At 46.2% G+C, this 576,716-nt stretch overlaps 1 protein-coding gene across 1 annotated transcript; it reads right to left on the reverse strand.

Moving 5' to 3' along the window:
- Positions 1–177,773: 177,773 nt before the first annotated feature.
- DNAJB12 (DnaJ heat shock protein family (Hsp40) member B12) lies at positions 177,774–444,575 on the reverse strand. The gene is made up of 9 exons (XM_086922276.1): positions 444,339–444,575; positions 345,779–345,953; positions 310,108–310,253; positions 290,377–290,562; positions 280,224–280,303; positions 279,144–279,253; positions 227,915–228,087; positions 189,264–189,417; positions 177,774–178,401 (listed from the first exon to the last, which is right to left on the reverse strand). The coding sequence occupies exons 1-8, from the start codon at positions 444,484–444,486 to the stop codon at positions 189,296–189,298; spliced, it is 1,140 nt and encodes a 379-aa protein (XP_086778402.1). The 5' UTR covers positions 444,487–444,575; the 3' UTR covers positions 177,774–178,401; positions 189,264–189,295.
- Between the last annotated feature and the right edge of the window lie 132,141 nt (positions 444,576–576,716).

Consider the following 576,716-nt stretch of genomic DNA (forward strand, 5'->3'; position numbering starts at 1 on the left):
TGTCGCCTGTTTAATTTATCCCGGAATGCTGCAGAGCCAGAATGAAAAGTCCCCTTTCAACGACGGATTGGGAACCAACCACCTGACACATTTGAACTTGTTTTTTTGTTATTTTGCTGCTGTGCTATTCGTATTTCCTTCACCTGCTCCTTACCTTGTGACTGCGGACACTTTTTGACTGTTTAAGTGCATTTTAATGTACGAATAAACGCTTAAATAAATGAGCCAATTCATATTTTTTCTCTGTATGCATTTGTTTATAAGGGCAAAATAGTTATCACTAGAATTAGACGATCTGATATGTTTACATACCTCTATTCTTGGTGTAATCTAGACATAAATTCTCTTAAATATCTTTTGAAATTACAGAGGACGCAATCAAGCTGTAGTCTACATGCTTCTAAACAGTGGACATATGCATGATCTTCAAGTTGAATTCCCCCTCTCTTTCAGCAATGCAGCAGCTACCTTCGCTTTCATCATGGTCGTTGTTTTATGACGATGATTTTAGTTTGATTTTTTGCTGTTTTATATAGCGCAACTCGACCCGAAGGTATCGGAGCGCTTTACTTGAGCACTAGTTATGTTACACAAAGACGCATTTATTCGTTTTTGGTAGGCACGAGGAGATTAAGTGATTTGCCCAGAATCACAGCATGTGGAGCCGACGCCGAGGCTCGAACCTGGGGGCATATTATCAAGGACGGGTGTTAAAATTATCGCCGTTTTATCGACAGGAAACTGCCGATAAAACGGTGATAATGGGCTTGATAATACCCCTTTGTTAATTCCCATAGAAGCCCATGTTCTGATGTTAACATGGGCTTCTATGGGAATTAACAAGGGCGTATTATCAAGCCCATTATCGCCGTTTTATTAGCAGTTTCCTGCCGATAAAATGGCGATAATTTTAACATCGGTCCTTGATAATATGCTCCTATGTTCTGATGTTAACATGGGTTTCCATGGGAATTAACAAGGGCGTATTATCAAGCCCATCCCGCCGATAAAACGGCGATCATTTTAACACCGGTCCTTGATAATATACCCCCTGATTGCCCAGAAATAAATACATTCTTAGTCCCTCGTATTTTCCAAACAATTCTTCACTAGGATGTTTGTATTTTTTTCAGGATAGCATCCCAATGAAAGACATCTCAAAAACAACATACTAGAGAAGGTTAGGCTTAATTCATATGGAAAGAAAAGAACTTTAAAATAAAACGTGTTAAAATGTGTTTGTTATGTACGTGGTTTCTCTACGGTGTACACCTACAGCTGCTCAACCAGGGCCTCTCTCCCAGCCACAGCACCCTTGGATTCAGACATGTGTATCTGGGATGGTGACCTGCTCATAGCGTCATTTGCAGGAGTGTCTGAAGAGACCCAACCTATGTATGTCATTGAAGTCACCAGGAAAGTTTGACATTCGCTTGTAAGACCGAATAGAGTTGTGGCGTATTGACACTGTTCAGAGTGGGGTGCGTTGAGATTAAGAAAGGTTTTTGGGGATGTTGCTGTCATTGTGGAATGAAACTAAGTAGGCGTTGCGTCAAGTGTCAAGTGTGGTGTGCTGGGTTGGCGTGGTTTCATCAGCAGCAAGGTGATGGGTGTGGGCGTGGGCGGGCTGGGCAGGGGGTGAAGGCTAGAACAGGAGGTAGAAGCACCTTCGATGGCTACAGTGATGGTTACAAGCTGTGCCAACCATTGCATTCTACTGTTGTGTAGTGAAAATATAGCGGGATGTGGGCGTGGTTTGTTGGGTACTGGATGTAAGAGGTGGTGAGTACTGGGGAGAGGAAGAATAGTTCGCAAAGGAGCCTAGGATTGGGAATAAAATTAACTGATGTGGGAGAAGAAGTGGGGACTGAGAGGGGTGGCACTGGTAGCAAGATACTGAGGGCAAGAACTGGGGTGTCTGGTTAGTGGTTGGAAACAGGACTCAGAATGAAGAAGTTGGGAGGGGACTGAGGTTGCAGATAGAAAGAAGATCAGAGGTGGAGAAGAGTCCAAGGGAGATCGAGTTTGGGGGAAGGATGGGGAGGTCGGAGAGAGGTGTGATGGGCAGGGCGCGGGAACAGCAGGTGGGAAGCGAGAAGAGGGAGTGAGTGGGAAAGAGTCAGCAAGGTTCAGGGTAGGGTATATGAGGTAGATAGGGTGATGCGAGGGCTTGGCAGAGTTTTCACGAGGAAGGGAATCTGGAGACAGGGCGAAGATAGTGATGTGGTATGGAGAGAGGAGGAGTGGACACTGAGAGAGCCAAAAAGTAGCAAGGCACTATGGATGGATGGAGCTTACCAGAGTTGTGAGAGGGTGGGGTATTGATGGGGGCAGGATTGAGGGAAAGGTTGAGGGAAAATGCGGGGTAATCTTTGGATCAATAGAAAAGGCTTGGAGGTGAAGATATGACGTGGATAGTGGGGTTTTGGAGTTGTCCAAAGGGCTCATTTGGCAAAGCTTCAAGTGAATAAAGAGAGGGAGGGGTTGGTGAGTGAGCGGATGGGGGTAACAGCGAGGCGAAAGAGTGAGCATTGTGAAGTGTAGAAGAGAGGGAGTTGGCATAATGGGGCTGATCAACGTAAAGCAAAGGGGTAGGAGCGTGAGACCTAGCTGAATGGGTGGGGTGTATACTGTAGGGAGAGATGTATAAAAGAGGGTGAATGCGACTGAGCGAAAACTTGAAGCCAATAGAGTAGGTAGACTTTAAGAGTGAAAGTGGGTGAGAGCTGGAGGGCAGAGTTGGAGAGGGTTGCTGCATTTTGTGCCATTTGTAATAATCTTGTGAGACATGCTTGGATGTCAAGGAACAGGACATTTGCTTAATCAAAGCATGAAAGGATTAAAGCAATTACGGCCTGTAATTTTGGGGATACACAAAATAATGCAAAATGCGCCATTTTGCTTGGAGGTGAAAGAAGCATATTTTAACTACTTTGTTGATGCTTGGTTCCAAAACTGCCCGACTCTATAGTAACCCTAGGTTTTTAACTAGTTTTGAGGTTTGAGGGTAAAGGCCAATGCTTTTTCACCAGGGTAGGGGTGCAGTTAAAAAAATGAAAATCTAGGTTTTAATTGAAAAGTGAATCTCTTGTTGTTATTACTACAAACACATCCTGTCCTTTTTCTCTGTATTAGGAGTGACTCCTTTGATTTTTTGGTAATTTTAAGAACAGCTTGTTAGCTGGAGAACTTCTTTTGGAAAGAGTTACCCTTTCCTTCGCAAGTGTCCACTTACTTATTTATCTTAAAAGATGGATACATTAAAAGCTTTTGGTATTTCAGAGGACCAATTAAATAAAATCATCAATGGTACCTCGAAAATTATAAACACTACTACTATGACTAATTGCGATGAAGAGAAATGGAAAAATCTGTGGAACCTTAAGAAAAAGGTCATTTGCACAGAACTTCACGAATATGTTTTAATTGAATATGGTAAAACGGGTATCTTCCCCAAGGACTTCAGGTGAAAAATGAGCTCGGTCTTTTTTATAAAAATTGAGAAATTCATAGAAAACTGGACATTGCTAATAGGTGCAGCCGAGATTGGATGTTACTTATCATAGAAGCATCCCAAAAGGTTTTAGTTGTAGAAAAACGGGAAAAAGATGAGATGGAAATATAATTGAAAAAGAATACTTCTTTAGAAGAGGCCAAACAAAAACTAGAGGAGATACAGGATGCCCTTAAAGGTTATAAGGGATACCTTCTCAATAAGTAATCCCACAAGTTTAGAAAAGATGTAAATAATTATAAGGTGGATTTGATGTATCCATACTTACAAAAAGATTACTATGAAAAACCCATTGTGGAACAAGGTACTAGAAATAATTGACAGCAAAAACAGAGATTTTTGCCCAAAAAACGAGTTACATTCTAGGATACTTCATGTACAAGTTCTGATTTGGAAATGGATGTAGGGCAAGATTCACAAGTAGAAAGGGAGAGAGAGCTTAATGCAGGACCGACTGGAGATACATTTTCCTTTTTTAGAACAATGCCAAACAAAATGTCCCCAAAATAACAGAGGCAGGATGAGGGGCAATCTACATTATCAGAATCAAGGTCAGAGAAAACCGTACATGAGAACAAGGAGTCAGAAAAATTGGGATTAAACAGTGAGAAGGCCCCCATAATAAATTTATCATGTAGAATCTTAACAGAATATGAAAAACTTGTTGTAGGCAAAGGTTTAGGTTTTGTGATCATATCCCCCATTGATAAGTTCAACATAGAGAGGGATATCAGGGATCTCTTTAGGAAAATAAGATTGAATTTTTTTTTCCCCAAGGGCTTGAAACCCAAATCTATACGGACTCCGCCAAACATGTGGTGGGTAAAGAGATTGAAGTTTTTGAAAAAGTAACTGAAAAATGAATAAAGGATCTCCTTAAAAAGAATATTTGGACAGCAAAGAATCTGTCACATGACCAACGCAAAGAACTGTACAATCTTGAATACTGCATCAAGATCACAATAAAATCAGGAGACAAAAGCAGGAGCATTGTAACTTTAGATACAGAGGACTACAATAGACAAATGTATTTACTTTTAAATAATGTTCCCACTATAAAAATTCGGGTAGGGGAGAGTGGACAGATCTTGCCACGAAATAGGTTAGCAAAAGAAGATAGTTTAATCTGTCAGGAAGAATTCGGATACCATTTGAATGAAGACCCCATTATACCAGCAATTTATGGTTTGCCTAAAGTTCACAAAAACATTGCATATCCCCTGATCTTCCCCATACTCACTAGTATAAACCCATTGACTGAACCATTAAGTAAATACATTGACCACTTTTTACAACCATTGGTGATAAAACAAAAATCATACATAAAGGATACAACTGACATGATTCGAAAGATAGAAAATATCCCCTTTAGTTTGACTACCCAATGGCTTGTAACAATATATATATAGAGGCCCTTTATACATACATCCCTCAGGATGACCCAATTCAAAAGATTGAGGGTCTTTTATAAGATAATAATGATGATTTATCAACTCACTCAATATTCCTGGTAGAGTGTGTGGAGATTATCCTTAAGAATAGTATCTTCTTATTTAATGATCATTTTTATTGTCAGGCTAAAGGGACTAGCATGGCGGCCACATGTGCCCCCAGTCTAGCGTGTCTTTAATTAGCAGCATTTGAGGACAAACATTAGTAACTGGTCAAGGCACATTGACGATATATTGTTTGTCTGGAATGGAACAGAATAGTACCATGACCAGTTTCTCGAATGGTTAAATCTTGGTGAAGTTAATTTAAAATTTACGTCTACAGTGAGTAACCAGACAATTTTCTAGACATTAAAATAAAAATAGATCAAGGGTGTCTTGCAGTTGATATATACACCAAACCAACTGATCGTAACACCACACATTATGAAAGCAATCACTCGCAAACTCAACGTAAAAATATACCATTTGGTCAGTTTCTCAGGGTGAGGCAGGATTGTATAAACCTGCAATACTTTGAAACACATGCTAAAAATATGACCAATACATTCTTAAACAGAGGCTATCAAAAAAGACTAGTAAAGAGAGTGTACAAACGAGCAAAATAATATAATAGAGATAGTCTTTTTGAAACAAAAAACAATAACTAAGCATCAAATCGTTTGTAACTAACTACACTGGTCTTAGAAACAAAATTAAACATTTGATACATAGAAACTGGCACTTACTTAATGAAGATACCAATACTAGACTTGATAAGCCTATATTTGCATTCAGAAGAAATAGGACGATTAGAATTTGCTTAGTGCATACATATAGAGAGGGTCAAGGGATGAGACAATTGAGCATAAGAGCGAATTTGTATTTCAAAGATAATTATCCGTGTGGATTTGCAATAATTGCCCCAATCTGATAATAGGGGACACTGTTACATGTGGCGGAATGACACACCACTTAAATAGAATGAGCAATTGCCGCACGAAGAACATGATTTACCTTATCATTTGTCCCTGCGCTAAGGACTATGTGGGGAAACTTTTAGGGAGATACGTATCAGGGTGAATGAGCATAAGTCAGCAATTCGGAATAAACGCAAAAATGCTCCCCTGGTGGAACACTGGTTAATTATGAATCATACGGTGGAAGAACTAACATGGGTGATTTTAGAACAAATACAGATAAGTGCTAGAGGTGGTGATGCAGAAACAAAAGGAAAAAAGAGAGTAGTACTACATGACTACATTTGATACCCATAAAAGAGGTTTAAATAACCGTGATGAATGGGAAAGAATTATATAGAGAGAAAGGAGCCCCTGTTAAGATCGTACAACTTGTGGCACCTAGCATTCTTGCCCCGATGGTGAATGTGACTTACTCCTCTCTATCGGAGGGAACGGTTCCCCCTAGTTGGAAGAAGGCTGTGGTCAAGGCCCTACAAAAAAACCAAAATCTCAACCCCATAAAGTTGACCAACTTTAGGCCGATTTCTCTTCTATGGGGTTTTCAAGGGCACCATCTTTGCCAATACCTTTATGGCGAAATTTGAAAACAACTTTATTCTGACAGAGAACATCTGGAAAACACATACCGTTTTTTACAAACAGTTTATTGATGACATATTTTTAGCTATGGAAGGGTCCCCATTCCTTGCTGATTGACAAAATACAAGAACTCAATACAAGAAATCCGCGAATCCAATTCACTTTCACCATCAACAGTCAAGAGGTACCGTACTTGGATGTATTAGTACAACTGCAAAACAACAAGATAGAAACCACAGTTTACCACAAACCTACAGACAGGTATAATATTCTAGCATACGACAGTTTTCATCCAAGGAATCTATTGCGAAACTTACCTTACTCTCAACTAGTACGTATTAAACGTATCTTATCAAATGAACAATTTCTCAATACAGAAATTACACGACAAAGACAAAGATTTGAAGTCCGAGGATATACAAGAGAGGTCATACAAACAGCAGAAAACAAAATTTCAACAGTTACAAGAGAAGAACTGATTCAACCGAAAGTGAAGCCCAGAAAAGAGCGGCAAGTGTTTGTAAGCAAGTTCTCTACACAAGCCAATGCAATCAAAAACATTATCAATGCACAACAGGAATTATTGCAAAAAGAGGAAGATTTCAATGGTATTTTTGAGAACAAACCACTGTCTGCACATACCAGAAACTCTAACCTTCATGAGCTGGTCACTCGTACCAAAAAGGAATTAGGATCAACTAAACTTCATCAAGGCATGAGAAAATGTTATAATTGCACTCATTGCAACAACGTGATGGAAGGACCTTATTTATTACATCCTCAGAATGGCAAAAAATTCGACTTAGACAGCAAACTAATTGCAACTCATCCTATGTTATTTACAGCATCAAATGCCCATACAGCAAACTATACGTAGGAAAAACTGAGCGCAAAGTAAAAGTAAGGATTACGGAACACAAAAGTAGAATACGGAACAAAACTTTAACATCAAGTTTAGTTTCACATTGGACAGAAATGAAACACACCATCCCACAACTCAGATTTCAGGTTTTGGAACAGATTCAAATCTTGCCAGATCGAAGCAATGAAAAGTGTCTATCTCATAGAGAAATATGGTGGATAGATTTTTTGCAAACCCAAGTACCAAAATGTTTAAATGACAAAATAGATATGTCATGTTTTCTCTAAACTAATAAACCGGCCAATAATTATTCTAGAATTATAGCATCATTGGCTGATGTTTAATGACTGTTTTCTTAGGGCAAAGAATTTCCCCTCTTTCAGATTACCTTATACACATGAGGTTCCATTTTCTACCCTCAGACATCACAAGCTTATTCATCCAAAGATTGGAAATGATAGCATACAACTACAGTTTTAGATTGACTCCTTTAAGTGAAAGGAAATCTTTCTAACTTAGAATATATGCAGGTCTAATGATGAAAGTGATTTTTCTATTTCACATGTTGTCTCGCACTGTTTACAGTATATGAATCAATGTTAAAGATGCATTCCTGTTTTTGTTGTCATTATTTTAGGCTTATATGTCAGTTTTCTGCATTTTTATTGTTGACATGCTCAGTTTCCGGTTAAATTCTGGAGAAGGCCGCCTCAATTAGGTACGCTTTAGACGCATTAGACGTTTCGGTATTCACTTCATTCTAAGCCAACATGGCGAGCTAGTACATCTAGTGAGGACTGCGTCCGTTTTCTATGTTGTCCAGCATTTTTACAATTTTTCCAGTTTTCTCTTTATTTTATTTTCATATAGTTAAGCAACTACAATTATTGCTGCACAAATTTGTAAACATTTCAACTAAGGACAGAGAAACCTAAACATTTTTTTTCTCGCACTTTTAGTCTCTCACATCATTCACAGTCTGTATTCTATATCTATTTTCTCAGCCGGGTTCGGCTACATATAAATCACTTCCGCAGTCCGTCGTTTATCATCGGTCCGCGCCTCTACGCGGATATCCGCATCCTGAATGAGAGAACCAGACGTTAGTCATCACCCCCGAGTTTTGGTTCAAAGGTATGCTTTATGTTTCAGCAGAGTATCGTAGGGATTCTTAGTAATACTGTTCCAAAAATATTTATTTATTTTTCATCCATTTTACTCTTTAGGCTACGGTTTTGTTAATCAAGCTACACGCCATCTCGGAATTACCTCTCAACCCATCCTTCGGTTGTACTGCACATGCTCATACACAAGGTACTTAGTGCATTGTACTTCAAACAATAAGTCGTTACCCTGTTTCGAGTTATTAGTAGTCTGAATTAAATACTTATCACTTGTTGACTTTTCAGCTACCTGGCTTAGTAAGCAGCCTACACATTACGAGTTTCTCACGACACAGACTGTCGACTTTAACTCTGCCTCGCAATCTAAGGTATGATCCATCATTCATTTCTCAGTAAGTTTGCGTTCAACAGCCTTCCGTTATGCTAGACAAAATGTTTTTTTTTTTAATTTAGACTTCGTTTTTTTAAACTTAGACTTCGTTTACTTTTGTGCTCCCATGTAGTGGATCAAAAGACCACTCACAGAGGACCTTTCTGGCATAATTCCTCGGTTAATCCCACGATTTAGAAGGTGCACACTTCAGAACATAAGGTACTACCTTCAGAATTGTCAGTCTACCGCTCTAATAATCACCACCACGGGGCTACATACTTAGATTAAGTTCTAGTTTAATCCTGCAGATCTCGCCGAAAGTTCTTTCTATGTTCCAGAGTGCAGGCATCATTACCGGTTCTCTCCAGTTTCTCTGTTGGTAAGTGTTTACCCACCCTATTTAATCTCTTATTCCTATTTTGATCGTTCACAATTCTTTATTCAGCAATAGGCCCGGTTTCTCGGTCTGAGTCATCTTTCAAAGTCAGATTATTTCAATGATTCTCCTAGTTTTATGCTTGCTAAATGTGTTTTACATACATGTTGTTTTAGTAACGGTCATGTACTTGTCTATCCATTGTTATATTTACTGCATCTTTTCTGCATTTGTTTTGTTGGTTCATTTTATAGCTCCACCATTACTCATGAGACAGAGTGTATAATTTAACGTGAATTTACTGTAACAGTGTTTTATGTGCTGAAAGTCTGTTTAAAAAAAAAAAAGTTTACATATGCTTCCCATATTATGTTTTTCAGTGCCCCTGATGAAGAGAAATATTCCCAAAAATGCATTGGGACTGGATTATCCTTTTATTTACATTTGAACTGTTTATTTGTTCTGCTTAGATAGCTAATTTATGTCTAGAGTAAGACACACAAGAATTTACTGTTCATGCCAAATGTATATACAGTATGTTTAAAAAATTGAATCTTTGAATAGATTTATTTCAATTAAATTTCTAAAATATCACATAAGTATTTGTAATTTGAAGATTACACATGCAGATGGATTTCTGCCAAAAGTAGAGCGGGATGGGTCTAATGACGTCTGTCACTAGTTAAAAGTAAAGTGTGCCATACTGCGATTGCTACAATAGTTAATTGTGGCTGCGTTAACAATTGATGTGTGCACTGATGGCTGGTGGTGTGTGTGCCTGGAGAAATTGTGCAGTGATGGCTGGTGGTGTGTGTGCCTGGTGGAAGTGTGCACTGCTGGCGGGTGGTGTGTGTGCCTAGTGGAAGCGTGCACTGATGGCTGGTGGTGTATGTGCCTGGTGAAAGTGTGCACTGATGTCTGGTGGTGTGTGTGTGCCTGGTGAAGAACCGCAATAACCCACTTATTGGGTCTCGGCGGTGGGGGAACAGTCCAAGTCTTCCATACCCTTCATACTAGTAAAAGGAGACACAGGAGGCTTCGTCTGCAGGAGGAACCCAGATTTATTCAAATAGCCCGGGCTATGGAACAGAGTCCCAAGCTTGTTAGAAACAAGACAGAGGAGGCTGCTGCTTTACTTCAAAGCTTACAAGCTTTTTATGCTTTTCCATTCTAGTCTTTTGGCTGTTAGTTCATTGTTCAATCAGGGCAGTGTTTGCAGTTGATAACCAGATCCAGACGATGTTTAGAGATGGTGACCTGATCAAAGGCTTGGCACACAAATCATTGTTCACTCGGCTTGATCAAGGCTCAGTCATTCAGGTCATTGTTTACTCAGCTTGATCAAAGCCCGGTCTTTCAGGACATTGTTTAATCACCCTGATCAAGGCCCAGCAGTCAGACCATTGTCCAGATAACCTGATCACGGTGTCAAAGATGTTTACCAGGCTGGGAGCAGGAGATGGAAAACAAATCATTTACACAGGGTGTGAGTGTCTCATGGCTTTCTTTTGAACTACAAAGAACAGGGGGGGTTGGGTGTGCGACAATTCCTGGGCAGGCTGCAAGATGGCTATTGTTGTGTTAGTTAGATTTTCCTCAGGCATCAGCAGAAACGACCAGATGGGTCGTGTGGAAGTGTTTGACATGAGATGGCAATGAAAAAACAATGGAGTCCCGGTACAAATGATGCCGATCAGAAGAACACTTTTCCTCAGACCCTCCTTTTGCCATTGAGTGGCAAATACTTTAAGAAATGTCAATGTTCATAAGGCCATCGGTTTCTAGTTGGAGCATCATCATCATATTGGTGTTGTGAATGTTCGAGGGTGGAGGCCTGATGGTCTGGACACACATTGTACAGAGCACTGGCAGGCACTGAAAGCACAAACAGCAGGAGACCAGGACAGTTACTCCCAAGGCAAGGAAGATGAGGACCCTCCACCCCCACTGGGAAAGGAGGCCCCAGATCCAGCCTGTGAGGGACCAGTTGCCTTCATCCAGTTGAATTTCGGAAGAAAGGCGATGCAGACCTTGGATGGCATTGTACACTGTAGCTGCATTGTCTGGGATGTACACGCAGCAGCTGGAACCGAACAATTTACACACACCACCACGATCAGCAAGGATGACATTTAGGACCATTTGGTTTTGAAGCGTTATGAGGCGGTTGTAGCTCTGCAGTGATATTGGAGAGGGCACCAGCTGTTACTGTGATGGTGGCTTCAAGGACCCTGGTCAGTCCTCGTACAGCCCGACTGTTGGCCATGGGGCCCCAGAAAGAAAGGAAACCTTTAAAGAAGTCCCCGGTTTCCTGGCCTGCTGTATCCTCGGCTGATATGACGCACCTACGTGAGCGGAGCAGAGCGCCCTTCATTGACAAGTGGTAACCTCCATGGGTAGAATACGTTGGTGGAAGGAGGTAGGCCAGATAGCAGGTACCAGGCCAGTTACTGGGGAGCCAAGTGTAGGCGGCAGTGCCACAGATGAAATAGGTGTTGGGGGATGCCACCAGCTTCGGAGGAGATGTAGAGTTTAAAGCTTTTGTGATATCATATGTACTGGTACCAACTTTCTTAGTCCCTAGGCCATGGATGCAGACACGGCCTTGCACATTTATGACATTCACAGTGTCTCGTTCATCAGGCCGTATCCTTCTTGTGCAGAATCTAGAAAATGTTCATCGAGTGGTTGAGTTAAATACTACCATCTCACCGAGTCATCTGGTGATAGTACCGATGTGGATGAGCTGGTCGGGCAAAAAGGAGCATTGGCATGGCCAGATCTGTTCCGCCAGAAGTCATGCCGAAATGTTCCAAGGGCAGAATTGGCAGTACCATTGACAGTGTAGGCCTCCTGCATCAACATCCACCATGCAAGACAAGACCCAGAGATGGAAAAGGGGTAGGGAAAGAATTGGACAGGGTGTATCATGGAATGCGGCATCAGTCCACAAACCCAGCAGTTGGAAGTGTTCTTGATCAGCTGGTGATGATGCAACATTTGGATGAAGGTGTTATTGAAGACTTCTGCACGGTGGGGCAATTCATGGACTGGTAACGTTTAATACTGGTGCTCTGCAGGAGTCGGGTAGGAGTTAGTATGGTAACAGGATGGTAGATTAGTAACAGCCAACCAAGCATAGACAGGATGAGGGACACAAACAGCGTCACCACGGTGGCCATGAAGCATTTACTATGTCGGAGACTGACATATTGTTTCTGGATTCGGCTGTTTTGGTTGGCAGCCATTGTGCTAAGCCAGGGACCTCTAGTGGCTGTCTGTGATTGGTGGTTGCTTCACTGGGCACATGTGCCAAGGGCCCTATGGCGTACCTTAGTCTGACACACCAGCACTACTCTCAGCCGGGGAAGATCACAGCCCTACAGCCTATAGGCACTTGGCGAAGTCAAGGGCAAGCCTTCCCTTGGGGGCACAAGTTATATGTGTCGGAAGTAGGGACAGTATGGTCGGGAAACAATTGTTCTTGGTGTTGAGCAGACTTAAGGGAGGGTTCCACCCTTCCTTTCAGTATGCTGTCACTCTCTGCTTCCGTAGATGTAGTATGCAGTCTGGCATCGCTGAATGGGACAAACGTTGGGACTGTTTCTGTTTCTGAGTCTCCTTGTCCTTCCCTCACCCACTGATCATAGGGGAGGGGCAGAGGCACACACCGACAGTGAGACGAATGCACCCAATTTTCTGACCTTCTACTTTCACGGCGGTGCAGGTGGCCAGCAACACCTGACGGGGCTGTGTCCAGCGGGGCTCGAGGCTTTTAGTCCGTTAAATTTTTTTCACTAAGACCCAATCACCAGGTTGGATGACGTGTCCTGGGCCCTCCCTTTTGTCAGGTATGGCCTCATGCACCTGGTGATAAAGAGTATGAAAGGTATTAATTAGACTGTACAGATTATCAGTTAATACAGGGTATTCAACATCAGACAGTTTCTTAGGCTGTGGGACACCCCATACATTGGCAGGCTTCCCGAACACAATCTCATGGGGGGATAGCCCTATTCTGGTGTGGGCCGTTGTTCTTGTGGACAGTATGGCCAAGGGCAGAGCATCAACCCATGTGACACCTGTCTCGGCTACCATTTTGGCCATTTTAGTTTTTAGGATGCCATTGTACACCTCCACTAGACCGGCTGACTTGGGGTGGTTAGCTGCATGAAAATTTTGTTTTATACCCAATGCTGTGCAGACATATTCCATCATTTGAGCTGTAAAGTGTGTCCCGTTGTCACTCCAGACCAAGCAGGGCAAACTGAATCATGAAAGGTACTCCTTTATTAGCACTTTGGCGGTGGTGATAGCGGTGCAGTCTTTGACGGGTAGGCCTCCACTCATTGGCTGAAGGTACAGACCACTACCAGGACATATTTCAAATTGTTACATCTGTCCATCTGGATGTAATCCATTTGGAGGGCTTCAAAAGGGAAGGTAGGAGGAGAGAATCCTCACCTTAGGAGTAACTGTGCCTTTTCCTGGGTTATACATTAGGCAAATCATGCATGTTTTGACCAGCTTGTCAGCATATGCTGGTATCTTAGAGTTGTACCATGTAGGTTCCCATAGTTTACATATCCCTTTTGCACTGTTGTGAGCAGGACCATGGGCCATCGTAACTACTGGTAGCAGGTGACTGTCAGGTAACATCCATTGTCTTTCCATAGTCGTACGGACCCAACAACCATCAATTCCCTCCTTTGCTAATTGCTCCTTCCATACCCTTTGTTCCTCAGGAGTAGTATGGGACTGAATATCAATCACACTCTGTACTGTGTTTTCAACCATTCCCTCGTCTGCCACCCACCTAGCGGGACCTCCTAGATACATTCCTTCCCTTTTCCTAAGAGCTGTTTGTCTGGCAATCTGGTCAGCCAGGGCATTACCTTTCCCAACATCATCTGTCACTTTCTTAAGGGCTTTAAATTTTATAATGGCCACCTTTCTGGGGAGTGTCAGGAAGTCTAACAATCAGTGAATTATGGGGCCATGTTGAAAATTGGTCCCATGGGAAGTAAGGAAATTCCTTTCTTTCCATAACCTCCCGAAGTTGTGGGCCACCCCGAAGGAATATTGGCTGTCAGTATCAATATTTACCGTCATCCCTCTGCTTAACTCACAGGCTCTAGTAAGGGCCACTAATTCTGCTGCTTGAGCAGAGCACTGCAGAGTCTGAGCTGTTTCTACTACTCGCCCTAATGGTGTGAGGGCATATGCGGCTGAGGTTTATCCATCTGACCCTCTGAGACATGATCCGTCCCCATACAGTGTACCTTCTGTTTCTGCTATCTGGTGTCCTGTAAGTCAACCCGTCCCTTCATCTCCTCCTCTGTCCTTAATATGCAGTCTTGTGGGTCTAATCGGGCATCCTGAGTATCCAGTGGGAGTAATGTGGCGGGGTTTAGTACCTTGCATCTTTTGATGTTAATGTGGCTGCCAAAGAGTGTCAGTTCATACCCTGTGAGTCGTGCGCTAGTGAGGTACTCTGTTTTGGTGATCTTAAGGAGGGGATCTACAGAATGGGGGACCATCAGCGTCAGGGGGGAGTTCATGATGATCCCCGCACTCTGAAGGACCATGAGGACAGCCGCAGCGGTCGCCCGTAGGCCTCCTGGGAGAGCCCTTGCAACAGGATCTGAGGTGGCTGAAAAATAGGCACATGGCCGATGGTGACCTCTGAACATCTGGGTCAAGACAGCGCATGCACAGCCGTCTGTCTCATGTACAAAAATATTATTTTTTTGTTATAATCAGGAGTACAGAGGACTGGAGCAGTACACAGAGCCCTCTTTAAATCTTGGAAGGCCTGTGCATGCTCTCTAGTTTAAGGAAAGGAAGTGTCTGATATGTCTTTAGTGGTGAGGGCAAGAAGAGGTTTGACCATGGCCAAAAAATTGGAAATCCACTCTCTACAGCATGAGGTTAGGCCAATGAAGGCTCACACCTGCTTTTGTGTTTGTGGGGCCGTCATAGCATTGATAATGGCTACACGATCAGCGGTGAGCTGCCTTCCCTCCTTCGAGAGGAGATGACCTAAATAGGTCACCTTCTCTTGACAAAACTGAAGCTTTTTCAAAGAAATTTTGTGATTATGGAGGGCAAGGTGGCGTAACAAACAGAGAGTAGCTTTTGTACATGCCGGGGTAGAATTTGAAGCAATGATGAGGTCATATACATATTGTAATAGTGTGGAATTATCAGGGAGTTCCAAGGAATCTAGTTGACTTTTTAGGGCTTGACTATAGATACTGGGGCTCTCGCTGAAACCTTGAGAAGCGCAGCAGAATCTAAAGCTCAGCCCACCAAGGGAGAAACCCCAAAAAAATTCTGCTTTCAGGATGTATAGGAATGCGGAAAAAAGCATTCTTCAGGTCTATGACAGAAAAGTGTGTGACGTCAGAAGGGACCATCGTTAAGAGGGCTATAATGTCGGGGACAACAGGATATTGGGATATTGTTATTTTGTTAAGGGCTCTCAGGTCAATCACGGATCTGTATATTTTAGGGGAGAGAGCATCTCCATTGGTCTTTTAAGACTGGGAATAATGGGACTGTTACAGATATTGCCACATGTTTCCTCCACTATGCCTTTGTCCATTAATTCAGATATTATTGTTAAAAGGGCCCTTTCTCCTTCCGCGGGCAGTCGATACTGCCGGAGGCGGGGGAGAAGTGCACCTGGCTGGATGCATACCACATGAGGGGATATGTTGAGACAATAATATCAACAAGAGAGATAGGGCGCAAATAAACACTCCTGTACCCCAACAAGTATATCATAAACAACTAAGGAGTGACTCCTTAGTTGTTTAAGATATGTTGAGACACCCTACATCAGTGTCTGATGATGCCAAGAGGAAGGAAGGTAAAGACTGCAACTCTGGTGGGAGGGGACCTGATAGATACATATAGGAAGCTGCGGTGGGGGAAATTGTTAGGGATACACCTTGGGGACTACATGATATGGTCGCATACAGAGCTTTCAGTAAATCCATGCCTAACAGGTTTTCACTGCAACCTGTAGTAAGGACCAAGGGAGCATCAACATGTGCAAGGCCAATATCGAGAGGGAGGGGTTCCGAGACAGGGCTGGTCACAGGTGTTCCTGCAAAACCCACAAAGACATTCATATTGCCAGAAAGGGGTACTTCCGGGACTGACAGACGTGTAATAGAAAACCTGGTGGCCCCAGTATCCAAAAGAAAATTCTGATCGTTCCCCACAACTGACATTTGAACATACGGGCCCCTTTGATCCACTGGAATTTGCACTCTGGTAATAACCCTTTCCTGGCTGTCCTATGCTTGCTAGGACCCATCTCATCAACTTCTTCATAATCATCATTGTAATAAGTGCGTGTTGCTTCGTACTCATCAAACCTATTGGCCGCGCGCTGCCGGACGGGAGCGTCATCCCTGGGCCTACGTTCTTTATCCTGTGGATGGGGCGGGCCTTTGTCCCTAGTCGTCCTCCCCTCCCTGGGAGCGCGAGGCTGAGTCTTCCCTGTTCGGATGTTTTCAGCTAACACAGCACACTCATCTATCCAATGGCCGTACCCCTTACAATAAGCACACTGATCTGTTTGGAGGGCTCCAGTACGTTGAGGGCTGGAGGGGGTAGACTGGCGAGCCCTCGGAGGGGGTTGGGGTTGAGGTCTGAAATTCCCGCGGGCATCGGGACCTCAGGGAGGTTAAGCCAGCTGCAGAAGTGCCTTAGTCTTAAGATCCGTAACCTTTTTGCATTCCTTGTCTCTATCTTCATTCTGTCCAATTAATTGGAGTCTCAGGGGGAAAGATACACGGGTACAGGCCGCCCTCCACTCAAATCGTACTACACAAACACAGGCCTGTCTCCCAAGAAACTCTTACTTTAGTTTGAATGTAACACGGGTAATGTGATACAAATTTCTAATTACCACTCGCCAAGTATCCTTTGGCTTTTCACATCCATCCAAGTGTCGAAGATTAATACGGTACTCACACAGTGAACAACCAATCTATCGCTATACCATCACCCACCAAACAATATTTGTGGGGAAAAAGTGTGGAGAAGAAAGTGAGCCCCTCACGGAAGAACCACCAATCGGGTTTATCTGACTAGTAACTGTCAGTAATCCCAATTATCATCATCGGTGACTCACTCTCATAACAGTGGGAAATGAAAAAAACACCAGAAAAAGACCGAAAACATATAACAGTGCTTCTTCTCAACATCAGCCCCACAATCTGCTGACTGTTCTTATCATAGCAAGTTAACGTTTTACCCTTGCTATGCTTATGTGTACATCTAACACAAAGAAAACACACAATATCCCCCAGTGAGAAGAAAACGTGAATCTCACACAGTTAAAATGGAAAAGTTCACTGGCCACTCTGGATTTATTCTGGGCTGTGAGCCCTCCCAAGTCAAAAATGACTCACACCATACGCAGTCTCAGGTGGGTCATGGGTGCCAACATGTTTCGTTGCTCTTATTTTCCGCAACTTCTTCAGGGCAAATGGGGGTTACCCACTGCAATTACCACTTTCTTATAACACACACCTATGATGGTAAAAACGACAGAATTGTGAAATAAAATGAGCCAAGGGTCAAGAACCCTTAAATGTCTAAAAATAAGATTCCGAACTGTGATACATGGTTGTGATATTCAAAACAAAGCACATAATCACCTGGGGTTAGCGACTTTCACGCATACCTGCTACCCCTTTATTTGCCAGTGGGCTCGTGTCCTAGAGGATCACGTGTTGATTCTGGGAACCCCGCTATCGTCGAGTGTTCTGCACATAGAAACAAGGACAAAAGCACAGACCGAATTCAGTTGGTGTAGCGCTATGCTAGTGCCCGTCCCAAGCTGGAGCCCCTCCCAGGAACCTAAGAACTGTGATTAGATACAGGACGCCTAGTTCTCAAGGTACACCCTATCGAGCTGAACCCTCAATAGCCACTCGGTTCCAACCATCTACCTCCCCCATTCACCATTGGTGCACCAACTAAGCCGATCAAATGGGAGAGCTTACCCCCGCTCGGTCACCGGCACTGCTTATCCTCAACCGTGTCCCATACCGGCTTGGAAAGCCGAATATCAGAGGGCGCATCTCGTGACCAAGGGGCATCCCGCGCGGCGGCCATCTTACAGTGTGTTTCATCCCCAAACAATGGGTAATGTTGCCTCATCAACAACTATTTCATTTCGCTAACGGCAGGGAAAATTACAGAATTAAATTTTTTTTTAAAGAAATGTTTCAATAAGGAAATAGAATGTTTGGATTGAAAAATTGGTACAGTGTAATACCAAACTTGCTTGTCATCGCCAGAGGCTCTAGATCGAGGGGGCATCGGGGATATTCTAGGCTAGGGGTCTACACTCTGTAGGTAAGCAAATATATTAGGGTAGTAGTGAGGATTGCATGTAGGAAATCTACATTCTACTTCATGTATTGATGGGGGTACACAAGTATATTAGTATATTAGGGTGGTGGTGAGAATTGCATGTAGGGGGTCTACACTATACTCCAAGTGTTACTGAGAGATGCATGGGGGAACAGCTACTTCATTCTCCCTATTCTTGTGATATTGTGCCATAGCCAAGATACCAGTCATAGTTTGGGCAGACCAAGTACTTTCAACTTTCTTAAGCCTGGCGGAGATCTCAGGAAGCAAGTTGCTGACAAACGTATCGATAAATACCGGGCCAGAACCTGGGGTCTGGGGATCCAAACAACTATGTCCCTTGTATTCTGTCTCGAAACGGGTAAAGAAGTCAACCACATTCTCATCTTTTCGCTGCCTACAGGCGTTTATTTTATCCTAGTTAAGGACAGTTTCCGGCAAAAGTGTTTTCATAAACGTCATTATTTTACCGGACAAAGTCAGGATGGCAACTTCTGGTTTAGTCTCTCCTACCCTTGCTTCTTCAACAGCCTCTAGGTCAGCCCATTTACCTCCCAACGCTACTTCATGGTCTTGTCCCAAATTTCAGTGGGAACAACCGTACCAAAAAGTACCAAAAAGTAAATCTATATTCTCAAGAACGAGAGTACCTGCAGATATAATCTGACCTTATTCTCTGTAAAAGGCAGCCGAATTCTTCCGGGGATCTGGTAATAGTCCTTTTAACTGCATTACTTCTGACCTTTTCCAAGGAACATGAACCCAAAGTCTGAGCCAGTGTGCCTCAACAGCCCCTCAGTCACTATTTTGGGCATCAGTAAGTGCGTTAACAAAGACAGGAGGCGGCTCTCTCATTGGCATAGCTGTTTCTAGAGGGGTGTTGGGAAAAGCGGACATATCACGGTAAGCCATTAAAGCAGACATAGCGCCAAACATCCCCTCTCCCTGAACATTGCCTCTTTTTTTTTGCGACCTAAGGTCCATTAATCCGGTGGGTATCTGCATAAGCGCATTCTCAAATCTTTGCATGATCAGGGTACACATGCATTCAGCCCAATCGTCCACTGGGAAAAGGTGGACAATATTTCTTTAAAGGCATAAATATTCCTGTTATTTATCCAACATTCACACTGTTGCCTCTGTAGGTCATTTTCTTGAAAGGACAAAAAGCTGACTACAGAGTGCAAGGAGGCCAGTCGGGGGAAATTCAACAATTTATTTAAATCCTGCTTAACTGTAGACCACGGGGAAGTAGAAAAAGGGTGTGTAGGGGTAAAGCCACAGGGGTTGAGTGGATGGAGACTTGTTGTCATTCCCGCAGCGAGGACAGGGTTAGCGAGTGTGGTCGGTGTCATAGGAAAAATCTGGAGGGATGGTGTGACAGGGAGAACAGTAAGAGGGGCAGTGGGGGCAGGAGTGGGCAGTGGTGGGGGGACATGCCGGGTGTGAGGCGTCAGGGCAGGGTACATTAGGGCATATGCAGGAGGGCTTTTTAGCATGATATCCTCTTTCTAAATGTTTGTTTTTGGTAATCAAGCAAGGAATCACCTTCTTCTCCCCCCTTCCATATGGCGCTTTCCTTTCTCCTCACGAGCTGGATAACATTTTTGTACCCAGGCCCCATGCTCCCTATCACCTATTTCTACTGATTTTGTGATGTGATTTAGTACATTTTCTCTGGCGTGGTCGTCCATTGACATATGTTCCTGTTTTCTTTCTTGAGCCTTCTGCTTTCTAGCTCTCTGCTCTACCTCTTTCCTCCAAAATCGGACAGATTCAAACATAGACAGGCGCCTTTTTCTTTTCCTTAATTGTTCCTCTCAGTTGGCGAGAACTTGGGAATTAAAGGAGCCATAAAGTGGCCACTGTAATTCCGCGTTATTTTGTTTCGTATATTTTACCCAGCATGAGGAAAACATTATGACAGAAGGGCCCTGTTTAGCATACATTGTATGGCCAGGGGTCCCTTCTGGAGGAAGCGGACAAGCCGCCTCCAGCTGGGAGTCCTGCGTACAAATACAACAACATAATTTCTTGAACTTACTACTGACTGGCATGCTTGAAAACAGCTAACAGACAACAGCAGGTTTTTAAAACTCACCTCGCTTGCTTGGCTTTTTCAAAAGTCAATAACACCAGAATCATACAGAAACAGATAACAGACACCAGCGGGTTTTAAAAAACTTACCTCGCTTGCTTGGCTTTTGCAAAAGTCAATACCAGCTTGCAGCTTGGCTTTTGCAAAAGTCAATAACAGAATCATACTGACTTGATAAGTGATCAGTCCACCCTTACCTTACAGAGGTAGTTTTCTTCTGCAGATGTAGGGCTGTGTCCTGCTCCAGAAATTATTTGCTAGGGGACTCTAGCGAGAACATGGTCTTGTGGCCCAGACCGGGTAGGGAGGAACAGCGGGCGAGTCGTTTGGCTTACCGGATTACAAGAATCCCTCGGGTAGGGCACCTCCGTCGGAGTCTCTCCATGCTCCTGCTCACATCCACCGGGCCTGACCTTCGTGCTCGTGGAGTTCTTGTTCAGGCACCATTTGTAGAACAGCAAAAACCCACTTATTGGGTCTCGGCAGTGGGGGAACAGCCCAAGTCTTCCATACCCTTCATACGTAGTAAAATGAGACACTGGAGCCTTCATCTGCAGGACGAACCCAGATTTATTCAAATCGCCCGGGCTATGGAACAGAGTCCCAAGCTTGTTAGAAACAAGACAGAGGAGGCTGCTGCTTTACTCTGCAGCTGACACGCCTTTTATACTTTTCCTTTCTAGTCTTTTGGCTGTTAGTTCATTGTTCAATCAGGGCAGTGTTTGCAGTTCATAACCAGATCCAGACGATGTTTAGAGATGGTGACCTGGTCACGTTATCAAGGATGTTTACAAGGCTGGGAGCAGGAGATGGAAAACAAATCATTTACACAGGGTGTGAGTATCCCATGGCTTTCTGTTGAACTGCAAAGAACAGGGGGGGTTGGGTGTGCGACAGTTCCTGGGCAGAAATGCAGGCTGCAAGATGGCTGTTGTCATGTTAGTTAGATTTTCCTCAGGCATCAGCAGAAACGACCAGGTGGATAGTGTGGAAGTGTTTGAAATGAGATGGCAATGAAAAAATAATGGAGTCCCGGTAAAAATGATGCAGATCAGAAGAACACTTTTCCTTACTGGTGAAAGCATGCACTGATGTCTGGTGGTGTGTGGGTGCCTGGTAAAAGCGTGCACTGATGGCTGGTGGTGTGTGTGTGTGCCTGGTGAAAGCGTGCACTGGCGTCTGAAGGTGTGTGCCTGGTGGAAGCGTGCACTGACGGCTGGTGGTGTTTGTGGCCCAGTGAAAGCGTGCACTGATGGGTGGTGGTGTCTGTGCATGGTGAAAGTGTGCACTGATGGTGTGGTTGTGTGTGTGCGGTTGTGTGTGTGGTTTTATGTGTGGTTGTGTGTGTGGTTGTGTGTGTGGTTGTGGTTGTGTGTGTGGTTGTGTGTGTGGTTGTTTGTGTGTGTGGTTGTGTTTGTGTGTGGTTATGTGTGTATGGTTGTGTGTGTGTGGTTGTGTGTGTGGTTGTGTGTGTGGTTGTGTATGTGGTTGTGTGTGTAGTTGTGTGTGTGGTTGTATGTGTGGTTGTATGTGTGGTTGTGTGTGTGGTTGTGTGTGTGGTTGTGGCTGTGAGTGTGTGGTTGTGTGTGTGTGTGGTTGTGTGTGGGTGGTTGTGTGTGTGTGTGTGTGTGGCTATATGTGTGGTTTTGTGTGGTTGTGTGTCTGGTTGTGTAGTTGTGGTTGTGTGTGGTTGTGAGTGTGGTTGTGTGTGTGGTTGTTTGTGTGTGTGGTTGTGTGTGGTTGTGTGTGTGGTTGTGGTTGTGTGTGCGGTTGTGTGTAGTTGTGTGTGTGTGGTTGTGTGCATGTGTGTGTGTGTGTGTGTGGTTGTGGTTTTGTGTGTTGTGTTTGTGGTTGTGTGGTTGTGGTTGCATGTGTGGTTGTGTGTGGGGTTGTGTGTGGTTGTGTGTGGTTTTGTGTGTGGTTGTGTGTGTGGTTGTCTGTGGTTGTGGGTGTTTATGTGTGTGTGGCACTGGTGAAAGCGTGCACTGATGTCTGGTGGTGTGTGTGTGCCTGGTAAAAGTGTGCACTGATGGCTGGTGGTGTTTGTGTGCCTGGTGAAAGCGTGCACTGACGTCTGGTGGTGTGTGCCTGGTGGAAGCGTGCACTGACGGCTGGTGGTGTTTGTGCCCGGTGAAAGCATGCACTGACAGGTAGTGGTGTTTTTGCCTGGTGAAAGCGAGCACTGATGGTGTGGTTGTGTGTGTGTGGTTGTGTGAGTGGTTGTATGTGTGGTTGTATGTGTGGTTGTGTGTGTGGTTGTGTGTGTGGTTGTGGTTGTGTGTGTGGTTGTGGGTGTGTGCGTGTTTTGTTGTGTGTGTGGTTGTGTGTGGTTGTGTGTGTGGTTTTGTATGGTTGTGTGTGTTTTTGTGTGTGTGGTTGTATGTGTGGTTGTGTGTGTGGGTGTGGTTGTGGGTGTGTGTGGTTGAGTTTATAGTTGCATGTGTGTGTGGTTGTATGTGTGTGTGGTTGTGTATGGTTGTGTGTGTGGTTGTGTGTGTGTGTGGTGTGTGTAAGTGTGGCAATATGTGTGGTTGTGTAGTTGTGGTTGTGTGTGTGGTTGTGTGTGTGTGTGTGTGTGGTTGTGTATGGTTGTGTGTGTGTGCTTGTGTGTGTGGTTGTATATATAGTTGTGTGTGTGGTTGTGTGTGGTTGTATGTGTGGTTGTATGTGTGGTTGTGTGTGTGGGTGTGTGTGGTTGTGTTTATGGTTGTGTGTGTGGTTGTGTGTGTGTGGTTGTGTATGGTTGTGTGTGTGTGGTTGTGTGTGTGTGTGGTGTGTGTAAGTGGGGCAATATGTGTGGTTGTGTGTGTGGTTGTGTAGTTGTGGTTGTGTGTGTGGTTGTGAGTGTGGTTGTGTGTGTGATTGTTTGTGTGTGTGGTTGTGTGTGTGGTTGTGGTTGTGTATGTGGTTGTGTGTGATTGTGTGCGGTTGTGTGTGTGGTTCTGCTTGTGTGTGTGGTTGTGTGTAGTTGTGTGTGTGGTTGTGTGCGTCTAATATTAATTAAAATATATGATCATACACATCGAAGAACAAATTCAGCAATTCAGTGGTTGTGTGTGTGGTTGTGTGAGTGGTTGTATGTGTGGTTGTATGTGTGGTTGTGTGTGTGGTTGTGGTTGTGTGTGTGGTTGTGGGTGTGTGCATGTTTTGTTGTGTGCGTGGTTGTGTGTGTGGTTGTGTGTGTGTGGTTTTGTATGGTTGTGTGTGTGAGGTTGTGTGTGTTTTTGTGTGTGTGGTTGTATGTGTGGTTTTGTGTGTGGTTGTGTGTGTGGGTGTGGTTGTGGGTGTGTGTGGTTGAGTTTATAGTTGTGTGTGTGTGTGGTTGTATGTGTGTGTGGTTGTGAATGGTTGTGTGTGTGTGTGTGGTGTGTGTAAGTGTGGCAATATGTGTGGTTGTGTGTGTGGTTGTGTAGTTGTGGTTGTGTGTGTGGTTGTGTGTGTGTGTGGTTGTGTATGGTTGTGTGTGTGTGGTTGTGTGTGTGTGGTTGTGTGTGTGGTTGTATGTGTGGTTGTATGTGTGGTTGTGTGTGTGGGTGTGGTTGTGGGTGTGTGTGGTTGTGTGCGTGTGGTTGTGTATGGTTGTGTGTATGTGGTTGTGTGTGTGTGGTATGTGTAAGTGTGGCAATATGTGTGGTTGTGTATGTGGTTGTGTAGTTGTGGTTGTGTGTGTGGCTGTGAGTGTGGTTGTGTGTGTGAATGTTTGTGTGTGTGGTTGTGTGTGTGGTTGTGGTTGTGTGTGTGGTTGTTATTGTGGTTTTGTGTGTAGTGTTTGTGGTTGTGTGTGTGGTTGTGTGGTTGTGTGTGGTTGCGTGTGTGGTTGTGTGTGTGGTTGTATGTGTGGTTGTGTATGGTTTTGTGTGTGTGTGTGTGTGGCTGTGTGTGTGTGGTTGTCTGTGGTTGTGTGTGTTTATGTGTGTGTGGTTGTGTGTGTTGTTGTGTGTGTTTTTGTCTCTGTTGTTGTGTGTGTGGTTGTGTATGTGGTTGTGTGGTTGTGTGTGTGGTTATATGTGTGGTTGTGTGCGTGGTTGTGGTTGTGTTTGTGGTTGTGTGTGTGGTTGTGTGTGTGTTTGTGTGTTAGGTTGGTTGTGGTTGTATGTGTGGCTGTCGTTGTGTGAGTGATTGTGTGTGTGGTTGTGTGGTTGTGTGGTTGTGTGTGTGTGTGTGGTTGTGTGGTTGTGTATGTGGTTGTGGTTGTGTGTGTGGTTGTGTGTGTGGTTGTGAGTGTGGTTGTGTGTGTAGATGTGTGTTGTTGTATGTGTGGTTGTGGTTGTGTGTGTGGTGTGAATGTGTAGTTGTATGTGTGGTTGTCTGTGTGGTTGTGTGTGTGTGGTTGTGTATGTGTGTGTGGTTGTGTGTGTGTGTGTGGTTGTATGTGTGGTTATGTGTGTGATTGTGTGTAGTTGTGTAGTTATGGTTGTGTGTCTGGTTGTGAGTGCCGTTGTGTGTGTGATAGTGTGTGGTTGTGTGGTGTGTGTGTGTGGTTTTGTGTGTGGTTGTGTGTGTTTGTGTGTGTGGTTGGTTGTGGTTGTGTGTGGTTGTGTGTGGTTGTATTGTTGTGTGGTTGTGTGTGTGTGGTTTTGTGTGTGTGTGGCTGTGGTTGTGTGTGTGGTTGTATGTGTGTGGTTGTGTGTGTGGTTGTGGTTGTGTGTGTGTGGTTGTGTGTGTGTGTGTGGTTGCGTGGGTGGTTGGGTGTGTGTAGTTGTGTGTGTGGTTGTGTGTGTTGGTTGTATGTGTGGTTGTGGGAATGGTTGTGTGTGTGTGGTTGTGGTTGTGTGTGTATGTGGTTGTGTGTATGTGGTTGTGTGTGTGTGGTTGTGTGTGTGGTTGTGTGGGTGTGTGTGGTTGTGTGTGGTGTGTGTGTGGTTGTATGTGTGGTTGTGTGTGTGGTTGTGTGTGGTTGTGTGTGTGGTTGTGTGTGTTTTTGTGTGTGTGGTTGTGTGTGTGTGGCTATACGTATGGCTGTGTGTGGTGGTGTGTGTGGTTGCGTAGTTATGGTTGCGTGTGTGGTTGTGTGTGTGTGGATGTGTGTGGTTGTGTGTGTGGTTGTGTGTGTGTGCGGTTGTGTGTGTGGTGTGTGTGTTCGGTTTGTGGTTTTGTGGTTCTGTGTGTGGTTGTGTGTGCTTGTGTGTGTGTGCTTGTGTGTGGTTGTGTGTGTGTGGTTGTGTGTGTGATTGTGTGTGCGGTTGTGTATGTGGTAGTGTATGGTTGTGTGTCTGTGTGGTTGTGTGTGTGGTTGTGGTTGTGTGTGTAGTTGTAGAAACACAAATTCGAAGAGTTTTCAAGATTAGGTCTGATTTTCTTGTTAATAAGTAAATCTGAAACAGGATTTTTATATCAGATTATAATTTCTCTACATGATTACAAATGTACAAGGCTGTTCATGTCTAAAGAAAAAAGGGTATGTACGGCTGGCTTAGTTGTCATTTACATACTGCATTGTCAAAAAACACCAATTTATTTTCTTATATTAGTCTTTAAATTGAAAGTGAATGTCTTCCCAAGATGGTGTATTCACCCCAGGTCTGTGATAAAACAAGACATAACCGCATGTTTAGCTTCATGCATCCCGCATATATTTAAAACAATAGAAGTTGTACATAAGATAACTTCAACATATTAGAACATTGAAAATGAGCAACAACAGGCATTTAACAGTTCCAATGTCATCTTCAATGTCTTAAATCGATTGGAATTAGGATAATATTAATTAAAATATCTGATCATACACATCGAAGAACAAATTCAGCAATTCAGTGGTTGTGTGTGTGGTTGTGTGTGTTTGTGGTTGTGTGTGGTGTGTGTGTGCGGTTATATGTGTGTTACATCATATGTGCACAGTTACAGTGGAAAATCATTGGTTCACCAGATAGTGCCCATCAAAAAGGGTAAAACACAGAACAGTATAAATATAACCTTGTGACCTTACTTATTCAAAATATAAACAGTACTACAATGTTAATATCTTAATTCTATTCAAATTGTTAAGGAACAAAAAGGGTAAAGAGTTTCCTTAAACCAATATAATATGCAATAATATCAGAAAGGCAATGCATACCTTTTTATGTTTTTATTTTGTTCCCTAATCGAATCCAAATTCAAAGAGTTCTCAAGATTAGGTCTGATTTTCTTGTTAATAAGTATATCTGAAACAGGATTTGTATATCATATTATAATTTCTCTCCATGATTACAAATGTACAAGGCTATTCATATCTACAGAAAAAAGTGTATATACGGCTGGCTTAGTTGTAATTTACACACTGTATTGACAAAAAACATCACTTTATTTTCTTATGTTAGTCTTTAAATTGAAAGTGAATGTCCTCCCAAGATGGTGTATTCACCCCAGGTCTGTGATAAAACAAGACATAACTGCATGTTTAGCTTCATGCATCCCGCATATATTTAAAACAATAGAAGTTGTACATGAGATAACTTCAACATATAAGAACATTGAAAATGAGCTACAACGGGCATTTAACAGTTCCAATGTCATCTTTCAATGTCTTAAATCGATTGGAATTAGTATAATATTAATTAAAATATCTGATCATACACATCAAAGAACGAATTCAGCAATAATGGTCTGAAATCCGTATATTAAACACACGCAACATGATGCGCATGTAAAAACAATTTTCACGTCCAGTACATGTGCGATAGTAAATTTGAACATGTGCTTGTGTGTGGTTGTGTGTGGATGTGTGGATGGTTGTGGTTGTGTGTGTGGTATTGTGTGTGGTTGAGTGGTTTTGTGTGGTTGTGTGTGTGTGGTTGTGTGTGTGTGTGGTTCTCTGTATGGTTGTGTATTGTGTGGTTGTGCGTGTGGTTGTGGTTGTGTGTGTGTGTGGTTGTGTGTGTGGTTGTGTATGTGGTTGTGGTTGCGTGTGTGTGTGGTTGTGTGTGTGTGGTTGTGTGTGGTTGTATGTGTGTGTGGGGTTGTATATGTAGTATGTGTGGTTGTATGTGTGGTTGTGTGTGTCTGGTTGCGTGTGGTTGTGTGTGTGTGGTTGTGTGTGTGGTTGTGTGTGGTTGTGTGTGTGGTTGTGGTTGTGTGTGTGGTTATGTGGCGTGTTTTTGGTTATGTGTGTGGTTGTATGTGTGTGGTTGTGTGTGTGGTTGTGTGTGTGGTTGTGTGTGTGTGATTGTGTGTGTGTTTGGGTTGTGTGTGTGGTTGGGTGTGCTTATGTGTGTGTGGTTGTATGTGTGTGTGTGGTTGTGTGTGTGGTAGTGGTTGTGAGTGTGGTAGTGGTTGTGTGTGTGGGTGTGTGGTTGCGTGTGTGGTTATAGGTGTGGTTGTGTGTGTGTGGTTGTGTATGTGTGTGGTTGTGTGTTGTTGTGTGTGGTTGTGTGTGTGGTTGTGGTTGTGTGTGTGGTCGTGTGTGTGGTTGTGGTTGTGTGTGTGGTTGGGTGGTTGTGTGTGGTTGTGTGTGGTTGTGGGTGTGTGTGTGTGTGTGGTTGGGTGGTTGTGCATGTGGTTGTGGTTGTGTGTGTGGTTGTGTGTGGTTGTGGTTGTGTGTGGTTGTGGTGTGTGTGTGGTTGTGCGTGGGTTTGTGTGTATGGTTGTATGTGGTTGTGTGTATGTGCTTGTGTGTGTGGTTTTGTGGTTGTTGTGTGTGTGTGGCTGTGGTTGTGTGTGTGTGGTTGCGAATATGTGTGTGGTTGTGTGTGTGGTGTGTGTGACAGTAATACTAAAAGCATCTCAAAATGAAGGAACACAAGTATCGAGTTTGTGGAAAGAGAAATCACGTTGTAAGTCAAATGGGCAGCAGCAAAGCATTAACACAACATGTTCTTTGATGTTTGATCTTTTTTGAATGAGAACATCAAAGGGGCGCCGCAAAAGTGATTGTGGGCGAAAGTGAAAGTGATCGCGGGCGCTTAATGAGCATGACGAGGTTTGCCATATGGTGCCTCTGCTCCTAAGAGCGCCCCCGCCCGCATGCACTATAGCTCTAGGCTGGCCATGGTAGCCTTTTTGAGCCCTTACTAAAAGTCTTGCCAGAACAGTGCATGCGCTGGGTCATGCGAGACCTAAAGAAACCTACTATGCAAGGAAGCACTCAGGGAAAAAGGGAAGTGGATACAATAATAAACACTGCTGTCAAGATGGGATCTTCTTGGACCTACGTCTGTTCTAGAGCTCGGCACAGCAGCAGAACACACCCCTCATGTGAACACTGTATGTAGAAGAACAATAAGAAACTATGTGTTAGGCAGAGGAATTAAGGAGAATCATTCATACCCAGCGTACTTGAGTGCACAAGAGGTAACCATTCACGCAACAACACAGCAGTGACACCTGGTATTGGACCTGGAACCTTGATCCTTGTAAACAAGTACACACTCTTCTCTGTGCATGGAAGGAGACCACCATTCATGCAGACTCTGCAATGGGAAACACAGTAAGGCCATATGCAAACGCACAGCATCTTGCTCAGGAGGGGTTCCGAGTAAATGTCAATGGAGACCTCCGCTTACCATGTAGTGAGCCCTACCACTGTTGTCTTCACAGCGTTTCCCCGATAATGTGCAGTGACCCAGTAGCTCTTTTGGGAGACGCTGCGCAAATCATTAGGAAGCATTTAACACTTGGACGCTGTTGCCATCACAGCACGAGTGCTTTCCACATAGCGATAGTTGATATGACAGAAAAAACGTAAGCAAAATAAAGTCGCAGGTGCGGGAGGAGCTCTCCGGCGCTTCTCTCACTGTCAGCACACCTAATCTCATAACGCTAAGGCCCTTTTAGCTTCCTTCCTCTCCAACCGATCTCAATCAGTCACACTTGGTAATTTTAACTCCCCCTCGTTTGCTCTTGCTTGTGGTGTGCCTCAGGGATCCTCGGTAAATCCAACCTTATTTAATATCTATGTGTCTGACCTGGCGAGGGTCATCAAATCCCACAACCTGGGCCTACATCATAATGAGACGACACACAACTGGTTCTAGCGGTCCACAATGATGGTGCTAAAATTGCACACAACTTCCAACAGGGAATGCTTGCAATCTGCACCTGGATGGCAGATAATTGCCTTAAATTAAATGCTGACAAGACAGAGGTAATGATCTTTGACTATCTCCTCCCTGCCTGGTCGGCCTACCTGGTGGCCAGCAGAGTTGGGATTACCGCCGTCACCTGTCTCAAAGGTAAGAAACCTGGGGTTCTTCTTTGACAATGAGCTGTCATTTATGTACCAAGCAAATGCAGTTGTCTCCGCTTCCTTTTCCATCATTAAAAAGATTTAAAAAACTCCTACTCTACCTCCCTACCACTGCTGCTAAGACCCTCATCAGTACACTAGTCATGACGAGGATCGACTACTGCAACAGCCTTTTTATCAATGCCCAGGAAAGAGTTTCAAACAAACTACAACTGGTGCAGAACGCAGTAGCCAGACTGCTCACAGGCACCCCCAAATTCAAACCGATCTCCAACATAGTTCGACAGTTTCACTGGTTGCCCGTCAGAAACAGAGCCAAGTTTAAGGCCCTCTGCATCGCCTTTAAAGCAGTCCATATCACCGGACCTGAGTTTCTGAAAACATCACTATGCCCCTACACTCCCTCAAGATGCTTACGCTCCTCCACAGTAAACCTCCTGAATGTAACTCGGACAAAAAAAGCATCCTGGGGTGACAGATCCATCATATTCACCACCACTAAACTTTGGAACAGTCTCCCGCCCCACATCAAGACAAGTCCTTCCTTACTCACATTCAGGAAGCGAATACAAAACCTGGCTCTTTAACCAATAGTCACCTGTTTTGCCTCCCGGCTCAGTCCATAGCGGAGAGACACCTAAGGGTTTTTGCGTGCTCGATAAATTGCATAAATAAATAAATAAATGTTGTCTTCATAACTCATTAATAGCCTTCTTAGAATCTCCTTAGGATGGCCTTGCCTTCATTTGTAACTTCCCATGGCTACTGGCCCCTTTACTTTGGTTGTTACAGGGGACCTGTTATAGTCTGTAATCACTATTTACTCCATTGAGTTTCTCTCACTGCAGGCTAGACATGAGCTGCTTCAGCTGAAACCGCTTGTGTTTTTTTAAGCAGCATGGGCACCCCCGTAACACCGGGCCTGCTTTCAATCACTTTAACCCGGCATTATCTCATGTCTGTTTCAAAACCCCTCCCCCCCAAGTATAATGGGTTTAGAAATGATTAGCAAAGTAAGTCATGTGAATTCCAGATAGCACATAACCGTGTGCTAATGGGCCGAAGCTGCCAACAGTCCATATGTGTTACATGTCATCTGCACTAAGTCACCTGATGGGTTGTTTTCAATAGCCTGTTTTATTAACACCACCAACACCAATACAAACACCACCACAATTAATACAACCACCTCCACCACCATCAATACCACCAATACCACCACCACCACCACCACCAAAACCATCACCACCAATACCACCACCACCAATACCACCACTACCAATGCCACCACTACCACCAATACCATACCAATACCACCACACCAATGCCACCAATACTAATACCACTGCCACCAATACCACCACCAATACCAATGCCACCAGCACCAATACCACCACCAATAACACCACCACCAATATCACCACCACCTCCAATACCACCACCACCACCACCAATACTACCACAACCAATACCACCACCAATATCACCACCACCAATACCACCACAAATACAACCACCACCATTACCCCCACCAATACCATCACCACCATCACCACCAATACCACCACTAATACCACCAATACCACCACCACCATTACCAATATCATCACCACCAATACCACCAATACCACCACCGATAACACCAACACCAATACCATCACCAATACTATCACCAATTCCACCACCAATACCACCAGCACCAATACCACCAATACCACCACCAGTATCACCACCACCACAAATACAACCAACACCAATACCACCAACACCATCACCACCGATACCTCCACCACCAAAACCACCACCACCAATACCATCACCATCAATACCACCACCATCAAGTCCTCCACCATTAATACCACCATCACCAATAGCACCACCACCACCACCAATACCACCGCCAATATCAATACCAAACCACCAATACCACCACTAATACCAATACCACCAATACTACCATCACCAATACCAATACCACCACCACCAATATCACCACTACCACCAATACCATCACTACCACCAATACCACCAACACCACCACCCCCACCAATACCACTAATACCATAACCACCACCACCAATACCACTACCACCACCAATACCACCAATACCACCACCACCAACAAAACCACCAATACCACCACCACCAATAGCGATACCACCGCCACCAATACCACCACCTATACCACCCACTACTATCACCACCACCAACACCGCCACCACAAATACCACCACCACCAACACCACCACAACCACCACCAATACCACCACCACCTATAACACCAATATGACCACCACCAATACCAATAATACTACCACCAATACCACCAACACCAACAATACCACCACCACCAACAATACCACCAATACCACCACCACCAATAGCGATACCACCACCACCAATAGCAATACCACCACCACCAATACCACCACCAATACCACCACCAATACCACCCCACCAATATCACCACCATCAACACCGCCGCCACAAATACCACCACCACCAATACCACCACCACCAACACCACCACAACAACCACAAATACCACCACCACCTATACCACCAATACCACCACCACCAATACCACCACCAATACTACTACCACCAATACCACCACCACCAACAATACCACCACCACCACCACAAATGCCACTACCACCAATACCACCACCAATAGCAACACCACCACCAATACCACCATCAATACCGCCGCCACCATCAATACCAGCACCGATACCACCAATACTACCACCTACAATACCACCATCACCAATACCACCACTACCACCACCAATGCCACCACCACCAAAACCACCAGCACCACCAATACCACCACCACCAATATTACCACCACCAATACCACCACCAATACCACCACCACCAATACCACCGATATCACCAATACCACCCCAATACAACCAATGCCATTGCCACCACCACCAATACCAATACCTTCACCAATATCAATACCACCACCACCAATACCAGCACCACCAATACCACCACCGCCAATGCCAGTCCCACCACTAATACCAGTACGTGTTTCATCTGATACCAGACTTTTTCAACAGTTTACTTGTTTCTTTCTTTATATTGGAAGGATTGGGACTTCAGTATTGGGCCATATCGGGGCGCAGTAAAGCTGTGCATTTGTGGGATTTTACTAAGTGGCGGAAGGTCGGTGCGGGCAGTGGTACCTATACCTTTGTTTCTGATAACGTAGATCACGGTCTCCTCATTTGAATCCTGGTTCCACTCCCGTCGGACCCGCTGATAGAGACGGATTGTTTATACATTACAGTTTACCAATATTCCCAATTTTTGCCTTGAAAAAGTATGTGTATCAGACGAAACACGTGTCGGCTAATCCTGTGCTGGGAATTGTAATTTTTGGACTTCAATAAAGTGTATAAGAAAATTTCTTTTAGATGATTGGATTATTTTGACCGGATTGGTGTTTCCTCATCGTCCTCGTTTTGCAAGAGATACAAAACGATATTATGGGATTACTTTGACCCATGACCAACACTGTTTTTGGTTAATTAAACAAGTTAGGGGGAATGGTTGGCTGCAATAGCTTTGTTTTCTTGTGTGTTGTTATATGCATGTTATAGTTTTAATGTGCAGGCAACACCTCTAGGTAGTAGGTGTTTGAAGCTGATAAAGCACCCGTTTGCCAATATAGCAACATTCACATTTGGTACGCATAGTACTGATACTTTCAAGACAGTTATAATTCTGGATGTGCGGTTATTTCCCTTTTAGGGAACACCACTCACCACTACCTGTTCTGTTTTTTAAACTAATACCTGCACCACCACAAATACCACCACAATCACCACCAATACCACCACCAAAACCAATACCACTACCACCATTACCACCACCAGCAATGCCAAAACTAATACCACCACCACCAATAGCACTACCACCCCCAATACCACAGCCAATACCAATGCCACCACCACCACCACCAATACCACCACCACCAATACCATCACCACCAACACCGCCACCACTAATACCAATACCATCACCATCACCACCACCAAAACCAATACCACCACCAATACCAACACCAACAACAATACCACCACAAACAACAATACCACCAATACCACCAATGCCACCACCACCAATGCTACCATCAATATCACCACCACTGTTAGACCCGGCCTTGTGGCGTGGTCCTCCCTGACCCGTAGCGACACAATCCTGACCCGTGCACCACACCAGGCCCCTGATTATCATGGCCTACCCGGCCCACTCCCTCCATGACCTCACAGACAACACTGGACTTCCCCGTCCTCACCCCCATCTTCCCGGTACCGGACGCCCCACAAACCCTATCGGCCCCAAAGGGCTCCGGTGACCATTCCCCTGCACCTAAGATGGCTGCCCCCGGCCCCGGCGTGACCTCGGCCCTAGACGCGTCATGCCCAGCTGAGGGTAGAGATATCCCCATGAGCAAGAGAGGGAGGAGCAGTTTCTATCACACTTCCAGCCTCCCCTTGAGAGATGGGTTTCGATCGCCCCTCTTGCCTCCCTGAGGGCTGGCTCCATGCCTGCTGTGTGTCTGGGATCCCTCCAGACCCAACTTGAAAGGATCAAAGGGCCGCGTGGCAGGAAACCCCGACAAGCGACCCCCGGGTGCTAGGACCCCTACCGGCGAGGACTGCGGACATCAAAGAGAAGCAGACCTATAACAAGGGGCGCTCTGGGACTATCAACAGTTGAATCCTGGAACTACGAGAGCCCTGCTGACATCGTCATGACTCCTACCCGGCAGAGAAGGACTTCTGCCCGAAACCATCTGAGCCCTGCTGACATCGTCGCGGCTCCTACCCGGCAGAGAAGGACTTCTGCCCGAAACCATCTGAGCCCTGCTGACATCGTCGCGGCTCCTACCCGGCAGAGAAGGACTTCTGCCTGGAACCATCTGAGCCCTGCAGACATGGTCACGGCTCCCTCGCAACCTTGAGAACACCTGAGCCTGCTGTTTCGATCGCGGCTCCCCTAAGACCGTAGGAACTGTCATATCCTTGCTCGAGCCCTGCGACGTGGTCGCGGCTCCGAGACTATCCTGGTCCGGCTGGACCAAAGATCTACTCGTATCCCCCAGCTCGAGGATTGAGAGCTGTGTGCCGGATACGCAATTGCATCTATCTTGAACATTAAGACTTTTCCGCTACCCAAATCCCTACCGAGGCTCTTTGAGCCCTTGCTCTACTTGTATATAAGAATCCTGCGGATCATAAAGATCCATTTACTTGAGATAAAAAAGAATACATTCTCCTGAAAATCTACAGTGTGGTGTCCCTTTGTCGAGTGGTGCTAGCTCAGCGTGCGCGATCCTAGATTCGAGACTCTCCCCCTGAAGGGTCTCCCGCCAGTGCTCGGCAGTGTTCCTAGGTGAGGTGGGTCACAGGGTGGTCAGGTACATACTCTGGCCTCCCCTGGGATCGCCCCTTCTAACAACCACCAACACAACCACCATAAATACCACTGCCAATACCACCACCACCAATACTACCAAAACCACTACCAATACCACCACCACCACCAATACTAATGCCACCACCAATACCAAAACCACCACCACCAACACCACCACCAACAATACCACCACCACCAATACCACCATCAATACCAACACCACCAATACAACCACCAATACCAACACCAACACCAATACCACTACAAATACAACCACCACCAATACCAACACCAATACCACCACCACCAATACCACCAATATCACCAATACCATCACCACCATACCACCAGCACCACCACCAATACCAATACTAATACCACCATCACCAATACCAATACCACCACCAATATCAATAGCACCACCACCACCACCACCAATACCACCACTGCCAATACCACCACCTCCAATGCCAGTACCACCACCAATACCAGTACCACCACCAAAACAAGTAACATCAACAATACCACCACCAATACCACCACAATCACGACCAATACCACCACCAATATCACCACCAAAACCAATACCACCACCACCAATGTCAATACCAATACCCCCACCACCACCACCAATACCACCAATACAACCATCACCAATACCACCTCCACCAATACCACTAATACCAATTCCACCACCACCACCACCAATACCACTGATACCACCACCAATACCAATACCACCCCCACCAACACCAATACCATCACCTCAGTGCCTCTGGCTCACTAGTAATAGGAGGGGCACTGTAAGAGGTCGGAGCTTCAGCCACGACCATCCCTCTCTCCCTCCATGCCTGCCATAAAGCACATCCGCCCTGCACCAGGAGGTAAAGCCAGGGCCCTAATACAACTGGAGTGTTTTTTTATTAGAGCAAAGATAGCAATGGAATTACGCAATGCCACACTCGACACTCAAATCATGGATAGGGAAGGAAATAGCCCCTTCCTGCTCTTCCTCCTGAGCCACAACAGTGTAATCACAGAGTGAAAGGTGTTGGCGAGCTTTGTTCGGGTTTATAGCTCTGATCAAATGTAACTCTCACTTCAACCTTTGTGTCTGTGTAATTTACAACACTTACAGATCTTCTTCACAGCACTATTTATCACTACTTTGAAGATGTCGCAGCCGGTCTCTTACTCTGATATTTACAATCTAACAAGCAGTCGAAAAGGCCCTTTATTGCAATGAAATACGTCTTCCATTTGCAAGAGTTTAAGCTATTTGCACTGTAAATGACAATGCCTATTATTTATGTTTTAAAACCCAAAACATAAATAAAAGGCATTGTCATTTACAATGTGAATAGCTCAAACTCGCGTAAATGCGAGACCAACTGCATTGCAAATGCTTGTTTTCTTTGTCATGGTTTTTGCAAATGGTTATTGCTAAGGAAGTTGCTAGGGCTCATCAATGTAGAAAAAAAAAGGGTGAAAGCAAAAATATTTTTGGGGTCTCAAAAGCACATTTCCAAAATAGTCCCTAGAACTTAAGGGAACTACTTTGTGCTCCTTATGAAAGGGCAGAATGCAGTCACTCACAGTGAAGTTAGCCAATGGCTGAAATAGGCTAAACCATTGCCTCATTCCTCATGATATAGTGGGCAGAAGAATAACAAGCATTGGCATAGCCAATAGGTCTCGCCTTTGGAACCTTATAAGTGTTTAGCCATGCAACGGTTGATGTTGTTGCACCAAGGATATTGTGCAGCATAACTAAATACTTATAAGGTCCCAAAAGCGAGACCTATTGGCTATGCCAATGCTTGTTTCATTTGTAATTGTACTAGACTAAACAGGCAATATGTTAATTCTGATTGTTAATGCTTAATATAGAACTTAGCTTATACCTTTGTATACACGTAAATTCCTTATTTATATCAGAATCAATTTTATGAGTAAATCAAATTTCTGAAACTGACTAAACTGAATAATATTTTAATGTTCTACATCATATAGAGGAAAATGTCCAAGGCACATGTCACTGTAGTCCCTTTTTGGTTAAGCTGTGCAAAGTGTAGCCAAACACACATCTAACTGGGATGCGTGATTCAAGGAATGCCTTTTCAATGAATGCTGGGTACGTACACATATTTAAATGAAACACCCTGGTAGTGAGGAATAGCAGGATAACCCTAAGTTGATCATCACAAATGAGACCCCAGAGACTTCTGGAAAATGCTGTCTTTTCTCCTAAATCCATTTACAGTCAACCTATACAGTTCTGGGATACAAAGGAATGACAATTTCAATTGAAGTTCCGCAACATGTTTAAAATGTGAAAAATGAGATTGCTTGACTCCAGTAAAAGATTGGCTTTGAATCAAGAATAATATCAAAGATAATAAGATTATGGACTAAAAGCACCAGAATGCACCAGGTACAAGCACCTGATTAAAAGCAATACAGTTCGAAACCGAAGAGGATCTGAACTTGGAAAACTGAGCTTTGTGCCCCCACCTGTTTTTATATATTACCTCATGGCAGTTGCTCTGTGTGGTCGGATGGCTTTATCTTTGTTGGTTTGTGAGCATGGATGCCTGTCTACGTGTTGGACTCTATGGAAATGAGTTCCTGTAGGTGTATTGCTCTTTCTGTTTGCGAGCATGCTCTTTGTGTCAAACCTAATGCCTTTATTAATGTCTGCATGTGTTAGTTCACCAGTTTATGCACAATTTCTGAAACGATTGCGGGGTATAATGCAGTAAATTGTGGCTTGATGGCCAATAGCATCCATTCATATATTTTTTTAAATTTATTTCTGGTTCTTTAAACATTACAGAGGCGTTCAAAAAGCAGCTGGACATCGGTAATTATAATGTCCAGCGAAATTACACAACTGCAATCGTTGGCAGAAAACGTGAAATTGTGAAGCCGTAAACGTGGCAGACCGAAATCGATGCTCTGTGCGACAGTTCACTGGAACTGGGGACAACAGCTGTGTGTATCATGATTAATGCATGGCATTTGGCCGTGTCAAGACATATTTCATGTATAAGATTTCAGTAGCATGCACGCCCCTGTTTAAACTGTCCTTTGACTTTGAGGTATGTCACAAAGTAACCTTGCAGGTGAAGAGGTTGAGATGATGAAAGACAGTGGGCCATTGGCAGGTATTTAATGGTGTGCCAAAGGAAACAAGGGCGCGCCTCGCGCTGAAATATAAAAAAAAGGCGTGCAGGCCGCAGCGGGAGAGAGAGGCGGCCTGGGTGCACCATCGAGTTGTGCGCGAGCGCTGGGGAGAACAGTCTGCTCTTTTTCAAAGCACATACACGTGTCTGTGGTGTGCCGCTGGGCACTCCCGCAAGGCGTATGCGCCACAAGCACAAGTATGTGCTTTGTAAAAGAGCTGCACGACGGCTAAAGGTCTCCTAATCAGCGCCTGTGCACTGCGTAGGCGAGACCTAAAGAAGGATAACACAACAACGGGACCATGCATGAAAAGGGCTGTCTGAAAGCCTCTGTAAGTATAGTATTTTATACATATCACTTTAGTTACCTCAAATTTTGGCTAATGTCAAGTCCAAAAAATACCCAGTGTTGTTAGGAAGCCCCAGCTTCAGCAGTTTAAGGGGACATACCTTCTACACCTCGTGGCGTGATAATCTTTGTCCTACCAAAAGATGATTTGTTTTATGTTGGCCTCTTTACTCTGCAGGGCTACAGACATAAAGTTAATAAAAACACTTTAGGGACGCGGTTCTTACCCTGTGTTCTGGGCACCCCTTGGGGTTTGTGAAGCCTACTCCGGGGGTCTGCGACTACTTACAAAATAAAATAATATTAACATATTATTAAAGTGTATAGGTGAACAGCCTTTACAACAAAACTTTTACAGCGCACTACCATTACGACGCAACCATTACAACGCAAACCATTACAACGCATTGCGCTGGGGGGCGCTCTAGGATAGGGAATAGATTTAATTTACTATCCAACACCTTCCCTACTATCCACGGGAATTGGAGTTGGAATAGTACATTAAACTATTCACTATCCAGCACCCCAAAGCGCTATGCGTTGTAATGGTATGCGTTGTAAAAACTGCGTTGTAACGGCATGCGTGGTAAAAGCATGCGTTGTAACGTCATACATCCAAGTGTATATCAATAGAGAAGCAAAATGTGAAACTGAACATTTTAAAAAGTTTGGTAAATGTGTTAGGAATTTGAAATTGAAGACTAAAAATCGAGTTGGTATCCTCAGATTGATTTGTGGGAGCAGTGCAAGTACATCAAACAGGATATGTTATGGACAATGGGTGTACTCAATTGAATTTAGAAAAAAGCCAACCTTACCATTAAATTAAAATGTTGATATTTTTTATGTGTTTGTGAATTAAATAGAATATTTCTTCTTTTGTTTTTTTGTTTGATGAATGCTTGTTTCAGTTACTTTGTGTATTGTTTTTTGCATCTAAGGCTGGGGTCCCTGGACTCCAGTAATGACTCAGTGGGGTCTCCGGATTCCAATAATGATTCAGTTGGAGTCCATAGATTTAGTTGAAGATTAAGTGGGGATCCACAGAAATCATAAGGTTAAGAACAACTGCTCTAAGAGAATAGCAGGGCAGGGCTGAGAGGCAGGGGTCATGGGCTGCCAAGTTCAATGAAGGAGACAGAAAACGAAATGATGCAAACACTGAAGAACAGACAGCAACAAGTAGTGGGAGTGGGAGACAGAAAGCTAAGAAGGAAAAATGTGAGAAAAGCAAGAATTGTGGTAGTTAGAAAAAGGAAAGAAGGATGGTGAGAAGGAAGAGAGAGTGAAATATATGTAGGTGCTAGGAATGGAGGAAATATGAAAAAAAAGAAAGGTGAAAGACAAAGTGGAAGGAAAGGAGAGTGAAACGAAACAAAGAAGTGTAGGTGCAAGGACGAATGGAGGGATGAAAGGAGCAGTTGGTGAAAGGAAGGAAGGAAAGTGGGAAGGATTGACCAGGGATGGATGAGTGAATGTGAAGATGGACAAAAGTGTGAAAGCATGATTGTATGGAAGACTGAAAGGGTGGATGGACCCAAGTATGAAGGGAATGGACATTGGATGAGTGGATTGATAAATGGATAGATGGAAAGATGGATGGATGGATGGATGGAAGGTGCAGCGGAGGCTGGATGGACGAATGAATGAACAGATGTATCAAAGGAATTTCAGTGGATATTCGGAATAATCAAAGGATGGATGAAAGGATGGAAAGGTGAAATGTTAATGGACAGGTAGGTGGGAGGATGACTAGATCACTGAGTGGATGTAATGGCGAAGGAAACTCTTCATGGAAGGGTCGGGTGTACTTGGTTTACTCACGCAGTGTAATTCGAGGTTTGGTTCAAAGTGTGTGTGTGGGGGGGGGGGGGGGGGAGGGGTGTTTTCGTTTCGAGTGCTTCCCTGAAATGACCTCAAAAAAACTTCAAAGCCCATTTATAAATGCATCCGATGGTGAGTAACAAAAGGTGCGATGCTTTTATTTTTCCGAAAAATAAAACACTCCATCAACTAAAATCGCATTTGGAAATAAATGTATGGACTTGCACTTCCTTCTGGCCTCAAATCTATCATAGGAAAATCAAAAAAATATATAAAATAAAGAACACAGAGCTAACAGTTGTGTTGTGCTCACCGTGTTTGACATTGAATATATAATTGGCACAGAAAATAACAATTACCACTGTGTGGTAAATATTCACGGACAAAGGCGTGAACCTATGATGACCCCTTGGTGAACCTCATTTAGGTTCTGAAGTGGAGCAGAGACCCTGAGACCCTGTCTTTAAAACATTCTTCACGGCTGCCACAGCACTGCTGGTTAATGAAACACCAAACCCAATTGCCGCCATTAAAGTAGACAATAATGCATTGTTTCCCTGCACGTAGACCTACTAAATCGTGTCACTTCTATCCCAGTTGCTTAAACACAGGCAAGGGAGCTGTAATTAGGTTACGTTTCTTCTTTCTTAGGGGCGCTAGCCGATCTAAAACTCTTCCCCCGCGCAATAAATAACAGCCCAGTGTCCCGATGCACATACAAGATTAGAAGCAACCGTCATGGGAAGTGGAAGAGAGCGCACATTTAAGAAACGAATTCACTCACGGAACCACAGTCAGCAAACTCCAGAAAACGCATTTCACGGTGTGAGAATAAGGTACAAGACCCTTCTCTTAATTCGGTGTTAAAAACCAACAGTGTGTTTCAAGATGATTATTTGACTTGGAAGTCACCCAGTCCTTTCTATTTACCAGTCATATATTAATGTCGTTGGCTACGATATGGCGCTCACCTCGTACCAAGTCCCTGGCACCGTCACACCGCTTTCCACAGACGCAAAACTACACAATATAAAAAAAACAACACTTTAAAGTACTGGATAAGGTTTGGCTGAGAGACTTCTGTTTATTAAACTTCGGATTTCTAGAAGGATCTTTACTGTTTTCTCCTAGAGCGCTTATTTCTGCGTGGAGAGTTATCGAGTAGTAGTGCATTGTAAGAAATGCTTCCAAGCTAAAATGCGTCCTTTGTCAACTGGGAGCCAGTTGAGTGATTTTAGAACTGCATGACGGAATGTCGTTTTCGTATTAGAGATCAGTCTCGCTGTTCAGTCAGGCCCGGCTCCAGGAATTTTTGTTTGGGTGGGCCAAGGGCGCATTTGGGTGGGCCACTGCGGGCTCAATGTGTCGCTTCTGGAGGTAGCCTACAATTAGAAAAAACTGTACTCCTGCGTGTGATAGAAGGGGATAACAGGAGATCCAGGGCCCTCCATTATTTTCCAAATCTCTTTCTAATCGTTAACACTCTCAAAAAGTGTTTTGATCCCCATGTAAGGTCCTTTTGATGGGCAGAGGAGGTTTCTGAGGTGGGAGTATCAGGCAAGTAACACTACTCAGCCTGCCTCGTTGCCAGCCTTCAGAGAGAATCTCTCTTCATTATTACCTCCATCTGACCCCAGACTCTGCAGTACACTCCCTTCCAGGCCTGATCATCAATTTTCTACAATCTCTCTACTGTGCACCTTAACAGACAGCTAACCTTGGTCCCCAGACCCATATCAGGCACCACCTGGTTTCATTCTCCATAATCCCACTAAAAAGATGTGTAAAATCACCTTCAAACTGAAAACCCTGAATATAAGAGTAAATATAATTAGCACACACTTTAAAATATGTTACACAGTGGACCTAATGACCCAACCAACTGCTAATTAAATAAGCAAAAACATTACAGGGTCTATTATAGCGCCGTTGCAAAAGTATTTATTGGTGTCCCACCACTGACCTCTTACTCGATAGACACCTTTATTACCACCCTCCAACAGTGCACTTCATCTCTCCTTAGCCCATTTCAGTCATGACCTCCTCATCAGACTCCCTCCCTACCTGCCCCCCACCAGTGTCCCTCATCACTCCAAAGCCCCTCCCCATGACCACCTCCTCAGACTCCCACACAAATACCCTCCACCAGTGCCCCTCAGCGCTCCATAGCCCCTCCCCATTACCTCCTCCTCAGACTCCCTCCCTACCACCCTCCACCAGTGCCCATCCCTCAAAAGCAACCCCCCTCATGACCACCTCCTCAGAGTCCCTCTCTATCACCATCCACCAGTGCCCATCATCACTCTAAGCAACACCCCCTCATGATCTCCTCCTCAGACTCCCTTCCTACCCCTCCACCAGTGCCCCTCATCACTCCAAAGCAACTCCCCCTTATGACCTCCTCCTCAGAATCCCTTCCTACCACCCTCCACCAGTGCCTCTCATCACTCCGAAGCCCCTCCCCCATGACCTCCTCTTCAGACTCCCTCACAAACAACCTCCACCAGGGCCTTCCATCTCTCCGCATCTCCACCCCTCATGATGCCCCCTCGGATTCCCTCATTGCCACCCTCCAACAGAGCCCATTATCACTCCATAGCCCCTCTCTCATATGCATTTTATTTCTTGTATAGCGCTACTCGTAGTGTAGGGTATCACAGTACTGTACATCACACACACATTATGCAGACACAATGATTCATAAAAGTATCCAAATCAGCCTATAGGGAATGTCACATAAGCTAATGAAGATTACCAGGTGTAGGAATCACATCTCATCCATGCTGCTGGGCAATATGTATTAAGAGGGTTGGGTCTAGAGAACCACAAACACAGGATTTAAAGCATACCCCAGTGGTTGGCTGTACTGATTAGAAATTATATCTGCCCAAACTCTGTATTGCAACATTAGAATAATGAAATACTGGGAAAATTCGAACTAACTAGCAATACAAAAAAAAAATCTAATTATACCATTCTGGTTTGTATACACGTCTTTGATCACACTGTCCTATGTATCAAAGGATCTCTGTGACAAAGGCAGTAACCCACTGAGCTATCCACGTTAACTACAGTTCTATTGCATTTAAATACTACAAACCAAAAAAAAGAACGCTCTCCAGCAAGATCAACAATCCCCAAGGTTATTTGGACATTTAGTTGTCATGCATCCTTGCAGAACCACTCATGAATGATACCAACGATTTAAACACACGATGTAAATGAAAATGAAATAAACACGGCGTTCTAAGTATGTCTTTCTCACAGATTTAAAAAAAAAATAGCCACCCATTCTCTTACCTGCTCCTTATGAACTCTGTCACAGCCGGATCGGGTAAACAAACAGCTCAAGGGGTCAGGAAGGTCAGGAAAACGAAAGGGCAAAACAAACTCCTCTTTACCAGCAGAAAAGAATTAATTATCCACAAATCCAGTTCCAACGAAAGGCTTTGTCCCCTTCGCAGTGCCCCTAATGTACCTGCACGAGTCGGCGGGGACACAGCCCACCTGCCTAATAGGAGATGCGTGATTGGGGGTGCGAGCCCAGGCCCAATCACGCAACTCCTAAAGAAAGATAACGTTCGAAGAACGTTTTAACTTGCAGTGGCCATATTCTGCTGGCCTTGCTGACGTCATTGCCAGGGCCAAGGGTTATGTTTGGGTGGGCCAGGCCAAAGTTTGGGTGGGCCCGGCCCACCCGGCCCACCCGGCCCACCCGCTAGAACCGGGCCTGTGTTCAGTGTGGGACTTTTTGGAGAGGCGAACGGCTACAGCTGGTGAAGCCTCTAGTCTAAGAAGTCCAGTATAGATCGAACTAGAGACTAGGCCAGGGCCCGAAGGGCTTACAGTTAAAGCAAATACTGCAGAGACGTTTTAAGGCATGGGCAGAGCGTGGAACTGCCCTGGGCCACCCCCTGCCATGGGGCCCCCTGGTGAAGTCAACTTCTCTTTATCGAGCTCACCTGTCAACAGGGCCGACTTTAGCGCTGGTGGCGCCCATTGCGGTAATCTTTTTGTGCCCACCCCCCACCACAACCAGCCATCATGACTAACTCCTCGGATTCTTCCCTCGCTACCACCAGGAAAAAGTGTCCCTGATCTCTCCCTAGCCCTTTTCTCACGTCCATTTCTTTTGTTTTAAATCACTTGTAAAGGATCGCTTTACTAATCCTCTCAGCTAGCCACATAAAATACAGATCTGTTCTTTGCAGCTGGCATATTAACCCTCTGAGCTACTTTATGGCGAGTTAAAACTGCCACTAGACAAAAAGCTGAATTATCTCTCTAGCAGGAACATTAATCACAAGAGCTATCTTGACATTTTTATTGCTGCCTGAAATCTAGACCACAAGGAACTCTGCAGCAAGTGCTTTTAAATCGTAAGTTATTGCTAAACACAGTGCCCCCCACCCCTAGGTTAGTGCCCTTCCCTCCAGGTCAGCACCAGTGCAGCCACACTGGTGGCTCTGCCATAAAGATGGCCCTGTCTCTCGGTTTCTATATTTCAACCTTCACTTCTCTACCTACCTCTCCCAAAATCCTTAAAATGCCACTGGGAAAAGCAAGAGATTAAAGTCTCTCTTGCTTTTCCCAGTGGCATTTTAAGGATTTTTTTCTGTCTGGATTTCAAACATAGGGAGAAATGCTTCAAAAGTGAGAGTCAGAATTTAAGAGTGGCTAGTACAGAACTAAAGTTCTGTCTTACAGTATCCGTGCTCCATGCACACCACCGCGCTCACAGCTTCTCTGTGAGTAGACTTCGATCTGTTCTGTAAGGCTCTACTATGGCAGCAGTGAGACCCATGCATGGTATGTATGGATCTGCTAGTGTTCATTTATCCTGAAATGCAGATTATCTGCTTCTCCTTTGAGGACTAACTACAACTCTGCTAGTTTATCTCATTACCCCATACTAATTAAGTATTTAGATGGAGATTTACAAAATATTCACGCAGCACAGCCCCCGCGAGGCAGTGCTTTGTTGCGTGACTGGGAGGGAGCAGGAGAGCGCCATATCTTCAAAGATATGGTGCTCTCCTCCACTTTCCATTGCGCCGGTGCTGATTTCAGTGACTGTGCACCATGCACACACCTTAGCGCCATAGCGCTAGGGTGTGTGCATGAGTCTAGCATAGGTTTTTTACAGGAAAGGTACCCTTCCTGTACAAAATACGATGCAGGCGTGCTGCACAGTGCAACACGCATGCAAAGTCGGAAAAGGAAGGAGAAATGAAAGCATTACTCATTCCATGCGCCTACTTGAAAAAGGTGCAGTTTTTTCACACTAAACCCAATCTACTTTATTTAGTAAATTGGGTTCATTGTGAGAAACCTTGGGTGGTTGCATGGGAACGCCCATGCTCCACCCTTGGAACGCACCCGTGGCGCAAAGTAAAACAAAGCAGTGCTAGGTGCTAATTCGTATTACTTTTTTGTTATTTCTAGTTCTAAACAAGTTTAGTGCTGGAAAGTAAATGGGTAAAAAAAGATTTTGCGCCGATTTGCATCACTTTTATGACGCAAACACGGGGCAAAATCTTTGTAAATCTTCCCCCTAGTCTCACATTTGCCATTGCTTGCTCACCATCTTTGACCTGCTGCACACACTTTTCCATTAGCAAAACATTCACAGCTTTATCAATGCACCTCAATGCAAATTTGCAGCACCCCTGCTTTTCCTCATTTGCCTCTCATTGTCTTCTCTCGCCAAAACTTTGCTCTTACAAGTGACACTCTGTTCTGGAACAGAGTAATTTAGGCTCCACCCTCATACATCACGAAATTCATATTTATATATTCAGATTTGACATTATATTCACAGTGGACCTTAACTTTATTAACGTGTACATTTAAATGCATTAATAAGATGTAATCATTGTAGGGATTAGAGATTTATGTACAAGTGCACTAATGTACAGTTAAAGCTTTACGTGCACAAGCATATTCATCTGTTCGAAGTTCATATTAACTGCTGTGTCAACTTAGACTGACTACAGATGCATTTTGCTTTTGCATTTTGCTTAGCCAGTGCATCATTTCTTTCTTTTGCAGGTGCATAGCCATGCTTTTGTTAGCTAGAGAAAGGTTATTATTGCTGAAAGGGAGGCCTGAAGAGAAGAACTTGGCAGCAAATGTGGAGAATTAATGGTCAGAGAAGGCGTTCTGCTCATTATGTACCAGGATAGCGAGGTGTTCAAGATTGTGGCATACAGTCCAAGTTTAGACTCTTTGGGAAACTTAAGGGACATTGCAAATGCTCCTCTCAAGTAACTATTTGGTTGGTTCTGGGTGTTGTGAAAGGAGATAAGGATGTTACCGAATCTCCTGTCTTTTTTATTGGTGTTCCAACAGTTAGCAGATTCAGATTCCCTTTAGACTTGGAGAGGTTCTGCTTGCCTTGTTCTTACAAGTGTGAAGTCTTAGGCTAAACACTTATCTCTTTTTCTCAGGACTTCCTCGGAAGTCTATATCATGCTGACACCTACTATGCTGCCTAAATAGATTTATTGAGTAGATAACCATGTAGTGGATTTATGTTCAGAAGAGAGAATGGAAGTTTCTTAATGGAACACCTCTTTACTTTAATTTGTTTCTTTATTGTTGTGGCTGTTACTATTCTTTATCACATCTTATTATGTCTCAAACTACTGAGATATTTCAGCTCACCAGCTGTATTGTTGTATCTTTCAAATTTATTCTTGGCATGCTTAACCCATTTATCCATCTTTGGTTATTCCTGGTACATATTGGCTTCATAAGCTTGAATTGTATTGTTGATGTCTTCTCCCATACCTCGCTTCAGGGTCAACCAACAAAGGTGAATACGACCAATGTGGAAAAATCTTTAACAACTTTACCGCGCTGTCAGTTTCTTCAGGTCCCACCAGACTCCTGTCATGTAGTTCCTAGGAATCCTCAGGACCTGTGCGTTTTGGATGACCTAAACTGAGGGCTTGGTGTCCCAACTGCTTCCGGACGACCCACAAGATATGTCAGCCCTTAGACCAGCTAGCTCTACAGTGCCACTACCACCCCTGTATCTTACAGTGGTGCAGGTAGTCTCCGCCAACCACTGAACATGACAACCCTGATTCCTCAGGGATAGCAGAAAACAGTACAAGACTTTTCCGCGCAGTCACTCGTGCTTGCTAATTCTCAAAAAATACACAGGATGGCGATTAGGACATTTTAATTAGTATTTATTGGTCCAGCGACAGTCTTGTGTAAAACATATGTGCTGGAACAATCAGGAAACAGAAGCATACTAAAGAGGTTGCAAGTACCAATATAGTAAAAAGTAGATACATTTCTACTATAGTGCTAATAAGATGAACAGAAATAGTTCAGATAAAAACAGTAGCACTTGCATATTCCTAAAATGTGCTCCCTAAGTATTTTTCCTAAATGTACCTAGCCTAGATATGTATGTGTAGCATGTATATGCGCATATGTAGACAGGAATACCCTAGGGAAGAACCAGCCCCCTTGTGGTATCGGGTTCCCAAGGCCTACATGCTCCGTAGATAACCCACTTACACTGAAAGAACTGTTGGCACGGAAACTGAAAAGTACAAAGAACAAGTTTATTAAGACCCCATGGGGTGGTGGTACATTCCTACAGCACCCTTCGGCAATGCAAGAAGTATCACACCGAACAGTGGTGTGATTCGATCTTTTATACAGTTTACAGGTAATTAAAAGATAGGCGGTATGTGGTTACAGAGCTTTATGTACATATATGGTCATTTTTGGAACACAGCCAACTCATGGGAGGGGTTACAACCCCACTGGTCAGTTTGGCGGCACATTCCTGAGGGGTGACTGGTCAGTTGGAACTGCGCATGTGTGGGCTTGACCGTAGCTAAAAATAGCCTGTTGCTGGGCAAAGTCGAGTGGTCAGTGGTACGGACAACGGACTAAAGGGCATGCTGACCACGAGGCCGCTCATTACCTAAAATGGCCGCCGCAATACACAAAATGGCGTTAATCAAGTATAGTCAAGTTAAGGGGAAAAACGTGTAGCACAGCTAAGCGCTAACTTGGCCATTGTCAAATTACGACAGACGACCCTTTTAGCGTTTAGCTGAAGCTACCTCATAGTGGACGTAATCAGGATGTTCATATTCAATATCAATTAGCATTATTTGAGCTACTTCTTTATGAAGCATCATTTTGTTTTGAGCGAGAGCTCGCCTTGATGGTATGCAAGCCGATAAACACATGGAACATAAGGCTGGGCCACATTGTATACATAAACATACAGAGAACAGTATCCCAACAGTGATACATAAAATCGTCAGCAGTTTCCAACCCCAGGTGGTAAGCATAGACCAGAACCACCCTGAAAGAGTCCAAGTTCCATTGTCCGGGTGTATTTCAGCTGCTATTTTGTGTAATTTCGAAATGGCATCATAAACAGAGGGCGAATTATCTGGTACGTACACACAGCAGCTACTTCCGATGATTCTACATGCCCCCCCACGATCAGCTAGAACCACATCTAGAACCATACGGTTCTGGAGCGTAACAATCCTAGAAATTTGGAGTTCTTCTGTTATGTTCCCCAATGCAATAGCAGTATCATTGGCTACAGCCTCAACAACACGGGTCAACCGTCGAATTTTCCGGCTATTCAATGCAGCCCCCACAAAGGAAAACAGTCCCAAATTAAAGTCCACATATTGCTGCAAGGCAGTATCAGTCTGATCGATGTCATCTAAGATCACGGCACGCTTAACACGATTTAGTACAAAATCATGGTAAAGGATGTAGTCATTATGGTACATTGGTGGGGCGATGAATACAGGGGGCAACACAAACGATACATAACATGTGCCTAACCATCCTAAAGGGAGCTGATGGTAACCCTTATTGCCACAAATAAAGTATGTATTTCGGGATACCACAAATGATATACCGTTTGGACTGTCAAATGTAAGTGTAGGGTTACATTCACTTTTCCCCACCGGGATCGTGCCTTTATTACGAATGCAAAGGTCTGCCTTAGTTGTAATAACATTAATAACATGTGTACTGGACATATTAATGTTCCTTTGATTACTGTAAACACGAGGTGCAGACACATTGTCGGGGCGGTACTCTTCCCATTCAAATCGAGTACCCTCAGCTCGTGGATACCCATCTCGATCATGGTAACAGACTTTGTTCAAACGGAAGAGCACCCCCCCCCTTCGTTGGCCATCGCAAGGTGAAAAGAAGAGTGTACCAGGCGTTACAGGAACCATTATGCGAAAATGGGAGTGGAATGAGCGGAGTGCCCCCTTTCTTCTGATGCCCAGGCAACATCCCACACACCCAACAGTTTGAAGTGTTCGTCATATTGTGAGTATGATGCAAAATCTGAATGAAACTATTGTTCAATTAAGTCTGTTGGTGCCGTTCTTCATGGTAAGGCAGAGTGAAGTGAAAATGTTCAGAGGGAGCCGGGGTAGTCGGCAACAAATGTTCACGTACAGGCACCACAAGTTCCACTACCCAGGCTATTACCGCTATCACCACAATTGTCAAGACAAACAGGATGGCACCAAGTATTCTTTTGTCTCGTGATGCAGAAAACGCCATAGTTCAAAAAAAAGTTCACAATGTCTCAAATGTATACCTAAAAAAGAAAAATACGGTGCTGAGCTCCGAGGTAGCCGTTGTTTTCTTCTCCGGGGTCAAGACGGGTGTCGCTACTCTTGGCAGAACTGATCCCCCCCCCTTAAGATTCCCGGCTTCCGTTTCACAAACCCCAGAGCGGTAACCAACCAGTCTCGAAAACCAAAAAAAAATCTTCTCCTTATCGTGGCCTCAGATCGTACCGCTGTCGTCCAGAAACAGTGTGGTCCGGGAAGGCTCCCTCGACTTCGGCCTACGTCACAGCTGGGCTCTTTTCTTTATCCAGAATCTCCTTGTAGTCAGTCAGCACGGCAGGATTCACCAGGTCCGGAGAGACACGCCGGCAGTGAGTTGAGTGTACCCACCGCTTTCTGTTGGTCACTCGTACAGCTGTTCGAGTAGCCAGGAGGACCTGCTCGGGGCCACGCCACCTCGGTTCCAAGCTGTTTGCCCTCTCAAACGATCTGACCATCACAAAATCCCCAGGACGGAGATTATGAGCCTCTCCAGTAGAATTGTCAGGGAGCGCTTCTCGAATCTGTTGATGAATAGAAAGTAAATCATTTGTTAATCATGCCAAATAGTCATTCATCATTATACACGGCACATCATGTATCAATCGCGGCTTAGGCACTCCCCATATATTCATAGGCCTTCCAAACACCACTTCATACGGTGTGAGGCCTGTTCGAGAGTGGGGCACTGATCTAAGAGAGAGCAATGCTAGCAGCAAGGCATCCGGCCACTTCAATGACGTGGACGCCACAATCTTAGCCAGTTTCAGCTTCAACGTAGCATTGTACCGCTCAACAAGACCTGCAGACTGAGGGTGGAACACAGCATGGAACTTCTGCTGGATCCCTAACCCCTTCAGCACATACTCCACAATTTTCCCAACAAAATGAGGCCCATTATCGCTCCACAAAAATTTGCAAACTCCAAAGCGAGGAAAATACTCCTTGAGCAACACCTTAGCTGTTGTTAAAGCTGTATTGTCTTTCGTGGGGAAGGCCTCAACCCATTTGCTAAAAGCACATACCACCACTAGAATATACTTAAGGTTATTGCAGCGCTCAAGCTGGATGTAATCCATTTGGAGTACCTCAAATGGTGCAGAAGGTGGAACGAACCCTCCTTTCGGAGTATGGGTCCCTTTCGCAGGATTGTGTTGTAAACATATCAGACAGGTCTGCACTACTCTCTTAGCTGTATTGGCAATCTCGGGATGCTCCCAAACTCGTGATAACAATCGAGTGATCGCAAGAGCTCCCACATGTGCTAATCCGTGAGTCATCTGAACCATCGCTTGCAAGTAAGCTGCAGGCAATTTCCATTTCTCCATGTCTTTGCTTCTCCAACAACCCTCATCATCTAGCACCCCATCTGCTGCCCATGCCGCAAGTTCTGCTTCAGTCGCTGACTTTTGGATATCTAGTATCTCCGCTCTAGCATCGTACCATCGCTCAGCTTGTGATTTTGTTACGTACATGGGGGAGTCAGTTCGGGACATAGCTGTTTGTCTCGCTATACTGTCTGCAAAAGCATTTCCTTGACCCACTTTATCAGTGATCTTTTTATGGGCACTGCATTTAATGATCGCTACTTTCTTTGGACAAAGCAACGCGTTTAGGAGATCACGCACCAGTTCTCCGTGCATAATGTGTACTCCATGAGAAGTCAAAAACCCACGTTCTCTCCAGAGTAGCCCGAAGTCATGTGCTACTCCGAAGGCGTACCGGCTGTCTGTGTATATGTTCACACATAGGCCAGCACTCAATTCGCAGGCTCTCGTCAAAGCTATCAGCTCTGCTGCCTGAGCTGATTTTTGTGGTATTCGTGCTGTTTCTACCACTGTCTTAAGTGTCGTGATCGCATATGCTGCGGAAGTCGTGCCATCTGGCAGCCTCAAACACGATCCATCAACCCACAGCTCCCCATCCACATCTGGAAGTGGCATATCCTGCAAGTCAACACGACCCTTTGTCTGTTCCTCGGTCAGAAAAACACAATCATGATGTTTTTCTTCCTGACCCTCCTCAACCGGATAGGGCAATAAAGTGGCAGGGTTCAGGGTAGCACATCTTTTCAGTGTGATGTGTGGCGCCAAAAGTGTAAGCTCATATCCTGTTAAACGTGCACTGGTAAGATATTGAGTCTTTGTTTGATTTAACAGGGCATCTACTGCGTGGGGAACTAGCACCAACAGTTTGTGCGATAATACTATCCCCTCACTCTGCCGTATAGCTACTGCTGTTGCTGCAACTGCTCGAAAACACCCAGGTAATCCTCGTGCTACAGGGTCAAGAATGGCTGAAAAATATGCGCATGGCCTCTGCTTATCCCCATGTGCTTGCACTAACACCGATAACGCGCACCCATCTTTCTCGTGTACGTACAATGTAAAAATCTTTGAATAGTCTGGTGTACCTAACACGGGTGCAGAGCAAAGGGCCTGTCTCAATTGTTCAAAAGCATTTTGACATTCATCTGTCCATTCAAGGGGCATTGGTGTAGTTTTGGACAGCAACGCTAACAAAGGTTTAATAATATGCGAAAACCCCATGATCCACTGTCTACAGAAGGACGTTAAACCTATAAAAGCACGTACATCTCTCTGTGTACGGGGGACTGGTGTATCTAAAATCGCCTGAATTCGATCTGATGTTAACGCACGCCCCTCCTTAGACAAAAGATGACCGAGGTAGGTCACCTTGGGTCTACAGTATTGGAGCTTTTTCTTCGAGACTTTGTGATTGTGCTGAGCCAGAAAGGAAAGTAAAGCAAGCGTACTCTCCTCACATTGAGCATAAGTGTCAGCAGCTAACAAAAGGTCGTCGACATACTGGATAAGGGCAACTCCAGATTGCAATTGAAAGGAATCAAGCTGTCTCTTTAAAGCCTGGCTGTAGATACTCGGACTCTCAGTGTAACCTTGAGGAACACGACAAAATCTATACGATTTATTATTTAACGTAAAACCAAATAAGTATCTGCTATCGGGATGGATGGGAATGGAAAAGAACGCATTTTTCAGGTCGATGACACTAAAGGTCGTCGCCGTTGGGGGGACCAATGTAAGCAATGTCGTAATATCAGACACCACCGGGTATTGGGGAATGACAATTTTATTAATTTCTCTCAAATCAATAATAAAGCGATAGACCTTGTCGTCAGTATCTTTCTTAAGGATTGGAAGAATAGGGCTATTGCAAACATTATAGGGGACTTCCTCCACTACCCCTGCAATGATCAGATCTTGGACAATGTGTGTCAAAGCAATTTCACCTTCCCTGGAGATCTTATACTGCGGTACACGTGGCAAAAGCACTCCCTCCTTTACAGTAATGTGAATAGGTGGAATGAGCATCTGTCCCACATCCGTATCTGAGGACGCCCACAACGTATGAGGGAGAGAGGCTAATGCTTCACATTCTTGTATAGTAAAAAATCTGTCTGAATCTGGATAGTTATAATTCAAAATAACTCGCACTCCCTCCGGAGCGCAACGTATCGTCGCGCAAAAATATTTGAGCAGAGGAGGAGCCAAGATGGCGGCGGAGACGGACGTGTAATCGCCCGGCTCCCCGAGCCTGTCCTGTAACTATCCCATCCTGAAATCTATCCTGCTGCAGAGTTGCCGAGAAAGGACGAGTGAAGCGCGCTGTTGCCGGCGGCGTCTCTCCGGTGTCCCTACCTGCCCGATTGCCGGTTGTGACGGCGTGTTCCCCCGACGACCGCTGTTGAGCCCCGGACCAGTGCCCTGGATCGACGTGCATGGCCGGAGACGACCGGAGCGCCTTGGATTCTACTGAAGGGTGGCGTGCCGGCTGTTCCCCGTCGCGATTGCCTGCCTGTCAAGGTGCCTACATTGCTTCCCTCTGCGGTAACACCACTCGACTGGCTGTGGATTTCCATTGTTTCCCCCCCTCCGAACGGCGTTGAGGTGAGCTGCGCTGCTTTGTTCTTTGTTAGGGCGAAAATGGCCGCTGCAGCTCGCCCTTGCTTCGCGCCGTGATGGGTCTCCTTGATTAGACTTGTGTGCTCGGTTACACGCGAGGGAAGGGAACACTGGACTTTGGCGAGATCACACCCCCGCTATTGTCGTAGAATCCACCCAAAAGAACAGAGACCCCCTTGTGTGGGCGCAACATGGCGGTCGTCTCCACTACATTACGGATGGGCTCCATCTCGACCTTTGAAGGGACTGCCATTCATGACCTCGAGGGGCGACCGGAACACCCCGTTGCCCTCTGCAATGCCGACTCCCTGGCTCACCCGCCTGATGTCACCCCTGGCTCCATTCTCGCAGCGTTAGCTGATTTCCGAGCAGACCTGCATGATTGCTTTTGTGCACTCAGCGCGAAGCTAGACGCTGCCGTTCTCGGATCGGAGAGTGCCTCGCCAGCTGACCCCTCTTGTGATATTGACCAAGACTCTCCTGATATTGAATTGGGTACAATGCTGCTGCGTGACTGTCAGCTGGAGCAACATTCTGAAACTGTATCTCCTGAAGTACTGCCTCCAGCCCCTGTCGTTGATGCTACAATGTTTCTTATCCTTCATCAGCTTTCACTGTCAGAGGATGCATCATTGCTCTCGTTCACGGCGCAGTGGGCGATGCAACAATGTTTCTATACTGCTCAGGCCAGAGATTTTGTGGTTTTCAGCTGCTGTATGCTATCTTGGCAGAACTTGGGTGCAGTACCCTTCTGTGTCGATGCCATTGTTTGTGACTGGAGGTGTCCATTTTGTGCAGAGGGACCTTCTTCTCGTCGAGAGCGGCCATTTTATCCCTTTGTTTCATTTGGGGCGGTGCCTTTCTCGAAGCCATGTCTGAGGGGACGCTTGAAATCCGGCCAGGGTTAGGACTGACCATCTTCGTGTGAACTGTGCTTGAGGGACGGGTGGGGGACCGAGTTGGGACGCTTCTTCGACGCGTGCTACAGTGATAACTGATGTCTCTCCCTCCTTACTTATGAGTGGACGCTCTGATTATAATGTTGCAGCTAGAGTGGGGAGTATTTTGGTCGGGGAGTTCGGGTGATTTAGAAGTTTGGCCCTCCTCCAGTTTTAGGGAAATCTTTTTCTATTCCTCCTTTTCTTTTTCTATATTTCGGGTTCTTTAGTGGGCGACAGACACTTGCCGGGGGGGGTAGGCCGTAGCCTCCGCATTGATGTAGGGTGGGGGGATGTTTTGATTTTATATAGTTTATTTCTAAGGGCCTTATTTTTTTCTATTCTCTGCGCTTTCTCTTCCTATTTCTGTCCTGGGTCCAAGGCAAGGGTTGGTGGGAGTGGGTGGGGCTGTACATGGCGTGTGCTTGCCAGTTTACGTTCTTATTGATTCGCCATGTTGATAGAGATGCTAGCCTACACGATTGGTATCATACTATGCTGTTGCCTGCTCCTGATGTGAAGTGACGATGCGGACTCAGTACTCCTTGAATTCTATTCTTCACTGTTTATATTTTACACGTTTAAAAAACTTTTAAAATTAACCTTCACTGCTCCTGATCTCCTGGTGGCACGTAAACGTTTACGGAGTTATTACTTGATTGCTGCTATCTATCCTGGTGCCACTGGAGGTCAGTATTGCTTGCTTCTGTGCTCATAAGTATCGCGGCCGACCTGATGGTTGTGGGCCCGTATTTGTCTACTTTTTATGCACAATAAAGGTTTACAAAAATTAAAAAAAAAAAAAAAAAATATTTGAGCAAATCAATACCCAGAATATTATCTGGGGTATAAGGTGACAACAAAAATTGGCCAAAACTGAAAAATTTATCAAGACAAAGTGCAAGAGGCTTCGATAATGGGCTGGGAGTGGGTGTGCCGTCAAACCCAATACATGTAATCATATCGCCAGACAGGGGAGCCCTCGGAACCAAGTTTTTAGACAAAGCGCTACGAGTAGCTCCTGTGTCGACTAGAAACTGATCAGTAGAACCCAGGATGCCCGCTGATACATATGGACCACTCTGATCTACTGGCACTTCAACTGATTCCGTACCCCATCCTACGCAATCCTATGCATGTACATAATCCTGATGCTCCACATTCTCGCCCTCCGATATCTGGTACTGGTTCCGTCTATCAAAGGTATTACGCTCATCCTGGCCAAGGCACCTCTCCTCAAACCTGCTACGATCACCTCCGCTACCTCTCGCCCGGGAATAACTTCCCCTCGACCGTCCACCTCCACGACCACGCTGACTACGCTGCTCACGAAGTACCGGGCAATCATCAGCCCAATGCCCAAACTCCTTACAATAGGCACATTGATCCTCCGCTATATCCGTACGCCCGTACGACGCATTACCCCCTCCTCGTCTGCCTCTATCATTCCCTCTAGATTGCGTTCCCCGAACCTGTGCCAACATCACCTTCGTTTTCAATTCCTTCGCTTTCTTATCAATACTTTCCTTAGCCTCCAATTCCTGCCGCTCATGATACTGATATTTACAACAAGGGGTGGTGAGGGACAGAGTCTCTGAATTAAGCAGAAAGCTCTCACCCAGTCAAGAGATCAGGGCTAGATCCAACACCGTTTTTTAGCTCACTGCACCATCCCAGTTTCAGAACCTGGCTGTATGCAAATTAATCTGTTCCTGTCCCAGTGCATGATGGGAACAGGGCAAACCAAACTACAAAAGCCAATTCTTACACTGGGAAGGAAACAAGCTTCCGGGGACCGGTTTCTGGCATTACAGCCGTCTTCGGCCCGGTTTGCTTGAATCCTGATGGTGCAATGAGCAAGGGTCTCACATCTGAGAATACCCTTCCACGCTTAGGGTGGACAAAAATATTTACAACAAGGGGTGGTGAGGGACAGAGTCTCTGAATTAAGCAGAAAGCTCTCACCCAGTCAAGAGATCAGGGCTAGATCCAACACCGTTTTTTAGCTCACTGCACCATCCCAGTTTCAGAACCTGGCTGTATGCAAATTAGTCTGTTCCTGTCCCAGTGCATGATGGGAACAGGGCAAACCAAACTACAAAAGCCAATTCTTACACTGGGAAGGAAACAAACTTCCGGGGACCGGTTTCTGGCATTACAGCCGTCTTCGGCCCGGTTTGCTTGAATCCTGATGGTGCAATGAGCAAGGGTCTCACATCTGAGAATACCCTTCCACGCTTAGGGTGGACAAAAATATTTACAACAAGGGGTGGTGAGGGACAGAGTCTCTGAATTAAGCAGAAAGCTCTCACCCAGTCAAGAGATCAGGGCTAGATCCAACACCGTTTTTTAGCTCACTGCACCATCCCAGTTTCAGAACCTGGCTGTATGCAAATTAGTCTGTTCCTGTCCCAGTGCATGATGGGAACAGGGCAAACCAAACTACAAAAGCCAATTCTTACACTGGGAAGGAAACAAGCTTCCGGGGACCGGTTTCTGGCATTACAGCCGTCTTCGGCCCGGTTTGCTTGAATCCTGATGGTGCAATGAGCAAGGGTCTCACATCTGAGAATACCCTTCCACGCTTAGGGTGGACAAAAATATTTACAACAAGGGGTGGTGAGGGACAGAGTCTCTGAATTAAGCAGAAAGCTCTCACCCAGTCAAGAGATCAGGGCTAGATCCAACACCGTTTTTTAGCTCACTGCACCATCCCAGTTTCAGAACCTGGCTGTATGCAAATTAGTCTGTTCCTGTCCCAGTGCATGATGGGAACAGGGCAAACCAAACTACAAAAGCCAATTCTTACACTGGGAAGGAAACAAGCTTCCGGGGAATCGTTTTTGGCCACTATAGGTGTGGCAGGGTATACTCAGACATGAGTCCCTTTCTCACTGCTCCATCAGGATTCAAGCAAGCCGGGCCGAAGACGGCTGAAATGCCAGAAACCGGTCCCCGGTAGCTTGTCTCCTTTCTGGTGAAGAATTGGCTTGGTAGTTTAGTCTGCCCTGTTCCCATGATGCACTGGGCCAGGGACAGACTGATTTGCATATAGCCAGGTTCTGAGCTGGGATGGGGCAGTGAGATAAATAATGGTGATGGGTCAAGCCCTGATCTTTGGACTGGGTAAGAGTGGTCTGTTTAATTCAGACACTCTGTTCATCACCACCCCCTTTTCTGAATCGTTTTTGGCCACTATAGGTGTGGCAGGGTATACTCAGACATGAGTCCCTTTCTCACTGCTCCATCAGGATTCAAGCAAGCCGGGCCGAAGACGGCTGAAATGCCAGAAACCGGTCCCCGGTAGCTTGTCTCCTTTCTGGTGAAGAATTGGCTTGGTAGTTTAGTCTGCCCTGTTCCCATGATGCACTGGGCCAGGGACAGACTGATTTGCATATAGTCAGGTTCTGAGCTGGGATGGGGCAGTGAGATAAATAATGGTGATGGGTCAATCCCTGATCTTTGGACTGGGTAAGATTGGTCTGTTTAATTCAGACACTCTGTTCATCACCACCCCCTTTTCTGAATCGCTCATAATACTGAGCCATAGTTAACAAAGATGCAGGGGTCGCCGTGGCCCAGGAACTTTCACTCGATTTTAATCTTTTGGCAATCTCCGGTAGGAGATTAGCCACGTACTTATCTACAAACAAATGTCTACCCGTATCGTCTGTTAACGATTGACCACTGTAATCATGAAATGCCTCTTCAAAGCGTGTAAAGAAATCTGACACCGTTTCATCTGACTTTTGTTTGCACGAAGCTAACATGGTCCAATCAATCTTTTTAGAAGGAACAAGCGTTTTCAGTTTAGTCAAGATAGCCGCTGGGAGGTCTAAGATCAAATCGCACGGCTTACATGCAGGTTCCCTGTTTAAATCAGCCTCGTTTATTTCTTTCCACGTTCCCCCGAGCAGTGTTTCATCATTATTTTTACGAATCAATCTTCACATATCAGGCGGAAGAATTAACCCAAAAAATAGATCTATATCAACAAGAGTCATGATACAGGACGAAATAGCCCCTTCCACCCCTTCATAAAATGCTGCTGGATTTTTCCGAAGATCAGGCAAAGAATTTTTAAGCGCCATAACATCTGCTCTATTCCAAGGCGTATACACCCAATTATATATAAAATACCCCTTCGCATCCTTCGACATTTTATCCTCATCTGTACCCTCCCCCTTAGGGGGAACATACAGAGGTGCGGCTTCACGCATAGGCATAACATGCACGTTAGAATTCTTATCTGAACCCCGGAGAGAACACTCCTTAGACTGCTCAGTGGACTCCGGCCCGGGCTCCTTATTCTTTTTCCGCTCGTCCCGCAATCTGGACGTCTCATCCCGCAGCTGGATCAGTTGCTTGTAAAAGGCATCGACATCTGCAAGATCAAATAAACCTTTATCCAAATTCTCACGATGAACTGACACAGCCTTAGGTTCTAACATGTCCGAAAATTTACGAAATGTAGTAACAACTTCATCAGCCAAAGTTGCCAAAAAATACAGCAATTCTCGCTCTGTCCATTTACCCCTTTCGGCAACAACCTCAGTCAGAGTAACAAAATTTGTATTCACTTTACGGGCCCAACTCCGCAAGTTCGCGGATTTCTCCGCAGAGAACCTGACACTGGACTTATCCCCTTTTCCTGGCTTATCCTGTCCTTCGTCGTCAGATTCTGCAGTCGGAGCCGTAGGCGAAACGTACGGAGGCGGTGATCGATCTAGTAATGAAAAATCATCAATTTCATTAGTAAGGACAGGATAAAGTGGTCGCCGAATAGGAAATTGACCGGTCGTTTGCAAATTTCGTTCCCGTTCCTCCCTTTCTTTATTTTCCTGCGCCTCCTTTTCCTCAAGCTGTAAAGCCTTATCTCGAGCAGCCTTGCGCTGCTCCTTATCCGCCAAGGCAACTTCACGCTTCATACGTTCACACACCGCTTTCTCCCACATTCGTACACAATCAAACATATTCTGTCTAGACCTACGTTGAAACAAACATTGCTCCACAAACTGAACCTTTCGCAAATCAAACGACCCATGTAGTGGCCATTGCAATTCAGGATCTGTTTTGGTGTATTTATGCCATAATTTGCTGTACATTATAGGGGGAAGGCCAAATTTTATGTACATCTCACGATTTGGAGTTCCTTCTGGGGGAGCCGGCTGTGATTCCGCTAACCTAATTGAGGTACCATTTCCAAGACAGCACATCCCTCGGAGTGTGCTTAAAACAGGCATGTTCGAAAAATATCACGAAAGCGTGATACCGTAGAAACTGGCACTTACAGTACTTCACACAAATGTGCCGCTCATAGGAAAAAAAACAAAATTAGAGAAACATCTCTACATGCCTGCCTATGTGAAGTGCACTACACATATGATTCAAAGGTCACAAAGTCACAAATGTTAGCTAACTCAAATCATAGACACAAATCATAGAACTTCGGCAAGCGTCCGAAGACTACCTCACCGATCGCAAATCATAGAACTTCAGTAAGCGTCCGTGGACTACCTTACCGATCACAAATATTACCCAATTTCAAATATCCAGATTCCAACTGCCAAGGTCTTTAATCGAATCAGCCAAACAGGCACTGCACAGCAACGCAGACGACCAGATCTCAGTCGGGGACCGGCGCCACCTGGAAGGTCAGATCAGAAGGAAAGGAAAAAACACTGTGGGTGCCAAGACTCGGGTCACTCGGTGGCAGCGTACGCGTCCATGGCGAGTTTCCAAACCTTCGTCACGACCTCTCCTTCGGGCATCCGAGTCGCCGATGAGTCCCTTCGTGGTCGCCAATTTGTGGTATCGGGTTCCCAAGGCCTACATGCTCCGTAGATAACCCACTTACACTGAAAGAACTGTTGGCACGGAAACTGAAAAGTACAAAGAACAAGTTTATTAAGACCCCATGGGGTGGTGGTACATTCCTACAGCACCCTTCGGCAATGCAAGAAGTATCACACGAACAGTGGTGTGATTCGATCTTTTATACAGTTTACAGGTAATTAAAAGATAGGCGGTACGTGGTTACAGAGCTTTATGTACATATATGGTCATTTTTGGAACACAGCCAACTCATGGGAGGGGTTACAACCCCACTGGTCAGTTTGGCTGCACATTCCTGAGGGGTGACTGGTCAGTTGGAACTGCGCATGTGTGGGCTTGACCGTAGCTAAAAATAGCCTGTTGCTGGGCAAAGTCGAGTGGTCAGTGGTACGGACAACGGACTAAAGGGCATGCTGACCACGAGGCCGCTCATTACCTAAAATGGCCGCCGCAATACACAAAATGGCGTTAATCAAGTATAGTCAAGTTAAGGGGAAAAGCGTGTAGCACAGCTAAGCGCTAACTTGGCCCTTGTCAAATTACGACACCCTCACCTAATGGTTGAGAATGAAGGACCCTGTCTCTGCTTTGAGGATGACAACCCGCAAGGGATGTCAAAAAGCTGTGTGTTGAAGATTCAGCTTGCAGGACCCTGTGTCAGCTTGGAAGGAATTTGGCTCTAATTTGCAGGGGGGAATAAGGGTCTTATATCCTAGAGTAGTCATTCTAGGGTTTCTTCTACAATCAAAATGTTTTAAAAACAGTCACAACTGCTTTGAAAACAATCATAAATATTTTTCCAAACAAATGCGATCATGCACAGCTGGCTGTTGGCCAAGGATGAAAAAAGTGGTGACTCATATACAGAATAATTACGCTTTGCCTGAGGGCATGTTTATGCACGTCATGTACAGGGATTATGATAGAATACTAAGAGCCTGGTGTTGAAGAGACAGGGGCAAGCTACTAGGTAAAAGGTCACCGGTTTCAGAACTGTTATAGTCGTGTGGATGGGGCAATGTATGTTAAAAGTAGTATACATGAAGCAGGAGCCTTACACCGTGTAAGGTCTGACCTTGTGCACTCCAAAAGCGCGTGAGCGCGTAATGTGTTTATGCAAGAACTGGTAGACTCCAAATGTGTAGTTAGTAATCTTCTATTTTTAATTTCAAAAGGTTCCTTATGGCATCATATTTCCTCATATGGTTTGAAATCCATATTTCCAATAGTATATATGCAACAGTTTTTTCAAAATCCAAACATTTGAAGATTTTCAACAGTAAGCATTATCCCCTATGCATTTCGTGCATAGCACTTCATCAGGGGAAATCTGTAAACAAAAGTAGATATCGCAATCGGTCGCTGATCTGTTGAGGCCAGAATGTATCCCGTAGAATGTATTTATTTGGCTCCCGATGTACTCAAGCCAAATAAATATGGCGACGATAGAAGGCAAGCCACAAATGTAGCTGAATGTGAAAAGCTGGTAAATAATACGATTTAACAATAAGCAGAGCCTAAATGGATCGCAACTAAGTAAATTCCCTCCTAGCTCAATAGCTAGGTTATGGTGGCAACATAAATACATAAAGTTCAACAAACAGACAATAGTCTAGAAAATGACTAATACAATACATAAATGTAAATAGTGAACTTAACGTGACCCTGATGAGTTAAGAGTGTGAAAAAATGACAGTAAGTCAAGGGATGTGTGAGTCAGATAGGGGATGTAAATCAGAGGTGAAAATAAAGTTATATAGAGAAAAAAACAACACAAAGACAGGAAAATGGAAGGAGAGAATTAAATAAGCAAAATGTGAACGGTGTCAAGGGTGTCAACAGAATTCAGACAGGAAAACGAAAGTAACAAGGAATGGAATAACGAAGAATTTATAGAATGTTCTTAAGAGAGAAATAAAGTCAGAGGGTACAATCAGTGGAAGGTGGAATTATAGAAAACAACTGTATTTTCATTGAGTCCTTTAGGCTGTAGGGCTTTCAATTTGTGTATCCAGTGCAATTCACGTTGTAGTAGATACTTGTTATTGTCCCGATTAGTTGTTTTTTCGATCACTTCCAAGATTAAGAAACAAATTTGGCTGACATTGTGTGAGTTGTTAATGTAGTGTGCAGATACACAAGATTTCGGGTTTCCAGTACAAATGTTGCTGCGGTGTTCAGTCAGTCTGGTTTTAATTTTGCATTTAGTTTTCCCCACGTATGGGAGGCCACAAGGGTACTTGAGTAAGTAGATAACATTAGTTGAATCACATGTAGCATTCACCTTGAGTTTTATGGGAGTACCTTGAGTGGGGAGTGGTATGTTGTTGCCTTTGATGATACTATAACAATGACTACAGTTATGGCATGGCAATGTTCCCTTATAAATGGCGGTGGTTGTACTTCTTGGTGCTTTGAGTAGTTGTTGAATGTTTTTAGAGCGATTTTACACGAATATTGGGAACATCTCAAAGATGTTATTGAAGTCTCTTTCTACTTGTAGGAGCGCCCAATGTTTGCAGATTGATTCTTTTATTTTCAAACTTTGCACCGAATACTTAGAGACGAATACCACATGGGTGTCTGTGGTGGGAAGTAATGGTTTAGATTTCAATAGTTCAGCTCTCTCTTTGTTTTTTACTCTGTTTTCTGCTGTTTCTGTGATGTGTTTAGGGTAGCCTCTTTTATGAAATGTATCTATGATTTTGGCACTGTTTGCAATGAATAGATCTTCTGTAGTGGCTATTCTTCTTGCTCTGAGTAATCGTGAATATGGGAGTTGTTTTTTCAGACTCATTTGGTGGAAACTATTGAAATGAAGGGAATTGTTGCAGTCTGTAGCTTTGGTGTAGATGGACGTGATTAGCTGGTTATCCACTATCTTTATTTGAACATCCCAAAAAGATATTTCTGATTTACTTAGGGTATGGGTGAATTGGATTCTTTCGTTGATTTTATTGAGATCATCCATAGCTTTAAAAAATTGGTCTTCACTTCCTTTCCACATCAGAAAAATGTCATTGATGTAGCGATAACATGTACAAATATGTTGTTGCCAGTTGGGGTTGGAAAGAATATGTTCCTTTTCATATTGGTACATAAAAAGGTTGGCGTAAGCCGGAGCAGCACAATTGCCCATGGCTACTCCCGATAGTTGGGTGTAGTAGTTTTTTCCTGTTGTTTTGAAATAACTGTGATGCAGTGTGAACTGCATGAGTTCCATGAGAAAGATTTGCAGATCATGAGGCTTGTGGGTGTGTGTGAGGGCGGATTCCATTGTTTCAAGTCCCAGACTGTGGGGAATGGAGGTGTATAGTGAATTGAAGTCAATTGTACAGAGAAGGATGGTATGGTTGGTTGGTATCGCTATGTAATTGATCTTTGTTAGGAAATCTGTGGTATCTTGTATGAAGGTGGACATATTTTTTACACTTGACTGTAAATGTCTGTCAATATATAATCCAGTAGGCTCGTGGATCAAATTTCGAGTGCTTACTATTGGGCGAAAAGGTGGTCTGGTGGCATGTTTATGCGTTTTAGGAACCAGATATAGATATGGCACTTGAGGGTGGTTTTTCAGCAAACATTTTTATCTTGTTCTGAGATGGTTTTGTGGTTGAAGGCTTTGTCAATTATGGTTTGTAGAACATTTTTAAATGCTTCAGTGGGATCTGAATTGATCAACATGTATATGTCAGGATTGCTGAGGTGTGTCGTCAAATTGTTAGAATAGTACAAAGCATCTAAGATGACCAAGGCTCCTCCCTTGTCAGCTTTACAAATTTTAACGTTATCATTTCTGGCTAATTGGGTGAGAGCTTCACATTCATTGATCGAGAGGTTAGACTTGTGTGATCTATTAGCTTGAAACATTTTTTGAAGGTCTTTTTGAACCGACGTTTCAAAAGTGTCTATAATTTTGTGGCTGGTAGGAGGGACAAAAGTACTTTTAGGGTGTAAATCCATAAGGGTGCTGTAGTCTTCTCTAGTAGATGGTTCACAAACGTTTGTGAAAAAGTGTTTTAATCTCAAAGTTCTCATAAATTTGTAAAATCAATCTGAAGTGTCTAATTCGTTGGGTGGGTGGGTACAAAGTTAATCCATTTTTGCAGAACTTTGATTTGTGTGGTAGACAACGTAGTTTGTGAAATGTTGATCACTAGACTCTGTGACTTCTGGTTGATTTCGTCGATGGTAGTTGAGATGTTTCTGTACTGGGTCCTCCTGGATCTTCAATGGGGTCGTGACTTGGCCCTGAAAAAGGCTGTGGAGCAGTTGAGGAATTTGTGGATGTGCTTGGTTTAGAGGATGTTTGGGTAGGTTGTTGGTGATCTGTACTCATTGTAGTAGTTTGTGTAGAGGGTTGGCGAGGTCTGCCTCTCTGAGAATCTTTTCGTGTGGAATCGTCTGAGGATGAAGTGTCACCCTCCGTTGATTTGTTAGTGAAATATCTTTGTTGCCTTCTTGCTGCATAGATTTCAGTCCAATTTTATACTTCTCCTAATTTGTAGTCAACTGTATCCTTTTAAAATTTTCGTAGTTTCCTTTTGTTGATCTCCATACGTATCTATCCAATTGGTTATTGATGTTCTCCAGTGCTGTGTTTAGTTCTTCAGTTGTTAATTTGCTGCTCAGTTCTTGTTTCAATTCTTTAACCTCACCTTCAAGTTCTTCCAACAGTTTTGATAATTCTTCTACGATTAGAAGGATGAGGTCTAAGAAACACTTATTTAGTATTCATTACCACTTTTCAGTAAAGCGTAGATTATTTTTACATAGGTTGGATTTAAGGGGAATCCGTAACCCTCTTGGGATTCTTTGTACACGATGGTATCTAATAAGAGTACTGGCGTGTAGCCTTTGGTTTATTTCTCTCTTCGGGGCGAATAGTAGTTGACGAATGTTAGATTGTATTGAGCCTGTGTGAGGTGCCGGGTTTTTAGGAACCCGGAGGTGCCAGGGGATAACACCCGAAGACCTCTGAGTTCTCCCTGTTCCGGACAACAGAAACAAAGAGTCTTCTAGGTGAAGTCAGAGATCGAGTTTTATTGGCTGCAACCAAGTAACAAGTGTCCTAGAAGTACAACAGCACGGGATGTAAGTTCTCAGGAGACTGTTCGTTTTTACAGAACCAGCCTTCTCCTTATATACAGAAATAACAGCTGCAGGCAAGAATTCTTGAGTTTACAATACGGTCATATACATATTTCCACAATAAAGCAAAAAGCAAAGTCATGACGGCCAACCCATATCTTAGATGTCCAGTTTGTGATGGATTACCCAGCCAGGCCCAGAACTCCCATCAGATATCGATGAAACCCCAATAAAATCGGGCACCTCCTCATCGTAAAACCAACAAATAAACAAGAAACATGGACAGGTGTATGTGTGTGGATAACATGGTTTGTATGTAGTGAATGGTTTATGGCATGTTGTGCCTTGATGCTATCTTACTCGGCCACTGGGCGAGGGACTGCCTGAACAGGTTCAGCTGGAGGCAGTGGAGTCAGCTCGGCCAGGTCATGGGGAAGTCAGCTAAGATGGACGTGTCCTTTCAGATCAAACTCGGCCTTAATCAATTGACTATATGAGGGCAATCCACAAGATGGATGCCGTTCACAAAATGGAGTCTGAGAGTTCGGGACGGAAACCATGATTTAAAGGTGATAGCATCATTCAATCACGACGCAAATGCATAGGGATAATGTTCTAATCATTACCGGTCTGTAGACACCAAATTCGTCATGGTACGATGATATTTTGTGACACGAGTGTCGGGCCTCGGTACCATGTTACAGCAGGGTCCAGAATTTCAGAACCAGAGACCCTCCTTTTGCCCTTATATAGGCAATAACTAATGCTAATCTGAGTCTAAATCTGTATTCATGAAGTCATGGAGATGCTGCTGTAGCATCATCCTGTTACTCAATTCGTCCCTTGACACAGGCTTCCCAACACATGATGTAGCACAGAGGCCACATATTGCAGGAGCGCACTGCATAAACAGGCAGAACAGGAACAGAATGGCTAAGATCATCCCAACGAATATCAGTGTTTTCCATCCCCAGGCAGATATCAGTTCCCAGAACCATCCTAGCAATGACCAATCCCCTTTATCCACATGAATGGAATCAGAGATTTTGTGCAGTTTGGAGATGGCCTGGTACACTGTTGGAGCATTATCAGGGATGCAGCAGACCTCGCCAACCCTCAACACAAACTACTACAACGAGTACAGATCACCAACAACCTACCCAAACATCCTCTAAACCAAGCACATCCACAAATTCCTCAACTGCTCCACAGCCTTTTTTAGGGACAGGTCACAACCCCAACGAAGATCCAAGACGACCCAGTACAGAAACATCTCAACTACCACTGGCCAAATCAACCAGAAGTCACAGATTCTAGTGATCAACATTTCACAAACTACTCTGTCTACCACACAAATCAAAGTTCTGCAAAAAGGGATTAACTTTGTACCCACACAGCAATGTAATGAATTAGACACTTCAGTTTGTTTTTACAAATTCATGAGAACTTTGACATTAAAACACGCCTTCACAAACGTTTGTGAACCATCTACTAGAGAAGACCACAGCACCCTTATGGATTTACGCCCTAAAAGTACTTTCGTCCCTCCTACCAGCCACAAAATTTTGCACACTTTTGAAACGTTGGTTCAAAAAGACCTTAACATTTTTTTCAAGCTAATAGATCTCACAAGTCTAACCTCTCGATCAATGAACGTGAAGCTCTCAACCAATTAGCCAGAAATTATAAAGTTAAGATTTGTAAAGCTGACAAGGGAGGAGCCTTGGTCATCTTAGATGCTTCGTACTATTCTAACAATTGGACGACACACCTCAGCAATCCTGACCTATTCATGTTGATCAATTCAGATCCCACAGAAGCATTTAAAAATGTTCTACAAACATTAATTGACAAAGCCTTCAACCACAATACCATCTCAGAGCGAGACAAAAATGTTTTGCTGAAAAACCACCCTCAAGTGCCATATCTATATCTGGTTCCTAAAATATATAAACATGCACCAGACCACCTTTTCGCCCAATAGTAAGCACTCGAAATGCAATCCACGAGCCTACTGGATTATATATTGACAGACATTTACAGTCAAGTGTAAAAAATATGTCCATCTTCATACAAGATACCACAGATTTCCTTACAAAGATCATTAACATTGCGATACCAAACAACCATACCATCCTTCTCTGTACAATTGACATCAATTCACTATACACCTCCATTCCCCACAGTCTGGGACTTGAAGCAATGGAATCCGCCCTCATACACACCGACAAGCCTCATGATCTACAAATCTTTCTCATGGAACTCATGCAGTTCACACTGCATCACAGTTATTTCGAAACAACGGAAAACATCTACTACACCCAACTTTCAGGAGTAGCCATGGGCAAGTGTGCTGCTCCGGCATACGCCAGGCCTTTTATGTACCAATATGAAAAGGAACATATTCTTTCCAACCCCAACTGGCAACAACATATTTGTGCATATTATCGCTACATCGATTACATTTTTCTGATATGGAAAGGAAGTGAAGACCAATTTTTTAAAGCTATGGATGATCTCAATAAAATCGACAAAAGAATCCAATTCACCCATACCCTAAGCAAATCAGAAATAGCTTTTTGGGATGTTCAAATAAAGATAGTGGATAACCAGTTAATCACGTCCATCTACACCAAAGCTACAGACCGCAACAATTACCTTCATTTCAATAGTTTCCACCAAATGAGTCTGAAAAAACATCTACCATATTCACAATTACCCAGAGCAAGAAGAATTGCCTCTACAGAAGATCTATTCATTGCAAACAGTGCCAAAATCATAGATACATTTCATCAAAGAGGCTACCCTAAACACATCACAGAAACAGCAGAAAACAGAGTAAAAAACAAAGAGAGAGCTGAACTATTGAAACCTAAACCATTACTTCCCACCAGACACCCGTGTGGTATTCGTCTCTAAGTATTCGGTGCAAAGTTTGGAAATAAAAGAATCAATCCGCAAACATTGGGCACTCCTAAAAGTAGAAAGAGACTTCAATAACATCTTTGAGAGGTTCCCAATATTCGCGTACCAACGCTCTAAAAACATTCAACAACTTCTCAAAGCACCAAGAAGTACAACCACCGCCATTTATAAGGGAACATTGCCATGCCATAACTGTGGTCATTGTCATAGTATCTTCAAAGGCAACAACATACCACACCCCACTCAAGGTACTCCCATAAAACTCAAGGTGACTGCTACATGTGATTCAACTAATGTTATCTACTTACTTAAGTGCCCCTGTGCCCTCCCATACGTGGGGAAAACTGAAAGCAAACTTAAAACCAGACTGACTGAACACCGCATCAACATTCGTACCAGAAACCTGAAATCTTGTGTATCTGCACACTACTTTAACAACTCACACAATGTCAGCCAAATTTGTTTCTTAATCTTGGAAGTGATAGGAAAAACAACAAATCGGGATAATAACAAGTATCTACTACAACGTGAATTGTACTGGATACCCAAATTGAAAGCCCTACAGCCGAAAGGACTCAATGAAATATTAGAATGTAGTTGTTTTCTATAATTCCAGCTTCCACTGATTGTACCCTCTGACTTTATTTCTCTCGTAAGAACATTCTTCATTATTCCATTCCTTGTTACTTTTGTTTTCCTGTCTGAATTCTGTTGACACCCTTGACACCGTTCACATTTTGCTTACTAAATTCTCTCCTTACATTTTCCTGTCTTTGTGTTGTTTTTTCTCTATATAACTTTATTTTCACCTCTGATTTACATCCCCTATCTGACTCACACATCCCTTGACTTTCTTTCGTTTTTTCACACTCTTTACTCATCAGGGTCACGTTAAGTTCACTATTTACATTTATGTATTGTATTAGTCATTTTCTAGACTATTGTCTGTTTGTTGAAATTTATGTATTTGTGTTGCCACCATAACCTAGCTATTGAGCTAGGAGCGATTTTACTTAGTTGCGATCCATTTAGGCTTTGCTTAGTTGTTACATCGTATTATTTACCAGCTTTTCACATTCAGCTACATTTGTGGCTTGCCTTCTAGTGTCGCCATATTTATTTGGCTTGAGTACATCGGGAGCCCTGAGACACCGGTCCCATTTCTATCTCTACAGCTTAAGCACCACACCGTGCATTATATTTCACTTGCGCCCTCCGGGGTCACTTTATGGCTACATCGCGGGAAGCTGTTGCACAGTCCCGAACATTTGTTGGAGCTGGTAAGCCATGCTACGACCGTCACCTACACTTTTTTGTGCTTATTTGATAGAGATTTCACCGTTTCCCGCTACGCCTTCACTCGACATTTTTTTCGTTTCACTTCACTGTTTTAGATTGAACACGCATAATTCTCTGAGTTGCTAAACTATGTTCTTATTTCACCAGCATTTCTAACGTCACTATTCGTGTTCACATCGGGGGCACGTATTTTTCATTTTTTTATCTTTCATTTCTCATGGACACTATGCCTGATATTCTGCTTTACTTTTGATTTGACATGACTTGGAATTCACTACGCCAGATAGAGCACTGTTTTATCTCACCCTTTACCTTCACTACACACCTTGCAGTCCAGTTTTGTTTCATGGAAAAAAAGGCTTTTGTTCTACACTTGCATGTTTTGCACATCCAGTTTTGTTCTTCTTTAGACACACATTTCACCACTGATTTACACTATTACTAGTTGTTTAAATACATTATGTGCTTAACAGATCAGAGACCGATTGCGATATCTAATTTTGTTTACAGATTTCCCCTGATGAAGTGCTATACACGAAATGCATAGGGGATAATGCTTACTGTTGAAAATCTTCAAATGTTTGGATTTTGGATAACTGTTGTATATATACTATTGGAAATATGGATTTCAAATCATATGAGGAAATATGATGATGACATAAGGAACCTTTTGAAATTAAAAACAGAAGATTACTAACTACACATTTGGAGTCTAGCAGTTCTTGCATACACACATTATGTGCTCACACGCTTTTGGAGTGCACAAGGTCAGACCTTACACGGTATAAGGCTCCTGCTTCACGTTTCGTTTTTGCACCTCATGGACTAGGAGGTGAGCGCCTTGAGCACCCAAAGTATTGACAATTCGTCTATTATTTGAATAACCTATAATACCAGAGAGTGCAGCGGTATCAACCATTTAACTAAAGTAGTATACATGACATTACTAGCCTAAAGGACATGACACTCCTTTGGTGTGAGTCCTCATATACTACTTAATCTGGATGTTGGGCTATGGATTGGCACTCTGCTAAAGTGCAGCACGCCTCAAGTCGTAATCTAGCCATGTCCCCTCACCACACTCTCATTGGTCTTATCAAGGAGGGGCTGTGGCTGCTGCCACCATGTGCCCCGATCATGGCCAGGCACAAGCACTATGTTTCAGCAGCGAGGGAGTGTCCAGAGGCATGGTACTTGGTATCCACAGGTGACCCTGCAATGTAGGAGTATGGTTGAGGTCAGTGGATCTGGTTAGGAGAGGATCCTGGTAGGCTAGGAGGCCGAGGACCACATTGCACTGGCCATGAGGGAGCTTAAGAGGCCTGGTAAGGAGTGTCTGGGGTGTGAGTGCAGGGTGCACGGGAGACCAAGCCTCTTTCACCCATTGGAAATGCACACAGCACTGTCAAAGTAACTCATAATGCTGCTGAAGGCCTGGGATGGTGAGGGGTGTAATGCCTATCTGTCTATGAGTTAGGGGTGTTCGTATAAATATTTACATTCACAAAGTACCTCTTTGATATCTAAATACTATGTTCCTGAGGTTGTTTTTGGGGGTGTCTCTAGGCACCCGTTCTTCGATGTGCCCTCTTTTCTATCTTAACCCTTTTTAGGATGCTCCCAGGCACAATGATGCCAGTGAAGAAAATAAGTTTAATAAAGGTGGTTCTCTCTGCTGACAAAGGTTCCCGGGTCCACTTTATTATATAAGGAGGGTAAGAGTAGACTTGAGTGATTCCCGCACTGCCAAGCCCCCACTCCTCCTTGAGGTGGTCTTTTCTTGGTTCTACAAATGGTGCCTGTACAGGGACATTACGGAGACGTAGGTCTGGCCCGGTGGTTGTGAGGGGGCCCGTGGTGGAAGTCCGATGGAGGTACCCTACCCGAGGGACCATTTTGAGACCGGTAGACCAGAAGTCTTGCACAGGGTCTTCCCCATCCGGTCTGGGCCAACTGACTCCGTCCCGCAGGTGCCCACTTTAGTGCGGTCTCTGTCTGGATCTGGACTCGTGCCTACGTCTGCAGACGAGAACACATTTTCGGGTAAGGGTGGACTGATCATCCACCACTTGTGCTCTGTTTTCTGTCTGTATTGACTTTTGCAAAAGCCAAGCCAGTGAGGTAAGTGCTTTTCTCCGACTGTTGTCTGCCTGAAGTAAAAATATGCCAGTCAGTAGTAAGTTTTGAAAGTTATGTTGGTGCGTATCTACAGAGGACTCCCTTCTTGAGGCAGCCTGCCTGCTTCCTCCAGAATGGAACTCCAAGCTATGAGATGTATGTTAAATATGGGCCCTCTGCTATCATGTTTTCTTCCTTATGGGTAAAATATACGAAACAAAGCAATGTTGAATTACAGTGGCCACAGTTTGGCTCCTTTTATCTCCAGGCCCTCTCGAGCCTGGAGGAGCAGCTGCTCCGCAAACGGTTTCGTCAAGCCAAGTTTGACGCCGCTGTGTTGTGGAGGAGAGAAGTAGATCAAAAAATGAGAAAAAAGCTAGCGTTGAATAAAAAGAAAGAGAGGATGTCTATGGCTGATCATGCGAAAGCGCATTTAGAAAATAAGGTTCAGGAAGTGGTTGAAATGGCAGATAGGCATCATTGGGCTAAGGCGACAAAATGTTACCCCGCTCATTCTCCCAGGGACCTTGAGGGTGAAGGAGAAGAGGGGGACTCATTGTTGAATGCTATTCTTGAAGGTCCACCTCCTGCCTATGCTCCGGCTCCTCTATATCCCGCTCTTCCTCAAAATGTTCCTAACTCTCCACCCTCACCAGTGGTGGTTGAGGCTGCCCCACCCATTGTACCACTGCCTGATCCTTTGACTCCCGTCATCCTGCCAGCACCCCTCCCTCCGACAGTTCATACCGCCCCACCTATTGGCCCAACCCCGACGATACATTCCAGTCTGCTTGATAATAAGTCTATTGGTACCCGTGTTGGTGACTCTTATGCCACTCCGGACCAAACAAGATGGTCCTCCCTTATGCCCAATACCCTGTTTGGATTCTTCGGTACCCCTAGAAAGGAGTCTTTGAGGTCTGCTGGACTCGCTGGGTGTAGTGAAAGGGACGCTATGCGAAAACAATGTGCAATTTGGGTAAATAATGGTAATATTTATGGCCTTAAGATATCTGGTCGACGTTTAGACAATGGACGGCCATACAACAAACAGACATGGCCGAGTACATGTGCACACTTATAATGAAAAGATACGAAGCATTGTTCATAGACACTCCTAGGGAATTGTTTGATTTAAAACTAACTATTGCCAAGGGTAATGTTCAGGGAGATGATATGCATGAAGCCCTTGTTACCATGCTTGCGTTCAGAGACACAACGGTTTTTCCTCCATCTCCGAATGACAAAGCTATGCCTATGAGAGAAACAGCTCCTGTCTTTATCCCTGCACTTCTCGCCAATAACCAGGGTGTTGGAGCAGCCCCAGCCCACTGGTGTAGGATGTGGGTGCATGTCCCAGGGAAAAGAGCAGATGTTCTCCAATTGAAATCCCAATTACCAGACCCCCCATAAGAATCCGGCTCTTTACTATCAGGAATTAGGTCAGATTGTTTCCTCTGGTGTCCTTACCTTAGAGGATATTGACTTATTATTGGGGTCAGTAGTACCACCCGACATATGGGACAAAATACGCCATGCCAACCATAATGCCGCTTTGCATGGTGTCTGGACCGACTTTGAGAGGATGGAGAATGACAGAGAGGGGGGACTAAGCCTGATCCGGCTATTCTGGCTCTCCCAGGCATCTATTGCAACTCATGAAGACCCTTTTGCCCGAAATAGCTGTTAATTGGGATAAGATAAATGCATGTAAACAACTTAAGGATGAGTCTGTTGCTGATTTTTTTACCCGCTTCTAAACTGAGTACAAAAGTCACAGTGGATTGGACGCTAGAGCCCCTGGCTCGGGCTCAGTGTTTATTGATAATTTTGAATCTTATTTATTAACTGGTCTCTCGGCCAGCCTTAAGAAGGTTGAGAGTACGTGGTCAGCTCAGACCATGGCAGGCATCCTTGCCATGGCCCAATATCTTGGGAATATAGAGAGTATGAAGGTAAAGACAAAGAGGTTAGGAAGAACAAGGACCTTAAAACAAAAGTTTTGTTACAACAAGCTTATCCACCCAGGGGACAAAATTCTAGAGGCCAAGGTCCGCCTTCGGACCAGTTCCAGAGGCTGCCCCAGCGCCCCCTTCAGTCTCCTTTACAGAAGTCCATCAGTTCGGTAGGTCCAGTTGATAAAGACCAGTGTGCCTACTGTAAGGCTTATGGCCACTGGGTTAGTGAATGCCCGGTATTGGCCCAGAATATTCAGTCAGGAAAAACTAGGCCCCAAACTCAAAGTGAAGGAAATATGGGACCTCCTAGGCAGAGGCATGCACCAGATCCTAATGTTCGAACCCGTATGGGTCTGCCCCTGAGTACTAGGGTACTGTTAACAGATTTGACAACGGGTATGAGGTCACTAGGACATACTTTAACCGCATCGCTGCGGCGGCTTTTCCCGCTGTGTGCGGCAATTTGCGAAAAGCCGCGTTAGATGACGAGCTCAGCTCGTCATCCGCACATGACTACCGTGGCAGCGAAGCGGTTAACGATGATTATGATGAAACCGATGAGACAGGTTTCTACCAGCCATAGGAAAGCCAGGAAAGGGGTGATGTAAGAGTGCCGATTCCTGTGGATAAGCGAGATCCTTATGTCCGGATATCTGTAGCAGGGGATAAAAAGAAGTTTCTTTTAGACACCGGGGCTACTATATCCTCTGTTGCACACACCTTGATACCGGAGGCACCCCTTTCTGTCTCTCTCAATGTCTTCATGGGGTTTTCTGGGGTCCCTGTCACCAACCCCGTCTCTAAGACTCTCCCGCTGGATATCGGCCCAGCTCATATGGATGCTCCTTTGATTCTCACGACTGGATGTAGTGAAAATTTGCTGGGTATGGATTTGTTAAAGGCTTTACATGCTACCATTTCTTGTAGTCCTGATGGCGTGTCCCTTAACATATCACCAGATTCCTCCACCACTATGATGTAGGACTTCTCAACATTGCTCTGCATACTGTCCGTATCCAGCAAGGTGCCCAACTGCCCGGCTTCACCAGTATCGCCTTCCCCAGGAAGGTGAGGCTGCCCTATTATCTATAATATCAGATCTCATGAACACGGGAGCAGTTGAGGAAACATGTGGTAATGAGTGTAACAGCCCAAATATTCCAGTTCTTAAAAAATTTATTTATCCCTCTTCAGCGGCCCCCAAAATGTATCGGTTTGTCATCGATCTGCGGGCTCTCAACAAAATTACGGTCTCACAGTATCCCGTTGTCCCTGATATCACAGCCCTCTTGACCAAGGTCCCAGCGACCGTCACTAATTTTTCTGTTATTGACCTAAAGAATGCATTTATCAGCATTCCCATACATCCGGACAGTAGATATCTCTTTGGTTTCTCCCTTGCAGGGCGGAGTTTCCGGTTCTGCTGTGCCCCCCAAGGTTTTACTGAAAGCCCCATCATCTATAGTCAGGCTCTCAAGAATCAGTTGGACTCCCTGACGCTCCCAACAGGAGCCACTCTGTGCAATATGTAGATGACCTCTTAATTGCAGCCACGTCTGCTCCACTTTGTGAACAAGCAACAGTATGTCTATGTCACCACCTTGCCTCCCACAATCATAAGGTTTCCTTGAACAAATTGCAATTTTGTCGAGAGAAAGTGACCTACCTCGGCCACCTCCTCTCGAAGGAGGGAAGACAACTTACCACTGACCGAGTGTCCCTTATTACCTCCATGCCTCCCCCTTTGACACAGAAACAAGTACGTGCCTTTATAGGCCTCACTCCCTATTGCAGACAATGGATCCCTAACTTCTCGGCCATTGTCAAACCTCTTTTAGCTCTCACTACTAAAGATATGCCAGAAAGAGGTTTTCCATGGACAAATGAGCATGTGGCTGCCTTTTCAGACACTCAAAGATGCCTTATGTACAGCTCCAGTGTTAGGCACCCCAGACTATGGCAAACAATTTTTCCTTTTTGTCCATGAGACACATGGCTGCGCTTGCGTGGTCTTAAATCAGATTTTTGGAGACAAACATCGCCCTTGTGCTTAGTTCTTGGCTGCACTTGACCCAGTAGCCCGAGCCCTACCTAGATGTTTACACGCAACTGCTGCTGCTGCACTTATGGTCCGCCACAGCGCAGGTATTGTTATGTCTTCATCCTTGACCTTAATGGTCCCACATGCAGTAGATACCTTGCTGAACAACACCAAGACACAACATCTTACCAGTGCACGACTTACAGGTTATGAGCTCACTCTTTTTTCCAGTCACATTGACATTAGGAGATGTAATATTCTAAACCCAGCTACACTACTCCCTACTGAGATACAAGGGAAAAAGTCTGACCCCTCATGACTGCATATTACGGACTGAAGAAGAGACAATGGGTCGTGTGGACATACAAGACACCCCCCTAACAGACTCTGAGGGAACACTATACATAGATGGTTCATGTCTTAAAGGATCGGATGGAACTACATCTGCTGCATATGCCCTCTTGTTACAGTAGTTGAGACAGCACAAATTCCACAGGCATCGGCCCAAGCGGCTGAATTAATGGCCTTGACACGAGCTTGTGAAATCAGGAAAAAGCATGACTGTTAATATCTATACGGACGGTCAGTACGCCTTTGGGGTGGCTCACAATTTTGGTAGACTCTGGAAAGAAAGAAATGTTCTCATCTCACATGGGACCAGACTACAGCATGGGCCCCTGATACACAGACTTCTAGACACCTTGACATTACCTAGAAAAGTTGCAGTGATTAAATGTAAAGCCCATCAGAAAGTGACTGATGATGTAGGGGAAGGCAATGCCCTTGCAGACCAAATAGCAAGACAGACTGCTCTGAGTAAATCAGATGGAATGTTTGTGACAGGACCAGCCAGATGAGTGGTGGAAGGAGGGATGTTGGAAAATACTAGTAAGAGTTTGTCGAGATTCAATCTCATGCCACTGCAAAAGAACTGCACACGTGGGAGGAACATCTGGCAGAGAAAGAGATAGAGGGATGTTGGGTGCGTATATCCGAAGGGAGGCAATGGATGTTGCCAGACAGTCATGTCCCTCCAGTTGTCACTATGGCCCATGGCCCTGCCCATATCAGTGCAAAGGAAACATGCAAGTTACTAGAGCCAACATGGTATAATGAAAAAATACCCCTATATGCTGACTGAATGGTTAAGTCATATATGATCTGAATTATGTACATCACGAAAAAGGTACAGTTACCCCCATTGGTGGCTTCTCCGCACCTACGTTTCCTTTTGAGGCCATCCAGATGGATTATATCCACATGGACAGGTGTGCGTATTTGAATATGTCATTGTTGTGGTCTGTGCCTTCAGCAGATGGGTGGAGGCCTACCCCACCAAGGATTGCACAGCTATTACAACGGTCAAAGTTTTGTTGAAAGAATACTTTCCCCGATTTGGGTTGCCCCATTTGATTTGGAGTGACAATGGCCAACATTTTACAGCCAATGTGGTCCAGTTTGTGTGTTCCGGGCTTGGTGTCAGACAAAAGTTTCATGCTACTAATCACCCCCAGTCAGCCCGATTGGTTGAGAAATATAATGGGGTACTTACATTAAAATTGGTCAAAATAGTGGCGGAAAAAGGCGTTACCTGGGTAGATGCTCTACCCCTTGCTCTCTTGTCAGTAAGTACGACTGCCCACTCAAGGATAGGATTATCTCCCTACGAATTGGTATTCGGTAGATTAGCTAATGTTTGGCGCGTACCAAGACTAAATACATTGTCTGATGTTGAGTTCCCAGTATTGACTGACTACCTGTACCAGTTAACTGATTCTTTTCATATTCTTTATCATCAGGTACATGCTGCTATCCCCGACAAGAGCGAAGGCTCAGGTCACACCATTCAACCAGATGACTGGGTGGTGATCCAAAAGTTTCAGCGTACCAAGTGTCTTAAGCCCTGCTGTAAAAGTCGAAGGGAGAAAGAACTGGATACATGCTACCCGTTGTAAAAGGGTGCCTCTCTCCCTCCCGTACGACCAATGGGTGAAAGAAGGACTGCAGGATTGTGACACAGAAGTAGTACTAACCTTTGTCCCTTTCAGTGATGCTCAGCTTCATTACACTACTACGGAAGCCGAAACTGATCGAATCTTAGGTGGTCCAGTCATCCCTCCTCTGCAGGACCAGAGGAAGGAACAAGAAGCTTTCTTTCCAGACCACTCCATACCTTCTTCCACTCGCTACAACTTGAGACCAAGAAAAGGGGCTGGCCCTTGACTCTGACTGGTGTCTAATAGGCTGTAGGGATTGATGTCTCCAGCTGAGACCGGTGCTGGTATGCTGGACCAATGGGAAGTCCATAGGACTCTTGGTATCCACATCCAGTGAAGCAACCACCAATCACAGACAGCTGCTAGTGACAACATTCTGAGCACAATGGCAGCGGTCCGAGGGTCTGAAGATCACAAGAAATATGTCAAACTTCTGAACAATAAATGCTTCCTTTCCACAATAGTTATATTTTTTGCTCTCCTCATTCAGCTGGTTGTGGGATGGTTTCTGTTACTGACCTCTCCCCCAGCTCCTCTGGCTACAACACTGACACCTGCAGAACTTCCCCACGCCACCTTGTCACCCCATGAACTACCACGACGCCTGGAAATCATGAATAATACTTTTGTTCAATTATTGCACAGTATCAGCTTGTGAATAATACCTCGAACTGTTGGGTATGTGGGGTCATGCCACACTCTATGAAACACACTGTCCCCTATTTCGTCTATCCATTTTCTGTTTTTGGGTCTTGTCTGGCTTGGAGGAGGCTCATCACTGATGCATATACGACCAAGAGAACAACGAGCTCCATCATTTGGCGATTTTTATCACACTTTCACCCGAAACAGAACAGGCAATGTCAGTAATCCTTTCTGTCCTACTACGACATCTGACATCTTGAACATCTCTCGTGCTGAACGCAATGAGATGGTTGTGTTCAACACCTCAAGTAGAATAATCTTCTCCCACTTTTGGTCCAGACGCAAAGTTCCCACCAAATTGCAGGCTTTCAATGTGATCAACACGCATGGCCAAGTGTGCATAAAAGGACTGGGGACCCTGGAGGTAGGAGTCAGTGACTGCGCAATAGTCAGTACACTGAGTATTACCTCACCACCACTCCTAATCGCTTCTCCAAATACCTATTTTGTTTGTGGACAGTCTGCTTATACCTGCCTTCCAGGAAATTGGTCACGTGTGTGCTATTTGGCCTTTCTTCTTCCCCCTACATTATCTGCTGTTGGGACACATCACTTGACCAATCCCCACCTTCACCATCGTATGCCTAGGGGAGTAATAGAGGCCAATGACACTGCAGGACAGGATGCGGGGGACTTCTTCAAAGGTTTCCTGACAATCTTGGGTCCTATGGTCAACAGACGCAACATATGATACCTTACCCGAGTGGTGGAGGCAACCATTAATGAAACAGCAGGGGCATTGGGCAACATCACCGCAGAGCTTCAGGCGGACTACCTGATAACACTACAACATCGAATGGTACTTGACATCATCCTTGCTGACCGTGGTGGTGTTTGTAAACTAATCGGATCCAGCTGTTGCATTTACATACCTGATAACGCTCCATAAGTCTATCAAGCTATCCAACGTCTGCATAAACTTTCCTCTGAGATGCATCAACAACAAGATGACTGGTCCCTCATGGGCTGGATTTGGGGCCTCCTTTGCATATGGGGATGGGGGATCCTCATTTTGTTTGCCTTAGGAACAGCAGTCATCATCTCATGCTGCCTGTGTATCCAGTTCTTGGCTATGCTTTGTGCTATGTGTACACAGGCCCTTAAAAGTTCCCCAGTCAGTACACATGACACCAACGTAAGGATAATGCTTCAACAAGAGATTGGCGACCTAATGCAGATAGACATTTCCTAAGAACATGTTTTGCCACTCAATGGCAAAAGGAGGGTCTGAAGAAAATAAGTTTTTACTAGGTCCTATACATTTCCTTACATTCTTCCATTTATTGCCATCTTGTGACAAAATACTGCCTACAGTCTCCATTTCTGCTGACGCAAAAAAACTATCAAATACCCAAGCCCCCTGTTCTTTGCAGTTAACCAATTCATCAAAGAGAGCCATGAGACACCTACGCCCTATGTAAACAAGCTTGTTTTTCATCTTCTGCTCCCTGCTTGGTAAACATCCTTGACGCCGTGATTAGGTCATCTGGACAATGGTCTGACTGACCAAGCCTTGATCAAGCTGATTGAACAATGGTCTGACTGACCGAGCCTTGATCAAGCTGAATGAACAATGGTCTGAAAGCCGAGTTTTTATCAAGCTGATTGAACAATGGTCTGAATGCCGAGCCTTAATCAGGTCATCAACTACAAACACTGCCTGGATCAGATCATAAACTACAAACACCACCCTGATTGAACAAGGGACTGAATTCCAAATTAGTGGAATAAAAATGTTTATAAGGCTTGTTCGCTGTGGAGTAAAGCAGCCGTCTCCTGGGTTTTGTCTCTTACTAGCTTGGGACTCTGTTCCATAGCCCGGGCTATTGTAATAAAGGTGGTTCTCTCTGCAGACAAAGGTTTCCTGGTCCACTTTATTATATAAGGAGGGTAAGAGTAGACTCAGGGTATTCCCGCACTGCCAAGCCCCCACTCCTTCTTGTGATGGGCTTTTCTTGGTTCTACACCAGGGTACCCTTTGAGCGGATTTATGTAGAGTGCAATTGGTGTGGATGCCTGGCTTGTGGTTTGAAGTTCCTGAGGAAGGACGGGACCCCTACCCAGCATGTGAAGCTGTCAGTACTTCGGCCTTCTTGAGGGCAGGCTTGTGTAATGTAACCATGGCTCCTGGTCTCTAGGTGGGCTAGTTACGAGTCAGTGGCATAAATTGGCCAACAGTGGCTGGGCAGGGGTGAGGGTTAAAGGGGTGTAAAAAAAGAAAAAGACACCTACCAATTTGCCGCTCTCTCTCACGTCGTCTCTCCTCCGCATCTACCAAACAGAAAGCAGCCAGGTTCCCCTGAGTTAATTACAATGCTGCAATGCAGCATTGTGAAAGGCTCCCCTAAGCCAATCACAACGCTTCAATGCAGTGTTGTGATTGGTCTGAGCGCCATAGTTCAGCGTTCAGGTGGGGACTGGGGCCCTGGGAATGTTCCCCACCCAGGCTTTAATGCAGCCTGGGTGGAGAACATGCTAAGTGCGCATGACTGTTTGGCCAGCCTGAGACAGCCGGCCAAAGCATCATGCGCACTTCAGTGTGCCCACTATTCCTCCCCTGCATTGCAAGCAGAGTAGTCCCACTCCACCCCACCCCCTTACCTCCACAGCAGGAACAAATAAAAATGAAAATAACTTCAAGTTATTATCATTTTATTTTTCCGTTCTTTCACTGCTGCAAAAGAGTACCACTGTTGGCCAGACGTGCTGAGACTGGTTATTTGAGCACATTTCAGTGGGGTCATAGCCACGGGGACCCAGTAGGGCCTTGCACCCCCATCTTGATGCTTGGCCCCCCAAATGTTCTTGGCAGTGGGCAGATGACAATGCAATTTTTAAAGAAATGCTCAGTACCATCCAGGCATTTTTAATTTCGGCTCCGGAGAAACACAGAATGTAAACTAAAGTGTATTCCAGTTAAGAATAAATATTTCTTAAGAAAAACTCTTAGCATTCTTTTATTACAATTTATTTATTTATACGTTTTTATACAGCGCAAACTTTACCTGAAGGTGTCAGTGCAATAGAACCAATTACATTACATAAGGACTTCAGAGTACATAAATGACATAAAAGATATGAACAGATAAACTCTAAATTTGCATAAGAATGATAGTAAGTACATAAGTCTACTACAGATACTAGCTGTTAGAGTTACAATTATACAAGTTGCAAATTGACTCAAGATTATGTTATAAGGAAAGTTAAAGGGATTAGGGTTGTACAAATATATATATATATATTACCTACTGGCGTTCGCTAGTAGGTAGTTATAGTTAGGACCTAGTTACCATAGGAAAATCTCAACATTTTATTCCCAATAACTTTGGCGCTTATTGACGAATTGACGAAATTTTCAAACCAAATTCTTTGTTAATATCAGCTCCTATGTTGAAAGTTTGGGGGTGATTTGTCAAGGGGGGTCCCAAAACGGGTTTTCTCCATGTTAATTTCCATAGGAAACTTTACACAAGGCTACAGGTCGAACGGGTGAACGGAATTACCCCAAATTTGGCAGGGAGAAGGGTCTTAATCTAGAAAGCATGCTTTTGTTTATTTGGTGTAAATCCATTCAGTAGTTTTTGAGAAATAGCTAAATTTACAGATATTGATATTTGGGAATTCTGCCATCTGATTGGCTGAGGCGTTACGAGCACAAGCTTGCTGCTTATTGGCTGCGAGCGGTGCAAGCGCTCGCAACTAGGAAGTGTTGGCTGCTGTTTTGTGATTCAGTTGAAGCGAGTGAGGGGAAAAAGGGCAAAAAAGTGGGAAATAGGTGGATAAGAGCAATGTAACCTCTCTGGGGTATTTACGGTGTGCTATAGAGGGGGGTTTGAAGCAAAGTTTTCACCCCTACCGGTGTGAAAATGGTGGGTTACGGAAATTAAGTGAGGTATTGCCTAGAGTCTGTTGCTGCTAAGGTGAGCTGGTGCGGGACTCGGGGATTAAAGCTCGAGCTCAAATTGTGTGTCTTATCCTGTGAAGTTATGTGTCGTGGCCGGCGAATTACACCTGTGGAAGTAGTGTCAGCATGTGTTTTTACCTACTAGGACAAACTACTGACCCGTTCTGGTCTGAAAGTCCTGGGGTATGGAACATTTTTGAGGTATTGTCTAGAGTCTCATGGTGCTAAGCTGAGCTGCTGCCGCACTCAGGGATGAATGCGTGAGCCTAAACTGTGTGTGCTATGCTGTGAAGGCATGTGCCCTAGGCGCTGTGCCATACCTGTCCAAGTAGTGTGAGCATGTAGTTATAGCTACTTGGATGAACTTTTGTTTCAAACATTGTAGCTTGTGTATGGTGCTTAGGGGTTGTTAAAGAGGGAGTGCAAAGGTAAATTTGCGTGTTTCAAATCAATTCGGTATTCGTGAAGTGCTAACTACTCACTCCTACGGGTCTGATGGCGCTGGGGACATAAGCTGAGCTGCTGATGGACTCGGGGTAAAGCCGTTGAAATACTGACCCCCACAGGTCTGAAAGTGCAGGGTACGGAAATTAAGTGAGGTATTGCGTAGAGTGTCATGCTGTTAAATTGAGCTGCTCTGGACTCGGGGATGAAACCGTGAGCCTAAACTGTGTGTGCTATGCAGTGAAGTAATGTGCTCTGGGTGCTGTGCCACACATGTTCAACTTGTATATGGTGCTTAGGTGGGGTTGTATAGGGAGTGTGAAGGTAAATTAATATGGTATTTGTAAAGTGCAAACTACTCACCCTTATGGGTGAGTAGAGCCGGGGTCAAAGCGAGAAGTCTGTGAAACAAAGTGAGATGGTCTGGCCGCTGCGCCACAGTTGTGTGGAGAATACATTTTGGCTAGGGTCCGGGAGTTGCCATTATCTGGCCCTAAAACAGCCGGCCTAAGTTGTAAGATATAGGGTGTTCATTAGGTCGAGCTACATATAAGTGCACATGCTCAGCTTTAAGTTATTCAGGAAAACTCGGTTTCCATGATCTGTGAAGTGTATGCCATCACTTCTGTATATATCCGCCATATGAAAACGTATGTTGTTGTAGATGGAGCCCACTTTGTGGTCTCTAAGGTATGCAGACACAGCTTTGTGAACTTTCTTCCTAGATTTTTCAATCTGAGGACAACATTGTTTGGACCATTTACACTTCTGTCTTTGGCATATATTGGAATATACAAAGACAGTTTGAAGCAAAAGTAACATCAATTGTCCAAAGGTGTCCTTCATAAGCATTTCCAAATCTACCCCAGTCAATGTGCCTAGGTCGTTTCCACCACAGTGCACAATCATGAAGTCAGGGTGTTGGAGATGCAAACAGGTTTTAACCAAAGGCAACAATTGATGCCACTTCAAACCTTTCTGTCCAAATCATTTAATGTCCACATTTTGTAAACCTAAGTCAATACGTCTCTGTTCTGCATACCTCTTGCAGCAGAAAACATAGCAATGTCCTACGATCCACACTAGCATTTGAAAGGTATGGCTGGAAGTTATGGAAAGATGTCTGTAGCCCATGCAGTTCTTCGTAGAATAAGAGATATGTTTAAAGATGGGGAAATAGTTTCTTTTCACATACAAAATGGCACCTGATTGGGAGATGAAAAGCATTGTTTTTTAAAAGTAGGGTGCACATTCGTTTTGTGGAAAAGCATCTTTGTGATTGGTTAAGAAAAAGCATTTTGAAAGTGGAGTACATATTACAGGATAACATTTTATCAATTCAACCACACCAGCTACTTGCATTTGGAATGCAGTGTTCGAACTTAAAACAATAATGAACTTTTTACCTGCACATGCCGTTAAATGTTCGAGAAAATGTTGGCAAAAAATATCGTTAGGTTTAAAAAAATTGATGAACTTTTAACCTCCAAGTGTTGTAGAATGTTCTAAAAAGTGTGTTGATAGAGACCGTTATATTTCTGACTTGTATGTGTATTAAAATTGTTTATATGAAAAATTAGAAAGACAGTAATAGAGAGAAGTTTTGAAAGCTAAAAGAATAAAGTAACTATTCTAATTTGTTCTTTATTACCTACTGGCGGTTGCTAGTAGGTAGTTATAGAGTTAGGACCGAGTTTCCTTAGGAAGAACATTTTTGTTTTGCTTATAACTTTGGCGTCCTTTGATGAATCTTCATGAAATTTTGAAAACTAATTTTTTCTTCATATCAGCTCTTATGTTGACATTTTGGGGGTGATTCGTCAGGAATACACGCCGGTATGGCTGACACTAGAGAGGGACATATTAGACGGACTAGACCCCATAGCCTTGCTCACAGCCAACAAACACACAGAGGCCAGCAACGTGGTCCTCAGAAACACAAAGGCCGCCCTCCTTAGAGTCGACAAAAAGAGGGACCAAAGCATCAGAAATACGAGATGGGAATCCATCTGGTTTAACTCTAAGGTACAATACAAGGGGAGGACTTTAGACAACACCACCTGGTATGGGAAGGGGATCCCTACCCCCAAACAACTAGAAAAGAACGACACACCACTAACGTTCGAGGCCATAAAACAAGTCCACAGCTTACCAACCGTGGAGTTCTATGGGTTCCTCAAAATCAAGGCAGCCATCACGAGAGGAAACCTCGGAAAGGGGGTCCCCTCCATCATACAATACATGCGCAACCTGAATAAGATCGGCCACCAGACTGCCCACATATACAAACTTCTAAGCCCGGTAACAACGAATCTCAACACCAAGACACTTGCGTTCTGGGAGACACTACTCAACAGGCAAATGAGCGAGAGAGAAAAACACCGCCTATGGATCTCGGCCTCAAAAAACAAAGTCTCCCCCCAAGTGGTACAAACAAAGTACTGGCTGCTGCACAAGGCGTTCTGGACGCCTGCCCGCCTAGCTGAGGTTGGAGTCAGAGAGAATGACATATGCTGGAATTGCCACAAAGAAAGAGGTGACCTTGCTCACCTACTCTTTAACTGTACCAAGGTGAAGACATTTTGGAACAAGGTGAGGGATCTCATCAATAAGATAGTGGGGCGCAACATACAGCCAGGCTTTGTGGGCTTAAACACAGCATTCATGGCCCCGGATCTAGAATCCAAGGGGGACAGTGACCTGATTGACCTTCTTCTCACAGCAGCAGTCAAAACAATACTAGCGAACTGGAAGAATACAGGGAAGGCGACCTTCAAAAGCTGGGTCAACTGCGTCACCTTCCTTAGGGGGGCAGACAACATCACAGCATTGAACTCAACCAACCATACAGCAAGAGGCGAGATGTGGGCCTCCCTGGATGAACACCTGGGTCCATACAAACCCCCATAGATAGCCCACCAAACCATATCGTAGGCACTGAGGCTGGCCCTAGAATCGACCAACACACCGCTCTGTCTCCCCCCACCCACCGACTCTTACCCCCTTCATTCCAGTGGTAACCGAAATAAGGTACGCTAACCGGTCAATCGCAACTAGAATACTGACCTCCAGCCATGCTCGCCGTCATGCCTTATGTAACCACAAGGCGTTTGTAACTCACCTGTATCGCCCTCATGCATCACTACTGTACTGTATATATAAAAATAACCTTTTTAATAAAAACTCTTTGAAATTAAAAAAAAAAGAAAGCACGCTTTTGTTTATTTGGTGTAAATCCGTTCAGTAGTTTTTGAGAAATATCGAAATGTACAGATATCGATATTTGGGAATTCTGCCCTCTGATTGGCTGAGGCGTTACGAGCTGGAGCTTGCTGCTTATTGGCTGTGATGGTGTTGCAACTGGGAAGTGTTGGCCGCCATTTTGTGATTCTGTTGAAGTGAGTAAAGGGAAAAAAGGGTGAAAAAAGTAGGAAAGGAGGGTTGGAGCACTGTAAGCTTTGTAGGGGAGTGCGAAGCGAAGTAGTCACTGTTACCGGTCTGAAAGTGCTGTGTTGCTCAGAGTGACATGGTGCTGATATGATATAGTGCTACACTCGGGTATGAAACCGACAGCTTAAACCGTGAGGTCATTGCTGTTAAGTGATGTGGTCTGGTGTTTGTAGCATATGTGTGCAAGTAGTGTTAGTAGGCATTTATGCCATACAGGGAGTAGGAAGCGAACTACTGACCGCTACTGTGTGTTGATAGTATACCAGAAGGGGGAAGCGAAGTAGTTACGCCTACCGGTGTGAAGACTTGGGGATGAAACCGAGGTGATTGCTGTAAAAGGATGGGCTATGGGCACTGTAGTATACATGTGCAAGTAGTGTTAGTAGGCGCTTATACCATACAGGGAGTGGGAAGCGAACTACTGACCCCTACCATGCGTTTATACTATTCGGGACGTGGGACATGAAGTACTCACACCTACTGGTGTGAAGACTCGGGGATGAAACCAAGCTGATTGCTGTAAAGTGATGGGTTCTGGGTGCTGTAGGATACTAGCCGCTGTAGTTTAAGTGTATAAGTAGTGTTAGTATGCATTTATTGTATATAGGAGTGGGAAGCAAACTACTCACCCCTACTGGTTTGAAGACTCAGGGATTAAACCGTGAACCTAAATTGTGAGCTCATTTCTGTAAAGTGATGTGCTCTGGGTGCTGTAGCATACCTGTGGAAGTAGTGTTAGTTTGCGATTATACAATATAGGGAGTGGGAAGTGAAATACTTACCCCTACCGTCTCAAGACTCGTGTATGAAACCAGGAGCTCATTGCATTAAAGTCATGTGCTCTGTGATGTATTCCAATGTAAGTTATAGTAAAATGTTAGTATATAATTCTACTAGAATCTAAGTATGTAATGTTAGAATGTAGGGCTGTCATGAGGGGAACCTTGCAGAGTCTGTACACGGTGCTGGAGAAGACGGTTCCCTTGCTGTCTGCTCATGTTGGTTTTTTTTCAGGTGTCTTGTTTTTCTGTAATAAATCTACTTATTGGATCCACTGCTGTCTGTCTCTTCACTACATAAATTTGGCGACGAGCGGGAGAAGGTAAAAAGAAAGCACGACTCACCAATATTTCAAAATTGCTTGCGTAGTGCTGAAGACCCGTTTACTTTGTGTAGCTGTTTCTACTTATGCCAGGGTCGTCGGCTCATTGAACTATGTCATCCAAATTCTGGTAGAATTTATATTTTTAGATTTTGTGCTTCTTCTGCTTCTTCACTACATTCTGGTTGCTGTACTACACGTGTGTAAGTAGTGTTAGTATGCGTTTATACTAACAAATGCATCATGGTCCTAGGGAGGGGGACCTGTCAGGCACAGCTCATACAATGTCCCGGGATGTGCATTTGCAGGACATTTGTGTTTGCTATTAGAGAGCTGGTGCATGGCTTCTACCCTGTGATAGCAAATTATTGTTTGACTACATGAATCGAGAGGAGGAAAACCTCATATCACTTTAATAGAGGGGATGCGGATGGTAAAAATGGAGAGAAAAAAAGAAACAAACAAAAAAACCCAGGGTCCCACCCCTTCTTTATAATGAGGCCCCTGGTGGGTAATGTTCCATGGCCAATCCAATTATTATATTGCGGGGTCTCTGTAGAACTGGGGATCTTAATGTCACGTGTAAATTAGGCGCGGAACGGCATAGAGATGTTTTACAGCCTAGGGAACCGCCACCTTCCCGGGTATTGTTTACTAATTGTTCGGGGGGGTTCGAGGCCAACTGAAGTTCGGGAATCGCCACACTCTGGTGCTTTATTTAAATATGCAGGGTGGGCCTCGGCAGTCTCTGAAGCCTTGGTGGTCCTAGGCAGTGACTTAATTGTTCTGTAATCACACGGGCAGTACTTATGGTGTTATAAAGTGATACACTCATAGAACTATTGCAGTTGTAGAATTACCCAGGCTTCATTTGTCTAATAGTTAGTTAGATTATGTTTGGTAGGTGCACTGTAATATTAGAAAAGTTTGCCATTAAAATCTCCTATAAACAGATGATTTTCACAATAAATAATAGACAAGTGTTGTCAGAAAAAGAAGATCTATACACTCAGTTATTTGTTTGAAAAAAGTAACCTTTATTAGAACACAAATAAATAGAAACATAAGTTTAATAGAACAAACAGTATAATATAAAAAACGTGGGTTGGACTCCAAAGCAGCATAGGAAACCTGAATGACAAAAATGAAACATAAGTATGTGTGCTATGTGGAAGAGGTAAAGAAAGGTAATCCGAATGAAAGGATAATAGTGATAATGGGAGGGAGGGGGAGTGGGTGGAAGAGAGAAGGGGAGGGAGAGTCAAAAGAAGAGAGGGAGGAGGAGACAGAGCGTCGGCCTACTGCACCCAGCCCATAGTGTTTACCTTCCTGGCACCCGTTTGTCTAGGACGCTGGGGTCCGCGAGAAAGAGTGTGGTTCAGCAAGTCCTTAAAATGAAACATATGAGGCCAGAGATTAGGGGTCATATTATCAAGGAACGGCGATAACATTATCACCACTTTAGCGGCAGGAAACTGCCGCTAAAGCGGCGCTAAGGGGTTGATAATATGCCCTTGTGAATTCCCATAGAAGCCCAGGTTCTGGTGTAAACCTGGGCTTCTATGGGAATTCCCAAGGGCCTATTATCAAGCCCCTTATCACAAATTTAGCGGCAGTTTCCTGCAGGTAAAGCGGAGATAATGTTATCGACGTTCTTTTATAATATAGTCCTACATTATTAGCTACGGGAAAATCGCTTGCATGCATCTGTGCACCAAGGGTGCAGCACCCCAAACCCTTTCCCCGCACTGTGCTCAATTGTACGTCTTGCACACCGAGGCTTAACTGCTCACCTGCCACCACCGGTGTGTCCCATGACCTGTTGGTGCAAGCTTCAAGTCCGGGGTACGTTTGTACAGTAGGAGACCAGGTCTCTGGTCGGGGACAGTGTCTTGATACCACGATGGAAGGTGTCAGAATGCCAAGGGCTTCATTGCGGGGTCAGCTCCCACTCTGGCCTTCTTAAATCAATCAATTGAATGTCTGAAAAATGGAGAAATAATTTAATGGTGGAAACGTCTGGAGGTAAATGAAGGTTTATTTCAAGCTTGATAGAAAACAAGAGTTGAGTCCATCCTTTGTTTTTAAAGTGCTATCTACCAACTGTTACTGGTAATCGTGGTTCAAAGAGGAGTTGGAGTGCTTGAGAATTCACAAGGTTAAATAATAATACGTTATACGAAGGTTCATATAGAAAGGAACACAGTGCATGCTAGAAGTATAATGTGCGCGTGTAATGCAGTGGCGGAAGGCTCTGTGCATGTACACTTAGTAACAAACTCACTACAGGGCCCTAAAAGCCAACGCCACGTGTCTGTAGGGCAGCGCTGCCCGCTGGCTCAGGCCTACAGTATGGTACAGCAGGTCCTAAAAATGAGACAGAGATGTGACTGAATGAGGTCAGAGATCACATCATTACATATGGCAACATCGCTTATTCGCACGTGCGCACCTACCCCTCCCGCAGCACCGCGCTCAACAGGCGTCTGTAGGGCTACATTGCCCGCTGGCTCAGGCCTACAGTATGGTCCAGCAGGCCTTTAAAATCAGACAGAGATGAGACTAAATCAGGTCAGAGATCACATCATCACGCACGGCCAGTGCTTTAAATGGGCCGGTACTCACCGGTACTGAGTACCGGCACTTCTTTTTTTCCCCCTCAAGAGTACCGGCACTTCTACGTTACTAAAATAGAGTACCGGTACTCACTTTCAGACAGTCATGTGAGCATGCCTCGCATTTGTACACTGCGGCGCATGCTCACATATTGGTGATTTAACAAGGATGGCAGTGACGCCATGTCGCCAAAGCAGAGCAACGTGTGGCCCAGGCGTGCAACGCCCATTGTGATCAAAGGGCTTCAGCCTCCCCCCCGTCGTGTGTGTCAGCCCGGCCGAGACAGTTCCCGGGCACACACACCACACCCGAGTACTTCACCACACATCTTTGTAAGACCTTTAGCCTGTTAATGAGGTGTTGAAGTGTTTCACCCCTTCATAGAGCGCCTGCTGCTCCACTCTGCCGTTTGCCTGAAAAATCAGCCCCTTCCCCCCGGGCAGGACGGCAGCAGGCTACAGCGGCGAGACAAGAGTGCAGAACACGCAGCAATAAAGGCCCAGCACCCCTCCAAGGCGTGATAACAAAAGCGGGCAGCATATCTGTAGCCTCTCTGGTCTACAAGGCAGGGAGTCATAAAAGACGGAAAGGATAGCACAGCAGCTGGCGGGTAAGAAAGGGGACAACTGAGGAGAGCTTGTATAAAAGCACAGTCAGCTAAAGATAACGAGGGTTTATCTGAAGAAGAAGAAAGGGGCAAACAAACAATATTAGAGAATAGACTGCGGGCGCGGGGCAGTGGGTTTAAAACAAAACAGCTGATGGATGAGATGAGGATCATCTGATGAGAGTCGGGTTGGCAGATTGGTATTTTAAGTGGGGGAGGGGTATCCTAGAAAAAGCAAGAAAAGGAATTTGATGAGATGAACGAGGGGGCATTTAAGATGAAATGTGCTGTGACCACCTGAAAAAAGAGAAAATGAAAAGAGACACATGGGACATCGGAGAGGACATGGGGCTAATTAGCAAGGGCTAGGGACATCAGAGGGTAGAGGTATCCTGGCATCCAAAAAAGTGTTATCTAAAGCGTGGACAGCAGCTGAATAGAAAAATATTTCGAGGGGAGGGTGGTAGTGCGTTTGACAAAAAGGGAAACCTGATAGTTACTTTTCAACAGTCTGTCAACTGGTACAACTTAATACACGCAAGGACATCAACAATAAATTGCGGAGGGAAGCAATTTGTCATCATTCGCAACCGAAAAAAATTCTTCCGCCATTCAAATGTTTTTCATTAGACCCACCCTTAGTCCCGCCTCTAGCCCCGCCTCCTTGCCACGCCCCCAGCTCGATCTGATGAGTACCTGCACTTTTTTTTCCCCATTTAAAGCACTGCGCACGGCAACATCGTTTGTTCACACCTGCACAGCCAGGGTGATGCACCCCACCCGTCCCGCCGCACCGCTCTCAATTCAAAGCACTGTGCACCCAGGCCACTCTGCTTACCTGCTGTCATTGTTGTGTGAGCAAACACTACGGGCAGCAGTGCTCACAATTCAGGTGGAGTGATGATTGCAGGATGATGTACACCTCATGGATCCCTTTCGTAGACGATGGGCAGTAGGGCTCACAATTTAGAGCCCATGTTGATTGTCAGGATGGTGTACACCTCATGGATCCCTTTTTTTTATTGCGCATTGTAATATGTGAGGTGGATGCAGCCATATCACCTGAGACAGAGTGGAAGAAGAGGGACATGTGGCGCTGTGGTTGTCCTATTTATACGAAGGCAAAATGGGCTGGGCTTGCGTCAGCCAGGCCAGCGTAGGGGTGTGAATAATTATTCTGGGGACCTGGGCGTTGTTCAGTTCCTGTCTGGCCAGGAAGTGTACCTATGTGTTAAAATCCATACACCAACTGAATCACCCACTCAGACATCTATGCACAGACTCATACAACCCCCACACACCCACCCACGCAGACACTCAGGGAACCATAGAGATCCTCAGACTACAAATCAATAACCTAGATAGACACTCATGCAGCTATTCAGCAATCCATGCAGTTGCTTACACACCAACGGAGAGGCTAATACAGACTTTTACACAGTTTAGTCACTAACCCATGCATTCAGTAAGACACGGTCAATCACTCACTTAAACAGTCAGTCACGCACATACGAAATAATTCCTTAAGGCACCTGTAAATGCATTCATTCTTCAATACACCTTGGCATATATATAAAAACATATTTAACCTTTACTGAAACACACATTCACTGGATGATGTCATGGGTGATGTCTTCAGTGATGTCATTTGAGATGTCATCAGTGATGTCACTAATCATGTCATGAGTGATGTAATATGTCACATCATCACCAGTGCATTGCGGGCGCGTAAGTTATAGTTAGCTCAACTAACTATAACAGGCAAATTTCTCTGGTTTTATATGAGTCAAATGTTCAAATAACTATAACGTCCTTGAGACCTATGGCTTTTTTAGTGAATTTCTAAGGTTTTTTAAATGCTAATTCCTAACTATAACGTGCCAAAAACCTATGGTTTTTCAGTGAATAATATATATATATATATGGGGATGTTCTGATACTTACTCAACTTCAGCGGTTGATGTTTTACATGCAACACCAGTCGTTTTGGGCCGCCGGTTTGACCGCAAATGGAAATGGAGGTAGCATGGGAGTGTTATACTGGTGATCCCCAGATCACACATCGGGAAGAGGAATTAGAGAAGTGGGCAGTAGAGGAGTTGTTCACTCGATGCTAGGAGATCTGGCGACTTTCAGTGGGGAGATGGCATTTTTCCTTCCCGTCCTGCATTCTCACTTAGAATGCCGATGGACAACCGGTGACTGGGCACCGTGAAAGCCGACGCTTAACGGTGAGGACTGTGAAGCTTTAATAACTTTTATCTCGAGGCCTCCCCTGACCCGGGAATTGTGTTGCATAGGTGCCGGTTTAGGAACTGCTGGTTACTTTAAATCCGACGTGAGGATGTGCTTTTCACCATTTGGGAACGACTTTTGACAATTACCCACATCCAACCAACATTTGAAAGTTAACAATTATAGTAGTGCAAAACAGGAGACAATACCAATTGAGTCTTCTTTATTATTTAAATGTGTGGTAAATCTACTGCTGTGCTGTGCCCAAATGTCATCAGCTCTGGCTTCAGAATGTATTTACGCACGACAAATGGATCGGAACTATGTTGTTGGAGGGGACACTTCCAGCTGTAAAATTGAAGTGCATCTCAAATGTCCAGCCGTTAACGCATGTATTTAATGCAGTTCTCCATAACGCTACAATTTACTTGGCACCTTTAAGTCGCTGGCACTATAAGAGGGCTTACGCTGTTTATAAAAACTCAGCTATATACGAGCAATAACAACACATTTTGGGCTAACCTGATATCATTAAGTTGATTATTCAGTGCATCATGCATGCTATCACAAGTTATGTGGAAATTGTAGGTAGTCCATTATTATTATTAATATTGCTGTGATTCGCAATTTCTAAACTGTAATTGTATTTAATTTGCATATTTTTTGTGTTAAGTAACACATACAGGGGCATATCATCAAGAGGCCGCTATATAATTATCGCGGCTTTAGCGTCTATTTCGGGCGAAAAGCAGCGATAATTATATTGCATCATCAGCAAGGTCACGCTATCGCGTGAATCCTTGCCTTAGTGCCCTTTTCCACAGCGCCCAGCTTTGCATCTCTTATGAGATGCAAAGTGGGCGTACCTTGCCAAACTTACAAGGAGAATGTCCCTAAACGACATTTCTCCAATTAACAAGGAAATCGCTGATGTCACTGACCATGTCATGAATGATGTAATATGTGATGTCATCAGCAGTGCATTGCGGGGGCGCGAGTTATAGTAAGCTCAACTAACTATAACGGTGGAATTTCTATTGTTTTGTATGAGTGAAATGTTCAACTAACTATACTGTCCCTGAAACCTACGTTTTTTACTGTGAATTTCTAAGGTTTTTTATATGCTAATTTCTAACTATAACGTGCCTGAAACCTATGGTTTTTTCAGTGAATTTCAATGGTTTTTTAAATGCTAATTTTTAAATATAATGTTCATTAAACCTATTTTTTTTCTGTGTTTTTAAATTATCATCCCATTATCAACCTGGTCAAAACTGCAAATCTCACCACTTTTCCATTGATACCTTCTGCCAAAAAATGCCACAAACGATAGCCACAACTAACGCTAATGATATGCAAAGTAGGCGTTCCTGTGGAAAAAATTAATAAAACACCACTTTCCCATATTTTCAACAACCAGACAAATCTGCAATGCGATCCAAAAAGCAGGCGATAAGCTGAGTTAGCAGTAAGAAATTAACATCAACCTCTAACTGGTGTAAGGAGGTCGACTATCTACAGCGTGAATTGGACCCAACTCACAGCCACATCTAAAGAGCAACACATGATAGAGCTACTGATCATACAGCTCCGACACCCAACAAGGCCACAACACCCAGCGCCACTGCCACCAGAACCTCCCCCCGACCAACCCCCTACTACCTCCGAGGCAGCGCAAAACAGGACAACGGACCTTCCCAAACTGCCATGGCCCCTCAGCCGCACAATAGCTGAATGTTGGAAGATGTGGCAACCAAGTATGTGTGAAGGAGGCAAGTCACCCATCAATGATATGCCCACAATACTTAGTGTAGAGGTGATGTGCTGTACAGACCTCACTATGCAAAGCACAAAACTCCCCATGTGGACATATACTATTGATGCTTGTAGTGTTGTGTACAGTGGACGCAACCATGTTACCTTAGGCAGTGGGGAAGATCTCGGTCATGTAGCTGTGTTGTCCCCCCCTGGAAGCGGAAGCAGAGTGGGCTGGTCCATTGGATGCCACTCCAGCGTAGGAGTATGAATAAATAAGCTGAGTCTCTGGGTGTGGTTCACTTGTGGGAAGGCCAACGAGTCTGCTAGAGTGGCAGCCCTCACCCTGGCACGTGGCCGCCGCCATGACCCCGTGCCTCCTCGACCCAGTCCCCATGCGAACCCAGCGGCACAGCACCGCAGACTTATGTCTGTACCGAAAACTGGCTTCGATCTACACTGCATACAGCAAGGCTCACAATTCAGATGCAGTGGCGATTGCAGATGACGCAGTCTAGTACGCAAGACACGTTGCTCCCAGTGCAGCCCGCACGGACCATGCATGATTGCAGGCTGCGCACATGCTGTGTGCTTCAGGTGCCACTAACTCACTGCACCATAAGTCATCTCCACGTGGCCTTACCAAGGCAACATTCATTAGACAAAAGCCATTGCTCCAAGTGCCACCCTAGGATCTATGGCTGTCAGGGGCCTACCACCATGTGGCTCAAACTTGAGTTGCACAGGGTTAGTGCCACCCGAAGCTGATGTGCCTGTCAGGGACCTACCACCATGTGGCGCAGACTTGAGTTGCACAGGGTTAGCCGCACCAAAAGCTGATTTAGCCTCCGCCATTGATGGCTCAGGACTCAGCGACATGTGTGTGATCTGCAGAGCCGCGGAGAAGCCGATGTGGTCTCCGCCATTGATGACTTAGCGACATGCATGAGATTGACCGGGCAGCAGAGAAGCTGATGTGGTCTCCGCCATTCATTACTCAGGACTCAGCAACATCTGTGAAATCTGCTGAGCTTTGATTGTCAGGTTGACTCCACGGGATCCAGTCGCTGCAACAATGGTTCCACCTCCAAATGTCACCAACACCCTGAATGTATATACACAGGGTGTTCGAGTCATTAGGCGAGGGAGAAAAATAACAAACTAAAATAAAAAACGAGGGAAAGGGAAAAGGCTAGGGTCAGCAGGGAAGGGATGCCTGTAACAAAAAACAAGACATGTATTAAATAAGTGCTCAATGCCACACAGTTCTACTCTCATAAAGTCTCGCTATGTATACTTAAGGATATATACCTGATGATTAGAAAAACCGAGCCTTTGATAATAAACCAACACAGCCCTTCAGTCACAGCCTGTAAGAATATCCTAGAAACATAGAAACAAAGGGTGAATGAAGGTAGTGTGGCTCACTGGTTAGAGGCAGCAGACCCGAGAGCAGAGGACGGCCCGGGACCAGGGTTCGATTCCCGGCGCGGCAGGTTTCTGGACCAGGGTCGGCGGACTCGATAATTCTCTCGCCTCGGTGCCCACTCTGATCAGCGTTCACACTCGGCAACTCTGGGCATTAGCTTGCCTCATCTTCACTAACGGCCCCACCAGACCGCCGGGGATGCCTGGTCTCACCCTGGAGATACCCATTAAGGGACCATCTCTCAGGGAAGCCAGGAAGGGTTTCGCAGCGGTCAAAGCGCCTTGGGACCCTCCGGGTAAGTAGTGCGCTATATAAATGCCTATACATACATATACATTTACATACATACATACCACAGACTGTTCGGAGGACTCAATGTATTAATGGGGGTCCAAGAATTCCGGAAATAATGTATATTTGATCCAGACAAAGTATGAGAGATACGGCAGTGTGTAGGAAGCAAGAACTACAACACTCCGCTCCCTTCTCTTCAGAGAATACTCAATAATGACCCAAAAGAGAATCAGGCTTTCAACAGAAAAACGTAGTTGCGACCACCACTGAATTCTGTTAAGGTTCATCAAACGGATAACAAGAACATAAGTCCCAGGAACGTGTAGTTAACATCACTACTACGCCCCGCTCTGTAATACTTCCCCTCAAATGCCAGGAGAGTAATGGTGACACGTAGTTAACCTTACTACAGCGCCCCGCTACCTATACAATCAGGAATATACAAGGGTGTACGGTAACACGTGGTTTCGACCGCCACCGTGTTCCGCAACACCCAAAACCAAGAAGCCTTATGAAAGCAAGCCGCTCGCTTATTGTTTACGTAGGATCACAGGTTAAGCGTAGGCATACTGCTGGCCGCTAGTGGCGGCGGAAGATTCGGTACAACAATACCTGCGGCACTGCCCAGTCTTAGTGATTGGCCATGAAGGATGAGTTCGCACGGAGGGCGGTCCACACAGCGGATCTCAGGAGGTCCCGCTCCGTTGCCAATCCGTCAGGCGGTTCAGGAACAAAGTACTGGCGTGCAGAGCATCCGCTCTCACGCCAAAGACGAACATGAAACTGAATAACGCGCAACCGGAAGCGCATCTTTCCCCCAGATGTACTTCCTGAGTGGAGCCTCAAGGCTCATGGGAAATGTAGTTTCTAGCGTGGCAGGCGCGATAGTCTGTGGAGTCTGACAGTGATGGGGACGTGGAGTACCCACTGGTAGACACTCCGGTGACAGCAGGTAATTATTTGGTCATGGATGCGCAGGGGCGGCAATGTCTCTCTCTCTCTCTCTCTCTATCTCTCTCTCTCTCTCTCTCTCTCACTTCCCTCTCCTCACTTTCTCTCTCTCTCTCTCTCTCTCTCACTCTCTTCCTTCCTTTCCTTCTATCTATCTCTTCCTTCTCCCTTTCTTTCTTACCCTCTCTTTTTCTCTGACTTTTTTTTCCTTCTCTGTTTCTCTTTGTCTCACTCCTTTAATATGCGCATTACACACGTCCTTATTTTGTGCTTTATTTTCCAGGCTCTGTTGTCAATATCCATGGTCCCCATAGGAGAGTCCCACCTTGTTGTTTTGTATTCTTTTTGTTAAATTTAGTTTATTAGTTTATCGTTTATAAAAAAAGAAAGTTTGAAAAAAAAATTCAATAAAGTTTTTGGTTGTTATGTGACTCTTTCACGTTCTTATTACTGTTATTTGGTGGTGTCCACCAAGGTGTTAAATTTTGGGGCAGTTATCTCGGGAATACTGGTGATGTCTGCAGTTTGCACCAACTTCTGAATAGTGTGTTATATTTATCTCAACTTTAGTTGCATTAAAGTGCTAATAATGAAATGCAGAGTAGCCGTTCCCGTCGAAAAAGACACGAGGTGCACCTTTGCGATTTATTCTAAATTCCAAAATGCTGTATTGAATTACACTGTGGCAGTGGGTGCACTTACAGTATACACACAAAATCAATGAAGAAATCTCATTGTATTTATATTGATTGGGAATAGTCGGTCAGGTGCTGGATCTTGACAGGATACACTGCCCAGTTTGTTTATTGTTCTGTACACAAACAAAATTACATCACAACTTTTACAACAACTGTGATGTGAAACAAATTCCTGCAATAAGCTGCTTTAGCACCAGGGATTTTACACCTGCTTTCTGCTAGTGTTCAGCAGGACGACTACCTCCAGCATGAAAGGGAACACAACCAAGAGCCACACCGGAACACCCACAGGTGCCATAGAGTCAATGAGTATGATACAGGGATACCCATGAGGGCCACAACACTCATCGCAACAACCCAAGGACCACCAACTTCTCCTGAACCCGCATCTGAGCAAGTGTGTCCATATGGTCATTGTCTTAGCATGATAGGAATGGGCCCTGCAACATCACAGTGTGCCGTGTTCAGCAGACATTACCATGTCACCTCAGCATTGGCAGTGACCCTGGCTATGTAGCTACGCATGCATCCTCCTGCATGCACAAACGGCGTGTGCTGGTCCGGCGTACAAAGTTCAATGCACGGGTGTGCCTATCCGGCAAGGGGAACGGGGTGTCTCGGACATGTCCATGTGCAGGAAGTGCGGTGAGTGTGTCTGGTGTGGCCTGCCACAAGGGCCACAGAATTCGATGTTGTACAGTGGCATGCACCACCTCCAAAGGGCAGTGGCACAGTGTTGCTCATCTGCTGCATGTCCTGGGTGCACTTCCTTTGGCGGTGCTGCAGGTCACTTACCGGCTGAGCTTCCGCATTGCAGACGTCACCTGCGTTCAACCTGTATTCCAAGGTCCCAGGTGCCTATCAAAGTGGTGCATGGACGTGGCCTCTCCGAGTGGGTAGCTGACATGGATTACGACGGGTGTGTGCACCCCCTGTTGGCCCTTGACCAGGAGTGTCCTGGTGATGCCGGTTTATGTCATGCATGGATGCTTGGTATGCATGTTGGGAACTGGGCCTGGGAGATTGCACTTGTCGTAGTATGCAGTGGGCAAATTGACCCACTTCCCAATTCTGCTTTGGTGAACATTGGGTACAGTGGTTGGAGTCAGGACATCTGTCCCAGTCACCTGATGGATTACGTCGATGACATGTCAAATATTGTGGCCAACTATCACTCATTAGAGCTTACGCAGCTGCACTCTCATTCACGGACGAGTGTCAAGGTACCTGCAACCACGACTCGATGTGCCACATTGCAAGTGTCCCAGCACATTGTACATCTGGTCACATGTCCCAAAACAACAGTGAACATGGCTACATTGGCTTTGAATTATAGCCGAGGCACAGACAACCACAGCTGCTTGACACTGACGTGTATTGGTGATGGACTACCCCGAAGTGAACATGAACGTTTTCCTACGTTCTTTATTCAGGCATGCTGCTGCATTTGTCTGCATATCGTGGCTCTACTCTTGGCCGTACTGACACACACTTATTTTATAAATTTTCCACATTTTTACTTGTCTCCAAATGTATTGTGTGTTGATTTGTATGCCAATGTGCGTGTCACGCACTCTCTGGATGCCTGCCATACGTGAATTGCTACCCCATCCGGACTGTGGGTTTGTACCTATGCGTTCTCATGTGCCTCTTTCGTACTGACGCTTTTGGACGCTTATCCGCCACAGGTGAGTGCATTTCTGTCCTGAGTTCGTTTGTGCAAATGTTTGTGTTTGGACAACATTGAGTTGGATGTTGGTGTACTCTGCTTCCTATGTGTGTGCTGCATTGTGTGTGAGATGTCCCTTCATGTGAGCTTTTCTTCACCCTTCTCCCTTTCAGACAGTGTGGTTTTCTGTTCTATGCTCATTCAGTGGTGTGATGTTGGCAGGTTGTGTGACTTGTGCTCCTTGTTGGTGTGTTTCATTTTGACCATCGTTTGTCTATAGTTGTGCTGTACTTAATTGTGCATGTGTGCCATTGTGCCCATCTACCCCCATCCCCCACTCCCTGCCTCTTCCTCTTCCTGTTGCTGTTGTGTCTGTAATTTTGTTGCTCCACACATAAATACCTTTAATGACAAATTAGAATAGTTCCTTGATTCTTTTAGGTTTCAAAACCTCTCTCTATTGGTTTTTTGAATTTTCCATATAAAGTTTTTTTAATATTCAAGGACACTTAGAAGTCAGAAGTGCAACTTATTCTATCAACACACTTTCTAGAACATTTTACAACACGTGCAGGTTAAAAGTTCATCATTTTTTTAAACTTAACGACCAATCACAAAGATGCTTTTCCACAAAATGAATGTACGCCCTACTTTTAAAAAACAATGCTTTTCATGTCCCAATCAGGTATCGTTTTGTATGGCAAAAAAAGTTATTCCCCATCTTTAAACATATCTCTTATTCTACGAACAGACTGCATGACCTACAGACATCTATCCATTCCTCCCAGCCATACCTTCAAAATGCAAGTGTGGATCGTAGGACATAGCTATGTTTTCTGGTGCAAGAGTTATGCAGAACAGGGACGCAGTGACTTAGACCTAGGTTTACAAAATGTGGACATTAAAAAATAACAACATACCAAAATACCTACGCCTACCCCAGTGTACCTGACCTAAGCCTAATACTTGGGAGGGAGTAAGTAAGTAGCAGTTTAAGTTAAGTTGGTTTGCCAAGGGTTTGCTTCAAGAATCCTCTCTAAGGGTTTAGTCAACACCGTACATCTGGAATAAAATGTTGGAGGTCTTGAATCTCCTCTCAGGACTCGATATCCCAGTTACCCACAAGGGTAGGCTGGAAACGCCGGAGCTGGATTTTCTCAGCAGGAGAAAAGACAGCGTCTTTCTCAGCGCGTCAAGGAGGAGGAGGGGCAGCGTCCGTGGGCTTCTTGCATCTGCTGGGCTCTGCAAGGGACAGCTGTTCTGCTCCTGTATTCACAACCACCACTGCTGTGTTTGCTTAAGGCAAGGTATAAAACCTGGAAGGTGCCTTGTTTGACGTACGTTTTTGGACATAAGACGTCAATAAGGATGTCACTAAGAACTGGTCGTTCTTACAGTGCTCATTAGAGTTCTATTACTAATCAAAACATAGCAAGCGGGGCTTTCCCAGGTTGCTGGGAGTTTTATCTGTTGAAAGAACTCGGTGTGTAATCTAGGAATCTAAGATAGTGGCTTCTGCATTGTCATCTACTGTAATGAGCTGCAGAGACGAGTTTCTGAAATATGGCTTTGATCGTTTATGCCATTATAGGGGTATGGATTGATTATAGCCGTATAGGGGCATAAGATCACAATATTGATCGGGGTCCTAGATAGAACACGACACCCACTCCACGAATTTATGTCCATCAAATTACTAAAAACTAAAGCAATAAGATGCGCGTGTAATACTTCCCACCCCAAAATACATATTACATTTGAAATGGCGTATTTGAAATACATGAAAATATAGGTACTGTACGTCTTTAAGCATACAAATCATTAAAAAATTATAGCATATGTAATCAGTTGAACGATTATGTGAAAAAATTACACATGAAATGTCTCTTAATACAGAAAGGAAGGGCGAGACTATTTCATCACATATAAATGCATTTGCTGTAAAATGTGCTAGAGGCTGAGGTAAAGTTATTTTGACTCTAGATTTACTAAAAATAGAAGTTCTGTTCTTTATGAATAGTTCTACTTTAAGCAAAGGTATTCGTGCCAGAAAAAAAAGGTAAATATTTTGAAAAAGTGTTCAATTAAAAAAAAAATGTTCATGGTGAACGGGGGAATAGAGTTCCAAACGCTTTTCAGTAGTTTTTGTTGATCAAAACTGAAGGCCAAAGTCAGAGTTCATGGGAACGCTGTGCGCTGGAATGCTTTTCCAAAAAATCATTGTTGTTGTTCAGGGGAGAACATCATATCAGACAGGCTCTTAAAGAATAGGTCTACATATTCAGGTGACAGTTCGACCAAGTTTGATAATGCTGTACCTGGGTGATGTTGCTTTCATGTATCGCTTCACTGCCGCCACCTAGTCGTAGCACAGGAGTCTCAACGAATGCCGTCATCAGGATTGGTAGCCGCTGGGGACAACACAATGCATGAGCCGTTACAGGACTTAGCAAAGTATCGATATCCATTGGTACTGCTGATGGTAGTGCAAGACAGGTGTCTAGCACGCATTCTTCTCCGCATAGCATACATCGAAGCACAGGTAAGATGCAGGTCTGCCATATAGGTCTGAATGAAGGAAACCAGGTCATGTTCAGATCTCTCAGCCTGGCCAATCCAAGGACTCTAGTTATGCGGTCCCGGTAGCGTACTGCTAGGATCGTTTCTTCCATCCTTGCCGGAGTCATGTCTGTGTTTTGGCTTGCCATACCGGAGCAGGAGGGTCAAAAATAAAATGCCTGCTACAAGTCCCAAAGTCAGGGGTATGCCGCCAAAGACTGAATGGACAAAATTGGGAATAATTCCCAGAATTGCTTTGAATGGTGTTAACAGTCCCGAAAAAATCGTCTTAAATACGTTTGAGATACCTACGGCATCCAACATATTTAGAATTTGGCTAAGCATTTCTGTGAAATGCACGGGGCAATTTGTTGATAAAAGGTCATGTATCTCCGATGTTGTCCTTGCAACTTGGAGATCATACGTCTCTTTTGATGACGTTATGGGCACTGTTGTCTGTAAAAGCACAGACTTCATTCTGCTTAAAGTATCAATTCGTATGGAAGAGACATTCAAAGGAGGCCAAATCAGCGTCTCGGAATCTTCAGGGCCGTTTGGAAACAATGCTTGTATACAGCAAGTGACCATTGAAGTTATGCTTACGAGATATGCTTTCCCTGGCATCAAGCCACAACAGCTGTGATCCGTTATTAGAATGTAACTCCCGTTAGAAAGCTGCCTAAAGAAGGGCTCTATCTGCGTTGCAGGTGTGACATGTTGGTGGCATGAAAGGTTGTTTGAAGTTCCTTCACAGGCCCCGTGAAAATTAATACCCTGGCACAAAAGTATACCGCTTAGTGAATGTTTGCAATTTTCACCACTAAGAAATACATTTTTGTTGCTGTCACTATAGCATGTATGTGTATATGGTAATTTCCATGCTGACTTAATGTACCCTTTACCCAATCGTTCATACTGGCCAGTCGGTATATACTCAAGGCAATTTTTAAATTGGAAAGTTGTTATCGGAATTGTGATAATCCTGTGTATTATCCATTCAATGATAGGTCTTTCTGACATTGTCAATGGTAATCTCTCAAGTTTTTCGATGCTCAGGATTGTATAGTCTGCTCCTTTCTGTGCCAAGCTGATTTGTTTATCAGTAAGGTTAAAGATGGAAAACAATGACGTTGTGTTGATTAAACGCCATGGCACATAGCCTGAACGAAGATTTTGCAGCGTCCAGCCTAACTGTACAATAGAACGCAATTGCGACTGGCCATGCGAATCTATACGTCCATAAGTTTGAACAAACTACGGTATTACACCCTAACAATCCCTTCTTTCCATCAATAATTTGGTGGAAAAGGTACATAGATGACATCCTCCTAGTGTGGAGAGGGACCAAGGAATCAGTCCTACAATTCCATCAATGGCTCAATAACCAGAACAACTACCTCCGCTTTACCATCGAACTAAGCAAAGATAGGGTGCCCTTTTTAGACCTTTTGATCTATAGTACTGGAACGGGCTTACAGAGTGAACTCTACCGCAAGCCCATGGCAAGAAATTCTCTTCTATTATATGAAAGCCAGCACCCCAAGTCCCTGAGGGATAATTTGCCCTTTGGGCAGTTTCTTCGAGTTCGTCGAAACTGCTCCACTCCAGAAACCTTTGAACGCCACGCTGGCGACCTGTCTAAACAGCTGATCTCCAGACATTACCCCAGAAAACTATTTCAGCGTTCATGTAAACGAGCAGCGAACAACCATCGTGCTGCATTACTTGAACCCAAACCTGAGAAACCACCTTCGAATCGACTGACACTAGTGAGTACTTATAATACCAAGTCCAACAGTGTTCAAAAAATCATTAAAAAACACTGGCGTATTCTTAACAGTGATTTAGAAAATGTTGTAAATATGTATTCTTAACAGTGGCAAAGACAAAATTGAGTTCCCACTCTTTTCCTTTAAACGGTCCAGAAATCTTAGGGACCGCCTAATACACACTCGTCCCAAAGTTACACCCAGGAGAGAGGTAGGCACTCTTTGGGACCTACCCCCTGTGCAGGGTCACCATCCGTGTGGAGGCTGTTCTGTTTGCCCACTGACATCAAAAATCACTAGCGTGGACATCGGCACCGATCAACCCTGGGAATTGCGACAGTTTTCAAACTGTAATAGCACCAACCTGATCTACCTCCTCACCTGCACATGTAATGAACGCTACGTGGGAATGACCACGAGAAAGGTACGCGTGAGGATGCAAGAGCACAAAAGTACGTTTCGGTGCAAGAAGGACATTTCTAAACTCACCAAACACTTCATAACACACAACCATGGAGAAACAGATTTCAAATGGCATGTCCTGGAAAAGCCGTTCATCCCGCCACACGTAAGCGATGTGTCCAACTTTCTGTTCCGTAAAGAACAAAAGTGGGTATTCAAATTGGGCACAGATAGACAAGGACTGAATGATGACATACCTTGGTTCAGTCTATCTTGAACATATGAGAAGGGTGTCCTTTAATGTAAGTAAAGCTCTTACGGGGTGCCTGCACTCTACATGAACTACCGAGGTAATTACCATCACGTCATTCGGTAGTCCTCCTCATTTTCCCGCGAAAACGCCCCATAGAGGTTTGGCGTCATCTGAATTACAACCATTGAGCGGGGTTTGTCATTAGGCATCTCCTAACATTTGAGCGAATAGCATCGTAACTCCGAGCTGAGGTCGATCCAATGAACTACATAAGCTCCATGCACCGCATCACTTTGTAGTTCTCGGCACATGTGAGCAAATAACATCGTCACTTCTAGAAGAGGTCGACCCAATAAACTACTCATACCCCATGCACGGCATCACTTTGTAGTTCCCTACATGATAGTCCCGTGAGACTACGAGCTGGAGCAAGGCCCGCGCTAACATTAAGTGCACACGGAGACACAACTTGACTTCCTTAGCCATGAATATAATCCCTGACATCAACGTTTAAAGGAGTGACAATGCAAATGATAACGTCATTCATCCTAGCCTTTCGGCACAACTCCTCCCCTGGAGGTCCTGATTGGCTGTGAGTTTTCATACCAAACCATTGAAGTATGAGTGACGATGGCAGCCCGTTGCCTCCCCCTGACTCAGTCACAGTTCGAGACAACGACGAACAGGTAGGATGGTAGCTCCTAAGTCTATCCATAATGTTTAGAGCGAGGCTGTTCTCCAGCTTGCTCCTTGTCATCCTACTCTAGACTAGTCGAAATATACTTGTCTACATTTTGTAACATATAGCTAACGATATAACGGAGAGTAATTTAGAAGTAGGAACTAATTGGTATATGTCAGTTAACTCTATGTTCAGAATACCTTATGACCTCGTTGATGATGTAGTGTCAGAGAAGATCAACACTTGATCCCTCTGTTCATCGTAATCACAAAGTCGGTTTGTGTCCTTGTAGAGCGGGGTCTCACATATCCTGAGCCAGGTCCTGGAAGAGGTGAGGTCCACTCCCCGGACACACTGGGTGAGTAATGAATGTTGTAAATATTCTTGAAATGGTGTATTTCTCTGTACAGACCAGGGTAGCTGGATGTGATTCACTTGTACGTTTGTCCCCCACATACAGTAACAAGACACCAGGTGCCGAAGAGGAGTTCGTACAGACGAAGGAACATCATATCCTTTACTGTTATACTTCACTTGTGTGTTTTTTCGTATAGTTTTTCACACTTTATTCATCACTCATAAGCAGTAGCATTACCTAATAACAGAGACCCTGACGAAAGCCTGAGGAATCTCCCTCTGAGGCTGAAACATGTTGGTCTCTCCGCAGCTATTTGTGTGTACTGCGACGATTTTGCTAAACTGTTCTTGTTTTTAAACAGGAAGGGGCCAACGTTCATTAAAATAGATTTTTGTTAGTTCCCTATCCCTTTTTAATCACCACATATATCATTTTTGCACTGCACATTCCCATCATGTCAACATCATGTGGTATATCTGAGTGATTGTGGGTCGCTACCCCGAACCGTCTATCAGGGTATGCAAGTGGTCTCAATGATCAAGAGACACAATACCCGATAAGGATTACCAGATGAGAATATTGATCCATACAAGACTTTGATGGGAATCCTCAATCAGGGGTGACTCACGGTTACGGTGTCTCACATTTTGGCGATTTGGTTTGTTATCCCCACCTATAACTTCTGGTTCCTACGCACACGAGCTGGCATAGGTACAACATTAGTGAATCACTATTGGATTCTGATTTAGACCCCTAAGTTTATGGTTTACATGCTGTAACATTAGCAAGTCTTTATCTATTATATCGATGGCAGATGATACAATACTGTCCAGTGAATATAGTCTGGAGGACATAGTCACTAACCCATTGTCCACAACAGAAAGTGATTTTTCCAAATTAATACGATCAATTTCTCGTATTTTTTCAGCTGTTTCAATTTGTGTTACTTTCCAAGCCTCGTTGTATGCCGCATATATGCTGGCCGCTATGAAGCGTTTTTGACACTGTTTGCGTGGTCTCATAATGAAATCACACAAGTCAGCACCATCTTTAAGTAAAGTTAAGTGTTGCTTAATTTCTGCCAGTGTGGATGATTCTAGCCATTCAAGGCACAGTTTCCCTACACTGTATATTGTTACTATCCCTGGATGTTGTCTCTGGGAGTATCTAGGGTCTGGTCTGGTCATTTTTAACCCCTGTGTTTTGTTCAGGAATCTATCTTGACAGTTATTCGTGTCAGTAGGCCAGATGAACCACTTTTTCCAATCAGGATGTGTTCTGTTTAGATGTAAAATTTTTGATACGTCTATTTCAACTTCTGTTGTTGCATTATCAGGAATTGGCTTTGGAATAGACGGTTTGTTAAGGTCTTTTATCTTAGCTAGGCCAAGACAGGTTGTTTGGTGAATTGTGTCATTTAAGAACATTATTTGTTCTGGGATCATGCAGGCTCGAAATAATGCTTCTAGGCCTTGTACCTGCCATTCTTTTGTACCCCAGATGGTTTTTGTTTCAATGTTGTTTTTCCAGAAATCAAAACCAAAGGTCATCATTTTTTCATAAAATGCTTCTGAATATATCAATTTAGTATTTGTCAGCATTGTTTTCAACCCTGTTTTATCCAATAGTTTATAATAAAACATTTCTGCATCACTTGTGTTAAACCCTGAGAAGTACTGGAATTTCTCATAGAATGTTTTCGAACTACTTTTAGGTGGAGTAGCACAATGTTCCCATTGGTTATATTTAAAAACATTTCTAGGTTGTGCAGATTTATGTAAGTAGTGGTCTGCGTAATGTGAAAAGCAGTACATCTGTTCATAATTAGATGAACCTTGTAAATAATCATGTTCTGTAAATCTTGCTGACAACACTAAATCCGACATCAAATTATTTATACTTTCAAAATCCCAATCATCAGAGAATGTACTTGGATTTACAAAGTCACTTAATGAAACCTTGAACTGGTGAGGATATTTCAAGATCTCGACCGGGCCATATACTTCATAGTCAGTCTTGTCCCACACTACCCCGCCGGGTATTGGAATGGCTGTGACATTTACTGATGATAGTCCTCTTTTCTTGACGTGAGATGATTTGTGAGGTTTTAGAACTAAGTTGATGTTCTGACTTGCTGTGTCCATTGAACTGTATTTTCCCTCAATGAATTTTCCCAAACAAAGTACCATGATGAGCCAAAGCAGGAGGAAAAATACACCTAGCCCAAACCAAAACTCTAACCATGGAGAAATAAGGTAAGTTTCCTTGAGTTGATGAAAGAGTTCTGTTGCTCTTTCTTTAAAAGTCTTTCTTTCTGGCGTCACTTCAGGGTCGTTTTGATCTTCAGAAAAGGTATCGAAGTTGATGAAGTAGCCAGAGGCAGTTCTGTCAATTGGTGGAATTGTTTTCTCAATTTGTCTTTCAGTAGCACATTCTGATGCCACATCATTGTAGACTGGTGTTTCATGATGAACTGTTTCAATCTGTGTTTCAAGAGGCACGAGTTCCATGGCATTATTGCGTAGTACCTCTCTGTGCACTGTAGGTTTATCAAATGTGATTAGTCTTTCAGTTTGAACCTCTTGGATTGTTGCAAATTTGGGTATTCTGTTGTTTCTTGGGAGTCCACTTGGCCTCCTGTTGATTATAGGCCACATGATTGTGGTTTTGCCAGGTCGATTGATACAACTCTGTTCTCCTTTTTACCAGCAAGAGGCGGTAGTACTACTGATCTTGTTCCGTTGATTGCCAAGACAGGTACTGCTTTTCTGTAAGAAGGCCCAAATTCCTTTTTCACTGCTATTTTCTCTCTGACTAGATCCCAATCTTTGGAATCCAGACAGGTCTTGCTGGGACAGGTGGTGTGTCTCCAGTGGTAGTTGGCTGTTGCTTTAACTTTATGTTGCTTAAGGATTTTCTTGTTTCATTCAAGTCCTGTAAAACAGCCAAACGATCTTTGATTTCAAAGTCTTTATTCTTATCTTTTACCACTGAAGCCTATCAAGGTCCTGAACATGCATTCTAGTCCCGAACAATAGTTCATACGGGCTGAAACCTTTTAGAGAATTTCTTGGCAAATTATTTAGACTAAGTTGGACACTTATTAAATGTTTGACCCACCCATCACCCGTACCTAATACCTTTGCTGTTATAGATTGCTTTATGTCTCGGTTTTTTCTTTCCACTACACTGTTCCCCTCAGGATGGAATGGACAAGAGAATCGCAACCCAACGCCCAAACTGGCCATGGCCTCCTTATAAGCTCGAGAGCTGAAAGCAGGACCCTGGTCAGAATGGAACATGGCAATTGCGTATGTGCCGATAAAGACTCGCAGATCTTTTATAACAGTTTTGGCGTCAGCTGAGCGCTGGGGCCACATTTTCTAAGTGAATGTAGTCTTAAATAATTAATAGGACGCTGGTTTGCAGATAGACAGCATCACCCTGTCTATAAACGGTAACTGGGCAACAGACTGGACCGGTTCATTACTGCGATCTCTGTCACAGTCGGGACAGTTCTTTACATATTTATAGTGGTGCAGGCTCATCTCCGGCCACCAGTACTCTGATTGTAATTCAGTCAGAGATTCCTTCATCTGTTTGTGCCTTGGACCTTCACCCATGTGTGCGTCTGCTATTAATAACTTTCTCCGGTTCGTGTTTGGAATTACCCTATCCCCCACTCCAGGGATTCGAGCAAAAGGAACGGAGTTTGCATCAATTACGTATGCATAATTGAGTGGATAGTTCACGGGTAGTGCTGCACAGTCGCTTTTTAAGGACGTTTTTACTGCCAGCATGCTTTCCCCGTCTATGTATTTTTCTGAACGCTATTTTGTGGCTACGGAAGCCGGATTACCCTTTTTCTGCTGTGGCTGTAATAGCCAATGAATTCCCTGCAACGTGAACGCCATCAGGTTGATGACTCAAAGTGTATATCACGTGAGTCTTTTGTAGTTCTTTCTGTAAAAGAACTGTTTCCAAAGCATTTTATGCTTGATTGTGGCACCTGTGTCATCTTTGTAATCATTTTTAATCCAGCTCTGCAAATCATTATTGTAGGAGTTGACGCAAAAATGCGAATCGCACACGATTAGTGTCGGGAATTCACGTTCTGCATTTTCAAGCGCCATCTTTAAAGATCTGATTTCAGCTCGCTGAGCCGAACATTTTCTCAGTGATTCAGTTTTTGTTATTTTCGGTCTGAATTTACCGCACAGCCAGCGACCTTTAACAATCGCGCAGGCTGCATCGTAGGATTTATTTTCTACATTGTAATGCTGTACAAATCTGTCTGTGTAGATTATACAGGAGTACTGTTCAAGGGGCAGAATTTCGATTGGCAGAGGATATTCTTTTTCATAAGTTAAATCATTCAGTTTTTTCATGTGCGGGGCGAAATAGTATTTCACGTCTTCCGCGCCAAGAGAATTTACCCACTGTATCCATTTCGGATCCAGTGTCACTGTAGACAGGTTTACTGGGCTGAATAGCGCCTCGAAGGCGGATTCCGCTGTGAGGACATTGATCCTTTTGCCATGTGCTAGTTCTCGTTCTTTTGCAATAGCAGTTTGCACTGCTTTCGCAGTATTTTCTGTGAGACTGAATGTTTTTTCTGCTTGTGTGTACAAGTGAGATTTGTAAGCTATTGGTACCGTTTCTCCCTCATTAGAGGTCAGGTACGTGAATCCGCATCTTCCTGGGATGACTCGGATTACAAGGATTCGTGTATTGTCACGTGTGTCTAATTTTGTTTTTGCTAACATGTCTGTTTGCAATGATCTCAAAATTTCTGTGTGTTTTTGAGTCCAGTTGATTTGTTTAAAATCAGGCTTAATTAGTTCGTAGAGAGGTTTAACCCTCTCCGCATAATTAAGAATGTAAGTTCTTCCGAAAATCAGGAAGCCTAGAATCGATTGTAAGTTCTTCAGCGTTTTCGGTGCTTGGAGTACAGCGCACTTCTCTAAGAAGTTGTCCGCCAGGCTTTTTCCTTCACTTGATAATTCGTGTCCTAAAAATAAGACTGTCAGATGGGCAATTCGAGACTTTTTAAAGTTGAATTTGTAACCCTCTGCAGCGAACCCAAGTATTATGGTGTTCACTCTTTTCAAGTGAGTCTCCAAGTCGTCGTCTGTGAGATAGATGTCGTCGACGTAAGATACTGCCTCATCATCATATATTTGTAGTAACTCTGTTACTCTGGCTGAGAATAGTCCTGGGCTGTTCTTGAATCCCTGTGGGAGCCTACAGAAATTTTTCTGTGACCCCATTACTGAGAAAGCGGTCAAGTATCTGCTTTAAACCATTAGATATGTCTAATGTCGTTTTATATTTTTTGCGAACTATGTTATTCATTAGTGCAGCACTATGCGAAATTTGTACTGCAAATGTTTTGCAACATGAGTTAAGGTGTCTGTAGTCCAAAACTAGACGATATGAATCGTCCGGTTTGGAGACAGGAAACAAAGGATTGTTCATTTGAGAGGTGCATGTTTCAATCACCCCCTGGTATTCAAGTTGATCTAAAATCTCCCTGACCTGTTTTTAAGCTTCTTGCTTAATTGGATACTGCCTTTGTGCAGTCGATTGACTTTTTAACTGGATTTTGTGAGGAGGAGAGTCCTCATCCCATCCTACATGATTTTTATATAATGCTGGTGCCTGGGCTACTGCCCATTTCCTCGCATATATATATTTAGTATGAATCGGAATGTGATTCGAGAAGGCAGGCATAATCATTTCTTCGCCACGAGGGCACTCCCTGACAAACTCCGGGGGGCAATCTTTTTCAGCTAACAGGATGTCATGGCCTTTTGAGAGTTTATCCCAGAATAGACCCCTTATTTTCCTAGTCTTATCTCCCTGTATACGCAGAGTAATTTCATATATCTTATGAGGTTCGCTAACTCTGGTGTCTGCAGTTTCTACTTGAATGTATTCATTCGTGTCCACTGTCTCCAGATGACTCATCAGGATCTTGCGAGCTATGGTGAATTCTGCTGCACTGTCTAGCATTGTCTGTGCCCACTCCCCGTTTTTCAGCTGTGTCCTCAGTATTCTTGGCATGTTCAATTACTCTAATACTGGCTACCTTCTTCCTTGGAAATTGTGATTTTTTGCTTTGAGCAGATTCCTTGTCTTTGGACTTGGTGTGCTCTCCTGGGTCTGACCGTCCTCTTCTTTCCGATTTCTGCGAAAAAGATCGAGAGGGACGTGTATCAATACTTTGATATCTATCAGGTTTCTTCAAGTTATCCCTATTTCTAGGGTTATATCTTTTCTCAGAGGGCTCCCTCTGGGGAGACTGGTGTTCTCGAGTCGAAGTTCTTTCCCTCCGTCGAGGAGACCTTCCTCTGGACTGAAAAACTTTTTCCCTGGGAGTGGATTGTTTATTTCCATCCCAGTTCTTTTTAGGAGTTTTTGAATTATTTTTAATAAATAATTTTCAGGATTTTTGAGTAGTTGGGGTTTTATTGGTTTCCCACCCAAACTATCTCTACCTAATTCTTCATAACATTTTTCTATAATTCTGGCAAGCTCAATTGGTTGATCTGTTATATCTGTTTCCTTCAATTTCTGGCGGATCGCCACAGATGCTGCTTCTCCTTTTATATTGGCTAGTAATATAGCCGAGACCTGCTTGAAGTCTTTCAGTAATTTCATACCAAGAGTTAAAGCAGGTTCTGGACCGTATTCATTCTGAATCTGTTTTAGCACATCTGGTATTACCGCCATTGACGGAACACCATGTGTTTTTGTGTAAATGGAAGCAAAGACTGTACCCCAAGCGTCACAGTCCTCCACGTGTGGTGCGACCCCCATTGGAAGGCAGATGGTCAGAATTCTGTGTTTCTCAATAGGGGTAGTATTTGGAAATACTGCCTCTATTTGAGTAATTTTCTGCGCTAACCAGAAAGGAATTTGTTCCAATTTTATGGGTGTTTTACCAAGACATGATTGTATGTTCTGTGGTGTAATTTTATTTGTGTTCCCCTGATGAGGGGTCAGCTGTGGGACATTAAGAGCTGTTTGGACTGTTGCAGTCCGCATTACATATTGGACTAATTGTCTATGTATTTTAATTAATGTTTTTAGCTGTCCTAACAGCTCTTCTTTTGACATTTTTTCAATGTCTGGATGTGGTGTGTAGCTGGCTAGAACCGGCCACGTTGCTCCTGGTCTACCTAGTGGACCGAGCCTGGTAATATGATCATTGTGTTTTAAGGCACCTTTAAACCAGAGCAGATGCTCTTGGTATTTTAATGGGATTTCAATCTCCTCGAAAGGATCGTACTCTTCCGGTGGATCCTCTATTTTGTAATAGTGGAACTCGTGTGTTGCAGCGTTTGCCGCTGGAAATTTTATCCAAGAATAGAATACCTCTGTCTGCCGATATTCGTGTGCCTCTATCACGAAGACGACTGTGCCACCTTGTGTGGTCAGTCCATTTTCTATAAGTTTTAACGTTATAGTTTTTCTTATGTTGACCGGGATGATTATTGCACCCGGTCCATTAACACCGGCGTCCCGTTGATTCACATCTACTGCGGCTTCAGCGGTCCCATTGTCTAGTACTGACATTGTATAAATGAAAGTTTTTCAGAGCAGGTCTCCAAGGAGACAAAGATTAGGTGCACAATATTTTGGAACACTGTATCCTTCAACGTTGAATAAACCAGAGCTTTACATAGGAATCTCTTCCTACTACGTTTGTGCGGATTTTAACCTTTCACCCACTCCAGACGTCTATTGGAGTATTTACGGTAGAAAGGGTCTGTGTGAAAAAGCACGACTGAGTTACTCTAACGTCTTGCGTTAGTTTTATCGCCTTACCAAACGTTGGGCGCCATGTAGTGTAGTTCCTATTTTCCCTACGCATTGGAATAACATAAACAGCAGAGTAGACGTAGAAGTGCTGTCTTCCAGGTCTCTACTGACTATGTTAGACTTAATTGGGTTTGTACCAACTAGCTCAGAGGTCACTGGAAACTTTCTTGACTGAAATAGGAAGTGATCAGCTTCCCTGGCTCAGACAAGAAGGGATTCAGTTTTCCAACAACCGCATAAACATGACAACTTTGCTCCTTAGAATAAGAGTAAATCTCTAGAGTCGTGTGAAACAATAGACAGCTATTTCACTCAGTCAGTTGTGCAAGAATTACTTTCACCAGGATGCAGAGAATAGAGAGATAGGCGTTTTCAATAAAAGGTATTATTTATTGAACAGTCTTTCTTCTCATGCAAGAGAAATGAATTGCCACAATTGCAAGACTTGTTATTATAGTGCGTACAGTAAAAGGAGGATTGCAAAATAATACTGTAAAAGCATTGGTATGGTTTCTTAGCCATACGATAGTTAAAATGAGTAAAATATATACATTCATATATACATTTAGCTAACGTCCTCAACTGGTGCTTCTAATTACGCCTACCCCAGTGTACCTGACCTAAGCCTAATACTTGGGAGGGAGTAAGTAGCAGTTTAAGTTAAGTTGGTTTGCCAAGGGTTTGCTTCAAGAGTTCTCTCTAAGGGTTTAGTCAACACCGTACCTCTGGAATAGAATGTTGGAGGTCTTGTATCTCCTCTCAGGACTCGATATCCCAGTTACCCGCAAGGGTAGGCTGGAAACGCCGGAGCTGGATTTTTTCGGCTGGAGAAAAGACATTGTCTTTCTCAGCGCGTCAAGGAGGAGGAGGGGCAGCGTCAGTGGGCTTCTCGCATCTGCTGGGCTCTGCAAGGCAGCTGTTCTGCTCCTGTATTCACAACCACCACCGCTGTGTTTGCTTAAGGCAACGTTGGTATTATTTATACCTGGAAGGTGCCTTGTTTGACGTAAGTTTTTGGACATAAGACGTCAATAAGGATGTCACTAAGAACTGGACGTTCTTACAGTGCTCATTAGAGTTCTATTACTAATCAAAACATAGCAAGCGGGGCTTTCCCAGGTTGCTGGGGGTTTTATCTGTTGAAAGAACTCGGTGTGTAATCTAGGAATCTAAGATAGTGGCTTCTGCTGTGTCATCTACTGTAATGAGCTGCAGAGACGAGTTTCTGAAATATGGCTCTGATCGTTTATGCCATTATAGGGGTATGGATTGATTATAGCCGTATAGGGGCATAAGATCACAATATTGATCGGGGTGCTAGATAGAACACGACAAAATGATTCATGATAATTATGTTAATTGTATTAATTTATCATACGGAGCGGGTTGTGGGTGTATAGGGTGGGAAGTAATTTAATTGTAATTAAGTAATTATTGAAATTATTTTTGGGTATTGATAATTAATTTACTGTTAATTAATAATTAATTGGATTTGTTATTACGTATTACATTTTTGGTATTGAAAATAATTGGTCATTAATTCATTATTATTAGGTAATTAATGTTTAATAAATAATAATTATTGGTATTTATAATTAATTAATTATTAAATATTTTATAATTGGTAATTCATTTTAATATATTTTTTACTGGTATTGATAATTAATTTATTTTTATTTAAATATTAAATCATTACTTTCCCTAATGTTTCACTTTCTGGAGTGGGAATAGTAATTTGTACCCCTACGCTATCCAACGCTTTCCCTACTGTTGCACTTTCTGGAGTGGGAATAGTAATTTCTACCCCTACGGTATCCAACGCTTTCTTTATTGTTACACTCTCTGGAGTGGGGAATAGTAATTTTTACCCCTATGCTATCCAACGCTTTCCCTAATGTTGCACTCACTGGAGTGGGAATAGTAATTTTTACCCTCCCGCTATCCAACGCTTTCCCTACTGTTGCACTCACTGGAATGGGAATAGTAATTTTTACCCTTCCGATATCCAACGCTTTCCCTACTGTTGCACTCTCTGGAGTGGGAATAGTAATTTTTACCCCTACGCTATCGAACGCTTTCCCTACTGTTGCACTCATTGGAGTGGGAATAGTAAATTTTACCCCTACTCTATCCAACGCTTTCCCTACTGTTGCACTTTCTGGAGTGGGAATAGTAATTTGTACCCTCCCGCTATCCAACGCATTCCCTACTGTTGCACTCTCTGGAGTGGGAATAGTAATTTTTACCCCTATGCTATCCAACGCTTTCCCTACTGTTGCACTTACTGGAGTGGGAATAGTCATTTTTACCCTCCCGCTATTCAAAGCTTTCCCTACTGTTGCACTCACTGGAGTGGGAATAGTAAATTTGACCCTCCCGCTATCCTACGCAAAAAAAATTTAATATTTTTTTTATTAATATTAAGTTAATATTCTTGTTTTTACCCTTCGCTTTTTTAGTATTGAAAGCTTTATTTTTATCTTTGATTGATCTTACAGGCGTATTACCCCCTTGTTCATTAAGGTCCATGTATTCTTCATCTGTCTCAATGACATCCGTATTGTCCCCAACCTCACCTTCTTCCACGCCCTCAGCATACCCCTGGTCTGGGGGCATACTATTCATCTCAGTCTGAGGGGCATTTATAGTAGAGTCAGTATTAATCACATTGTCCAGCAAGTGAGGCTCTAAGGGCTCTGAGGGTTCAATAGTCCCTTTAATCATAATAGTAGAAGCATCAGTTAAATCTGTAACCCCTTTATCTACAATAGCCAGCTCCGTAGTGTCTGATATTAATGAGACAATTGAATTATTTAAAGTAGCATCACTCGCTATTGCAGTACCAATTTGACACACTGTCTCAGGCGCGTTAATAGCAGATAAAGACTTTTTACCTGCAGTTATTTCCTTTGCAGCCGGCACTAGCAAAGATACCGGTACATTCGTTGAAGTCATTGTTCTCCCGTTAGCTGTTGTTGTCATCCGGGTAGAGCGCGTCAGAGGTTTCGGCGCCATCCTGCAAGAACTCTCCTTCTCTGTAAGCGTAGCAGCCGATGCCGTGGGAAAGCGCTGAAGCAGTCATAGACCCAACAAATAGACTGCCGTTAAGCTCGCCCGGCTCGTCCAGCCCTTCGTGGACTCTAGAGCAGAACGCGGGATTTTCGAAAACCTCTGAACGCTGACAGAGCACAGCAGGCTCCGGATACGGCTCTCGATCAGCCGTAGCTGCCGCATTCAATATACAGATCTTGCAGTGTAATGTAAGTTTTCAGAACACTCCGTTTTCCGTAAAGCAAAGGTTCCTTAATTAAACCGTTTCAGCAAGTGTAGCGCTTGTGTAGCGCTGTGTAGCAGTAGTTGTAATATCGTTAATCCATTAAGCTCAGCCCGGACCCAGCTAGCGTTCTCCACTCCGGCGGTGTCAATCCGCCATCTTAGTTGTAGTGAATAAGAATAAGACCACAAAAACTACAAGCAAATCTAAGACTAGTGTTCTGAAAGCAATTGCCGAAAACAGTCCAATTAGACAATGGGTGCAGGCTAAGGGTGGTGTAAAATCAATGGCGTTGAGACTAACTGGAAATAGCCCTAACGATCAAAATATTATTACCAAAGATGCAAACGGAGTTATTACCATGGTATATACGACGAGTAGAGCTGGATCAACGGACACAAATCAAATCGCTAATGTACCACTCAATGCACCACTTAGTCCCATTCAATCTACTATCTCTATTACTACGAAGGGAATGGTCACAGCAAATGGACTAGATCTACCTGTTTTGATTAAGGAGTCTACAAAACCTTCTGAGGAAACTGGATTCTGCTCCTTTGCTAATTAATTGTAGCAATAACAGTGATAACAGCAATTGCAGTATAACCCAAGATATGCCCAATACTCCTACGATGTCTGTTTGCGATACAGCTCCAGCTCTGCTAAATGAGACAATGCAAGAAAATCATCCGGAAAATACAGCTCTCTCTTCATCCAGTGTACCAACAGAATGGATTCCTCAGGGGGAGGTTTCTGCTTCTTTTCAGACAATACTACATCTTTTAAATGAACAGAAACAAGAAGCCAAAATTCATTACCAGCAAATGAGGGAAGATAATAATAGAACTCAAACCACATTACAAGAGATGGCATGTAAATTGGGGGCTGTGACTCAGGATATAGAAGAATTGCAACAAAGAGTGGTGATTACAGAGGAGAAATCACAGCGCTCCGAAATAGTAGTGAATAAACATGCCTCTCAAATTCTTCAGATGCAAGCTAAGCTGGAAGACTTAGAAAATAGACAAAGGAGACAGAATCTCAGAATTTTTGGTATTTCTGAAGGAGCAGAGGGGGCAGATCCGAGAGCATATATCACTCAACTATTTCAAAAGGCCTTCCCTGACCTCTCAGATTGGGACTGGGACTCTCAGATTCAACGGGCCCATCGGTTACCCTTAGTTCAAAAAGATAAGAGTAGTAAATTTCCACGACCAATTTTGATTTACATAGGCAACTACTTGCTCCGACAAGCTATTTCTTTAAAAGCACGGCCAAATACTCCAGTCACCATTGATTCTACTATATTTTTTGTGAGATCAGATCTAAGCAAGCTCTCGTTAGAGAGACGATGGAAACTGAAACAATTCATCGATCCGATTAAAGAACTTGGTTGTCAAGTTTATTTACAGGAACCTGCTAAACTAAAAGTGATTAAAAACGGCCGATCTATTTCTTTTTGGAAGTAAATGAAGTTGAAAAGGCTATTGCCTCTTGGTGTTTGGGGAAATGATTAAGTTAATGACTATGCTTAGCGTATATGGCTTTTTAGATTTCTTGATATAATACAATCAGCTCTAATTTTTGTGTGGGCATTTAGGTGATGGCTCTCTGGCTAGACTATATTTGAGATAAAGGGCACTGTGTAGCATGGCTTCTCTGCTTTTTTTTTTCTTTGTTGTTCGTTTCTTTTCTTTTTTTGTTTAATATTGAATTCCTGGACCCTATTAGCGCTCTAACCACTCACTGACTGCCAAGGGAACGGCAGTCATTCGAAAGGGGGGGCTAGCAGGTAACTATCGGGTGGGGGGAGGTCGTTATGAAGTGTGGGGAGGGGAAGAGGGAGAGCTTTTTGGGGGAAGGAAAAAATGCATCAAAAGGCACAAAATAAACAAAAATAATATGATCTATAAAAAGGATTTGTTTAGTTATGACGGTCATATAGATAAGGATTTTTATCATTTACAATGCATTGTATAAAATGGCTAGTTTGGAATGTTTCAGGATTAAATAATAGAACAAAGAGAAGCCTTGTGTATGAAGAGTTGAAAATGTACAGTCCTCAAATAGTGGTTATAACTGAAACACATATACCTTATAAAGATAAGCATCTGCTGAAGCAATTAGGATATGACATAATAGTTTGTACTAGATTTAATGCTTCTACTCGTGGAGTTGCGATCTTAAAGCAAAAAGGGCTGAAATGCGAAATACTTAAGACACTAACTGACAAAGCTGGTAGATGGGCTATTGCTCAGATAAAATTGGAAGGTCGGAAATACACAATATATGGAATTTATGCATCAAACCAAGACGAACCACAAATTTTTGATCGCATTAACATAGAATTGCTCGGATGGGAGGGGGAATTTATTGTTATGGGCGACTTCAATTGTATTATGAATTATGCTTTGGACACAACTAGGAAAAATTCCTTTCAAAGGATGCGGAAAACTAGAGCAGCAATCTTGGACTTAGCATCTAATCATTTTTTAAAAGACTCATGGAGATGCTTAAATCATACACTTGCAGGGTATTCTTACTATTCGGCCCCCCATAAACTATGCTCACGCATAGACATGATTTGGGTCTCAGATTCCATCCTTAATTGTAATAAATGTTCAATGGCAATCCATCCAAGGGTAACTTCAGATCATAATCCAATTTCGATCATTTTTGAGATCACACCCGAAGATTCTTCTCCACGACTTTTTTCATTTCCTAGATATTTATTTTTTGACAATGGATTTGTGAGTCAACTTAAAGAACACCTGAAACAATTCATTGATATAAATATCCAATCTAGTAAACCCTTAATAGTATGGGATGCTTGTAAAGCTAGCATACGTGGTTTTACACAGCAATATATCTGGCTTCAAAATAAAGAACACCGAATGTTGAATGAGAAAAGGCTTGCTGAAATTCATGATATTGAACTTCAGTTATCAACAGCTTTATCTGATGAGGCACTGAATCCAGATATACTTAATCTTAATCTCAAATTAATTGAACTTAAAGTTGCACTCAAAGATCTTCTTAGAACTAAAAGCATTAACAAATTAAAAAAATATCATCTTGATCAGTATGAAAATGCAGACAAAATTGGTAAACTTTTAGCTTACAGAGTCGCTGAAGATCGGGCGCAAAATATAGTTAAAGAAATCAAAGGAGACAATGATCAACTGGTTAGCGATTCTAAATCTATATTGTTGCAATTTGCTTCTTACTATCAAACTTTATATACTCCAGAATATGCAACATCGGAAGATTGTGTTAAAAAGTATATAGAACTGAATACAGTAAATGTCTTAAAACCACAACAAACAAAACAATTAGAGGAAGACATTACAGTAAAAGAAATTAGAGAGGCTATTAACTCCTTAGCAACAGGGAAAGCAGTAGGGGAGGATTTTATTCCTCTGGAACTATATAAATGCTGTGCTGAGGAATTAATACCTTTATTTTTGGAAGTGATCCGGGCAATTGGTAATGGACAACAAGCACCTAAATCTTGGAATCTAACTCAAATCATCTTTTTTTTAAAAAAGGGTAAAGTACCACATGAGAGGGGATCATATCGACCAATTTCACTTATTAATAGCGATGCCAAAATCTTTGCTAAGATATTGGCCATCAGGCTTGCACCAGTTATGTCTCAATTAGTATCTCCCCAACAACATGGATTCATACCAAAACGTGATACAACAGCGCACATTAATATGGCCATCTCTGCTTTTGATGCAGCACGGATACAGTCCGCCCCACTCGGTATGATTCTACTAGATGCAGAAAAAGCATTTGACCGAGTGGGGTGGGGCTTTTTATGGCCAGCTTTACAAGCATTTGGCATTAAAGGCCAATTGCTGAGGTGGATACAATCACTCTATGACAATCCAATGGGTAAAATATCTTATATGGGAAAATACTCACCTATGTTTCCAATTAAGAGGGGGACAAGACAGGGATGTCCTTTATCACCCCTGCTCTTCGCTCTAGGTATGGAACCTTTCTTAATTGCTCTCCAACGTCAGACTTTAATTAATCCTTTTTTTAACGGATTAAATAAATTGGACATCACGGTATACGCAGATGATGTAGCAGTGTTTTCCTCAGATGTAATTCAAGCTCTGAAAGGTATTTCTATCGAAGCAAATAAATACGGATCAGTCTCTGGTTACAAACTTAACACTATTAAAACTCAAATTGTTGCAAATCATCATCTTCCTACCTCTATTTCAGGTATTTGTAAGGTCGCAACATATCTTGGTGTTAAAGTTTCTTCAGATATTGATTCCGTTGTGGCTTTAAATTACGAAGAATTACTAAAAGAGACTGTAACGCAATTTAAGAAATGGCACAAACTCCCTCTTAATATAATTGGACGTATACATTTAATTAAAATGAAGATTCTGCCTAAATATCTATATTTATTTTGGGCAATTCCTTTACGTGTTAATAACTCTTATTTTGTCAGATTAGAAGGGATTATCAGTAGTTTCATATGGGGATATAAAAAGGTCCGACGGGCAATTTCTTTACTCAAGTTTCCTTTCAGTCAAGGAGGTTTGGCTCTTCCAGATTTCAAACTCTATTATTGGTCGGCTTTTCTAACTCGTTTTCGTAGTTTAACAATTCTGGATAAATGTTTATATTTTCATAAATTTTTGTTAGGACAAGATGCCACTATGTTTATTTACAGATTAAATGACCCTAATTATTTCAAAAGGGTTAGGTTTAAGACTATACGAGATACTGTTAATATCTACCGCTCCATCATGATGAAATGTAATGCCTCTTATTTCCATTATAAAACACCTCTTTGGGGTAATCCAGGACTTCCTTCAATTTTTAATGAATCAACATGTAAATTATATTCAGAATCTGGTATTAGATCATTGGGAGACCTGTATGATCATCAAGGGTTTATGACATTTGAAAAATTGAGGCAATGTTATCACTTATCTGAACTGGCTAGGTTTAAATATTTTCAAATTAAGGATTACTTAGTGAAAAAATTGGAACTTAATAGGATAATAGACTCAGACTTCTGGGACTGTATTTATAGAGAATCAGACCAAGCTCTGATTAGTATAGGATACAAATTATTTGCGGTCTTTTATACTAACGATTTAATAAAATTAACTACAAAATGGAATACAAAGCTAGCCGCAAATATACCTCCTGATCTAATTACCCTATCTCTTAAGAGTTTAGATATGTCAGTTCATTCTTCGAGCCTTAAGTTGCAAATGTTTAAAACTATATGTCAACTGTATCATACCCCAGAGAGAATTCTTAAATGGACAAAGAATAATAATTTTAGTGAACGAACTAAATGCCCTAAATGCGATTTAAGTGGGGCTGATATTACTCACATGTTTCTACTTTGTCCTATGCTTGAAGATTACTGGAGTGGTATAGTGAAGGTGGTTTCTGACAGACTTATTCAACCAATTTCTTTTTCTTCAACTGATGTACTGATTGGTACACTCGTGGATCAAAATGAATTTAATGATTTGCTGATTATTTTAATTTCATGTGCAAGACTTATTATTGCCAGAGGTTGGATACAGAAAAACTCACCTACTGTTATGGAATGGTGGAGCTTTGTTAAAGAAATCTATGCTATGGAGACCACTCTTGCTAACTCAAAGGGCCTTCGGGCCAAACAAAAAATGGACAAAATCTGGGGAACATTTATGTTGTAAATTAATGGTATCTATTCCTTCCATTTCTTCTCTTTTTCCTGTTTTCTTTTCTTTTTTCTCTTACATGACCGTATTTTTGTTTGTGATTAGTGTTATTGCTAAATGTGACTTTTTTGATATTTTTGATCTGCTTGTTTATGATATTTTTGATCTGCTTGTTTTGGATCTTGTGTACTTTTGATGCATATAAAAAATATTTAAAATAAAAAAAAATATTAAGTTAATATATAAATGCATGTTTATTTTTTTTTAACTTACATTAACTATTTACTAATTTTAAGGTTATTTAAGTATTGTTAAGTATGTTTTAGTTAATTATATTTATTATTTCATTAATTTTACATTACTTTTGAGAGATTTAAAAAATTCGACATATTAACAAACTATATTCTTTACAACGATATTTTGGATTCGATATTTTTGTACTTACCTGTTTGTACATAGGAATTTGATATTCTGGCAGTCTATATTTTCTCCACGATATTTTGGCAGGTCGATATTTTGCTCCTCGATATTCTGTCAGTGATGCGGTTTTGACATTGTGGACAACACTATTCCACTTATTGAACGGTGTTGTTGGCACTGTCTCTGAATTATTCTCATTCTAGTTCTCTATTCTCTGTTTGATGTTGCCCAGCCTAATTCTCAATCACTCCTCGCCAATGGCGGTCCCCAAGGCCGAGTCCTCAACACTGTATTTTCATTATATTCTTCTGTGAGTGATATCACCTAAAAAAGACATGCATGACTTTTGTGTGACACCTAAATCTTGTTGTTCTATTATTCTTTGCAGTTTCATATAGCAAAACCTGGCCAAGTGGCATCAGGGTGATTTACCCGAGAAGAAGAAAACTGATAACAATTATCATATAAATAACAGATGAGCAACAAAGAACACACACAGATCCGGCCTTTGATGTCAGGGCAGAAATGTCAAGTAGATCACCTCTGGATAGATTGGATAAGACCGAAAAAGAACTGTGGAGAAGTGAACATCACAACCAAGCTGTCTGTTAAATAAGAGGATTTTGAGTTCCCTTTTTAATGTGGCAAGGCTCAAGGGAGTGCAAAGAGCAGGTTGGAAGGAGTTCCAGATCCTTGTTGCACAGTTTCGTAAAGCGTTTTTTGCTGAATGATGGAATTTCCAACAGGAGGTCTTCAGCATTTCTTAATACCCATTGAACACCAGAGATTTACAGTGTTCCAACCAATTGGGTGTGGTGTTATGGAGAGCTTTGTGAGTGATGCATGCAGTCTTAAAATTGACCCTTGCTTCAGTGGGAACCCATTATATGATGTGAAGAATAGGAGTAATTTCGTTGTTTTTTTGTGACCTAAGAGAAAGCGCGCAGCTACGTGAAACAGTTTTCAGATCGTGCTCTGAACGGAACAGCCTGATGTTCCAGAGAAGTCTAGGTTGGTGGTGGGTGCATTTGGGCATTGACAAGAATTGCTTCTGAAGGTTAAGGTGACTGTTAAGATGTTTAAGAATAAACCTCAACAATTTAGCTTTCTCATCGCTGGCAGTTAACAGTTTGCGAGTGAAATGGATTTAAACCAATCGGGCAGGAAAGTTGGATTTCTGTTTGGTGAGATTAGAAGAAATTCATTTTTTGTAAAGTTTGGTTTTAGGTGGTGGTTTGCCATCCACTTTTGAATCCTGTAGGAGGATGTCACTCGGGCAAGAAGTCTTCTGGTAGATCTGGGTTTCATCAGCATATTGATGATACAGAATTTCAGAATTACTCAGAATACCTCAATATGGTTTGAGTCGAGATATAGATTTAATAGAGTCGGGGATAAGATCAAGCTCTGAGGAATATCTTGTTTTAGGCCAGTCTTGCTAGAGAACTCCTTATTTTAACTAGGTCTGTTAGACAAATATGAATTCAGATTCTTATTTCTAACAACATTTCTGTGAATGTTAAGAAGATTTCATCAGTGGGTCCTCATTCTCAATTATTGGGGCTGAATAAAAAGGGAGGGAGAGATTTGATAATTGTTGATTTTTATAATAATGTAATGCGTAGTAGTGTGGCTATGGCTCTTGACCATGACCTTGCAGTCTTCTTCGGTACTATTCACATAGATTTTGTATTAGTATGGGCAGGTGATTTTAATATTCAGACTTGTGCACTATCTGTTACCCAGGCATGCAGTCTCATTTATCAGGATGGGGTGGGAAAAGATCACTTTTGCCATAATGAGTATGGTGAAGCATTGAACTCAATTATATCTAAATATGACCTACAGTTACTTAGGTGTGCCTGTATATAAATGGGGAGCTAGCCCCACCATTTACTGGGACAAACTTGTTTTCATTATAGACCATGTATTGATGTCTGTCTCAGCTAATGCTATGTGTGGTATCCCTAATATTGTACCCTTAGGGGCCGATTAGGATTGCGGTAATTCCGCATCCTCCGGGCCGGCAGAAGCCACCACCGGCCTGGAGGATGCGGAATCACCGCAGTAGTGCCTCCAAAGACCCCCGCCAGATTAGGATGGCTGGGGGGTCATCGGCGGATGGGAAAACCGTCCGCCGTGGTCGCCTTCCGACACCGCCAGCCATATTAGGATGGGGCAGGAAACATGCTTTTCCACTGCAACTTTTCTGCCGTGGAAAAGCATGTGGTCTTTTCAGTTTTGGGGCCTGTTGCGGGCCCCCAGGGTGTCAGGGGGTGCACATGGGGGGTCCCTGCATTTACATGAACAAAGTGGCAGGCACCGCGCGGTGCCTGCCGCTTTGTGCATGTAAATGCAATACATGCATTTTTAACCTTGGGGCGGGTGCTGCTTCAAGCAGCACCCGTCGCAAGGTTAAAGATACAGGATGTGACTGCCAGGGTGGTGGTCACATCCTAATTTGCATGGAGGGACCGCCGCTGCCCATGCGGACGGTCCCTCTACCTCGGGGGTGGCGGACGGACGCAGGTCCGTCCGCCATCCTAATGACCCCCCTAGTTTTTAGTGACCATAATCAACTTACATTACCATTCTTTTATGGGGTCAGAGGCATGCTTCATTTTGTACAGCAAATAGTAATAACCTAACTAGGGCCAATGGTGTAAGAATCAAGTGGACGGGTATAGATACTATTAGGATTCAACGGAAAAAAGTAGTGAATAATTTTAAGGAAATAACTTATTGTTTCCAGGAAGTATTCATACCAAATATATTTGTTGAAAATTGTAACCATATTATTAGTTCTATAAAATCACTCTTTACCCAACCACATCATGGAATAAGAGAAGGGGGTGGTTTGATAGTGCCTGCACTAAAGCTTTCCAGTCACCTAAATATTCTCTGTGTAACTCCCCACGGGATACACTGGCCATTAAGTCCCTGGAAATCAATATAAATCAGTTTTCACTACTAGGAAAAAAAACACTCCAGGTTGAAGCATGGGAAAATTTGACGAATGCCTGAGAAAAATAGGGACACCAATCGGTTTAGGGATACAATGAATGGACCCTTTTTAAAAACAAGCATTGGAAATGCAATAGGTCTCGCATTAGAAAAGTTGGAGTTATTGGTCTTGTAAATGACATATTTTATTTATTTGTTGGTTTTTAAAATTGCTAAATTGATGGTTTTGTCATTTACAATGCCAATAGTTATAACTTTCGCGAATGTGACACCTATAGCATTTGGAATGCAACATGTTTTGTATTTACATGACTTAGATGGCAGCTCTGGTCGTTAGGCCACATCTCTAGAGAGCAGGAGAGTGCAGCAGAGGAGAGAAGCACAGCAATGCAATAGGTCTCGCATTAGGAAAGTTTGAGCTATTGGTATTGTAAAGGACACATTTTTTATTTATGTGCTTGTTTTGAAAATAGCGAATTAATAGCTTTGTTATTTACAATGCCAATAGTTTTATCTTTCACAAATGTGACACCTATTGTAACACAATATGTGTTGTGAGGGTGAGTGAGGGTGAGGGTGAGGGGTTGAGGGTGAGGGGTTGAGGGTGAGTGAGGGTGAGGGGTTGAGGGTGAGTGAGGGTGAGGGTGAGTGAGGGTGAGTGAGGGTGAGTGAGGGTGAGGGGTTGAGGGGGAGGGGTTGAGGGTGAGGGGTCGAGGGTGAGTGAGGGTGAGGGGTTGAGGGTGAGTGAGGGTGAGGGGTTGAGGGTGAGTGAGGGGTTGAGGGTGAGTGAGGGTGAGTGAGGGGTTGAGGGTGAGTGAGGGTGAGGCTGAGGGGTTGAGGGTGAGTGAGGGTGAGTGAGAGTGAGGGTGAGTGAGGGGTTGAGGGTGAGGGGTTGAGGGTGAGTGAGGGTGAGGGGAGGGTGAGTGAGGGTGAGGGTGAGGGTGAGGGTGAGTGAGGGTGAGGGTGAGTGAGGGTGAGGGTGAGTGAGGGTGAGGGTGAGTGAGGGTGAGGGGTTGAGGGTGAGTGAGGGTGAGGGTGAGTGAGGGTGAGTGAGGGTGAGTGAGGGTGAGTGAGGGTGAGGGTGAGTGAGGGTGAGTGAGGGTGAGTGAGGGTGAGTGAGGGTGAGGGTGAGTGAGGGTGAGTGAGGGTGAGGGTGGGTGAGGGTGAGGGTGAGTGAGGGTGAGGGGTTGAGGGTGAGTCAGGGTGAGGGGGTGAGGGATTGAGGGTGAGGGGTTGAGGGTGAGTGAGGGTGAGGGTGAGTGAGGGTGAGGGTGAGGGGTTGAGGGTGAGTGAGGGTGAGGGGTTGAGGGTGAGTGAGGGTGAGGGGTTGAGGGTGAGTGAGGGCGAGGGTGAGTGAGGGTGAGTGAGGGTGAGGGTGAGTGAGGGTGAGTGAGGGTGAGTGTGAGTGAGGGTGAGTGAGGGTGAGGGTGAGGGGTTGAGGGTGAGTGAGGGTGAGGGGTTGAGGGTGAGTGAGGGTGAGGGTGAGTGAGGGTGAGGGGTTGAGGGTGAGTGAGGGTGAGGGTGAGTTAGGGTGAGGGGTGGAGGGTGGGTTGAGGGTGAGTGAGGATGAGTGAGAGTGAGGGTGAGTGAGGGGTTGAGGGTGAGGGGTTGAGGGTGAGTGAGGGTGAGGTTGAGGGGTTGAGGGTGAGTGAGGGTGAGTGAGGGTGAGGGTGAGTGAGGGTGAGTGAGGGTGAGTGAGGGTGAGGGTGAGGGTGAGTGAGGGTGAGGGGTTGAGGGTGAGTGAGGGTGAGGGTGAGTGAGGGTGAGTGAGGGTGAGGGGTTGAGGGTGAGTGAGGGTGAGGGGTTGAGGGTGAGTGAGGGTGAGGGTGAGGGGTTGAGGGTGAGTGAGGGTGAGTGAGGGTGAGGGGTTGAGGGTGAGTGAGGGTGAGGGGTTGAGGGTGAGTGAGGGTGAGGGGTTGAGGGTGAGTGAGGGTGAGGGGTTGAGGGTGAGTGAGGATGAGTGAGAGTGAGGGTGAGTGAGGGGTTGAGGGTGAGTGAGGGTGAGTGAGGGTGAGGGGTTGAGGGTGAGTGAGGGTGAGGGGTTGAGGGTGAGTGAGGGTGAGTGAGGGGTTGAGGGTGAGTGAGGGTGAGTGAGGGTGAGGGTGAGTGAGGGTGAGGGTGAGGGTGAGTGAGGGTGAGGGTGAGGGGTTGAGGGTGAGTGAGGGTGAGTGAGGGTGAGGGTGAGGGGTTGAGGGTGAGGGTGAGGGTGAGGGGTTGAGGGTGAGTGAGGGTGAGTGAGGGTGAGGGTGAGTGAGGGTGAGTGAGGGTGAGGGGTTGAGGGTGAGTGAGGGTGAGGGTGAGTGAGGGTGAGGGGTTGAGGGTGAGGGGTTGAGGGTGAGTGAGGGTGGGTGAGGGGTTGAGGGTGAGTGAGGGTGAGGGGTTGAGGGTGAGTGAGGGTGAGGGGTTGAGGGTGAGTGAGGATGAGTGAGAGTGAGGGTGAGTGAGGGGTTGAGGGTGAGGGGTTGAGGGTGAGTGAGGGTGAGGGGTTGAGGGTGAGTGAGGGTGAGGGTGAGTGAGGGTGAGTGAGGGTGAGTGAGGGTGAGGGTGAGTGAGGGTGAGGATGAGGGTGAGTGAGGGTGAGGGGTTGAGGGTGAGTGAGGGTGAGTGAGGGTGAGGGGTTGAGGGTGAGTGAGGGTGAGGGGTTGAGGGTGAGTGAGGGTGAGGGGTTGAGGGTGAGGGTGAGTGAGGGTGAGTGAGGGTGAGGGGTTGAGGATGAGTGAGGGTTCAGGGTGAGTGAGGGTGAGGGGTTGAGGGTGAGTGAGAGTGAGGGTGAGTGAGGGGTTTAGGGTGAGGGGTTGAGGGTGAGTGAGGGTGAGGGGTTGAGGGTGAGTGAGGGTGGGTGAGGGTGAGTGAGGGTGAGGGGTTGAGGGTGAGTGAGGGTGAGTGAGGGTGAGGGGTTGAGGGTGAGTGAGGGTGAGGGTGAGTGAGGGTGAGGGTGAGTGAGGGTGAGGGGTTGAGGTTGAGGGTGAGGGGTTGAGGGTGAGTGAGGGGTTGAGGTTGAGGGTGAGGGGTTGAGGGTGAGTGAGGGTGAGGGTGAGGGGTTGAGGGTGAGTGAGGGTGAGGGGTTGAGGGTGAGTGAGGGTGAGGGTGAGGGTACATGCTTTTCACTTTCTTCAAAGGTTGTCCGTGCATCAAGGGTAGTTGACTGAACTTTAAGTATAATAATTGTACGTACTCTTCGGTGGCATTGAGCTCACACCCTCGAATGGTCTTCGGTAGTATTGTTTCCTGTAGAATTCTATTTCCTGCTTATAAAGCGCATGTCTCCGTCAGTATCAGCAAAGTGGTATGTGCATGTGAAAGTCGGAGAGTTGGAGGCGGTTAAGGAAATGCAGAACATTCTGCAAAAGTAATGGGAAACCATTTTTATCTTGAAACTGTTTTTAACCAACAGTCTTTTATTCCTAATCATAGATGAGTGGGAGTCATACAGGGACTGGAGCAGCAGCGCCTCAGTTTGGATTGGTGTGGCAGGCCGGAGAAAGTCAGGAGAGGGAGGAGAGGGAGGAGGGGGAACTGCTTGCGAAATGAAATTAAAAGCGGCCGGGCGGGAAATGCTCTCGGTAGCATTCGTTTGAAGTGTGAAGCAGGGGGCGGGAGCAGCCTTTGATGTGCGGATAATTAGGGGAGGAGCAGCCAGGAGATCCAAGCTGGGGAACAGATGGCTGGCGATTTGGTGCTGTGCACGCGCATTTTAGGTCAATGAGCTTGCGCATTGACCTAAAAGCCACGGGCACAGCACCAAATCGCACTTTTAGTTTAACTCTGGTTAAAGCCCTATATCCTCGCAAGCTCGATGCGCATGCGCATCGAATAGCGAGACCTAATGATGATACTCCCGAATTTTGCTCCCTTGTCCCCTGTGACAAATGGGTGATACACTTCGCTGATATCTTTAGACAAAGTATTAGGGATGTCACAGGGCAAGATTGGGAGTTGCAGTGTGGAGGGGGGCGGGCGTCTTCCGCTGAATATCACTAATGAAGAAGTTTATCTGGCTTTACAGACCAGTGACGGGTGCTGCGCTCCTGGAGCTGATGGGGTGCCAGTAGATGTTTTTAAATCTGCCTCTGAATTGTGGGGGCCTATCCTAACTAGGGTGTTCAACACAGCTGCTATAGATACAATCCCATCCTCTTGGGGCGTATCTACTATTGTACCCACATATAAATAGGGGGAGAAAGCAGACCTGAAAACCTATTGCCCTATTTATCTCCTGGACTCCTCTGTGAAAGTAATGAGTAGAGTCCTGTTAATAAGATTGGAGGAATGGGCACAAGAGCAATCTATTTTATCCCTGGTACAGTTTGGCTTCAGGAAACAGTTGGGGAACACCGAACAATGTGTCAATCTGGAGCTACTAATCAGTAAATATACTAGGGCTAAGGCAGGTACACTGTATTTATGTTTTGCCGATTTAAGTAGCGCCTTTGATTTGGTCGACCATAATTTACTGTGGTCAACTTTGACTTCCCTTTGTGAACCCGGGCCAATTACTGAGTTTCTTTTCCGTCTTAATGAGAATCTAACTAGCCAAGTACGCTTTTGCCCCCCAGGGGAATGTTCAACCAAATTTAAAAGTGGGGCGAGGAATTCGACAAGGGTGTGTGTTAGCCCCATTACTATTTTCTCTTTTTATCAATGGGGTAGATAAATACCTGCAGTCTATGCAGGTTGACCCTCCTCGGATGGCTGGCCGCCTGATACCAGTATTGTAATACACTGGCAATGCTGTATTATTATCACAAACCCTGGTTGGCCTCCAGAGGCACTGAAGTGCCTTTGCAGACTTTTTGCCTCCAAGAAAATGGTGGACCTTCAAATGGCAGCATTTGTCTGGCAAAAGAAGCATTCTTGTATATTCTTTTCAGCAACACAGCCGTTTTGAAGGCTCCTACTTCACACACAGTATTTCTTTTGTGGCCCAGTGGTTCAAAATGTTATTTTTTTCTGAAATTAAACAAACCCCGCAAGAAAAACTTCTGATGCATACAGCGATACAAAGATTGGAGATACAAAGTGGTAATGTATTCTGGGCATTATTATAAATTGATGCCGCTATCAGAGTAGATTTCTTTTCAGTTGTGTAAGGCTTATGAAGGCACTGGTGACAGGACAGATAGTAAAGACTGAGAACTTAACACATCCACAAACAGAATGTTATATGTCCGGTTTTTTTTTCAAACCCCCTGTGGCAATAGCAGGTGACACTTGCCATTCGAATTTGCCAAAGGTTCTTTGTTACAAACATGGAGAAATGGAAGAATTTGAGACAGGAAGGAGAACATTAGAAAATGACTGCTTTGTCAGTCCCTGAGCTCCTAAGCCTCTCCTCTGAGGCACAATCAATTTTCTAAATGTGCCAGACTGGTGACACACTGGCACCAAGAGAAGCAAAACCCACCAATGAGAATCAGACTGAGACGATCCAATGAGAAGACAACCACTGACTTATTCCACACTTTTACATCGATGCTTCGCCAGTGGAATCTGGAATGGACCTTTCATTTTTCGATCTATGACTCTTAGTACAGCGCCCATTCATGATGATACCAGAGATCTTTAGGTTTGCCGTTAATGCAGATCTTTATTGCTAGTTGGGAGCGTCATTAAGTCTCCCTTCCTCACTTCGATTTTTACCCATATTGTCGTTATGGCTGCTTTTATCTTTTGAACAGCCGTGAGTCAATCTCTAAGGTCTGAGTGCTGATTAGGTGAGTCATAGATGCTGTTTTTTGTCTGCTGCTGCCAGTATTCCTGGCTGATTTTGACCTACAATGAAACAAAAATGTTTTCCCAGTCTCACCTTTCAACGAGGTTTCTGAAAGGTAGACTGGAGTCCATTTCCAGAGGCAAGAAAACCTAGCTACAGCTGACTGCTGTCCCTAGCTCTAATTCCATTGCTAACCAAAGCGAACACCTACAACCAAAGACAAAATGGAGGCTCTTTTCAGCTACTGGTTGCCTCAGTCTCGTGAACCAGAGTATCATCTGGAGGCGACCTGGTAGACTCCATTGAAATGTAGAGGTGCCTCTGGCAGAAACCTCATTTGTTCTGTGGTGCCTGCATGGAGAAGACCTGCAGGATTCATGAAGGACTCTTTTGACTAAAGATCTTCTCGAGGCTGAGGCACTCACACAGGGCAAGTCCCCAGAGTGTTTTGCTGACACACCAGTGTCTCAGCAGAGACACAGAAAACAAAGACTTACAAAGTTTGGATACTGGGAAACGCTGAAAAAGTAAGCAGGAAATAAAATAAGTCCACAAGTCTGCTAGAAAATAGGCCTAGAGGGAGATAGGTAATTAGAAAAGTTTACAATTAGACAAAACTATCATTACTCACAGTCATTGTAAATCAAATGGACATTCATTTGCCAACACATTTATGCCCGGGATGGCCCAGCACACACCTAAAGGTCAAAATATAATAATAGGAAATACAATACAATATCCTGATTAGCAATTGACAAACAAGCGGGAATCTCCCAAAACAATAGAGTGAGTTCTTCAGATTATTAAAAAAAATATCCTTCTTTTATTCTTTAGTATGGTATTTCTTCATCAGACTTTGTTCATTTTAAAAACACAATACAAAATTTATAGCCGACGCGGCGCGTTTCTTCCGAACGGGACTTCTTCAACGCTGTTTGTGTTTTTTGCTTTTTCATTCACAACAGTAGTGCACAACATCAATTCATGGCATGTCAGGTTGCATTGCAACACATAAAATTCTTATTCTAATTTAGTAGTGCATCACTGTTATTAAATCTGAGTGTTCATGTATTGTCAGGTATTGGTCACTCAACGTTCTTTGAATAAAAAGCACCACTCTCGTGAATTGTGTGTGTTGTTACTTTTAAGGGGTATAGTCGCCCCAGATTTGTACAGATGTGGATAAACGTGTGAACCGAAGTCCGGGTCTGAGAAAAGGCGTCATCTCGTGTTTTATCAAACACATTTATGGTGGCGTGCTCACTTGCAGACACAAAGTGCAGTACATATGAAACATACAAGGCTAAAGCCTTGAATGCCATTAACTTAGTTCACACTTGTAATGTTACATACGCCCATCACTGAGCAAATGGCATAGGCTTAAGCAGGCTGCACCAATGCAACTCCAGTTACAGGCATTGCAGTTTCTGGTGCTTGGGTGAACATGAGCAGCTCTCCAGTACCAAGCATTACAAAAATAATAATTATTTCTGTGATAGTGCAAGGAGCAGATGTCACAAACCAATAAATTATTTGAGCCTGAAACCATGCACTACCTTTAGAAACAATCCCGTTTGTGGTGTCGACACACTGTTCGACAACAGTGGCTTCAGAAATCATAGCCATTGTGAGTACAGGGTTTCACCTGGGCTGTGCATCGATGGCTTGAACATTGCTGCTGTCAGCCACCTAATTAAGAAACAGCTTTGATTGTGCCCGTCACACCTGGAAGAAGTGGCATCAAAGCAATCACCTCAGAAATTCACCTGATCCAATATTGGATTGAACATAGCTAGAGAATGGTGACAGCTTTGCTCATGGTGGGTGGCAACTTCTTAGCTTTAGGTAAGAAGAATTGACGTTTACAATTCTGCTTGCTTTCGCTTCTGCTTCAGACACAGGTGATCACTTGAATTTTCCAGGAACTTGCTTGAAGGAGCCTGTTATGGTGGAGTTGTCTAGGAGAATTATTTGTTTCAATTTGATGAGAACGATGTGAAGCAAGAAAAATGTCAGCAACCTTCCCTAGGAAAGGTAATCCAGGATAGGGTAGGAGTTGTTGAGGTTATCATCAGTTTTTGTGTCTTCAATAGGGGTGAGATTGATCCCATCTTCCGACAGTCAAGGAACACACCTTGATCAGGTGAGAAATAAAACGGAGCTATCCTGTAGGGTAGCAGATTTGTGGCCAGATGCTGATATATTTTAGTAGGCAGGCACTGTGTTGGTAAAGTGGGTGGACGGTTTTACTCTTGTGCAAGTTGCGAGTAATACGTACCCTGAGCATTCTGTAAAAGGAGACCAGATTGTGTGAGCTGTAAGGAATATGTTGCAAATGGTCAGAATCTCATATGTTGAGGGAAATGAAAGTTAAACAGACTTTCTCAGTGAAAAGATTTACTAAGACTTCATAAGACTCAGGGATGTTGACTGGATCAGCAGAAAGTGGGCTGTTGGACTTCCTTCAAACAGACATCTTGGTGGTCTGTGGAGTTGTCAAGTAGTATTTTGAAGCAAAAGATCATTTCCATGTAAATGTGACTTTTGTACCTTCACCTGGTGGCCATAAGTTAAGACAACGTACATGGGGAAGATATCTGTTTCCATGTATTTGTCTGTCCTCTTATATAGTTCTTTCGAGAACCAGGGAGCAGAGGGATCTTTTTTACTTCCTCAGAAGGGCACAGTCTAAAACCAGGCTTTTAAAAAATATTGGGAATTTATTGCAGTGGCATTCCATTAAAAAAATTAGGATTTTTAAAGCTTGGCAAATCACACGTGAGGGTCTCAAGGTACTGGAGTTGCTAGCTGCTTCATGGTGATCTGTTCATTCGAACAGCCAGGTCTTGAGTCATTTCCTTAGATCCTGGAGGAATGAGGTTGCCCTGAGGGGAAGGGAAGGTTGTTCCAAGCTTTGGTCGCCAGGTGTGAGAAGGACCGTCCTCCGTTGCTGACTCAGCGGATCTGGGGGGTGTCTGCGAGGACAAGTGAGGCGGATCGTTGGTGTGTGGTCGGTTGGTGCAAGGCCATGCATTTGTTCATGTATTCTGGTCCTTCGATGTGCAGCGCTTTGAATGAGTGGGTGAATCTTGAACAGGCATCTTTTCTGGATCAGAAGCCAGTGTAGCTTCTTGAGGTGCGGTATGATGGGAGTCCGTCTGGGGAGGTCGAAGATGAGTCTTGCCACTGAGGTTTGTATTGTCTGTAGTCTCTTCAGGAGACATGCAGTGATCCCGATGTAGAGTGTGTTACCGTAGTCCAGCCTGCTAGTGACAAGGGCCTGCATGACAGTCCTTTTGGTGTTGACTGCTATCCAGCTGAAAATCTTGCAGAGCATGAGAAGGGTGCGGAAGCAGGCAGAGGAGACAGCATTTACCGGTTTCTTCATAGACAACTTGCCGTCCAATATGATCCCGAGGTTGCAAGTGTGGTTTGCTGAGGAGGGGGATGTGCCAAGCTCAGTAGGTCACCATGCGCTGTTCCATGGTGAGGTATTCTTTACAAAGATGATGACTTTTGCCTTCTCCGAGTAGAGCTTGAGACAATTGCCCTTCATCATGTCAGCAACATTCATTAAACATTTATGCTTTTCTGCATTTCATCAAAGGGACGGTGCACTTGAGTCTTATTTGCAAGTGTTTTAAGGCCCAAGTTGTTGGGCTCAATAAACAGAACTACTTTTTTGTATCAACTTAAGTTTTTATAATGGGCAAATGCTAATGCAAAAGGAACCTGAGGAGGATTGGACCAGTCAATCAGGATAGCATAATCATTAGTCAGCTGTAGAACTTTCACTGTGTCCAAGTCAAGTTTGGAGCCTTTAGAATATGTAGGTTTTTGGCAGTGTTGAAGATCATTGTCAAGGAGGAAAGCAAAGAGCAAGCTTGCAGTTGTCTCTTCCACATTGCTCCACTGCAGGTTGAAATCTCACAAGAAGATCTTGGTTCATAATGTACTTGATGTATTCCTCAATTAATGTATTATTTCTACTAGGAGGGTGATAGATGGTATTTAATCTGAATGGGGCAACATTAAGGACGAACTCTTCCAGAGATATGCATTGGTAGGTGTGGTAATGATCAATAGAATGTTTTTTTAGGCAAAACTGTCTTCTTATAAATAGGTGCAACTCCACAGTCATTTCTCTATTATGGTTGCAACGGAGAATGATGTAATTTCGAAGAAATAGGAGATCCTAAGCATAGTTTGTGGGGTCTTTGAGCTGGGTTACTATAAGAACCAGGGTTTCCAAGTCAAGGTTAACAATACTTCCAGAAATCTCCAAACATTGCACAACTGCTGAACAGCAGGTATGCAGCTTATAATGAGAATGTGGTGTTCGAAAAGGGCGTGACTACTGGTGTAACGGATATGTACCTAAGGTTATTAAACTCAAACTTTTTTAGAAAAGAGAGAACTAGGAAGTCAGTGGTCAGTGACAGTTGGAATGGAAATGCTGAAAGAGCTTGGACTCCAAGTGGTTAAGAATAAAGTTGGAGTGTTCATAACTTGCATTGAGTTCCTGAAGTTCATCAAAGACAAGAGAGGATCTTACTCTATTGAGTGAGGATCGCTATTGTTTCTGGGCAATCAGCCCAACCATAATTGTACTTTAAACGGGCAGCTGATGTGCGAGGGAAGCATTTGTGTCTGTCAATAATACATGATTTTGGATTAACTCTCTGGAGTTAGAAATTAAAATCTTTAGACAGGATGGGCCAAATAGAATGTGCTTGCGGATTCAAAAGTTTTTGTCTAGTAGCTATCACTCAATTGGCCTATTAGACTTGTAGGTGAAGCCTAGACCTGCTGAGCTAGTTAGGATACGAGTTGTGGCTTTTTTGGTGGGACGGGAGTGTGAAAGACCAGTCTTAGTGAACTCATGTTAGATGTTGCCTGTAGCGGCTGTTAATCTTATTTTCTACTCTAGAAAAACAGCACTATGATGTGCAGCCATATCAAACCTACTTAGCTTACATGAATCGAGGAACATTCCGTATGGCGCCAGACTCACGATCATGCCTTCCCACAATCTTAAAGTTGACCTTACAATTACCTTATAGAAAAACAGCATTGGTATGATCCAAGCGCCAGACAAAGATCTCAATAAATTTGCTGACTTCTTCGCCACCTTCAAAAAGCAAGTACATAACTCCTATCCCTCTACATACCCCCAGTGACCACTGTCGCCATCTGACTCATGTCTTAGCTCTGGTAAATACAGCTCAAAGACCAATTGTCTTCCCAACGTGTTCCCCACTCAAAACGAATCTCTGGGCTGCATCTCCACTAGATCTGTTAGAGATCTTCCCTCCACTCCCTCCAACCTCCAGCATCTTACAATAAGGCAATGCCACCCACCCTTTTCCAATCCTCGCTCCTCTCCTACACTCCTAGTGGCTAACACACATGTCTCTCACAGCTCACTGAACACCCGCCTCAAAAGCCCAGTGACCACCCTACTGAGCACGCCTAGGACTCCTCACCCCTCACCTCCTAGAAACCTAGCCTTAGGCTCGAACTCCCCTACCAGGCTTCCCGTTCATGCCAGAAAAACTTGATCTGACCCACAGGTCCCCTTTCCGCAAGTACAACCTTTACCTATGAACCTTGAAACTTTGAACATCAGCTCATCCAACGCAGCTCCGAGCGTCCATAAATCCATTCTCGATTTGAAGAGCATCCTTCACCTCACTAAATACTCTATCGCAAATATCAAGCTCTCTTAAATCAGTTCTTCCCCAATCATCAGGCCCTTCCTCCAACGCATGCCGCTTGCCAATAGACACCTTTGCCCTCGTAAGCATCCCAACTACCTCTCAGAGGACGAAACTCAAGCCCTCCTCTCATCCTATTAGACCCTCCCAGATGCCCTCAGTCTTCCAGTCAAGAAAGATGAATACTTCATTCATACGGCCTCAATCAACACTGATAAATCATCAACTCTCCATAACAGAGGAGTAAATAGCAACAACTTAGCACAAGTACCCCTATCCTCCCCTACTTACAACACACGCCATGACGCTCCACTCTCTGGCCTCCTACTTAACTGCCGATCAGCAACGAAGCATACCTCCGACATCCCCGCAATCACCCTGAGCCGAAAAAACGGCAGAGCTATCCTAACCGAATCATGGCTTAACGAATCACCGTCACCTTACCTAGATTTATTGGTCCTGCCAAATTATAACATCGTAAGGCTCGACAGCAAATAAAAAAAAGGGGGAGGCACACCTTCTTGTTACAGAACTTCACGACAACCCCATTGCTTCCTGCGAATATCTCTCACTCACCATATGTAACAACGCTACCCAGTTGTGCAAACTGCACATCTTCTACCACTCCCCTAGGCAAGAACGACATTCATAGACCACCTCATGAAAATTATTACTGCCAAGGTTTCCCCCCCAACTCCAATGGCATTTTCCTTGGTGACTTTAATCTGCACTGGAATGACCTCAATAACCCCAAGGTCAACACCGTCAAAGTCTTCCTTGCTGACCCATCACTTACTCAAGCCTGCACATTACAAACACACACGAAAGGCTCCATGCTGGATTGGATCATTGCTAAGACAACGACGGTCAGGCTAAACTGAATAGATCCATGCGACTGGTCAGACCACCAAGTCATTACCTTCCTAATGCCTGGCATCCACAAGAAAAGGCTAGCGCAACCTGTGAAACCGAAACTCTGGCTCAGAGACACTAAGAGCCTTGACTTCGAGAAGCTGGCTGCTCGTTGTGAGAATGACCTCCCCCACACCCAAATCTATGTAAGGTCAACGACCTTACAGAGCACTACAACTTGACCATGTCTGCCATAATTGATGATCTTGTCCCAATCTCTGGCTAACAGAAAGAAACTGGAGACAGCATCCCTCAGCCTCCCAACTAAAACTTCTCTGACAGACCAAAAATGCATACAATAGGAACATCCTTAAATCCAAAACAGAGTACTTCAGATCGGAACTGGAAAACGCTAAGAACAGACCTAGTAAGCTCTTTGAAATGGTCAAAACCAATCAAACAAACTGGCTAAAACCTCTAAAGAAACTACAAAATCCCTAATAACCTGTGAGGAGTTCTCCTCCTTCTTTACAACCAAAATTGATTCCATAGGAATCAAACTTAATTCCACTACAAACATCCCTTCTCCTCCTGGCGGGACCCATCTCTCTTCTCATACCCCCCCCCCCCCCCCCCCCCAAAACCAAGCACACCGGTCTGACTTCAAGTTATATGACAACCATTCCATCTTGAAATTTCTATCCTCCTTAAAACTGAGCAACCACTTTAGTGACCCTCTCCCCTTCAACTGCTTGCCAGCGACCTCCCCATTTATCATTCCCATTTGGATTACAATAATCAACGCTTTCCTACTACAAGGGTCCATTCCTGACTCTCTAAAAACCGGTCAAGCCTTCAGCTTCTTTAAAACCCCCACTTTGAATGCTATTTCGTACGGTTTCAGGCCAATATCCAATATTCCAATTCTTGCAAAAAATGCTGGAGAAATGTGTGCAACTTCAACTGAGCCAACACATTACTAATTTCAAACTGTTAGGCAAATTCCAATCCGGTTTCAGGCCTGGGCACAGCACGGAAACCACCATTCTCCATATTGTACACACTCTACAAGATCTTGGCCAAGGCAAAAATATGCCTCTAAATCCTTCTGGATTTATCCTCGGCATTCGACACAACCATGAGAAACTTCTCGAACCCTTCAAACACAGGATGGGAATAGGAGGGACTGTCATCAAATGGTTTGGTTCCTTCCTCTGGAACCGCTCCCAAAGATTCTTAGTCAACAGTAATCTATCTGCTCCTTCCTCGATAACAATCTGTGCCCCACAAAAGGCTCAACTGTGTCCCCAACCCTCTTCAATCTCTACCTCAAACCGTTAGCTGAAATACTTCATACTGCCAACATCTCCTTCAACATGTATGCCGAAAATACTCGGTTCTACATCAAAATCTCGTCACTAGAGGAGATCATCTGTTTGAATGAGGCTCTGAAGTTGACTGTTAAATGGCTTGTCAGCAACAAGCTCAAACTAAATGCACAAAAAACTGAGTTCCCTCTCATCTACCACCCCCCTTAAAAGTACGACTGACGTTCTGGAATGGACTAATTCGATCAGAGCACTTAACTGCACACCGACCATAGTGCAATCTGCCAAATCTCTTGGTATAACCCTGGACAACAACCTAAATATGCGAGACCACATCAACTCGATGGCTAAAACTGTCGGGCTTCACTTGAGCTAAGTGAGGAAACTAAAACCTTTCCTTGATGCTTTGGACCTCAAAACCGCAGTTCAGGTGTTAGTTATTTCCAAAATTGAATACAGTTGCTCAACCCTGTCGGCCTACCCAAGATCTCCATGGCCCCCCTAAAAGCTTGCCTCAACTCCACAGCAAGACTCTTAACAGGCTCAAACAAATTCAACCACATCTCACCGCATCTGAAGGCACTGAACTGGCTTCTTTTTGAAGCCAGAATCCAACTCAAACATACCTGTATCACGCACAAAGCGCTACACTCAAATTCCCCTGCATATCTCGCCCAGAAAATCTTGGTATCTGGTGATGTCAGAAACTCCCCGTCCGCCAGACACCTTGTGCTCCAGCCACCACGCTTCTGTAAGGAAAAAACGTATAACCGTCCCTTCTTTGGGGCCACACCAAGAATCTGGATCTTGCTGCCGTCCTCCATCAGAAGAATACCTTCTCTGTCAATCTTCAAAAAGGAAGCTAAAACGTTCCTAATGAGCAAGTTCCTGTCATAAATCTAATTCATTGCGCACACTGCTCTGCAGCATTGCTTTTTGCTTTCTGCAAAACTCAAGTCTGATTGGTTGCTCTTGTCTTTGTACTGACGTTTTACTCCCTCTAAATGTAATAGCTGGTTATCTCTGCATATTGCTCAAATGTCGCTGCTCTGAATATTGTATATACCCTGTTATGCCCGAATGTAGTCACTTACTTTTATCCCTATCCGTGTTTATTGCCTATGTCAAATATATACAGTGTTACCCCTGTAAAGCGCTCTGATACCCTAACGGGTGACGTTCGCGCTCTATAAAACCCTAAACAAATAAATAAATCATGTGAGACCAGCAGGAAAACTGGTTTGGTAGGGGAGGAGGTTTAGGGGAAAGAACCGGGAAGGATTGGTAAAAAAAGGTGGGAAAAATAATTTTAGGATGCAGACACAGATGGAGGGTTGGGGAAGCAAGTAATGGAGATCAGCTGAGGGGTTGAGCTGAGACAGTTTGGTAAAAAGCAGGTTCACGCAATGCACTTTTAGTTACAGCAAATCCAGGGGACAATATATGTCAAACTGACACAGCTTATAATGCTAATGCGGGAAGCACTCAAGCAACCCGAACAATTGTCCATAAATATCCAACCGAAAACAATGCTGAGGTAACTTTGACCACTTCTCTGAGAACAACAGTGCCATCACTGCCCGATAATGTCTCGGGAAGGGCAGTACACCCAGCATCGCACCAGGCTTTCTCTCCAAATTCCATCAAACTAGACTTCATCCCCCACTATGTATCAAGGGGAAATCATGACATTCTAAATAGAAGCATTTTACTTAAACTCTTTAAAGCACTGCCCTCCCTGAGCCACATAAATACCAGCAACATTGTTAGTATAGCATTCAAAGAGAATACGTCCTCCAAGGGACAGGAAATCACCACAGCCTCGTTCTCAGCCACCTCCTTTAGTGAACAAATTTGGCAGCAGAGGGAACAATTTGCAACATGGGGTATTGAGTTAAAAAAAGATCGATCCCCCCTGCTACCCCAACCTTCTTCTACCGGTCCCCCCATCAGTGGGTCTGCTAAAGGGGGCAAAAGGCTCGGATCATCAAACTTTTCAAAAAAGAAACGAGTGCATGTCCAAAAACATTACCATCACTTTTGCTAACCCAGAACTCATTAAGCCCTTGGACCGAACCACAGCCGGACCATCTCAAGATATGGCATGAACCAACACTCATGCAGCTTCTAATCGTCTCCAAGGCTGCAACATCTGCTCCTGGAATGTGTTCGGGCTTAACACAAAACTTGAAGATCCAGGCTTCATGGAATTTATTTTAAAGTATAAAATTCTTCTCTTCCAGGAAACTTGGATGATTAATCCTACTGCCATAACAGGATATAAGGAATTTCATTGCCCCGCCGAAAAGGCAGGAAATCAAGGGAGAGCCAAAGGAGGGCTCTCAACGTTTGTCTCAACCGATATCACATGGCAAGTATCAACAATAGAACTCGAGTTTTCTTGGCTGCAATGTGTCAAACTTGAAGCCCCGTCTCTAACCTGTTTGCTGATACTCAACATCTATATTCACCCATCGTTCAGTCGGAAAAAGATATGAGTAGACCATCTATTAGCAACAATGACAACCTTAAAACTTGCCTATCGGGAAGCAAATATTATCCTGTCTGGGGACTTTAATATGAACTTACTTAAAGCCATTGACGAGCGCTCACACGCACCGAAACTACGAGAGTCGCACGGGAAGAGATGTGGGGCCAGCCTGTTCGACCTTTCAATGCGAATGCTAAATGGGAGTAGCCGGACAGACTATCCAGCCGCACACACAAGGATTACCCACAAATCTGCCCCAACAATAGACTACACTTTCACGGATCAAGAGCTTTCCCCCTTCATCACAAATTTCCAAATATTCGATAGGACTGAAAGCGACCACCAACCGCAAACATTCACGTTACTAATTAATATAGACCACGCAGAGCCATCTAAAGTGCTATCACACGAAATGCAATGCTTTAACCTAAAACGTCTGGTCTGGAAACCAGATTCGATAAATGATATCATGGGGACATGTACCCACCTCTTAGAAAGACTTCAAATTGAACCCATAAACACTCCGGCATGGGAATGCTTTATCCTAGAACTAAATCAAAAATTCTGTAAGCAGGCCATAGGGAAAAAAGCCAAAAGTCATCAAGGGGCTGAATGGTTCACAAAATTCCTCAGGAAGCAAAAACAACAATTGAACAAATACCTCAGGAGATTACGCACTCAGTGCCCTGCCCCCTCCCAGGACCTCCTGCAACTCATCTCCAAAGCCAGAAAAGACCTAAACAAAAGATATCAAGGCAGCCAAAAAAGCATCCCAAGAACAACTATGGGCCAAACTCCACCATTCTACTAAACAAAGGGACTCAAGGCAGTTCTGGTCAATAATTAACCAGTTAGAAAACGGCAGGAACCGGCACCACAATTCTGACATCACGGAGGACTCCTGGAGGGCCCACATTGATCATCTATACAACGATACGTCAATGGTTTGTCCCGCAACTCACGGCCTGGAATTAGGGGAGAAGCCAACTGTTGTAGATCATACCAGAACCACCCCCAAATCCGAAGCATTTGAATACTCTCTGCAAATCCGGAAGGAGCAAGTATTAACAATCATTAAAAAACTAAGACCTGAGGGAGCCCCAGGACCCAACGGGTTGCCAAACGCCTTGTTTCGGCACACCCTCTACTCTGGTCTGATGTCCTCACGCCACTTTTTTCTTCAATCATAGCTTCTTCCACCATCCCAGACTCTTGGAGGGGCAGCATTTTAAATCCAATATACAAGTCGGGTCCCCGCTCCGACCCCTCCAACTACTGTTTGATAGCCCTAATTGATGTGGAGGCCAAAATGTATGCATCAAACTTGCTGGCTGACCTGGAGGATTGGGTCGGAAGCAGTCACCTCATTCCCCATACCCAAACAGGATTCAGGGCAGGGATGGGTACACTCACAAACATCTCCGCGGTTACCCTGCTAGCCAACCAAGCTCTTGCAAAGTCCAGGCCTTTGTACGCTTGCTTCATAGACCTGAAAGCAGATTTCGACAAAGTCCCAAGAGCCAAGCTATGGGTAAAAATGCGCAACTGGGATGTCCCAACCAAACTCCTGGATGCCATAATCAACTTGTATTCCCAGACGAGGGTTCAGGTCATGAAAGGAGACGGGCACAGCATCACCAAAAAGATCCAAACCCTTAACGGGCTAAAACAAGGGTGTGTGCTGGCACCCTGCCTGTTCAACATCTACATCGCCAATCTAGATAACCAACTACGGTCAATCCCTTCAGACCCCCCAAAACTGGGTAACGTCCCTATACCCAGTCTTCAATACGCGGACGACATTGTGCTCCTCACTCTAACACCAGTAGGCCTGCAGCGACTCATCACCAAATTAGGAGCTTATACCACCAATGCCCAATTAACCATCAACCATCAAAAAACAAAAGTGATGTGTTTCGCCAAAAGTGTTAATTCTAAGGCTCACCGCAAATTTACCTGGCACCTGGACCGGCAACCCCTGTCCCCAGTAGACTCCTACAAATATCTAGGTTTCACTATTGACCGTAACCTCAACTTCAATTTACAACTGGGGCAAGGCCGTATCAGAGCGAAACAACTGGAGTTCGCCTTCAGTGTCCTAAAGAAAAAACTTACGGGGTGCTCTACAGGCCATTTGCTCAAAGCCATTTCAGCAAAATTTTTACCCTCAATTTCATACGGCTCGGAAATTCTAAACACGAAAGACGTCATCTCCTTAAACTCAGCACAATCAACTCTCTTCAAGGCCCTGTTCTTAATTCCCCGACACATTTCACCATCCCAAATTCGTCTTGAGTACGGCCTGAGAAACCAGATCCCCGACAGACAAGGGGCATTAGCAAAATACTACTGGAGAATGAGGGACGCAGACGATAACACCTTAGCACACTACTGCTGAAAGGAAATTGAAACCCAATCCAGGCTAAGTAATTCAACGTTCAGCGTTCTGAAAGACTCTCTCGCGGCACTGCAAGTCGAGGAGGCCTGGCTTACCCTCCCTACTTACTCCAGTTTCAAAATCGTAGTGAACAACGCAATTAAAAGGACCTCCCTATTAATGGACAAAACAACTGTTTTAAAAAAAAACATGCCTGGACCGTGATTCAAGGCTATCAGCGGCTGAAACCTCAATCTTATTTACTTGATCATTTCTCCCAGGAGAGAAAACAGTACTTAACGTTACTGCGGCTGGGGTCATTTCCATCAAAAGATCTGACACCAAAATGGAAACACCTCTGGCAATCCAAGGAATGTCGCTTATGCGGAGGCCCGGAAGAGTCCCTTCTACACCTGCTATGCATATGCCCCTCCCTGGCAGCTACCCGAAGAACGGTCCTTCGGGAAGCCTTAAGGAAGGAAGAAATACGGACATGTAGAGCAGCTGTCATCCAATGCCTTGGAGGGTCATCAATCCAACTGTCCTGTAGGGCAATAACATTTCTCAAAATGGCAGCAAGAGAGCTGAATAAAAAGGAAACCATTCACTAATTTAATTAGTTCTAGCATACCCGTCAATGGCACAGTCTTAATGTTTTAAATTCCACTGTTTTATAATTTAAAATGTATTTTCTTATTTAAGGTGGTTCCCCACCCTTTTATGATTTTTTAATTGAAATCAAATAAAAGTATTTCTGACTGACTGGTAAAAAGCAGGAAGGGAGTGGGGGGTCAGATCAGTTACAAGAAGTGAGGATGGTAGACAGCTAAAGAAGCCAGTGGCAGGGTATTCTATGGAACATTCTAAGTGCTAAAGATAACATAAGGGAGGTAGCGAAGAGAACAGAAAATGGCAGGATGGAAGGGAAGAAAAGTTAGAGGGAGACAACTGGAGGGAAGAAAATATAAATGTGTCAATTACTTAAGGGTATTAGCACAAGGCAACTGGGTATCAGAAGGACTCCGAGAATGAAAGACAATCAAAACCAGATTCTCACCCCTAAAAGGCACCAAGTAATAGATAAGGCATTCAGGCCTTATGAAAAGTTTGCAGCTGAAGGGCAGTGTTGGCTTATAAAGCAGAAGGTTTATTTTGAGGTTACCTTTTAAAACAGTGATGTTAGTCAGGAATCAATATTTTAGGGAATTCTAGAAAAAATCTCATGTTTGAAATTCTTAATTGCATATTTAGACCGATTACGGGGGTCAATGATTTTGAAGGAGAAAGGACCGGATTTAATCAAGTGCTTTGAGAATGAGAGAAGATCACACTGGAGCATCTTTTGCTAAAAAAAAACAAGGGATGTCAATAATAAGAGAGCTAGAATGAGTGGAATGTGGCATTGAAGAGTACTAACAAACCAGGTATCAGACCAATACTAGAGTGCCAAGGAGGGTCAAAATAACATGCGATAAACCACAGGGCTACCACAGGAAAGGTTAAAAAAAGCAGTGTGAAGACTAGAGGTCTGCTGTGGAATGCCGCATTGTAAACAGCTCATTAATATCCACCACAATGTCAAAAAAACAGTGTAAATGTCTTCCAGCCAGCTGCTCATTAGGTTTATATCTGTTGCGTCCTCCTGCTAACGTTACCCAAATGAGATCTAAGCCTTTACCCAAATCCAGTTTTATGCCAGGCTTTCCCTGACTCACCAAAAAGGCCTATTTATTAACTTCATAAAATTCCACCCCACCCCTCATCGGAGATTCCACAGAAAAGAAGAGGCTTCTTTGAGCTTTCACCAGGTATCATGGTTGGGTGGGACATCTTGGTATCCATACCATGAGAGTACGCTTGTTACAATACTCCTCTCAAATGGCACACAAGCGCTCCCAGACATGAAACCGGGCTCTTCTTACTTTGTACCACTCTTGCTCATTTGATTAAAGGGTTCTGCAAGTCATGTGACCACAGCAAAGCTTCTGCTAAAGTTCTGGAGGGAAAGTGCCACCCTCATGCTCATCGCCCAACATCTGACAAAGTATTTAAACATGTGTCTCCTGCATTGTGGCAAAACAAACCATGGCAGTTCACCTTAAGGACATTTTAGTTGTTTCATGCGGAAGCCATTTTAAAGAAGGCTGCACCAAGTGGAATCACAGTAAAATCATTACCAATCTAATCCTAATGTGTGATATGCTCACTCACTTGCCTCAATAATTAAATTTCGCCGTTTGCCAGTAAGACTGACTATCTGTGTGACATTTTGCCAGGAAACTCTCCGCCTATATATTAGGAAATCCACCAAAGCCACCTCTAATTTAGAAGACTTCTAAATGCGATTCTGATCTGATAATTTACCTTTCCAGCCTTTTCACCCCGCTCCGTCCACCAACATTTCTGGGAGACATGTGCCAAGTGGAGATCTGATACATGCTACACACCTCTACAATTTGTAAACCATTCTTGACGGCTTGGCTTGTGAAGGTCACAGATAAGCTACAAAACCAAGATTTCCTTGTTAAGAAACATGTCTGTCTCAGAAGTGGCGGCTTCAGATACTCAGAAAGGAGTCAGTGGTATATCTGAGTGAAAGGAGGGGCTGGTATACTCAGCTTGCCTCGATCTGAAGAGATTCAGAACTGGCAGTATAAAATGAACACTGCAGGAGTACATCACTTATCCACATTTAAAAGAATTTGAATCAAGATTGGTTTGCTTTGGGGCGTACAGCAAGAAGGCTGCCTTCTGAAGGGGCTCTGCCGGCCGGGCACATTATCCTGCACCATCCTGTGCAAAGAGGAGGATCAGCGTCTCCTGCTCCACTGGGCTTGAATCGGCAAACTGCCCATACCTCTATCGAAGTGTAAGGATGGCACCAAGTAACAGAGCACCCTCGAGGCCAGGACACCCTTCCCTGCGCTGCAGCATTCCTGTAGGGGCGGCATTAGGCATGTGCAAGCTGTGCACCTGCACAGGGCCACCAAACCCCAGGGGCCACCACGCCAATATATATCCTTAATGTAATAATCCTCTGAGGATGGATCCATATTTGCGTGGCGGCCCCTGGCAGGGATTTGGTGGCCTCCGGCTATGTTCCACTTCCAAACACCCTGACACCCCCTCTTCACTGGCCTCCGCGCTCCGCCCCGCCCGGACCCCTCTTCCGGGGCCCCCAACCTACGCTCCCTGCCCAGGGCCACCATGAGCCTAGAGCCGTCCCTGATTCCTGCACTAGGCTGTTCCATCGAGCCACTGCGGAGGTCGCCGCGGCTACCCCGGAGCGGTAATCTCCATAGATCACCTGAGGATGCGGGCTGTGTGCACTAAGCGGATCGGCTTGACTGCGTAGTCTGAGGGATGCACCGCCGATCCGTGCTGGGGCCCGGAAGAGATCGTGGCCTTGCACAGGGCTGATGAGGTCCCTGCCAGCTACCTACATTGGCGATGCCGGCAGCGCACCAGACCGGAAGCTGCTTACTGGGGAGGCCCTATTGGCTCTCGGGAGCTGCAGTAACGCACGAGACCCAGGCAGCCATGAGCTGCGAAGGGAACTGAGGAGGAGTCAGTAATTGCTGCTTCTGTTCCTCATGGACCCAAGGCCGTCTCCAGTGTGTGAGCTGATCCTGCGGAACCCAGAAGCCTACCCTGGGGTCATGTGATTAGGCCGGTAGGCCCCGATTCCAATCTCCAGGTGCTGGATAACAGGGGCTCTGAGGCCTGAGGCGGTCGCCGCAGGGTGATCATGATCACAAGGTGCTACGAGCTGCGCGATTCCCCAGGGCCAGGTGGGGGTTGATAGGGCCTTGAGACACAGTGCTGCGGGGTTCTAAGCGCATGCGGTGGAAGTGCTGGTTTGGGGCAGTGTGCGGCGCCCTAGGTGGTGTTGTCTTCCCGTCACCTCTGGGGTTGCTGCGCACTCTTCTTCCCCTCACTGGCATTCCTTTTAAAGGCCCATCTTGGCACCTTGAGTGCTGTTGACCAGGCAATAGGCCCAGTGCTCGACAGACACAGCGTGTGCTTGGCTGCCTGTACCATTTCAACAGGCCAAACTTTTGCATACTCTTTTCGTCATGGGGAGAAGGGACCCCAAACAGTCCAAATTGCCTTTCGAGAGTAAGCGTTGAACCCGCGCTGGGGAGGCAGGCTCTGAACCTGAGGGTGAACCTTCTCAAGAAGGCGACAAACAGGATGAAGACCTGCACGCCATTATGCTGGAGGACCGCTCAAATCTCAGGTCTATGGACATCAAACTCTACACTGACAGCAGGGCTCGACACGGTAACGCGCCAAGTGAAAACTCAAGAATCCCGATTAGACGCCCAGGAGAACTGTGTGAAAGAAGCCCATGAGTTTCAAGTCGAATCTAAGGAGCACCTCCTAAATATGGAACGAGTTCTTACACTAATTAAGGCAAAAAAAAGACTTGGAAGTGCACTCTCGGCAAAGTAACCTGCGCATAGCGAGAATTCTCGAAACCACAGCTATACCTAAAATGGAGCCCTCTGTTGAGACTGTTTCGTGATCTCGTCCCAACAGTTCTTTCTGTAGTTTTCGTGGTTGAAAGCGCGCTTCGCTCACTGGGCCCAAAACCACCCGTAGGCGGTACACCTAGGTCCATCATAGCTCAATTACCTTGACAGAGATTCAATCCTGAAAGCAGCCAGAGAACATGGTCCTATCACTCACCAAGACAACAACATATCCATCTTTCCGGACTTTACTCCCACGGTTCAGGCCACATGTAAAGAATTCTTACCCGCAAAACACCTTCTTCAACTCGCTGAAATCCCCTACGCAATTCTCTATCCGGCGAAGCTGAAGATATCCCACGACAGCCAAGCACACTTCTTTACTGATGCTAAATCAGCTCTTAAATTCGCTAAACATATTTGTCTAGGATGTTCATCCACCAGAACGCCTCTGAATGCAGAGTCAAGGGGTAGGCTCATTGACAACGATTGAACGTCCGATTATGCTTGTGGAACACATTCTGCTATGCTTTAGTTCAATTCCATCGGTATAGTACTTTTTATTCTTTCAGTAATCTACGCCCCATCATTAGTACAATCATTGTTCTTGGTCTGCGCTCTAAGATTGTCCTTCCGTGCTGATTTGTACTCACGGCCACCCTGACTCCAGTGCAGGGCAGTTTGCCGGCAACCCATGCCTCCACAGGGAGATCTCCCAAGGCTTACTTTGTTGTTTCTAGATTTGGGATTGTTCGGGGAGGGGGGGGGGTGGTAGCGGACTCTCAACCTGGTTGGGGGGTTGGAGTGGGAGGTGTTTGGTTTTAAGCACGTACGTATAGTTGGATGTTTGCAGGCACTACTAGGTCACTTACTCTATGCTCCTACGAGCATTACGAGACACAGCTCCTATTACTCTCAGCAGCAAATAGGTTCAAAGGCAGTGCCATACTTTTTTGTATTAGCGGACCGCTCATCATACATGAGTTGTCATCTTGCTGTGCTACATCTTGCTGCGCTACACATCACACTTAATGGCTGAAGTATCGTTCCTAACTTGGAACAGAACGTGACCTGAACAACCATAGAAAGACGCGACTCATGCATGCATACTTGATCAGGCACAAAATAGATAGGTTTCCTTCAAGAAACACATCTCATGCACGCCAGGGACTTTAAGTTCACAATAGGTATTAGGGGGAGGACACATTCCGCTACGTACTCCAACTACACCCGTAGCACTACTATACCAACATGAACGCCCCCACCTTTCAGGCAGCCCTCAAAGCTGTCGCCGGCTGGATGGCGAACAATCGCTTACAACTCAATGCCACCAAGACGGAGGTCATTCTTTTCGGTAGAGACAGTGAGCTCTGGGGAGACCAATGGTGGCCTTCTGAATTGGGCCCTGTTCCTACTCCTGTAACCGAAGTCAGAAATCTGGGCGTATGGCTTGACGATCAATTGTCTTTTATTCCCCACATCAAACGTGTTGCGGGAACCTGTTTCGGCGCTCTACAAAGCCTACGGCCTATTTTTAAATTTTTTGACGCGGACACCAGGCAGATCATAGTCCAAGCTCTGGTGCTGACCAGATTGGACTACGCCAGTTCCCTGTTTCTGGGTGTTAATCAAGCTGAGCTTGCCCGTCTTCAGCGGGTACAAAATTCGGCGGCTAGGATGCTGGTCGGCCTCCCCAAATTTGTTTCAGCTCGTAGCACTATCCGTGACCTTCACTGGCTCCCAGTAGGCCAAAGAATTAAGTTCAAGGCTTTGTGCCTTACTTTTAAAATTCTCAATTTGGCCTCCCCTCCCATTCTCACCCAGACCATCCTCCACTATGTCCCCGCAAGAGCTCTTCGGTCTGCAGGGTCTAATCTGGCCATTGTTCCTCGTTTTAAAAAATCCAGAATGGGTGGACGCTCTTTCTCGGTGATGGCGGCTACACTATGGAACTCTTTGCCTGCTTCACTTCGTTCCATCCACGATTTGTTTCAGTTCAGGAAACAATTAAAAACCCATTTATTCTCTGCTGTATAGCTCTGTGTTTTGGTCATCATTGTTGTGTTGTGTCTTCTATCTCCAAAGCGCCGGGACGCCTCTTGGCTGCGGCATCTGCGCGCTATACAAAATATAATAACATAACATAACATAACATAGCATACTGATCCGACAAAATGTGGGCTGGAATACTATTGAATCATGTGTGGACCCGAGGGTCATTATGTACTGTTGAAAGTACACGCAACACCGCTGACCCTAATATTGATGACCCTGCCCTCTTTGAAACCATCTGGTCCAAGAAACCCTCTTTGAAGACGACACAATTATTTGGGGGCGAGATTTTATTGCAGTCATGCAAGACTCAATAGATCGTGTGTGCACCTCTAGGCAGTTACACCCCAAAACTACCGAAGTACTCAACTCCAAGGCACTGGACTATAGCCTCAAAGACATTTGGCGCTTATGGCACCCAAATATCCGCGAGGGTACATGTATCTCTTCCTGCCACAATGCTTGGTCTTGGCTGGATTTCTGGCTGGCCACCCAGGATGTAGCTTCCTGGACCACTAGCATCAAACACACACCACGCACATTATCCGATCACTCCCCGATCCAGCTAACCTGGACCATACCATTAACCAAGCCGCAAGCTTTCAGCTGGCGTCTGCCACCACATGCACTACGCGATACCGTCTTCTGTGAAGAGGTCGATGAGGAACTCCAACAATATTTCGCTACAAACGTCTAATCTGTAGATTCCCCTCCATACTTTGGGAAACATTCAAAACTGTTATACGGGGGGGGTCTGCATTTCTAAACAATCTGGGGTGTTAAAATCTATCCTCTCCATCCTGGAACTAATAGAAAAAGAGATAAAACGGGCTGAGACGCTATACTTCAAAATGGGCCTAAAATCGCACCTTGCCACCATTCGTTGTAAAATCTCAGAGTATGACAAAAAAGCTATCTGTGAGACAAATTTCCTTGGCAGAAATGCCAAAGCCCACAGGTTCAGGGAGGGGGAATCGCCCCGGGAAAGCCCTAGCCTACTCACTTAAATGACACAGTATTTCAGCTTACATTAATGAGCTCTTGAAGGACGACTCCAGCGATGCACAAGGACAGTCTGCCACCCTAGACAGAATGAAGAGATTCTCTGAATCCCACTACACAGCGACCCAGACTCGCCCTCACCCGGAGTTGCAGACCTACCTAGATTCCATTGAGTTGGTATGCTTAAGCAACGCCCACGTGAATATTTAGATGTGTTATTTACCAAAGAGGATATTGTCCAGGTCATTAACAGCCTACCGGGAGACAAAGCGCCTGGACGGCTTATCGGCTTCTTTCTATAAAACCTATGCTGCTGCACTGGCCCCTTATTTATTAGACATATATCACGAATCCCTAAAAATAGGCCACCTCCCCCCGACAATGCGCGAAGCTGTGATCGTGACAATCCTGAAGCCAGATAAACCGGCAAATAAGTGTGACTCTTATCGGCCCCTTTCCCTTATTAACATTTATGCAAAAATACTGGCCAAACTGATTGCCAACAGATTGCAGCCGCTTCTGCCCATTATCGCTAGTCCGAAACCAATCCAGCTTTATCCCGGGAGTTCCACCTCCCACAACCTACGTACCTTCTTCTCTATACTTCGTCAGTTAGACCCTAACCTACCTGCGCTCTCTACATTCTTAGACGCTACGAAGGCATTCGATTCCCTCAAGTGGCTGTTCCTTTTTACCATACTCTCCAGGATTGGCATGAGTCCCAATTTCTTGAAACTCATTCACTTACTTTAGACCAACCAGATTGCCAGGCTCCAGGTCAACGACTTATGATCGGAAGCTTTTCCCGTAGCCCGAAACACTAGACAGGGGTGCCCTTGGTCCCCGTTGCTATTTGCGATAGCTATGGAACCTATCGCGGCCAAGATGCATCAAGACCACACAGCCAGGGGACTTGGTCTCACTGACAGCGGCTTGATCATATCCAAATATGCAGATGACATCACACTATACGTTAGTGAGCTAGAAACGCACCTCAACGCCGTGATTCGTGAGATCTTACTCTTCGGAGGCATGTCTGGTATACAGGTTAACTGGTCCAAGTTGACCCTTCTTGCCTTAACACCGGCTCCAATTGTATTGGACCTTGACTTCCCGCTCATTTGGGCAGATTCCGCACTCAAATATCTTGGAATATGGTTTCCTAGAGAGATACAAGAAATCTGGCGCCTAAATTACAGTCAACTTATTACCTGGCTAGAGAGCAAGATTTCCCAGTTGGATTAAACTGCCACTATCACAAAAATTATCATATTGCCCAAGTCCTGTACCTCTTCGCCAACATTCCCATCCCCCTCACGCAGGGGTTCTTCAAACGGCTACGCCCCCTTTTAATCTCTCTGGTCTGGGCGGGTAAACAAACCCTCACCTCCTGGGAGGTTCTGACACTGCCATTGACACAGGGGGGTCTCAGGGCACCAGAATTTGAACTTTATGCTCTGAGCACCCAGTCTCAATATCTTCAATACTGGGTTCATCCTGTCCCATTCCAACCCTACGTGGCGGTGGAAAGGGATGTTGTGTTCCCAGACCATTTACTAGCTGCCATCTATTACATCTACAAAAGACCTAATGCTGAAAGCAACACAGTGGAAAATCTCCGCTGTGCCTGGGAGGGACTTCGACGTCGGGCGAACCTGCCAATATTATACACCCCATCTATGTCCCTTGCCCACCGCCCAAGCTTTTCCCCAAGGCAGGACATTGGTTCTATACAAAGAGCCCGACGGATGGCTCTATCCACTTTTGCAGACTTGTACCTGGCTAACGAGTTCTTCCTTCAACCGCAAAACCTGGACGACGTGATACAAATAATTGGTGTCACCGAAACGTGCATAGGCCAGTCGTCACACATCTGGGAATCCTCTTCAAGAATTAAATCAAGAGAAGAATCAATCATAAAGAAATGTGATAGATTTGCAAAATTCTACACTATGACTTTGAAAATTGTGATGAACGTGTACTAGAGAGCAAGATTCCCATTCAGATGTGTTTTTATTGCTAATTCTTTTGTGTGGTATGATTGATGGTATGTGTGAGAAGAATGGAAGGTGCGAATGGAAGGATGATGGTGTAAAAATCTTGTTCTTTTTTGGGGGGTCATTACAAATTGTTTTGAAACTGATAGATTCCAATCTAGATTTCTTCTAATTGAAATGTGATATAATTGTTTCTTATTTGTATTTGTTTTTAGGTTTCGCCTGGGGCACGGAGCTCCTAGCTCCGCCCCCAGGAGAAATCTTTAGTTTTGCAGTATGAGGGACTTGAATCCGCCCTCTGTTCCATTGGCTAACTCCATAAATGGAGGCTAGCCATTGGAACAGAGATCTGTCCGTCATGGCCAGACCAGATTCGTGGGCGTTCCTGCATTTTTTTCCCCTCTCCACCCTTTTTGCATCGTCATTGGGCGGTGGGCGGAGTTTCGTTTTTTTTTTTGGTGTTTGTTTTCCTCATTTCATGCCGACCACGGCCGCCGGAAGAAGTCCAGGTGAATGCGTTCCTTCCCCCCCCTCCCGCTGTCCGTGTCTTTCCCGCCCCCCGCTCATTTCTTCACCTGCTCTAGATGCCGCCTTTGTTTTGTGCTCGTAGTCCTAAAATAATGAAATATTTAACAAATGAATCAGCGAAAACGTAGGACTTTGTCTCTCATACTGCATACAGCTCGGAGTAAATAAAGGTTTTCCCACTTTTTCTGACCGCATGAACCATAGTTGAATGGGCACTGACTCCGGAGACTGAAATCCCTCACCAGCAGAGTTGACAGCTACAAGGAGAGGGGCATCATATGGAGATAATAAAACTCCCCTCAGGCCTCATTAAAGTACGCAACCTCTGCGGATCTGGGAACTAGAGGAGGCAGGGTTGCCTTGGAGCAATTGCGAAACCACCAAGATTTGGCAATCAGTAGGATCTCGTGCCTATAATGTTTTTACCAAGCTCTAAAACGCTAAAGACGTTGCATGTTGTGGATAAGGAGTTGTTTCCAATGCTCCCTGGCACGGTGCCCGCTTTTCACATTCTTGAGATGCCTGTAGCACCGTAGCACCACTGGATGTTGGCTCCGGTCACGAGGGCTCTGCCACCCCTCACGCGCCAGCATTGCTCAAACACACGCTGCTGCCGCACTCTCTATTGGGCTGAGTCATGGCGGCCTGCGGGCTGTTCTTGGAACACATTCAGTGCTCGATGGAAGAGAATCAACGGGTGGGAGCAGAGCAGACCACAGGAGGATGACGCCTCAGTCCAGTGCCAAGCCGCACGTTGACAATCTGGACCGAAGAAGAACTGCTTCCACAGGGAGGCACAGGCTGGGGCTCTGGGGAGATGTCCTCCCAGTTTGGAATGTTCTTGAAACAGGACTTCCTGTTTAGCGCATTCACCTCCCGCGATCGCCACGTGCATAACGAAGGCTGTCATTTTATACCTATCTAGAAAGAAGGGAGTGAAGTGAAGGTGCCCTAAAGTTATGCTCACCCCCTTGCTCACATACAAACATTATGCTTTTACCTACTTTTCCCGCCCCCCTCCCGCTTCCGTGTCTTTCCCGCCCCCCCTCCCGCGTCTTTCCCGCCCCCCTCCCGCTGTCCGTTCCTTTCCTGCCCCCCTCCTGCTGTCCGTTCCTTTCCCGCCCCCCTCCCGCTGTCCGTGTGCCTGCCCGCCACGTTTCTGCTGCTTGTTTTTCCTTCTAGTATGCCGATTGATGTGTATGTTTTTCCTGTGGAGGAGTGTGCATTTTATCCGTGGACGAGGCGTGTATTTTGTAGAGTCTAAGAAAATAGTTTATTTTCCTACTAGTGGTGTAAGAGCTGTTTATTTTGTGTCTGCGAGGGGTGGGGTAAATGCCTTTTTATGGGCACAATATATTGTCTGATATGAGAGTTGTATTTTTTCTATGTTGTGGGCAGATGTGTACACTTGGCCTCCGTGCATGGTGTAAAGTGTATTTCCTCTGCATGGAGTGGGATATGTGTATTTCGTGTGGGTTGGGGGTTGTTTCAAACCCGTGGTGGTGTTCTTTGCAAAGAAAGTGCGTCGGGGGCGTAATTGTCCATACGCTCTTTACTATGCATGGACCGTCTCGCAGCTTGTGACCTTTGGCATCTGGCAGTAACCTTTGACCCTGTACTTTGGAGCAGGGATTAATGTATTCTTAGGCCGTAACTCCCAAGGCTCCGACCTGTTTCAAATAGTTAGTTAGGGCGGGTTTCAGTCATTGTTCCCCAGTAAGCTGAGATCTGGGAGAGGTGAGAGAGGTAACATCAGGGCAGACGTCACCAGCGTTCTCAGTACGTGTACGTCTGGCAGACTGCACCGGCCCCTTTTACCCCATGACATCTGTCATTTATCTAGGTTTCTTGTGGAACAGCGCCTCTGAGCATTATTAGAGAAATTTGTTCCATAATTTCTGCTCCAGATCTTTGGGCATCACAGTTCTCAGTTCAAAAACCTTGTGACTCCAATCTGTTTCTCTTTGCCCCATGTTCTACCGCCTGCCCATGTGGCTGTGAGCAGAGACAGGAATTTGTAATCTATATTAAGGGCCAAAGCTGGGGCAGAGGTGTGCTGTAAAAGATGCATCTCGAATACTCAAAACAGCGACTGTTTGACCAGCGACCCTGAGAAAGGATCGGGAGAATGTGAGGCGGTATTAGGTGCCCTTGAGATGGGTACACGTCATTCTACGTACTGAGGGCAGAGCCAGATGAGTCAAGTAGTCGGATATCGGAGAGCATCCCTTTTAAATTCAAAACATGTATGGCGAGTGTCGACGTGTATGCTTCCTGGAGTGGGGGATTCCTCGTAGCTCCTTGTTTCACTTGCCTGCTGGACATAAAAGCCCAGCCCAGTCTTGTCTGTGAAAATTCAATACTATACCTTTCCATCAAGCAGTATGAAAGGTGCAGTTGCACTGGAAGAGATTTGGTTAAAATAATAACTTTTTGTTCAGACATATTTTTGTCAATCGCTGTAAGCCTTGGCAACGTGTTTTCAAAGAGTTAGGAGTCGGGCAAGGTCATTGCCAAAGAGGGGGAAGTCCTCTTCGAATTGTCCCTGGTGAGGGGAGACCAGAGAGTAGCTAGCATTCAAACAGCAGTAACTGAATTAGAGTAGCCCTCGAGTCTTTACACGTTTTTTGATGTGGGTAAGGTAGGGATTGATTGGTGAAGAAGGATGAGTATTCCAGTCTTCTGCCCACCAAGTTCCCAGTTATTTTCCAGGCACATGCTTGTTGAGAATTAAAAAAAAACTTGTGGCGCTTCAGTTTCTTTCATGCGACTTTTAATCAGTCTAGTTTTATACCGGAGATAAAAATGTGGTCTCTTCATTAAAAGTTGCTTTATTGACAGCTGTTTAACATCTGTGTCAATGCATTAATTTCCAGTCCCCTTTTGTAGCATATGAACTTGACCTTTTTCAAATATATTGGTATGTGCTGCAAGTTACTGCTAAACAGATTTTTAGCAGACAAAGCTTATCTATTCAATCACTCAATGAGATGTTTGTTGTTCAGTTGTAGGACAAACAGCTCAATTTGACAAAAGAAAAGCCTGTTTACTGTGTCCGTTCCGCCCCCCTCCCCGTGTGTCCGTTCCGCCCCCCCTCCCCGTTTGCCCGTTCCCGCCCCCCCTCCCCTTTCACTCTGCGTTGCTTGTTTGATCTGGCTTCACGTTTCGGCCTCAGAGGAAAGATGTCAGGGTCAAGCTTGGACATTGGCCTCCTGTGGTGGGATTGTGTGAGGGCAGTGTGCACGACACCTCAGCACCTCGCCCCTGGCTCCAGTTTTATTAGTTCGTGCAAATATCTGCCCACCATGTTGTCCTGCAGCCGCGTGCTGCATTTTGGCTGCCTGGCGTTTCTGCACTTGGATTCGTAATTTGTGGCAGCGAGGCTCACAATTGCGTCCTAAGCTCAGGAGTGAAATCTGAAGCAACAGGGGGAATTAATTTGTTCTTTGTTGGCAAATGACCGGACGCCCTTGTTCCGTTTCCTGTGCATCCTGCCGCCTACTTTACCTGTCGGGTCCCTTTTTAACACGACTCTGCCCTAGTCACGAAGAAGGCATGACAGAAAAGGACTTGTTGTTGTTGCAAGTGGGCCGCCTCGGCCTGGTAAACGCATGTTCCGGTGTTTGATGCATTTTTAAAAGCACATTGAACGTGTTTTAACGTAGGCAAGCCCGCTTGGTTTCTTTTCTTTTCGCAAACAGTATTTTTGTTTTAAACTATGTGCAGACATGCCAACATTTTAGGGCAGGGAAGTGGGATATTTAAAAATAGTAATCGGGTGAATGTAACTTCCCCATTGATTTCTACTGCAGAAAATGCAATTTCAGGCGGGAGACAGCTAAACGAAAGCCATTGTTTTTTTTACTTGAAAAATCAGGATTCTCCCGCCGGAATCGGGTCTATATGCATGTATGACTATATGCATGGTCTCTTAACCCCTCTGGTTGAAGTTCTGCGGCTTTAATGCCTGAAAGAGAGCTTTAAGATGTGTCAGAAGCGCTTGTTTATTTGCATGCAGTGGTTTACAACATCAAGTACGTTGCATATATAAGGTGACCGGATTTTGAAAACAACTGGAATATTTCACAAACTTATGAGTTTACTGAAATCTGCCAGGACAGATGATAAAAAAAGGGCTTGCCATCAGTAAATCCGGGTTGCTTGGTCACACTGTTTAATTTGTTAACTGTTTTAATAATTTTAAGTCATAACAGATCACATTTTTCTGTGTTTTCAGTTTTGCTCCCCTTCCCGCAATCTGATGTTTAGCTTGCCCCATCCCTCCTGCATTGTGTTGCTTGCCCTGCTAGTGTTGGCCACTGCATTGAGTTTTCTCCCCTAACTTTCAGTCATGCTGCTAATCAGCATGGCTAAAAGACATTGACAAAGCCAATTGCTGTTGCATAGGCGAGACCTATATTTAGTGATTTGTTAAGTAGCTTGCGCAAATTGCTGAATTTTCTAACTCCATTTAGTTGCCATTGGTCAGGGAGTGCTAGAGAGTGCAGAGTGACTAGGGAGTGCTAGGGAGTGCTAGAGAGTGCAGAGTCACTAGAGAGTGCTAGAGTGCAGAGTGACTAGTGAGTGCCTAGGGAGTGCTAGAGAGTGCAGAGTGACTAGGGAGTGCTAGGGAGTGCTAGAGAGTGCAGAGTGACTAGTGAGTGCTAGGGAGTGCAGAGTGACTAGGGAGTGCTAGGGAGTGCTAGAGAGTGCAGAATGACTAGGGAGTGCTACAGAGTGCTAGAGAGTGCCCAGGGAGTGCTATGGAGTGCAGAGTGACTAGGGAGTGCTAGGGAGTGCAGAGTGACTGCAGAATGCTAGGGAGTGCAGAGTGACTGCCGAGATTAAGCTAATGGCAATGTAAATGACAATGCCATGTATTTATCTGTTTTCAAAACCAACACATAAATACAAATTTTGTCATTTACAATGCCAATAGCTCTAACTTTTCCAAAGGCGAAACCATTGCATTGTAAATGCTTGTTATTAACATAAGTGTTAAACATAAGTTCCCCAAAAAACATGAAAATGTAGAAAAATAAAAAATATATTTTTTGATAAATAAACAAAACTGGAAAGAATATACTTTCTAGGTTGATAAATTGTCTCTTTTTGGGGAAATGTCTTCTTTGAGTAATACCGTTTCATAAACTAGATAGGCCAGATAAGAGGTTGTCTGTATAGCATTTATTTTTTCCCTCTCCTCTTAGGCCTCAAATTAACTGGGTGATACCTTACTGTACACAAACTACAGAAAATGTGCCAGCGACTAGACGCCACATGCTAGCGCTGGTCGGACACACAAGCAACTTCCTACACCTGGCATGCCACTGTGGCCCCATCTCATTGTTTTGGGTCAGGGTGTTCGACATTATTCATGAAATACAGGTTTCCAACATACGCGTTCCCCCCTCACTGCAATCCAATATAGCGACTACTCTGCCTTTATGTGCCCTATCTCATATTTTCTTTGTTTGGAAATGCCCTGAGCAGGGGCGTAACAAACGCCCCCGCAGTGCGGGTGGGCCTCACTCCCTTCATTAAATAAAGGGGGCCCGGCCCCCCTCAGCACTCTTCTGAGGGCTGTGAGAGAGGCTTGCGCTGAAGCAAGCCTCTCTCCGTCTCGTCTCGTCTGAAGCAGGTGCAGCCTGCACGGATCCCCTCGCCCCCTCCATCTGACCGAAGAGAAACAAAGTATCAACATACATTGTTTCTCTTCAGTCAGAGCGAGAGGCCCGGAAAGAGGAAGGGGTGGGGCCCCCAGAGAGCAGGAGGCAGCACCGAGCACTGCTCAGGGCCGTGACAAGGGTGGGAGTGGGGGCCCAGAGAGAGCATTCCCCACAGATAAAGATTTCAGGGACACTGAGCGACTGTGGGGCAAGGCATAGCCAGCGATTGTGGATAAAAGCCATTTCCAAGAATTTGGGGTGAATACTCCCAGGATGTCTGTGGGTTTTAAGCCCCAACAATTGTACATTTCTGCAGGTATTTTACAAAAACTCTTCCAGCCAATTCGGACAAGCAGGCAAAAAAAAACCTGGGATTTCTTATTCTTCCAGTTTGAGGGGACATGGCCGGGCAGAATGGATTGAAATGCCCTGTTCAGGCAGGTCCAAGGCTGATTTCTGTACGACTAATCCTCGTGTGTTATGGCACAGATGGAGCTAAAAATGACGGAATAGAATTCAACGTGAGTTATTACCAGTGTTTTTAGTGAGTCAGAAGACCACACATTAACTACATCTCTCATCAGCCAAACATATGCTACTCAAATACAAATACTTTTATATAAAAAGATATATATTCAACATAAGTGGAATGTACAGAATGTGCCAAAATTGAAACCCTTCTGCACAGATAGAATGAATGAAAGGCTTAAAGTGTCATCCCTTCACTAAACAGGATACACATTAAACAAATCTCACACATCGCCTGCTATAAGTTAATGTACTCATGTTAAATATAAACTATTTTCCACTTTATACTTTGTCACACAGTGCCTTAAATGAAGTCTCTTGTGTTCAGGCTTGGTCATAGCTTACTATTTCTCCATTAATGTTTTAAAAAAAAAACAACTCTGAAAATGTTTATAGCCACAACCTTTCTAATGATAAAACAATTCCTCCATAATTACAAAAAATCTGAACTTCTCTACCCTTCCAAACGGTAAGAGCTTTCCAACTCTTCCTTCTTGAAAATTAAGTCTGGTCATTAACGAGCCACAGACAGGGGCGTAACAAACGCCCCCACGGTGGTGGTGGTGGGGGGGGAGCACTCTCTTTGGTAAATGAAGGGTGCCAGGCGGAGGGGAGAAGGGTGCAAGGCAGAGGGGAGAAGGGTGCAAGGCAGAGGTGGAGTAGGGTGGAAGGCAGAGGGGAGAAGGGTGCAAGGCGGAGGGGGAGAAGGGTGCAAGGCGGAGGGGGAGAGGGGTTCAAGGCAAAGGGGAGAAGGGGGCAAGGCAGGGGGGAGAGGGAGAAGGGGGCAAGGCAGAGGGGAGAATGGTGCAAGGTAAAGAAGGGTGCAAGGCGGAGGAGGAGAAGGGTGCAAGGCGGAGGGGGAGAAGGGTGCAAGGCGGAGGGGGAGAAGGGTGCAAAGCGGAGGGGGAGAAGGGTTCAAGGCAGAGGGGAGAAGGGGGCAAGGCAGAGGGGAGAGGGGAGAAGGGGGCAAGGCAGAGGGGAGAATGGTGCAAGGTAGAAAAGGGTGCAAGGCGGAGGGGGAGAAGTGTGCAAGGGGGAGGGGGAGAAGGGTGCAAGGGGGAGTGGGAGAAGGGTGCAAGGGGGAGGGGGAGAAGGGTGCAAGGGGGAGTGAGAGAAGGGTGCAAGGGGGAGTGAGAGAAGGGTGCAAGGCAGAGGGGAGAAGAGTGCAAGGGGGATGGTGATGAAGTTAAGAATGTGCCCCCCCCCCCAAAAAAAACATTTCTGCGGATGCCCATGGCAACGCACACTACTTTGTGAGAGATAGTGGATTGAGAGTGGAGAGAGAGTGGAGAGAGAGAAAGAGAGAGTAGAGATAGAGAGATTAGAGAGAGTGGAGAGAGAGACAGTGGAGAGAGAGTGGAGAGAGTGGAGAGAGAGAGTGGAGAGAGAGAGAGATTGGAGAGAGTGGAGAGAGAGAGAGAGAGTAGAGAGAGAGTGAGAGACAGAGGAGAGACAGTGGAGAGAGAGAGACAGGGGAGAGCGAGACAGTGGAGTGAGAGAGAGAGATTGGAGAGAGGGCGTGGAGAGAGGGAGAGTGGAGAGAGTAGAGAGAGGGAGAGACGGGAGAGAGAGACATTGGAGAGAGAGACAGTGGAGAGAGAGTGGAGAGAGAGCGTGCAGAGAGTGAGAGCGGAGAGAGAGTGGAGAGAGAGAGAGTAGAGATAGAGTGTGGTATTGGGTTCTCCAGGCCTACATACTCCGCAGAATACCCTCTACACCATAAGAACTGTTGGCACGGAAACTAGAAAATGTAAAAGACAAGTTTATTAAGACCCCATGGGGTGGTGGTACATTCCTACAGCACCCTTCGGTAATGCAAGAAGTATCACACCGAACATCGGTGCGAGTCCTTCTTTTATACAGTTTACAAACATAAAAAAGGTAGGCGGTACATGGTTACAGAGTTTTAAGTACATATATGGTCATTTTTGGAACACAGCCAACTCATGGGAGGGGTTACAACACCACTGGTCAGTTTGGCAGAACATTCCTAAGGGGTGACTGGTCAATCGGAACTGCGCATGTGCGGGCTTGACCGTTACTAAAAATAGCCTGTTGCTGGGCAAATTCAGGTGGTCAGTGGCACGGACAAAGGACTAAAGGGCACGCTGACCACGAGGCGGCTCGTTCTCAAAAATGGCCGCCGTAACATACAAAATGGCGTTTTCAAGTCAGGCCAAGATAAGGGAAATAACGTGTAGCAAAGCTTAACGCTAAACCAGTCATTGTCAAATTACGACAGACGACCCTTTTAGCGTTCAGCTGAAGCTACCTCATAATGGACATAATCAGGATACTCATCTTCTATATCGATGGACATGATCTGGGTCACTTCTTTATGAAGCATTAATTCATTTTGGGCAAGAGCTCGCCTAGATGGAATACAAGCTGATAAACACATAGAATATAATGCAGGGCCACATTGTATACATAAGCATAGAAAAAACAATATCCCAATTATGATACATAAGATTGTCAGTAACTTCCAGCCCCATGCACTAAGCATTGACCAGAACCACCCCGAAAAGGTCCATGTACCATTGTCCGGATGTATTTCAGCAGCAATTTTGTGTAATTTGGATATAGCATTGTATACAGATGGTGAATTATCTGGCACGTAAACGCAGCAACTACTTCCGATAATGGGGCATGCCCCCCCCCCGATCGGCTAGTACAACATCTAAAACCATCCGATTCTGAAGCGTTACAATCCTAGATATTTGAAGCTCTTCAGTTATATTCCCCAATGCAAAAGCAGTATCATTAGCAACAGCTTCAACAACACGAGTTAGTCGTTGTATTTTCCGACTGTTCAGAGCAGCTCCCACAAAGGAAAACAAACCCAAATTAAAATCTACATATTGTTGCAGTGCGGTGTCGGTTTGATCAATATCTTCGAGGACTACTGCTCTTTTGACTCTGTTTAGTACAAAGTCATGATACAAAACATAATCATTATGATACATTGGTGGGGCAATGAATACAGGGGGCAATACAAAAGAGATATAGCATGTTCCTAACCATCCTAACGGGAGACGATGATAACCTTTATTGCCGCATATGAAGTATGTATTTCGGGAGGCTACAAATGAAATGCCATTCGGGCTATCAAAGGTAAGTGTGGTGTTACATTCACTTCTGCCAACTGGGATTGTACCTTTATTACGTATACAGAGGTCAGCCTTTGTATCAATGACATTAATAACATGAGAATTGGACATGTTAATATTTCGTTGGTTACTGTAAATTCGTGGTGCAGATACATTGTTGGGGCGGTACTCCTCCCATTTGAACCGAGTACCCTCAGCTTGTGGATAGCCGTCCCGATCATGATAGCATATCTTATTTAAACGGAAAAGCAACCCCCCTTTTGTTGGCCAGCGCAAAGTAAACAGGAGAGTGTACCAGGCATTGCAAGACCCATTGTGGGAAAACGGGAGTGGGATAAGCGGTGTGCCTCCTTTTTTCTGATGTCCAGGCAACATCCCACATACCCAACAGTTAGAAGTGTTCGTCATATTATGAGTATGATGCAAGATTTGAATGAAGCTATTGTTCAAGTAGGTCTGTCGGTGCCGTTCTTCATGTTACGGTAAGGTGAAATGAAAATGTTCAGATGGAGCCGGGGTAGTCGGCAGCAAATGTTCTCGTACAGGTACCACAAGTTCTACTACCCAGGCTATCACAGCTATCACCACAATTGTCAACACAAACAATACAGCGCCAAGGATTCTTTTGTCTCGTGCTGCAGAAGACGCCATAGTTCAAAAAGTTCACAATGTCTCAAAATATACAACTAAAAAAAAAAAAAAATATATGAGTGCTGAGCTCCGAGGTAGCCGTTGTTTTCTTCTCCGGGGTCAAGACGGGTGTCGCTACTCTTGGCAGAACTGATCCCCCCCCCCCTTGAGATTCCCGGCTTCCGTTTCACAAACCCCAGAGCGGTAACTCAACCAGTCTCGCACCAAAAAAAGAAAATCTCCCTCTTATCGTGGTCGCAGATTGTATCTTTGTTGTCCAGAAACCGTGTGGTCCGGGAAGGCTCCCTCCAATTCGGCCGACGTCACAGCTGGGCTCTTTTCCTCATCCAAAATATCTCTGTAGTCAGATAGCACAGTAGGATTCACTAGGTCCGGAGAGACACGGCGGCAGTGAGTAGAATGCACCCACCGCCGTTCGAGTTGCAAGCAGTACCTGCTCTGGGCCACGCCACCTCGGCTCCAAGCTGTTTGCTCTCTCGAAGGATTTAACCATCACGTAATCCCCAGGACGAAGATTGTGAGCCTCTCCAATAGAGTTGTCAGGGAGCGCTTCTCGAACCTGTTGGTGAATAGAGAGTAAATCATTTGTTAATCGTGCCAAATAATCGTTCATCATTATACAGGGCACATCATGTAACAATCGAGGCTTAGGAACTTCCCATATATTCATCGGCCTTCCAAACACCACTTCATAAGGTGTGAGGCCAGTTCGAGAGTGGGGTACCGATCTGATAGAGAGTAATGCTAACGGCAAGGCATCCGGCCACTTCAAAGACGTAGATGCCACAATCTTAGCCAACTTTAGTTTGAAAGTAGCATTGTACCGTTCAACAAGACCTGCTGACTGAGGATGGAACACAGCATGGAACTTTTGCTGAATCCCCAATCCCTTCAACACATATTCCACAATTTTCCCAACAAAATGGGGACCATTATCGCTCCACAAAAATTTGCAAACGCCATATCGAGGGAAGTACTCTTTGAGCAAAACCTTAGCTGTTGTCAAAGCTGTATTATCCTTCGTGGGGAAGGCCTCAACCCATTTACTAAAGGCACACACCACCACTAGGACATACTTAAGGTTATTACAACGCTCAAGGTGGATGTAATCCATTTGTAGTACCTCGAATGGTGCAGAAGGTGGAACAAACCCTCCTTTCGGAGTATGCGTCCCTTTTGCAGGATTGTGCTGTAAACATATCAGACAGGTCTGCACTACTCTCTTGGCCGTGTTAGCAATCTCAGGATGCTCCCAAACTTGTGTTAGCAATCGAGTAATTGCGAGAGCTCCAACATGTGCCAACCCATGTGCCATCTGGACCATCGCTAGCAAGTAAGCTGCAGGCAATTTCCATCGTTCCATATCTTTACTCCTCCAACAACCCTCATCACCAGCACCCCCTCTGCTGCCCATGTTGCAAGTTCTGCTTCAGTCGCTGATTTCTGGATGTCTAATATCTCTGCTCTAGCATCATGCCATCGCTCGGCCTGCGATTTCACTACATACATGGGGGAGTCATTTCGTGACATAGCCGTTTGTCGTGCTATACTGTCTGCAAAAGCATTACAGTGTCCCACTTTGTCAGTGACCTTTTTATGTGCACTGCATTTGATTATCGCCACTTTCTTTGGACAAAGTAACGCAGTTAGGAGATCACGCACTAGCTCTCCGTGCATAATGTGAACTCCATGCGAAGTCAAAAACCCACGTTCTCTCCAGAGTAGACCAAAGTCATGCGCTACTCCGAAGGCGTACCGGCTGTCTGTGTAGATGTTCACACATAAGCCAGCACTCAATTCGCAGGCTCTTGTCAAAGCTATCAGTTCTGCTGCTTGGGCCGATTTCTGTGGTATTCGTGCTGTTTCTACCACTGTCTTAAGTGTCGTGATCGCATATGCTGCAGACGTTGTGCCATCTGGAAGCCTCAAGCACGATCCATCAACCCACAGTTCCCCATCCACATCTGGAAGTGGCGTATCCTGCAAGTCGACACGACCCTTTGTTTGTTCTTCGGTCAGGAAAACACAATCATGGTGTTCTTCCTCTTGGCCCTCAGCAACCAGATATGGCAATAAAGTGGCAGGGTTCAGGGTAGCGCATCTTTTCAGTGTGATATGTGGCGCCAGAAGTGTGAGCTCATATCCTGTTAAACGTGCGCTCGTAAGATACTGTGTTTTCGTTTGATTTAACAGAGCGTCCACTGCATGGGGAACTAACACCAACAGTTTGTGTGACAAAACTATTCCCTCACTCTGCCGTATAGCTACTGCTGTTGCTGCAACTGCTCGGAAACACCCAGGTAACCCTCGTGCTACAGGATCAAGAATGGCTGAGAAGTACGCGCATGGCCTCTGTTTATCCCCGTGTGTCTGCACTAACACTGATAACGCGCACCCATCTTTCTCGTGCACGTACAACGTAAAAATCTTTGTGTGATCTGGTGTACCTAACACAGGTGCAGAGCAAAGGGCCTGTCTCAATTGTTCAAAAGCATTCTGACATTCATCTGTCCATTCAAGGGGCATTGGTGTAGTTTTAGACAGTAACGCTAGCAAAGGTTTTATGATGTGCGAAAACCCCATTATCCACTGTCTACAAAAAGACGTTAAACCTATAAAGGCACGTACATCTCTCTGAGTGCGGGGGACTGGTGTATCTAAAATTGCTTGAATTCGATCAGATGTTAATGCACGCCCCTCCTTAGACAAAAGATGACCGAGGTAGGTCACCTTTGGTCTACAATATTGCAATTTCTTCCTAGAAACCTTGTGGTTGTTCTGAGCAAGAAAAGAGAGCAAAGTAAGAGTACTCTCCTCACATTGTGCATAGGTGTCCGCCGCCAATAAGAGATCATCAACGTATTGGATAAGAGCTACTCCAGATTGTAATTCAAATGAATCGAGCTGTCTTTTTAGAGCCTGGCTATAAATGCTAGGGCTCTCTGTGTAACCTTGAGGAACACGACAAAATCTATACGATTTATTATTTAACGTGAAGCCAAATAGGTATCTGCTGTCAGGATGGATGGGAATGGAAAAGAACGCATTTTTAAGGTCAATAATAGAAAAAGTCGTTGCAGTGGGGGGACCAGAGTAAGTAATGTTGTGATGTCAGACACCACCGGGTACTGAGGAATGACAATTTTGTTAATTTCTCTCAAATCAATAATAAATCGATAGACTTTGTCGTCAGTGTCTTTCTTAAGGATCGGAAGAATAGGGCTGTTACAGACATTGTAAGGAACTTCCTCCACTACTCCTGCAATAATCAAATCCTGAACGATGTGCGTCAGGGCAATTTCACCTTCCTGGATATCTTGTACTGCGATACACGTGGCAAAGATACTCCCTCCTTAACAGTAATTCGAATAGGCGGGATGAGCATCTGTCCCACATCCGTATCTGATGTCGCCCATAACGTAAGCGGGAGAGAGGCTAATGCTTCAATTTCCAGCATGGTACAAAGTCTGCCTGAATCTGGGTAATTGTCATTCAAAATAACCCGCACTCCTTCTGGAGCGCAGCGTATCGTTGCTCGAAAATATTTGAGCAAATCAATGCCCATAATGTTGTCTGGAGTATGGGGTGACAACAAAAATGGACAAAAACCAAAAAATTTGTCAATACAAAATGCAAGAGGTTGTGATAATGGGCTTGGAGAGGGTGTGCCATCGAACCCTATACATGTTATCGTTTCGCCAGACAGGGGAGCCCTTGGAACCAAGTTTTTAGACAAAGCACTACGAGTAGCTCCTGTGTCAACTAAAAACTGATCAGTAGAACCCAAAATGCCCGCTGATACATATGGACCTCTTTGATCTACTGGCACTTCAACCGATTCCACACCCCATCCTACGCAATCCTATGCATGCACATAATCCAGACTCTCCACGTTCTCACCCTCCGATATCTGATACTGATTTCGCCGATCAAAAGTGTTTCGTTCGTCCTGACCGCGACCCCTCGCTTCAAACCTACCACGATCACCTCCGCCACCCCTCACTCCCGAATAACTATTCCGTGACCTTCCACCTCCTCTACCACGCTGACTACGTTGCTCACGAAGCACCGGACAATCTTCAGCCCAATGCCCAAACTCTTTACAATATGCGCATTGGTCCTCAGCAATATCAGTACGACCATACGACGCATTACCCCCTCCTCGCCTGCCTCTATCATTCCCTCTAGATTGCGCACCACGAACCTGTGCCAACATCACCTTCGTTTTCAATTCCTTCGCTTTCTTATCAACACTTTCTTTAGCCTCTATTTCCTGCCGCTCGTAATACTGAGCCATAGTTAACAAAGACGCAGGGGTCGCTGTGGTCCAGGAACTTTCACTTGTTTTCAACCGTTTTGCAATCTCTGGTAGGAGATTAGCCACATACTTATCGACAAACAAATGCCTACCCGTATCATCTGTTAACGATTGCCCACTGTAATCATGAAACGCTTCTTCAAAACGTGTGAAAAAGTCGGAAACCGAATCATCTTGCTTCTGTTTGCACAATGCTAACATAGTCCAATCAATCTTTTTAGGGGGAACAAGCGTCTTTAATTTATTCAAAATAGCTGTTGGAAGATCTAAAATCAGCTGACATGGTTTGCATGCAGGTTCCCTGTCTAAATCAGCCTGACTGATATCTTTCCAAGTCGCCCCAAACATTGCTTGATCATCGAACTTACAATTCGCTCTCCACATATCAGGGGGGAGAATTAATCCAAAGAAAAGATCTATATCAACGAGCGTCATAACACAAGAAGAAATAGCCCCCTCTACTCCTTCATAGAAAGCTGCCGGATTTTTACGGGGATCAGGTAAAGCATTTTTCAACGCCATAACATCCGCTCTATTCCAAGGCGTATACACCCAATTATATATAAAATACCATTTTGCATCCACTGACGTTTTATCATCATCTGTACCTTGCCCTTTAGGGGGAACATACAAAGGTGCAGCTTCACGCATAGGCATAACATGCACTTTAGAACTCTTATCTGCTCCAAAGATCGAACACTCTTTGGATTGCTCCGTCGACCCTGGCAAGGACTTCTCCGCGGCTTTGTGTGCTTCCCGCAATCTGGACGCCTCATCCCGTAGCTGGACCAATCGTAAGAAAAAGGTATCCGCATCTGAAATAGCAAATAAACCTTTACGCTTTTGCTCATGATGGACTGATACATCCTTAGGTTCTAAGTCCTCTGAATTCTTACGAAATCGCTCAATAACTTCATCCGCAAAAGTATTTAAAAAACACATCTGTTCTCGTTCCGACCACTTATTCCTTTCAGCATTAAGTTCTGACATAGTAATTCTATTCAAATTCAATTTTCTAGCAAAACCTCGTAATTCCGAAGCTCTCTCAGCGGTTAACCTCGTACTCGTCTTATCCTGACCTTCATCACCGGAATCCTCGGTCGGGGCCGTAGGCTGAACATACGGAGGCGGAGACCGATCTAATAATGAAAAATCATCAATTTCATTAGTAAGGACAGGATAAAGCGGACGTCGAATAGGAAATTGACCGGTCGTTTGCAAATTACGTTCCCGTGCCTCCCTCTCTTTCTTCTCCAGTAACTCCTTTTCCTCCAGCTGTAAAGCCTTATCTCGAGCAGCCTTGCGCTGCTCTTTTTCCGCCAAGGCAATCTAACGCTTCATTCGTTCACGCACTGCTTTCTCCCACATTCGCACACAATCAAACATGTCCTGTCTAGACCTGCGCTGAAACAAACATTGCTCCACAAACTGAACCTTTCGTAAATCAAACGACCCATGTAGTGGCCATTGCAACTCGGGATCAGACTTGGTATATTTATTCCATAATTTACTATACAGTATAGGGGGAAGGCCAAATTTCACATACATTTCGCCGTTAGGGGTCCCCTCTGGGGGAGCCGGCTGAGATTCATTTAATCTATATGAGGTACCATTTCCAAGACAGCACATCCCTCGGAGTGTGCTTAAAACAGGCATGTTCAAAAGTACCACGAAAACGTGATACTGTAAAAATGGCACTTACTATACTTCACACAAATGTGCTGTTCAAAGTACAAACGAAGTTAGAGAAACATCTCTACATGCCTGCCTATGTGAAGTGCACTACACATATGTGTTCAAATTCACAACCTCAAATGTTAGCTAACTCAAATCATAGTCACAGTCATAGAACTTCAGTAAGCGTCCGCAGACTACCTTACCAATCACAATTCTTACCCAAATCTCAAATGTCCAGGTTCCAACTGCCAAGGTCTTTGATCAAATCAGCCAAACAGGCACCATACAGCAACGCAGACGAACAGGATCTCAGTCGGGGACCGGCGCCACCTGGAAGGTGAGATCAGAAGGAAAGGAAGAAAACACCGTGGGTGCCAAGACTCGGGTCACTCAGTGGCAGCGTACACGTCCATGGCGAGTTTCCAATCCTTCGTCACGACCTCTCCTTCGGGCATCCGAGTCGCCGATGAGTCCCTTCGTGGTCGCCAATTTGTGGTATTGGGTTCTCCAGGCCTACATACTCCGCAGAATACCCTCTACACCATAAGAACTGTTGGCACGGAAACTAGAAAATGTAAAAGACAAGTTTATTAAGACCCCATGGGGTGGTGGTACATTCCTACAGCACCCTTCGGTAATGCAAGAAGTATCACACCGAACATCGGTGCGAGTCCTTCTTTTATACAGTTTACAAACATAAAAAAGGTAGGCGGTACATGGTTACAGAGTTTTAAGTACATATATGGTCATTTTTGGAACACAGCCAACTCATGGGAGGGGTTACAACACCACTGGTCAGTTTGGCAGAACATTCCTAAGGGGTGACTGGTCAATCGGAACTGCGCATGTGCGGGCTTGACCGTTACTAAAAATAGCCTGTTGCTGGGCAAATTCAGGTGGTCAGTGGCACAGACAAAGGACTAAAGGGCACGCTGACCACGAGGCGGCTCGTTCTCAAAAATGGCCGCCGTAACATACAAAATGGCGTTTTCAAGTCAGGCCAAGATAAGGGAAATAACGTGTAGCAAAGCTTAACGCTAACCCAGTCATTGTCAAATTACGACAAGAGAGATTAGAGAGCGTGGAGAGAGAGTGGAGAGAGAGAGTGGAGAGAGAGAGTCGAGAGAGAGAGTGGAGAGCGAGAGAGATTGGAGAGAGTGGAGAGCGAGAGAGATTGGAGAGAGTGGAGAGAGAGAGTAGAGAGAGAGTGTGTATAGAGAGTGAGAGACAGAGGAGAGACAGTGGAGAGAGAGAGACAGGGGAGAGCGAGACAGTGGAGAGCGAGAGAGTGGAGAGAGAGAGAGTGGAGAGAGAGAGAGTGGAGAGAGAGAGTGGAGAAAGAGAGTGGAGAAAGAGAGTGGAGAAAGAGAGAGTGGAGAGAGAGAGTGGAGAGAGAGAGCGTGGAGAGAGTGAGAGTGGAGAGAGAGAGAGAGTGGAGAGAGAGAGAGTGGAGAGAGAGAGAGAGAGAGAGAGAGAGAGGAGAGAGAGAGAGAGAGTGAGAGAGAGAGAGTGGAGAGAGCGGAGAGTGGAGGGAGAGAGGAGAGAGAGAGTGAAGAGCGAGTGGAGAGAGAGGGATGTGGAGAAAGAGAGTAGAGAGAGAGAGAGTAAAGAGAGAGAGTAGAGAGAGTGGAGAGAGTAGAGAGAGGGAGAGACAGTGGAGAGAGAGACAGTGGAGAGAGAGTGGAGAGAGAGAGTGGAGAGAGTGAGAGAGTGGAGAGACAGTGGAGGGAGAGACAGTGGAGGGAGAGGCAGTGGAGATAGAGTGGACAGAGTTGAGAGAGAGCGATAGAGTGGGGAGAGAGTAGAGACTGATTGACTCAGAGACTGAATACTGACTGACGGAGAGACTGACTGGCTGAGAAACTGACAGAGAGAGACTGACTGACTGAGAGACTGACAGAGAGAGACTGACAGACTGACTGAGAGAGACTGAATGACAGAGAGAGACTGACTGACAGAGAGAGGGAGACTGTGATGGAATTGGGGTCACAGTGTGTATGAAGCTATGCAATGCCTCTTAAGATTGCTATTGTCTACTAATAAAAATGTATTATCAAAATGTGCTCTTTGTAGTTACATCTGCTTTTGAAATACTGCATTGTCGCATTGTCTAATGTTTTAACCCCTTCGCTGCGGCGGCTATTCCGCTGCAGCGCTAAGGGGGTGGAGCGGCCGCGCGGCGGCTCCATACTAGTGATGGAACCGCTCCGTCACGGCTCGCGAATGAGCTGTGCTTGTGACGGTACGGTTCCGTCACGAACCCGCCCGCCTATTAAAGCGTCAGCGCAGGCGCGAAATCAGCGCCGCACAGGCGTGGCGAGCGGGCAGTGACGGAACCGTTCCTTCACAAGCACAGCTCACCCGTGGCTTGTGACGGAGCGATTCCGTCACAAGCATGGGAGGGGTTAAAACGGAAAGGAGAAGGAGCAGTGGATGCACTTTTGTCAAAACTGAACAATGAGTGGGCCCGATGTTGCATATCATGACAGGAGTCTGCATCAGGAAACCCACCTAAAATTGGGCAAACTTTCCCGGCGTACTGATGGCAGGGACCCTGTAATGAATGGACCACCATCTATGATAGCCTGCTGGCAGACTACGCCCAACCTTTAACTCCACCATCCAGTGTTACTTATAACGGTTGTATAGGTGACAGTGGCGTAACAATAGCCAGCATCCCCTGCAGTATGGCGGGTCGCTGGCCTGAGTGCTCTAGACTGGCATGGAGGATGGGAGGGGGGGCCCCTCCATGTAGTTTTCAGGGGGGCCCCCTCAACTTTCATTACGCCACTGCATTGTCTAATGTTTTAAAACAGAAAGGAGAAGGAGCAGTGGATGCGCTTTTGTCAAAACTGAACGATGAGTGGGCCCGATGTTGTATATCATGACAGGAGTCTGCATCAGGAAACCCACCTAAAATTGGGAAAACTTCCCCGGCGTTCTGATGGCAGGGACCCTGTAATGAATGGACCACCACCTATGATAACCTGCTGGCAGACTACGCCCAACCTTTAACTCCACCATCCAGTGTTACTTATAACGGCAGTATAGGTGACAGTGGCGTAACAATAGCCCGCATCCCCTGCAGTATGGCGGGTCGCTGGCCTGAGTGCTCTAGACTGGCACGGGGGATGGGAGGGGGCCCCCTCCATGTAGTTTGCAGGGGGCCCCACCCAAGTTTCGTTACGCCACTAGCCCTGAGGCTGTAGTGTAACAAATAGCCTGACACACCTTGTTTGCTCAGATTTGCCGCTGTCATCTAGACTCTTTGGAAAAATGTACCTTGTTTCTTTATCTGTATAAGACATGACCATAATGTGACCTGTATGTAACTTTTTTTTGTTTTTTCGTTTGAAAATGATAAAGTAAAAAAAAAAAAAAAAAAAAGATTGCTTTGCTTTGACCATTCTTTGCTGCTGGTGTGTCCTGGTACAAGCTCATGCCTCGAGTCTGCTTTGTTCAGAAGAATGAGATGGGCAACCATCCTCACAAACCACTTCACTGTCCCTCTGACAAGGCAAATAGGTAAAAAGGTGGCAATTATTAGCGCACCTAAAGAATACACAGGGAGAAATAGGAGGAAAATGCGTAAAGAGGGAAAATGTCAGAAAAAACCTCAAGAACAATGCAAAAAATATTAAACTCCCAAAAAGTAGAACAATGCAAGTAAGGAAGTGAACAACACAAAAATTCAGAAACCATAGGGAAACAAAGTGGGTTTAGCACAGAAGGGCGAACAGCAAGACAGATGGAACGCCTGAAGCACTGAGATGCAATGCATTTCAAGAAAGATTTCCTTATATATACGAACCACGATGTCACCTCCAATCATGACCTGGAAGTGCAAGTGATCGAAACTGCTGGTAGTTGGGGACCAGATGTAATGTGTACCTCCTCCTACAAGAAGACGCTGTTCTTAAGCTATAACATATTTCCAAAGTACAGTTAATGGCCTTGCCATAACAGAATTCCTGACGCCAGCCCACCCCACCGCTGCCACCCCTTGAAAACTGTAGTCATTAACCTTCTAGGTGCCCACAAATGGTGCAAAATAAATTAGCTACTTGCCTGTAACTTCACGTCTCTAGGGTATGTATCTTTCATATTCACATATTCTGGATGTCCAGCCTGACGACAGGGAATAATTAAAGCATGTGAATTAATGAAAGATCAAATCCTGGAGAAATGAAGGATTTTCAAATGTAGGTGTTTTTGCTCTCTCTTTGCCCATGGCTGGGGAGAGTGGGGATGACGATGCGGCTGTCTACATGCTCCCTGTGGCTTCCTCTGTTTTGCTGTAAAAATAGCTTTTTCTACCTACGCTAATCTCCCCTCTTCTTCCTGTGTCCACAGCCAACACTGCCTGCATCTGCACCCATCATCTGCTTGTGCCTCCGGCAGCTCTATCGTATGCAACTGCGCCCCCTTGCCTGCCTACACCTGCCACCTCTCTCCTGCCTGCACCTGCTGCCCAGAGGCGGAACCTCTCTGGCAACTTTGCACAAAAAGATCAAATCCAGTCTAGTTATCGCCCATGTTAACTTCATCTTTGTCTTACAAACAATACTTTAAAGCTTTTGCCTGAACCTCTCTGGCAACTTTGCACAAAAAGATCAAATCCAGTCTAGTTATCGCCCATGTTAACTTCATCTTTGTCTTACAAACAATACTTTAAAGCTTTTGCCTGACTTTTACGGCAGGAAGGTGTATTCCAAAATCATACCCCAATTCACTTTTAAAAATAGTTTTAACTCCTAATTTGCTATTTGGTAATTCATGTTGCCTGGATCCCATGTGTCTCACATCAGAAGTTTATTGTAGCCATACGTTCCCTAAAACGAGGTCATTAACTCTGGGGCATCCTGCGGCCTGACTTTGCATGGGAAATTCAATCAATCCATTGGTTGTACATGCAAATCTTAAGGATCATGTAGCGGAAATGAACATGAAGCTTGTGTCACATCATAACTATGTCCAAAGAAGGATCAGTGTTAACCTCAGGACACCGCATGCTCAACACTGAAGACTGCCATCACGGCATCCACTCTAATGTTCCATTAGTTACAGAATCTCACTGTGCACATGTTCATTTCTTGATGAAGCTATTTCTGGACATTGAATCTTTCTAAATGTGTGCGCATTAATAATGCAGTGTTTCACTTTTGTGTTTGTTGATTGTATAAACCTGCCCAAGGATGGTTGGCTTATAACAGTCTCTCGATACAGATGAGCACCATTTGCAGGACCACGAACAGGCAGAGAACACGGACATCACGTGCACATTTAGAGCAATAGGTAGGAGGCATTTGGGGTGTCTCTAGTGCTCATTTTATGAAGTGGGTACCAGTGTAGTTTAAGCTTAAATATGATGGTGAAACAACTAGCGCTTCCTGGATTCTTTCATTCCTGTGGCAGTTTATACCAAGCATAGGTGAAAGGCAGAACTTCACTCCTATGGGTAGCACATTATTTTAGGATCTATTTATATTCAAACACACTAGTCTTTCAAGCCAATGAACCGGAAGCTTGTTTCCGGTCCAGGTAGGAACTGCCTGGCTTGGCAGTTCGGTCTGGACTGTTCCCATGAGACACAGGGTCAAGACTGATTTGCATATGGCTGGGTCTAAACTAGGGTGGCATGGTGAGCAAAAGAACGATTTGACCCAGATCGCTTGACTGGGGGTGAATGTATGATTTATTCAGCATTCCGTCCATCATTTGTTTGCGTAGCAATGAACCAAATAACAGCGCAAATGTAAGAGAACATATAATTGCAAATGCATAATTTTTACTGTTGCTAATCACGGAGCACAGTGTCCAAAAATTGTTCTACCAGCACCACAGCACACATGCCTGACACAACTACCATAGAGGCAGCAGGATGTGAAACCATCAAGGAGAAGATGCCTTCAACAGCAGTGGAGGAGATGAGCCGCAGAAGTTTCTGGCAGTAGACAAACTGGCACACAGCCACTGTGAAAAGATCAGAACTAGACAGTGAGAATGCACACCAAGACCAGCGGGTGACTAGGAGGCATAAGAATGAGGGAAGCCCGCATGGAGGGTCGCTACGTTTGGGGGAGAGAATGAGACCCAGGGAGGGAGAGCAGCAGAGGAGGAAGAGTGAAGACATAGCAGGACCAAGAAGAAGACTTGGATAGCGAAGAAGCACAAAGGGAGAGTTGGTCCCACTGCAGAGCCAGAGAAGAGAGCCGGCACTCTGCGTGGGGCCATGAACACACACTTGCATGGTCTTTGCTGGCTCAGTGCTCATTTCACTATTAATTACATACATAGTTCATACAGTGTTGTCTCCTTCGCTCACATTTCACACCAGTGCGCATGTTAACAAAGAGTCAGAAAAAAAAAAGGTTGGAGAACACAATGCTTCTAAAATTAACACAGCAAATAATAAAATGGAAGATGCTGCCATGGCTTTCTACCACAACTATCATCCGACATGAAGAAAAGGAGATCCTAGCACTTTAGACAAACATGGTGCTGGATCTGAGAGGTATTTAAGGACATGATACACGCTAACTCTTTGAATCTAATGTTAAAAAACAAGTATCTGAACACAGTTGTGCATTTCTACAATTTTCCTGGCATGCAGGAACTATTCAGTGCAAGTTAAAATGTGACACAATCAGATACAAACTCTTCTCTCATAGGCTGATATATTTTATGAGGCACCAACAACTTGAGGCACCAGCAACTTGCAGCGCAACAATTTTCCGTCTGAAAAAAATGTATTCAAAGTGATTCTAGCTTTATTAAATATGATCAATCATTTGCAGTCATTTAAATAGGAAAGATTCACAGAGGTGGGGGAGGGCGGGAACTGGCAGCATCAGCACAGTCTGGTTCACATATTACAATTCATTCGGGCAGGCACTGGTTAAATTTTAACAAGCCCCTGCCTAGCTTTTCTTCCTTTTTTTTTTAAAGTACAACATATATACAGCTATAAATTAATTCTAAATAGATTTGTTTCTGCTTCGCTTATTTATTTCTTTACATTTCAGTTTTCTTCTAAAAAACACTTCTGATTTCCATTCCGCTCGAAGTGACCAGTGCAGTCGCAGGAAAGCTTTCATTGTCCAGTTCTCTATAATCTCGGTTTGTTGTCAAGAGATCTGGTGTCCTAAGCGAGTGAAGCGACTGCAGAAGTCTAGAAATGGAGACACGAAGACTGGTAAGACGCACGGCAGCTTTTACATTCTGTCCTATCTGCTCTCTAAAGCAACTAACGTTGAAAGAGGGCAGCTGCGCGCTGCTAATGTTCCAGATCCATGAAGGTTACTTTTTATGCTTTTTACATAAAGTCTGTTAACTTGGCTCAGAGGACTTCACCAAAAGTCTCCAGGTATTCCAGAAAGTCTGTGGGGGAAAAACAAAAAAGAAGTTAAAATGTTGGAAGCTGATTGTAGACTAAGACGATACAGTATATGTTCGATAAGATCACCAGTGTGGGTGTTTTGAAGATTTTTTTTTAACATTGACCAATCAGAGGTACATCAGCATATATTAATCAAAGCTGTTGATTTAAGATCTAAAGGAGGGGTGTTCAACGTCGGTGCTCAAGGACTGGAAAACGGTTAGATATTCGGGATTTCCACATCGCATAAATGTGCAAGCTATGACTTTACGTGGAAATCATTACCGCAGACCTTGGCTATCCAGAAAATCTGGCACTGATCTAGCTCTCAGGGAAAGAACAGTAGCCCTGATATTAATGCTTTGTAAGTAGTCAGCTTGAAATACAGCACGTTCCAAGGAATCTGACAACTCGAAACAAAGTCAAAAACGTGTTAATTGAAAAATATGTTTCTTCAATTTACTTTTATTAGCCATGCCTTCCTAGGAACATGGTCTTGGATGCTGAGGATATTAAAAATGTTGCAGGATCCAATCCTTCATCAATCCACAATCTTGCTTCATCCCTTTTTACTATGGTTTATGCCAGTTGTATAAATCTATGACATATTTCGTTTTTTCATCCCAATTAGCTCATTTGACTTAATAAGAGTTAATTTTTACCATAACCAACTACACCATTGTGCTTTTATACAGCCTTTGACAGTAGTCTACAGTAACAGTAAGTACAGCTTTATTCGATTTTTTCAAGTAGAATCATAAAAGCACAACAAATACGTCAATTGAAAATTCATATACATGGTTGTTACAAATAGGTGCTTACTTAGACAATTAAAAAACATTTGTTTAGGAAACGGAATAAAACACCAGTTATTATAAATTTAAGATCCAATATCATCAAACAACGATAGGCATCAAGGTATCGGGGAGGGAAATGTTTTACCACATAGATTTACGGTACCTTATAACCGATTTTAAAAAACATGAAACGGCGAAAATAACATGGTCATCTTCTAGCTGTATAAGAACAACAGGAGAAGACCCATAAACCTCGTTTGGATGGGTGTGTCGTGTAAGAAAAAACAATTCCCAACAGGTATCATGCAAAGACAGTTTCAATAATGTATGCAATATGCATTACACAAAGGAAGAAACCAAGGAGTCGTTTGAATTTTTTGAAAAAAAGGCAGTATTATTCACCAAGAGGCAGAAGGGAATGGTCTTTCACATGACAATTCAGTTAAAACAGCACTGTACAGAGCAGATCATGTGACAACCCAGTGGCACTTGGTGCAAGGTGCTATATACAATTGGTGATAGTGAAGGTGCAAGTGCTAAAGTGAACAGCGTGATTGACGCATGAACATCAAATAATAGCTACACAAAAACAAGTTGTAATCACTTAGAATAAGATTTGTCAAAAATTGAACAGGAGCACAAAACGTGATATGCGTCATATGATTCAAGCTGTGAAGTCGACGGCGTTTCGACCCCCTTTAGTCGGGATCGTCATCAGGACAGGGTTGTCGATGGAACCAGTGCTGTGGGCGAGAGAAGCAAACAAAATAAGTGATGGACCGAATGTGGATCAATGTCACACATTCAACCCAGTCCAAAGATCTGGGCCAAAATCCATCGTTTTTTTGCACTCCACACCACCCTGGGTTAGACAATGGCGATATGCAATTCAGCTCTGACCCTGTGCCCCATGGGAACAGTCCAGTCCGAACTACAAAAGCCATGTCCTTCCCAGAACGGAATCAAGCATCCGAGGACCGGACCGGTTTCGAGGTAACACCTCTCATCAGCCCGGCTAGCTTGACTCCAGTGGTGTGGAGTGCCTGGGACCCACGTCTGAGCATCCCCAGCGCACCTATGGCGGCAATTGCAAACAAAATAAGTGATGGACCGAATGTGGATCAATGTCACACATTCAACCCAGTCCAAAGATCTGGGCCAAAATCCATAGTTTTTTTGCACTCCACACCACCCTGGGTTAGACAATGGCGATATGCAAATCAGCTCTGACCCTGTGCCCCATGGGAACAGTCCAGTCCGAACTACAAAAGCCATGTCCTTCCCAGAACGGAATCAAGCATCCGAGGACCAGACCGGTTTCGAGGTAACACCTCTCATCAGCCCGGCTAGCTTGACTCCAGTGGTGTGGAGTGCCTGGGACCCACGTCTGAGCATCCCCAGCGCACCTATGGCGGCAATTGCAAACAAAATAAGTGATGGACCGAATGTGGATCAATGTCACACATTCAACCCAGTCCAAAGATCTGGGCCAAAATCCATCGTTTTTTTGCACTCCACACCACCCTGGGTTAGACAATGGCGATATGCAAATCAGCTCTGACCCTGTGCCCCATGGGAACAGTCCAGTCCGAACTACAAAAGCCATGTCCTTCCCAGAACGGAATCAAGCATCCGAGGACCGGACCGGTTTCGAGGTAACACCTCTCATCAGCCCGGCTAGCTTGACTCCAGTGGTGTGGAGTGCCTGGGACCCACGTCTGAGCATCCCCAGCGCACCTATGGCGGCAATTGCAAACAAAATAAGTGATGGACCGAATGTGGATCAATGTCACACATTCAACCCAGTCCAAAGATCTGGGCCAAAATCCATCGTTTTTTTGCACTCCACACCACCCTGGGTTAGACAATGGCGATATGCAAATCAGCTCTGACCCTGTGCCCCATGGGAACAGTCCAGTCCGAACTACAAAAGCCATGTCCTTCCCAGAACGGAATCAAGCATCCGAGGACCGGACCGGTTTCGAGGTAACACCTCTCATCAGCCCGGCTAGCTTGACTCCAGTGGTGTGGAGTGCCTGGGACCCACGTCTGAGCATCCCCAGCGCACCTATGGCGGCAATTGCAAACAAAATAAGTGATGGACCGAATGTGGATCAATGTCACACATTCAACCCAGTCCAAAGATCTGGGCCAAAATCCATCGTTTTTTTGCACTCCACACCACCCTGGGTTAGACAATGGCGATATTCAAATCAGCTCTGACCCTGTGCCCCATGGGAACAGTCCAGTCCGAACTACAAAAGCCATGTCCTTCCCAGAACGGAATCAAGCATCCGAGGACCGGACCGGTTTCGAGGTAACACCTCTCATCAGCCCGGCTAGCTTGACTCCAGTGGTGTGGAGTGCCTGGGACCCACGTCTGAGCATCCCCAGCGCACCTATGGCGGCAATTGCAAACAAAATAAGTGATGGACCGAATGTGGATCAATGTCACACATGTCAAGAGTTGGACAATTGGATATAATTCATTCCAATTGTCCAACTCTTGACATTTACACTTACTGTAGTCACCCCCAACCAACACTCCAACTACTCCCTGCTCCGGCCCCCACCCCCACCACGCCACATCCACATCTAGACTTTCACTGCTCTGATACTCATACCTGACCACTCACCCACCAACCTACCCACCCCACTCCATGCCCCAGTCCTCGGTCTCCCGCTCAAATTGCCCTTCTCTCGCCCACAGCACTGGTTCCATCGACAACCCTGTCCTGATGACGATCCCGACTAAAGGGGATCGAAACGCTGTCGACTTCACAGCTTGAATCATATGACGCATATCACGTTTTGTGCTCCTGTTCAATTTTTGACAAATCTTATTCTAAGTGATTACAACTTGTTTTTGTGGAGCTATTATTTGATGTAAATACTTTAGTTCATGCGTCAATCACGCTGTTCACTTTAGCACTTGCACCTTCACTATCACCAATTGTATATAGCACCTTCCACCAAGTGCCACTGGGTTGTCACATGATCTGCTCTGTACAGTGCTGTTTTAACTGTATTGTCATGTGAAAGACCATTCCCTTCTGCCTCTTGGTGAATAATACTGCCTTTTTTTCAAAAAATTCAAATGACTCCTTGGTTTCTTCCTTTGTGTAATGCATATTGCATACATTATTGAAACTGTCTTTGCATGATACCTGTTGGGAATTGTTTTTTCTTACACATCTTCTAGCTGTAGCAGTTTTTGAAAGGCTGGTCTGCAGTTTCTTAAGCCCCATCGGATTAATAAAGGTTTCAAAAATTGTTGTCTAGGGTTGGTATATAGTTTGCAAAAAAACATTATGTGTATGTTAGATTGCACTGCGATGTTATCGCATGAACAGACCAACTTACTGGATGACCAGTAGTTCATGTCAGGTAAGGTGACCATGCGATAAAAAGTCCCCAAACGCAGACGAGACAGAAGCATTCGGTGATATGGGCTGGGGACAACAGTCAGGTAGGTTTGCAAGCCTTCGTTGGGGGTAATTTCCTGGAAACTTAAGACTGTGTGTTTTAGTTTTTCAAGGTTCCATCTCGCAGTTTCTAGGTGGATGGTTATCATTTTTTTAAGAACTGATCTTGGGATACCCTCCATGGTTCTTGGGTTTTCAAAGTACTCTGGGTGTCCCAGCTCGGTAAATGTTGATCTTACATATGTTAACCATCTAAAGTTAGCAACCCCATCTAAGGCCACACAGTCTTCTATGAGGTCCCTGTTGAAACTAGCTTTGTGTGTTACCCACACCTTATGCCACAGCAGGATTGGGGACATCTTAATAGTGTCACTAAGGTATTTAACTCCTGCCTCAATATGCGCCATGAATGTAGAGGTACTTTTCGGCACTCCCAATAGGTAGCAGATAAATTGATTTTCGCAACCCTGCAGGGAGTGATCCTTCTCAATGCCCCATAAGCCCGCACCATAGGTGGCTGTTGAAGCACATTTAGCCCGATAGATCTGGATCAGCTCCTTAATCGGCTTACCACCAAGTCTGTCAGAAAAAGCTTGCAAGGCGCCTATGGTGTGGATGAACGCCAGCTTTCTGGCTGCAATCGCAGGCTTCCAGCGGCAACGTCTGTCAAACAGAACTCCTAGATAGCAAAACTTATCAGTGGGAGCTATTTTTTGTTTATCCAGGAATATATTACAAGGGGCTCTATTATGCTTCCTGGTGCATGGCATGGTAAATGTATGACAGTAGTCTATATTTAGCAGATCTTTAGAATTTCCACTCTATAACAATTTCAGTGATTAGACATCTGCCTCTGAATGGACTGGTATAGTACATGGTAAGGACAAGAGCAACTTGCCGCCATCATGGGAGTGGAGATGTGGTGTTGGCTGGGGCCCCCACCACCGCCCAAGCATGCTAAGAGAACAGGTGCAGACGCTATCCACGGCCATAAACATGTGGGTGGGGAGGTGTTGCCTATCAATGCACAACCTTGAAGAGACACCATCTGAGACAGGGTTGAGTGAATCAGAGAAAAGTGTTGCCTCAGTTAACCTCACGACTGTCACGTCACAGACTATGGATGACATTGCCTGACCCCAACTGTAGACAGACTTCCAGGGGCCACAAGAGGTGGTTTCCAAGACCTGATGTGCATGTGAGCCTCCCCGAAGCAAAACAAAATGCGTCAAGATGTCCGTTTTCTTTCTACCCTCCCCAGGGGTTTCATTGAGCCTAAACCACCGCACTGGGGTTCTCTGAGCGTAACAGGCTCGATGAGGGTGGCCCGGGTGGCATACTACACCTAAGCAGAGATTGATTCCAGAAGGGTCATACACTTCCCCCCTTTTTGCTTGATGCACACGGTCTACAAGAGAGCTGATCGTCGAAGGTTGGCTTCCACCCTCATTCTCCAGGAGAACGGATGTATGTGGCGGCATTCAGACTACAGGTCCAAGCGAGCGGGAGTGAATGTTGTTTGTTTGGGTAGGTAGATGTTGCTTTGCCATCTTGGGATTGGGAATTCTGTTCTTAATTTTTTATAAGCCATGCAGCATGATTGGGGCCTGCCCAGAGTGCAGACTATCCCTTGCACTAGTGCACCTAGCAGATATGCCTCTTACTCCCATGCCTGCCATTCCTCCATCGGACTATGGCTAATGTATGTCTAGATTAGTTTCTCACATGGAATGTCGAAGGGACGTGGGACAGCGCCTAGGAGATATGCAGTGAAAACAATACATTAAGAGACAGGACACCCAGATAGTATTCCTCCAAGAAACGCACATACCCAAGGGAGAGGACATACATTTACAAAAACGATGGTGGGGCCAATGTTACAGCACCACACACTCAGTTTATGCTAGAGGGGCCCTTATATGGATTAGGCCCTCAGTGCCTTTTAGGACTATGACTGTCCATGTATAGGGACAACTAGTTGACAGACATATACATCTAGGGAGTATTTATGCTCTGAATGTGGCGTAACAGCCATTTGTGGCATGTCTCTCCACCATATTGACCAGATAGGCACACTTACCCTAAGTTATAGGATGGGATTTTAATTGTGTACTGAACCCACAGCTGGACTGTTCGTACCCTACTTTGCTGACCTCCCCTATGGTAGATGCTGCGACTTACCTATTTCAGTGGCTTGCGCAATGGTCCCTAGTGGATAGGTGGCACGTACTACACTCAAGATACCAGGGAATATTCATATAATTCGTCGCCACATGAGCTTTGACTGCATTCTCTGGCACTATGCCACACAGCAGAATGCTACGGAATAGAGTATTTTGGGAAAACCCTGTCAGACTGCAATGCACTACAGCTCCAATTAACGTGAGGAACACCACTCCCTCCAGTACTAACTTGGTGATTGTAACCTGCTGCGTTAGAGGATTTGGTATTCTGGGGCTTTACTAACACCACCCAATCAAATTACCTAGTAGACAACTGGGGCACTGCTACAGTAAGGCTGACTGAGTGGGAAGCACCGACGGAGGTGATATGGGGTCACTGCATGCATACTATGGTGGGCGAATGAGCTACCCTTGACCGAAAACTGGCACTGACAGAAACCTTGCTATGTGCCCTTGGCAATTGTGCGAGATGACCCCACTGAGAGGCCTGCTTTGTCCGAAGTGAGAGAGCGGAATGTCCACCACATTGAATCACTGCAGTGTGTAGACTTTAGGGCATGCCAGGCGAAAAGACACGCTGAGGGCTATAAACCAGGCCGACTCCTGGCATGGTTACTTAAGAGCGGCTCAGCAACCCCATCAGCAAGCGTGATGTGGGTAGCTGCGACACAGCTCGCCATTAGTCAAACTGGTATACAGGCAGCGCTCACTGCCTATTATCTTTTAATATATGATCCCCTGCAGAGGACTGAAAGGTCCAAATCTGAGACTTCCTCACCAAAATTATAAAGCCTGTCATTGCGCTGATAGGGAGAGCAGATCTTCACCCCCCCCCCCATTATAGAACAGGAAATCCAAGGAGCAATCTGACAAGTTGCTGTAAGTAAGAAACAATGACTGGATGGGCTACCTATTGAATATTACAAATCATATGAAGCACTAGTGATCTCAAAGATGTTAAACTATGCCTCGCCCTCACTACGGGGCGATTGTTAGTCTTGCTTCCTAAGCCATGGCGAGTCCCTTTGGAACTGATATCATACAAGCCCCTACTGATGATAGGTATGGACTATAAAAAACAGAGAAAAATCTTAGCAGTGAGGCTACTTGAACACCTAACACACCTGGTCATCTGGATCAAAAAGAATTCCCACCAGGTTAGTCCACAACACTCAATGTCCGCAGACTCTATAAAGTACTGGAAAGTGTGTCCAGCCAGTGGCCCTACGTGGCGTGTGTAGTACTGGAGCAGCAAAAAGTGTTTGAAACAGTGGACTAGGAGTACATGTTTGCAACATAGAGCGCAATGGGCACGGACGGTAGATTACAGCGGTTCATAAGGCCCCTATATTTGGAGCCCACAGCACCAGTGAAAATAGGGCAATGTGTCTCACCCCCTTTCACAAGAGTAAAGGCACAAGTCAGGGCTGCCCCTCTCCCAACTGCTGTTTGCCCTGCAATTGAGCCATTAGAGCAGAGACTCAGACAGCTGGGTCAGAACTGGGGCACACCACAGGCGGGGGACGAAGCATGTGGTCTTGCCATATGCAGACGATGATTTGATTTATCTGAGAGAATAGCGAGTATTGTAGCATAATTTGAAGCCGCTTCGTGCCTTGGTGTTAAATGGTCGAAACCTTGTTTGTTTAGGATGCGGATCGTACCTACCTTTATAGTATGGCGAGCGGCGGGCTGGGCCTTTATAAACGTAGAAACGCTAGGGAAGTCACAATCCGCTTTATTGATTTGGCGTTGTTGATGGTCTGCAGAATGGTTACCATGCATTGGAAGGCCAGTGGGTTGCCTGGGATGGGACACTGGCAAGCCGCATTGCTTAAGTGGGGTAGGGCCGAAGCAGAGGCGCTGAGACGGGATGAGGCACATGGACTGCAAAAGAGGCCCACCGCAGCAAACTGAAAAGGTTTACTAGACACCCTACAGGTGCTTCAGGCTGTGGTAGGCGGTACAGGATAAAAAGTTAATATTACACATGCATAACATACAAGAGGTTCCTCCTCAGAATTACAAATCATGATCTCCCATTTCAGCAAAATTTGATTCTTAGGAAACAATTTCTCAACCAAAGGTCCCAAACTATGGAATGTACTACAAAAACATAATTCATCTCCCGACAAATACTTCTGTTTTGGAAACCTGCTCAAAACCTGTCTCTTTCAAAAGAGCAACATTGCAAAAAAAATAGTCCATAACCTACGAAACCTACTCGTCCATTAAGTGGCTCCTAACAATTACAACTCACTCCCTGATTTCAACTAAGCGCAAATTGGAGGAAACAATTCCTCAACAAAGATACCCAAGTAGGGAATGCAAGGCCAAGATACATTCAGTCCATCCACAACCAATCCTCTTGAGAGAATCAGCTCACAACTTGGCTGTTGCCCAAAGGGACAACACTAAGGACAACCAGGTTGCCAAGAACTTACAAAAGGGGATGATAACCGACCTCTTGAAATTCAACCCATTAAAAACGGAGTTCCTGCTAATCTCACAAAACAGTGCAATCCTGGATTACCTCCTGTAGCTTCCTTTACTGTAAACTATCTATCATTATTGGTGCTATACTGCTGGGTTTCATTCTTGGTAAGAGACTACTAGGCAGACGTACTTATTTTTCATACAGCACAGCAACCACATTTGCTGTGCTACACTGTGCATGGGAGAAAACACAGTGCAGAGCCCTATCAACTAATATTGGCCTGCTGCTGATGTCAACACCAGAACTGGTGCACTGGTTAGGCTGCTTTACCTAGACAACTCAGAAGGATCACACACACTGGATGTGTGCTGTGCACTTCAGCACACGTGCAATACTTGGGTTTATTGAGAAAAGTCTGCTCCGTCTATCTTAGTAGATCCTACTTTGCTTCAAAAGATATGAGCATTTGCACTAATCCCCCACAAGTAACACCCCCTTTATTCAAAGTGACGAAAACTACTTTTGGCAGGGAAGAGTGCACTATTCTCATGCAAATTAACTTTTGTGCTGCAAAGTAAAAACCTATGTGTTGCGCTGTGTTACTTTGCATTGGTGCAAAGCCTTAGAACATCTGGACGAAAAACGCCAGGAGTGGTGAGGTTCGGGTGGTGGGGGGGTGGGTGGGGTAGGGGGATTGTGAAGCTGACAGACGACGAGGTAAAATAAAATATTTAAAAAAAACATTGTGCTTTAACGCGAAAGGCAAGTGGTTTCCTTTTTCAAAAATGTTATTATTTTACATCATCAGTTGACTTGTCCCCATACCAGCTCCCTCGCCCCACCGTTCTTACCTGCATGGGCCGCTCCTGATTAAACCATTGGAATGTTGAGCGCTCCGTGGAAGACAATGGAGTGCTTCGGGCTTTTTACAAATTAGAACATTCTGCCCTTTAGGGGCGGAATGTTCTAATAGCCTTAGAGCCGTCCGTGGTGGTCTCTACCGGTATTAAAGGCCCACTCTCTTTTTAAAGGCCCTTGCCTTGGAACTTTAAGGGTGGAGCGGGTCTTTAATGGCCGGTAGAGCCCGCTACGTTAATGTCTGCTGACACAAATGTGTACCATGCAGATCACAGAACTGTATTTTATGTGAATAGATCAGTTATGTCGCCTCCCAAGCCCCCCACCCCCAGTCTTTCATTATCCAAATTTGCTAAAAAGGGTTTGGTAACAATACATTCCTATTAGTAAAGCAAACCCTAACCATTGTAGTAAATTTTATATCCTGAGTTTGTACTTCTCCAGACCAAACACTCATAAAATATACTGCTTTCCAGTAAGGCGGACGTGATTCCTACACCTTGTAATTCTCATTGTCTTCTGTCTTCTGTAACATTTGCTATAGACTGATTTACACACGTTTCACTCGTCTGAGTAGAATGTGTGATGTAAAGTTTTGACAACCTACACTGGTATGAGAGGCGCTATAAAACAAATGAAATGCATGTGAAAGAGGGTCTATGGAGAGATGAGGGGCACTACTTGAGGGAGGTAGTGAGGGAATCCGTGGAGAAGTGGGGCATGGGGGCCTGAGGGGAGGGTGAAAAGATTGTTTGTTGCACCGGGTGACACCAATGCTAAAGCCGGCCCTGATTGTAGGATGTTGTATAAGAATAAGCATGGCTTCCAAAGCATGCTCACCATTATGAAGAATAACAGGATGACAGCCTTTTGAAAAGTTTGCGCAGTTTTCATGAAGGGATGTGCACACTGTGCATTTAACAAGCTAAAAAAAAATTAAGGCCATATACAAATCAATTGCACACAAGTGGATTTACTGCTCAATCATTCACGCACCAGCAATTTATACAGAGTTTCAATAAGAGATGTTCCCCAAAAGAAGCTAACAATATTTGAGAACTACACTCCAGAGGTTGTCTCTGTTAAGCCCAGAAAAACGTTTTAAAAACCAAATGCTCATACGTTTCCACTTAATATAGCTCTAAAAAAAGATAAAGCGCTTACACTTAAAACTACGAGGAGATGTCTGACTGGATCTAGCCGTGCATGGAGGCCTGAACTTCAGATAGTCTGCTACAGCTGGGGGTGCCCATTCTTTGTGCTCTTTGATAGAGATCTGAATCTCCAAAATAACGCGCCCTGTACAGCAAGCCTTCCTCTGCAATAAAAAAGAAAAGAGAACATTGTGAAACACAACCTTATATCAACAACATGCCACCATAGAAACTCTTGAAAATCCTATACACACACATATACATATATATATATATATATATATATATATATATATCTATATATATACACACATATATAGTTTCTCAAAAATTTAAGGCCTCAGTGGAAGTACAGTGCTAAGCCTGTTTCCGTTTGATTCCACACTGGCTGCGAATTGCACCCACTATGGAAGTTTTGCAAGCAAAATAGTCTAAATTTCCAGTTTGCGCATGTGTAAACGTATATCCCCATTCCAACATTATAAACTTGGATTTATGCGTAAAAAGAAAACGCCGAATACCATACCCGCAATACCAGTATTTAGCAGTTGTTCTGGTTTTATTAAAGGCACGGAGTACAGTATTGTACGTCTTCATTGGTTGCTTAATATATAGCAACCAGGCTTTAAAAAGACATATACAAGTTTCAATACCTAAAACACCAGGGAAAAGACCCCCCAAACAGTGATGTGTGAACAAATAATATTAAGGGGTAATGAATTCCAGTCCTCACTATATCATGTTGTGAAAGTCCTTCAGATGTGTTGAACCAAGTAACCCTTACTGGGTCGTTGTAGACTTCTGTGATGAAGACGATGAGGATGCAGTCTGAGAAAGCCTGTTGACATTCAGGGCAGACCACGAAATGAATTAGTTGCTGATGAAAGATTTCCAAATTGTAGAAGCTTGCGTGCTGTGTATATGCTACAATTCCTATGTGGCCGTAACATGTAGGCATCACTATTAATCCTTTCGCTGCGGCGGCTATTCCGCCGCAGCGCTAACAGGGCGGGGCGGTCGCATGCTGGTGACAGAACCGCTCCGTCACCAGCCGCGGTTGAGCTGTGCTCGTGACGGAGCGGTTCCGTCATGGCCCGCCCCGCTCAATAGAACGCGCCGCGCAGGCGCGAAATCAGCGCGGAGCGGCGGCCGGGCCATGACGGAACCGCTCCGTCATCAGCCCAGCCCAACCGCAGCTGATGACGGAGTGGTTCCGTCATCAGCATGGAACGAGTTAAACTAGCTTTGCCTATTCTTTGCTGAACACATTTGACCCATCAAGATAAAGACGAAAAATATCCAGCTGCTTTAAAGAGACACCGCCCGGATTTTTCGGCTTTGAGTGCCATATTTGGCAGCCAGGGAGTGCACTGGAGTGAGGTGGGGGGTCATAAGAGTCTGGGGAGGGTGGTGAGAGGGCCAGATCAGTCATGAGTGGAGGGTGGCAAGTGAGGAGTCGTGGGGGAGGTGGTGGAGGTGGTGAGGGGGATGGCGGGGGATGATGGCAGGGTAAAAATCAACCACGGCAGGGTAAAATCAACACATTGATGGATGTTCTGTTTGGCAAGACTGTAAGTGTAAACAATTCCCAACAGGTATCAATAGGAAGACAGTTCAAAGGATGTATGCAATATGCATTACAATTGAAAAGAAAAGGAGTCACTGTAAATTTGAGGACAAACGGGTATTATTCACCATTTAGAAAGCTAGGCAGGTCTTTTTGCAACATCATACAGTTAAAGCAGCACTGTATACAATAAATGGGGTGACAACCCGGTGGCACTTGGTGCAAGTGGTATATACATGAATATGTACAGTGAGTAGTGACGGTAGTGCAAGTGCAGGGGTGAAAACAGCGTGGTCGGCGCAAAGTGACAGTGAAAAATACACAGAGTAATGGCTCCAGGGATTTAGGTAGTAATCACTTAAAACAAGATTCAATTCCAGGAGTACAAAACAGGTAAAGCGCCATAAAATTAGGCTGTATTGTCGACGGCGTTTCGATCCTCTTCACTCGGGATCATCATCAGGACGGGGTTGTCGGGGGAAGACAGTGAAATCCGCTGCTGTCAAAAGTCGTGCAGTCGGAAGGGCTGGAAATTAAGGTCCGGAGCTGAAAGCAGGGGTGTCTTGAGTAGACGGTGAATATCTGCGTCTGAATCAATCAGAGGTATGCCGGGTGGGTGATTCCAGGGTGTAGCTTCAGGCAATGAATGCTCCGGACCTTAATTTCCAGCCCTTCCGACTGCACGACTTTTGACAGCAGCGGATTTCACTGTCTTCCCCCGACAACCCCGTCCTGATGATGATCCCGAGTGAAGAGGATCGAAACGCCGTCGACAATACAGCCTAATTTTATGGCGCTTTACCTGTTTTGTACTCCTGGAATTGAATCTTGTTTTAAGTGATTACTACCTAAATCCCTGGAGCCATTACTCTGTGTATTTTTCACTGTCACTTTGCGCCGACCACGCTGTTTTCACCCCTGCACTTGCACTACCGTCACTACTCACTGTACATATTCATGTATATACCACTTGCACCAAGTGCCACCGGGTTGTCACCCCATTTATTGTATACAGTGCTGCTTTAACTGTATGATGTTGCAAAAAGACCTGCCTAGCTTTCTAAATGGTGAATAATACCCGTTTGTCCTCAAATTTACAGTGACTCCTTTTCTTTTCAATTGTAATGCATATTGCATACATCCTTTGAACTGTCTTCCTATTGATACCTGTTGGGAATTGTTTACACTTACAGTCTACACCCATCCCAACTTGGTTTATGGGTTCCCTCCTGTTTATCCTATAACTGTTTGGCAAGAGGCAGAGAACTGCTGCTTTAGAAATTACACCATATCAACTAGATAACGTTTTCTTAGCCTGTGCATCTCAGTTTTATGTTGCTCACACATATAAAATAACACACATCTTTCAACAAGCATTTGCAATGCAAATGGTCTCGCATTTGTTAAAGTTAGAGCTGATGGTGTTAAAAAAACCAATGTTTTTTCTTTTGGTTTTTTATTTGCAGTGGAGTTATTATATTTGCATAGCACTATTGACAATGGTATAACAAAGCAAAGTTTAATTTTTTTTTTAATTTTCAACGCCAACAGCTCTAATTTTAACAAATGCAAGACCTATTGCATTTCCTGCCACTGCATTCATTGCTGAACAGCCACGCCAGATGAGCTCTTGCCTTCTGCGCCCCTCATTTCTTCAGACGCTGCCCAACTACGTGAGCAGTCCCAGGACAAGTCGCTACCAGCAACCAGCGCACAGTTCCCCCGAATGCCGTAAGCCACGCATCCCTGCTTGGCTTCCTCACTGTACTTATCGACAACCCCGTCCTGATGACGATCCCGACGAAAGGGGATCGAAACGCCGTCGACCACAAAGCCTGAATTAAATGACGCATATGACACTTTAAGCTCTTACAAGAAAATAACTTTTTTCCAAGTGATTGTAACTTGTATTGTAATTGAAGCTGTAATTGATGTATATACTATATTCTATGCGCCACCAATGCTGTTTTTAAAAAGCACTTGCACTTTCACTTCACTTTGACTGTATATAGCACCTTGCACCAAGTGCCACTGGGTTGTCACAAGATCTAATCTTTACAGTGCTGTCTCAAACTGTAAATGTACATTGAATACCCCTTGTCCTTGGTGAATAATACCACCTCTCTTCAAAATTTAATTGACTCCTTGTTTCTGTTCTTAGTAATGTCTAAAGGCATGCACAATTGAAACTGTCTCTCAATAATACCTGTTGGGAATTGTTTTATGCTTACATATCCTGAATACAGCACGTCTCTAAGAGACAGCGAAAGCACTGCCTAGGCGAGACCTAAAAAGCAACGAGGACTACGGTTGTTTATGGAATTGTCTACTCTACTCGAGTTTTGAAGGCACTTTTGTAAAAAACAGGGGATTTTTACAAAAGTGCAGATTTTGCGATTTGTTTTGCACATTGCTAAAACACAATATACTGGGGGTCTGTTTACAGACAATCATAATTCTGATTAGGGACTGATCAGTTTTGCAGGCATCTACACTTGGGTCTCATTTTTCAGTAGGAAATAGAAAATTAAAACTAAGACAAACTGAGCCTTCTATTGTGATTATATTATGAACTATGAAACTCACTGGTTTGAACTCTGACAAAGGATTATCCTATTTCTTGAGATCATAGTATTATTTTCATGAGGTAACCTGACGAATCATTAGATATTATCCAGCATGATCTTCTTTTAATTTATTTTAATGTAGCCATATGGTATCTGTCAGAAATAGGGTATTAATTTGGGGACGGAGGGACCCCTACGAGCCCAATAAACCTTGTCTGGTTATGCCAAAACAGAGTTCTGTGAAAATCTCTGTTCAGCATCTGGTACCTATGGCACAAGCAGCAGGTAATCCCCAGAGAAGTATCTGCAAATTCAACTAGCTACAATTTTAAAATAAAGAAAACAATATAACTAAAATTCTCAAACCACTTAAAAGCATAGATAAAGATTCAATCAGAAAAAAGACACCGAGATCACCAAGAAAGGTTCAGGGGAACAATAAATATGGATTTGTAAAGATTTAAGGCAAATGGGGCTAGGAAAAAATCAAGCAATATGAAAAAACAGCAGGTAGTGGTTGACTGGGACCTAGGTACAATTTCAGGCCGACAGCAATTAAGTGGAGATTGGATACACCAAACAGGTTGCCACAGTCAAAGGGTTTAACATTTACTTAGACTCCAATGGCTGGTAAAGCATCTTCTGGCACTCCCGCAGACCTCTGACTTCTAAGGATAGGCATCTGGGCACCTGGTTCCTCACCAGCCATGTCTACGCAGGGCCTAGTCCTTTGTAGTAGGGGGGCCGTCTTTGAGTTAGGAGTCCTGCTGCTTTTTGTATCACTCGCCCAGGTATACATGGATTCAACTACTTGAACAGTGGAAAGCAATTCCAGTCCCTGGGTACCAGTAGGACACTGTGGTCCTTGAGTACTTTTGTGTGTCCTCCTTCAAGCAGGAGCCATAAATCAGAATTCTTCCAGAAAGGCATTCTTCAGATGGAGTCTTTCCAGGTCAATTAATATTCTGCAGAGATGGCGGTGGAGATGCCGGATATATATATGATGCACTAGTCAGTGCTTGGAGGAATTCTACTCAATCATAACAATTTATTCTCACTCCTCTCACATGCTTTTGCAGCACTGCCTCTTTGCCTTACTGCAAAATTACCCATGTGCCCCTGTTTCAAAATAGCAGAACTTCGCTGCCACCAAGCAGATCTGTCCTCATCTTCATGTCCGCACCTCTACCCGACAGGGCCAAAACAGGTTTTCCCTCATACTGTGACTGGAGCCTAAAGCCAAAAGAGGTAGTGCTAACGCTACCATTTAATGTGACAAACTGTTACTGTCCACTCCCAGATAGCTAATCCCTGCTAAGTGTTCAGCAGTTAACACCCAGGGGCCTTTCCTATTTCCAGAGGCAGGACACTTGGATAGGATCATTAAGTCTCCCTGCAAAGATGTTTACTCCAATTCTGAAGATGTGGTAATTGGTTGGACTGGGTTTAAGCCATTTCTGGCCCTGGCAGCCTAAAGTACATTTTTACAAAGTTCCTTTTCTACTTAAGTTATCGAAAATCTGATTTCATCATGAAGTCAGATTTTAAAAAAAAACAAAAAAAACGAAGGGCAGTTTTGCTGCAGTACAATCTTTACTACCTTGAGGGAGTTACTTAAATGAACCGACCATGGTTACCTGGGCCAACATCGAATCCGCACAGTTAGTCCATGCTGTAAAAGGGACATTTAAAAATAATTGGGGAATAAAAATGACTAACTACTATGACCATGAATATCCATTTGTGCTAGAAAATGTCAACACAAAATTACCTTATTTCATTCAACCATCTTAACCAATTAGAGAACCAATAAGTCAATATTGCATAAAAACATTCCTTGACAGTTGCAAAAAGAGTGTCTGACCTCACATCGGTAAACACAATAGAGACCGAAAAGCACTCAATCCCAAATTCAAATTGGAGCTAGTTTTAAGGAGTTTAACCTATCCGGCTAAGAGACTGCATGATAGTTGACCGATCCAAAACTAATGTGACTACTCTTTGCACATTAAAACTGTTCTTGGAACATGAGTGTTATGACGCATAAGATTCAAAATCAGGATTTAATGTAATTACTAGAAAGAGTTCTACATTTCAATTTACATGATACATGGCTCAATCATCGATCACTTTGATTGAGTTTACTCAGTTTAACAATTCAGTCGAAAATAAAGGTCGCCCAATGGGAGGTCATGCTACATATATAAGTACTAATATCACCATGAAATATACTTAACCCCAATACAATAAGACCTCAATACTATCAGTTAAAATAGATCGATGGTCACTAGAGGATCAATTCTCACTGACATTTCTTAATATCTACATTCGTCCATCAAAAAATGAGAAGAGGGAAAATAGAAGTAAGTTATTATCATTATTTTGGAGCTAATCTTAACGCACAAAGAATCATATATATTGTTAACTGGAAATTTTTATATAAATGAATTTCAGAGCTCCTGTGTTGATGATCAACTTCCTGCGCAAGATCTCATCTGGAATATACCCACCCAGGTTTTTCCATCCAGTAAGTGAAGTAATAAAACAGGCGAAAGAACCACTAGCCTGGACTCACATTTCCTCTAAATCAAATTAACTTGTTAATCATTAACTAGACAACTACAAGTGTGTCATTCTGGAGGCAAGCATGTCATTTTGGAGACATATTAGGAGTTTTAAAATAGACCATCAACCTGAAAGTGACCACTTTCCACAGACCACTGAAATAAATACTAGGCTTCTTCCGCTACCAAAAGCGAATTGCTTAGCATACTAAGTCTTTACTGAAAATCATAAGAAACCGAAGTGGGATGATTAAAATATACAGAAAACAGAAGTACAAAATGTGTAGATCTTTTCGAAAGACTGGCAAAATCAGGATAATTAACTCTCTATAGTATAGGTAGAATTTATGAAGAAACTGATAACAAAACATCCTAATGTCAAAAGAAATACAGACCACAGATTTTGCCCAGAGTAATTTTAGGCAACTGATATTAAAGATCATCAAACAGAGTTAAAGGAAGGTGAATCAAGAATTCCGAAAACCTAAGAAGAAAGACAGACGAGGATCAAATAAAGAAATCTAAGAATGGAATAACAACAAGTAAAAAAAGCTCTCTTGAGAGAAAAGAAATAATATGACAATCAATTCTGGTAAGCAAAAGAAACTGACAAGCTGGGGCTCTAGTCACTATAATGTAGTCGTTCCTCGAATACCAATCTGCAACTTTGTTTTGGCGGATTCCCAGAACGAATTTGGCTCTGATGTATGGTGCGAAAGACACAATTACCAGTGGTGCATGGAGCTTTGATTCTGCACTCCCTTAATGGTGTAAATAAGAGATGCACATGTTTGTATTCATCTGTGACCATAAACAACCTGTTGAATACTGGCCACGGTGAGCGCCCCATTCTAACAAATTTGTATACGTCTCGAACAGTAGATCTAGGTAAGATTTGATGACTCCTTTGCTTTTACAGCTCTCTTTGTCATGTAACCTCAGCATATTTCTTCTCTTGCTTTGTGATCTAAAGGAATGCTCAGCTCGTCATGAGGCACAGCGGAGCTGCCCTCGTGACGAGCTGTGATTGTCACACCACACCCATTTTTAGAACGTTCAGCACAGCGGGGAAATTATCCTCGAGTGCGAACGTTCCAACAGCTGTGACGAGCTCAGCTCGTCATGAGGGCAGCTCAACCGTCCCTCATGACAAGCTGAGATCGTCAAAAGCAGACAAGGGGCTAATGGAAAAGATTAAGGAGTCCCATTACTCTGGAACATATTTAAAGGAGGTGCATGATTTAAGTGGGAGGGACACAAGTTGTTGTTTCATTGGAGTTACTTTTGATTGAGGAAAATGCAGACTTTTGAGTCTCCCTAGAAATTCCATGTGGGTGGAAGCTCCAAGTAGGTAAAAGCATGGATAAAGGTCAGATTAACACACAAGATATTTGTTAGGTGGAATGAAGAGATTTTTGACTGACTTCGCCAAATGGATTGCAGACATTTGTTTTGTTCAGTGAAGACTCGAGTAGAAAGATATTAATCTTTTAAATATAATTTTATCAATCAAACTTTGTGTTACATGATTAATCTTCAGAGGTTTATGACCTGAAGCAATGTATTTTTTTTACTTCTCATGAAGCAAAATGTTGCTTAAATCTATTTTGCTCAGGTATGTGGGAGTATGATTTCCCTATTTTTGTTACAGTTTTGTACGGAGCACCAAAACTGATGGGACTCCTCTTTGCACATTAAAACTATTCTTGGAACATGTGTGTTATGATGCTAAAGATTCAAAATCAGGATTTAATTTCATTACTAGAAAGAGTTCTACATTTCAATTTACATGAAGCATGGTTCAATCATCAATCGCTTTGATTGAGTTTACTGCGTTTAACAATTCAGCTGGCTTTGTTCTTCTTGCTGCATATGTGTTAATTTAAAAATCAATAACATTGATTATCAAAAATAAAAAAATCTATTTTGCTGCAAAGTGGATTGTTCTGTAGTCTCTTTTTGTTGGAGATATAGAAACTCCAATTCACTGTTTAGTTTCCCAGAATATATTTGAACAGCATGCAAAGACTGATAAAGGGTTTAGAAGAACTCCATATGTAAAACTTTAACTGTCTGTAGTATGTAAGGATTGTTGAAATATATTTCCAGTTTACCATAAATAATACAATGTTGCCCCCTATTTGGTACTGGGATTGGATGGAAAGACAATGTTTTGGAGGTCCTTGGGGTTACCTTGTGCAATATTGATAGACTGTCCAAGGTATATTTGCTGGTAGGGTGAACACTGCTTCGACCAGCATTCACACAAACTATTATACCAAAGACTCTGCGCAATGAAGATAAAGGTAGATACATATTTTGAGATTTCTTTAACAAATTGGCCACAAAAATAAAGTCCATAGGTGTTGGACTTCCTCCAAAAGAAGCCAGTTTTCTCAAGGTTATGCCTGTTTTGATTGAGAGATCATTTCAGCGCTCTTGAGATATAACTGCACTGCCATTTCCCAGACAAAATGCTGCTCTCTGAACCCAGCTGGATAATTCAATGAGTCTTATTTGAGAGCTGCATTGGTTTGCTTACTATACCAACTTCAAATTCTTTGTCATGAGTTTCATGTGATTAGGAAGCTTACCATATCATAATGCCCAAGCTTGAGCTACAACATATTTTAGGTCTGCCATTCATAAAATATTATTAGTTTAGGATTAGTGGCTGGAGTACACAGGACATGGTTGTGTATCAAGGCGTTCAGGTCTGATCCTGCCCAATTTATCAAGTGGAGAGTTTAAACTTGGTCTACTATATTCAATTATCCGCTTTGCTGCGGTCGGAATTCCCCCGCTGTGTTGGAAAATTCCATGCGTGCGCTGTTCGGACGGCAACCAGCCGTCCTCTGCAATCGCCCACTGTGTTGTCAGACGGCCGGGGGCTGTCCGACGCACGAAAGCAGTTATATGATCCATTGGTGCCCACTCAGATCTTAAATGGTGTTGAGTTGAAGCTGGATCTGATAGAGGCTCTCCTGGTCCATCCAAAATATCATATTCATATTTGGAAATACACCGTCCACTTAATTTTGGTCCAAATCAATGCACTTAGTCATCTTCATCAGAATCTGAATGGCTCTCTGTATTGTATATTTGATCATCATAGTTAGTATCAGTACCTACATTCACAGTTGCAATAAAGCAGTGTGGGAGACCACTTGGCACTGCAAGCAGGGGTGCTGGTGCAGCACCCACTAAATAACAATCCTGGAGTTCAGAAGGTGTATGAGCAATAAAGATGCCTTTAAACTGTACTTTTATCTTGTCACATCTGCTTTGCCTTCGAACACAGAGGCCAAATGCCAGACTATGCCTTCTGACAAATAGCTACTAATTCTTTTTACATTGTCACTGAGGTTCACTTTTCTTTCTCTGATCGCTATGGTAGAGGAATTTTGTAAACCGAGCTATCTGACAATCTTGCTGGGGTACTGGGAGTGTTAAGGTAAGGCTGTATTTTTTCTAACACAACAGCATTTAAATACCTGTAAATTAACTGCAAAAATATTTCAAAATGTATCAGCAGTTAGGAAAGCACAAGTGAAGCACATTTTTTGTAACTCCGCGATGCAATGCAATGCAAACAAAGATTTTCATAGGATCAAAACAAATGAAACTACTACTTGATGAAACCGGAGTTCCACACATTATAGTTTATGTGCTACATAGTTTTATCAGTAAAACTGCAAGTTAGTGCAAATATTGTGGCCATTTTATTGAAACATATGCTGTCTGTAAATGACAGTGTGCTACCACTACATCATTTAGTGATAGATTTGTGACTGTGTGTTCCAATATGAACCAATGGCTACCTACTACTCTATTGCGACTCTCCTGCCAAATAGGCATGACTCATTTGCTATACCTGTTCTTTGGGCGACTATTGGATTTTTCGCCATTTCAAAGTCTTCAATGATGTAGCACAGATGACAACACTCACACCCTGAAAATTGTTCCAGAATCACTGCCTCCTGAAGTTGTTTAGGGGGCAACATTTAGCTATGGCATGCTGAAGGCTTAGCATCAAAACAGAATTACTCATCTTGTCCAACACTTTAGCTGAAGGTATGTGATTCCTCGACTGAGCATAAAGAGCCTTTGATTTAGCCGCTGCTTTATCAGGGAAGGAAAATGCTACTTACCCAGTATGCATCTGTTCTTGGAATGTAGAGCTGTTGATTCACATGCTTTGATTAGCCTGCCATCTAGTTTTGGATAAGGTTGTTTGCACTTTGTTTTTGTACGAAGAAGTCATTTACACCACGAGGTCGGTGACTCCTCCTTTTGGTGATAGTGCGCATGGGCATTGGCTCCGTTGTTAGCTTGTTTGCCGCAGAGGTTGATAATGGAGTAGTAAGAGATGTCCATGTATATATGTATCTAAGTAAGATATTTCTGCAACAGGTATAGGTACCCGGGGAGGCGGGTGGGCGCTCGTGAAGCATTGGAAATCACATGAGAGTCTAAGGGCAGCTGACCCTTGATGTAGGTAGGGTCAGCAGGGGCACGTTTATATTTTTTCTCAACTCTAGGCGTGATGATTCTTGCCCTTATAGCATCTTTATAAACCTCATCTGCATTTTGAAGCATCCCCTTAAGCATTCCGTCCATCATTAGTTTGCATAGCACTTTTCACACTATGTGGGATGGGTATGCCCAGATGTGGGCTCCTTGCTCACTGTGCCACTGGATTCAAGCTAGCCTGGCTGATGAAGGGTGGCATACCCTGAAACCGGTCCCAGGATGCTTGTTTATGGTCCAGGGAGGACCTGGCTTGGCAGTTCGGTCTGGAATGTTCCCATGAGGCACAGTATCAAGACTCATTTGCATATGGCTGGGTCCAAACTGGGATGGCATGGTGGGCAAAAGAACAATGGATTTAACCCAGATCTCTTGACTGGGTTTGAATGTATGATTCATTCTGTCCATCATTTGTTTGCATAGCACTTTTTGCCCTATGTGGGATGGGTATGCCCAGACTTGGGTCCCTTGCACACTGTGCCACTGGATTCAAGTTAGACTGGCTGATGAAGGGTGACATACCCTGAAATCGGTCCCAGGGTGCTCGTTTCCAGTCCAGGGATGACCTGGCTTGGCAGTTAGTCTGGACTGTTCCCATGAGGCACAGGGTCAAGACTGATTTAAAAATGCCAGCATTTGTAAAGCGCACAGCTGCCTCCAACGGAGGTGTCTCGGCGCTGAGGGACATCGGGGAGATTTAGCAAGCGATTGCCCAGAGTCACATGGTGCTGGGCTAACCTGCTGCCGGAGCCAGGGATCGAACCGTGAACCCTGTGCTCTGGAGTCAGGCTCCCTGGCCGCTGCGCCACACCTCTTCCATATGCATATGGCTGGGTCTAAACTGGGGTGGCATGGTGAGCAAAAGAACAATGGATTTAACCCAGATCTCTTGACTGGGGGTGAATGTATGATTCATTCAGCATTCCATCCATCATTTGTTTGCATAGCACTTTAAGCATTGGCAGTATATGGGTAGTTCTTGGAGAGGAACTTAGGGTCTCGAATAAGAAATCCTCCTCTAAAGCCTCCTGTGCAGTTCCACCCATGATAATGAGCAGCCCTGTTAAGTAGCTCAATATATCCTATATTGTCGCTGGGTGGCGAGGGTCTGGATGGATACAAGTCAGGGTCATTATCTGCGTTTGGGACAATGTCATAGTCCTCCCATGGGTCAGTATCCGGTGGCCTATCCTCATCCCCATCACCTTCAACCTGTGGGTCAGGTGATAGACGTGGTGGTAAAATTGTGGGTGTGATGAGTAAGTTGGGATAAGTGGGCGAAGGAGGTGGAATAGAAGGTGGTGAAGGGTTAGAAACCACATTTTCTCTCTTCAAAGGAATGTGGTTCTCCTCCTGTTGGCCCATCTTCCTTTTTTCAGGCAATTTGGAATGGATATGTCCAGTGTCTGGGTTTATAACCAGCTCTTTCTGTTTCAGATCTGAAGGTAGAACGTCTTACTGAGGCTCCTTTGGTGGAGACTTTTTGTCTTTGCTCGCCGTTTTCGGCATCAAACGTTTCGGTTCCAAACCCTTTGGCTCCTAAGATTTAGTCTTCGATAAAGGTGGGATGTGGACCACAACATGCTTTGATTTCGACGCTGAGCATTACAGTTCAGTGCTGGCATGGTGCAGACTCGAGCCAGAGCTGGAAGGTTTCTCTTTGTGTCTCAGTGCTGGGCCCGGGGGCGAGCACTCAAAACTTTTTCTCAGTGCCGACCTTGGCCCACAGGCAGAGGAAGACCGGAGCCTTTTTGGTCTTGTGTTGTTGCGCCAAGGGGGCTTCTGTACTCACGGTACGCTGACCCAGTGTAACTTGCTCCTCTTCTTCCATGTCAGTGTCTGCCTCGGACATGGAGACGTGTTCTGCTTCCTCGGCTCCTTGAGCTTGTAGTTCTTCCTGATTGAAATCTTCGCCGAAGATGTCCTGAATGGAGCCGCCTTGATGTTGCCATCTCGTGATGTCGAGTCTGACGGTCACAAAGCGTCTTCTTCGATCGAAAAGATCGGCATGTGTCGCACTCTTTCTCGTCGTGTTCCGGGGATAGACATAGGTTGCAAACTTCGTGCAGGACGGTGCGCAGAAACTTGGCGTGACACCTGGGACAGAGTTTGAATAAAGTCCGTTTCATCGACTGCTAGCAAGCCCGGCATGGGTAGGCCCAACGGACCTCCACAAGTTTTTTGATCGTAGGTCTTTGAGTCGAAACAATACGCAGAGAATTGGAAACTCAATTGATAACAATACCGTCGAGGGTAGTGGATTGTGTGTGGAAGGGAACCCGCAGAAAGGGTGCTGAACTGGATTGCAGCAATTCACATCAGAACCCCATGGCGGAAAAAAAAGTATCTAACATTGTAGCCGATGCCCATGCGCACTATCACTGAAAGGAGGAGTCACCTACCCCGTGACTGGAAAAGACTTCTTCGAACAAAAACAAAGTGCAAATATCCCGACCCAACACTAAATGGTAGGCTATGCACAGCATGTGATCTACAGCTCACATGTCTCAAACAATTACTTTCTGCAGCACTGTACTGCAACTACCAGCAGAGTGTCTTGGAAAATGGCATAGCATCAGCACAGGATTTTTTAATGCCTTTGACTGAGGATTGCAATGAGGAAGGAACTGCTTTTGAGAAGAAGTTGCTTCTTTAATACTTCTCTCAAATGTACTGTTAAACTTGGAAAAGTATTTGATACATTAGATAATGGCCTGTCACTGTTTTCTTCTAACACTTTGCGGACTGTCTGTTTAAGTATCAAAGTGTTTAATATTTTCAATGGTATTTCCACCTTCCTGAAGTCTGTTACATTGCAATGTACATTTTGCCACCGACAATGCACAGGGGAAATAAACAATGCAGTAGTTGCGGGTGGTAAGGCAACAGGGGCTGGAGCACAGGAACAGGGATACAAGAGGACAATCTTTGATAAAAAAAGTGAAGGCATCGAAGGTAAAAAATAAAATAAGAAAAAGGCTAAGATTGCACAACATAAGGTAGGCTGCAAAAGCTGGAATCGCATCTGGGTTGCGATCTACTAAAATGAGAGAGAAGAATGATGCTCTTCCAACAACCATTGGCAAAGCCAATAGATCTGGTATTGGCTGCCAGCCCTTTTGGTTTTGTCAACGCTTTGTTCCGTAATGGTTTTTGTAAAGCTCTATTGTTGGGGAGGAGCTGCTGGTTCCTCACTAATACAGAAAGACTTTAGGCTAAGAGCAAAAATATTTTTGGTGTCAAAAAGCACGTTGCCATATTGCGAGAAGCCTTTTGCATTACATGGAGTACTCTCCGTCTGTGAACAGATACACTCTACAACGTACCCGTTTTTGGAACAATAGTGGATATAGGTTACAATTATACATTATTGGGAAAACTATTTTCTGAAGAATTACCGATATCGTAAATATTTTGCCCTGAGGAAGTCGGTGGGTGTTGACCCTATGACAAAACACGTGCCGGCTATGTCTATTGATTAGGTTGCGACTGTAACAACCCACAGTACTAACAACTGTAAATCACCTGTTATATTGGATTTGATGACTACTCAAAAATAAAGAAGAATTGGACTATTATAACCTTCAAACTCTTGAACATTATTTGCTCAGGATTAGGACAGAGAGAGAGAAACTTGTTTATTTAGACCATAGTCTTTTAAACAATACAAACAAAATGCAAACAGAATCGGACAAAGTACGAGCAGACAAAATATTCCTACATCATAAATAGTTAAAATTCATATTTGTTAAAAAGAAGAAAGAGAAGGTTAAAAGAGGGTAACACCTCCTGATACACAATTCATTAAACCCAAATTTTACCAAAGTTTTCACATATCTGGAAGAATAAAAAGACAGATTTAAACTTTATAAAAAGGCTTAAAAGAACTTAAAATCAGTGCCCATCCTTCGATATATCCCTTCCAAAATCTTTTACGGCCTTCAGGAATTTGCCCAATGCAATTGCAATTTCTAGCGAATGCATATCTGTTAGTAAGCATATCGCATGGGCACGTGTAAATGTCTTATGTGATAGGAATATAGGATGTAAAAACAATTTCCTTAAATCCTGTACAAATATGCAATCAAGCAATATGTGCAACATATCGTTTCTTATACCACGCCCACAATTACAATAACCTTCTGGGCCAATCAATACAGATTTTAATTTCCCGTCTACCTTCCAGGGGTTGATCCCAACCCGGGTCCTTAATATTTCACGTCGTAACCCTTGGTTAGGCAATATTTCCAGATAAGGGAACCAGCCTTCATTTACCCATGAGATCTTTAACCACTGGACCAACTTTTTCTCCTGCATGTAATCCAGGTCCTGTGCCCTTGAGAACGACTGGCCTTGTTCCCTAAGTGCTTTCTTTGTAAAGTCGCCTATCAGGGCGTTATGGGTAGATCTCAATTTAAGACGCCCTGATACTTTCTGGAGAGTCTTTGTCACCTCCTTTGCCCAGGCAAGATTACTTGTCTGGATTTCCTCTCCACACCATTGTGAGACCTTAGGTGTCACTCCTGGGTCTTGGCGCTTCCAGAATCTTGCTAGGGACATTTGGGATTGTACACTCCAAGTAATCAGCCCTAGTTCCATTCTAATTGCTTGAACCATTGTACAATTAGGTAAAGACAATAACATTTTAAAAAATGTTCCCTCTTCCTGATCCCACGTATGTTTACCGCTCAAGTATAACACTTCTGCCCCATACAAAACTTGGGGGGGGGGGGGGGGGGGGGGGGGGGCGGGGGATCATTGCTTCAAATGCCTTTGTCATTGGTTTATGTGTCATATCTCCATATTCTTTGTTAAACTTTTTTAGCCCACAAGTAGATGAGAATGATTTTGCCTTTTGAGCCTCCAAATGGGTGCGCCATTTTAGTGCACTATCAAACCAGAGGCCTAAATATCTATATTCCTTAACTGCCTCTAGTTTGTCATCACCCAAAAACCAATTGAAATTCTTCTTACTCTTCCCAAAACATAAAACCTTAGTTTTTTCCCTATTTACAGTCAGTATTTTCCTATCACAATAGTGTTTAAAAGCAGTTCATTTCCTTTGAAGTCCTATTTCAGTTTGATCCATGATCACTAAGTCATCAGCATAAAGAAGGCAAGGAACTTTATGGCCATTCATTTATGGACTTGCACTTCTTTCTACTTCAAGTGCCGCGGGGAGATCTGCCAAAAAGATTGAAAATAACAGGGGTGCCAAGACGCACCCCTGTCTAAGTCCGTTCCCTACTAGTATCTTGTGAGTTAGTGCCCCCTGCGTATCTCTAATTACCTGGGCCCAGTTTCCACTGTGAAGTTCTTTTAGGATCATCAACAAGCCAACCGGTAATCCATACTTTAACCTCATAGATGCTAGTAAACATCCCTCCCCAGTGCTGCGCTGTCCATTGGAACCAGTGCTGAATGGACGTCCAATGGTCGTGCGCAGCACTGGGGAGGTAGTGCTGCCGTCGGCCAACGCACCGACGCAGCACTTAAGGGGTTAACATATCTTTCCAAAGTTTATTTCGATCCACAGAGTCGAACGCTGCCCTAAAATCGACAAAACAACAATGTAGCTTCCCATTTTGTTCTATCGATTTCTGGGACAGGGCCCATAAGGCGAAGCAGTGATCTATTGTAGAGTGGCCTTCTTTAAAACCACCTTGTTCCACTGGGATAATTGCTCTCTCTTCTGCATAAATCTTTATCCTACCCAATATTATCTTAGCAAAAATTTTCTCTCCAATATTGAGTAGATTAATTAATCTATAGTTCTTTGGTGCATTAACGTCCCCTTTTTTATGGATCAGCCTAATTATCGCACCCTTCCAATTACTAGGTATTATTCCTGATTTTAGAACTACTGAAAACATGTTAGAGAAAAATTCCGCCCACCATGGTGTACGTGACTTAATTATCAGTGCTGGCAGGTTATCTGGACCAGCGGCTCTTGTTAAGTTAAGGGTCTTTATCGTATTCAGTACATTTTCTACTGAGAAGTCAGGTTTTAGATCGTCTACTAGACCTCTCCAGTTCCCCTGCACTTCCTCTTCAATTTCTCTCCCCGCTGGGTATAGTTCTTTCAGGTAAACCTCCCAAGCACCCTCTTCTACCACACAGATCATTGGAGCGGCTGAGGCCTCTGATACTGAACGGACTAGTTTCCAGAACTGCTGTATGTTCTTAGATTCTATTGCCTCCAGCAGTTTCCCCCAACAGGTATCCTTATTGGCTCTTCTTGTACTATTAAGAAGCATTATATAATCTTTCTTTTATTTGGCGAGGCTTTCTGCTCTAGCCTTATCATATTTTTTTACGCAGACTGCGTTGTTCCCTCCTTATTTCTCTTTTCTTATTTAGACAGTCCGTATTAAACCAATTGCCTTTCTTAACCTGTGTGATTTGACTGCTCTTGCTGGCCTTTACGTCTGTTCTAAGTTTAACCTTAATGCTTTGTACCACTTGATTTATCTTATCAACATACCAGGCCAAGTCTAGACCAGCTGCACATCCTAGGGGTATCTTTTGTTGGAGCCTGGTTAACTTTTCTATATATTCTTCAGTTAGCCGTGTTGAGATTCGCCTAGGATAATCCATCTGTTGTATAATTACCTTCTCGGTGACAGTTTCGTTAGAATGGTCCAGCACCAATTCTAAAGTGTTGTGGTCACTATCTTCTGTATGGTTGAACCTGAACCCCTTTATTAAATCGAAATTCCATGCTGGCATGAACACATAATCTATGGGGCAATATTGTGACCCTTGTTTAAAAGTTTTCTTAGCCGGGCGGTCTTGTGGGAACCTACCATTCAAACAGAAAAGGCTCTTGGTCGCTAGATAGTTACCCAAGTTTACATCATTCAGAGAGCATGAACTTTCGGGGAACTTTGCTTCCATTATATCGTTTGATTCTAAAATTTCCAGATACATGAGATCAAGCCGCTTAGGTTTAAGTTTATGATTAAAATCTCCTACCAACAAAATCAAACCTGAATCCTACTTTTCATACAATAGATCCAAGTCATTTTTACATTTTCCCATTTCAACTCCATATTCACCCTGGGCACCCCATTGCATGTACACATTGAAAAGCAACACATTTTCATACTTGTTACTAGCAGCGAATAGGGTTATTCTACAGCAGAGTAGCCATTTACATGTTACAGTGAGCTTGGACACCTTTTTCACCAGTTTTGTAGATAGTAGCGTCAATAGACCCCCCGCCGGGCGTCCTGAACTAGATTTTACAGCCGGTCGGTAAGCTTGACGGAACCCTTCCACTATGGGGGGCTCACCACATAGCCAGGTCTCCTGGCTACAAAGGATCATATTATTTTTTGCAAGTTCTTTTAACCGTTCAAGTTTTATTTGATTTCCTAACCCATTTATATTCCAGGAGACTACCTTTAGGCCACATGGCTGCCCAGTTACCTATTCCACATCGCTAAGGGGCCTGTACCTATTTGAGTCCTCTAAGTACTGCTTGGAAGATCCTGGGGGGCTAGTGTTAAGGCTCCAATTCTCCAAGAGTCCTCAGGAGCAGAGTTATTTATTATAATATTAAGGTTTCCCTACACCTCTTTCTAACAATCTTACTTGCCATTTACCTAGCCCAGCATAGTCCTTTAAAAAAGCTTTGCCTTGCGGTAACCTTTCTTCTGCCCCTATTTCTTAAATTGGTACTAACCGAATCCCTGCTTTTAGTATCATACTTTCTGCTCTCTCAATAGCGTTTTTTACCAAGTCAGAGTAAACTTGAACCTTGGTAAACTCTTTTCCATCGGGCGTTGCTTGGAAGCCCACCTGCCGAAGATCTTTTGTGCCGATCCCTTTCAAGTTAAGTGAGCGAATGAATTAAGAAGAAGTGATCTATTTAAATACGAGCTTGTCTTCATTTTTTTCCCACCCCTTCCCATTTTTACTTGCTCAAAATACAGCCATTGGTTTCCTCTTAGCTCCATACCTTTTGATTTTGGCCCCCTATGAAGTTGTTGTATGTTAGTTTTAACTTCAAAAGCATTCTCGTTGTTTTGCTTCCCCTTATTATTTTGTTCTCTCTTACCCATGCCTTTTGTTACTTGCTTCCTTGCCAAGTTCTCTATACTTCCTTTTCTTACTCTACTCGCTTTCTCGCTCATATTTTTTGGGGGCTTTGATTTTAACACATGTTCCGTTAGGGTTATTGATTCCTCCAACTCTCTCACTTTTCCCAATACTTTGCTTTTACCCTTTCTCTGCCCTCTTTTTCTAATGGGTCTCCCCTGTCTTGATAGAGTATGACTCTTATACTCGCCCCTTCTTTTTACAAGCATAGGCCATTTTGAGCTGTAAACTTCATGGTTTACGACTGGGGGTTCTATATTCCCAACGGGAACTGATCTTATCATTGAAGGCATTTGTCTCCTAATTCCTTGTAATTCGCCGTGAATTTTTGAAAGGTGCAAGTTCTGAGTTTTTAAGATGTCATGATTTAACATTGTCACTTCCAAAATTCCCTGGAGTGTTTTTTGCAACATTAGAATCAGATCCAGCATTGAGGAGGCCGCGTTTGTTGAAGTTTCTGAGTTAAGCTGTAGCGATTGGTTACAGTCTTTAGTTCCCCTGGACCCTGTTGTGTGCTCCTCATACACCTCAAGACCCTTTGAGTTTCCATTCTGGACCGAGCTGTCATCCTCCTTATGTTCTTGATTTTCTCTATTTGATCCCTTTGAGTCAAGTAGCAAGGACAGTTTTGGTGACTAGGATAGTCGGGGTATCATTATGGAACCATTATGAACACCTAGGGACTGTAGAGATTGGTTGATTAAGTTTTCCGGGTCCCCCAAATGTTCCTCAAATATGACAGAGGTGCCTTCCTTCCAGGATTCCTCTCCGGTTGTTTCCACGTCCATCGCAAGGGGCTTAGCTGGTGAGAAGACCTTTTTAAAGTGTTTTCCCACAAAGTCTTTCAGGGAATTTGATGCTATGCCCCCCTTACTTCCTACTTGCGATGACTCCTTCAGGTTTTTCTCCTTTTTCTTTAGAGTGCGTTTGGCCCTTGGTTTTGGTCCCTGATCACCGGGGCTTCCCTCAAAAGTGTTTTCATCCATTGGGGGGGCTTTAGAAGTCTTAGCCTGTCCCAACGCCCTTTTATTCTTCTTTGGTGCCATCGAGGGGATTAGGGATTAAGTCTGCCCTTAATTCTCTGCTGACTCTGCCCCTTAGTCCTTAATACTGTCCTCAGGACCAGGGAGGTCGGTTTTTAGGGAAAGTAAAGAAGATAGAGAAAGGGGGAGGGGATACAAAACACCCTTCACCCCACTTACCTATGTTGTGCCATTTGTAGGTACGCCTGCACCGTGCCCGTGCCCTTTGCAGATTACAGTCGGGACCCCCTGCCTCTCCTTACTTCTTCTGGGGCCAGGGGCCCCTGGCGCCTTATTGCTGCGCCTTACACTGTAGTTATGGGCTTATGAAGATGCCGGGCGACTCTCACCGATATCCAGCTACCCCTTCCCTCACTGGGGCTTCCACAGATCGAGGGGGCCGAGGACCGGATGACGACAATGCCCTTCAATTAGACCGAGCCCCGAGCCTGACTTCTCTCGCTCGGGGCTTCACCTTGCAGCTCCTCTCGCTCGCGGCTTCCTCTTGCTTCGCATCGCGGCTTCCTCAACCGCCACGTGATAGGGGTCACGGATCGTGGGCGTACGCGAAGCACAACGACTCGGCACAACAGAGACTGGTTATCACGCTGCCACAGTAGTCTAAGGCATGGAAGGGAACTACTGTATATTTGGAGTGCTCTTTATGAAAGCGCAGAATGCTGTCACTCACAATGAAGAAGACTAGCGACTGAAGCCAGCCAAACAAAAACATGAATGACAAAACCGACCAATGTCAGAAGAGGGACAGTTGAATGTTTGTATAGGCAAGGATATTATAAATGTCATCTTAGTAAAAATCAAATGTCTTGGCTAACAGAGGACCTAAAACAGAGAAATTGCATAAAATAGAAAAAAGGTATGCATGGCTTCAGGGTAAGGGAAAAAAGACAGCCGCACACATCGGGATTATCACCACAGGACAAATACTCATCTACAGAGTGCATTCATATGTATCCTGAGGGGAATTGTCAGCAAATCGTTTAAACTGAAAAAAAAAATGAAAGGAAATAATTGTGTCTATGATGGCAACAGATATGGGCAAGCCAACAAGTCAACACTGATAACCAAGCCAAGGGTTGGGTCTGGCTCTTAGAGACTGTGCACATCCAATGAAGGTTCTGCTTGTTAGGGACTCGATGGTCAAAAAAGACCAAGAGCGGAGCCAAAGGTAGGCGTCTAGTTCTAGGTGTCAGTGGCTCGCCCACCCCTAGAAGACCACTGCCTTCCTATTCTGTATACAGCATGCGCAGCAGTAATGGAAAAGCAGAAAAGAGTGATTAGAGGTAAGGAAACCTTTGCGGGTCACTTTTATGTTAATATGTGTTGTAGTAAATTTAGAGCATATGAATGTTTGGCTTGGGAAACACATGAGTTTGGGTGCCATGCAGCAACAGAAAGATAAGCCCCATGCACGACACTCATAAAGAAATGCCTCAGGAGATTTTTGTCACTAGGAGTGAGCAAAGCCATTGCCGCATTTATAAAATGAGGCGCAGCGCGTCTGAGAAAGAAACTATGAATGCTGATTCACAAACTGCACTATGTGGTACATTAGCCACTTATCTGGCTAAGAAACAGAAGAGGTAAACCAGAGCTAATTAGAACTTGAATACACAGTGCCCTATGTGACTAGTTGTTCATTTACCACTGTTGGTAGTTCTAATTCCATGTTTTCGTGGGTGGTGTTATTTTCAAAACTCAATACTGTTTATTCAAAAGGAAGTTAAGATGCATAACGGGAGCTTCAGGTCTGCCATAACATTAGTTTCACGACGAGTTGTAATGTACCACCAAATACTGATGTGCATGTTGTAAGGAACATGACTGTTACTATAATCATTTGGGACTACATTAATGCTGTTTGCAGCAATTTTTCAGCGCATCAACGTGCTATAATTCAGGTAATCTATCATATGCAGGCACAGCTTGAAATTTCTAGAGTTTTGATATTTGTACTCATCATAATTCGATATTTATTGCAGATATTTTTTTTTTACTGCTCCTTTGTATCAGAAAAAATGTGGCTACAGGAGAAACCACATATCATAGCTGAAAACTGAAGAGATTATTCCAAGATCTAAAGAACTGGCATTATACCAAAAATGGAAACCAGACAGCACACCAGGGCTTGGATCCAAATATCATACTCAAAAATTGCCCTGAGTGAAAATAGCAAGACATATTTTGCTGCCCCCACACAAAGAAGAAAGGTAAGAAGAGTCAAATAAATAAGGGAGCATAGCTGCACATCGCATGCAAGAATCTGTTCATATTGGGTACCATGCATCTTCTCTGTTGAGAACCATCAATACCCAGGATCGGTGCTTTATGAAGGGCCTTTATCCTGGAAGTCAATTACTCTTGGCTTTCTAAATGTGTCTGGGATAGTGTTATTTGAAACCTAACTGCTGCATGGCCAACTGATTACTCAGTCTCAGAACAGTTGGGTTACTCTAACAAACTACAGAATCTCTCTAAGATTTTTATTTTTAATAGCGTTGGTGCCGATGGAATAAAGCCTGACTGTATTATGGAATATTTTTAATTGGAAACATCTAGGAGTAAGTGTCATTACTCCTTCTGATATGTAAACCTAGTCAAGGGAGAAAATTAAAAGTTGAGTTTGAAATACCTGTTTTTAGTTTGACTGTGGCTTAAGTCCCTGGTCTTCGATCACAACAGATATATATATATATATATATATATATATATATATTCACTGAAAAAACCATAGGTTATAGACCATATATAGTTAGGAATTTGCATTTAAAAAACCTTATTTTACTCACACAAAACCATTGAAATTCCATATATAGTTAGTTGCACTAACTATATATCGCGCACCCGCAATCCACTGCTGATGATGTCACATATTACATCATTCATGACATGGTCAGTGACATCACTGATGACATCACTGATGACATCTCAAATGACATCACTGATGACATCTCAAATGACATCACTGATGACATCACTGATGATATCATTCATGTGACAATACAATGCATCTCCTCACACTTTAATATAACCTCTGTTACATCCAGTGTAAAATACAGAATATAATTTTTTAAACCATTGACACACCAATACTAGTTACTACATACGCACTCACTGATTCCTAAGTCTACACACAGATTCACTCATTCATACAATCATTCATACATACAATCACTCATCTTTACAACACTATCATATGAACTCATACACCAATATAGACACTCACACTCTGCCACTCATCCATGGAATTACTCACACGCCTAGTCAGTCCTGTAAAGAATCAATCACACTTCCATTTTCTAATCAATACAGTTAAACATAGAGTACCTTACATTTTCAAACATATACTAACACATACTTAATCTCTTATACAATCATTGATACAAGAACACATTGATCTGCACAGTCACACATCTCCCAGCCAGCCACACACACACTCAGTCTCCCATACAAATACTTCGTCAATCAATCAATAACCCATATAGTTACTCATATAGCTACTGATCAACACATGCAGCAGTTTACAGAACAACAGACATAATGATGCACAAATTCAGACAGTTTAGTCACTAACCCATGCACTCAGTGAGACACATTTAATCACTCACTCATACAGTCAGTCATGCACCTACTAAATCCTTCATCCAGACACTTATACATCCACTCATTCTTCAATATGTAAGACATATTTTAACTTTACAGAAACATACAGTCACTGGATGTTGTCATCAGTGATGTCACTGACCATGTCATGAATGATGTAATATGTGACATCATCAGCAGTGGATTGCGGGTGCGCGATATATAGTTAGTGCAACTAACTATATATGGAATTTCAATGGTTTTGTGTGAGTAAAATAAGGTTTTTTAAATGCAAATTCCTAACTATATATGGTCTATAACCTATGGTTTTTCAGTGAATTTCATTGGTTTTTTAATAGCAAATATCAAAAGCTGTCAAATGTCAAGTACGTAGTAGGTAAAAACATTTTCGTATTTATGCACGCTGATGTGCTTTTAACGCTGCCCCCCCCCTCCTCTTTTCTTTTAGGAGTATTCTCTCTTTGCAAATAGTGAAGAGTAGGTAACACAGGCCTTTGCCCCCGTTGTAATCCGTCGTGCCTGCTTCCCTCTACATTTGATTGATTGTTATCCAAGCATTTATTGTTTTGGAATTGGTTCTCTTTGGTTCATTCTCTATTTACAAACAAGCACAGAGTCGCAATACTCTGTTTAGTTTTTGCAGATAGTAAAAAATTGTTTAAAAAAACAAAAGGAATCAAGCAAAATCAGTAGGCCACTAATTGGATCTCTTTTTGACCTTGCTAAAATAGAAACATTAGGAACAACCCTTCATGAGAAATACGAAAATAGTGAGATGAACTGAGCTCGACACCATGATGGCTGCAAGACAGCTCGGCTCCGCCACCCACCCCGCCCAAAATAACGATAAACTCTATGCAAATATTATAAATATATACAACACACCAGCAAAGTAACAGGGTAAAACATTTTATTATATAACTATTTACATAACTATTTTATACTTTTTGTTGCCCGATCCGGCTAGCTCAATCGATCGAGCATGAAACTCATGCACTCTGATAGCAAGCGTTGCTACTGATGCTATGCAGACCAAAACTGGTTTTCAGTTTGTACATTCTTCTAGATTTTTCCATCCAAGGTTGGTTGAGTTTGTAGAACGATGGCTTCAGATTTTAAACATACGGTGAGTTGGCGCGGACTGGGAGGGGGCGCTTGGCTCCTGCCCCCTCCCCAAGTAAGATTTTCATACGTGAAAGTACGTTAATGGTTTTGGTCCCTGAGTTGCTTCGATGTCACTGCCATTCTCAAATGGCATAAGTTCTGGATGTTGGGTGTCATAGTTCAGAGTTCTGAGCAGCGCTTGTAACACTGTCTGAAGCTTATTTGCACCTACTGCAGCTTCACTATTCTCAAAGTAAGTGAGGGTCGTTTGTGGACCTGACTGCATTTGAAAACAATGTGATATGGTACATCCCTAAACCGCTTGACGGAGGCCCCCGAGGGGCGGTGTGATGGCACGGACTCGGAGAAGACGCTTGGCTCCGACCCCCTCCCCAAGTCTTATAGCACTGGTGTAGCCTGAGATCGCCCCGACATAGGCGGCCGGCTCCCGGGGTCCGGCGGAACTTTTTGCCTTTTGATGACTCTTCTATTCTGGACCTCGTCCCACAATCCGTTTGACCTGAAGACACGCTGTAGTGGGGCGCCCCTTTACCGTTTTAGTTGTGATTCCGCCCGCTTTTGCTACACTGTGCCTCTTCCGCCACTCAGCTGTTTACCGCCCGCTCTTGCGACTACAGCGTCTCGCTCACCATGTAGTTGAGTTGCTCCCGCTCTTGCGATGCAACGATAGGTGACTGCCACAGGACTCTCAAAATGGCGGCCGGCTCTTCAGATTTGGGCGTGGTCCACTAAAATGGCCCTGGGACACCTTGGAACTCGGACGCTTCCCTGATAGGGCTTGAGTCCCATTCTCGAAAGCGTCCCCTCAGCCGTGAAGATTCTACAAAAGTCTTGGGGGCCCCCGACTCCCGCAGGCTTCTGGTGGGGAGCGGCTGCCATGATTGCTCGTGGAATGGCCACGACGGAGCTACGAGATGGTGGTGCTCTCATGCTGACGCCAGCTTCAGTCTGAAACATCCAGAAACACTGTAGACTACCAATTCGATCAGTTCCGGTAGCGCCCCAACATGACCCGGTAGAGAAGAACTTGCCCTCCCCTCTTTGACTGATGGTTCTTGTTGCCTGTCCCCTCTATTGTCATTTAACAGAACTTTTTGGACTGCTGAAAGGGGTTGTGTTCCGAACGCTGGTTGGTGGAGACATTTTGACTATATTCTTGACCTACGTTGTCGCGTAATGCGTTATATGACACGCCGCGTTAGCGCACCCGGAAGTGATCCGGGGCGCGGCGCGCAGCGCGTAACGTAAGCATAACAGGTCATGTGACTTGTTAATAAAACTTTTCATTGGTTCATTTCACTTTTGTTATTTTAATGATGAAAAGCTTGGTCATATGACCTAAAAATTACGCTTTTTATTGGTTTCGAACATTATTTTTTTTAAACATATATGTTATAATGTTCCAGGCTAATGTACTTTCCCGGAAAATTTACAACTGTCCTGCAAGTAAAATATATTCCTTTTTCGAGAAAAAGGGCGTTTCTTCGTCCCATGACGGAGCCGTTGAGTAAAAGAGGCTCGGCCTGCTGTCTTAGTCGCCGATACGCCTGATTATCAGATTCTTATCGATCACTTTATGTTGCAGGAGTGGAAAACACAACTGCCCTTGACCATTTATCTTTACTGCGTTCCTACGTATTATACCTTTTATCCGTCATGTAATTGGACTGCTTTATTTCACTTGCCTTTTACTGATTCGAAAACAGTGACTAAAAGTAAAAACTTTACCAATGTAAATACTACTACCATGTTTTGTTTTAAAAACCTTTATTGTCAAAATGTCAGTATACAAATACGGGCCTATAACCACGTGGGCCGGCCACGGAGCAAACTGAAATCGTATATGATGAGGAGACATTTACACTGTAGAGGAACGTAACGAGCGGGCCATTAGGTTGCAAGAACTAAGGTGTCTAACAGTTGCGGAATCGGTGGACGTACATTTTGTAATTAAAATACGACAGGGCCACTTACAAAAAAATTATCTAGATATACATTTGCGGGCAAGTACCATGGGTGACGTTAATTCGAACTTTCAATAGTACAGTAATCAATAACACATCAGAACTTAATATCAATAGGGATGTCGAAATATTCAATCAATTCTCGTCCCCACCCGCCATGAGTATCAAAACTGCATTCATATCTCGTGATATCAAGGTTGTTCAACCAGTACACAACAAGGAGCTACGAGTCCCATTTATACCGGCGCCATTTTGGGCGAGGCCGGGCAGGTGCAAGATATAGTCAAAATGTCTCCACCAACCATCGGCCAGACCAGAACCCCTTTCGGCCCTTTATGCTACAAGATGGTGTCTTCCATTCAGAAAATATTGTTGGCAGCATTTTGAAAGGAAAGATAAACAGCCGTTCTCCTAGTGAGTCTCACATTGTTACATTAAGGAAGAATGTTGAAGAGTAGTATGTTGAAAATCTGAAGCCATTGTTCTACAAACTCTCAATCAGCCTTGGATGGAAAAAAAAATCCTGAAGAATGTACAAACTGAAAACCAATTTTTGTCTGTATAGCATCAACAGCAACGCTTGAGTCAGCTTTGTGTGAAGCCGCCATTTTGATTCAATCAATAACGTCCCCCTGCACACATTCAGGGACCTGGTCGTGTCTTCAGGTCAAACGGATTATGGGACAAGATGCAGAAAAGAAAAGGAAAAAAGTTCCGCCGGACCTCAGGAGCCGGCCGCCTATGTCATGGGCGATCTTTGGCCACACCAGGGCAATAATGAAGCTGCAGCAGGTGTAAATAAGCTTCAGACAGTGTTACAAACACTGCTCAGAACTCTCAACTATGGCACTCAACATCCAGGACTTGCCATCCGGATCTTGGCGCCTTGTGCTGGTTCCGACCTATTCACACATCGGTCCACTACTGACATCACCTCATAAGCCAACGGGGCACCCCACGCCGACTTTCGGCGCAGCATTGTAGGATGGCCACACCAGTGCGGCAACTTGCTGGACACCACCTCGGTGCCATCCGGATCTCGGCGCGTTCGAGTCACTGTACCGCAAGAGTGACCGGAACTCAGCTGGACACGCCGTCTTTCGGCGCAGCATTGTAGGATGGCCACACCAGTGCGGCAATTTGCTGGACACAACCTCGGTGCCATCCGGATCTCGGCGCGTTCGAGTCACTGTACCGCAAGAGTGACCGCAACTCAGCTGGACACGCCGTCTTTCGGTGCAGCATTGTAGGATGGCCACACCAGTGCGGCAACTTGCTGGACACCACCTCGTGCCATCCGGATCTCGGCGCGTTGTGCTGCCTTCGGCCTACTGTAGCCGCAAGTGCGGACGCAACTCAGTTGGACGGCGAGTGAAACGCTAAGGGGCGCCCCACTGCAGCCGAGGAGCCTCCATCTTGGGGGAGACGCACAGCCCCCACTGACTGACGCGACCTTACAGGCCAACGGGGCGCCCCACGCCGACTTTCAGCGCAGCATTGTAGGATAGCCACACCAGTGCAGCAACTTGCTGGACACCAACTCGGTGCCATCCGGATCTCGGCGCGTTGTGCTGCCTTCGGCCTATTCGCACATCGGTCCGCTACTGACGCCGCCTCACGTGCCAACGGATTTTCTACGCTTTTTGTAGCCCTATGCCGCATAACAGGTCATGTGACTTGTTTATAAAACTTTTCATTGGTTCATTTTACTTTTGGTTTCCTAATGATGGAAGCTTGGTCAAATGACCTAAAAATAACACTTTTCATTGGTTTAGAAATTTTTTTTTCCCAAACGATGAAAGCCCCACCTTGTTTCTGGATGATTCAGACTGAAGCTGGCGTCAGCATGAGAGCACCACCATCTCGTGGCTCCGTCGTGGTCATTCCGCGAGCAATCATGGCAGCCGCTCCCCACCGGAAGCCTGCAGGAGTCGAGGGCCCCCAAGACTTTTGTAGAATCTTCACGGCTGAGGGGACGCTTTCGAGAATGGAGCCCAAGCCCTAGCAGGCAAGCGTCCGAGTTCCAAGGTGTCCCAGCGCCATTTTAGTGGACCAGGCCCAAATCCGAAGAGCCGTCCGCCATTTTAAGAGTCCTGTGGCAGCCGCCTATCGCTGCACTGCAAGAGTGGGCGCAACTCAACTACATGGTGAGCGAGACGCTGTAGCCGCAAGAGCGGGCGCAACTCAGCTGGATGTGCGCCACCTGGGGAGGCCCGTTCACGCCGCCTCCCCCACGCCCCCCCCGGGGCGCCCCACGCCGTTTTTCGGAGCAGCATTGTAGGATACCAAAACCAGTGCGGCAGTTTACTGGACATCACCTGGGTGCCATCCACATCTCAGCGCGTTCTGCTGCCTTGGGACTATTCGCACAACAGACCGCTACTGACGAGGCCTCCCCCCGCACCACCCGGGACGCCCCACGCTGTTTTTCTGAGCTGCATTGTAGGAAACCAAAAACCAGTGCGGCACCCAGGTGACATCACCTGGGTGCCGTCCAGAACTCAGCACGTTGTGCTGCCTTGGGACTATTCGCACAAAAGACAGCTACTGACCATTGTTGCTTCTTTTTGCCAAAAAATGTTTAAATGTATTTACAGTTTTTGTTGCGTTCGATATATTTATAAGTTAATAAAGTTTTATAATCCTACTTTGTTGGAGTGCTATATATTTTTAAAAAATCGGGTGAATGGGGCCTTGAATCGGGTTATTGTCATGTGTGGGCTTTGCAAGTGTACTGCTACAGGATCGGACATTTCAAACTCAAATGCACGTTCTTTTTCTTACCTTTCCGAAGCATGGAGCGCAATAGCAGGCAGGAAAAGGGTGATGCAAGTGTTGAACACTGCCTGGCCTGGCAAGTTGCTGGCAGTGCCCCCCCCCCCGCCCGCTCCTGAAAGAGGGCACACACACACCGCCGCCCCGAGTACTTCACAGATCTTTAAAAGACCATGCGCTTGTTAATGAGGCTTAAATGGTTTATCACCCCTTCTAGAGCCCCTGCATCGGCCCTCTGATGTTTCCTGGAAGAATTAGCACGTAACACAATACCAAGCCCTGTCAGCTGAAACCCCCGAGGAATCGGGTTTTTGCTTGCAGGAATCGGGAGGCGGGAGACTAGCACTGAAATCGGTAGTCTCACGCCTGAATCGGGAGGGTTGGCATGTCTGGATTCTCTACAGCTGGGGCCATAAACTACATCCGCAGGGCTAGGTGATAGCCTGGGACCGGCCTGGACAATCAGACACAGAGGAAGAGGAGTGTCAGAGGGTGCGGTAGTGAATAGGGTGAAAGGGAGGTGTCGGGCGGGCACAGGGTGTGATTCTCAGGGAAGAGCAGCGCAGATGGGGGGAAGTTTATGGCCCATGCATGAGAGAGAGAGCGGGGGTGACCAGTGCGTGGGGGAGATGCTTGCGAGGGTGGGGAGCCGTGCTGAGAATCGACGGCGTGCAGAGAGTGGGTCTGGTCAAGGCATCTAAAATGGCTGCCGTGCACGACAAAATTGTGGCATTGGAAAAAAGGCAAGATGGCGCAGACAATGTTTATCAATAAGGATTCATTTATAACAAAATATTTTAGCGCACTGACAAATTGGCGGTCAACACTTCCTGATTTCCATCGAATCGAACGTTAACAGACGTCACGCAGCAAAAAAAAAAAAAAAGCTCACGCACAGCTGCTAGAAGACATGCATCAACATATATGAGCCTCCTCAGCCACCCTCAGAAAACATAAGGGATCAGGATACGTCTCCGCACCCCCTTATACCTAGTAATTTAATTAAAACGAAACACAAAATGGCGAATTCCCGTTTCGCTACCAGTTTGCGGCCCAGTTCGCGGCCCGGGAAGCGCTTCTACCGTGAAAAATCAATTTTTTTTTTTCCCCCACGGGACCCTTTAATAACCCCAACATCATTCCTAGGGGGTCAAGAGGGGTCTACCTTGCCCCCTTTCATTAAATTCCCCCTTCCTTTTTCACCTCTTCTTCTCTCTCGATCCTACCGAGAGATAAGATGGCGCACGCACAGCCGCTGGAAGACATATATCAACATATATGAGCCTCCTCAGCCACCCTCAGAAAACATAAGGGATTAGGATACGTCTCCCGCACCCCCTTATACCTAGTAATTTAATTAAAACGAAACACAAAATGGCGAATTCCCGTTTCGCTACCAGTTTGCGGCCCAATTCGCGGCCCGGGAAGCGCTTCTACCGTGAAAAATCAATTTTTTTTTATTTTCCCCACGGGACCCTTTAATAACCCCAACATCATTCCTAGGGGGTCAAGAGGGGTATACCTTGCCCCCTTTCATTAAATTCCCCCTTCGTTTTTCACCTCTTCTTCTCTCTCGATCCTACCGAGAGATAAGATGGCGGCCGCTCCGGACCGTTTAGAATGTTGACAGACACCGGAAAGCCAATCAGCTTCGCATCGCAAAGTTCCGTTTCGCGAAAAGTAAGCGGACCGGAGCGCAGCCCGGAGCGCTGTTACAGATATATATCTTGTTTTGAACGTTAATTTCTCAAAATCCACTGGAGCACATATATTGAGACCTAGCAAAGGCACATCGGGCTAACAGTCCCTACAATTTTGCCAAGTTTCGTGCAAATCCTTTCAGCCGTTCGAGCTAAAAGTGAGGCCAACCGCCCTATGGAAAAATGAATGGGAAAAACGCGTTTTGGGAACCCCCTTTTTTCTCGGCCCCCGCTTGACGACCCCCCCCCCAGATTTTCAGGGGCTGCTCAGAAACAAAATGTGCCATTTTCCTGAAAATATCAGCCAATTCCGTCCACAAACGCCAAAGTTATTAGACATAGAATTTTCAAAAGTTCCATAGAGAAATAATCCTAACTATATATACCTACTGGCGACAGCCAGTAGGTAATATATATATATATATATATATATATATATATATATATATTTCAGCATAACAAAAAACGTGCCCACAACAAACTCGGGGTATTAATCAAATGTATTAAACATTATTAATGAGGTGTTGTTTTACCTTCAGAATATGCATGTATTTTTTAAGGGCATGCAATAAGACTACATGAATTGAGATATTGTTCAATTTTTTTTAATATTATTAACGTTGTAGCGCTCAAGTTATAATGTATTAATAGGCAGGGCTAGTGCAAGCTATATGGTTTGTAGCCACTAAAAGATGGGAGGTGCTAGACATCACTTGTTGCACTTGAAGCTCTTGTCCGCTTTCGATTACTATGCTACTGTGTTTGGCGCCACTGGGTGTTTTAAATTGCACTGTTCAGCCTCACCGTTTGTCAAGTGAGCAAGGACACAGCCTCGTGTCCGAAACGCGTCTTGAGGCATGCACCGTTCCACTTATTTGAAGCAATGAAAAAATAAAATCTGATTTTGGCTTATTACAGAGTCCGTGTTCCTGTTTAAGTGCGCTAAGGCACTGGGAAGCTGTGGAGTTGAAACCGGTTTGTTCCTGAACTACGCGGACCCCTTCCACAAGTTGGCTGGCCACATTTCAAACCGATTGGAGTGTTTGTTCAGTGGCGAGCAAGAGGTGACCGGCCCCTGCGGATTTCTTCAAGCACGTTGCAGAACCACACAGCGGATTTATCTGGTTGCAGTCGGAGGATTAAGACCAGTGACATCTACATGCAGTGAGCAATTACTACGATATCCGAGCAGGTTGGGAGGTGCCGATATAATCAGTACGGGACAATAGAGTGAGTGAACAATAGTCCCCTTTTTCTTCATATGTTTATTGCAATTCCATATACGGTGGCATGTCTGACGAACGGGAAAGAGAGAAAGCAGCAGAACAGCTTTTTTTAAACTTGCCGAAAGTGGTGCAGGCAGGAGGCGCCAAGAAGACAGTGGAAATTGGCAGTAATTCAGATGCTAAAAATCTAATGAAGGCCTTGGAAAAAAACAGCAGCAGTGAATTGACTAAGTGGTGGGAAATTCGTTCCCTAGAAAAATACCATGAAGTAGGAAGAGTCCCGCGAGGACTCTGGATTATGCTGGCTCCAAGCTTCGAAAATCCAAACCCACTGCTTCTTAAAGAGTGGGCACAAAACAACTTAGATGCATCAATGAGATTAGTTTGCCTATTGGTTAAATATGCCAGAATAGATCGGGAAAAGAACTTGGAAGAAATTGTGCGCTTGAATCATTTATTGAGCAAGATTGAAGACACCAATGAAAAAGCTTATATTGACAAAAGTACGAGGGAAATGAAAGAACGCTTATGTAAACAAGCGGAAACAATAAAAAACAGGAAAGCGTTTAAATTTGCTCTGGACCAACATGATTATGAGTCTGGGCAAATATTTACATTTGCTCGTAAATTCGATCATCTTCGAAAGAAACAAGGCAGTGAAGCTATGAAGCAGGCACCTATTGTGAGACCAATGGAACCTGCAACTAGTGATTCAAATCTATCGGCCTCTGACGCAAGTTTAGCCCCGAGCGAAACTGAATCTGAAGACAGCATCCCAGGTGCAAAACAAGGGGATCTGGGGCAATTAACACTGGCGAAGAAATGGAATATATCAGACTACAAAGGAAATCAACATTACGCCCGAGGAATCAAGGCACCGCAATAAACAAAGGAGGAACGCAAGGAGACGACAGAGGCACAAATGTACAAGCAGGATATGGAAGAATGCAGAAAAAACGCTTTTGGAAAAAGAAAAACTAAGGCATGATAACACCATAGTCAACCTAACGGACACAGTTTTAGATGAAGCAGAAAAACAACTATTGTCCCATGGGCTATCCTTTTGCCCTGACAGTAATTTCAACTACTGTAATACCCGCATAGACGTGTTTAAGTTCATTAGAAAAATCAAACTACGCAAATATTATGCAATTAAGAATCAGCTGTCCAATAGAAAAGAAAACACGAGCAAGAGCCATACAGATCATATCGGATTACAGGCTAGTGAAGTGGGACTTATGCGAACGCTACATGATTTAAAATATGACAATCCAGGCACAAGTAGCACCCAGGAAATGGCTGAGAGTGAGGAAAGAACGATCACTCACACTCCAAAAAGCCCTTTCAAACCTGTGTCCACTTTTATTCCCAGTATGCCACGCGATGCTATAGACATCCACCAAGGAATCATTCAAACGACCAAGTAAACATATGAAACAATACTCCGGCCTTATGAAACGATTAAAAGACAATAATTCCATCATTATAAATCAATCTGATAAAGGCGGAAATATTGTATTGTGGGATAGGAAGGCATATATATCCGAAGCTCTCCGGCACCTGGGGGACAAAGAATGTTACATGAAAATAGACATGAAAGCGGTGACCATTATACAGAAACATTACAAGGATGATCTCAATGAATGGCGAGGTGAAGGACTCATCTCCAAGGATGAACATAAGTTTCTTTTTAATGAACATCCCATTCTTCCTAACATCTGCTTCATTCCGAAAGTGCACAAGAGTGAAACCCCTGTACCAGGAAGGCCAATTGTTTTGTCTATTGGTAGCACCTTTGAGAATACCTCTAAATACATAGACTTTTTCCTTCAAGAATTGGTGACTGCATTACCAGCGTACATAAAAGATACCACTGAGTTTTTATACTTGTTGAATAATTGTGAATGGTCTGATAATCTGTTGTTCTTAACTATGGACATATCTAGCCTTGACACAAGTATTGCCCATAATGATGGTATGCGAGCTGTCAATTTTTATTTAAACAAAAGACCGATTGAAATGCATCGCCGCAACCAGATGCTTATAAAAATGATAGACAGGTGTTTACATAATAATATAGTTTTGTTTCACAACTCTGTCTTTAAACAACTTAGAGGGGTGTCAATGGGGGCATGTTTTTCCCCCAGCTAAGCGGGGCTCCACGTCGGCTGGTGGGAGGAACATGTCCTCAAAGCACAACATGTGACAGCTTGGAACAACCATATTGTGAAATACTGGAGGTATATTGATGATGTGTTTATCATCTGGCGGGGGGATGTACAACAAGCCAAAGATTTTGTAAACAACATCAATGTGAATGAATTAAATCTTAATTTCACTGCTAGCATTGACGCTAAAACAACGAACTTCCTTGATGTCCAAGTTCAAATTCGGGAAGGTAAAATTGAAACTAGCCTCCATAGGAAGAGCACCTCAGGGAACACTATACTTCATTCCGGCAGTTTTCATTCCCAGCACACAATAGCCAGCATCCCCTATGGGGAATTTTTAAGGATACATAGGGCGTGCAGCACTGTTGAGGCAAGACAGCATCACCAACAGGAGGCCAAAAATAGGCGGATGGCAAGAGGTTATGCTTCTGACCGCCTGGACTCTGCAATGGCTAAAGCTAATGCTTTAGGTCGCCCATCCCTGTTGGACCCCCATAGGAACTCCATCACCGCCATGGAGAGACAAAACAGTACAGATTAAATCAGACTGATTACTGGCTACAGCAGACAGGCCAAAGTAATAACCAAAATAGCAAAAAAAGAATGGCCTATTATCCTAACAGACCAAGTTCTTGAAGTAGTGATACCTAAGACCCCGACAATTACATTCAGAAGAGCATATTCCATGCGGAACGAACTGGTGACTAGCAGTCCAGAAACTAAACAAACATGTAGTTGACTGACCCCGCGCAAGGGTTTTTTTAAATGCAGCTCTTGCAGGGCATGTAAATTCGGTGTGAACACTACATCGTATTTGACTCCCTTCTCCACTACCCAGATACCTCTCAGAGCCCATTACACCTGCCGCACAGGAGTTTGCTGTGTATGTACTAAGGTGTAGCTGCGATTTATATTATGTAGGCAGCACCAAACTGCAAGTACATATGAGAATATTGCAACACTTAAGAGCTATAGTGAACTCGGACCCGGCATATCCGGTAGCTCAGCACATTAAGATCGCCCATAATAACGATTTGAGTCATCTGCAATATTTCGTTATCTATGCAGTAGCCCTTAACAGAAAGGGCGGAAATAGGGAGAAATGTCTTAGACAACTGGAGTCAAGATACATAGTGAATTTAAATAGCAAGGTACCGACAGGTCTTAACAACGGGGAAGATTTATATAATTTTCTATGAATGCTAATAATGTCACACCTAGTCTCTGAAATTTAAGTGGATAGCATCAGCTCTTTATCAGTCATCCGCATGTTTTAGAGTCTCATTTCTAAACAAACTAGTCTCAGGCACACACAATAGTCTTCAGTTTTCTACTTTCTATTTCTGCCAATCCAATGGTGGCCCTTTTCCCCTGCCCCACTAGAGGTATAATGATACAATAGTAAAACGGCTGATTGCTGTTTTATGTATAAATTTAGGCTTTATGAGCACAGATAAATGATTTTGGTTTATGCACAGCACTTTATATCACTATAGGGTGATCCATAGGGTAACGCCAAAGGAATAGCATAGCAGCGAGCTACATGACCTGGTATTGTAAGGTTGTGTCATATGGGGAAGGCAAATAGTTCAACAAATGCTGCATAGCAAGGAGTTCTGACTTTACAATTTGAGTATTTGCACAGATACATTTTTTTCGTATGGTACTTTTTATACATGTCGGACATATATATTGAAAGACATTCAAGCCAACCCCTCAGGTCACTAATGGTATGTATTTGCACCTCCTATTTTGCACCATTTTAAAGGTCTGTCATAGCACAGCAATGACATTTCTGGCACTGCCTTAACAAAACGAGGGGTTAATACCGTTAAACCATCATTATCACAGTAGTGCCCACTTTTGTATATAGTATATATATTTGTATATAGAAATATGTAAATATATGAATTTCTGTCTATTTGTATTTCAACATAACAAAAAACGTGCCCACAACAAACTCGGGGTATTAATCAAATGTATTAAACATTATTAATGAGGTGTTGTTTTACCGTCAGAATACGCATGTATTTTTTAAGGGCATGCCATAAGACTACATGAATTGAGATATTATTCAACTTTTTTAATATTTTTAATATTATTAACGTTGTAGCTCTCATGTTATAATGTATTAATAGGCAGTGCTAGTGCAAGCTATATGGTTTGTAGCCACTAAAAGATGGAGGTGCTAGACATCACTTGTTGCACTTGAAGCTCTTGTCCGCTTTCAATTACTATGGTACTGTGTTTGGCGCCACTGGGTGTTTTAAATTGCACAGTTCAGCCTCACCTTTTGTCAACGGAGCAAGGACACAGCCTCGTGTCCGAAACGTGTCTTGAGGCATGCACCGTTCCATTTATTTGAAGCAATGAAAAAATTAAATCTGATTTTGGCTTATTACCGAGTCCGTGTTCCTGTTTAAGTGCGCTAAGGCACTGGGAAGCTGTGGAGTTGATATATATATATCCTGTGGCTCGCCATTTCTTTGATCACCATTTTCAAAATGAGAACCTTCTGAGGATGGTGGTCATTGACAAGGTGAATCTGGGAATTCGAGGAGAAAATAGGAAACTTGCCTTACGACAAATGGAGTCAAGATATATTATTGACTTTGAATGTATGACCCCAAATGGACTGAACATAAACGAAGAACTAGCTGTACATCTTGCATAACGATGAAATTGACATATGATGCAATTGTAAATATTATCCGTAGTTGGATCTTTATAGGTCTTTCTTTTAAATGTTTCTATGTATTTTATCTTTCATAGGTACTTTGATGAATTGGTGTGACTAGGAATATGGAGTCAATTATAATTGAATATTGAAGATCAAGTGGCTGCCCGTATCATACAGACAATTTATGTTTATAAACTGTTTGGCTTGAGAGCTGTTTGTGTCATTGATCATGCTTGGCATAGATGATTTTGCCCACTGGGGCTTGGACTCTTTCAACAAATCCGTTTACCACTTCATATGGACTATTATGGCACATGTTGTAACAACAGCCCACTTGGGCTGAGCTTATCCGAACTGTCGTGGCAGACTGGGGTAGAACTATCAAATTGATGGGTAGTTGATATGATTTGTCAAAACACTGAAAACCTTATTGTGTTCATAAGTAACAGACTAATATCACAATAGCTCTCATATCCCGCCTCAAAGTATAGCACAGGCTTACTAAGACCGAAATATGCAAGCTGGGATTATTTTCAATTATGTAGTAAATATCTCTACATTCTGTTACATTATAACTGACTTTATACATAATAGCAGTTTAAGATTTTGGGGCACAGAATTACAATGTCAAAATGAATTTGAATGCATTTTTTCGAACTGTTTATATTATACGTTGACTCTTCCAAGATGTCCGCCATACTCCGTACCTATTTTTACACATATGGGTGATAGTCCGTTCTCTATGTTATTTGAAAGAGTAAAAGGACAATTGTTTTGACTCAACTTGTAAACGTGATCAAACGTGTTGTTTTCCTGCTGATTAAAATTGCGTGCACAGCAACTTCTGAGTGTCGGAGACGTCTATTCGAATGAATGAAGTACTTTGGTGGATATATATATATATATATATATATATATATATATATATATATATATATATTTTCCACTCAGAATCCTCTAGCTTGGTTGAGTGCAGGACGAAGATTCAGTAGGTTAAGAGACCATTGAGGAAACACAAAAGGAATACATTTCATCCAACTTACTCTGTTGTTTTTCTTTCCAACAGTTATTCCTGAGGTTAGCTATGTAATCGTCTTCAACGCTCCGCTCAACATTCTTTAAGTTTGTCCCTGTGTATTCATCCTCAAAGTTATCTGTTACGTAGTAGACGACTTTCAAGTTTTCTGTTGTTCTTCTGTGCACATGTCCAACAGACCTGGTCAGAAAAAAAGATAAGGTATCAAGGACTGCAGGTTTTTTTTATTTTGCCAACAATTCCTGCCTGTAACTTTGGTTCACCACCCCACAGGCCAATGTTATCTTTTGAATTGACATTTATTTTTCATAAAATTCATGTTCCAGATATTCCAAGAGATCGGAAACCTTTATTTAACAAACTATGTCTACCAATGTTAACTTTGACTCCCTTCTTTAAGAACCTAGTAATTATTAGGGGCCTTTTCAGAAGTGATTCAGAAGCCAGAAAGTTAAGCTGAAGGCAGATATGATGCTTAGCCAAAGCACAAAATCAGCTGACCTGGATACAAGTATACTAGTAAGAATTGCAAAATCTGCCAATGCTCTTCAAACATGCAACAGCACACACTTTCATTAGCATTGTTAACCTTATTCACTAGAAGGAAATACTGGGTAGTTTGTATTGTCACCCCATAACACATTCAGTAAAACCTACCATACGCAATCACTGGTGCCTAGAAACACAACTGCCAACTCAGCTCTATTCTAATCAGCAACTCAATTGCACCAAAAAACCTGAATCCATAGAGCTTGGTTCACCAATATAGGTCAGTATTTTCCAATTACTGACTTCACTTTTTAAAAACATGAATAATATTTCTAATAAACTCTAATGACCTACTTTAGAACAAAATTATTTGGGGGGATTCTTCCCCAATTACAAAAGATGCGTTCACGTCACTGTACCCCTGAAAAATCTAGTTGATACAGCTTGTTTACAAATAACGGATTTAAAACACTTGGGGTATATCATGAAATATAGCAGGCCCATAGAACAATCTATCACATCCCTAGCTTTAATCAACACACTTCCATTTGCTATAATTCTAAGATGCTGCTGCTCGTACATGAGAGCTACCTTCAATGTTGGCAAGAACTGGATTTAGATAGGAGCGGATTATACTTTCTAAGGAGGACCTACAAAAAGAATAGCCAAAGAAGCACAATGGAACCCCTGAAAGCACAAGGGATGTGAGATACAAATATATAGTCAAACTGGGGTTGTTGGTTCAAAATCATGAGGAGACATATTAGTATAATAAAGTTTAAACAACAAACATTAGTTCAAAAAATTAATTAGACGAAAATATTTAAGAGTGTCTGTGATGAAATGTGCTTGGTGCTCAAAAAACGAGGCCCACAAATATAAGTGTGAAACACACAAGTACATTGATTACCCTGAATAATATGGGAACCTTTTTTCCCTTTTATTCTTGTGTTAGTATCCTCCATCATACATCTTACTTTGTGGCCCTTCTTATTGTTTTAGTCCGGATGATGGTCTCGCAATTCATTGGGATTGAAAAGCCATCGACTTTGTAATTTACCTATCCTTACTGTCATTACATATTGCACAGGGTTATAATTAATGTACTTATGAGTGTCACACTTTTATAAATATATGTGTGTTACTTTTGTTTTAGCACCAAGCTTTTTTTCCTCACTATTATTATTTATTTTTAATTACTTTTTTGAACTCATGTTTCTTTCTTTCTATTAAGTTAATAAAACGTTATAATATTAATATTTCTTCATAGGATTCGGAATCAGGGACCACAGTTGTTTTGCCACCAAAAAATAATGTGCAATTCCTAGGAACAGGTTATTTGCAGCTGATCGACGTTTTACAATTTCTCACAACTAAGGAGATACATTTCGCACATAATTAGTTACTCAAACGTTTTATCAAGATACCTAGATGGGGTCGATTCGTACTTTTGATTGATTCTTAAGTAATAGCACAGAGCACAACTTCATTCACCTGGATGTTAAGAGGCCAAGGAATATTGACATTGTAACTCAGTGAATGGCATTAGAATCACTGTTGTACAATCGGGTCAATGTCGCTAGCCTGAAAGTCCACCATTTTAAAATACTTAATGATTTATACAGTACACTATATTCCTTACATAGCCTAAATGGAGGCTTAGAGATACCTCTATGTCCTTTTGCTGAAATTCCACTGAAGCAAACACTACTCACATTTCTGCTTCTTGCTCTAGAAACATACCATATTGGACTTGGGTATTCCAACTTTATGGATTATTCAAAACTGATATTCACTGAGGTGGCAAAATAATACTATTTGCCCAATCTGCTAAATTCCCTTCCTCTAAGTATGATGTTGACATCAGTATTTCCATTGCACGACTCGGATTTGCCTGTGCCGAGCTTCAAAGGGATGCGCTATATAATAAACCAGGGTGGCGTGAATTTGTATTTCCTTGTGGTTTGGAAATCATTCAAATAGTTCATGACAGTATAAGTTTAAAAGAATCTGGGATTCTATCATATATTGGATTCTCAATTACTCCTGGACAGTGGCGGCTGCCACTGAATAGAACTGGTGAGGTTGTTTGGGGGTTGTAAAATATATTGAATTGTGACATCTTGCTGCCGGTCCGCTGCCTTGCCCTCTAAAGCAGGCAGCACCCGGGCACACAAGCTCCCCAGAGCCAATCACAACGCTGCAATGCAGCATTGTGGTTGGTCTGAGAACCATGGATCGGCGCTCAGACAGGGACAGGGAGCCTGTGGATGTTCCTCACCAGGATGGGTAATGCAGCTTGGTGGGGAACATGCAAAGTGTGCAGGACTGTTTGGACGGCCCAAAAGGGCCAGCCAAATTGTAATGCTCACTTTCTTTCCTTACTGGCTGTGACGACAGCCAAGCCCCACCCGCAAAGCTGTATGACAAAGGGAAAATAAAATGATAACGTTGTGTTATTAACATTTTATTTTTCCTTTTTCCACTGCAAAAAATAAGAGGGGCAACGCTCCTACGCCTTAGTGGGGAGCCAGCATTGCTCCTGGATATATAGTCCTTGAATAACGTTAAAACAATTTCCCTAATGAATTCTTGAATACATTTAATTTAGTGACTCTATTGTTGAATGTATGACACATCATTTTCTTATTTGGACTCATGATTAATTGTTGCAATGAAATGTGCATATCTGTGTTTGTTACTATCTATTTTTTAAACTATCCTAAAAAAATACATAAAATAAGAACACATTCATACAACTATATACTCATGGAGGAAATCAGTATTCTATAGAGTGAAGAGTAGTGTACACCCTAATACAGATGGTGAACATAAGGATTTTGTTGCTCCCTAAAACAACTAAAATCTTCGCGCCCTCAGAGGCAGGGATTATTAAGCATACTGGTGGAATCCAAGTGAGGTTGTCAGAATACTCTAAACAATTATAAGCCAGAACCAACACAGTACGTTAGCGGAGTCACAAATGTCTTGAAGTTTGTTAACAAATTGAACTTGAGTTCACATAAAAGAAAAGCTTTGAAAACAACAGAGGTGTTTACTGATACACATCTATAATTGTCAAATAACAGCAGCTGTCCATAATAATGCATTTGACCTGTGCTGAATGCAGTAAGGAAAATTATATTTGACTCTGGAACTTTTAATCCTGCTTCAGTTATCAATTATTTGGGAAATCGTCTGCTTTATATTGCCAAAGGTGCAAACTGTACCGGAGATATTGTATTGTACATTGGCCTCCCAGATTACACTCTCAAAAAGCTGCAGCTGGTCCAGAATGCGGCAGCTAGGCCTGTGTTTAACATTCCTATCAGAAACCGTGTCAAGCTACATCTGCGACTGCTGCACTCGCTGCCCTTCATTAAACGAGTAAAGTTCAAGGTTCTGGTTACCGCGCACCGCGCTCTTCATGCGGGGGGGCCTGAATACCTTAGGAAGCGCTTGGCATTTTACACGCCTACCAGACAACTGAGGTCGGCATCCCAGCCTCTTGCACAGATAACCCGCGCGCGCCTACAAAGAATGGGGGCGCAGGACTATTGCCGTTAGGGCAGCCACAGCTTGGAATTCTCTGCCCTATTTTTGCGCAGCATTCAGGATCTGGGGAAGTTTAAGAAACAACTTAAAACCTTTCTGTTTTAATTAGCTTCTATTTTTTCAGCACCTCTAAGGCTTGCGCCGGGACACTCCTTGGAGTATCTGTGCGCGGACAAACTTTGATAACATAACAAAACTGTCAGGTCAGTTGAAGCCCTTCTCCACTCGACTAAGACAGACTCTTGCAACTGCGATCTCCCATTCTTTGGACCTTACTCCTGACAAATATACATGTCTTCTTTCCAGCATTAGAAAGTTATTTTGTTAGACTTTGATATCTATTGACCCGAGACAACAAAAAAACAAAAAACATACCCTTGAAGGATACATCATTAAATTTCCACTTAATCCTATATCTGAACAAGATGAATTGCATTTAAATGCTCCGGCAGCCCGGAGTACCGCCCTGAATCCTCCTGAGACTGGGGGTGGCCGGCATGGTGTGCCAGGCACGGGGCGTGATTAGAGAGGCCTGCGGACCCATCCTGACTCTGGGGTGTGGCTGCTGGCCCCTTGCTCTTGCCTAAGGGGGTTGGCAGGTGTTATTTGCCGCAGCCCCTACCAGTGAAGTTGCGATAGCCAATCTGTGCACTGGGTCGTTGATAGCGAGGAGCTGGATGGCAGGAGCCTGAAGATCATGCTAGAGATGGCGACGGTGAGCGCCTCGGGAGTCATCGTCCGTCCCCCTTCCTCACCCTGCATCTGGGCACCTGTTGGACTTGCCCCACCTGTGGGACTAACTTTGTTTTGAACTTGCTGAGAGGCCTATGGGCCCCGAAGTGAAGCGGATTGGCTGAGGGGGGCCGCCGTGACCATACTCTGAGGGGCCCCCTAAACATCACCTGGCTTTACAGTGATGGGCCTGCTGGAGATTTTCCCTGTAGGGAGGTGGCAGCGAAGTAGAGCAGCTACGGGCTGTGCTGATGACGTAGCTGGCCCCTGGGGACAATGCAGCTTGACCCTGGGTTGCGGCCACTGGCCTCTTGCCTGCAGAGGTTGTCGGGTCTTAGTTGCTGCTGCCTGGGACACCGCGATAGCCAGTCCGTGCATTGGGTCGGTGCCTGCGAAGACTGGCTGACAGGAGCCTGGAGATTGCACTTGGTCTCTGAGCTGGTCTGAAAGTCCCTGACCCGGACGGCGATGGTGAGTGCACATAAGGGAGTGCTGGGGGCACTGGGCATCGCTGCAGAAGACCGAATCTACCCCCTTCCTCACTCTGATGCCAGGTAACTGTTGGACCTTCCCCACTTTTGGGACAGACTCTGATTAGAGCAAGTGCTGACCTGCTTGCTCGCTGTTGTGTGGTACAAATGAAGGACTCTCGTTTGTTTAGGATCCTGGGTTAATGAGCATCAAAGATGATTTTTGGGGTGCCTTTTAAAATATCTTTCCCTTTTCATTGTTTAATTCACATTGTGAGGCCACATAGAGCTCCTCATGCATACAGCCTGGCACCTTTTTGCAGGAACAGAACAGCTACTGATATTTAATTGCACCAATGCTCCAGAAGAATGCTTCTTCAATAATGATGCAAGTGGATGAGACAGGCGAGCCACTTGGTCTGATGTAAACGTTGTTTTCTACCTTCAACAGCACACCATCTAGAATTGAAGTATGGTTGCTTCCTGACATCCTTGCTGGATAATCTTTACACTGCTTGGAATAAGATCTCCAAGTGCTTCTCTTTGACAGTAAGCTCCTGGAGCTTAAAACCCAGATAGCATGTAGCAATCATTACTACCCAATCACTTCAATTTGGTCAGACATGTGACTGTACCCAGGCGATCATCATCCACACAAATCTTTATCTCTGACTTTCAATGTCCCTAAAAAAGGTTTTTTTAATGTACTGAAGTGCCATCTGTGAGGGTTAAACAGTCCCTTATGAATGAGTTTCCATAACCCCATCTAAAGGGATGAAGAGTAGATTTACCAGTTTAAGCACTGTAAGATACTTTTTTCTGTAGTTTGCCCAACATATGTATTTGTCTTCATTGTTTGATGATCTAAGTAACACAGTACTGTAGTACAATATATAAATACAATGAAATGTGCAGTTCACATGCCTTCAAATTGTGCAAACAGTTTACATAACACTGATTCTCTTCCAATGTTTTTTTTCTTTTTGTTTGATTCTGCATGCATATTGAATGAGGTTTGAATCCAATTGTTTATTTACTGACTCTATACTACTGAATAACTATTGCTAAAAGAAGTGTTTAACACTCTACAGGGGGCAATACATTTATGTTCAAATCATTTGGAAAGGCTATACCAGAGCATTAGAACTTTCGTAAAATATGATGTGGTAATACAGTTTTTTGTTAAGAACCTGAAGTTGAAAATTAATCTAAAATAAAGTTGGCAGGTAGCATATATGGTGTGCATTCCTTCAAATTATTGGTCTGACAATTGGGCATGCAACGGTGGTGATACAGATCTTCTAGAGCAGGGGTCTCCAAACCAGTCCTGGAGGGCCGGATCCATGCCAGATTTTTTGGATATCCCCCATTGAGATACATGTAGTTATTTTACAAATCTGGCATGGATCCGGCCCTCCAGGACAGGTTTGGAGACCCCTGTTCTAGAGTATCAGAACGTTACAAGTACAATATTGCAGCTATTAAGCTTGAAAAAGGCAGTTGTGTCTACTGTGTAAATGGAAATATTTAGTCCAGGAGCTAAAGTGACAGAGAACGAAGATCTGTGTTCTACAAACAGAGGTTGCAAAAAGGCAAGAGTGAAGCGGATTTACAATCTCTTTGGCATATGGAAAGGACAGTCAGCGATCACAGAAACTTTCAAAGGACCACTAATGCTCAAACCAAAGAGGATCACCTGTGTTTTTAGATACAAGAGGCTTCAGAAAACTGATGCCTCCGCAAAGCCAGAATCAAAAATGTACCGGACAATGTTGGTGCAAATGAGGATGCCCTGTTTGGCACTGGATGTAATGTGCTAAGCTGGATCTGGTAGAGGATCAATTGATGGTGAGATGTTAAATATAAAACGGGAGCCCTCTTGGGCATTGTGGAGGACAAGTGAGGTGCCAATTGCTAATAAAAATTAACAGCCCGGTTTGGGTATCTACAATCTATAACGGACAAAAAGAACATTTCAAACCTTGTCATACATCGGAAAAGTCATCCATCAATGCTCAGGGTTCAAGAAAAATCCAAAAGGGAGGGATTCCGGCACACAATATTGGCTCTAGGTAACCACTGGAGTGACTGCTGAACAAAGATCAATAGGTTGCAATTCTGCACATCAGCTTCCTGGTAAGGTGCAAACCACATCGAAGTGCAATGAGAACCAGGCCCGGTTGTTAGTCCAGGACTGAAGGCTATTATAGGCAGAGGACCATCAACAATGAGACAGACCACAAACTTCAGTTGAATTGCCCGATGACCGTGGCTGGGTCAGACCAGGCTCTGCATAGGAATGACTTTGGTGAGGCCTGAACCCAGAAAACTTGCCCTATGGGCTAGAGAAAGAAGGTAGACATACAGGGAAACAGTGTGGAGAGAGATCCTGCACAGCACGCTGATCCGGCTCTCCAACCCGCTGGGTGCTCAGGCAGGTCATTACTGTCTGTCCCTGGGTCGCAACAGTGACATGCAAGCTGCAAGGTTGTCGTAGCTCAGTACAGCTGGGTTGACCAAAAATGGCAGAAAGAGATCCTGAGACCTGTAAGTGTTTGGCACAAACTATGAGGTACAGAGATGGCATTTGTAGAGGGAGCGGAACAAAGCAATGTAGTTGCTACGTAGGCAGCAGTGGCAATCAGGGCTCGTGAAGAGACCCTCAGCTCCCTGTGCACTGCTGTTGCACTGCCTTTTTCATAGAGAACAAGGCTTTGATACATGTTTCCTGGGGAAAGAATGAGTGTGGAACTCAGCCCAGAATACTGCCACTTGGGCTGTGGGAGGAGCTTGAACACAAGTAAACCACAATGAAATGAACACTTACGGCCACAACCTGCATATCATCCTTGCAGTGACATGGTGTGCATCTATGCACTAGGAAGCTGAACACGGCGATTGCAGTCGTATGAGTGCTGGTGTGGCTGAAATTGTTGGTAAGTCAGTGATGGTGGCACGCTGGATCTTTATGAAGTGTAAAAGGCATTAACAGCCAATGACTTCCCAGCTTCTGAAGCAGGAGAGACCGATGTAAGCTAGTACTGCAACATGAAATGTCCCTCACGCAACCAGGCGAGAGCCGAAACAGCTCTAGTTGTTGATGCAGTAGGCACAATCCAGAACAGAGGGTCATCGAACAGTGCAAGAGGTATGACACAGGATGGTACCAGTTCCAGCTCTGAAACAAAGTTGTCCTTGTATAAAGACTCTGGGTTCCTCATGGTTTACAAGAATAGCTGATGACCTGTGACTGTGTGACATACAAGTGGCAAGCAGCTCCCCTCAGTAGGATCGTTTATAGAACCTGCTCCTTTGGTGGGAGTTGGGTGCAGTCGGCAGTGGCATGAATTAGTATGATTAGAATTAAAGAGGCAGTGTTCGGTGAGCACAGAAAAGGGTTTTGAAAGTGGTTGGAAACCCACTCGACTCCGCACCCTAGGTCGATCACTAAGCAATTTAAGATACTTTCTATTCTCTCAGGCACAGGGGAGCTCAAGGAGTGTTCCTACAGGAGACACACCCCATCAAGGCAGAGGCTAAGACAGAGGCACAAAATACCCAAAGCATGCGCCTTTGGTTCTGGGTGCAACATAGAGTCTCAATTTGCAGCAAAGTATGTGATTATGATAAGGAAGTCAAATTTACTTTAGTGAAGGGCTGACTGGAAGGAGCAGATATTCTGCAAGGTCTCTGGGGAACGCTCGAATGACAAAGCATGCGCCTTTGGTTCTGGGTGACTAGGACTGTTTATTATATTTAGATCCTTTCTGCCACAATGGTGGAAAAGACAGATCATGGGTTTGCCACCTGTATGGAGAATTGTAGGCTTTTAGGCTCCTGGGGAAAACTACTCGCAGGGCCCAGAGAACACACTTTCAGATCAACTACATGTCACATTGAACTGCTTAACATGCACAAGCTCACTCCATCAGTCTCATACTGTGAATATCTTGGTAGAACACTAACAGACTGCAACCCTATATTGTATGGCATTGGGAGAGAAGAAAACATGTTACTTACCTGTAACTTTGGTTCCCCAGTATTGGTAACTTTCATAGATCCCCATGCTTTGTATCATTCCCTGTCGTCAGCCTGGGTGGCAGTGTAAATAGAAAAATACCATAGCAGTATGTACAAAAGAGAAAGTAAGGCCTAGGCCTCATCTCCTTTTGTAGCCTATCTCCCTCTTTTTGTAAAAGAGACCAAAACTTTACAACAACCAATCAGATTAGCAACACCCCATAGAACCCTCAGGAGAGAGCCTCAGAGCCTCAGATTTTCGCAGCCGTTGTGTAACAGTAACCACTTTTGCTGAAGGCTGAGCTTTCCCCGGGGAGGAGGGTGGGCACATGGAAATTTATTAAAGTTACCAATACTGGGGAACCAAAGTTACAGGTAAATAACTTGTTTTCTTGCCCCAGTATTGGAACTTTCATAGATTCCCATGCTTTGTATCAGAGTAGCCAGCAGTAAATCACCAATGCACATTTTGTTACAATCGTATCCCAACATTTCAACATAGACCTTCTCCTACAAGCATATATACTTTGTAACAATACATGCAGAAAACATATGCGATACAAAATGTGCAATCATAGGAAGGAGGGATAGAAGGAAAAGCTCACCTTTCATTGGAAAAGATTCCTCAGTACTGCTTGTCCTACTGCTGTTTCATTCCTCATGAAAGAGTCCAGGCAGTAATGTTTTGTGAAGGTATGGGCACTGCTCCATGTGGCAGCCCTACAAATGTCTTTTATAGGGACTCCAGCGAAGAGAGCTGCTGAAGATGAAACTGATCTTGTGGAGTGAGCTCGTACCTGTCTCTCCAGTGTTTTTCCTGCCGTCTTGTGGCAGTAATTAATCGCGCTTGTAATCCAGCGTGAAATCCCTTGCTTTGAGTGAGTAAGTCCTTTCCGAGGTGCACTAAAAGCCACAAAAAGTTGAGAAGATTTTATAAAATCCTTCGTCCTTTCAAGATAAAATTTGAGACATCTCTGGACATCCAAGGAATGAAGAGATCATTCTGCAGGCGTCGTAGGACGAGGAAAAAATGATTTTAGAACCACTGGTTCGTTCAAATGGAAATCCGAAGGGACCTTTGGGATAAATTTCGGATTGGTCCTTATAAACATAGAATCCTTCTTGAACTGTAGCAAAGGTTCCAGAATGGAGAGAGCTTGCAATTCTCCCACTCTCCTAGCTGAGGTAAGAGCCAGAAGGAGAGCTAATTTTCAAGACAAGAATTTCAAATCCGCTCTGTGAATTGGCTCGAACGGATGTCTCATCAGATGAACCAGAACTAGATTAAGATTCCAGGTCTGAGGTGGCGGCCGTACTGGTGGAAAAACCCTGAAAAGACATTTCAGAAATTGCTTGATAACTTTAGCTGACCAAAGAGATGGACCCGAAGTTGACCTTCTGTACCTTGAAATAGCCGCCAGATGAACTTTGATGGAAGAATGAGAAAGGCCCAATTTAGCCAGTGATAAAATGTAAGGGTGTATCTGATGAGGAGCTGAAGAGAATGGATGGATGTGCTCCCGATGACACCACAGGCAGAAACGTTTCCATTTGGCAAGGTAAGTCTTAATCGTACTTGGTGCGCAAGCTTGAGATAAATCTCTCTACATTCCTGAGGAATATCTAGAGAGTGGAATTCTCTGTGTTCAGGAGTCAGGCTTTCAAATGGAGAGAGCTCGGATCTGGATGAACCACCTGTCCCCTGGGACATTGTCAAAAGAGATGGGATGGGACAAGGTGATATGGATGATCCTGGGAAAGTAGGAGGAGTTCCGTGAATCAGAATTGGCGAGGCCAAGCTGGTGCTATTAAGATCAACCAGCAAGGTTCCATCTTTATTTTCCTGAGAAGCCTTGGAATTAGGGGAATTGGCGGAAAGGGGTAAACAAATGCGCCTAACCAGGACATCGAAAAAGCATTCCCCAGCGACCCTCGATGGCGATCCCTGCTTGCATAGAGTTGGCATTTCCTGTTTTCTGGAGTCGCAAACAGGTCTATTGTTGAAGTTCCCAAACTCCGAAACACTTCCTCCTGAGTGTCTTGATCTAATTCCCACACGTGAGAGGAAGATTTTAGACAACTCAGGGTGTCTGCTGTTGTGTTGAGAGTGCCTGTTAGGTGCTCTGCTGAAAGCACTACATTGTGGAGAATCGCCCATTCCCATAACATCTGGGCCTCTTTTGAGAGCAGAAGGGATCTTGTACCACCCTGCTTGTTTATGTAATGCATGGCCGTTGTGTTGTCCGTCCTGACCAGCACAGTTCTATTTTGAACCCTCGGTTTGAAAGCCTGCAAGGCTAGGCGAATCGCTCTGAGTTCCAAGAGATTGATATGAAGATAACGCTCTTCTGCCTTTCAGTGATTGCTTACTTGGAGATCTTGTAAGACTGTGCCCCAGCCTTCCATTGATGCATCTGTGGTTAGAACCAGAGGGGATGGAATCATTCTGAAAGAGAGACCTTTCGAGATATTCTTCTTGACAGCCCACCAACCTGCTGCTTTCTGAATGAGAGGAGTGACCTTTATCTTGTCCTCGAAAGAGCCTTCCACCTGGCGCCATTGCATGTCTAGTTGTTCTTGCAAGGGGCGCATTCGTAGTCCGCAATGCGGAACTAATGGTATGCAAGATTAAATCAATCCTAGAAAAGACTTGTCAAGACAAACTGACAGGGATCTTCTTCCTTGTAACCGGATTGCTGAGGAGATTAGCTTTTTCTGCCTCTCTTCCGAAGGAAAAGCTTTGCAATTCTTTGTATCCAGAATGGAGCCCAGGAACTTGGCCCTCCTGGATGGAACAACGACAGACTTGTCCTTGTTGAGACGCAGACCCAGGCAACTGAAAAGTTGGATGCAATTCTCGACTGCCTTTGACGCTGTTTGAGAAGACGGTGCCTTTATCAACCAATCGTCTAGGTAAGGGAAAACTTCTAGCGATTGTTTCCTTAAGAATGCCGCTACCGGGGCCAATACCTTTGTGAAAATCCGCGAAGTGGACCTGAGCCCGTAGGGCAGGACCTTGAATTGAAAGTGGCTCTTGGCTACTGTGAAGCCTAAGAATTTCCTGTGAGCTGGGTGGATCGGAATGTGGAAATATGCGTCCTGGAGATCCAGAGTCTCCATGTAATCCCCTGGGTTTAGAAGATGTAAGACGTCTTGAAGAGAGATCATTCGAAAGGAGAGTTTTATGAGATAGCTGTTTAGCTCCCTCAGATCTAAGATTGGGTACCATTTTCTTCTGTCTTCTGAATGAGAAAAAATCTGGAATAGAATCCTTTTTCTCTTTGCGAGAGTGGCACTGGTTTTATCGCTCTCTTGGTGAGTAAATGAGAGACTTCGAGACCGAGAAGGTGCAGATGTTTAATTCTGTGGCGCGAAGGGCTCTTGGAGGTGGTAGGTTTTGGAATTCTAATGTATGGCCAAATTGAACAATCTGTAGGACCCACTGATCTGTTGTTACGATCTTCCAGCAATCGAGCAAATGTGTAATCCTTCCCCCTATCTTTGGAACAAGAGGTGAAGGACCAGTAGGCAGAGCCGGGAAGCCGCTATTGGCGTTTAGAGGTATCTCTACCCTGATGTCCCTGTCTTCCTCTGGAAGATTGGAGAGAGAAAGACACTGATTGATTTTGCCGCTGAGAGTACTGAGGCTTGGATGATTGAGAGGATTGCGAATAGGAGGAGTATCGTTGCTGGTAGCCTCTCCTATAAGTAGAGAATCCTTTACCTCTTGCACCCCGGAAAGGCACCTTTTGGTATTGAAGCGTGCTCAAGGATTTTGCTGTTTCAATGTCCTTTTTAATGTCCTGCAAAGCGCCATCTACATGCTTGCCAAACAGCATGTCTCCATCAAAAGGCAGATCCAGGATTTTATTCTGTACCTCTGGGCGAAACCAGGTACATCTCAGCCAACCTTGACGCCTCAGGACCGCTGATCCCGCTAAGGCACGAAAAGCCGTTGTAGCAATGTCCATTGCACAATCTATAATTTCCGATGAAGATCTTTCCCCTTCTTCTAGAATCTTTCTCACTTCCGTCTTGGCACTCTCCGGAAGCTGTTCAATGAAAGGAAAGAGATCACACCACATTTGGCGATCATATCGTCCCAAAATTGCGAGTGCGTTCGAGGCCCTAACCAGGAGGCTATACATAGAAGAGAACCTTTTACTTACATTATTCAAGCGCCTGCCTTCTCTATCTGGCGGTGCCGTCAGGGGTGCCGTCGGGTTCCTTGATTTTCTTTGGGCCGCCTGGGAAATAACAGCGTCCGGTTTAGGCTGGCCAATAAGACCTGCAGGACTGTCATCTGGGGCCTTATATTTCTTCTTCAGCCACTGTAGAACCTGAGTTACGGTAGCTGGAGACTGCATCACTTTCTTTCCCTCATTCCAAACATGTTCTACTATTGGTATGGAACAGATCGATTTCTTGTAGGGCTCTTTGAAATCATAGAGGAAACAGTCTGACTGTAAGACAGGAACAGAAAGGCCAAATCGTTTAGAAGCCCTTTCCATAAGGTTATGGAAGCCCCCTATGTCCACTGGAGGCACATCCACAGGGTTCTCTATCTTGGTCCTCATCTGAAGAGTCATCATCGACATCAGACACTGTAATCACATCATGTCCTTCTGTCACAGGCTGTTCACTTTGCCTCTGAGATGTTGATGCTACAGGAGTAGATGAAGCTTGCGGAGGCGGAGGAGGCTGAATGGCTTCAGAGGTCTGAGATTGGAATCTCTTCTTATAATCTAATAACATCAACTGCAGGTCGTTTATTAATGAAGACGGCATGGCCCCTATACCTTGGCCAGATGTTTGCTGAAGTGAGACCTTAGGAGAGAGTGGAGATTCTGGATGATGTTGATCCAGGAAATAATCATCTGAATCAAAGTTCTGATATTTCACTTGACGTTGTGAAGGACTATATGCATCCCCATCTGGATTTTCCTCATCATCAGAATATTCCTCCTCCAGCAGAAGAGGTGGAGGCAATGGTGTTTCCCTACGGAGTGATGTCATTTCCGGTGTTATTAGTCTTTTCCTGATGGAAATTTTTACTTTTTGGATCGTCGACGGTGTCGTCGACGAGGGAATCGTCATCGCTGGAAGCATAGTCGACGGCGGAGTAATCGTCGACGGAGGGCTGATCGTCGACGGTACCGCCAACGAGGTCGAAGTCAGGATCATTGTCGCCGTAGCCATCGACGTCGTTCTCGTCACCACTATCGTCGGCGACATCACCGTCGAGGTTGTCAGTCTCGTCGACATAGGATGTAACGTCGACGCAGTCATCATCGAAGCTCTCGATGACGGGCCCGACGACGGAGCAGAAATCGAAACCACTTGAGCCTTTGACGTCGTCGTCGACGTACCTGAGGAGTTTGTCATCGACGGACGAATTTTCTTTTCTCCTTTCGCTTCCTGAGGCGTACTCGAAGGTTTCTTAAAGAGCTTTTCCTTTTCTGATGGCGAAGAGGCAATAGAAAGGCCTTGCCTTGCCTTTTTTCCATTTGATAACTCAGGAAGATGTCCCTCTTTCTCCTTCGAGTGGTGAGGAGATCTTTTGGGACTAAGCCTTTTAGACCTTTCAGAGGTCTTTTGAGAGGCTTTAGCAGGATGTTCGGCTGAAGTAGAAGGGGAAGACCTACCCCTTTTTGTAGACCTCCTCGAATATGTTGCTGAGGAGGAATCGTCACCATCACCTGACAGAACCTCTTTCAGAGACTTCATTTTCTGTAGCCAAGTCAGAAGTCTTCCTTCCCGGTCTCTCAGAGTCTTAGTTGAGAAGGTCCTGCAGATCTTGCACTCAGTGGCTTTTTGGTCTGGGTACAAGCAATAAATACAATCTTTATGCTTATCCTCCACATAAAGCCTTTTATTTGAGCAAGTAGCACAGACTTTGAAAAAAGCTTTCTTTTCAGACATCTTGAAGAGAACAAGCATTTACAATGCAATGGTTTCGCCTTTGGAAAGGTTAGAGCTATTGGCATTGCTCATGACATTTCTTTTTTTTTTTTACTGATAAATAAATGGCATTGTTATTTACATTGCCAACCTCAATGAAGGTCGAAGTCTCACAATGCCTGTCTCACAAGGCACACAGATACACAGCAGTCACCCACTTCACGAGGCATAACATACACTCAACTTCCGGCATAACAAGATACAAAATGCACTGCAGTACCTTATGCAAAATGCACAAAGTGGGAGGGGGGGGCAGGAAAGGCACGGACAGCAGGAGGTGGGTGCGGGAAAAGCACGGACAGCGGGAGGGGGTGCATGAACGAACGGGCACACGGAAAGCACTCACCTGGAACTTGACTTCCTCCGGCGATCCAACTTTTTTTGATTAGGGGGCGCAGCACCCAAAACACCCCCTGAAGCTCCGCCCCCTTTAACCCGCACCCCGATCTGAGTGCCCAGCTGGTCCCTGTGTAATTAATAAATTGGATTTCAGGAGGACCCATACTTCTTTACTTAGAAGTAGAATAATTATAACAGCGGAAGCTGCAAATCGGGGAGGGGTGCACATAGGAAAGGTGTCAGATAGGGTTGATGCTGCGCGGAAGACGAGTGAAAACAAAGCATGGCCATTTCAAGGCAATTCCGGAACGGACCCCACCCAAAGTTCCTCTTCGGTGGGTGTCATACGGTTACCGACTGTTCCACCCCACACTTTCCTGGTCTCCGCTTTTGTAATTGGTGCCTGGTGTGCTAGATTAAAACAAACCAATACTAAAGCTCCCAGAACCTGTCATGTCCCGGAGCAAGGGTGGTTGGCGGCACTGAAACACCTGCTAATGGACAACTGCGGAACTGGGTGGCGGAGGGGGTGGTTAGGAACACGTTTTATTGGCTCGCGAAGAAAAATTACAAAATTTCTCGTCCCACGTCCTCAATTTGGAATTGGGACCTTCCGTGCTTCTCGCACACACGAGCACCTCATCACACAAAGGAACGTGTTACACGTGGGTGACAATCACGCCCAAGATCAAAAAATTGTACTGTCATTGTATTATAGAGCTTTCGTTAAGCACAACTCGGTTTGAATCAGCCCGTTCCCGCCCGTCGTTTTCCCAGGTTTTGAATTTTATTTTTGGTGGGTGGTTTAGGGATGTACATCATGCTGCTGTAGCCTCTGTACTGGAATGCTAGCCATGACCCGGGATTTCAGCTTCCTTTCTTCTATAATGTTCACCAAACATTGCATTCTCCACTGTGGAGCGCCATTTATCCCCGCAGCCGGCACTGCTACTAGCGCCGCACCCGGCTTCTGTGCCAGATGCCTCCCCATTTTCACGCAGAAGGGCCACAAACGCCTGCTACATCACTGGACACAATGTCTGAACACAGATGGGGAGAGACCGCACCCGGAGAGTTCACCCAACAGCTGCGCACAGCAGGTGGCCGCCACAAAGGGCCACACTCATCACGGACATGAACTTCTCAGCTCTGTTAGTTATTAATACAGCATTTAAAATTCGGACCATCTAAATGCCCCGTTCCTAGCTTGCACTTTTGTGAACCTTTCGGATCTGGTGGGTCGGCGAGGGGCGGGCGCTCTTTCCTTAGACGAGAATAACCCCACAGACACTAAGCGATTCATAGAAAAGTTTAACAAAAAATAAAACAAGCACCTACGGGCACACGGACAGCGGGGGGGCGGGAACGGACAGCGGGAGGGGGGGCGGGAAAGGCACGGACAGCGGGAGGGGGGGCCGGAACGGCACACGGTCAGCGGGAACGGGCACTCACCTGGACTTCTTCCGGCGGCGGTCGGCCTGGAATGAAGAAAACAAACCAAAAACAAAAAAAAAACAACCCGCCCACCGCCGAGATGACGCGCACAGAGGGGCGGAGAGGGAAGAAATCGCAGGAACGCCCACGAATCTGGTCCGCCCATGACGGACAGATCTCTGTTTCAATGGCTAGCCTCCCTTTATGGAGCTAGCCAATGGAACAGAGAGGCGGTGACCAAGCCACATACTGTTCTCATTAGGTTTTCACCTTCGTGAAAAGCTGCGTGCGCAGCATTCACTTAGGCGAAACCTAAAAAAGGGTGAAGAAATCCAATTGAAGAGAAAACTGAGCAAAGCTCAGTGAAGACTCCCTTTGCACAAAGTGCGGTAGAAAATCTGAGTCTCTGAGGCTCTCTCCTGAGGGTTCTATGGGGTGAGGCTAATCTGATTGGTTGTTGCAACGTTTTGGTCTCGTTTACAAAAAGAGGGAGATAGGCCACAAAAGGAGATGAGGCATAGGCCTTACTTTCTCTTTTGTACATACTGCTATGGCATTTTTCTATTTACCGAGGCTCCCAGGCTGACGACGGGGAATGATACAAAGCATGGGAATCTATGAAAGTTTCAATACTGGGGCAAGTTACTTACCTTCAGTAACACCTTATCTGTTAGAGACATGATCTTGCCACAGATTCCTTACTCTTGAATTTCCCAGGCATCAGACTGGATCCAGAAGATTTTTGTTGAGCAATACCCATGCACCAGGAGGTGGCATTGGTTGGCTCCGCGTGATGTCATTGGCATTGTTTGCGCCATTGTGACGTCTGCGTCACCTATATAGGCACCACCTTGGCGCACTGACATCAGTTACTTTTCACACCTTTCCATGCCAGAAGCATAGAGCCATGAAGTGTACTGACACTGGTGTGTTTCTGAACAACTAGGGCTGTGAAAGGGATCAGCCCTGACCCTAGAAACCTGTCCGCAGTGCAGGGAGTATGGGTAGGTCTTTAAGGAATCTGCGGCTAGATAATGCCTCTACCAGATAAGGCGTACTTCGGGAGGAAGGTCGAAAGCTATCAATTGCGCCGCTCAATCTCCACACAAGAAGGCGTAGAGTTGATAGGTTTGGGTGATGGATCCTCTCCTGCGGCTGCGACAGAAGATCCTCCCGAAGAGGGCAGCCTGATCGGAGGATAGATATTCAATTGAAGAAGCTCAGGATACAAAACTTTGTGCCCAGTCCGGAGCCACAAGAATGACTTGGGTCAGTTGCTCCTGATCTTCTTGAGCACTCCGGACAGGAGTGGTATGGGTAGAAAGGCGTATAGGAGGCCTGAGTTCCACTCCGAGCGAGAGCCGCCTTAGAAAATCCAGTGCGCAAAACTGCTGACCGCGCATTACTGGAGGAGGCGAACAGATCTAACCAAAGCTCTCCCCATTTTTGAAAGAGACCTTGGAGATGCCATTCCGCTAGGTATCGACGGCTGAGTTAATCTGCCCTGGCGTTCAGAGAACCTGCCAGGTGTTGAACCACCAGGGACATGCCCTGTTGTTCAAGCCATGTTCAGAGCTGCAGGGCCTCTTGACAAAGGGTCCACAACTCCATTGTGCACTGTTTGTTTCAGTACCACATGGCAGTGGTGCTGTCCGTGATCACTTGAGCCCACTTTCCCTTGACTGAAAGAAGAAAGGCTTACAATGCCAAACAAATCGCTTGGAGCTCCAGCAAGCTGATGTGGAGTCCGGATTCAGCCGGAGGCCAGAGTCCTCTCCCAAATGGTTGTCCCATCCCAGGAGTGATGGATCAGTCACTTCTGTGTGGTCTTGTTGGGGAAGGGAGAAGGGTCTGCCTCTAACCCAATCGTGGTTGGTCAGCCACCATTGCCAGCCTTGTGAAGTTCTCTCCGACATGATCCAGATCTCGGAGGGATTCCCCTAATGTTGCGCCCACTGTAACTTCAAGTCCCACTGCAGAGCCCGCATATGCCATCTGGCATGTGTCACTAGCAGGATGCAGGAGGCCATGAGGCCCAACAGCCTCAGAGTCATCCTCACCAAAATCCAGAATAGAGGCTGAAATATCGTTTTCATATCCTGAATATCCTAGACTGGCCGTTCAGGAGGATATGCCCAAAACTGCAGTGGCCAGAACAACTCAGATGAATGGGAGCGTCTGAGAGGGAGTCAGGTGTGACTTCGGCATGTTGATAGTGAACCCCAGTGAATGCAGGAGGTTCACTGTAGTCTGGAGGTACGAGACGACAGCCTCGGACGAGCCCGCCTTCACCAGTCAGTCGTTGAGATAGGAAAAGACTGGCACCCCCTGATCTACGCAGATGAGCTGCGACCACCGCTATCACCTTGGTGGACACCCGAGGGGTGCTGGTAAGGCCAAAGAGAAGCACTTTAAACTGAAAGTGCTTGTGGCCTACCATAAACCGCAGGTAGCGCAGATGAGCAGGCAGGACAGCATTGTGAAACTAGGCATCCTGCAAGTCCAACGCTACTTTTCAGTCTCCTGGGTTCAGGGCAGTCACGACCTGAGCCTCTTGAACTTTTCCTTTTAGAGGAAGTATTTGAGGGCTTGCAGAGCTAGGACAGGGAGTAGACCCTTTATCTTTTTCGGGACCAGAAAGTAGCAGGAATAACGAGAGCCTACTTCTGGCGCCGGAACGTGCTCTATGGCTTCCTTGGCCAAGAGAGACATGACTTCCTCCGGAAGCAAAGTCAGGTGATCCTCCATCAGTCGGTCGTTAGTTGAAGGCATGGAGGAAGGTTAGTCTCGAAGGGGAGGGAGTAGCACCTTCGGACTATTGGAAAACCCACCTGTTCGAAGTGCTGTTCTGCCAGTGGTGGTGGTGATGGCTGATCCTGCCAGGCCGCAAAACTTTCGGAGCCATGACCTGGCAGTCTGAGCATGACTGAGTTGTGGTTGCGCTCCAGGCACCAGAGACAAACCAGGTGTGGGTGCGTCACAGATATGGCGCTGTACGGTTTGAACCCAGAAGTCTTCTTGGACATGAGGAAAAACCTACTCACCAAAGAAAGGATAAAAGAAATGTTGGAAAAAACCTGTCAAAAATTGACAGAGGGAAGTTTCCTCATGGAGCTCCGCTGGCTGGCTCAGAAAGAAAAGAACTAATGTCAGCACACCGAGGTGGTTGTCTACATAGGAGACGCGGCCATCACAAAGGCGCAGATGATGCCAACATCATGCGGAGATGACCAACCCCACCAACCAGCGCACATGGGTATTGCTCGAAGAAAAATCTTCCAGGTCAAGTCGGACGTCTGAGAAATTCAAAGGCAAGGAATCTGGGACTAGATGTCTCTATTATTTTGTGGTATTATAATAATAGGAGGAGAAAGGAACATCCTGGGGCCTGAACTGACCACTTAAGGCAAAAATTACAAGATCTAAAAGGTTAGTAGTTCACAAGGCCTCCAACTGACTGACACTTCTAGCCGAAAAAGTAAAATACCACAAGCTAAATGAGAAACTGTGGCACCCCATTTACAGAGGGGGATTAGGCTGGGTGATTGCTTGCATGGTTGGCTACACCCGTGCAGGACAGGTGCCAATCACACAGTTAAGGAATGGACTATGTGCTCGAATAGGAATTCAGAATGACTTCAATGAAGCATCCAAGACTACTCTGTGAAACTATACCACGTCTTAAAAAGGGATTCACACAAAATAGAATACTATTTAGAGAAGGTGGGCCTAATGCAAATACCCCAGGAATGCTAGGAAACATTGAAGGGCCAGGTGACAGAGCATGTGGTGAAAGGGTCTTAAAGAGACAAAGCTCACTGAAAAAACATGGGACCAGTTGACTTGGCTGAAGAATTTTATATAACATTTTCAGGAGAAATGGTCCCGGCACTGGAGGAAATGTACTTGGCTGCCCTGGATTTAGGGCCCTTTCTGGAATCAACTAGAGATTATCTAATAGTCCCCTTGACTAAGTCTCGACATGACCCCCTGAAAAGGCCACATATAGGGCATTGTGCCTGTTCAACTCAGACTACAAAATCACTAGTAAAATCCTGGCAAAGAGATGCTTTACTGCACCCCCAACACCGGTACACATAGAGCACAGTGGATTTATCACCTGGTGTTGGACATCCTGGAACACCAGACGTTTCTTTAGAATGCTTGAGGAAGCCTCACAAAACCTTTGCACAGCAACTATCATGTTGGTAGATCTAGAGAAGGAATTTGATTAGCTTATTGGAGATACCTATAGGCGGTGCTCTGATGGCTCAGTCTGGATGATGCTGTACTTTAGGTGGGTCTACCTACAAGTCGACACTTACAGTTAGAACAGAGGATACAAATCTTTCCTCATTAATGGTCTATCGGGGCACATGATGGGTCCACAATGTTTTGACTTCTGGTGATGGAACTCTGGCCAGTGTATGAGGGATCCAAGGCAGGAACAGGGCCATTCCACTGTTAGACGGTATGCACACCATCTCCTTGTACGCAGATCACCTATTAATGCAATTGAGGGATAACAGCACAAAATTGGGACTCTCAGTAGAAAAGCTCAAAGAATTTGGAAGAACATTTGGGCTCATGTTAAACTGGGGGAAAACCTGCGTCTTTTCAGTTAGACTGACAACAGATGGAGGTACCCAATGGCATCTCCATCCAGGTATTTCCTGTAAGCCACATACTTTCAGATTCCTGGGTGATTGTTTATCACTTCGAGACCCAATGGATAGGAATGTAGGAGCAGCGATGCAGTCCCTGAGAGGATGCACCAACATCTAGAAATCAATACCTTTGGCTGTTATAAGCACGACAGCGCTGGCAAAAATGGTAGTGCTCCCAATCCTACTGTATTATTTTATTAATGTACCAATATAGAGTCCTAAGTCCTTCTTTATATTTTTGTACACAAACTTCATGGTTTTAGGGAACCTGAATATTCATGTGGATCAGGCATCCGACCTGCACGGTCGCCCATTATCGGAAAATATGGCTTCATGGAACACGCAACAATTCGTTGACCACCCATGTGGCGTGTAACATTCTGGATCCCATTTTCACTAACGACCAGGTTGCGGTTTTAGTTATTATGAAGAATGAATGGTCAGAGCATGCTTTCATACATTTTGAATGAAGGGTGGAACTTGGTACACTTGGACGTAGCACTTATTCCCCTCCGTCACGCAGAAAATGGGCCACAGTCTCCACCGCAAAGTTTATTCTCTCTTTGAATGAGAATGCACAACCCATGGGCAGAGACACTGACTCGGATGCCCTGACGGTTAATGTCTGGCTTTTATAGACACCTTTGCCCCAGTTAAGGCGAGATATGCTCCCTCCAAGGGCAAACTTTATTCGGCACCCTGGTTCAATAATGAGCCCAAAGAGCTAAGTAAGCAATGTAAAACAGAGGCTAGAGAAAGTTTTATCTTTCTCAAGACAAAATACTATATAAAAGTGCTCTACACAATTATCCCCAGGCAATCAAGAGAGCTCAAGCAAAGTTCTTTACAGTCCAAATTGCAGACACCCATAATTAACCAGGCGAGGTATTTAAAAATTGTTGAGAAATGTACCCAACCTGACGCTTTGAGTTAGCCACTAGTAGCTTCCCCTATGTCATGTACATAACTATCAGACTTATTTGACGCAAAAATCAAAGGCATTATGGACTCACTACGCTCTGGCAATTAGGGCCCTCCAGCTGGTCGTGGGTTAACTGTCCTGCAGGAGACTCCTTTAACAAATCTTGTCTTACTGCCTACAGAAGTTTGCACCCATCTCATTGAAGGAGTCTGCACAAGCTCTTGGAGCCTGTAAGTCAGATTCCCCTGAGGATCCGTGTCTGCCCAATATGGAAAATGCTACTTACCAGTATGTATCTTTTCTTGGCATGTAGAGCTGCAGAGTCGTACACTATGCATTAGATCGCCACCTGGTGTTGGGCTCGGATGATTGCATGTTGTTGTCTTTTTGGAGAAGTCTTTGTAGTCACGATATAGGTGACTCCTCCCTTGGACAATACTGCATCGGCTCCATCCTTAGATTGTTTTTTGCCATGATGGGAAATGATGGAGTTAGTAGAGCTACAGTAAGAAAAAAAGGATATCCATGCGTATGCATCTAAGTAAGATGAGAACTGGAATGGATACAAGTCCTGGGAGGCGGGAGGGCGTGTACGACACTGCAGCTCTACATGCCAAGAACAGATGCATACTGGTAAGTAGCATTTTCCGTTCGAGGCATATGAGCTGCAGATCGTACACTATGCATCGTGCAGCAGTGTCTCCCCTAGCGGTGGTTGCTTGTATCCATTGCAGTAGTCAGAAACAGTGTTCTAAGGACAGCCTGGCCTACTGCAGCTTGCTGCTTGGCTTGCACGTCAACATAATAGTGTTTAGTGAAGGTGTGTGGTGTAGACCATGTTGCTGCCTTACATATGTCCTCCAGTGGTATATTTCCTAAGAAAGCCAAAGAGGCTCATAGTTTGCGAGTGGAGTGTGCTCTAGGAGGAACTGTTAGTGTGCGTTTAGCTTTTTGATAGCATATTTGTATACACCTTACAATCCACCTGGGAATCCCACCTTTGGAGATAGGGTTGCCTTTGTGTGGAGGAGAGAAAGATACAAACAATTGTTTTTTCTTTCTAAAGGATTTTCCCCCAGATTCATCAAACCCGAATTCTGAGATTTCTAAATTGCGAGAAATACCGAATCGCAATTTAGAAATCGCTGAATGGGAAGCATGAAAATTTGCGATGAAAAAAAGAGAATCGCAATCGGCCGCAATTGCCAATTGCGATTTTTCCAATATCGGATAAAAATCGCAGAATCTGCAGATTTCACTGTTGAAATTGCGATCTCGCAATTACCGAAATCGACTCTTCAGTCAGCGTTTACCTGCCAACACACTGCCCGAGGCGGCGGAACTGACCTCTGTCATCGTCTCATCGTGCCAGAGACTCGATCCTGCACCTAGCGGTACCCGCTGCGCGGGTCCCGCGTCGCCGGCTGGGAAATCTCCCTCAACGTGGACTGGCAACTTTGGCTTGACAACCTGCAGGGCTGCGAGCAGGCGGAGGCGCAGGACTACCAGTCCCAGGAGCGCCTGTCCGCCCGCCCACACTCAAGCCACCTGGGCAGCTCTCCCTGCAGGCTCCTCCCTCATTGGACCGTTTTTAAGGCTACAGCACTGGGCTACCAGCGGGACTCTTCAGTCAGCGTTTACCTGCCAACACACTGCCCGAGGCGGCGGAACTGACCTCTGTCACCGTCTCATCGTGCCAGAGACTCGATCCTGCACCTAGCGGTACCCGCTGCGCGGGTCCCGCGTCGCCGGCTGGGAAATCTCCCTCAACGTGGACTGGCAACTTTGGCTTGACAACCTGCAGGGCTGCGAGCAGGCGGAGGCGCAGGACTACCAGTCCCAGGAGCGCCTGTCCGCCCGCCCACACTCAAGCCACCTGGGCAGCTCTCCCTGCAGGCTCCTCCCTCATTGGACCGTTTTTAAGGCTACAGCACTGGGCTACCAGCGGGACTCTTCAGTCAGCGTTTACCTGCCAACACACTGCCCGAGGCGGCGGAACTGACCTCTGTCACCGTCTCATCGTGCCAGAGACTCGATCCTGCACCTAGCGGTACCCGCTGCAACTCTGATGACATCCTGGTGGTCTCATTAACATGGCCAAACAAAGCAAACCTCTTGCTGGTTAACATCTATTCCAGGCCGATGGGAAAGGCAAAAGAATCACCGACTTTTAATGAACTCTCGAACTTTTTATCTGAACTGTCGACTGATTCATACTATGTGGTGGGTGGGGACTTTAATTCTCACTTTGAGCCACTCCCCGGCCTCCAGGAAGGGTTCTTATCTGATGAAGAAGCTAGGTGGGCAGTACCAGGGGTTGATGTCCCATCTCCGAAAGCTTGGACCCCATTAGCGTTGCAAATCACTGCCCTTACCCTAAGGTATGGACTTAGAGCGTGTAATGGGAGAGTTAACTCGGACACACACGGTAAAAATACCTACAACCGCCGGGGAAGAGAGTCACACTTGGACTATGTTCTGGTCCAACTAGCGAGGTGGTCAACTATACAGGATTTTAGGGTAATAGACAGGCTGGATAGTGACCACAATGCCCTTGAGTTAGACCTTGTTCACCCAGCACCTCAGGGCTTAGTGACCCAGGAAGAAGGGAACCACCCCATGCTCCTCATAGATAACAGTAGGAGAAGAATTAGGTGGGAGCATCTGGTCACAAAAAAGGACAAACTCCCACTGCTCTATGCAGAGATTACCCCCATCCTGGAAATTGTTGGGGACCTTGATAGTGTGGCAAGTAACATAGATATAAGGAGCAAATTGTCTGATGCCCACAAGGAACTTATAAAAGTTGCGGCACCCCACTTCACATGTAAGGTACAAAAGCCAAGAGGGAGGTGCCAAGGCAAAACTCAATGGTACAATGTGGCCTGTAGACGGGCCAAAACAGAGCTCCTTGGAGTAATAAAGGAGGGCAAAGGAGGGGAACGCCTTAAGCAATGTAGGCACGCCTACAAGAAACTTCTCGCCCAGGCTAAAATAGAATGGGAGGAAAACCAGTGGGAAGAACTCACTAAGGCCCTAGCAGTGCAAGATCAACGCCTGTTCTGGAGAACGGTGAACGGGGGAGCAGGGAGTTTACATTCGGCAGTGGAGCCTAACATAGCTCCTGGAGTGTGGCAGGCCCACTTCCAGTCCTTATACAGCGCTGAGTCCGGAGAACTTCCTGTGTCAATTGAACCAGAGAGGCAGGGCTCTCAGGTGGATCAAATAACACTGAGCGAGGTCACTGCTGCCATTTCAGGCCTGGCTTCGGGGAAGGCCCCCGGGCTGGATGGGCTACCGGGAGACCTGTACAAGCAGGAGCCCACGGTCTGGGTGCCCTACCTCGCTGCTCTTTTTAATGGTATCCTCGGTGGGATGGAAATCCCTAGTACTTGGCTGGGGGCTGAGGTGGTCCCGATTTACAAAAAGGGATCCCCCCTCCTCCCAGCCAACTACAGACCGATTAGCCTAATAGATGTAGCTCAGAAGTTGTTCGGCAGGGTTCTCCTCAATAGGCTTCAGGAATGGATTGAGGAGGCAGGCGCCCTCAGTCCATACCAGGCAGGCTTTAGGAAAGGGGTATCGACCGTGGACCAGGTCTTTAGATTGAATCTAGTCTACTGGAAGACAGTGAGGTTCGAGGGTGGCAGTTTGTACACGATTTTCGTGGACCTACGAGCCGCCTTCGACCTCGTGCCCAGGGGAAAACTCTGGGTCATTCTGGCAGGGATGGGCGTACCTCCTGACATCTTATTGACCTTGCAGAGGCTGCACCATAACAATTATGCCCAGGTGAGGTGTGGGAGGTCGGGGGAACTGACTGATAGATTCCCCGTGGGCAGAGGGGTAAGACAGGGCTGTGTGCTGGCGCCGACCCTGTTTTGCCTCTTTGTCAACGGGGTAATCGCTCATCTGAACGCCACCGACTACACAGATGCCCCCAAACTAAATGGCAACAGTGTGCCCGCAATAATGTTTGCGGACGACACACTGTTGGAATCCAAAACTCCCATGGGCATCCAAAGGATACTTGACGCCTTTGTGGCCTTCTGTCAGGACAGAGGACTGGAAATCAATGCCACAAAAACCAAATATATGGTATTGAATCCAAGCCCCAAACAGCGCCCGAACCCCTTGCTGGGAGCAGCACGGCTGGAAAGAGTAGCCACGTTTGAATATCTCGGCGTGACACTCAACGAAAATATGACCTGGGGGACCCATCAAATCAGGGCTAACCTTAAACTAGTACAAATTACCGGGGGCATCTCCCGGATGATGACCGGTTCGACCTATCGCCCATTGGGGGCCCTAATTCAGATATATAAGGCACAGGCCAGGGGGGCGATACTGTATGGGGCTGAACTGTGGGGCCATACTCCATGTCGGAATCTGTCATCCACGGAAAACAGATTCATAAGACAAATTACCGCACTTCCTCCCAGCACCCCACTTCTCCCTTTGAGGCTTGATCTAGGGCTACGGCCTCTCGCCGACGAGATAAGTCTAAGACCCATTGCCTTCTGGCGCAGGCTTTGGAGCAGCGACGATCTCGCCGACTATAGGGCGGAACTGGTCGAACTATTAAAACACCCCAAGGCGCTCAGTATTCCCTGGGTCCAAAATATCCAGTCAACTTGCACAGATCTGGGGCTCCCCGAACTGTGGACTAAACCAGCAGATACAGCACCTGGAATCTCTAAGAGATCCCTGGCGAATCTGTATCATGAACACAAAAGGGTAAGGGCTTTAGCTACCCAGACAGAGGGGTCCCTTTCTTCCAAATTCCTGCAAAATAAGGATCTTTACGCACTTGAAAAGGCTTTTGATCCCATATATCCCGTACTCACTAGAAAGTTATTTCTTCAGTGGAGATACGGTACATTGCCTTTGCGCTCCTTTTCCAGCTCCTGGTCGCAAGTCCCTTCCACCAAGTACTGCCCCCTTTGCGTTGACAAAGAGGAAAATGACTTGCATGTCATCTTTTTCTGCCCAGCATATAAGGCAGCCAGAAAGTACTGGCTGCTGCCTTTGATTAAGAACTTGGGTGGCAGGGAATATATACCTATGTACAGGATTTTAAAATGCGATGTTTCCGGCCCAATTGTTTTTGCGCTTGCCAAATTTTTTACAAATGTGTGGTACACGCGTAATCGTCTTTTAAAAAATGCTGGGTAGTCTGTAGAATTGCTTTATTTTTAACATCGTTAATAATGTTTGATGAGGATCTGAAATTCATGCACTGATGTTTTACCAAATGTGATAGAATTTATGTGATTTTAATGTATGTGCATCTTTTATGACCAAATGGTCGAAATAAAGATTGAAAATGAAATGAAATGAAATCGAAAATTGCGACCTCGCTAATTGCGAGATCGCAAAAACGGGAAGTCTCATTTCGAGCACAGTGATGACATCACAACCAGGAAGCAGGCAGTTCCCACCCTCATTCTGCATACTGAGCCTTAAGTGGAAGCCGCACTGTCCAGAGCTCCACTCCAGACCACCTCCAGCTCAAAATCAGGAGACACCCCAGTGCAGAAAATGTCCCAGGAAGCAGCAGGGGGCAGTACCTCAGAAAGGAAAAGGAAAATAAAGTTTTCCGAACAAGAACTGGAATACCTCATAGAAGGAGTGAGCAAAGACCACGACCGTCTCTTTGGGAAGGATTCAAGGAGGGTGCCTGAGGCGGACAAAAGAAGGATATGGATGCGCATCCGCGCCAAAGTAAATTCCGTGGGAGTGATCCAGCGCTCCATAGAAGATTTAAAGAAGAGGTGGTACGACCTCAGAGGGCGTGCCAAGGAGAGGATCGAAGAGAGGGTAGGGGAGCGTGTCCCACCCAACACCCCACTTGAGGATCTCATGGAAGACATCCTGAACCCCCAGGCATGCATGGGGGTAACCCAGCTGGACTCCTCCCAACCCACCCAAGATTCACAAGGTAAGTGCCATGCGACTGCGACCCAGTCCCCTGACAATGGCCATGACCCTGGAGCAACCCATCAGCAACCCCAGTCATGCAGACCATGCACACCAGAAAAGCCCTATTGCATTGTGGGACATGTAGTCTGACCACATTTTCCTTCTAGCCCCATACAGCCAGTCCTGTCCAGTGAGAGTCAATCCTACAGCCAGTCAGGGAATGTTAGCCTGCATGCATGTAGCAACCTTCTATGTGCAAGATACATGTTATTAATTACCGTCCACTTTACATCACACGTAGCGCTGCAGAACCCAGCACTGACAGTGAGGCATTGCAAATTGCTGAAGATCCTAAGGACACCGAGGGAGACGTCCATCCATCCCCTCAACCAGGACCATCAGGCCAAGCTGCAGCACCAGCAGTCGTACCACCACCTGCCCCTGTGGACAGTGCCAGCTCAGCGCCAACAGGCACGCCACAACCGCAGCGTGTGACACACATGCCAGTGGGACTGACAACAGCTGCAGCACGTAAACAAACCCGGCGCACTGCTGCTGTGAGAATCCAGCCCAGCGGACTGGTGAGGGAGGTGCGCACCACGACAGCACGCGCTGCCAGGGGGGTGAATGTGCGGGCACCTGGGCTCTCCATTGAGCGCCGTATGCTCTGCATACATCAGAAACAAGCCCGTCATCTCGCAGCAATTCACCTACAGCTGCACAAGACCGCTAGCAATGTGGGACAGCTGTCAGACAGGATGGAGAGGATAACCGCTGCAGTGGAGGCCAACACCCAGGCCATGTTGACCCAGCGGGACGTCAACCGGTGCCCCCACCGCCAGCTGCTGACCCGCCAGTCTGCGTACACGAGGTCACACTACTTAATAGGGAATGCCACCTCCCAACTCTCATGACGCTCGTTGGCCATGCAAGTGCAAATGGTCCAGTGCTGCCAGGATGTCGCAAGGGCACTGGAGCAAGTTACCACTGCAGTGCAGGGTCTGCAGGCAACTGGCCATGGCCAGGCGGGTGGGGGGATGACACTAGTGAGGCAAACTCAAGTCACAGCAGCCAATCTGTGCCACTGGTGATAGTACCCCGCCGCAGCACCAGGCCCACTGCTGCCTCACGGGCAAATCCTGAGGAAGAGCTGGAAAGACGACTGGGAGCGTCCGCCCGGAGGCGCCATTGACCATTTCTTAAGTACCATGAAGGGCCATGCTGCTGAGACAAGCATGTCCTCCTACAATACATGGGAACATATGACTCAATATAGCTCTCATGTTACAGTGCGAGAAATTCAAAATTTATTGTGAACAAAGCAATAACAAATATGCTGTACCAGTTAATCCCGCTCATGTCATTATTTGAATTGTCATGCATGAATGAAGTGTTGGGTGAGGGGAGTGGGTGCACTAGAAACAGTTAATAGTGATTTGGTTGCGGCGCCTGTGTCCTTCTGCAGGATTCTCCCCACGTGCATGCCGCACATGTGCTGGTGGGCGGTTGTCCCCTTCGGACTCACTGCCAGAGATCTCTACAGGTATCCTGCGCTTGGTAGCAATGTTGTGGAGTATTGCACACACGGCCACGATGTGGCAACAGACCTCAGGCTCGTATTTGAGGGTCCCACCAGTCATGTGAAGTATGCTGAATTGGCTCTTCAAAAGGCCAAATGTCCTCTCAATGCAATTTCTTGTGCGTATGTGTGCAGCATTGTAACGCCGTTGCTGTGGTGTTGCAGGGTTGAGGAATGGGGTGAGGAGGTACTCACGGAGACGGTAGGCGCTGTCACCTGAATGTAAGGAGCAGAGGGTGAGTGCCTGTTATGCGCAGCTACATGGTCACAGTGTAGATTTTGGTGGCAGGTGTCCTTACCAAGTAGGTGTCCTTCGCCAAAGTATCCCCTGGCCAGTCGTGTGTGCATGCCGCTGTGCCGGAATATGAAGGAGTCATGTGTGCTCCCCGGGTATTGTGCCACTATGTCCGTGATGATTGTCTTAGCGTTGCACACCATCTGGTTATTCAGGGAGTGGTAGGACTTGTGGTTCCGGTACATGTATTCGGTTTGTACAGGTGGGCAGATGTGGATGTGGGTACAGTCAATGCATCCTATTACATGTGGGAATTGCGCAATGTTGTAGAACTGAAGCTTGGTTTGATTCAAGTCCTGTTGGGTGGTCAAGAATGTGATGTAATGGTGTAACCGGGCCAGCATAGCCTCCAGGAAACTCCTTAGGCAGCGGGACATGGTGCTCTGGGAGATCCCGCTGCAACAGCGACTATCCCCTGGAAGCTTCCGGAAGCCAGGAGGTGCAGGCTGCACAAGACCTGGACATGTGTGGGCACGGCATTGGTCGTCCTTGTTGGGTGCTGCAGCAGGGGGTCTAGGTCCCGGATCAGCTTAGTGATCATTGCCCCATTCAGGCGGTACTTGGAGTAGATTTGCTCCGCAGTTTGGCCCAGAAGGGTGATCCGCTGGTGGAATATTCGCTCCTGGATCCTGCGTCTGTTCCTTGCTGCAGCCTTCGCCGTCTGACCACCATGTATAGTCCAGGCATTATGAGAGTCCTCATGCTCCTACTGTGTCTCCTTAAGTTTGTTTGAAGAGGCCTGCACCTGTGGCTCGTTGTTTTTTTTTATTTTATTTTTTTCTTCATGGTTACCACCTGGTTTCGGTTCTCCTTAAATTGCGCTTCGCAAAATGCGATTTTCAGAATTTTCGCAATTTGCGAGTTTTCATGAATTGCGTTTGCGATTATTTTGCGAGTTCGCAAAATATTTTGCAGAATCCACGGATTCTCGCGAATTAGTTTGCGAATTAGCAATTATTTTTTAGCTTTTTTCTTTCATGAATTGCTTTTCATTATATTGCGATTGCAATAGCTAATTCGCAGCTATTGCGATCGCAATTTTGCTTCATGAATCTGGCTGTTAGTTCTATCTATGTAGTATAGTAGAGCTCTTTTAACATTTAACGTGTGTAAGGCCCTTTCTGCTACAGAGTCTGGGTTTTGGAAAAACACAGGTAACTCAACAGATTGGTTTAGGTGAAAAGGTGAGATAACCTTTGGTAGAAATTTGGATTAGATCTGAGAACCACTTATTGGGATGTATTTGAAAAAATGGTTCTTGTATATTTCACTTACTCTTCTGAGAAAGGTGATGGCAACAAGGAAAGCAGTTTTCCATGTGAGAAATTGCAGTTCACATTTACACAGAGGCTCAAAAGGGGGTCCCATGAGACTCGTAAGGACAAGATTTAGGTTCCATACTGGAGAAGGTGGCAGTCTGGGAGGGATTATTCTCTTTAATCTTTCCATGAATGCTTTGATTGCAGGTACCCTAAAAAGCGACAGATGTTGCCTGTTTTGTAAATAGGCTGCAAGATGTAGGCGTATGGAAGAGTATGCCAAATTAGACCGTTGTAGATGTAAAAGGTGACAAATGATATTCTGGATGGAGGCATCCAGTGGATCAATGTGATTATGTTTGCAATAAATTGCAAATCTTTTCCATTTAGCGGCATAACACGCTCTGATAGTAGGTCTTATGGCCTCTTTAATGATATTCATGCAGTCTGGTGGTAGGTTGAGATAACCAAACTCTAAGACTTCAGGAGCCAGATCGCCAAATTCAGTTGGTTTGGGTCTGGGTGTCTGATTTCTCCACGGTTCTGTGTTAACAGCGAGGGTGTGAGCTGTAACTTCTGATGTGGAACCAGGGAGAGGTCTAGTAGTGTGGTGAACCACGGCTGGCATGCCCACGTGGGAGCTACTAGTATGAGCTTGAGAGACTGTTGTTTGAGCTTACGCACCACTAGTGGAGGGGGGAGAGGCAGAAAAGCGTACGCAAATCTGCCTGAGCAGTTCATCCATATTGCATTGCCCTTGGACCGTGGGAGTGGGAACCTGGCGGCGAAGGTTGGGCATTTTGCATTTTCGTGGGTGGCAAACAGGTCTACATGTGGGTGCCCCCACTGTTGGAAGAATGGCTGAAGAACTTGTGGATGTAGCTCCCATTGATTAATCTGTTGTGACTGCCGACTTACCGCTATCTGATTGTGAACCCCTGGAAGGTGTTCAGCTAACAGATGTATGTTTTGAGGAATGGCCCATCTCCAAATGTTCTGTGCGAGCTGGGACAGTTGCAGAGAGTGTGTCCCCCCCCTGTTTTAGTATATAGTACATCGCTGTCATATTGTCCGTCCAGATTAAGACAGCTTTGTTCTGTACTTGAAGTTGAAAAGTTTTCAGTGCTAAGAATATCGCTAGCAGCTCTAGATGGTTGATATGGAACAGCTTTTGTTGGTTGTTCCATCGACCTTGAGTAGTATGGTGTAAGAGATGGACTCCCACTCCTGTGAGGGATGCGTCTGCTGTAAGCACTATCTGTGGAACAGGCTCGAGGAACGGCCGTCCTTTTGTCAAGTTTTTGGTGTTCCACCATTGCAGAGAGCGATGCGTACGGCTGTCTACCAACACCAGGTCTGTGAGCTGACCTTGAGCCTGATTCCACTGTTGTGCCAGACATTCCTGTAATGGACGCATTTGCATTCTTGCCTGTGGTACTATGAAGATGCAGGATGCCATCATGCCTATTAACCTCATGAACACTCTTGCCTGGAGAGACTGCTGGTTTTGGAAAGTGGAGACTAAGGCTTGAATGCTTTGTATCCTGGCTGGACTGGGATACACTAGAGCTGTAGACATGTTTATGGTAGCCCCTAGATACTGATGCATGTGCGAAGGCTCTAGGTGCAACTTTGTGTAATTGATCGTAAACCCTAAGTTGTGCAACAGTTGAATTGTCTGCTGAGTGTGTTGTACACATTGGTGGAATGACTTGGCTTTTATGAGCCAATCGTCCAGATAAGGGAAGACGTGTATCTGTTGACTTCTGAGATGTGCTGCTACTACTTCTAAACACTTTGTGAACACCCTTGGTGCTGTTGTGACACCAAACGGAAGGAATTTGCACTGATAGTGTTGTCCTTGTATTACAAACCGTAGGTACTTCCTGTGAACAGGATGTATTGGGATGTGAAAATAGGCGTCCTTCAGGTCTAGTGTTGAAAGGAAATCGCCTTGTTGCAGTAGTGGGAGCACTTGTTGCAGAGTGATCATATGAAAATGATCTTATTTTATTTAAAGAGTCTTAGATAGCGCTGGCTAGACCCGAAGGTATCAGAGCGCTTTACATGAGAATCAACAATGTAACAGAAAAAGTTAAACAATTACGCAATACATAAAAAAATAGGCAATACAATTAGGAGAGGAGAGAAAGGAGATAGAAAAGTAGTGGGGGGGCATGGGAGATGAGAAAGGGAGGATAAGGGGAGAGACGAAAAATATGTCTGCTTAAAGACCGACTGGGTAGGTGACGACCAAGGAGGGAATCCACGGCCCATCTCCCCTATAGCCAAACCAGGTAGCTCCATCGGGCATCAGACAAAATAGTTCAGTCTCAATACATTGAGTAAAGAGAGGAGAGACATAGATAGAGGAAGGATGCAGGAGGAGACGACAGGAGAGGCGAAAGGAAGTGCAACAATGTGGTTCAACAATATAACAGAAAAAGAACAAGAGTTACACATTACATCAAACAATCAGCAATACACATTAGGAGAGGGAAAGGAGAGAGAAAAGTAGTGGGGGGTAGGGGAGGTGAGAAAGTGAGGATAAGGAAAGAGACAACCGTAGAGACAAAAGGAAGTCTGTCTAAAGACCAACTGGGTAGGTGACGACCAAGGAGGGGATCCACGGCCCATCTCCCCTATAGCTAAACCAGGTAGCTCCATCGGGCATCAGACAAAATAGTTCGGTCTCAAGTGTCGAGGGAAGAGGTTCACAGAAAAACAGGGTGGGGACAAAGGGCAGGGGCAGGTGAGGGCAGAGGACAGAAGCTGGAAAGAGTACGAGCGGAGAGGGGAGAGGACAATACCTCTTACAAAATCCAGAATCATAATGTATGCTAGAACAATACAGTTGACAAGAGCTGCAGTGTCTGCTAGTTGCCATAATAATAATAACAACAATAAACCAAATCCCACACTGCTTCCTCTTTATACAAGCTCGCGGTTTCAGCTTGGTTCCGCCCCTGTCCAGTATTTTGTTCTGGAATATATTTTAATTATATCTTTTCACCATGCGTAAAAAAAGTAAATAAAGAGAAGTTGTCCTTGTAGATGGAATGTGAAGCTGCACTGCAAATATCCATTCTGTCCCCCGACATTAATTTATGAGCATCATTTGCGTACGATCATCAGCCCAAAACCTAATGGATTTCCCATTAGGTAAAACACAAAGCTTTTGGACTGAGATCTTTCATTCTAAGTGCGTGTTCCTACAGAACTCTCTCCTGTGCCATCTTCTACTGGAACCAGAATGACAGAAGTTTGGAAGGGGGACAGAAGCGTGTCTACGGACTTGCTTAGTAAGTAGTCTTCATCTCCCTTTTTCTGCCGCCACTAACCGTGGTGCTGTGAAGCACTTGGAAGATGGTGAGCACTCCATTAACAAACATACATAGACATGTCACAGACACCTGTAAAAATCTTAGGAAATCAAAGTACACAATGAAAGAAAACAAGTTACTTACCTGAATTGGTCTCAGTATCTTGTCCTTTTTGGGAATTAGAAAATACAGCAAGTAAACCCCTGTTCCTTGTTCCTCTAATGGGACTAGTTGAAAAGCATCTTTTTGTAGAAGTGCTAGAACTTCTTGTTGAAGCAGAGTAAGGTGATCTGTAGACATAGGACGCTGCCTGGGTGGTATATTTGGGGGGGTTGCTGTAAGTTCTAGGCAGTAGCCAAGTTCGATAATATGTCTCACCCACCTGTCCGTTGTGATGGAGTTCCAGACAGGCAGGAACTGTGTTAATCTGCCCCCCACAGGAGTGGAATGCTGTTGGGGGAGCAGGGGGAAGTCACTGTTTAGTTGTGGAGGAGGAGTGATTGCTGTTGTTACCGCGTCCTCTTCCCTTGTTATTATTGCCCCCTGTATCCTCCTCTAAAATACCCTTTGTTAGAGGATGTTTGAGTTTGCGTCTTGAAAGATCTTGTTGCATCTTCTCCAGTTTGTTTGGAGCCTCCTCTATAAAAGGAGCGACGAAAAGAACCTCTAGTCTGTGTGGACTGTAGAGCTCCCATTGACTTTGCAGTGTCCGTGTCTTTCTTCATTTTTTCCAGTGTAGTGTCTACTTCTGGGCCACATAATTGGTTTTGGTTGAAAGGCTGGTTCAAGATTGTGGTTTGCACCTCTTGTTTGAACCCTGAAATGCGCAACATTGGAAGGAAGTGGGGCATTGGCATATGCTCTTATGCTGATGATACACAGCTGATGGTGACAATGGATGAAGGGCCTGAAACAACAAAAGTTGGTAAACTCACAATTTGCGCCTGCAAATGTTGCTCCTGTACAGGGAAATAAAGGGGGGAATAGCAAGGATGTCTCAGATTTAATGTCCATCAAAATCGTTAGCAATAGTGGGAAAACTAAGCCCAACAACAATGCCAACAAGGGTAGTAAGGTTAGTGTGAAAAACCTGCCCACCACTATTAGTAACAATGCCACACCTCTCCCGACCGGACCGGGGAAAATTGCGGCCAAAGGGCCAGGAAAGGGTAAAACCCCTTGTAGCAATGGCAACGGGAATAAGGGAGGGCCTACCTCCCAGTTAGTAATGGGTGGTGGTCCCACAAGGGATGCCCCTAGTACCGGGAACGGGACTAATTCTATTGTGGCAGTGGAAAACATCCTTATACAGTGCCGTGCTCCTCCTGAGCAAGCTCAAAGAGAACCCCATATAACGAAACCACTGACTAGGATCCCCCCAGTTCAGCTCACCCCGGATTCCCACCCATATGTGGCCATACTTATGAATGTCCCACCACTAACGGAGGACCAAAGAGAAACCTATGACATGCTGAAAAACAAGGCCATGCATTGGCTTAGTGTCAATAGACCCCTGCCAGGGGGAGTGGATGGCTTGATAATTGGGGCAAGAAGGGTTAACTGGATAGGGAACACTTTAAAAAAGGAGGGGGGTGAGTGCATTATAATTACATCTGGATGGGGAAAAAGCTGGGTGGAGTAACCCTGTTGAAACAATGACACACATCGGAGTCAAAACAAGCCCATCATCTGAAGTGGTGAAGGTGAATGATGGGAGCCCCATTGTAAGCCCTGTAGGTTGTGCTAGGGAACTAGGCATTTCAACCACTATTTGTATGAAGGAGGGAATAGATGTAAATTGTGTAAATATTGTTTTAGGAGAGGATTGTGATGGTGGGAAGCTGGATGATTTCTCGCCCATGGCATTTAACGATAAGGGCACTTGCATAGAAAACACTCTGGGGAGACTTTTTTCATGGAACATAGCGGGGTTGGGGGCTAGACTTTTGTTACAGGATTGGATTGATTTTGTAAATGGATTCGAAATGTGTCTTTTTCAAGAGACGTGGGCTTCTGACCCAATTTATCTCCAAGGATATTTAAATTTTTGTATACCAGCTACGAGAGGCCCCAGGGGTAGACCTATGGGTGGCCTTGCAATTTGGATCAAACAAAACTCTAATGTCAAAGCAAAAATTATTGATCTAGGTTGCAAGGACATACAACTATTGAGATTAACCGTAGGAAAGGGTGGTATGATAGACATTTACAATATATATGCTAGGGGCAGGAGCCTTGGGAATTCTCCCACCGTAGAGGTCCTATCCGCCTCCCTCGAATCCCGGTCATTGGGAAACAAAGTAATCTTGGCTGGTGATTTGAATAGGACTTTTGAGCCTTTAGAAAACAATGCATACCCAATAGGAATGGAGGAAGATGCCCTTTGGGGCATCCCAAATCTAAACCTCACACCCGTGAAGCGCTGGACAAAAGACATTTTGTTGTTGAACGCGTTATGTTTGGAGTATGGGTTGAGGGCCCTCAATGGTAGAACAAAAAGTGACCAAGGTGGCAATTGCACATTCGACAATGGGCACAATAAAAGTAGGATTGACTATGTCATCTGTAGCCTGGAGTTGTGGTGTGGAGTGGGCGACATGGAAATTGTGGGGAGAGTAGAAAGCGACCATAACCCCCTCTGTGTATCCCACTCATGGTGGAAGGCTGTACGAACTAACCTAGTCACAGGTTGTGGGAGTGTACCTGTTATGGCTAATGATTTAAGGCGGGTGAGATGGCCATTCGTTCTGGCCAATTCGTCCACTATGGAGTCCATCAATATGGAGACAGCCAATGCTATTGATGCCATGGCAAAAGTAGACAAGGTAACACCAGACTCTGCCCAAATAGCTGACATACACGACACATTCTTCTCCTTGATAAAACCGCACTTTACCAAGCCTCCAAAGACTATCAGGAAAGCACCAATTACAATGGCGACCTGGTTCAACAAACAGTGCAGGGTAGCCAGACTGGAGTTGGGCAGAGCTCTCAAAAGCAGGGACAAGGCCTCGATTGGCGCCACCAGGAAACTCTATAAGGATAGTATCCACAAGGCTAAGAAGCGGTGGGATGAGGAGTACTGGGAGGAGTTACTCGAGGCTTCAGGACAAAAGGATTCCAGACTTTTCTGGAAAACTGTGAAATGGGGAAGAGGGGGCGCCCCTAATAAACCCGACAACAATGTCGATGAGGCGTTGTGGGTCGAATACTTTAAACCCCAGTATGCCGAGAGTAGGGATACAATGGCCATTGAACCAATCCCTTTGGTATTCTGTAAGGGGGATTTATTCTCAACTAAGGATGCGGAACTCGTAATTGCAAGTTTGCAGGGGGGTAAAGCCCCTGGGCTTGACGGAATCCCCTCAGATATTTTTAAACATGATAAGGTCCAGTGGGCAAAATACGCGACCTTGCTGGGAAACGGCCTAGCGAAAGGGGCAAAAATCCCAAGTATATGGAAAGGGGCAATAATAATACCGATCTTCAAGAAAGGGGATCGGTCACTCCCGGCAAATTATAGACCAATTAGTTTGCTGGCCACCATGCAAAAAGTAGTGGGGAAGATGCTGGTCGACAAACTTATGGCCTGGGTAGATGATAACAATGCTTTATCCCCATTCCAGGCAGGATTCAGACGTGCAACCAGTACGGTCGACCAAATCTTTCGTTTCACCATGCTGCGGTGGGGGACTGTACTCCTGGGCAAAGGCAGCCTTTATGTAGCATTTGTTGATCTAAGGGCTGCCTTTGATCTGGTGCCCAGGTGCACGTTGTGGGAGGTTCTGTCCAAAATAGGGGTCCCACCTGATTTGCTTACGCTGATAATGCGTTTGCATGAAAGTAATTATGCAAAGGTTCAGTGGGGGAGGAATGGGGAAACCACTTCCAACTTTCCAGTCGAGCGGGGGGTCCGGCAGGGATGTGCAATGGCACCCCTGCTGTTCTCCCTGTTCATCAATGGCATTGTAGACAGGATGACGGGTGCAATGGTTGACGCACCTTCGCTAGCGGGCATCAGAGTTCCAATTCTGATGTTCGCTGACGATACTTTGATCGTGTCCAAAACCCCGTCGGGTCTCCAGCGAGCTTTGACCATCTTTGACTCATTCTGCAAAGAACGGGGTCTTGAGGTTAATGTAAATAAAACAAAGTTGATGGCCTTTGGGCAAAAGCGTCAATCTCGACCCAATGTATCTTTGAACAACGCTAAATTAGAGTTGGTAAATGTTTTTACATACCTTGGGGTTGAGATTTCCAGCAAACTTGGTTGGTCACGTCACATAGAGAAGGCGGTGTTGAAACATCAACAGATCTCGGGAGCCCTTAGGGTTGAACAAGTAAAATCCAAAACCAGGCCGGTAAAACCTGTTCTGATGGTCTACGACGCCAAAGCCTTGGGCGCAACCCTTTACGGGGCTGAAGTCTGGGGCTTTGAGAGTCTTACTACCCTCCAAAGATCAGAGAACAGGTTTATGAGAGGGATCACCAGCCTACCCCAAAGTACACCATTGATTCCGCTTGGTTTGGATTTAGGTAGAAGATCGCTTAGTGACCGTGCCCGTCTGAGGCCAATCCTTTATTGGAGACGCCTATGGACCACAATGGAAATTAGACACTACACTGAGGGGTTCTTAGCACTAGCCAAATTAGATGTTTTCCATAAAATTGCTTGGTTAAAAATGCTAAGGGACACCCTTGCTGAGCTTGGGCTCTCCAAACTATGGGAAAACCCCCTTGGGGAAGTATTCCCAAGTAAATCCACCATTAAAGAACTATATTGGAATTATGTCGACCAGAAACTTTGGAGGAGTGTATCCTCGGAATCCATGGGGGGCAAATTTTTGGAAATTAAACAAAGCCCTTCCTTAGAAAAATATTGGGACAGTATAACTGTCCCATTAGACAGGAAATTATTCTTCCAATTAAGGGCAGGTTCTCTCCCCCTGAGGTGCATGACGTCGAGATGGAGAACTAACAGCGACTCATGTTGTCCGTCATGCGGGGCCCCTAAGGAAAGCATCGCACACTTTCTTTTTTTATGCGATGCTTATGTAAATCCAAGAAACTCTTGGCTGGCACCAGTTTGTAGGAACCTCGGTGTCCAAAGTGGTGTTGAGGGGCTGAGAATTATTTGTTCCTCCACTGAAATACCAATTGTAGTTGGAACTGCTAAATATCTGGGGTGGGCTTGGTCTATAAGGAGGAGGGCTCTATCCTCTAATGTGTTATGATTTTTACACTTTCCTATGTACGACTTATCCCTGCAGACAACAATTGGGAGATATATATGAATTTTAAATATGTTAAAAATGTGGCTAATATGTATGGTATCAGTTCCTATTGTATAAACTTAGGAATGGTCCGCAAATTGTAGGTTGCTATATTGTAACATGCATTTAGTTTCCGCATATCATGAAAAAGCTATTTTTAACTCTAAACCGATAATAATTTTTATCTTATATATCATGCATTTTTAATTATAAAATTACTGTCATACGATGTTGAAGCTTTTAGAAATGTATGCATTTTTATGTGTGTGCTTTTATGAGTGTATAACTCGAATAAAGCTTTTTCTATCTAACAACAAAAATTGTCTCTCTGAGATGGCCCAATGGATGCACAACCACTGCTTAAAACTAAATGCCGGCAAAATCGGAGATTCTCCTGTTCGGGGGAGCAAAACTTATATGGAATGCCACATGGTGGCCACCCTCATTGGGACTAGCCCCCACTCCAAAACAACATGCCAGAAATCTAGGCATCATTATGGACGACGCCCTGTCCATGAAGGACCAAATACGATCACTCTGGGGTAAGGGCTTTGCAATACTCAAACTTCTTGCAAAAATTTTCCCTTGGATACCCCTGGACTGCCGTCGCTCAGTCACTCAAGCCCTACTGGTTAGCCGCCTAGATTACGGCAACGCATTATTTGAAGGGATGAACGAACAACTCTTCTCCCGCCTACAGGTCTTGCAAAATCAGGCAGCCAAACTGGTCTGCAACAAAGGCAAACGAGACTCAGCATCAGAATGCCTCAAAAAACTTCATTGGCTACCGATGCGCCAAAGGGCTACCTTCAAACTGCTCTGCCATGCGCACAGAGCTCTTCATAAAACTGGCCCCACAATTCTCCAAGGGAGGATTGACTTCTATGTTCCCAATAGGAACCTAAGATCGAGCCAATCAGCTCTGGCCAAACCCAAGCGCATCCACAAAGTAAGAACAGGCGGACGCGCCTTCTCACACCTGGCAGCCAAAAGGTGGAATGATCTACCTGTTGACCTAAGACACACCACAAACTATCTTCAGTTTCGCCAAAAACTAAAAACTCACCTCTTCACTAAAACATAACCCCCCGCAATGCCCTCAGTAGTCTCTCTCGACTTTCAGCGCCGTGATATCCCATGGGATGAGTGTTGCGCTTTACAAATATCGGAAATAAATAAAATAAATAAATAAACCAAGCATGTCTTCTGAGCGTGACACTAGTATTTACGGCTCTAGCAGCTGTGTCTGCGACATCTAGGGCACATTTTATTGAGGCATTCGAGATTAATTTGCCTTCTTGTATGAGCTCTGTTGCCTGATCTCTATATTGATCTGGAAGGTGTTGTAGTAGTGTCTCCAATTGGTCGTAATGAGCCCTGTCATAACGTGATAGAAGGGCTTGCGTGTTGGCAATGCGCCATATATTTGTAGCTTGTGTCGCTATTCTTTTACCCGACACATCAATAACTTTGGATTCCTTGTCAGGTGGGGGCGTCTCACCAGAAGACTGTGAATTCGTTCGTTTTCTTGCATTGGACACTACTAAAGAGTCTAACGGAGGGGGTCCCTTAATATAGGTTGGATCAGCTGGTGCAGGCCCATTCTTGGATTTAGTACCCTAGGGCGTACAGGATCTTTGAATATTTCTGGAGCATGCTTAATGACTCCCTTGATCATAGGAAGAATTTGAGTAGATCTATGTGATGGCTCAAATGTGTCTAACAGAAAATCTTCTTCAATGTCATCAGAGTGCATTGTGACATTGTGGTAAAGAGCAGCTCTGTGTAATAGGTGGTTAAAACCAATAGTGTCTTCTGGTGGAGAAGGTTTTAACGGGTATACCTGTGGATCGGGATATCAGAGACATTATGTGGTGGAAAAGTGGAGACATCCTCATCTAAAGGATATGTATTTGGGTCTACAATTGGATCCTCCCCACCACCTAAGTCATACTCCTCATCAGTCTGTGGTGAATGTGAGGATGCAGGAGAGGGGACAGGAGAGATTTGAGGTGATATGTAAGGAGGTACAGGAGAGGGAGGGTGCATAGGAGAAGTTGCATAGTCCTTCTTGGCAGGAACCACATATGGAGGTGGTGTTTCTGCTGGTCTCTTTTTATGAGGTATAGCACCTACATGTCCAGTCTTTGGGGTTATGTAGATCTTCTTTTGTTTAGGATCTGGTCTAAACAATTCCTCTTCCTCTACAACCTTCTTCGGCATCGACTTTTTCGGTTCCGACAGAGGTTGTTTTTGGCATTTTGCCTTGGGAGGTGTTACAGCGTCCTGTGGCAAAGTTTTCGGTGCCGAAGGTGTTGTTTTTGGCTTAGTAGGCGTGTCCGAGGACTTGGGAACCTCGGAATCAGGCTTTGCGGGTGTTGGCACCGGAGCGGGAGTCTTGGGAGTGGAAGCTGGCCTCGTTGGCTTTGTGGCGTCGGGCACTGGCTTTCCCTCCTTAGGTTTGGAAACGGGCAGCTTCGGAGCTGGAGCTTCTTTCGGTGCCTGTACCTCTTTAGGCTTCGGCGTCGAAGAATCTTTTACTTTCGGTGCCGAAAGGGTCTTTCGCTTTCGGTGCCGAAGGGTCTTTTGGCCTCGGTGTCGAAGGGTCTTTGTGTTTTCGGTGCCGATGGAGGTGGTGGAATCTGCACGTGAGGCTTGCTCGGTGCCGAAGCACCTGAAGGCGTAGTTGTTTTCCTCAGAGCCGAGCTCGCAGGCTGGGCTTCAGGAAGAAGTACTTGGTCTCGACTGGGCCCCTTGGGCGGAGTGCTGACCTTCGCCTTTGGCTTGGGCAGTGCATGTGGTGCAGGGGCAGAAGTACTCATGGGTTGACGTGATGGAATCGAGTCGTCCGAGTCCTCTGCCGCTGATATGATCTGGAGATCAGGCGAATCCTCTTCCGGAACGAGCGAAACCTAGTCGTCGAAGATATCCTCCGGTGCTGGGGCTGATCTCCTCATTTCGTGTCGACAGCCCCTCCGATCCCTGATGGTCTTTTTCGATCGGAAGGATGCACAAGCTGTGCAGGTCGACTCGTCGTGATCCGGCGATAGACAGAGGTTGCAAACCTCGTGGTGATCGCTATGTGGAAATTGTGCTCGGCATACCGGGCATTTCTTGAACGGAGTTCTTTCCATGTGGTGTAGGCCGTATGGCGTCGATAGGCCCAGCGGCCCGCGTCGATGAACCGGAATCAAGTCAATGGCGTCGAAAGTTGTATTCAATGTCGATATTAGTTATAGGAAGTTTTTGCGCTTCGAAGTTGCAGAAAAAGTTTTTCTAGCTGGAGCGGATAAACTTTCATCCAAACCCAGTGGCGGAAATAAACAATCTAAGGATGGAGCCGCTGGCCATGTCCAGTATTGTCCAAGGGAGGAGTCACCTATATTGTGACTACCAAGAAGACAACAAACTGCAATCATCCGAGCCCAACACCAGGTGGCGATCTAATGCATAGTGTACGATCTGCAGCTCATATGCCTCGAACATTTGTCTCTAATTGAGCAGCTATTAATCCCATTATAAATCAGACACTAAACAGCTCCACCCAGATGGCGATGGTACCAAGCTGTTGGAAACAGGCTTAACCTGTTGTGTGCTTCTGTCGGCCAACGGCCATTGCGCGCACCACCTCCGTAGTGCTGCGCACGTCCTTTGGCCGACACGTTTCCGCCCACTTGATTAAACCGCCGCACCGCAGCGGATTTGCCGCTGCGGCTATGCGGTTATGTGATTCCTTTGCTAAAAAAAGCAATTGACTGATAAATCAAATTTTGCAAATTTTAGGACGGTCTCTTTGTTACCGAGCTGATTAATGACTAACTTTCCTGCTATTTAGAACAAAACCAGCTTCTACAGCCATCTCAATTTGGCTTTGCCCTGGTTTTAGCATAGAAACTACCCTGTAGAAGGTTGTGAACACCATTAAGCTGCTGGTAGATCAGGGGAAGCAGGTAGCTCTACTTCTCGATCGATCTACAGCTTTTGACACTGTATGGCATCCCATTCTTCTGCAGCTTCTAGGAGGCATTGGTGTATGTGGTCCTCTATTAGCCTGTTCTGATCTTTTCTGTCTGGAAGAAGCCAAGCAGCATGGATGGCTCCATATGCTTCGGAGCCCAAACCCATAGGTTTTTATAGTCATTCAGGGTTCGGCACTAACCCTAACACTGTTTAATGTTTATATGACACCATTGGCTGTACTTGTTGAAACTTAAGGCCTACAAATAGTGTCCTATAAACAGTGTCTTACACTGATGAAAGTCAGATTCTCCTTACCCTAGACAGAAACGTACTCAACACTTTTAGTAAATTTAAGGTTTGCCTTATGGCAGTATTTCAGTGGATGTGCTCTAGTAACTTACAATGTAACACTAGTAAAACAGACATGCTGCTTTCAGTCTAGCCCATCCTGTTGGCCTAGCGGTGTGCTGCCACCACCGGCATCTGCTACAGCACGATCTCATTTGGTACTCAGGTAGCTGGTGTTGTAGGGCCCGGCTTTGGACTTTTGAAAGTTCTCAAGAAATGTCTCAATCTGCTTTCACAGCTGCAAGCAGAAAACTGTGATACAGGCCCTTATCACATCATGGCTGGCCTACACCAACTCTTTATTTAGGGGCCTTCCTGCTTATCTACTTAAGAGACTCCAGCTGGTTCAGAAGGCCGCCCTGATCGGAAAGAGATGCGTTGGTTACTTATCAAGGAACGAGTAAGGTTTAAAGGACTGTGCTGATGCACAGAGCTGTCTATCACTCTGGTCCTCAGAGCCTGGTTGACAGAATAATCCCTCTTCAGCCATCAAGAACGCTCCGTTCTTCGAGCACCTTGTAGATGGTGATTACGCAACTCAAAAGAAAGAGGTGGAGCAATAGCCCCTGCTCCTTTATGGCTGCTAGGGACTGGAATGCTCTTCCTCAGCATCTCAGCGCCATAAAGAATGTAGGGCATTCAAGTAAATTCTCAAGACTTGGCTTTTTGGGGTAGCTAATAAATACCAGTTAACAGGTTGGTCAGCTTTTCTACCCAGAACTGGGGCACTCATTGAGTAGCTGTTGTTAAGTGTCAAAAGAAAACGCACCAGCCCAGACAAATGCCCTGGCCTTGCTGTTAGTTGGCCTGCCGAGAGCAATGGCACACATTGGGGTCAGACAACTGGCAGCTTGGAGAGGGGTGGGCTTCCCATCTTTTGGAAATGTACTCCTCAGGAGAACTGAAAACCATGGCTGACATGATTGAAAATGCTGGACCCCTGGGCTGGACCAATTTCTGCACTATGGTGCAATTCTGAGCTCTTACGGAAACAATGGAATTCTAAGGATGGAGAACTTATAGAGAAAAGAGGTGTTACAATTGTTGTTTACTATAGGCAAGGGATAGAGATAGTGATTTATTCCTACAGAGTTCTCCATGCAATGAATGTGACCAATATGATGGGCATAAAGCTGAAATGGGAGCCAGGCTCAGGGAAGGCCCATAAGGTCTTTAGAAATTCTCACTTTAACTACAAAAAATTATTTTATAAACCTACCTGACACATCAGATGATCAACAAGATGTACAATGAAAGTACAACGGTAGGTCCTAGATGCACATAAGTCAACAGGGGTCCTTTCATTACTACGGTGTAGGAATGTACCATTATAATTCCATTCTGGGAAGAGATTACTGATCACTTTTCAGAAACACTGGAAAGGTTGCACCTTTGCCATCAGGAATTCTGTCTGCTGGGCATCTTCCTACCATTAATTTGATGATTTTGGTGTGATTTGTTGAAATGTACTTAATGGTATGGAAGACAATTTTTGGATTGAGGTCGCTACTAAAACTATGAAATGTAAACAGAAAGATAATTTGAGGTATGGAAAATTTAATCTGAGATATGGCTTCATTTTTATACTTCAAACACCGAATTAAAAGGTTTTTTTTCTTTTCTTTTAAAGGTACTTGATCTGTTCCTGGACCTAACCAGACGGTTGGAAATCGGTAAGTAGTTTCTGAGGAAGAATGAACAGATCCAATAGTGTTGAAAGTCTGAGCAGGTGCCTACATCCAGAGGTGAGATTCTTGGTATTTCAATAACATTTTAGGCACTGCCCTGCCTCTGCATGGACTGCACGTCTGCAGGGCACTCCAATCACCATCCCGAAGAGGAAATAGAGGGCCTACACCAGTTTGAAGACATTAAAGCAAGAGGTGAATAATGAACTGAACAGAATTTGGAAGCAAAACATTTGCTTCACCTGTCACTTTGCAGTGGTCAAGTAAGAAATCATTGTAAACACAAAATCCGCAGTAATAACCAAAATGACAGCTATGGTCTCATTGAGATCAACGTGTCTGGACCAACAGCAAGTGTTTTTATGCTATGTAAAAGAGTGATTATTTTGCAGAGCTCGCTGTCATAGTGGCGGTGATTCAGAGTTAAAAGCCTTAACGCACTCGTTCAGTCAGCACAGCTATCAGAACTAGCGAGGTTGGCATAGCAGCGGTGAGTGGGCAGGAAAGGAGGCACCTGGAGTAATAATCACGAAGGCTTAGAAACATGGCACAACCATCTGCACAAAGCAAACACTTCTTAAGTGAAAGTTCAAGCATACAAGGGCCTCTATAGAATCTAATGCTTATCAGCAAGAATATTCGACAGTACTGCTCCCTACATTCATAGGATTGACTAGCTCTAAAGTCCACGAGGATGCTACAAGTCAGGGACAAAACTGGTTATCAAATCTGAGGAAGCAGCTCCCTCTGCTGGCACCCGTACATAACAATTTCCATCACCAGGCCAAGACTGGAACCAAAACCAAGCACACATATTAATAATAAACAAGCGAGCTTGATCGCGACCAGGATTTCGAGCTAGAGGAAGGCAGTTTATACGAGAAAGTTAAAAAACAGTACCAAAAGAAGATTTAAACCAATTTTATGAATATATTTTGCCTTTGATTACAGAGCTTAATAAAATTCCAACAGAATTCCATAATCCAGAAGGCCAAAACACAGACACACTGCTATTACAATACTTCTGTAACAAAAAATGTAATGCACCGTTTTCAAAAATTAAAAAGATTAAAAATTAATTATGTGTAAAACACCACAACAATACATGACTTAACCACCAAAGAAAAAAATAACAATAATCATCCACCAATGCATACTTTTTATACTCTGTCACAAAAAGAATTCCTCAATATTATCATTGCAGCCAGAACATCAGGATCACTTTCAGACCTAGCACCAACCAAATCTTTAAAGATATCCTTCTTTCAGTTGGTGCAGGGGAGGTAGCCCGATGCGTCTGAGCAAGTTGCTGGAATGAGGTTTATTCCCACCCCAGCTGGAAACCTTCTTCTTTAGACCTCTCCTCAAAAGAAAAACCTTGACGCAGCAAATTACAGGCCCACAGCCACTGGATCATTTTAGGAATCATTTTGGAGAAAGCAGTGTTTACTCAACACTCTTTAACTTTACAGAAAATTATGGGTTATAGTCAGACCAGCGGTACAGCTTCAGACCTGGCAGAGTGTTAGCCATCACATTGATTTGGGATGATCTAAAACTCACAGTGGACAAGAATTGAGTAAGCCACCTTGCTGCTTGCGGATTTATCAGCTACATTTGGCACTGTCCGGCCCACCACACACGACTACAAAGACTCCACATTCTATGAATCTGGGAAAATGCCCATAAATGTTCTTATCCCACAGACTGACAAAAGAGTAGTCTACATATTACCTTTCACATCACCTACTCTGTGGTGTTGATCAGGGGTCCTCTATTATTCAACATCTACCTAATTCCCGTCGCAAATCTGATTAAATCACACAACATCCACAGTTACAACTATGCAGATGTCACCTAAATAATTTTTTAATGGATATCCCAAAAGACCTCTACAAGTCACAACTTGATGGCTGCCTCTGTGCCATGAACACATGAATGATGAATAACCATTGAATGCTTAATACTACAAAGTCAGAGATTACCTGCAGGCAATGGAAAAAGTACCAGCCTACCACCATATGGCCTAAGGAACTTGAAGCCCCTTTAACATCAAGAGAAGTTGGAAACTAAGGAGTAACAACCATAAACTCAGGCGTAGCCTTGATACCACATGTTAACAATGTTACAAAGTTTGATTTCTACTTAATGAAAACACTAATGTCACATCTTACGATACCTTTCATATCAATAAAAATGCAAGCCATCCTCACACTTCTAGTCTGCAAGCTTGACCATGCCGACAGCCTATACCCTGGAGCACCCACATTCATCATATGTAAAATACAACTCATCCAAAATGCAACTGCAAGGCTTCTTCGCCTTCACCCAAGAGAATGCACTACTCCAGTCCTGAAATTGCTCAACTGGATATGTATAGCTCGAAGGGCAATGTTCAAAACCCTCTGTATTGTCCAAAGAGCTTCCCAAGGAAAAAGACAGCCATACCTACAAGTTAAATTCAAGCAATACAAACAGAACACTACACTCCAGCCTTGCACCACTTATCATACCACTTTACTATAAGAAGTCCGTAGGAGGCCCTGCATTCTCAGTACTAGACGCCAAGCTTTGGAACTCACTACCAGCCAATATTACAAACATCCAAGAGCAAATACAGTTGAAAACATGGCTATTTCTTAGATAACAGCACCACCAACAAACCGGGCAACAAAGCACAGAAAACAGCGCAATCCTCAGCGTACAACCTACGAATTGGATAAACAACTCAACCAGCAAACTGCTTCCAATATGCAGGTAAGCTAAGAAGGGCTGACCTATGGTTTACCGTGGCTTTATATAGTTATGTACTGCACATATTACAGTTATTTGCCCGCAATAATACTAAGACCGTAATACACAGCAGTCAGTAGCAGATTGTAACATATAGAACTTACACAACTGCTGATCCCAAATATCTATAACAGGGGTCTCCACCTACTCCAATCTCCCAAAAAGCACCATCAGTTGTAATTCAGAGATCTGCTTTAAATATGTTTTGAATTTCCAATCACTTTGTTTTCAAACATCACCATATCACTTTGCCAAATACACATTTTTCTTTCAAGTATGCCCTTTTCACTTTGAGTAGCAACACTCCAAGAACATCTTGTCTTTATCACACACATTGTATAGCTGTTAAAAGTGGGTCTTGAAAATGACAAACCTACATGTGACTTTGCTAAACTGAGAGCGGAGGCAATCTCTCAGAGATCATAGCTTGAACATCCTGGACGCTCTTTGCCAGGGGAAAAGCACGAAACAGAACGGTGTCCAGAAGGGGCCAGATGAATGAATTGGAACGTCTGCAAAGGAGTCAAGTGTGGCACCAGCCCATTGATAGTGAACCTTAAAGATGCCAGGAGGTTCGCCGTAGTCTGGAGGTGGTTGACAACTGTCTGGAGAGTGCCCACCTTTAACAGCCAGTCGTTGAGGTAGGGGAAGACAGGCACCCATGAAATCCAAAGGTGTGCTGCCACCACAGCCATCACTTCCATAATACCCGAGGGGCACTGGTTAGATCAAAGGTGAGCACAGTAAACTGAAAATGCTCTTCTCCCACAACGAACCGCAGGAAGTGCTGATGGGCCCAAAGGATGAAAATGTGGAAACAGGCATCCTGCAGATCCAACACCACAATCTAGTCTCCAGGGTCGAGAGCAGACAAGATTTGGGTCAGGGTGAGCATTTAAAACTTCTGCTTCTGGAGGAAAGCATCCTGTCTGACTTCAGGGGCCATGCAGTCAACTTGAATTGGCTGTTGTCAGGTTTTGTCGCTGAAGTCTGGTCAGCAAAACGGGCTTACATATAAGCCTCCAGTGTGGTTCCACGGACATTTGTAGGAGGTCCAGACACTACAACTGCCTATGCCAATCTGGAATTATTAATATCATTTTTTGTTGGATATCTCAGTAGTTGCAGAATTACTGAGCAAAGGCGAATACAATGCATTATCAGTAGGGGAAGCTCCTGGAATTTTAAAGAGACAGGATGCCTTTTTCACAACTTTCTGTGTAGGCCTATTAGACTGCATTTTTTTTTTGCTTCGGGTATTGACTTTCAAAACCATTTGCAGCAATGATGCTGCAATGTAGACGCGAAATTGTTATTTCTCAATTATTAAAGCTACATTTAGGAAAACATTCCACCTGATAGTACTGCTGTTCATCCTATGGATACTGGAACCCTATATTCATACATGAACAATATATATGTATGTAAAGAAAAGTCGGAGTCCACGCACAAGCTAGAATTAGTAAAGCATTTATGACTGTAGGATCTTCATTAATACAGGTATCATATTGTAAAAAACATGGTAAAAGTAAACCTTAACCTCGTATTGGTGCAATGTTTGATTATTTCTCTGCAAGACACGCACATGTAAGAAGTTAATAAAGTGCAATGTTTCATGATAATTTAACCTTCATTTTCTGAATAACCCTATTTTGAGACATCCATCACAGAACATGGAAAAGACGAGCTCACTTCTCATATAGTTCTCAGACTGATATCTTGCCTGTTCAGTTAGATATGTGTTCAGGTAAAGTATTGAAAAGATAATTTTTGGTTTAAGGTAAGACACTGAAGGTCTACAGCACCATTAGTGAGCATTGCCTTCTGACCTAATGTATGGTAAGTATCAGGTAAGCCAACCCTGTAAATTATTTCACAGGACAGGCCCTCCAACAAGGAACAGTGACAGTCACAGAACCTAAAAGGCATGGCGGTACAACCTGAACGAATATGCAGTACCTGGTTTTGCTAGATTAGGTTTCTGTAAACAAAACATGGGGTGGCACAGATCAGAGAAACAAGGAAAGTAATACCTTGATCTAGCTCTTAAATGAGAAGCCTTTGTGCTCGAAATCATTTTATAAGTCAAAGATTTTGGGACAAGAAAGAAAAACTTTTACGATCCAGGGAGAAAGTAAACAACAAAAGCAAGTAAATAGCTACCGGACATTATATTTGCACTGAAAATAAATGGTATGTATACTAACGGTCTGTGGCTAAGGCTGTACGGGGGGCTGGAGACCATCATCTGGCTCAAGGCAGACACAATGATCAGGATCAAGATCGGCATCAGCTGTACAAACAATCCAAGGCCACCCTGGAGGAATGGTTCGAAGAAGAAGAAAATAAATATTACACTGAAAGTCAACAAATATTATTTTTTTGCACAATGACACATCTCAAAACATGCACAGGTAACCCGTCCCATTGCTGAAACTAGCCTGTTAAGAACCAACACCATCTTTTGTCAGACAGTTTAAGGAGACTGTCTCGCCCACAAGGAACCATCTTTTACCTATTAGTTCTATTATGTGCATAGGCCCAGGAAGTATTGCTGAAGAGGATACTGTAGGCAGTTTCCTTCACAAGTCTGTGCGGTCTAGGGGGCTATAATAATATGCAAAGAAATCCACTATGAAAATACATGAGGGCAAACACCAGCAAGGGATGGGAAATTGCTGGCTGGCACAAGATATAATCATTCAATGGCCAGCAATATAAGTGGAGAAAAAAACGGTTGCATCTAGTTTAGAATAACAATAATTGGAAAGTAAAGTTCCAAATAAAAAAGAAGTTTTTCCAACCCCTGGAGCTTTTAACTTCTATTATGCTTTTAGATACTGAGGACAACAGAAACGCTGAGCTTTAAGTTTGCCATCTTGTTTCCCATATCTCTGCTCCTGGTGGCAGAAAACATCAGGTGTGCTGCTTCCTCCTTGCATACTATGTAAAGCAAAGGAGGGGTTGGGGAGCGGAGAACAGGAATAACGCCTAAAAAGGATAGACTCCGAGTTTGTGGGGGAGATTCATTTGGCTCCTGGTTCTGGTTTTTAAGTCTTGAAAGCTGCAACTTGCCGGGGAATTCGGGGGAGGGGGGCATGGGAGATGGGGGCAGGAAGGTGGGGAGATGAAATTAGAAATGTGCGTGAGTAAAACCATCATAGCCTAAATTATATAAAGTATACCTAGAAAATACTTGTGATGTTTAGCAAATACCTTCGATGTTAATATGCTTTTGAATGACTAAATAAGATAACTTCAGAAGTTTGATCATGAAGGCTACTCACATCACCCTGCTGTTCCCTCCGGTCTTGACGCTGCTGGTAGGTGTACCGCATCCGACCATTGCTGTACACATGGACGTTACCTGGTGGGAAAATATGAGGTTCTAAGACTTTTTTGCTGCATACACATCCACAAAAAGCATTGTTTCTTAATCTAAAATATTGTTCCACTAAGTACGTTTCTATACCTAGTGCTAAAAATGGGAAACTAATAATAATTTTCATGTCAGTGAAAAATACAGGTGTTAATATCACAAGTCACTGACGCTTTGCACATTTTCAACATGTAATGTGAAGTTTGCACACAGCTCTTTGAAGCTCATGAACTGACTGACCAAATCATCGGGAGGAGTATAGAGGCGCACAACTAAGTGACACTTCCAGGGAGAGACCTTTGATCAATGTGTATCTACAAGGATCCCTCACCTCACTTCTGCATGAGGTGTGATTTTCCCGAAGTATGGGATCCCAACACTGACAAAGTGCAAAATCAATTTTTGCCATAACCAGCCACGAGGAACTAGTATAGTAGGTATGTGAGTGCAGTGAGTGGGTGTGTATATGTGTAGACAGGAATTCAGATAGGGGCAAGCAGGATTTGAGGGCTCAAACATGTTGACCCATAAGGACATGAGCTGTGAAATTAAGCCTCAAGTGTTTGAGTGTTTGTTTTAATCATCCCCACACCACCCCCTAATAAAGGCACAGTTCTGTTACGGGTAGGAGTAAAGGTTTTTAGCTACCTGGATCCCCATTCCCCGGATCATCCCTGAATAGTTCCTCAACTCAGAATGAGGGCCGCCCGCCACTAGAAGATTCTCTGGCGAGCAAGGGATGGCCAATGATGAAGTAGGACACCCATAGGGTGTGTGAGGCCATCCCATCCCATTCTTTTAAAAAAAAATACCTTTCAGTCCTATCTGCAGGTACTGACAAGCAAATCATACTGAATTGGATAAATTACTCACTAATTAGAGCCACATACGGGGTTAGGTTTGTTAGTGTGCGCGATTTTGAAAGGGAGAGTACAAACGCTTACAACTATAAACAATCTCTCTCATCTCCCAGCGCTTTATATGTGAAGGGCATTGTGCATGACGATAAGAGCCATTTATTCACACAGTGCTGAGGATACAATGTCTCATTTCCATGGACTGTTCCTTTCCTGTTTCTTATGGATTGAGAACATTGGCTAGTCTCACCAAGTCCAATGTTAAAAAGGTGTGAATTTGTTCCGGTTCGATTTCACCAACGTATAAAAAAAAATTGCGACTTTTCTGGAATTTAAACAGGGGGCACTCCAAAAAATCCATGACTAGTGTACATTTTCCTGCATACTCCAATGTATAATGTTTACACAAAGATTTTCCACAAGGGAGAAAATGCTTTAGTGGTTAAGTATGAGGTTAATGTGTTTTGCAGATGTAACCTCTTTACCATGGTGAAAATTGTTATTATTACTAAGAAAGCCATTCCCCTTTGCCAACGATATATAGTTACTTCTTTCCCATACATCTGCAGAAAAAAACGCAGGCCAATCCAGTACGCTGCTAAGGTTTTTCAGGAAAAACCACCAGAAGCAAATGCTATTTTTGATGTTTTTTTTTTTTAAATATATTTTTATTGCAGGAATTAGCCAAAGTTACATGTCAGATCAACCACATATCTACAGGGGAAATAAGATAGGAACATCCGATCCCCCGTGAGAAAACATCTTGAGTACACAGCCATTCAGCCCACAACCCGAGGGTCGGGCGGCGTCTTCTTACACAAAAAAACACAGGTGGGGATCCGATATAAAGTCGAAGCTGATCTGGAGAATCCAACGGCCTTCATCTGCTTTTCTAGATCAACCTAACAGAAAAAACAACCCCCCCCCTCCCCAGCAGTCTCTTGGTTCCGCTCCCTCCCCCCACCCAACCCCGCCATCAGTGTGTAGTGGTACGTGTAGAAAGAGCTTGTGGGAAGAAACCCTGGGTGACTGGATAGAGATCAGTGTCGTGGACGACTAACGGGACTCAAGGTGTGTTGCATCATCATCCTCGGAATCGCTGGAAGCGCAGTAATCTCTAAGGGCCTGCACTATTGTCTCCCATTCCAATGCTGTTTCTAGCGCCTTCTCGTACTGCTGCCGCCTCGCCAGTTGGTATCGCAGAGTGCTCTCCCCTGTGGCCCACTTCAGAAGTTCGTTGTGCCATTTAGCTCCCGTTGGACCAACCCGTGCCTTCCAATTCCTGGTTATCTCTCGTTTAGCGAGAACGAGCCCTAAATCGATAAATTTGCTCGAAATTTTATTTTTAGGGGTATGCGGGAACCAATGAAGGAGCCCCACCGCCGCGTCGACCGTCAAGGTTCTCCCAGTGACCCTAGTAAGAGTGTCCTCGATCAAAAGCCAGTATGTGGACAGCGCCGGGCAGGACCACAGCATGTGAATAAGGTCTGCCTCAGACCCTCGGCATCTGGGGCAATCCGCTGTGTCCGTGGCGAAGTATTGCTGAATTTTCGCCGGGGTCAAATAGGCCCTGTGGAGTACATCAAAATGGACCAGTTGAAACCGGGCATGGCGCGCTCCCTTCCAGGCTCGGCGCAAAAGTTGTGACCACGTCGTCTCTGGTATCTCTTTCCCTATGTCAGCCTCCCAGCGGTTCCGTAGTGTGGTGAGCGGGGGCAAACCCTCGTTAATCAATCTATTATATAAGCACGTGACTGCCTTAACAGTCCCCGCGGACATCATAACGTATTGGCACACCGGAGACGTAGGCGGTTCCTCCAGACCACTTTCCAGTGCGTCTGAATCGCTCTAACCAAAGCCGTGTGCAGGAGGAAGTCGCCTCGGGGAACGTCGAAACGGTCCAAGATCTCCTGGAAGGGCAGCAACACCCCATCCTCATAAAGGTCCCCTACTAATTGCAATCCTGCATCTTCCCACTGTCCTAGGCGCGACCAGTCTCCCCCGTGCGGTAAGGCCGTTAACATCCCCAGCGGCATTTCCGGTGCATATGGGAGTCGCAGCTCCCCCCGGGCGTGGGCGCGATTCCAGCATAACCTGATAGTCCTTTCTTCGAGCGTCAGGTCTTGCAGGGCCAGACGCTGGCGTAGTGCGATGAAGGAAATAACATGCTTGGGCAATCCCCTGCCCCTCCCCTCCTCCGGGCCTCGGAACTCTCTCGCTATCTCCTGGGTGAAGGTCTGCAATTGAGCTGCCAGATAATATTTCTCAAAGTCTGGCACCGCAAGGCCTCCTTCCGACTTTGGTCTCATCAGGGTCTTGAGAGCCACTCTCCGGCGGCCCTGTCCCCAGAGGAACCCCACCACCATGGATCTCAAAAGCCGAAAGGTGGCCGGCGGGATCCAAATCGGAAGCGCTCTAAAATAGTATAGCAACCGGGGAAGTGCCACCATTTTCAACAGTGCAATGCGCCCCGCCACCGAAAGCGGCAGGGTAGCCCAAAAATCCATGTTACCTCGCAACGCGCGAGTACAACGGGCTATATTTCCGTCTAGGAGGTCGGCGGGGTCATGGTTTATGTATACCCCCAGGTACTTGAGGCAGCTGGGTTCCCACCTAATCTCTCTGCTGGTGTCGGGTCTGGGTTCTCCCCTACGAACCGGAAACAGACAGGTCTTGGCCCAATTCACCCTAAGGCCCGAGACCTCCCCGAAGGATGTCAGAGCCTCAGCAGCCCCATCCAAAGCAGTGTCCGAATTCTAAAGGAAGAGCAGCAGGTCATCAGCATACAGTGAGATATAGTGCTGACCAGATAAGGTCCGCAATCCGCCGAAAGCAACTCCGGATCGGACTGACAGCGCCAGTGGCTCCACCGCTAACGCGAAGAGCAATGGGGATAACGAGCATCCCTGTCTCGTGCCTCGTTCTACTGGGTATTGTTGGGAGATCAGCGGGCCTGCCCTCACCCTGGCCGACGCCGAGGCATAAAGCACCGTGGTCCACCTGATAAAGCCCTCCCCTAGACCAAAGCTCAGCAGCACTCTGCGCAAATAAGCCCATTCTAGGCTATCAAAGGCCTTTTCCAGATCGACCGAAAGGACCAACGGGCACAGGGCCTCCGTATGCGATTCCCCTAGCAAGCGAAACAACCTGCAAATATTCATGGTCGTGTTACGTTTTGGGATGAATCCTGCCTGGTCCTCGTGCACCAAGGAGCGCATGTGCCCTAGCAGCCTCAATGCCAGTATGCTGCTTAGGATCTTATAATCGACCGTTAACATTGATAACGGTCGGTAAGACGCCGGGTCAGCTGACTCCCTACCAGGTTTGAGGAGGGGAACTACTAAGGCCTCACACATCGAGCTGGGGAGTCGTCCCAAGTGCTTCGCCTCTTTGTAGACTATCAGCAGTCGGGGCGCCAGTAGGTCTACGTAGGTGGAGTAGAACTCGACCGGGAGCCCGTCAAGGCCCGGGGTCTTATTTCTCGCCATCCCCTTTATGGCGCTACGGATTTCCCCCAGTTCAATATCGGTGCCTAGGGCCTTCGCCACTTCTGTCTCCAGCGCGGGAATCTCTAAGGGTTGCAGATAATCATCAATCAGGGTGGGGTCTCGGGCCGGGTTACTGCGGTACAACCGTTCGTAGTAGCGTTGGTAGCAACCTAATATCTCCGGTTGTGTGTACACCTCAAGACCCTCCGCGGTGCGCATGGACGTCGTCAGGGAGGTCCGGCACGTGGGGTTGGCCAACCAAGCCAAAAGCGCGCCCGACTTATCCCCCTCCGCGAGCGACCTGGTGGTGTAGGCCTTATAATCAAAACAGCGCAGTCTTTCGATCTCCGCTGCCACCGCCTCCCTCGCCGCGGCAGTACGCTCCTGAAGTTCCGGATGGCCGGGCGGCGAAGTTCCATCTCGCGGAGCTTCCGGTCAGCTGTGGCCAAGTCATCAAGGATGACACGTCGCATTCCCACTTTCTTAGAGATACAATAGCCCCTGACCACTACCTTAAACGCATCCCACTCTGACGCTCTCGATCCAGCAGTGCCCCCATTGGTCGCAAAATAATCAGAAGTTTTGTCTTCCAGGTCCGCTCTGAAGACTATATCCTCTAGTATCTCTGGGCGCAGTTTCCAAGTAGGTACACTAGGGGTCCCGGGGAACCAACGGAAGTCCGCTAGGAGGGGGTTGTGATCAGAGATGGTCCTAGCCAAATATTCAGAGCGCACCGCCGCAGCCACCAACTCCGCTGACCCTAGAAATCCGTCTAGCCGCACATGTAATTCGTGCAGGCCAGAAAAAAATGAGTAGTCTCTAGTGTTGGGGTGCTGTGCTCGCCAGATATCCGTCAGCCCCCAGTGTGTCTGCCATTCCTTCCTACCTTTAGCCACCCGCCGGACCGGGGAGTCCAGGAGTGGGGGGGTGTGAGCGGTCGGCGTCCACATCCACCACCGAGTTAAAATCACCACCTAGCAGGAGGGTTCCCGAGAGGAAATGGGCCAAGGAGTCCGACAACCCGGAGAGGAAGGCGAGCTGGTCCACATTAGGTGCATAAACACAACAAATATTCAGGTCCCCACCCCCCAATGTACCAGAGATAGCTACTTAGCGACCCTCCGGATCTACCACCGATCTTGAAACCTGCAGGGGAACCCCAGCTCTTATCCATATTAGCGCCCCCCTCGCGTAAGCTGAGTATGAAGTGCAGTAGACCTGCCCTCGCCACCTACGTTGCAGCGCCGCCCCTTCCGCCTTGGTGAGATGTGTCTCCTGCAGCAGCGCTATTTGCACCCCTCTAGGCACTAGATAAGCGTGAACCTTGTGACATCTGGACATAGTGTGGAGCCCCGCACATTCCAAGTGATGCATTTTACATTTGCGATCTCAGCCATTGTTCCACATCGTCATTCCCGGGCCCTCCCAACAACGCCCAAACAAAAAACAAGCAACAGTCAAGTCAACACTAATGGCGGCCATTCCCCCCAACAACAACTCAACCTCGTCTGAAACAAACCCCTCCCCACCCACCCCAGAACAGGACCCAAATAGCACCATCTAGTTCCCATCCAAACCGTGTCCCCGGAAAACCCCCGTTCCCCGACTAATCCTGCGGTCGCCACCGCAGGGAAGCCTTAAGGGCTAGGTGCGGGCCGGGCGCCAGTAATGGGCCATCGAGTCTCGGTCTACCGAGACTAAGTCGAGCCCCAAGTCAAGAGTGTCAACCAGATCAGGGCCCCCCAACCCCACCAACGAGTCATGGCATTAACCGCATCCTCCACATTCCCCCCGGTCAACCCTCGCCCAAATGGAATCAGCTCACCCGAGTTCATCCCTGCCCATCCAGCATGCCCTCAGCCGAGTCCGGAGTAACCACTGGCAAGTGAACACTATCAGTCTCTGATTCCTCTGTGTCCGAATGAGCCCCCTCGCTGCCTGGTTCCGATTCTTCAACAATGGGGCCGCCTTGTGAACCAGACAGGTTAGAAACCATCTCCAGCACTCCTCGCCGCTCCGCCATAGTCTACTGTCGAAGGCTTGCCCGGTTTGCCGCGGCGGCTCCAAAGTCTCTTGTAACGTCGTTGCTGACCGGGTTCCGTAGTAGACTGGGTGGAAGAGCCGAAACCATCCTTGCCAGCCCTATATAGTTCAAGCCAAGTGCAGACGTCCTCTGGGGTATCAAAGAACTGGGTCTTATCGTCAAGGATAATGCGGAGCCACGCAGGAAAGAGGAGCGAGTATTGAATACCCTCGCTCCGGAGTTCACGCTTGACCGCTAGAAAAGAGGTCCGCTTTCGTTGGGTCTCATAAGTATAGTCTGGAAAAATGTTCACCTGACTATTCTCCACCTGATAAGGGCCATGGTGCCTGGCAGCGTTGAGGAGCAGGTCCCTGTCCCGAAAATGCAATAAGCGCGCCACCACCGGCCGTGGGGAGCGACCTTGTTGCGGTGGCCTCGCCGGCACTCTGTGTGCACGTTCCAGGGTATAGAAGGAGGACAGACCTTCCGGGGCCACCACAGTCCGGAGCCAAGCTTCTAGATAGGCCACCATGTCGCCATCTTCGATCTTTTCCGGTAGGCCCACCACACGAATATTGTTCCGTCTGTTACGCCCTTCAGCGTCCTCTGCCCGTCTCTCCAAGGCATCGATCCGGGACAGGGCATCCCTCACCGTTGCAGCCAGAGTCTTCTGTGCCGGCTCCAGGACCTTCACCGAGCTCTCCACCTCTTTGACTCTGTCCGAGAGCTTACCGTGGTCTGCCCTAAGGAGGCCCAAACTCGTCACAACCTGGGCAATGTCTTGCTGTAGGGCAGTTTGCGTATTTGCGATCGCCTCCAGGATCCGGTCGAATTGCTGTTGTAGGTGGGGACCACCAGAGCACTCCGGGTCAACTCGATCGTCCTTGTCCGGTGCCTCCGTGTCCGAGGCGGCCGGGGTGGTTCCTTTGGGTCCCCTTGGTTTTCCCATGGTGGACGTGCTTCGCGGGAGAGAGCTCGGTAGGTTCTCCACCAAGTGTGGGCGTCGGCTGTAGGTCCCTTGGTGTGTGGTCGTATTGAAGAGGGCCTTCGATCGTCCTCGCCAAGTCCTGCCATTTCTCCGATCTTTCGGGATGTACCACCGCTGAGACCCCGGAGGCCGCCAAGGGGGAGGCGGGGGCGATCGGCGCCGACTAGAGTAGGCCCGTCGGGTCGAGGGAGACCTCGAATTATAACCACCAGTGCAGCCAGAATCCCTATGACGCCAAGTCGCCGTGCCGCCCATAAAATTCCCAGGGATCCGGCGAAGTCAGGTTCGCGGCGGGAGGTAGCCGATCGTTTTGAGTGGCATTGTCGTTCCGCTCAGGGCCTCTGGCCGGCCGCGACCAGTCTGCACCGGGAAAAGCGACTAACAATCAGTTCAGGGATGACCACGGCGTCCAGACCCTCCCAAACCACCAGCCGGACGGTCGCCTCTCGGGAAGATGAGACGTGGAGAAGATTCACGCAGATCTGGCAGACTTCTCCGGGCCAGGGGTCTCGGCAAGGCTATCGAGAGGGTCCGGGCGCCATCTTGGGCTCTGCTCCATTTCCTCCGCAACTTCGCTTTTTTGACAGAACAGCCAGTCTTCAGGCGTCCCCGGGTGCCTCACCAGGTCGGCCTCAACCCGATCTTCGATTTGTGGGGGTCGGGGTGCCCCAAAATCCTCGATCTGCAGGATAAAAGCAGGCTCAGTCCCGGAGCCGAGCTCTCAGGCGACCATCGCCATCGGCGTCCAAGCCACGCCCATGCTATTTTTGATGTTGATAGCACTTGCCACTGGTATACAGGATTTATATTTATCCACTTGGACAACTAATTACTAAAACTTGCACCAACAAGGCAACTGCTTCGTATTATATTTTAACCCTACATGTGTGTATTTAAACCTAATTCTTCTACAATAATACATTTATTTTCTCCCCCAATATCTAGGGAACCTTTTATGGAGCCTAGGGAGATGAATCCCAATACATATGCTATGTTAACGTATGCCCCAGGTCTTGACATATATTAATATAGACAATGCGTCTCGGTATATTCAGTTAGCATAAATGTGCATTAGGCCTAAGAATAAGACCTAAAAGGGAGTGTGCTAGTTCCAGTTTTGCTCGTGTTTGTACAAAATAATAATTATTTATTTTGTGTTGTGAGGTGGTCATATGGAGTCATTCTTCATTTCTGCACTGCTTAACATTGACTAGCAGTAAGGAGGTAGAAACTTTCTTTAAAAAAAATTACCTTCCTAAAACTATGGTTTCCCCACGAGCAGGGTTTAGAAAGTAACTTGCACTTATGCTTCACAATGGTTCAAATGAAAGAATTGTTTTCAGCTAAATGTTGCCACTCTCTCATCATCGGTGTTTCAACGGATAGGTGCCCCACCAGCTCCATAGAGATGCTATGGAGAAAAAGGTATATTAGCTCTTCCCAATCAGGGTGGGGTAGAGACCAAAGCCAGATGCTGGTGGACATGCTGTCTGTATGGATAACATATTGAAGACCATGAGCTCTGCAGCTCCTATGTGGGGTATGTTACATGGCTCTGCAGCAAGACAGCATAACAATGTAGCAAGACAAAGCAAATAGGGAGCTTCTTAAACTAACTGGTTAGGAATACATGATGAACAATGTTCGCGATTTATATTTTATTAATTCTAGCAACATTCATTATCATCGAGTTATTATGGTTAATTAGATTTGCATGTATACAACACTAATTATGAAAGGCAACACAGTGTGTGTAAACTAATTCGGAATTTCTGGAGGGCAAGTCTTCTTATCTATTCTATACCCTTCAAGAACTTCTTTTACAAGTCTGCCTGATACCTAACTTCACAATATTTCTACGAGTTCAGTCCAAAGGAGGATGTGGAAAATACCTGTCTGTTTTCTTTGTCCCTCGCAGTGGCTAAGGCTATGGCCCAGCCTCTGGGGACCAAGGAAATGTTCTGGGTCTGACCCATTAAAAGTGGGGGTTCTCTGCACTGCGATGTGAACCACTTTATACCATTTTAGCACTAAATGAGCTTCAAACCTCTACCCAAGGACAACACTGGAGCATATAAATATATTGAAAGCTACAGTCTGCCACGTTACTTGTAAAAGAAGTTTTTCATGTGTTCTTGGTACCAGACACATAATCTACATGGCGAGCTCTGTGGAAACCATAGCTTCCAGGTAACTACGGGGAAACTGAAACCATCAAGTCAATAACATTAGTCATGATCAGAGCTCCTCCAACAGATGATAAATGCCTCTGCCTGTGCACCCCCATCTTCGCTTCAGCACACATATGGACTACTACTGGGCACCGTAACATATCTGAAGCTGCACAGTGAGGGACTTAAATTATATTACACATTTAGCCAAAGCAAGTGGCTCTGAGAAGCCTCAGGGTGGCAGTCAGAGTCTCTGAGGAGGCCCTTTGGGAGCTAAAGTCTGTTTAATGACTCTGTACAAAGACTATGGGTGGGGCTTTTGATTCCTGCACTGAGACCGGTAACTTCTCTTCCAATTTTATTAGGAAGACAGGAAAGTCAGATTTCCGCCAACTAAGGTGGCTTAGCTGTTGTCTGAAACCTCAGCATCCCCAGAAAGAGCTCCATGATAGCTACAATGTGAAATCAGTACGCCATGATGCACCCAAAAGTTTGTTTCATCAACAGATACAAGCAAACATGGTAACATCTTACTAGAAGGAAAGCCACCACCAAAGAACATATTGAAGAGGTCCTCTGGAGATATGTCTGCTTCAAATCCTCGATGGAAGTCTGCGTGACTGTGCCCATGCCGACTGCCATGCTGTTTCTCATCTCCAAACTGGTCATATTGCTTCTTTTTCTCTGGGTTGCTCAGGACCGCATAGGCATTGCCAATTGCTAAAAGATAGAGTGAGAAGCCAGTTATGGCTATTTTAGCACAGACATATGTCAAATGAAACATTATGCAATATTTACAAGGACATCTTTAAGATACAAATAGTCCCCAGTAACGGTGACAATGGAACAATATACACGTCACCTCTCATTATCTATAATAACATACACCCCTCATTACAAGTGGTTCAGTAAATAGTAGCCGCTTAACAAACACTTGTTCGTGCAGGGTTCACAATTATATATTTAACATACTCTGTTACATCTGGTTATTAATGGTTGCTCTAAAAACGGACCACAGTTTAAAATCCACAGTTCAAACCTTCCTAAATTTAACAAATAAATAAAAGCCTCTAAACCCCAGGATATGCAGATGTTGGAGCAGAGAGGTGAAACATTTGAATTTGGTTGGGGGAAACTCATAGTAGGAGTTATTTATCGGCCATGATCATCACTGATCCTGGGGAATTGGTATATAAGGCGCTAGCTGTGATGCAACTTTACATCTGTTAGACCATATCCCTCATGCACACTCTGTTCAACGCAAATCATCTGGAGAACACAAAGTATAATGAGTCATTTTTGGTACAAACCAAGCAGACCAGAGGAAACGTTTATGGGTTGATATTAGAAAGCACATCCCATATCACCCACTCCCATTTAAATGAGCCACATTTATATTTGCATAATTCCATCATAGCCTTCTACACCATTGGCAGAACAGTTATAAAGTTAAGATTGAGGTATATAGTTGGAGTTTACCGGTATATGACGGAGTGCAAATGAGGGCAGTGGCGGTGAATTAGGTATCACTTTTTTACTAAATGTTTAATCTTTCAGAACCTTCCAGGAGAGAATTTTCCTCCCAACACACTTGGAACACAGAAGGCTTCACAAAAATACTAATATTTGTTATGCTAGTTGAATTCTCATAAGCATAGTCCTCGATGAGATAAACTCCGGGTATAGAGGAAAGAAGGATTACCAGGTTGATTAACTAACTGGGTCCAGAAGAAGGCAACTGTATAGTTTGGTTAATGTGAAACCTGGATGTAACCCTGGGAATTCATTTAGGATCAGTTCTCATCATGACCCCAATTTTATGCACTTGAAAGTATAGTTTCTGTATAGTAACCGCTTGCAGCTCACCTTTTAGTGATGTTATGTTATTGCTATCAAAAGACTGTTTTCAATGTCATTTTTAAAAATATTTTGTTAGAACCATGTTAGAGTTCCACATTGCTGGCAGAAATGTTATCGGGGGCAGACTTTCTTAACTCCTTCCAGACACCATTTAATGGTTGGTATTTTAAAAAGGTGTTCGCTATCCTGGTCTCTTCTTTAACGATACAGATGCAGTTTACAATCTCACAGGTACATTAAGTAAGGTATAGTGTTGGTAACACTTGTCATAAAGTCTCTGTATCTCTGCTATTGATTCCAATTCATGAATCCTAATCATTTAGCGGCACAGTATTTGTATGTGGCAAGTATTTTGCCTCCATAATGACTGCTAAGCACCACTTAGGAAGATTAAGGCTGAACAGGGAAAGATTCCGCCTTCCATAACTAAGAGGTTTATGAGCTCTGGCAACCTCTTCTTGTGTCCCTTGAACGTTGTCATCAGGAGTAAGAGCCACGACTGCCTGCCCACGATGAGCTTATTAGAATCACTTTAACCCAGATATCCTGCATCTGCAGTTCACTTTGAACTACAACACCATTGGGAGAGGAAAGTGTAGGCAAGTATCCTTAACCAATTCAGAGGCAGTGCATTTCTGAGAGAAAGTTGGTAATGAAACATGGATGCGAGGGTTTGGCTTTTTGCATTTCCTGCAGTTGCACAGATCTATTGTGAGGGTTCTGCACCGCAAAAATGCTGTCTACAATTTTTTAAGGGAGTTCCCTTTCGGGAGATATGCTTACTTCTCTGCTTATCCTGTCTGCTGCCATGTTTGGCTGTCCGTTTGGCTGTCCTGAGAGATGGATTGCAGTAACGGTGATATTGTTCTCTGCTGCCCATTTCAATGTTTCCTGCCTAAGTTTTGACCAGGTAGCTGATTTTAGTCCCAAGTTTGTTCAAGTAAAACATCACTGTTGCATGGTCTGGTTGTAACAACTTGCCCCTTTCTTTTATTTATATTCGGTGCTAGAAAAATTGTCTTTAGTTTCTTGTATGTTTACTGTTGTACAGGTGCCTCAATGTTTATCTGGAGATCTCCTGATACGCTCGCCCCTAGCCTCTGTGTGACGCATCCATGGTACTTCTAGTCATAGCGGGAAGTGCTGTCCTAATGACCACGAGATTGTCCTACTTTTCCTTCTTCTGTGACCACTGTCTCATCATCCACTGCTGTTGTGGACTCGTGTATAGCATGGCATGTGGTCTTATTGGAATACTTGAAGCCACCATGACCTTTAATCTCATAGGTGTTCTTACTGTCAGACATTGTGATGTCTAGTAAAGACAAATTTGTTTCTGCAATCCCAACATAGTCCTTTCTGTGTGGACTGCTAGTGCAGCCCTTTTAATTTAGTTGGGCTCCCCAATACACTATCTCCAGTTCGGGTATAGTGGATCATTTCTTGATGTTTACTGAAAATACAGTCAGTGCAACAACTGAATCACCATACTGGTGATCTTCTGGCATTGTAGGAAAGAATTTCCCCTCACTAGACAGTCGTCTAGGTATAAATGTACATATAATGATTACAGCCCCCCAGAGCTAAACCACCACTATTCCAAAGACATTTTGTGAACTTTCTTGGGGCAGACTTTATCACAATGGGTAGAACTTTCAACTGGTAATTAGTTTCCTCCATTATGAATCTCAGGTACTTGTCATGATATTGACATGTCATCATGTGAAAGTAGCAATCTTTTAAGCCTATTGTTACCAGGTAGTCCTTGTGGCAGCCATACTATTTGTAGGGCATTCTTTTCTAGACGTTCTAGTACTTGCTTTGTTAGAATGGACTTTTTTTGGATCTTGTGGGCCCGTCTCTTAAGCATACATGGTGTTGGTTTGCCTTCTATTTCTATGAAGTATCCAGGTTTGATATAATTTAGCAGGCCAAGAAAAATCTAGTCACACTCGATACGGCGAGTCAAATATTTTTAGGACCTACTGTTCCATTCTGGAGAGAGAAAGAGACCTTGAATTGGCAAAGAACAGGTGTCCTGTTCATTCAGAAAGTGAATGAGCAATTAAGATGCCTTCAAATCTTGTTTTTATCTTATTTCATCTGCTGTGCATTCAAAGACAAAGGTCGAATGTCAGCTTATGTCTTGCAAATTGCTGGTTAGTGTATGTTGAAGATTTGTGTTCCTCTGACAGCGAAGTTAAAGGATTTTGTAAAGTGATCTGTCTGATAATCGTGCTAGGAAAGGAAAGGCTGTTACTTTTTTTTCTGCCATACAACATATAAATAGCTTGTAAATGAACAGTACAAATATTTCAAAATATATCAGCAATTAGGAAAGCATCGTTTTTGAAATTCAGAAGTATGATGGGAAAGATTGTAAGAGGATCAAAACAAATCAGAGCACTTGCTGATGTGCAAATGCTAAATATTTCAGAAACCTGATTCCAAACATTATCGTTAGTACAGTATATAGTTTTATAGTAAAACTGCACATCTTTGGAAAGTCTGTGGCCATATCACAGGAAAATGTGCTGACTGTAAATCATAGTGCACTACCACATCATGCTTTAGTGAGAATATTTGAAAAGTGGAAAGTTTTTAAACATGAACTGAAAAACATTCCTGTCTCCACCCTGATGACAATGCGGTTAGTGAGCTAAAAGACAAGTCAAGGGTCATGCGTACCCTATAGGTGGGTCAGATTCGAAAAAATACATGGAGAAAAAGTTTGGTCTATGAATCAAACAAACCAGCATTTTGAACAGCACACATGCTGAACACACATATTTGAAGATGCTCTATGTGCTAATGAAGAAAAGGCAGCTTGGTGAAATAAAATATCTTCCCAGGGTCACACAATTTGAGAGCAGTTTATGGGTCAAAGTAGATTGTGTAAGTCACTAGACCTACAGGTCCAGTTACATTTTAATGATTTTTCGAGGCCTGTTAAACACCCACTTCTCTTTCATTAGGACATGATTCAGTCACTTTCATTATGCGCTTTCTCTCATAGCATGAGCTCCTTCTCTAAAAATATGTGATGTGCAGGTGAGCTTTGCTGCCACTGTGATGTTACCCGAGATATGCAATGCCCTGAGATTATTGTGATTGGGTCTGTGTGAAGAAGGTTCCATTAATGCCATTTCCACCTCTGAGCGCAGGTGATCCCCTGAAAACACTTCCTCGTGTTTGTAAGGCTCTCATGCATTGAGCTGTAGCGATTGTCTTATTAAACTTTTCAAAGGTTCACTGGCACTGCTATCAAACAAATCATGCCTGTTAAAGAAGGTTGTTAATCACAGAGGTTTGTAACGCCAGAAATTCGTAGATGTGCATGTGTATGAAGTACCATGCCCATACACAATTGTCAATTCGATGTATCTGCTGAGTAGAGAGAGGGCTTTAGGTAGGTAGTGAGTATGGCCTTACCCTCTGGAAGTGCGCTCTTTGCTCTCCTTCGAAGGACGGTAGATGTTGCATGAGCACTTCTATTTTTCCCATTGTTGGTGGTCATATGTTGAAAGGAGAGCACCTGTGTGTGCAGTCCTCCATTGGGTTGCTGCAGCTTGTCCACCTTTCTGCTAGCTGGTTCCCTTGTGGTGATCTTTATTGTAAGCTCCCTTTATGGCTATAGTAACAATGAGCGAGCTGAGCACTGCGTGGGCTTTAATAATGTCAGTGGGTCTTGTGGAGAGAGTCTATTTCTTCTGCACACTAAATGCAACAGTCTTCTTCAAATACTTCATTCCCTGTTGTAAAAGACTAGGTAGTGCAGGGAGGTAGTGTTTTTTCTTTGTAAAGGGTGTGAGGTCTCTAGGAGGATGCAATATCCTTCCTCTTCCTTCACTCATATGTACCTGCAGGCCTTCTCATCAGCACATGATAGATTAATAAATCATCTGGTGGAGATCATCTAGTTGGGTATGTCTCTGCTTGCTCTTGTGGTAACTCTGAACATAGACGTCGCTGCCTGATTACAGCGCCCTGTTTGAAAAGGACTATCCTGCCCTGGATTCTATAGTTCTGGTGTAAAAGACGGGTTCAACATACTCTACTTCTGCTTCTCTTGGCCATTTTCTTTTTACACATTTTACTTGGTATTTTGTAGGAGGCCATTAACTCGCTCAATTCCTTATTCCTCTGAAAAACATACCCCATTACGGCTTGAAGTCTACAAGTTTGTCTTCCAACGTCATTCATTTTATGAGCTTTATTGGTCTGCTGTTTCTTATGGTAGCTGTGGCTGCTCTGTACATTTATTAGCTTCCAAATCAACCGGTAGATAATAAAAATATGAAAATGGAGGTGGAGCCCAGAAATACTCTGAGCTTACACTCAACATCCATCTATTGTGGAAGCACAAAAAGAAAAAAAACTTAACAACCTCAGCATCTACCGACCCAAACACTAGATGGCGAAATAATGCAAAGCATGTGAATCTAGGAGAGGTTCAGGCTGCACAAGTTTGACTTTTGTCCTTTATGTAAGAATCATATAATTATCGGCTTCTGTCAGAAACTTGTGATTAAACAAAACTTACCTTGGAAGTTTTTAGTCATCATTCCTGAGCTGCATAAAAGCCCTTTTAATTATAGTCTCTCTCTTGAGATTGACTACCAAAGAGACCGTGCCATGAAACGCCTGTGTCATATCGTTACGCCTGACTACTGTCTAGGGACAGGTCAGGCAAGGAGGAAGGGGCGGAAGCGGAACAGGGGAAAGTACGAGAGTTCAGTACGAAGATGGTTGTGATACAATAAAGACGTACCTACCATACATTCCTGGCTCCTGTGGTTATTTAGGGGCAAGCGACACTGGCGATGAGGGTGGGATCCCTGACACCCACTGCAAACAGAAACAGTCCCAGCCGTCCGTGCACGGCCCTCAGCACAGAGAGTCTGCAGCCTGCTACCCGACGACGTGAAAAGGGCGCGAAAACAGAAACGCTCCACACGTCGTGTCGGGTACTGCCAAGTGCGCGAAAGCTCAAACATAACAAATTCTGCAGCGACGGCAACGGCAAAGACAGCCAAAGACCCCTCATACCAACTAACTGGGATTTCGGCAAACCTGGGCCACAGAAATAGCGCGAAAACGGCTGACAGCGCCGGTGATGACTCCAGCCCGGCCGAGTGAACACAAAAGCATCGGGGTGAGTCCTGAGCGCTAAAGCACCCAGCAGATGTATGTAGCCTGTGGATGGAGGGGCATTAAAGCATAAAGAAAAGAAAAACGAAATTCAAAGGCAGTGCAGTGTGTCCCGAGAGGCGGACATTTTGAGGTCAGGCACTGGCCATAGATGCCCTGTGACTTTTGAGGGTCGGCCATTTTGAGGTCAGGCACAACCAAAGTTTATACACTTAAGTCACCAAGAAGACACTGAAAAAACCCAAATCACTTCAAATCAAGTAGCAGCAGCCAACTGAGTGACATCACTGAACCAAAATGTCCGTCACCAGCTTGACAGGCACCTCAGGAGGAGGAGCGGTGGCTCTAGGCAACCCACCAGGCCCAGCAGCCCCAGGCAACCTAGCGCCGGTCCCCCAGACACACATGGGAGTACCCTACCTTTGGCCACCAGAACCTCTAGAACTGACGTCCGGCAACAGCATGGGACACAAATGGAAGAGCTGGACCGAGGATTTTGAAGACTACATGACCAGGTCTCAAGTACAAGACCCCAAGCAAGAAGTTAATAGCCCTACGAAACCTGGTGGGGAAAGACATTGCGCAGATCATCAAAGAGCTGCCAAACGCAGCCACTGCCCCTTATGACGACGTGAAGGGAGCCCTTGATAGAAGATTCCTGCATAAACGTAACCTGGATTACGAACGCTATATGTTCAATCTAGCCACCCAAGAGAAAGAAGAGCGCATGTGTGATTTTATTGTGCGCATCAGAAGACTAGCGCACCACTGTGAATTCGACAACTTCAACACTGAAGACGCGCTGCGGCTCCGCATAATTGAAGGCTGCCAATCTGAATCCTTACGCCGGCGGCTACTGAAAAAACATTATACTCTTGAAGAAATTGAAGAATTGACACGAATCCATGACCAAGCAGAAGATCACGCAAAGAAGATGGAGACCCATAAGACCGAGAGGAAGGAACAAGCATTCAGGATGCAAGCACACAAAGAAATGAGACACAGGACAGACCATCACAGGTCAAGTAAACCAACTCACTTCACGACTTCCAGGAGAACATCATCGCAACATGAGTCACGACACACCAAACCCAGCAAAACCACACCAGCGTGCTACAGATGTGGTCAGGATTACCCTCATTCAGGACAATGCCCAGCTATCGGTCAGCGAAGCCATCGCTGTGGAAGGGAGAATCACTTCGAGACGGTCTGTCAGACTCAACGCTCAGGGCGAAGGCCCTCCAAACCCCAATCTCCCACACGGCACCATGCTCGTATCAATCACAAAGATCGACCTCCACCGAGTCATTGTCACACACACCTGTGTCACAAGACAGTGACGAATACATCTGCATGGTGTCAGACCCGGATCGATTGAAGAAGTACCCAAAGCTAGACATCTGGATAGGAGACCACCCTGCCAAGTTTGCCCTAGACTCAGGAGCGTCTCTAAACTACATCTGCGCACTTGAGTATCAGAGCATGAAACCACGACCCAAATTAGAACCAGCAGCCGTCCGCATATTCACGTGGATGTCCAGAAAGCCGCTGCCATGCCTAGGCCGCTTAAGCACAACTCTATCGTACAAAGACCGGCGAATCCCAGCTTATGTTCATGTCGTCGAAGGCCCAGACCTAGCTGACTGTCTGCTCAGTTTGCCAACGGCTGAAAGACTGAAGCTTGTGGAAATTCTCTACATGACTGAAGATGCCCCCGACATTGTTGCAAAATTTCCGAACCTTTTCAAAGAACTAGGGAAACTCAACCAATTCAAAGTAAAACTGCATATCGACGAACGTGTGACTCCAGTGGCTCAGCACCACAGGAAGGTACCTTTTTACTTACAACAAGCTGTAGACGATGAACTTCAAGACCTCCTAAAGACGGACATCATCGAGCGCATGTCGGGACCGACCCCATGGGTATTGCCGGTAGTGGTAGTGCCCAAGAAAGGAAAAGGCAATAAAGTGCGTTTATGCGTGGACATGCGTGCGCCCAACACAGCCATCGAGCGAGAACGCCACCCAGGGCCCACACATAAGCGATATGATCGCTTGCCTTAATGGAACTACAGTATTCTCAAAAATTGATCTTAACAAAGGTTACCACCAGCTGGAGTTACATGACAAGTCACGGTATATCACGACCTTTACAACACACCAAGGCCTTTTTCGCTATAAGCGATTGAACTTTGGCATCTCTTCGGCCGCTGAGATCTTCCAAGAGGCCATTCGGCGAGTCATCCAAGGGATTCCCAACGCTTTTAACTATAGCGACGACCTACTCGTATTTGGAAAGGATCAGACTGAGCATGATACTGCTCTGGACAGAGTATGCCATGCGTTGCTGAACGCCACCCTAACCCTGAATGCAGACAAATGCGAGTTTCATAGGACAACCTTAAAATTCTACGGTCACATCTTTTCCAGAGACGGCATGAAACCGGACCCGGAGAAGGTGTCTGCCTTGGCTGACACCCCAACGCCACGAGACGTCAGTGACCTCCGCTCATTTCTCGGAATGGCAAGTTACTGCGCACGCTACATCCGGGACTATGCTACCATCAGCCATCCCCTCAGAGAGCTCACCCGACAAGGTCAGCCATTCACATGGACAGCAGCGTGTGAACATGCATTCACCAAAATCAAACATGCCGTCAGTTCAGCCATCCACCTTGCCTACTTTGACACCAGGAAGAGAACGGAAATTACTGTCGACGCCAGCCCCGTGGGCCTAGGTGCTATTCTGGCGCAATATCAGGAGGACTCAGACCAACGCCACATCATTGCCCACGCCAGCCACAGTCTCACTGACACCGAGAAAGCGTACTCCCAACCAGAGAAAGAGAGCCTGGCGGTGGTGTGGGCATGTGAACATTTCCATCTCTTCGTGTACGGGAAACACTTCACCATTATCACAGACCACCAAGCCCTTGTCACCATCTTCGGCAACCCCAAAGCTAAGATGCCTCCGCGCATTGAACGATGGGGACTGCGTTTCCAGGACTACATTTACACTATCGTCCACAAACCGGGGAAAGCAGAAAATCCGGCTGACTATATGTCCCGGCACCCTCAATTACTCACGGGTGTGGAACACTCCTTGGCAGAAGAATACATTCACTTTGTCATCGACACCGCCTGCCCACCTACAGTCCCACTAGAAGCCAACCGGGAAGCATCCGCCCAAGACTCAGTCCTGCAGGATGTCCTGGATCGCATACGCAGCAACTCCTGGCGCCATGTGAGAGACACCCCCCAGAACTCTAGTCAGAATGACCGTGACCTGGTAGCATTCAAACACGTCCAGGAAGAGCTGTCCATCAGTGAAGACGGTCTACTCTTGAGAGGGGGGAGGATTGTGATCCCACAAGGATTACGACAAGGAGTGATCAACCTCGCTCATGAAGGCCACAGAGGCATAAGTGCCACGAAGAAGGCGTTACGGGAATAGGTCTGATTCCCGACACTTGATCAAATGGTGGAGACCACCCTCAAAGACTGTGTCCAGTGTCAACTAGTGAGTCGTGAAGAACCAGCCGCTCCACTCCAAATGTCAGAACTGCCAGAAGGGGTATGGCAGCAGGTCGCCATTGACTTCTTTGGTCCTCTAAAATCAGGCACTTAGTGTCGTCTACCAGAGCGACCACAGTGATCCCAGTTCTCAACGAGATCTTTGCAGCATGGGGCATCCCGTTGCGAGTTAAATCCGACAACGGGCCACCGTTCAACGGCCATGAATTTGCAGAGTTTGCAAACCACCTCAATTTCAAACACCAGAAGATCACCCCATTATGGCCTCAAGCCAATGGCATGGTGGAGCGCTTTATGGGAACTCTGAAAAAGGCAGTCCAGAAAGCGGAACTAGCTCATCGAGACATCCAGCAAGCCCTGAACGAAGTACTGCAGGCTTATCGCACCACGCCGCACAACACCACAAATCAATGTCCTGCCACCTTGATGCTAGGAAGAATTCCCTGCACTCAACTGCCCACACTGGACAGTACGCTCCAACCACAAACTGTAAATATCGATCATGACACACTAGTCAAGATAGACTATGAAAAAAACTTACAAATGAAGACTTATGCCGACTGGCGCAGACGGGCCAAACACACCGACATCCAAGAAGGAGACTGGGTGATGGTCCGGCGTGACCGAAGAACAAAAGCAGACAGTCGCTACCTCGCACATCCCCTCAAAGTCAGCAGCCGGAAAGGAACTATGATCACAGCCGAAGCTGACCACAAACGGATTACTAGAAACATCTCACTCTTCAAAAAATGCAATTCCAACAGCCACTATGAAGCCTAGCCACGTGAAGCCTCCACTGACTCAATGAGCCAAAGTGAAAACAGCGACCGAGATCACTGTAGCCCAGTGAGACCTGACGACATCATGGACCTCCGCACCAGGACGCTGGAGCAACTTGGTCGCCCCAGAAGGCAGGTCAGACGACCAACGCGCCTCATTGAAGAGATCTGAGAGACAGTAAGACTTTGTACAAAAGGGGGAGGTGTCATATCGTTACACCTGACCTCTGTCTAGGGACAGGGCAGGCAAGGAGAAAGGGGCGGGGGCGGAAGCGGAACAGGGGAAAGTACGAGAGTTCAGTACGGAGAACGGAAGTGATACAATAAAGACGCACCTACCATACATTCCTGGCTCCTGTGGTTATTTAGGGGCAAGCGACAGCCTGGTGTAAGTGCGCTCTACACATATTTTATAACATAACACCGAGCCGCAACGTATATCATGAGATCAGCAAGCCGTGGGATAGAGACACCACCTCAACGACTACAGCACCATCTCATACCCCAGCTATTACAGACCTGAATAGATTTAAAAAATACATAAAACTCGCACTGATTCAGATTGACTGTCTGGGGGAAACATTCAGCATTGTCACCCATGAACAAGAGCACATGCACCCTCGGGTCATCACTCTGATGATGGGGACGGGCAGGACCGATAAGCTTCGATCTGCGCATAACTGCCGGAGCCAAACGGCCCTAAAGGTTGACTACACAAATACAGTTGCTCACTTTATCTGCTGTGTAGGAAACTATGATTGTGTTGAAGAACTTCACTGGACTGTCTATAGCTCAGCCTTCCCGTGCAATGATACTTTGCTACTGAAATCAGCCCTGTATACAAATCAGGTGCCGGCCAGCTTATTGGGGAATTAGATCTGAGAGGATAAAGTTAAATACAAAGAGAGCATGACAGACACTGAGGGAAAGAAAAGTAGCAAAGAGAATGAAAAGAGAATGTAAACTTAGGGAAAGGAATGGCTGCGAATGAGAGTGGTAAAGAAAAGAGCTGGCAAGAGATGGAAAGGAGGTGAGGCAAGATAGAACTTTTGAGGTTCAAGCTGCTCACCATTGCAACTAATATGCCCTAGTCAACATCGAATAGAGAAGCGGAAGCCAGAAACAACATGGCATAGAATCAGATGTTTATGTTTTCAAGAAATACTTTATTCGGTTCAATTTCCAAAACCACAAAAGTACAAAAGCACACAAAATGGTCCACAAGACACCATGCAGCATAATGACATAACAATACAATATAGGGAGTACACAATTTTAAAAATGCTAACACCTGATGTAAAGATTTAAGAACAGCAATATGTACATCATTATATAGTTAAAAAATAAACATAAGAAAATTTGATTTAAAATTTGATTCAAGTTGCAGGAATTAATATTTACGATAATTGATCTAGGACCAGTTCATCTTTTTACTGAGTCTCACCGCTATGCTTAAAAATCTGGCTACATTGTAAATTTCCCATACATTTGATAGTAATTGTAGATATAATAAAGCTGGCTTGACTTGCCTAAACCCTTTCCCCTTCAACAGGGTTATGATGAACTTTTTCCTAATGTCTCTAAAATGATCACAGAAAAACAGGAAGTGTGCAGTATCCATGATTGAACAGCTATCACATTTACACAGCTCTAGATCTCGTGGCTTGGTCCAACCAGGACGGCCATAAATTAGCAGGTGAATTTTGTCTAATCAGAACTTGGTTAAAAGGAATCTATGATTTGAATTATTCACAACCTTTAGGTAAAGTTCCAGATCATGTCCAGAGGATGCAATCAGTTGATGAGTCCTGACAGATGGCTTTAACAGCTCCACACCTTCTCTGTCCATCCCTCGGTTCAACAAAAAAAGTGTTTTAAACCCACTTCAAGTCACCTTTCACTAAGTTAGATGGTTCATTAAACAATTCAGGCCGACCTAACTTTACACATAGTTGTGGTACGTATTTCAACCAAGGGATCTTGTCCCAATGATCTAGCGTTAGAGAGTCCTTAAAAATGTCATGGTTCACTTCCAGTTCCAAGTTAAGCCAGACTGAGATCCATTTTAGTAAGGGGGCCATAGCGATTCGATCTTCCAGATAATCCACGCCACATTCCTGATGTACTATGAAGCCGGCCGTGGATCGTGGCAGGGAGAGAATCGTTTTAAGGAAGTTATCTTCCGTTACCTGAAGCATTTTAACTGGCCTAAAACCCCATAGGTCTGCGCCATACATGGCGATGGCGATACACTTTGCAGCATATACCTTTAAAACTGCCTCCAGAGGTTTCACCCCTAATTTACGTGAAAAGCCCAGCACTGCAGAAATAGAACGTGCCAGGGCATTTCTTTTCTCCAGCAATTGGGGGTGCCACGTCGAACAATCATCAAATACAACCCCCAAATAGGGAAATCTGGAGACTCTTGTCAATTTATGCCCATTGCATTGCAGTGTCATTACATTTTTCCTGGCCTTCCCTTTCTGGGCCACCACCATGACATGGGATTTTCCATAGTTAACACTTAAATCAAGATTTATCATAAAATCATAAAATGAATTCAACAGGCATTGAAGACCCACTGCAGTTCTGGCTAGGAGAGCAGCGTCGTCCGCATATAATAATGCGGGCAATAGGTACTTGCCTGCCCTCGGGATGTCCTTGTTCGCTGCTCCCAAAACACCACCCAGATCATTTATGTATAGTGTAAAAAGCAGGGGAGCTAAAATGCATCCCTGCCTTACACCATTGGTGATTCTGATTTTACCCGTGCAGTTACCGTTTCTATCATATCGTACCGTGGCTGTTAGATCCCTATGGAGGTCCGCTAGGAAATGCACAATATTAGGATCTATTCCAATTTTGAGAAGCTGGCCCCATAACTTGGATCTGTTTACTCGATCGAATGCCGAGGACAGATCCATGAAGGCAATATACAGGGATCCTGGCTTCGCTATTGTGTATTTGCCTATAAGCAATTGCAGATTCAAGCTTTGGTCTATGGAACTACGCCCCTTTCTAAAACCATACTGTAAGGTATTGGTGTCCTCTAACCAGTCAGTAAGTTTACATAGAACCACTCTCCCTAGGACTTTTACCGCGGAATCAATGAGAGATATGGGGCGGTAATTGCCAGGGTCACCCCTATCCCCTTTTTTATAGATAGGGACAATCACCGATTGGGACCATGTCTCTGGAATGCCGGTTTTTGAAATTCTATTAAAAACATTTGCTAACATTTTGGACCAAAATGAGATATTGACTTTAAAAAGGTCGGAGGGAACACCATCCGGCCCTGGAGCCTTGTTACTAGTCATTTTACCAATAGCTACGGCCACCTCACCCTCATCTACAGTTAGAATGTAAGGCAGTTTGTTAAAGGTGGTCGAAGCCTCTGCCCCCAAAGTCTCCTGTTCATAAACTGACTTAAAGGGCAAGTGCCATTTATCTTCTTGTATTCCACAATCCATTTCGTTGTTACTAGAGTTAGAAAAGTAGGGTTGGTTGACCACAGCCCAGAACTTAGCGCTGCTTTTCAGCACATCAATTGATGTCAACTCAGCCCAAGCGTCCTCTCTAATCTCGCGCCGCCTTCCTTCAAAAACTGTCTTATATTCTTTCCTAAGGGTAGCCACAAGCAATCTATCCACTGGTTTGGATTTAAGGGCCACTTTTAGTTTATGGTTGGCCGCAGAGCAGTTCTTATCAAACCAGCCTTCCTTCCCTTGCGCTTTGAATTTACCCTGACGTGTCAGGTTGGAGACTATGCCGAGGCAAACCTTTTGGTACGCCTCCACCACTTCATTGTCCCCCGCCTGGTCATCCATACAAAGCTTTAGTTCCTCCCGGCTACTAATACAAAGATTACAGAAAAACTCCTCTGGAACTATCTTGCACCACTTAATTCTACGGGCTTGGTCAGTCAACCGCATGTCGGGTTTGTCCACCAAGTTCGACCTACTTTCCATAATTACAATTACATTTTTAACCCTTAATACAACTGGGTTGTGGATGCTAAAATGAGACTGCACAACTGAATAACTAGTAATATGGCTTCCACAACTGCGGCTTAAAAAAATATAATCAATTACAGACCCGCTACCATGTCCTGTAAATGTAGGAATATCCTCATCGCACCCATAAGGTAGCATTAGCCCATTTTCGGCCAGCAGAGTTTCCAAAAATATGCCCTGGTCTGAATGCTCAAAGTGAATATTCTCCTCATTCGGAGGGCCAAATAAGACATTAGAGGGACATTTGTCCTGACAACTATGGACATTAAAATCTCCCATTAACATAATAGTACATTCAGGCTCTGATGACTCTTTAAATTTAAGAAGAAAAGAGTTTAACATCATCAGATTACTAATCGGATGAGCCCTATCAAAAGAATTATAAAAATTCACTACCAGGACATTATGAGAACCCTTACGGGTAATTTGAACTGCGAGACAGTATGGACATCCAGTGACTATTTCCTTGTAGGTACCCGAGATTTTAGCAGATACCAGAGTAACCAAGCCCCCTCGTGCACGCCCCCGAGTAGAGGTGACAGCTGGGGGAAAAAAAGTAGTAAAGCCATCAACTGTGAGTATATTTTGTGTGTCCCAGGTTTCCTGTATGGCTATTATATCCATAGTGCCTATAAAGTCCCTCCATATGGGATCATCAACTTTACTCCTGAGACCAGCGATGTTCCATGTTGCCACAATCATCTCTCCCTTCCCCAGTGCTTTATCCTTTTTTCCGGGCAGTGAGTCCCCTCCTTCAACACCCCGATTGATAATAGGAATTAAATCAATGTTTGACTCCTGCACAACCTGGATACTATTTTCATTTTGTAGTGGGGTTGGGGGGATATTTTGCAACAAGCTAAACGATGAACCCTGTTTTTGTCAATCGACCCAATCCAAATTTGACAAAAACTCATAGCGATTGGCCATTGGGATGTTAAAATGGTTTTCATACCCATTCACATTCTGGGGATAATTGTAAAGGTGGCCATTCTGTAACCCTGCACCAAACCCACCTTGAATAGGTCTACCTCTTCTTCTCTTAACCAGGTTCCAGCTGTCATCTCCACCCTCATCCCAACCATAGGATTGCACCTCCCATGGGGAATTGAACCTCCGCCTACTTTTTTGGTCATTTGGACCCCTTAGCCAACTCCATCTTGTATCCACTTGGTTCTCAGGCAAGTAGAAATAAGAGAGTGGCCTAGCAGTGACAGTACTGGCTTGGTAGCGAGAGGTTCCTCTGCAGATATGTTCTACCACCTGTGGATTCTCAAAGGTTACCACAATGCAGTCCCCTTGTAAGTTTTTTCTGTTCCCACCCACCCATGGGGGTTCTCTCCACCATTAGGATGTTACTGGGGATATTCGGTGGTAGGGGGTGATTATTTGATAACCAGTGGCAAACTTTATTTTTCAATGTCTGGAAGGATTCCACATAAGATGGTGATATTTCTGTTACCCCAGTTAAAATCACTACATAAGGGCAGGCATCTGGGGGGAGGTGGATATTTCTTCGAGCCTCCACCTTATCTCTTGGGGCCGAGTCTAGATTTGGGGTCAAGGGTATAGGATCTTTAAATTTAACTTGAGGAGTTGTCTTGGGTTTAGCTGGATTGGGTATTAGTTTAGGGTCGGGGTCTTAGCTTTTGCACCTCCTGAGTTTGGGGTATTGGTCGGGTTCTTTGGCACGATGTTTTTACCCAGGGTGACATTTTTATCAGCCAAGGGTTGCTTATTTACTCTAGTCACCACATGGGAAGCCATGTTATTTAGACTGAAACTAGGGGCACTTATATCCTTGTGGATGTTTTTCAACACCGTTTCTAAACAGCGTAGCCTTGCCTCTATAGGTTCAGGAAGGGTCTTTAACATTTCGAAAATATTGTTATTCGTCATATTTATCCCACTTCCATCTAGCCGAATTTCAGCCAAGTTGTTCTCTTCACCACTTACTTCCATAATTTTCTCCAAGCTACTGTCTACAATCGTATCATCTGGAAGGCTTAATGATAAGGTATCCAGGAGTCACAACCCTGTTATCATGCTTTAGACTAACCACTATATGACTAACAATTTAAATTGTGAGTTAAATACAATTAATGTGTAAACACCGTCTAGACACTCACACATATGACATACAACCAAGGCAGGAAATTTTTCCCATCAGTTGTTGTTCTGTGCCAGCACTATTACATCATTTGGGTTCTCCTTACCCAGGAGTTAGTATGAAGTCCGTCACCCTAGTTGAAAGGTGAGGACTGTATGAGTTAGGAGACTGATGTTGGTTTTAGTGTTGTTGCTGGGTGGTGTCAGTATGGTGTTGGTATTTACAACTGAAAAAAAGCAGTGCAAGTGAAAATGAGTGTAGTGAGTAAAATTAGGTGGAACTTAGTAGAATGAATATTTTAATGTTTTCTCTCAGACCCCTAAATTTAAAAACAGGTGAATAGTGAAAAAAAAGTAGATTTAACATAATATCTACTCAGCAAGTGGTCAACATGTTTCTGCATATAGGTGGAAGTAATCCTATGCTTTCATCAGGACCAAGATGTTGCTACTGCTGTATATTATTAAGTGAAAAAGAATAAAAGGAAGAAATATCACCTGTTTGTCAGGTGTTGATTCTCCACCACAATCCAATTTCTGTGGGAATGGCGCCTCACCTCACCTGGCTGCAGCTCAGGTAAATAAGGAGCACCGCTCTCTCCGTCGGTGTCTCCCAGCGTCCCTCTGGGCTGTTCTGGAGAATCAACACCTGACAAACAGGTGATATTTCTTCCTTTTATTCTTTTTCACTTAATAATATACAGCAGTAGCAACATCTTGGTCCTGATGAAAGCATAGGATTACTTCCACCTATATGCAGAAACATGTTGACCACTTGCTGAGTAGATATTATGTTAAATCTACTTTTTTTTTCACTATTCACCTGTTTTTAAATTTAGGGGTCTGAGAGAAAACATTAAAATATTCATTCTACTCAGTTCCACCTAATTTTACTCACTTCACTCATTTTCACTTGCACTGCTTTTTTTCAGTTGTAAATACCAACACCATACTGACACCACCCAGCAACAACACTAAAACCAACATCAGTCTCCTAACTCATACAGTCCTCACCTTTCAACTAGGGTGACGGACTTCATACTAACTCCTGGGTAAGGAGAACCCAAATGATGTAATAGTGGTGGCACAGAACGACAACTGATGGGAAAAATTTCCTGCCTTGGTTGTATGTCATATGTATGAGTGTCTAGACGGTGTTTACACATTAATTGTATTTAACTCACAATTTAAATTGTTAGTCATATAGTGGTTAGTCTAAAGCATGATAACAGGGTTGTGACTCCTGGATACCTTTTGTTGAAAGTAGTTCTATTGGGGGCATGTGTCCAGTTTGGAGTCATTAAAGTAGCCTTAGACCCTCATTTAGATAGTATGTGTTTTTGATTAGGCTTAATGATAAGCCAGCAATTGCCGGGTGTGCCCCCTCTTTGTCTTCGACACCTACCGCCAGGTCCCTACTCACAGCCACGGGATCTAAGGTGGATGCATGCTGATTGTGGGTGTTTTTAACTTTCCTGGCTTTGTGAGTAGTTGATTTATTAACCTTATTTTTGAGAATTGCCCCCTCTTTCAACCCTCTTTGATTTATATCAGTGGCCGTCGGTCGATTATTCGCTCTCGCTGTGACCAAATCAATATCCGGACCGCCCTCTGGTAACAAGATGGGATTAGGATGGGCCTCAAGGCCCTGTTGGGAACTTGGTAAATGCTGGTCCCCGTCATTGTCTAACCTCGCCAGGGTGTTTGGACAAGTCATGGTGTTGGGCGTACGTGCCTGAGCAATGAGGCCTAAGGAAGATCTTTTAGCCATGGCCAAATCTTGGGACACCGTTCTGTCCATTAAGACAATCCCATCATCAATTAAGGCATTAGTACGAACAATAAAATCATCAAGGGTGCCAGTTAACCTTTTTGCTCCCCCTGCAGCCATACTTCTAGTCTCAATTACTAGTACGGCAGTTGATTATGACAACACAGAGTTAGCAATCCCTGGGCATTAATGAATAAACAACAACAACAGGAACAATCAATATATAGATATAGACACCCCTGTTAATATAACAAGATTATAGGTTTACTGCTATATACTGCACCTATGCTTAGTGGTCAGGTGTCCGATAGTCAGTAAGTTGGGATGGATCGTACAGGGGGTGTGGCCCAGTCCAGGCTCCTCAGGCCACAGAGGGCCCGCCCTTTGCCCGGGCTTAGCCCCACGCTTGGTCCCGCTTCGCGGAGGGGGTGTTGGTATTTTATGCGTCTCCGGGCGCCTGCTTTCGCGTCACTGTGCGCGCCCCCGCAAAGGCTCCTGGGGGTTGAAGTCCCCCCGCTCTGCGGCCGCGGCGATGGTGGAAAGCGGCGGCGGGGGGGGACTCGGCTCCTGCTCCTGCTGCCTAGACGGGATCGCTGCCAGGCTCGGTTTCTCCTCTCTCCAGGTAGCGTTTCCTTTAGCTTCAATTTCAGCGTTCGTTTGGGCAGATGTTTATGTATTAGGGTCAAAAATAATCTAACAAATGTGATGAAGGATAACATTTTATGTCAAGTTAGTAAACTAAACTATAAATGACCACGTTGAACAAGAAACGCCTTCTGTACGTAGTAGTAGCCCCACAATTAAATTGTGTATCTGGTAAAAGAATTTATAACGCATTCAACTAGCTACATGGGAAGCAAAGTCCAGTCCACTTATAATAATAGGGAGGACCTTAAATTATTAAATTATTATTACATGCATTCAAAACATCTGGTAAAAAAAGCTTTTAGAAATCAAACACATTATGTTTAAGAGAACAGCTGAAATACCCTGTGGCTCCGACACCGAACAGCTCATGAGAGACCACATGTTGAAAACCAAGCCTCACCTTTAAATGCCTCTGTAGCACCCGGCGCGTGGTTCTTGTCTGGATGAAACTTTAGTGCTAGTTTACGGTAAGCTTTTTTCAAGTCCTCGTCTGTGGCATCTCTGTTCACACCAAGGATTTCATAGTAATCTTTACACTGTTTCACTCTGCAAGTTGGAGGGGAGGAAGTAGAAATAAAAACAGATGTTGCAACCCCAAGATCTAAATATAACATGGTTTAAGTATTACCAGCTCAGTGAAAGTCAAGAGGCATGGATTATCCATTCTCAATTCACTTCTCTGTTTTAAACTCTGTAGTTGACAGGAATTATGGCTTGATCAGAAAGCTACTACCATTACTATAAATTTGGACATGTATTTTTTTGTTAAACATTTCGAGTTTTTGTTAAAGCACAAACTTGTGAGAATGGCTCCCAAAACTCTGATAAGCAATTTTCATATCAAAACAGGCAAATAAATAATACAATAACAATACAATATAGAACAATGAAAACAACATCACATAATCATAACAACGATCTGCAACATGGTTCTGCGCCCCTCAACAACCCAGTGGATTCAACCATTGTAAGAACAGCAAGAAGGCAGCTAATTTAAGTTCGGGCACACAGTCTAACATTTTCGCTTATTTCCCGAAAGTTAATTCAAATAAATGTTATTTCGCCCCTTCCGGAATCATTACAAGGAACAGGTTCAAAAGAAAAAGAGAGAGTGAATTCCAATTATATTGGGCTGCTGAGAAAAGCTTGACAAAGTTTGTTTTTTCAGACACTGAAATGAAGTGAGAAGAATGTGATCAGTCATAAAAACACGCTGGAACTATGGTGTTGAAAAGTGGCTATGTTTTGTTATGTTATGTTATTGAATTGTGTAACCAACACAGCTACTCCTGGGAGTGTCCTGGCGCGAGCCTTAGAGGTGCTGACAAAGGAAGCGATTAAACGGAAACGTTTTAAGCGGTTTCTTAACCCCTTCTGTGCTGCGCGGATTTTCCCCCGGTGCTGAACGTTCCATTGGGCCAATGGAATCATGACGGAACGGTTCCGTCATAAGCACAGGCCACCTTATGCTCATGACGGAACCGTTCCGTCATGAGCATGGAAGGGGTTAAACTGCCCCAGATCCTAGAAGCTACGTAGAGAGAAGGAGAATTCCAAGCCGTAGCAGCCCTAAAGGCCCCCATTCTTTGTAAACGCACACGAGGTATCTGTGCCAAAAGCGGAGATGCCGACCTAAATTGTCTGGCCGGAGTGTAAAAAGCAAAACTCTTCCTAAGATATTCAGGCCCTCCAGCATGTAGGGCACGGTGCGCAATGACCAGAGCCTTGAATTGTACACATTTCATGACAGGTAGCCAGTGCAACATTCGCAGATGTTGCTTAACGCTCTTTCTAATAGGAATGTTAAACACAAGCCTAGCTGCCGCCTTCTGGACCACCTGCAATGTACTCGTCAAAGACTGTCAGAGCACAGAGGAGGGTGTAAAAAAACCTCGAATTTTACAGAATGGCACACATGTTTAGGAGCTGGAACACATCAGGGTGGCAATACTACATAAAGATCACTGTAGGATCTCAGAAAAGAGTATGACATCAGGATAATCACATGACAGCATCTTGAACAAGATCTTATACTTCATTTGGTGTTCACTTCCATTTCTTATCCTGCGCTCTATCACTCATATATTATATCCTCGTCTCTACCTACAAAGAATAAACACAGACGTCAGCTTAGGCCAAAATATGGATCAGAGAAAATGTGCTTGTGAGAAGACAAAATAAGGGGTTAAAACAAGGAAATAAGGAGACATTTCTGATTCCAACTACTCTATGTAGGAATATGCACAGTACATGAATTTAGAAGTTGTGAGGCTTTTTTTTTCTTCTTTTTTCAACAACCATGGGTGGTAAAAACAAGATGATGTTGCTAAGACCGAGTGCTGCAGTCACGGCTAAGACAGGAACCAAGGGAGGAAGGCAACTACATGATTAAGGATTATCCTACAACCAGGACCATAGTCTTTTCTAAACTGAGTTTGGAAAATAATTCTCCTCATTTAAGGTTCAAGAGCAGTCAAGCAAGAGGGAATATACTTGAAGAAGAAGTATAAAGAATGTGTTTGGAATTATTTGGTTATGAAATCTCGTACCTTTTGTGTCAAATCTTGTTGGCATGCCTAAGTGCTGGGAGGGCTCTCCTTCCAGTGCTGTTCGAAGTCCAAGCTCCAGGTGAGAAGCAAAATATGGTACTTTGGTCAAGAGGATCCTGTGAATAATGTTTATTGACACTGTGTTACCTAAGAAAGTCATAGTGACTCTTTTACTGGTTGCCCCAAACCACCTCATTAGCAAGAAGTGAACACACAACGCAAGTATATCCTCCTTTTGTTTACTGGTGTTTCATGTGCAAAGTCAAGATAAGGTCTAATGTGGTAAGGGTCATAGGATCATTAAATCCTCACAACCCTGTTACCTTTCTTTCATTTAATATCCCCTGAAACTCCGCGAATAAAGGGAGACCTGGAGTTTTCTGACGATTTTTAATCTTTAGAACCCTCTGGCCTATTCTCCCAACTGCTCCTTGAAATACGGTCACGCCCACCCTGACCTTCAGGAGTCCGGGTGAACCCGATGATGAAGCATGACACTACTAAAGTGTGTGAGGATTATGTAACAAAATGGAATGGTTTTCTTTCCCACCTATGAGCGGATGGTATATCACTAAAAGAGAATATTGCCCAACATATTAAATACCAAGGTGGGATTTTTTTTGGGTACCAGTATTAGATTGGGAAGACGTATCCCTTGGGTATTTCTTCCAGTACAGTGGCAGAACATCTCCACCCTTCTGGCTCGGATTAGGGGCTCTCCCCTCGTCCATTGGCCAAGATTTCATAGTAGTAGTGCAGCGCACAGCTGGAGGGTATACATAGGAAAATCCACTCTTTTTTCTGTGAATCATGGGTCTTTGCTACATGCACCACTTTTAATCAAATACACCCATTCATCACCAAAGATGACGAAAAGTTTCGGAATTGGGTACTCTGACGAAATGGCATCTGCAATTTTGGCAGCTCCGTCCCTACTACCACACACAAACATTACCCAGTGCCTTAATCGGTCACAGAATTGGGATGAACTGAAAGAACTGAAGAGAAACCAGATGAAGATCCTTCTTCACCGAGCCATAATGACTGAATATCTACGTGGCAAAGCAGCCCCAACAGGTCTGCTAGTGAATAATGAGCCACAGATCTTCTTGGAAGATCCTATTTTAAAAAACAGAATGATCATTGATTGCGTGGAGATGCATGCGAGACTGGTTAATTGTAATCATTAACACATCCAAACAACTATCTGAAGCCCTGCTCATTAAGATCAAGATGAGTAAGGATATGTTGAATGCTCAAATCAAAATAACAGTGTTTGAGAAGAAACTAGACAAAGTAAATAAAGTGATTAATGAGCATCAAGATTATATGATGCAGAGTAAAATCAATCAATTACAAAAAGAGCTCAAGAAGTTCTCACATGAGAAAGTATACCCATACATTAGAGATGATTATAAGAAGCAACAAGACTGAGACACTGTACCGTCATACAAGAGTGACTCAGGTTTGTCCCATTCAGACCAGGATGGTTGGGCGACTGACAGCTCATCTAGAAGCTGGAGAAGGAGACCAAGACGTCCGAGAGGGACGGGTTACAACCACACATGAAATGAAATTAAATGAAAATGTGATTTGTAGAGCGCTGCAGCTGCCCTGAGGCGTCCAGGCGCTGAAACAGAGAAAGCCCTCATGAGGTTACTTTATTAGGCATTAAACAGTAGGGTTTTTAGCTGTTTGCGAAAGCTAGTCAGGTTGGGGTTGTTTCTCAGCTGCAGAGGTAGGGTGTTCCAGAGTTTGGAGACATTATACGAAAAGGAGCGTCCTCCTGCTCTGGCTCTGCGGATTCTGGGAATCTTGGCCAGGAATGCTGTTGAAAAGCGGAGGGATTTATTGGGCCTGTAGGGAGAAATCAGGGAGCGGTTGATGTCTGGGCCCGTTTCCCAGAATGTCTGGTGGGCAATGCAGAGCGATTTGAATTTTACTCTTGTCCCTGACAGGTAACCAATGTAGGGTCTTTAGGCCGGTTTTTATTGAAGTCCTCCGAGGGATTCCCAGCAGCGCTCTGGCAGCACAGTTCTGGGTGCGTTGGAGCTTCTGTAGGGTGTAGTCTGGTGCTCCCAAGTAGAGGGCGTTGTTAAAATACAGACGAGATTGGATGAGGCCCTGTATGATTATCTGTTTGGCCTCGAAGCGGAGGAGGGGAAGGACTTTTTTGATCACCCTGAGGAGGCCAAAACAGGTGGCTGAAATCTTGGTGGCCTGTGTGTTAAGGCTCAGAGACTTATCGAGCCAGACGCCTAAGCTTTTGATGTTGTCTCTGGGGGGTGGGGCCACTCCCATGCTTGATGGCCAGATCAGCTCTATGGAGGCAGGGGAGACTGGGCCCAGGAGCATTAGCTCAGTTTTATCGTCGTTTAGCTTTAGGCATGAGCTCATCATCCACCTCTTTACGTCCTCCAGGCAGGCCGCTAGGTCTGGTGGCGACTGGAGGCCGCTCTTCTGTGCAAGGGAGACCACCAGCTGGGTGTCGTCCGCATAGGAGATGATCTTGACACCATGCGGACGAACAACCTCAGCCAGTGGCCTCATGTATGCGTTGAAGAGCGTAGGGCTTAAAGAGGAGCCCTGGGGGACTCCGCATCCCAGAGGACGAGTGGATGAGCGGGATGTGCCGTCGGAGACCTGAAAGGTTCTGTCAGATAAAAAAATAATCGAACCATGTCAGGGCATCTCCAGACACTCCTAAGTCGGCAAGGCGGGTTAACAAGATTTTGTGGTGTACCGTATCAAATGCGGCACTTAGATCGAGGAGGATCACTGCCACTGATCCTCCTCGATCCAGAAGCCGTCTTGCCTCCTCAGTTACAGCCAGTAAAGCGGTCTCTGTCCCACATTTGGTACGAAAACCTGTTTGGGAAGAGTCGAGGAGGTGGTTTTCCTCGAAAAACGTTGTCAGAATGGTATTGACGTGTTTCTCCAAAATTTTCGACGCCCAAGGGAGTAACGAAATCGGGCGATAATTACTGGGGTTGGCCGGGTCAAGGGAAGGTTTTTTCAGTAGAGCCCGTACCATAGCATGCTTCCATGTTGTTGGAACTGTCCTGCTTACTATAGAGGAGTTCATAAGATCCTGGAGCGTGGGAAAAATAGCAGTGCTGGCAAGGTTCAATGAGCCTGGGGGAGCAGGGTCGCAAGGGGAGCCGGATTTTATTTGTTGTGCCAATTTCTCTACGGTTTCCAGTGTTATCAGGGGAAAAGACTCCAACCGCTTGGTCGGGTTTGAGGTCGAGTGCGGGTTTTGGACAGGGGAGTCGATGGACAGATTGGAGAAGAAAAGATAAATTTTATTAATTTTTTGAAAGAAGAATTCCACCAGATCATTGCACTTGGCTGGTGAGTTGTTGTTATCTGTGACTGGTGGCGGAGGTTTGATCAGGGAGTTAACTATACGGTAGATTTCTTTGGGTTTGGATTTCGCCGTGGTTATTTTAAGGTTGTAGTAGGCAGCTTGCGAAGATTTTATGGCCAGCTTATAGTTCCTGATCATTTCCCTATAGGTGGCTTTTTCTTCGGGATTATATGAAGTGCGCCACTTTATCTCCTGTCTTTTACAGAGACGTTACCCCCTCCCCAGATGTTTACTTCACCTGGACCATTTGGACCACAACAGTTCCAAGGACACCCCCAGTTCCAGAAAATGCCATGTTTCCAACCAAACCAGAATCACCAGTATTTTATAGGACGCGCGGAAGACGAGGAAGACAGGGCAGACGGAACAACAGAAGAGTGCAATGAGACAACACCATGAGAGAAGGGATAAACATGAAAAGCCAGACAAAGGATCAACAAGCAGGTACGAGTTCCCTGTAGATCTGATTGCTAATCTCACAAATTAGATCCTCACTTTAGACAAATTATCAGTCCTAAATAAAGGAGTCTGTTTTGTTGCCACAACCTAGATTGAGAAATTTCAAACACGGTGTGAAATGGGTGAATTCTTCAGGAAAATCTGGGTAAAAACATACTTTGAGAGGAAGCCTCAACTTAAAGCAGACTATGGATATACTATTTTGCGAAAAAAATCCTCCTTCAATCCCCCATGATCTATGATGCCCCCAGAGGTAATCACATTTGAGGAAGCGGTGATTAACAAGGTAGAACAACTACAACCTAGAAGTGACACCTTCAATAACCTCAGTAGAAGAGACCGAGGGGCATTAAGATCATTGAGCAAAAAGCCTAACCTTGTGATCAAACCAGTGGATAAAGGCAGATCAACTGTTATTCAAGATCTAGATGGCTACAGGGAGGCGTTCCTTATTCTACTCTAAGATGAAAGACACTGACTATACAAAACTTCAAAGGGCTCCAACCTCACATCAAATTGTGGAGATCACAGGAAGAGCGCTGGAAAGGAATTGAATGAAGAAAAATTAAAGGGATTTCCTTAATTCGACAGACCGCAGAACTTCACTGTTCTATACTATCCCGAAAATCCATAAAGGCAAGATCCCTCCCCCAGGAAGACCTATGGGATAGGCTCAGTCCTAGAACCTCTCTCCTAGTATACCGACTGGTTCTTGCGACTGCTGGTCACACACATCAGGTCATATGTAAAGGACAAAAAACATCTGCTCAATCTCCTATCTGATTTAGAAAATGATCGCACACAAGAAATGATGATGTGTTTGGATGTGGAAGCGTTATAAACCAGCATTCTGCAGGAGTAGAGCCTATGGGTCATTGAGAACATATTACGCACACAAGAGTGGCCTTGGCAAGCACCTAAAGTAGTGTGGCTCACCGGTTAGAGGCGGCAGACCCGAGAGCAGAGGACGGCCCGGGACCAGGGTTCGATTCCCGGCGCGGCAGGTTTCTAGACCAGGGTCAGCGGACTCGATAATTCTCTCGCCTCGGTGCCCACTCTGATCAGCAATCACACTCGGCAACTCTGGGCATTAGCTTGCCTCATCTTCACTAACGGCCCCACCAGACCTCCGGGGATGCCTGGTCTCACCCTGAAGATACCCATTAAGGGACCATCTCTCAGGGAAGCCAGGAAGGGTTTCGCAGCGGTCGAAGCGCCTTGGGACCCTACGGGTAAGTAGTGCGCTATATAAATGCCTATACATTTACATTTACACCTATCAAATGGATTATGACCCTAATGCATATGGCTCTGACTGAGAACTTCTTCAGATTCAAAGACCAGCTCTATTTACAGAAGCACAGAACTTCCATGGGCAGCACATTTGCCCCCAGCATTGCATGCCTTTATATGAGCCATCTGGAAGAAGAGCATATCTGGACTAATAAACCATATTCCAACAGAATCCGGAGTTGGTTGAGATATACCGACGACATTCTGATTATATGGCATGGAGATCGAGAAAGCACATAAGCCTTTGAAACATGGATGAACCAACTGATTCAGTTTCTTCGCTTCACCATGTCTACCCACAACATAACAATATAATTCCTGGATGTTAATATCATAGCCAGAGATGGTAAACTGGAAAGCACCCGCTATACAAAACCAACAGACATAAATAGCCTGCAACACTTCAATAGCGCTCATCCTCACGCTTTGAGATAAAATCTCCCAGGGGGACAGTTTTTAATAATTCACAGAAACTGTTCAGACTTGGATAGCAACAAAGAAGAAGCAGCTAAGCTTACCAGAAAACTGCAGGATAAAGCATATCCAAAGAAGAAAATAGAACAAGCCCGAAAGAGATCGCCTAACACTCCCCGCTTTGCTTTAATGGAGACAACCACAAAAAATTAAATGAACTCTCTGATATGCGTCACAACTTTTAAATAATCATCACATGCAATCAAGGAGATCATAAATACCAAGTGGAACATACTGACTTCCAACCAACTTAGGTTTGAGAAACCAATGTTTTCTTTTAAACACAACAAGAGTCTGAGAAACACCTTGGTCCACACTGATGATAGGAAACCCCAACAGAACACCCAGTTAACCCTGTGGAACCAACCTCAGGTGAGGGGACACTACCCGTGCAGCTCATGTGTTGTGTGCCACTTTATAGTCCACACCGCCGAAATAGACCTCGGACTACAACAGATCTGGGAACAACGATGCCACACGAACTGTAATTCTGAGAACGTCATTTATATGATCACGTGCCTTTGAAAAAGTCAGTACATCTGAATGACTACCAGGAAATTTAAAGTACGTATCAGTGAGTAAAGAAGCACTATATGTAGAGGTGTAACAGCTACCAGACTTACATCTCATTACCTGGAAATGCAACATTCAGGCAAAACACCTCCAATGGATGGTAAATGAAAAAATCAGAGGAGGTTTAGGGTTGTCCAAAAGGTTATTGGAGAAAGAACAAAGATCGGTGTACTGCCTCAGGACTCATAAACAAGGACTCAATGACTCCATCCGATGGGGCCAACTGGCATATAAATGAGTCACACCCGGTAACCCTAGACACTATCAAGGCATTATTTACAGGCTTTTTAGGTCGAAGGCCTAAAAGGCTGCGCTTGCGCAGTCTTAGGCATGAGATTTAATGATTCGTAGTAGCGCAGAAGGTTCCGCCTCCCTGCCCTATCTCTCCTTCATAGGCTGGCTTCCTAAACGGAGGCCAGCCATTGGAGGAGAGAACGGTCACTTCAAACAAGCCCCGTCTTTTTCGGATTTGGGGGCGTGATTTTTTGCGTTCTTTAGACAGTGACGTTGCCTGTAACTCAGAACCACAAAACCACGCCCCCAAATACAAAAAATACAGAAGCTGGCGGGCGCCATTTTTTCTCGTCGCCCTGCGCTCTCCCTCCTCCCGTTCCGAGCTCCAGGCGTCGGAGACACAAACTCTGGCTTCCCGTTCTTGCCTTCTGCCCCAGGTAAGGTTCCTAACTGTTGTCTGTTTAGCCATATCTCCGCCAACTCGGAACCCTCCCTCTCGTGTTGTATGTCCGTGTTTTTTATTTCAAGGTGCGGGTAGAATCAACAGCTGTGGGTTGTGTGACTTGCTCGGGCTGCTGCCGGGGCGGTAGTTGCTCTCCGGAGGCCGGCTCGGGCTGTTGCCACACCGCAAACCTTGCTCCTTCACCAGCCGAACAGCCAGTGTCAGCTATCAGAAGAGACTCCACCGACTGAGGTACAGCGGCCATGACCTCCGCGCACCCGTCCCTTACTCCCCGCAGAGCGCTGTAAAGCCGTTTTGGTGTAGGCGCTACACAAAAAGTAAATCGTATTGTTATGCATATTTGCACAAATGGTAAACGCATTTGGGCTCCGTCCCTTACTCCCCGCAGAGCGCTGTAAAGCCGTTTTGGTGTAGGCGCTACACAAAAAGTAAATCGTATTGTTATGCATATATGCACAAATGGTAAACGCATTTGGGCTCCATTCTGTTTTGCTCAAAAATGTGACAGGGATTATCCAGGACGGCGTAGCTGATTCTTTCTCGAGGCGCACACCAGACTCCCGTGGACAGGTGTTCCTTGTCGTTAAGAACATTCCTCACGACAGGAGCTCTCTCTGGCCAGAACAGATTAATCCACACTCAGCCTGCTCTGGTAGAAGCCAGGTATGCGCTTCCAAGTGTCCCCTGCTCCTCTTGGCACGGGGCCCTTGTACCACACACCAGTGGAAGCAGTGTCGACATGGCAACGCCGATTTCCCGCCATGATACCCGGCTGTCGCTTTAGGGGTGGATGACGGGCAGTTGTAGGGGACCTAAGACCCGGGGAGTTCACAGCCCCCCTCTCTTCGGTTAATTGCATTCGGCTCAAGGTCAGCAAACACCAGCTCAGCGGCCGAAGCCCGGCTCCAGGCGCTACCCAGCAGTCTGCTCAGAGGTCGGCATGGCCATTTGCGTCGCCAGTCAGTGACATGTATCGTGTAATTAGGGCACACTCTGCAATCTTGTAATGAAAGGCTAATAAACAGGCTTGCGCAGAGCGACTTCATTAGTCGGGGAAAGCAACGCGATATGGCGGGGTGATGGCCTGGAAGTGACAACTGTGTCTGCACACAGGAGAGCATGGCTGGAGGGAGAGGTGGGCGAGGCAACAAGTAACATGGAGAGTCGAGCCAGACTCGAGCTAAGAGTCCGGCTGGACTCTGAGCGCGATTCGAGTCAGGATCACACAGTTTGGTCATACGTGGAGCCAGGATTTTTAGTTTCTCATTATGCAATTCACCTATTAGGTGGCTACCTCCGTCTCTCGTTTTTAACATCAACTGTTTATGCTTTGTTTTTAATTCTATGTGCGTGACCCTCACAGCCTCTGTCCCTGCAGCACATCTCGCCTCAGCCTACCCTGGGCCTCGCAGTGTGGGCTCCCCCTCTCTCACCTCACCCGCACAGTCCCTCCCCTCTGTCCTCTTGCACCCCCATCCCTCCACCACTTCCACCCGACTGTCTCTGCGCACCCTCATAGTCCCCCCCCCCCGTCGCCGCCCACCCTCACAGTCCTACTCCTGTCACCTCGCACCCTCACTGTCCCACCCCTCGCAACCTCACTGTCTCACCCCTCGCACCCTCACTGTCCCACCCCTCTGTCAGCTCTAACAGTCCCACCCCTCTCACCCTCAGTCCCACCCCTCTGTCACCTCTCACCCTCACAGTCCCTCCCCTGTCATCTTGCACCCTCACCCCTCTCTCACCTCTCACCCTCACAGTCCCACCCCTCTCTCACCTCTCACCCTCACAACCCCACCCCCTGCATTAAAATACTGCTTTCACTCTCTGCGGTGTCTCTTCCCATCCTCCTCACGCCCTCTTCCTCTCAGCCCCCATCCCCCCACAGTGTTCACCCTGCATCACCACGAACAGTCTGCCCACCGACACCCCTTCCCTGCATTTCTCCACCCTTACATCCTCACCGTGTGCAGCCCCCCACCTCACATCTCCCACTCCTCCGTCACCCATCCTGTCACACCTCCCAGCCTCGCGTCGCCCTCTCCCTCGCTTCCCCCTCACAGTGGTATCCCTCACCTGTCACGCGCCTGCACGCTCTCACCATCCACCCGCTTCCTTCCCATCGTACCTCTCACTGCCTGCATCACCTTGCCCATACCTCCTCCCCCCCGCAGACTCCCAGCGCCTGACCCTATACATGCTGGCAGGGTTTGCTGCATCTCGTGATTAACCCCTACGTGTCCTCGCCCTGCCTGTCGGTGCTGCTGGGAGCTATGCCTGCCCTCCTCCGGAGCAGACTCCGCACTCTGCCTTAAACATCTGCCCTTTGGGACTGCCCTTGAACTCGGCACCACTGCCCTGCCCCTACCTACGCTGGGCAGGAGCCCCCAATGCCAGAGGAGCCCGCTGGGGTGCACTGAGCAGAGAGGAACTTTTCATTTGTGGAGTAAGGGGAGTTTCAAGGGCTGAGGATGACGTCACACGGGAAGCTGCGGAAGGAGCGAGGGTTGCTGGCGGAGTACGAGAGCCAAGTCAAAGGTAAGTGCCCCAAGCCGCCGCCCCCCCCCCCCCCCTCGTAGGTGTGTGTCTGGGGCCTGCTGGAAGGGTGGGAGCTTTGGTGTCCGTGAGCGGGAAGTGGTATAAACATCATCATTCTGTGGGGTCTACACTCCTCTCAGTGCATCTCATCTCCCCCCATAGAGCATTGATGTCTATACCACTCTCAGTGCATCTCATCTCCCCCCGCTACAGCACTGAGGCCTTATCATCTGTCAGTGTATCTCAAGCATCCGACTGTCAGAAACTGAGGCTAACAGACCTCTCTCAGTGCATCTCACCCTCTGCTGCCAGAGACTGCGGCCTTATCATGTCGGTGTATCTCACCCCCTGCTGCCACAAAACTAAGACTGAGGCCTGCACACCCCTCAGTGCATGTCAACTTTCCTTCTGCCCGAGAAATGACACATACATAGCTCTATCAGTGCATCTCACCCCCCCCCCCTGCTGCCAGAGAACTGAGGCCTGCACAGCTATTGCCATTGTAAATGACAATACCATTTATTTATATTTAAAAAAAAAATGTCATAGGCAATGCCAATAGCTCTACTTTTAATAATGCCGAGACCATTGCATTGTAAATGCTTGTTCCACTTCCAAACATGTATGCTAGACCCATGTCATGTCAAATTCAGTAGTATCTCTAGGAGTTCTCTCCGAGTTAAACTGGGTATAAAAATGTGCACGATATTTATATCTCTGCATACTAAGTATTGTAAGGTCAGGTTTCCCTTAGCTGGTACACAATCCAATAAAGGTTTTGCTGTCTCACATTGAGCCTACAAGTACTAAATGCCTCATATAGCTGTTCATGTTCACACACAAATGAAAAAAAAGCTACTGAACTGCAATTCCCAGGATTCTTTGGAGTTCTGTAGGTCGCCGCTACATACGTTAAAGTGATGTCACACGCAGCACCAGGGCATGGCCTCATCAATGGTTCTCTTGCACATATACACACGTGTCGCTCTCTCTAAGGGTTGTCTGAGAGCCGGGATGCGCGGACCCTGATAGGTGATTGAGCAGGACAGGATCTTTGATGACGTGAGTAGAATGAAAGTTTGTGTGTGTGTGCCAGACAGGGTTGTGTGGTTCTTTGATGGTCTCTCGAATAGGAAAGATAAAAACATGTTTTTTCTTCTCACTATTTTCACGTGGTCACACGCGATAGTGTTTGACTACAGGACTACCCCCTACTCCGTGTTCCTATGAGATACGACTAGTAAACCACAGCAGGGCAAGGACGCATGATACTTAACTACTAGAGTTTGGCAAAAGATGTTGCTACATTTGGGTGTTTTTTTACTTAGTTTTAGAGTGCTTGCTTTTAACGGTGCATGGTAGCACGGCAACGAGGTAGAAATAATTTGAATAACCTAAGATTAACGTTTTGTGTGGTAATTGTCTCTTTCATCTAATACATGGAAGGTGACAGCTTGGAACCGAAAATACATTGATATGACCCTTCTGTCACAACCCACTGATTTAAACCTCCTCTCAGGAATTAATTGGTGCCACTGGGCACCACTGGCATTTACTTCACAGAGCAAGGACTCTTTCATAGTTCCCTAGCAGTCCTTTCCCAGTCAGCAGGTGCCTAAATTTACAGCGTGGCGGGAGTATGATTAATCAGTAATTCTTTCATTTTCCCAAAGGCCTATAACAGGAGAGTCAATGCAATAATCCTCTCCTTCAATGTGTTGGCAGTCCATTTTCTATTTCCACAAACTACAATTAAAATAAAATAAATAAAGACCACGGATAATCCCTAACCCCGGACAGTGTAATGTTGCTTTCTGGCCAGGCTGACTTTAGAGCTGATCGCGAGGTAGCTCTCAGGGGAGATCAGAGCTTCTGGCCAGTAGTGGCAATGCAGATCCTTTTGAGACAGGACATGTGCAAAAAGTGAAGATGGTAAGGCTTGCATCCATGTCTACCACCCCCTACTTGCAAAGTAGCGGGTTGCCCAGGCTGCGCTTCCTAAAGAACAAGTTACTTACCTTCGGTAACGATATATCTGTAAGAAACATTAGTTAGTGTTAGATTCCTTACCTTAGAATATCCCCAGGCGTCAGTCTGGATCCGGAAACTTTTGCGTAGCAGTACCCCTGCGCGTCGGTAGGCGTCGTCTGCAGGCGTCCCCTGCGGCTCCGCGTCCGTCGTCGGCGTCGTGCGCCGTGATGACGTCGCTGGAGTATATAGACGCCGCCTCCGCGCGCTGACGTCAGTTCTTTGCACACAGCATTTCCGCGCCAGGAGACGCAGAGCCATGAGAGAACCAACACTGGTGCCATGTAAAAACTAGGGCCCTGAAAGGGATGACCTTAACCCTAGGTATCAGTTCGCAGAACGGGGAGGATGGGTGGGTTCGGTAAGGAATCTAACACTAACTAATGTTTCTTACAGATATATCGTTACCGAAGGTAAGTAACTTGTTCATCTGAAAGAAACACGTTAGTGTTAGATTCCTTACCTTAGAATACATACCCCAGCAATACCAACCCCGGTGGTGGGTCTGCGAACCAATACAAACTACACCAGAAAGTCCTGGAGGACAGAACGGCCAAAGAAGCCATCCCTCCGGACTTGGCTGTCCAGGCAGTAGTGCCTCGCAAAGGTGTGCAGCGAGGCCCACGTAGCCGCTTGGCAAATGTCCTGCAAGGGGACTCCCCGGCCCAGGGCAGTGGTAGCCGCCGTGGCCCGAGTGGAATGGGCCCTCAGCCCAACAGGAGGCTCCTTCCGAGCCAAAGAGTAGCACGCTTTGATGCAGAGGACGACCCATCGAGAGATGGTTCGTTTACAGACCGCCCGTCCCTTCTTCGCACCCACGTAGCCAACAAACAGTTGGTCATCCACCCGGAACTGGCGTGTGCGATCCATGTAAAATGAAAGTGCACGTTTTGGGTCCAGACGATGGAGCCGCTCTTCATCCTTTGAAGGATGCGGAGGCGGGAAGAAGGAAGGGAGGGTGATGGACTGCCCGATGTGAAAGGCCGAAACAACCTTGGGCAGGAAAGAAGGTCTAGTCCTCAGAACCACCTTATCAGGATGAATGGACAGGAAAGGAGGTTGGACAGAAAGAGCCTGGAGCTCACTCACTCTCCTGGCAGAGGTGATGGCAACCAGGAAAGCCGTCTTTAAAGTCAGGAGACGGAGAGGACAAGAATGAAGGGGCTCAAAGGGAGCACACATTAGAAAGGTTAGAACCAGGTTCAAATCCCACTGAGGCATCACAAACGGAACAGGTGGAAACATGTGAGTGATGCCTTTCAAGAATCGAGTTACAATCGGGGATTTGAACAAAGAAGGCTGATCAGGAAGCCTCAAAAAGGCTGAAAGGGCAGAAAGGTAGCCCTTGATAGTGCCCAGAGCAGAGCCCTGCTGGGCAAGAGAAAGAAGAAACAGAAGAATCTCCGAAAGAGGGGCAGAAAGAGGATCCACAGCCTTTGCTGTGCACCATGCCACAAATCTGTTCCACCGACAGGCGTATACCGACTTAGTGGAGGGACGCCTGGCTGCCAGAATAACATCACAGACTTCAGGAGGCAAGTCAAATGGCCTCAACTGCCGCCGCTCAATCTCCAAGCATGGAGGTGGAGACTGGACAGGTTCGGGTGGAGGACCGTCCCCTGCTGCTGCGACAGAAGGTCCTCCTGAAGGGGCAAGCGGATCGGGGGACCGACTGACATGCTGAGTAGCTCGGGATACCAGTATCTTCGAGCCCAGTCCGGAGCCACAAGGATAACTTGGGCCCGGTCGCGCCTGATCTTCTTCAGCACTCTGGGCAGAAGTGGTATAGGCGGAAAGGCGTATAACAGACCGCAACTCCACTCGTGCCGAAAGGCGTCGCCGTGCGAGTGCCGTCTTGGAAACTCCAACGCGCAGAACTGATGACATTGCGCGTTCTCTTCGGTGGCGAATAGATCTAACCAAGGCTCTCCCCATTGCAGAAAGATGCCTTGCGCCACGTCCGAGTTCAGACGCCATTCGTGATCCATCAAGCACCGACGGCTGAGTTCGTCCGCCCTGGCGTTCAGAGAACCTGCCAGGTGTTGAACCGTCAGAGTCACGCCCTGACGTTCCAGCCATTGCCAGAGGCGCAGAGCCTCCTGGCAAAGGGTCCACGACCCCACACCGCCCTGTTTGTTGCAGTACCACATGGCGGTGGTGTTGTCGGTGAACACCTGCACCACACTCCCGTTGACAAAGGGGAGGAATGCCTTCAGTGCCAAACGAATCGCCCGCAGCTCCAATAGGTTGATATGGAGCCGGGACTCCGCCGGAGACCAGATGCCTCTGATCTCTGCCTCTCCCAAGTGGCCACCCCAGCCCTGGAGGGACGCGTCCGTCATGACAACGTGCTCCGGTTGGGGAAGGGAGAGGGACTTGCCCCTGACCCAATCGCTGTCCGTAAGCCACCACTGCAGTTGTCTCGCAGTGCCCTCCGAGATCAAGACGTGGTCGGACAAGTTGCCCTGATGCTGGGCCCACTGAAACTTCAGGTCCCACTGCAGAGCCCGCATCCGCCACCGAGCGTGATGCACCAGAAGGATGCAGGAAGCCATCAGTCCCAGCAGCCGCAGCGTCAACCTGACCGAAACCCGGGATAGCGGCTGAAAGATGGGAATCAAAGCCTGAATATCCCGAACCCGCCGTTCCGGAGGATAAACCCGAAACTGCGCCGAGTCCAGAACCGCTCCGATGAAAAGGAGCTTTTGAGAGGGACACAGGTGTGATTTCGGCACATTGATGGAGAACCCCAGGTCGTGCAAGAGGTCTGCCGTCATCTGAAGGTGGTGGGCGACTGTCTGGGGCGAGCCCGCCTTCAACAACCAGTCGTCTAGGTAGGGGAAGACTGAAACCCCCAACCTGCGCAGATGGGCTGCGACCACCGCCATCACCTTTGTGAACACCCGTGGGGCGCTGGTAAGGCCGAAGGGGAGCACGATAAACTGAAAATGCTCCTGGCCTACCGTGAACCGCAGGTAACGCCGGTGGGCCGGCAGGACGGGGATGTGAAAATAGGCGTCCTGCAAGTCCAACGCTACCATCCAGTCTTGTGGGTCTAGAGCAGCCAAGACCTGAGCTAACGTCAACATCTTGAACTTCTCCTTCCGGAGGAAGCCGTTGACGTTCCTTAGATCCAAGATAGGACGTAGGCCCCCCTTGTCCTTCTTGGGCACCAGAAAGTAGTGGGAATAACAACCACGCCCTACTTCTGGCCCAGGAACGCGCTCGATGGCCCCCTTGGCCAAGAGGGCCGTAACTTCCTCCTGCAGAAGTGTCAAGTGGTCCCCCGACACACGGTGGTTCTGCGGTGGCATGGCTGGAGGAGAGGTCTCGAAGGGGAGGGAGTAGCCCCTTCGGACGATTTGCAGCACCCACCTGTCCGAAGTGATCGTGCGCCAGTGAGCGTGGTGATGGCGAACCCTGCCACCCACTGGCGTCACATGGGGCCGAAAGCACGGACTAGGAGGATTTTGGGGTAGATGCTGCGGGGGAAGGTGTGGTCTGACCCCGCCGTTGTCCCCGACCGCCGCCACGGCGGTTTCCACGGCCGCCACCGCGTTGAAAGGATTGTTGCGGCGCGTGGCTGGCAGCACGTGTGGGGGCGCCCCTTCCTTGGCCACGAAAGGGACGAAACAAACCCGTCTGCTGACGCTGGGTCGAGAGACCCAAGGACTTGGCCGTGACCCTGGAGTCCTTGAAGCGTTCCAGCGCGTGGTCCGCTTTGTCACCGAACAGGTGACAGCCATCAAACGGCATGTCCATCAGGGTATTCTGGACATCAGCCGAAAAATTGGCGGATCTCAGCCAGGCGTGGCGACGAATCGCCACCGTCGTAGACATAGCTCTGCCCAGCGAGTCGGTCGTATCAAGACCACACCGAATTGAATATTTCGCTGCATCTCGGCCCTCAGCCACAGCCTGACCGAGCTTTGCCCGCACCTCCATGGGGCATTCTGGCAGCAGCTCCGCGACCGTATCCCACACAGAGTGGGTGTAGCGGCCCAAGAGGCAGGCAGTGTTGCAAGACCGCAGGCCCAAACTAATGGACGAGAAGACCTTTTTGCCAAACTGGTCATACCTCTTGGATTCCCGGTCGGGCGGGGCCGACGGGAATGCGGACTGGGAGGTCGAGGCCTGGATCACCAGACTCTCAGGAGTGGGGTGGGTAGACAGGTACTTGGGGTCGTCCGGACAAGGACGGTGGCGCCTGGCCACGTTCCGATCAACAGGCGCACCTGAAGCGGGCCTGGACCACGTGCCCAACAGAACGTCAGACAAGGCTTCGTTAAACGGCAGCAGTGGCTCCAATGGGCATGACTGCGGTTTGAAGACCTCGGTGAGGATGTTAGGCCTTACGGCCGCGACGGGGAGCTCAAGGTGTAAGGCCTTGGCAGCCCTCATCAGCACCACAGAATAGGCAGCTCCCTCCACCGATGCCACGGTTGGAGGAGAGATCAAACCAGGGTTAGGAGAGTCGTCCAAACCACTGGCATCCCCCAAGTCACCCGTCCAGTCCGGGTCATACTGGCACTCGCGAGCCAGAGGGTCCTCGGACCCCTCCCAACCTTCACCGTACTCCTCATCCTCTCCGTATTCGGAGTCAATGATGAAGACCGGCTCCTCGGGGTTCATGGGCCCCATCGGCGCCGGGACCGGCGTCGTGCGACGCCCGTCCGGCGCCGTGTCCGGCGTCGGAGAAGGTAAGGGGACGGCGCCGCCCGGAGCCGGCGTCGGAACCCCACCGCCGGCCGGAACCGGCAGCGGAGAACCGGCGCCGCGCGGGGGCGGCGTCAGGGGCAACCCCGATGGCAACGGCGCCGGGGAGGCCGGAAGACCAGCCGGCGACGATCCCGAAGGCCCCTGCGGCGCCGGGGTCGGAGCCGTCGGCGGCGCCGGGGCCGGAGCACCCGACGGCGCCGAGGCAGGGACACCCGAACCGCCAGGGCCCCCAGACGGTAGCACTGGGCCCGAAGGCGCCGTAGGCCCCGTCGGAGAAGCGAGCGCCCTCATGGCCATGAGGAACGCCTCGATCTCCTCAGGCGTCGCGCCATGCCCAGGGACCGGAGGGTATGAGGCAGGCCGCGCCGGCGACTCTCGCAGAGCCGCGGGGTTGGGGTCACCCGAGCCCCCGGCCGCATCGCGCGAGCGTCGGGGGGAGTCGGGGGTACGATGACGACGCCCCGACTTCTTGTGCTTCTTACCTGACGAGTGGTGTCGACTTCCGGAGCGCCCGGCGCGGCTCCGCGACCGCTCCCTCGAACGCTCTCTCGACCTCCGGCCGGACCGGGACCGCTCCCGGTCCCGACGTGGGGCCGACACCCGGAGCTCCAGTAGCTTGCGGGACCGCTCCCGCCTAGCCTTGTTGGTAAGGGCCCGGCAGTCGACGCAGGAGTCCACGTCGTGGTCAGGGCCCAGACACCGGAGGCAGAGGCGGTGATGGTCTGTGACCGACATCGTGCGCTCACAGTCATCGCAATTCTTAAACCCAGGCATCCTATCAGGCACAGTAGAGGAAAAAACAATCGAAAAACTTGATCAAAGACCGGAGTACTGCTCTTCAGATCTGCGTCCGCTGGCGCGGAAAAAAGAAGACCTGACATCAGCGCGCGGAGGCGGCGTCTATGTACTCCAGCGACGTCATCACGGCGCACGACGCCGACGACGGACGCGGAGCCGCAGGGGACGCCTGCAGACGACGCCTACCGACGCGCAGGGGTACTGCTACGCAAAAGTTTCCGGATCCAGACTGACGCCTGGGGATATTCTAAGGTAAGGAATCTAACACTAACGTGTTTCTTTCAGATACCACTCTCACTTCACACACAAGTTCAGCAGAGCTATTGGAGAACTGGTGGAGTCCCATGCTTGGTTTATGGAAGCCACATCATTTTGGCAATCTACAACTATATATATATGTTTTTAATAAACTAAGCACTTCCTCCATGGCACACTGCCTTGTACCCTGGACATGCCTCGCCAAAACTAGTGAGTTTGGCATCTATGCGATTATCATTGTTCCAGTGTCGAACTCCACTATCCCACCAGTCAATCGTGACATTACTGTTTAAAGAATTTAGCTCATCCATGTTTCTACTGCAGCAACTGCTGTTCTGTCTCACATTGTCCTAACAGCATTGCCTACTGAATGGACCTAACACCTGAGACAATGCTTTACCTCCTGCTTGGAAGCTGCAGGGCCTTATAGAATGATTTCTTATAGCTATAATGAAGGTGACACATGCTGTGTTGGCTGTTTACCTGAGCTTAGCATAGCTTAATACACCAAAGGACCCCCAGATTTGGAGGTTGCTTTTTAGGGCTCGCCTGCTGATGCGCTTCTGCGCATCGCAGGCGAAGCTCTATTACGGCTTATCCAGTGTTGATCCACCACTGGCGATTCCACTGGCGATTTCTTCAAGTGCATGTGCTTTTTAGGTCATTGCGCAAGCGCAAGCCCTAAAAAGCGCGTGCACAATGCCACCAGCCCCCTGCCTGCCTGCCTCGCATTACCAGATCAAAGGCAACCCAGCCCCCCTCCCACAAGCTTCTCAGCGTGTGCTCTGCCTCAGGCCTGCATTTCTCCTCCCCTCGGGCAAACAGATAGCCGCAATAACACCCTCCCTGCTCAGCTTTTTTTTCTCAATTTCTCCCCGTCTACACTTCCCATTAGGAGCCCTTCCTCCCCCCAGATAATCTATCTCCATAAGAGATAAGCAGCTCTTCCACCATCTCAAACCCGTATTAGTGCTCCTCACTATGCATGTTTTTACTTAGAAAATCAGCACAATGCAGCAGTGTGACATCAAGCCAGGTTCATCGACATCACTGCAAAAGTAAAGTTTTTATTCCCCATTTCCTCTTCAAGAAAGTGACTGCGCATCAGCCTCTACGGATCAGAAAGCGGAGCCCCTCCACTGACCGGGCTGCGAGTCAAATGGCCATGTTTCACAAATTATGGTTTTCGTGGTCTTATTCTGGAGTAGCCCTGTTGGCAAGAGAGGAAAGAGCAAGGCTCTGACAGTCAGTCCTCCTCTGCTTCATAGTATGCCGCGCCACTATAGTAAGTTGAACAAGGGATATTATTTGACAGAAAGAGGCAACCTGCATCTATTCACGGAAATACATTGAGCAGTCTACATTTTTATTTTTTAAAGCTACATACAATGCACCATAACTATTCTAGGTCTACAAATGGAAATACATAACAAGCAATATTTTTATTTATTTTTTAAGAGGTGCATACTTAAAAAAATGATTACAAAAATTAAACAACTAGTAATTAAAAAACCTAGCAATTAAGATATGCCACGTCAAATAATAAATTTTGTCGCCAATTAATTATCAGTGTCTGGAATGGATATGGTCACACCCTCACTCACCCTCAACCCCTCACCCTCCACACCTCACCCTCAACCCCTCTCTCACGCTCACCCACCCTCACCCACCCTCAACACCTCACCCTCACTCACCCTCAACCCCTCACCCTCACTCACCCTCAACCCCTCACCCTCACCCTCACTCACCCTCAACCCCTCACCCTCACTCACCCTCAACTCCTCACCCTCAACACCTCACTCACCCCCACGCTCACCCTCACGCTCACCCACCCTCACCCTCAATACCTCACCCTCACTCACCCTCAACCCCTCACCCTCACTCACCCTCACTCACCCTCACTCATCCTCTATCACCTTCAACCCCTCACCCTCAACCTCTCACCCTCACTCACCCTCAACCCCTCACCCTCACTCACCCTCAACCCCTCACCCTCACTCACCCTCAACCCCTCACCCTCACTCACCCTCAGCCCCTCACCCTCAACCCCTCACCCTCACTCACCCTCACCCTCACTCACCCACCCTCACTCACCCTCAACACCTCACCCTCACCCTCACTCACCCTCACTCACCCTCAACACCTCACCCTCACTCACCCTCAACCCCTCACCCTCAACCCCTCACCCTCAACCCCTCACCCACACCCTCACTCACCCTCAACACCTCACCCTCAACCCCTCCCTCACGCTCACCCACCCTCACCCTCACTCACCCTCAACACCTCACCCTCACTCACCCTCAACCCCTCACCCTCACTCACCCTCAACCCCTCACCCTCACTCACCCTCAACTCCTCACCCTCAACACCTCACTCACCCTCACGCTCACCCTCACGCTCACCCACCCTCACCCTCAACACCTCACCCTCACTCACCCTCAACCCCTCACCCTCAACCCCTCACTCACCCTCACTCTCACTCATCCTCTATCACCCTCAACCCCTCACCCTCACTCACCCTCAACCTCTCACCCTCACTCACCCTCAACCCCTCACCCTCACTCACCCTCAACCCCTCACCCTCACTCACCCTCAACCCCTCACCCTCACTCACCCTCACCCTCACCCTCACCCTCACTCACCCTCAACCCCTCACCCTCACTCACCCTCACCCACCCTCAACACCTCACCCTCACTCACCCTCAACCCCTCACCCTCGCTCACCCTCAACACCTCACCCTCAACACCTCACTCACCCCCACGCTCACCCTCACGCTCACCCTCACTCACCCTCAACCCCTCACCCTCACTCACCCTCAACCCCTCACCCTCAACCTCTCACTCACTCTCACTCATCCTCTATCACCCTCAACCCCTCACCCTCAACCTCTCACCCTCACTCACCCTCAACCCCTCACCCTCAACCCCTCACACTCAACCCCTCACCCTCAGCCCCTCACCCTCAACCCCTCACCCTCACTCACCCTCAACCCCTCACCCTCACTCACCCACCCACCCTCACTCACCCTCAACACCTCACCCTCACCCTCACTCACCCTCACTCACCCTCACTCACCCTCACTCACCCTCAACACCTCACCCTCACTCACCCTCAACCCCTCACCCACCCTCACTCACCCTCACTCACCCTCAACCCCTCACCCTCAACCCCTCACCCACACTCACCCTCAACACCTCACCCTCAACCCCTCCCTCACGCTCACCCACCCTCACCCTCACTCACCCTCAACACCTCACCCTCACTCACCCTCAACCCCTCACCCTCACTCACCCTCAACCCCTCACCCTCACCCTCACTCACCCTCAACCCCTCACCCTCACTCACCCTCAACTCCTCACCCTCAACACCTCACTCACCCTCACGCTCACCCTCACGCTCACCCACCCTCACCCTCAACACCTCACCCTCACTCACCCTCAACCCCTCACCCTCACTCACCCTCAACCCCTCACCCTCAACCCCTCACTCACCCTCACTCTCACTCATCCTCTATCACCCTCAACCCCTCACCCTCACTCACCCTCAACCTCTCACCCTCACTCACCCTCAACCCCTCACCCTCACTCACCCTCAACCCCTCACCCTCACTCACCCTCAGCCCCTCACCCTCAACCCCTCACCCTCACTCACCCTCACCCTCACTCACCCTCAACCCCTCACCCTCACTCACCCTCACTCACCCTCACCCACCCTCACTCACCCTCTCACCCTCACCCTCACTCACCCTCACTCACCCTCAACACCTCACCCTCACTCACCCTCAACCCCTCACCCTCACCCACCCTCACTCACCCTCACTCACCCTCAACCCCTCACCCCCTCACCCTCACTCACCCTCACCCTCACTCACCCTCAACCCCTCACCCTCACTCACCCTCACTCATCCACCCTCAACACCTCACCCTCACCCTCACTCACCCTCACTCACCCTCAACACCTCACCCTCACTCACCCTCAAACTCAACATACATACATACATACCCTCACTCACCCTCACTCACCCTCAACCACTCACCCTCACTCACCCTCAACCCCTCACCCTCACTCACCCTCACTCACCCTCAACACCTCACCCTCACCCTCACTCACCCTCACCCTCACTCACCCGCACTCACCCTCACTCACCCTCACCCTCACTCACCCTCACCCTCACTCACCCTCAACCCCTCACCCTCACTCACCCTCACCCTCACTCACCCTCACTCACCCTCAACCCCTCACCCTCACTCACCCTCACCCTCACTCACCCTCACCCTCACTCACCCTCAACCCCTCACTCACCCTCACTCTCACTCACCCTCAACCCCTCACCCTCACTCACCCTCACCCACCCTCAACCCCTCACCCTAACTCACCCTCACTCACCCTCAACCCCTCACCCTCACTCACCCTCACTCACCCTCAACCCCTCACCCTCACTCACCCTCAACCCCTCACCCTCACTCACCCTCACTCACACTCACCCTCACTCACCCTCACTCACCCTCACCCTCACTCACCCTCACTCACCCTCAACCTCACTCACCCTCACCCACCCTCAACCCCTCATCCTCACTCACCCTCAACCACTCACCCTCACTCACCCTCAACCCCTCACCCTCACCCTCACTCAACCTCAACCCCTCACCCTCAATACCTCACCCTCACTCACCCTCACCCTCACCCAACCTCAACCCCTCACCCTCAATACCTCACCCTCACTCACCCTCACCCTCACTCACCCTCAACCCCTCACCCTCACTCACCCTCAACCCCTCACCCACACCCTCACTCACCCTCACTCACCCTCACTCACCCTCACTCGCCCTCACACGCCCTCACTCACCCTCACCCTCACTCACCCTCACCCTCACTCACCCTCAACCTCACTCACCCTCACCCACCCTCAACCCCTCATCCTCACTCACCCTCACCCTCACTCACCCTCACCCTCACTCACCCTCAACCCCTCACCCTCACTCACCCTCAACCCCTCACCCTCACTCACCCTCAACCCCTCACCCTCACTCACCCTCACCCTCACTCACCCTCACCCTCAATCTCTCACCCTCAACCCCTCACCCTCAATCTCTCACCCTCAATCCCTCACCCTCAGTCACCCTCACCCTCACCCTCACTCACCCTCAACCCCTCACCCTCACTCACCCTCAACCCCTCACCCTCACTCACCCTCAACCCCCTCACCCTCACTCACCCTCAACCCCTCACCCACACCATCACTCACCCTCACTCACCCTCACTCGCCCTCACTCGCCCTCACTCGCCCTCACTCGCCCTCACTCGCCCTCACTCACCCTCACCCACCCTCAACACCTCACCCTCACTCACCCTCAATGCCTCACCCTCACTCACCCTCAACACCTCACCCTCAACCCCTCACTCACCCTCACCCACCCTCAACCCCTCACCCTAACTCACCCTCACTCACCCTCAACCCCTCACCCTCAACCCCTCACCCTCACTCACCCTCAACCCCTCATCCTCACCCTCACTCACCCTCACTCACACTCACCCTCACTCACCCTCACTCACCCTCACCCTCACTCACCCTCAACCTCACTCACCCTCAACCTCACTCACCCTCACCCACCCTCAACTCCTCATCCTCACTCACCCTCACTCACCCTCACTCACCCTCAACCCCTCACCCTCACTCACCCTCAACCCCTCACCCTCACTCACCCTCAACCCCTCATCCTCACCCTCACTCACCCTCACTCACATTCACCCTCACCCTCACTCACATTCACCCTCACCCTCACCCACCCTCACCCTCACTCACCCTCACCCTCACCCTCACTCACCCTCACTCACATTCACCCTCACCCTCACTCACCCTCACTCACTCACCCTCACTCACCCTCACCCTCACTCACCCTCACCCTCACCCTCACTCACCCTCACCCTCACTCACCCTCAACCCCTCATCCTCACTCACCCTCATCCTCACTCACCCTCAACCCCTCACCCTCACTCACCCTCAACACCTCACCCTCACTCACCCTCACCCTCACTCACCCTCAACCCCTCACCCTCAACCCCTCACCCTCAATCCCTCACCCTCACTCACCCTCACTCACCCTCAACCCCTCACCCTCACTCACCCTCAACCCCTCACCCTCACCCTCACTCACCATCACTCACCCTCACTCACCCTCACTCACCCTCACTCACCCTCACTCACCCTCACTCACTCACCCTCACTCACTCACCCTCACTCACCCTCACTCACTCAACCTCACTCACTCACCCTCACTCACCCTCACTCACCCTCACCCTCACCCTCAACCCCTCACCCTCACTCACCCTCAACACCTCACCCTCACTCACCCTCACCCTCACTCTCAACCCCTCACCCTCACTCACCCTCACCCTCTCTCACCCTCAACACCTCACCCTCACTCACCCTCACCCTCTCTCACCCTCAACACCTCACCCTCACTCACCCTCAACCCCTCACCCTCACTCTCACTCACTCAACCTCAACCCCTCAGCCTCACCCTCACCCACCCTCAACACCTCACCTCACCCTCACTCACCCTCAACCCCTCACCCTCCCTCACCCTCAACCCCTCACCCTCCCTCACCCTCAACCCCTCACCCTCGACCCCTCCCCCTTAACCCCTCACCCTCACTCAGCCTCACTCACCCTCAACACCTCACCCTCACTCACCCTCAACACCTCACCCTCACTCACCCTCAACACCTCACCCTCAACCCCTCACCCTCACTCACCCTCACAACACATATTGTGTTACAATAGGTGTCACATTTGCAAAAGATAAAACTATTGGCATTGTAAATAACAAAGCTATTAATTCGCTATTTTCAAAACAAGCACATAAATAAAAAATGTGTCCTTTACAATACCAATAGCTCAAACTTTCCTAATGCAAGACCTATTGCATTGCTGTGCTTCTCTCCCCTGCTGCACTCTCCTGCTCTCTAGAGATGTGGCCTAACGACAAGAGCTGCCATCTAAGTCACGTAAATACAAAATATGTTGCATTCCAAATGCTATAGGTGTCACATTCGCAAAAGTTATAACTATTGGCATTGTAAATGACAAAGCCATCAATTTAGCAATTTTAAAAACCAACAAATAAATAACATATGTCATTTACAATACCAATAACTCCAACTTTTCTAATGCGAGACCTATTGCATTTCCAATGCTTGTTTTCTTCATGGGGTAAAATAGGCCACACAGAGTTGGTTGGTAGTTCGGAATTGTTTTGTGAGATTGATCAACGGAGTAAATAATGGCCCCACTTACAATAACACGAAATGGGAAAAACCTCCAGGGGAACTCTGGGGTGCCTGACTAGCACAATACAATAATTGTGCATTTGCGAGTAAGTTTGTATATGGAGAGTCCCGGTTATTCACTGAGTTTCGCAATGAAGTGATGACCACTGTCTTTCATGAAAGCACCTTAAAGTCATACGTTTGGATGGGTCTGAACTGTGATTTCATAAGCCTTGTTAGTACATTACTAAAGTAAGAGTGCGTGAAATTAAAACGCTCTTAAGTTTTCCATAAATGCATAGGTTATGGGGATCCTAAACTTGATTAGCCTTCCCTGTCTTGCGAATAAATCATGCAGCCTGATGAATTAACACTAATATGTAGGTCATCTAAGATCCCTTCATTGTATCTAAATACTGTTGCATGCTTGAACTTTGAATAGCAAAGAAGCCCTGTTCTTTGCAAGGCTGCGTCATGCAATCATGTTATACTCGCCATGTAACAGCCATGAGTGGCAAGACATGTTTTCTTTTAGAATATGTATTCAGTCACATGACTAATTTGGGTAGTTCCATTCTATGACTCTTGTGCCAAGAGCTATCTCATTTGAATGACTAGGGATCTGGAGGTAGTAAATCTCCTCCCTTTTGAAACTGCACATTCAGCGGAAGAGGTTTCTTTAAGTGCGTGTCTACTGAGCTCTTCTTAGCAGTGGGTACCTGAAACAGTAGTTTCCCAGTGTTGCACTTTCCCTTGTGGCAAAGGTATGTTTCCCGGTTGTGCTTCACTCTTGGAAATATGTTTGAAAGAGCTATGTTCTCACTTCACACTCCAGCACCTGAGCATTATTCCTGCTTAACTGGTCAACTGGGTGTTTCTATGTTCCCGGCACTTGTTCTGGTAATAGGTTTATGTTATGTGCATTTGACAATGAGTTGGAAAACACTGGAAACCTGCTCATGGCCATGCAAAAGCCTGAGGCTGGATGGCGGGTGTAAAGCAGTGGCCAATCATTCGAAAGTATATAACCCTTTATTTTTTGTTAAGAGTTGAAACTGACCTACAAAAGACACCCTCTTGCCAAACGCCTCAGTCAATTTCAGCTGCCACTGAGCTATAGAATATAGTAGGAAAATTAGTAATCTGCTTATAAATTTTCAACTGAGTTGGAAACGCGCTTAGGGAATTTAAGAGGGATCTCAGATAAAGGCAATGTTGCATTCTTGAGAGCTACATAAGCAAGACAAAAGTATGTTCACAGATTTTCTGCAGATTAAAGAGAGTTTGAGTGTTGCACAGTAACTATGTCTTCAGTCTATATCTTTGTAATGAGACCGGAACTGGTATAATTCCGATTGGGTCCACTTTATGTTCAGGATAAACAGTGGTGCTTGCCTGAAAATAATGCTGATCCCGCTTTATTCTTCCTAATGTTACCTAGTTGCCAATTTATGAAACAGAGATATTTGCATTTCCATTAAAAAATGTGTGTTGGGAGCACAACAGAGGTGATGGTTAAGCTAATTAGAATTTCGACTTAGTAGTGTGTAAGGCATTATGCTTTCCAAGAGGTAAGCATGAATGGATATGCATTTTAAATGAAAAATATGTAATTAACTGAATTAAGGATATGTAAATGCGGTATAGTGTTACTTTAAGTTTTTTAAGGCAGGAGACCTTGTACATTTAAAATTAAATTTTTTGTTCATGTTTGAAGATTTTGTTACAGTGTGCTATCTGAAGCTATCTCAGAAAAATGTTACATGGTCACAAGTCTAACTCTGGCTAATGCCCAAATACAAGCTTTAAACAAAAGCATAGGAAACCGTAAACCCACCCACTTATTTGACTCTCTATATCCAAACCAACACTTTGTTTTCAATATTTCTATTTCTTGGTCCCTGGCACCTGTTCACTCCTGGTTTTACAGTGCCCTAGTAAGGTTGATGTGCTATACAAGGAACCTGGAATCAAAATAAAATGGAAGGACTGGCTCTTTTAACAAACCAGAATCAACAGCATTCACCTGACTAAGGTCTATTCATTACGATTCAATCTTGCCCGTAATTAAAGTTCTTCGTGCTCAGCCTCAACAAGGCACAATACCACTAGTTAGTAACCAAGAAACTTGTCACATTTGACCCCATCCTGGCTGTAAGTGCCGAGACTTGATGCCTTCAAGTAATTGTAACTTCTGTAGAAGTCCATAACTTGTCCTAGACTCCCGTCTCAAAATGTCACCGTATCAAGCAGCTCATACATTAGACCAACTTCAACTGATAAATAAAATAAATTCTCTTCTCGTCACAAATGACTTCTGTACAGCCTCCAATCTCCAGTCATTTACTGCTTGATTCTGGTAATACCGGCCTGACAGTTTGATCTAGATCTACCCTGGTCTGTCTAAGTCAGGGGTACTCATAGTACTCATAGTTCCCTGGCGGCCCGCAGACCTTGCAAAAATGTACCCATGTTTAAATAAATAAATAAATAAATAAAGTGTCCTGCGCGCTGCGACTCTGAGACTCTGCTGCTCTGTGGGGGCCCAGGCATTCCAGTGATAGTCAGAGTGCAGCTGCAGGGGCGCTAAGAGGTGAACAAAGCCTCATTAACATACAAATGGTCTTTTAAAGACCTGTGAAGTGTTTGGTGTGGAAGCTGTCTTAGGGCACACACAGGCAGGGTGAGATAAAAGGGTGACAGAGAGTGAGTGAGGGAGGGAAAGGGAGGCAGACAGAGGGAGAGCGAGGGAGGGAAAGGGAGGCAGACAGAGGGAGAGTGAGGGAAGGAAAGCAAGGCAGACAGAGGGAGAGCGAGGGAAGAAGGGAGGGAGGCAGACAGAGGGAGAGCGAGGGAGGGAAAGGGAGGCAGACAGAGGGAGAACGAGGGGGGAAGGGAGGGAGAGGAAGGGAGAGCGAGGGAGGGAGGGAAAGGGAGGCAGACAGAGGGAGAGCGAGGGAGGGAGGGAAAGGGAGGCAGACAGAGGGAGAGCGAGGGAGGGAGGAAAGGGAGGGAGAGTGAGAGGGAGGGAGGGAGGGAAAAGGAGGCAGACAGAGGGAGAGCGAGGTAGGGAGAGAGAGGGAGGGAGGGAGGGAGGGAAAGGGAGGCACACAGAGGGAGAGTGAGGGAGGGAAAGGGAGGCAGACAGAGGGAGAGGGAGGGAGAACGAGGGAGGGAAAGGGAGGCAGACAGAGGGAGAGCGAGGGGGATGGCGAGGGAGGGAGGGAAAGGGAGGGAGAGCGAGGGAGGGAAAGGGAGGCAGACAGAGGGAGAGGGAGGGAGGGAGAACGAGGGAGGGAAAGGGAGGTAGACAGAGGGAGAGCGAGCGGGATGGCGAGGGAGGGAAAGGGAGGGACAGCGAGGGAGGGAAAGGGAGGGGGTAGGGAGAGCGAGGGAGAGAGGGAAAGGGAAAGGGAGGCAGACAGAGGGAGAGCGAGGGAGGGAAAGAAAGGAGGGAGGGAAAGGGAGGCAGACAGAGGGAGAGCGAGGGAGTGAAAGCGAGACAGAGAGGGAGACAAAGAGAGGGAGAGGGGGAGGGAGTGAAACAGAGGGAGACAGACGGAGGGAGACAAAGAGAGGGAGAGGGAGAGGGAGTGAAACAGAGGGAGACAGACAGAGGGAGACAAGGAGAGGGAGAGGGAGGGAGACAGAGAAAGGGCGAGGGAGACAGACAGAGGGAGACAAAGAGAGGGAGAGGGAGGGAGACAGAGGGTGACAGACAGAGGGAGGAGGGTGACAGACAGAAGGAGGAGGGAGGGAGGAGGGTGACAGACAGAGGGAGGGAGGAGGGAGGGAGGAGGGTGACAGACAGAGGGAGGGAGGAGGGTGACAGACAGAGGGAGGAGGGTGACAGACAGAGGGAGGGGGAGGGCGACAGAGTGAGGAGGGCGACAGAGTGAGGAGGGCGACAGAGTGAGGAGGGTGGCAGAGTGAGGAGGGAAGGAGAGAGAGGGAGATAGAGAGGGATAGGGAAGGAGAGAGAGGGAGAGAGAGACAGTGGGAGACGGAGAGAGAGGGAGAGAGAGACAGTGGGAGACGGAGAGAGAGGGAGAGACAGAGAGAGAGAGGGAGTGAGACAGTCAGGGAGTGAGACAGAGGGAGTCAGGGAGGGAGAGAGAGAGAATGAGAGGGAGTGAGACAGAGGGAGAGAGGGAGGGAGAGAGAGAGGGAGAGAGAGGGAGAGAGAGGGAGAGAAAGGGAGAGAGAGGGAGATGTGTGTATGCCGGGTCTGGTGGCTCAGTGGACGAAGGCGTCCGCTGCAGGGACCCGTGTTCAACCTCACAGTTTTTTTGTTTCTCTGGCCCCGCCCCCTCCCCCACTTACCCCGCCCCCACCGGTGCGGTCTCAGACACATACCACACTGTAAATTTGGTCCAGCGAGTAAGTTTGTGAGTACCCATGGTCTAAGTAGATATATATTCATGGAGATATCAAAGTAACCAATATACTCACTACTACTCCCTCCAGAAACTTGGTTGAGTTTCCTTGAGGTCAGAATCAATTTCACTGCTTACAAGGTACACATACTCACATATCAATTTGGCCAGTATATGCTCCATCAGTAGGGGTTTGAAAAAAAATCAGAAAACAGGGATAGCTAAGCTTGAAAATTTCCAAGTATCACACAAAGAAGCTTTCAACCTGTCACTTCCAGGAGCAAAAGCAGAAAAGAATAAAACATATCTTCCCTTTATTCACGCATTTTCTTGAATCCCAGAAAATCTGAAAACATTTCTCTCATGCAAATTCTTCCGTAACGGATCTGTATAATCCACCGAATATTTTGATGTACCCTTCTCCACTTTCCCTTCGCCAGTCTCAATTCTGGTTTCCCTCGCCAGTCTCAATTCTGGTTTCCTGTTTTTATTAGTAAGAGTTGGACTTGGAATGTTTTCTATTTGTGAAGCACTCTGTAGCGCTAAGAAAAAAATTGATGAAAAATCCAAATAAGAAGCTTATCAGCAGCCAAATGAAAAATCAACATGAAGAGCCAAAGTTCTAGAATTGAGATGGGAAGCATGCTTCAAATAACTATCATGGCATCTACACCAAGGATGGAGGAAGTACCTAACTTAGTGGATCATGATGTTGGCGAAGATGAGTGCAGGATGACCGTTCCCAGAATGTCAAAAAAGCTTACATAGCTGGGCCTCAATTAGAGAATTCGGAGGAGCTGAAACAAAATGCAGTACATCTAAATCGAGGGTTGTCTTGTGCAGAACCAGAACTTCTCATACTTCGTCAAATCCAAAGACCGAAGGAGCAGCACTTAATAAGTGTGGCAGAAGTGAGATTACGCTAAAAGTGGACTCATGCAGGACTTGGTACTGATGATGGCAGGAGAGAACAGCAGAGTTCTTAGACTTTCTTCATCCTTCCTTTCTTCCTCACACTCTTTTTGTGTTTGTGCATGATGCAATGCATGGACAAAGTATTTAGGATGAAGGAGAATTTTTACTGACATGCTGTATCTGATAAAGTAGTAGATTGCGACAAATTACTCCCCTTATTTCAGCGCTTCTCACATTTGTTCTCAGTGGAAGATGAAATAGCTCTTTTGAGGTATTTGCCTGGATTTTGATTAACCATTCAACAATTGAAACCAAAGATACTGGTAGTGTCGGAACTATGCACTCATAAATACTGGCACCGTGCTGGTGATACCCTGAAGGTACTATGCAGTTATGAGTAAATCCCCATTTGATGGGTAGCAATTCAAGTTTACCAGGTGGAATTCCATGTGATTAGTTCCTAGTGATTAAAACCTGCAACTCCATAGTTGGTGGATGTTCTTGATTCTAATAAATGGTTGAAAAAAAGGATGTATCACCATTATTATGGACCTGTATAATGGGGTCTGATCATCATTAATGTACAAGGTAGCTTTTGTATAAGCTATCTGTATAGTACATTTTAAAAAAGAAATTTATCGGGATTTTAACTCATAAAATATGCAATTAAAACCAATGAATCAATGTTAATAATTCAATAAGATCATAAAGAGATAAGGACTGTACTCAGTTCGGTAACAGTGTGAGCAATCATCATGCTCCAAAATTTGGACTGATATTAGCGGACCGAAAAACCAGTCTCAGTTTTTCGATACATACATTTTTTTTCAACCATTTATTAGAATCAAGAACATCCACCAACTATGGAGTTGCAGGTTTTAATCACTAGGAACTAATCACATATAAACAGGATCTGTGAGTGATTGGCTACTTATTTTCTATCTAATTGTTTGACTATATAATGTTACAGGCCTTCACTATCTAATAGGCCTCTTTCATTAAGGTTCATTTTGAGCACTCAGATATAGCACCGTAGATATATATAAAATTGTAATGTGTGATACATAAGAAGACAGCCAGATTATGTACAAAGATTGTTGCTACTGATACACATTGTGTTTTTTTGAATATATGTAAAAAAAGGTACACATTGTTTAAATAGATGTTTTCCCTGAGAAAACATGTCAAGATATGGATAACAATTAGTGAAATCTGAGTATGTTCTCTTTTTTCTTCTTTATTTTTAGATAATTGTGCGGCTTTCCTGAAGGTGCTGTATACGCCGAAACGCGCGTCGAGTTATTAAGATATTGCCACTTTTTAACCCTTTATTTTATACATATTGATTAAATGTGATGTGTTACATATTGTGTTTCATTTTTTTAAATGTTTTGTATAAATATCATTTGTTTAGATAATATAAGAAGAAATTATTAAAACAGTAACAACTCTATTAAAAATATATAAATATAAATCTATTTTTTCCGTCTTCCTTGGTCTTCTTAATGTCATAGATACTGTGAATATTGTTTGCTTTATTGAAATTGGCTAGGAGTTTTTGTCACTAGCATTCGCTGTATAATACAGACATTTACATGAGTGTGCATACTAATTCTTTCCTTATAGTAATACCAAATTACAGTTTTCATATATATCTGCATGTATGTAGTTTGAGTAATTTTGTTAACTTTATATATACTTGTGTATTTATTTGTATGGCATCATGCATTTATTTTATAACTGTATATGAATCCATAACCATGCATTTAAAACGTGTATTGAAATGTTCTGCTACGTTAGCTTGATTAAAGGCATTTGGACTCTAACATATAACCTTCAATGTGATAGTTTGCTCTGGTTGCAATGTTTCCTTCTTTGCAAGTGCATTCATATGATCTCATAGTTAGTGAAAGGTACATTGTGTATGAAAGATAGTCAGGCTCGGGAGGAGAAGTTTTGGCATGGACGAGAGGCGATAACGAACAAAGGTAAGACCCCGATTCTATTGAATATCTGTAGATGGGAGGAATCCAAGGACTCCCTGATATTCAGACCAAGAGATGGGAGTATCAAATGAGGCAGCCAAGTTCTACTGTGAGAAGGTGGAAAAGTACTGAAACATGTAATGTGGGATTCTCGAATGTTCTGTGATGTTTTAATTACTTGTCACACTTTAGCTTTAGGCAGATTCCCTGGAGACGCAGAGGGGTGCCTCTTTGCTATATTTCTGATGCATGACTTTATTCTATAAAATACTCCAGATTTTGGAGAACCTCAACAGAAGCCTCTGCAAAGCCGACATCTTCCTGCTTTACAGGATTTAATTAGGGTTATCCCAACTAACGCTACCTAGATTAGGCTTGGTTAGGTAATTTAGATTTACTCATGTATAGGCAAGAGTACTGTAAATTATATACTGATCACCAGATTTTTGTTCCTTGTTTTCTGCAATGCCATTACAGAATTATGTGTGCTTCGTGTTATGAAGACTAAAATGTATCAGATGATTTGGACTGCCAGTAGTGATTCTGTATTTTTACAATAGATTCTTAAGACTTGATTACATCGGTTTGGCTTTGAAATTGTAATAATCCTGCATTTAATCCCATTTACCGACTTTTGGGTCCTCACTGTCGTCCAAACGGGCTACACTGTAAATTGAACTTTTGAATAATGCCAACTCCTTTTTATTTCCCACACATCTACAAAGTTCTATCGCAGATATTCAGCTCAGTACTGTGCCACAGGTCATAAGTTACTAAAAATACAGTGACACGAGTCGCTGCGCAGTGGAAGGTCCTTTACAAATGTTGACTGGCTACCTTTCTGTTGTTTACTGCTAAATATAAGTGTTAAAATTATACCAGTGCGGAGCACCCTAGCCCCATGCAATGTTAACAAGTATAAAAAAGACAAAATAAAGAATAGTAGCTCAAAATTGCCGCATAACGCTTCATGATTTGTCTTTCTTGCTCCATAATTTCGTCAACCCTGCCACATAATTTCACCCTCTCCTGCTGCATAGTTCCAGTGGCCCTGGGTAAGGATATGAAAGAGGGTCTGGTGGAGGCTGAGAAACGGGGCTCATTATCATGGCAATTTTAGAGGACAGATTTTCTAACAGGTCAAATCAGCTCCGTTTTTCTCACAGCCTGTAAATCCAAGTCGTCCCATCATTGGCCGAAAGAAGCACATTTGGCACTATGCCCATAATGAGAAATATAGAATTTGCTTAGCACAGTGTGCCACTCCGACTTGTATTTTGCTGTTTCTGTCATTGCATCCAGATATATGATATAACAAGTAACATAATACCTACAACAAATCAGGACTATTGGCTTTCTCAATGGTTGTTAGTTGCATAAAATAAATAAGCAGCAACTATGCTTGTATATAATATTGAAAAGGCTTCGACTTAAAGCCCTGGTGACACCACGACAATGTTGCTGCTCCTGAGTTTCAAAAAGAGAAGGGAAATCCAGAGAGGAAATGACTCTCTTTAAAGGTTTTCCCTTCCCCTACAACGCTCACCTTACATGACATTAAGCCGTCAGTTCTCCACTAGTGAGAAGTGAGCAGTGTGAGCATACGCACATTGATGTGCCTGCTGTCACAGCAGTCCGGAAAAAAACTGACCGTCTATGCCAAGGCACAAAACAGAACTCGATAGGGTCCCGTTTCAAGGCCCCCTTTAAAAACCTGCCGGTGCTCAGACCTGATGAGACCCTGCCCACTTAAAGCCCTGGTTTTGTACCTTTTTACTGCTTCCACCTGGTCAGGCGTGTAGGCTTTGCTTCCTTCCCCGACTGCCTCTCCGTTGGCCGAAGGAGTTTCGCTTCCAGGGTTTCTATGCCGAGTATGTGTTGAGTCTCTGTTGTGTGACTGTTTATCCGAAGATTGACCACTTTGTGTGAGGGATTCAATTAGTGCTGGAAAAAGGTAAAAAAAATAATCATAAGCAAATGCTGATTAAATATGCAAAGTGTACAGATGCTAAGGCAATTATTTTTGATGCATTCATTATGTGCAGGTTAAATAAATAAATTACCATTGTTCGACAAGCATTAAGAAAATCTTTTAAAATAGGTTAGAAATCACTGTATTTACATTTTAGCTCACAACAGAGGAACCATTAGCATTTTATTTCTACTTAACCTGCCAATGAATCACACAACGAGCTGCGCAGCTCCTCTCAGAGCTGCAAAACTGACATAATCACACATCGAAGCCTCGTGTGTATTTCGAGTCAGCGCTCTGGTGTAGCAGTGGACCTTACCGACAGCACATCAGGGGCGGCTCTAGGTTCATGATGGCCCTGGGCAGGGAGCGTAGGTAGGGGGCCCCGGAAGAGGGGGTCCGGTCGGAGCGGATCGCGGAGGCCAGTGAAGAGGGAGGGGGTCAGGGTGTTTGGAAGTGGAACAGAGCTGGAGGCCGCCAAATCCCTGCCAGGGGCCACCACGCAAATATGTATCCATCCTCAGAGGATTGTTATATTAAGGATATATATTGGTTTGGTGGCCCTGTGCAGGTGCGCAGCTTGCACATGCCTAAGGCCGCCCCTGAGCAAATGCAAATCATTTTCAGGTGGACTAAGTTCCCATGCCGTGATCATTGCGCAAACTCCCCTCGAACTCCAATACGCCTTTAATAGATATTACAGTTTTATGGCTAACTTAGATCTAAGGGTCAATATCAAAAAAACTTTTGGCATGACCTCTGGGTCAAGAAAGAAGAAAACCCGGAGCACTTACATAGAGCAAACTTAGGGGCCGATTTGGATTGCGGTGAATCCGCATCCTCCGGGCCGGCGGAAGCCACCGCCGGCCCGGAGGATGCGGATTCACCGCTGCGGTGATTCTAAAGACGCCCCGCCAGAATAGGATGACTGGGGGGTCATCGGCGGACGGGAAGACCGTCAGCCGCTTTTCCGCCGCAGTCGCCTTCCGACCGTGGCGGAAAAGCTCTAATATGGTGGCGGTGCCTATCAGTATCCATCCTCAGAGGATTGTTATATTAAGGATATATATTAGCGTGGTGGCCCCTGGGGTTTGGTGGCCCTGTGCAGGTGCGCAGCTTGCACATGCCTAAGGCCGCCCCTGAGCAAATGCAAATCATTTTCAGGTGGACTAAGTTCCCATGCCGTGATCATTGCGCGAACTCCCCTCGAACTCCAATACGCCTTTAATAGATATTACAGTTTTATGGCTAACTTAGATCTAAGGGTCAATATCAAAAAAACTTTTGGCATCACCTCTGGGTCAGGAAAGAAGAAAACCCGGAGCACTTACATAGAGCAAACTTAGGGGCCGATTTGGATTGCGGTGAATCCGCATCCTCCGGGCCGGCGGAAGCCACCGCCGGCCCGGAGGATGCGGATTCACCGCTGCGGTGATTCTAAAGACCCCCCGCCAGATTAGGATGACTGGGGGGTCATCGGCGGACAGGAAGACCGTCAGCCGCTTTTCCGCCGCAGTCGCCTTCCGACCGTGGCGGAAAAGCTCTAATATGGTGGCGGTGTCTATCAGACACCGCCAGCCATATTAGTATTTGCATTGGGACATGCCTTTCTGTGGCGGCAATGCCGCCACAAAAAAGAATACGGTCTTTTCTTTGGGGGCCCGTTGCGGGCCCCAAGGGTGAAGGGGGGTGGGTGGTGCACATGGGGGGTACCTATGGTACCCCCCTGCATTTACATGCACAAAGCGGCAGGCACTGTGCGGCGCGTGCCGCTTTGTGCATGTAAATGTAAAACATGCTTTTTTAACTTTGCGGGGGGTGCTGCTTCAAGCAGCACCCGCCGCAAGGTTAAAGATCCAGGATGTTACCGCCAAGGTGGCGGTCACATCCTAATTGCACCGGAGGGACCGCCGCTGCCCCTGCGGACGGTCCCTCCACCTCAGGAGTGGCGGACGGACGCAGGTCAGTCCGCCATCCTAATGAGGCCCTAAGTTGGAATCCACCACCGCATATCCCTATCTTGGAATTTTAATTGACGATAAGTGCTCCTGGAGACAGCCAATAGAGGCCAGGAAACTCTTGTTTATTAGGGCCACTATGGCTTTGGTTAATTTTGCACACAGGCTCGGTAAAAGATCACCGGCAGAAATGATACAAATTAACCAAGCCAAATGTGTTAGTGTGGTGATATATGGAGCAGGGGTGTGGGGTTATGCTGAAGTGGATGCTCTCCAGAAGGCAGAGAACACCTTTTTGAGGTTCCTCTTAGCGGTTCCGCGTGGAGCCTCTACTTTTAGGTGCCACACGGAACTGGGTTTGCCATACATTACAGACCTGGTGAAACTCCAACCTATCCTTTTATGGTATCGTATTTGGTCATTTTCGAAATTAGTTTTTAATAGGGAACTTTTGAGCGATTGTCTGTCCCTTGAAAACTCAGATAAAATAGCTTGGCTCCTGTATGTTAAAAACTTCTTGTCCGACCTAGGTCTGATAAGATATTACTATAACTCTCCATCGATAATTGAGATTCCCAGGAAAAAATTTAAGAAGTTATGTTTGCTACATATGGAGGAACTGCGACTGGCCATGGAGTCATCAAAAAGTTCAGTACAGCATATCCTATCAGTACAAAGCACCCTGACCATACAACCGTACCTGACTTAAAAACTGAAAGGTTATGATAGGTTTGTGCTTATTCGATTTAGAATGAACACATTCCATCGTCTGATCACATTCCCCAAAATCAATGATTGGTCACACTTGTTATCAGTTTGTCCCTGTGACGAAGTCTCTAGACAGTCTACACTCCATGTGGTCATGTTTTGTAGAAAGCAGTGGGTAACACCAATATTAAAGATCCTGGGTTTGAGACAATGTCACCCAGCTTTCCTGGCACTCCAATATCTGGAAACAGAGTGTTTCGCAATTAACATGGCCAGATTTTTGAAATTGTGTCTGAAACAAAGACCAAACCTAGAACAGGAGCACTGATCTACTTACGATGTAACATATTTTAAAATATTTCTTTGTATTTTTATGTAATTTTATGCATTACCCATTCTGAGCTTGCACCAATGTATCTATGGACTGGTATGCTTAGCAACCTGTAAATATCAATCATGTTTTTTCTTTTTCTTTTATTTTTATTGGGTTGTGCACAGACTGTATACTTTAAAAATGAACTTTTATGTTTTTTCTTACTATTAAAAACCGAATAAAGAAAATTTGATTTGATTGATTTGATTTCCCAAGCTTTCTAACAAAACCAAATTGGCAAACCGGTCTCAGCAGCCCAAAGGATTCGGGCTGCTGAGACCGGGCTGCCCATTTGAGGCGCGTGCTTAGGCGCTGAAGCCAAGAGAACACTAGTCGAGTAATGCGTATGGAGGTGCAGGGAAGACAGACTCACATATTCCCCTCAGGAGAGTGGAAGATATTATCTTGGTTATGATGGGAGGAACATAAGCTTTCAGGAGTGAGACACCTTTAATGGCGCACATCTTACAAGTGCCGCAGACAATAAGGGAGAATAGATGGATGAGGAGCAGGAAGGAGGGAGGGAGAGGGAGTGATTGAGGAATAACGTTGGAGAAGGCGAGGTTGCAACAAAGGAGGGTGAGTCAGAAGGGAGGGAGTATCAGTGAGAAGGGATGAAATGGAGTGAATGAGCACTGAGGAGTGTGAGGAGGGGTTTGGATGGCGAAGAGAAGAGCGGAAGGGCGGGAATTAGTTGGGTCATGCTAAGTGAAGCTGTATGGGGCTTTCTCACCATTTGTATGGCTCAAAAGCGCTTTCAGAAACCACAGCAACCTTTTCGGGTTTTGGCTGACAGAAGTAAGAATGGTTGGCTGAAACTGAATTTGGTTGTGTTTCGTACTGTTTTACGGCGAGTCATTTTTGTTACTATCCATCATGGTCGGACCACGCCAAGCTTGATCATGGTATGCATCTGTCTGCAACGTTATGTTCATGAAGACTTGTGCCGAGGGACACTGCTCTTTGATTGGTTCTGCTCAATTTTAAAGTTGTCAGTTGCTCAGCTTCAGGTGGATCCTAAAATTCAAGATATATTTGGCCATTATGTGACACTGGTGCCATTTCACACATATGTGAACGTGGTAGGTTTAAGTTAATCTCTTCAGAATAGTTGATATGTGTACTGCAGCAGTAGCAAACATTCGGAGAACAAGATAGGTAGGAGCCATGTTGGGCACTTGAGAGTGTCATGGATTGTATCTAATCTTGCAAAGCCCTGAGGTATGTATAAAGCTAGCTTGATCCAGATGTTCAGATGAACCTAAGCCATAGAAATGGCTTGCAACCATAAGCTTTGTGCATGTTTTGGTGTTATAATTACTGTATGCAATTCATAATGCTTTCTCTGAGAATGCCACTCAAATGGCATATGTTTATCCAAATGTATAGATTTGAGATATACGGTCTGCTTGATGGTGTCAGGAGCTATATCTAATGTGTGCCGCAATTATAGGTGAAGTGCCAGTATTGCTTTATCCAGTTGTACCACTGGTAGCAAACGCTTTGCCAAAGAGAAGGCTCAAAATAGTTTTTCATGCCTGATGGTGATAGAAGGTCGGTCTAAGGAATACTGCTGGCATGTCTTAGACGTTGTGCTCTCTATGACCTTACTGGGAGGAGGAATGTCTTGGGGGACAGAAGTACAAAGGGAAGGAAGTACAAGTTTTGCCAACACAATTTCCCATTAGCCAATGGGCGTGAAGATCATATTCCTTACCTTCAACATCCAAACAACTAAACTACACGAGCACATCTGCAGAAGCCGCTGATGAGTTGGTGGATGTAGGAATTGGTTTTGGGATTCGGCTGTTAGCCTAGATTTAAAATTGACAGGGCTTAAATTGCATTTTTCATTGAGGATAAACTTTCCTTCACATATCTTGTGTGGAACTAGACTGTGTTAGATTCCTGGAGCAAACTTGCTAGAAATAACAGATAAAATTCCTTCCACAGAGTTGGCCAAATAGTTACAGTGCAAGAGCAACATAAATAAACTTGGCTCTATATTGTGCTGCATTCCCAATTTCATGAACAGTTTGCTCTAGAACTGATAGACTTGACACCTGGAGGCAATTTATGAGAAAGATGGAAGTTTCTGCAGGGTTTGATGGGATTTAGCCAGGATTTATGACTTTGACAACATTCACAAAACCTCAAGTGCACCTGAGCTGAGGCAAAACCAAATACGGTATGCAGAGACTTCGTTGCAGAAAATATGAATAACTACTTACTGTGAAACTAAAAGAAAATAATAATGGACACTAACAAACTTTTCTAGGTGAAAATTTCCTTTCACCTAATGTTCACACAAAAATACATTAGTGTGTTGCATGCACTTGTGACATTCTTCAAGCACTACATATGCCTGCTAAATTCTGGTGTCAGTATAGTGGAGATAAGTGAAGGAAAGGCAATGAAAATGTTGATGAATACCTACAAAATTACGAGTTAGTCGGTGAAAGAAGGAGTGGCAGAAGATGAAATCAGGATTCAAGCATAAAACACCTGACAAACAGGCAATCGGGAATTGTGCCCACATTAGGACATGTGCACTTTACAAAAAGCGTGCCCTCATTGCACATAAATGTTTTGAGCATTTCTTGTGTTAATTCAATTATTACACAGGGGCATAGACATTCCTGCCTAGTAAGCGCCAAATAGCTGACTACTGTGATCAGTTAGTTTGGTGTGGGAGAAAACAGAGAATATATATCTTGCTTCACTTCCTCATACATTGATAGCTATCAACAGTCAAACATTATTGACTTAGCCAGGAATACCTCAACATTACACAGGACACTAAATTATTATTAGCAGAACCATTCCATCGGCATCAACAAAGTAAAAACATCAATATACATAATGCAGTCTAACTCAAAATAGAAGACGCCACAAAAATAAAATACAAAAACACAAGAAATGAACACCTTACAAGTTTAAAGAAAGTCAATACAGGAAGGCCCTATTAGATTGTGGTCCCATTAATGAAAAGTAATGCTTTTTCTGTCAAAGAGAGTCCAAATCACAGAGACTCACCTCACCACCAAGTGCATCTCGACATCGGGAACACATGGTTGTCTAAAGGAGCCATTAGGCAAGGTACAAAAACACTGCATGTCAAAGTGCAGAAGCACAGAGATCTCAAAACCTCCTCTTTCAAGAAGGTCTAGTAGTGGGGGTACATTTCAGATTTGAGTCCACCTTTATCACCTTGGTTCCTTTAGATGGGAAGAATGTTCCGCTCCAGGTTTTTTAGACGTTTTGACCTATCAGCCAGTAATGTTTTGACCGATCAGTAATGCTAATACGTTATGATTCTGTAACACTGGCTCTCTTTTACTAAATAAAAACTTACTAAATGCACCTCCCCCTCCTCAAATGCTGCAGTATTAATCTCATGCCTTATTTACCAGTCCAAGTACAAGAAATTTGGTGGAACAGCCTTCTAAGTGCAGAATTGTGAAATCAGCACCCATTCTCCTTAAGTGCTGGGTCAACTTAAAACAGATTCAGAAAAAAGTAAAAACCTAGCTGTTTGTATTCTAATGGCCAATGCTGGACCACTTGGGTCGCCTTCCCATCACTATTCAAGGGATAGCTTTGATGGGCACTTAATGTTGCTCTTCCTCCTGCATAATTCATTGTACTACAGCGGCAAGAGACTCCTACAGAGTATATGGTGCACTTAACAAATGTCCATATATAAATAAAGGATCCACAATAAAAAAATTATTGAAAAGTGTGGTTCATCTGCTGGGGGGTGGGGGCAGAGAAAATAGGCAGAATTTCTTTTGGAATGGCAATAACTGATACAATACCAGAGAAGTATTCTATTTAATAGTGATATACGGTTGCTTCATTTATTTGTGAAACTGGGCAAACCAAACAGCATGGATCTTTAAAATATGACCTATGATGGATGTGGGCTTATTGGCCAGCAAGTTCTTATTTGAATGGTCACTTGTGTAAGTTCACTATAGTGACTGTTCATACACTAGAAGCTGAGGTATATGGTTTCCATAAAAACCCATCGGCATTCAACCTTAAAAAAAATAAAAAGGATCTTTAGATTTTATATAGCTGAGAAAAGCGATACAGAGTTCTCTAATATGGCATCAAACAGGCATGGTACTTCTACACCATATTTGTATATTACTACATTATTTATAACGGTATAACCATGTATCACATTATGGTTTTCTAGAATGTTCATGCTGGACTCAAATAGTATGCGACTTTATATTTTGTAAGCTCTATCAGAAAGAAGACAAAGCCCTCCAACCCGCATCCCATCAACTTAGGAATGCACTGTGACAAATCATTCCTTTATGTGCCACTGAAGTGAGATGTGTCTGTGTCAGGAGGTGCCAAGCAAAGTCCTCACTCCCTAATCTTCTGCCCCTCCTGCAGGAATGTTACTGCTTGCAATGTTGCTTGGACGGCCCTTTCCTCCCCAGGCCTTCTGGGTTCTCTACCTTGCAGATGCTCCAGAAAAGGGACTTTCTTCTTACTTCAAAATAAGTTACCATTATGGAAATGTACTGTGTGTAGATGCACTGTATGTTTCACTTTGTTTAAACTGATGTGTAAACATTACACCTTACAATGCATAAAGCAAAGCCAGCCAAATGTGCTTGTGTGTGTTATATGCGGATTGATATTAAACAGCCTATCTCTCTTTTGGTGTGAGACTCTAGTGTGTGAAGCACTGATAACCTTAGCTCCTGGCCATTAACGAGCGATTCATTCAGAAAGGGCAGTTCATAGTATGGTCTCAGGAATTTGAGATTCTTTTTTAAGTTTTGAAAAATTGGAATTTGAGATTCTTGATCTTACCTTTTCTGTCAATATCCTTTCTCTTAGGAGAATAAAGGATCCCTATTTTCTTTGAGAACAGTTTGGTACATCTATCTTCTATGAGGAGGTAGAGGCGTTACTGGTGACCTCATGGGCGAGGGGAGGATGTAAAGAGAGAAAGCACCAGTCCATATCAGAGTAGAGATTGCTGGGTCTGAGGTGAAGGCTCTCGGTGCCTGGCCTCACAGAGAAAAGCAGGCTACAGTACATTCCTATAAATACTGTACAGAAACTCCCAGTGTACAAAAAACACGATGCTACTGGACTCGAGACACAAGTACAGTATTGGTACAGCTACAAAAAACATCAGACGAGAATTGCAGCTGGTGACAGAAAGAATCACATGATACACAAACAACATATAAGACGCAAGAATTTAAGTACAACAAATAATGCTTCAGAATTGTATTGGATTAATCAACTACTCTCTCTCTTCCTCCAGATAGGAGAGACACAAGAAAAGCGTTAGTACAAAAAGCATGTTACAAGGAGCAAAGGGCAATGTTTCTATAATGCAGTTCAATCGTCCTCTTTGTGGCTCAAATGAGGCTAAGATAAAACAGGAAGGTAACCCAGGAATACACAACTAAGGATTGAAGCAGTTCTTAAACTCTGAAAGTGAAACGTGTGAGGGACTCATATCAGCACTGGCATAATTAGATGGGGGTAAGAAACTGAAGTGATGAAAAGCAAGGAGGACTTGAAGTCATTGGCACTTCATAGGGAATGTTGTAGAGGGGCACTGGCAATTTGGCAACTGGGTGATCTCAAGCGGGTCCTACAGTAAAAAATCATAAAAGATGCCAGCGGCTAAACGGTAAATGGTTCTGCAAAATTGAGCTGAATTCTATGGTTATTGGCAACTCTCAAGATTGAACTTTGGTAAGGGCAAGCGAAGTACGCATCCTTTAGAAATCTGTAAACTGAGTGCCATTTCACTGGGCAATAGCAACATCTGTTACAGCACTCCGCAGCAGCAGAATGAAGCACTAAATGAACAGTTTAGTGTTGGTGTGTTTTATCTGCTGTTTTAGATATATATTTGCTCTAAATGGTGTTGTATTTTATATTATAAAGTCTATTTACGATAAGCATGATTCATAAAACTGGTCAGGTGTTGGGTGACCATCAAAAAAGAACTTGTCATAAAGTCACACAAAAAATTCAGGATAGTAGAATGGAACAAGGAGAGTAAAAAGTGCTACAGGAGGGCGCTTGTGCTTAAACTGATGGACATCTGCACGGCTGCGGTCTACGTGCAAGATTTTCTTTTCTTCAAGCGTGTGGCTTTCAAAGATGGGCACTAACTCTACAAAAGGAAGCTAGCTCACTGCGAGGACATTGATATGGCTTATAGCAAATGCAATATTAATATAATGTTCAGACTATTGAGCTAATGTGTGGCACACTGAAAAAAACGAATGTCCAGACTCTTGCAGGAAAGCACCAGTTCTGCTATTAAGGTACAGCTCGCACAAGCATGAAGGATGCATAGTATCGAAGAAAGCTAGACTAACAGGCATTTGCAATGCAATAGGTCTCGCATTAGTAAAGTTTGAGCTATTGGTATTGTAAATGACACATTTTTTATATATGTGTTGTTTTTGAAAATAGCGAAATTAATAGCTTTGTCATTTACAATGCCAATAGTTTTAACTTTTGCAAATGTGACACCTATAGCATTTGTACTGCAATATGTGTTGTATGTACGTGACTTAGATGTATTGATATTACAAATAACAATGGCTTTTATTTTTATTAAATAATTAATACATTAAAGCTATTGCAATTTAAAATGACAATAGCTTAAACTTTTGTAAATAACTTTTCTGAAGTTTATGTTCAGTGTATTTTATTGTGACTAAAGTAAAAGAACAGAAGTGAAATATTAACATCTTTTTGTGACATTTGTAATAAAGCTTGAAACATTGAGAGAACATATTTGAACCAGTTGTTGTTGAATGGTTGCACAGATTGATGCTGAGTGATGTTGTGATGGCGAAGAGTGATGCTGTGGCGATCAGTGATGCTGTGGTAGCGTATAGTGATGTTGTGGTGCCCCTGAGTGATGCTGTGGTGGTTCTGAGTGATGCTGTGGTGATGCGATAGACAGGTAGAATGAGTGTGATAGATAGATAGCGTGAGGGCGATAGATAGATAGAGGGAGGGCGATAGATAGAGGGAGGGCGATAGATAGAGGGAGGGCGATAGATAGATAGAGTGAGGGCGATAGATAGAGTGAGGGCGATAGACAGATAGAGTGAGGGTGATAGATAGGCAGATAGATAGAGTGAGGGTGATAGATAGAGTGAGGGCGATAGATAGAGTGAGGGTGATAGATAGAGTGAGGGCGATAGATAGACAGAGTGAGGGCGATAGACAGAGTGAGGGCGATAGATAGACCGAGTGAGGGCAATAGATAGACAGAGTGAGGGCGATAGATAGACAGAGTGAGGGCGATAGATAGACAGAGTGAGGGCGATAGATATAGTGAGGGCGATAGATAGAGTGAGGGCGATAGATAGACAGAGTGGGGGCGATAGATAGACAGAGTGAGGGCGATAGATAGACAGAGTGAGGGCGATAGATAGACAGAGTGAGGGCGATAGACAGAGTGAGGGCGATAGATAGAGGGAGGGCGATAGATAGAGGGAGGGCGAGCGATAGATAGAGGGAGGGCGATAGATAGAGGGAGGGCGATAGATAGAGGGAGGGCGATAGATAGAGTGAGGGCGATAGACAGAGTGAGGGCGATAGATAGACAGAGTGAGGGCGATAGATATAGTGAGGGCGATAGATAGAGTGAGGGCGATAGATAGACAGAGTGGGGGCGATAGATAGACAGAGTGAGGGCGATAGATAGACAGAGTGAGGGCGATAGATAGACAGAGTGAGGGCGATAGATAGAGGGAGGGCGATAGATAGAGGGAGGGCGATAGATAGAGGGAGGGCGAGCGATAGATAGAGGGAGGGCGATAGATAGAGGGAGGGCGATAGATAGAGGGAGGGCGATAGATAGAGGGAGGGCGATAGATAGAGGGAGGGCGATAGATAGAGGGAGGGAGGGCGATAGAGGGAGGGCGATAGAGGGAGGGAGGGCGATAGAGGGAGGGAGGGCGATAGAGGGAGGGAGGGCGATAGAGGGAGGGCGATAGATAGAGGGAGGGCGATCGATAGAGTGAGGGCAATCGATAGATAGAGTGAGGGCGACAGATAGATGGAGTGAGGGTGACAGATAGATAGAGTGAGTGCAACAGATAGAGTGAGTGCAATAGATAGAGTGAGTGCAACAGATAGAGTGAGGGCAATAGATAGATAGAGTGAGTTGGCCTCGTGGTGGGCATGGTGGTGGTCATCTTGGTGGTGGATGTGGTAGTGTTGGACGTGGTGGTGGTGGAGGTGGACGTGGTGGTGGACATGGTGGTGGTGGACGTAGAGGGGGTGGACGTAGTGGTGGTGGACGTAGTGGTGGTGGACGTAGTGGAGGTGGACGTAGTGGAGGTGGACGTAGTGGAGGTGGACGTAGAGGTGGTGGATGTGGTGGTGGTGGACGTAGCGGTGGTGGATGTGGTGGTGGTGGGCATGGTGGTGGAGGTGGTGGTGTTGGACATGGTGGTGGTGGACGCGGTGGTGGTGGACACGGTAGTAGTGGACACAGTGGTGGTGGACGTGGTGGTGGTGGACGTGGTGGTGGTGGACGTGGTGGTGGTAGACGTGGTGGACCTAATGAATGTTGTGGTGGTGGTGGTGGATGTAGTAGTGGATGTGGTGGTGGACGTGGTGGTGGTGGAGGTAGACGTGGTGGTGGTGGTGGTGGTGGACGTGGTAGTGGCCTCGTGGTGGCTGTTGTGGTGGAGATAGTGGTGGTGGACATGGTGGTGGTGGATGTGGTAGTGGCTGACGTGGTGGATGTGGTGGTGGACGTGGTGGTGGTGGTGGAGGACGTGGTGGTGGGGGTGTTGGTGGATGTGGTAGTGGACATGGTGGTGGTGGATGTGGTGGTGGTGAATGCAGTGGTGGTGGACATGGTGGTGGACGTAGTGGTGGTGGACATAGTGGTGGTGGACGTAGTGGTGGTGGACGTGGTGGTGGTGGACGTGGTGGTGGTGGACGTGGTGGTGGTGGACGTGGTGGTGGTGTTGGTGGTGGTGGACGTGGTGGTGGACGTGGTGGTGGTGGTGGACGCGGTGGTGGTGGGCGCGGTGGTGGTGGACGCGGTGGTGGTGGATGTGGTGGTGGTGGACATGGTGTGGTGGTCACGATGGTGGTGATGGTGGATGTGGTGGTGGTGGACGTGGTGGTGGTGGACATGGTGATGGACGTGGTGGACGTGGATATGGTGGTGGTGGAGGTAGACGTGGTAGTGGATGTGGTGGTGGACGTGGTGGTGGCCATGATGGTGGTGGTAGACATGGCCATGATGGTGGTGGTGGACATGGTGGGGGTGGTGGTGGACATGGTGGTGGTGGACGTGGTGGTGGATGTGGTAGCCATGGTGGTGGTGGACGTGGTGGTGGACGTAGTGGTGGTGGAAGTGGGTGTGGTGGTGGACATGGGAGTGGTGGTCATGGTGGTGGTGGACATGGTGGTGGTGGGCGTGGTGGTGGACGTGGTGGTGGGGGGTGGGGTGGGGTGGTGGATGTGGCGGTGGTGGACTTGGTGGACGTGGTGGTTGTGGACATGGTGGTGATGGATGTGGATGTGGTGGTGGATGTTGTGGTGGTGGTTTTGGGTGTGGTGGTATGGAGGGCTGAATACGAGAGGCAGTGAGAGAAAAAAAAGGAAAGAGACAAGGGAGAGAGACGCAAAGCGGGAAGTAGAGAGGGAGAGCGCGGCGGATAGGGAAGTTGTGGAAAGCAGGGGGGGGCCTAGAGGGTAGGTGGAGAAGACAAGATGAAGAAGGGGTGGATACAGTAAATGCGAGAGTGTCAAGATGAGAGGAAAGTGTACTGGCGGGCGGGCCCCGGGATGCCTTCCCCCTCTCAGCATGGTCAGACCTCATGGAAGTCAGCCATATCAAACTCTGAGAAAAATGCCCATCGGCAAGGGGCCAAGAGGCAGAAGCGTCCCCGGGCCCCTGGGGGCCCCTGGCGGGCGGGCCCAGGGACACCTTCCCCCTCTCAGCATGGCCAGTCCTCACGGAGGTATGCCTGATCAAACTCGGAGAAAAAACGACCATCGGCAAAGGGCTGAGAGGCAGGAGCGTCCCTGCGGGCGGGCCCCGGGACGCCTTCCCCCTCTCAGCATGGCCAGACCTCACGGAGGTATGCCTGATCAAACTTGGAGAAAAAAACGACCATCGACAAGGGGCTGAGAGGCAGGAGCGTCCCCGGGACCCTGGGGGCCCCTGGCGGGCGGGCCCCGGGACGCCTTCCCCCTCTCAGCATGGCCAGACCTCACGGAGGTATGCCTGATCAAACTCGGAGAAGAACGACCATCGGCAAGGGGCTGAGAGGCAAGAGCGTCCCCGGGCCCATGAGGGCCCCTGGCGGGTGGGCCCCGGGATGCCTTCCCCCTCTCAGCATGGCCAGACCTCACGGAGGTATGCCTGATCAAACTCGGAGAAAAACGGCCATCGGCAAGGGGCCGAGAGGCAGAAGCGTCCCCGGACCCCTGGGGGGCGGGCCCCGGGACGCCTTCCCCTCTCTCAGCATGGCCAGACCTCACGGAGGTCTGCCTGATCAAACTCGGAGAAAAAGGACCATCGGCAAGGGGCTGAGAGGCAGAAGCGTCCCGGGCCCCTGGGGGCCCCTGGCGGTCAGGCCCCGGGATGCCTTCCCCCTCTCAGCATGGCCAGACCTCATGGAAGTCTGCCTGATCAAACTCGAAGAAAAACGCCCATCGAACTCTGAGAAAAACGGCCATCGGCAAGGGGCCGAGAGGCAGAAGCGTCCCTGGGCCCCTGGGGGCCCCTGGGGGCCCCTGGCGGGCAGGCCCCGGGACGCCTTCCCCCTCTCAGCATGGCAAGACCTCACGGAGGTCTGCCTGATCAAACTCGGAGAAAAAGGACCATCTGCAAGGGGCTGAGAGGCAGGAGCATCCCCGGGCCCCTGGGGGACCCTGGCGGTCGGGCCCCGGGATGCCTTCCCCCTCTCAGCATGGCCAGACCTCATGGAAGTCTGCCTGATCAAACTCGGAGAAAAAGGACCATCGGCAAGGGGCTGAGAGGCAGAAGCGTCCCCTGGCGGGCGGGCCCCGGGACGCCTTCCCCCTCTCAGCATGGCCAGACCTCACGGAGGTATGCCTGATCAAACTTGGAGAAAAAAACGACCATCGACAAGGGGCTGAGAGGCAGGAGCGTCCCCGGGACCCTGGGGGGCCCTGGCGGGCAGGCCCCAGGACGCCTTCCCCCTCTCAGCATGGCCAGACCTCACGGAGGTATGCCTGATCAAACTCGGAGAAGAACGACCATCGGCAAGGGGCTGAGAGGCAGGAGCGTCCCCGGGCCCATGAGGGCCCCTGGCGGGCGGGCCCCGGGACGCCTTCCCCCTGTCAGCATGGCCGGACCTCACGGAGGTCTGTGCCTGATCAAACTCTGAGAAAAAGGACCATCGGCAAGGGGCTGAGAGGCAGGAGCGTCCCGGGCCCCTGGGGGTCCCTGGCAGGCGGGCCCCGGGACACCATCCCCCTCAAACTCGGAGAAAAAGGACCATCGGCAAGGGGCTGAGAGGCAGGAGTGTCCGCGGGCGGGCAGGCCCCAGGGCTGCCTTCCCCCGATTCAGAATCTCTGGAGGTCTGACTGATCCTCTCCCTAGTAATCCGGAGGAACATTACCCACCTTTCTTGAAAATCCGTGCACCCGAGGGGACAAAGGGGACCCAAGGCACGAAAGAGCCCGACCTCCTGGAGCCCTGGCTGGGATCCGGGAGGCGAATGGCACCTCTTCGGGACTTCCAGGGAAGTTCGGTCATCTGGTCGCCCCATAGGAAAGCATTGCGGTCGACCAGATGGCCGAGGGGATCCGGCGACCAGATGGCCGGGCACGAAAGAGGAGCCGTCTGGACACCCTGTGCCCCAACGAAGGAGTCCGCGGGCTCCGCGGCATGGCCGACCGGAGGCCCAGAGCCCCAGCTAGGCCCCAGCCATGGAGGCTCCCCGAGGGCCCCGACAGGCCACCCGACCCGGGGCCCCCCGGGCACATTGACAAGCAGGGGAGGCCTGCCCGGGCACAACGGAACCACGACCCGGCTCTTGGCAGTGCAGCACGCCGGGGGACAGGGCCCAGGGCCCGAGCACCCGACTAGGCGCCCGCCGTGGCCCCTGGACCCAGCCGGGGCTCCCTGGCCTGGAGGCGCAGGGGAAGCCTTCCCCGGGCCTGCCGGAAACCGTCCCGGGCACCCTGCCACGCGGCAGGACCCAGGACAGAGCCCCGGGTGGGGAGGCCGCCCTCCCCGGGGCCCTCAGGGGCCCCGGACGGAGCTCCTGAACCCGGTCAAGCACGGGGAGGCTCCCAGGGCACCACGGAACCCCGTCCCGGGCTTTTGGCAGTGCGGCAGGTCGGGGGACAGGGCCAAGGGCCCTAGCACCCGACCCGGGGCCCGGCAGCGCCACTGGACCCAGCCGTGGCTCCCAGTGCCCGGAGGCGCAGGGGAAGCCTTCCCCGGGCCCTCTGCACCCCGTCCCAGGCACCCTGCCACGCGGCAGTCCCAGGGACGGACCCAGGTCTGGGGCGGCATCCTGGCCCGCCTAGCTGCCGGCTGATGACCACTAGGCCGACAAGGGTCCCAGAGGACCTTGTCCCTAGTAATCCAGAGGAAGGCTACCCCTCTTTCTGGGAACAAGTGCGCACCGCAAGGCTCGGGGGACCCTAGGCGCGAACGTGACCGACCTCCTGGAGTTCGGGCTGGGATCTAGGAGGCGAATGGCACCTCATCGGGACTTCCAGGGAAACCCGTCCATCTTGTCGCCCCTAGGAAAGCATTGGGCACGACCAGATGGCCGAGGCGAGAGGGGCGACCAGATGGCCGGGACCGAAATGACACCAGTCTGCCTTCCCCAAGCCTCCGCGGGAGGGTTCCCGTCTGCCCTTCCAGGGCTCTGGGGCTGCAGGGCTGTGGGGCTGCAGGGCTGTAGGGCTGCAGGGCAGCAGGGCTCCAGGGCTCCAGGGCTCGGGGCTGCAGGGCTCGGGGCTGCAGGGCTCGGGGCTGCGGGGCTCCGGGGTTGCAGGGCCCAGGACCCATGGAGCCCTTCCCTGGTACTTTCCCACGCCGCGGGCCGGAGGAGGGAGCCCCGGTCGCCTGGGAGGTGTTGCCCCGGAACACCGCCCATCTGGTCCCCCGCAGGGAACCGCCAGCCCTGGAGGGGTCACAGAGTACCTTGTTCCTAGTAATCCGGAGGAAGGCTACCCCTCTTTCTGGGAACAAGTGCGCACCGCATGGCTCAGGGGATCCTAGGCGCAAACGTGCCGACCTCCTGGAGGCGTGGCTGGGATCCGGGAGGTGAATGGCACCTCATCGGGACTTCCAGGGAAGCCCGGCCATCTGGTCGCCCCATAGGAAAGCATGGCTGGCGACCAGATGGCCGGGAACTAAATGATGCCAATCTGCCTGCCCGAGCCTTCGCGGGAGGGCTCCGGGGCTCCAGGGCTCCGGGGCTCGGGGGCTGCAGGACTCCAGGGCTTGGGGGCTCCAGGGCTTGGGGGCTCCAGGGCTCCAGGGCTCGGGGACTCCAGGGCTCGGGGACTCCAGGGCTCGGGGACTCCAGGGCTCGGGGACTCCAGGGCTCGGGGGCTGCAGGGCTCCAGGACTCCAGGGCTGCAGGGCTCCAGGACTCCAGGGCTCGGGGGCTGCGGGGTTGCAGGGCCCAGGACCCATGGAGCCCTTCCTGTGTACTTTCCCACGCCGCGGGCCGGAGGAGGGAGCCCCGGACGCCTGGGAGGTGTTGCCACGGAACACAGCCCATCTGGTCCCCGGCAGGGAACCGCCAGCCCGGGAGGGGTCACAGAGTACCTTGTCCCTAGTAATCCGGAGGAAGGCTACCCCTCTTTCTGGGAACAAGTGCGCACCGCACGGCTCAGGGGACCCTAGGCGCGAACGTGGGATCCGGGAGGTGAATGGCACCTCATCGGGACTTCCAGGGAAGCCCGGCCATCAGGTCGCCCCATAGGAAAGCATGGCGGGCGACCAGATGGCCGGGACCGAAATGATGCCAATCTGCCTGTCCCGAGCCTCAGCGGGAGGGCTCCAGGGCTCGGGGGCTGCAGGACTCCAGGGCTCCAGGAAACCAGGGCTCCAGGACTCCAGGGCTCCAGGACTCCAGGGCTCCAGGGCTTCAGGAAACCAGGGCTCCAGGACTCCAGGGCTCCATGGCTCGGGGGCTGCAGGGCTTAAGGACTCCAGGACTCCAGGGCTCGGGGGCTGCAGGGATGCGGGGCTCCGGGGTTGCAGGGCCCAGGACCCATGGAGCCCTTCCCGTGTACTTTCCCACGCCGCGGGCCGGAGGAGGGAGACCCGGACGCCTGGGAGGTGTTGCCCGGGAACACAGCCCATCTGGTCCCCGGCAGGGAACCGCCCTCCTGGGAGGGTGTCCGGGAATACCCTTGCCCCTAGTAATCCAGAGGAAAATTACCCCCCTTTCTTGTAATCCGTGCACTCAAGGTGACAGCGGGGACCCAGGGTGCAAACGTGCCCTACCTCCTGGAGCCCTGCCTGGGATCCGGGAGGCGAATGGCACCTAATCGGGACTTCCAGGGAAGCCCAGCCATCTGGTCGCCCTATAGGAAAGCTTTGGTCGCGACCAGATGGCCGAGGCGAGAGGGGCGACCAGATGGCCAGGACCGAAATGACGCCAATCTGCCGGCCCCGAGCCTCTGCGGGAGGGCTACAGCCTGCCCTTGCAGGGCTCCGGGCATGCAGGGCTCAGGGGCCCTGGGGCTCCAGGGCTGCAGGGCTCCGGGGCTCGGGGGCTACAGGGCTCGGGGACTGCAGGGCTCGGGCTGCAGGGCTCTGGGGCTCCAACCAGGCCGGGGAGATCAGGGAATCTGCCCAGGCACGAGGGACCCCTGTCCAGGGTACATGGACCCCCAGGACGCGCCCCCGTTTTCCACTATTTTTTTTTTCAAAATTTTGCGTAGTGTGCGTAGTGGCACTACGCCCAGCCCTACAATGTACATTAACACTGTGTGAGGAATGCACCTTTGTGCACGATTTTGCATCTTCCTCTGCGCCTCCATCCCCCCTATTCTGCTTTGAACTTGCTGTATGCTGGAGAGGCAGGCTAGATAGAGGACTGGAGGCAGTCAGCCAAAGGCGGATTCCAGTGTTTAGTATGTGACAGGCTCTTAGCAGCGCAGGAGCAGCAGGAGGGTGAAACAAAGACTGAACAACAATAAAGGCTCTTATTCGGGCTCACGGTCGAATTAGCTTGTAGTGGGCTGTGAGCCCTTTGCAACACGTGCCTAAAAATCTGCCGTCATATGGCCTGTTATTTATTGCCGAAATATACGAGCATTGCGTAAAAATTCAAGTTACTCACAGTCATATTTTAAGGTACAAGTACGATAACCTAGTGTGTTGCTAGTGAGTGACGTCCAATATGACATCCGGTCAAAATCATTCAATTTATAACCCGAACCCCCACACAGAACCTGCCAGGGCAATGGACCCAAAGTTAGCGCGGGGTGGGGGGTAGTTCACACATTTGGACCGCGTGTGCTGGTGTGTACAATCATTTACCATATCTATGATCTTTAGTGGACCCTGTCTGTAAACGCTCAAAGGGCACGGTTTATATGCAGCTAGGTGTTAGTACATAGTCCAAAATCTCTCTGAAGAAGCCTCATTAGCACATCTCGCTCCACTTGAGCAGTAACTAACATAACCTTGCGCAAACATCAAACTGCTCTATGAGCCAGAGTTAAATACGAACAAAAAATAATTTAATCAAATGTGTATTTTCAGAATTTTTGAAGACATCTATAAAATCATTAATTAATTGCTACAAAGTAGCATATAAAATTGCCTTCCCCTTTCAGCAAAACTCAAGAGGCCTTCGTCATCATGGTTTAGACCCACCTTACACTAGATATACCTTGTTTTTTGTTTTTTTACGAATCTAGTACACTGAAGCTTTGCACTCTAGTAATAAAATGTAAAAAAGGCCTTCAGAACGATGGAGGAAATGTGAAGTAAATGGCTCTCCCCAAGTGGTACCCGACCTGAGGAAGAGGCACAAACAGGAGTGAAAAAGACTCTTACACCCAAACTGTGGGGATCTGGCATCATCTCTAGAAGTAGGGTTCATTGACATAAGTGCAAGAATTAGGTTAGAACTGAGATCTAAAGAAATATGTAATGCTGAATCTTTAAACAGCCGAGGTAGAATGCAGCTTAAGACTTCGTGGCTAAGTTCACCTCCCAAATCATAACACAAAACAACCCAATCTGCCAGATCCAAAGTGTATTAATTATCATTCTAGAAATCACATCCACTTCATATCCTGTAGCTTCTTTGTGGAGGTCCTCTCACAGCCTACACAACTTAAATCAAAGTAGTCAAAAGATTCATACGCCAATCAACATCATTATTATTTCTGCTTCAAAATTGTGTATGCCTTTCAAATGCACAAAAGTAAAATGGTCCTTCCGGAGTTCTCAATATAAATTAGCACAATACTTGAGGCACTGCAACCCTTAACCAATTAGAAACCATTTTAGCAGTTGATCTCAAGAGTAGCTCATTTCAAGCCTCTGTACTACAATAAAATTACAGTTGCAAATACATGAAGTATGTACAATAGCATGGGGATAAAATGTCAAATAAAAAGGTAAGTCCAACTAGAAATCTGGCTTTATGCATTAACAACCTCCCCTCAGCATGACTGTTTAGGCACCTTAGAGGGAAATGTACATAAACCTCAGGTGGTACTTAATAAAAATGCCCATAGCGTGGTTTCATGCATTATATACCACAGAAATACACTTCTAAGATATAACATCAGAATTGAAACCCTGACCCTGCCTAAGCCCCCCCCCCCCCACACTTAACCAAGTGAACATCATTTGTAGAACCTGTATTATCCAGTGCATTTCATGGATGTTTATGTAACACGGTGAGGTTGGCATTGTCTGTGCAGTATAACAAGCCCTGGCAAAGCCAATAGGTCTTCCATTGGAACCTATTGGGTTTGTAAACATTCTTTAGCCATGCTACATAGCAGTACCGATGAAGTGTAGCATGGCTAAATTATAATAACAAAAAGCCTTTAAATTAGCTGCATGTCCGTGACTACAAAATGCATGGGTGCTTTTTTATTGGTTTAGTTACCAATCTAAGCTAGGTCAGTAACTTTAAAAAAAAGTGCAAAAGCATTTTTTTTTTAATAGGCCGGCGGAAGCAATGGGGGAGCAGAAGCAACACAGGGGGTAGGTGGTAAAAGCAATGTGAAACGAGCGGGGGAAGCACATAAGTGAACAGGCAACATGGGAATGCAGAGTGGGGAGAAGAAGCAATGGGTGAGAGATGGGTACAGGTGGGAAAGGCAAAATGGAGTGCCAAGTGTGGGGGAGGAGCAACAGGTGAGAGAAGAGGAACTTGGCACAGGCAGAAGAGAAGAATATGGGTGACGGGGTCGACAGAGATAACATTGGAGACCAGGAGATCTCTGGAAAACAAGCACTCTGGTGAAGTGCTTAACCAAAAAGAAAACACATTGTGTTTGACAAGCAAGCATATAAGCTAGCAAATCAAAAGTGATGGTAAAGAGACAGTGCTCCTTAAAGGGACAAACACAAGATTGACAAGGTGAGACACAAATAAGAAGTAGGATTATGAGGGAGAGGAGAGTCAACCAATGGTAATCAACAGGCAAGCTCAAAGCCCTGTATGTACTTGGTAACCCCAGAGTAAACCTCGCAAGAGACCGTTCATGCCCTTTGTAGTTGGTGAGACCTAAAAACATTTGTTTAAAAACTTTATCTTCATTCACCAAACATACTTTTTTAAAGTTTGGGTAGGTAGGGTTAGTTTGCCCTTTTCGAGATGTTATGTTACCAATACACACAAAAGGGCTTTGGGATAGCTCCCTTCAGCTATTGGTCACTGTGGGACAGTCCCTTTCAATAACTGTATCACGGAAGTGCATTTACCATTTAGATACGCCCAAAGAAGTATTGCAGAGGTATTCACATTTGCATTCCTGAGCAGTGTTAAAAATGGTCTGTCTACAGGATACACTTACAGCACTACCAATTACTCACCAATCTTCTCACAAGCGATGAATGTGTGCATGCTTTTTTTGTAAACGGGGTTACTTTTAATGCAGTTTATTATGTTTAAAAGTACATTTAGGAGAAACAATCTCTTTAGAATTTTGTACACATATAATTCAGCTTTTGTTTTCATACATAAACAGGAGGTATTTTGTATTTTCGTCAAAATGCAATCAATTATTCATGAAAAAGATTTAATTAAAAATAAAAAGAAATAAACAGGAAGGTTTTAAAACATTCAACTAGTTCCTGCAGATTCGAAAACAAAAGCGATTTTCTTCTTCAAAATAGCCACTAGTACCATGGGTGGTTCCCAAGGTTTTTGAGATCAAAAGAGAGAGCAAGGGATATTTTCACTAAGAAGTGAAAAAGAGATAACTCCTATTCCCCTGAAAGGAATATTCATGAAAACAATGGGAGGAGTATCCCCTACGTAGAGTTTTGAAAAAACTTTCGGAGGGTGAACTTCTTGGCAAAAAGGAAAAATTCAACCTTTTGTTTTAAAACCCCTCACTCACCAACCTAGTGGTGACTTGCTTCATCATCGGGGTCCACCCTGGTGACCTAGCGTCACCAGGATGTGCTTCGACACCTGTGTTACAGTGGAGCGGGTTGTGACTGTAAGTGCAAAAAAGTGTGTTAAAAATTGTCCTGGTTTAACGTAAAACATAATTTTATTTTAAAGTAACAGAACAATGTTAAAAATATCGGTGGCGAGATACTGGTAGGTGAGTTATGACCAGTGTATCTCTATATGTGTCTGTGTAGCTTGGTCAACATGTTTCTACCAAATGGGCAACTGCCCGGTATTCTTCAGGACCAAAAAACAGGTGGACGGGAGGTGTGGGCCCCCTAAAAGGCGCACCCTACCCTGATCCCCTGCGCACCTACTGGAAGAATAGCCAGTGGTTGATGTGCTCAATCAAGATAATGAGAGCCGCCAAAAAAGGTTAAAAGAAAAAGAGACCTGTGGAGGAAGTAAAGTAAACATTTTTCAGTTATGTTCTATGTTAATCTCCTGTTACGTCGTGAAGTGTCTCTGTGCTGTGACTTTTCATGCCAAAGGGAAATACCCTCCGAGTGATAAAGTATTGTGTTGAATACGTGTAGCTGGAAAGGAGGTATTATCGGGACACACACACTTATCAATAGGTGCGTGTATTATTACATGCAATATTATTTATCGCCTTCATATCTGCTTGCAAGCATGCATTTCTTTTCGAATACATGCATCCGTGTTTCATCATTCATGTCATCCATCTAGTATCCATATTTGTGCGCAGTGAATATCATTGTGCACCTCAGGTATTTGTGGATGATACCTGAGGTGCACGATATTCACTGCGCACAAATATGGATACTAGATGGATGACATGAATGATGAAACACGGATGCATGTATTCGAAAAGAAATGCATGCTTGCAAGCAGATATGAAGGCGATAAATAATATTGCATGTAATAATACACGCACCTATTGATAAGTGTGTGTGTCCCGATAATACCTCCTTTCCAGCTACACGTATTCAACACAATACTTTATCACTCGGAGGGTATTTCCCTTTGGCATGAAAAGTCACAGCACAGAGACACTTCACGACGTAACAGGAGAGTAACATAGAACATAACTGAAAAATGTTTACTTTACTTCCTCCACAGGTCTCTTTTTCTTTTAACCTTTTTTGGCGGCTCTCATTATCTTGATTGAGCACATCAACCACTGGCTATTCTTCCAGTAGGTGCGCAGGGGATCAGGGTAGGGTGCGCCTTTTAGGGGGCCCACACCTCCCGTCCACCTGTTTTTTGGTCCTGAAGAATACCGGGCAGTTGCCCATTTGGTAGAAACATGTTGACCAAGCTACACAGACACATATAGAGATACACTGGTTGTAACTCACCTACCAGTATCTCGCCACCGATATTTTTAACATTGTTCTGTTACTTTAAAATAAAATTATGTTTTAAGTTAAACCAGGACAATTTTTAACACACTTTTTTGCACTTACAGTCACAACCCGCTCCACTGTAACACAGGTGTCGAAGCACATCCTGGTGACGCTAGGTCACCAGGGTGGACCCCGATGATGAAGCAAGTCACCACTAGGTTGGTGAGTGAGGGGTTTTAAAACAAAAGGTTGAATTTTTCCTTTTTGCCAAGAAGTTCACCCTCCGAAAGTTTTTTCAAAACTCTACGTAGGGGATACTCCTCCCATTGGTTCCCAAGGTTGCCAGTTTCTCGAGTTTAGTGGTGCTTTACATGGACTACTTCATGGAAACTATGGGGGTACAGTGAGTACACTGGTGTGCCAATGTGAGCAAAAGGAAAATCTATAATCTACTCTGTGGCAAATCAATGCTAAGGGTGAGTGCGTGATTTGGACCTAAGGGAACAGTGAGCTGCTTTATCCACCTAACTCCCAACACAATGGATTCCTATGTACTTGCTCCCTCTGCTCACCACTAGTTCCAGTAACCACTGCATACACATTATACTCTCCAATAACCTGGTAGCCAAATACTCTGGTCTACAACCCCTCTTCACTCCAAACAAACCTCTTTCTCCCCTGACCCATGTCTACATCTAAGAAGGCACCAAACGCCATTAACTTGTTCAGGCAAGCTCATTGAACTGTAGCTTAATTCAGCGACAAGCTATAGGATAGGAACATGGGACTCTAACCCAGGACTTGAGCCTCTCATGGACAATGCTTAGGGTAACCTACGCAATGACAGCTGTTTTGTGTGAAGGAAGCTTGCACAGCTGCATTATATAAACTGCATGTAGTGAATAGTGTAAAGACGCGTTTGTTTTAAAATGTATTTTTCCTTGGTGTCTCTTCTTTTTAAAAACGCAATGTGTAGCTCTCCTCCAATGTTCTCATGCCAGCAGGATGTAAACAGTGTAACAAGCATTGGAGAACTGAGAATGGCTCACGTTCATGTGTCAATGCAAGAAAACACAGGTATGAATAAATATTTGTAAGCAATACTACATTAACGCAGACCTGTTCCTTTATTAATATTATTATTATTATTATGTTTCTTAAATAGCGCCTGAATCGACCCCCGAAGGGGTATCTCCGCGCTTGCCTTGGGAACCCGTCCTGGCTTTTCCCTGTGAGAGCCCTTGCCTGTTAAGTTTGTACGCGTAGAAAAAGAGTGACAGACGCAGGTTCGACATGAAAAATAATAGATTTGTCTTTTTACTGTTTCCAAAAGGTTCTCCATAGCATTAACTAATATAGACTCCATTACAATTCCTGGCTATTACCCTTATTGTGAAACCACATGGAGTTGGAAAATAGGCAACTAATCCAGAATTAATGCTCAAAATTGTTATTTTCGGTACAAAAGGGGGCGGTGATGGACGGAGCATCTGAATCAATCAAACACTCACACCCAGTCAAAAGATCTGGGTTTAATCCATCACCGTTCTTTAGCCCACTCTGCCACCCCAGTTCAGACATGGCTATATGCAAATCAGTCTGACCCTGTGCCTCATGGGAACAGTCCAGCCCGAACTGCCAAGCCATGTCTTCCCTGGACCGGAAACAAGCTTCCGAGGACCGGTTTCTGGCATTCCAGCAGTCTTCAGCCCGGCTTGCTTGAATCCAGTGGCAAAGTGATCAAGGGACTCACGTCTGAGCATACCCTGCCACACTTATGGCGGCCAAAAGCGGTACAAAAGGGGGTGGTGATGGACGGAGCATCTGAATCAATCAAACATGCACACCCAGTCAAAAGATCTGGGTTTAATCCATCACCGTTCTTTAGCCCACTCTGCCACCCCAGTTCAGACATGGCTATATGCAAATCAGTCTGACCCTGTGCCTCATGGGAACAGTCCAGCTCGAACTGCCAAGCCTGGTCTACCCTGGACCAGAAACAAGCTTCTGAGGACCGGTTTCTGGCATTCCAGCAGTCTTCAGCCCGGCTTGCTTGAATCCAGTGGCAAAGTGATCAAGGGACTCACGTCTGAGCATACCCTGCCACACTTATGGCGGCCAAAAGCAGTACAAAAGGGGGTGGTGATGGACAGAGCATCTGAATCAATCAAACACTCACATCCAGTCAAAAGATCTGGGTTTAATCCATCACCGTTCTTTAGCCCACTCTGCCACCCCAGTTCGGGCTGGACTGTTCCCATGAGGCACAGGGTCAGAGCTGATTTGCATATAGCCAGTGTCTAACCCAGGGTGGTGTGGAGTGCAAAAAAACGATGGATTTAGGCCCATATCCTTGTACTGGGGTGAATGTATGACATTGTTCTACATTCTGTCCATCAACTGTGTTTTTTGCAATTTTCACCCCCGGGTGGGCTGGGTATGCTCAGACGTGAGTCCCAGGCTCTCCACATCACTGGAGTCAAGCTTTCCAGGCTGAAGAAGGCTGATAGCCAGAAACCGGTCCTTGGATGCTCGATTCCGGTCTAGGAAAGACATGGCTTGGTAGTTCGGGCTGGACTGTTCCCTTGAGGCACAGGGTCAAGGCTGATTTGCATATAGCTCTTGTCTGACCTAGGGTGGTGTGGAGGGCAAAAAAACGATGGATTTAGGCCCAGATCTTTATACTGGGGTGAATGTAAGACATTGTTCTGCATTCTGTTAATCAACTGTGTTTTTTTTAAATTGTTATTTTAGCAAAACCTATTAAATTCTCAAGCTGTTTTGGTCAAAGATTTTTAAGATGGAGGCAAATCTAATAAGTAAGTCATAACCATGTTCAACCAGGAAAGCATACAAACGGTGTAAAGTGACTAACAAATAAGATTTTCAACTACAAAAAAGCGTCAGGTCAGGTTTAGTAAAATTTCTAAACCAAAAACACTGCCCATTCAGTTTGCAGGTCCTCATAGGATGACATCTTTTCAATCAAAGATGTCGGATATCTGAAGTGAATCACCCCCAAAAATACTTCCTTGCGAGTTGCTTTGGACACAGGCCTTTACATTCCGCAGTCTCCTCGGATAAGCCTACCATGAATAGAAGTAGGAAATGACAGCCACTGAAAGTCTAGTGATGACAACTTTACTCCATACATAGTTTTAATTCATGTATTTATTGTAATTTTAACTTGATCAATCGTTCTGATGCTTCACGTACAAAGGTTGTATGTTCCACCCTTTTATGATTTTAAAGAAATTAAATAAAAGTATTATAAAAAAAAAATAGTGATAACATGGAAATAGCACTGTGGACAGAGGAATGGCCATTGGTGAAAGGGTGCAAGATTGAAACCTTTGTTAGGAAGCAATGAGGCTCATTCCGATTATGGCTAATCTAGTCTGTTATATCTTTCCCGCCATAGAGCACCAGTCACTAACCAAAGATGCAGAACCTGAACCAGCCCTTCAAAGGTTTCCGAAGGTCACCTCTATACTTAGGGCTCATCCAGTTTACTATTTCTGTGTGAGATGTACACTGAAATTACCTGAGCCACTAATTAAATTTATAGCAATAGAAAGCAGACCACTTCCCTTAACCAATAAATTATACATGAAACTAAATTAATAATTCCTCTCATGTGCTATATCCTCTGTAAGGAACCAAGGGTTTCGGCTTCAATCATCCAGTAAATGATGACATCTGCAGAAAGGAAATTTAAATGCAAAATGGGAAGAGATGCACGCTGCCGTTGAGCCATAACGAAATGTGTTCACATCTAGGATAACAAGCATTTGCAATGCAACTGGTCTCGCCTTTGGGACCTTACAAGTATTATCCATGCAGCCATAGACTTTTCTTGCTGCATAATTTAGTCAACCCTGCCACATAATGTGGTCTTCCCCTACCACATCATTCCAGTGACACTGACTATAACCCAATATAACAGAAGGGCACAGCATGAGAAACAAAGAGAAAGGCGCATTGTTAAAAGGAGCAACGATGGGTGTTTAAAAGAGAAATAACATGAAGGGGAAAAGGCTGAGAGATATGGAGGAGAGAAAGAAATATGTAGTTTTCGAAAATCAGCTTGGACACAACAAGAGGGAAGAGAGAGAGAAAGCAGTAGAGAAAGGATACAACATGAAACTAAGGAAATCGGTATATAAATGGAAAGAGTTGGACAGAACTAAGAAAGTAGGGGTGAAGAAATGAAGGTCCCCCAACCCCAGTGTACTGTGTGACTTCAGGCCTTAACTGGAGGATGTGATGGGAGACCGAAATGAGTGGGCTCTACAAACTGCGCTGTTCACAGTTTTTGATCCAGACCCAGCAGCATGATGGCTGAGTTTCATTGTCGGGTCGGGATCACATGCACACAACCAAAAGGAGTGGCCCACATAGATTAGGAGCGGCAGGGTGGGGGGCATGGGACGGGGTAAGGGGGTGTAAAAGAAAAAAAAAAAAAAAGGAAAAGTACACCCTCACCGCGCCTCTCCTCCGTTGTTCCGCCATCGTCTCTCCAGGCCAGTGTTCCAGGAACAGGAAGCACCCAGGCTAAGCCTCCCCTGAGCCAATCACAATGCTGCAATGCAGTGTTGTGATTTGTCTGAGAGCTGTGGTTCAGTGCTCAGCCAGGGAATGGAAGCTTGCTGTAATGCAGCCTGGGTGAAGAACATGCATTGTTCACATAACTGTTTGGCCAGGTCGAGACGGCTGACCAAACATTCATGCACACTTAGGGAGTGCAAACCACTCTTCCCCTTCTCTGTCAGCATATCATTTTTTTCTCTCTATTTCACTGCTGCAAAGCAGCGAGGTGACGCTCCTGCACCTTAGCGGAGGAGCCGCCACTGCCAAAAGGGGCTGGGATAGCCTGGGACGCTGCAGAGGGTTAAGAGGAAGTAGTGATGTGGCCTTGGACAGGCCCTTACAGGGACCTGTGGTCTTTTGGGGAGCTACAGCAATGAGTGATTCAAGTCCAGCCGCGGCCCCCCAGTGGTAGTGGTAGAGCGGGCCACAGGAGAAGGAGCAATTGCAGTTTGTAAGTTGCTGGTCAGTGCCGAGACACCCTGGATAAAGCAATGAGTGGGGCTAGACTGAAGCACTGTGAATCAGTGAGGGTTGTTCTACTGGATGATAAGCATTGATAGATAAAAACCTGTGCTGTCTCAAGCCGCCCTTCCCTCTATGGTGATCGGGATGAGACACTGCTGCACACTTGAGTACAGCAGGGGCTGCACTGCATATCTACAGTCCAGGAATTTTAGCGACAGAGCCAGCCACTTCATTGTTATCCTGGTAGCCCAGAAGTTGACAGGCACGTCTGAATGGGACCTGAACTCAACATATCACACTGAGATAATAGGGCAGGGGCGACACGGCTGGGGAGATTCTTGTAAGCCTTGGATTTAGTTGACCTCGGGTAGACACAAGAGCTTTGTGATAGGCAGTATTCTTTTTAATCACCTCAGTTTCACACATATAGAACACTGTATTACCGATGGACACAGCATTCATCATTTTTGAAACGTAAAGTTAGCGAGAGAGATTATTCAATCATTCTACCCTTAGGGACCCTTGCGACCTGCTGGAATGAGAGCCACTGCCTTACTGCACCTGGAGACTAGACCCTTGGAACTGAAAGACAGCAGGGTGGTGACAAAACTTCAAAAAGAGACTGCCAACTTTTTTTTTGTTGAAAACACAATTCTATCTTCTCCCACATAACTCTATGGGAAGCCTACAAGGTTATTAGTAGGAGTTTGGTGATTTCTTTAAATACCACCAAAGAACAGGATCGCAGAGCAGAGGCTGAGCGGGTGGAGGAAGATATCATTAGACTAAAGGGGACATGTATTGTTAATAGGAATGAGCAGACTGAACACGCACTATGACTTAAGCAAAAAGAATTCCAGGACTTAATGAACAACAAGGCTAGGAATGGTTTCCTGGTGACTTAAAGAAACCTATATGATGTTGACAATAAAGCAGGCAAGTTTTTGGCTTGGCTAGGGAAACGAGACACAGGCATCAACAGGACAACGTCACTTGGGAGGGCAGATGAGAGAGACTGTGTTGGGCAATGGTGAGGTGGCCGCGATATTTACGGAATTCTATGAGACCCCTCTATCAGTCGAAAACACACAGAGGATTGGAAGATTCATGTGTTTTTCTGAAAGATATCACAATGCCACAACTCTCTCCTGAGAATAAGCAAATGCTGGAGGAGAATATTACTACAATTAAAATCGATAGAAGAGGAAATAAAAGCAGCAATATCCCATTTGAGAACTGCTAAATCTCCAGGTATGGACGGTCTGGTAGCTGAATTTTATAAAGAATATGCCGGGCTAGTGATACCCAGATTGTTAGAGGTAATTGAGGAAGCAGAGGAGATGGGTGTACTGCCAGATTCAATGCGGGAAGCATTACTAGTGATGATTCCCAAACCAGGGAAACATCTGTTGAATCCAAACTCATATAGACCCATCTCTATGTTAGACATAAACTTCAAAATTATCAGCCAGTTGCTGGCGAGTAGGCTGCTCCCTTAGCTGGTACACGTGGACCAGTCCGGTTTATCCCTGGTAGGAATAAGTTGAGGAATATCTGCAGTCTCACACATATAATGCAGACACTTGGGGAGAATGCAGCAGGTTTCGTACATATGGTATGGCACTGCCAAAAAATACAAATATACTGGGCTGATGATCTGGAGCAATTGAATAGAGTAATGGGATGGAAGATAGCCTCGGAGATAAGAACCTGCCTCCTTGGCTTGATCCCTAAGAATCCCAAACGTAAAACTAGCAGACGATTCTTGATATTGGGACTTATGATAGCCAAGAGGAGAATAGCAATCCACTGGCTGACTCTGCAGGGCCCACAGTTGGATAAATGGAGGAAAGATTTATAAGAATCGGCAATGGCTGAGGAGGACCATATGAGGAAAACTAGGAAAGATGATAAGCTCCCAGAAGAACTGATAGCATGGGGTTAAAGGTACAGGAGACAGAAGAGACGGCCCGCAGACTTAACCTGAATCACTGGATGGGGAATACCACAATATGACTGCTACTCATAGTCAAGAAGCAAGGGTAATAGACACCTAAAGACTAAATTAGATATAGAATTGGGGTATTAAGCGGACCGGAACGGTAGGGAGGAGGAGAGGAGTTTTGGGGGTTGACAAGATCATGGGTCAATATAAGTTTTGCTCATGGATTGAAACCCCAAAGAGAGTACCTGTAACAATATTTTTCCTTGTAAAAATGAAATTATCTACTGAGGTAATGGAACTATAATGATGCGTATTAAAATAATACTGTAATATGACTATGTTCTCTTTGAAATTAAGAAATGTATACAATTAAAATCGATGAAGAAATTAAAGCACTACAATGGGGTAAGACTGCCAACCCCAACGGGATACCTTACGAGTTCAATAAGGGCATGGCCAGTAAGTTAACCCCTCACCTTCTCGCTATGTTTAAGGAAGCCCAAAAGAAGGGAAAGCCGATCTCCACATGACCACAATTGTATGAATACCTAAAAGAGGACTAAATATGGACGAGTGTGGCTTGTCTAGGTCAATCTCATTGCGTAATGTTGAGACAAACACTTTGGCAAACATACTGGCCCCATGCCTCAGAGAGATCATTTCAAAATAACACACCCTGACCGTTGTGACTTTATCTCAGACCGGAGTACCTATCTCAACCTAAGACAGCTTTTTGGTTGAATGGAACATATTAAATATACCTAGTCTCCAACAGCATTTCCCTCTAAGTATGTTGCAAAGGAATCTGATACGCTGGAATGGATATATATGTTTGAATTGCTGAAATGCATGGACTTCAGCCCTAACTACAGGGCCTAGATGTGATTGCTTTGTAAAAAAACGCTAACGAGAGTTAAAGTGAATAGAACATGATCAACACTCTCCCACCTGTAAAGGGGGACTAAACAGGGGTGTCTACTGTCTCTAATGATATTCACCTTGGTGGTTGAGCCCATTGCCTTCTGGTTATGAGGTCAGTAGGAATGACATATGGGAAGAACATATTTCTCTATATGACGATGACATCCTATTTTATAAAGCAGACCCGGACCAGACCATGACCATTTGTTGCAGGTGCTAGATATATTTGGAGATTATTCTGGTTTTCACATTAATTGGGGTAAATCTGGGTTGCATTCTATATCAGGACGGCTATCGTTAAGAGCCCTATGGCACCCCATTCCCATAGAAACAAAACCATTTAAATATTTAGGTATGTGTGCTACTAGGGACTGGGAAGATCCTTTGTAGAAACCTGTAAACAGTTCTTGGCAAATTTTGCAATGATGTCTCAAACTGGCGGAGTCTGACGCTGCCTCTTTTGGAAAGGACAAACCATACTTAAGATTATTGTCTTGCCTAAATGTATCACTTATCTATGCCCTTCAGAACACTCCCTACTGGATACTGGCAGTTCTTCAGATGGTTGGAGGCTGAGTAGAGTATTGGAAACTGTCCAGAACCGCCCTTGGGAAATTGGTTAGTGGAGTCTCAAAGCAAGGTGGGGAGGGGGCTGGGGGTGTGTACAATTCGCTCTTCCGGACATTAAGGGACAGATGGTCTCAATGAATGAATGGGCCTTTGCTTCAGTGTACAAGCCCTCATTAAGGGTAGACAGATATGCAATTGGTCCTAGGGGATACCTGGCCAAACCATGAATGCGTGAGAGTCAGCATTCACTACCACAACACACCCTGTTAGTTTCTCAGGTCTGGGATCAGGCAATGAGATCTTTAAAGGGGATTGTAAGCTAACAAGGGAGACTCTGCTGTGAGACAATGACATGTTAAGGGAAGTGGAAGCCCTTTAGGGAATTGGAAAATGAGAATTATTTAAAATCAGCAGACAGGGGTATGTGTAGGAAGAGTAGGAACCTAACCCACTAGATGAACTAAAAATGTGATTCTGAGACATTCAAGTACATACAGTTACGCCATGGCCAGGCGACTCATGTCCCGAGGAAAGCAAACATCGAAGAAAGGTAACTACTGGAAGACAGGCTTTGTCAGAGGCGATCCAACAGAAATCTATATTTCTTGTAGATTGAAAAATTATAAATAACACCCTGATCTTTAAGTGGATATAATGGCAAAATAAGAGGAAGGCTTGTGCACCGTCAGAAATAGAGAAATGGATCCCTGCACCTAGTGAGGTAGCCACACGATAAAGCTTCTGTTTGGTAGAACTAAAGATTCTACACAGGGTATATCTCACTAGGTCACTACTGGTCAGGTTGTGCTCGGAACAACAGCTGCCTATGTAGATGTGGGCAAAAGGGAACTTTTCTGCATATAGTGTGACGTTTGTTGGAAAGGAGAAAAAGACTGAGGATGCAGAGGGATTTTCGAAGAGGAGCAATGTGCTGCCTATGGTAATGCCTGACATGGAGAAGGATGTAGTATAGAAGGCTTTATTCTGGGCTACACTGTAAATACCTTGGAACTGAAAGGGATCTATAGATCTGTTTTGTTGGAAATGGAGCACAGTGGGACAATCTAGCTACCAGTTGGACCATAATTGTGAAGCTACTAAGCTTCTGCGACCGGGGTACCTTTAGACAAGCCTTAAAATGCAAAAGTCCCGTCCTTAGTAAAATCTCCAAAATCTTCCTTTAGCTCATCTAAACCGCATTCAAACGCTTTCTCACTTTTGGGCAGACTAAACAAAGAAGAAATTGCACAATGTGACTGAAAATATTTGTTACTATTTCCTAAGCGCTTTTAAAGTGGTGTTAGAAGATAGGACGCTTATTTCACTCAACCTAAGATAGGTTTGAGACTGGCTGAAGCAACGGGCAACGGACACCCTAGGACAATGCTGATGAAAAATACAATCGAAACAAGCAATTGCAATGCAATAGTTCTCGCATTAATTACGTTTGAGCTATTGGCATTGCTAAATATTGCAACACCAATTGCAACAAAAGTCTATAATTGTATGCCAAAAAAATGTGTTTTTATTTTTTTTAGTAATGGTGGCGTGCTGCGCTTTAGAGAATATGTTTAAAAGTAAAGTGCGCCATACTGTGATTGCTACAATAGTTAATTGTGAATGCGTTAACAATAGATGTGTGCACTGATGGCTGGTGGTGTGTGTGCCCATAGAAATTGTGCACTGATGGCTGGTGGTGTGTGTGCCTGGTGGAAGTGTGCACTGCCAGATGGTGGTGTGTGTGCCTGGTGGAAGCGTGCACTGACGGCTGGTGGTGTATGTGCCTGGTGAAAGCATGCACTGACGGCTGGTGGGGTTTGTGCCCGTTGAAAGCGTGCACTGATGGCTGGTGGTGTTTGTGCCCGTTGAAAGCGTGCACTGACGACTGATGGTGTCTGTGCCTGGTGAAAGTGTGCACTGACGGTGTGGGTGTGTGTGTGTGGTTGTGTGTGTGTGTGGTTGTGTGTGTGTGTGCATGGTTGTGTGTGTGGTTGTCATGGTTGTGTGTGTGGTTGTGTGTATGTGGTTGTGTGTGTGTGGTTGTGTGTGTGGTTGTGTGCGTTTGTGTGTTTGTGGTTGTGTGTGTGGTTGTGATTGTGGTCGCGTGTGTGTGGTTGTGTGTGGTTGCGTGTGTGTGGTTGTGGTTGTGTGTGTGGTTGTGTGTGTGTGTGGTTGTGTGTGTGTGTGGTTGTGTGTGTTGTGTGTTGTGTTTGTGTGTGTGGTTGTGTGGTTGTGTGTGTGTGGTTGTGCGTGTGTGGTTGTGCGTGTGTGGTTGTGTGTGTGCATGGTTGTGTGTGCATGGTTGTGTGTGCGTGGTTGTGTGTGTGTGGTTGTGTGTGTGTGGTTGTGTGTGCATGGTTGTGTGTGTGTGGGGGTGTGTGTGGTTGTGTGTGGTTGTGTGTATGTGGTTGTGTGTGGTTGTGTGTATGTGGTTGTGTGTGTGGTTGTGTGTGTGTGGTTGTGTGTGTGGTTGTGTGTGTGGTTGTGTGTGTGGTTGTGTGTGTGTGGTTGTGTGTGCGTGGTTGGGTGTGTGTGCGTGGTTGTGATTGTGGTCGTGTGTGTGTGTGGTTGTGTGTGGTTGCGTGTGTGTGGTTGTGTGTGTGGTTGTGGTTGTGTGTGTGATTGTGGTTGTGATTGTGGTTGTGTGTGTGTGGTTGTGTGTGGTTGCGTGTGTGTGGTTGTGTGTGTGGTTGTGTGTGTGATTGTGGTTGTGTGTGTGTGGTTGTGTGTGGTTGTAGTTGTGTGTGTGGTTGTGTGTGTGGTTGTGTGTGTTGTGTTTGTGTGTGTGGTTGTGGTTGTGTGTGTGTAATTGTGCGTGTGTGGTTGTGCGTGTGTGGTTGTGTGTGTGCTTGTGGTGTTGTGTGTGTGTTTGGTTGTGTGGTTGTAGTTGTGTGTGTGTGTGTTTGGTTGTGTGTGTGTGAGGCAGCCAGCCACCCTGCACCAGCTGCTGAAGGCAGCTAGTCACTCTGCTCCCCTGCACTGGCACGATTAGATGCCATTTGCTGAAGGCAACCAGTCGCACTGGCACAATGAGATGCCAGCTGGTGAAGGCGGCCAGTCACCTTGCTTCTCTGAACTGGAATGATGTAAGTTCACAAATGTTATCACTTTATTCCTCCCTGGTGTCCCTTCGAGTCTTTCTTCCATCCCCATCCTTACCATGAGAGACTGAAAGACTGAGATGAAATGAGTGACTGGTTGAGAAAAGGACAGCCTCTGCTAAAAGGAGGGACAGAATGACGAGGGGAGAGATAGCCCGAGTAGTACAGGATGGCAGAACCACTAGAAGACAGTGGCAGGAAGAGTCCACTAAGAAGTCGAGAGCTTCTGGTGAAAGGAGGAACAGAGTGACTCGGAGAGGGGGAGACAGCGCATGGGGAGGGCAATTTGGAGAGGGTGAAGTGAATGGAGGAGACCGGTAAGAAGTAGAAACTCTAGTGAAGGAAGGGACAGGGTGACTAAGAGAGCGCAGAGACAGTCTAGAGTGGTTGTGGGGAGTGCCACAAGGATAGACTTAAAGGCTGAAATGAAATAAGTGACCGGGTTAGAAACAGAGAGCCTCTGGTGAAAGGAGGGGCAGGGTTACAAAGAGACGGGAGAGACAGCTGCGAATAACCGGTGAGCAGCATCCCCAAATGCGAAGCCCCAGCTTCCGAGCCACAGATCATAGATCTATTGCATTGACATTGTGAACCCCCCACTTTAGCAGCTAGAGCGGGGTGGGGCTCTATATGTACCTCTTCTGTCTGGAACTTGGCCGATAAACGGACAACTTTAACACAATAAGGAAGAAAAAAGATGGGCTAGTAGTAGAAAGGGGGGAAAAGGGTGGATGGATGAGCTGGTGAAAGAATGGGTTGATAAAAGGATTTATGGATGAGTGGGTGCATAAAATCATGGATACATTTGTGAGAGGATGGGTGTATGAGTGGGTGAAAAGATGGATGGATGGATGAATGGGTGAAAGGATGAACACTGAGTGGGTGAAATATGAATGGGTGGCTAGAAGGATGCATGTGTGGGTGGGTGAAAGATAGATGGTTGGGTGGATAGAATAATGAATGAGTGAGAGAATGGTTGAATAAGTGGGTGAAAGGATGGATAGATGGATGAGAGGATGGTGATAGGAGTGGGTAAGATGGTGGTTAGATGAGTGGGGTAAGAGGATGGATAGATGTGTGGGTGAGAGATGCTTTGCCCTGGATGGCCTGAGCACGCTATTCGCTCGTCGCAGGAAAGTGGTATTCTGTAATCAGACCTTCCAGCGATAAGGAAGCCCGACTCTCCTATGACAACTCGCCGAGAGATGGGTTTCACACATTTCCTTTAAAAACAGTAAAAACGCAGAGGAACAGAAATGGTGACAGGAATAATTTGCTTTCAGTTTGACTGCGACTTGGTATGAAGGCAGGAGGCAATGAATGCTCGGTTTCCGCATCAGTGCTAAAACTCTGGCCTGGCTTATGGTGGGGAAGGCAGGAAAGTGGCACGCGCTGCGTGGGCACTGCTTGGGGTAGCGGTGCAGATCAGAAAATCCTATTTGAAAGCCGCTGCTCCAGATAGTAAAGCACAGCACAGGGTTGTCAGCTGTAAGTAAAACTAGACACATATGTGGATTGGGCGAGCTACTCCAACTTGCCGAGGGAGACTGAGTAGCTACTTACAACTGATACGAAAGAGCTTGACATTTTTTAGTTAGGTGAGCTACTCACACCGGACATTGAACACTTTAGAATCTCAACATTGAGGCCCCCATTTCGTGTGGCCCGGAATAATCCTCTTGTTTCCAAGACTTCGTAATTGCTGTTACTAAGCCCACCTAAATGAACCTGCCTGAGTGTGCTACTCAAAGCGTTGAAAGGACATAACTAGGTATATGGCCTAGGAGAGCTACTTACAACTCAGACGGGTCAACCTGAGATCACTCGACTGGGAGACCCGCTCACACAAGAGGTGCCATTTTGAAATCTGTGCACTGAGAAAGATGCAGCTGGCCTCGTCGCCAACAGAGGGACATATAAGGAACAGCATCCTGGCATTGCTCCCTAGAATTGCAGTTTTGTTCCTAAAGGGCCACCATGGTTGGTGGGCGGGCTCATGCTCCCCTAGTTAATTCCATCAGGATGTCAGGAGGGGAATACTGAGAAAAAAGGGGGTCTTATTATGGGTCAGCATAGTGGACGGGCCTTTTCGTGGTTCGGCAGTCGGCGTACTGTTGGCACGGGACTGTGAGATTTCCGGTAGGGGTGCAATACTGCTGGTATGTCTCATGTTGAGATCTCATGACTGGTTGCGCTACTCACACCGAAGGTGGGGCGCCCCGGAGATACTCACAACTCACAAGGGACAGTCTGTATTTCAATTCTTATTGCATTTTTAACAATAATAAGCAAACTATGATCGATAATCAATTATCTGCACAAAAATATAAAATACCAAGGATACAATATGAAATATAAGCAGGAATAACAAAAAAAAAAGAGAGAAAACAGCATTAGGGAAAACATTACAAAGATGATAAGTTTTGCTAGATCAAATTTGGAAACCCTGGATCTCTCTGCCAGTTTGAACAATCCGTCAACGACCCCCACCACTTTGTCACGAGGAGGTGGGAATAACCCGTAGAACAGGAGAAAGGTCACAAGGGCAGTGAACTGGCCTAACTCCGGTCAAACCAGTCTAGTGAGAGAGAAAGAGGGTGATGACGCACGAAGATAACCAGAAACTGGTGTAGGCGGGAGGGATAATAGCGAGACGGGGAGGAGGGGTGAGAGTGACGAGAAAAACTGAAAAGACGAGACAGGGAGACAGAAACGATCAGAACGAGAGGAGACAAAAGTAAAGGAGGGAGTAAAGGGTGTGCACGCGAATGGAGTGGGTGGGGAATCGGAGGAGGGTAAAAGGGAAGAATAATATGAAGGGAGTAGATATTAAAGATAAACACGGAGAGGGTATATGAAGGACACAGATCGGTCAAAGGTGGCTGGTGAAGAAGAGTGTCCAAGAAAGGCTGGAGGGGAACCCAAGCGTGAATGGAGTGGGGGAAAAAGAAATTGAGTGGAAAAGGACAGGCTGTCTCAATTAGCTTTTTTTCGGGAGCGGGCGGAAGCCAATTGAGACAGCCTGCTCTGTTTACGCCCTACCTGCAGCCTTCAGCGAGCAAAGCCAGAAACGGCAGGGGGCGGGGAAGCGGATTCCTTTGAAGGCTCACAGGCTGCCAAATGGTGTGCGATGTGCACGCGCCCGCACACAAGCACTATAGGCAATCGCCTGGAAAAAGCCTTTGGGAGCATTTTCTAAAGCCCCTACTTAATATCTCGCCAAGCATTGCTAACGCAATGGCTTAGAAGAGACCTAAAAAGTAGGATGGTGAGGTAGACTCAGCACATTAAACATTAGGATGAGCCTCAGGACGAAGCGCAGAGACTATGATGGTCTATGTAGGCTCTTACAGAGCAACCTCCCCTGAAAGACACGGTTTGGGGTGGAGGGTGTCCCACCTGTATCCAAGGAGACAGACTAGAACACTGTATTCAGACAGTGAGGAAACAGTGTATATTATTGACTTACACAGGACTATACAGCCAAATATGTGATGAAATTTACAGCTATGTAGAATACCAGATGGTGATTGTACTGAGCATTGTGCCACAAATAGGGCTCAGGATTTTCTTTGGATTACTCGTTTACATGTACGGTGATGTTAGAAATACAGCAAGATAATTTTTCATCGGCCCTCAAACAAATTGATTGTTGTTCCTTACTCTCTAAATCTAGCTGGTGTTCATCTATAAAAGAAAGTACTGGGTGATGCTCTGTCTACACTATGTTAACTGGTTTATTGATGCTAAATATTGACAGCCTAATGTTCAAGCAGTTTCTCAGTGAGTGACAAACGCTTCTTCCATTTGGAGGGGTGGAAATTACAAAACTATTATTGATGCATTAGGGGTTGTTAATAGGTTGTGTTTTTGTGTTGCATTGATGCTGTGTCGAGCGGTCATGGAGGGTGAAATAATGGTGGTTGGACCAACTAAATTCAAACTTACTAGAGGTTTTCAACCCTCGAGCAGAGTTACTAATTAGCATTGGGGACAAACCTGAGAATACCATGCGGATAACTAAGTGATAGGTGGCAAAGCTTAGCATGCCTTATGATTACTATGAGATGGGTGGGTGACATATCTAAGCAGTCTCTTCGGCCACATTGAACCCCTGGCACACATCACCTCGGGGATGATCGAGTGGGTGAAGTTCAAGAGCCTGGACACAGATACTCACGGTGATTCCACCATAGTCGGTCACGACTCTTCGGCCACATTGAACCCCTGGCACACATCACCTCGGGGATGATCGAGTGGGTGAAGTTCAAGAGCCTGGACACAGATACTCACGGTGATTCCACCATAGTCGGACTAGCAAACCAGCAAGCCCAAAAAGCTGTCCTCCAAGAATCATCCCAACTGGCAGAATGGGGTATAGAAGTCACCGCCCCCAGGGTTCCAAAATACCCGCACGTCCTCAGACCACACTATGGTCTACAACATGCCATCTCTGTTCTCAAAGGCACAAATTCCACGTGTTCTGACGGGGGACCGAAAGCCGGGAGGCCAAGATCCCCGTTAAAAATAAAACTCTTGCTAAAAGAAAAACAGCGTATCGTGCAACGACCTCAGCAAGGACCAGCCCTTTCGGAGGACACATGGAGACGGGGCTCCTAACCCCCCCCACACATACGTAAACATCAGTCGCGTACGCCCACCAAGAGGCCAGGATCGCAACCTTAGCATCATCTCATGGAACATTGCAGGGTTAAATAACATCCGCAGGGTCACAGCCACCCATGACTATCTCGCACTGGGGGACATACTATGTATCCAGGAGACCTGGGCAAGGACCACTTCACCAATCGCTGGCTACCACGAATATTTCAAACCAGCAACCAAAAGGACTATCTTTGGTCGCCCGTCAGGGGGCCTCTCAATCTTTGTAAGCCACGCCTGCAAATTAAAAATAAAAGAACTATCTCTGGAGCCACCGGACCTACAAGCTATCTCAATAGAAGGACTGAGAGCGGACCAAACAACCCGACCGCTTGTATTAATCAACTGTTATCTCAACCCTGCAAAACTTCACTCTCCACACGGCTTGGAATCATTCACCACCGCCCTGGAAGATCTACTAATAAGCCGCTTGCACTATGATGTAATCATAGTCGGTGACTTTAACCTGAGAGGCCTGGATCTGCTACCCATGAAACCACCCAGCAGGAAGTTAGCCCAACTGATTGAACTTTTAGCAAATTACAACTTGCAATCCACCCACGGGATACAAAAAATGCGCTACCCCGCATGGTCTGCCTATCCGACCTTCAGAAATGTCTCCACTATAGATTATATCTTCATCAATGCAGGACTGGCTAACAAACTTTGCAACTTCACTGTGGACGACCGAGACGAAAGCGACCATAGACCCCTTCGTGTCACATTCAACCTGACACGAGAACAGGCGGACTCCTACGCCGTAATTGGTACGACAACAGGCGAAGAACACCATTTAGTCCTTAAAAGAATAAAATGGTCGACCAATCTTAGCCACAGTCTTAATGCATTCATAGCTAACAGGGCGACAGTACCATGGCCACATGAAAGTGAATGTATATTACACCAATGGGAAACATTGACCAATGACTTACTGATGTGCCTGGGCAATACCCACCAATCAAGAAACGGACAAAAAAATCTCATCCCAGGTCACCAAAAAACCCACAGTCTTAAGCTTGCCAAGCATGCACTCAACAAGGCAGTGAGAGCAAAAAAGAAAGGTATCCACCTGCCAGGGGGGCTCCCCATTGCCGTTCTGCGAGCCAAGTACAAAAAGAACATCTGGGATCTGAAAAGAAAACGGATCGAACAGAATTGGCTGACAGTGTTCTCCATAATTAAAGGCAAAGATAACAGCAAGCTCTGGCGCTACATCAACAGCCTGTCATCAGGTGGTGTACATAAGGTTAACAGTGTTGGAGGAAAAGTATGGGAACAATATGCAAAGGGGCTGTATACCAGTGAGTCAAATCGAACGTCTCACGGTACAACCGGGTGGCCCAAGGCGGCAGCAGCTACCATCAGCCCTGAAAGTGCCTTGAACGATGTCTCATGTCCGCCCGTACCTGGAAAATTCTCGGAGGCGAAGATAGCAAAATACATCAAAGCCATCAGACCCGACGGTGCCCCAGGCCCTAACGGAATCCCCGCACAGGTTTTTAAGAAAGATCCTGCATTCTTCGCTTCCAAACTTACTCCTCTATTTAACCATGCATTCGCAACTGCAACCCTGCCATTCTCCTGGAAAGGCTCAATTCTCTTTCCTATCCACAAAAAAGGTGACCACTCGAATCCGGCTAATTACAGACTGATAGCCCTTCTTGACATTGAAGCCAAGATCTATGCCCGCCTGCTACTTAAGGACCTGGAATCTTGGGTGGATAAGAACGGCATACTCCCGCCCTCACAGACCGGCTTCAGGGCTAACTGTTCCACGCTGGACAACATCATAGCGCTCTCGTACCTCGCTCAGAAGGCCAACATGCGGAATAAGCTGCCCCTGTTCTGTTGCTTTATAGACTACTCAACGGCCTTCAACCGTGTGAACAGACGCCGGCTCTGGGCAAAACTAGAGTCTTGGGGGATCCCTAGAGATCTTCTAAAGGCCATAAAAGCACTTTACGAGGGGACCTGGGTTCAGGTGAAACTAAGCGCCACATCTGTAACCACAAGAATTTCCACTGACTCTGGATTAAAGCAGGGGTGCGTTCTGGCCCCCCTGCTTTTCAACCTGTACACTGCAGACATGGGGCACGCCCTGAAAGATGCCAACCTAGCACCGCCCAGACTGGGGAAGCTGGTTCTGGGCACGCTCCAGTACGCAGATGACACAGTAATTATGGACCACACCAGGGTAGGCCTCCAAAGAGCCTTAAACAGTCTTGCGACGTACAACAAGGAGAACGAGTTACATATTAATGTGAGCAAGACCAAGATAATAATCTTTGGTAAATATCCACACAAAACTAAATTTTCATGGTCTCTGGGGGAACACCGAATCACCACGGCCCCATCCTACAACTATCTGGGCACATGGGTATCAGAGAGGGCCACCGCAGTCAAACATCTGAAGGCGCTTAAACCAAAAATCGACAAAATAATTACATCTCTAAGACGTCTAAGCCACAGCCTGGACAGTCCCTCTGCATATCCGATGCTGACAGTACTCAGGGCCAAATTGATCCCCGCTATCACGTACGGCCATATAGCCTACCCAGGGGCTTTTGGGAAAGTGGTCCAAGCAGCACAGGTGAAAGCATACAAGATGGTGCTACGGGCCCCCAAACGGGCCAGGAACAACAGGGTGAGACTGGAAATAGGCCTGAAACGTCCTGAACTGATACTATTGGGGGAATTGCTAAAATACTACATCAGAGTTCTGAAGTCGCCCGAAAACACCTTAAAGCACGCGCTAAAAACCATCTTTGGTGAAGCAGGCTCGCCATGGAAAGCCCAGGTGGAACTAGCCATTGAACTTCTGAAGATCGAGAGGCGGAGTCTGCACCTACACGAAATTCCATATTCCGCCTGGGCAAAAGCCGTCAAGCGCCAAGTCCAGTCCATTTCCTTTGAGCTAGACCTTTCCTCGCTCCGGCCCAACCCACTAACGTTGGCCCTGGACAAGTCCTACACTCCCGGTAAACCTCAACCATACTTGCAAGACTCACTAACAACCGAAGCAAGACAGAAAATTCTGTTTATGCGCCTCTTGGCCCTCAGGATAACGGACTTCAATCCACGCTGGGCACGCCCGGACGGAGCCACTGCCTGCCGACTTTGCAATTATCGCAGAGAATCCTGGCTACACTTGCTATGCTGCTGTACCAAGCTGGCCAGCGACCGACAGCGTCTGCTACGTCCGGCACTACGCATCTTGGGCCACAGAACTTGCAAAGAGGCCTCGGATTGGTGTTTCTCTGAAACCACAACATGTTTACTAGCTAGGATAGGCAAGTTCATCCATCAAATTAAAATGGCACTCGAAGACCAATTAAAGGATACCATCCCAAAGAGCCCTGTGACCCGTCGTCCCAAAGTTGGCAATCCATAGATAATACAGGGAGCTGCCAAAAAGAAAAGGGTTCCATCGGTCAGAGGTATCCAACCGGTGCCGACCCTGGGCCCAATGTAGTCCACAGTGCAACTGAGGATCTCAAACTTATATACGCCCTCCAGACTCTAGTAAGCGAGGTCTCACGTTGACTATAAATTTTTAATTCCTTTAATAATGTATAGCACCAGTGAACATAGTCCGCACCGAGAACAATTATCGGTACTAATGGGCCAGACCAGTGTATACCGAGCGGGGGGGGGGCTTTTTACTGCATTTTACTGTATTTTATTGAACCAAACTGTATTTTTCTATACTGTAATGATTTTAAGTAATCGCACAGTTCATAAATAAAAAAATATATATCTAAGCAGTCAATTGGCAATGCTAAGTTGTGGGGTAAAGATTGGAAAGTGATGAGGACTTAGACTGATTCTACAAAAACCTACAGAACATGGGCATGTATTTTGAGCCACAACCCATTAAAACAGATCATCATTTCATATTTATTCGATTATTAATAAATAATCATAAAAGAACAATCATCATATAAAACACACAATAAAAAAAATCAGAATATACAAAATACACATGATAATATAAAAAAAAAATCACAGAATAATGCCAATAAAGTGGATTTTTTTTAAAGTCTCCCACAGAAAAACACCCAAGAGGATCAGGTAACAGAGATAATCTGCTGGCCTACATTGTCAAAAGCCCTACACCCTTAAAATCGGTAATACAAATCTACGAATAAAAGGCTCAAAGTACTTACAAAAAAGGGTAATGTGAATTACTGTCTGAAGGGAGGTACCATCACAAAGGCATACAAGGATACATTTTGGATCAAACTGATCCAGAGGGAAAAAGATATTGCATCTGGTAGAGCCTAGCCAGAACCTGTACAAACGAGATCTTTCCCAGACATTACAGACCCGCTGGAGATAGGATTCAATGCCCTGACATGTCTTAAACCTATATAAGCTCTCATTTATGGTTACTGAAGCTCCCTTGCCTCTCTAGCCGCAGTTGTAAATCTCAAATAGTCCTACTTAATTTGGCCAGCCTCTCTTTCATTCAGGGAATGAAGAGATAAAAACAGCCCGACCTTCCCAGTTTTTCATCAATGCTCCTAATATACTTAACCATGGGATTTTATTCCCCAAATTACTTGCCAAGCAATAAGAGACAACCCCCTGTTAAATTCCCCGTGTGTATTCCCCCACACTGCAATCCAGAGAAGAAGTGATTCAAGCCTAATGCGATATTCCGCAAAGCCCAGGTCCAATTCCTAATGCAAAAAGAAATGGGGGCTACCAAGACCAACCCCATGCCCCTGCCTACAAAAGCGATTCTCTTCCTGCTGTAACCTAGGCTTTCCCGATACCCCCATATCGAAGCCCCAAAGGTTATAATCAGTAAATATTTAAGTTTATATGCCTCCAATAAGGGCAGGATTGGTTTATAACCAACTCTAGATGCAGCTCAAATACAGCCCTCACAGAGGTATTAAAGCTTGAGGAACGTTTAGCTAAGTAAGATAGCCAGTTTCCCATAGAATCAAATAGGAGCACTCATTCACTTGCCTAACAGTTTTCCCTTTAATCATCATAGACTCGGTTTTGTGCTGAGGCTACCACACACCATATAGTTAGTTTGGGGTATATTAACTTGTAGATTCAGATCATCCATGTATTTCACAAAAGCATCATTGGATGTTCATGAGAGCAGGACCACGTCATTTGCAAAAGCAGAGCTGGCACATACTTAGCTTTCACTTTCAGGAGATCCTTTCCTTGCGAGACCAAGAAAGGGTATAGCCCATTAATATAAAGGAGAAATAAAATATGACCTAAAACACATCCCTGTCAGACACCCTTAGAAAGGTTACAAAATTCAGTCTACTCCCACCTCAAAACCATATCCGACAGATGAACTGACCACCCTAATGCAATGCCCGTAAAAATTATATTATTGGGTGGGGGAGACCTAGTTTATGTGAGGTACCCCATAGCTTGGAGTGATTTACCCAGTCAAAGGTGCTGCTGAGGTCCATAAATGCAAGATATAATGAGCCCTTTTTAGCAATCGTGTTTTCCTATTAAAAGATGACAATTTAAACACTGCTGTCGTGTTCCCAGCCCTGCCTGGAACCCATAATGCATAAAGTTTAGGATACTTTTGTTCTTGGGCCGACTCTCGATTCTATGTAAGATGAAGCGCACCACAATCTTGCAGGAGCGGTCGCTAGGGAAATGTAGTGGTGAGGCGGGGGGAATCACAAAAAAAAAGCTAACTTAACTGCTGATCACCACCTTTCCTCCATCCTCTTCTGTAGTCTCCAGGAAGCACACAGTCTCCCAGACACCCCTAGCCAATCACAACACTGCTGTCACCAGCATGACAGCAGTGTTGTGATTGGTCTGAGCACTCTGGTTCAGCACTGAGACAGGTGGAGTGGGACCCTATGCATGTTCGCCACCAGGTCTTAAAACACAGCCGAGTCGAGAACACATGCTAAGTGCGCATGGCAGTTTGGCCGGCCCAAGACGATCAGCCAAACTGTCATGAATACTTATGATAGGTGCAGCAACAACTCCTCCTCCCTGTGAGGACAGCCAAGTCCCATCCCGCCCTACCTTGGCTCGGGCTCCATAGAAAAAAAATGATAATAACGTAATGTTATTAACTTTGCGTTACTATAATTTTATTTTTCATTTGAACTCAGTGGGGCAACGCTCCTCCGCCTAAGCACAGGAGTCGCAGTTGCAGAGAGCACAACAATGAGATTGGTCTATAGCATTGGAGATCCTTCCTGTTACCTTTCTTAAAAACAGGTACTATACATGCTGTTTGCCATCAGGCAGGTATTCTTTGGGAGGCCGTCACATTGAGAACATTAGTAATAATGGGGACTTTAAGGGAATATTCTCTTCATAAAGGTTCATAAAGGGCCACCAGTACCCAGTCAGGACCAGGAGACTTATTAGATGGACTGTCCTTGATGTCCATGACCACTTCTTCAAGTTAAAATCTAATCCACAGGGGAAAGTGGGGAGCATTGGCCGACTCATCCTTACCCATGTTATCCCAATAAGAATAAATCCCCCTGAAGTGTTATAGCCAGCAATCGGGGGTAATATTGGATCATAACCCATGCGTAGTTACATTGCTAAGGTTCCTTCTATTTACAATATCTCAAAAGTTCTTAATATCCTTCTTTTTGTATACCCACACTAGATTCTCCTACATTTCCATCGTGACCCCCGAGTTCCTGTTTCTAATTGGGATTTGCCTCTTTTTGCATTCTCCCTCTCTCTGGGTCTCGACACAGATGTTGATTAGCCAACGGGAAACATAATGCAAGAGTGCAGGGCAAACACACTATAGTTCTAATTCATCACTATTTAATCCACCTCAGTCATGTCCACACGTTCTTCCCATCTGCTATGTAAACCTCTTAGTTCCCTTTCCCTATGCTTACCATTATTTATTCCCCTCCGTTCTACGTCCCCAGCAAAAAAAAATATTTTCTAGCTGCATAAGAACACTTCACGTAAATGATGCACCAAAGAAACTCAAAAGAGTGAAGTTGTCAGCCGTTATAGAATGTGACACACAATGAAGCTGAAGATGCACATAATATTTCGGATAGAGATCAAACAACATCAAAAGAATCAGCTGCACCGTTTGTCATCATATAAATCTCATACACATACGTATGTTGTAAAGAACTGGTCAAAACACATCTGGGGACAGTTGTGCTATCAAGACAGACCTAAAGGAAAATATCACTGGCTACATTAAAGCAAATGGGGCATACTTTAGATATCAGCTGCAGCTTGCTGGCATCTAAGCACAATAATTATGCTTAATGCCTGAGTAATGTCGACACACGCCTACGGTCTCTAAGCAGTGGTCTTTTTCTGACTACTTCAGTCCAGCAATGAGCAGGAACATGTGACAATCGGCTTACAGGGTGTGCTTTGTAAGCAAGTGTTGTATCTTCAGAGAACCAGTTCATTTCACCTTTATTTTGGTCATAATGTATTTAGACGCAGTTTCCTAGGCAGCAACTCATCTGTTGGGTCCAGAAGTCTTCATTGCACATCGACTAAATTCTATGTCAGGACCGGCGGCAAGAATTATGCTTTATTTTTATTTCGCTTTAATCAAACTTCACATACAGCAGCCATTAATATAAAACTACATTTCCCATGAAACCAGGGCAAAATCAATACAAAAATCTCATTAGTCCTTTCACAGTGTCCACTTTCCAGGCTGTATAACCCTCCATGTTACTTCCTATTAGCCTTCTTTCTTCGCTGCTCGGCCTTTCTTCTCTTGTCTAACATATGCGATTGTGCTAGTTTTTCATTGCAGATTCCTTGATTTGTCGTGTGATCGCTCTGCGCTCCTTACACAACCTTTACCCCAATCCAGAGTTCACGGTGCGGTCCTCTGCCCGTTAAAGGGCGTTGGGGGAGGAGGTGTCCTCGACTTGCTGGCTGTGGAGCGCGCTTCCCATGAGGGAATTTCCAAACGCGCTCAGTTCAACCTGTTACTGCTCGCGTCCCCGGCTGCCTGCTGACGCCCAGAGTGTCTACGTCTGAATTCTCACCCCCATTTTTCAATTAAAACGACTGTCTGGGCGAGTAGTGGTGCGGTGCACCGGAGCTCTGGCTCACTAACACCCTGAGGTAGAATTAATCAGGGTCAGTGAAGTGCTGGGCCTAGTGGCTTGTGCAGGGACACCTCACTTCAGGCAGTAATACCCTTTGGACCTTGAGGGTGCAAGGTGTCCTGAGGCACGCGCCTCGCCAAAATTGTGCGCCACTGGCAACCAGTAATTATCTAGGGGTGCCCCTCAGCCCAAATTTTCACGCACTGCGTGAGCTTGCTCCTCTAAGGACACCTCATCCCCTGTGGACCTAGTGAATACCCCTAGCAACCTAAGAATGGAGCATGTTTATTATGAGGAGTAAGACTCCTTAGCCTATCTGCAGTGGGACGGCAACTTCTATGAGGCCATTGATATCTCCATATACAGGGTAGTCAATGAGCTGATGATGCCCATGGAACAGAGGTTGGCCGATAGGATAGCGCAGGAGTGCGCCAAGATGGCACGGTCGGGCGCAGGTGCTTCACCAGCCCACCCCCAGGATAAGACTAGGGATAGCCCCACCCCCAGAGGAAGTATGAGCACAGGGTTAATAAGGACACCTTTGTGTGCCTTAAGAAAGTCTTCCTGGCAATAACCTAGCAGGTAAAGTCCCCACAGGGGCTCTCCACCCCTGTGTCAGTCCCCCCACAGCCATATTCACCCAGCCCCAGGAGGAAGACTCCCTGAGGATTCGTCTGAGGCGGCGGGTTTCTCTAGATCTGTGGTACTCATAGTACATCCCGGCATGCCTTCCTTGGTGGCCAGAGGACCTTGCAGGTAATGTACTCATGCCCCCCCCACCCAGCTTTTGTTTAGAGAGAGAGGGAAAGTGGAGAGAGAGAGGGAGAGAGAGTGGGGAGAGAGAGAGAGGACGGAGAGGGAGAGAGAGAGAGTGGAGGGAGAGAGAGAGAGTGAGAGTGGAGAGAGAGACTGACTCACAGAGAGAGACTGACTGACTGACAGCGAGAGACTGACTGAACGAGAGACTGACTGACAGAGAGAGAGAGCGACTGACTAACAGAGTCTGACTGCCTGACTGAGAGAGACTGACTGACAGACAGAGAGAGAGAGAGAGAGAGAGAGAGAGAGAGATTGACTGAGCGAGACACTGACTGACAGAGAGAGACTGACTGACAGAGAGAGGCTGAGAGAGAGAGAGACACCAATACTGTGAAGTCAGTACTTTGTGCCAGAGGGAGGAAACAACAAAAGATTACTGTAGGGGAGAAGCGAGGGAAAGATCATGAGCTAGAACAGGGCAAAGCTAAATTAAGAGAAAATATAGGGGAAATAGCAGGCCATGCACTTCAATGGAGTGGTAAACACAAATGGTGAAGAATTAAAAGAAAATGTGTTTGCTTATATCAGCATTTCAAGGAAACAACTCATTCAATGCAGGTTACGCCAAATTCCTATAGGAGTGGGACCAGCACAAGAATAGAGAGAAAAGACAAATTCAGGATCTGCCAATGGAATGGACGAAAAGCCTTGCAATCATGAGTAGGGGGCTGAACCAAAGCCAATTCTATGAATAGCTATGAAAGACTTCTGAAGCTGATCAGAACAGACACTGATAGTGCATATGGGTAGTAGACCCAGGGTGTGTGATGGCAGTGTGGTAGCATGGGTATGAAGGTGTCTGCCTTGTAGGAGAAAGGATGAAGATGAAAGAAGGGATGGTCTTCATCACCATGGCAGTTTGTCGTATTTGTATTGCTTTAGCATGGCTGGATCGCCTTCCCCCATCTTTCCAGCATTGGCAAGGGTGTTTCTTAGAGTCTGCACTATAAGAGTGTAAAGTGAGGAAGGTCAGGCGGACAGGGAAGAAAATCTGGGGGGCCTTCTCAGACTGGCCTCAGCGGTCATGGAGTTTGCTCCAGGAATAAAAAGTAAACTCTTTGAGTCCTCTTGACTTTACTCAGTTTTTAAACCTTGCCTTCCCGCCATTCCGTTCGCAAGACATTGCAGGCTACTGCGGTGTTAAGAGTGGGCCAAAAATAACCCTGTGATGGAATTGGGGTCAAAGTGTGCATGAAACTATGCAATGCCTCTTAAGACTGATATTGTCTGTTAATAAAAATGTATTATCAAAATGTGCTCTTTGTAGTTACATCTGATTTTGAAATACAACATTGTCGCACTGTCTAATGTTTTGAAACGGGAGAATTTTTTTTATTTTACTCAAGCCCTGCCCCCCACTGGCCCCACCCCCATTGACCCCACCCCTACCGGTGCGGCCCTCAGCCAAAAACCACACTGGAATTTGGCCCAACAAAGTTTGTGAGTACCCATGCTCTAGATCGTGGCGGCCGTCAGGTCCTCAAGAACCTCGCAAGGACGGAATGTCAGACATGCTTGACCCGAACGACATTGCCCAATCGAGGTCAGCGGAATGTACTCCCACAAATAAAGTAGCCAAGTATGTGGCAGCGTGGGTTAGGAAACCTTTGGAGAATGAAGCCCACAGCAGACTTAGGGCGGAGTGCCCTTGCCCCACGCTGGAGGGGAAAGTGGCGCTTACGCCAGATATCGATGCCAAGATGGCTACGTTCTTGGCTAAATTTGTTAAAGATCACACCAAGAGAATAGATTGGTCCTGGTGGGCTTGCCAGAACAAGTTCCAGGACGCCATTGGTCCCATGACCAAGATTCTGGACATGGCCGAGGTAGTCCGGCTGTCCGATTCTTTAATTGCCCTGGACATCCTCTCTACTTGGGTGCAGCAAGCCATTTATTCTATGAGAAACGCCTACTGCACCTTGTCAACAGAACGCCAGCGGTCCCTGTTGATTAAGGTAGACCCGAAACAGGGTGACCTGGCCTCTTCAGAGGTGGGGGCAGTAGCACAGGGGGGTTTGTTTGGCGAGACTTTCATCAAAGAGTTGGGCAAGTTTGTCACAATGTTTACGTCCCTGGACAAGGCCCAGACGAATATTAAAAGTCTTCCACCCTCTGGTTTTCCAAGGAGCCGGTTGTGGCAGGATTCACATCCCAAAATCCCCAGCCCCGGGGGCAAGGCTCCGGGCGCAGGCAGTACCAGGCAAACCCGAGCTTTAACAACTTTTACCCAACAAGGGGACAGCGTTTCAAGTGCTGCGGAGGATACAAGGGTGGCAACAGCGGAGGTTCCAACTGTGAGTGTTTTGCACTCAGCGCAGCTGCGCATGGGTTCTCCCCGCTTGGGAGGCGATTACAGAGTATGCTTGGGTTCTCCAGACGGTACAGGGGTTCCAAATAGAGTTCTACGGCTCCCCCAGCCAATCTCTTTTTCCACCTCCGATGCGGCAATGATAGACAAAGAGGTTTCTGCTCTCCTACGGAAGGGACCAATCTGCCGCACAGAGGTTCATCCGGGGGCTTTCCTCAGCAATCTCTTCTTGGTCGACAAGGCCAATAGGGGTCAGAGGCCAGTTATCATCCTCAAGGATTTAAACAAGTGGCTCATGTACCGCCACTTCAAGATGGAAGGTATCCATCTCCTCAGGGATGTGCTGCTTCCATCCGATTGGACCTGAAGGATGAGTACCTGGCGGTTAAAATATTCCCTCCCCACAACCGTTTCCTCCAACTTCTGTGGCGCAATCAGGCCTACGAGTTCCTAACTCTGCCCTTCGGCCTCTCGTCCATCCCGTGGTGTTTTACCAAAATCCTCAAACCGGTGGTGGAGTATTTGTGCGTGCAAGGAGTCCGGCTAATTATTTACCTGGACGACATGCTTATTCTAGCGCAATGCCCCTCGAGACTGGGGGTTTACCTTCAGATGGCCGTGAAGCTTCTACAGAGCTTGGGCTTTGTGATCAACTAGCAAAAGTCTCTCCTGGTCACAGAATCCACCTCCTCCTCTCCAAGTCTTACCTCGCAGAAGGTAGCGAAGATCCGGCACGAAACTCGACAGACCCTGGCCAGACAGAGGACCTGTCTGAGGCCGATCGCATGCCTGGAGGGTCTACTCTCAGCCTCGGTTTAGGCGCTCTTCCCCGACCCGTTACACTACCAGGCCCTGCAGCGTCTGAAGGCGCATCACCTAAGGAAGGGTCTTACGTACTCACAGGTGTTACCTCTGATGGATGAGGTGAGGGAGGAGTTGGAGTGGTGGCTAGCACATATGGAGGCATGGAACGGAAGGGCTATCTACGGGTCTATTCCTGACTTGGTGATAGAGTCAGACGCCAGACGGTTGGGCTGGGGCAATCGGTGTGGGGATCTCTCCACCGGCGAAAATTGGTCTCCTCAAGAACAACAACTGCATATAAACTGCCTGGTCGTTCGCAGTCTGCTGCTGGACCAAGGATCGGGTTGAGTCCTCTGTAGTCCTAAAGATGGGCAATGTCTCAGTAGTGAGGTATATCAATCATCTGGGAGGCACCAGGTCTCGGGCCTTGGCGAACATGGCCAAGGAGTTCTGGAATTTCTGCCTGGACAACCAAGTGTCGGTGACAGCGGAGTAGCTGCCTGGCCGGGAGAACCAAGTAGCAGTGTCTGGATGCTGGATCTGCAGATTTTTCGCCTGCTGGCTGATCGATGGGGCCCTTTCTCCCTCAACCTGTTTGTGTGCTGTCTCGACCACCAGCTCCCACAGTTCTTCAGTTGGAGACTGGACCCACTGCCGAAAGCGACTGAAGCATTTGTCGAGGATTGGAGTCAGTAGAACTTGTATGTTTCCCCCATTCTCAATGATTACGCAGACGGCAGCCCTGGTCCGCAGGCAAACGGCAACAGTGGTACTAATAACACCATTTTGGAGGTTGCAAGTCTGGTGTCCGGTTCTTCTGGAACTTTCTTGGGCTTCTCCAACCAGACTCCCCAACTTTCCTCACATTCTGACAAATCCGGGCGGCGAGTCCCACCGCCTGGTGGAAGAGGGCTTGTTACACTTCATGGCCTGGCACATTACAGGCAAATATGGAGACTCCCAGGCCTTTCGCAACAAGCTTTTACTTTCCAGAGCCTAGGCCGACAGCACAACCAAGCATTATTGGGCCGCATGGACGCGATGGGTATGCTGGTGTCTGAGAAGAGAAGTGGATCCTGTGGGTTCAGATTTGACTCAAGTGCTCAACTATTTGGCGAGTTCAGCAGAAAAGGGTTTGGCCTATAGGTCAATAAATGCCATCACGTCCGCCATTTCAGCGGGGCACGCTCCGATGGAAGGGGCACCGCTGGGTGAGCACCCTTTTGGCTGCAGGTTACTAAGAGGGATCCGTTTGTGTCTTCCCCCGGAACCTTGGTACTCGGTCTTGTGGGACGTCAATCTGGTGTTGAACCTTTTCTTATCCTGGCAACCCAATAGGTTCTTATCTAGGAAAGAAATTTCAGCAAAGCTGGCGATGTTGTGTTATGTTATGTTATGTTATGTTAAATGATTTCTAAGAGCACAGCTGCCCCAGCAAAGAGGCGTCCCGGCGCTACTAGATCTAAAGGATACAGATTCAATTAAGAGCCAGCCCACTTGGTGCGTCATTTCTTGCAGGAGAGTTTCTGACGTGCGAGCCTTAGATATTACGGCTAGAGTTTTTTTCCTCTTTCGACGGGGCGTAACGTTCACAGTGAGTAGACGCACCAAGTCGAACACCCGAACGATTTCTTACCCAGCTTTCGCTGACTCCCCGAAACTCTGTGTGGTAAAATGCCTTAAGGCTTATGAGGAGGCTACAGAGGAAGTCAGTCCACCGGGCGAACGACAACTCCTGATAGCGCTCAGAAAACTGTTCAAGGTGGTCTCTTCACCCACAATAGTCCGCTGGGTCAGGTGGGTAATGCAGGAGGCGGGCATCAATACAAAGGCAGTCGGGCCCATTCAGCACAAGGAACAATTGCCTCTAAGGCTTTCAGTCTAGGTGCTGGTTTGGAAGCTCTTATGAGAGCGGCAGACTAGTCCTCAGATTCCACGTTTAAGAGGTTTTATTTTGAACCAGTGCTGAATGTGGTCCAGGTGGTGGTGAGTAAGCTTTGAAGGAGCATAATCCTTGCCTCCGATCCGGACATAGAATGAAAATGTGCCTAGCCTTGGAGAAGGTAAGTTTCAATTCTATTAAGGACAAAGAGGCGAGGATTATACTGCCCAGCAACCAGAATGGATGCAGACCCACCCGTAAGGGAGTAAGTAATCTATTTTCGTTGTTGCGTGTTCTATGATACAGTCTTACGGTGTTGCATTGTTTATCTGATGCTGTGCAGGTATTTTTTCTCCGATATGTGACAACTGGATTTGCAATGCTGATGCTGACGCATACTGTCTTTCCAGGTAACGATGGGTCGAAGCAGGACACACGAAAAGAAAGAAATGGCTTGACTCACACGAAGAGGGCTAACAGGAAGTGATATGGAGGCTTATAGAGCCTGTAATGTGGACACTGTGAAATGTCTGATGAGATTTGTTGTTATTTATTTTTACCCGGTTTCATGGGAAATGTAGTTTTATATTAATGGCTGCTGTTTGTGAATTTTGATAACAAAGCGAAGAAAGGATAAAGCATAATCCTCGCCTACGTGTCCTTAATATAATTGAAACTTACCTTCTCCAAGGCTAGGCAAATTTTCATTCATCACTACATGGTCTACCCCACTTGGTCTACTTGAGGGTTCTTTTTTCACATCGACATCCATTCGGGTGGCGGTTAGCCCCCTGGCATTTAAACAACCATAAATATAGGGATTATATAAATGTGTCAATCACAGAGTATTTTATCATTAATAAGCATATCGTCTCTTCATCAGAGATATTGTGGAAAGCCATGAAGCCTACCATACATGGAAATGAGCTACACCGCAGTGGAGCGTAAGGTGCAGGAGCTTTTGCAACTGGAAGCACAAATCTAGACACTAGAAAGTCATTGGCGTGAACAGGAATCTCCTAAAGCGTGTAGAAATCTACGATTGGCCGAGCAACAATAGCAAAGCACACTCACGGAAGAAGCCAAGCAAACTTGGCTGGCATTCCAAAGCCGAATATATCAGTGGGGAGACAAGTACAGCAAATTACTTTATAGATTATGTAAACAGGCTGTGACATCGGCTCCCCTTCCGACTATCCAGGATGTACAAGGAATGACCAACACGGACCCAGTGGAGATTGCCAGTAGTTTTGCATAATTCTACAGTGATCTATATCGACCAAGAGAGGTGATACAGGTATCGCTAATCGAAAGTTTCCTGGATGATACTTCACCACGTACTGTCTCGGGAGACGAACAAGACTCCCTGGACACGCTGATTACATTAGAGGAGGTCACAGCAGCTGCGTCTGAGCTGCGGACAGGTAAAGCCCCTGGCCCTAATGGATTTCATAGCGAATTTTATAAAGCATTTATACTCCAAAAAGGTCCCCACCTTCTTAACACCATCCAGGAATCGGTAGAGAAGATGCGTCTCCCATCCGACTGGCGGCATACTGAGATTGGGATTTTCCACAAACCATGTCGACCACCCGAACAACATATTATCCAATATCTCTCCTAAACATTGAGGCCAAAATCTTAGCTAAAATTCTCGCAAATAGATTGATGCCATATATGTCGGATGTTGTCCACCTTGATCAAGCTGGATTTATGCCGCATCACTCAACTCGTCATAACATTCGGCGAGCACATAATGCAATCGCAGGTGTAGATCGATTAAATAAACCAGCAGCATTATTATTAGCTGATATTCTAATAACTGGACATATCTATTTACACTCTTGCCACAGTACAATTTTGGTCCACTCTTTCTTAAATACATCAAACTCCTATATACTGATTTGACCGCCACAATACAAGTTGCCAACTGCACCTCACCCCCTTTCCGCACTGGCTATTAAGCCACTTGCCATATGGGTTAGGAAGGGTGCATTAGTCCGGGGATTGGAATGGACATTAGACATATCTGATTGCATAGCACTATATGCAGATGATGTGCTCTTCTTCCTCACAGACCCATATAAAACCGGGCCCAGAATATTACAGATTATGCAGATCTTCGGCGTAACATCAGGCTTGTATATGAATCCCCAAAAGTCCACAATATGGCAACTGAAAAGGCACTGTGGGGCAAGACAAGTGGGCAGAGAGCTTACAACTAGCTAAGGATGGACTGCTATATCGGGGCATGTTCCTATCTGTGTCCCCCCAGCTCTCATGGGATAGAAACCTTGGCATTGTTGAGGAAAAGTGCTTTCCTGCATCAACCTTTGGGCGGGGCGACCCCTATCTTTGTATGGAAGATCCGCAATTTTTAAAATGGTCTCCCTGCCACAACTGCTCTAACACCTACAGAACTACCCATTTCCGATTCAGCCTTCTTGGTTTAGGCGTATTAATGCCTTACTGGGACAATTCCTAAGGGGGGCGTCGCGTGAAATGAAATGAAATTAAATGAAAACGGGATTTCTAAAGCGCATGGCTGCCCGGGGGCGTCCCAGCGCTGGGATTGAACTAGCAACTGAGGGGGGGAGAGGAAAGAGGGAAGGGTGTGCGCAGATTATTGTGGGAAAAGGTGAGTCTTGAGTAACTTGCGAAATTTGTTGTGATTCGGTTCAGCGCGTAGATGGGTTGGTAAGGCGTTCCATGATATTGCGGCTGCAACTGAGAAACGGCGACCTCCAGTTCGAGCTTTCTTAATTCTGTGTACCGTGGCCAGGTTGCCATGGGAGGAACGCAGAGACCTGTTGGGTTTGTATGGGAAGAGCATGATTTTGTGCACCGGGGGACCCTGGCCTTGTAGAGCTTTATGTGTTATGCATAAGGCCTTAAATTTGACCCTTTCACGGATTGGCAGCCAGTGAAGTGCCCTCAATGCAGGTTTGGCTGATGTTCTACGGGGGGTGCCTGTCAGGAGCCTAGCGGCGGCATTCTGGGTTCTCTGCAGAATGTTCATGGTTGTTTCAGGGGCTGACAGAAAGAGGGCATTGCCATAATCTAGCCTAGATGATATCAGACCTTGTATGAGGAGTTTTTGAGAAGGTGCTGGGAGCATAGGGAGGATTTTCCTGGCCGAGCGGAGTAGGCCTACGCAGGAACCCGCTGTTTTTTTGGCCTGGGTTTTAAGTGAAAGGTCCCGTTCCAGCCAGAAACCCAGACTTTTGAGCTCCATCTTGGGTTGAGGAAGGGTACCTAGGCAGGATGGCCACATTGCGCTGGGGAGGGGTGATGATTGGGGTCCTAGTAGCATAAGCTCGGTTTTGGAGCCATTCAGTTTCAGCCTTGAGTCACACATCCACTGATAGATCCCTTCGAGACAGTCATGAAGGTTTTTGATTTGGGCACTTTCTAGCGAGAATGAGACCACCATTTGGGTATCATCAGCGTATGTGATGGTTTTTATCCCAAAGGGGGTAACCACTTCCTCCAGGGGGGCCATGTAAGTATTAAATAGTGTAGGGCTCAATGAAGAGCCCTGAGGGACCCCACACTGGAGGGGGAAGAAGTCAGATCGCTCATTGCCTTCACAGACCTGAAAGGTTCTGTCTCTAAGGAAGGATGCGAGCCAGCAAAGTGCCGTGTTTCTTACTCCTAAGTTGGACAGTCGCTGGATCAGGATATCGTGGTCAACCGTGCCGAGTAGTGCTCCATACATGCTTCCAATCCATGTACTGCGGGGGTATTGCGGCCACAGATATACAAGCCTATTATACCGCGTCACATCTACAGGTGATTAAAGACTGGCACTATGGTCCTAGCGATGACCCAGCGTATGCAATAGAACGCTGGATTTTAAATGACCCGACTCTTACATCCCATTTATATAGTAGTTCAAACCATCATATATATGCTGCTACCCACCACCAAGGTAGTTATTCTCTCTTGGCGACAATCAAATCGACGAATGGGGTGGTGGCGCCGTATTACTTGTGAAACACCTCTTTGGCAAAACCATCTCCTGTCCCACCTGCTGGGGCTTCAGGGGTTTCGCGAATGTGACTATATTGGTATATTGACTACTGGTGACTTCTTCCATGGTACGGTCCTCAAATCGTTTCAGACCCTAAGGACAAATTTTCCCTTCATAACTTCCAGTTCTACAAATATTTGCAGTTTCGACATGCTATCACCAAACACACACACAAAATCATATCAATCCCAGAACTTAACCCAGTAGAGGCCAAACTTATTTTCCAGTCACAGCTGACAACGACTTTTGCAGCAGGATAGAAGACTCATTGAACCTTGTCCTCCATAGACCTTAATGAAGAATAAGAATAGTCCACACAAATCCCCCTGGTATTCCCCGGAATTACGCACCTTAAAACATTGCTGCAAAGTACAAGAGAGAGCCTGGAGGAAAGACTTCTACCTCAACAAAAAGCTTGAACACAGGAAAGCCATTGGGAAGTAAAGAACCAAAATTAAAAAGGCGCAGGCTTCTTTCTATGAAAAAATAATCCTGCAAGCCGCTAACTGCCCCAGAGAGACGTTCCGTATTAATCAATAATATCCTAAAAAAACCCTGTATCCCAAATTGTCCCAAATCCCTCAGGCCAATGCTGCGATAAACAGGCAGAGTTCTTCACCACAAAAATCCAAAATATCGTTAAACACCTGCCCCCTATTGTTGTGTGTCAATTTAGATACCGTATATAGATTTCTCGATTCATGCCCTTATATAGGTACATTTCACAGTGCCCTTATTTAGGCATAGAAATCCAGCCCTTATTTAGGCATTGCTCATGCTAACTGTTGTATATTCTTACTTGATTCAATATGGCTACTTGGTGTCTGTAGTCCTTTCTTAGTGTTTCTATCTTCTAACCTAGTAGTGTTCTATTTGGTGTGTGTGATTCCAGCCTCGGCAGGTGGTCTGGTCAGGTGTGAGGTTTTACTGCTTTGCTGTAACTTAATAAATATATCTTAATTACCTGAAGACGTGTCCTACTGCCTAAGTAATTTATTTACAACATTTTGGCGACATCTGAAGCAAGCTGACCAGACCAGAGGAGCAGAACACCATCAAGAAAAACTACGCAGCATGAGCAAGACCTCACAAATAAGAACCCGCTACTGGTAAGTTGTGATCCCTTTCACATAAATACCACAAAAAAATCTTGTCTGCCTAATATTTTCAGGTTCATGGACATGTCATGACGTAAGTTCTATACCTCAGTGGCACAACAAGGTTGCGACGAGGGCTAGAATGACAGATACTCATTCAAAAGTTACTCAAACTGCATCTGTCCAAAACACAGCGGTAGTGCATTTCAATAATTCAACATGCAATTCTCTTATCTTGAAATTCCTACAATATGATATTTGGAGCACAGATTGCCATGCATAACACCGGAGTAATAGGAGATAAACTCAGTGTTCAAATCGGCAGATTTGCAGCGTTGCGATGTTCGTGTAACTATGGAAACTAATCGTCAATGTGGGAATGACACCGCAAAACGGCTGACTACCGTTGCAACGTCACACGTACTTCTTTAATCATGACGTTTCACGTTGCTCTCCACTACGTCTAGAGAGTGATGAAAGAAATGCTGGAACAAAGAAGACGCAGCCTTTCCACTAGAACCCACGAAGGTTCTAATGCGTCATCAAAGCACCGAAGGCCTCCTAGTAGAAGGATCTTACTTTACAACTGATCTCTCTGCGCATCAACAGCGAAACAGTTAATACAAGGTAGGATCGCTCACCTGCAGTTGAGCAAAACGTCCCCTGACACGGAACAGCTGACTGCCTTCCGAACAGCTGACTGCTGAGTTCGATTGCGGCTGACCTTCTCTTCCCCTTCTTTTACTCTTGTCTGTAAATCACCCGTTTTTGCAGCAACCGTCAGACAGGAGAAGTTAAGAAAGGTAACCGGTTTCTCACTTCATCTTAAATTTCCGTTTCTAGAAGCAGTGAAATCGTGGGCTAATAATTGTTTTCTTGTTGTTTCTTCCGTTTACCTTGTTCAGACAGCAACTGGTAAATACACAGGTCATATTTAAAAGAGTTGACAGTATCTTTAGTTAAAAGAAAGTTTACTTTTAGATTAATATATCTTCACCTCAAGCTTCATAGTGCAATGGTACGATGTCTTTTTTTTTTTTTTACTCACAGTTGCTTGATGCTAATTTTCAGACGTTTGACCGGATTAACTTGTGGCTTGCTTTGTTGATTGTTACTTCAACTATGCGGCTAATTTCATCAAGCTTCCTTGTATTACTTCGGTTTTTAGATGCTTTTCTTCTTGAGTGATTCCAGCCTCGGCAGTTGGTCTGGTCAGCTGTGAGGTTTTACTGCTCTGCTGTCCTATCTTGTGTAACTTAATACATATATCTTAATTACCTGAAGACGTGTCCTGCTGCCTAAGTAATCTATTTACAACACTAACCAAATACAGCCATGGTCAACTACATCCGTTCATCTTCGTCACAACGAGTTCTTGGAAAACCACACTCTTAAGCCTTTAGGACTTCCCCTTGCCAGGATATTGATTTGTCCAAGAACTCATTTATTATGCATGAACATCTATTCCTTAGGGGTTCATTCATGACCTTCTTATGCCTGACTAGCACGTCAACATCGGCATTCCTGAACACCTTCAAGGTATAAATATACCTTCACTTGCTAAGACAAACCACGGCGCGGTGCGGCTACCTACTTGCACAACGCAGCTGGCCACAGGAAGTCCAGAAGGAAGTCAAGTCCCCATTTGACGCACTGACCAGACGCTGCAATCCTCCTCACCGAGAATCCAGCTCCAGTGTTTGACTCCTCTTGCGGGGTATTAGAGATACCAACCTGTCTCATTCAAAGGTATGGTACAGACTAGAACCTAGAGAAACTTTTGGCAACTCTTGGCAAAACTAAACTATAGCTAAACAGCACCTACTTCTTTCCTTGTACTATACTTAGGTTAGGTACACTGGTGTAGGATTATTTTAGAAGCACCAGTTGAGAATTTTAGCCTGTGTTTTTTATGTATGTATTTTTATATACGTCATAGCTACAGGCCATGCTATTGCAGTATTATTTTATCTTACTGCTAACGCTGTACGTATTATACTTTGCATTCTGTCTGTCGGTTGTAGCAGTTCATATCTCTTGCATGAGAAATATGACTGTTCAATAAACCCTTTTATTGAAACGCCCGTCTCTCTATTTCTGTGCAACTCTGTAGAAACGAAGCATGCACGATTGACTGAGTGAAAGTGTTATCTATTGTTTCCACGATTCTGAGAAGTTTCCGGTTCTAAAGGGAAACAAAGTTGTCATGTTTATGCGGTTGTCAGAAACGAATCCCTTCTTGGTCATTCGAGAAGTTTCTAGTGACCTCTGAGTTAGCTGGCACACACAAGTAATTAAGTTTAATGTACTCAATGGAGACATACTGACCTCAGTCCTATGTCAAAACTATAGTGTATATTATTACAATGCGCAGTGCGTATCAGGGATATAGGAACTACACTACACTATTGTTGACAAACACACCCCTGCAAACAATTACCTTGTCCAGGATCCTCCCCTTCCTAGACACCTGCTGAAGTCCATCCCCCTCTCCCACAGGAAACAATTCTGACACTGATTTCCTCAGTTAAAAGTGGCTCACCTAGTGACCCCGCACCTATGAACGTTCTGGAAAAAGTTGCATCCATAGTTGCCCCGACTGCCATTAATGTAATCAATGCCTCACCAGGGCTTGAAAAATCCATTCGCCTGCTAGCATTTGCGAGCCAGATTCAATTAGAGCAAGCTATTTTTAGGTCCTACTCGCCCTTTCTGGCGAGTAGGAAGACAAACTCACATTTGACCTCCGTCTCTGAAATCAGAGGAAATGTGACAAGATAGCAAGATTTAAAGGTATCTTTATTGCTCACAAAGTAAAAAAGCAATAAAAATGTCTTTAAATTGTGTTAACTTGTCAAGTTTGCTCCACTTCCAGAAACGGAGGTCAAGTGCATTTCAGTTAGGTCGAGTACATTTTTTTGGTTACTAGACCGGCAGGTCTAGTAAAAATAAAATGATTTTTCGAGCCCTGCTCACTTGCCACAGGAGTAGTTCCACCTAGCTGGAAGGGGACAATGGAAAAGTACTCCTGAAGAAGCCACATCTGGATCCTGCTGACCTAGGCAACTACCGCCCCATTTCCCTTCTCCCGGGGTTGGCCAAAATTACCGTAAAATATGTTAACCACACTCTTTCTAACTTCCTGGAATCATCGAGCTTGCTTCACCCCTTCCAGACAGGATTCCTCCCCCATCAAAGCGCAGAAACTGCCTTGCTGGTGGAGGAAAGCAGGTAGATTCTAGATTCAGGAGGGTCGGCAGCCATCATACTTATTGAAGTGAGCGCAGCATTCGATGGGGTGACTGCACTCCTTCCTGGAAGGACGCTCCTTTCAGATTTTTGAAGGAAGTGTGAGTTCCAAACCCATGCCTTTGCCGTGGGGTGTTCCCCAAGGCTCGTCATTAGGCCCAACCCTTTTCCATGTATATATGCCCCCTCTAGCATCAGCTGTGGCCTCTTTTGGGATCCACATGGTTACCTAGGAGGATGACACCCAACTGGTCGTATCACTGAACCAAGCGACACAACACCCGGAAGCCCTGAACACCTGCCTTTCCGAAATCGCTAAGTGGATGAGGTCGTCCCACCTGAAACTCAATGGGGAAAAGATGGAGATTATAATCATGGGCAACCCCCTATATACGACTCTTGGGACCATATGGCCAGCATCCAAGGGCCCAGTCCCCCCCCCCCCAACCCCACCCCCCCAAGTCCGAAATAAAGATCCTCGATATCTGGCTAGACCAGAACCTGACATTCAAAACGCAAGCCAAGACTACGGTTGCGACATGCTTCAGTCTGCTCAGAACGGCTAGAAAAGTGCTCCCCCTTCTCCCTTCTCAAGCAAAAAAAAATCCTAGTCCAATCTCGGATACTCTCAATGATAGACTATGGAAATGCACTTTATGTAGGGGCCCCGACCACAATAATCGATAAACTGCAAACGGTTCAAAACTGCGCAGCGAGATTACTGCTGGATATGTCAAAGCGCCTCTCAGCCAAACCAGCCCTTTCCTCCCTCCACTGGCTTCCAGTGAGGGAAAGAGTTGGCTTTAAAGCCCTTTGCATTGTCCACAATTCATTGCAAGGGAAGGATTCACCTTTAATTTCGGCCATGATCCAACCCTACAAAGAGAGGAGGAATCTTCGCTCTGATGAACTTCACCTAATTGAAACCCCAAGGATCAAGAGATCTAGAAGCGGGGGTTGACGCTTCTCCCTCAACGGTGCAAAACTCTGGAATGCGCTCCCACTCCATCTCCGCAGTGAACCCAGCCACCATAAGTTCCGAAAACAACTGAAAACTTTCCAGTTCCCCTAATGTCTGTGTACTGATCACGCCTAGCGCTTGGAGCCCTACGGGTAGCCATGTGCTTAACAAATATAATTTTCATTTCATTCATTATTATTATGGGGATCTGCGGGTACACAAGATCTCCAAAATGTATCAATCTCTTATCATTCATAGCGCCACTACCCTCGAGAAACTTAAAAAGATGCCTGGCAAGCAGACATCGGCCCTCTGCACTCCGACGAATGGACTGAAGTCCTTGAGTCCCCCAGAGGGGAAGCCCTATCCTCTTGATTGCGATTGCATACAGTATGGAAATGTACAGCCCTATATAGGTTTTGGATGGGGGTGCTGGAATGCCTAGCCGAGGGTCTAGGATGGGAACTACCTAGGTCCCCCAAACTTAAATTATTACACATAACAGACACAAGAGGCGGCAATAAATATAAGCAACATCTCCTCCGGCTGGGTCTTACCATTGCCAGATGAGATATTGCCAGGGCATGTAAACTAGATACACCCCCCTCTCTCAGGGCTTGGCGAAACGAAATGGACTACTGCATGGGTCCGGAGATTTCTGTCTTCCGGGCTCGTGAATGTCCGCAGAAACATCCGAAAATATGGCAGAGATGGGCGGATTATAGGGGATTGGTCCTACCAAGGCTAGCGACAGACGCAATTGGCTCTGAAATCCGATTGTATGGCGCACAGGAAAGATACATACTTTGAAAGAAGGATGAATATAATTATGACATATCGATCTTATACATATACAAAATATTCACATGATGGCATTGGATTTGTGTTATTTAAAGGTTTTGTTTGTAATTGCCATTTGCATCAATAACTTATGTATACGTTCTCAAAATAACGCTGTAAACATGATTAAGATCGCAGCCATCAAATGTATGCTAATAAAATCGGTTGTAAAAAAAAATACACTTTTACAAACACAATCTCAAACAGAATTGCCAACCTCTGTAATAAAAAACACCATTATTTGCTCAACAATGTATTTGACTACACAAATGACAAACACAGATTTTATGTTACCAACATAATGTGCAAATATTGCTATGTCAACAGTAAAAAATATCATTACCTCAAGTCTAACCAAACAATCTTACCAACAGAGCGCAGCTGAAAAATTGCACTGGTAATATCCAAAGCATTTTAAGGGTATCTATAGGTCTAATTCATGCAGCTGATATACAATACATACAAATGAAACAAGCACTGGCGTTGCCAATAGGTCTCGCAGTAGGAAAGTTGGAGCTATTACAATTGCAAATAGCAATGCCTTTTATTTTTGTTTTCATTTTAAAAACATAAAGGGCTTTGTCATTTACAAAACCAATAGCTCCAACTTTCCTACTGCGAGACCTATTGTGCACTGCACAGTGTGGGTGAAAGTGGCACTGCGTGGGTGTGAGTGCCTTTGAGTGAGTGGCGTTGCGTGGGTGAGTGGCGTTGCATGTGTGATTGTTGTTGCGTGGGTGAGTGGCGTTGCTTGTGTGAGAGTGGGCTTGCGTGGGTGTGAGTGGCGTTGTGTGTCTGAAAGTGGTGCTGTGTGGGTAAAAGTGGCACTGCGTGGGTGTGAGCGTATTTGCGTGAGTGAGTGGCGTTGCGTGAGTGAGGTTGCGTGGGTGAGTGGTGTTGCGTGGGTGAGTGGCGTTGCATGTGTGAGTGGCGTTGCATGTGTGAGTGGCGTTGCATGTGTGAGTGGCGTCGCATGTGTGAGTGGCGTCGCATGTGTGAGTGGCGTTGCATGTGGATGAGTGGTGTTGCGTGGATGAGTGATGTTGTGTGTGTGAGTGGCGTTGTGTGTGTGAGTGGCGTTGTGTGTGTGAGTGGCGTTGTGTGTGTGAGTGGCGTTGTGTGTGTGAGTGGCGTTGTGTGTTTGAGTGGCGTTGCATGTGTGAGTGGCGTTGCATGTGTGAGTGGCGTTGCGTGGGTGAGTGGCGTTGCGTGGGTGAGTGGCGTTGCGTGGGTGAGTGGCGTTGCGTGGGTGAGTGGCGTTGCATGTGTGAGTGGCGTTGCGTGTGTGAGTGGAGTTGCATGTGTGAGTGGCGTTGCATGTGTGAGTGGCGTTGCATGTGTGAGTGGCGTTGCATGTGTGAGTGGCGTTGCGTGGGTGAGTGGCGTTGCGTGGGTGAGTGGTGTTGCGTGGGTGAGTGGCGTTGCGTGGGTGAGTGGCGTTGCGTGGGTGAGTGGCGTTGCGTGGGTGAGTGGCGTTGCGTGGGTGAGTGGCGTTGCATGTGTGAGTGGTGTTGCGTGGATGAGTGGCCTTGCATGTGTGAGTGGCGTTGCGTTGATGAGTGGCGTTGCGTGGATGAGTGGCGTTGCGTGGATGAGTGGGGTTGCGTGGGTGAGTTGCATTGCGTGTCTGAGTGGCGTTGCGTGTCTGAGTGGCGTTGCGTGTCTGAGTGGCGTTGCGTGTCTGAGTGGCGTTGCGTGTCTGAGTGGCGTTGCGTGTCTGAGTGGCGTTGCGTGTCTGAGTGGCGTTGCGTGTCTGAGTGGCGTTGCGTGTCTGAGTGGCGTTGCGTGTCTGAGTGGCATTGCGTGTGCTGCCTTCATTGAAAGGGATAATCTAACTCCTGAAATGTTCTTGATTATATAACCTAAGATCAAACAAAAACTAATTAACTATTGGAAGAAAAGCACGAGACCTTTAAAAAACACTTTCCTCCTTCACTAAAACATGAAGGTATACACCAAGTTCAATAAACTGGGTTCTAGAATATTAATTTAATGTAAATATAACTGGTGTGGCTCTGATTTTATACTTTGCTTATACTTTTTTGTTAAACAACTGTGTAAACTAAGTGTTCTGGCATCTAGATGCGACGGACCACACTGTAGAAAACCTCAAATCAAAAACCGTGGCATAATGTAAAGAACAGGAATTATTACCACGATAGCCCATTTTATTGGCTTTATAGCTAAAACAAGCAACTGTTAGATCAGTAAAAGCTAAAAACACATCGAGAACAAAACATTAAGTGCCCACATTTTGAAAATCACTGGGATTGTTCTCGCTATACTAATGTTTAAGAGGAAACAAGCATTTACAATGCAATGGTCTCGGCAATATTATAGGTAGAGCTATTGGTATTGCTCATTATTTTTGTATCTTTTTTGTATCCCTAAATAAATGGCATTGTCATTTGTATTGGCATTAGCTTTGTTTTTTGCATATGTGATAACTATTGCATTAGCAGAGAGTGAGGTAGTGAGATAGAGCAAGCGAATGAGGTATTGAAATAGAGAGAGTGAGGTAGTGGAGAGAGTGAGGTAGATAGAGAGTGAGGTAGTAAAGAGTGAGGTAGCGAGGGAGAGGGATGTTGTGAGGTAGTGAGATATAAGCATAGAGTGATGTTGTGATGTAGTGAAGGGATGGTGTAGTGAGAGACTGAAGAGAGTGCACCAGTGAAGGGATGGTGCAGGGAGAGGCTGAGGAGAGAGTGCAGCAGTGAAGGGATGGTGTAGTGAGAGACTGAGGAGAGTGCACCAGTGAAGGGACGGTGCAGGGAGAGGCTGAGGAGAGTGCAGCAGTGAAGGGACGATGCAATGGGGGGCTGAGCAGAGAGTGCATGAGTGAAGGGACAGTGCAGGGAGAGGCTGAGGAGAGTGCAGCAGTGAAGGGACGATGCAATGGGAGGCTGAGCAGAGAGTGCATCAGTGAATGGACGGTGCAGGGAGAAGCTGAGCAGAGAGTGCAGCAGTGAAGGGATGGTGCAGGGAGAGGCTGAGGAGAGTGCAGCAGTGAAGGGACGATGCAATGGGGGGCTGATCAGAGAGTGCATCAGTGAAGGGACGGTGCAAGGAGAGGCTGAGGAGAGAGTGCAGCAATAAAGGGACGGTGCAGGGAGAGGCTGAGGAGAGAGTGCATCAGTGAAGGGCCGGTGCAGGGAGAGGCTGAGGAGAGAGTGCATCAGTGAAGGGATGGTGCAGGGAGAGGCTGAGGAGAGAGTGCAGCAGTGAAGGGATGGTGCAGGGAGAGGCTGAGGAGAGAGTGCAGCAGTGAAGGGATGGTGCCATAAGAGACTGAGGAGAGAGTGCAGCAGTGAGTGATGGTGCAGTAGAGGGGTGAGGGCTGCAGCCTGGATGGGGGGGCTGAGCAGAGAGTGCAGCAGTGAGCCAGGGGGCAGGGGAGCAAGCACAGCCAGGGGGCAGGGGGCAGGGGGAGCAAGCACAGCCAGGTGGCAGGGGGAGCAAGCACAGCCAGGTGGCAGGGGGAGCAAGCACAGCCAGGTGGCAGGGGGAGCAAGCACAGCCAGGTGGCAGGGGGAGCAAGCACAGCCAGGTGGCAGGGGGAGCAAGCACAGCCAGGTGGCAGGGGAGCAAGCACAGCCAGGGGGCAGGGGATCAAGCACCAACATTCTCCTTTGACTTATTGCCTGCGTGTACATAAAGCAAGACGTGAATAGTCGCCGCCCAGACTACACATCTTATCATGCCCGGGGGGCTGAGTGTGCTCAAGAAATCAGCAATGCTGCCTACCAGGTGACCAGGGACATATTGAACGCAAGACAAACCTTTTCGCACCAAGGAACAGAAAGTCAACTGCCACCGTCATTAAAACCCCCCAAATGGCGATGTCCAGTGCTGCTGTGTAATAATAAAAGAGCAAATACATCGCTTTAGATACTTGCACATGTGCCAACCGTGAATACGTAACCTTTGTTGAACATTTATTAATAGCTAAATGGGCCACACTGTATGGGTAAAAAGCGTTTTTTAAAAAAAACAACACTTAAATCAGCATTAAATACATAACATCTATCAATAGCTAAATGGGCCCCCGTAAAGGTAAACCGTTTTTTTTTCATGAACACATAAATCCGCTTTATATAACACGCAGGCTAAATATAAGGATGTGCCACAAAGAGGGTAAAAGATTACCTCGCACCCTTCCCCAACTAGATAAGGTGCCACAAGATGATACAGAACAGGGGAGGGGCCCTAGAATCCTGTTCTTGGCCTGGCATGTCACGAGACCAGTAGTTGGGCGCTTCTCTGATTTTTCTGCTCCTGCAGCCAGACGAGTGTGAACAGATTTACGAACCAAGAGCAAGGACATATCCTAGAAATAAAAGGGCTACAGTTTTGCGTTATCCAAGTGCCTGAAAATGCCAGTACTCAACAACCTACAAATGCAGAACAGTTACTAAGAAAATACATGGAATTACATTATTAAACCCAGTATCATACCTGTTAATTAAATTGCTTTCTTATAACTTTTGTAGCTGGCCCTGCTTAGGAACACATTAATCTGCATTCCACTGTCGACTCTCTCCACTAACAGAAACACAAACCAAATTTTCTGAAATCTGCTGGGACAGCTGGTGAAACTGGGACTGTCCCGGCAAAACAGGACGCCAGGACACCATGTAGCTGGCCCTGCTTAGGAACACAAATCTGCATTCCACTGTCGACTCTCTCCACTAACAGAAACACAAACCAAATTTGCTGAAATCTGCTGGGACAGCTGGTGAAACTGGGACTGTCCCGGCAAAACAGGACGCCAGGACACCATGTAGCTGGCCCTGCTTAGGAACACAAATCTGCATTCCACTGTCGACTCTCTCCACTAACAGAAACACAAACCAAATTTGCTGAAATCTGCTGGGACAGCTGGTGAAACTGGGACTGTCCCGGCAAAACAGGACGCCAGGACACCATGTAGCTGGCCCTGCTTAGGAACACAAATCTGCATTCCACTGTCGACTCTCTCCACTAACAGAAACACAAACCAAATTTGCTGAAATCTGCTGGGACAGCTGGTGAAACTGGGACTGTCCCGGCAAAACAGGACGCCAGGACACCATGTAGCTGGCCCTGCTTAGGAACACAAATCTGCATTCCACTGTCGACTCTCTCCACTAACAAACACAAACCAAATTTGCTGAAATCTGCTGGGACAGCTGGTGAAACTGGGACTGTCCCGGCAAAACAGGATGCCAGGACACCATAATCCAGACCTATCACACAACAAGTAACAGAAACACAGAAATGAAGCCAGACCTATTCGCTATGCTTGTGCATATTAGCAGTATCAAACAAAAGAGTTATTATAATATTGTTTTGAATACTTAAACCTGGATGAACCCCCGGCCACGCGGCAGGAAGTCGCAGCATGCGTCCCCCGAACGGCACGCCCGAGACACACCGCCCCAGATGAAGGCACCAAAAAACCCAGGCTTCGCCTGACTCCACGATCGCGTCCCTGCCCCCCCCCTCCTCCCCCTCGCAGCAGCGCCTGTAACCACTCTGTCCTCCTACAATGCACTGTTTGCTACCTCTTGTATCATGTCTGCTCACAAACGTCACCACTACCTCATGTAACTATCGTGGCAAGAGAGCACCTTGCACCGCTCCCGGCGCACATATTGTGGTACGTAGAGGGGCATTTAATGAAAGGCGGTGCGTGTCGTAGCAAGGGAGCGACTCGCACCGCTCCCGGCTACAGCGTACGCTCGATCCTAAAGGGGGGTGAGCGGACCCACATGCGCCCTCACAGCACTGCACCTCCCCCGGGGCCTTCGACACTCCGACCCAGCAAAGAGAGTTGCCAGGTATCAGGGCACACACTAGCCTGCATGCAGAGAGACGGCCGCGCCATGGCCATGTCGCCCGACCCCAGCCATGTCGCCCGACCCCAGCCATGTCGCCCGACCCCGGCCATGTCGCCCGACCCCACCCGGTCCTCACACACCAGCGCGACGCCCGCCCGGGGAGCGCCACCCCCAGCCCTACCAACACCCCCGATGGAACTCTGCAAGCAGAACCCACAGCCCCGCCACAGCGGACCCCAGGTCCCCGCTACCCTAGCGTACCCCCTCGCCGCCCACGATTCCCAAGCCAACACGCACAGAAGGGAACACCAAAGCAATCCCGCCAAACCGGATCCCGAGCCCGGCAACCCCGACGGACCCGCACGCTTCACCCACCCCCCGCAAGACCAGACCCACTCCTTCCCCCCCCCCCCTAGACAAAGCACCCCAAAACAGAACACCAGAGCTGCACCCACAGCCCGCATAAAACGGACCCCAGACCCCGCTGCCCTGACGGACCCACACGCAGGCTTGACACGAAAACGGGAGCCGGGAGGGAAACAGGACCCGGGAGGGGGGAGGGTCACAACCACTCACCTAATGAAAAACAGCGCCGGGGCAGCATAGCTCGTCCGGGGCAAGGGGGGAGAGAGGCCATTTTGCAAAACTCAGTAATGCCTGGAAGACAGACAGGCAAGAGAATATGTTCAAAGCAGGAGCACGGGGAGAACTCCCGTCCGCTTCCTGTCTGGCCCACTATACTTCAGGGTCGCAGCAGCGCGGCCCTACAACAGTACAGCGGCCGACCTAATTAGCGGGAGGAGGGTGGTAACAAACACGGACAGCGGGAGGGGGGCGGAGAAAAGACACGGCGAGGAAGAATACAACGGCCGACCTAATCAGCGGGAGGAGGGCGGAAACCGAGACAGACAGCAGGAAACGAGGACAGCAGCCTACCTCATCTGAAGGAGACTTAAAATGGCGGCCACAAGCTTTAGAAATTTTTCGGAATTGGGGGCGTGTTTTGCTGTTCTGAGTGACGGAAGACGTCACTGTCTAAAGAACAGCAAAAATGACGCCCCCAAATCCGAAAAAGACGGGGCTTGTTTGGAGGGACGGCTCTCTCCTCCAATGGCTGGCCTCCTTTTAGGAAGCCAGCCAATGGAGGTGAGACGGGCGAGGGAGGCGGGTTCCAGATCCCTACTAAGTAGCATACGATCTCCTCCCGGAAATGCTGGCAAGCCAGCATTTCCGGTCCTCGACCGAAAAAGGTCAATGAAACTCAACTGCGTGTACCAGAGATGAGGAAGAAGAACTGTTAAACTAAAGTGAAGTAAATAATTACAAGGGAGGACGGGTGACGAGACGCACGGAGAGCAGCAGCCTTTGATGTGCTGGCCGGCAGTGCAGTGAATAATTAGGGGAGGAGAAATGCTGGCATGAGGCCGAGCGCACGCTGGGGTTTTAGGAAAAAAACAGAGGAGGTGGGCTTAGGATACGTGAAAGGAGAGACTGAGGTGGAGTGGACTGGAGGGGAAGGAGAGGCAGAGGGCAGAGAAAGGGCAAATGGAGGCAGAGCAAAGATGGAACAGCGAAAAGAGGAGGGGTGAGGTTACGTTGGGGATGGAGAATCCAGAACGGCGAAAGGCGAGGAGGAGCCTTTATGTAATATGGACTGCAGAGTGCGTTTGCTCCAATTTATATAACATAAGCAGCTAAGGGGTGCAAACAAGCATGTGCGCTATTTTTTGCACCAGTGCCAAATGTATGTGATCTGGCCCGGAAGTTGCTTAAAGAAGAGACACGTGGCTACACTACTATAACAAGGGAGGATACCCGGAGGAAGAAAACGGCAAGCTCGAGGGACAGACAACACGGCATTTTAGGACAAGTAAAGCACTCCAATTACGTTGGTCGAGTTTGAGCTTATTATTCTTAGAATTAAGAGAAAAGAAACGATCTGCATAGCAGAATGATAGTGGGGAGGAGGGAGGGGGGGGGGGAATGCAAAACACAGTCTGGTGACCGTGAGAAGTGTGAAATAGGGGGCGGGGGGAGTGGATGCCTGAAGTGAAGCTGCTGGCGGCACCACGCTGGGGAAACAACAGATGGCTGGCTTTGATGTGGTGATGCAATGGGGAAGCCTGTGGGGAAATGGGCTGGCTGGGCTCGTTCACGAGAGGCTTGTGGTCACGTGATTCTCCCACTTTTCACATGCACTGTGAAGAAACTGCAGTCGAAACTGCAGTGGTTTGACTAGTGGATCGAGCACTTGAATTCTCGCCATTTTCCAATGAAAAAGGCGAGACCTAAAAAATTGTTTGGTTACAGGTGAAAATAATTGCTATATGGGATAAATATCCCCCTTTCCATACATTTTAAGGATATTGCATGTCACCAAGGAGTTTCTCCAAGGTGACTTGAAATCTAATTTTAACATACAGCAAAGAGCATTTATTCCTTATAATACTGGGTTACACAGTCATTCTTCCGACAAACATCTTAAATCCTTGGGGGTTTGCTTCTTTACAAGAAAGAGATAATAGGGTTGCAGATATGCAGAATAAAAACAGAAATTAAGTTTTCCAAACGCAAATAAGAATTTGTAACACAATTTTTTCCAAACTGTTCATTATTAATCACACTAAAGAAAGGGCTTAGACTAAGAAAGAGTAGCAATATACAGAGTTTCTTCCTGTAATGAACTATGTGCAATAAATAAACACATTCCCATAAATGTCTCCTTTATGCTTGTCACTGTTCATTTTAGAAAAACAAATCATAAGAAGGAAAATATACTTCTCCTTTTCTTTATTTTACCTGCAACTTTATTTAAGCTTGGCGCCCTGCCTTTTACCTGGTCTGATGACTATGGCAGTAGGTATTATGACATCACAACCCATCTGCAATATGTTATTACAGTTGAGCAACTCAGCCATTTTCTTATTATTTCTTATTGACTCGTCACAACTCTTCTACAATAAGGAAATTAGAAACAGGTTTGCCTGTACAATTCACAGAATTATAGGTGGGTAACATTGATTAACCACTGATACTAAATCATAGCAGAGAATTACTGTATTTGGAATCCAGTTATTCACACTAATGGCTCTCTCTGAGAACCATACATAATAAAAGATATCCAGCGTTTGGAAATCTACAATATCCTCACAATGGTTACATTAATTTCAGAAGAGCCCACAAAAAGTCATCCCTCTTCTTACACTTCCAACCATCAAGCATAGAAGCAATAACAAATTGTTATGTACCCTAATACTTTAACCAATGCTAACATTAACTAACCAATGTTGTTTTCTGCTGTGGGCATTATTCACTGTCATAGGGCCACATCCAATGTACAGCTTCGAGCCAAAGGCAAGGACGCAAAATGAAATAAGAGGCCATTAAAAGTTGCTAATGTCACAGAAAGAGGGCTTTAAGACTATGGAACATACAGTCCACCAACTGAGGGCAGAATGCTCTAATACCACATGCTATCATGAAAGCCTCAATAGGTTCTGCTTAGTTGTTTGGGGATTTATGAGCGAAAGAGTCAATGTTCTGACTCTTTTACTCACAAAAACTCCTTAAGGTGGAAGTATATCCTGAAATGTGTGAGATGTGGGGGTTTTTTGTTGAGATAGGACTAGATGGGCGCGCTGCCTGGGTTGATACGTTACAAAGTGTGTGAGAGGCAAGATAGTCGTTCATGTAGTGCGTAAAGAGCAGACGGAAAAACACCCTTAACCGTCCAGGTAAGTCAAAAGACAAAACAATGATACATAGCTAAGCTCTCGCAACTACATTTGTGTTCATCCAAACAAGGTACAATGACCAAAAGTTCGAAAAGGAAACGCAGAAGCAGGTTCTTTGATGTAATTCTTCTTGTCTCTGCAAGATGTTTAATTTTCTCCAGACTTGAGAATGATACAAACGCCGACACGTGTTTCGTCGTGTGCGGTTGAGTCACACGACTCTTCAGGGCTATTGTACAATGGATAATAGCTGTTACCTTCCACTCTAATTCCAAAGAATGGATGGAGTAAGTCTGGACCTCTGAGAGCTCAGTATCAAGCAATGGGTTTGCTGTGAGCTTATACAACAGCCGGTGCTGTGTAATATAATATTCTGTTGCAGTTTAAGGATAATAATTGTCTTTTTCCACTGGTAATTTTCATATGAAGGAATAGCACTGTTAGTCGCTGTGGTGTAAATTGGAAAGCCGGGAGGGGATTCTTGAATGGCGCCAAGTGAAGAAACGGGTACGTTTCTTTCGCGGTGGTGTTCCGCTGTGGGCGATCCCTCCTCTGTCAGTTCCCGGCGGTCGTCTCTCGTGTACGGACCAACGAGAGACAATTTACACCACAGCGACTAACAGTGCTATTCCTTCATATGAAAATTACCAGTGGAAAAAGACAATTATTATCCTTAAACTGCAACAGAATATTATATTACACAGCACCGGCTGTTGTATAAGCTCACAGCAAACCCATTGCTTGATACTGAGCTCTCAGAGGTCCAGACTTACTCCATCCATTCTTTGGAATTAGAGTGGAAGGTAACAGCTATTATCCATTGTACAATAGCCCTGAAGAGTCGTGTGACTCAACTGCACACGACGAAACACGTGTCGGCGTTTGTATCATTCTCAAGTCTGGAGAAAATTAAACATCTTGCAGAGACAAGAAGAATTACATCAAAGAACCTGCTTCTGCGTTTCCTTTTCGAACTTTTGGTCATTGTACCTTGTTTGGATGAACACAAATGTAGTTGCGAGAGCTTAGCTATGTATATCCTGAAATGTGTTGTGGGATGACCGTGTTTAACATATTAACAGATTTGATTTGGCTGTAACTTCATCCGGACAGATTGAAAATAAAGCGCAGCAAGGTCTGACTGACAAAGCGGGCTGTGCAGATAGTCCCCCACAACCCCCCAGTAAAGAAATTGAATTATTTGACTGTGTCGCATATCTTTTCTAGGAGTTCCCATCCCATCTAATCAGGAACAGGAGATACCCTGATACTATGGCAAGACGTAGAGAGAGTAGAACTGTGAAGAACACCATGCTTGATAACATAACAAATTTTCCCCTAGCACTCCAAACAAATTAAAAAGTTCAAAGTCTTGTTGTAGTCTTCATATAATTTATTCAAAGATTTCTTTAATATCACATTCTCTGTTCACAACTTCTTCACAATTCTAGCTAATATGTGTTTAATTATTGGATCAATTTCTCATGGACTTCCTCAGGGCTAAAGTAAATACAGTATAGTTAAAGTAATTCATAAACACAACACAAAATTCATAAACCCAATACTAAATTCATAAACCTTGACCAAGGTCACACCAATCTCCTGAATGTTTAGGAGAGGAACTGCAGGTTATGAATTTGTGTCACGTAGTCGCCCATGCACAGTTTAAGAATTCTTAAACCAATAGTATCCATGTGTCAATGTAAAATCCTGTTAAACAAACACACCTCAAGTTACACAACAACCAGGTAATTCCCAAGTTTCAGATGACTTAAATATATGTATGTTCCTAGGGAGGACCATAAGAGTGCATGAAGAGCATACCAAAGGGTGGTGAAGCACTCAGAGACCAACTTAATATTTAAAAACTTCACCTATTCGTATTGCTAGAGTTAAGTTTCAAATCTTTCATGTACTTTAGTTATAAAGGCACCCAATCAAATGCTGTCTGAAACATAAGAATCAACTAATATCCAAATCTAAGAATCTGAGATCCTATTTCTAAAACCACCAAAAGCAACATAGTGTTTATTTCAAGTCATGAAGTGTACTATATTGTTTAATCATCATTTCATATTAGCACATATGTACTACCACCACAAATAATTCAATTAAACTGAACAGAGGGTTCGTCATTTAAGCATGAATCCGGTCAAACACAATATACTACTGGCTGAAAAATCCATCACAGTTTTCATGGCAACATGTAAAAATGTAAGAATCCATATTGAAGACTGAACTTAGCATCTAGATGTATAATGATTCTGGCACTTGTATGACATTATAATACAACATTGTGTAGATGTATTGAATATACCTAGGTCTACCTTTTAGCATCTGCCTATCCAGATATATGTCACACCCTGATTTAGTGAACTCCAGCCGTGGTTTATACATTCAGAGGTTACTATGGCTGAGTGATTTTTTTTTCCAAGACGTGAGGACACTGAGAGATTTAATTCATCATCCAGACACATGAATATAGTACTCTTTTTTTTTTTTTACTTTTTATTTGCTTTGCTATGCAAACAATGAAACTACAACTCCCGCATATACTGGCAATCCCAGGTGCAATTAATCACATTACACTTTAACAGTAGCTTACATAGACTTTCTGCATAATCACAGTGGAATCCCTGAATCTACCAGATTGCCTACAGCAAATACCATAGCCACTAATCGTTTACTTTGAACTGTTGGAATGTCTTGCTCATTGCGCCACCTAAAAGGGTACCCATAACCGTAACCATCTTCTGCTGAGCAACGCCGCTTTTCAGAAACTTGGGCCTCATGTGATTGGTCCCAATTTTAGAAAATTTCTGGGAGCCACCTCCTGCTTTATAAACAGCTTCTTCTGCTAGCATGCACCAGTTCATACTCTAGGTCCATCTCCAGATTGACAGGGCCACTGCGCCCCCTACAACCTGGTATCACATCTCATCTCATCTCATAACCATAAGTGTGACAATAACAAACAGCATTTATATGGACAGGGTTAGTTCCCCCATATGCCCAAACAGGCCACTCATGCATTCAGGTCTTTATCGAGTTCTGCTGCCCATACATGCCTCCATTCCACCCAGACCAGCATCCCCAGATCTGGGGTAGTCCCATAAGATATGTACAAGTGTGCCCTGTTGATGGCCGGTCAGACATCTGTTGTCCCATGCCCATCTTTAGCAGCCTAGTACGGGTGTAGTATGATAAATATAGGATCTTGAGTTGTATTAAACTATATCCTGTTCTGATGGTGACCTCTTGTAGGTACTGGAAAGCCTTCCCAACTCTGCATCCTCCAGGATGCCTGTGTCCTGTTCTCATCTTTCCTTGATATCAGGAAGAGGTTGGTAACAATTATTTAGTAAATGTTAGTAGACCAACGAGGTTGCATGATTGTGCAGTGGTGAAGCTAGAGCCCTATATTTCAGAGGTGACTTGTCCTCTAGCCCCTGAAGAAGCAATGAGTATTTCAATGTGCGACAAACATGCAAGTATTCAAATCTTTGGGAGTCCACCACCTACAAAATCCTTTGAGGGGCTTCAAGTCCTTTAGGATTTCCAAATCCCAAAGGGGGTTTCCATGGCGAGACGGCTATACGACTCCATTTTAAATTTTTTATGAGCGAATCTGTATGCGTAGGTGGTGATCAGGCCACCTTTCCCCATAGAGTTCTCATGGGTACCGCACCCCGAGTGTCCATCGCCCTCCTGTCAACCATGTTGAAGGGTGCATGCTGCATGGGAAACACAGTCATTTATAACCACCAAATTCACAGCCAAATAATAAATCCTAGGTCAGGTAGTGCAATACATCCATCGTATGGATCTCTCATTAAGTACTGAGTGTATTTGTTTGTGCCCCCACCTCAAACCAAGAAATTACCTGATGACAGAAAGAACGGACCCAAAGAAACTGCCAAGGACCCCATAAGGTTTGTTTTGCAATACATAAAGAAAATTCGGGATGGTGATCTCCCAATCATCAACAATGGCAATTGTTTCCATTGCTCCGCGCCTGCTTTATACTCATCAAGCACCTGACCCAGGTTCTGTCGTTGGAAACCCTTTTGATCTATCATGCTATAGATCCCTAGGTATTTAAACCCCTCTCTAGTCCATTGTAGGGGACATGTCCAATCCTGCTGGGGCTCCCAACCAGTCAGCGAGTGAGACCCCGACTTATACCAGATTATACTAATGCCAGCATGCAGTGTGAATGTGCTAAGTATTTCTAAAATCCTCACGATCTAATGCATAGGGTTAGCGAAGTACAATAATATGCCGTCTGCATATAGCTAAGTGACCCCCTCTCAATCTGGGTAGCAACACAGGCCTCTCACTAAGGCATCTCTCCTCATCCGTTCTGCCAGTGGTTCAATTGCTAGGGCAAACAGCTGGGTGGACAACGGACAGCCCTGTCGTGTCACTCTGACCTAGTCGAAACTCCCTTGAGAGCTTGCCATTCACCCACACCTGGTGATACCAAAGGTGATGATGGACGGAGCGTTTGAGCAAATCAAACACTCACCCCCAGTCAACTGATCTGGGTTTAATCCATCACCATTCTTTAGCTCACTTCACCACCCCAGTTCAGACATGGCCATATGCAAATCATCAGTGCACGCTTCCACCATGCACAAACATTACTAGCCAGCAGTGCACGCTTCCACCAGGCGCACACACAACCAGCCGTCAGTGCACGCTTTCACCAGGCAGACACACAACGGCAGCTGCCGGTACACGTTTCAACCGACACACTCCTCCAACCGTCAGTGTACACTTTCACCAATCATACACACCACGAGCCATCAGTGCACGATTCCAACAGGCACACACACACCACCAGCCATCAGTGCACGCTTCCACCAGGCACACACACCACTAGCCATTAGTGCACGCTTCCTATAGACACACACACCACCAGCTATCATCACCAGTCAGTGCATACTTCCATCATGCACACACACCACTAGCCGTTAGTGCACGCTTCCGTCAGGCACACATCACCATCCGTAAGTGCACGCTTTCACCAGACAGACACACAACGCCAACTGTCATTGCACATTTTAACAGGCACACTCCTCCAGCCGTCAGTGCACATATTCACCAAACATACACCCCACTAGCTATATTTGCATGCTTCCACCAAGCACACACACCACCAGCAGTCATTGCACGCTTCCACCAGACATACACACCACCAGCCGTCAGTGCACACTTTCACCAGGCACACCCCCCCAGCCGTTAGTGCATGCTTTCACTAGACACACGCACACCACCAACTGTCAGTGCACGTTTTAATAGGCACACTCCAGCCGTCAGTGCACGCTTTCACTAGGCAAACACACCACCAGCTATAATTGCACGCTTCCACCAGGTACACACCACCATCCGTCACTGCATGCTTTCGCCAGGCATACACACCACCAGTTGTCAGTGCACGCTTCCACTAGGCACACACACCACCTGCCATCAGTGCACGCTTCCACCATGCACACAAATTACTAGCTGTCAGTGCACACTTCCGCCAGGCAGACACAAACAGCTGTCAGTGCACACACACACACACACACCATTAGCGTCAGGCATCCACAAGTGTCAGGCATTCACAAGCTTCAGGCATCAACAAGCGTCAAAAATCCAAAAGTGTCTCATACACAAGCGTCAGGCATCCAAAAGCATCAGACATCCACAAGCATCAGACATCCACAAGCATCAGACATCCACAGGCATCAGACATCCACAGGCATCAGACATCCACAGGCATCAGACATCCACAGGCATCACCCATCAGACATCCACAAGCATCAGACATCCACAAGCATCACCCATCAGACATCAACAAGCATCAGACATCCACCAGCATCACTCATCAGACATCCACAAGCATCAGGCATCCAAAAGGGATCTGGCATACACAAGCATCAGGCATTCTCAAGCGTCAGGCATTCTCAAGCGTCAGGCAGCCACAAGCGTCAGGCAGCCACAAGCGTCAGGCAGCCACAAGCGTCAGGCAGCCACAAGCGTCAGGCAGCCACAAGCGTCAGGCAGCCACAAGCGTCAGGCAGCCACAAGCGTCAGGCAGCCACAAGCGTCAGGAAGCCACAAGCGTCAGGCAGCCACAAGCGTCAGGCACCCACAAGCGTCAGGCACCCACAAGCGTCAGGCATCCACAAGCGTCAGGCATCCACAAGCGTCAGGCACCCACAAGCTTCAGGCACCCACAAGCTTCAGACACCCACAAGCTTCAGGCACCCACAAGCGTCAGGCATCCACAAGCGTCAGGCACCCACAAGCGTCAGGCATCCACAAGCGTCAGGCACCCACAAGCGCAGGCATCCACAAGTGTCAGGCATCAGACAACCACAAACGTCAGGCATCTACAAGCGTCAGGCATCCACAAGCGTCAGGCATCCACACACGTCAGGCATCCACACACGTCAGGCATCCATCATAGCTCCGCACCTCCGAGACGTCATCAACTGCTCCTTCAACTCCGCTACCTTCCCAGAAGACTGGAAACACGCTGAACTCACCGCCCTTCTGAAAAAACCAACAGCAGACCCCACCGAACTCAAAAACTACCGCCCCATTTCGCTTCTTCCATTCCCGGCCAAAGTCATCGAGAAAGCTGTCAACAACCAGCTCGCCGCCTTCCCCGAAGCCAACAAATCACTCGACCCCTCACAATCTGGCTTCCGAGCCAAACACAGCACTGAGACCGCCCTCATCGCAGCAACAGACGACATTCGAACTCTACTGGACAATGGAGACACAGTCGCCCTCATCCTCCTCGACCTCTCTGCAGCCTTCGACACAGTCTGCCACAGCACCCTTTTACAACGCCTCAGAAACATCGGAATCCAAGGAAAAGCACTGGAATGGGTCACCTCGTTCCTCACCGGAAGAACCCAGAGAGTCCGCCTCCCACCATTCAAGTCCGAGGCCTCTGAAATCATCTGCGGCGTACCACAAGGATCCTCACTCAGCCCCACCCTCTTCAACGTATACATGAGCCCCCTCGCGGCCATCGCCCGCCAACACAACCTCAACATCATCTCTTACGCGGATGACACTCAACTGATCCTTTCTCTCACCAAGGACCCCAGCACCGCCAAAACGAACCTACACGAAGGAATGAAAGAAGTCGCCGAATGGATGAAACAAAGCCGTCTGAAACTGAACTCAGACAAAACAGAAGTCCTCATCTTAGGTAAATCCCCCTCTGCATGGGACGACTCCTGGTGGCCGGAAGCCCTCGGAAAAGCACCCATCCCGACAGACCACGCACGGAACCTTGGCGTCATCCTGGATTCTTCACTCTCAATGAACAGACAAGTCAGCGCCGTATCCTCTTCCTGCTTTAACATTCTTCGCATGCTCAGAAAAACATTTCGCTGGATCCCCTCCGAAACAAGGAAAACAGTCACCCACGCTCTAGTCACGAGCCGACTGGACTACGGAAACACCCTCTACGCAGGTACCACCGCTAAACTCCAGAAGAAACTACAACGAATCCAAAACGCCTCAGCCAGGCTCATATTAGACATCCCACGCAACGAACACATCTCTGGTCACCTTAAAGACCTCCACTGGCTACCCGTCAATAAGAGGATCACTTTCCGACTACTTACCCACGCACACAAATCACTCTACGACATCGGACCAGATTGCCTCAACTCTCGACTGTCCTTCTACACCCCCTCCCGCCAACTTCGCTCTTCCAGCCAAGCCTTCGCCACTGTACCTCGCATCAACAAGACCACCATGGGAGGCAGATCCTTTTCATACCTGGCTGGCAAAACATGGAACTCACTCCCCGCTTACCTTCGCCTCACCCAGAATCACCTAGCTTTCAGAAAGCAGCTTAAAACGTGGATATTTGACAAATAATCCTCCTCCCCTTCCTAAGCGCCTTGAAACCCTCTGGGTATGTAGTGCGCTATACAAATTTTATGACTTGACTTGACTTGACTTGACGTCAGGCATCCACACACGTCAGGCATCCACACACGTCAGGCATCCACACGTGTCAGGCATCCACACGCGTCAGGCATCCACACGCGTCAGGCATCCACACGCGTCAGGCATCCACACGCGTCAGGCATCCACAAGCATCAGGCATCCATCAGGCATCAACAAGCATCAGACATCCACAAACATCAGACATCCACAAGCGTCAGGCATCCACAAGCGTCAGGCATCCACAAGCATCAGGCATCCACAAGCATCAGGCATCCACAAGCATCAGGCATCCACAAGCGTCAGGCATCCACAAGCGTCAGGCATCCACAAGCGTCAGGCATCCACAAGCATCAGACATCCACAAACGTCAGGCATCTACAAGCGTCAGGCATTCCCAAGCGTCAGGCATCCACACACGTCAGGCATCCACAAGCATCAGGCATCCATCAGGCATCAACAAGCATCAGACATCCACAAACATCAGACATCCACAAGCGTCAGGCATCCACAAGCGTCAGGCATCCACAAGCGTCAGGCATCCACAAGCGTCAGGCATCCACAAGCGTCAGGCATCCACAAGCGTCAGGCATCCACAAGCGTCCCTTTCATCAGCTCTTTGCCATCCTCGTTAGCTTCAAATGGTGAGCTTTGTTAAGTCTCCGGCGCTCAAACCAGGGCTGATTGAGCGCCGGACTTCTCCTCACTACCGTAACAAGAACGGAGGGAGACTTAAAGCTCACCATTGGGAGCTGTGATCCTGTTCAAATTCCTCTCGGCTGGTATGAGAGGCTAGGATTATTGAAGGTGCGCAAAGCCCAGTGTCCTTTGCAGTGGCATTGAAAGGTGTATGCCCTGAGGAAATTGCCTGATACAAACCAAGGCAATGAAACATGTCGGCTGTGAGTAGGTTGTGAATCGATTGGTAGTATTCCCAACCTCCTTTTTTAATTCTATATATGTTTTGTATGCAACAAATAGGAAGAAAATTAAAGGAACTAGTCCTAGTTGCAGAATAGAATATGTGTTATGTGTTAAATGTTGTACTTTGAGTCACATATAATTTTTGTTCACTGCACCACGCACGATCTTTTCTTTGGGTTTAATACACGTTTCCGTTATAGCTTGATGGCACCAATGATGATAACAGGGCCATCCTGGTGAGTACCAGCCAGGGGTCCCATTGGTTCAGAAAAGGGGGTGGTGATGAACAGAGTGTCTGAATTAAGCAGACCACTCTTACCCAGTCCAAAGATCAGGGCTTGATCCATCACCGTTTTTTAGCTCACTGCACCATCCCAGCTCAGAACTTGGCTATATGCAAATTAGTCTGACCCTGGCCCAGTGCATCATGGGAACAGGGCAGACCAAACTACCAAGCCAATTCTTATACTGGGAAGGAAACAAGCTTCCAGGGATCGGTTTCTGGCATTTCAGCCGTCTTCGGCCCGGCTTGCTTGAATCCTGATGGTGCAATGAGCAAGGGACTCACATCTGAGTGTACCCTTCCACGCTTATGGTGGACAAAAAAGATTCAGAAAAGGGGGTGGTGATGAACAGAGTGTCTGAATTAAGCAGACCACTCTTACCCAGTCCAAAGATCAGGGCTTGATCCATCACTGTTTTTTAGCTCACTGCACCATCCCAGCTCAGAACTTGGCTATATGCAAATTAGTCTGACCCTGGCCCAGTGCATCATGGGAACAGGGCAGACCAAACTACCCAGCCAATTCTTATACTGGGAAGGAAACAAGCTTTCGGGGAGCGGTTTCTGGCATTTCAGCCGTCTTCGGCCCGGCTTGCTTGAATCCTGATGGTGTAATGAGCAAGGGACTCACATCTGAGTGTACCATTCCACGCTTATGGTGGACAAAAATGATTCAGAAAAGGGGGTGGTGATGAACAGAGTGTCTGAATTAAGCAGACCACTCTTACCCAGTCCAAAGATCAGGGCTTGATCCATCAACGTTTTTTAGCTCACTGCACCATCCCAGCTCAGAACTTGGCTATATGCAAATTAGTCTGACCGTGGCCCAGTGCATCATGGGAACAGGGCAGACCAAACTACCAAGCCAATTCTTATACTGGGAAGGAAACAAGCTTCCGGGGACCGGTTTCTGGCATTTCAGCCGTCTTCGGCCCGGCTTGCTTGAATCCTGATGGTGCAATGAGCAAGGGACTCACATCTGAGTGTACCCTTCCACGCTTATGGTGGACAAAAATGATTCAGAAAAGGGGGTGGTGATGAACAGAGTGTCTGAATTAAGCAGACCACTCTTACCCAGTCCAAAGATCAGGGCTTGATCCATCACCGTTTTTTAGCTCACTGCACCATCCCAGCTCAGAACTTGGCTCTATGCAAATTAGTCTGACCCTGGCCCAGTGCATCATGGGAACAGGGCAGACCAAACTACCAAGCCAATTCTTATACTGGGAAGGAAACAAGCTTCCGGGGACCGGTTTCTGGCATTTCAGCCGTCTTCGGCCCGGCTTGCTTGAATCCTGATGATGCAATGAGCAAGAGACTCACATCTGAGTGTACCCTTCCACGCTTATGGTGGACAAAAATGATTCAGAAAAGGGGGTGGTGATGAACAGAGTGTCTGAATTAAGCAGACCACTCTTACCCAGTCCAAAGATCAGGGCTTGATCCATCACCGTTTTTTAGCTCACTGCACCATCCCAGCTCAGAACTTGGCTATATGCAAATTAGTCTGACCCTGGCCCAGTGCATCATGGGAACAGGGCAGACCAAACTACCAAGCCAATTCTTATACTGGGAAGGAAACAAGCTTCCGGGGACCGGTTTCTGGCATTTCAGCCGTCTTCGGCCCGGCTTGCTTGAATCCTGATGGTGCAATGAGCAAGGGACTCACATCTGAGTGTACCCTTCCACGCTTATGGTGGACAAAAATGATTCAGAAAAGGGGGTGGTGATGAACAGAGTGTCTGAATTAAGCAGACCACTCTTACCCAGTCCAAAGATCAGGGCTTGATCCATCACCGTTTTTTAGCTCACTGCACCATCCCAGCTCAGAACTTGGCTATATGCAAATTAGTCTGACCCTGGCCCAGTGCATCATGGGAACAGGGCAGACCAAACTACCAAGCCAATTCTTATACTGGGAAGGAAACAAGCTTCCGGGGACCGGTTTCTGGCATTTCAGCCGTCTTCGGCCGGCTTGCTTGAATCCTGATGGTGCAATGAGCAAGGGACTCACATCTGAGTGTACCCTTCCACGCTTATGGTGGACAAAAATGATTCAGAAAAGGGGGTGGTGATGAACAGAGTGTCTGAATTAAGCAGACCACTCTTACCCAGTCCAAAGATCAGGGCTTGATCCATCACCGTTTTTTAGCTCACTGCACCATCCCAGCTCAGAACTTGGCTATATGCAAATTAGTCTGACCCTGGCCCAGTGCATCATGGGAACAGGGCAGACCAAACTACCAAGCCAATTCTTATAGTGGGAAGGAAACAAGCTTCTGGGGACCGGTTTCTGGCATTTCAGCCGTCTTCGGCCCGGCTTGCTTGAATCCTGATGGTGCAATGAGCAAGGGACTCACATCTGAGTGTACCCTTCCACGCTTATGGTGGACAAAAATGATTCAGAAAAGGGGGTGGTGATGAACAGAGTGTCTGAATTAAGCAGACCACTCTTACCCAGTCCAAAGATCAGGGCTTGATCCATCACCGTTTTTTAGCTCACTGCACCATCCCAGCTCAGAACTTGGCTATATGCAAATTAGTCTGACCCTGGCCCAGTGCATCATGGGAACAGGGCAGACCAAACTACCAAGCCAATTCTTATACTGGGAAGGAAACAAGCTTCCGGGGACCGGTTTCTGGCATTTCAGCCGTCTTCGGCCCGGCTTGCTTGAATCCTGATGGTGCAATGAGCAAGGGACTCACATCTGAGTGTACCCTTCCACGCTTAAGGTGGACAAAAATGATTCAGAAAAGGGGGTGGTGATGAACAGAGTGTCTGAATTAAGCAGACCACTCTTACCCAGTCCAAAGATCAGGGCTTGATCCATCACCGTTTTTTAGCTCACTGTACCATCCCAGCTCAGAACTTGGCTATATGCAAATTAGTCTGACCCTGGCCCAGTGCATCATGGGAACAGGGCAGACCAAACTACCAAGCCAATTCTTATACTGGGAAGGAAACAAGCTTCCGGGGACCGGTTTCTGGCATTTCAGCCGTCTTCGGCCCGGCTTGCTTGAATCCTGATGGTGCAATGAGCAAGGGACTCACATCTGAGTGTACCCTTCCACGCTTATGGTGGACAAAAATGATTCAGAAAAGGGGGTGGTGATGAACAGAGTGTCTGAATTAAGCAGACCACTCTTACCCAGTCCAAAGATCAGGGCTTGATCCATCACCGTTTTTTAGCTCACTGCACCATCCCAGCTCAGAACTTGGCTATATGCAAATTAGTCTGACCCTGGCCCAGTGCATCATGGGAACAGGGCAGACCAAACTACCAAGCCAATTCTTATACTGGGAAGGAAACAAGCTTCCGGGGACCGGTTTCTGGCATTTCAGCCGTCTTCGGCCCGGCTTGCTTGAATCCTGATGGTGCAATGAGCAAGGGACTCACATCTGAGTGTACCCTTCCACGCTTATGGTGGACAAAAATGATTCAGAAAAGGGGGTGGTGATGAACAGAGTGTCTGAATTAAGCAGACCACTCTTACCCAGTCCAAAGATCAGGGCTTAATCCATCACCGTTTTTTAGCTCACTGCACCATCCCAGCTCAGAACTTGGCTATATGCAAATTAGTCTGACCCTGGCCCGGTGCATCATGGGAACAGGGCAGACCAAACTACCAAGCCAATTCTTATACTGGGAAGGAAACAAGCTTCCGGGGACCGGTTTCTGGCATTTCAGCCGTCTTCGGCCCGGCTTGCTTGAATCCTGATGGTGCAATGAGCAAGGGACTCACATCTGAGTGTACCCTTCCACGCTTATGGTGGACAAAAATGATTCAGAAAAGGGGGTGGTGATGAACAGAGTGTCTGAATTAAGCAGACCACTCTTACCAAGTCCAAAGATCAGGGCTTGATCCATCACCGTTTTTTAGCTCACTGCACCATCCCAGCTCAGAACTTGGCTATATGCAAATTAGTCTGACCCTGGCCCAGTGCATCATGGGAACAGGGCAGACCAAACTACCAAGCCAATTCTTATACTGGGAAGGAAACAAGCTTCCGGGGACCGGTTTCTGGCATTTCAGCCGTCTTCGGCCCAGCTTGCTTGAATCCTGATGGTGCAATGAGCAAGGGACTCACATTTGAGTGTACCCTTTCCACGCTTATGATGGACAAAAAAGATTCAGAAAAGGGGGTGGTGATGAACATAGTGTCTGAATTAAGCAGACCACTCTTACCCAGTCCAAAGATCAGGGCTTGATCCATCACCGTTTTTTAGCTCACTGCACCATCCCAGCTCAGAACTTGGCTATATGCAAATTAGTCTGACCCTGGCCCAGTGCATCATGGGAACAGGGCAGGCCAAACTACCAGGCCAATTCTTATACTGGGAAGGAAACAAGCTTCCGGGGACCGGTTTCTGGCATTTCAGCCGTCTTCGGCCCGGCTTGCTTGAATCCTGATGGTGCAATGAGCAAGGGACTCACATCTGAGTGTACCCTTCCACGCTTATGGTGGCCAAAAATGATTCAGAAAAGGGGGTGGTGATGAACAGAGTGTCTGAATTAAGCAGACCACTCTTACCCAGTCCAAAGATCAGGGCTTGATCCATCACCGTTTTTTAGCTCACTGCACCATCCCAGCTCAGAACTTGGCTATATGGTGTTGAGCCCGTGAGGTGCCATCTCGCTTTCTCACCTTTTTTCTATGTTAAACTAGGTGAATGTGGGCCTTGTAAATGTTCGTTATGTCTATCAGAGTTGGGCTATTTTAGTAGTGGCAGCAGACTGAGGCATCCCCTACCCAAAATTCACTGCAAGAGGGGAGGTATGTTGTACTTTTGGTGCAACTTGTGATGCCGCAGATCTTTTGACAATATTGTTTCTGCCTTGAGCACTAGGACATCATTATTGATGTGACTTAATGAGTGGAGGGCGTCCTAGTTCTTGTGTTTCCCTCTGTGCTCCTTCTTCTAGTCTGTTTTAACATCTTATACCTTGGCACACCCAGTTTCATCATATGCAAAATACGAAATGGTTCAATGCATTGCTACTTGTAGCTAGAAGCAGAGTTCAAGGCAATTTGCATCTTCCACTGAGCCTCCTAAGGAGAAAGATCACTACACCTACAAATTAAATGTAAGCAATACAAACAAAATAGGACCCTGTGCTAAAGGCTTGCACCATTGTCCATCATACCACCTTACAAAAAAATAAAACTAAGCTGCCACTGATTCCTCTGGACAAGCCACAAAACTCTAGAACTCTAATAATCAACCAATATAGGACTGTCCTGGAATGTAATGTGTCAGTAGAAGGACGGAATAGACAATATCAGTGTAAACAAGTATAAATCCTGCCATATCATGTCACAAAGCTTTACAAGAAAATGATACCAACAGCTTAAATTAGTTTAGTATTCTCGATCTCAAGGGAATGAATAAGCCATGCAAACAAGATCCTGGACAACAGCATTTTTTTGTCCACCATGCAAAGAAAACATCAAAATGTACATAAAAGAACCAACATCACTGCGTGGCTATAAACTGACATTTTTCAGTCACTTCATGGTGATCACATATGTAACATTTCAAAAGCTGTGTCATTATATTTCACGCCGGGATTCCAACACTTTGGCACAACAAACAGTAGCAACAATAATAAAAAAAAAATTAAAAAAAATATAGGCCAGCTGCAACAGGACTGTTAAATAACAGTGTAATTTGTCACAATAAGCAATCTATTCAAAGATCTTGAAGTAGGCAACAATTTTTGCCATCGTACATACAAATCAAGAAGTGATGGGGTGAGAAGGTTCCATAAGCCTGAATTATTTATTTTGTAAAGCGCATGATAATAGAACATAGCTCCTTAGAACCTCTAGCCAAATAATTGCTTGTGGATATTGAACAGTTGGCAGCTTAAACGAATGAGGGAACATGTGGAATAAAGGGAGTTGCCAGAAAAATTAAACCAATCCCAATGCAGTTCCATGTACAACAGACAATGTGGTCAACTGAATCCACCTATTAAATGTCAGAAAGGGACACAGGACTAGTACAGGGATGATGTGTAGCTTATCACAACACAACCTTTGAGCAGCTTTATTCTGGAGATGCTAGAGGTGATTAGATCAGACAGGATTCCTAGATTCTAGTCACAAAAATGCTCCAAAGATGCACGTGTACAGAAGTGACAATGTTTTTCTTAGTTTCAAGGAGAGTTGAAGATTTTCTAAGGGAGATGATGTTGCAATAAGCAAGATCTACAAAAAGTCTTGATTGAGTGATCAAATGAAGGTCTTCATCAATTTGAACACCTAAATATTTAACAAAAGAGGCTGTAGTGATGTAGGAGCCCAAGCAGGAACATTTGCGTTTAGAGGTGTCCACTACACCCAAAAAACAACTACCCACGTTTTAATGCTATTTAATTTGAAACAGCTAGCTTTAATCCAGGTATGGACTGCTACAAAAACATGAATGCCGAGACTGTCAATTTGCATTTTTTCCATTACCTAACGTTAACCAGGGATATTCACAGAGAACATATCAATCTTTTCAGGTATGGGCAGAAAAACACACGACTTCAATCATCTAACAATGCAATGATGATCAATGATCTAGGAGTGATTCTTCCACTTTCGCAGAGTGATGATATGCATTCTTGAAAGGGTAGAGTTCCTGATTCGTCTGGATTATACCTGCAAGAATTTTTAATGAAACAAACATGAAAGACACAAGAGAGTAGGGAATCTACACATATCAGACAATCAGAAAATGAGATTAACTTTATTATACTTTTTTACAATACTATTGTGTGTAATATATTATTCTCATATTGATCATTGTGTAAAACAAACAGGTAACATGAGGACTTTGACTTTCTTTGCATTATAGCTTTCCTTTGAATGAGTGCAACCCTGTCACCAATCATAACAACCAAAGTTTAAAAATGTGAGTTTTACATTACAGTGTCTCTGAAAAAAACAAATATGTTAGACTTCAAAGCTAAGAAACTACAGCACTAATATAATCACAAATTGTTCAGGCGAACAGACTTTGCAATCTCTACAAAATATAAGCAATTACAATCAAAGTTATTTTGCTCTCTCTGGACTGCATGCGTTTCAGATTATAAAACATAGGCATTAAAGATAATAATATTATAGTGGGAATCAATGTAAACCTTCCCTTTCCTAAAGATACAAAGCACTTGAATGTGTAGGAACCCAGCACTGTGTGCAGCTGTTACGATTGCTACAATAATAGGAATATTAAAAGATGTACTATTACCCATGTTCTTTTCTTTCAAACATCGAAAAAAATCATAAAAATGTGTCCGTACCTGCAGGTCTAGTGACTTGAATAATCTACCCAACCTGACTGTAATGTACTTACCCCAAAAACTGATCTCAAATTGTGTGATCCTATGCAAATATTTAATTTTACAGAACTGCCTTTTTCTTCATTATCACAAGAGTACCTTCAAATATGTGAGTTCCACACAATAAACTCTTGTTTGATTTAATAGACTAAACTTTTGCTCCATGTTTTATAAGAATCTAGCCCACATATAAGGTACATGTGACCTCTGACTTTGGGGGCAGGAATATTTATTAGTTCATGTTTAAAAACTCACTTGTAATAAATATATTACTAAAGCTTAATGTGCTAGAGCACTGTCATACAAACAGCGCGTTTTACATTTAAATGGACACAAACTTTCACACTCATGCATTTTTACTGATAAAACGATAAAGTGTATAGACAATCTGTGGAAACTGGGTTTCAGCAAAAATATTTATCAATTGCATATCACCAAGTAAAGTGTTCTTATCTGTTTACATCCTATCAAAGTATGCTTTGCATCACGCATAAATTACAAAAAAAGTGCTTTCATAACTACAGAAATGTAATGTTAAATGTTTGTACATTTCATTTACAAGCTATTTAAAAGTTGTGTTTTAGAACAACACGGACATGCTACAGCCTTTCAGTTTACTCTTTGTACAGCACGACTGTCAGGCATTTCACTTTACAATAGCCTCTAACTTTGCAAGTCAGAGAAAGAAAAGTAAAGACCAACCTCTAGGATTAAATAAGCAGATTGTTGTAAGAAGACATACACTGACATCTGACCTCTGTCTCTGAACACAGAGAAAATGTGACAATATAAAAACACGATTTTAAACGATCTTTATTGGTCATTCTCCTTCTGAGTGAACAGAACACCTGTTCTTTGTCAACTCGCCAGAATGGGCCAGGAGGCCCTAAAAATAGGTCACCCTGAATACATCTGACTCGCCACAGCAAGTGGGAGAGTAGATTTCTGTAGGGCTTTCTTGTCTTTACTGTGCACCAGAGGAAGTGGACGACATAAGTACACCTGCAATGATTAAACACAGCAGGCATCTCATCTTCTTAACAGCAGGCAACGTCTTCCAAATACACAGAGCTTACCCATCAATAATAGCAGTGCTGTGGTTGGTTAGTGCATACTACACAGTGATATATGTTCTGGAGATGGTGTTTGAGACCTATTCTTGGGCCGACTAAAACCGATATTAAAATACTACAGTACATCAGCCTTCCACCTCTGGAGGAAAACTGAATATCCATAAAAATGTGATGCTAAAGTATGCTCAGGTAGCATCCTTGTTTGCAAGTTGGTCTGAGAAATATTTAAAACAGCCACCAAAGTTGTGAATAATCAATGGAGCACTGAATAGGCCCTCGAGAGCACAAGGTTTCTATGAGCATGGCTGTACCTGGTTACAGAAGTCACGAAAAGCCATATACATATAATTTGGGGGTTCTACCTGCAATGCTTTATAGGCAGTACATAAGAGGTAGATGGAGCTGAATGGGAGCGAAGGAACTGATAAGGACTTTGCTGAAGAGAGGTAGGAGTTGCATGAAAAGATGCTTCTAACTATCCTCAATTGCTTGAGTGAGGGAACCAGTCTCAGATTTGAACTGCATTTGTTCCAGAGTCTGGGCACATGGCAGCATGTAGCTCACCTCTCAGACTAAAGACAGTATCAGTCTTCCATTCAACCCTCATTTAAGCATGGATCTAGAAGTAGATGAAAAAGAATTACCTCCTTGAGAAACTCCAACTTAATTATAGAACTTACTTACTGCACCCTAATTAACAGGCATTGGGGAGAGAGCTATACAAATAATCTGAAAGATTTGCAATGATGGTGAAAACACCAATTTCAGCCAAGAAGGAACTCTTGGGATCGGAGGGGAGAAATGAAGTAATAAAAAAAAATGTTTTAATCCAAATGTTAGGATGTGTAAAAGATAGGAAGTTCCTTTCCGCGTGTTGTCCTTTACGCCCCCTCGGCTACCACTCACGATTTGCCATGGAGCCATCAGATAAATTGGACAGGATAGTCATGCATCACTCTGAACTAACTTTTATTGAAACAAAAACCACTGAACTTGTTCAGTATGGGTGATCACTTTTTAGGTCGAGTTTACTCGAACCTATTGTTGTCAACCAAAACAATTCCTTTCCTAACAGGCGGATTCGGCGGATTTTGGACAGTGCACGAGAGTGTCACGTGACTCCTCGTGGACGAGCATGCCCGAGCCTTCCCACTGCCAGCAGCATTTCTCCACGGCCGCCAGGCCACATCAAAGGCTTCCCGAGCACTGCCCCGCCCATCAATCACCCTCCCACGCTGCTTCACACCCTCATCGCCGCTCTACCCGCACCGCCCCTTCCCCTGCCCGCCGTGTCGCATTTCTCCTCCCCCCTCCCCACAGCAATGCCCTCGGTCTTGTTACTAGTTTTCGTGACAATTTTGAATAAGGTATTTTTTTTAACGATAGATAACTTTCACTGTGTTTTACCATTCTGCACCTATTTGCTCTGTGTATCAATAAGGTAATTTTTATCACACACCTGGCTTCCACTTTTCCTTTCTGGTGTTTTTTCCATAAAACTTCGGCGAAGCAAAAAGAAATACTCCCAGTAGTCCATGTGCCTGCTCAAGTACCGTAAAGTCACAAGTTAAAATCATGGTAAAGCCAATTTAGATTTCATTCTTCCAAGGTCGATAACATGAGTACTTTTGAATTGAACAATGACATGTTTCAAACGCGTAGACCCAATTATGTTTATGCTAGCTGTAAATTAAATATGAATGCTTTTATTTTTTAACTCAGGAAGTTATTTTGTATTTTTTAAGGAAACTTGATGGTTTCAGAATAGCATACTCCAGTCTCAGAAACTTAAGGGTTTGACAGAAAATCTACTGCAGTTGTTAAAGCAGTGATCAGAAGCGGTTTTGTCTTGTCTGCTGAACAGTCCGGAAGCCTACAAATTCAGAAACGTATAAACCATGATAAAGGCCAGACACGTGAGGTTCCCTTTGCTGTCATACTACAATATCTGTGCTTTTATTCTTCTTCTTTTGTACTCCGCCATGATTAGGTATTGTGACTAGATGTAAAGGTCCCAGACAACCATTACAGTTCATTTGGTGCGTGCACAGGAATTCGCCCCCCTACCCCTCCCACAAAGCAAGACAAGAACATCAAAGGGGCCATCTGCTTTTCCTGAATTCCTTTGTGGACATCTGCTTTTTCTGCCTCTCACACCTGCCCCTCCCTCTCCCCCACCACAGAGCAGCCTCAGGCTCAAAGTACTTTGCACGCTGTGCTCGTACCTAGCAGACGTTTGTAATCCCCTCAACTGTAACTCAACTTTCAAACATTGGTGATAAATGTGCTTTTTTAAGTGAACCTAATTTCCACCCTTTATATTGAGCAAACGCTTACGTTATGCACCTGGTCAAAATTTACCTTAACTTGTTATTTTTGCAGTCATGTACATTATTATAGGCTGCCAAGCACTTCCAGCCTGCCATACGCTTTAAAATTCTGGTCACCCTATGCTTCTGGGACACTCAAACCCCGCTCTGCCGAAGCACCTCAGTCCTACACCCCCCACTCATCCACTAATACCACTACTAGGACACAGACCCCGTTCTGCCAAAGCACCTCAGTCCTACACCCCCCGCCCCTCCACTTACACTGCTACTATCCCCACCCCTCCACTGATACTGCTAATTGGACATAAGCCCCGCTCTGCCAAAGCACCTCAGTCCTACACCCCCCACCCATCCACTTATACCACTACTGGGACACACACCCCGCTCTGCCAAAGCACCTCAGTCCTACACCCCGCCCCTCCACTTACACCGCTACTACCCCCACCCCTCCACTTATACTGCTAATTGGACGTAAGCCCCGCTCTGCCAAATCACCTCAGTCCTACACCCCCCACCCATCCACTTATACCACTACTGGGACACACACCCCGCTCTGCCAAACCACCTTAGTCCTACACCCCCCCTCCACTTATACAACTACAGGGACACAAACCCTGCTCTGCCAAAGCACCTTAGTCCTACACCCCCCCTCCACTTATACAACTACAGGGACACAAACCCCGCTCTGCCAAATCACATCAGTCCTACACCCACCACCCATCCGCTTACACCGCTACTGGGACACACACCCCGCTCTGCCAAAGCACCTTAGTCCTACACCCCCCTCCACTTATACAACTACTGGGACACAAACCCTGCTCTGCCAAAGCACCTTAGTCCTACACCCCCCCTCCACTTATACAACTACTGGGACACAAACCCTGCTCTGCCAAAGCACCTTAGTCCTACACCCCCCTCCACTTATACAACTACTTGGACATAAACCCCGCTTTGCCAAAGCACCTCAGTCCTACACCCCCCACACATCCACTTATACCGCTACTGGGACACAAATCGCGCTCTGCCACAGCACCTTAGTCCTACACTCCCCTCCACTTATACAGCTACTGGGACACAAACCCGCTCTGCCAAAGCACCTCAGTTTTACACCCCTGCACCTCCACGTACACCTTACACTACAACTGGGACACAAACCCTGCTCTGCCAAAGCACCTCAGTCCGACACCCCCGCCGCTCCAATTATGCCGCAACTGGGACACAAAACCCCGCTCTGCCAAAGCACCTTAGTCCTACACCCCCCACCCATCCACTTATACCGCTACTGGGACACAAATCGCGCTCTGCCACAGCATCTTAGTCCTACACCCACTCACCTCCAGTTATACTGCTACTGAGACACAAACCCGCTCTACCAAAGCACCTCAGTCCTACACCCCCTGGCCCTCCACTTATACTGCTACTTGGACATAAACCCCGCTCTGCCAAAGCACCTCCATCCTACAGCCCCCCCCCTCCACTTATACCGCTCCTGGGACATACACCCCGCTCTGCCAAAGCACCTCAGTCCTATACTCACGCCCCGCCCCCCTCATACCACTACTGGGACAAAAACCCAGCTCAGCCAAAGCACCTCAATCTTACACCCCCCCCCCACTTATGCCGCTACTGGGACACAAACCCTGCTCTGGCAAAGCACCTCAGTCCTACACTCACTCCCCCCCCCCTACGCCCCTCCACTTATACCGCTACTGGGACAAAACCCCGCTCAGCCAAAGCACCTCAATCCTACACCCCCCTCCACTTAGGCCGCTACTTGGACACAAACCCAGCTCTGCCAAAGCACCTCAATCCTACACCCCCCTCCACTTAGGCCGCTACTTGGACACAAACCCAGCTCTGCCAAAGCACCTCAGTCCTACACTCGTCCCCCCTACCCCTTCACTTATACTGCTACTGGGACACAAACCCCACTCTGCAAAAGCTCCTCAGTCCTAAACCCCCACCTTATACCACTTATACCACTAATTAGACATAAGCCCGCTCTGCCAAAGTACTTCAGTCTTACACCCCCCACCCCTTCACTTATACCGCTACTACCCCGCCCCTCCACTTATATTGCTAATATAACATAAGCCAGGTTTGCCAAAGCACCTCAGTGCTACACACTCATCCCCCTTACCTCTTCACCTATACCGCTACTAGGACACAAACCTTGCTCTGCCAAAGCATCTCAGTCCTACACCCTACCCAGACCTTCACTTACACTTCTACTTGGACATAAACCCCGCTCTGCCAAAGCACCTCAGTCCAACACCCCCCACCCATTGACTTATACCGCTACTGGGACAAAAACCCCGCTCAGCCAAAGCACCTCAATCCTACACCCCCCTCCACTTCTCCCACTACTAGGACACAAACCCCACTCTGCAAAAGCACCTCAGTCCTACACCCCGCCCCTCCACTTATACCGATACTACCCCCGCCTCTCCATGTTCATGTGAGCCAGGTGCGTGCACATCGCACACCCACAACATAGCCAGCCACATGCCACACCATTTGTCTGAGCCTCAGCATCAGACTTCAGAGGAAACCATCACTCTACCACTCTACTGCACTCTCTCTACCGCACTCACTCTACCACTCTACCGTCCTCACTCTACTGCCCTCACTCTACCACTCTACCGCTCTCACTCTACCACTCTACCGCCATCACTCTACTACTCTACCGCCATCACTATACCGCCCTCACTCTACTGCCCTCACTCTACCGCCCTCACTCTACCGCCCTCACTCTACCACTCTACTGCCCTCACTCTACCGCCCTCACTCTACCGCCCTCAGTCTACCACTCTACCGCCCTCAGTCTACCGCCCTCAGTCTACAGCCCTCAGTCTACCACTCTACCCTCCTCACTCTACCAATCTACCGCCCTCACTCTACCGCCCTCACTCTACCACTCTACCACCCTAACTCTACTGCCCTCACTCTACCGCCCTCACTCACTCTACCGCTTTCACTCACTCTGTCTATCGCACTCCCTCACTCTGTCTATCAATCGACCTCCCTCTATCTATCTATCGCCCTCCCTCTATCTATCTATCGCCCTCCCTCCATCACACTCACTCTATCTATCACATCACTATAGCATCACTCAGGGGCACCACAACATCACTAGGCCCTACTACAGCATCACTGAATGGCGCAGCATCACTCGTCGCCACCACATCACTACTCAGCGACACCACATGATCAATCAGAGCATCCATTTAACAACAACTGGTTCAAATATGTTCTCTCAATGTTTCAAGCTTTATTACAAATGCCACAAAAAGATGTTAATATCTCACTTCTGTTCTTGAATTTTAGTCACAATAAAATACACTGAACATAATCTTCACAAAAGTTATTTACAAAAGTTTAACCTATTGCAATTATAAAGTACAATAACTTTTCTTTAAGTATTAATTATTCAAAAAAATTAAAAGCCATTGTTATTTGTAATATCAATACATGTAAGTCACGTAAATACAACACATATTGCATTACAAATGCTATAGGTGTGATATGCGGAAGATAAAACTATTGGAATTGTAAATGACAAAGCTATTAATTTAGTTATTTTCAAAACCAACACATAAATACAAAATGTGTCATTTACAATAGCAATAGCTCAAACTTTCCTAATGCGCGACCTATTGCATTGCAAATGCTTGTTATTACATGCTACAGTAGCCGCGGTATACAACTATTCCTGCCTACACACTTCTCGTATGTTAATCCATTAAAGAGGTTGAATGAACAAAGTAATCTAGTAAGTAACTGCACATTATGTCACTGCATGCATTCTCATGTAGCCATACTATCTCAGCATCAAATACAGGGCCTCTTACTCAAGGTTTTGAGTGGCCGGGAGCTTCATTCAAAGCCACAACACCTTCACTACTGAAGTTTTACAGATCATTACTACACTTAAACTCGTGTACAGAAAATGGCTGCTCACTCAGAGCATTTGCGGCTCAGGAAAACCCTAATGCAAATCATTAGAGCCATCGACGATTTGTTGCAGTTCAGCACACTACTTCAGGGCCACCTCTTCTCCCAAGCCATTCAAATCCATTAAGCTGCTCTTGACTCACAGAGCCAACAAACCACTGGCATGGTCTACGTGGCCCTACACTTTATCCACCCTATTGGAAACACCCCATTTTTCTCAGAATCATAGTGAGTTTTCTAGGAAAGAAACCACTGGCTCACCATCTCTCGTGGGCAGCTGACGTGCCTGGCCAGGATATGTGCGTGCTTGTATGTGAAGAACGATGACAAAAGGCCTCACAGAACATTACTTTATACAACAAAACAACTAGATAGATATTTATTTTTGCTTGATTAATTAAAATCTTTGCAAATGCATAACTAAAAATTCCCATTTGTCCACAGATAAATACAATTAAAAACGATTTAGAAACCACATAATATTAAAGCAAGGTCCTCAATTGCATATTCCTAAACGAAACAACTAAACAAATACATGCTAGGTTGCCGCTTCAGACACCTTCAATTGGCTCAAGTCGTAGTAGGCACAATGGCTCGATCTCACTGGACAACCAAGAAATGTATAATTACACTAAAACACAATGAACAGGTGTAATATCCAATACCCACGCAGGAGACGTGTAAATAATGAATTTATTGATTATAAATCCCAACACACGTTACAGCTCACGTCAGAGGGGAACAACCAGGAGGTGCGTCCGCTCGTCTCAGTTATCATGTCATCTGCCCAACATTCCAAACGTGCAGCTGATGACTTGACAAGCAGGGGGTACGGTGTCCGGAAGCGGACGGACGATGGCATAGTAATCACAACAAAAACAGGGATTACATCTCCCCGAAACTGACACAAATATCTATATTTGTTTAAAGATGATCCAAGAATACATTTGGACGAGGAAATCACTTGTGTCCAACGATTTTCCAAAAATCACTATATCGAGTTTCGGATTCTAGGGTGGGAGAAAAAACTCTCAACCTCCAGCAGCTGATTCGATGGCCTGTCCTACTCAGGCTAACAAACCCAAAGGCTCTGTAAAATATAGTCCTGTTTACGTGCTTAGCACGGGCAGTCCCAGCTGTTACTAAGCACTTCAAATATTCTGCCAAAGTGAGCAGAATACATGTTCGTACTGTGTGGGCACAGTGTGATGTAAGCACAGGGTTTATATACAAACTGTTCTAACCGTAATAAAAGCTTTGATATGAACTACAAATCCCATGATTCGACACACCAACCCGTCGACTGACCGGAAACGATGGTTGTAGTTCCACTAATGATCCTGGGGTGAAATAAGAGCCTTTTGGAAAATGTACAGATTCTGTAATGAGAGCAACAGAAAAGAAACCTATATCGTTGCCACCACGTGAACTGCGAATCCACAAAAATTAACTTCAAATTGCAGTGCGGAAAAGAGAGGAGCGACAGAAGACTTCACCTCCCGTCATGCACACTGGTATTGCGCATGCGTCTAGCGGAACTTAAGGCTGGTCACTTGATGCGCTCCCTCCTCCATGACCGCCTCTTTGACAGGCCGGGCTGTACCCTCCCCTCTGGACCCCCGTTCTCACTCACCGCGAGCCTTCTTGGTTGGAAACAACCGCTCAGCCTTATCTAGGAAACGCAGCGCCTTGTCCTGATGCCCGTTCTGGATGGCAGTTAACGCTATGGCAATACAGCGCTCTGCTTCGTCCCTGTTCGATTCCATTGCGGAAACAGTCATCGGGAGTCCTGGCTCCGGCCGATGCCGCCTGCTGATGACGTAAACCGATTGGAAGAGCGATGCAGTAGAAAGGCGTCACCACTTACTGTGCTGACTGATGCTGTTTCTTCTGACAATGGAAACCAAAGAAGGACTTTGTGCCTCCCTGTGGATGCATCCTCTCGAAAGCCACATCTCACGTTGACTGCTTAGACACACATACTTCCTTACGTTTGGAAACACGGTTGCTGCCGAGCTACTATACGTTTTCACATATTAAAGAAGGAACGTATTACTTATCTGCCGATTTCTATTTAAATGAAGTATATATTATCAGTTACTGGTAATTAACCCCTTAACTGATGAGGCTTTTATATAGGGTTTGTAGGTTGTCCAAGAGATTAAGGTGCCCAGAGCCAACAACCGAACTGCACCTTACAATCGTTTTATCATTTTGTACCGATTATAGACCGATTCATACGGTTTAATGGGGAGTGAAAAATGGGTATCAAGAAAAGCTTTGTATTTCTGAGTTTGGCACAAAATATGGTGTTTAGCAGTAGTGGGTATTTGTACATTTCTATTTGTGGATACCCATACTAGCATGTGATTCAGGGGATTTTTCAAAATGTTTTCTTTTTGCATACACTGGTTTACATCTGGAAGGCACAAATGTAGCAGAATCCAATTGTTAATGTACTATTAGTTTTTGTGCATTTAGAAATATGAAACCAAATTATGTCCAAATAAAGTATTCTACCTGTAAGATCCAGTGCTAGCACATCCAACACCCTTTTACAAGCGATTAAACAATACCATAGTCAATTTATCTGACAATTGCTTTCTGAAAAGATTGGCATTATTTGGCTCACATTCTTTAAATTTTAAAGCAGCTTTCACGTCCCATAATAGGGAATATCACTGTTGTGGAGAATTGGAAAATCTTATCCCCCTCTCGAGTTTACTGACAAAGGCATGTTCACCAAAGGGTTCATCATCCTCTTGAATGTGCCCTGCTGAAATAGCAGAGCAAAAGTTGTTCATTGATCTGTATGGTAAACTACTGGCAGCAAATTCAGGCACAAAATTCAGCACAATGGCTAAATCTGCTGCCAGGAGATCCAAAGTCTGTGTGTCATACTAACGTAAGTATCTACCTAAAGCCGAAGAATATCTTTTGCGTGTCCCGGCAGACCATGCCTGTTGTATAAAAAAAGAAGCATGTTGCAAAAGTCCAGGCTTTTGCCAATAGCGCCAGAAACTGTCCAAGCAATTGAGCTTGAGCAGTTCCGCCTACATCGTGTATGTGGAAGGCCCATAGGATCCACCAATAGCATTGGAAAACTTGGAGTTGACCCAGTGGGTCACGTGATATTTGAAGAAGGACTGAAACCAGGACTTGGCCCTCCAAATCAGAGTCATCAGAACCAGTTCTACTTCCTGTCTCATTATCTTTGGCCGGCGCGCTCCTGACTGCTGGGGCAATTTTAACTGTGCTTAATTTGCATTTTACTCGCGCTGTTGGTAATCGCGCTGCAGAGCGTCTAAGGCTCTTTTTATTTCGCGCTACTTGTAATTGTCGGATCATTAGGCCGGGGAATTAGATTAGGCTTACCTGCAACTTAATTTTGGCTTTCACCCGCATTTGGCAGGATATAGATAGTGTAGCGGGTCCGACCTCCATCTTGGGTGGGGGCCAAGGCTGGGAGCACTTCAGGCGCCATCTTGGTGAGGGCAAGGGACGCAGGAGGCGGACTTCCGCTCGGCTGAATACTAGATAAGGATGGAGAATCAAACGCGCAGCGGTTACGCGCAGCGGGCGCGTCGGATGAGCGCCAGAGGTAAGCCCGTTTGCGCCCATTCGCGCATAGGGCCACCTCCCCTGGTGCATCGCACTCCCCTCGCCTAGTTTACTCTCGGGCTGCCTTACTGGAACTAAGACCGTCCCAGGCGCCCCTGACATGGAGGTCTACCACTCCAGGCCCCTCTCAATCTCTGTCTTGCGGACTTCTTAATGTTCGGTCGCTCTGCAAGCACCATACAGAGATTGCCTTCCTGATTGAATCCTCAGGGTTGGACTTGTTGTTTCTTACAGAAACCTGGACTCGGGAGGACTGCCTAGTTGAACTGGGACTGGCCTGCCCCCCAGGTTTCAAAATCACTCACACCCCTCGACTGAAGAACAGAGGTGGTGGAATTGGTATTATCTATAGTCGGTGGGTCTTTTCCAGCTTAAAATCAGTGAGGTTTCGGGCTTCGAGTTGATGGGTTTCTCCATCAAAGACCGGGAGAGAACACTCCTCGCAGGGGTGTTATGTTATCGCCCACCGGGCTCTGTTCCCTCTCTATCAGACTTCCTTGATCTGATATACGACCTATCGAACACTCACTCTAAGTTGTTGGTCCTGGGGGACTTTAACTTGTGGCAGGGCGGCCCACTGGATGGAGCGTACACGACACTTTGCCAAGCTTTTGGTGACATTCAGTTGCAGCAATTGGTCGGAGCTGCTACCCACAGGGGAGGTCACGTCCTGGACCTGATTTTCGCGGACGCTCATTCAGTAGTGGTCAATGATATCCTACGCCAATGCTGGACCGATCACGCATTGGTGGCGTTCTCCCTTTGCATAGGGGTCTGCCCCTCTGAAACTGCCGGGGTAGGATTATCGAAACTAGGTAGACCTTGGTCCCGACTTTTTAGGTCATCTTCACTGCCTTCCTTACTACCAGACAACTTTGGTCTGAGCAACTCGGTGGAGGAAAGCTACCTCTCCTTGTGTCGGTCCATTACTGACTCGCTAGATAAGCTGGTGCCTTTTCGCAGGTCTCGAGGGAGAGTGAATCGTGCTTCCCCTTGGTACACGGAAGAGCTACGACAGCTAAAGCTGAGCTGTAAACGCGCTGAGAGAGCCTGGAGGAAGCAGTACTTATCATCGGCTAAGGCATCGTTCAGGCTCGCACTGCAGGGCTACAAGGCGCAGATTAAGTTGGCAAAGGCGGCCTTTCTGGAATCCACCTTGAATAAGGCGCCTAATAAATCTCAAGCCCTGTTCAAAATTGTCAGGGACTTGTCCCACCCAGTGTGTGTAGCCAATACGGTCGTGGCGTCGCAAGCCCTGTGCGAGTCCCTGGCGAGTGCTTTCGAGGAGAAGACTGCTAAGATCTTAGAGGGCTTAAAAAACCCTCTGCCCGCTGCTCTCGGCTTGGGAGCTCCGGTTAGCCCGATCAGTCGACCCCGGCCAGTAGGGCTCTGCCCTGGCTCGGGAGCTCCGAACGGGTTACCCAGTCGACCCCAGCCGATTGCCGCAGCTCTCTCTCAGGGTACTCTTGGGTTGGGAGCTCCGGCTGGTCCGCCCAGTCGAACCCAGACGGGTACGCTTGACCCTAGTCTGGGAGCTCCGGATGGACCACCCAGTCGACCCCAGCCGAGTAACCCAGTTCTTTGTGGGGGAGTTCTGGAGACTTCCTCCAGTCGACCCCAACTAAGACTGTTTCCTCGTCCCTCCTTTGAGGATTTTTGCAGCTTGGCTCATTCGGTAGCTTCGGGCTCTCCGCTCGACCCACTACCTCCCAAATTCTGGAAGGCCTTCCATGCAGAACTTTTTCAGCCCCTGCATTCCATCTGCCTCCAGTCTTAGGAGCTGGCATCGGTCCTGAGTGCTGGAAGCTAGCAGTAGTGTCACCTCTGCTCAAGAAGCCCACGCTGGACCCGGCTTGCCTTTCTAACTACAGGCCAATCTCCCTGCTCCCATTTCCAATCAAGATCATGGAAAAATGGGTGACCCGCCCGCTCTCAGGCTTCCTGGAGAACATCGGCTGGTTTGATGAGGCCCAGTTTGGCTTCCGCCCCGGGCACGGGACGGAGTCTGCCCTGGTAACCGTACTGGACAATCTTCGGTTGCGTGTCGACAGTGGTCGGGCAGCTTTTCTAGTGCTGCTCGACATGTCGGCCACGTTCGATACGGTTTGCCATCAGACCCTCATCAGGAGACTAGAGGAGTGTGGGGTCACAGAGAGCGCTAGAGATTGGCTGATATCTTATTTGGGTGGCCGGCAACAGCTGGTCTCGCTTCCTCCATTCAGCTCGGAGCCAAGGAAAGTTGGACAGGGGGTCCCACAGGGCTCGGCCATCAGCCCAATACTTTTTAATCTGTATCTTCGCCCCTTAGTCCAGATCAAAATCTTTTGGTGTCTCGGCTTTTAATTATGCCGACGACACCCAGCTGGTCTTTTCTCTGGAGGGAAATAACGCGGTCCCGCTGGAGACATTTCATCGCTGTATGGCAGCCACAGCGGACTGGTTACGGGCCAATTCCCTCCAATTTAACAGCTCTAAGACGGAGGTGCTATATTGTTCCACAGACCGGATTCCGCTGGTTCTTCCAGAGAACTTCTGGCCCGCTACCTTTCCCGAGCCAGTAGCGGCGGCGGGGTCAGCTCGCAATTTGGGGGTGATCTTCAGCCCAAATTTACAGCTTGACTTGCACGTTAATAAAACCATCTCGACGTGCATGATGCTGCTACGCATGTTGCGTAAAGTTCTGCCCCTTCTCCCCGCCCAGGCCAGGCCAGAAGTAGTTCGCAGTACCATTCTTAGTCGCTTAGACTATTGCAATGCGCTACTTCTGGAGGCCCCAAAAAATCTGCTGGGGAAGTTACAACGCGTGCAGAACATGGCCGCCAAGTTGGCTCTTTCTCGTCCCAGGTCCAGCTCTTCCACTCTCGTGCTAAGAGACTTACACTGGCTTCCGGTACATCTGCGAGTGCTGTATAAAGCCGCATGCCTGGTGTTCAAGGCAGTACACCAACTGGGCGCAGTACCATTGCGGAATATGTTTGCCTGGTACTCTGCAGCGCGGCCCCTTCGTTCCTCTTCGGCATAACTGCTGGTGTTCCCGAGGTTTCGGAGAGCTAGGATGGGTGGCCGCTCATTTAGTGTTGCAGCGGGCAAACTTTGGAACTCCCTGCCTATCTCGCTGAGAAGTCACAAGGACTACCTGCCATTTAGGAAAGCGTTGAAAACGCATCTGTTCCCGGAAACTGTCTGAGCAGTGAGAAGTGTATCGTCCAGTAGTTCAAAGTGCCAGGATGCCCTCTGGGTGACAGGTCTGCGCTCTACAAGTACACAAAATAAATAAATAATTATTTAAGCTACAGCTCTCTGAGTTCTCATGAGTGGAGGGATGGTATAGCACACCTTCCCCTTTCAATCCTGAAGATACACATCCTTCACTAATGCCTCTAGTTCCGGCCTCCAGCAAACATATTCACCTGTAAGGGACCCAGATGTAGTTCAGCGCCTGAAAAATCAGAGCAGAGTTCTACTGCCCCGGATGATATTTCACTATCAAAGAAATGCTGTGTTGCATAAATGAACGCTGTTGCTGTTGGGGACTTCCAGCTACAGCCTGCATAGCGCCTTGAGGAGGAGGGGCTTGTGAGACTTTCGCTCTATACAAGCACGTCCTGACCCTTGAGGTGCAGAGGAGGCTGGGTTTCCTTCTCACATCATTGGCTCTATGCTCCAACTAAGGAATTGTATTTCATACTGTGAGAAGTTGGCCTGGCATATGCTGTCTACTATTCTAGTAGGCACCTTGTACCTGTCCAAACGACCCTTATTGATGGTAGGTTTAAAGACAACCTATATGGAAAGCTATCCTAGTGGTAGCTGTGGAGAGCAGCCTTCAGGCTAAGTCTTGAAGGAATGTAAGCAGCTTGTTTTACCAGTCTATAATCTTGTGAATGACCAAATGAAAGGAGAACCGCACCAGGTATATATAAAATATATATGTATTTATTCTACACACATCCCTCTAGTCTCTTTATGAGGCTAGAGGCAAAAGTACAAACAGTACACTTAATTAACACACAGTAAATTAGCACAGTATACATTTAACCCTAGGGGCATCACAAACCATATACTAAGAAAGTGGTATAAGTACCACTACAGTCATAGAGACAAGGCCTGGGGCCTGTAGAACCGCTGGGCAACCAAAAACTACCCAAAGTAGGGACGCAGGAGACCCACGGGCGACGCGTTCAGTGTCTAAACACAGCCGCGAATCACCATTGACTTCCATGGAGAAAGTTGCGGGTAGAATTTTTAAGAATAAGGACACTTAGGAGTGGACTAGAAACAAACCCCTTCAGTACTGGACAGTTCCAGAGTCAAGACCCACGGGAGCACCAAAGTACTCGTGTTACCTCACCCAGGGAAGACAGGTGCATAGGTGTCTTTTCTTGTCGGGTTTCGTCGTCGTTTCCTATGGAGGGCTGCAAAGAAGTGCTGCAGGCGAGCAGATGAAAAGTGTCCAGATGGATCCAAAGGTGGATCAAACATCTGAAGAATCTGAAAGCAGAGGGGACAGAGTCTGGGTCACTTGCCAGTGACCAGGGAGGCAACAAGAAGATGCCCACCGATGTCGGGTGATTTCAGGTGCAGGAGGTGAAAAGATTGACTCTTCAGCCACGAGGACCAGGATGCGTTGACGACAACCAGGAGCTGGATTCGAGCTGTCCCACATTGGATGTCGAGTGCTGCGGAGTCAGTATCCGGATTGGACCCAACAAGCCTTGGCTACAGCAACCCACGCAGAATGTAAAGATTGGCTTCGGAGCAGACCAGCAAAGGTCGGAGGGACTCAGCCTTTGGAGGGGAGTCAGGGCACATCTGGAGCAACCAGGAAAGCCCAAGAAACAAAAGAGTTACCTTCGGGGGGACCCACCAGTCGACGGACCATAGATCGCGAAGGGGCCTCGAGCAGAAATGCTAGAAGCGGGCCCACGGTACACTCGTAGAGTGTAAGCCCACAATCTTCAGTGCAAAAGGTGCTCAGGGCTTGGACTACAAATAACCCAATGCACAACTTCGGGAAAGCTGGAGTTCTGGACTTTTTGGTTCCGTCCAGAGGTGTCAGGGAACAACACCCAAAGACCCCGGAGTTCCACCTGCCTTGGTGCGCAAATGAACAGAAACACGGGCTTCTCGATGGTGGCGTCAAAGACCAAAGGTTTATTACTGCAGGGACACAGAAGTCACAGAAACTACGCATGGGCAGTAACTAGGAGCCTGTTCAAATTGTACAAAGAGGGTTGCTCCTTATATACTAGTTTTTGGCCTTCAGGCGAATTCTTTACATGTTGGTACATTCCCAAAACCTTTGTGTCACAAACAATAAATATTTGGCGTACACAGGAACCGTTGATAAAATCTGTTACAAAACATCTACGAAGAGGGGTTCCCACTAGTTCATCACAATCCCTTGTCAACATTGCATTCAAGAGCTGGACCGCCTCATCGTAAATTTCGTTACCTCCCCCTAATAAAGATTCAGAAAGAAAGAAACGGAGCCAGGTGTGGAAGATAGAAAAGCAGGATAAGAGATGTTTGTGGGTCGTAAATGGGCAAGGCTACCGGCTTCGGCCGCCTAATCGTGATCAGGACAATGGACACGAGAACCAGTTCAGGTGGGCTGGCCTCGGGCAGAGGAGACAGTCTTTGTCGAGTCACGTAGCTACAGCGTGATCTGATTTAGGGTGCACGTGTCACTAGAGAGGTGAATCTCCGGCTAAGGCTACGTGTCCTTAATCGAAATGAAGTGATCAGAGGTTATTGCGTATGTGAGGGCAAGAAACACAAAATGGCTGCCATGATCTAAGATGGATGCCGTGGGTAGATCAGAAATGTGTTCATAACAGGAGTGCTCTTGCTCGTAGCATAGCGAAAACACCAGGATATGCTAAATGGATCATTTGCGGTTCGCTGATACCAATATTATGTATTTCCGACAACATTGAAAACACGGGTTCAAATCGTCACGGAACCTCAGACCCTCCTTTTGCCCTTACATAGGCAATTACTCAGTCTATGTCAGAATCTAATTCTATGCTCATCAGGTCAGTGACATGTTGTTGTATCATCATCCTTTCTCGCGCCTTTTCTCCAAACGCAGGTGGTTTCCTAAAACAGGTTGCAGCACAAAGGCTACACAGAGCTGGACAACACTGGATAATCAGGCAGCATGAGAAGAGGAATACTAAGATGACACCAATGACCATTAGAACCTTCCATCCCCACGCTGAGATTAGAGTCCAAAACCACTCCATGAAGGACCAGTTTCCCTTGTCTACATGAATAGAGTCGGAAATCTTGTGTAGCTTAGAGATCGCCTCGTAGACTGTTGGAGCATTATTAGGAATAAAGACACAGCAGCTCGATTGGATCATTCTGCATACCCCACCTCGATCTGCAAGGATAACGTCTAGAACCATACGGTTCTGCAACGTCATGAGTCTATCCGCCTGAAGCTCAGCGGTCAAATTGCTAAGTGCACCAGCAGTTTCGGTAATAGTAGATTCAACTACCCGTGTTAGCTGACGTATGTTTCTACTATTGGCCATAGGCCCCCAGAACGGAAGGAAGCCTTTGAAGAAGTCTCCAGCTTCCTGACCAGCAGTATCTTCCTTGCTGAAGACACCTCTCGCTACTCTGGTTCTGTGGTAATCAGATGAAGCAGTGTATGTTGGAGGCAACAATCGAGCAATATAACATGAACCTGAAAAGTCGGCAGGCAACCATGTATACGCTCTGTCTCGACAGATGAAGTAGGTACCCCTAGCAGTAAGGAAGGCAGGGGAAGAGTTAGCCGGAAACACATAAGTCTCTACGCACTCACTCCTCCCTAGCTGAGCTCTCGGATTTCTCCCATTACCTTGCAAACAGACCTGACCTCGGTGAGGTACGACCCATATTGGAGTTGAGCTTTTACGCTTGCTTTCTCCTAAACTAAGGCGATACTCTGAAGTATTCCAACTTAAATACACTCGTAGTTCGTCTCTAGGGTATGATGGAGTATTATTGACGTCCTTGATCATGTCAATAATTCCCTGGACTAAAGCTTTGTTGGCAGAGTTATATTTAGTGGAACGTGGTGGACGCGGAGGATAGGTTTCAAGGGCATAAGCAAAGATGGTTTGAAGGGCCTGAAATGATCCATTGTAGCTGAAAGGCAAAACCAGATAGGGAATACCTTTATCCATAGTGTGGGGTATCAAGCCACACACCCAGCAGTCTGTAGTGTTAACTACCAGTTGGTGTTGGTGCAAGAGCTGTACAAAAGTGTTGTTAATGAACTCTGAGCGTCGGGCTTGCTCATGTTCGGGAAACGAATGAAAAGAGTGTATTGAGGAAACAGTAGAAGTAACAGGATTAAGGGGAGGTACTGTAGTTACTGGTACATAAATCAAATTTATACCAAAAACGATTCCACCCACTAACGTTATCAAAACAATTAGAAATGTAATGGCACATTGTGTCAAAAAGCATTTGCTATGAAGAATTCTGTAAAGTCTGTTTCTGCGAACGTAAATCACATTTTCTCGTTGCAGCGCAGGAAGCTCCATCTTCTACAATCCGCTCGCGACCACTGATGATGTGTACGTAGATGAAAATGCCTCTATCAGCCCTGGGAGTTCCCAGAACCAACAGAAAGATCGACCTTGTGTCAGACCCCTGCAGATTCAACTAGGCACACAGCCACGACCCTACGGCTACCCAGACGGCAAGGCAGTTTTAAAATAACAAAACAATAGCAAACTTCCTGGCTTAAGGCAAAAGTTCAAAATTTCAAAATATCACAATATGCAGTTGCCTGCTTTATTTGTCCATTTTACAGTTTCGTAAATTATATCTTTGCTTCGCAGGTACTGTCTGATCGGCAAATAGCGTTTCACTGGTAGCTGTTGCAGTGTTCAAGTTCGCAGATGGCAGAGTTTCTTCTGATGCAGGAGACAAATGTTCAGTGTTCAAAGGAGTCTTTTCTGAAGGAGAGTCAGAGCTTGGAGTGTCAGTGATTAATTCGGCATCGCTGAAAGGGATGAATTTTGGCGTGCTTTCACATTCGGAGGAACCAATTCCCTTCTTCACCCAGTCGTCGTAAGGAAGCGGCAAAGGGACACGCTTAACATGGGATGCGTGCACCCAATGCTTGCGTCCGGCTACACGAACCGCTGTTCTCGTTGTAAGTAGGACTTGGAAGGGGCCGACAAATCTCGGCTGAAGGTTCTTCGTCCTCGCGAAATTTCTGATGACTACTAGGTCTCCTGGTTTCAGCTGATGCCCTGGACTCTCCGGAGGCTTTGGCAAAGCATCGAAAACCTGTTGATGAATAAGACTCAATTTAGCAGTCAAGTCGTAAAGATAGTCTATCAACATAGGATATTCTAGAGAGCAAAATTCCTTAGGCCTTGGCACACCCCAGATATTTGCCGGGCGGCCAAAGACTATCTCGTAAGGGCTAAGCCCTACTCTAGAATGTACAGTTGCTCTCGTTGATAACAAAGCCAAAGGAAGTGCGTCTGGCCAGCCTAAACCTGTGGATGCCTGTATTTTAGCTAATTTCAGCTTAAGGGTGCCATTGTAACCCTCCACTAAACCAGCAGACTGGGGATGATTCGCACTGTGGAACTTTTGTTTCAGACCTAGGCCGGCACACACACTCTGCATAACTTTCCCTATAAACTCACTTCCGTTATCTGACCATACAATCCGTGGCATTCCATACCTAGGGAAATATTCTTTGAGAAGGATCTTGGCAGTTGATAGGGCAGTATTGTCCTTTAATGGATATGCTTCGATCCACCTGGAGAAAGCACAGACCACCACCAGGACATATTTCAAATTGTTACAGCGATCCATGTGAATGAAGTCTAACTGAATCACTTCAAAGGGGCAGGTAGGAGGAGCGAAGTGACCAGCAGGAGTTGGAGTTCCCTTGCCAGGATTATGCATCAGGCATACCATACAATTTTTCACCACTCTCTCTGCACACTTACTGATCCCATCATTCTTCCAGACTGGAGCCAACATCTTACAAATTCCTTTAGAACTTATATGCGCTACTCCATGCGCCATTGTCACCACTGCAAGCACATACGCGTCAGGCAACATCCAACGTTGCTGTTCTGTCAAATCAATCCAACATCCATTCGAATCCAACTTGCCCGTACTTTCTCTCCATACACGTTTCTCTTCCTCAGTTGCTTCTTTCTGAATTTCTTTCACACTTTCCATTGTATCCTCACACATTCCAGATTCAGCAATCCATCTTGCAGACGTAGCAACATACATTCTGCTCATTATGTCTCTAGCTGTCTGTTTAGCAGTTTCATCAGCAAAAGCATTTCCGCGACCAACATCATCCGTGATTGCTTTATGAGCACTGCACTTTACAATCGCAACTTCAGTCGGCAAGGTTAGAGATTCCAACAAGTCGTTAACTAGCTGACCATGTTGGATCTTAGTCCCATGGGACGTAATGAAACCTCTTTCTCTCCACAAACGGCCAAAACTATGGGCCACGCCAAATGCGTACTGACTATCTGTAAAGACATTCACTCTCTTTCCCTTAGCTAACACACAGGCTCTTGTTAAAGCTATTAATTCTGCAGCTTGGGCAGAATTCTGACTCACTCTTGCAGTCTCCACAATCGTCTTCAAAGTCGTTACTGCGTAAGCAGCAGTCACATCACCATTCTCCAATTTAAAACATGACCCATCCACATACAACGTACCATCTGGATCTGATAATGGAGTATCCTTCAAGTCAATTCGTCCTTTTGTCTCTTCCTCCGTTTTAAAACAACAATCATGTGGCTCGGAATCACTCGACTCTTGATTAGCCGGCAACAGCGTTGCTGGATTCAATACATTACATCTTTTGATCTGAATATGACTCGCTAGTAATGTCAGCTCGTAACCAGATAACCTCGCACTAGTAAGGTGTTGTGTCTTCGTTCGATTCATGAGTGTGTCCACTGCATGAGGAACCATGACCACTAGCATGTTGTTCATCACCAAACCAGCAGATTGTCGAATGAAGCCGCAGCTGCCGCTGTAGCTCTCAAACAACTAGGCAACGCTCTAGCTACCGGATCCCATGTTGATGAAAAATACGCACAAGGGCGTTGTTTATCACCAAACTTCTGTGTCAGAACACTCAACGCGCAACCTTCTCTCTCATGAACATAGAGCGTGAATGGCTTACTGTAATCAGGTGTACCCAATACAGGAGCTGAACACAATGCTTTTCGTAACTCAGTAAAACTCTCCTGACATTCATCAGACCATGGCACTGGACTCGGAACATTTTTCCCAGTCAAAGCTACCAACGGTTTCGCTAAAAGAGAAAAATTTGGGATCCACTGCCTACAATAAGAGGTAATACCTAGAAAGGCACGTACTTCTCTTTGTGTGCGTGGAACACTCATTTGCGTAATTGCTTTTATTCTCTCTGGGGTCAACTTCCTTCCCTCCTTTGACAAGAGATGACCTAGGTAGGTCACTTCTTGGCAGCAGTATTGCATCTTAGAAGGTGATACCTTGTGATTCAAATTAGACAAGTGATGTAATAACGAAACTGTAGCTGCTTTGCAAGTTTCCTTGTCATCTGCAGCCACTAGAAGATCATCTACATACTGTACTAGAGCAGAGCCTGGAGGAAGGACAAAGGAGTCTAACTGGCTTTTTAACGCTTGACTGTAAATAGATGGGCTCTCACAGTAGCCCTGTGGAGCGCGTTTAAATCTGAAGCTGCGACCTCCTAGACAGAAGCCGAAAATATCTCTGCTTTCCTCGGCTATCGGAATGCTGAAGAAGGCATTCTTCAAGTCGATAACTGAAAACCAAGTGGCTGTAGCAGGAATCAATGTTAGCAAGGCAGTAATGTCTGGAACCACAGGAAACTGCGGGACCACAATCTTATTAACTTCTCTGAGGTCGATGACAAACCTATATACTGGAGGCTTTGTGGGATCAGTTCTTTTCAAAATCGGTAATACAGGACTATTACAAACATTTCCTCTCGTTTCTTCAACCACACCTTTCTTAATCAAATCTTGCACAATTAATAAAAGTGCACGCTCACCTTCACTAGATATTTTGTATTGCGGAATTCTTGGAAACTTTACATTTGCTTTTAGAGTTACTACATATGGTGGTATTTCTAAAAGGCCTACATCATTAGGACCAGTCGCCCAAAGAGAATCAGGGAGTGAACGCAGCTCTGGTGGAAGTGCATTCATTGACAAGTACATCGGAGAAGTGATATTTTTACCCAACGTAAGCTGTACTCCTTCCGGAGAACAGTACAATGTCGCATATAGTCGTTTTAACAAGTCTAAACCAAGCAGATTTTCATTACAACCCGTCGTCAAAATCAAGGGTGCTTTCAATTGACACGGTCCAACAGAAATAGACAACGGACCAGATATCGGGTTATAAACAGGGGCGCCTGAAAAACCTACAGAGACATTTGTTGAGCCGGACAAAGGTGCGCCAGGGAGTTTCGCATGAATGATAGAACTTTTTGCGGCACCAGTATCCAACAGAAACGGTTTGACTACACCTGATGTTGCTACTGCGACATAAGGCCCACTCTGATCTACTGGAACTGATACTACTCCCTCTCTCTGTCCATGGCTGTCCTAGTACCCATTTTGCTGAAATCCCTCATCCACTTCACAATAGTCTTCAACAAGATATTGTTGAGATCTATTTTGCTGAGTAGACTGTCCATTTCTTTGATCAAAGTGATTGGAAGGACGATCATTTGTCTGTGGAGGCATAGCAGCTCGCCCTCGTCCTCTAGAATTCTGCACAAAACCACCACGACCTCTCTGAGCTGCTGCTGCATTATTTTGCGCTAAGACCGGACATTCATTCTTGTAGTGACCCTCTTTCTTACAGTACGCACACTGGTTCCACTGATATTGAGGCCTCGGTGAATTATAATCTGTCCTTTGATACGAACCCTGTTGCATATTAGACTGATTTGTGCGAGGCGGATACGCCTGTTGCAAAAGAACTTTAGTCTTTAAATCCTTCGTTTTCTTCTCTGATTTCTCTTTTTCCTCTTTATCCCTATTTTCGTAATATTGTGCAGTTGCAAGTATTTGCGCAGTTGTAGAAACAGCCCACGCACTCTCTGAATCCTTTAATTTATTGCATAATTCAGGTAGCAAATTATGCACAAATTTATCGACAAACAGTCTCTGTCCTCCTTCTGTGCTCATATCCTGACCACTATGATCTACAAAAGTCTCTTCGAACCTCGTGAAAAAGTCGGAGACACTTTCGTCTTTCTTCTGCCTGCATGCTGATAACTTGTCCCAATTAACACGCAATGCGGGCATCAGAGTCTTCATTAGATCAATTATTCTACCTGGAAGATTAGCAATTAGGGGTTCAGGTTTTGCACCACCCGTTTGCTGACCATCCGCTGCAGTGATAGCTGCCCAATCCCCACCTAAAGCAACTTGATGATCTTCCCTACGAATTTTAGCCCACACTGGTTGTGGAACTACATTGCCAAACAACATATCGATGTCTGCTAAGTTCATTATACAAGCCTCAACTGTCTGTGTTAATTCCTTGTAATATCCAGCAGGATTCTTACGCGGATCTGGCAAGGCCTGTTTCACTGCTAGCACTTCGGCTCGCTTCCACGGAATGTGTATCCACACTCTCTGGAATTGCGCCGGAGCGGCAGCAATACCATTAATAGCATCAGCTTGCACAGCATCGCGCCAAATTGGGGGAACCTCCCTCATTGGATATTGACGACTCAGCTTCGTCTTACCTTTCTCTAAATCCCTCGGTGAGCGAAGAGATGGATCATTCCTAAAACTTAAAATCAGTTCCATCGCTTCTTCAATATTTTCACCTACTATCATACCAGCAGCAAACTCTTTCTGAACCTTAATTAAGTCTTCTAAATTCGATTCAATATCATCTTCCTCTATTTCTTCACGTAACAACGAGCACATCTCATCAAAGACGTACCGTTGCGTTGGTTCCTTCCACTGCATAAATGTATCTAACACATCTTTCGTACTATATCTCCTACTTTTCGATATCCATCTGAGAGCCGTGGAATCTAAAATTCCCCGTTCCTCAGTGCTTGGATGCTGACTACGTCTCTGAACAGAGTCAGAAGTAGGAGTCTTGATTAAGGTTTTATAGAAAGGAGACAGTATATTAGACACAGAATCAGTGGTTCTTCGACGCACAGAAAGTGGAGTCAACACACTCGCAGACGTAGAAAACACAGTGGAAGTAGGAACAGATAGCGAAGCAGTAGGAGTATCGAGAAAAATAGTTTGTGAAGCAGTAGGTGTAAGCGAGACAGATACAGGTATAGAAGTCGGCAATCCAGGAAGAGGAGGAGCCGTAGGAACATTCACATTAACCACAGGAGGTACAGGAACTTGATTCTGAGGGGCAGGAATACCAGGTTGTCCAGCAACCGGCAATTGAACATTTGGTACAAGTGGAGCCGTAGCACCTTGTGCATACGGTGGAGGTGACCGTAACAGATAAGACAACAGAGGATCGTTTTCTGAATCCTCCAGTATCTTAGCCGGTTTCGATGGCAAGGCAGGGTAGCACTTGTCGATCGCTAAATTGTGCTCTCTAATGGCCACCTCTATAGCCTTCTCACACTCGTTATCTTGCAGCTGTTTAGTTGCTTGCTCTAGAGTCAACTCTTCTTTCTCTTTCTGTTCTTTCTTTAATCTTTTCATTTCTCTCTGTTTGGATTCTTTTCGCCAATAACGGAAAGAATCAAACATTGCCGACCGGGCTTTCTTCCTAAACAATTTCGCTTCTAGATTATCAAGAATTTCGGGTTCAAAACTACCATGCAGTGGCCAACTAAGGACACCGTCTTTCTCGGTGTAGCGGACCCACACCTCATTATAGGATATAGGACCCACACCATGTTTACAATATAAGTCATATAGGGGAGTCCCAATCGGAGGAACCAGACATGAGTCCTCCAATCGTGAGTCACTGTTGCAACCAAAGCACGACAACATACAATTTCTCCGACTTACCATTTTTCAGTCCGGAACACAAAACAAACAAAACACAAAACAGATATGTGCACTTGAACCAAGAATTTTAAGGCCTACCAAAACGAACTGATGTATCGATACCCAAACTAAACCAAATAGATTATCGTGACCAGAACAACCAGTGATAATCTTACGAAACCAAACCAAACCAAGAACCGAAAAGGATTTTAACAACCCTCACGAAGTAACCAACTAGCAACCACTAAATACTTAACTGAGGCACTGAAGACGTCACCAAGGAGAAACCCGTCACGTTTCGCTGTACTAAGGACTGCACCTCGGGTCCAAGACAGGGCGACGGTCAAGGCAACAGCCCACTGCAGCCGTCCTGAACGGGAACCCTCGTGGAAGAGAACTTCGGGCCACTTTTGCGATATGCCGGGATCGATGAAGTGGGGCGCCTCCCTCAGGAATCTTCACACGAAGCTTCTCGAACTCTTCAGGCTTTTGGACCGGTACCGAATGACGTCGCCCCACGTTGGGCGCCAAATGGAGTTCTGGACTTTTTGGTTCCGTCCAGAGGTGTCAGGGAACAACACCCAAAGACCCCGGAGTTCCACCTGCCTTGGTGCGCAAATGAACAGAAACACGGGCTTCTCGATGGTGGCGTCAAAGACCAAATGTTTATTACTGCAGGGACACAGAAGTCACAGAAACTACGCATGGGCAGTAACTAGGAGCCTGTTCAAATTGTACAAAGAGGGTTGCTCCTTATATACTAGTTTTTGGCCTTCAGGCGAATTCTTTACATGTTGGTACATTCCCAAAACCTTTGTGTCACAAACAATAAATATTTGGCGTACACAGGAACCGTTGATAAAATCTGTTACAAAACATCTACGAAGAGGGGTTCCCACTAGTTCATCACAATCCCTTGTCAATATTGCATTCAAGAGCTGGACCGCCTCATCGTAAATTTCGTTACCTCCCCCTAATAAAGATTCAGAAAGAAAGAAACGGAGCCAGGTGTGGAAGATAGAAAAGCAGGATAAGAGATGTTTGTGGGTCGTAAATGGGCAAGGCTACCGGCTTCGGCCGCCTAATCGTGATCAGGACAATGGACACGAGAACCAGTTCAGGTGGGCTGGCCTCGGGCAGAGGAGGCAGTCTTTGTCGAGTCACGTAGCTACAGCGTGATCTGATTTAGGGTGCACGTGTCACTAGAGAGGTGAATCTCCGGCTAAGGCTACGTGTCCTTAATCGAAATGAAGTGATCAGAGGTTATTGCGTATGTGAGGGCAAGAAACACAAAATGGCTGCCATGATCTAAGATGGATGCCGTGGGTAGATCAGAAATGTGTTCATAACAGGAGTGCTCTTGCTCGTAGCATAGCGAAAACACCAGGATATGCTAAATGGATCATTTGCGGTTCGCTGATACCAATATTATGTATTTCCGACAACATTGAAAACACGGGTTCAAATCGTCACGGAACCTCAAAGCTCGGGAAGTAGGTGCACTTGCAAATATGCACAGTATCCAGGAGTTCTGGTCCCACGTCTCTCCTGGCGGCTGCGGGTCTCCGCTTTGCTGTGATCTCGTGTCAGCCTCAGAGATGTCCTGTGTCGCAAATCCTTCGGGATCTGGCGGGAGCCTTGGAAATGCCGACCGGCAAGATGCTTCTTTGGTGCCTGTTTGAACAGGGTAGTCACTCCTTGACCCCAAGGGAGATCCTTCCGTCTTCTAGTCGAAATAGAATGTCGAAGTTCCAGGATATATGTTGCAGAGTTTCGTCCAGGGTAATCTAAAGTCCTAGGGACTGGGTTCCTATACTTATACTAAGTTTAGGGGTTGGACTAACTCTAAGGTCCCACCTATGGGAGGACCTGGTGAGGGGGTGGTTACACCCCTTCGTCCAGTTTCACGCCAGAGTTGGGGCTGACTGCCCCAGCAACCGATTTGAACTGGGGCATGCACAGGGACACCTTGTGTGCCCCAGTTATTCTCTGAAAAGCATTCACTGAATGCACCCACCCTGCCCAATACACTAAAGCCTGTCGGGGAGGCGGTTACACCTCCCTGGACAGGAAACCTATTGTCCAGGCCTCCCCTGCCGGAGTTTCATCCAGCAGCAGGAGGTCAGCCTCGTGTCTGTGGCAGCAGCATCCATTTTGTGATACTGGGGCTCTTATAAACTATTACCGGTCAGGTAAGTTTGTACATATCTTCTCCCTCTAGAAGGGTGGAATTCCACCCACCCACCAGAACTGGCGGGGGGGGGGAGGGAGGGTAGGATTCCAAAGTGTTTGACACCAAACGCAACATGTTTTGACGCATCCATTCCAAAGTTAGCATTTACTCTGAGATTATAATGCACTTAAGAGTATATGGTGTGGCTGTATCACAGAACAGCTATAAGGAAGGGATTCCGAAAGCTGCAGAGGGGCTCAGCTCAAGCTTGGGCACCCTCTCACACAAAACCAAGCACTCTGCCTTCAGGATTGTCAAGGCCTGCCATAGGAGTGACTTATAGGTGTATATGTATCTGTATTTAAAGATAGATATAGATATAGGTATACTATGTCTTAGTAAGGGGTGCTTACACCACCTTACACAGGCTGCAGTAGCAGACCTGTGGTGTCATTTTGGAATTCTTCCCAGGGGTGTGGTTCTGAAAATTCTGGGCCCTGCTATAATATGGTACCGAGGCCCAACACTCGTGTCACAAAATATCATCGTACCCTGACGAATTTGGTGTCGGCAGACCGGTAATGATTAGGACATTATCCCTATGCATTTGCGTCGTGATTGAGTGATGCTATCACCCTTAAATCATGGTTTCCGTCTCGAACCCTCGGGTTCCATTTTGTGAACGGCATCCATCTTGTGGCTTGCCCTCATATAGTCAATTGATTAAGGCCGAGTTTGATCTGAAAGGACACGTCCACCTTAGCTGACTTCCCCATGACCTGGCCGAGCTGACTCCACTGCCTCCAGCCAAACCTGTTCGGGCAGTTCCTCGCCCAGTGGCCGAGTAAGATAGCATCAAGGCACAACATGCCATAAACCATTCACTACACACAAACCATGTTATCCACACACATACACCTGTCCATGTTTCTTGTTTATGGCCGGTTTTACGATGAGGAGGTGCACGATTTTATTGGGGTGTCATCTATCACAAACTGGACATCGAAAAATGTGGGTTTGCCATCATGACTTTGCTTTTTTAGTGTTTTGGAAATATGTATATGACCGTATTATAAACTAAAGAATTCTTGCCTGCAGCTGTTATTTTTGTATAAAAGGAGAAGGCTGGTTCTGTAAAAACGAACAGTCTCCTGAGAATCTACAAACCGTGCTGTTGTACTTCTAGGACGCTTGTTACTTGGTTGCAGCCAATAAAACTCGATCTCTGACTTCACCTAGAAGACTCTGTGTTTCTGTGGTCCAGAACAGGAAGAACTCAAGAGGTCTTTGGGTGTTTTCCCCTGGCACCACCGGGTTCCAAAAAACCCGGCACCTCAGTTGGCGCCCAACTCGGGGCGGTATCAAGCGGTGACGGTCCAAGCCAGATGTTCGTGAGGAGCTTCGTGTGAAAATTCCAGAGGACGGCCAGCCACTTCAGCGACCCCTGTATGTCGACGTGGTTCCGAAGGTCTTTGCTGCGAGGTTCCCCGCGTCCCGATGGCTACGAAGGACTGCTGCCCTGACTATCGCCCTGTTTTGGACCCAGTGAGACTTGGTAGAGCGAAACGATAGACGAGTCTTCTAGTGACATCATCGATCATCAATACTTCAGTTAAGTATAAGTGGAGCGTCTCCCAGTCCTTAGTTTGATTCTTAGTTTTGGTATCCTTGAGATACACCTTGTTTGGAACTTGCAAGCGCCAAAACCAAGCGATTTGTGTATTCACAAAAATATCGTATTCGATAATCCTTTGAAGTTTGAAGCTAGACTAGTGAGCAAAGATGCCTGGTCTTAGCAGACTTGGAAACTTGTTTTGTCTTGGTTGTAGTAAGGACTCCCGATTAGAGGATTCGTGTCCGGTTCCTCCGATTGGAACTCCAACATATGAGCTCTATATAAAGCACGGAGTAGGCCCTATCACATAAAATGAAGTGTGGATAAAATACACCAGAAAAGATGGTGTTTTAAAATGGCCCCAATATGGTAGCTTTGACACGGAAATCTTAGATAATCTCGAGGTCAAATTGTTCAAGAAGAAAGCCCGGCCGGCGATGTTTGACTCTTTCCGCTTATGGCGCAAAGAAGCCAAACAGAAAGAAATGAAATTAGCAAAGAAAAATAAAAGAGGTATGTCAATGGTACAAGCTGCCGTTGCATACAGGGACAATGAGGAAGAGCAGGAGAGTGAACAAATGCTCAGAAGCAAGAAATTAGCAGTAGATAAATGCTACCCAATGTTGCCACATGAATGACAAGGTTCAAAAGGGACATCAGAGAAGGATCCATTAATGTCCCATTTACTGAGTTCACCACCCCCATATGCACTAAATGCTACTGCACCCCCGAAGCCCTTTGTTATACCGCACCCCGGCGCACGAACTCCAGTTCTTACACAAGCACCAGCTCCTCTTCAGCTGGTTCCTACTTCTCCGGCGCAGCCCTCGCAAGGGCCGCCGCCTTTGCTACATACTCCGTCTGCTTTTTCTGCGGCTTTGCCTTCTGCTCCAACTGTTCATCATGATACTACTTCTGCCACCGTCTCGACTTTCTTTGCCACTGCCTCGACTTCCTCTTTACATCAGCCTGTCTTTTCTGGCACATCTGCCTCTCCGCAAGCTTCTCCTTCTGTTCGACAGAGAGTGGCAAGTACTGTCACTGGTCTGTTCTCACCTTTCTTTGGGTCGCCTAAGACGACCCCTAACACAGGACGTAGACTATTGCGTAGTCAACTGCCTGATTATCAGGAAAGAGAAGTGCTAAATGAGTTAGCACATAAATGGGTTACTGATACTGTAAAGTATGAGGTTCAGTCTGTTATGGAAGTCTTCCGTCAGTGGGACGCACCCACTCAGAGATATGTATTCGAAGAGATGTGTGTATATCTTTGCGAAGATTTGGAGACAAATGATCCAAAACGCAAAATGCAGGAATTATTCCATATGCGTTTCAAGTTTTATGAAGGTATGATTGTAGGTGCCGATGTTGAACGAGCAATAGATTTGTTGTTATCTTATAGGAGTAAGGGAAACGTCTCTAGATCACTGTATGAGGATGACATGTCAAGTAGGAAAAAGGCGCGACAGTACCCCATGAGAGAAGTTCCTCCAGTTTGGAGGGAAGGTGACGCAAATGCGAATCCAGCGATTCTGCCACATTTCCAGCGCGTATGGGTACATGTCCCCTGGAAAAGATCTGAAGTTTTAGCACTTAAGCAGACATTGCCTGATCCTCGCAAAAATCCTGCAGGGTATTATAAGGAGCTATCACAGACTGCCAGCTCATGTATAATGAATTTAGCGGATGTAGACATGTTGTTTGGGAATGTTGTCCCACAGCCCTTATGGAGTAAGATTCGTCATGCCGATCATGATCCAGAATTAGGTGACACGTGGGCTGATATTACTGCTGCTGATGCTAGACAAGTTGGTGGCTCTAAACCCGAGCCTTTGGTAGCAGAACTTCCTGGTAGAATTATCACATATATGAAAACTTTAATGCCTGAATTGCATGTGAATTGGGACAAGCTATCTGCGTGCAAGCAGAAGAAAGATGAGAATGTGTCTGACTTTTTCACGAGGTTTGAAGAGACTTTCGTCGACCACAGTGGTCAGGATATGGCTACCGAGGGTGGCCAAAGATTGTTTGTAGACAAGTTCGTGCATAATCTGCTTCCTGAACTATGTAATAAATTGAAAGATTCAGAGAGTGCTTGGGCTGTTTCCACGTCAGCGCAGATTTTAGCCACAGCCCAGTACTACGAAAATAGGCGCAAAGACGAGTTAGAGAAGGCAGACAAAAAGACTAAGGATTTGAAAACTAAAGTCCTTCTCCAGCAAGCCTATCCGCCTCGCACTACTAATCAGCCTGATTATCAGCAACCACAGCAGTATTCGAGAAACTCACAAAGAAATGAGTCTTCTCAACAGCGTTTACCGGGTGGTCCAAATCAGTGTGCGTATTGCAAGGAAGAGGGTCATTTCAAGAATAGTTGTCCAGCTTTATTGCGACGTTTAAATGGTGTTTCTGGTGTAAGAGGTAGAGGTGTTCAACAGGCTCCTAGGGGTAGGGGCCGTGGAAATTTCCCCCAGACTACTACTTCTTTTCCGCCTCAAAATTCCATGAACAGCTTTGACCAACAGAATAATGCGTCTTCTAGGACAGCTCAGTACTATGCTGAGGATTACTATGCAGAAAACGAGAATGAGGGTAATAATTGCTAGGACAGCCATGGACAAAGAGAGGGAGTTGTTTCAGTTCCAGTAGATCAGAATGGACCTTATGTTGAGGTGATTGCATCAGGAGTGTCAGAACCTTTTCTGCTGGATACTGGTGCTACAAAAAGTTCTATTATGCACTCAAAACTTCCTGGCGCACCTTTGTCTGGCGAAAGAAATATTTCAGTAGGTTTTTCTGGCGCCCCGGTTAGAAACCCGATTTCTAGTGCTATGCCCCTTTATGTTGGCCCATAGGAATTAGAAGCACCCCTCATTCTTACAACAGGTTGTGGCGAAAATTTGTTAGGTTTGGATTTGTTAAAGAGATTATATGCGACTTTGTACTGTTCTCCTTCGGAAGTACAACTCACCCTAGGTAAGAAAGTGATTTCCCCAATGTATTTGTCAAAGGAGAATATTCCAACTGAATTGTCATCTCTTCCAGATATACTTTGGGCTACTGGTTCTAATGATGTGGGTCTTTTGGAGATAGTGCCATATGTCATAACATTGCGAGCCAATGTTAGGTTGCCACGTATTCCCCAATACAAGATCTCTAGCGAATGTGAAAAGGCGTTGTTAGAGATCACTTACGATCTGATTGAGAAAGATGTCATTGAAGAGACAACAGGCAACATTTGTAACAGTCCTATTTTGCCTGTTTTAAAGCGTACTGATCCTTCACAGCCACCTGTGTACAGATTTGTGATTGATCTCAGAGAAGTGAACAAGATTGTTGTGCCACAGTTTCCAGTTGTTCCCGATATTACTGCCCTATTGACTATGGTTCCAGCTTCAGCCTCTTGGTTCTCGGTGATTGACCTAAAGAATGCTTTCTTCAGCATCCCGATTGCTGAGGAGAGCAGAGATATTTTTTGCTTCAATTTAGGAGGTTGAAGCTTCCACTTCAAACGCGCTCCTCAGGGCTACTGTGAAAGTCCATCTATATTCAGTCAGGCTCTGAAATCACAACTTGACACGATTGTTCTACCTGATGGTGCGACTCTCATTCAGTACGTAGACGATTTACTGGTCGCTGCAGATACTGAAGAGATTTGCAAGGAAGCCACATTGTCGTTGTTGCGTCATTTATGTGACATGAAGCACAAAGTCTCTCTTTCGAAATTGCAATTTTGTTGACAAGAAGTGACCTACTTAGGTCACATCTTACCGAAGGAGGGAAGGAAACTGACCCCAGAGAGAATACAGGCAATTGCAAGAATGAGTGTCCCAAGGACACAGAGAGAAGTGCGTGCTTTCTTGGGCATTACATCATATTGCAGACAATGGATACCGAACTTCTCATTGTTGGCCAAACATTTGCTGGCACTAATCTGTAAAGATACACCCAATCCTGTGCCGAGGTCTGAAGATTGTCAGAAAAGTTTTCACGACTTGCGTGATGCATTGTGTTCGGCTCCTGTGTTGGGCAACCCCGACTACAGTAAGCCTTTCACATTATATGTCCATGAGAAGGAAGGTTGCGCATTATCAGTCCTGACACAATCCTTTGGGGACAAACAGCGCCCATGCGCGTACTTTTCAGCGACTCTAGACCCTGTAGCTAAGGCATTACCAAGTTGCTTGAGGGCCACTGCTGCAGCAGCTGTCTGTATTCGACAGTCTGCTGGATTAGTAATGAATAATACACTGATCGTTATGGTCCCACATGCAGTAGATATTTTGCTAAACAGAACGAGGACACAGCACTTAACTAGTGCTCGACTGTCAAGTTATGAGCTGACACTGTTAGCGAGTCACATACACATAAAGAGGTGCGATACACTCAACCCAGCCAGGTTATTGCCCATTCCAACAGAGACAGATGAGGTCGAAAAACATGATTGCTGTTTTAGGACAGAAGAAGAGACAAAAGGGAGAGTAGACGTACAGGACACTCCCCTTCCTGAATGTAATGATGCTTTATGGGTTGATGGTTCATGCTTCAAGTTGCCAAATGGTGATACGACTGCAGCATATGCTGTGACAACATTACACACGATTGTAAAAACTGCACGGATCCCGCAAAATTCTGCGCAAGCAGCAGAGTTAATTGCACTTACAAGAGCGTGTGTGTTGGCAAAAGGAAAACGAGTGAATGTGTATACAAACAGCCAGTACGCCTTTGGCGTGGCTCACAGTTTTGGACGATTGTGGCGTGAACGTGGGTTCCTGACGTCGCATGGTGCAAAAATACAACATGGTCAGCTAGTTAACAAGCTTCTCCAGTCACTGACCTTGCCACTACAAGTTGCGATTGTGAAATGCAGTGCACACAGAAAGATTCAAGATGATGTTGGTCTTGGGAATGCATTTGCAGATGAAGTTGCGAAAGAGACTGCAAGGAACACAATGAGTCGAATGTATGTTGTAGGTCCTGCGAGATGGATCGCTGATGTGGGTATGTGTGAGTACACTATTGAAAGTGTGAAATCTATACAGTCCGAGGCCACTGAGAAAGAGGTGAATGAATGGAGAGAAAGCAAGGGTAGATTGGATGCGAATGGTTGTTGGGTCGAATTGTCAGAGCATCAGAGATGGCTGTTACCCGACGCGTATGTACTTGCAGTGGTGACAATGGCTCATGGAATGGCTCACATTAGTGTGAAAGGAATCTGTAAGTTGTTGGCCCCAGTATGGCAGAATAGTGGCATCCCAAAATGCGCAGAGAATGTGGTCAAGAACTGTATGGTGTGTTTGAAGTACAATCCCGGTAGGGGAACTCCAACTCCAGCTGGTCATTTTGCACCTCCAACGTATCCATTCAAGGTTTTGCAGCTAGATTTCATCCACATGGAGAGGTGCAACAATCTGAAATACGTGCTTGTTGTTGTTTGCGCCTTCTCCAGGTGGGTGGAAGCGTATACCCTTAAGGACAATACTGCCTTGTCCACAGCCAAAGCCCTTGTCAGAGAATTCTTCCCTAGGTTTGGTATGCCTAGAATTGTCTGGAGTGATAATGGAAGTGAATTCGTAGGACGAGTGATGAAGAGAGTGTGTGAGTGTCTAGGGATACACCAGAAGTTCCACGCTGCAAATCACCCCCAATCAGCTGGATTAGTAGAGTGCTACAACGGCACGTTAAAATTAAAATTGGCCAAGATCCAAGCCAGCACAGGTCTTAAATGGCCTGACGCCTTGCCTTTGGCACTCCTATCCACCAGAATGACTGTCCATTCTAGACTGGGACTTAGCCCCCACAAAATCGTGTTCGGGCGCCCAGCAAACATATGGGGAGTGCCAAGGCCCAAGAAACTAAGCGAGATAGAGCACCCTGTACTGCTTGACTATTTGCACGAATTGACAACTAAATTGCGTGTTTTATACCAACAGGTCAACAGTTCCTCTCCGCCAGCGTCTGATGATCCAGGCCACACGATCGAACCTGGCTCCTGGGTACTAGTGCGGAACTTCCAGCGAACCAAGAACGAGGAGCCTCGTTGGTCCGGACCCTTCCAAGTCCTACTGGCTACCCGCTCTGCAGTACGTGTCCACGGCAAGAAAAATTGGGTGCACGGCGCCCATTGCAAACTGGTCCCGCTGCCTCTTCCATATGACCGATGGGTCCAGGAGGGAATTGCCGACTCAGAAACCGAATCCGTGCCTCGTTTCGTGCCCTTCAGTGATGCACGTTTGAAAGGAACTGGTACAGAAAAGGAGAGTGACCATATTCTGCAAGGATTTGTGCCACCGTCAATGCAGTTGGACACTACAGAACCTGAAATCTTGTTTGAAGACCACACCATACCTGGGAAACAACGGTATAATCTGAGGCCAAGAAAAACGAACTAATAAAAGCGAACTAATAAGATTTTTCTTTCCCCAAGAACTATTTTTTGTGCAGCCTCTCTCGCCCAGGGAACTTGCTCATTTTTGATTTTCGAACCGCCATCCGGTTCTGCTGCTAGGGTCGCGGTTGCCACAGTCTAGGGAGTGCAGCTGGAGACGTTTAGGTCGACAGTTCTGGTTGGTCTAAGGGAATTACCCTGGACTGAACAGAAGCACTCCTTAGCAGAATCAATCTCCCACCGCGGGCAGCAACATAGAGGATGGAGTTTCCAAGGGTAGAGAGACCTGCTAGATCTACGAACTTTGAAGAGAAAATATGCATTGTGATGGCAAGAAAACAATTTCTAATAATCTGTATTTTAATGTTGTGTAGCATAATGATGTTTTTGATTGGCTATACTCTATTCACATTTCGAGTTACATTTGTACACGACACTCAGCCCACACCTCCTCCTACTGTCTCCCCGCATTCTTTTCACCCTCTACCAGAACACGAGTCTGCCAGAAGATTAGAATTTGTAAACAACTCATTCGTCCAACTCCTACACCAACACCAGTCTGTAATGAACACCACGAATTGCTGGGTATGTGGCCTCATGCCACACACGACAGACAAGGGTATACCGTATTTTGTCCTGCCATTTGGCTACCATGGTTCTCTGTGGGCATTTCGAGCAATGTTCCTGTTTGCCCTCGAACCATATGTTCCTGGGAAAAACTCAAGCAACAAGGCACTAGTGGCGGGAATTAGAAATATGAGTAGGGATGTCAACACATACAGAACGATTCCCAGAGATGAGTTGACGCCTTATAGTCGATGGAATGTAACTCAGTAGTTGTTGATTTCCTTAGCTGAGAGTCAAAAAGCAAAGAAATCCTCCCCAATCTGGATAGTACCCCACCAAGGTCACCTATGTCTGCAGGGAAATGGCAAAAACACTAGAGCTCAGCTAGGGAAGAGTGTCTGTACTGAGACTTATGTTTTTCACCGCCTTATGACTCTTCAGAACAGGGTTGCCCTAGATGTCATACTTGCAGACCGTGGTGGGGTATGTAGAGTGATCCAATCCAGTTGCTGCATTTTCATCCCTGATAATGCTCCGGCAGTCTACCAGGCCATCTCCAAACTGCACAAGATCTCTGATTCCATTCACGTGGATAAAGGGGACTGGTCCTTGCTAGGGTGGTTCTGGGAACTGATATCTGCCTGGGGATGGAAAATTCTGATATTCATTGGGATGATCTTAGCCACTCTGTTCCTGTTCTGCTTATGTCTGCCGTGCGCTCCTGCAATATGTGGCCTCTGTGCTACATCATGTGTAAGGAAGCCTGTGTCAAGGGACGAATTGAGCAACAGGATGATGCTACAGCGGCATCTCCATGACTTCATGAATACAGATTTGGACTCAGATTAGCATGAGTTATTGCCTATATAAGGGCAAAAGGAGGGTCTGTGGTTCTGAAAATTCTGGGCCCTGCTATAATATGGTACCGAGGCCCAACACTCGTGTCACAAAATATCATCGTACCCTGACGAATTTGGTGTTGGCAGACCGGTAATGATTAGGACATTATCCCTATGCATTTGCGTCGTGATTGAGTGATGCTATCACCCTTAAATCATGGTTTCCGTCTCGAACCCTCGGGTTCCATTTTGTGAACGGCATCCATCTTGTGGCTTGCCCTCATATAGTCAATTGATTAAGGCCGAGTTTGATCTGAAAGGACACGTCCACCTTAGCTGACTTCCCCATGACCTGGCCGAGCTGACTCCACTGCCTCCAGCCAAACCTGTTCGGGCAGTTCCTCGCCCAGTGGCCGAGTAAGATAGCATCAAGGCACAACATGCCATAAACCATTCACTACACACAAACCATGTTATCCACACACATACACCTGTCCATGTTTCTTGTTTATGGCCGGTTTTACGATGAGGAGGTGCCCGATTTTATTGGGGTTTCATCGATATCTGATGGTAGTTCTGGGCCGAGCTGGGTCATCTATCACAAACTGGACATCGAAAAATGTGGGTTTGCCATCATGACTTTGCTTTTTTAGTGTTTTGGAAATATGTATATGACCGTATTATAAACTAAAGAATTCTTGCCTGCAGCTGTTATTTTTGTATAAAAGGAGAAGGCTGGTTCTGTAAAAACGAACAGTCTCCTGAAAATCTACAAACCGTGCTGTTGTACTTCTAGGACGCTTGTTACTTGGTTGCAGCCAATAAAACTCGATCTTTGACTTCACCTAGAAGACTCTGTGTTTCTGTGGTCCAGAACAGGAAGAACTCAAGAGGTCTTTGGGTGTTTTCCCCTGGCACCACCGGGTTCCAAAAAACCCGGCCCCTCAGTGGTGGCATAATACATGTTTCAGCCCCTGGTAGGTCTCTGGAGTACCTATGCCCTTGGTACCTAGGGTACCATATACAAGGGACTCACAAGGGTAACCCAGTAACCAATCTGGAGTGTACCTAATGTGCATGCAATCAATTTAGAGAGGAAGCAGCTAGGTTGGGGTCCTCGTTAGCAGGGACCCAGCCAGACTAAAGTCGATAAATCAGTGAAACGCAGCAAATAGTGGGTGTAACCATAGTAAGCAGATTCTACTCCCCTACACAACCCCCCCCCCCCACGCAGGGACATTAAACTAACCTGAACCAGTTGAGTCTTCAGGTTCTACGTGGAAATATCTAGAGAGTCCATCTGCATTGGCATGGTTACTCCAAGGTCTATGTTCCACTGTATAGTCCATCCCCTGTAAGGAAAAGGACCACCTCAAAAGTTTTCACCCTTCATCTGTTTTAGCCATAAGAGGGGCATATGGTCAGTCTGAACAGTGAAGTGAGTACCAAACAAGTATGGCCTCAGCTTCTTCAGAGCCCAAACCACAGCAAAGACCTCCCTCCCAATAGCTGACCAACGTTTCTCTCTAGGGGTCAGCCTTCTAATGAAAGCTACTGGCTGGTCCTCACCTTCATCATCAATTGTGACAGCACAGCCCCTACCTCCAACTCAGATGCATCTATTTGGACAATGAATTCTTTGGAGTAGCTAGGACTTTGCAGAATTGGTTCAGTGCACATGGCCTGCTTCAGGTCATCAAATGCCTTTTGACAGCTGACGGTCCACTTAACTTTCTTAGGCATAGAACTTAAGTCATTCAGGGGGGGTCACAATGGACCCATACCCCTTGACAATTCTTCTGTAGTACCCAGTCAGGCCCAAGAAATCTCTTAACCTGAGTCTGGGTAGTTGGAGCAACCGAGTCCATGATGGTCTGGATTTTGCTCTGCAATGGTTGAACCTGGCCTCCACCTACAAGGTGGCCCAGGTACACAACCAGACTCTGCCCTATCTGGCACTTAGTAGCCTTGATAGTTAGGCCAGCCTTTTGTAGGGCCTCCAAAACATTTCTTAGTTGGACCAGGTGATCCTCCCAGGTGTATGTATGTATGTATGTATGTAGGCATACTTATATAGCGCGACTGTCACCCAAAGGGCATCCTGGCGCTTTGACCACAGAACATTCATACCGATGTCAATTACACTGCCTTCGGAAAGGTGGAGCTAAAGACAGCAATACCATCCAGATAAGCTGCACTATAGTCTTCCAGGCCTGTTAAGACTTTGTTCACCAACCTTCTAAATGTGGCAGGTGCATTCTTCAGACCAAAGGGAATTGCCACACATTGATAATGTCCACTAGGCATTGAGAATGCTGCTTTTGGCTTGGCATCATCAGCTAGTCTGATCTGCCAGTAGCCAGCTGTTAGATCAAATCTGCTCCGAAATTTGGCTGAGGCCAACATATCTATGAGCTCATCTGCCCTGGGAATTAGATGGGCATCAGTCCTGGTGACTGCGTTGAGAACCATGTAGTCTACACACAATCATATCTCTTTCTTACCACCCTGGGTGTGAGGTTTTGGTACCAAGACTACTGGACTAGCCCAAGGGCTATCTGATGGTTCAATCATTTCCAAATCCAACATTTTCCGGACTTCTGTCCTGAAACAGTCACTGACATGATCAGGTTGCCTGTAAATCTTATTTTTAACAGGCAGACTGTCCCCAGTGTTCACTTCATGAGTGCACCAGGTAGTCAAGTCAAGTCAAGTATTTCTTTATTCGGTTTTTTATCACATAAAAAAAACCATAAAGCATTATCACAGATAAAAATAATTTTCAGAACTTTTAGATTAAAACAAAATACTACCAATATTTTCATATATTATTTATAAAACATGCAACATTCAAAAAGGGGTCTATTTACAATGTAATCTGTACTATGCCTCTTAAAAGAAGTTCAAGCTATCTGCATGCGGCCTTAAGAAGTTACATCTATTCAGTTATTACTAACACGTTAACATTATAGAAAATTCATGTCAGATCCAATGATTGTTTCCAGATTAGGTCGATGTCTAAATATACATTTCAAGAATTTAACAATATGCTTCGATATCCACTCGTCATCCAAATACTGTAAAGAAAGCAAGGCCAGACGGCATTTTCTAATGCCCATGAATCCTAATATCGGTAACAGCCAGGTCTTTCTATGCTCAATATAATATTTGCAAAAAAATAGAGTCTAATGGTTGCCTGAGCCGAAATGCTGTCGCAGGGACATGGAGATAATTCTAATGCCCAATTATTTCTCTGTGGAAAGGCAACCAGACGGTGGAATACATTTAGCCTAAATCTGATCAGAAGAAATCTCTCAAAGGTGGAAAAGTCATGAGTTAGGTAAGGCTGAATAGAAAAAGTGGTCTGAACAGCTATGGAATGTTGTACAGAAGGTTTAATAACCTCTGTAGCCATTCTCATTTCTTCTAGATGTGCTAGGCACATTACTTTTAGTGTCTTCCTTGAAAGAGAACGGATTGAGGATGGTACAAGATAGTATTTTTCCAGCCCTAGAGCACTTAAAAACCGTTTTATGTATAACAGCCAGCCAATTTTATGATAGCGATCAAGGGACATGCAACTTAAGATAATCCTCTGGGTAAAAACATTTTTATCTAAAGACCAAATTCAATGCCACAGGAGGAGTGTTTGTATTTTAGCTAGATCTGATAAATGCGGAACCCCCAATTTAATGTGGCATGAGAAAATGGATGTGCTCCGTGGGACCGCTAGAAGGAACCTCAAAAGGCATTTTCAACCAATTGTAAACTATCCGTGTTTGCAAACCCCCATACGCCTGCCCCATACAATACGAGTGATTGACATTTAGCTATATATATCTGTAGGAGCTCCGCGGGAGGCCTTTTACCCAATTTTTTAGAGAAACTTACAAGGGCCATAGTGGCTCTTGTAAGGTGGAATTTCCTAGACTCAATAGCTGGTTTCCAATTGAGTCTATGATCAATAGTAATTCCCAAGTAAGGATACTGGTCTGTGGTGGCTAGTTTTTCTTTTTCTAAATAGATATTCTTTGTCCGTTTTTTCCCCGGACCTGCTATCATAACAAAAGTTTTTTAATGTTTATCCACAGATCCAGATTGCCCATAAATTATGAATATCTATTTAACGCCTTCTGCAGTTCTAGGGGTGTTCGGGCGAGTATCACCGCATCGTCGGCGTAGAGGAGCGCTGGAATCGGTCGGTTGTTTATAAAAGGAAGGTCCCGGCTCCCATTAATCATATCCCTCTCTAGCCCGTTGGTATAAAGCATGAAGAGGAATGGGGCCAAGACACATCCTTGTCTGACTCCTCTCTCAACCCTGAACGAAGCGGTTAACTTGCCTTGTGCCCCATATCTCACCCTAGCTGATGCGTTAGAATATAATTCACGCAGAAAGTTCACCAGTGGTTCTTCAACCACCATTTCCGTTAAAACTGACCAAAGTTTAGAATGACCAATGCAGTCGAAGGTCGCTGATTAGTCTACGTATACCATATACATAGAACCAGCCTTCGCACTGACGTATTTGCCTAAAAGTAATGCCAAGTTTAGGGTGTGTTCAGTCGTCGCTAGGCCTTCCCGGAACTCGTATTGAAGGTCCAAGAGAATCTCGCCATCGTCCGCCCATTGCAGGAGGCGTTCAAGAATAACTCTGCCTGCAACTTTTCCCAATGAATCCAGCAATGAGATCGGGCGATAGCAGGAAACCTCCTGGCATTCCCCCTTTTTAAAAATAGGGACCATGATTGATTTACACCAAGAGTCCAAAAGCCCCACCTCACAAGATGCCCTGAGTACTCTGGTCACCAATAGAGCCCATAGATACAAGTTTGCTTTGAATAGATCTATTGGAACCCCATCGGGGCCAGGGGCCTTACCGTTCTTACTAGATTTTAGTGCCCGAAGTACCTCTTCCATGGTAATATCTAAGACAATTGGGTACGGGGATACAGGTTGGGCTAAGATTATTTCTTCATGTCCACCAATATTTTCTAGCACTTTAGCAAAAATCTTTGAAAAAAGCTCAACCCATACTGTTTCATTTATGGCAACGTCAATGGTAGGTGTATCTTAATTATCAGTTAGATATGGAGATTTGACCACTGCCCAAAAAGCAGAACTATTTTTTTGTGTGCAACTCTTGTGTAGTTGATCCCATAAGGCCTGTTTTAGTTCCAATTTCCTATCCTTGATTGCAGCATTATATTCCCTCCTAAGGATTATTATTTTTTGGGGGACCCTATTCTTTTTTTGAAGGGCTACTTTTAATTTAGAATGCGCAGCAGTGCATTTATGGTAGAACCACCCCCTTTTTTTGTTTGAGTATTTTTAGATTTTACAAAGAGCTCCTTGTTTATTGCATTAAGAATTGCCCTAAAATTACTTAATACTTCCTTGTCTGGGGTAGACAGATCTAAGCACTTAAGAACCAACGAGAATGCTGTATTTAGAACTCTCCTAGTAATCTCTCGTGGATCAATTTTCTCCCATTTTAAGGAGAAACCATTAATTCTGTCCAGATGTAAGGTGTTTTGCTTTAGTGCGCTAACTATACTTTTCGTACTATGCTTATATGTTAATCGAAGTGTTATACTAAGTGCACAGTGGTCGCTCAGTGCATTTATGTGTAGTGAAAAGTTTGTAGCACGGCTTTCAAGTGTGTTAGATATAAGAAAGTAATCTATTGTACTCTGCCTCCCACTGCCGAGAAAAGTTGGGTTGTACAGCAATGAGGAAGCATTCTTTTTATTTGCAATTGCAAGATCCAAATCAAGGAGTATTTCATTTAAAGTGTTTCCAATATTGGAGTGGAAGAAATGGGCTATTAAATCATCCTTTTCATCCATTTTCCGACAAAAAATTGGGCTGGTATAATGGCAAAGATGCTTGTTAAAATCACCCCCCAAGATAATTGTAGCGCCTTTTGCAGAACCCTTTATCAAGGTCGACAGTTCTGAATGCAACTGTCGCAGTACTATCAGTAACTCTCCCTCTGGAAGATTGTTATAGAGGTTTACCAGGTAGAGAGTATCCGCCCTATTAAAACGAAGGGTAAGTATCTGGAAATTCGCCTCTAGTTTTATGGGGGTAACTTCCAAACCCCCTAAAGTGTTGGAAATATAAGTAATTAAACCCCCTTTAGCTCTGCTCGAGACTGCAGCTATAGCCGGAGAGAAATAGGTTTTGTAACCTACAAGATGAATTTCAGTAGTAGTCCATGTCTACTGGAGACATAATATTCCAAAATTTGAAATGAAATTCAACCAGATACTATTATCTACCTTAGACCGCAGTCCGGCTAAATTCCAGGAAAGTATCCTTATTAAGGAGTTATCTGAGCCTAGATTGTTGCCCAATGGCATGTTAACCATGTTCGATCGTGATACCCCACTCGGATCCTGTTTCACAACCTTTTCCTTAGGAACAGCGGCTAACGATATTTCTGTTAACCTGGTCTGCTTACTGGGTTTAATTCCCTCATTTGCTTTTATGGGTTCCAGTGAGTTAATCGGACTGGCTAGGGGGCCGATCTTTGAAGGCAATGGGAAATCCAGATATTTAGGTGAATAGTGGGTCCTAGGTGACTGATTAGAACGTCAATCTATTCCCTCCATGCCAGAGAGCATGCTAAAACGATTGAAGGTGGGGATATTATAATTCAAGTCACATCTATGAGAAATTCGGGATCTTGGAGGATTTGTTTTTAAAGACTGGGGATAAAAATAACTGAGGTCATATGTTAAAATTTCCTCCCTGCCTCGCTCCGTATACCAGTCAACAAATGGGTAGTAGCCCTATGGTCTCTGAAATTAATTATAACAACATCCCCCTTTATATCCTTAGGTCTACACCCAAGCCAGTCAAGTCTTCTTACGTAGAGAATTTCTCCATTAATGTTAGAAGGTAAGGGTCTATTATTCCTCAACCAATACACAACTTTATTTTTTAGTTCGTGGTAACCTTCCGTTTTTCCAACCTCTAGTTTCGGGACCCCAGTTAGTACCACTACGTAGGGTGCCGCCTCAGGAGGCAAGTCTATTTTTGGGAACTTTACTCTTAACTTCTTCGGGGAAAGATTTTTCTTGGCGGGAATAGTTTGTGAACTGTCTGGTTTGTTTATCACGCCACCCGCTCTTTCTCCCCTATCAGTTATAATAGACTTCTCTGTGGGGAGTAATGTCAAAATATTTTATATGGGGACAGGAGAAGGAACCACAGTACTCAATGCATTTATTGATGTCGGCCCTCGAGATGTGGTGTGTATGGGCTGAGACTGTCTGTGAGTTAACGATTCCCTCGATAGATCAGTGAACGTTGAATCGCATTTTGTATAAACCCCAATTGATCTACCATTCTTTTCTCTCAACGAGAGGTAGTACAAGATATTTAACTAATTGCTCAATGCCCCCCATAAGTTCCTTAGTATAATCGGGAGGCATAGGAGGTTGTTCTAGCATGGTCTTACCTACAACTAGTCCTGTATTCTTGGTAGGTCTTGGAAGTACTTTCAAAGTTTTTGCACATCTACAAGTGTGGTGATTCCCCCATCGCTTTCTTTTCTTCGATGGCTGCCCTGGTCCATTCGTTTTAGCCGATAGTTTCTTGCTCTGGACCTTCTTGGTGGAAATTATAGATGAATCTTCCTCAGATGTGATTTCAACTAGCGAGTTTATATTTGCGTTATTTATGTGAGAATCTTGTAGTTGTTAGGGAATGCTAGAATCCCTGATTATATCTTTCTGAGTGCTTTCAACTGGTGGTGAGATCGCTTGCTGAATGGGACCCAAAGACGAACGCTTATTGTGTAAAAGTTCCGAGGACAGGCGCCGATCCGTGAGAGCAATTTCACGTTCGAGTACTGAAGCGGCCCTCGTTATAAATTGGTCTAGCGTCCCTCTAACCGACCCACCCACCAGCAATTTCCTGCCTTTACTAAGGCACGAACTCATAGTTCTATGGGGAAAATATTGCTGTAGCCAAGAGAAAGAGCAACTGGAACAAAAGTACTAAGCTAATGACAGTAAGTAAATTTCAACACTGAGTAATTCATGGAGAGGATGGAGATAATTCGATACAAAGTGTCACTCAAAACATACTACAGGCTTACTATAAGTTCAATTTCCTCGTCGTTAGGGGGGCGGCCCAGCCCTGCCTCGTCCTGCCTTGGACGGCCGCAGACGGCCCACCCTATGCCCAGGCTTCGCACACCGCGCGCCTGTGCGCGGCCCGCGTTTCTCGGGTATGGGCTGGGCTAAGTAGGAGGAGGAGGGGGCGGGAAGAGGCCCCAGGTGCGGCAGATGGAAAGCAGCGAAGACTGCTGGTCCTCGCAGTCCCGCTCCCACACGGTATCTCCAAGCGTCACCCCCAAAATCGGCAGCGGCTCCAGGTAGGTACATGGTACATTCACAAATACCAGGCAGATTGTCAGAAAAAAGGTCCCAAAGTCTCCGACTACGAGCGGCTCCCGCGAAGCGGGGGCCGCGAGTCATGATGTAGGGCTGGGAGGAGGGTGTGGGAAGAGGCCCCAGGTGCGGCAGATGAAGAGCCGCGAAGACTGCTGGTCCTCGCAGTCCCGCTCCCACACGGTATCTTTAAGCATTAGCCCCAAAATCGGCAGCGGCTCCAGGTAGGCACAAGGTACGTTCACAAATACCAGGCAGATTGTCAGAAAAAAGGTCCCAAAGTCTCCAGGTAGTCTGACTTGGAGTCAATGAAAACATATGTCTAAATTGATTTAGAACTTGTCTGCAATCAGTTTGCTACTGATCAGTGAGGCTGCCTGCCAAGGCTACTCCATCAACTGATCCATCATCATGGTTCTGAGAGAGCAGGTCTGGGAGAGGGGAACTCTCTACCTCCTGTCCTTCATCAGTAGCCATGAGCAAGCCCATGTCTGCCCTGTCAACATATGGTTTCAGTCTGTTGACATGAAGCACCCTATGAGAGCTCCTGGGAGTTCCAAGATCTACCAAATAGGTAACCTCTCCCTTCTGCTCAACAATGGTGTGGGGTCCACTCCACTTGTCTTAGAGAGCTGCTGGAGCCACAGGCTCCAACACCCACACTTTCTGCCCGGGCTGGTAAACAGTCAGTACAGCCTTTTGGTCATGCCAGGCTTTATGTAATTCCTGGCTTGCCTCAGAGGTTTTTAGTAGCCTTTTTCATGTACTCAGCCATCCTGGAGCGGAGACCAGGTACATAGTTAACAATATCATGTTTAGGGGGTTTGAGAGGTAACTCCCATGCCTCCTTCACCAGACATAACGGTCCTCTGACAGGGTGTCCAAACAGAAGTTCAAATGGGCTGTAGCCAACCCCCTTCTGAGGAACCTCCCTGTATGCAAACAAAAGGCAGGATAGCAGGAAGTCCCATCTCCACCTAAGCTTTTCTAGGAGACCCGAGATCATACCCTTTAAGGTTTTGTTGAACCTTTCAACTAAACCACTGCACTGTGGGTGATAGGGTGTGGTGAATTTGTAGTTCACTCCACACTCCTTCCACATTGCAGTCAAGTAGCTGGACATAAAGTTTGCATCTCTGTCAGATACTACCTCCTTAGGAAACCCCACTCTTGAGAACACTCCCAAGAGGGCTCTTGCCACAACTGTTGCTGTAGTGGTCCTAAGGGGAATAGCTTCTGGGTACCTAGTGGCATGGTCCACCACCACTAGGATAAACCTGTGCCCAGATGCTGTCTGGGGATCCATTGATCCAACAATGTCAATCCCCACTCTCTCAAAGGGAACCCCCACCCCAGGTAGTAGTATAAGGGGGGCCTTTGTAGTGCCAACTGCCTTTACACTGGCAAGACAAGTTACACAGGAGCGACAAAACTCCTTTGTGACTTCAGACATGTGGGGCCAGTGAAAGTGAGGGACAATTCTGTCCCAAGTCTTTTTCTGGTCCAGGTGTACTGCTAAAGGAATATCAGGGGCTAGTGTCAATAGGAAGCCCCTGATCTTCAAAGATATAACCAACCTCCTGGCTGTACCAGGCTCAGGGTCTCTACTCTCTGAGTACAGGAGTCCATCATCCCAATAAATCTTATGGGTGCCACTAGCATTCCCAGCAGCCTCAGCAGCAGCTTGCTGTCTGAGGGGTTCAAGAGAAGGACAGCTCAGCTGCTACCGACTCAGATCTGCCCCGGAAGGGCCCCCTGTCCCCAAGAACTCAACCTGATCAGGCTCAAGCTCCTCTGGGACAGTTCCTTCTTCAGGCTCACAATCAACTACCTCAAGAGACTGATCATCCCTCTGAGTCAGGGGGGAAGGCACTGCCTTAACCCTACTGCTCCTTTTCATGGAAGGCACCTGGTCCATTATTCCAGAATCCAGGGCCTGTCCAGTGTTAGACTTTTTGACCTGTGATCTAGTCACTGCAAGGACATGTGCTGAGATTCCTAACATTTCTGCGTGTGTCCTAAACACCACTTCAGACCAGGTTGAAGTCTCTAGGTCATTTCCAAGCAAGCATTTAACAGGGTGGTCTGCACTTACCACAACCTTCTTGAGGCCAGTTACCCCTCCCCAGGAGAAATTAACAACTGCCAGGGCATGGGTGGTCCTGACATTGCTAACATTGATCGCTTGGTAAGTCTCACCAAGTATGACTCGTCCAGGGTCCACAAAGTCTGGTGTCACCATTGTGACACTTGCCCCTGTGTCCCTGTAGGCCAAAGCCCCTTTTTAATTTATCAAAGGCCGTTGTCTGTACTTGCCAACTTATTGGAACTCACAGAGGAGGTCATGTCCATGCCTCCATCACAGACTAACACAGCCTGAGTTGGAACTCTGACTAGGCCAGAGCCCATCTCAGATCCCAGAGTCAACCGTACTTCACCCTTCTGCTGAGAACCACCATTTGAAGCTGAACTAGGGGGAGCAGTTGCCTTAGGGCCAATGGTGGCTGGATCTGCATCCTTCTTGGTGCAGTCACGTCTCCAATAGCTATTCTGCTTAGAGATTTTGCACCATGGTTTCTTTGGGCCTTCTTTCTTTTTGGAAGATTGGGAATTCTCACCATTAGATGTTTTTGGGGACCTTTTGAAGACCTTGGTTTTGTACCTTCTGCTTCACCCTGGTACTGACCCATTTGTCTGCCTTCTTTCCCAATTCTTGGGGAGAGGTCAGATCAGAGTCTACCAGGTGCTGATGCAACAGCTGATGTTGACAGTTATTAAGGATCTGCTCCCTCATAATCAGATTATACAATTCTGTATAGTCACACACTTTACTGCCCAGTAACCAGCCCTCCAGAGCCTTAGTAGCACAATCTACAAAGTCAACCCAGTCCAGAGTCTGTGTCTTCTGGGAATCTCTGAACTGTATTCTATACTGCTCAGTGGTTAAGCCAAATCCATCTATTAGAGCACTCTTCAGGACCTTGTAATCATCAGCATCCTCTTCTCTTTCAGTGAGGAGTGTATCTCTTCCCTTTCCTGCAAACAAGAGCCACAAGATTGCTGCCCACTGCTCCTGGGGTACGCTCTGTACTTTGCAGGCCCTCTCCAGTGCAGTTATCCATTTGTGGATGTCATCCCCATTCCGATAGTGAGGGACAATGTTGTTAAGGTTTCTATGGTCATAAGACCTATCCCTACCACTAGGAAAGTTGCTGTCACCATAGGGCTCTAGCCCCATCTTTTTCCTTGCTCTTTCAAGCTCCAGGGTTTCCTTTTCAAAGGCTACTCGTTGTCTCCTTATCCTCAGCTGAGCTTCTTCCATTCTCACCTGATGCTCTCTCTTCTCCTGGGAGGTACCCCTCCTATGAGAAGAGACAGAGGACCCTATAGATGTGCCAGAATGATCAGATAACTCTTGGAAAGGGAATGTGTCATATTTAGATATCTGTACTTGACTGATATCTGGCAGAGATCAACTAGGTCCTGCCTTTGAAGTCATGACTATTGAGGTATGGTGTATGCACTACCTATACTGTTAGTTTACCTACTAAACCTCTCTTGAGTTGTAGAAAGGGTGTGCTAAGCCCTTGACACACAACTCTAAGTTCAGTAGAACTTACTGTATTTTAAGCTTATATTATATGTACCTCTGGACTGGTACCTTTAGTGGTTTTTCAAATGATTAACACTTGAGATTATCTGGTAAAATAATGCAAGCTTGAATCCCACAAGCTGCACACCAATGTGAAAAGTTGGCCTGGCATATGATGTCCACTATTATAGTGGACATCAGTCCAAATGACCCTTATTGATGGTAGGTTTAAAGACAACCTATTTAGAAAGCTATCCTAGTGGTAGCTGTGGAGAACAGCCTGCAGGCTAAGTCTTGAAGGAATGTAAAGCAGCTTGTTTTACCAGTCTATTATCTCGTGAATGACTAAATGAAAGGAGAACCACACCAGGTATATAAAAAATATATAAGTATTTATTCTACACACATTCCTCTAGTCCTTTATGAGGCTAGAGGCAAAAGTACAAACAGTAAACTTAATTAGCACAGTATACGTTTAACCCTAGCGGCATCACAAACCATATACTTACAAAGTGATATAAGTACCACTACAGTCATAGAGACAAGGCCTAGGGCCTGTAGAACCGCTGGGGCAACCAGGAACCACCCAAGGTAGGGACGCAGGAGACCCACAGGGGACACGTGCAGTGTCTAAACAGAGCCGCGAATCACCATTGACTTTTATGGAGAAAGTTGCGGTTAGAATTTTAAAGAATTTGGGGCCAGATGTATGAAGCTCAAATGGGTTCGCAAAGGCGTTTGCAAACTCATTTGAGCAAAATGGTATGTATGTAGAAAATTTCAGTGCAAAATAAGGAATCGCAAATTTGCGATTCCTTATTTTGCGAATGCATTTAAGGAATCACAAAATTTGCGATTCCTTAAATGCAATGTATGATGCAAAAAAAATTGCTAATTGTCCCTAAGGAATCGCAAATTACCACCAACTTCAAGTTGGTGATAATTTGCGAATTTTTTGAAAAATGCCAATTTCTGCATTTTTCAAAGTGCCATGTGATGCACATACATGCCCTTAGGGCATGTATGTGCACCACATGTGCACCCATGCTTATTTCAGGGGACACCCTTGCACCCTTGAAATTATTCTCAATTTGCGATTAGCAAATTGCGAATCGCAAATTGAGAATAATTCCACATTCATTCCTATGGGCCTCCTGGCCCATAGAAGTGAATGGGAAATTATTCCTTAATTGCGATTAGCAATTTGCTAACCGCAATTAAGGAATTTTAAGAAATCGCAAAAAAATTGCGAATTTCTACATACATACCATTTTGCAATTCTCAAATAGCGATTCCTTAAAAATCGCTATTTGAGAATCGCAAAAGTGTATCTTGATACATCTGGCCCAAGGAAACTTAGGAGTGGACTAGGAACAAACCCCTTCAGTACTGGACAGTTCGAGAGTCAAGACCCACGGGAGCACCAAAGTACTCGTGTTACCTCACCCAGGGAAGACGGGTGCATAGGTGTCTTTTTGTGTCGGGTTTCGTCGTCGTTTTCTATAGAGAGCTGCAAAGAAGTGCTGCAGGCAACCAGATGAAAAGTGTCCGGATGAATCCAAGGGTGGATCGAAGATCTGAAGAACCTGAAAGTAGAGGGGACAGAGTCTGGGACCAGGGAGGTAACAAGAAGATGCCCACCGATGTTGGGTGATTTCAGGTGCAGGAGGTGAAGCTTGACTCTTCAGCCACGAGGACCAGGAGGCGTCGACGGCAACCAAGAGTCGTATTTGTGCTGTTCAACATCGGATGTTGAGTGCTGTGGAGTCAGTATCCGGATTGGTCCCAACAAGCCTTTGCAACAGCAACCCACGCAGAATGTAAAGATTGGCTTCAGAGCAGACCAGCAAGGTCTGAGGGACTCACCCTTTGAAGGGGAGTCACGGCACGTCTGGAGCAACCAGGGAAGCCCAAGAAACAAAAGAGTTACCTTCATGGGGACCCACTAGTCGACGGACCAGAGATCGCGAAGGGGCCTCGAGCAGAAATGCTAGAAGCGGGCCCACGGAACACTCGTGGAGTGTAGGCCCACAATCTTCGGTGCAAAGGGTAATCAGGGCTTGGACTACAAGTAGCCCAATGCACAACTTCGGGAAAGCTTGGGAAGTAGGTGCACTTGCAAATATGCACAGTGTCCAGGAGTTCCGGTCCCACATTTCTCGTAACGGCTGCGGGTCTCAGCTTTGCTGTGATCTTGTGTCGGTCTCAGGGATGTCTGGAAGTTCATGTCCAAGTCCTGGTCTAATTCACCCACCTTTGGAAAGCTCAGCTCCCTCTCAATTCTTGTCCTAGGCCCATTTAACACCACCCTCAAATCAAACGGCGACAGATCCTTCTGATGGCTTTCCAACTTCCAACCTGATTCAGGAAATAAGTACCTTCTCTGGTGTGGGTCCTCCAGTAAAACACAATAAGGTTATTGTTTCCAAACCTAAAGCTACAGGCTCAGGACCCTGCTCAGCTGTGCAGAATACTATTGTTGAGCAGCCGCCTTGGCTATTTAACCACGAGGACTTGTTCTGGGAAAGATTGTTGGGCAAACTTAGTGCTTCTGTCAAATTGTTTCTGTCTCTGCTCGAGGAGCAGTTAGAGGCCATAGAATGTAAATTGGGCTCACAAACTGTGAGAAGCTGGCTTTGTACATGGTGCGCACTTATGTAAGTGGGCACGCTGCACCAATCCAGACAACCCTTTTGGTGATTTTAGTGGTCTTAGACAACCTTAGAACCTCTCTAAGTGATAGCTGTGGAGAGCAGCCTTCAGGCTTAATCCAAAAGGAGTGTAAAACATGCTGGAAATCCTCCATTCCTGGCTCCTGCGCATCTTTCCAAACAAAACATTTTCAACATGCTTTGTTATATAAAGAGCCCAAAGAGCACTGATGGCCCATCCGCCTGTAGGTGCACAGTAGCAGCCTGGCATAGCCCACTTGTTAAACTTCCTGGACAGAGACATGATCCTTAGAGAAGCTAGGAAGCTCGGGGAGATCTGGCATGAAAACGCACATATAATGATCTTCCCTGACTATACTAGGGAGTGGCAGAAACAGCGATGCACCCTTGACTCAGTGAAGGTAAAACTGCGTGAGCATGAGATCCAATATATGTTACTCTTCCCGGCAAAGTTGAAAGTGATGTTCATGGGTAGATCCCATTTCTTCCAGACACGGAAGGAGGCGTGGCGCTGGCTAGAGGAAGGACCTACACTGGGCCGGCCGGAGATACCACCACGTCGCAACCAGCCACCAGCGGGAGAGGCCCGACGATCCCCGGGCCAACAAAGAACATTGAGACCACAACAGGCTGGCAAATACCGACTTCAGGAGGCAACCCCATATGCGCCAAGATACACAGGCAGACCCCGAAGGCGTAGTGGCCGGTCATTGGCCTTTTGACAGGCTCCTGCACTCTCCGTCTTTCCGGTCACCCCGACCCAGACACAGAGGCCGAAAACAGAGACACAACCTCCAGAAAGGAGGAAGACGAGGGACCCTCTCTACACCCATTGGTGGCTGAAATAGTGGCAATGCAACAAGACGCAGCGCCGGATGCTCTGGCCTCTCAGAGAGAACCACCAGACTTGCATTTGTGAGTAGGACTTGCGTGGTTGACTGTGGAAACTGACTGAAACTCCGGAGTATCCATGTTGGACGCTCACTCCCCCCATTTCCTCTGCTGCTCCTCCTGTTGAAACCTGCGGAGTGTAGTAAGAACCGCACCGAGTCGCAGGCAAGAGACTTGGAGTGGCCTCAGAGTTTGGCTCCGTGCGGCCCTTCTCTTCTATCATCTTCATCTATTCTGCTCCTTTTCTTTAGCGGATTAGTCTCCTCCTTTTTCTTTTGTCGCAGAGACTTCTCTTCTCTGGCCCTCCACAGCTAGCGGAGAATTTTTCCCAGAGAACTTGGGGACCGCCACAAAGGTTGGAATTTGTGGCTTAAGTTGGGTTCGGGAGGGCGACAGACCTCCACCACCCTGAGGCTGATCCCCGAGCGACTGGCGGGGGATGCAACACCGAGGAGGAGAGAGGTAGGGAGGGGGGATGGGAATGGGCGGTTTGCAACAGTTCTCGTTGTTTGGTTTCTTTTCTTTTCTTGTTTTTCTTTGCATAGCAGTCACACACACACACACACAAACAGCGTGCCCAATTGCCCGCCCCCCCGCTTGGGGCATAACATGATCCTACATGCTCACGGGTCCAACAGTTGATAGGTGCTTTGTAAACAATCAGGAGAATAACCCCTGCGTTGTATATACCTGGAATGTGAACAGTCTGGCTGACAAAATTAAGAGAGGGTTGGTGACCGCATTTGTAAAGCGCGTTCGCCTGGACATGGTCCTGTTACAGGAGACCCATCTTAAGGGCACCAAGTGTGGGTTCCTGGCAAGGTGAGCCTACGTAGCTTTAGCGCATGCGGGGTACACCACTGGCTCTCGGGAGTAGCCATTCTGATTAAAAAGTCCTCCCCCTTCAAGGTAACAAGCGCATGGATAGATCCTCAGGGAACATGGTGGTTGTAAACTCAACCTTATAGACAAGCAATTTAGTGGTAGCATGGACCAGCAGTCTTAGGCTAAGACTTCAGAGAGCATGTGAAGCAAGCTGTTTTACCAATTATAATCCCTTGAATACCAAATAAAAGGACACCACACACGGTATATATCAGATATATATGTATTTTTTCTAACACAACCCCTCTGTACTCTTTATAGGTCCGAGATCGAAGTACATCACAAGTTACTCAATTAGCATATGATAAGTTGCACAAATACAGTTATGCCCTAGGGGCCTCACAAACCATATACTAAGTAAGTGGTATAAAAACCACTACCGAAATAGTGAGTAGGCCTAGGGCCTAGGGAATCGCTGGGGCTACACTAAACAACCAAAGGCTAGGAAGTAGGAGACCCACGGGAGACGCGTGCAGTGTCTAAACACAGTCGCGAGTTACTGTTGACTTATAATGGAGAACGAAGAAGTTACAAAGTTACTGTTTAAAAACACTTCCGGATGGACTACGGTAAAACCCCTTTAGACTAGGACACTTTAGAGAGTCAAGACCCAAGGGAGCACCGGAGTACTCGTGTTACCTCACCCAGGGAAGCCGGGTGCATAGGTTTCTTTTCGTGTCGGGTTTCGTCGTTGTTTTCTATGGAGATCTGCAAAGAAGTGCTGCAGGTGACCAGAGGAAAAGTGTCCGGGTGGATCCAAGGGTGGATCGGTGAAGTGAAGAACCTGAAAGCAGAGGGGACAGAGTCTGGGTCACTAGCCAGTGACCAGGAAGGAACCAGGCGATGTCGCGATGATCACAGGTGAAGAGGTGAAGCTTGTCTCTGCAGCCACGAGGACCAGGAGGTGTCGACGATGACCAGGAGCTGGATTTAAGCTGTCCCACAAAGGATCTAGTAGACTGCAGTAACGGTATCCGGACTGGACCCAACAAGCCTTGGCAAACGCAATCCACGCAGGAAGTGAAGATGGGCTTCGGGTCAGACCAGCAAGATCTGAGGAGCTTCCCCTTTGCAGGGAAGCTGGAGCAATCCTAGAGCAACCAGGAAAGCAGTTTGGGTTCAAAGGTTTGTCTTCAGGGGGCTCACTAGTCAGCGGGCTAGCCACAAGGAAGACGCGTTGAGCTAAAATGCAAGAGCGGACCCCACGTGGCACTCGTGGAGTGTGGAGGGCGGAGCTTCTGTGCAAATGGTGCTTGGGTCTGGGGCTTCTCGTACCCCAATGCACAAATGCGAGGGTATCTCAGTAGTCGAGCTGTTAGCAAAATGCAGGATGTCCAGGATGTCCGGTCCCACTTCTCTCGTGTCCGCCTTGGGTCTCAGCTTTGCTGTGGATGTGCGTCAGAGTCAGAGAAGCTTGGAAGTCCAGTTCCTGTGTCGCTGAGTCTTCGGGTTCCGGTGGGAGCGTCGACAAAGCAGACAGGCAAGTTACTGGTGGTGCCTGTTTGCACAGGGTGGTACAAAAGGGGGATGGTAATGGACGGAGCATCTGAACCAATCAAACACTCAAACCCAGCCAAAAGATCTGGGTTTAATCCATCACCGTTCTTTAACCCACTCTGCCACCTCAGTTCAGACATGGCTATATGCAAATCAGTCTGACCCTGTGCCTCATGGGAACCGTCCAGCCCGAACTACCAAGCCATGCCTTCCCTGGACCGGAAACAAGCTTCTGAGGACCGGTTTCTGGCATTCCAGCCGTCTTCAGCCCGGTTTGCTTGAATCCAGTGGCAAAGTGAGCAAGGGACTCACGTCTGAGCATACCCTGCCACACTTATGGCGGCCAAAAGCGGTACAAAAGGGGGTGGTAATGGACGGAGCATCTGAACCAATTAAACACTCACAACCAGTCAAAAGATCTGGGTTTAGCACAGGGTGGTCACTCCTTGACCACAAGGGAGATGTCTTCAGTCCTCTAGTCAAAATAGAACATCGAAGGTCCAAGAGTTCTGTATCAAAGTTTCGTTCCAGGATAATCTAAAGTTCTGGAGACACAGCTCCTATCTTAATACTGATTTTAGGGGCTGGATTACCTGCTAGGTCCCTCCTTTGGGTGGACCTGGGAAGGGGATGGTTACACCCCTTTCCCTTTGTCCAGTTTCACGCCAGAGCGGGGCTGGAGTGCCCCAGCAACTGGTTTGAACCGGGCTATGCATCAAGCACCTTTTGTGCCCCAGGTAGGGTCTCAAAAAGCATCTGCGGATGCACCCCTCCCCGTCTCAATACACATCTGCCTGTCTGGGGAGGTGCTGGCACCTCCCTGGATAGGAAACCTATTGTCGAGGCCTTCCCTGCCGGAGTTTCGTCCAGCAGCAGGAGGTCAGACTTGTGTCTGTGGCAGCAGCATCCATTTTGTGATGCTGGGGCTCTGTTTAACTTTAACCGGGTAAAGCAGTAACCTACATGTCTTTTCCCTCTAGAATGGTGGAATGCTACCCCCGCCGCCAGAATTGTCGGGGGGCTAGTATTCCAAAAAGTTTGACACCTTACATGACATGTTTTGATGAAGCCAAACCAAAGTTAGCATTAACCAAAAGGATTATAATGCACTTAGGAGTATATGGTATGGCTATATCATAGAACAGCTATAAGGAGATGGTTCCGAAAGCTGCAGAGGGGCTCAGCTCATGCTAGGACACCCTCTCACATAAAACCAAGCACTCTGCCTCCAGGATTGGTAACAGCCAGGTCTTTCTATGCTCAATATAATATTTGGAAAAAAATAGAGTCTAATGGTTGCCTGAGCTGTAATGTTGTCGCAGGGACAAGGAGATAATTCTAATGCCCAATTATTTCTCTGCAGAAAGGCAACCAGACGGTGGAATACATTTAGCCGAAATCTGATCAGAAGAAATCTCTCAAAGGTGGAAAAGTCATGAGTTAGGTAAGGCTGAATAGAAAAAGTGGTCTGAACAGCTATGGAATGTTGTACAGAAGGTTTAATAACCTCTTTAGCCATTCTCATTTCTTCTAGATGTGCTAGGCACATTACTTTTAGTGTCTTCCTTGAAAGAGAACGGATTGAGGATGGTACAAGATAGTATTTTTCCAGCCCTAGAGCACTTAAAAACTGTTTTATGTATAACAGCTAGCCAATTTTATGATAGTGATCAAGGGACATTCAACTTAAGATAATCCCCTGGGTAAAAACATTTTTATCTAAAGACCAAATTCAATGCCACAGGAGGAGTGGTTGTAGTTTAGCTAGATCTGATGAATACAGAACCCCCAATTTAATGTGGCATGAGAAAATGGATGTGCTCCGTGGGACCGCTAGAAGGAACCTCAAAAGGCATTTTCAACCAATTGTAAACTATCCGTGTTTGCAAACCCCCATACGCCTGCCCCATACAATGCGAGTGATTGACATTTAGCTATATATATCTGTAGGAGCTCCGCGGGAGGCCTTTTACCCAATTTTTTAGAGAAACTTACAATGGCCAAAGTGGCTCTTGTAAGGTGGAATTTCCTAGACTCAATAGCTGGTTTCCAATTGAGTCTATGATCAATAGTAATTCCCAAGTAAGGATACTGGTCTGTGGTGGCTAGTTTCTCTTTTTCTAAATCGATATTCTTTGTCCTTTTTTTCCCCGGACCTGCTATCATAACAAAAGTTTTTTTAATGTTTATCCACAGATCCAGATTGCCCATAAATTTTGAATATCTATTTAACGCCTTCTGCAGTTCTAGGGGTGTTCGGGCGAGTATCACCGCATCGTCGGCGTAGAGGAGCGCTGGAATCGGTCGTATCCCTCTCCAGCCCGTTGGTATAAAGCATGAAGAGGAATGGGGCCAAGACACATCCTTGTCTGACTCCTCTCTCAACCCTGAACGAAGCGGTTCACTCGCCTTGTGCCCCATATCTCACCCTAGCTGATGCGTTAGAATATAATTCACGCAGAAAGTTCACCAGTGGTTCTTCAACCCCCATTTCCGTTAAAACTGACCAAAGTTTAGAATGACCAATGCAGTCGAAGGCCGCTGATGAGTCTACGTATACCATATAAATAGATCGAGCCTTCGCACTGACGTATTTACCTAAAAGCAATGCCAAGTTTAGGGCTTGTTCAGTCGTCCCTAGGCCTTCCCGGAACTCGTATTGAAGGTCCAAGAGAATCTCGCCATCGTCCGCCCATTGCTGGAGGCGTTCAAGAATAACTCTGCCTGCAACTTTTCCCAATGAATCCAGCAATGAGATCGGGCGATAGCAGGAAACCTCCTGGCATTCCCCCTTTTTAAAAATTGGAACCATGATTGATTTAGACCAAGAGTCCAAAAGCCCCACCTCACAAGATGCCCTGAGTACTCTGGCCACCAATAGAGCCCATAGATCCAAGTTTGCTTTGAATAGATCTATTGGAACCCCATCGGGGCCAGGGGCCTTACCGTTCTTACTAGATTTTAGTGCCCGAAGTACCTCTTCCATGGTAATATCTAAGACAATTGGGTACGGGGATACAGGTTGGGCTAAGATTATTTCTTCATGTCCACCAATATTTTCTAGCCCTTTAGCAAAAATCTTTGAAAAATGCTCAACCCATACTGTTTCATTTATGGCAACGTCAATGGTAGGTGTATCTTAATTATCAGTTAGATATGGAGATTTGACCACTGCCCAAAAAGCAGAACAATTTTTTTGTGTGCAACTCTTGTGTAGTTGATCCCATAAGGCCTGTTTTAGTTCCAATTTCCTATCCTTGATTGCAGCATTATATTCCCTCCTAAGGATTATTATTTCTTGGGGGACCCTATTCTTTTTTTGAAGGGCTATTTTTAATTTAGAATGCGCAGCAGTGCATTTATGGTTGAACCACCCCCTTTTTTTGTTTGAGTATTTTTAGATTTTACAAAGAGCTCCTTGTTTATTGCATTAAGAATTGCCCTAAAATTACTTAATACTTCCTTGTCTGGGGTAGACAGATCTAAGCACTTAAGAACCGACGAGAATGCTGTATTTAGAGTTCTCCTAGTAATCTCTGGCGGATCAATTTTCTCCCATTTTAAGGAGAAACCATTAATTCTGTCCAGATGTAAGGTGTTTTGCTTTAGTGCGCTAACTATACTTTTCGTACTATGCTTATATGTTAATCGAAGTGTTATACTAAGTGCACAGTGGTCGCTCAGTGCATTTATGTGTAGTGAAAAGTTTGTAGCACGGCTTTCAAGTGTGTTAGATGTAAGAAAGTAATCTATTGTACTCTGCCTCCCACTGCCGAGAAAAGTTGGATCGTACAGCAATGAGGAAGCATTCTTTTTATTTGCAATTGCAAGATCCAAATCAAGGAGTATTTTATTTAAAGTGTTTCCAATATTGGAGTGGGAGAAATGGGCTATTAAATCATCCTTTTCATCCATTTTCCGACAAAAAATTGGGCTGGTATAATGGCAAAGATGCTGGTTAAAATCCCCCCCCAAGATAATTGTAGCGCATTTTGCAGAACCCTTTATCAAGGTCGACAGTTCTGAACGCAACTGTCGCAGTACTATCAGTAACTCTCCCTCTGGAAGATTGTTATAGAGGTTTTCCAGGTAGAGAGTATCCGCCCTATTAAAACGAAGGGTAAGTATCTGGAAATTCGCCTCTAGTTTTATGGGGGTAACTTCCAAACCCCCTAAAGTGTTGGAAATATAAATAATTAAACCCCCTTTAGCTCTGCCTGAGACTGCAGCTATAGACGGAGAGAAATAGGTTTTGTAACCTACAAGATGAATTTCAGTAGTAGTCCATGTCTCCTGGAGACATAATATTCCAAAATTTGAAATGAAATTCAACCAGATACTATTATCTACCTTAGCCCTCAGTCTGGCTAAATTCCAGGAAAGTATCCTTATTAAGGAGTTATCTGAGCCTAGAATGTTGCCCAATGGCATGTTAACCATGTTCGAGCGTGATACCCCACTCGGATCCTGTTTCACAACATTTTCCTTAGGAACAGCGGCTAACGTTATTTCTGTTAACCCGGTCTGCTTACTGGGTTTAATTCCGTCATTTGCTTTTATGGGTTCCAGTGAGTTAATTGGACTGGCTAGGGGGCCGATCTTTGAAGGCAATGGCAAATCCAGATATTTAGGTGAATAGTGGGTCCTAGGTGACTGATTAGAACGTCAATCTATTCCCTCCATGCCAGAGAGCGTGCTAAAACGATTGAAGGTGGATATATTATAATTCAAGTCACATCTATGAGAAATTCGGGATCTTGGAGGATTTGTTTTTAAAGACTGGGGATAAAGATAACTGAGGTCATATGTTAAAATGTCCTCCCTGCCTCGCTCCGAATACCAGTCAACAAATGGGTAGTAGCCCTATGGTCTCTGAAATTAATTATAACGACATCCCCCTTTATATCCTTAGGTCTTGAGGTAATATAAATTCTATGGTCATGTTGTGTTCCCTAGCGAGTACCCCACCGACTCCATGTACGAGTTAAAAGTGCATGTAACTTCCCTCCTGTATCAGCTATGAAGACGCAAATACATTTGCGTCCAACGTTAACTTGTCCTCTTTCAGACCCACCATGAATGGGTTTGATGGTCCGTTCCTAAGTATGCTATGCCAACGTCTTTTTGAAGTGTACTCCTACGTTTTTCAGCCTGGCTGAAAGTAGGCCCTGAATCTCTGCCACCGAACCTCTTTTCTGGCTTCTGACTGCGAGGGCCTCTGCCCAAGCAGCCCCCGTACCCGTGAACTCTGACTTACTTCTAGCGCGGCCCTCCGTGCTCAGCTCAGCCTGCTGCCTGCCAAGATTGACTATAACCTTCGAGTTATCTGTTTTCCTCCCCGAAGATACATTCCAGCCTGCTAGCTTCAGTAAACATCCTTCCTCAGCTACAGGGCTAAAGGGCCGACCTGTCTTTATGCAAGTAATTCATAGCCTCTGTTGCCATGCTTCCATGGAAGGCCCCATGCCCCCACGCTTCTCATACAGACACTCAGGCGCTTATACACGCATTCACAGCAAGTATAGAATAGCTTCTGCTCTAGAGACCTTTCTGCCCAGATAGCTCAGTTCCTAAACATCAGATATCAGATATGATAGAAGCACAAGTTGATCTGACATGCCAGACTTCTGTCTCTTTCCGTCAGTGTAAATGTCAAGTCCCCTGCACCCCGTCTATCACACGTCATGCAGCTGCGCGCGCATCCAAGCTTCCGATTTCTGCTGACATTGCAACATTCTGTTAGCACCACCCCTTGGTGCCACCCACTTGCGTCACCTATCAGTGACGTTTCTAGCACACACGCCTAGTTTACGCCTCTTGATGATGTACTAGCACCACGTGTATACTGTTATCTTGTCTTCTCTCAGCTGTTACGCCTCTTACATTGAACATTATGATGTAAATCAAGTATATAAGCTATGTATTGTCAATAAACGACGGCGCGCTCATCTATCCCTTCTGACATCCTGTGTGGTGGTCAGAACATGATATCCTGATTCCTTTATGAGGAATAAAACCCTTAGAAACTCTTACACCACGGACTCTGTTTTCCTTCATTTCGATTGAGTTATTATTGATTAAGTACTTACCTGCATAGAAATTAAGAGAGTAAATTAATTATTTACATCATTTTGGCGCCCGAATAGGGACCCCTCCCCCACCTCACGCGCCGGAAGGTGCGTTGCAATCCGTGTCCCCTGCCATCAGTTAGACGGACAACACGTGTACTGGCAGGATTTCCTGCATCCCCCTCTGACACACGGAGGTGACGAAGACTGCGATCAGTGCCCAGACGAGGCGGTGAGGAGTGCGGAGGATCCCGACCAGAGCCCAGCCGAAGGAAGCAAGGTCCGAGGTGTGAAGAGGCCCACCAGTTTTCCGAAGTTTTCCGAAGTTTTCCGAAGTTTTCCGAAGTTTTCCGAAGTTCCGAGTCGAGTCCAGTCGAGTTTTCCGAGGCCTTCTGTTTTCCGTGCTTCCCGGTGAGTACCATTGCTGGGTCGTATCTAGACGGGTTTGGGTACGCAAGTCCGGTCTGCACTGTTTTTAGGCAGTGTATCTGTACTGTTTAGCAGTATATAAAGTATTCCGAATTTCTGCACTGTTACAGCAGTGTATCTGTATCGTTGAGCGGTACATTCAGAGTAGGGGGAAGTTAGCTATGTCTTTAAATGTTTCATGTGATTAATGTCGTGGTATGAATGTGATTGTTTTTGTGCATTATTGTGTTTTCTTGTTTAAATAGTTACATGCTAATTAAGTATTTAGGATCAAGCATTTCAGTATCAAGTAGGCACAATGCCGTTTTTTAACAAATTAAAGCAGATAGGAACTAGGAAAGGGATGTTAGAGGAAGAGATTCCAATCCCCCCTAGGGACACTCCAGGTAATTTCATGTATAATAAGCATGGCATAGACGCCATCTTGTATCTAGAGTTATGGACAGATTATACCAAGCACCTAGAGGAAAGATACCGATGGCCAGTTAACGGAACATGGGATGCCGAGTGCATCATAAAGGTAGAAGAAATATTACGGAAAAAGAAAGCTAGACAATCTCAGAAAGACGCCATAGAATTTTGGCGTAAGGAATCACGTAAGCGTGCTGATAGAGCACTCCGTAGAGAAGACAGGCTTAAAGAATCAGAAAAGGCCCAAGAAAACGAATTAGTTACTGAGGGAATTCGAGTAAAAGTAGAACAAATAGATCGTATCCTAAATGGCAAAGTGAACAACATGTATCTTTTGGCCGATGGTACCCCTGACGCCATTTCAGAAATACCGAAAAATTTGCCGTCACCATTAGTTCCAACTAAAGTAATGCATAAGACTACTAAAGACATATTCCTAAATTCATATCTCGAAGATGTAGCGCCAGCTTACACCAATCTGCCTGTTCGTGCCCTGCCTACTGACAGGGCCGGGGGTGGTACTGCCCCCCAAGATCACTCTCAGCCGACACCGAAAAAGACTAGTCCCGTTCCGCCAGCTCCGCCACTTCCCTCACCTAAAACTGATCTGCCGAAACCACTTCAATCAGATCCTACTAAAAGACAAATTCAGATACTGACTACACACAGAGATAATGCCCAAGTTTCCGCTTCAGGAGGTGCGACCGCGGGTCTCCAGACCCCGCCACCGACTCACAGATTAAATCTCAGAGGTCTGCAGAGTCCTCTTACGTACAGATCCCCCCGTTCTTCTAATTCATCCCGTCTTGATGCACTAAAAGAAAATATGTCAGTTTGTAGATACGATCCAGAACCTGGACAGGACGACTTAATGATATTAGCGTCTTTACGGTTAAGATCTGCTACTGATAGTTTGTTATGTTATGCAGGAATGAAGGAGCACCTAGATAGAATATATGAGTTCGTTCAAACGGGAAAGGACCCCGACAGTATTAAGGATGCCCTGGAGAAACAGAAAGTTACCATGCAAGCACTGATACTACGATTTTTCATAAATTGTCTAATAAGAGAACGAGACAGGCCCGGAACAGAGCAGAGTGAATTAGATGCATTGAACAAGTGGGGTCAAAATATAGCCGACGGAAAACATGACAGACAAAATTGCATAGAGGCCATGTATAAAAAGATTAAGAAAGCAGTGATAGCAGTACACGAGAAAGAGAAAGAAAAGGCTCCCTCCGAGGAGGAAGAAGAATCTGAAGAACTAGAACCAACTACAAGCACTATAGCATATGTAGGTAAGGGAACTTATCTTAGGAAGGGTATCCGTCCAGAAAGCAAGAGAGTTTTCTTCTCTGCCTTAACGAATCCGAATTCTGCTGAACATCAGTTCCAGGAAACTGATCAACGGCTTCGAGATCGAGTTGGGTACCATGTACTCAATTCTATGGATGAACAAGAATTAGCCCGATCAGCGGTATCATGGGCCGAAAATGCAGACATATATAATGATGACACCGTAGCACAGACATTTCTGAACCTCTCCCCCGACGAACAGAAATTAGCAGGTATATATATGATTCAGCACCTTCTCATTAAGTACAGAAAACATTATTCCGATCCAGGTCCCTTACATGAGACACTAGAAGCACTACTGATGGATAGATGGAGAGGCCTAAGCACTAAATTAGTTCAAATAATTCTAGAACAACGACGCAGATATGATACTTTTGTAAGTCCTGAATATGTCCCCGCCCCACCTCCAGAAAGGAAAATGTACCATATGCAGTGCGGGGGTGGTATTGAAAGTCAGAACCCCTTGCGAGAAGTGCACCCTGTTATGGGTGAGGATAAAATTTTGAAACGCGTGTATGTACACACGCCTCTAACTAAATTAGAACTGTTGGAAATGAAGAAATTAGTACCGTGCCATGATAAAGACCCTGCAGGTTTTCATAGAGAGCTCAAAGACATGTTACTGATGGGGGACTACACATATGATGATATCATGAAAATGTTGAAAGTATTATTGCCTACGGGTATATTCGAGAAATTAAAGGAAAAGGACTGGGAGGTGGGAGACGCAAAGATTGCCTGGGCAGAAATAGAAGATGAAGAAAAGAAACGGGTTCCAGGGTTAGGCCTTGGGGACAAAACTAAAGCATTACCAGGTTTAATAGTACAGGTCCTGCCCAGATTATTGACAACTAGAAAGGAGGATTGGGATGCAATCTCGTCCTGTAAACAGAAACATGATGAAGATACTAGCGACTTTTATTCAAGATTCGAGAAATGTTTTATTATCAATAGTGGCCTCCAGCCAAGTAGCGAGTCGTACCCACATCTTTTTGTATCAAAGTTAGTAGAGAATTCCCTACCGTTAGTTAAAAATAGAGTGTATAAAGTCGAGAGTACATGGCAAGCAAATACGCCATCCCAGATGTTACAAATGTTACAATATCACCAGAATAGAATTAGGGAAGAACAAGACCAGGAACAGAAGCGCATGAAAGACACGAAAATGAAAATGTTAGTAGCCCAGACGGTTCCATCCGACAGTCACAGAAAAGGTACGACCCAGACAAGTCACACTGCAGCTCCTGTTAAAGGGACATGCAATTATTGCAAGCAGCCAGGTCACTACGTACACGAATGTGCAGTTCTGAAACATAACATAGCGACAGGTAAAACTAAAGAGAGACCGCATCCGCCTAGACAAGACCATAACCAGCATCAGTCTACACAGAATACACAGCCCATGCATGCATCCGCACAGACAGCACAGACCGTAGCAGTACCACAGCCACAGCCCATTGCTGCAACCCAGCAAGTCTCACAACAGATGTACCAGTATGCCCAGTCTGCTTACCCCGAATATTCCCGATATACATGAAACAGCCTAGAGAGGGAAGGTGGCTTGCCTCTTATCGAGATTCCTGTAGATCAAGAAGGTCCTTATGTACACAGTCAAGTATTGGGGAAAGATAGAAAGTTTTTAATTGACACAGGGGCAAGTCGCACTACAATAAGTCATGACGAAGTTCCAGGGGCACCCCTCTCAGGCTCACAAAATGTTTCCCTTGGTTTTTCAGGACAACCTATTGTAAATGAAGTCTCAGAACCAGTTCCCCTGGCTGTGGGTCCATTATCACGTGTTACAGACCTGTTACTAACAAAATCATGTCCGGAAAATCTGTTAGGAATTAAAACACTGAAGGCTCTAGGGGCTATAATATGCTGCTCCCCGGAGGGGGTTAGACTCTTTCTGCGGGATTTCAAGGGTCATTACGTCCTTCGTGAGTTTGACGTCAGATTGAAAAATGTACCTGATTACTTGTGGGCAAAAGGCCCAACTGATGTAGGATGTATGCACATTACACCATACCGCGTTACCCTCAAGGCAGGTGTTGTATTACCCAGAATCAGACAATACAAGTTACCACCCGATGCTGTAGCGGCTTTACTGAAAATCATTGAAGAGCTCATTGCCCAAGGAGTGGTCGTCGAGACCGACTCCAATATCTGTAACTCACCCATCATTCCGATTCTTAAACGTACTGATCCCAATGCACCGCCAGTATATCGGCTGGTGATTGATCTTCGAGAATTGAATAAATGCATTATCCCACAGTATCCTGTGGTCCCCGATATATCATCTCTCTTGACTGCTATTGATTCAGAAGCAACGTTCTTTACTGTAATTGATCTCAAGAACGCCTTCTTCAGCGTGCCTATTGATCCAGAGAGCCAATATCTCTTCGGATTCTGTTTAAATGGACGCAGTTTCAAATTTTCGCGCGCACCTCAAGGATTCACAGAAAGCCCCAGCATCTATAGTCAAGCACTGAAAAGACAACTAGATTGTATTCAAATGCCAGTTAACACCGCTTTACTACAATACGTCGATGATCTGCTGATCACCGCACGAAGTGAGCCCGAATGTGAAAAAGCATCACTGACAGTTTTACATTTCCTGGCCGACAAGGGACACAAGGTGTCTCCTTCGAAGCTACAATTCTGTGTTCAGCAAGTTGTGTACTTGGGTCACTTACTGTCCAAAGTGGGGAGACAGCTCACTCCCGATCGCATTCAGTTAATTGTGAACATGCCGCAACCCAAGACACAAAAGGAAGTGCGGGCCTTCATAGGCCTCACCTCGTACTGCAGACAATGGATTCCCCAGTATGCATTCTTAGCTAAACCACTCATCCAGTTAACGACACAGGAGGCAGCGACTTCGACTGTCCTCCCTTGGACTCAGGAACACACACAAGCTTTTGAAGAATTAAAGAAAGTTTTATGCCAAGCACCAGTTTTAGCGACACCATGTTACAGCAAACCGTTTACACTTTTTGTTACAGAACGTGATGGCACAGCGTTGTCTGTCCTCACTCAAGATCAAGCAGGTTCACATAAGCCTTGTGCTTATTTTTCTAGTACATTGGATTCAGTAGCTCAAGCACTCCCTGCGTGCTTAAAGTCAGTAGCAGCAACAGCGTTAGCAATAAGACAAAGTGATTCAATTGTTTTAGGTCATCAGTTAACAGTTCAAGTACCACATTCTGTAGAGGTTTTGTTAAACAGAACCCAGACTCAACACTTAACTATAGCACGACTGACAGGTTATGAATTAACACTATTCCAGCCACACATAGAAATCAGACGTTGCAGCATCCTGAACCCAGCAACACTGTTACCTACAGTTATGACAGATCCAGCTCCGCAGGATTGTATAGAAATAATTAATGCAGTAACTAAGCCTAGACGAGACTTAACAGATGTCCCATTGACAAATCCAGACCTGACACTTTATGTGGACGGTTCGTGCATGAGAACAAGTACAGGAGAATTAGTGGCCGCGTACGCCGTGACCACTGAAACTGAAATTAAAGAAACACATCGTATTGACACACTGTCTGCTCAAGCAGCAGAGCTCATCGCTCTGACCCGAGCTTGTATTCTAGCCAAGAACAGAAATGTTAACATATACACAGATTCCCGCTATGCCTTCGGAGTTGTACACGACTTCGGAGTCCTCTGGCAAGAACGAGGTTTTCTGACTTCCCATGGGGCCAAGATACAACATGGCCCCCTTATTCAAGCACTGTTAGAAGCAATACATTTGCCCTCGGGCATATCAGTCATGAAATGTAAGGCACATACCAAAGTCACAGATTCCGTTTCCCAGGGTAACGACCTGGCAGACCAGACAGCAAAACATACAGCATTGACTTACACCCAGACTACTGATGTGACAAAGACAATAGTCCAGACCCAGTGTATGGCAGTTAGAGATCCCGCCCTAGATGTAATTGATATCCAGACACATGCTACTCCAGAGGAGATAAAGAAATGGACTGAACTAGGAGGGATTCAGACAGATCAAGGTTGGGTGACGAAGGGAAAATCTATATGGTTTCTCCCCGACTCAATGGTTCAAGTCATGATAAATACAGCACATAGTCCTGCCCATCTTGGAGAGAAAGCCATGTTAGACAGTTTACAGAATCTCTGGTACAACAAACACTTACGAGCAGCAGCAAAACAGAAAGTGCGTACTTGCATGATCTGTTGTCAGTTTAATCCAGGTAAAAGTGTCCCTGTTGAGCAAGGTGGATTCCATCCTCCCGATCACCCTTTTGAAGTCCTCCAGATGGATTATATCCAGATGAATAGCTGTAGAGGATTTAAGTATGTCCTTGTAATTGTTTGTGCTCTGTCCCGCTGGACCGAAGCATACCCAGTCCCAGACTACACTGCTCCGACCACTGCCAGACAGTTGGTTCGTGAATTCTTCCCACGGTACGGTTTGCCCCGTGTCGTGTACTCAGATAACGGACAGCCGTTCTCGTCCGAGTTGATGAAACAAGTTTCCCTCTTGCTAGGATATCAGTGGAGGTTCCACTGTGTCCGACATCCCGAAGCAGCTGGCCTTGTAGAAAGGCATAATCAGACACTAAAAATCCGTCTTGCCAAGATCTGTCAGGAAAAAGGGGTCGACTGGATAGTCGCCCTGCCCGTGGCACTATTCTACATGAGAATGGTTGCCCACTCGAGATCAGGGCTATCTCCGTACGAAGTGGTCTTTGGAAGACCGCCGAATATGTGGGGGACGCCCGTTCCGAAAAAGATCACTGATATTGATTGTAACATGTTGACAGATTACCTTGCCTCCTTGATGTCTGCACTCCAATCATGTCGTTCACAGGTTGCCGCAGCCTTCCCTGACAACACCGAAGTAAAGGCGCATGAGGTCCGTCCAGGGGACCTGGTAGTCGTCCGGAATTTCGACCGGAAAAGTCCGCTGGAGCCCCGCTGGAAGTCTCCAAAGACCGTTCTGCTTACCACTAGGACCGCCGTGAAAATCGAGGGGAGAAAGGGGTGGGTCCACACGAGTCACATCAAACTATGCAATGAACTAAAAAACGGACTGAAACAGGACTCTGACTCGTCCACCCCCACCAAAGACTGTGTTGAAGCACAAGACGTTACTGTGCCTAAAAGAGAAAAGACTCCTCAAGAACTTTACCGAATGAAGCTTCGATCTAGCAAGTCAGACAGTTTAATTGTTTAAGTCCTCCCTTAGGTGAATCGGTTAAATAGTTTCTGACATGTATCCCCTAGATCGAGTTAGAGAGAGAGAGGAAAAGAGAAGAACATATTGCAAATCACTTCGTAGTCACTGCATAGTGACACTAATAATCATGTTTATTCTGAGTATTCTAATTATTATTGCCAGCATTCTGCTTCCTATGTACTGGCCTATTTTCAGGCGTGAACAATCTGCTTACAATGTCTCTGCTGAACACACTTTTAGTGAACTTCCCGCACATGAACTATCTTACAGACTTGCGCTGCGCAACAATACATTTATTAGTATGTTACACCATTCCCATCAGACAAATAATGCTACAGACTGTTGGATATGTGGCCGACTCCCTCCCTACCAGAATTACAAGGGAGCTCTGCCCCTCTTTCCGTACCCATTCACTCACAATGGCTCCTGTGGAGCATGGTTTAAAATAATTAATTCTTTAGATCCTGATATTGCTGTTTTCGATGGGGGCTGGGTTTGGGGAAACTTGAACTTAGTCCTGCTCAACGTCTGTTATCCTGATCAAGAAGGATTTCCCACTCGAATAGGAACTGATCTAGAAAATGAAGTATATGGATTAGGTAATTACACGATTAGCCTTATGATCCTCACTGTTGAATCTGAAACTGCTCCAGTTCTGCCCCATATGTTAGTATTACCAGTCACAGGTGAATTATGTGTTAGCAAGAAAGGTTCAGTACACGTAGGTCATAGTAAATGCACTACTGTGGTCGAGTTCAGTGACCATGGTAAATCGTCCTTTAAAGCTACCAGTCATTCCTATTTTGTTTGTGGTCATACCGCATACATACGTTTGCCTCCAGACTGGGATGGTACCTGTTACATTGCATTCCTTCTGCCACCTGTTTTCCTAGCTCCTCCTGATTACCATAGAAATACGAATCTAGCACCGAATAGACCCAAAAGAGATATTACCCTTGTCGACTACACAGAAACGGCATGGGAACAGTACACTGATTTCAATAAAGGATTCTTTTTCTTCCTAGGACCTGTCCAAAACAGTAAATTAATACGCAGATTAACGAGAACACTTGAAGCAGTAGTGAACGAAACTGCCTCCGCTCTAGGTAACTTAACAGAGGAGCAGTCTGCTATACGGACTGTTGTCCTTCAAAATCGTCTTGTGATTGACGTCATCTTGGCAGATAGAGGTGGAGCTTGTAAGGTCATCGGGTCAAGTTGCTGTGTTTTCATTCCACAAAACGCACCATCTGTCTATCAAGCTATCACCCGTTTACATAAAATTGCAAATCAGATACATCAGAATCCAGGCACCTGGACTTGGTCCGGTTGGTTCTGGACTACGTTAACGGCTTGGGGATGGAAGATCTTATCCTTCCTAGGCATTGGTCTTGTTATAGTATTCAGTTGTTGCCTATGCCTGCAGTGTGGGCCAGCGATATGTGGACTGTGTGCCACATCCTGCATTGAGCATTCCAGTTGTCTTTCAAACAGTCAAAGAAAGAAAGACGAACATATAATGTTACAAGAACAAACCGATCGATTTATGAGGATCGACATATCATGAAGGGTCCGTAGGGAACAAGGAGGGAATGAGGTAATATAAATTCTATGGTCATGTTGTGTTCCCTAGCGAGTACCCCACCGACTCCATGTACGAGTTAAAAGTGCATGTAACTTCCCTCCTGTATCAGCTATGAAGACGCAAATACATTTGCGTCCAACGTTAACTTGTCCTCTTTCAGACCCACCATGAATGGGTTTGATGGTCCGTTCCTAAGTATGCTATGCCAACGTCTTTTTGAAGTGTACTCCTACGTTTTTCAGCCTGGCTGAAAGTAGGCCCTGAATCTCTGCCACCGAACCTCTTTTCTGGCTTCTGACTGCGAGGGCCTCTGCCCAAGCAGCCCCCGTACCCGTGAACTCTGACTTACTTCTAGCGCGGCCCTCCGTGCTCAGCTCAGCCTGCTGCCTGCCAAGATTGACTATAACCTTCGAGTTATCTGTTTTCCTCCCCGAAGATACATTCCAGCCTGCTAGCTTCAGTAAACATCCTTCCTCAGCTACAGGGCTAAAGGGCCGACCTGTCTTTATGCAAGTAATTCATAGCCTCTGTTGCCATGCTTCCATGGAAGGCCCCATGCCCCCACGCTTCTCATACAGACACTCAGGCGCTTATACACGCATTCACAGCAAGTATAGAATAGCTTCTGCTCTAGAGACCTTTCTGCCCAGATAGCTCAGTTCCTAAACATCAGATATCAGATATGATAGAAGCACAAGTTGATCTGACATGCCAGACTTCTGTCTCTTTCCGTCAGTGTAAATGTCAAGTCCCCTGCACCCCGTCTATCACACGTCATGCAGCTGCGCGCGCATCCAAGCTTCCGATTTCTGCTGACATTGCAACATTCTGTTAGCACCACCCCTTGGTGCCACCCACTTGCGTCACCTATCAGTGACGTTTCTAGCACACACGCCTAGTTTACGCCTCTTGATGATGTACTAGCACCACGTGTATACTGTTATCTTGTCTTCTCTCAGCTGTTACGCCTCTTACATTGAACATTATGATGTAAATCAAGTATATAAGCTATGTATTGTCAATAAACGACGGCGCGCTCATCTATCCCTTCTGACATCCTGTGTGGTGGTCAGAACATGATATCCTGATTCCTTTATGAGGAATAAAACCCTTAGAAACTCTTACACCACGGACTCTGTTTTCCTTCATTTCGATTGAGTTATTATTGATTAAGTACTTACCTGCATAGAAATTAAGAGAGTAAATTAATTATTTACATCAGTCTACACCCAAGCCAGTCAAGTCTTCTTACGTAGAGAATTTTTCCATTAATGTTAGAAGGTAAGGGTCTATTATTCCTCAACCAATACACAACTTTATTTTTTAGTTCGTGGTAACCTTCAGTTTTTCCAACCTCTAGTTTCAGGACCCCAGTTAGTACCACTACGTAGGGTGCCGCCTCATGAGGCAAGTCTATTTTTGGGAACTTTACTCTTAACTTCTTCGGGGAAAGATTTTTCTTGGCGGGAATAGTTTGTGAACTGTCTGGTTTGTTTATCACGCCACCCGCTCTTTCTCCCCTATCAGTTATAATAGACTTCTCTGTGGGGAGTAATGTCAAAATATTTTCTATGGGGACAGGAGAAGGAACCACAGTACTCAATGCATTTATTGATGTCAGCCCCCGAGATATGGTGTGTATGGGCTGAGACTGTCTGTGAGTTAACGATTCCCTCGATAGATCAGTGAACGTTGAATCGCATTTTGGATAAACCCCAATTGATCTGCCATTCTTTTCTCTCAACGAGAGGTAGTACAAGATATTTAACTAATTGCTCAATGCCTCCCATAAGTTCCTTAGTATAATCGGGAGGCATAGGAGGATGTTCTAGCATGGTCTTACCTACAACTAGTCCTGAATTCTTGGTAGGTCTTGGAAGTACTTTCGAAGTTTTTGCACTTCTACAATTGTGGTGATTCCCCCATCGCTTTCTTTTCTTCGATAGCTGCCCTGGTCCATTCGTTTTAGTGGATAGTTTCTTGCTCTGGACCTTCGTGGTGGAAATTATAGATGAATCTTCCTCAGATGTGATTTCAACTAGCGAGTTTATATTTGCGTTATTTATGTGAGAATCCCTATTTAATTCAATTGGGTCAGTTATATCTTGTAGTTGTAAGGGAATGCTAGAATCCCTGATTATATCTTTCTGAGTGCTTTCAACTGGTGGTGAGATCGCTTGCTGAATGGGACCCAAAGGCGAACGCTTATTATGTAAAAGTTCCGAGGAAAGGCAAGTTCACGTTCGAGTACTGAAGCGGCCCTCGTTATAAATTGGTCTAGCGTCCCTCTAACCGACTCACCCACCAGCGATTTCCTGCCTTTACTAAGGCGCAAACTCATAGTTCTATGGGGAAAATATTGCTGTAGCCAAGAGAAAGAGCAACTGGAACAAAAGTACTAAGCTAATGACAGTAAGAAAATTTCAACACTGAGTAATTCATGGAGAGGATGGAGATAATTTGATACAAAGTGTCACTTAAAACATACTACAGGCTTACTATAAGTCCAATTTCTTCGTTGTTAGGGGGGCGGCCCAGCCCTGCCTCGTCCTGCCTCGGATGGCCGCAGACGGCCCACCCTTTGCCCAGGCTTCACACAGCGCGCGCCCGCGCGCGGCCCGCGTTTCTCGGGTATGGGCTGGGCTAAGTAGGAGGAGGAGGGGGCGGTAAGAGGCCCCAGGTGCGGCAGATGGAAAACAGCGAAGACTGCTGGTCCTCGCAGTCCCGCTCCCGCACGGTATCTCCAAGCGTCACCCCCAAAATCGGCAGCGGCTCCAGGTAGGTACACGGTACGTTCACAAATACCAGGCAGATTGTCAGAAAAAAGGTCCCAAAGTCTCCGACTACGAGCGGCTCCCGCGAAGCGGGGACCGCGAGTCGTAATGTAGTGCTGGGAGGAGGGGGTGGGAAGAGGCCCCAAGTGCGGCAGATGGAGAGCCACGAAGACTGCTGGTCCTCGCAGTCCCGCTCCCACATGGTATCTTTAAGCGTTAGCCCCAAAATCGGCAGCGGCTCCAGGTAGGCACAAGGTACGTTCACAAATACCAGGCAGATTGTCACAAAAAAGGTCCCAAAGTCTCCAGGTAGTCTGACTTGGAGTCAATGAAAACATATGTCTAAATTGATTTAGAACTTGTCTGCAATCAGTTTGCTACTGATCAGTGAGGCTGCCTGCCAAGGCTACTCCATCAACTGATCCATCATCAGGGTTCTGAGAGAGCAGGTTTGGGAGAGGGTCACTCTCTACCTCCTGTCCTTCATCAGTAGCCATGAGCAAACCCATGTCTGCCCTGTCAACATATGGTTTCAGTCTGTTGACATGAAGCACCCTATGAGAGCTCCTGGGAGTTCCAAGATCTGCCAAATAGGTAACCTCTCCCTTCTGCTCAACAATAGTGTGGGGTCCACTCCACTTGTCTTAGAGAGCTGCTGGGGCCACAGGCTTCAACACCCACACTTTCTGCACTGGCTGGTAAACAGTCAGTACAGCCTTTTGGTCATGCCAGGCTTTATGTAATTCCTGGCTAGCCTCAAAGGTTTTTAGTAGCCTTTTTCATGTACTCAGCCATCCTGGAGCGGAGACCAGGTACATAGTCCACAATATCCTGTTTAGGGGGTTTGAGAGGTAACTCCCATGCCTCCTTCACCAGACGTAACGGTCCTCTGACAGGGTGTCCAAACAGAAGTTCAAATGGGCTGTAGCCAACCCCCTTCTGAGGAACCTCCCTGTATGCAAACAAAAGGCAGGATAGCAGGAAGTCCCATCTCCACCTAAGCTTTTCTGGGAGACCCGGGATCATACCCTTTAAGGTTTTGTTGAACCTTTCAACTAAACCACTGCACTGTGGATGATAGGCTGTGGTGAATTTGTAGTTCACTCCACACTCCTTCCACATTGCAGTCAAGTAGCTGGACATAAAGTTTGCATCTCTGTCAGATACTACCTCCTTAGGAAACCCCACTCTTGAGAACACTCCCAAGAGGGCTCTTGCCACAACTGTTGCTGTAGTGGTCCTAAGGGAAATAGCTTCTGGGTACCTAGTGGCCTGGTCCACCACCACTAGGATAAACCTGTGCCCAGATGCTATCTGAGGATCCATTGATCCAACAATGTCAATCCCCACTCTCTCAAAGGGAACCCCCACCACAGGTAGTAGTATAAGGGGGGCCTTTGTAGTGCCAACTGCCTTACCACTGGCTGGACAAGTTACACAGGAGCGACAAAACTCCTTTGTGACTTCAGACATGTGGGGCCAGTGAAAGTGAGGGACAATTCTGTCCCAAGTCTTTTTCTGGCCCAGGTGTACTGCTAAAGGAATATCATGGGCTAGTGTCAATAGGAAGCCCCTGATCTTCAGAGATATAACCAACCTCCTGGCTGTACCAGGCTCAGGGTCTCTACTCTCTGAGTACAGGAGTCCATCATCCCAATAAATCTTATGGGTGCCACTAGCATTCCCAGCAGCCTCAGCAGCAGCTTGCTGTCTGAGGGGTTCAAGAGAAGGACAGCTCAGCTGCTACCGACTCAGATCTGCCCCGGAAGGGCCCCCTGTCCCCAAGAACTCAACCTTATCAGGCTCAAGCTCCTCTGGGACAGTTCCTTCTTCAGGCTCACAATCAACTACCTCAAGAGACTGATCATCCCTCTGAGTCAGGTGGGAAGGCACTGCCTTAACCCTACTGCTCTTTTTCTTGGAACACACCTGGTCCATTATTCCAGAATCCAGGGCCTGTCCAGTGTTAGACTTTTTGACCTGTGATCTAGTCACTGCAAGGACATGTGCTGAGATTCCTAACATTTCTGCGTGTGTCCTAAACACCACTTCAGACCAGGTTGAAGTCTCTAGGTCATTTCTAAGCAAGCATTCAACAGGGAGGTCTGCACTTACCACAACCTTCTTGAGGCCAGTTACCCCTCCCCAGGAGAAATTAACAACTGCCAGGGCATGGGTGGTCCTGACATTACTAACATTGATCACTTAGTAAGTCTCACCAAGTATGACTTGTCCAGGGTCCACAAAGTCTGGTGTCACCATTGTGACACTTGCCCCTGTGTCCCTGTAGGCCAAGGCCTCTTTTTAATTTATCAAAGGCCGTTGTCTGTACTTGCCAACTTATTGGAACTCACAGAGGAGGTCATGTCCATGCCTCCATCACAGACTAACACAGCCTGAGTTGGAACTCTGACTAGGCCAGAGCCCATCTCAGATCCCAGGGTCAAGCGTACTACACCCTTCTGCTGAGAACCACCATTCGAAGCTGAACTAGGGGGAGCAGTTGCCTTAGGGGCAATGGTGGCTGGATCTGCATCCTTCTTGGTGCAGTCACGTCTCCAATAGCTATTCTGCTTACAGATTTTGCACTATGGTTTCTTTGGGCCTTCTTTCTTTTTAGAAGATTGGGAATTCTCACCATTAGAAGCTTTTTGGGGACCTTTTGAAGACCTCTGGTCTTTACCCTTCTCTTCACATTTTTTATCTTGTTTCTTTTGGTCACCACCTTGGTTTTGTACCTTCTGCTTCACCCTGGTACTGACCCATTTGTCTGCCTTCTTTCCCAATTCTTGGGGAGAGGTCAGATCAGAGTCTACCAGGTGCTGATGCAACAGCTGATTTTGACAGTTATTAAGGATCTGCTCCCTCATGATCAGATTATACAATTCTGTATAGTCACACACTTTACTGCCCAGTAACCAGCCCTCCAGAGCCTTAGTAGCACAATCTACAAAGTCAACCCAGTCCAGAGTCGGTTTCTTCTGGGAATCTCTGAACTGTATTCTATACTGCTCAGTGGTTAAGCCAAATCCATCTATTAGAGCACTCTTCAGGACCTTGTAATCATCAGCATCCTCTTCTCTTTCAGTGAGGAGCTTGTCTCTTCCCTTTCCTGCAAAGGAGAGCCACAAGATTGCTGCCCACTGCTCCTGGGGTACCCTCTGTACTTTGCAGGCCCTCTCCAGTGCAGTTATCCATTTGTGGATGTCATCCCCATTCCGATAGGGAGGGACAATGTTGTTAAGGTTTCTGTGGTCATAAGACTACCACTAGGAAAGTTGCTGTTACCATAGGGCTCTAGCCCCATCTTTTTCCTTGCTCTTTCAAGCTCCAGGGTTTCCTTTTCAAAGGCTACTCGTTGTCTCCTTATCCTCAGCTGAGCTTCTTCCATTCTCACCTGATGCTCTCTCTTCTCCTGGGAGGGACCCCTCCTATGAGAAGAGACAGAGGACCCTATAGATGTGCCAGAATGATCAGATAACTCTTGGAAAGGGAATGTGATATATTTAGATATCTGTACTTGACTGATATCTGGCAGAGATCAACTAGGCCCTGCACTTGAAGTCATGACTAGTGAGGTATGGTGTATGCACTACCTACACTGTTAGTTTACCTACTAAACCTCTCTTAAGTTGTAGAAAGGGTGTGCTAAGCCCTTGACACACAACTCTAAGTTCAGTAGAACTTACTGTATTTTAAGCTTATATTATATGTACCTCTGGTACCTTTAGTGGTTTTTCAAATGATTAACACTTGAGATTATCTGGTAAAACAATGCAAGCTGGAATCCCACACGCTGCACACCAATGTGAAAAGTTGGCCTGGCATATGATGTCCACTATTCTAGTGGACATCAGTCCAAATGACCCTTATTGATGGTAGGTTTAAAGACAACCTATATAGAAAGCTATCCTAGTGGTAGCTGTGGAGAGCAGCCTGCAGGCTAAGTCTTGAAGGAATGTAAAGCAGCTTGTTTTACCAGTCTATAATCTCGTGAATGACTAAATGAAAGGAGAACCACACCAGGTATATATAAAATATATATGTTTTATTATACACACATCCCTGTAGTCCTTTATGAGGCTAGAGGCAAAAGTACAATCAGTAAACTTAATTACCACAGTATACGTTTAACCCTAGCGGCATCACAAACCATATACTTAGAAAGTGGTATAAGTACCACTACAGTCATAGAGACAAGGCCTAGGGCCTGTAGACCCGCTGGGGCAACCAGGAACCTCCCAAGGTAGGGACGCAGGAGACCCACAGGGGACACGTGCAGTGTCTAAACAGAGCCGCGAATCACCATTGACTTATACGGAGAAAGTTGCGGTTAGAATTTTAAAGAATTTGGGGCCAGATGTATGAAGCTCAAATGGGTTCGCAAACCCTGAAATTCGCAGAATTTCGGCGTTTGCGAACTCATTCGAGCAAAATGGTATGTATGCAATGTATGATGCAGAAAAAATTTGCTAATTGTCCCTAAGGAATCGCAAATTACCACCAACTTCAAGTTGGTGGTAATTTGCAAATTTCTTGAAAATGCATGTATGTGCACCACATGTGCACCCATGCTTATTTCAGGGGACACCCTTGCACCCTTGAAATTATTCTCAATTTGCGATTAGCAAATTGCGAATCGCAAATTGAGAATAATTCCACATTCATTCCTATGGGCCTCCTGGCCCATAGAAATGAATGGGAAATTATTCCTTAATTGCGATTATCAATTTGCTAATCGCAATTAAGGAATTTTAAGAAATCGCTAAAAAATTGCGAATTTCTACATACATACCATTTTGCAATTCTCAAATAGCGATTCCTTAAAAATCGCTATTTGAGAATCGCAAAAGTGTATCTTGATACATCTGGCCCAAGGAAACTTAGGAGTGGACTAGGAACAAACCCCTTCAGTACTGGACAGTTCGAGAGTCAAGACCCACGGGAGCACCAAAGTACTCGTGTTACCTCACCCAGGGAAGACGGGTGCATAGGTGTCTTTTTGTGTCGGGTTTCGTCGTCGTTTTCTATAGAGAGCTGCAAAGAAGTGCTGCAGGCAACCAGATGAAAAGTGTCCGGATGAATCCAAGGGTGGATCGAAGATCTGAAGAACCTGAAAGTAGAGGGGACAGAGTCTGGGACCAGGGAGGTAACAAGAAGATGCCCACCGATGTTGGGTGATTTCAGGTGCAGGAGGTGAAGCTTGACTCTTCAGCCACGAGGACCAGGAGGCGTCGACGGCAACCAAGAGTCGTATTTGTGCTGTTCAACATCGGATGTTGAGTGCTGTGGAGTCAGTATCCGGATTGGTCCCAACAAGCCTTTGCAACAGCAACCCACGCAGAATGTAAAGATTGGCTTCAGAGCAGACCAGCAAGGTCTGAGGGACTCACCCTTTGAAGGGGAGTCACGGCACGTCTGGAGCAACCAGGGAAGCCCAAGAAACAAAAGAGTTACCTTCATGGGGACCCACTAGTCGACGGACCAGAGATCGCGAAGGGGCCTCGAGCAGAAATGCTAGAAGCGGGCCCACGGAACACTCGTGGAGTGTAGGCCCACAATCTTCGGTGCAAAGGGTAATCAGGGCTTGGACTACAAGTAGCCCAATGCACAACTTCGGGAAAGCTTGGGAAGTAGGTGCACTTGCAAATATGCACAGTGTCCAGGAGTTCCGGTCCCACATTTCTCGTAACGGCTGCGGGTCTCAGCTTTGCTGTGATCTTGTGTCGGTCTCAGGGATGTCTGGAAGTTCATGTCCAAGTCCTGGTCTAATTCACCCACCTTTGGAAAGCTCAGCTCCCTCTCAATTCTTGTCCTAGGCCCATTTAACACCACCCTCAAATCAAACGGCGACAGATCCTTCTGATGGCTTTCCAACTTCCAACCTGATTCAGGAAATAAGTACCTTCTCTGGTGTGGGTCCTCCAGTAAAACACAATAAGGTTATTGTTTCCAAACCTAAAGCTACAGGCTCAGGACCCTGCTCAGCTGTGCAGAATACTATTGTTGAGCAGCCGCCTTGGCTATTTAACCACGAGGACTTGTTCTGGGAAAGATTGTTGGGCAAACTTAGTGCTTCTGTCAAATTGTTTCTGTCTCTGCTCGAGGAGCAGTTAGAGGCCATAGAATGTAAATTGGGCTCACAAACTGTGAGAAGCTGGCTTTGTACATGGTGCGCACTTATGTAAGTGGGCACGCTGCACCAATCCAGACAACCCTTTTGGTGATTTTAGTGGTCTTAGACAACCTTAGAACCTCTCTAAGTGATAGCTGTGGAGAGCAGCCTTCAGGCTTAATCCAAAAGGAGTGTAAAACAGCTTGTTTCACCAGAACATAATCTTATTGGTATAGTATAAGCAAAAAAGAACCACACAGTGTATTTATAAAAATATGTATTTGTTATAAGACACTCACCAACACATACACATATCTCCTGACCAGAGATATCCACAATGCACACAATACTTTGCAATAAAAAGCACAAATACATAGTGGTCGCCAGGGGGAGACCAAACCATATACCAAAATAGTGGTATGCAGAACTACCTCTGGTTTCGGAGCGGGAACAAGAAGCTGCACAGGGACAGGTGTCGGAAGGTGCATCGCCCTCCGTCCCCTTCAGGCCTGGTTGCCACCCGTGCCAGCGAGAAATTCTCCGCGGCCTGCAGCGCCCTTGAGGGTTGGGCTCCCTCCCCCTCCTGGAGGGTGCTGGAGGATTGCTGGCGGCCTGGGCTGTGGGGAGTGGAGGTGGGCTGCCCGCAGGCCCCTGGCTGTGTCCTTTGCCACAACTATGTTGAGAGCTGAGGAGAAGCCACACTTGGACTAATTTCGGGATGTGCATCGCCCTCCATCCCCCTATAGGTCTGATAGCGGCCTGCGCCGAGTGAGGCACCTGGGAAAGATTCCCTGCGGCCTGAGACGCCATTTGAGTGGGCTGGAAGATAACTGGAGGCCCGGGCCGTGGTGTGCCATGGTCGGACGCCCACGGGCCCCTGCTCGTGCCCGCTGACCCTGAGTGTCCTAGTGCTAAGAAGAGGATACCGCGGTGGAGGGCCGTGCCTGGACAGTGAGGAGCCCTAGGTGCTGGGGCATGGCTGCGCTGTGCCTACGTGGGTGCCCTTGGAGACAGTCGGAGCACCCGAGAGTTGGAGCAGACTGGGGATTGCTCCGGGGGTACGTCGACCTTCGCATTCCCCCCCCATTTTCCAAGGTGGACATTGATAGACCGCCGGGGCCGACAAACGGACACCTGTAGATGGTGCCCCTGATGTGGAGGGACTGCTCCTGCGGCGTGGGGCCCAAATCCCCTCCTTCATTTTCGCTGAGGGGGCACCCGGGGAGAACGTTGGAACTCTGGCCTGACTTGTCACCTCTGACGTGGGTCAGAGACGCACTGGGGGAGGGCTGGCCATATGGTGGTCGAAGACTGCGAGCAGACAGTGGAGCGGGGCGAGCAGGGCCTGGAGTGACCATGAGTGGAGGCTGGAGGCAGGTGGGTCACGTCTGAAGCGCCTCCCGCCATGAGGACCCTGAAGCTCTGACTGTTGGTGTTGGGGACTGGTCTGAGAGGTGCCCGGGCTACTGGAAACAACAGAATGGTGAGGCTGGGAGTCCTGGGCGAGGCAGGTGATTTATGCAAAGTGGCCTCTGCCGACAAAGGGAGGGCGTCCCACCGGGATCAGTATTAATCCGGGCCAGGACCGGCCGTTAGGACTGGACACAAGACTGCCAGGGTCCACAAGGCTAGTTGGAAAGGTCGACATCACCAGGGGGACAAGCGGAGGGCCCAGGTGGGAGTATTTCATCCACAGGAGTCGCTCCAACGCCCCTCCCACACTCAACACCATTGATCATGGTTAAAGACAGAGACCCGAACCCCCCGCAGCAGGGTAAGATGGACCAATATACTAGGGCCATTACCCCTCTTCCAGAGGAACGAACGGCCACCCGCTCGGATACAGACACTCTCCTCTAGGCGGTCCAATCCTCCAGGGTGGCACTTGAGGGGAAAATAGGCACAGTGGGTTTGGAGGTGAAGCTCCTGAGGCAGGATCCACAGAACTTGGCGGCTAGGGTCACGGAGACAGAGACTAGGGTGGGGGAGGCGGAAGACACATTGCAGGATCTACGTAAAGGCATGGCGGACTTGCAATCATCCCACAAAGACCTACAGTGGCATGTGGACGATATGGAAAACAGGGCATGTCGCAATAACTTCCACTTTGTGGGCTTTAGAGAGGGAATTGAGTGAACAAACATGCTGGAAATCCTCCATTCCTGGCTCCTGCGCATTTTTCCAAACAAAAAAGTTTCAACATGCTTTGTTATATAAAGAGCCCACAGGGCACTGATGGCCCATCCGCCTGTAGGTGCACAGTAGCAGCCTGGCATAGCCCACTTCTTAAACTTCCTGGACCGAGACATGATGCTTAGAGAAGCTAGGAAGCTCGGGGAGATCTGGCATGAAAACGCACGTATAATGATCTTCCCTGACTATAGTAGGGAGGTGCAGAAACAGCGATGCACCCTTTACTCAGTGAAGGTAAAACTGCGTGAGCATGAGATCCAATATATGTTACTCTTCCCGGCAAAGTTGAAAGTGATGTTCATGGGCAGATCCAATTTCTTCCAGACACCGAAGGAGGTGTGGCGCTGGCTAGAGGAAGGACCTACACTGGGCCGGCCGGAGATAGCACCACGTCGCAACCAGCCACCAGCGGTAGAGGCCGGACGATCCGCGGGCCCACAAAGAACATTGAGACCACAACAGGCTGGCAAATACCGACTTCAGGAGGCAACCCCATATGCGCCAAGAGACACAGGCAGACCCCGAAGGCGTAGTGGCCGGTCATTGGCCTTTTGACAGGCTCCTGCACTCTCCGTCTTTCCGGTCACCCCGACTCAGACACAGAGGCTGAAAACAGAGACACAACCTCCAGAAAGGAGGAAGACGAGGGACCCTCTCTACACCCATTGGTGGCTGAAATAGTGGCAATGGAACAAGACGCAGCGCCAGATGCTCTGGCCTCTCAGAGAGAACCACCAGACTTGCATTTATGAGCAGGGCTTGCGTGGTTGACTGTGGAAACTGACTGAAACCCTGGAGTATCCATGTTGGACACTCACTCCCCCCATTTCCTCTGCTGCTTCTCCTGTTGAAACATGCAGAGTGTAGTAAGAACCGCACCGTGTCGCAGGCAAGAGACTTGGAATGGCCTCAGAGTTTGGCTCCGTGCGGCCCTTCTCTTCTATCATCTTCATCTATTCTGCTCCTTTTCTTTAGCGGATTAGTCTCCTCCTTTTTCTTTTGTCGCAGAGACTTCTCTTCTCTGGCCCTCCACAGCTAGCGGAGAATTTTTCCCAGAGAACTTGGGGACCGCCACAAAGGTTGGAATTTGTGGCTTAAGTTGGGTTCGGGAGGGCGACAGACCTCCACCACCCTGAGGCTGATCCCCGAGCGACTGGCGGGGGATGCAACACCGAGGAGAAGAGAGGTAGGGGGGGGGATGGGAATGGGCGGTTTGCAACAGTTCTCGTTGTTTGGTTTATTTTCTTTTGTTGTTTTTCTTTGCATAGCAGTCACACACACACACAACAGCGTGCCCAATTGCCCGCCCCCCCGCTTGGGGCATAACATGATCCTACATGCTCATGGGTCCAACAGTTGATTATGGGTGCTTTGGAAACAATCAGGAGATTAACCCCAGCGTTGTACATACCTGGAATGTGAACAGTCTGGCTGACAAAATTAAGAGAGGGTTGGTGACCGCATTTGTAAAGCGCGTTCGCCTGGACATGGTCCTGTTACAGGAGACCCATCTTAAGGGCACCAAGTATGGGTTCCTGGCAAGGTGAGCCTAAGTAGCTTTAGCGCATGCGGGGTACACCACTGGCTCTCGGGAGTAGCCATTCTGATTAAAAAGTCCTCCCCCTTCAAGGTAACAAGCGCATGGATAGATCCTCAGGGAACATGGTGGTTGTAAAGTCAACCTTATAGACAAGCAATGTAGTGGTAGCATGGACCAGCAGTTTTAGGCTAAGACTTCAGAGAGCATGTGAAGCAAGCTGTTTTACCAATTATAATCCCTTGAATACCAAATAAAAGGACACCACACACGGTATATATCAGATATATATGTATTTTTTCTAACACAACCCCTCTGTACTCTTTATGAGGTCTGAGATCGAAGTACATCATAAGTTACTCAATTAGCATATGATAAGTTGCACAAATACAGTTATGTCCTAGGGGCCTCACAAACCATATACTAAGTATGTGGTATAAGAACCACTACAGAAATAGTGAGTAGGCCTAGGGCCTAGGGAATCGCTGGGGCTACACTAAACAACCAAAGGTAGGAAGTAGGGGACCCACGGGAGACGCGTGCAGTGTCTAAACACAGTCGCGAGGTACTGTTGACTTATAATGGAGAACGAAGAAGTTACAAAGTTACTTTTTAAAAACACTTCCGGATGGACTACGGTAAAACCCCTTTAGAATGAGGACACTTTCGAGAGTCAAGACCCAAGGGAGCACCGGAGTACTCATGTTACCTCACCCAAGGAAGCCGGGTGCATAGGTGTCTTTTCGTGTCGGGTTTCGTCGTTGTTGTCTATGGAGATCTGCAAAGAAGTGCTGGGGTGACCAAAGGAAAAGTGTCCGGGTGGATCCAAGGGTGGATCGGTGAAGTGAAGAACCTGAAAGCAGAGGGCACAGAGTCTGGGTCACTAGCCAGTGACCAGGAAGGAACCAGGCGATGTCGCGATGATCACAGGTGAAGAGGTGAAGCTTGTCTCTGCAGCCACGAGGACCAGGAGGTGTCGACGATGACCAGGAGCTGGATTGGAGCTGTCCCACGAAGGATCTAGTAGACTGCAGTAACGGTATCCGGACTGGACCCAACAAGCCTTGGCAAATGCAATCCACGCAGGAAGTGAAGATGGGCTTCGGGTCAGACCAGCAAGATCTGAGGAGCTTCTCCTTTGCTGGGAAGCTGGAGCAAGCCTGGAGCAACAGGAAAGCAGTTTGGTTTCAAAGGTTTGTCTTCAGGGGCTCACTAGTCCGCGGGCTAGCCACCAGGAAGACGCGTTGAGCTAAAATGCAAGAGCAGACCCCACGTGGCACGTGTGGAGGGCGGAGCTTCTGTGCAAATGGTGCTTGGGTCTGGGGCTTCTCGTACCCCAATGCACAAATGCGAGGGTATCTCGGTAGTCGAGCTGTTAGCAAATGCAGGATGTCCAGGATGTCTGGTCCCACTTCTCTCGTGTCCGCCTTGGGTCTCAGCTTTGCTGTGGATGTGGGTCGGAGTCAGGGAAGCCTGGAAGTCCAGTTCCTGTGTCGCTGAGTCTTCGGGTTCCGGCGTCGACAAAGCAGACAGGCAAGTTACTGGTGGTGCCTGTTTGCACAGGGTGGTACAAAAGGGGGTGGTAATGGACGGAGCATCTGAACCAATCAAACACTCACACCCAGCCAAAAGATCTGGGTTTAATCCATCACCGTTCTTTAACCCACTCTGCCACCCCAGTTCAGACATGGCTATATGCAAATCAGTCTGACCCTGTGCCTCATGGGAACCGTCCAGCCTGAACTACCAAGCCATGCCTTCCCTGGACCGGAAACAAGCTTCCGATGACCGGTTTCTGGCATTCCAGCCGTCTTCAGCCCGGCTTGCTTGAATCCAGTGGCAACGTGAGCAAGGGACTCACGTCTGAGCATACCCTGCCACACTTATGGCGGCCAAAAGCGGTAAGAAAGGGGGTGGTAATGGACGGAGCATCAGAACCAATCAAACACTCACACCCAGTCAAAAGATCTGGGTTTAGCACAGGGTGGTCACTTCTTGACCACAAGGGAGATGTCTTCAGTCTTCTAGTCAAAATAGAACGTTGAAGGTCCAAGAGTTCTGTATCAAAGTTTCGTTCCAGGATAATCTAAAGTTCTGGGGACACAGCTCCTATCTTAATACTGATTTTAGGGGCTGGATTACCTGCTAGGTCCCTCCTATGGGTGGACCTGGGAAGGGGATGGTTACACCCCTTTCCCTTTGTCCAGTTTCACGCCAGAGCGGGGCTGGAGTGCCCCGGCAACTGGTTTGAACCGGGCTATGCATCGAGCACCTTTTGTGCCCCAGGCAGTGTCTCAAAAAGCATCTGCTGATGCAGCCCTCCCCGTCTCAATACACATCTGCCTGCCTAGGGAGGTGCTGGCACCTCCCTGGATAGGAAACCTATTGTCGAGGCCTTGCCTGCCGAAGTTTCGTCCAGCAGCAGGAGGTCAGACTTGTGTCTGTGGCAGCAGCATCCATTTTGTGATGCTGGGGCTCTGTTTAACTTTAACCGGGTAAAGCAGTAACCTACATGTCTTTTCCCTCTAGAATGGTGGAATGCTACCCCCGCCACCAGAATTGTCGGGGGGCTGGTATTCTAAAACGTTTGACACCTTACATGACATGTTTTGATGAAGCCAAACCAAAGTTAGCATTAACCACAAGGATTATAATGCACTTCAGAGTATATGGTATGGCTATATCACTTCACTTAACTTTGATAACTTTATTTCGGTCAAAGACCATAAAAGTGCAATAAAATATATACGCTATAAATATATACGGTATGGCTATATCATAGAACAGCTATAAGGAGATGGTTCCGAAAGCTGCAGAGGGGCTCAGCTCATGCTAGGACACCCTCTCACATAAAACCAAGCACTCTGCCTCCAGGATTGTCGAGGCCTACCATAGGAGTGACTTATAGGTGCATATGTGTCTATAGATAAAGGTAGATATAGGTATTCTACATCTAAGTAAGGGCTGATTACACCACCTTACCCAAGCTGAGCGATCAGCCTGTGGTGTCAGTTTGGATGGCCAGCCAGGGGTGGCTTAATACAGGCTGCAGCCCCTGGTAGGCCTTGGATGCACCCATGCCCTGGGTACCTATGGTACACTATAAAGGGGCTCACAAAGGTGACCCAATACCCAATCAGGTATGTACCTAGAGTACATGGTATTAATTTAGAGAGAGAACAGCTGGGCTGTGGGCCTGATTAGCAGGCCCACAGCAACACTAAAGTCGAAAACCAGAAAATCACAGCAAAAAGTGGGGGTGACCATAGGAAGCAGTCCCCACTCTCCTACACAACCCCCCACCCCAAACACAGGGACATTAAACTAACCTTGACCAGTTGAGTCTTCATGTTCTAAGTGGAAATATTTGGAGAGTCCATCTGCATTGGCATGGTCAGTCCCAGGTCTATGGTCCACTGTAAAGTCCATCCCCTGTAGGGAAATGGACAACCTAAGCAGTTTGGGATTTTCACCCTTCTTCTGATTTAGCCACAAGAGGGGCTTATGGTCTGTCTGAATCATGAAGTGAGTACCAAACAAGTATGGTCTCAGCTTCTTCAGTGCCCAAACCACAGCGAAGGCCTCCCTCTCAATAGCTGACCAACGTTTCTCTCTAGGGGTCAGCCTTCTGCTAATAAAAGCCATTGGCTGGTCTTGACCATCTTTATTCAGTGGTGAAAGAACGTCACCCAATTCAAAAGCATCTGTTTGAACAATGAATTCATTGGAGTAGTCTGGACTTTGCAGAATAGGTGCAGTGCACATGGCCTGCTTCAGGTCATCAAATGCCTTTTGACAGCTTACTGTCCACTGAACATTCTTTGGCATTTTCTTTGAAGTTAAGTCATTGAGAGGTGTCACAATGGACCCATAACCTTTGACAAACTTCCTGTAGTACCCAGTCAGGCCCAAGAAAGCTCTGACCTGCGTCTGGGTGGTGGGAGCAGTCCAGTCCTTTATGGTCTGGATCTTGCTCTCCAATGGATGAACCTGACCTCCACCTACCAGGTGGCCCAGGTATACGGCCTTGCTCTGCCCTATCTGGCACTTGGTAGCCTTGATAGTTAGGCCTGCCTTTTGCGGGGCCTCCAAAACATTCTTCAGGTGGATCAGGTGATCTTTCCAAGTGGAGCTAAAGACAGCAATATCATCTAGATAAGCTGCACAGTAGTCATCCAGACCTGAGAGGACTTGGTTCACCAACCTTTGGAATGCGGCAGGTGCATTCTTCAGACCAAAGGGCATTACCACAAATTGATAATGACCTCCTGGGGTTGAAAATGCTGTTTTGGCTTTTGCATCATCAGCTAGTCTGATCTGCCAGTAGCCAGCTGTCAAGTCAAATGTACTCAAAAACTTGGCAGAAGCCAATCTGTCAATGAGCTCATCTGCTCTTGGTATTGGGTGGGCATCTGTCCTAGTGACAACATTGAGGCCTCTGTAATCCAGCAAAACCTCATCTCTCTCTTACCATCTTGGGTGTGAGGTTTAGGCACCAGGACTACTGGACTGGTCCAAGGACTCTCTGAGGGCTCAATTACTCCCAACTCCAACATCTTTTGGACCTCTGTCCTGATACAGTCCCTGAAGTGATCAGGTTGCCTGTAAATCTTACTTTTCACAGGGAGACTGTCCCCAGTGCCTACTTCATGAGTGCACCAGGTAGTCTGACTTGGAGTCAGGGAAAACATATGTCTGTAGGACTGTAGAACTTTTCTGCAGTCCTGATGCTGTTGGTCAGTGAGGCTGCCTGCCAAGGCTACACCATCAACTGAACCATCACCAGGGTACTGAGAAATCAGGTCTGGGAGAGGGTCACTCTCCTCCTCCCGTCACTCATCTGTAGCCATGAGCAAACCCATGTCTGCCCTGTCAACATATGGTTTCAATCTGTTGACATGAAGCTCCCTGTGGGGACTCCTGGGAGTTCCAAGATCAACCAAATAGGTTATCTCTCCCTTCTGTTCAACAATATTGTGGGGTCCAGACCATTTGTCTTGGAGTGCTGCTGGGGCCACTGGCTCCAACACCCACACTTTCTGCCCTGGCTGGTAAACAGTCTGCACAGTCTTCCGGTCATGCCATGGTTTTTGGAGTTACTGGCTAGCCTCAAGGTTTTTGGAGGCCTTTTTCATATACTCAGACATCCTGGAGCAGAGACCAAGTACATAATCCACAATGTGTTGCTTTGGAGCTTTGAGAGGTAACTCCCATCCTTCCTTCACCAGACAAAGGGGTCCTCTTACAGGGTGCCCAAACAGAAGTTCAAAAGGTCTGTAGCCAACCCCATTCTGTGGGACCTCTCTGGAAGCAAGCAAAAGACAGGGCAGTAGGATCTTCGCCTAAGCTTTTCAGGTAAACCCTTAATCATGCCCTTTAAGATCTCGTTGAATCTCTCCACCAGACCATTGCACTGTGGATGATAGGGTGTGGTGAACTTGTAGTTCACTCCACACTCCTTCCACATAGCAGTCAAATATCCAGACAAAAAGTTTGCACCTCTGTCTGAGACAACCTCCTTCGGAAAACGCACGCTTGAGAAAACTCCCAGGAGGGCTCTTGCCACAACAGGTGCTGTTGTGGTCCTTAGGGGAATAGCTTCTGGGTATCTGGTGGCATAATCCACTACCACCAGAATAAACCTGTGCCCAGAGGCTGTTTGGGGATCCATTGGTCGAACAATGTCAATCCCTACTCTTTCAAAGGAAACCCCCACCACAGGTAGTGGTATTAGGATGGCCTTTGTGGTGCCACCTGATTTGCCACTGGCTTGGCAGGTGACACAGGAGCAACAAAACTCCATTGTGTCTTCTGACATGTGGGGCCAGTGAAGGTGAGGGACAAACCTGTCCCAAGTCTTGTTCTGGCCAAGATGTCCTGCAAGGGGAATATCATGGGCTAATGTAAAAAAGAAGCCCCTGAATGCCAAAGGTATGAACCAACCTCCTGGAAGCACCAGGTCTGGGGTCTCTAGCCACTGAATAAAGGAGCCCTCCATCCCAATACACTCTATGGGTTCCATTAGCATTTCCAGCAGCCTCAGCAGCAGCTTGCTGTCTGAGGGGTTCAAGAGAAGGGCAGTCCAACTGCGTCTGCCTCAGATCTGCCATTGAAGGTCCCCCTGTCCCGGATTGGTGTCGTTACAACGCAGGCTATTACAACGCCTGCTGTTACAACGCGGTTTTTACATCGCATACCACTACAACGCATAGTGCTTTTAAGCGCTGGATAGTGATTTATTTAATTTACTATTCCAACTCCAGTCCCCGTGGATAGTAGGGAAGGTGTTGGATAGTAAATTAAATATATTCCCTATCCTAGAGCGCCCCCCAGCGCAATGCGTTGTAATGGTTTGCGTTGTAATGGTTGCGTTGTAATGGTTGTGCGTTGTAATAAATGCATTGTAAGTGATGTTTCCCCCCTGTCCCAGGAAACCCAACCTGATCAGGCTCAAGCTCTTCTAGGACAGTTCCTTCTTGGGTCTCATGATCAGCTTCCTTGGAAGGCCGATCCTCATCCTGAGGCAAGGGGGAAGGCACTGCCTTAACCCTACTGCTTCTCCTCCTGGTAGGCAACTGGTCCATTATTTCAGGATCCAGGGCCTGTTTAGTGTTGCACTTTTTGGCTTGTGACCTGGTCACAGCAAGGACATGTGCTGATATACCTAACATCTCTGCATGAGTCCTATACTCCACGTCAGACCAGACTGAAGATTCTAGGTCATTGCCAAGCAAACATTCTACAGGGAGGTCTGAACTAACAACAACTCTTTTGAGGCCAGTTACCCCTCCCCAGGAGAAATTAACAATTGCCATACTAAGGGTGGTAGTGACATTGCTTGCATTGGTCACTAGGTAATTGTCACCTAGTATGATCTGTCCAGGGTCCACAAAGTTGGGTGTCACCATTGTGACACTGGCACATGTGTCCCTGTAGGCCTGAGCCACTTTGTCATTAATTAAAGGAGTCTGTTTGTATTTGCCCAAGTTACTGGGGCTCACAGTAGAGGACATAGCCATGTCCACATCACAGACAAGAACAGCTTGAGTTGGTATTCTTACTAGGCCAGAATCCACCTCAGTTCCCAGGGTTAACCCTACTAAAGCCTTTGGTTGAGAACCACCACTATTAGCTGCACTACGGGGGAACAGTTGCCTTAGGGGCAATGGTGGTTGGAGCTGCCTCCTTTTTGGTGCAATCACTGGACCAGTGAGTATTAACCTTACAAAAGTTGCACCATGGTTTCCTTGGACCTTCTTTCTTTTTGGATTTCTTAGAACCGCTCTCAGGAGCTTTTTGGGGACCTGGCGAAGACTTCTGGTCTTTTGCTTTCTCCCCATCCTTTTGGGTCTTGCTTCTTCTGATCACCACCTTGGTTCTGTACCTTTTGCTTCACCCTGGTTCTGACCCATTTGTCTGCCTTCTTGGGGAGAGGTCAGATCAGATTCAATCAGGTGTTGATGCAATAGTTGGTTCTGACAATTATTAAGACTCTGTTCTCTCATAATCAAATTATACAATCCTGTATAGTCATTGACCTTACTGCCCAGTAACCATCCCTCCAGAGCCTTAGTAGCACAATCTACAAAGTCAGTCCAGTCCTGAGTCTGTGTCTTTTGGTTGTCTCTGAACAACAAACTATACTGCTCAGTGGTTAAGCCAAACCCATCTATTAGAGCACTCTTCATGACAGTGTAGTTGTTAGCATCCTCATCACGAACTGTGAGGAGCTTGTCTCTCCCTTTATTCGAAAAGGGGAGCCATAAGATTACTGGCCACTGACTCTGGAGTACCTGCTGTACTCTGCAGGCCCTCTCCAAAGCAGTTATCCACTTGTGGATGTCATCCCTACTCTTGTAGGGAGGTACAATCTTATTTAGGTTTTTATGGTCATGAGACCTTTCCCTATCTCTAGGAATATTGCTGCCACCAGTGGGCTCTAACCCACTTAACTTTTTCTCTCTTTCAAGATCAAGGGTCTGTTTGCAAGGACAACTTCTTGCCTCTTGATCCTAAGATTGACTTCCTTCATCCTAGCTTTGTGCTCTCTCCTCTGAGGGGAAGTCATTCTCCCTAGAGCTGAGGCATTGGACCCTACTGAGGAATCAGAATGACCAGAACCACTAGACAGTGATCTGTTCCTTCTGTTTCCACGGTTAGGCCTACTTGGAAGGTTAGAGGGGGGCCTACCATGGCCCTCTCCACCTCCAGATAGTCCTGTGTTGCCCAGGTCAGGTTCATCTACTGCATCCTGGTCATCATCCTTATCAAAGACCAATGGATCTTCTCCAGTTGGATTTTCCTCTGTTGACGGATGCCCCCCCTCTCCACTACCCTAGTTACCTGGGTCTGATGCATTCTCTACACCATGGATACTCACAAACTTTCTCTAAGGGGCCAAATTTACAGTGTAGTTTGTGGCTGAGGGCCGCACCGGTGGGGGCGTGGTCAGTGAGAGAGGGGGCAGGGCTAGAGACAAAAAAAAACTGTGACCATGAGGTTGAACACAGGCCCTGGCAGCGGATGTCTTTGTCCACTGAGCCACCAGACCGAGCATACACACATATCTCTCTCTCTGTCTCCCTCCCTCTCTCTCTTTCTCTTCCTCCCTCCCTCTCTCTATTTCTCTACCTCCCTCTCACTCTCTCTCTCCGTCCCTCCCTCTCTCGTCTCCCTCACTCCCTCTGTCTCCCTCACTCTCTCTGTCACCCTCACTCTGTCTCCCTCACTCTCTCTGTCTCCCTCACTCTCTCTGTCTCCCTCCCTCTCTCTGTCTCCCTCCTTCTCTCTTTCGCCTTCCCTCTCTCTGTCTTCCTCCCTCTCTCTGTCTCCCTCCCTCCCTCTCTGTCTCCCTCCCTCCCTCCCTCTCTGTCTCCCTCCCTCTCTCTGTCTCCCTCCCTCCCTATCTCTGTCCCCCTCCCTCCCTCTCTCTGTCTTCCTCCCTCTCTCTTTCTCTACCTCCCCTATCTGTCTCTTTCCCTCTCTTTCTCTCCATCCCTCTCTTTTTCTCCCTCCCTCTCTTTTTCTCTCCCTCTGTCTCCCTCACTCCCTCCCACTTCCTCCCTCCCTCCCTCCCTCCATCTCCCTCCCTCTCTCTGTCTCCCTCCCTCTCTCTGTATCCCTCCCTCTCTTGGTCTCCCTCCCTTTCTTTGTCTCCCTCCCTCTCTCCATCTCCCTTTCTCTCCCTTTCTCTAACTGTCTCCCTCCCTTTCTCTAACTGTCTCCCTCCCTCTCTCTCCCTGTCTTCCTCTCTCTCTCCCTCTCACCCTCTTTCTCCCTCCCTCCCTCCCTTTGTCTCCCTCCCTCCTTATGCCTCTGCCTCCCTCCCCTCCCCTGTCTCTCCCTCTCTCTCCCTCCCCGACTCTCTTTCCCTCCCTCGCCTTTCCCTGACTCACCCTCTCTCCCTCTCTCCCTCGCCCTCACCTGACTCTCTCTCTCTCCCTCCCTCTCCCTCCCCTGACTCTCTTCCTCCCTCCCCTCACACTCCCTCCCTCTGTCTCTCCCTCCCGCGCCCTCCCCTCACACTCCCTCCCTCTGTCTCTCCCTCCCTCGCCCTCCCCTCACTCTCCCTCCCTCTGTCTCTCCCTCCCTCGCCCTCCCCTGACTCTCACTCTCCCTCTCCCTCACCCTGCCCTGGCTCTCCCTCCCTCCCTCCCTCTCCCCTGACTCTCCCTCTCTCTACCTCCCCTGACTCTCCCTCTCTCTACCTCCCTCCCCTCACACTCCCTCCCTCTGTCTCTCCCTCTCCCTCCCTCCCTCGCCCTCCCCTCACTCTCCCTCCCTCTGTCTCTCCCTCCCTCGCCCTCCCCTCACTCTCCCTCCCTCTGTCTCTCCCTCCCTCGCCCTCCTCTGACTCTCACTCTCCCTCTCCCTCACCCTGCTCTGGCTCTCCCTCCCTCCCTCCCTCTCCCCTGACTCTCCCTCTCTCTACCTCCCTCCCCTCACACTCCCTCCCTCTGTCTCTCCATCCCTCGCCCTCCTCTGACTCTCACTCTCCCTCTCCCTCACCCTGCCCTGGCTCTCCCTCCCTCCCTCCCTCTCCCCTGACTCTCCCTCTCTCTACCTCCCCTGACTCTCCCTCTCTCTACCTCCCTCCCCTCACACTCCCTCCCTCTGTCTCTCCATCTCCCTCCCTCCCTCGCCCTCCCCTCACTCTCCCTCCCTCTGTCTCTCCCTCCCTCGCCCTCCCCTCACTCTCCCTCCCTCTGTCTCTCCCTCCCTCGCCCTCCTCTGACTCTCACTCTCCCTCTCCCTGCTCTGGCTCTCCCTCCCTCCCTCCCTCTCCCCTGACTCTCCCTCTCTCTACCTCCCTCCCCTCACACTCCCTCCCTCTGTCTCTCCATCCCCCGCCCTCCTCTGACTCTCACTCTCCCTCTCCCTCACCCTGCCCTGGCTCTCCCTCCCTCCCTCCCTCTCCCCTGACTCCCCCTCTCTCTCCCTCCCCTGACTCTCCCTCTCTCTACCTCCCTCCCCTCACTCTCCCTCCCTCCCTCCCCTCACACTCCCTCCCTCTGTCTCTCCCTCCCTCGCCCTCCCCTGACTCTCACTCTCCCTCTCCCTCACCCTGCCCTGGCTCTCCCTCCCTCCCTCCCTCCCTCTCCCCTGACTCTCCCTCTCTCTCCCTCCCCTGACTCTCCCTCTATCTACCTCCCTCACCCCCCCTGGCTCTTCCTCTGTCTCCCTTCCCTGACTCTCCCTCTCTCGCCCTCACTCTCCCTTCCTCAACCTCCCCTGTCTCTCCCTCCCTCTGTCTCTCCCTCCCTCTGTCTCACCATCCCCTGACTCTCCCCCTCCCTCTCTCACTCCCTCCCTCGCCCTCCCCTGACTCTCTCACTCCCTCAACCTCCCCTGACTCTCCCTCCCTCTGTCTCTCCCTCCCTCGCCCTCTCTCTCCATCTCTGTCTCCCTAACTCTGTCTAGGCAAGGTGTATTAATTCTATTAGAAATATCACGAAAAGCAAGAGCTATTTGCTGCACACATCGAACCACCTTCTCCAGCCTTCCCAAAATCTGCAGCACATTATTAGTGACTCCCTAATGTAGAGGGTGCACGAGAGCTGGCTGGACCACTGCAGCAGAGATCATGTGTAATCCGGAGGGCAGAGATTCCAAATAAGGCTGGGCTGATTCAGACTTTCATCCCTTCAGTGTCGATAAAACAAATGCTACTCGAGGCTGCGCAGAGTGATCTCCAAGTGGCTCGGTTCAATCAGCCACGGGGTTTGTCCTGATCACTGTAATTGTCCAACAATCCCCCCCCTCTCCCCCCCCCCCCCTCCTCCTCTGTGGCAGCCCGGGATGAGTCAGCTTGCCTGGCGCGCACACAGCCGGAGCACTTCACAGTTCTTTAAAAGATCCATTAAATCGTTAATGAGGCTTTGTTCTGTTTCACCTCTTCTGAGGCCCCTGCAGCTCCACTCTATGGCTGGAATTTCCCAGCCCCCCTAGAGTAGGCATGGGCGGAAAATCCGTTCCGCTCGCGGATTTTGCGGATTTTCGGGAAATCCGCAATCCGCGAGATTTGCGAATCTCCCGCAAAATCCGCAAATCCGCGAGCAGCGGATTTTGCTCGCACTGCTCGCACTGTTCGCGTGAGTTCGCGTGAGTTCGCAACCCGCGAATAAGTGCAAAATTGCAGAAATACGATCTTAGCAAAACTGAAAGTAACTACTTACCAGGTTCAAAAGTTCAGGCTCATCATTAGTAGCCATTTCCTGTAGTGCTTCCTGAGGGGCCCCTCCAGAGTTCAGTTGCCAGTTGAAACTATTATGTGACCCTGCTCTGAACCTCAGAATAGTTACACATATGCCACAAAGGTCCTGAATTACAGCTAAGGGAGACAAGCAGGAGCCAGGCTGGAAGTTAAAATCCATTATTCAGCCCCTAATTCATTATTGTCAGTTGGGGCAGGGCAGGTGTTGTAACTAATTTTGCAACAATGAAAGCACTTAGCAAGTGCAAAAGATCACTAATCAGGGCGCACTAAGGAAGCAGGTGCCAGCTAAAAAAATATTCTGTGACACATTAATCAGCCCCAAATTAATTCAGGTCACTTGAGGCAGGGAAGGTGTGCTTTGCTTTGCCGAAAATAATGTACACTGGACAACCAGAGGGTGTGGTGATGAAACAGAGGGTGGCATGGGTGGGCCAGAGGGTGGCATGAGTAGTCAGAGAGTGGCAGTGGTGACAGAGAGTGGCAGTGATGAAGAAGAGTGTCCCAAACAGGCTGGACACGTAGAAACAACAAGTTCGCGAAACTTGCGACCCGACAGGTAAGTTCGCAATTTGCGAAAGTGTACAAAACCCTCGCGAACTGGCAGAAACACGGGCGAACACAAAAAAAAAAAAATCTGCAAATTCGCGGGAATTCGCGGATTTTGCGGATTGCGAATCCGCAAATCCGCAAAATTCGCGAACGCGAGATCCGCAAAATTCGCTCATGCTTACCCTAGAGCAGAGCCTCTCCGAGTCAGGCTGCATCAACCGCCGGTGTTTACTAAAACTCTTGAATTTTTTTTTTTAAATTGGTACATGTCTGCAAGGTCCGGCGGGCCGCCAAGGAAGGCTTGCCGGGCCGCCACCGGCCCGCGGGCCGTACTATGAGTACCCCTGCTCTACACCATGAGCCACTAAGAGATCTACCAGGTGGTTAAAGGTTGGACTCTGTCCATGTCTCAATTTTCTGACTGCGCACAGGCTTCTAAGTTCATTAAAAGTGAATGAGTCATACTTAGAAGGCACCCTCTGGGTGTCTACTTGAAGAGGTCCACTAGGGCCTTCTTCCAAGGACATTTTCTAGTGAGGTGTGGTGTGTGCACCTACCTACACTAAATGGTTTCCTACTAGAACCTCTCTAGGAGTTGTAGTCAGGGTGTGCTAAGCCCTTCCACCTACAACTGCTAAGTTCAGTAGAACTTAAAGTATTATAAGAACTTGATTTATATGTACCTACAGGTACCTTAATGTGATCTTTCAAATGATATCTCAAGATTATATGGTAAAACAACAGCAAGCTCTTATCCCATCCTCTGCAACCAATGTAAGAAGTTAGCCTGGCATATGATGTCCACTATTCTAATGGGCACCTTGCACCAGTCTAAACGACCCTTATTGATGGTGGTTGTAAAGTCAACCTTATAGACAAGCTATCCTAGAGGTAGCATGGACCAGCAGTCTTAGGCTAAGACTTCAGAGAGCATGTGAAGCAAGATGTTTTACCAATTATAATCCCTTGAGTACCAAATGAAAGGACACCACGCAAGGTATATATCAAATATATATGTATTTATTTATAACACAACCCCTCTGCACTCTTTATGAGGTCAGAGATCGAAGTACATCACAAGTTACTCAATTAGCATACGATAAGTTACACAAATAGTTATGCCCTAGGGGCCTCACAACCATCTACTAAGTAAATGGTATAAGAACCCCTACATAAATAGTGAGTAGGCCTAGGGCCTAGGGAATCGCTGGGGCTACACTAAACAACCAAAGGTTAGGAAGTAGGAGACCCACGGGAGACGCGTGCAGTGTCTAAACACAGTTGCGAGTTACTATTGGCTTATAATGGAGAACGAAGAATTTACAAAGTTACTGTTTAAGGACACTTCCGGATGGACTACGGTAAAACCCCTTGTGAGAAGTTGGCCTGATATATGATGTTTCCAATTCTGGAACCACCTTGTATCAGTCCAAACAATCCCTTATGGTTTCTGGGTGTAAGTCAACCTTGTTAGACAAGCTATCCTAGGGGTAGCATGGACTAAGCAGCCTTAAAGGCTTAACTTAAGAGGTCGTGTTAAGCGAGCTGTTTTACCAGATACAATCCTGTAATCAAATGAAAGGACACCACACAAGTATATATTATAAAAATATATGTGGTTATTTCTAAAATAATCCCCAGTACTCTTTATGAGCAAAGGGGCACAAGCGTTAAATCAAAAGCACAGTATAACATACAAAGTTGCACAATTATGGATGAGGGCGGGTGGCCACTCAGACCATATACTAAAAAAGTGGTATAAGAGATACCAATCGAACAGTGGTTAGGCCTAGGGCCTAGAGAATCGCTGGGAGCAGTCTGGACTAGCAATGCTGAAGTTGGGAAAAGCCAGCGGGATTCGGGTGCAGCACGTAAAGTGTGGCTTGCACCAATGCAAAGTTAATGGTGCGTAAAAGTTACACAAAGTTAGTTTAAAGATACTTCCGCTGAACCTAGAGGAACAAAACTTAAGACAGATACCCTAGAGGTGTGTACCAGTGTAGGAACACCGGCGTTGCAATGTTACCTCACCCACAGGAAGCGGGTGCACAGGGTCGAAGTGGCGTCGGGTTTTGACACGCAGGCTCTTGGTGCTTGGAGCTGAAGATGCTGCAGGCGATGGGAAGCAGAAGTGTCCGGTGTGATCCAAGGGTGGATCGAAGTTGAAAAGTATCTGAAAGCAGAGGGGACAGAGTCTGGGTCACTCAGCAGTGACCAGGGTGGAACCAGGACGGAACCAGGCAATGTCGGGCGCAATCAGATGGTTGTCAAGGAGCTTCTCTCCACTGTCACGTGGGCTCTGGGGCATCTGCGACGTCCAGGAGCAGATCAAGATCTGTCCCACGCAGGCTCTCGCCGTCAGCGCTGTCGGCTTCAAGATTGGAGCAAACAACACTTGGCAAAAGCAATCCACGCGGAACCGGGAGATTGCTTATCACTCAGACCAGGAGGGTCAGAGCGGGGGCTCCTTTTCACAGGAGCTGGTGCAAATCTGGAGCAACCAGAAAAGCAAGTCGGTTTAAGGTTTTCATCGGCACAGGGGCCACAAGCCAGCTGGCAAGTGACCGGGCCAGCGCGTCGAGCCAACACAAGCAGGAGGGCCCCAGGCAGCACTCATCGAGTGTGGAGGGGTGAGCTTCGCTGCAAGAGTAGCTCAGGGTTGGGGCTTCTCAAACCCCGGTGTACAGCTTCGAAGATTACTTGTGGGGTGCGCAGTCAGCGTCTCGTGGCCTTTTCAAGATGGCGTGCCCCACGCTTTCGGTCGCCTCCACGGGTCTCAGCTCTGCAGGGACTGTGGATCAGGCTGGAGGAAGGCAGGCAAGCTTGATCTCGTCGATCTCTGTTGCTCGAGTTCCGGCGGGAACTGCAACAAAGCAAGGGTCGAGGTGCTGGATGGTGCCTGTTTGCACAGGGTGGTCACTCCTTGACCACAAGGGAGATTCTTCAGTCTTCTACGTTGAGTAGTATGTCGAAGGGTCCAGAGTTTCGTTTCTTATGTTTCTTCAGGATAATCTGAGTTGCATTGGCACTGCTCCCACTCTTATTCGAATCTGGTGGGCTGGATTACCTGCTAGGTCCCCTCCTATGGGTGGGACCCAGGAAGGGGGTGGATACACCCCTTTACTTTGATCCTGGCCGCGCTGGGACAGGGGCTGGTGTGCCCCAGAACCGGTTTGGCCGGATTATGCAAGAGGCAGCCTTGTGCTCCCCAGGCAGTGTCTGGTTTCTTTGAAACCTCCCTGCTACAATCCACTATCTCCTGTCTGGGGTGGTTTGACACCTCCCTGCGACAGGAAACCCTTTGTCCAGGCCACCATCTGCTGAGTTTCGGTGAGCAGCAGGAGGCCAGACTCGTGTCTGTGACAGAGGCATCCATTTTGTGGATCTGAGGCTCTTTTAAAATCAACCGCGTTTCAGTAAAGTAACATGTCTTCTCCCTCTAGAGGGGTGGAATGCTACCCTCGTCGCCAGAACTGGATGCAGGGGTAGTATTCCAATTCGTATGACACCTTACACGACATGTTTTGATAAAGCCAAACCAAAGTTGCTATATAACCGCGAGGATTATAAGGCACTTAATAGTATATGGTCTGGCATTATCCCGGATCAGCTTAGGGAGTTGTTCCCGACAGCTGCAGACAGGCTCAGCTCATGCCAGAGCTCCATCTCACATTAAACCACGCACTCTGCCTCCAGGATTGATAAGGCCTTCCATAGGAGTGGCTCACAGGTTTATATGTGTCCAGATATAGGTTTAGATATAGGTATACTATATCTAAGCAAGGGGTGATTACACCAACTTGCCCCAGCTGAGTGATCAGCCAGTTGTGTCAATTTAAGAACCAGCCAGGGGTGGCAAAAGATATGCTGCATCCCCTGGTAGGCCTTGGTGGCACCTATGCCCTGAGCACCTATAGTGCATGGTACAGGGGCTGACAAGGAGTCCATTTCCAATTGTGGTATGTACCTATAGCACATGTATTATGAATTTAGAGAGAGAACAGCAGGCTGGGGGTCTGATTAGCAGGCCCACAGCCTCAGTAAGTCGAAAACCAGTGAAGCAAAAAGCAAAAAAATGGGGTGACCATAGGATAGCAGACCCTACTCTCCTACACCCCTTTAAACTAGGACACTTCGAGAGTCAAGACCAATGGGAGCACTGGAGTACTCGTATTACCTCACCCAGGGAAGCCGGGTGCATAGGTGTCTTTTCGTGTCGGGTTCGTCGTCGTTTTCTATGGAGATCTGCAAAGAAGTGCTGCAGGCGACCAGAGGAAAAGTGTCCATGTGGATCCAAGGGTTGATCGGTGAAGTGAAGAACCTAAAAGCAGAGGGGACAGAGTCTGGGTCACTAGCCAGTGACCAGGAAGGAACCAGGAAGGAACCAGGCGATGTCGCGATGATCTCAGGTGAAGAGGTGAAGCTTGTCTCTGCAGTCATGAGGACCAGGAGGTGTTGACGATGACCAGGAGCTGGATTCAAGCTGTCCCATGACGGATCTAGTTGACTGCAGTATCGGTATCCGGACTGGACCCAACAAGCCTTGGCAAACGCAATCCATGCAGGAAGTGAAGATGGGCTTCGGATCAGACCAGCACGATCTGAGGAGCTTCTCCTTTGCAGGGAAGCTGGAGCAAGCCTGGAACAACCAGGAAAGCAGTTTGGTTTCAAATGTTTGTCTTCAGGGGGCTCACTAGTCAGCGGGCTAGCCACCGGGAAGACGCGTTGAGCTAAATGCAAGAGCAGGCCCCACACAGCACTCGTGGGGTGTGGAGAGCTGAGCTTTGGTGTAAATGGCGCTCGGGTCTGGGGCTTCTTCTACCCCAATGCACAACTGTGAGGGTACCTCGGTAGTTGAGCTGTTAGCAAAATGCAGGATGGCCAGGGTGTCCGGTCCCATGTCTCTCGTATCTGCCACGGGTCTCAGCTTTGCTGTGGATGTGGGTCGCAGTCAGAGAAGTCTGGAAGTCCAGTTTCTGTGTCGCTGAGTATTCGGGTTCTGGCGCGAGCATCGACAAAGCAGACCGGCAAGTTACTGGTGGTGCCTGCACAGGGTGGTCACTCCTTGACCACAAGGGAGATGTCTTCAGTCTTCTAGTGTCTGATTTTAGGGGCTGGATTACCTGCTAGGTCCCTCCTATGGGTGGACCTGGGAAGGGGGTAGCTATACCCCTTTCCCTTTGTCCAGTCTCGCGCCAGACCGGGGCTGGAGTGCCCTTGCAACTGGTTTGAACCGGGCTATGCATGGAGCACCTTGTGTGCGCCAGGCGGTGTCTCAAAAAGCATCTGCTGATGCCGCCCTTCCTGTCCCATTACACATCTGCCTGTCTGGGGAGGTTCTGGCACCTCCCTGGACAGGAAACCTATTGTCCAGGCCTCCCCTGCCGGAGTTTCCTCCAACAGCAGGAGGTCAGATTTGTGTCTGTGGCATCCATTTTGTGATGCTGGGGCTCTGTTTAACTTTAACCGGGAAAAGCAGTAACCTACATGTCTTTTCCCTCTAGAAGGGTGGAATGCTACCCCCGCCGCCGGAATTGGCGGGGGTGGGATAGTATTCCAAAGTGTTTGACACCTTACACAACATATTTTGATAAAGCCAAACCAAAGTTAGCATTAACTGCGAGGATTATAATACACTTAAGAGTATATGGTATGGCTATATCATAGAACAGCTATAAGGAGATGGTTCCGAAAGCTGCAGAAGGGCTCAGCTCATGTTAGGGCACCCTCTCACATAAATCCAAGCACTCTGCCTTCAGGATTGATGATTGCAAAAACACAGTTGATGGACAGAATGCAGAACAATGTCTTACATTCACCCCAGTACAACGATCTGGGCCTAAAACCTTTTTTTATTTGGACTTCACATCACCCTAGGTCAGACAATGGCTATATGCAAATCAGTCTTGACCCTGTGCCTCATGGGAACAGTCCAGCCCGAACTACCAAGCCATGTCTTTCCCAGACCGGAATCAAGCATCCAAGGACCGGTTTCTGGCCATCAGCCTTCTTCAGCCTGGATAGCTTGACTCTAGTGATGTGGAGAGCCTGGGACTCACGTCTGAGCATACCCAGCCCACTCGGGGTGAAAATTGCAAAAAACACAGTTGATGGACAGAATGCAGAACAATGTCTTACATTCACCCCAGTACAAAGATCTGGGCCTAAATCCATTGGTTTTATTTTGCACTCTACACCACCCTAGGTCAGACAATGGCTATATGCAAATCAGCCTTGACCCTGTGCCTTATGGGAACAGTCCAGCCCGAACTACTAAGCCATGTCTTTCCCAGACTGGAATCAAGCATCCAAGGACCGGTTTCTGGCTATCAGCCTTCTTCAGCCTGGATAGCTTTACTCCAGTGATGTGGAGAGCCTGGGACTCACGTCTGAGCATGCCCAGCCCACTCGGGGTGAAAATTGCAAAAAACACAGTTGATGGACAGAATGCGGAACAATGTCTTACATTCACCCCAGTACAAAGATCTGGGCCTAAATCCATCGTTTTTTTTGGCACTCCACACCACCCTAGGTCAGACAAAGGTTATATGCAAATCAGCCTTGACCCTGTGCCTCATGGGAACAGTCCAGCCCGAACTACCAAGCCATGTCTTTCCCAGACCGGAATCAAGCATCCAAGGACCGGTTTCTGGCTATCAGCCTTCTTCAGCCTGGATAGCTTGACTCCAGTGATGTGGAGAGCCTGGGACTCAGGTCTGAGCATACCCAGCCCACTCGGGGGAAAATTGCAAAAAACACAGTTGATGGACAAAATGTAGAACATTGTCTTATATTCTCCCCAGTACAAAGATCTGGGCCTAAATCCATGTTTTTTTTGCACTCCACACCACCCTAGGTCAGACAATGGCTATATGCAAATCAGCCTTGACCCTGTGCCTCATGGGAACAGTCCAGCCCAAACTACCGAGCCATGTCTTCCGGAATTAAGCATCCAAGGACCGGCTTCTGGCTATCAGCCTTCTTCAGCCTGGATAGCTTGACTCCAGTGATGTGGAGAGCCTGGGACTCACGTCTGAGTATACCCAGCCCCCTCGGGGTGAAAATTGCAAAAAACACAGTTGATGGACAGAATGCAGAACAATGTCTTACATTCACCCCAGTACAAAGATCTGGGACCAAATTCATTGTTTTTTGCACTCCACACCACCCTATGTCAGACAATGGCTATATGCAAATCAGCCTTGACCCTGTGCCTCATGGGAACAGTCCAGCCCGAACTACCAAGCCATGTCTTTCGCAGACCGGAATCAAGCATCCAAGGACCGGTTTCTGGCTAACAACCTTCTTCAGCCTGGATAGCTTGACTCCAGTTTTGTGGAGAGCCTGGGACTCACGTCTGAGCATACCCAGCCCACTCGGGGTGAAAATTGCAAAAAACACAGTTGATGGACAGAATGCAGAACAATGTCTTACATTCACCCCAGTACAAAGATCTGGGCCTAAATCCATCGGTTTTTTTGCACTCTACACCACCCTAGGCCAGACAATGGCTATATGCAAATCAGCCTTGACCCTGTGCCTCATGGGAACAGTCCAGCCCGAACTACCAAGCCATGTCTTTCCCTGACCGGAATCAAGCATCCAAGGACCGGTTTCTGGCTATCAGCCTTCTTCAGCCTGGATAGCTTGACTCCAGTGATGTGGAGAGCCTGGGACTCACGTCTGAGCATACCCAGCCCCCTCGGGGTGAAAATTGCAAAAAACACAGTTGATGGACAAAATGCACAACAATGTCTTACATTCACCCCAGTACAAAGATCTGGGACTAAATTCATCGTTTTTTTGCACTCCACACCACCCTAGGTCAGACAATGGCTATATGCAAATCAGCCTTGACCCTGTGCCTCATGGGAACAGTCCAGCCCGAACTCCCAAGCCATATCTTTCCCAGACCGGAATCAAGCATCCAAGGACCGGTTTCTGGCTATCAACCTCCTTCAGCATGGATAGCTTGACTCCAGTTTTGTGGAGAGCCTGGGACTCACGTCTGAGCATACCCAGCCCACTCGGGGTGAAAATTGCAAAAAACACAGTTGATGGACAGAATGCAGAACAATGTCTTACATTTACCCCAGTACAAAGATCTGAGACTAAATTCATTGTTTTTTTGCACTCCACACCACCCTAGGTCAGACAATGGCTATATGTAAATCAGCCTTGACCCTGTGCCTCATGGGAACAGTCCAGCCCGAACTACCAAGCCATGTCTTTCCCAGAACGGAATCAAGCATCCGAGGACCGGTTTCTGGCTATCAACCTTCTTCAGCATGGATAGCTTGACTCCAGTTTTGTGGAGAGCCTGGGACTCACGTCTGAGCATACCCAGCCCACTCGGGGTGAAAATAGCAAAAAACACAGTTGATGGACAGAATGCAGAACAATGTCTTACATTTACCCCAGTACAAAGATCTGGGCCTAAATCCATCGGTTTTTTTGCACTCTACACCACCCTAGGTCAGACAATGGCTATATGCAAATCAGCCTTGACCCTGTGCCTCATGGGAACAGTCCAGCCCGAACTACCAAGCCATGTCTTTCCCAGACTGGAATCAAGCATCCAAGGACCGGTTTCTGGCTTTCAGCCTTCTTCAGCCTGGATAGCTTTACTCCAGTGATGTGGAGAGCCTGGGATTCACGTCTGAGCATACCCAGCCCACTCGGGGTGAAAATTGCAAAAAACACAGTTGATGGACAGAATGCAGAGGAATGTCTTTAATTCATGCCAGTACAAAGATATGGGCCTAAATCCATCGTTTGTTTGCACTCCACACCACCCTAGGTCAGACAATGGCTATATGCAAATCAGCCTTGACCCAGTGCCTCATGGGAACAGTCCAGCCCGAACTACCAAGCCATATCTTTCCAGACCTGAATCAAGCATCCAAGGACCGGTTGCTGGCTATCAGCCTTCTTCAGCCTGGATAGCTTGACTCCAGTGATGTGGAGAGCCTGGGACTCACGTCTGAGCATACCCAGCCCACTCGGGGTGAAAATTGCAAAAAACACAGTTTATGGACAGAATGCAGAACAATGTCTTACATTCACCCCAGTACAAAGATCTGGGCCTAAATCCAACGTTCTTTTGCACTCCACACCACCCTAGGTCAGAAAATGGCTATATGCAAATCAGCCTTGACCCTGTGCCTCATCTGAACAGTCCAGCCCGAACTACCAAGCCATGTCTTTCCCAGACCGGAATCAAGCATCCAAGGACCAGTTTCTGGCTATCAGCCTTCTTCAGCCTGGATAGCTTGACTCCAGTGATGTGGAGAGCCTGGGACTCACGTCTGAGCATACCCAGCCCCCTTGGGGTGAAAATTGCAAAAAACACAGTTGATGGACAAAATGCAGAACAATGTCTTACATTCACCCCAGTACAAAGATCTGGGACTAAATTCATCGTTTTTTTGCACTCCACACCACCCTAGGTCAGACAATGGCTATATGCAAATCAGCCTTGACCCTGTGCCTCATGGGAACAGTCCAGCCCGAACTACCAAGCCATATCTTTCCCAGACCGGAATCAAGCATCCAAGGACCTGTTTCTGGCTATCAACCTCCTTCAGCATCGATAGCTTGACTCCAGTTTTGTGGAAAGCCTGGGACTCACGTATGAGCATACCCAGCCCACTCGGGGTGAAAATTGCAAAAAACACAGTTGATGGACAGAATGCAGAACAATGTCTTACATTCACCCCAGTACAAAGATCTGGGCCTAAATCCATCGTTATTTTTGCACTCTACACCACCCTAGGTCAGACAATGTCTATATGCAAATCAGCCTTGACCCTGTGCCTCATGGGAACAGTCCAGCCCGAACTACCAAGCCATGTCTTTCCCAGACTGGAATCAAGCATCCAAGGACCGGTTTCTGGCTATATGCCTTCTTCAGCCTGGATAGTTCGACTCCAGTGATGTGGAGAGCCTGGGACTCACGTCTGAGCATACCCAGCCCACTTGGGGTGAAAATTGCAAAAAACACAGTTGATGGACAGAATGCAGAACAATGTCTTACATTCACCCCAGTACAAAGATCTGGGCCTAAATCCAACGTTTTTTTGCACTCCACACCACCCTAGGTCAGAAAATGGCTATATGCAAATCAGCCTTGACCCTCTGCCTCATCGGAACAGTCCAGCCCGAACTACCAAGCCATGTCTTTCCCAGACCGGAATCAAGCATCCAAGGACCGGTTTCTGGCTATCAGCCTTCTTTAGCCTGGATAGCTTGACTCCAGTGATGTGGAGAGCCTGGGACTCACGTCTGAGCATACCCAGCCCCCTCGGGGTGAAAATTGCAAAAAACACAGTTGATGGACAAAATCCAGATCAATGTCTTACATTCACCCCAGTACAAAGATCTGGGACTAAATTCATCGTTTTTTTGCACTCCACACCACCCTAGGTCAGACAATGGCTATATGCAAATCAGCCTTGACCCTGTGCCTCATGGGAACAGTCCAGCCCGAACTACCACGCCATGTCTTTCCCAGACCGGAATCAAGCATCAGAGGACCGGTTTCTGGCTATCAACCTTCTTCAGCATGGATAGCTTGACTCCAGTTTTGTGGAGAGCCTGGGACTCACGTCTGAGCATACCCAGCCCACTCGGGGTGAAAATTGCAAAAAACACAGTTGATGGACAGAATGCAGAACAATGTCTTACATTCACCCCAGTACAAAGATCTGGGCCTAAATCCATCGGTTTTTTTGCACTCTACACCACCCTAGGTCAGACAATGGCTATATGCAAATCAGCCTTGACCCTGTGCCTCATGGGAACAGTCCAGCCCGAACTACCAAGCCATGTCTTTCCCTGACCGGAATCAAGCATCCAAGGACCGGTTTCTGGCTATCAGCCTTCTTCAGCCTGGATAGCTTTACTCTAGTGATGTGGAGAGCCTGGGACTCACGTCTGAGCATACCCAGCCCACTCGGGGTGAAAATTGCAAAAAAACACAGTTGATGGACAGAATGCAGAACAATGTCTTACATTCACGCCAGTACAAAGACCTGGGCCTAAATCCATCTTTTTTTGCACTCCACTCCACCCTAGGTCAGACAATGGCTATATGCAAATCAGCCTTGACCCTGTGCCTCATGGGAACAGTCCAGCCCGAACTACCCAGCCATGTCTTTCGCAGACCTGAATCAAGCATCCAAGGACCGGTTTCTGGCTATCAGCCTTCTTCAGCCTGGATAGCTTGACTCCAGTGATGTGGAGAGCCTGGGACTCACGTCTGAGCATACCCAGCCCACTCGGGGTGAAAATTGCAAGAAACACAGTTGATGGACAGAATGCAGAACAATGTCTTACATTCAAGCCAGTACAAAGAGCTGGGCCTAAATCCATCGTTGTTTTGCACTCCACACCACCCTAGGTCAGACAATTGCTATATGCAAATCAGCCTTGACCCTGTGCCTCATGGGAACAGTCCAGCCCGAACTACCAAGCCATGTCTTTCCCAGACCGGAATCAAGCATCCAGGGACCGGTTTCTGGCTATCAGCCTTCTTCAGCCTGGATAGCTTGACTCCAGTGATGTGGAGAGCCTGGGACTCACGTCTGAGCATACCCAGCCCACTCGGGGTGAAAATTGCAAAAAACACAGTTTATGGACAGAATGTAGAACAATGTCTTACATTCACCCCAGTACAAAGATCTGGGCCTAAATCCAACGTTTTTTTGCACCCCACACCACCCTAGGTCAGAAAATGGCTATATGCAAATCAGCCTTGACCCTGTGCCTCATCGGAACAGTCCAGCCCGAACTACCAAGCCATGTCTTTCCCAGACCGGAATCAAGCATCCAAGGACCGGTTTCTGGCTATCAGCCTTCTTCAGCCTGGATAGCTTGACTCCAGTGATGTGGAGAGCCTGGGACTCACGTCTGAGCATACCCAGCCCCCTCGGGGTGAAAATTGCAAAAAACACAGTTGATGGACAAAAAGCAGAACAATGTCTTACATTCACCCCAGTACAAAGATCTGGGACTAAATTCATCGTTTTTTTGCACTCCACACCACCCTAGGTCAGTCAATGGCTATATGTAAATCAGCCTTGACCCTGTGCCTCATGGGAACAGTCCAGCCCGAACTACCAAGCCATGTCTTTCCCAGACCGGAATCAAGCATCCGAGGACCGGTTTCTGGCTATCAACCTTCTTCAGCATGGATAGCTTGACTCCAGTTTTGTGGAGAGCCTGGGACTCACGTCTGAGCATACCCAGCCCACTCGGGGTGAAAATAGCAAAAAACACAGTTGATGGACAGAATGCAGAACAATGTCTTACATTCACCCCAGTACAAAGATCTGGGCCTAAATCCATCGTTTTTTTTGCACTCTACACCACCCTAGGTCAGACAATGGCTATATGCAAATCAGCCTTGACCCTGTGCCTCATGGGAACAGTCCAGCCTGAACTACCTAGCCATGTCTTTCCCAGACTGGAATCAAGCATCCAATGACCGGTTTCTGGCTATCAGCCTTCTTCAGCCTGGATAGCTTTACTCCAGTGATGTGGAGAGCCTGGGACTCACGTCTGAGCATACCCAGCCCACTCGGTGTGAAAATTGCAAAAAACACAGTTGATGGACAGAATGCAGAGGAATGTCTTACATTCATGCCAGTACAAAGATCTGGGCCTAAATCCATCGTTTGTTTGCACTCCACACCACCCTAGGTCAGACAATGGCTATATGCAAATCAGCCTTGACCCTGTGCCTCATGGGAACAGTCCAGCCCGAACTACCAAGCCATATCTTTCCAGACCTGAATCAAGCATCCAAGGACCGGTTTCTGGCTATCAGCCTTCTTCAGCCTGGATAGCTTGACTCCATTGATGTGGAGAGCCTGGGACTCACGTCTGAGCATACCCAGCCTACTCGGGGTGAAAATTGCGAAAAATACAGCTGATGGACAGAATGCAGAACAATGTCTTACATTCACACCAGTGCAAAGATCTGGGCCTAAATCCATTGTTTTTTTGTACTCCACACCACCCTAGGTCAGACAATTGCTATGTGCAAATCAGCCTTGACCCTGTGCCTCATGGGAACAGTCCAGCCCGAACTACCAAGCCATGTCTTTCCCAGACCGGAATCAAGCATCCAAGGACCGGTTTCTGGCTATCAGCCTTCTTCAGCCTGGATAGCTTGACTCCAGTGATGTGGAGAGCCTGGGACTCACGTCTGAGCATAACCAGCCCACTCGGGGTGAAAATTGCAAAAAACACAGTTAATGGACAGAATGCAGAACAATGTCTTACATTCACCCCAGTACAAATATCTGGGCCTAAATCCAACGTTTTTTTGCACTCCACACCACCCTAGGTCAGAAAATGGCTATATGCAAATCAGCCTTGACCCTGTGCCTCATGGAAACAGTCCACCCGAACTACCAAGCCATGTCTTTCCCAGACCGGAATCAAGCATCCAAGGACCGGTTTCTGGCTATCAGCCTTCTTCAGGCTGGATAGCTTGACTCCAGTGATCTGGAGAGCCTGGGACTCACGTCTGAGCATACCCAGCCCATTCGGGGTGAAAATTGCAAAAAACAAAGTTGAAGGACAGAATGCAGAACAATGTCTTACATTCACCCCAGTACAAATATCTGGGCCTAAATCCATCGTTTTTTTGCACTCCACACCACCCTAGGTCAGACAATGGCTATATGCAAATCAGCCTTGACCCTGTGCCTCATGGGAACAGTCCAGCCCGAACTACCAAGCTATGTCTTCCGGAATCAAGCATCCAAGGACCGGTTTCTGGCTATCAGCCTTCTTCAGCCTGGATAGCTTGACTCCAGTGATGTGGAGAGCCTGGGACTCACGTCTGAGCATACCCAGCCCCCTCTGGGTGAAAATTGCAAAAAACTCAGTTGATGGACAGAATGCAGAACAATGTCTTACATTCACCCCAGTACAAAGATCTGGGACTAAATCCATAATTTTTTTGCACTCCACACCACCCTAGGTCAGACAAATGCTATATGCAAATCAGCCTTGACCCTGTGCCTCATGGGAACAGTCCAGCCCGAACTACCAAGCCATGTCTTTCCCAGACCGGAATCAAGCATCCAAGGACCGGTTTCTGGCTATCTGCCTTCTTCAGCTGGATAGCTTGACTCCAGTGATGTGGAGAGCCTGGGACTCACGTTTGAGCATACCCAGCCCACTTGGGGTGAAAATTGCAAAAAACACAGTTGATGGACAGAATGCAGAACAATGTCATACATTCACCCCAGTACAAAGGTCTGGGCCTAAATCCAATGTTTTTTTGCACTCCACACCACCCTAGGTCAGAAAATGGCTATATGCAAATCAGCCTTGACCCTGTGCCTCATCGGAACAGTCCAGCCCGAACTACCAAGCCATGTCTTTCCCAGACCGGAATCAAGCATCCAAGGACCGGTTTCTGGCTATCAGCCTTCTTCAGCCTGGATAGCTTGACTCCAGTGATGTGGAGAGCCTGGGACTCACGTCTGAGCATACCCAGCCCCCTCGGGGTGAAAATTGCAAAAAACACAGTTGATGGACAAAATGCAGAACAATGTCTTACATTCACCCCAGTACAAAGATCTGGGACTAAATTCATTGTTTTTTTGCACTCCACACCACCCTAGGTCAGACAATGGCTATATGCAAATCAGCCTTGACCCTGTGCCTCATGGGAACAGTCCAGCCCGAACTACCAAGCCATATCTTTCCCAGACCGGAATCAAGCATCCAAGGACCGGTTTCTGGCTATCAACCTCCTTCAGCATGGATAGCTTGACTCCAGTTTTGTGGAGAGCCTGGGACTCACGTCTGAGCAAACCCAGCCCACTCGGGGTGAAAATTGCAAAAAACACAGTTGATGGACAGAATGCAGAACAATGTCTTACATTCACCCCAGTACAAAGATCTGGGCCTAAATCCATCGTTATGTTTGCACTTTACACCACCCTAGGTCAGACAATGGCTATATGCAAATCAGCCTTGACCCTGTGCCTCATGGGAACAGTCCAGCCCGATCTACCAAGCCATTTCTTTCCCAGACTGGAATCAAGCATCCAAGGACCGGTTTCTGGCTATCAGCCTTCTTCAGCCTGGATAGCTTGACTCCAGTGGTGTGGAGAGCCTGGGACTCACGTCTGAGCATACCCAGCCCACTCGGGGTGAAAATTGCAAAAAACACAGTTGATGGACAGAATGCAGAACAATGTCTTACATTCACCCCAGTACAAAGATCTGGGCCTAAATCCAACGTTTTTTTGCACCCCACACCACCCTAGGTCAGAAAATGGCTATATGCAAATCAGCCTTGACCCTGTGCCTCATCGGAACAGTCCAGCCCGAACTACCAAGCCATGTCTTTCCCAGACCGGAATCAAGCATCCAAGGACCGGTTTCTGGCTATCAGCCTTCTTCAGCCTGGATAGCTTGACTCCAGTGATGTGGAGAGCCTGGGACTCACGTCTGAGCATACCCAGCCCCCTCGGGGTGAAAATTGCAAAAAACACAGTTGATGGACAAAAAGCAGAACAATGTCTTACATTCACCCCAGTACAAAGATCTGGGACTAAATTCATCGTTTTTTTGCACTCCACACCACCCTAGGTCAGTCAATGGCTATATGTAAATCAGCCTTGACCCTGTGCCTCATGGGAACAGTCCAGCCCGAACTACCAAGCCATGTCTTTCCCAGACCGGAATCAAGCATCCGAGGACCGGTTTCTGGCTATCAACCTTCTTCAGCATGGATAGCTTGACTCCAGTTTTGTGGAGAGCCTGGGACTCACGTCTGAGCATACCCAGCCCACTCGGGGTGAAAATAGCAAAAAACACAGTTGATGGACAGAATGCAGAACAATGTCTTACATTCACCCCAGTACAAAGATCTGGGCCTAAATCCATCGTTTTTTTTGCACTCTACACCACCCTAGGTCAGACAATGGCTATATGCAAATCAGCCTTGACCCTGTGCCTCATGGGAACAGTCCAGCCTGAACTACCAAGCCATGTCTTTCCCAGACTGGAATCAAGCATCCAATGACCGGTTTCTGGCTATCAGCCTTCTTCAGCCTGGATAGCTTTACTCCAGTGATGTGGAGAGCCTGGGACTCACGTCTGAGCATACCCAGCCCACTCGGTGTGAAAATTGCAAAAAACACAGTTGATGGACAGAATGCAGAGGAATGTCTTACATTCATGCCAGTACAAAGATCTGGGCCTAAATCCATCGTTTGTTTGCACTCCACACCACCCTAGGTCAGACAATGGCTATATGCAAATCAGCCTTGACCCTGTGCCTCATGGGAACAGTCCAGCCCGAACTACCAAGCCATATCTTTCCAGACCTGAATCAAGCATCCAAGGACCGGTTTCTGGCTATCAGCCTTCTTCAGCCTGGATAGCTTGACTCCATTGATGTGGAGAGCCTGGGACTCACGTCTGAGCATACCCAGCCTACTCGGGGTGAAAATTGCGAAAAATACAGCTGATGGACAGAATGCAGAACAATGTCTTACATTCACACCAGTGCAAAGATCTGGGCCTAAATCCATTGTTTTTTTGTACTCCACACCACCCTAGGTCAGACAATTGCTATGTGCAAATCAGCCTTGACCCTGTGCCTCATGGGAACAGTCCAGCCCGAACTACCAAGCCATGTCTTTCCCAGACCGGAATCAAGCATCCAAGGACCGGTTTCTGGCTATCAGCCTTCTTCAGCCTGGATAGCTTGACTCCAGTGATGTGGAGAGCCTGGGACTCACGTCTGAGCATAACCAGCCCACTCGGGGTGAAAATTGCAAAAAACACAGTTAATGGACAGAATGCAGAACAATGTCTTACATTCACCCCAGTACAAATATCTGGGCCTAAATCCAACGTTTTTTTGCACTCCACACCACCCTAGGTCAGAAAATGGCTATATGCAAATCAGCCTTGACCCTGTGCCTCATGGAAACAGTCCACCCGAACTACCAAGCCATGTCTTTCCCAGACCGGAATCAAGCATCCAAGGACCGGTTTCTGGCTATCAGCCTTCTTCAGGCTGGATAGCTTGACTCCAGTGATCTGGAGAGCCTGGGACTCACGTCTGAGCATACCCAGCCCATTCGGGGTGAAAATTGCAAAAAACAAAGTTGAAGGACAGAATGCAGAACAATGTCTTACATTCACCCCAGTACAAATATCTGGGCCTAAATCCATCGTTTTTTTGCACTCCACACCACCCTAGGTCAGACAATGGCTATATGCAAATCAGCCTTGACCCTGTGCCTCATGGGAACAGTCCAGCCCGAACTACCAAGCTATGTCTTCCGGAATCAAGCATCCAAGGACCGGTTTCTGGCTATCAGCCTTCTTCAGCCTGGATAGCTTGACTCCAGTGATGTGGAGAGCCTGGGACTCACGTCTGAGCATACCCAGCCCCCTCTGGGTGAAAATTGCAAAAAACTCAGTTGATGGACAGAATGCAGAACAATGTCTTACATTCACCCCAGTACAAAGATCTGGGACTAAATCCATAATTTTTTTGCACTCCACACCACCCTAGGTCAGACAAATGCTATATGCAAATCAGCCTTGACCCTGTGCCTCATGGGAACAGTCCAGCCCGAACTACCAAGCCATGTCTTTCCCAGACCGGAATCAAGCATCCAAGGACCGGTTTCTGGCTATCTGCCTTCTTCAGCTGGATAGCTTGACTCCAGTGATGTGGAGAGCCTGGGACTCACGTTTGAGCATACCCAGCCCACTTGGGGTGAAAATTGCAAAAAACACAGTTGATGGACAGAATGCAGAACAATGTCATACATTCACCCCAGTACAAAGGTCTGGGCCTAAATCCAATGTTTTTTTGCACTCCACACCACCCTAGGTCAGAAAATGGCTATATGCAAATCAGCCTTGACCCTGTGCCTCATCGGAACAGTCCAGCCCGAACTACCAAGCCATGTCTTTCCCAGACCGGAATCAAGCATCCAAGGACCGGTTTCTGGCTATCAGCCTTCTTCAGCCTGGATAGCTTGACTCCAGTGATGTGGAGAGCCTGGGACTCACGTCTGAGCATACCCAGCCCCCTCGGGGTGAAAATTGCAAAAAACACAGTTGATGGACAAAATGCAGAACAATGTCTTACATTCACCCCAGTACAAAGATCTGGGACTAAATTCATTGTTTTTTTGCACTCCACACCACCCTAGGTCAGACAATGGCTATATGCAAATCAGCCTTGACCCTGTGCCTCATGGGAACAGTCCAGCCCGAACTACCAAGCCATATCTTTCCCAGACCGGAATCAAGCATCCAAGGACCGGTTTCTGGCTATCAACCTCCTTCAGCATGGATAGCTTGACTCCAGTTTTGTGGAGAGCCTGGGACTCACGTCTGAGCAAACCCAGCCCACTCGGGGTGAAAATTGCAAAAAACACAGTTGATGGACAGAATGCAGAACAATGTCTTACATTCACCCCAGTACAAAGATCTGGGCCTAAATCCATCGTTATGTTTGCACTTTACACCACCCTAGGTCAGACAATGGCTATATGCAAATCAGCCTTGACCCTGTGCCTCATGGGAACAGTCCAGCCCGATCTACCAAGCCATTTCTTTCCCAGACTGGAATCAAGCATCCAAGGACCGGTTTCTGGCTATCAGCCTTCTTCAGCCTGGATAGCTTGACTCCAGTGGTGTGGAGAGCCTGGGACTCACGTCTGAGCATACCCAGCCCACTCGGGGTGAAAATTGCAAAAAACACAGTTGATGGACAGAATGCAGAACAATGTCTTACATTCACGCCAGTACAAAGATCTGGGCCTAAATCCATCGTTTTTTTGCACTCCACACCACCCTAGGTCAGACAATTGCTATATGCAAATCAGCCTTGACCCTGTGCCTCATGGGAACAGTCCAGCCCGATCTACCAAGCCATGTCTTTCCCAGACCGGAATCAAGCATCCAAGGACCGGTTTCTGGCTATCAGCCTTCTTCAGCCTGGATAGCTTGACTCCAGTGATGTGGAGAGCCTGGGACTCACGTCTGAGCATACCCAGCCCACTTGGGGTGAAAATTGCAAAAAACACAGTTGATGGACAGAATGCAGAACAATGTCTTACATTCACCCCAGTAAAAAGATCTGGGACTAAATTCATCGTTTTTTTGCACTCCACACCACCCTAGGTCAGACAATGGCTATATGTAAATCAGCCCTGACCCTGTGCCTCATGGGAACAGTCCAGCCCGAACTTCCAAGCCATGTCTTTCCCAGACCGGAATCAAGCATCCGAGGACCGGTTTCTGGCTATCAACCTCCTTCAGCATGGATAGCTTGACTCCAGTTTTGTGGAGAGCCTGGGACTCACGTCTGAGCAAACCCAGCCCACTCGGGGTGAAAATTGCAAAAAACACAGTTGATGGACAGAATGCAGAACAATGTCTTACATTCACCCCAGTACAAAGATCTGGGCCTAAATCCATCGTTATTTTTGCACTCTACACCACCCTAGGTCAGACAATGGCTATATGTAAATCAGCCTTGACCCTGTGCCTCATGGGAACAGTCCAGCCCGAACTACCAAGCCATGTCTTTCCCAGACTGGAATCAAGCATCCAAGGACCATTTCTGGCTATCAGTCTTCTTCAGCCTGGATAGCTTTACTCCAGTGATGTGGAGAGCCTGGGACTCACGTCTGAGCATACCCAGCCCACTCGGGGTGAAAATTGCAAAAAACACAGTTGATGGACAGAATGCAGAGGAATGTCTTACGTTCATGCCAGTACAAAGATCTGGGCCTAAATCCATCGTTTGTTTGCACTCCACACCACCCTAGGTCAGACAATGGCTATATGCAAATCAGCCTTGACCCTGTGCCTCATGGGAACAGTCCAGCCCGAACTACCAAGCCATATCTTTCCAGACCTGAATCAAGCATCCAAGGACCGGTTTCTGGCTATCAGCCTTCTTCAGCCTGGATAGCTTGACTCCATTGATGTGGAGAGCCTGGGACTCACGTCTGAGCATACCCAGCCCACTCGGGGTGAAAATTGCAAAAAACACAGTTTATGGACAGAATGCAGAACAATGTCTTACATTCACCCCAGTACAAAGATCTGGGCCTAAATCCATTGTTCTTTTGCACTCCACACCACCCTAGGTCAGAAAATGGCTATATGCAAATCAGCCTTGACCCTGTGCCTCATCTGAACAGTCCAGCCCGAACTACCAAGCCATGTCTTTCCCAGACCGGAATCAAGCATCCAAGGACCGGTTTCTGGCTATCAGCCTTCTTCAGCCTGGATAGCTTGACTCCAGTGATGTGGAGAGCCTGGGACTCACGTCTGAGCATACCCAGCCCCCTTGGGGTGAAAATTGCAAAAAACACAGTTGATGGACAAAATGCAGAACAATGTCTTACATTCACCCCAGTACAAAGATCTGGGCCTAAATCCAACGTTTCTTTGCACCCCACACCACCCTAGGTCAGAAAATGGCTATATGCAAATCAGCCTTGACCCTGTGCCTCATCGGAACAGTCCAGCCCGAACTACCAAGCCATGTCTTTCCCAGACCGGAATCAAGCATCCAAGGACCGGTTTCTGGCTATCAGCCTTCTTCAGCCTGGATAGCTTGACTCCAGTGATGTGGAGAGCCTGGGACTCACGTCTGAGCATACCCAGCCCCCTCGGGGTGAAAATTGCAAAAAACACAGTTGATGGACAAAATGCAGAACAATGTCTTACATTCACCCCAGTACAAAGATCTGGGACTAAATTCATCGTTTTTTTGCACTCCACACCACCCTAGGTCAGACAATGGCTATATGCAAATCAGCCTTGACCCTGTGCCTCATGAGAACAGTCCAGCCCGAACTACCAAGCCATATCTTTCCCAGACCGGAATCAAGCATCCAAGGACCTGTTTCTGGCTATCAACCTCCTTCAGCATCGATAGCTTGACTCCAGTTTTGTGGAAAGCCTGGGACTCACGTATGAGCATACCCAGCCCACTCGGGGTGAAAATTGCAAAAAACACAGTTGATGGACAGAATGCAGAACAATGTCTTACATTCACCCCAGTACAAAGATCTGGGCCTAAATCCATCGTTATTTTTGCACTCTACACCACCCTAGGTCAGACAATGTCTATATGCAAATCAGCCCTGACCCTGTGCCTCATGGGAACAGTCCAGCCCGAACTACCAAGCCATGTCTTTCCCAGACTGGAATCAAGCATCCAAGGACCGGTTTCTGGCTATATGCCTTCTTCAGCCTGGATAGTTCGACTCCAGTGATGTGGAGAGCCTGGGACTCACGTCTGAGCATACCCAGCCCACTTGGGGTGAAAATTGCAAAAAACACAGTTGATGGACAGAATGCAGAACAATGTCTTACATTCACCCCAGTACAAAGATCTGGGCCTAAATCCAACGTTTTTTTGCACTCCACACCACCCTAGGTCAGAAAATGGCTATATGCAAATCAGCCTTGACCCTCTGCCTCATCGGAACAGTCCAGCCCGAACTACCAAGCCATGTCTTTCCCAGACCGGAATCAAGCATCCAAGGACCGGTTTCTGGATATCAGCCTTCTTCAGCCTGGATAGCTTGACTCCAGTGATGTGGAGAGCCTGGGACTCACGTCTGAGCATACCCAGCCCCCTCGGGGTGAAAATTGCAAAAAACACAGTTGATGGACAAAATCCAGATCAATGTCTTACATTCACCCCAGTACAAAGATCTGGGACTAAATTCATCGTTTTTTTGCACTCCACACCACCCTAGGTCAGACAATGGCTATATGCAAATCAGCCTTGACCCTGTGCCTCATGGGAACAGTCCAGCCCGAACTACCACGCCATGTCTTTCCCAGACCGGAATCAAGCATCCGAGGACCGGTTTCTGGCTATCAACCTTCTTCAGCATGGATAGCTTGACTCCAGTTTTGTGGAGAGCCTGGGACTCACGTCTGAGCATACCCAGCCCACTCGGGGTGAAAATTGCAAAAAACACAGTTGATGGACAGAATGCAGAACAATGTCTTACATTCACCCCAGTACAAAGATCTGGGCCTAAATCCATCGGTTTTTTTGCACTCTACACCACCCTAGGTCAGACAATGGCTATATGCAAATCAGCCTTGACCCTGTGCCTCATGGGAACAGTCCAGCCCGAACTACCAAGCCATGTCTTTCCCTGACCGGAATCAAGCATCCAAGGACCGGTTTCTGGCTATCAGCCTTCTTCAGCCTGGATAGCTTTACTCTAGTGATGTGGAGAGCCTGGGACTCACGTCTGAGCATACCCAGCCCACTCGGGGTGAAAATTGCAAAAAACACAGTTGATGGACAGAATGCAGAACAATGTCTTACATTCACGCCAGTACAAAGACCTGGGCCTAAATCCATCTTTTTTTGCACTCCACTCCACCCTAGGTCAGACAATGGCTATATGTAAATCAGCCTTGACCCTGTGCCTCATGGGAACAGTCCAGCCCGAACTACCAAGCCATATCTTTCCAGACCTGAATCAAGCATCCAAGGACCGGTTGCTGGCTATCAGCCTTCTTCAGCCTGGATAGCTTGACTCCAGTGATGTGGAGAGCCTGGGACTCACGTCTGAGCATACCCAGCCCACTCGGGGTGAAAATTGCAAGAAACACAGTTGATGGACAGAATGCAGAACAATGTCTTACATTCAAGCCAGTACAAAGAGCTGGGCCTAAATCCATCGTTGTTTTGCACTCCACACCACCCTAGGTCAGACAATTGCTATATGCAAATCAGCCTTGACCCTGTGCCTCATGGGAACAGTCCAGCCCGAACTACCAAGCCATGTCTTTCCCAGACCGGAATCAAGCATCCAGGGACCGGTTTCTGGCTATCAGCCTTCTTCAGCCTGGATAGCTTGACTCCAGTGATGTGGAGAGCCTGGGACTCACGTCTGAGCATACCCAGCCCACTCGGGGTGAAAATTGCAAAAAACACAGTTTATGGACAGAATGTAGAACAATGTCTTACATTCACCCCAGTACAAAGATCTGGGCCTAAATCCAATGTTTTTTTGCACCCCACACCACCCTAGGTCAGAAAATGGCTATATGCAAATCAGCCTTGACCCTGTGCCTCATCGGAACAGTCCAGCCCGAACTACCAAGCCATGTCTTTCCCAGACCGGAATCAAGCATCCAAGGACCGGTTTCTGGCTATCAGCCTTCTTCAGCCTGGATAGCTTGACTCCAGTGATGTGGAGAGCCTGGGACTCACGTCTGAGCATACCCAGCCCCCTCGGGGTGAAAATTGCAAAAAACACAGTTGATGGACAAAATGCAGAACAATGTCTTACATTCACCCCAGTACAAAGATCTGGGACTAAATTCATCGTTTTTTTGCACTCCACACCACCCTAGGTCAGTCAATGGCTATATGTAAATCAGCCTTGACCCTGTGCCTCATGGGAACAGTCCAGCCCGAACTACCAAGCCATGTCTTTCCCAGACCGGAATCAAGCATCCGAGGACCGGTTTCTGGCTATCAACCTTCTTCAGCATGGATAGCTTGACTCCAGTTTTGTGGAGAGCCTGGGACTCACGTCTGAGCATACCCAGCCCACTCGGGGTGAAAATAGCAAAAAACACAGTTGATGGACAGAATGCAGAACAATGTCTTACATTCACCCCAGTACAAAGATCTGGGCCTAAATCCATCGTTTGTTTGCACTCCACACCACCCTAGGTCAGACAATGGCTATATGCAAATCAGCCTTGACCCTGTGCCTCATGGGAACAGTCCAGCCCGAACTACCAAGCCATATCTTTCCAGACCTGAATCAAGCATCCAAGGACCGGTTTCTGGCTATCAGCCTTCTTCAGCCTGGATAGCTTGACTCCATTGATGTGGAGAGCCTGGGACTCACGTCTGAGCATACCCAGCCCACTCGGGGTGAAAATTGCGAAAAATACAGCTGATGGACAGAATGCAGAACAATGTCTTACATTCACACCAGTGCAAAGATCTGGGCCTAAATCCATTGTTTTTTTGTACTCCACACCACCCTAGGTCAGACAATTGCTATGTGCAAATCAGCCTTGACCCTGTGCCTCATGGGAACAGTCCAGCCCGAACTACCAAGCCATGTCTTTCCCAGACCGGAATCAAGCATCCAAGGACCGGTTTCTGGCTATCAGCCTTCTTCAGCCTGGATAGCTTGACTCCAGTGATGTGGAGAGCGTGGGACTCACGTCTGAGCATAACCAGCCCACTCGGGGTGAAAATTGCAAAAAACACAGTTAATGGACAGAATGCAGAACAATGTCTTACATTCACCCCAGTACAAATATCTGGGCCTAAATCCAACGTTTTTTTGCACTCCACACCACCCTAGGTCAGAAAATGGCTATATGCAAATCAGCCTTGACCCTGTGCCTCATGGAAACAGTCCACCCGAACTACCAAGCCATGTCTTTCCCAGACCGGAATCAAGCATCCAAGGACCGGTTTCTGGCTATCAGCCTTCTTCAGCCTGGATAGCTTGACTCCAGTGATCTGGAGAGCCTGGGACTCACGTCTGAGCATACCCAGCCCATTCGGGGTGAAAATTGCAAAAAACAAAGTTGAAGGACAGAATGCAGAACAATGTCTTACATTCACCCCAGTACAAATATCTGGGCCTAAATCCATCGTTTTTTTGCACTCCACACCACCCTAGGTCAGACAATGGCTATATGCAAATCAGCCTTGACCCTGTGCCTCATGGGAACAGTCCAGCCCGAACTACCAAGCTATGTCTTCCGGAATCAAGCATCCAAGGACCGGTTTCTGGCTATCAGCCTTCTTCAGCCTGGATAGCTTGACTCCAGTGATGTGGAGAGCCTGGGACTCACGTCTGAGCATACCCAGCCCCCTCTGGGTGAAAATTGCAAAAAACTCAGTTGATGGACAGAATGCAGAACAATGTCTTACATTCACCCCAGTACAAAGATCTGGGACTAAATCCATAATTTTTTTGCACTCCACACCACCCTAGGTCAGACAAATGCTATATGCAAATCAGCCTTGACCCTGTGCCTCATGGGAACAGTCCAGCCCGAACTACCAAGCCATGTCTTTCCCAGACCGGAATCAAGCATCCAAGGACCGGTTTCTGGCTATCAGCCTTCTTCAGCCTGGATAGCTTGACTCCAGTGATGTGGAGAGCCTGGGACTCACGTCTGAGCATACCCAGCCCCCTTGGGGTGAAAATTGCAAAAAACACAGTTGATGGACAAAATGCAGAACAATGTCTTACATTCACCCCAGTACAAAGATCTGGGCCTAAATCCAACGTTTCTTTGCACCCCACACCACCCTAGGTCAGAAAATGGCTATATGCAAATCAGCCTTGACCCTGTGCCTCATCGGAACAGTCCAGCCCGAACTACCAAGCCATGTCTTTCCCAGACCGGAATCAAGCATCCAAGGACCGGTTTCTGGCTATCAGCCTTCTTCAGCCTGGATAGCTTGACTCCAGTGATGTGGAGAGCCTGGGACTCACGTCTGAGCATACCCAGCCCCCTCGGGGTGAAAATTGCAAAAAACACAGTTGATGGACAAAATGCAGAACAATGTCTTACATTCACCCCAGTACAAAGATCTGGGACTAAATTCATCGTTTTTTTGCACTCCACACCACCCTAGGTCAGACAATGGCTATATGCAAATCAGCCTTGACCCTGTGCCTCATGGGAACAGTCCAGCCCGAACTACCAAGCCATATCTTTCCCAGACCGGAATCAAGCATCCAAGGACCTGTTTCTGGCTATCAACCTCCTTCAGCATCGATAGCTTGACTCCAGTTTTGTGGAAAGCCTGGGACTCACGTATGAGCATACCCAGCCCACTCGGGGTGAAAATTGCAAAAAACACAGTTGATGGACAGAATGCAGAACAATGTCTTACATTCACCCCAGTACAAAGATCTGGGCCTAAATCCATCGTTATTTTTGCACTCTACACCACCCTAGGTCAGACAATGTCTATATGCAAATCAGCCTTGACCCTGTGCCTCATGGGAACAGTCCAGCCCGAACTACCAAGCCATGTCTTTCCCAGACTGGAATCAAGCATCCAAGGACCGGTTTCTGGCTATATGCCTTCTTCAGCCTGGATAGTTCGACTCCAGTGATGTGGAGAGCCTGGGACTCACGTCTGAGCATACCCAGCCCACTTGGGGTGAAAATTGCAAAAAACACAGTTGATGGACAGAATGCAGAACAATGTCTTACATTCACCCCAGTACAAAGATCTGGGCCTAAATCCAACGTTTTTTTGCACTCCACACCACCCTAGGTCAGAAAATGGCTATATGCAAATCAGCCTTGACCCTCTGCCTCATCGGAACAGTCCAGCCCGAACTACCAAGCCATGTCTTTCCCAGACCGGAATCAAGCATCCAAGGACCGGTTTCTGGATATCAGCCTTCTTCAGCCTGGATAGCTTGACTCCAGTGATGTGGAGAGCCTGGGACTCACGTCTGAGCATACCCAGCCCCCTCGGGGTGAAAATTGCAAAAAACACAGTTGATGGACAAAATCCAGATCAATGTCTTACATTCACCCCAGTACAAAGATCTGGGACTAAATTCATCGTTTTTTTGCACTCCACACCACCCTAGGTCAGACAATGGCTATATGCAAATCAGCCTTGACCCTGTGCCTCATGGGAACAGTCCAGCCCGAACTACCACGCCATGTCTTTCCCAGACCGGAATCAAGCATCCGAGGACCGGTTTCTGGCTATCAACCTTCTTCAGCATGGATAGCTTGACTCCAGTTTTGTGGAGAGCCTGGGACTCACGTCTGAGCATACCCAGCCCACTCGGGGTGAAAATTGCAAAAAACACAGTTGATGGACAGAATGCAGAACAATGTCTTACATTCACCCCAGTACAAAGATCTGGGCCTAAATCCATCGGTTTTTTTGCACTCTACACCACCCTAGGTCAGACAATGGCTATATGCAAATCAGCCTTGACCCTGTGCCTCATGGGAACAGTCCAGCCCGAACTACCAAGCCATGTCTTTCCCTGACCGGAATCAAGCATCCAAGGACCGGTTTCTGGCTATCAGCCTTCTTCAGCCTGGATAGCTTTACTCTAGTGATGTGGAGAGCCTGGGACTCACGTCTGAGCATACCCAGCCCACTCGGGGTGAAAATTGCAAAAAACACAGTTGATGGACAGAATGCAGAACAATGTCTTACATTCACGCCAGTACAAAGACCTGGGCCTAAATCCATCTTTTTTTGCACTCCACTCCACCCTAGGTCAGACAATGGCTATATGTAAATCAGCCTTGACCCTGTGCCTCATGGGAACAGTCCAGCCCGAACTACCAAGCCATATCTTTCCAGACCTGAATCAAGCATCCAAGGACCGGTTGCTGGCTATCAGCCTTCTTCAGCCTGGATAGCTTGACTCCAGTGATGTGGAGAGCCTGGGACTCACGTCTGAGCATACCCAGCCCACTCGGGGTGAAAATTGCAAGAAACACAGTTGATGGACAGAATGCAGAACAATGTCTTACATTCAAGCCAGTACAAAGAGCTGGGCCTAAATCCATCGTTGTTTTGCACTCCACACCACCCTAGGTCAGACAATTGCTATATGCAAATCAGCCTTGACCCTGTGCCTCATGGGAACAGTCCAGCCCGAACTACCAAGCCATGTCTTTCCCAGACCGGAATCAAGCATCCAGTGACCGGTTTCTGGCTATCAGCCTTCTTCAGCCTGGATAGCTTGACTCCAGTGATGTGGAGAGCCTGGGACTCACGTCTGAGCATACCCAGCCCACTCGGGGTGAAAATTGCAAAAAACACAGTTTATGGACAGAATGTAGAACAATGTCTTACATTCACCCCAGTACAAAGATCTGGGCCTAAATCCAATGTTTTTTTGCACCCCACACCACCCTAGGTCAGAAAATGGCTATATGCAAATCAGCCTTGACCCTGTGCCTCATCGGAACAGTCCAGCCCGAACTACCAAGCCATGTCTTTCCCAGACCGGAATCAAGCATCCAAGGACCGATTTCTGGCTATCAGCCTTCTTCAGCCTGGATAGCTTGACTCCAGTGATGTGGAGAGCCTGGGACTCACGTCTGAGCATACCCAGCCCCCTCGGGGTGAAAATTGCAAAAAACACAGTTGATGGACAAAATGCAGAACAATGTCTTACATTCACCCCAGTACAAAGATCTGGGACTAAATTCATCGTTTTTTTGCACTCCACACCACCCTAGGTCAGTCAATGGCTATATGTAAATCAGCCTTGACCCTGTGCCTCATGGGAACAGTCCAGCCCGAACTACCAAGCCATGTCTTTCCCAGACCGGAATCAAGCATCCGAGGACCGGTTTCTGGCTATCAACCTTCTTCAGCATGGATAGCTTGACTCCAGTTTTGTGGAGAGCCTGGGACTCACGTCTGAGCATACCCAGCCCACTCGGGGTGAAAATAGCAAAAAACACAGTTGATGGACAGAATGCAGAACAATGTCTTACATTCACCCCAGTACAAAGATCTGGGCCTAAATCCATCGTTTGTTTGCACTCCACACCACCCTAGGTCAGACAATGGCTATATGCAAATCAGCCTTGACCCTGTGCCTCATGGGAACAGTCCAGCCCGAACTACCAAGCCATATCTTTCCAGACCTGAATCAAGCATCCAAGGACCGGTTTCTGGCTATCAGCCTTCTTCAGCCTGGATAGCTTGACTCCATTGATGTGGAGAGCCTGGGACTCACGTCTGAGCATACCCAGCCCACTCGGGGTGAAAATTGCGAAAAATACAGCTGATGGACAGAATGCAGAACAATGTCTTACATTCACACCAGTGCAAAGATCTGGGCCTAAATCCATTGTTTTTTTGTACTCCACACCACCCTAGGTCAGACAATTGCTATGTGCAAATCAGCCTTGACCCTGTGCCTCATGGGAACAGTCCAGCCCGAACTACCAAGCCATGTCTTTCCCAGACCGGAATCAAGCATCCAAGGACCGGTTTCTGGCTATCAGCCTTCTTCAGCCTGGATAGCTTGACTCCAGTGATGTGGAGAGCGTGGGACTCACGTCTGAGCATAACCAGCCCACTCGGGGTGAAAATTGCAAAAAACACAGTTAATGGACAGAATGCAGAACAATGTCTTACATTCACCCCAGTACAAATATCTGGGCCTAAATCCAACGTTTTTTTGCACTCCACACCACCCTAGGTCAGAAAATGGCTATATGCAAATCAGCCTTGACCCTGTGCCTCATGGAAACAGTCCACCCGAACTACCAAGCCATGTCTTTCCCAGACCGGAATCAAGCATCCAAGGACCGGTTTCTGGCTATCAGCCTTCTTCAGCCTGGATAGCTTGACTCCAGTGATCTGGAGAGCCTGGGACTCACGTCTGAGCATACCCAGCCCATTCGGGGTGAAAATTGCAAAAAACAAAGTTGAAGGACAGAATGCAGAACAATGTCTTACATTCACCCCAGTACAAATATCTGGGCCTAAATCCATCGTTTTTTTGCACTCCACACCACCCTAGGTCAGACAATGGCTATATGCAAATCAGCCTTGACCCTGTGCCTCATGGGAACAGTCCAGCCCGAACTACCAAGCTATGTCTTCCGGAATCAAGCATCCAAGGACCGGTTTCTGGCTATCAGCCTTCTTCAGCCTGGATAGCTTGACTCCAGTGATGTGGAGAGCCTGGGACTCACGTCTGAGCATACCCAGCCCCCTCTGGGTGAAAATTGCAAAAAACTCAGTTGATGGACAGAATGCAGAACAATGTCTTACATTCACCCCAGTACAAAGATCTGGGACTAAATCCATAATTTTTTTGCACTCCACACCACCCTAGGTCAGACAAATGCTATATGCAAATCAGCCTTGACCCTGTGCCTCATGGGAACAGTCCAGCCCGAACTACCAAGCCATGTCTTTCCCAGACCGGAATCAAGCATCCAAGGACCGGTTTCTGGCTATCTGCCTTCTTCAGCTGGATAGCTTGACTCCAGTGATGTGGAGAGCCTGGGACTCACGTTTGAGCATACCCAGCCCACTTGGGGTGAAAATTGCAAAAAACACAGTTGATGGACAGAATGCAGAACAATGTCTTACATTCACCCCAGTACAAAGGTATGGGCCTAAATCCAATGTTTTTTTGCACTCCACACCACCCTAGGTCAGAAAATGGCTATATGCAAATCAGCCTTGACCCTGTGCCTCATCGGAACAGTCCAGCCCGAACTACCAAGCCATGTCTTTCCCAGACCGGAATCAAGCATCCAAGGACCGGTTTCTGGCTATCAGCCTTCTTCAGCCTGGATAGCTTGACTCCAGTGATGTGGAGAGCCTGGGACTCACGTCTGAGCATACCCAGCCCCCTCGGGGTGAAAATTGCAAAAAACACAGTTGATGGACAAAATGCAGAACAATGTCTTACATTCACCCCAGTACAAAGATCTGGGACTAAATTCATTGTTTTTTTGCACTCCACACCACCCTAGGTCAGACAATGGCTATATGCAAATCAGCCTTGACCCTGTGCCTCATGGGAACAGTCCAGCCCGAACTACCAAGCCATATCTTTCCCAGACCGGAATCAAGCATCCAAGGACCGGTTTCTGGCTATCAACCTCCTTCAGCATGGATAGCTTGACTCCAGTTTTGTGGAGAGCCTGGGACTCACGTCTGAGCAAACCCAGCCCACTCGGGGTGAAAATTGCAAAAAACACAGTTGATGGACAGAATGCAGAACAATGTCTTACATTCACCCCAGTACAAAGATCTGGGCCTAAATCCATCGTTATTTTTGCACTTTACACCACCCTAGGTCAGACAATGGCTATATGCAAATCAGCCTTGACCCTGTGCCTCATGGGAACAGTCCAGCCCGATCTACCAAGCCATGTCTTTCCCAGACTGGAATCAAGCATCCAAGGACCGGTTTCTGGCTATCAGCCTTCTTCAGCCTGGATAGCTTGACTCCAGTGATGTGGAGAGCCTGGGACTCACGTCTGAGCATACCCAGCCCACTCGGGGTGAAAATTGCAAAAAACACAGTTGATGGACAGAATGCAGAACAATGTCTTACATTCACGCCAGTACAAAGATCTGGGCCTAAATCCATCGTTTTTTTGCACTCCACACCACCCTAGGTCAGACAATGGCTATATGTAAATCAGCCCTGACCCTGTGCCTCATGGGAACAGTCCAGCCCGAACTTCCAAGCCATGTCTTTCCCAGACCGGAATCAAGCATCCGAGGACCGGTTTCTGGCTATCAACCTCCTTCAGCATGGATAGCTTGACTCCAGTTTTGTGGAGAGCCTGGGACTCACGTCTGAGCAAACCCAGCCCACTCGGGGTGAAAATTGCAAAAAACACAGTTGATGGACAGAATGCAGAGGAATGTCTTACATTCATGCCAGTACAAAGATCTGGGCCTAAATCCATCGTTATTTTTGCACTCTACACCACCCTAGGTCAGACAATGGCTATATGTAAATCAGCCTTGACCCTGTGCCTCATGGGAACAGTCCAGCCCGAACTACCAAGCCATGTCTTTCCCAGACTGGAATCAAGCATCCAAGGACCATTTCTGGCTATCAGCCTTCTTCAGCCTGGATAGCTTTACTCCAGTGATGTGGAGAGCCTGGGACTCACGTCTGAGCATACCCAGCCCACTCGGGGTGAAAATTGCAAAAAACATAGTTGATGGACAGAATGCAGAGGAATGTCTTACATTCACCCCAGTACAAAGACCTGGGCCTAAATCCATCTTTATTTTTGCACTTTACACCACCCTAGGTCAGACAATGGCTATATGCAAATCAGCCTTGACCCTGTGCCTCAAGCGAACAGTCCAGCCCGAACTACCAAGCCATATCTTTCCCAGACCGGAATCAAGCATCCAAGGACCGGTTTCTGGCTATCAACCTCCTTCAGCATGGATAGCTTGACTCCAGTTTTGTGGAGAGCCTGGGACTCACGTCTGAGCAAACCCAGCCCACTCGGGGTGAAAATTGCAAAAAACACAGTTGATGGACAGAATGCAGAACAATGTCTTACATTCACCCCAGTACAAAGATCTGGGCCTAAATCCATCGTTATTTTTGCACTTTACACCACCCTAGGTCAGACAATGGCTATATGCAAATCAGCCTTGACCCTGTGCCTCATGGGAACAGTCCAGCCCGATCTACCAAGCCATGTCTTTCCCAGACTGGAATCAAGCATCCAAGGACCGGTTTCTGGCTATCAGCCTTCTTCAGCCTGGATAGCTTGACTCCAGTGATGTGGAGAGCCTGGGACTCACGTCTGAGCATACCCAGCCCACTCGGGGTGAAAATTGCAAAAAACACAGTTGATGGACAGAATGCAGAACAATGTCTTACATTCACGCCAGTACAAAGATCTGGGCCTAAATCCATCGTTTTTTTGCACTCCACACCACCCTAGGTCAGACAATTGCTATATGCAAATCAGCCTTGACCCTGTGCCTCATGGGAACAGTCCAGCCCGATCTACCAAGCCATGTCTTTCCCAGACCGGAATCAAGCATCCAAGGACCGGTTTCTGGCTATCAGCCTTCTTCAGCCTGGATAGCTTGACTCCAGTGATGTGGAGAGCCTGGGACTCACGTCTGAGCATACCCAGCCCACTTGGGGTGAAAATTGCAAAAAACACAGTTGATGGACAGAATGCAGAACAATGTCTTACATTCACCCCAGTAAAAAGATCTGGGACTAAATTCATCGTTTTTTTGCACTCCACACCACCCTAGGTCAGTTAATGGCTATATGTAAATCAGCCCTGACCCTGTGCCTCATGGGAACAGTCCAGCCCGAACTTCCAAGCCATGTCTTTCCCAGACCGGAATCAAGCATCCGAGGACCGGTTTCTGGCTATCAACCTCCTTCAGCATGGATAGCTTGACTCCAGTTTTGTGGAGAGCCTGGGACTCACGTCTGAGCAAACCCAGCCCACTCGGGGTGAAAATTGCAAAAAACACAGTTGATGGACAGAATGCAGAGGAATGTCTTACATTCATGCCAGTACAAAGATCTGGGCCTAAATCCATCGTTATTTTTGCACTCTACACCACCCTAGGTCAGACAATGGCTATATGTAAATCAGCCTTGACCCTGTGCCTCATGGGAACAGTCCAGCCCGAACTACCAAGCCATGTCTTTCCCAGACTGGAATCAAGCATCCAAGGACCATTTCTGGCTATCAGCCTTCTTCAGCCTGGATAGCTTTACTCCAGTGATGTGGAGAGCCTGGGACTCACGTCTGAGCATACCCAGCCCACTCGGGGTGAAAATTGCAGAAAACACAGTTGATGGACAGAATGCAGAGGAATGTCTTACATTCATGCCAGTACAAAGATCTGGGCCTAAATCCATCGTTTGTTTGCACTCCACACCACCCTAGGTCAGACAATGGCTATATGCAAATCAGCCTTGACCCTGTGCCTCATGGGAACAGTCCAGCCCGAACTACCAAGCCATATCTTTCCAGACCTGAATCAAGCATCCAAGGACCGGTTTCTGGCTATCAGCCTTCTTCAGCCTGGATAGCTTGACTCCATTGATGTGGAGAGCCTGGGACTCACGTCTGAGCATACCCAGCCCACTCGGGGTGAAAATTGCGAAAAACACAGTTGATGGACAGAATGCAGAACAATGTCTTACATTCACACCAGTGCAAAGATCTGGGCCTAAATCCATTGTTTTTTGTACTCCACACCACCCTAGGTCAGACAATTGCTATGTGCAAATCAGCCTTGACCCTGTGCCTCATGGGAACAGTCCAGCCCGAACTACCAAGCCATGTCTTTCCCAGACCGGAATCAAGCATCCAAGGACCGGTTTCTGGCTATCAGCCTTCTTCAGCCTGGATAGCTTGACTCCAGTGATGTGGAGAGCCTGGGACTCACGTCTGAGCATAACCAGCCCACTCGGGGTGAAAATTGCAAAAAACACAGTTAATGGACAGAATGCAGAACATTGTCTTACATTCCCCCCAGCACAAACATCTGGGCCTAAATCCAACGTTTCTTTGCACTCCACACCACCCTAGGTCAGAAAATGGCTATATGCAAACAGCCTTGACCCTGTGCCTCATGGAAACAGTCCAGCCCGAACTACCAAGCCATGTCTTTCCCAGACCGGAATCAAGCATCCAAGGACCGGTTTCTGGCTATCAGCCTTCTTCAGCCTGGATAGCTTGACTCCAGTGATCTGGAGAGCCTGGGACTCACGTATGAGCATACCCAGCCCATTCGGGGTGAAAATTGCAAAAAACAAAGTTGAAGGACAAAATGCAGAACAATGTCTTACATTCACCCCAGTACAAAGATCTGGGCCTAAATCCATCGTTTTATTTGCACTCCACACCACCCTAGGTCAGACAATGGCTATATGTAAATCAGCCTTGACCCTGTGCCTCATGGGAACAGTCCAGCCCGAACTACCAAGCTATGTCTTCCGGAATCAAGCATCCAAGGACCGGTTTCTGGCTATCAGCCTTCTTCAGCCTGGATAGCTTGACTCCAGTGATGTGGAGAGCCTGGGACTCACGTCTGAGCATACCCAGCCCCCTCTGGGTGAAAATTGCAAAAAACACAGTTGATGGACAGAATGCAGAACAATGTCTTACATTCACCCCAGTACAAAGATCTGGGACTAAATCCATAATTTTTTTGCACTCCACACCACCCTAGGTCAGACAATTGCTATATGCAAATCAGCCTTGACCCTGTGCCTCATGGGAACAGTCCAGCCCGAACTACCAAGCCATGTCTTTCCCAGACCGGAATCAAGCATCCAAGGACCGTTTTCTGGCTATCTGCCTTCTTCAGCTGGATAGCTTGACTCCAGTGATGTGGAGAGCCTGGGACTCACGTCTGAGCATACCCAGCCCACTTGGGGTGAAAATTGCAAAAAACACAGTTGATGGACAGAATGCAGAACAATGTCTTACATTCACCCCAGTACAAAGGTCTGGGCCTAAATCCAATGTTTTTTTGCACTCCACACCACCCTAGGTCAGAAAATGGCTATATGCAAATCAGCCTTGACCCTGTGCCTCATCGGAACAGTCCAGCCCGAACTACCAAGCCATGTCTTTCCCAGACCTGAATCAAGCATCCAAGGACCGGTTTCTGGCTATCAGCCTTCTTCAGCCTGGATAGCTTGACTCAAGTGATGTGGAGAGCCTGGGACTCACGTCTGAGCATACCCAGCCCCCGCGGGGTGAAAATTGCAAAAAACACAGTTGATGGACAAAATGCAGAACAATGTCTAACATTCACCCCAGTACAAAGATCTGGGACTAAATTCATAGTTTTTTTTGCACTCCACACCACCCTAGGTCAGACAATGGCTATATGCAAATCAGCCTTGACCCTGTGCCTCATGGGAACAGTCCAGCCCGAACTATCAAGCCATGTCTTTCCCAGACCGGAATCAAGCATCCAAGGACCGGTTTCTGGCTATCAACCTTCTTCAGCATGGATAGCTTGACTCCAGTTTTGTGGAGAGCCTGGGACTCACATCTGAGCATACCCAGCCCACTCGGGGTGAAAATAGCAAAAAACACAGTTTATGGACAGAATGCAGAACAATGTCTTACATTCACCCCAGTACAAAGATCTGGGCCTAAATCCATCGTTTTGTTTGCACTCTACACCACCCTAGGTCAGACAATGGCTATATGCAAATCAGCCTTGACCCTGTGCCTCATGGGAACAGTCCAGCCCGAACTACCAAGCCATGTCTTTCCCAGACTGGAATCAAGCATCCAAGAACCGGTTTCTGGCTATCAGCCTTCTTCAGCCTGGATAGCTTTACTCCAGTGATGTCGAGAGCCTGGGACTCACGTCTGAGCATACCCAGCCCACTCGGGGTGAAAATTGCAAAAAACACAGTTGATGGACAGAATGCAGAGGAATGTCTTACATTCATGCCAGTACAACGATCTGGGCCTAAATCCATCGTTTTTGTGCACTCCACACCACCCTAGGTCAGACAATGGCTATATGCAAATCAGCCTTGACCCTGTGCCTCATGGGAACAGTCCAGCCCGAACTACCAAGCCATATCTTTCCAGACCTGAATCAAGCATCCAAGGACTGGTTTCTGGCTATCAGCCTACTTCAGCCTGGATAGCTTGACTCCAGTGATGTGGAGAGCCTGGGACTCACGTCTGAGCATACCCAGCCCACTCGGGGTGAAAATTGCAAAAAACACAGTTAATGGATAGAATGCAGAACAATGTCTTACATTCACCCCAGTACAAAGATCTGGGCCTAAATCCCACGTTTTTTTGCACTCCACACCACCCTAGGTCAGAAAATGGCTATATGCAAATCAGCCTTGACCCTGTGCCTCATGGGAACAGTCCAGCCCGAACTACCAAGCCATGTCTTTCCCAGACCGGAATCAAGCATCCAAGGACCGGTTTCTGGCTATCAGCCTTCTTCAGCCTGGATAGCTTGACTCCAGTGATCTGGAGAGCCTGGGACTCACGTCTGAGCATACCCAGCTCATTCGGGGTGAAAATTGCAAAAAACAAAGTTGATGGACAGAATGCAGAACAATGTCTTACATTCACCCCAGTACAAAGATCTGGGCCTAAATCCATCGTTTCTTTGCACTCCACACCACCTTAGGTCAGACAATGGCTATATGCAAATCAGCCTTGACCCTGTGCCTCATGGGAACAGTCCAGCCCAAACTACCAAGCTAAGTCATCCAGAATCAAGCATCCAAGGACCGGTTTCTGGCTATCAGCCTTCTTCAGCCTGGATAGCTTGACTCCAGTGATGTGGAGAGCCTGGGACTCACGTCTGAACATACCCAGCCTCCTCTGGGTGAAAATTGCAAAAAACACAGTTGATGGACAGAATGCAAACAATGTCTTACATTCACCCCAGTACAAAGATCTGGGACTAAATCCATAATTTTTTTGCACTCCACACCACCCTAGGTCAGACAATGGCTATATGCAAATCAGCCTTGACCCTGTGCATCATGGGAACAGTCCAGCCCGAACTACCAAGCCATGTCTTTCCCAGACCGGAATCAAGCATCCAAGGACCGGTTTCTGGCTATCAGCCTTCTTCAGCCTGGATAGCTTGACTCCCGTGATGTGGAGAGCCTGGGACTCACGGCTGAGCATACCCAGCCCACTCGGGGTGAAAATTGCAAAAAACACAGTTGATGGACAGAATGCAGAACAATGTCTTACATTCACACCAGTACAAAGATCTGGGCCTAAATCCATTGTTTTTTTGCACTCCACACCACCCTAGGTCAGACAATGGCTATATGCAAATCAGCCTTGACCCTGTGCCTCATGGGAACAGTCCAGCCCGAACTACCAAGCCATGTCTTTCCCAGACCGGAATCAAGCATCCAAGGACCGGTTTCTGGCTATCAGCCTTCTTCAGCCTGGATAGCTTGACTCCAGTGATGTGGAGAGCCTGGGACTCACGTCTGAGCATACCGAGCCCACTCGGGGTGAAAATTGCAAAAAACACAGTTGATGGACAGAATGCAGAACAATGTCTTACATTCACGCCAGTACAAAGATCTGGGCCTAAATCCATCGTTTTTTTGCACTCCACATCACCCTAGGTCAGACAATGGCTATATGCAAATCAGCCTTGACCCTGTGCCTCATGGGAACAGTCCAGCCCGAACTACCAAGCCATGTCTTTCCAGGATTGTTGAGGCCTACCATAGGATTGACTTATATGTGCATATGTGTCTATATATAAAGGTATATATAGGTATACTATATCTAAGTAAGGGGTGATTACACCACCTTACTCAAGCTTAGTGATCAGCCTGTGGTGTCAGTTTGGATGGCCATCCAGGGGGGCCATAATACATCCTGCAGACCCTGGTAGGCCTTGAATGCACCTATGCCCTGGGTACCTATGGTACATTATACAGGGGCTCACAAAGGTGACCCAATACCCAATCAGGTATGTACCTAAAGTACATGGTATTAATTTAGAAAGAGAACAGCTGGTCTGTGGGTCTGATTAGCAGACCCACAGCCACACTAAAGTCGAAAACCAGAAAATCACAGCAAAAAGTGGGGGTGACCATAGGAAGCAGACCCTACTCTCCTACACGGACGATATCTTGTTAATATGTTACCCAACCGGACGCCACAATCCCTGCCTTGCTCAAAATCATGGACAAGTATGGGTCCTTCTCAGGCTATACCATAAATTGGCACAAGTCGGTCGAATATAGCCCAATTGCCCCGGAGGTCTGGCCCTCTCTCCCTGGGGCCCTCCAGGTAGCGCAGACGGGATTTACATATCTGGGGATTTACCTCACCACAGACAGAAAACTCTCCTATCAAAATATTATTCAGCGGTTCATAACGAATTTCGCAGCAGACTAACAGAGGTGGAAAGCGCTCCCCCTCACGATCATGGGTCGGGCAGCGATGTTCAAAAAGATCACCCTGCCCCGTTTCCTGTATGCCCTCTAAAATGAGTATATCCTCCTCTCCAGGCAGACATTCCGGCTAATCACCTCACCTATAGACTTGACAGGGACATCATGGCGCAGCGTTCATGCTTACATTTCCTGTACGGGGGACGAAGTAGGGGTTGCCTGCTCCCGGCCACAGAAGTGACGTTAGAAATCTGGGACAGAGCGACCAAGGTCATGGGATGAGCTCACAAACCAACAAAACAGACACCGCTCCGGCACTCCACTTGGTTAAAAGAATTACACAAACTGTGTGGCTTTGGGGGATGGGATGCCATTGGCATTTACAATGTAGGTGATGTAGTGGCTAGGGGAGAACTCAAAACTTTTAAGGCACTGGCAACGGAATTTGGTCTCAACACTACCCACATTTTTAAATATGCCCAGCTGAGACATGCCTGGGAAGCCGAGGACTCACTCTCCTCTCCCCTGCTGGACTATGCCCCGCTGGAGGGACGCCTACTGCAGGAGCAGATATCCCAAAAGGCAGTCTCCCTAACATACAGGACCCTGAACAACAACATGCCAGACGGACTGGGGAAGTTGAGGGACACGTGGGAACAGAACCTGGGTGCATTTGAAACAGTGGATTGGGAGGCGGCCCTGATGCACCATAGAGAAGTGGCAATTAAATCTCGCCTTCGATTAATCCAATATAAGATAGTACACAGAGTGTATTACGATAGGGCCCAACTTCATCGGTATACAACTGTTACAACGCATCTTTTACCACACAATACCATTACCATGCATATTTTACAACGCAAAGACTTTTACCACGAATACTTTTAGAACGCATACTATTACAACGCAAGTACCTTTACAACGCATGTACATTTACAACGCATTTTATGTTTAAAGTTATATCATCATATGGGCCTAGCCAGTGAGCCTCATTGCCTAAGATGTAGAAAGCCACAGGGGGACTTTTACCATACTATTGGGTCTGCCCCATCATCCATACATACTGGGTACATGTCCTGGGAGAACTGAGTAAAGTATTGGGCAAAACATTACCACAAGGCCATAAATTTGTATTATTGGGTATACCCGGGGATGTTGATTTGGGCCGCCCTAAACTTATATTTGCACAACTTGCACTGGTGGTATCTAAGTGAGATGTGGCCCGCGCCTAGGGGGTGATGTCTCCCCAGCTGGGGGAATGGAAGATGGGGATGGACTTGTACATGGCGGCAGAAAGAGTTATATACAAGGCGAGAGGGTGCCCGCGGAAGTTCCGTAAGGTATGGGGAAAATGGAGGAACTATTATGGCATAGATGGAGGGCTGGGAGCCGACTAGCCAATTACAACTTTTGGGCCAGACTGGATTCCTATGAGGGGGGACCCTTCTGCCCGTCTCTCAGGCAGAGGAGAGACATGGGAAAGACTTTGAGGATAGGAATATTGGTTGGGAAACTGCAGTTTTGCCCAGACCGAGGGGGGGGAAGAGGTGATGTGTCTTAAAATGTGGATAATATGTACTTATTAACGCACGACAGTGACCAAATGTGACATGCTTATTGCTTTGTTTTGGTTGAAAATGCGAATAAAAGTATTTAAAAAAAATAAATGGTGGTAAACAAACCACGACTCATGCCAAGACTATACCCAGTAGACATAGAAGTGCAGGACACCCAAGGAATCACCCGAAGTAAGTAACTAGGAACCCCACAGAGGCCGTGTGCAGTATGAGAACACTACTGTGGCTCCAATACAAGTCAATGGGTAAGTCGCTTTTGCAATGTTAAAGAAGAAGGACCCTTCCCTTTGGACTCTGAGGACACCCCATGGATTACAGAAGGTTAGAAAGCTACCCCATCCGTGGATACCCTCGGAATTAAGATACCTACAACCACTGTCAAGCACAATCAAGAACTTCAGGACGAGACTGATGCTGAAGAAGGATGAAAGAGTCTGTTGGGACCCGGGCACGGGTTTGTGTCGAACAGTACCTGAAAGCAGAGGGGACAGAGTCTATGCCACACCGAGTCATCCAGGAAGCACGGATGACGAAGGCCACTCAAGTTCAGGGAAACAGGTCAAATGATCAAGAGGCTTCAAGTACGTCGATAACGAATCGGTGAGTTCGTCTGTCCAATCAACCTCGTCGGCACGCTTCAGGTATAGCTGGAACAGACTCGTCGACAGAACCTTTCGATGTGTCCGACTACGTCAGTATAAGTCAGTCGGAGTAACCAATGCGGTTACCACACGATGAAGCAATGCAATGACACTGTGCACAGGGGTTCAGTTGCGAGGCATTCTATGAGAGATGCTGGCCTCAACTGGATGAGAAGACAACACAGGCCTCGACGGAATGAAAAACCACCACCTGTGTTGCTGAGCCTTTGGAGAATCCGGGGTAGCCCAGGTTCGGCAGACCAGTCGATCTTGTTATGGTGCCTTCCGGATGCAGGGGAGTGACTCTTTCACTCCAAGGGATATTCCTTTGGAGGTCTTTAGATGGTCAGGGGTCCAGGACGAAACCTTTATGGAGCACAGACACTGATGTTGCAGCGGGTTGCAGGACAATGAGATCAGGAGCAGATAGAGTCTTCTCAGTTGCAGTTTCAGTGCCAGAGCCGATGCAATTAGTGTGGTCACGGTCTGCATGACTCGGCCAGGATATCCAGAAGATCAAGGTTGAAGGGAAGTTGGAGCTGAATCGAATCCCACAACAAATCCAGGGACCCACCCAAAGGTAAGCCCTTAAGTACCCTAAGAAAAGGGTTGGGATGATTCAGGGTTCCCTCCCAGCGGAGAAGTTGGACAGTAGGGATGATACTCCCAAGTCCTATGTCCAGTTTCACACCAGAGCGGGAACCAGCATCTCCCTGAGCTTGTTTGAACTGGACTATGCAAGGAGGGCACCAAATGTGCCCCTCAAGCAGACTGAGTGGCACTGGCAAGTGCCCCCAGCCAGCCCCAGTATACTAAACCCTCTCTGGGAGGTGGTCACACCTCCCTATGACAGGATACCTATTGTGCTGCCATCCCCTGCTTGAGCTTGGCTCCGCAGCAGGAGGCCAGAATCGTGTGTCAGGTCGCAGTAGCCATGTAATGCTGTCCGGGTCTAGAAGACTGGTACTGGGAGCACTGGAATCATACCTCTCACACCGTTTAAGGTGTTGGGGTATGTGTCAGGGCCTCGAATCCTCAGAGACGTACGATGCTCAATGGGGTCCACCTCCTCATAGCCCCAAGGTCTGAGTAAAACTACAGACTCAATACAGTGATCAGGTGAGGGAAGGAAAGGATAGGATCAGAAGGGAGGGAGGTCTGGAACGAGAGCAAACAATGATATGAACAAAATACCTTCTTCACTATGTAACAGAATACCTCTTATGAGTATTTACATCTGGCCCCAATACCTGAAAAGAAAAATAACTGTTTGGGTTTCTTAGGTAGGTATTCCTGACAAACAAAAGCCACTAACAGGTCTATGGTTAGAACAATATAATTATATACACATCCTAAATACTGTTTCTTAATGTAAGGTGAGACCTAAACCAACTGTAACATACCCAAAGGAGACTTATGTGGCGTTCAACAGGGGGAGTGGAGCGCTCTTCGGGTTGAGCTCGACAAGCCCCTGCTGTAGAAGATAGAGATAAACAAGCCAATACGAATGCACAGTTACTGACTGCGTGATGATGAACTACATATACCCAATCGAACTCCGTACACCAGAAACACTTAAGGAGGAGCCAATAAGTCTTGTAGCCTTAGTAATGATAATTAATTCCAAGGGTGCATAATGTCAATGAGCAACACAAAGAAAACCAATACGTCTTGGATAGGCAATGCAATCATAAGTCTTTCAGCAAGCATGTATTACTCCAGTTCTAGCTGCCTTGCCGTATTTCCACTATATTGGCAAACAACTGGTGGATACATGCACAAATGTGGGAACCAATGTCACAAAGAGAAGTGCAAGGCAGCCGCGCGTGCTGTCAAGGTTCACAGAAAACTACATCAGACCCTCTATAGTCATGGATTCCAGAGGAGGCTACTTGAGTAGCCCTGCAAGAGCCATTCCAAGGCTCGTCCAATGGGGTTCACAGTAACCAAGTCTCGCTTCCGCACTTTCTTTAACCGCGGAGCAAGGTTCAGGGGATAACGTTCAAGAAAACAAGGAAAAGATGGTGCGGAGAGCACCCCTACCCGTTCACCTTCCGTCCATCTAACACTCTGCTGGACTCCTGGAATCAACGGCACTGGTGCCCTGGAAGCGTTTTACACTCAGCTTCCTTGAACATCGTGATGTCACCAGCGTCACGTACCCAGAGCCTCACGGGCACTGTAGTTCTTCGGACTACGCTCGTCCGAGACACTGAGATGCTTGACACGTCAGTGTTTCCCGATGGCCACCATGATGCACCATGACAGTACATCCCTCTCCTGAAGAACACTACAGAGACAAGGCTTCCTAGGGAAGCGTTTGTGAAAGAGAGCCGTGTATCACCGGGCATGAGCCCCAGAGGCTGGCTCCCATGAGTTTTCCTCATTCCCGTAACCCTTCCAGGCTACCAGATACCACAGCCTACTTCTGTAGATCTTGTAATCTATGATAGCCTCACCTCATGCTTCACCTCATCATTCACCAAAACTGGTCTTGGGCCCGGGTTTGCCAAAGTATGGGATGGTTTGACAAGTGACACATGGAAAGCAGGGTGTATACATGAAGTGGAGGGCAAGGCTAGTTTGACCACCACAGAAGTGACCAGCTTAACCACCCTGTAGGGGCCTATGTATTTGGGATTGAAGATGCCATAGCGTTTAAACCTGATGTTCCTGGTAGACAACCTTACATAATCCCCTTTCTTATACACTGGCCCTGGGCGTCTATGTTTGTCAGCGTATGCTTTGTACTTGATTTTTGCTGCCCTCAGGCCTTTCTGCGCTTACCTCAATACGTTCTGGATATGGGTTATTCTCTCCTGTACCTCAGGCATCTGTGTAGCGTGCAAAGGATGTAAAAATGGGGTGAAACTAGGATGGAACCCATAAGTGCAGTAAAAGGGAGCGAGCCTAGTGGAACTGTGAGTAGCGCTGTTATATGCTACTTCGGCTAACCATATTTTGTCCACCCAGGCGTCTGTAGTGACATCCATGTAACACCTAGGATACTGCTTGAGGGTCTGGTTTACCCGTTCTGTCTGGCTTTCTGTTTGAGGGTGGAAGCTAGTGGACATGTTGGAAGCGATTCCTAATGACAAACACCACACCCTCCTAAAGTTCGCTGTAAACTGTGAACTACAGTCGGAGACTATGTTTCTTGGTAACCCATGCAACCGTACTATATGTGTCAACAATAGCTGAGCTAATATGCTTGTTTGCGGGAATCTGCTTACAGGTAATGAAATGGGCCATCTTTGTGAGGTAGTCCACCACAACCAAAATGACTGTTTAGCCTCTGTCAGCTGGCATTCCTACCATGAAATCCACAGAGACGTCTTCCCAAGGTTGTTCTAGAGTAGAAAGCAGTTGTAGGAGCCCTGCCTGTTGAGCATACATGGGTTTCATTTGACGGCAGGTCACACGTTCTTTTACCTATGTGGATATATCAGTTTTTATGGTGGGCCACCAGAACTGACGCAGCACTCCAAATTCTTTTCCTGGACATTGTGCCAATCACAGGGTAAGGTGTGACAGCAATTGAAAGCTTGTCTATGCAGGGACCCAATAGGGAGCATGTCAGGTCCCCACAATTCTCACCTTTCATTTGTAGGTTAGTCTCGCAGGGATGATATGAATAACCTCCAACGTCTCCCACAATTTCCCCTGTCTGTCTAATAAATACCTGACTGGGGCTGTGGTGAAGACCGGGGGAAGGAATCCTAAAGAAGGTGATGTGTCTTTTGGTTTGAGGATCCAGTAGCATATACCATTGGGAGATGCAAGACTCCTTCCTGGATCTTTAACTGTAAGTGCAAACCAACAGGTTATCACGATTGCCCTCAACCACAGACATGCACACATACACACTGAGGAGAAGTAGAGGAAGGATCTATAGTCACCTGGAAATGGCACTCCGGGATGTATAAGGTATACTCTTGCACTCCACAGAGGTACGACAACTGAAGAGAAGTGCACCAACGCTGGAAATGGTACCAACATCTGGCTTCCCCACCAGAACACGCACAAAGTAAAAGGGCGCTCCTGCGCTTACTGTGGGGGTGAAAGTAGAAGGTGAACAAGAGGTTCCAACAATAGTATTTGGCAATGCGCTCCTGTGCTTGTAGAAAATATAGAATGAAACAGACGTGGTAATGCGCACCTGCGCTTACCGCGATAAAGGACTACAGAATGCCGCAAAGGCAACAAACAAATGCGGTAACACGCTCCTGCGCTTACCGTGACAAAGGATATTTAAATGTCCCAAGAACAATGAAAAAATGCGGTAACGCGCTCCTGTGCTTACTGCGATTAAAGATATTTAAACGTCCCAAGAACAATGAAAAAATGCGGTAGCGCACTCCTGCGTTTACCACAACGAAGGGACAAAGAATGTCCCAAACAAGGAATGGTGACACAGACTGTCTTCCACCTTACGCTACCCCCGTGCTAATCTTTTTTCTCGTTTCTAGTCACATGACCTTTCCCGTCATGTGACGTTCACTTCAACTACATTGCCGGGACTTCCGCATTCCATCCCGCCACCGCACACGGAACGTTACTTTGAATCGAGCATTCGCTATGAGATCGGTGAGTAATTTCGAAGTACGCTTGAACTAGTGTTCAGACAAGCCAGCCCATATGCGCTCGAAACGCTTATGATTCCTTCGTACTTTTTTGTCCTTTACAGAAACTTTTTTCATTGTGGAATTAAGAGAGAACCACGTTAACAAGGTACGATTTTGTTCACCATCGTCCAAATAGAAGGGGCTTGGCACCCCGTCTTGAGCAGCTTCACATTCGAGAGTAACCTCCCAGCTACGTTTGTTAGTACCCGATCACTTGAACATTGGTTATCCCAGATTCTTTTAAAATAGGACGTACCTTATTATTTTTCTTAAAACATTGGGCACATGTCCGTATTTGAGTAGACACGACTTGTCAGTATTCGCACTCTTTTCCCATTTCACTCATCCGAGTATTTTCTCAATTTACTTTCCAGTGAAGCGAAGTAGTCCTAATATTTTGCAATGGATTATCGTTAAATGTGTGAAATGTTTTAAACAATGCTCTATTTTGTGGGTCGACTTTTTTGAGTTCACATTTACTTTCTTTGTATACTTCTTGAACAGGAATGCATAGATCAGCATGAAACAGTCAATGTTGATATCTTTCTACCAAAGAATGACCGCTCATATTAATTGCTGTGTATTAATGTTTGTGTATTATCCTTTATCAACAGTACCGCTAAACCCCTGATGAAGGGCATTCCGCCCGAAATGCATTGAGAAACCATGAATCAATTATAAGAATTGAACACAGATGTTTTTCATGAACTTTATGATGTGAATTTAACATCAAGATCAAAAAAACTTTTTCTTAATAAATTAACTTCAAACGCATAACAATGTTTTTGAAATTTCCTTTCATTGAGTGCATTTGGTGACGCTACCCTCGTTTGGAATAGCGCAATACTACAGTCCTGTGCTCACCATAGGATATCAAATACCAGGCAACTAAGCATGGGCGGAAAATCCGTTACGCTAGCGGATTTTGCGGATTTTCGGTAAATTCGCAATCCGCGAACGCTCCCGAATTTACCGAAAATCCGCAAATTCGCACGCAGCGGATTTTTTTTTCTTGGTGATACAATTTTGCGGCGCACGGCGTTTACTTACCGTCATTCAGCGTTTGCCGAGTTGTTTTTCTTGATATTTTGCGAGTGCTGCGCCATTTTGAATCTTGCTGCGGAATCCCGCGGGAATTTGGCGAGCACGATTACGTAATCGCGGCTTGCCAACTTGCACAGCGAGAGTTTGTCAACGCGAGTACGCCGTGATCACGTATCGCGGTACTTCGCAATTGCGAGCTTGTAGATGCGGCGAGCAGCAACAATCTCGCACTCGCGAAAATACAAAATTTGCAATTCTGCACAAGAAATCCACCAGCAAGCAGCATAAACCTTCTGGAAATGATGATTTTTATCTGAATAACTCCTCAGGTTGACATTTGCCAGCACTTTTTTGCGAGGAGTCCATTTTGGGGAGGGGGGTGGGAGGAAGGAAGAGCCCCACAGTCTTCAACTTCCTGTTCCTGTCCAGCAGGCTCCTCCCAGTGCTTTGTCCATCTCCTGGTCACTTTTCATTTGGATCTGGAGCTGGAAGGATTACTTTTTGTGGATGCTGCTGGATATTTGGATTTGAGGCCTTTTTGACTTTCTTTGGATCACT

This window comes from Lissotriton vulgaris, chromosome 5, assembly GCF_964263255.1.
Source record: "Lissotriton vulgaris chromosome 5, aLisVul1.2, whole genome shotgun sequence".
In the NCBI taxonomy this organism is placed as follows: Eukaryota; Metazoa; Chordata; class Amphibia; order Caudata; family Salamandridae; genus Lissotriton; species Lissotriton vulgaris.

Coding starts and splice junctions, on each gene's coding strand:
- DNAJB12 (XM_086922276.1), bottom strand. CDS start 444,486: ATGACTGTTTCCGCAATGGAATCGAACAGGGACGAAGCAGAGCGCTGT. Junction 345,954..444,338: donor TCCAACCAAGAAGGCTCGCG/GTGAGTGAGAAC, acceptor ACCTTTTTCCAG/CACTAATTGAATCCCTCACA. Junction 290,563..310,107: donor TGCTACAGAGGCATTTAAAG/GTGAGGCTTGGT, acceptor TCTATCTTTTAG/CAATTGGCAATGCCTATGCG.